The sequence below is a fragment of the Staurois parvus genome, unplaced genomic scaffold, assembly GCF_062004578.1.
Source record: "Staurois parvus isolate SC_StPar_1 unplaced genomic scaffold, SC_StPar_1.0 ptg000579l, whole genome shotgun sequence".
In the NCBI taxonomy this organism is placed as follows: domain Eukaryota; kingdom Metazoa; phylum Chordata; class Amphibia; order Anura; family Ranidae; genus Staurois; species Staurois parvus.
The window spans coordinates 1,892,597-2,469,312 of NW_028318375.1; the positions used below are offsets into that span (position 1 = coordinate 1,892,597).

The 576,716-nt window shown below is 41.9% G+C and overlaps 3 protein-coding genes and 1 long non-coding RNA gene across 7 annotated transcripts in view; 3 read left to right on the top strand and 1 right to left on the bottom strand.

The window, feature by feature from the left end:
• The window catches only part of TBC1D5 (TBC1 domain family member 5), a 766,435-nt gene extending 750,528 nt beyond the window's left edge, over positions 1 to 15,907 (top strand). For 3 of the 4 annotated variants that reach the window (XM_089692221.1, XM_089692220.1, XM_089692222.1), the window contains exons 22-23: positions 1,914 to 2,096; positions 14,219 to 15,907. In XM_089692221.1, coding sequence (XP_089548347.1) covers positions 1,914 to 2,096; positions 14,219 to 14,521 — 486 coding nt within the window. In that variant the 3' untranslated portion in view covers positions 14,522 to 15,907. The remainder of the gene's footprint in view (positions 1 to 1,913; positions 2,097 to 14,218) is intronic. The other variant, XM_089692223.1, reaches the window with a different exon arrangement.
• A 103,247-nt stretch (positions 15,908 to 119,154) lies between these two features.
• On the bottom strand, positions 119,155 to 398,472 carry PLCL2 (phospholipase C like 2). The gene is made up of 7 exons (XM_089692224.1): positions 398,328 to 398,472; positions 395,516 to 395,987; positions 230,308 to 232,791; positions 197,404 to 197,607; positions 155,961 to 156,036; positions 138,552 to 138,661; positions 119,155 to 120,148 (listed from the first exon to the last, which is right to left on the bottom strand). Exons 2-7 carry the CDS (start codon positions 395,795 to 395,797, stop codon positions 119,969 to 119,971), a joined length of 3,336 nt encoding a protein of 1,111 aa, XP_089548350.1. The 5' UTR covers positions 395,798 to 395,987; positions 398,328 to 398,472; the 3' UTR covers positions 119,155 to 119,968.
• Positions 398,473 to 503,863: 105,391 nt separating this feature from the next.
• On the top strand, positions 503,864 to 512,130 carry LOC149450208 (uncharacterized). Its single transcript, XR_016315286.1, has 2 exons — positions 503,864 to 503,970; positions 511,278 to 512,130. It is a non-coding gene; the product is annotated as an uncharacterized LOC149450208 (long non-coding RNA).
• Positions 512,131 to 529,737: 17,607 nt separating this feature from the next.
• DAZL (deleted in azoospermia like) overlaps positions 529,738 to 576,716 on the top strand; it is a gene marked incomplete at its 3' end in the record, with an annotated part of 120,628 nt that continues 73,649 nt past the window's right edge. Inside the window, exons 1-5 of the mRNA XM_089692213.1 lie at positions 529,738 to 529,897; positions 545,518 to 545,715; positions 546,360 to 546,415; positions 548,602 to 548,662; positions 554,167 to 554,237. Of these exons, the coding sequence (XP_089548339.1) occupies positions 529,738 to 529,897; positions 545,518 to 545,715; positions 546,360 to 546,415; positions 548,602 to 548,662; positions 554,167 to 554,237 (546 nt within the window). The remainder of the gene's footprint in view (positions 529,898 to 545,517; positions 545,716 to 546,359; positions 546,416 to 548,601; positions 548,663 to 554,166; positions 554,238 to 576,716) is intronic.

A 576,716-nucleotide genomic window follows, 5' to 3' on the forward strand; every position in this document is an offset into this window, starting at 1 on the left:
CATTCAGATGTATGTTATAGCACAAAGGCAAACAAAAATAGCCTGTGTATAAGAGTCTTTAAGCAGGAGTGAACAAATGTTAAATTGTTTTTTGGTCCAAGGTCAATGTCACTGCTATGCTCAATTCCTGTGGATCACATTCATCCTATTTATATAAGGATAAACAAACATTATAACAGAAAAATCATGTAAAGCAGGAGTGAATTAAGGTTTTACATATGGTTGCTTGCATTTATTGCTACATTGGATTTGCTTTGGAGTTTTCTTACACCGCATATCCTATCCTGCTTCATCTAAATGTATTTTTTTCTTAAACAAGTCAACATGAATGCAGATTGGAAGTATCTTATGCTCTTCCAAAACTGAGCTTGGATTCAAGCAATTTGCACTTGAAAGCCTGCTGCATTTTAAGTAGCTTTTGAATCAGGTTTACGCTGATCCTTAATAGTTCTGGCATTTTTTAATTTCCGAGAGTATTATGCACCTACCACTCTGTCTTCTGATTGGTCTTTGCAGTCAGTCAGAAGATGGGGTGGACCTTAAATACACATCCTCACCTTAAAGAACAATGCTGCTGTGAGAGAGTAGAAAGAATGACGGGAATGTGCCCCATTTGTGAATTACTACTGAATATTTTTTAGAGGACACTAAGGGGGAGATTTACTAAAACTGGAGCACTCAGAATCTGGTGCAACTGTGCATGGTAGCCAATCAGCTTCTAACTTCAGTTTGTTCAATTAAGCTTTGACATCAAAACCTGGAAGCTGATTGGTTTCTATACAGAACTGTACAAGATTTTGCACTCTCCAGTTTTAGTGCAGGGTCGGTTTATAGACCAGGCAGGATTCAGACATTTTCTGTTGGGTTTCAACTGGAAAAATGTGTGAATTGTGTTTTTTAAACCTATGTTTAAACATTCCATACATACACAGATACTGTGCCTTATATGAAATAAGACCATGTTATGTATTCATCTATTTGAATCTTATATAAAGGAATATATTTTTTGGAGACCACTTCATACTTGAACCTACTTCACATTGTCAGATTTCTGTATTTTTTCATCTTCCTGCCTCCTAATATTGGCCCCACATTCTTTTACATTCTGGTGAAATCCTGAAGCTGAGCTTGACCATCAGGTTTGGCTTCAGACATATTATGAAAGGAGTAATAATAGTATAAGAATAGACTTCTACTTGTACTACAAGCTGATTGTTGTTATTGCTGGAACATTGAAGACTAGGAATGTATTCCAAACAATCCAAAAGATTGGATCACCACTTGGAAATTTCTTGGGTATTGTATGGAATGAAAATTAGCTACATGCGCAAAAAACAGCACTAAGCACACAGCTGAATGTGTTCACTTTTTAATGAAATGTAAAAATGTCTGCAAATGGATCCTTTATGAATAATATTAATGTAGGGCCAATACTTTAACAAGTTTCTTTTCCCAACACTTCCTTTTGGAGGTTATCTAAGCAGTATCCATTTCTGTCCTGTAATTCTGAATTTGTTCCTCATATGGTGGGTTTTCTAGCTATAAATTAATAGTATTCATGCTGTGTTAATCAGCAAAAAAAATATGGCCAGCTGCCATTTTTATCACAATTAATTACCATATTACATACGGCATATCTGCTGACAGCCTGACCTTATGGTTGAGGAAGAATTGATTGAAATTCTATCTACTTTTGCTTTTACTTTATATGTTATAAGGCGGTTTGTAGCACATTTTGCTAGTATATTTGTTAATGCCAATGTTTTTGTGTTTTAAGCAAAGCAAGATGCTCATACATGTTTTTATACTGTATGGAAGTGTGCTGTGCTAGGCCATGGAAGGCTTTGTATAACACATGTGGGCAGGAGGGTCTGATAAGAATGTAAGAAGTGAGTAATGTTATCTACCACTAGGTTAAGGACATTTTAAAAGGATCACTAAGGTTCAACCAAAGCCTCCTCGAAGCTGAAGAGAATGAGGAGATAACCATCACAGATGATCACTATTGCTCTAACCTGCAAAGAAAAGATGAAAGTGATGGATTTTCCAAGGAGATGCAGGAAGCTCCACGCCATAAAAAGGTACAATTGCTTGAGGTAATTTAGTTTCATTAAATACATTTATGTGTTGTTAGTTTGTTTTAATACCATTGTAGAACGCTGACTCATAAACATGAACAGATTCTCCAGCATTCAACCGTATTCTAAAATACATATTAAAGAACATGCATAATGTGATATATATACAGTATATATAGATGATATAGCATTGCTGTTCTCTTTTACTCTGTGCAGGAGGAGGTGCATGTAACATACAGCAAAAGTCATAAATCGTGAGTGATTCCACCTGTCTTGAGTATAGGAGACAAAGGCTGTCTGCTTTTGTCTCCCACCCTTTGCAGTGCCCACTGGAGACACACTCCTGAGCAGCTGATGCAAAAATGGGCGGAGCTAGCCACCAGTGCATTCGGATACCAAGCATGTTGCCTGGCCATGGGATCATGCCCCCGGTCAGAATGGGGGTATGTGCTTGTTCTTCCTCCCTATCCCTTCCAGATGATGATGCTGCTTGTGTGGGCCTGGGATGTGGCCAAGCCCAGGACCATGTGATCAGCACTGGACTTCTTCCCTCCTCACTCTGCTGTGATGCCACACAGTCCGTCCACCAACCCTAGGACCCTGTGAGGTGCTGCTAATGGCTTCTTGGTCCCTGCTTCCTCTCTAAGATGTGACTGCCTGTGTGCACTCCGAGGTGCAGCCGGGTGCACAGGATGCCTCTTGCTTGGACACCTGTTCTCTGACTGATCATGTTGCCCTGTGTGTTTTCCCCTCCTGCAGTGTACTACCGGCATGGGCCTAGGTTGAGGCCAGGTCACACAAGACCTTCCTGCTGTCTTCCCCGTTTCTGCAGTTGATGAGAATACAGAAAATCTCGCAATAGGATTACAGACAGGAATTATAACCTAAGATGAATTTTACCTCTTTCCTATTCTATCCAAAACTAAAAAAAAAAGTTTTGGCAGGAATTAGGCTGGCCATACATTAAACAATTTTCATGTTCAATTTCCTTTAGCATTGCCCTCAACTATGTAGTGCAAGGGCCTGCCTAATTGCATACAAATTGACAGTGTTTTGGTTTGACTTCATATTATTTGGTTTTGGTAAATCTAAAGGAAAATTGTATAATGTATGGCCAGCCACAGGCTTTAAGAAACAATAATGAATAGAGGTTACATTTAAAAAGCATTGTAAAACAATGCACACTAAGACAATGGCACCATGCAGACAAGTTCAGCAAGTTTTAATGCGTTTGTTATTGAGTAGTCCCTGATCTTGAACAATGGTAGATGTCGAGAAGACATATGGCATTATGTATAAGGTCATTAACTGAGAGAGCTACCACAAGTTCCTCCCGTCATCATTCATTTAGTCAGCAGCAAAGAAGACTGGGTGAAAACATGCTTCATGTCATTGTTAATTCCCTAAATCTGAGAAGGGCTCAATATTTGACCTCTGACAAATCTACGTCAAAACACCGCATATCAAAACATACAGCATGTATACATTTGTCTTTGGCTTGTTATTTCCTTTTTCATGCTAAACCACATCTGAATTTCTGTTCATTCTATGAGCTGTATGTCCCCAGATCCTTTGGGCAAACCTTTCATTTATCCCTGGACCGGCGCCATCATCGCACAGCTGGATCTTGGCCAGTAAACCCTATTAGAGGCTCTTGTGGCGTTATCCGAGCTGAAACATAAAATAAAAATAATTCAATGTGGTTTTTGTAAAGCTGCGCTATAATAAAATATGTTCTTTAATGGGGTGAAATAATGAGATTTTTCAATTTATTATTTTATGCATCTTCTTAAATTAGAAAAGCATGGGAAGCTTGTAGTGTGGTAAATTGACAATGTGCTTAATGTAATGTATCTTAAAGGATTATCGTTCCTGAACAAAAATTAGCAGATATAAAAAAAAAAAAGTTAACTGAAAACAGACATAAAGCCGTAGTATGTTTCAGTACATACATGCCTCTCCATCTTTAAGTATACATCTAAAATACTTGAATGGGATCCAGACTATTTGCTGTAGACAGATCTGGTAACATAATTTATTTTAAGAAAGGGGTGGGAAGAGTGACGACCCTCCACAGAAACACAAAAAAGACTCCTGCCAGTCTTTGTCTGCAATTCCCTTACTTATATCAGCATCTTCTCATCACAAAGGGTGCAGAATGCTTCCAGCTGGCTTGCTGTAGCTCCCACCACATGTGGACATACAATCCAAAAAATGATAGCAACACTCCGAGGTATCCAGGTAATAAATGAAACTCTACTGTACTTGACAGTACATGGCCCCAATGGGATCCTTACTTCTTCATGTGTTTTGCCCAACCAGTGGGCTTAAGCCATAGAAATGAGAGTACCCTTGTGGGTCATATACAGCTATGTAGATTATAGTTTGATGCATATGCTAGAAACCTTGTAACGCAGCTGTTTTTCTTGAATTGCATGGCACACAAGACTTTGCAGTTCAGCTGTCAGGGCCAATGAAGTCGAATTTCTGTGTGTCTAGTGGATTCAAACAGTGACTATTGTATTAAAGACCACCTACTTTACCAAGCGATTGGAAGCCCAGATCTGTCTAGGACCCAGATCTAGCCCTTCTGGTTAATACCAGATTTGCCATATTGCTATTCCTATTATAAAGACTGGTGAGGTTTAGGAGGAGCTGTAATAAGAAGATCAATATACAGTAAATGAAAGAACATATAGCAGTCAGTGTGACATTTCAGTTGTATTATTGGTAATTGATTTCCATGGTGGGTCTCACTGGGTTCATATGGTTTCTAGTCATGACCCGTACTACTCTTACATCATCATTCTGCCATAAAGATAGAAAACATTCCCTGCTATCCAGCACATAAACATAAAGAGGCTAATGTCCGTGAGTTCTGTTATAAACAATCCAGGCCTACACAGCTTCTGTATCACAAAGGAGGAAATACCAATGGCTGCACCTAACAGCAACATCTAAACAAGCCCATATCTAAATTTAAGGCATGCAGACAAAACAGCAACCCAATACGGTTAAATAACAGACATAAATACAGCTTGGAAATCTGTACCCATATTCTGTATTCTAAAGCGGAGAAGCCAGTTAGGTTTTTGGTGTCTGGTGTACGGTTTTTGATTCCTCTTAAGGGGAACTACATTGCATCTAAGTACTACAAACCAAAAAACAATATTGAATTTATTTGAATATTCATAGCAAACTCACCCATCTATCCATGTCTCTGTGCCTTATTTTGCTGAGAAATCACACAGCCCCTAGCATACTGTATCTGGCCGTGGTCATTTTGCGAAAGAGCAGATGATTTATGTAGCATTTACTTCCTGGAATCCATCTGCCCTTACCCTCGGTTCATATCTGTGCGGGTGGTGCCACTGGGGGAGCCACACAAATGCCTGCAGCTGCACCACCCACTAGAGGAATGCAGGACCCCTGGACAGGTGCCATTAATTCTAATGGCACGCCGCCCGCACTGGAAATCGGAACTGTACTGGGACCCTTGGTTCCTATGCAGACTGTGATTTCCAAAGTAGTGCAGGGACTTCTTCCCTGCATGTTCCGGGGCATGGAAGTCCATTCAAATGAATAGGCTCTCGTGCCTGTGCAAATCGCGGCCCGCATGACCGCACAGATGTGAACCAGAGCTTAGGTGGTCAGGCATGCAGGCAGGAGGGTGTGATTTGTTGAGAAAACCCCTCCTGAAGACTTCTGGGATGTATGACATCATTTGGCTAGACCTGAAAACCAGAAAGTAACTGAAGAAATGTGGAAAAGGTTTAAAACAAGTAAATATAATATACTTTCCTATCTATTTACTAATGGTAGCAGCGTCAGGATTAAAAAAGTCACAGTTGATTGAGAAAGTGAAGTTCCGCTTTAAGGTCTCCTTAAAATATCCATTTCAGCTTTCTAGTCTATACAAGAAATAGAAAGTGTTTTTTTTTTTTTTGTTTTTTTTTTTAGTGATTGAGTAGTAGTTGACTGTAGTGGCAGTAAAACCACTAAAGCTGGGTACAGCAAGTAAATAACAAAAGCAACAACAGAAATAATACCCCAGATCTCGATTAGCTAAATTTACACGGGTTATGACTCTAGATGTTTTCGTGGATGTTCTTTAGATAGTACAATGCTCCATATATGGTGGACTTGTCCAGTGGCTCGCCGTTTATGGACCAGGGTTTATAGCCGTATGTATTCAGTCACGTCTATTAACCACAAAAATGATCCTATTGAAGCATTACTTTTTAGGCCGCTCCGTAGCTTACCTTGTGAACTTCGTTTGCTCGTAGTTTTTTTTTTTATGGCCACTAAACAAACTATAGCCGGCTCTTGGAAGTCCCCCACTTACAGTTTGAGGAGGTCAGGTCTAGGATCCAAGGCTTCTTTATCAATGAAAAACTGACAGCGGTGCTGGAAGACAGCCATGACAGGTGCCTTTCAGTCTGGCAACCCTGGGTGTACTATTATCCAATCTCAGACTTCACTACGAAACTCACTAATCTCTAATATGTTGAGATTTGCCCCTCCAGTCCCCCATTTTGGGGGTCTTCTTTCTCTCCTCATTGATGAACTTCTTTCCTTTTGCTGGTCTACTTGCTCGCTGTTCCTGCACTTTTCCCTTTTTTTTTTTTCAGTCTCTTCCAGAGTTGAGAGGCCTACGTTTTCTGCCCCTCTGAGTTCTTTGGACTTCCTCTTACTTTCTCCTTATTGCTACTTCTACACGGTTTATTTAGTTAAGACCTACTGGCCATCATTTGTTGGAGACACCTGATAGTCCTATGATTTTATGGAGAATACTTCTTCAGGATAGCGGGGCTCTCTGTGCTTCTGATGTTTATGTTGAACATATTTCCATGATTCAATTGGCATGATTGAAGGCTTCACAGCCTTCTGCTTTGTGGTGCATCATTTAGGCCCCTGCGTGGGCCTTGCATGTTTATCTATGTATCCATGTCCGATATTTACATGTTCTTTACTTGCTTGTGCTACTCTGTATCATACGAGTTATTTCATTTTGTATGCTTTTTTTTACCATGTTAAATAAAAACTTTTTTGTACCAGAAATAATACCCCAGATCATAGTATGAAAACATTCCCTAATGAGCAAAAATATAGCTGGAGTTCCATGCTTAACAGTATTTACATTATGCAGATCATGTTCATTTATACATACATAAAACGTCAGACTGTAGATTTCCTTTAAACTTTAAAGAGAATCTGCCTCTTTTCCCATTCAGGGAAAAGTAATAGATTCTCTTGCGGACCCTTTCCACTAAAGCTTACCTTTGTCATCATCCCTCCCCACTCTCCAGTGAAGCCATAGGTCTAAACCTTGTGTAAGCACATTATGGACAGTACTTATGCATTTAGGCTCAGAGCTTATACAGAGCTTATACAGGGTCAATGACCTGCTTCAAGGGACAGTGTTTGGGATTGCTGATTGGTTCTCAGAAGCATTGGGCTTTTTTTGTACAGGTGAAACTCGAAAAATTAGAACATTGTGCAAAAGTTAATTTATTTCAGTAATGCAACTTAAAAGGTAAAACTAATATATGAGATAGACTCATTAATTGCAAAGGAAGATAGTTCAAGCCGTGATTTGTCATAATTGTGATGATTATGGCTTGCAGCTCATGCAAACCCCAAATGCACAATTTCAGAAAATTAGAATATTACATGCAATCAATAAAACAAGGATTGTACATAGAACAATATCAGACCTCTGAAAAGTATAAGCATGCATATGTACTCAGTACTTGGTTTGGGCCCCTTTTGCAGCAATTACTGCCTCAATGCTGCGTGGCATGGAAGCTATCAGCCTGTGGCACTGCTGAGGTGTTATGGAAGACTAGGATGCTTCAATAGCGGCCTTCAGCTCTTCTGCATTGTTCGGTCTCGTGTCTCTTATCTTTCTCTTGGCAATGCCCCAGAGATTCTCTATGGGGTCAGGTCAGGCGAGTTTGCTGGCCAATCAAGCACAGTAATCCCACGGTCATTGAACCAGGTTTTGGTGCTTTTGGCAGTGTGGGCAGGTGCCAAGTCCTGCTGGAAAATGAAGTTAGCATTCCCATGAAGCTCGTCTGCAGAAGGAAGCATGAAGTGCTCCAGAATCTCCTGGTAGACGGCTGCGTTGACCCTGGACTTAATGAAGCACAGTGGACTAACACCAGCAGATGACATGGCTCCCCAAATCAACACAGACTGTGGAAACTTCACACTGGACTTCAAGCATCTTGCAGTGTGTGCCTCTCCATTCTTCCTCCATACTCTGGGTCCTTGGTTTCCAAATGAGATGCAAAAGTTGCTCTCATCAGCAAAGAGGACTTTGGACCACTGAGCAACAGACCAGGTCTGTTTTTCTTTAGCCCAGGTAAGACGCTTCTGACGTTGTTTGTTGTTCAGGAGCGGCTTGACAAGAGGAATACGACATTTGAAACCCGTGTCCAGGATCTGTCTGTGTGTGGTGGCTCTTGATGCACTGACTCCAGCATCTGTCCACTCCTTGTGAAAGTCCCCAACACTTTTGAATGGCCTTTTCCTGACAATCCTCTCCAGGCTGCGATCATCCCTGCTGCTTGTGCACCTTTTTCTTCCACACTTTTCCCTTCCACATAACTTTCTATTAATGTGCTTTGATACAGCACTTTGGGAACATCCAACTTCTTTTGCAATTACCTTTTAAGGCTTTCCCTCCTTATGGAGGGTGTCAGTGATGGTTTTCTGCACAACTGTCAGGTCAGCAGTCTTTACCATGATTGTGATTCCTACTGAACCAGACTGAGAGACCATTTAAAGGCTCAGGAACACTTTGCAGGTGTTATGGCTTAATTAGCTGATTAGAGTGGGACACTTTGAGCCGAGAATATTGCACCTTTTCACAATATTCTCATTTTCTGAGATTGTGGATTTGGGGTTTTCATGAGCTGTAAGCCATAATCATCACAATTATGACAAATCACAGCTTGAACTATCTTGCGTTGCATGTACTGAGTCTATCTCATATATTAGTTTCACCTTTTAAGTTGCATTACTGAAATAAATGAACTTTTGCACGATATTCTAATTTTTCGAGTTTCACCTGTATGTAGCATCGGTGGAGTCTGGCACAGCTGAGTGTGCTTGTTCTGGGTCTGTGGCTCAGTAGCAGAGCAATATTAGGATAATAGCACTGGAGCATGCACCTTTAAAAAAAATTGTTCTCGTTTTTGTAACCTAAAAACTACCCATGATTGAATACTGTGTATTCATAAACAGAGCACAGAGGAGCCATCAACTGTCAGGTATAAAGTATAGGGAATTCCAGAGAGCATATCAGCAATTTAGTGTGCAAACCAACATAATACCGTACAATGCTTTCAGATGCTCCTATGAGTATAAACACATTGGGGTTGATTTACTAAAAGCAAATAGGCTGTGCACTGCAAGTTTAGTTGCTGCTGATTTCTTTCATCCAATCATATGGAAGCAAAAATGCTGTTTTTTATTTTCCTTGCATACTCCCTTTTGCCTTTAGTAAATCAACCCCATTGTCTTTTGGAAACAGGGAAAAAGCTTTAAAGTGTTACTAAACCCAAAACTGTAAAATCAGTCTGTAAATGCAGTAGAGCATGCTTGTTATACTCACTGTGGAACCTAAGAGGTTAATCCTCTGCACTGTGTAAACAGGCTGTTTAATCCTGATTTTTCTGATCCTCCCCTTCTTCCAGTGTCCCCCTCCTATTTCTGGATAAGACATATCATGTGGAGTCACTCTGTACATGCTCAGTTTGGTGTTTACTGCTATAGAGGTTTTTTTTTTTTCTTGGGAGAGTGCGTATGATCAGCACGGGGCAAATCAGCACTGTCCAGACAGAGGTCAGGGGTTCTGCATCCTGCTAGATCAAAATTAATAATCATCCTACAAGCTTTAACCAGTGCTTGGCTGGACACTGATAGAAGTCACAAGACTGCTATAACTGTTGATGAGAAAAGGTATTTAGCAGTTTATATTTACTAAAATAATTGCATTTCCATGTTCTGTGTACTGTGGGAGAGCAGATATAGTGAATTCAGGGTCCTGGGTTTAGTAACACTTTAAAGTGGACCTCAACGTTAATTTATACTTCACATGAAACAGTGGGGCACATGTCAGCAGTTGCAAAGTAATGCTGTTAAAGTAATTCAAAAAGTAAAATGTTTATTTAAAAAAAAATATTATTATTATACAGTATTTATAAAGCGCCAATGGTTCGCTCAGCGCTCTACATTACAAAGGGGGACAGAACATGTGACAGGACAATACCAATACAATGCAAAACATGAGGGGATCGAGGGCCCTGCTCTTTCGAGCTTACAATCTAGGAGGGAGGGGATAGTGGTACAGGAGGAGATAGCTGTGGGGGATGGAGTGGTAGGAAGAGTGGAGGAGGTCGGCAGGTTAGCAGGGGGTGGGGTAGGCTTCCCTGAAGAGATGGGTTTTCAGGGTGCGCCTAAAGGAGAGGAGAGTAGGTGATAATCTGATGGGTTGGGGCAGGGAGTTCCAAAGGATGGGTGGCACCCTGGAGAAGTCCTGGAGGCGGGCATGGGAGGAGGAGACCAGGGAACTAGAGAGAAGGAGGTCTTGTGAGGAGCGGAGTGTGCGTGCTGGGCGGTACTTGGATATTAGGTCAGTGATGTAGTACGGGGCAGTATGGTGGACAGCTTTGTATGTCAGTGTTAGGATTTTGAATTTGATCCGTTGCGCAATCGGAAGCCAGTAGAGGGATTGGCAGAGGGGGGTGGCGGAGATGGAGCGGTTGGAAAGGTGAATGAGTCTGGCAGCCATATTCAGGATCGACTGAAGCGGGGATAGCCAGCGGCGAGGCAGGCCAGTGAGGAGGGAGTTGCAGTAGTCGAGTCGTGATATGATGAGGGAGTGGATGAGCTGTTTAGTGGTTTCTGGGGTTAGGAACGTGCGTATTTTGGCAATGTTGTGGACGAGGAGTCTGCACAAGTTTGTTAAAGATTGGACTTGGGGCTGGAAGGATAGGTTGGAGTCCAGAATGACACCAAGTACTCTGGCCTGCGGGGCGGGTTTGATGGTGGCGTTGTTGGATGTGATGGAGAAATCAATGGGGGGTGGTGTCCGGGCTGGAGGGAAGACAAGAAACTCGGTTTTGGAGAGGTTCAGTTTAAGGAAGTGGAGCGACATCCAGTCTGATATGTCGCTCAGTAGTTGTGTGATTCGGGCGGAGACCGAGGGGGTGAGGTGGGGGGTTGAGAGATAGATTTGTGTATCGTCGGCATAGAGGTGGTAGTTGAAGCCGTGAGAGTGTATGAGTTGGCCAAGGGAGGAGGTGTAGATGGAGAAGAGAAGGGGCCCGAGGACAGAGCCTTGAGGGACCCCAACAGAGAGGGGGAGTGAGGGGGAGGTGGTAGCATTATAGGTAACGCTGAAAGAGCATTGTGCCAGGTAGGATGAGAGCCAGGAGAGAGCAGAATCTCTGAGGCCGAGGGAGTGTAGTTTTTTTGAGGAGGAGGGGGTGGTCAACTGTGTCGAAGGCCGCAGAGAGGTCAAGGAGTAGGAGCACTGAATAATGGCCATTAGCTTTGACGGTTAGCAGGTCGTTGGAGAGTTTGAGTAAGGCAGTTTCAGTGGAGTGTAGGGGATGGAAGCCGGACTGTAGGGGATACGAGGAGGTTGTTGTAGTTGAGGTAAGAGCTTAGGCGGGTGTAGACTAGGCGCTCGAGGAGTTTAGATGTAAATGGGAGCAGGGAGATGGGTCTGAGGTTGTTCGGGTCATTGGGGTCCAGGGAGGGCTTTTTAAGTATGGGGGTGATGTGTGCATGTTTCAGAGGGGAGGGGAAAGTGCTGGAGGAGAGGGAGAGATTAAAGATGTGGGTGAGGGAGCATAGGATGGAGGAGGAGGGAGGTCGTAGGAGTTGTGAGGGGATAGGGTCGAGGGGGCAGGTGGTGAGGTGGGCATCAGAGAGGATCTTGGAGACTTCCTCGATAGTAGTAAGGTCAAAGGTGTGGAGTGTTGGGGGTGCTTCAGTATGAGGGTGGGGTGGAAGTGGGGGTCAGAGCAGTGGTGGGGCCGTGGGAGAGGGGTGATGAGGGGGTAGTTGAGTGAGGGGGAACGGGGTTGGAGGGAGTTTGAGCAGCGACGAAGTCCCTGCGGGTTATGTCAAGGAGAGGGGGGATGAGGGGGTAGCTGTGTGAGAGGGGACTGGTTGAGAGGGCGTGTGAGTTGCGGCGATGTCAAAAAATACCAAACATCTCACACTTACCTGCTCTGTGCAATGGTTTTGCACAGAGCAGCCCCAATCCTCCTCTTCTCAGGTAACCCAGTGGTGCTCATGGCTCTTTTTTCCCTGCTGCGTTACCCCCAGAGTCCATTGACATACAAAACTGGCTTTGCTGCACCTGCTGATTCCTCCTTATTGGCTGTGATTGACAGCAGTGGTAGCCAATGACTCCCACTGCTTTGTCTGAGCTAATGAGGAAGGAGAGAGCCGCTGCTCTCCTGCACATCGCTGAATTGAGACAGGCTCAGGTAAGCATGGCGGGAGGGGGGGTTGGGGGCTGAATGCAGAAGGTTTTTTACCTTAATGCAGAAAATACGTTAAGGTAAAAAAAAAATTCTGCCTTTACAACCACTTTAATTTTCGATAAAAAAAAAAAGGATCTCTACTAGAATGTATTTAAAAAAACTGCTTCTGTCCACCTACCAGTATAGAAAGTCTAAATCACATGGTCTTTGGCTTTTAATGATTACTGCAGTATTACTTTCCATTTGCAGTGAAACAAGAGAATCAAAAAAGGCTTCTACCCTATTAAAAAGTTACAATTTTTATAGGGAAAAAAGACTTTCAAGAGGTTAATAAATACCAAGATATATTGCAGTAACTTGATGTTTTTTTACATGTATATCCAAAAAATTAAACTGCATGGTCAATATTTTTTTAATCAAATATTTATTTCCACACTGTATTTCAATTATTTCAAGCTTGCGCCTGTTAATCTGAACAATCTTGAAGTTAGTAAACTTACTTTGTGAGGCTCCCCATGCAGTTACTCCCTTGAATGTCATGATATGCATTCACTATGCCCTGTGAGTAGCCTTTGCTGTGTCACATATTTCACAAAGCCTGCCTTCTGAACTACAGAGGTGCTGAGAGGGAGAGTTTCAGGAGATGGGGATCAGTACAGGAATCACCGCAAAGAGAAGCTGCAAAGCATTCAGGGAATCCAGGAAGTTGTGGAAAAGGACGGCCAGCAGACAGGCAGCACTCACAATATGAAAGGAGATTTTTCAAGTAAACGTATACTGAATTGTCAAAAATAGCTATTGTTTGTATTGCTCTTACAATGCTAATATTATAAAATGAAAATGTACAGTTTTTGCTCAAAAGTTTACATACCCTGGCAGAAACTGTGAAATTTTGGCACTGATATTGAAAATATGACTGATCATGCCAAAAAATGCTCTTTTATTGAAGGATGATGATCATATGAAGCCATTTATTATCAAATAGTTGTTTGGCTCCTTTTTAAATCATAATGATAACAGAAATCACCCAAATGGCCATGATCAAAAGTTTACAAATACTGGAATGTTTGGCCTTGGTACAGACACACACGGGTTAAAATGCCAACTAGAGGTTAATGTCCCACATCTGTGGCTTTTTAAATTGTAATTCGTGTCAGTGTATAAATAGTCAATGAGTTTGTTAGCTCTTACGTGGAAGCACTGACTAGGCTAGATACTGAGCCATGGGGATCAGAAAAGAACTGTCAAAAGTCCTGCATAACAAGGTAATGGAACTTTATAAGGATGGAAAAGGACATGAAAAGATGTCCAAAGCCTTGAATATGCTAATCAGTATTGATAAATCACCTATTAAGAAGTGGAAAGTTCGGGGATCTCTTGATACCAAGCCAAGGTTAGTTAGACCAAGAAAAGGAGCCAAACAACTATTTAATAAATGGCTTCATATGATCATCATCCTTCAATAAAAGAGCATTTTTTGGCATGATCAGTCATATTTTCAATATCAATGCCAAAATTTCACAATTTCTGACAGGGTATGCAAACTTTTGAGCACAACTGTATGCAGTGATCATATATCTTATTATAATGTTTCTCCTCTAACTTGTAGCGCTTGTTCATTCCCCATTTTAGGCAGAAGGTGACGATTCTGGAAGTACAGAGAGCCGGCATTCGGATGATTATATCCTGATCTCCAAGGAAGGTGAAGCCAGTAGCTGCAATGCAGGCGCAGGGCCCGCACAGAAGGAGCTATTGCAGAAACACAAAGGTCCATCAGACAGGATACAGGCAGCTCCATCGAATCCACTCACCTTCTCGGACCCTCTAATGGGTGGACAAATTTCCTCTGGCAATCTAAGTTCCAGTCCGGATGATGACAGCAGCAACAACAGCAAGGATTCCGACTTCACTATTGTTAGCCCACTAGACATTTAATGGTTCTGCTTGTTTTCTTTCCTTTTCTAAAATACTTTCTAATATGCGGGATGCCCTTCATGTATTATAATATGTGTAGGGAGTAGTTTTGTTATGTGTGAACAGGAAGACTTGCCACATCCTGTTCATTTATGCAAGCCGTTATGCAGAGCACAAATAACAATAGACATTACAGAGAATATAGCCATTGTCATGATTGCCTTACATGTATACTTAATACTGTACTGTATGCCTGCTGGTGTCTTTAGGGATGGCCTAGCTTCTTTTACTGACCTTGGTGGGGTCTGGCTCTTTGTCTGTGGCTTCTTCCACTGGCAGCGCTAGCTGAGGCTGATTATAATTCAACAAGATGCCAAACAAAACGTTAAAGTGATGCCCACTGCCTATCTAAGCAGTACCATGTTGCTATCCCCATTTCCTTTATAAGTAACATTGGCAATCACAACCTACTGTTGTAACAGATTGACATCTGACCAGTTACACACATCATTGACCGCATTTATTTGTGAATGATTGTGGCCCAATATCAAATTTGTAAAAGCAGGTGGTGCTACAGTTGAACGTTAGTAATACTGCTCTCAGTGCTGGAGTCGATCATGTGCATTAAGAACTGAAAAGCTCTGTGCAAGTAAAAACATGGAAGGGGTAGCAAATGAGTGTATCTTGTATTAATACTTTCTTTCTTGTCCCCATTCCACTGTGCTACTGGTCTTTGCTTCCTTCAACCTGGATATTGGCATTTCCTTCTATTGCCCAATACCTAGTGTAGACACAAGTGGACAAGCCCAGAAAGTACATGGACTTTACAGTAAATCTGGACTTTGACAATGCAGGGCAGAGCAATGTTTATTTTAATGTTGACCACAAAACTGGTTATACTTTTGTTCCCTTTGCTCCCCACCAGTTTGATCACAAGTGACACCATTTATCTGGTGCTTCCAGGCATGTGACTCTCTACCCTTCCTCCCATCTGTCAGAGCTGATGCTGTCAAATAGGGCTGGGTAGAGAGGCCCTGTGTTGCATCTTAGAGCATACTCGGACCTTATTTTCTTCCCTCCCATGAGCCAAAAGAGTAGTTGGGGGGCAGCAAAGGGAAAACAAGAATTAGTAACCACTCAGGTTTACATTAAAGTGGGCATGTTGGTTAACCCTGCGTGGGCAAATGATGGGTTCACTTTAACCCACTGAAACTACAGAACCAGGGAATAGAGCTGAATGATGTTACACAATGCCCTCCTTTTTCTCCTTCTCTACCATTTCTTTCCATTTAATTAAGCCAGAATATGACAAATGGTTTTAGATAAAATGCTACTGATATATTATCTGACATTGTGATGCCAACACATGCCTATACTGATAACTAATAAAAAGACATTTCAAACCTATTGCATTGCGTGCCTTTTACAAATTATCCCAGTTAAAAATAAGGCTGTTTTAGTAGTGGTTCTTTTCATCCAAACACTGAAGAAAGTTTAGGTCAGCTTTTCTCAACCAGGGTGCTTTGAGGTTTCCTCAGGGGTGCCTTGGCAAAATTCTAAAAATTGCCCAAAACATTTATACAAGCCAGTGGGTGGAACAAGCCCGCCTTTTAGTTACACAAAGTCACAGGTTTTCATTGTGTACCATTACAAACTTGTAGCCACCAGCGTCCTGACAACCAATGGCATCATCAGTTAATAAGGAGGATATCAGTTGCCTGCACAGCATCCTAGTTTAACCCTCCCCTGCCTCTCTCCATCAGTGCTGGTGTCACATTAGCTCAGTGATGGAGAAAAGCTGAGTGAGAAGAGAAACACTCAGCACCAGTGTGCAAAAGTGTATTTGCTTTGGAAGAATAAATCACCTCGAACTCTGGGTGTCCTATATGTGTGGATGTTGCTGTTACTATTAGAATAGTTTTCACATTTTAGAATGGGGTGCCCTATTAAAATTATGGACTGTCTTGAGGCACCCCATTTTAGAATAGGGTGCCTCAAGACTGTTCATAATTTTAAAGAGTGCCTCTGGACTGTCCATAATTTTAAAGGGTGCCTTAACTGAAAAAAGGATGAGAAACACTGGTTTAGATTAGCCCACTGTGTGTAATACGTAGCATTCAAATGTCATTTTAGAGGTGGTTTATAAGTCAGTGGGTTTTCTTTCTTAAATTTTACTGACGGCGTACTAGCAGGCCATTTGCTCAGGAGCTGTGTGTCTGGAATTCACAAGTGCCATCTAAATGGGACCTGTCATATTGTCATTACTGAAACTGTTAACACCTTCAAGAGTCTGCTTACAGATCACAAGAAATTTGTCTGTAATGTTTTACATTTTTTTCAGCTGGAACATTTTTCTGTTTACACCAGAGCTGAGAATTCCCATTCTTTAATTAATTTACGTGAAGATTCAGGCATTAGAGTATAAACTAGAACTGGGCAACAGCTGGAACATGTTGAAGCTTATGTCTGGTTCAGCTTTAAAGACCTGTAACTATAAAATGAATCTAAACCTCAAAACCAAAATGTAATATATTGCAGATTACCAGTCCTTAGATGGTGTGGCCGCATCAGTTCCCATTTTTCAGGCTTTCTTTCTTTTATTTTCACCTGGTGATCCAGAAAATAACCACTTACCATCCTCTTTATTACATAGTTACATAGTCTGGCTGAAAAAAGACACCAAAAAAAAAAAACACACAAATAGAAAACATCCATATACACTCTCTTATACCCACAGTTGATCCAGAGGAAGGCAAAAAAGCCCAATAAAGCAAAAATCCTTCCTGGTCACCCTTTCTGATTCCCTGAATCAATTCTGCCTATAAATATTAATATCCAGTTAGATTTTGTGCATTTAGGAAAGAATCTATGCTTTTTTTAAAACAATCTACTGAGCTGGCCAGAGATAAGGGAGTCTCTTTCACATTTTTACAGCTCTTACTGTGAAAAAGCCTTTCCATATTTGGAGGTTAAATCTCTTTTCCTCCAGATGTAGAGTGCCCCCTTGTACTCTGTGATGGCCTTAACATGAATAATTCTACACCAAGTTAACCATATGAACCACTGATGTATTTATACATGCTGATCTTATCCCCCTTAATGTCCTCTTCTCACGAGAGAATAAATTCAGTTCCTCTAATCTTTTCACATATTTGAGCTCCTCCATGCCTCTTATCAGTTTGGTTGACCTTCTCTGCACTTTCTCCAGTTCTCCGATATCCTTTTTGTGAACTACAGGTGAAACTCGAAAAATTTGAATATCGTGCAAATGTTCATTTATTTCAGTAATGCAACTTAAAAGGTGAAACTAATATATGAGATAGACTCATTACATGCAAAGCAAGATAGTTCAAGCTGTGATTTGTCATAATTGTGATAATTATGGCTTACAGCTCATAAAAACCCCAAATCCACAATCTCAGAAAATTAGAATAAAGTGTTATGGCTTAATTAGCTGATTATAATGGGACACTTTGAGCCTAGAATATTGCACCTTTTCACAATATTCTAATTTTCTGAGATTGTGGATTTGGGGGTTTCATGAGCTGTAAGCCATAATCATCACAATTATGACAAATCACGGCTTGAACTATCTTGCTTTGCATGTAATGAGTCTATCTCATATATTAGTTTCACCTTTTAAGTTGCATTACTGAAATAAATGAACTTTTGCACGATATTCTAATTTTTCGAGTTTCACCTGTAGTGCCCAAAACTGAGACTGCAATATTCCAGATGAGGTCTTACTAATGATTTGTACCGGGGTAAAATGATATCTCTATCTCTGGAGTCCATATTTCTTTTATTACAAGAAAGGATTTTATTTGCTTTTGTATACGGCAGTTTGGCATGCTAATAATAAGCGTATGATCTACACCAGAACCCCCAGATCCTTCTCCACCATTGATTCCCACAGTTGTACTCCTCCAGTATGAATGATTATTGTACTTTAAACAAGCCTTCCTTTGTTCATCCCTATTATGTGGCGGATTGATGGGACTAGTAGTTTACACAAAAAAGAGAAGGATGTCTGTGCCGCCTTCACATCTCACAGGAGCTGACGGACACTTCATGTCTGGCAAAATCAACAGGTATTTTCTGCACTTGCTAAAAATGTTCATAGCCAGAACAATGAAAACTATCCACAATAACTAAGGACTGGCAAGACCTAATCTTTTATATTGTTTTTAGGTTTAGGTACCCTTTATGAACTGTGCAAAGCGAGTAGACTGGCAACATTGATTAATCCCAATGGGTTTTCCTTAGCAAAATAACTCTTTATTAAAAAAACACAAACGTTTAGTAGATCTCATTGCCTTTGATTGATCAGCTCTCAAAATGGGATCTATTCTTGGCTAATTTTCTTCATAAGGACACCGACAGACTTTAAGGAAGTCCAATCAATGTTAAAAATGCTTGTCCAGGGACCCAGTGCATGTTGTCTTCATTAAAATCTGTACAGGGGTTGTTGAGTTGTGTGGTCAGATAGCCTCCCCCACCTCTATTTGACCACTCTGGAGCAAGAACACGGAGATGTGTGATAGCACATGGCTGCCTTGCAAGTGGGGCTCCCCCTACACTGCAATGGTTAAATGCTTGTTTAGTCTAGGGGATGGTAAGAGTACTTTTATTCACCTCATTTTCTGCTCCCCTGGCAAATGGCACTACCTGCACTCCAGCAGTGGAATATCCCTTGGCATCCTCGCATCGAATGCAAAGCTATGGTTCCTGCATTGGTCTTGATGACCCCAGAAGACCTTAGAGTGCTGAAGTTTAGGGGAGAGGAACCTGCAGAGACTGGTCTAACAGCATGAAAAAGCCCACAGGAGTGGAGGATCCACTAAATAAAACAGTTTTTTTCTGCTGACCTGAGCATAAACAAGCAAGAAACCTTCCAATGTGGGTGCAGCCCCACTACAAGGGAGGAATTTTGGTTTTCCCAGAGTACAGCTTTAACCACTTGACAACCGGGCTATAGCCGAATGACAGCTACAGCACGGTTGTCCAGTTCTGGGAGGGCGTCATATGACTTCCTCCCAGAACATGCGCCCCCAGCGGCGTGCACCCACAGCTGATCACATGACAAGGTAGAAGGCCAACCACGTGATCAGCTGTGCCCAATGACACAGCTGATCACAAAGTAAATACAGTTATTGGCAGCACTTTCCTCACGCTGTCACAGTACTGCCGATAACCGGCGAGTGTCACAGAGGACATCTGCACTGATAATAAGGGCACTGATTATCAGTGCTCTGATTATCAGTGCAGCCCCAAAAGTGCCCAGCAGTGCTGCCCGTCAGTGCCCATCATTGCCACCTATCAGTGCCTCCTCAATTCCCACCAGTGCTGCCTTATCAATGCAGCCTATCAGTGATATCAGTGCAGCCTTATCAATGCCCATCAGTGAAGGAGAAAATTTACCTGTTTGCAAAATTTTATAATAGAAACAAAGAAAAACTTTTTGCACTTTTTTGTTTATAGTGCAAAAAATAAAAACCCCAGTGGTAATTAAATACCACTAAAAAAAATCTCTACTTGTGTGAAAAAATTATACAAATTTAATTTGGGTACAGAGTTGCATGACTGCGCATCTGTCATTGAAAGCTGAAAATTGGCCTGTGCAGGAAAGGGGTAAAAGTGCCTGGTAGGCAAGTGTTTAAAGCCTAACTCCAGCTAAATGAGAAAGAGTTAAGATTTCAGTCAGCTTTGAAGTGAGATTTTCTCACACTTCTGGTAGCCGAGAAGTACAAGACATAAAGGACGCAGTTATCACCAGAACAAGGATACACAGACAATCATTTTAAAAATATTGTTAAAAACTTTACAGAGTAACTCTGGGTGATCTATGTACACTGCAGGGATTTTAACAAACAATGTTGCAGATTCCTACCTTTTGTTCTTCTGAAGAAGTAGATGTTTGTCTGTGTTTCTGTGCAGAGTGAACCTGTATGGGAGTGATTTTATAATTATCAATCAGCTGCGGCACTTGCAAGGTTCTAATGAGAAAAGTGGCAGGGTCTGCATCCCTTTAGATGTGATTTCCTATAGGGAAATCTCACCAAAAAGGATATTTTTTTTGCAGGAACGGAACGCGTCCAGATAGCCATATTGCATTGCATTTTACAGAAAATTACAGCGCTGCAGACTGAAAAGGAAAGGTCATTTTTCATAACATTCGATTATAATATGACTTGGGTTGCAATTATAAATGCTATATTATATATATATATATATATATATATATTGTACTCATTTTTTTTCTCCACAGCAGTGGAGTTACCCTTTAACCCCTCCTCATGTTTCCTATTCCTTAACACTGTCTTCTGTATCATGTGACTGCTATGATTGGCTCTCACAGTGGTCACTTGGTTACCGAATTAACAATTGCATTTGTTTCATTCAGAAGTCACATGATGTGATAACAGTTTGGGTCAATGGAGAAATAAATTCAATTTTCAAATTTGTTTGATAGATTCGAGTAAATTTGTATTTTAAGCTGAAATTGTAATTGTCACGGTCAGTCAATTCAGTTCCATGTGGCCTTCAGATTAGCACAACTACAGTGCATTGAGAGCTTCATGGAATGGGATTCTATGGCCGAGCAGCTGCATCCAAGCCTTACATCACCAGATGCAATGCAAAACGGCGGATGTAGTGGTGTAAAGCACGCCGCCACTGGACTCTAGAGCAGTGGAGATGTGTTCTCTGGAGTGACCAGTCACACTTCTCTGTCTGGCAATCCGATGGACGTGTCTGAGTTTGGCGTTTGCCAGGAGAACAGTACTTGTCTGATTGCATTGTGCCAAGTGTAAAGTTTGGTGGAGGGGGGATTATGGTGTGGGGTTGTTTTTCGGGGGTTGGGCTTGGCCCCTTAGTTCCAGTGAAGGAAACTTTTGAGGCGTCAGCATACCAAGACATTTTGGACAATTTCATGCTCCCAACTTTGTGGGAACAGTTTGGGGATGGCCCCTTCCTTTTCCAACATGACTGTGCACTAGTGCACAGAGCAAGGTCAATAAAGACATGGATGAGTGAGTTTGGGGTGGAGGAACTTGACTGGCCTGCACAGAGTCCTGACCTCAACCCAATAGAACACCTTTGGGATGAATTAGAGCGGAGACTGCGAGCCAGGCCTTCTCATCCAACATCTGTGCCTGACCTCACAAATGCACTTCTGGAAGAATGATCAAACCTTCCCATAGACATACTTCTAAACCTTGTGGACAGCCTTCCCAGAAGAGTTGATGCTGTTATAGCTGCAAAGGGTGGGCCAACTCAATATTGAACCCTACGGACTAAGACTAGGATGTCATTAAAGTTCATGTGCGTGTAAAGGCGAGTGTCCCATTACTTTTGGCAATATAGTGTAGTTATAGCAATTATTGTAAATATCAGTCCATATTACAAAATGACTGCCTATATCAAACACAGGCAAGGATTCTATTTTGAGTGTAGGGTAGCGTCAGCTAAAATTAAAAATAATACTACGACAGTCTTTTAAAGGAAACATAAAAACCGCAGGTAAGTCATAACCAGGTGCTTGATCTCAGTTAATAAAGGCTTTTTTCTGTGATTTCAGGAAAGCGTGTTAAATTATTATTAGCTTCAATATTCATCAAATTGCCTTGAGTCACTTTGATTTCTCAGCATGTAAACTGTAGATTGACTAGGAGAGAACATGGTGAATTATGGGTTTTGCTAAAGGGACACCTCTAAAAATAGCAGAGCTAATTCCCCTGGAACCCGTCTTTGCCACTAAAACACAAATACTCTTTCATTTAATAATGTCCACAGATTGCAACATTAACTAACAGTTTTCAGCCACCCTGTATGTAGAATACAGGCCGATCCAGCACAGCCGGCGAGGTTACATTTCACAAGCTACCCACGTCTCCCATTATGTGACAACATGCAGGAGTCAGAACAGAAATTGCCCATTCATTTACAGACTTGTTATTTTCTCTGGAGCTTGCTGGGAGCTACGGCTTCCAAACGCTGTACAGTAAGTACTTTCCCGCTGAAGAAGCAGAAATTATAATGCGAAATACATTAGGATAAAATATTTAGAAAGAAAATATTGGAATGGGTGGGAAAGGTTTTTCTAATTGCCTGAGTGTTTAGGTTCGGAACTATTATAAAATCAGAAATAGAGTCGTGCTCCTACTGACAATTGCAAAGATTATGAGTGAATAAGTGTTACATAAATAAATAAATAAAAGTCCGGCATCAAAAGCATATGTAACAATGTCACTGCAATTATATTGCTACTACCATCTTGTCCTTAATGAGTCTGTGCCTTTGGTACTTCTATTGCTGTGATGCAGAATAATAACCATGCAGTTCACCAAGCTTAAAAAATATATTGTGCACCTTCACCAGTTGTGCTCTCACCTGATGTATATGACCAAACCATTAAGTGAGGTCATAAAAAGCTTGTGTCCCTTTATTTGGACTTAGTGGTAAATGGATAGGATTATCCCTCTTTCCCTGGGATGGATGGATGGACAGAGTGTTCCCTTTTCCCAGCAGGGGTTCCCCTCACTTCCTTATGGATTTTCCTGGAGCCGAATGGATGGACGGGAGTAGCCCTCTTCCCACTAGGGGTCTCCTTGCTTCTGTAGGGATTTTGTTCCATAGGTGTATTGGCCATGAAATGTAATAAAAGATATATCACTGTATCCTCTTTAAAAGTTAATTTATTCAAATAAAGTAGTGCACTCACATGTATTACAGGTTAAAACCGCATTAAAAGTTAAAATTTGAATCCACAGTAAGGTTTTCTAATATTGGTGAATACTTGCTGTATGTTGCTTTAAGCGTCGTTATGTCAGAGCCCCTCCCCTACGCGTTACGTCACCGGGTCACGTGACTTCATCAGGAGGAATAGCGAGACACTATTTCTGATGTTGTGCTTTATGACACAACGGTATGATTATGGGTAGAGTGTAAGCAAACCATATTTTCACAGTTTCATACATTAATTTCATTTAATTTGTATATCACAATTTTAAGATTATTTAAAGCGTAGTTCCACCCAAAAGGGGAAGTTCTGCTTTAAGGATCACTCCCCCGCTCCCCATTAAGGATCAGCACCTTTGGGGAGCAAGGGGTGAACGGGTACTCGAATTTGACAGGTACCCGTTCCCACTTCCGGTCCGATCACCTAGGCAATCGGAAGCGGAAGGTGTCCTCCCTCCCTCCCTCCCTCCCTATAGTCTTTTGGGACACGTGACAGGTCCCAGAAGACTACAGGACCAATCATGAGGCGCAGCTCTACTCGCGCATGCACAGTGGGCACCCGGCTGTGAAGCCGCAAGCTATCAGAGCCGAGTGCCCACACTAAAGATACCGGCCTCCTGGAATACAGGACGGCTGGTGAAACGGGCTGCGCGGGACCGAGGGACAGGTAAGTGGCTGTTTTTTAAAAGTCAGCAGCTACAGTTTTTGTAGCTGCTGGCTTTTATTTTTTGACAAGTTAAGTGGAACTCCACTTTAATTATTTATTAGCACTTTACATACACCATAGTAGCTCACAAGACCCCACGCTTAAGATTCGGAACTATTATTGCACGGATAATGGGAAGTTCTAATGGTTCAAGCTGGACAAAAGTCAGTGTATTTGGCTTTTATTTTGTACTTGATGAGTATTATTATGGATTTCTGTGAATTTAATGCTTTCCTGGCTTTGGCCAAAAAAGACTATCTATTATATATGTATGTTTTATTATCTATACAGGTGTTTTTCCTGACTTTACATTAAACATTAAGGACCGGTTCACACTATAGAAATGCAGTCCTGATGCATTTCTGCATGCGCTTTTTTGACATGTTCTGGTGCGATTTTGATGCCTTCTAGTGCATTTTTTTAAGCATTCCAGTTACTTTTTTCCCCTCTCTCCTATTTAGGGACATGTGCATTCCAGTGCGTTTTCTGTGTGTTCCAGATGCGTTTTACCGCATTTCAGTACAGTTCTGTGCAGAAAAAATGCAGCATGTTCTAATTTTTTTTTTCTGCAACCAGAACGCACTGCAACTGCAAGCACTAATGTGAACTATGACATTGACAACCATATAACCTATTTTCTGTGTGTGTTGGATGCAGAAAAAAAGCAACTGAAATGCATGTAGTGTGTACTGGCCCTAAAGCAGCAATAAACCCCTCAAAAAAAATCAATATATTGCAGCTTACCAGTTCCTAAAAAGAAGTAAGGCTTTTCCCCCCATTTATACTTACCTAGATGGACGCAGCATTGGTCCGAAGTGTGAGAACTCAGCGATCACATGACTGCTGATTGCTGAGTTCTCACAGCTGATCTGAACAGAGTCACCGCTGTCTGCTCTGCCCCCTTCAGCGCTCACTGGAGCCCTGGGCTGTGGAAGGAGAGGGAGTGGCTGGCTCAGGCTCTCAGCGGATCATGGAGAGGCTGAGCCAGGTGCAGCTCCTGACTTTGGGGTGGATCCCGACTTTAAAATCGGGATCTTTTCCCCAGCCTGGACCGGCTGAGTGACGTCAGCAGACAGTTGATTTCAGCCTGCTTTTCCAGCATGTATACAAGCACGAGGGGGCCATACAAACTACTGAGTACCATTTTGAATTGCTGCAATTAAATTTCTGCAAAATGGACTAGCCTGTTGCATCATTTATTCACTTTGATTTTCAGGGTGTCTTTGAATTCAGTCCTTTGTAGGTTGATAATTTTCATTTCCATCAAATGATGGGGCATTCTTATGTTCCTAACACATTACGCAGTCCATATCAGTATAGATATCCAGCATGAGATTTTTCCCCATTGAGATCTGATGTGTTTTCAAAGTGTTCCTTTAATTTTTTTTAGCAGTGTATATTTAGCACACAGCAATGACTAAACAGATAACATAATTATCACTCTCAAATAGCCCTAAAATGCATGTACCAGATTGTGTTTCATAGTAAATAAAAAGTGATGATGTTTTCATACTAGAAATACATGGGAAGCACCAGAGAGCTATTCCTTATAATGTTATGTAATTGCTTGTACTTCCCGAGAGAGGAACTTGTAGGAATATAACCTGCGCATGCAATGACTAATTTGTAGAAAATTAGTAAATCTTTAAACGGGTTAATCTCTAATAAAGTTATTTCACATGGCTCCAATTTTATCATTTACCACATTCAGTAATTTTGGTACATTGCCAAGTCTGCACTCCCAAATGTGTTTTCCCCCAGGATGTATGGAAAGTGTGCTAAAACAGGGTCTGTTGACCCTAGCAGCCTGTCAGAATCACAGTTATATTTTCAAGCTTGGGCTGCTAAAATGACGGTTGGAAGCTGATTGGTTGCTAAGCTGTGCGTGCTGCAGAACAATCTGATTGAATGCATTCACAGTTCAGCCTATGGCTGGAATTTCAGCTAATCCAGTGAAAATTGGCTGAAATTCAAGTAGTCTGTAGGTCCTTTGTTCCCATGTTTGTAGTTCTTCTAATTCTGCCCCCATTCCTAAATGTAGAATATTCCCTTTACTTGGTGTAATAAAATGTATAAACTTTTCCACAACCAAACTACTCTAGGCTTTTGGCATGCCGCTGTGTAGCTCTTCACCAGATATTTGGTTTTGTGCAACCTCTTTCCCAAGGTATCCAGATCACTGCTGGAGATGGGTTTTGAAAAAGGTTGATTACTTTTCTGTGATAAAATACTGGCACTGGGATCATTGGCAACAGTCCCGTTTTTATTAGGGCTTTTTTTTTCCTATGGGAATGCAGTTCTGGCACCTCCAGCACTGAATGTAAGTGATGGCAAGGGGTGCTGGAGGATCTATTTATGTTAGCTGCTGGGGGATCTGTTGTTGATGGAGGGGATCTATTTTTGCAGGAGGTACATTGTTGCTGCTGGGGGACATATTTCTGCCGGGAGGTCTATTGTTGCTGGTGGAAGATTTATTGTTGCTGAGGTGAGTTTTATGTTGCTGGGGGGGTCAGTTGTTACTGGGTGGGATCTACTGTTGAGAGAGGGGTCTATTGTTCCTGACTGCTGGAGGGTCTATTGTTGCTTGGTGCAGGGACATCTGTTGCTGCTTTCGTGGGTCTATTGTTGCTGGGGGGGGGGGTATTTTGTTGCAGGTGATCCATTGTGTCTGGGGGGATCCATTGTCACTAGGGGGGATATATTGGTGCTGGCTGCAGGAGATCTATTTTATTGCTTTTATTTTCATCATTACCAATTTCCATACAAATTACTTAGCACCACAAAATTATACTTGGTTCTGTATACTCTAAGAGGGTGGTACTGGGAGGTGGGTAGAGGGTGGGTGACTCAGAGCGAATTCCAGCACCTATTCTGTCAGAAAAAAAGCCATGGTTAAAGCAGTATTAAACCCAAAAGCAAACATAAAATATTGCAGCTTAACATTTTTTAGATGTGATGGCTGCATTATGTTTCTATTTTATTCTTTCTTTATTTGACTTTCGCCTGGTAGTCTTGCCAGTAAGTCTATTGTTTTTCAAAAGAACAAGCTCTCTTGGCGATTGTATCAGCTACAGAGATAAGACACACCATTTACCACTAGTAGGGATGTTTACAATGATCAGCTTTTATGTATTATTATTATTATTATACAGGATTTATACAGCACAACAGTTTTCTCAGCACTTTACAATATAACGGGAGACAATACAGCAACAATACAGTTCAATACAAGAGGGATAGGGGGCCCTGCTCCTTGGAGCTTACAATCTAAGAGGGAGGGGCTAGTGGTACAAAAGGTAGTAACAGTGGGGGACAAACTGATAAGAGAAATAGAAGATTTAGTTATTAGCTGAAGGCAGGATAGGTTTCCCTGAAGTGATAGGTTTTCTGAGATCGCCTAAAAGTGAGTAGAGTAGGCAATTATTATAGTTATGTAAAACCTTTATCCCAAAAGGAAAAAAACTGTTTCCTATAACTGCTTATAAAGAGTTAGATGGAGTTTGACTTCAATTTGTTAGTGTATTTAAATTTTCTAGTACATCCAACACTCCCCTCCCCCCAGACTGACAATGTTGCTATCCAAAGGTGCCCCCTGTGCTCCTTCATCCAAAGTGGGAGCAATCTAATACAGTTGTGTTACTGGCTAGACACAAGATAGTGTAAATTTTCCATTACTTTCCTCTGTGATGTGATCGTTCTTCAATAAAGATTTCAGACATCATTCGATGATCCATGGTGTGCTGGTGAATATGTGCATTTGATGTGTTACTTGCCAGATCACCAGGTGAAAACAAAGGAAAAAGCCTAAAAAAATTAAAACTAATGCAGCCACCACCTCTAATGATTGGTAAGCTGCATTATATTGCATTTATGGTTTGGGGTTATAGGGCTCTTTCACACGGATGTTCCGATTGGGTCCACCTGCCGTTTTTCAGGCGGACCCGATCAGAACTTCAATTCTCCTCTATGGAGCAGTGGGTGTAAACGGACATGTGTCTGTTTATACCCTTCAACATCCGATCTGCCAAAAATCCATTTCCCCTTCCGTCCGACCGTTTTCATCCGACCGCCCATTGAGGAAAGCGAGCAGCTCTGTGTTCGCTCTGCAGCAGCGGATTAGACACAGACCTGTCATCGGCTTGCTCAGCAGGGATCATTGGAGAGATCTCCTGCTGAGCAAGTGGCTCCGCTAAATGCGTACTCACCATGTAAAAGGACCCGAATGCTGCTTTTAGCCAGTAGAAGTCTGTCCAGGTAGCAACCCTAGTTGTGAATAACTATTTCTAAATACCTGAAGACTTAATCATTGTAATGGGGCTGTCCTAGGTAATGCCAGTGTCTGCAGAGAGCTGGAGATGGGCGGAGTTGGGAACATCTGATCTGGTTTGGATTTGTTGAGGAACAAATTAGAGAGGCTAAAAAAGAAAGAAGACAAAAGAAAAGCTCTCCACATAGGTACCATGTGTAAGTTGTATCATTTTTCTGTGTTGTAAGGTCAGGTTTACATAGTGAACATACAAAGTATATGTAAACCTCCTGGGTTCACATTGATGCGGTACGGCACATCACATTTGATTCGCACAGGAACTGCACCATATGCGATTTCTATGCGATGCAATTTGAACCATACATTTTGTGTGACTCAGATCACACTTCATCTGCACCAAAATAGAGCAGGACCCTTTTTTTTTTAGTCTGCACCAGAATCGGATCGCATGGGTGTTCACACCCATGCGATCTGATTCTGCACATCGCACCATGTTTTGCGAACCAATTTTGAGTTGTCATTAACATACACACCCGCAGTGGTTCGCAGGAACGGAGTGCAATCATGATGCGGTGTGGAAATCTGCACCGCATCAGTGTCAACCCAGGATTACCTTCTCAAACAACTCATTCAGTTTAAAATAGAAATAAAAGACAAAACATTTATGTATAGATATAAAAAAAATTATAAATTCTTTTTTGTTCCTTTTTTTCTAAGTGATCACATTCCCTCTGCATAAGAGCTAAAGGAGGAGGAGAAACAACATGACCCTGATCTTCCCAGTGAAGGCAGTGCAGGAGGGGGTCAGCAGTAGTCTGACCACTGGAGGAGAGCACACAGACCGAAAACTGACCACACTCTGTTCTCACGCATAGTTTTTATAGAAAAACATAAGGACCGGCAGGAACACCAGGGATTTCACACAAAAGAAGCAATACAAAGAGAACATGATACTTTTTCATACAAGTACATTGTACAACAGGCACATATCAGGAATATGGAATGTTGGATTTACATATCTCTTACATATTTCTTTTTTCTGGAAAGGAACTAGCTAACTGTATGCTCAGACATATCTTTGACAGCTAGGGTTAAACACTGGGGAATATTTTTCTTGCCATTCATGTTTGTTTAGGCAGCAGTTTGCCTGCAATAAAAGTTTACAGCTGAGATAACTGTGCTAAATAAAATGGTAATGGAGTCAGTTTAAGTCCCTAATACTTTGTAACAGTAACACTTGTGCCATAAAGCTTGCCCCTGTCAATGTTACTGCTTGAGGCTCCCTGCACACTAGCATTTGTTTCTTCAGCTTAAAAAATGTTGGATTAAAAAATATCTGGTAATAGTGTTTTAGTACATTTAGGAGCATTAGCATTTGTATAGTACATGTTGGGGGGAAAAAAAAGCTAGAAAAAAGCTGTTAGGAGCGCTTAGAATTTTTTTCTGCTTTAAAAACACTCCAAAAAACTCTACAAAATTTTTTTCCTGCTCCTAGACACTGAAGCTCATAAACACGAATAGCCTAAGATAGAAAAGAGGAGGGATATAATACAAGAGGTGCCACCATCCCTGATAACATACAATTGAGAAGTCCTCTTGTTGGTGGGACTTTAAAGGCACAGGTTTATCAATTAACCCCCCTGGAGGTATTCCCGAGTGTAGCTCGGGGTAAAGTTTCAGTACCACAAGCGGTAACCCCGAGCTACACTCGGGCTTACCATGCGGTGCTGCTCCGGGATCCCTCGATCACTTACCTTGTCCTGCGCTCCCACCATGTCCCTCCTGCAGTGTCCTCAGCAATGTCCTCCGGCAGATGCCGGCATCTGTCATCTGGGTTCCGTCCCTTGCGAGCATCGGGATGTACGGGGGACGGAACGGCGGGAAATTTGAAAATGACAAATAGTGACATTCACTAAATACACTAAAATCACATAGTATTACATTACTGTATCAAACCATTTCACATACATTTTGTCCCTAGTGCTTTGTCCTGTGCCCTGCCTGCATTTTTACTGTTCTTTCTGCCTGGAAACTGAGAAACGTCCATGGCGTCCAAAAAGCGTCCCTTTAGGTCAAAATCGGTTTTAGACCAGCTAGAGAACAGCGATAGTAAATCAGAACCACTTGCAGAATTGAGTGATAATGATTCGTGGGGAAATTTGTCATCAGACACTGAAAACGATTTTGCGATTTTGCTCAGTGATGTGCACTTTATTTCAAATTTCAGTGTTTTTGGTTTGATTATATTATTGAATTAAATTTATTATTATATTATTATTTTTTATCATTATTTATTAAATTATAATTTATGATTTTGTGTTTCAAATTGTAACATACTGGGGATGTTTACTAGACTCTTGTTCAGACAGATTTCAGTGAGTTATTCCTAAAAATTACAGGCCTACAATAAAAAAAATACATATTTCCATGCAAAAAAATGTACCGCTTTGAGCACAGAAATATGGACATAATCAGACCGCTAGGGAGGTTAATGAACTAATAGGCCAACAGTTAAAAGATAACAAGGTGCAACACATGCATGAATGATCTTTATATTATCAGTATTGAGTCACCAATTCTTGATAATACCGACCACATTTTTGTATTGCAACCTGTTATGTCTTTTTTAAGATTGTATAAAATAAAAATTGATTGTTATCTTTTAACTGTTGACCTATTAGTTCATTAATTGATAAACCTGTGCCTTTAAAGTCTCTACTAAACAATATGGTAGTGTGACAAGAGCACCCCTACCTGGAAAAAGGAGGTTACTAAATGATCCACGCGGAGTAATATGGGTTCAAAAATTACAAACAATATTTTATTTGATCACATAGATCATAAGGAGGTTAAACATGAGCACGGTGAACATGTCAAACAGATAAAATCATTTTAAAAGCACTTAGCGTCTTCATTTCAGGGTCATTTTGGCAAGTAGAGTACCATATAAGGCAATATAAGGTAATGGTGTGGCTTGATCCTAGGTTTCCATAAATCTCCAACTTGTATTAGAATGAACCATAAATTCTGCAGATATGTTCTCAATATGAGCCAGGATGTGTAGAGTAGCCTCCTGGTGTGTGGAAACTGGAACATAAATAAAAAATAGATATATATGAGGATATGGGAGCTGAATCACACCTAAGCCACACCAAACCTCCCTATACAGTAGTCAGTGGACACTTTCATTACCTTCTCAGTTGTAAGGCTGTCATACCCGCTTCTCAAATGTGGGGACTTCCTGGGTAGCCACCCCAAGTGAAACAAAGTCCACAGTACCAAATGATTCTGGGGATATATATAAAGATTATTGTATAGATCACAGGCATCAAGTAAACCCTGAAAACAGAGACAAAATATAGGTATATTACCATCAATAAAGATCAAGAAGACTCCCGTCGACTTGAAATAGGATCAGGTCCTTGATGCTTGTTCAAAGGTGCATATGAGGGTGGGAAGCCAGGTAGTCACAATGCGTGAATTCCAAACACATATATTATGTATGTAGCAGGCCGTGAGTACCTGAGTCTATATACCCAATAAAGGGTTTCCAAAAATTACTCAATCTGAGAAAGATGAAGCGGTTTAAATAGGATATGGCTTTGTCACAGCATACAGTGCCTAAGTAGGATAGCGTATATATGTATATACATTATCCTCTGAAGAGGATTTCCAAAAAAATTCCCCAAAAAAGTCCCTTTAAAGTCCCACCAACAAGAGGACTTCACTATTGTAATAGCCTAAGGTAGTGTGCATAGACACATAGGAGAACAATATTTAGCTTCTTGGAGGAGGAATAATGCTAATGACATCTTCTAGGAGCTTAAAAAAACACTAGGAGCCTTAATGTTCACTGAAACTTGAGTTATGGAAGGATGTCTCGCTTCTCCTGCTTTTTCCCAACAAGGAGAGTGATACATGGCTGTTCCGACTGGTAGAGATGCAGATCCTAACACTTAATTCGCTGTGAGAAGTTGCTTCCATACAATCTGCTGGCATGTGCTCGAACCTGCAATATAGGCTGTTCAAGGACGATCTAATGCAAGCAACCAGAAGCAGAATTAAATGGCTGTTTAATCACCAATAAATGGGTAAGACTTCCTTTGCCTGATAACTGAAAAGATTGAATTGAAAATTGTCCTGTATGCACTCTTCTAGTGAAAGCATACAGTATATGTATGTACATTGGAGGGTCTGCTCTGCAATTTACAGTTGTTTTAGTTAACCACTTCCCTGCCGCCATATAGTAGAACTACTGCTACAGGGCGGCGCAAAAGCACGTATATATATACGTGATTCGCATTTCTGGGTAGGAAGCGTGCGTGCCGCCCTACCCGCGTGGTCGTTGGCGGCTACAGATATCAGTTACCAGGTCCCGGCCGGAGATTCCCCACCGAGTAACACTGACAGAGGAGAGACCTGTGTGTAAACAACACAGATCTCTCTCCTGCCAGCAAGGACATGCTGCTTTGTATTCCCCTTGTAAAACACACACAGAACATAAAGTAAAACAGCACACAGTTAACCCTTTGATCGCCCCAGATGTTAACACCTTCCTGCCCAGTGTCAGTAGAGTGTCAATGCTTTTTTATTAGCACTGTTCACTGTATTAGTGTCACTGGGGATGTCAGTGGCAGTTAGTCAATTCCCCCCAGTGTCAGAATGCCCGCCGTAGTCCCACTAAAAGTCACTGATTGAAGCCATTACTAGTATTACTAGTATAAAAAAAATTTAAATAAAAATTCCAATATATATTCCGCCATTTGTAGACACTATAACTTCCACAAAAACAAATTAATTTACAAGTATTGGGATTTTTTTTTAGCAAAGACATGTAGCAGAATACATTCTGGCCTAAATTTATGATGAAATTTGATTTTTAACATTTTTTTTCCTGGACATGTTTTATACCAAAAAGTCAAAACTGGTCAAGTACTGGGTTCCACATTCCGCTGTGGGCATATAGGGCCCATCCTGAGTCTGTATAGGCAAACAAGCACGTCTCTTTGTACATGCCGCCCACCCACAGGAAATGTACTGTGGGTGGTTAGCAAGTGGATAATCCTCTTATTTTTGGGATATGTGATGGAATGAGATATTGCTTTCTGTTTTCGGAAGGCTATACTGTACTAGAACAAAACATTGAAGTATTTTTTGCTGGAATTTTTTATTTTAATTGTTCTGCTTTTAAAATACTGGTATTTTGTTCAACAACATTATATGCTGTAGGGCCACTGTGATAAATGACCTCTGCTGCATCCAGGCCCCAGTGCAACAGAGCTACTGTGAACCTGTTTCCCCTGCAAATGATATCATATTTTCCCTTTAACTCTGAATCATCTGTTTATGTTCTTTTCACTACAAAACAATAATCAGAGGTGGTGATAAATGTACCAACCTGAACACAATCTAAAATACTATCAGTGCTCCAGTGAGAATAAGTACAGTAAATCAGACAAAGTGTATCCCAATTACTGCCAATAAATGGCTTTTATGAACAGTCATTAGCGTTGTGATTTTTGTATGCACTTTTCAGCATGAATGGCAAAATAATTTCACTTTCAGTTAATTGTTAGTAAAGAAAAGAAATCACTTCTAGGCAGATAAACAGTAATTTTCTTGGTGGATTGATGGCTGTTTGGACAATAAAAGACATCAGTGCCCATTAGATCACATTGCTCCCAGTGGCAGAATGCTTTATAATGTTGACACAGGCTCCGCTATGACTGCACAGAACAAGAACAGCGGCAGTATAAGGTAAGGTTTTTTTTCCCAAAATCATCTTCCAGGACAGCACATGAGAGAGAGGCCCTGCTTACCTAAAACATAAAACATCCGTAATTAAATTAAAAGAGCACAGTCAAACCTCTATCCTTTAAGATGTGGGTGTCTGATGGAGACACTAGCTGCCTTAAAGTTCTGAATGCTGGGAAACTACACCTGCTGGAGGAATTTAGGGAGGTGTGTGGACAGTTTATTCTGGATGTCTAGAGATAAAGTATAAAAAGCTGCAGTGCTTTATCTCCACTCACCTGAAGGGAAGTCGATTGGCATACTCCCTTACTCGATTTTAGTCTCTGTGGCTTAAATTGTAAGATGAAAAGGGATGGCTGCCCACCTCCTATAGACTTTTGAACCATTATGGATCCTTCACAGGTCCTAAATTCCTTAAAGAATCAAAGACGGAGATGGCATGTTCATTTTCTTTCCCAATGACACACCATTCTGAAACTGACCCAAACCTCTTCTATTTGCTCTAAAATGCATGAGCCCAACTATAAAATCTGTAAAACAAGGTGGTATAGGGTCCCAAAGCTGTTGGCCATGGTGTACCCCTCAGAAAGGTGTTGGAAGGGTTTGTGGTCAGCAGGGATCAAACATTTATATATGGCAGTAGTGCCTCCAGATCAGATCATTCTGGATGGAAGTCAAGCAACTGATTTTAGGTATCACAACAGTACATATTGATGATGATCTGCCGCCATGTCTGTTGCACATTGCACAAACCTCTATCGGGCGTAAAGGAGGAACATCCTTCCCCACCTTCAAAATACCTTGAAAGATTTAATCCCACAGTAGTGCTACCCCCGCAGGAGCAGCTGAATTTTGGGTCCCACCAAGGTCTGCACAGCCAGACAACACGCATTTTCCACTCTGGCATCCAAAGTCCGTAAACAATCCATGAGCTAGGTTTTTGTTGTTTTACTAGGGGTTAACAACTTGGATGAGGTCTAGGGGTATATGCGATGCCCAATGGAAATTAAACGACTTGGAAGACAAACTTCTTATGTACAAAAAAGCGGAAAAAATTGATCAGCACACAGTCTTTTCTAGGAGCACTTAGTTCCCTTAAATGAACCTTCTTCAGACCCCAAATGAAAATCTCCTCATCCGCCTGACTGTCGTGAAGAATATCCTAGGGCAAGGGATCCCGAGACACATGAAAATGCTGTCACAGGGAGAACTAGTTGGGTTATGCACCTGACTACTCTCTCCCTTCTTAGGCCCAGGGGTTGTAGAGGTTCTCACAATGTCCTGTTCTTGTAACTTTAAAAGATGAAGCTGCTTTCAGGCCTTAGGCTGGGCTGGCTTCTTCCCCTGGTGACAGTCTGTCCTTTCCTGTAGACTGTAGAACAGTGGAGGTCCCTCTTTCCATCTCCCAGCCTGTAGGTAGACCCTCCCCTCCTCTGGGGTCCCCTTCCAGGCTCCAGACCATCACTCCAGCAGCACTTTCTCACTCCATCTTCACCCAAACTCCCCTGCTAGCCAGGCTCTTCCATATTTATGGGCTGATCCAGTCACAATACCAGTCCTCCTGCCTGGGATTGGCCAGACTACCATAAATATGCAGATCAGCCCCTCCTCACCCCTATCCACTGGCTTCTAGAAAATTTTCCAATCCAAAGTAACCTTGATGACTCCCTCCCAGACTGATTCACACCTAGACTACTAGCAACTATACACTAGAGGACATTACACTGCTGTACTGGATAAAGACACAGACACCCTTAATTGAAGATTGGATTAAGCAAGCCAATATTATTATGAAGCAAAGGAATGGGTACATACCCTTCCATACAGATTCAGTATTTTCCATAAAAAAGTGGGCAACCTGAATGCATTTTGTCTCCCTAGATTGAGCCAGTCATAACAGGCTGTAAGACCCTGTCAGTTGTAACATTCTATGTGGGCTGCTATACTCTGCTACCTATATGGCATTGGTGATTGTACGTTTCTCTGAAACTGAACCCTTAGCTGTCCTCCCTTTTGTTTTTCTTTCGTTAGGTTCTCCTGTTCTTTGGTTGTGCTGTCTCCCATACCCTCATCCCTTCTGTCCTGTTAGTTTATGACTCAAGATATTAAGTCCAGTTACCTAGAAGATGTTTTATCTCACCTTATAGTATAGAACAACCCCTTTTCTTGGTGTAACTTTTTCTGCCTTGATACACTGGTTTCTGTAACTACATGAATGTTTTGTCAAGAATTGCTGTTACTCTACACCATGTGTGTAACACCCTGCTATTATTCAGACTGCAGGATTTTAAAAGAGACACAAGGTGGCAGTGTCCTGTAACTCAGTGACACACTCTCTGGTAAAAGCTTTATGGATCTTATAGTCTGAACTGAAGGACTTTGTTAGAAGGCTGATAACTGGGGGACTACATTTCTCCCAGAAGAGCTGGCGTGTGGGCAGAGGCATAGAAATGGAGAAGCCCAGGAAGAGGAATGGGAAGTGAGGGGGAAAGAGCTGGAGAGCAGAAGTATAGAGAGAGAGAGCTGTGTGGGCCGCCAGAGTACTGGACCAGGCCACAGAGGGCGAGAGGAGCCAGGAGGGATCGCTGACCACCAGCATCGCCAGCCTAGAGAGAGAGTCACGCTTGTGCCTCCTGATTGGTCCAGCAGTCTTCTAGGACCTGTGAAGTGTCCCAGATGACTGCAGGAGGAAGGAGGGGGCTGAACTTCAGGCTCACTTCGCCATGGCGAACTGAGCTAGAAGTGGGAGCGGGTACATGTCAAAACCAGGTATCCATTCTTCCCCAAAAAGTGCCATATATGGCAATGGAGGGAGAGGGTAAGCAAGCGGAGCTTCCACTTTTGGATGAAACTCCACCTTAAAGTGGAACTGCACTACATCTGAGCACCACAAACCAAGAGTGCTACCTAATTCATTGGTAATGTAGCACCCTTCTAGGTAGCTAGGAGGAGAGTTCGGGTGGAAGATGGAGATGTGAGGCTGGAGAACAGGAGCCTGGGAGGGAACCCAGGTGGGAAGGGCTCACCTCCAGGCAGGGACATTGGAAAGGAGGAAAACTCAGCACCTCATCAACCCCCAGAAAGAGGACCACCTGTGCAGCAGGGAATGAGCCGCCCAGCTAGAAGGCCTGGTAGCAGCCAACAACACATCCTCTCACAGACGGAGGACTGAGTGAGTGAGTACCCCCTGGGCCATTAAGGGGAAGGAGCACTTTATTGCAAAACTGGATTAGCTGCCTACTTGGGGCTGTCTTACATTTAAAGTGACAAGCACTGGATCCCCTCCCTAGGGATTCACCCAGAACAGCTGGATTAGGAGAATCTGCAGTCTGGGGTGGTACTATAGGAGATGCTGTAGATGCTCTCCAGAAGAGAATTGTGCTGTAAAGATTTGTATATAGTTCCAGGAAAGTTTGTCCTCTGCCAGCAACCTTGGACATCCCGTACACGCCTTACCCCATCCAAGTTCTAATTCCCCCAATAAAAACCAAAAAACAAGCTCAAGGACTGGCTACTGTCTCCTGGATGCAAGTATGTGTGGAAAATGTGTGTTGCCTGGCTGTGCAGGACTATAGGGGGACCCACACTTCAGCAACTCCTAAGAGGGTAGTGAAATATTCAAAGCAAACTCATTCAATCATTTTGAAAACCACCCCACATTTCTGGAAGTGCCCATCTTGAGTAAGGGCAGATGATTCATGCAGCATTTACTTCCTAGAATCCATCTGTCCTTAGCTGAGGCAATGGCTGATCTGAGAACCCTCCCTCCCCTCCTGAAGACTGCTGGGATGTGTGGCATCATTTGAAAATATTAAGTATTATCCTCCTGCACTTCAAATGGACGTGTGATAAACTAAAAAGCTGCTGACACCCAATCCTATACCTTTAGGTGCATGTACTCAAAAATATACATAAAATGGTGTAGCGCTCATTTGAAACTAGCTTAAGAAATGTAAAAAAAAAAAGTATATATGATATACATTCCTATCTATTTACTAATGCTAGCAGCATAAGGATTAAAAATAGTCCATGTTGATTGAGAGAGTGAAGTTTCGATCTGTAGTGATCTGCATAACCTCACATCACAATGTATCACAATGTACCCCATGGTGCTGGAGTGGAGTCAGAATTCAAACATCCCGCAGGGCACCTATCATTTGTAAAATAGTCATGTTCAGTATTTGCCCAGCTCCTTTTAACGAGCATTTAATGGCTGGTGTTTGGGTATATACAGAATACTGACATAGCTGCCATAGCAGCATTCAGATGTGAGGAAAGTCATGGCACGGGTGTATGCATATTGGTTATGAATGTATGGCATTGGGAGCAGAAATCTACTTCGATAAACACAAGGGCCTATTATCTAGGTGTTTCACATACTTATGGAGGATGCATAATGGGGGTCAGTAAGCAGAAGCGTTAGTGTTAGGATCTACTTTTGGAGTCAGATTAGTGTAAGGAGTCCTTCCTTACACTAATCTGACTCCAAAAGTAGATCCTGGAGGTGGTAAGGTAGCAGTACCAGTCATCAGAGATTTTGTAGAGCTTATATCAATATCAGAGAGGACAACACAGAGGTAAGTGAAATGAATGTGTTACACATACCTTATGCCTAATTGTTCTGCTTGTTATCTTCGTTTCTCTGTATTCCTCCACTACAACAACTTTTAGCTATCAAAGTAGAACAATTCTCCTTGGCACATAAGAGATGGCAGAGGAAATGTATAATATATGATGACCCTTGGTGATGCAAAGCTCTAACCCTTTCCTTAGTCTGTACACATGGTACTGGGATGTCGCAGCTAATGCAAAGATCTGCACTACCATGGCATACATAAAGAGTAAGCATTAAAAACTGTCATTGTTATCTTCCATCGGCATTAATAACTATTCATACAACTGCACACGATTTCTGTGGCTCGGTTCATAAGTTTAATAAAAAATTTTGCTGGTTAATACTGTAAGCTAAAACATAATGAATCATACTAGAGGATTTTACAATGCTGATTCTAATTCCCAGCACTTGCTATCACAAATCATAAATCTGGAAATGAAATATCACTAATTGTGTTCACATTCTTATTTTTTTTAATAAGCAAAATCTAAATGTGTAAATCAATAATCTTAATGTAATGTTCCTTTCCCGTTCTACTTGCTGGAAATCTTATCTCAAAGGAGAGGATGTTCTATAGTGAATAAACCTTTAACTTATTTTGTTAATGTATTCTTTTGCTGCCTAATAGCCTCTATCCTTTTCTCTTTGAAGTTAAAATTTATATTCTTTTTCAGATCAGAATAAGAATTTCTTACTTTTAATTAGTTCACCTATTATTTCCCAACTGATCTGTAGACTTTGATCTTATTAAAAACTTTTCAGCTTCAAGGTAACCTATTTTGATGATATTAAAGGTCGCGGTAACAAATATTTATATCCATTGATCTGCTCATCTACTTCTTTTGCTTTGTTTGCAGATTCTCTACACCTAGCGGATTTCTGAAAACTGGGGCAAAGGATGTTTAGAGTCCCTGTTCCCATAAACCAATGAGGTCCCATCTCTTCTCTCAGACTGGCAACAGCAGGAAAGCTAAAACTTTTATGAATTATGTGAGCATTGAACCATTTTATTTCCTTTGCTCTCATTTTCAGAATTCAGAAATCTGAATAGCATTTTTTAAGATCCAAAGGTACCATGAGGTGGTGGATGAAATCTACTTTAAGCATCTTAAATCCCCCAGCACTATCTCCAGTGAATGTCCCAGCATCCTGAAGAGGCCGAGCTATTCATATTGGCCATCATATCCTGGCACCTAAGGGAGACCATCTACCCCCAGGCCACATCCCGGACTACCCCTAAGGGACCCATGAATGACCAGGATTATATGATACAACGCGATTTTTATTAGCGCATCTGGTGAGTGCGTATTTTATATATTTATTGGCGCACCCACCTAAGGAGAAATAAGCACACTGGGATTTTAATGGAATCACTTGGAGATTACATCTGATTTTAAGAATTTATGGACTTTTTATTATCCTCATGCATGTTGTGATCATGCGTTTTATATGGACACTTGCAACTTTACCTATTTTTAGACTAAAATTACTATTTTAGTATATGTTGTGAGCAAAACGCATTTATTACCTAAAGTACATGCATTTATGTAATTGAGATTGGTAATTTCTACATATTTTCTTAGCACTGCACCAACATTTATTTTATAGAACAAAGTATTTAAAGGACAGCTTCCCTGAGACCTTCCCTCTCAACCTACTCTATGCTGACTTTTGATGTGGTGTGTGGGAGACCCCCAGTTCTTACAGAAATAGGAGGGGGATTTACAGAGGCAGTTCACACAACCTCAAAATGACAGAATTCTCGTTTTTCCACACAAGGCCTTTATAGCTAATACCTATCAGGATAATGACTATAAAGTTATGATGCACTGGTAATGGACCCCCCAATTCTTACATAAAATTGACTCACAAATATAAACTCTCTATTGGTGATGTAAACAGGCAGAAGGAACACTGCATCATATTTTTTGGTAGAGTACCTCCCTGCAGAATTACTGGTTAGCAGTTCATACGGTAAGTCGAGTGACAGGTATGTCTCTTGCAGATAATCCAGCAGCTTGCTTATTGCATGTTACTTCAATGTTCATGAAGCTTAATAAAAACTCTCTTAAACATCTCAGTGCAGCCATGATCTGTATCTCAGCCATGTGGAAGCAAACATCTCCACCTATACTTGCACAGTGGCTGGATCAGGTAGCCCACCTACAATTGATGGAGCAGTTAACGGCCAATTTGAGGGGATGCGAAGGTTCATTTACAAAGACTCCACAACTGAAGGTGGTGATGCTTAACTTGGATTTTAGGATGATGGGCCACCAGGAGTTGACTCCTATACTCCCACCCGTTTTGATTTCCGTTTCTTTCTCACCCTTCATCCCACACCCAATATCATTCCCATTTCTTTTTGTGTTTAAATCTGTTCTCCCCCAGAAAACTGAAAATGAGTGCTAGAGCAGCAGTTGCTATGATATGATTTCAGTATACTTTTTATTGTTTTTGACACAGTCTTCAATCTCCGTGAATATTTCAACGTCTCTGACATTTCCTGCATATTTCGAGAAGGATAATGTATGCTCTGTATTTTAATGTGTGATTATTGTATGTAACTCTCTGCTCTGTAGAGGTTTAAAATAAAGACTTTATTTAAAAAAAGAAAACACTTATCTAGTTCTCTAACAGAATCTTACAGTATATTCTTATAATCTTTGATGTCTCTAAATAGACGTAAACGTTAAAGGGGATGTAGTCTACACTAGAGATGATAGTGAAACAAACCATCCTATAAGTTCACAATAGAAGCACTGAAGTCATTCTCTCCAAACCTTCACCCATCCTGAGCAAGGGGTTCTTGGATAAGGATTTGAACAACTTCAGAGTTTCTGCTGTATATTTTGAGGATGGATTGTTACATAGTGCCTGCAGCTAGCAAGGTCAGTCAAGGCTTGTTAAATAAAGAATATAAAATGCTTGTTAAGAATACATGAATCCATAGCCTGGCCACATATTCATATTGAGCTCCTGTGCTTCGCTTCAGACCGTGGCTGTGACTAATAGCCGATGGTTCTAGGCCTGAACCCAGCAGAGCTCATATGCAAATGCTGAAACCAAAAGCTGTTTTAACAATAACCTATACTAAGGAACTATGAAGGCTGCAGGCAGGCAGACGCTTTATTGCAGAAGAGGAATGCAATGTCTCTTCTGCAATCAAATAAACTTACTTGCCTGTTCACAGTCTTGTACAGAATGTAGACCAAGCACAAGTCATGTATGCCGGGACGACCGGACTCCTGCACATGCCGCATCAGCCAACCAAGACAGCCACAGCCTGGCACCTGGTAGGAGATGCCAGCGACGGAGAGGAACCTCAGAGAAGTAAGTATTGCAGACTTCAGTTACACTTTAATGTCCTTTTCAATCTTTCATAATCTGCAGCTTTCATTAAAAGAATACCTGGCTATCCTGCCATGAATATCCTTCTTCAAGAACTTCCTGTTTTGGGGTGACCTCTAACTCCCAGTTGTGATCATACATTGTTACCTTGCCACATGCATCACTGGTGGAGATTACAAATAGCTGCAGTGACACAGGTATCGTCCCCTGTTGGTAAATATTATATCCAGCTGATGCTGGAGTGAGTGCAGATACAGAGGAAGTGGCTGAAAGAGGTTCCAGGAGATCTGCAGCTCAGATTAAAAAAAAAAAGAAATATGTACTTCATGGTAATAGAAAAAACACAGTATGCCAAGTCCTTACAATACATGGTGCTTTAGCAAAGTAAATATCACCCAGTTCGGATTTAGATCTATTTCAACCACTTTCTGACTGTGCTATAGCCGAAAAACAGCTACAGCATAGTCGTCTAGTTGTGGGAGGATGTCATTAGATGTCCTCCTAGGACCCCGCTCCCTGCGCACCTCTGGAGCGTACATCAGGCGCGCTCTGTGATTGTTGTGTCCTTTGAACACAGATTAGGGTAAAGGTCCAATCACAACGTTCCTTTAACATGTGATCACCTGTGTCCAATAAACAGACTTGTGGGTTATCGGAACGCTGTGTCTGTGTGAAGAAAGGATCACAGATTGCTGGAGGTACACGGTTTACACTGATATTCAGGGCACTGATCATCAGTGCGCTAATTATCAGTGCAGCCCCATCAGTGGAGTATATCAGTGCCCATCAATGCAGTATATCAGTGTCCATAAGTGCGCCCATTAGGGCCGCCTTATCAGTGCATATCAGTGCAGCCTCTTCAGTGCCCATCAGTGCTACCTCATCAGAGCACATCAGTGAAGAAGTAAAAAATAAAAAACCCAGTGGTGATTAAATACCACCAAAGCAAGCTCTATCTGACTAAAAAAAAAAATAAAAGTTTAATTTGGGTACAATGTTGCATAACTGCGCAATTGTCAAAGTGTGACAGCGCTGAAAGCTGAATATTGACCTGGGCAGGAAGGGGGTGAAAGTGCCCAGTATTGAAGTGGTTGACAAATAAATGCATTTTCAGAGTGTACATATCCTTTTTGTCTGCTCAACTTCTGGTATCTCGCTCACCCCCTCCCCACATGCATACCTACCTCCACCCCATGGTGGCACCCCACCCTACCCCAGACAAAAGTATTTACCTTCATCCCAGGACTGTGGCCTGTCTCAATGTTTACATCCTGCAGGTAAGACCATCCATGTACTAGAGTCCCATAGCTTATCAAGATGCTTGTATAAATATGTATATGTGGTTAATTCAGTGGGGGATGGGCAAAAAGGAAAAGTGCACTTTGCTTTAAGTACCCTTGTTCCTTAATGTTCACTTTTCCATTAAAGAGGACTACCTTTAAATACACATTCACATGCTCTCCTGGGAGGTTGTATAAGGACACACACCTTTACCACAATTATCTGCCATTTATGCTGCTGTCAATCACTGAATAAAATGTCATTTCTGAGGCTGGTATGTCGGCGTCTCCCCCAGTATTGTCATTTCCAGAATGTAACATCTTGTGGCCAATAATTCAATACTGGAGATTTTCTGTCATTAATAGAAAAGCAGCACACAGTGGGATTAACTGTGAACAACAGACTAAAACAAGTGACCCATGTCCAAGCTCTCATTTTCTTTCCCCTGACCTAAATAATTCAGCTAAATTCCTCCAGAGCTGGCAGGACGTGCTTCATTCACATAAACATGTCCAGCCAAAAAAAAAAACGAATTAATTAATGAGGGAAAGCTGTGGTTATGGATGTCTTATGCCTACAGTCAGAATGTGACTCCGTACGAGGCCTTAAAGATCTTTTGGCATGAAATGATGTGGGCAGGACATAGTTCTATTAAGAATACTGTGTTTTGCAGCTTAAAAGGAAAATGTGGTATTGAGCCGCGTTATTTTCCAGCAAGAAGTAAAGAAGCGATCACTTTGTAATGCACATGCTGATAAGCCAACAAAGCTAGAAAGAGATATAAGATGAATTACATTTTTTCTGCAGTTTTGTGGTCTCCATCTCCTTCTCACCGCTTGTGATGTTCTAAAGCTTTAAAAGTAACATAGACCAGCAGTACTAATTTATTGTGAATGTGTGAAGGACAACGTGATCAGTTAGTTGTCACTGTCGGAAAAAATGTAAAAGGCCAGTCCACTCAAAAGTGATTTCTTTAGCTATTAACCGCTTAAGGACCACCCTATAGCAGATATACTGCTACAGGGCGGCACCGGTGCGCAGAATCACATATATATATATATCCTAGATTGTAAGCTCTAAGGAGCAGGACCCTCAACTCCCTCTTGTATTGAACTGTATTTTTACTGTATTGTCTCCCACTATAATGTAAAGCACTGAGCAAAACCGTTGGCGGTACATAAATCCTGTATAATAATTAGAGATGAGCGAATTATTCAAAAATTCGATTCGGCTGATTCGCCGAATTTCAGGAAGAAATTCAATTCGATGCGAATTTATTCGCTACGAAGTTAACTTATAAAAAGGGTTTCTAGGCTTCAGAGAGCCTTTAAATTAGTGCAGAACACTGTACCTTTAATTTAAATGCCCTTGGAGATGAGGAAGGAGAAGAAGGATGAGAAGGAGAAGGATGAGAAGGAGAAGAAGGAGAAGGATGAGAAGAAGGAGAAGGAGAAGGATGAGAAGAAGGAGAAGGATGAGAAGAAGGAGAAGGAGAAGGATGAGAAGAAGGAGAAGGATGAGAAGAAGGAGAAGGAGAAGGATGAGAAGAAGGAGAAGGAGAAGGATGAGAAGGATGAGAAGAAGGAGAAGGATGAGAAGAAGGAGAAGGAGAAGGATGAGAAGAAGGAGAAGGAGAAGGATGAGAAGAAGGAGAAGGATGAGGAGAAGGAGAAGGATGAGAAGAAGGAGAAGAAGGAGAAGGATGAGAAGATGGAGAAGGAGAAGGATGAGAAGATGGAGAAGGAGAAGGATGAGAAGATGGAGAAGGAGAAGGATGAGAAGATGGAGAAGGAGAAGGATGAGAAGATGGAGAAGGAGAAGGATGAGAAGAAGGAGAAGGAGAAGGATGAGAAGAAGGAGAAGGAGAAGGATGAGAAGAAGGAGAAGGATGGATCCATTTATGGAAACAAATAGATACAATGTTTCAACCGCTGTATGGAGGGAATGTCCCAGAACTGTCAGAAATAGCGGAGCTCTGCAGATACACTTTTTGCCGGCTTGGAATTATTCTTATTTTCATCCTACTTCTTCTTCTTCTTCTTCTTCATCCTCATCCGAAGAAGAAGAGGATGAGGATGAAGAGGAAGAAGAAGTAGGATGAAAATAAGAATAATTCCAAGCCGGCAAAAAGTGTATCTGCAGAGCTCCTCTATTCTGCAGATACACTTAGAGGAGCTCTGCAGATACACTTTTTGCCGGCTTGGAATTATTCTTATTTTCATCCTACTTCTTCTTCTTCTTCTTCTTCATCCTCATCCTCTTCTTATGAGGATGAGGATGAAGAAGAAGAAGAAGAAGAAGTAGGATGAAAAAAGGAATAATTCCAAGCCGGCAAAAAGTGTATCTGCAGAGCTCCTCTAAGTGTATCTGCAGAATAGAGGAGCTCTGCAGATACACTTTTTGCCGGCTTGGAATTATTCTTATTTTCATCCTACTTCTTCTTCTACTTCTTCATCCTCAGAAGAGGATGAGGATGAGGATGAAGAGGAAGAAGAAGAAGAAGTAGGATGAAAATAAGAATAATTCCAAGCCGGCAAAAAGTGTATCTGCAGAGCTCCTCTATTCTGCAGATACACTTAGAGGAACTCTGCAGATACACTTTTTGCCGGCTTGGAATTATTCTTATTTTCATCCTACTTCTTCTTCTTCATCCTCATCCTCTTCTTCTTCTGAGGATGAGGATGAGGATGAAGAAGAAGAAGAAGTAGGATGAAAATAAGAATAATTCCAAGCCGGCAAAAAGTGTATCTGCAGAGCTCCTCTAAGTGTATCTGCAGAATAGAGGAGCTCTGCAGATACACTTTTTGCCGGCTAGGAATTATTCTTATTTTCATCCTACTTCTTCTTCTTCTTCATCCTCATCCTCAGAAGAAGAAGAAGAGGATGAGGATGAAGAGGAAGAAGAAGAAGAAGAAGAAGTAGGATGAAAATAAGAATAATTCCAAGCCGGCAAAAAGTGTATCTGCAGAGCTCCTCTATTCTGCAGATACACTTAGAGGAGCTCTGCAGATACACTTTTTGCCGGCTTGGAATTATTCTTATTTTCATCCTACTTCTTCTTCTTCATCCTCATCCTCTTCTTCTTCTTCTGAGGATGAGGATGAAGAAGAAGAAGAAGTAGGATGAAAATAAGAATTCCAAACCGGCAAAAAGTGTATCTGCAGAGTTACTCTATTTCTGACAGTTCTCTGACAGCTCCTTCACATGTACAGAGGTTGAAACATCTGTTTCCGAATAAAAACATCTGTATCCTAAATGGAAACAAATAGATACAATGTTTCAACCGCTGTACATGTGTTCCTTCTGTCAGAGAACTGTCAGAAATAGCGGAGCTCTCTGCAGGGACACTTTTGCCGGCTGATCGGGAAAAATCCGATTCGCGCACCCGAAGTAGGCAAATATTCGGATTTGACGCGAATCGAATTTTTCCTGAAATTCGTATCGAATTCCGGTTCGCCTGGTTCGATTCGCTCATCTCTAATAATAATATAATAATAATATATATGTAATTTTGCATTTCCAGTTAGGGGGCGCGCCAATCGCGGCCGCGGATGTCAGTCACCGGGTCCTTGGCCAGTAATTACCCGCCGGCGCCCACTGATTACCGAGCATCTCCAATGGGAAGGAAGATTGTTTTGTTTACAAACAATCTTTCTCCCTGTCTGCTCGAGCACACTGCTCAGGATGGCTGTGCACAGTACAGCCATCCTGATTAGTGTACTTACATTGAAGAACACCCCACCCCCTAGTAAAACACTTCCAGCACACAGTTAATCCTTTGATCACCCCTCACGGTAACCCTTTCTTGCCCAGTGCCATTAGTACAGTGTCAGTGCTTTTTTTATTTAACACTGATCACTGTATTGGTGTTAATGGGGTGTCAGTGACACAAAGTTAGTCCCCCCCCCCAGTGTCAGAATGTCCGTCGCAGTCATGCTAAAAGTCACTGATCGCTGCCATTACTAGTCGAAAAAAAAATCCCATTATCTATACTACCATTTGTAAACGCTATAATTTTCATGAAAACCAATTAATTTACACGTATTGTTTTTTTTTTAGCAAAGACATGTAACAGAATACATTTTGGCCTAAATTAATGATGAAATGTGATTTTTAAAAAAAAATTTTACTGGACATGTTTAATAGCAAAAAGTCCAAAATACTGTTTTTTTTCTCAAAATTGTTCGTCTTTTTTTGTTTATAGCACAAAATATAAAAACCGCACAGGTGATCAAATACCACCAAAATAAAGCTCAATTTGTGGGAAAAAATGGACGTACATTTCATTTGGGTGCAGCGTTGCATGACCGTGCAATTGTCAGTTAAATTAACGCAGCGCTGTAACGCAAAAGGTGGCCTGGTCATGAAGGGGGGTAATTCCTCAGGAGGCCAAGTGGTTAAAGAACTACTATAATTTTTTTATTCTGCAGTTCTGTCACCTATGGGTCAAAGTACATGTAGTACTTTGTGCCAGGTTTCCATGTGCTTTCTAATCCAAGTTATGAGTACCGACCTGCCCCTCCTCTCCTTCCACAGTCAATCCAAACACAGCCAAGGAGGAAATGGACGATTCAAGGTTGCAGCTTGCCTTGGTTGTGAGCTCTTTCCTGAGACAAGCAATGGCAGGAGGAATGCAGTAGCTGACACACTCCCTCCCTTTGCATTCCTCCTGCCATTGCTTGTCTGCAGAAAGTGCTCACAACCAAGACAAGCTGCAGCTTTGAATCGGCCATTTCCTCCATAGCTGTTTTTGGATAGGCTTGGGAGACAGTAGCAGGTCCTCACAACTATGGTCAGAAAGCACATTGGAGGAAGTACTAAAATAAGGCCCAATAAGGGACACAGGACCACTGATAAAGGGGTAGCACCAGTCCTACTGTACAGGACCCGGGCCAGAAGGAAAGCCCAGGCAGCAAGGGGAATCGGATGTGGCAGGAGAGAGGGTGATCAGTGCGGCGGGGGGGTTGGCAATTACAGGAACTGATCCCCTGTGTGTCTCTCCCTGTAACAGCTGAAAACCAGCTTCTCTTCCTCTCCTGCTGGCTTTCAGGTGCTGCAGAGAGAGACACACAGGGGATTGGTGCCTTAAATTGTAATCCCCCCACCCCATTGATCACCCTCCCTGTCCAGAAATCGATTCCACCTGCTGCCTACATTCCTATGCTACTCCCATGTGTGGCACCCCTCCTTCCTGGCATCACTGCCAGCTTCCCTCCTCTTTCACCAGCTGCTGCAGGCACACAGGGCAGGGGATCTTTTTAGGATGGAGCGCAGGAGAAGGGGTGGTATATATATGTCATATTTACTTCAATTTTTAAATGAACAGGAACCTCTGTCCAGAGCAGGGGCATATGGACAACTCATGGGGCCCCCGGGCAATAGGGATCATGGGGTCCCTGTGTCTTTGCCCAAACTCAAAAAAGCCTATGAAAAAGGTACCAGGGGCATCTCATGGGGCCCCCTACTGACCCCGGGCCCTCGGGCAGTGCCCGAGTTTCCAAATGGTCAGTCCGCCCCTGGTACAGAGTGCTTTTTGTTCATTCACTGTCAAGTGCAGCTGAGGCTGCAGAGAAAGGGACTGAGGAATTAATAAAATCAGTCCCTTTCTTTGTCTCAAATGTGAGACATTAGAGGTTTGTTTAGATCCCTGATAATCCATTAAAGCCAACCTCCAAAAGTGTTGTAAAAAAATAAATAAAACACTTAAAAAAATATTTAAAAATTGTGAAAAAGATTTATAAAATGTCAAAAATAACAGAACAAATTAAGGACTCATTCACACAGGTTCTCTACAATGTGAGTTAATGGTTTGTGCAGCTGGAGCCACCTGTTACTATGAGGATGCAGCAGTTGTACGAACACAGTCGCAGATCCTAATTTGACATGTGTGCAGGTGTGGGTGATGAGGAGCCCAGAATGCACACTGTCTGTGTTTGGGACACTTGCACCCACACAGTTGTCACATTGCAACCTGTGGCTATGTTCTTACAGCTCCTGCATCCCCATAGTGTAACATAGGCTGCCTACACACAGCTTCAACCACATAAAAAAAGCACTGAATCACACTGTACAGACCACAGCACCCATGTGAATAAGCCCCAATATATTTTTTACATACACACCTTTATTTATTAACTCAATACATTTTTAACTTTTAGATTTAGCAGGAATTGTGTAAGTTGTTTTATGTACTTTGCTAATAAAGTATTTGTCTATTTTCAGCAAAAAATATTGTTTTATGGGGCCCCAATATTTCTAACAGCATCCCTGAAGGGACATAACTATAACATAAACATTATCCTTATAGATATTCAAAGAGTCTTCTCCTGGCTTCCTGTGCTTCGTGGTTACTCAAACAGCAAGATATCTCTTTATCTCTTCAATAATTTTCGATTTTGGTCTTGTCAACTTAGGAGAACATGGTGATAAATTATTTTTCTGATAAAATAGAGATGTTACGATGATAAAGTATTCTTATAGAAGAAAGTCACATGAATACATATTTTCTGATAAGAGGACATAGGGGAGGTGAGGACAAACATGGGTGCAGCAATTTAACCGTGCTGATAACTCCAAAGACATTACATTAGATAGTCAGTATGTTTGTAGGTAAAGCTTGGAGTTTATTGGACTTTAGTGGCTTACTTAAGTCATTAAAGGTGGAAGCTTTCAAAATAGTGCTTTAGGTCATTGCATTATAGAATTACGTACGGTAACATCCGATAAACAAATCCAGCATGTTTCAAAAATTGCATTTTTAATCATTTACATTAACCAATAAAGAGTAACAATTACATGTTTCCCAATTGATTGAGAACTAACACACTAGACTCTGCTATGTACTAATTTGTTTGTATTTATTTGTGTGTATATATATATATATATATATATATATATATCACAATTTGCTGCCATCTGAGGAAGGTTCAGTCTATCAACCTTTCTCAAATGTTTTACCACAAAAGAAACTCCTAAAAGAGTTTTCTGGTCTCAATGAACCCTTATTAAAATCAATTCTTTTGGGGTCAATGGCAATAATGCCTATTACGCTGGTGGTTCGTAGGAAGAATGCCCCCTTTACATTGGTGGTCAAAATGCCACTTTTAGAGACAGCTAAAAAGATTATTGGAGTCATGATGCTGGCTTTGCCAAGTGTTGTTAGTCATGGAATCATGCATGGAATCAAATTGGAGGTCAATGAGCCACAGCTCAACCTCAACCCCCAGCAACCTCTGGAGGAACCCTAGGGTCCCACAGAACCCTTTTTGGAAATGATTGGTCTAAATAGTGACTGAGTCACTGACCTGGAATTATATAAAGTAAGGTTTCCAATCTCACACTGACCTAGGGTATATGTATAATCAAAAGGTTTTTTTGTTTTCAGTTTTAAATCAAGTATTGAAGGGTTTCAAGTTTTTATTTCTGTCTGTGTTCCTGCTGGGCAGATTCTCCCTATTTGTTCTGGTGACCATTGGCACTGAGGCAGAAAATGATTGAAAGTCCCAAATTTAAGAGTTGTCAAAACAAGACATGAGAAGAAATATTTTGATATGGACACTTGTTCTGTTGACATCTACCTAAAAGGTGAATTCTGCTCACTTTGTTGAGATTTCCTTTTACTTTAGTTGCATCTTAGGAACAGGAAGTAAAGAAAAATCTCCCTAATATGACCCTGACCTCAAAAATAATCAGATTTTTACCCATTCCCTACTCCATTAAAAACATTGAAACAAGTTTTGGGGTTTACATTCACATTAGCGGAGTGCCACCTTCCCCCCCCCCAAAAAAAAATTAGAAGTCAACAGCTACAAATACTGTAGCTGTTGACTTCTAATATTATGGCACTACCTGTTCAGGGAACCAGCAGTATCCTCACCGCCAGGTGCTGGCACCGCCATCTTGACTAAGGGAAACTGGCAGTGAAGTGTTGTGGCTTCACAGCCAGTTTCCTACTGCACTTTGTGAATGGCCCACAGTCTTCTGGGATCTGTGAAGTGTCCCAGAAGGCTGCAAGGGGAAGGACAGGGGGTTGAACTTCCGGCTCAGCTAGCTGTGGTGAATTGAGCATGGAAGTGGGAGCGGGTACCTATCAAAACCAGGTACCCGCTTCCTCTCCCCCTCAAAAGGTGCCAAATGTGGCAGCTGAAGGGGGGGGGAGGCAGATAAGTGGAGCTCCACTTTTGGGTGGAGCGCCACTTTAACTTACAACTTGGTTGTTCCAGGTCAAAAAAGGTATTTAAAGCCCAACTCCAGGCAACAAAAAAATAACCCTTGCATGGGGCTGTGTCTGCACTGCAAAGGTTATTTGTTCATTCAGGTCTGGGGAAACAATAAAAAAGGTTTACTCACCAGATCCTCATCTCCTGCTGAACCAGTTTCACCCATGCTCCAGTGGTCTAGGATCATGATGTCATCAAGACCAAAACAGTGCCAATAGCCCTGCACTGGACACGTTGATGCTAAAGGCCAGTCCACCGCCGGCACATGGGGGAGCGCAGCTGTTGGGGTAGCAGAGGATCAAGAAAGTAAAACTGTTTCTCACCTCCCCTAGTGAGAAGATGAGAAGCTAACCATTGCAGTGTGGGTGCAGCCCCACTGCAAGGGATCATTTAACATTTTTACGGAGTTTGGAATTTAGGCCAGAGGTGTACAGACAACTACAATCTATCAAAAGAAGGTCAGCAATGATAACCTGAAGGATCAACTAATAGGTTTAAAGAGCTCAATAGCTCAAGCTCACATATACATACATTAGTGAATGAATTAAAGGAGTAATTGCTTTGCTCTGTTTAGGGTGAGTTGCAAATATAGGGAAACAGTCAGAAGATAAACAGCTTTTGCTGTGCTATTTCTTTACAGAACCCATAATGCTTGGTACATGCTACAAGTGTCATGGGTCATATTAAAGCCCAATTTGGGCCACATTGAAAATAATCAAAATCCCCCCAACCCCAATGATAATTATTCCATTGCTTGTTTTTGTGTGGTAAAAAACAAGGCCAATAGAAGGTGTTAGAGGCTCCGAGCATGTAGCCTGACTTTCCCATGTCTGTGCTCTTCCTCCCCACTGACCCTCCACCTCTTCCTGTGACCTAACATCCTGCCGGTGTGTTCCAGGCTGGTTACTAGGCTCCTTCCCACACAAACGCCGCTGGATCGGCTCTACAACTCCACCACTCTGCAGGATTGACCACTGCAGTTTCTCTCTCGCCATCTCCATCAGCCCAGCTGCTATTGCACCAACCACCAGTGGCACCTGCGGCACATTTTGAGGAACGGTCATCTCTCATATACACAGATGAGCTTGTTTTATTACTTCCTTTGTGAGTGTTTTTAATCCTTTGCTATTAAATACAGTGTTATTACTACACTCAGATGGACGCCTCCTGTCTCTTTTCTTCTGTTTTTGTGTGGTGATGGTTTAGTACACAGTAATACTCACCCTGCTTCACTGTCTTGCAACAGCTGGCACTCCTACCTGCAGTCACATCCAATCCTAATGATGGAGCCATTGCAAAGGAGGCAACAAGACTAGTCGGAGACTGAATTTATATTTTTCTTCTGTAAAAACAGAAAGAAAGCTCTCATTCATATTGAATTGTTTTCTGGCAAAACAAATGCGTCAGTTTAGAATATTTAAAAAAAAAATGGTCAGGCTAGAGCAAAACGTAGTTTAAATGATATGGCCCTTTAAAAGGGAGCAAGCTGGCACAATATAGCTCTGATCCCATAAAATGGAAGACTTTTCATTCTAGATGTAATGGAAACATAATCAAATAGCATGAAATATTTACTTTGAAGTGGACTCTCAGGCATTAGGTAAGGAAATAGTCAACCGTTTTGAAATAGCTCCAGCATGTCATTTGTAAAATAACCAATAATAACTGGTGACAAGCATGAGCGATATAAATAGAAGCAGTTTGTCAGCAGCAGACAGTCATCATGTAAAAATCACACTTTCTGGGAATGGACATTCTTGTGGTTTGTTAGATACTTAGAAGCTGCAGAATACACACTGCAATGAGAAACATTAGCCACTGGTATGACTCTGAGCTGCAGTAGAAGATTCAATGAATGGCAAAGTCTGCTTGTAGAAGCATCTCAAATCTCAACCATTCAATGTAATGTAAAAAGAAATGGACATTAAAGTGGACCTTTCAGAAACCTAAAAAGTCTGCAGGAATTAATTCCTAACATGTCACATTTTTAAAGACCCATACATTTTATAATTAAAAGGCAGTTCTTGAACTCCAGTCAGATGACTTGCCTAGGATGAGATGATGTCATGAGTTGAATGCAGGCAGGAGGAAGAATGTCCTCAGTCTGCCCCTGTGATCAGACTGCAACTTTATAACGTCACACGATGAGGCTGTAGCAAGGTGTTGATCTTTGTCAAACATTTGTGAACTCGCCCAAAAGCTCAGCCAGTAACCAAGATTTACAAGAGGGTATTTTCAATTTGGGCTATGTAGCTGTGCACAACCTGGTAGACCCTGTTGTTTCAAGATGGTGACTAGTTCCCCAGTTGTAAAGTAGGAGCAGCCTCTCGTGTTCAACAATTCCCAAAAGTTCCCCTGGTGTTGGAAGTGGCCTATTAACCACTGTTAGGGGGCTCTACACGCATCCACTCTTTAACCCGTTACTGTCATGACCAAGGAGTAGTGACCGTAGTGACCTTGTCTTAACAGCATACCATGGGCACTGGGCCCCTCAGGGGAACTAGCATACTCTCGCATATGTGTAAGGATGGCTGTGGGGTGACCCATCCTGGCTTGACTGGTAACTGGTGACAGTACTTTGCACACCTGCCTTGCACCAACAGATCTTGCTTCGCCTCTTGGTCACAGGTTTTAATTTTGGGAGACGTCCTTGAGGTTAGAAGAAGGAGGTGTCTACACCAGGAGTTGCTTTTAACAATTTAGAAGCAGAGATATTTACATACTTCAGCCATCCCCTGAAGGTGGCAACACTCATGTAGCACCCCTCCTGCATGGGGTAGAGGTGTGGACTCACTTCCAGCAGGGAGAAGGCTTAGCCTTACTCCAGGGTGGATCCATGGCCACACTAGGGAGTGTCACATGACAGGGGTGCCAGTCACTTTAGTTTTTTCTTAAAGTTTTATTGCTCCAGCTTCCCAGGGAGTGAAGGTTATGTTTAGGTCTCCAATAGCATCCTGGGCTTCCAGAATCAGTCCAAGGGAATACCAGGCTCCTCTGAGGATGGACACCGATCCCTGTCTAGCAGGACATCCATCTGCTCTGCCAAGTTGAAAGCCACACCCTCCTCGATCTGGCAGGGCAGCATGAAGAATTCTGTACTAGGCCAATAGGATTCAGCACAAACACTATGCATGTGTCCTCCCCAGGTCACAGTCCAGGGGACTTCAATGACATCTTGGAGCTACTTGGAGACATAGGGGAGGTGTCACATGTACTCTAGTGCAACATATACAGTGGGGATCGAAAGTTTGGGCACCCCAGCTACAAATTTGTATTAATGTGCATAAAGAAGCCAAGGAAAGATGGAAAAATCTCTAAAAGGCATCAAATTACAGATTAGACATTCTTATAACAAAAAAATGGTGTCTGCAAAAGTTTGGGCACCCTGCAGAATTTATAGCATGCACTGCCCCCTTTGCCAAGCTGAGACCTGCCAGTGTCATGGATTGTTCTCAATCATCGTCTGGGCAGAACAGGTGATGTCAATCTCAAAGGTTTTAAATGCCCAGACTCATCTGACCTTGCCCCAACAATCAGCACCATGGTTCTTCTAAGCAGTTGTCTAGAAAACTGAACCTGAAAATAGTTGACGCTCACAAAGCTGGAGAAGGCTATAAGAAGATAGCAAAGCGTTTTCAGATGTCAATATCCTCTGTTCGGAATGTAATTAAGAAATGGCAGTCATCAGGAACAGTGGAAGTTAAAGCAACATCTGGAAGACCAAGAAAAATATCAGACAGAACAGCTCGCAGGATTGTGAGAAAAACAATTCAAAACCCACGTTTGACTGCACGATCCCTCCAGAAAGATCTGGCAGACACTGGAGTTGTGGTACACTATTCCACTATAAAGAGATACTTGTACAAATATGGTCTTCATGGAAGAGTCATCAGAAGAAAACCTCTTCTATGTCCTCACCACAAAAATCATCGTTTGAACTTTGCAAATGAACATCTAGACAAGCCTGATGCATTTTGGAAACATGTTCTGTGGACCGATGAGGTTAAAATTGAACTTTTTGGCCGGAATGAGCAAAGGTACGTTTGGAGAAGAAGGGGCACAGAATTTAATGAAAAGAACCTCTGTGCAACTGTTAAGCATGGGGTTGGATCAATCATGCTTTGGGGTTGTGTTGCAGCCAGTGGCACAGGGAACATCTCACGAGTAGAAGGAAAAATGGATTCAATAAAATTTCAGCAAATTTTGGATGGTAACTTGATGCCATCTGTGAAAAAGCTGAAGTTAAAGAGAGGATGGCTTCTACAAATGGATAATGATCCTAAACACACCTCGAAATCCACGGGGGATTACATCAAGAGGCGTAAACTGAAGGTTTTGTCATGGCCTTCACAATCTCCTGACCTCAACATAATTGAAAATCTATGGATAGACCTTAAAAGAGCAGTGCATGACAGACAGCCCAGAAATCTCAAAAAACTGGAAGACTTTTGTAAGGAAGAATGGGCAAAGATACCTCAAACAAGAATTGAAAGACTCTTGGCTGGAAACGGCGTGTCCAAGATGGCGCCGGGAGCAGACGCTTCTTTCTGAAGCTCCGGCACCCTGATCCTCCATCCGTTGCCATCCGGGATACGGAGGCTGCCCACAGCGGATCCCCGGCTGCCCAGACTCCATCTGACATCTGAGGAGGGGTGTCGAGTCGCTCTGCCCCTTCCCTGAGCATCTGGGGTGCGGGGCGGATTGAGGCCTACCGCGGCGTGTGAAGCCGCAGTGTTTCCTAGATCCGCGGCTGGAGCGGATCGCCGTCGCGGCTGGACCGCCGCCCTATCGCCTTGCCCGCCAACCCCTGGAGTCCCCTGGAGTCAGGTCAGCTATTGGGACAGGTTGGGTGGGCTCCTAGGGTCCTTCTGGTGGCCTGGTGGACTATACTGTGTCCCTACAAGATCCCAGCAGGATACTGGAGGTCTGACCTGCTACAGGAACGGTGCTGGCTGGGAGAAGGCATCCTCCTGCATAGTCCCCTTCCCCAGTGGATAAATCAGGGGTGTCTGGATATCTTCTGGCAATCTCTACACAGTCTGCATACCTGGCCTATATATCATAATCATCTATATTTCACTGACTGTAACATTATGTTGAACCTTCTGTGAATACCTCCCCGGTGGGGGACACGTAGACGGACCAAGGGGGAAAATGTCAGAGTGACCTCCTTGGACCGTGCCACCGCGACATTCTTCTCGGCCATTGGGCTTCTACACCCTAACATTACACTTCAATAGTCTGGGGGTGACTTGGAAATCTGTGGACCGCTTTCGGAAATGCACCGCACTCCCCGCACTAAACTTAAACACCGGGCCAAACAGCAATCCCCTTTACAGGGCCACATTGCCAAGTTGATACCTAGCCCGCCTGAGCCTGATGATAACACCCAACGTCCAGGGGACCCTGAGTCTGATGGCGATAGTCAGCGGCAATTTCCGTTGGGGATGGTTGATCCTCTTGAACATCATCCCGAAGCCTTACTACACAAATTTCGTGCTATAGTGCGAGAGGAGATTACTGTTGCCTCACGTAAATTATCTTCTGATCTGGCGAGAGGCCTAAAAGAGCTGTGTCTCCGCGCCCACCAATTGGAACAATGCATGGATCTGGCAACTACAGTCCTGGAGGGTCACGAACAAGAAGTGGAGGATCTACATGCTGAGCTGGATACTTTGAAAGATAAGTTGGAGGATGCTGAGAATAGAGCTCGCAGGGATAATCTCAGCATCCGTGGAATCCCGGAGGCAATCGCCGATTTGCAGGGCACTGCAACTGCCCTTTTTCCAGGAGCTGGCCCCTGAGATTCCTCTGGAACGTCTGGAGTTTGATCGTATCCATAGAGCTCTAGCACCTAAGCCCACGGAGGGTCCTCCCAGAGACATTATTATTAAATTTCACTTCTATCGCACTAAGGAATGTCTACTGCAGGCAGCTCGGAATCGTTCGGCTTTGGAGTTTCAAGGTCATTCTGTCCATCTGTTCGCGGATCTGTCCCCAGTCTCGATTGCCAAACGTCGCACCCTGAGACCTTATCTTTGGATTCTTCAGTCAGCTGATATCAAGTACAGATGGGGCTTCCCTTTCAAGCTTTCATTTTCCTTTCAAGGTCGTCAATTTCAAGCTTCTACGCCAGCGGATCTCCGGCGTCACTTTCGGGAGCTCAGCTTGGAGTTGCCACAATCCCAGAGTGAGGCGACTTTAATACCTACGCGTCATCAAAATTCCCAGTCTTTGCGTAAATCTCCTCCTAGTCAAAGCGGTTCACAGGCTCTTCGATCCCTACAGGCCCAGCGCTTTCAGGAAATCTCTGCGACCTGATGTTTAGAAGATGGCCGCCAGTATGTAGCTTAGTCCCATGTGGTTTTTTTTCTTCGCCGCCACTTTCTGGACTTGAATTTAGATTTATTCAGGGATTTCATATTTCCGTGTGTCATATCTCTTCCAATCAAGAGTGGATGTTACTTTTCTCTGCATTGATTGGTTGAGATCTTTATTGTCCTGCGAGTTTTAGATTGCCTATTCACAGGTGTATTTAGCCTTAGTTGTATGTATAATGTTTATATATTCTATATCAATGCCGAGTTGTTCCGGTGGATGGTCATGTCCCCCTCTGAGCTGGCTAGCGGTCTGGTCTTCTGTCCCGCCCGCTACCTAGCCTTTATGTGGGTGTTTTACCCACAGGTGATTACTATATTGTTTGAATCAATCTCTATGATTTACAGATATCTTGCTTGTATATTAGAGGTCTTGTCCTCTCCTTTCTTCTTAGTTTCTTTCTCTTTGTCCTTTGTCATGTATGTCTTGTGTTTTTGCAAATTTTTGTTTCCAGGGCTCCCGGGGATCGTGGTGGATTTTATCTTCCTTCCTTTTAGATATCCATGTCGTTGAACTGGTTATCACTGAACGTCCAGGGGATGAACTCTCCACAGAAACGGGTAAAGATATTTAAGTTTCTTCGGGCTCGCAAAGTTGACATTGCTTGTTTGCAAGAAGCCCACTTCTCCACTACTTCTGCCCCAAAATATTTTGATGCACATTACCCTCAGATATTTCAAGCTACTGGTCCCACTAAACAGAGAGGTGTATTGGTTGCCTTCCATAGTAAAACTCCATTTGTCTGTGTGAAGCGTATTGCTGATCCCAATGGCAGATACCTTCTGCTCCAGGGCACGATCCATGGAATAGATGTTACCATAATGTCTTATTACGCTCCTAACGTCAACCCTGGACCTTTTCTGTCACATCTATGTTCTCTCCTGGCCACACATCAAAGGGGTACGCTTCTGATGGCGGGGGATTCAAATTTAGTGTTAAACCCTGCACTAGATAAATATCCGACAGAACGCTCTGACCCTTCCACTTCAGCGAAGTCCTTTGTACGGACGTTAACTACCCATGATCTGGTAGATTTATGGCGTGAATTTCATCCTCAGGGGAAAGACTACACTTATTATTCACACCCTCACCATTCTCATTCTAGAATTGATCATGCCTTCGTTTCACGTAAACATCTCCCTCTGGTTCATTCTATCTCTATCCTAACAGTCCCATGGTCAGACCATGAGCCTATTTTGGTAGTCTGTCAATCTCTCCTATGCAGGCCGACCTTCTCTTCATGGATAATGAATGATTCCTTGCTTTCACTGAAGGAGATTCAGACGGAGCTACATCGTAAGTCTCAGGAATATTTTCAATTAAACTCAGGTTCTGTCTCTTCTTCAGTAACATTGTGGGAAGCGTACAAGGCAGTTCTTAGGGGGCATATTATCCATATAGCTTCAAGGCGAAAGAAGGAAAGACAGCTTAAGCAATGTCAGTTAGAATCGAAGTTAACTTCCGCGTCAGCCCAGTTTAAACAGCCACCTTCCCCGTCAAATCGTAGACTGTTGGATCAGGCTCGCTTAGAATTGGATCTGTGTTTAACAGATGAGGCTGAGCGCCCCTTACGTTGGACTCGCCAGAAGTGGTATAGCAAAGCTAACAAACCAGACTCTATGTTGGCCCGTAGATTGCGTTCTTTTGCGCAACACCCCAAACCGATATCTTTACGTACTCGTCACAATACCCTTACGAGCAACCCAGTAACGGTTTTAGAGGAGTTCCGGCACAGACTAGCTAAACTTTACTCTGATCCCACCCGGGCTGACCCTCAGTCTATTTCTGACTACTTATCTAGTTTGTCATTACCTACTTTAATGTCGGCCCATAAGGATCTGATGGATCGAAATATCCAAGTATCTGAGGTTTTGCAATGTATAGCAGAACTGAAAACAGGCAAACGGCCAGGTCCTGATGGATACACGGCACTATATTATAAGAAATTGGCTGATGTGCTCGCTCCCCACCTTGCCGCTATGTTTAATGCGGTGAAGGGAGGTTCGAATTTTTCCCCGGACTCTTTAACTGCTAATGTGGTTATGATCCCTAAACCGGATCGAGATCATTCTTCCTGGGCTAATTATAGGCCTATCTCTCTTATCAATATCGATATGAAGATTCTTACTAAGATTTTGGCTACTCGATTGAATTCCCTCCTTTCTCGTCTGATTAAAAAGGATCAGGTGGGATTTGTTCCCCATAGGCAGGCCGGAGATGCTATCAGACGTATTTTACAATTGCAACATTTGGCCCATACTCGTAAAATCGATATGATGCTCTTATCCTTAGACATCAACAAGGCTTTTGACACTTTATCCTGGCCGTATCTCCTGTCGGTCCTCCATCGTTTTGGCTTCGGCCCTTCCTTCTTACGATGGATCTCTTCGCTATATACATCCCCTCAAGCGAAGCTTAGATACTACGGATTTGAGTCTTCTACGTTCTCGGTTGCTAGAGGTACTAGACAGGGCTGCCCGCTTTCCCCTTTACTTTTTATCTTAGCCCTGGAACCGTTGGCAGAAGCAATCCGTATACATCCTGATATTAAGGGAATTGATGTGGCAGGCTCCCAACATAAATTATCGTTGTTTGCGGATGACATATTATTGTCAATCTCGAATCCGGGGGTTACTTTGCCTAATTTGCTAGCAGTTCTCGATTCCTTTGCCACCCTCTCAGGTTTACATGTCAATCCAGCTAAATCAAGAGCTATGTCAGTTACCCTCCCACCACCACTTTTGACTACTTTGAAGCAAACGTTCCCCTTCCAATGGCTTTCGGCCTTACCATATCTAGGAATTAAGCTTACCCCGACATATGATGGACTGTATCAGGCTAACTTTCCCACTGTTTTTCATGAGTTGACTGAGCTCTTGTCCTCTTGGTCTCATTTCCCGTTATCATGGTTCGGCAGAATTAATGCAATCCGTATGACCTATCTTCCTAAACTACTATACCTATTTCGTGTTCTGCCAGTTTCAGTACCTTCGCATATATTGCGTATACATCAGCGAAAACTTTTGTCCTTTATTTGGGGCTCCTCTCGACCTAGAATTAGCAAGCATATTTTATTTGCGTGGCGGGTTATCTGTTCCAAATCTCCAGTCCTACTATTTGGCGGCTAACATTGCCCCTTTAGCTCATATTCATGCTTCTCACCATTTCCCCCTGTGGGCTGTAGTTGATATGACGGACTCTCACCCGATACCGCTCCCCTCCTTGCCCTGGCTCCCTAATTCTCAGCGTCCATCTAACCTTAGCCCAATGCTGACACTTTCGCTTCGTCTTTGGGATTCTGTAAAATACTCTGCTGGCTTTATCTCTCCTCATCTGCCTCTGATACGTCTATTGCATAACCCGTTATTCCCTCCGGGTAATGATAACCCTAGACAGTTTGTCTGGTGGCAGACACATGGTTTTTATGATGTTCATTCACTCCTATCCCCCACCAGAATAATTACCTTTGACACTTTGCGTTCTTCTTATAACATTCCCCTCCGAGAACATTTTGGTTATCTTCAGCTTCGTCACTTTATTCATACTCTAATACGTACGCATTCAGGACCTTACCGTTTATCCCCTTTTGAAAGCCAGTGTAGACATAGACCTCATGCTCCAGGTCTGATCTCCCTGATTTATTCTTCCATTATGTCTTATAGAACCCCTCCGGTTCGTTCCTACCATCAGCGTTGGCAGTCGGAATTAGGGGGAACCCTGGATCAACAAGACTGGCAGCTCATGACCCAAACATTATCTAAGTGTTCCAGGAATGTCATTATTCTTGAGAATGCCTACAAAATTCTATACCGATGGTATTATACGCCTGCCCGTCTAGCTAGTTTTATCCCTACCTATTCCCCGGTTTGTTTTCGGGGATGTCAACAATTGGGTACCATGGCACACATCTGGTGGACTTGCCCTAAGGTAAGCAGGTTGTGGATTAGGGTATATGCCCTCCTCCGCACTAATCTTCATACAGACATTAAGCGTAATCCATATGAAGCGCTTCTATTTAAACCACTTGAGGGCCTTCTCCGCTCTGAACGGCAGCTGGCATCACATTTATTTATGGCAACTAAATTGACGATTGCGAGGGCTTGGAAGACTCCTGTCCTTAGCTTTGAGGCTGTCAAAAATCGGATGAACTTCATAATGGTCAATGAAAAACTGACGGCCATATTGTTGGATACCCATACAAAATTTCTGCAGATATGGCGTCCCTGGCTGGATATAGCTCAGCCCTCGAGATTCGACCAGTCCCTTCTATCGATATGAGGATGGATTCTGCTGTGATCCCCCCGGAGACCCTCCCTCTCCCTTTTTTTTTTTTGTGTGTCTGTGTGTGTTGTCCGTGTCTCTCTACTATTTGTCTTTTTCTACTCTTCTGTTTACTCTGTCCTTAAACATAATTTACGGATTGTGCCTGCTGTTCTCTGCGCTGCATCCGCAAGGCTATTTATGCAATCTAGATTTCTTTTTAAATTCTAGGTCATGAATATGTACTGTTTTTTGATGCGGCCTTTTCTCAGGCCTTTCCTGTTTTTTATAATGTTGCTGTAGCAATACTTCCCTTTGGAGTTTACATTATCATTGACCCACAAAGGCCTGTTACCCGTTCCCTCCCAACCTCCCTCCCCATCCCTTCCCTCAGGGCACCTATGTAAACTTTTCAGATTTTGCCTTTATCGATGCATGCCTTGCACCAGCTTCCCTTCATTTATTGTAATGTGTAAATGTTGGTCATTGAATTTTTGCTTCGACTGTCTGTTCATCTTTGCTTATTATTCAATAAAGCTTTTTGTAAAAGAAAGACTCTTGGCTGGCTACAAAAAGCGTTTACAAGCTGGATACTTGCCAAAGGGGACAGTACAAGATATTAACTCTGCAGGAAGCCCAAACTTTTGCAGATGCCATTTTTTTGTTTTCTGTTATTTTGAAAGTGTAAATGATGGAAATAAAATCTAACTTTTGTTGACATATTATAAGAATGTCTAAACTGTAATTTGATGCCTTTTGGAGATTTTTCCATCTTTCCTTGGCTTCTTTATGCACATTAATACAAATTTTTAGCTTGGGTGCCCAAACTTTCGATCCCCACTGTATATATATAGGTAATTTTGGAGACCAGACAGTCTGGCCAACTCTTTTGCAATCCTATTCCCCTGTGGCAAATATGAGTTGGTAGCCCTCCATAGATGAACCAGGTCCCAACCTTGTCGTTAATGTTTCAAAGGTGCTATGTGCTTTTCTGTGTGTGTTCCCTTCTTAGAGCTACAACCTTGGTCCCTTGGCTCCACCTGTAGTAACACAGCCAACAGCACATTCTCTTTCCTCTGTTTCAATGTATGCCAGCTCTTGTAGGGACAATGGCTGCAGCTCAGCTGATTAGGATAATTGGTGCAGTAGCCAAGGTGCTGTCTCAGTTGGGATTCCCAAAATCAGACACAAGTTTCCTTCCCTGTTCCGTGACAGGCTCCACACCAATGGTATTTTTTGAAAACTAGACTCAGCTGTAGCCAATTGTATATGGTGAGCTTCTAAGATAAATTTAACCTGGTTGCTCTGGTGGAGACATTCCACAACTCTTCCACAATTGGCAGGGAAGGGCTGGGTGTTGGTGTCAAAGTTTTCGACTGCTCTGCAGCTGCAAGTTTCATTCTGTACCGTGAAGCTGATAAATATTGTGTCCTCTTCTGGTCTGATGTCTGCCTGAATACTAGCATGTGGTACTGTGAGCACTGGACCCACAGGGACACTTCTGGTGCAGGCCATGCACAGGTTGGACATACCAGTCACAACCTTCCCATAGTCCCTCAAAGGCAGTCCATGTAGGTTATAGCACTGAATCCCCATATCCAACACAGACATTGACAAGGGACAAAAGTAGGGCAATCTTCTTCATGCCACTTCTAATTAATGGGCACCTGGAATGCTATTTGTAATGCCATGTGTTGTGTAGCAGGGGAACAGGTCAATCCATTCCTGCAGACAGCCCCAAATGCTTATGTTCCACAATTTAAAGTTGGCACCCGGTGAAGGAACTGGCTTATAAACCACTGCAAGGTGGCTCTAAACACATTCATTCTTTCCTGCCATGACCCCAAGGTAATGACCTTGTCTTAACAGCATGCTATGGGCATAGGAACTCTCAGGGGAATTTGCATACTCTACTGTATGTGTGGGGATGCCTGAGGCTTAACCAGTACCTACTGACAGTCCTCTGCACACCTGCTTTAGACCCAGCACCAAATGCTGCAGTTTTGCCTCTTTTGCACAAGTTTCATGTCCAGGAGACATCCCCAGTTAGAGGTTAGGAGAAGGATGAATCCTCACCAGTAATGCCTCTTAACAGTTTACTAAATCAATAGAAGCAAAGATATCTACACTCAGCATATATTACAAACAGTCCAGAATAGCTTAGAGATATGTGGCTTTAAGTTACCTACAGGAGAACTGTGCCAGAGTCCAGCATCCTATAGCAAGAGGACACAAGTAGTGGCAGAAAATGTGTACAATCCTGATGCTGCTCCAGTTCTTCCTCTACTTTCTCCTCCGGGAAGCTACACGAAATAGGCTCCCTGCTGCTGCACCCATAGGTGAAACCAGTAATCACTCTCCTCGTGGTAACTACAGGAAGCTTCCTGCCTTCCTAGTGTGTTCATACCCAGGGTGTCCCTTTCCTTGTAGGGGCACGACTGGCACCTAATTCTACTGACTTCTTTTACTTCTATCTATGGGAAAATGTAGTTGCTAAAAAGAGAATTACAGTGTACCCCCTCTATGTCCTTCCCTACGATCCCACCCTACATATTTACAAACTCAAGATATCCGTATATATCAAATTTTGGTCATGACACAATTCTATAAGAGGTAATTAATTCACCCCCTTGAACACCTTTGTTCTGTGTCTGTAGCTCAATGACCAGTAGAGCAAGAATAACAATGACCTATTTTTCCATTCTGACAAGTTCCCTTTAAATGCAAGGGCTGCCTATTTTAACATTTTGAGGATGCTAATTATTTGATCAGAAGAGAAGATTTTTCTCAGATCATGTATGTGATTCAGACCAATTGGTTGTCCATAACTGGTATAGATATCATACAATGATAATTGCCGGCAGGCAGGCAGGCAACTGGTGCACATTAGCACACGCTCATATTTACCATTTTGTACATGTAGCAGTTTTCTTTAAAAGAGATAATGTGATTAATTAAAAGAAAGAATGCTTCACTTCTGAGAAACAGACATGTATCTTGACATACCATAGTTACTGCGACCACAAGAAAACACTGCAGACGTTCACTGACGTGATGATATCTTGTCATGTGTTCCACATGCACTAGTCCTGCTTGCTATTTTGGGTAAGATGTGGCTAGCCAAAGCACTAGTCTACATGTCAGAGCTCTTAGCCACAACACAGGAATAAACTCAGACACCAGGCTCATTTTACCACACTGGCAAGACAAGTAATCCTGTACAGCTTCCAAATCAGATTTTACATACCACTGTCTTTCTTAATAATCCATTTGTCATGAGACTTCGGTCACAGCCAAGCTATTTTTAAGCTGAATGCAAGCATGATATTTTCAGTGCTGAATCAAAGATTTATACTAAGTACTATCTGCAGATTTACTTGTAACAATCAAGTGGGAAAACCCCTTTGTGTAAAAAAAGACATGGGGCCATTAGCATAGATTTGCTAAAGGCAAATCGACTCCTTCACCTTACAAGGGAATTTCCCTGGTTCTTTGTGAATGAGATGAAGCTCTGCTGACTGCCATCATTCAATAATGTGCAAGCAAAATGCTGTTTTTTATTTTTCCTTGACTGTGATTGGGAATTCTTTGCTCAGTGAAATTTCACTACATTCTCTAAGCTCTGGAGAAAATTCCCTTGCAAAGTGCAACTTCCATTGTAAATTAAATATCCTTTGTGCCTTTAGTAGATCAACCCCAATGTGATGCACATCTGGGTATGTCAGATGCCTGCTTCCCCAATACGTGCCGCAGTTTTACCTGCCAGCACTAACTTCACTACTTTATAGCGCAGCAGGAAAGCAGACTTCTAACACACCAGTAAGGATGGAGAACATACTTTAATTTAAGATTCACTCTTCAACAAAGTAAAGCTAGGACTCACCACTTGCCAGACAGGAAAGTATTAATTAATTTTTTAGGGTACTGACAATAACAATTCCCTAACTGAAAAGACTAATGGGGTTATAAAGGCACCATACCACAAAATACAAGTCAAATATATGTATAACAATTACAACTTTATTCATAAAATTCAAACCACTGTTGTATTGATCAAAATGAGCACAATGAGCACATTCATCTGAAAAAACTTGCAATGTTGATAACAATCACAATTGGTATATATTACTGCATAATCAGGCCTTTTGTAGCCTATATACATATATTGACATCATTATTGCGAGTTGATACTTTGCTTTGTTCTTCGATGCGTTTCACGGGACATAGCCCACTTCTTCAGGGAGACAAAGTATAAAGCTCTAAAATTGTTCAAAATAGGCCAAAGGATAAGAATACATATATAACATATTAACCTCCCTAGCGGTCTGATTATGTCCATATTTCTGTGCTCAAAGCGGTACATTTTTTTGCATGGAAATATGTAGATTTTTATTTTAGGCCTGTCATTTTTAGGAATAACTCACTGAAATCTGTCTGAACAAAAGTCTAGTAAACATTCCGGGTATGTTAAAATTTGAAACATGAAATCATAAATTATAATTTAATAAATAATCATAAAAAATAATAATATAATAATAAATTTAATTCAATATTATAATCAAACCAAAAACACTGAAATTTGAAATATAGCGCCAAGTTTGCACATCACTGAGCAAAGTCGCAAAATCGTTTTCAGTGTCTGATGACGAATTTCCCCACGAATCATCACTCATTTCTTCAAGTGGTTCTAATTTACTATCGCTGTTCTCTAGCTGGTCTAAAACTGCTTTTGACCTAAAGGGACGCTTTTTGAACGCCATGGTCAATTCTCAGTTTCAAGACAGAAAGAACAGTAAAAATGCAGGCAGGGCACAGGACAAAGCACTCAGGACAAAATGTATGTGAAATGGTTTGATACAGTAATGTTTTACTATGTGATTTTAGTGAATTTAGTGAATGTCACTTCTACAATTTTCAAATTTCCCGCCGTTCCATCCCCATACATCCTGATGTCGCCGGGAACGGAACCCAGAAGACAGATGCTGGCATCGGCTGGAGGACATTGCCGGGGACACTGCAGGGAGGACATCGCGAGAGCGAAGGACAAGGCAAGTGAAGGAGAGATCGCTGCATGGTATTCCCGAGTGTAGATCGGGGTTACCGCTTGTGGTGCTGAAACTTTATCCCGAGCTACACTCGGGAATACCACCAGGGAGGTTAAGGTCATAATAACAAATCTAACGGGTTCTATTAACATTTACCCAAAGTGAGATCAGTGACTTTGCAGAAGGCCTGTGGAAACAGCATAAACACTAAATCCAAACAGAAGCAAAAAGTGTCTCTCAATCAACGAATATTAATGTCCACCAACTAGATACAATCTGCCACTCTGTAGCAAAATCATTAAAAAAGATCAAAAGTTGTTTAGAGTGTCCCAGGATATTACAAACTACACCCCTACTTTTTTAGGGATCTTTCTTTGAGTAAAAAAAAACTTGCATCACTTTCATCAAAAAGTGTAGAAAACAGGACTGTTTTCTTATTTAACCTTAGTGTTGGGAGTTCTACAGCAGAGTTATTGTATCTGTACAAATGCTATTTAAATTTTGGTAAAAGTTGTGTCACAATAGGCACTGAGTTTAGGGGTGTTTGAACGGTGAAGTGCACTTCTTTTCTATAGCAATAAATAGGCTTTAAAATGGTTGTAAAGACTTTTTTTTAAAAAAATAATAAACATTTTATACTTACCTATTCTGTGCAATGGTATTACACAGAGTGGCCCAAATCTCCTTTTCTGGGGTCCCCCACCAGCGCTCTCGGCTCTTCCCCTTCTGTGTGTGCCCCCATAGCAAACAGCTTGCTATAGGGCACACCTACAGGCTCACTCCAGAGCAGGGCTGGGTGTGTCCACACACACACACACACGCACACACTGGCTTGGCCATCAAATCACAGAATTTGATGGACAGCAGCAGGGGCTCCTGCTTCTGCCTCTGTGTCCTGTGTGGAGAGAAACACGGACCTGCGCTGCTGCAGGCAGGCACAGCGCTACATCAAGATAGGACTCCGGGGTAAAAATTTATGGAGGTGGGGGGATGGGGCAAAACAACTACTGGCAGATTAAGGTAAAAAAATAAGTTGGCATCAGAACACCTGTAACCTTTTTCATGTTTCTAGTGCAGTTCAAAGAATGAAAGGGGGAGTCTGATTGGTCGATCAACTATAACAGTTTGTCTAACACTCTTCATCATGAGACCAGCGACACATGATGGTGTTAAACTATTACATTTAAATACAGCTGTTAGCAGTGAGAGCTAGGCACACATGGCTATTTACCTACAGGCTCTTCAGTGTATGCAGACACTTGTTTGTTATTGGTTTTATTTTGGTTATTTGACGATTATACACGTAGCAATATTGTACTTTGATAAAAACCTTATACAGGTGCATCTCAATAAATGAGAATATCATCAAAAAGTTAATTTATTTCAGTAATTCAATTCAAAAAGTGAAACTCATATATTATATAGATTTATTATACACAGTGATCTATTTCAAGCATTTCTTTCTTTTAATTTTGATGATTATGGCTTACAGCTAGTGAAAACCCAAAAATCACTAACTCAGAAAATTAGAATATTACATAAGACCAATAAAAAAAGGATTTTTAATATAGAAATGTTGGCTTACTGAAAAGTATGTCCATGTACAGTATACTGTAGTATGCATTCAATACTTGGTCGTGCCTCCTTTATCATGAATTACTGAATCAATGCAGTGTGGCATGGAGGCGAACAGCCTGTGGGACTGCTGAGGTGTTATAAAAGCCCAGGTTGCTTTGGTAGCGGCCTTCAGCTTGTCTGCATTGTTGGGTCTGGTGTCTCATTTTCCTCTTGACAATACCCCACAGATTCTGTATGGGGTTTAGGTCAGGCAAGTTTGCTGGCCAATCAAGCACAGTGATACCATGATCATTAAACCAACTATTGCTACTTTTGGCAGTGTGGCCAGGTGCCAAGTCCTGCTGGAAAATTAAATCAGCAGCTCCATAAAGCTGGTCAGCAGAGGGAAGCATGAAGTGCTCTAGAATTTCCTGGTAGAGAGCTGCGCTGACTTTGGACTTGATAGAACACAGTGGACCAACATCAACAGATGACAAATCATCACTTACTGTGGAAGCTTCACACTTGACCTCATGCAACTTGGATTCTGTGCCTCTATACTCTTCCTCCAGACTCTGGGACCTCGATTTCCAAATGAAATGCAAAATTTACTTTAATCCGAAAAGAGGACTTTGGACCACTGAGCAACAGTGGAGTCCTTTTTCGCTTTAGCCCAGGTAAGACTCTTCTGACATCTCTGGTTTAGGAGTGGCTTCATACAAGGAATGCAATAGTTGTAACCCATGTCCTAGATATGTCTGTGTGGCTCTTGAAGCACTGACGCCAATCCACTCTTTATAAATCTCCCCCAAATTCTTGTATGACCTTTGTGACGATTGCAGTGTCAGACCCCAGCCCTTCTCACCAAACTCATAACCGAAGGACTAGCCAATCTAAAACCACACTGTCACGTGCGTAACAATGCCATGCCCAGCTGCACTCTGCACAAATTTTTTCCAGCTAATGGACCACAATCTGTGTATCTGCAGCCTGGGAGCGATTGTTACTGGGTCAGGTTAATTACGCTATTAACCCTTCACACTGCCACCACCTCCTTTTTATACAGAGAAAGAGGAAACTCGGCAATATTAGCAATAACACTATGATGGTTGGATAATCGTCTGTATACCACTGTCACCACAGGCACGTTATACAGATTGTTAAACACACACACAGTAGCGCTCTTCAGCGGCAGGAATTCGTAATTTGCATTAAAGAGCTTTAGAAACAGTTCAACACTTTCAGAAAGTAAGCTTTATTACTAAAAGGTCAAAAGGGTGCAATAAAAATATTTACAGAAAAAGATGTAGCCAATAGATATATATATATATATATATATATATATATATATATATATAAATATACAGAGAACAATAGCACAGCAAAGAGATAACAGAAGTTTAAGTAGATAAAGTACTTGCCAAAAAGCCTTGGGTTAAGCAGCTTCAAGTTTCATGAGCCAAAAGGATTTTTTATCTCCCACTGTCAGTTTCGATGTTAAAGCAGGGAGATTCTTCAAATCTCACACACAGCTCAACTCAGCCTGCTTTTCTAGCAACTCCACAGGGTGTCTTCCTGGAGCAGTACCCAATCGCCTCATTTGGGGAGGGAGTTTGTAGGTGGAGACCCAAGCTATGACCAAAAACTCTCCTAGCTTAAATTATGGTTCATAATTTAGCAGCCTTGCCACTAGCAGATTAATATGCAGACACATCTGCGGAACGGTTAGATATGAAATATGAAATATTCGCTTGAATGGTTCAGGAGTTATAATTTTCTTCTCTCCGGTATATGTCAGATAGGGGGTGTAATATATCAGGTAATTTGTATCAAAGTTAGCTATCCGAATCTGTGCTCCATGTTTAGGTAATTATGTCCTATGTGAAGATATAAAATTATATGCAAAAGTGAGTTTTTAAATGTAAGTCTGTTTTTATGACCCCTTGGAAGGTCTTTTGAACTCCATGAAGGACTTGGTTTATGCTTTTACGATACCTTTCTAGCAAGAGTCTGATAGACATCAGGGCCCCAGCTAATTGAGGTTTATAGCCCTGGTGCTCTCCCGCTTAGCTTGACGCCTGTGACCTTTGCCTCATCCAGACCACATGTCACTCAACAGAGAGGGAGGGGGGGATGAGGAAAGCTGATTTGGGAGTAGAAATTATACAAGATGGACGATCCTTTGCCAAAACGGAGGTTTGCATCCATTTCTGTGTGCATGATTGCTACAACCTTTGCTTCACAATCCTCTCAAGTCTGCGTTTATCCCTGTTGCTTATGCACCTTTTTCTACAACACTTTTTCCTTCCATTCAACTTTCCATTAATATGCTTGGATACAGCACTCTGTGAACAGCCAGCTTCTTTAGCAATGACTTTTTCTGACTTACCCTCCTTGTGGAGGGTGTCAGTGACTGTGTTGTGGACAACTGACATGTTAGCTGTCTTCCCCATGATTTTGTGACCTATTGAATCAGACTGGTAAACCACCTAAATGCTCAAGAAACCTTTACAGGTGTTTGGAGTTAATTAGCTGATTAGGGTGTGACACCATGAATCTACAATATTGAACTTTTTCACAATATTCTAATTTTCTGAGATACTGAATTTTGGGTCTTCACTAGCTGTAAGTCATAATCATCAAAATAAAAAAAAAAGAAATGCTTGAAATATATCACTCTGTGTGTAATGAATCTATATAATATATGAGTTTCACTTTTTGAATTAAATCACTGAAATAAAATTATTTTTTGATATTCTAATTTCAGATGCACCTGTATGTACACTGCTCAATAAAATGAAAGGAACACGTTGAAAACACATCAGATCTCAATGGGGAGAAATATCATGCTGGATATTTATACTGATATGGACTGGGTAATGTGTTAGGAACGTAAGGATGCCCCATTGTTTGATGGAAATGAAAATGATCAACGTACAGAGGACTGAATTCAAAGACACCCCGAAAATCAAAGTGAAAAAATTATGCAGCAGGGTAGTCCATTTTGCTGAAATTTCATTGCAGCAATTCAAAATGGTACTCGGTATATTGTATGGCCCCCACATGCTTGTATGCATGCCTGACAACATCGGGGCATGCTCCTAATGAGATGACGGATGGTGTCCTGGGGTATTTCCTCCCAGATCTGGACCAGGGCATCAATGAGCTCCTGGACAGTCTGAGGTGCAACCTGGTGGCGTCGGATAGACCGAAACATAATATCCCAGAGGTGTTCTATTGGATTTAGGTCAGGCTAGCATGGGGGGCATTCAATGGTATCAATTCCTTTATCCTCCAGGAACTGCCTGCACACTCTCGCCACATGAGGCCGGGCATTGTCGTGCACTAGGAAGAACCCAGGACCCACTGCACCAGCATAGGGTCTGACAATGGGTCCAAGGATTTCATCCTGATACCTAATGGCAATCAGGGTGCTTTTGTCTAGCCTGTAGAGGTCTGTGCGTCCCTCCATGGATATGCATCCCCAGACCATCACTTACCCACCTCCAAAATGGTCATGCTGAACGATGTTACAGGCAGCATAACATTCTCCATGGCTTCTCCAGGCCCTTTCACATCTGTCATATATGCTCAGGGTGAATCTGCTCTCATCTGTGAAAAAAGCACAGGGGGCCAGTGGCAGACCTGCCAATTCTGGTGTTGGTATGGCAAATGCCAATTGAGCTCTATGGTGCCGGGCAGTGAGCATAGGGCCCACTAAAGGACGTTGGGCCCTCAGGCCACCCTCATTTATTTATTTATTTCAGGTACCTATATAGCGCTGTCAATTTACGCTTTCCACATATATATTGAACATTCACTTCAGTCCCTAACCCTCAAGGGGTGTACAATCTAAGGTCCCTAACTTACATTCATATATACACATATTAGGGCCAATATAGACAGGATCCAATTAACCTACCAGCATGTCTGTGTGGGAAGTAAGGCTGATTCAAGTATGTACATTTACACTACTTTTCATTGTGATGTATTTTTGTTTTTGTATCACAAATACAAACTTTTCTAATAAATATTATTTGACAATAAATAAATACAGCTGTACCCCAACCCAAACCAGGGCAAATCTGCAGACCGTCTGAAGAGGAGATACTCCTAACAGCCAGGGTTTCATTTAAAATCAACTTACCCAGTCTGCCTCCTACATTTGTTACATGGGACAAAAAAATCTCCAAAACTTGCAAATGTTTCTTGAGCTTTTATGCAAGGTCTTTATAGGGTTAAAATGTTATTTTGTGATGGATATTCAAAGTGAAAAAGGCTGCCTATAGAGATCCCACACATACGGTACCAGTAAATATACAGGAAAAGTGTGTTATGCTAAGGGTAACACCATTGCAATTTAAAGTTTTGATGGAGACCAGGTGATCCTGGAAAATAATCCTTATGGGAGAATAAATAATAATTTTAAAGTGCTGCATTGCTAAAAAAAATAAATAAATAAACAACTCATGTAAACATGCTGTTAAGAGTCTATGGGGTTTATTTACTAAAGTTGGTTTACTCAGAATCTCATGCACTTCTGCATAGAAACCAATCAGCTTGCAGGTTTTATTGCTAACGCTTAATTGAACAAGCCGGAGTTAGAAGCTGATTGGCGACCATGCAGAGCTGCACCAGATTCTGAGTGAACCAGCTTTAGAAAATAAACCCCCAAGACTTCTTTTTCATTGTGTGTTTTACTTGTGATTTATATTGTATATCAATAAAGTATTGCACCATGAGAAGCGCATTTCTTCCTTTGAGCTTAAACTTTAACCTGGGACCACTGGCGTTGATATAAAAAGTACCATTTCCACATGTGGCATCTCCTGTGCAATATTCCAGCTGACAGATGAGCCTTAAAAGCCTGGAATTCCAGTAACAAGCGCATTTGACCTGTATTTTTATAGATCAGAGGTGAAGGTGAGACCGAAGTCCGTGTGGTGGAGGTGCACAGTACTGTGATCTATTCATGTGGGACTGTATATGGGACTCTAGCGCAGTTGAGTCTGTTGGTTTATAATCCTTAAGGGAGAACAGCAATTCTAAAGAAGTTAGCCCAAACTGTCTCAACTTTCCACCTATATTTATTTGTACTTAACTTGCAAGTTTGTAGGGAGATGGTTTCTCCATTAGTTTTGCGTAGTATGACAGCTGAGAGCAGAATGTATGTGCTAAGTTGCTTGGCATAGGGCTTATGCCACAAGCTCACAGCTCCAAAATGCTCAACAAACAAAATTCCATGTTTTTAAGAGGTTTGTTGTTCAAATGCTGTTCACAAAGGGCTCAGCCACCTGTAGCTCAATGCCTGATACTCCAAAGGCTACATAAGCTCCATTTTAAGTAGATTTTGGGTAGTTTTGGCCCCCATAGACTTTACTGGGAGTATCTGTAAAATAGATAAACAGGATTTTTTGCATGTTTTTTCCAACAAGATTTTGAGCCAGTAAATACTGTCTCCATTCCCTACTGATTTCCCTTCGCAAAATAAAAAAACACCTGAAGCTTAAATGCACATGTATACAATTCTAATAAGCTAGTTTACACAAAAAACACTCAAATATAAATGCCTAAAATCATTTGAAAAAAATCGCTTGGCTCAGGTGTGAATTCAGCCTTAGACCTAGGGCTGCTTTAGGTCAAAGCTAAGAAGCTTAGCATTAGCAAGGACTTAAAGATGAAAGATGTAATGGATTTTGACATACCTTACTAATTTTCACTGCCCCCCCCCCTCCCACCGTCCATGCACACACACAGAATCTGCTTTTATTGCATATAACATTTTCATTCATAATTCCATCTTGATGTGTGTAAGTTTTCTTATTTCATACAATTAATTCATGATTAAAAAGGAAGCCATTTTTAAATTCCCTTTTTACGTAACGTTCTCCTCTTCAGACACATTTTCTCTTTCTGAACAAAATTTCCTAACTCAATTTCTATTTATTATTCCTCCTTTTCCATTTTTTTTAGTCTGATCCATCTGATATTTTTCCTTTTCTCTCCCTAACTCCATTTTTTCATATTATTCCTATTATATCTGTTCCTTCCCTGTCCCACAGTGAGTACAGAGGTAGGGGGGTTCTGTGGGAGCAGATGGTGCTGTTACTTACAAGAGGGATTGTCACTTGGAAACACAAAAGCTACGCTTCTGTGTTTATAGGAGACAGTAGATATTGGTGTACACAGGGCCAGTGCCAGCGGTGGTGGAACAGCTGATCACAACTAGGTCTTATTTTCAGGGTAGGTCTTATACTTCAGCAATTCCCAAAAATAGTACTAGGTCTTATTTTTGGGGTAGGTCTTATTTTCAGGGAAACAGGGTGTACACTATATTGCCAAAAGTATTGGGACATCCCTCCAAATCATTGATTCAGGTGTTCCAATCACCTCCATGTCCACAGGTGTAAAAAATCAAGCACCTAGGCATGCAGACTGCTTCTATAAACATTTGTGAAAGAATGGGTTGCTCTCAGTGAATTCAAGCGTGGTACCGTGATAGGTTGCCACCTGCACAATAAGTCCATCCATGAAATCTCATCGCAAAATGACAGAGCAGGGTCAGTGCATGCTGAAGCGCACAGTACACAAAAGTTGCCAACTGTCTACAGAGCCAATAGCTCCAAACTTTGTGTGGCATTCAGATTAGCACAACAACAGTGCATAGAGCACTTCATGGAATGGGTTTTCATGGCGGAGCAGCTGCATCCAAGCTTTATATCACCAAGTGCAAAGTGTCGGATGCAGTGGTGTAAAGCTTGTCGCCACTGGACACTAGAGCAGTGGAGACGTTCTCTGGAGTGACGAATCACACTTCTCTGGCAATCAGATGAACATGTCTGGGTTTGTCGGTTGCCAGAGGAATGGTACTTGCCTGACTGCATTGTGGTAAGTGTAAAGTTTGGTGGAGGGGGGATTATGCTGTGGGGTTGTTTTTCAGGGGTTGGGCTTGGCCCCTTAGTTCCAGTGAAGGAAACTCTTAAGGCATCAGCATACCAAGACATTTTGGACAATTTCACGCTCCCAACTTTGTGGGAACAGTTTGGGTATGGCCCCTTCCTGATCCAACATGACTGCACACCAGTGCACAAAGCAAGGTCCATAAAGACATGGATGAGAGAGTTTGGGGTGGAAGAACTTGACTGGCCTGCACAGAGTCCTGACCCCAACCCAATAGAACACCTTTGGGATGAACTAGAGTGGAGACTGTGAGCCAGGCCTTCTTGTCCAACATCAGTACCTGACCTCACAAATGCATCTCTGGAAGAATGGTCAAACATTCCCAAAGACACCCTTCTAAACCTAGTGGACAGCCTTCCCAGAAGAGGTGAAGCTTTTATAGCTGCAAAGGATTGGCCAACTCAATATTGAACCCCATGGACTAAGACTGGGATGCCATTAAAGTTCATGTGCGTGTAAAGGCAGGCGTCCCAATACTGTAGGCAATATAGTTTAACTTAATATACATTTTTGCTCAATATATGTTAATTTGTTGTGTTTTGTAGTAGTGTGAGACACAGTCAAATATTTATCCTTAACCACTGTACCTATGTTTCATCCCTCATCTGAAGGCTTAATTTTTATATTTGGATTGAGATCTAGATTTCCCAATGCATGTCTCTCATTACTTGACAAATTATATTTCCTATTTGATTTCATATCATAACCCAAATTGTGGCATTCATTTTTCACTAATTTCACAAACAATTGAGTTTTCAGATAGCCTTTTTTTATTTTAATGCTTTAAATTCATAAATGGGGCTAATACTTCTATCTCAGTTGTCCCATTTTCTTTCTGCAACAGCTTCAATGGTGATATTTTTCCACTGATCAAATCAAATAAAATAACATTAAAGTAAGTCCCCTCTCCAAAACATTTTTCTGATATTCATTAGGATCCAGCCATGAGAGGTTACTATTTTGTTACACTCTCATTTATAGAATATGCTTCCTGTATTTCAAGGGCATCTTCCTTTTCCTCATCTCCTACCTGTAAATGCACAATGCTCTCTGGTTTTTCAGATTTCTTTGTTGGGTTTCCTCTACTCCTCGTTTTTCGGATTCTTGAAAAATCCTCTGAATCTGTATAATTTCCATTTCCTGAGTTTTCCAGGAAGTCATTCTCCTAATTTCCTCTCCTATTGGTGGAGATATCTAACAACCCTTCCTCTTTTTTTGTTTACCTCCTTTTTCTGCCACATTGTTCTGTAAACAAGTTTTCAAATATATGAGTTTTTTTCATCAGTAGGTACATTTTCCATTTCACTAGATGTTAGTCTTTTTGATTTATCAGAAGAGTTTTATACTTACCTAACCAAAACTGAAAAAATACAGAAGTCCGTTGAGTCCAAAAATGGAAATGGAGAAATAATAAATATAAATGGAGTTAGGAAACCTAATTGAGAAGGAAGAAGACACCAAAATCAGAAAAATCCTAGAAAAATGAGAATATAGAGAGAGAATATGTTCTGAAGAAGAAAAAGTTATAAAAGTGATATTAACCATTTCAATACCGTGCAATTTTACACCTTCCTGCCCAGGCCATTTTTCAGGTTTCAGCGCTCTCACACTTTGAATGACAATTGCGCGGTCATACAACACTGTACCCAAACTAAAATTTTATCATTTTCTTCACACAACTAGAGCTTTCTTTTGGTGGTATTTAATCACCGCTGGGGTTTTTATTTTTTGCTAAATTAACAAAAAAAGACCAAAAATTTTGAAAAAAAAACACATTTTTCTTTGTTTCTGTTATAAAAGTTTACAAATAAATAATTGTTCTTCATAAATTTAGGCCGAGATGTATTCTGCTACATGTCTTTGGTGAAAATAACCCAAATTAGGATGTATTATTTAGTTTGTAGGAAAGTTATAGAGTTCACAAACTATGGTATAGATCTGAATATTGATCAATCCTGAAGTACTGACGGCCAATCTAATTTCTTGAGGTCCAAGAATGTCAGAATAGTACAGATATCCCCAAATGACCCCTTTTTGCAGAGTAGACAGTCCGACGTACTTCATAAGAGGCATGGCGAGTTTTTTGAAGTTGTATTTTTTTGTCATAATTTTTTTTTTTACATACTGTCACCAGCGCAGTACAGCGTCATCATATAACTGACATGGCGGTGAACAGGGACACTGACTGGTGACAGTATGAAAAAAAAAATATATATATTTTTTTTTTTATTATTTTTTTATTATATTTAATTTTTTATTACATTTTTTTTTATTTTTTTTAAGATTTTTTTTCATATTTTACTATTACCAAAATAGTACAATGTTACCATAGTAACATTGTACTACTTTGGGGAAGTGATCAGTATTTTTTTTTTTTTTACACAATTTGCTTATAGCAAAGAATTACTTTGCTATAAGCAAGCATTTACCTGAATGAAATCGATTCATTCAGCTTTTTTTTTTTTTTTTTTTTTTTTTGTGCTTAGCTGTGATTTGGTCACAGCTAATCACATGACGTGCATGTGATTAGCTGTGACCATTCACAGCTAGGCACTAGTATACAATGGATGGCATCATGAATGAAGCCATCCATGTATACAACTGTCATGTGACCTGCTGTGATTGGTCACAGCAGGTCACATGGTAGCAGCAACGGGAGCCGGTACTCGGATCTGTCATCGGCCGTGTCCGAGGTGCACGGCCGCCGACAGATCGCACTGCTGCGCTGCTCTGCACTAGCGCAAACGGCGCATGTGCGGGAGCACGCCAAATGGCGTGCACCCGGAATGGAGGAGCACATCTGAAGCCGCCAAACGGCCATTGGCCGGGCGGCTAATGGTTAAAGGTTCAGATTTTATTTTTCTAAAATAATAAACATGTTACATTTACCTGCTCTGTGTAATGGTTTTGCACAGAGTAGCACCAATCTTTCTCTTCTTGGGTTTCCTGCTGCTGCTGCTGCTGCTCCTGGCTCCTCCCCCTTCAAGTACCCTCCCTAGCAAGCTACTTGTTAGGGGAGGTACTGGTGTGGGCTCAGTCCCTAGGAGCACTGTATGTGTCTATTGACACACATAATGCAGCTTGGCCCTGCCCCCTGCTTCCTTGTCACTGGATTTGATTGACAGCAGTGGGAGCTAATGGCTCCCACTGCTCTCACAGAGTCCAGTGAGGAGAAAAAGAGAGAGCAGTGCCACTGCTCTCGTGCACAGTGCTAAACCAAGATAGGCTCAGGCAATTTTTGCAGGGGCTGGGGGGGGGGAGCTGCGCCCAGGGCTGGTGCTTCCACTAGGCAAACTAGGCAGCCACCTAGGGCGCACTGCCACCTAGGGCGCACTGCCACCTAGAGGCACCTGGACACAGCACAGGCTGGCACTTCTTCTGTGTGGATTTCCGCCACGTCATGAATGATCCTTCAGCTTAGGGGAGGGGCGGCAGAGGGGAGAAAAAAAGGACAGAGGAAGCTGCCGGGTGCCTGGGGCCAGTGTAGCAACTGAGCTGCTGCTCCTTCCAGTATTCTTCTTAGAGTCAGTCCCTTACTGCAAGCTGGCTGGTGGTTGCAGACCACTGTGGAGTTCTAGCCCTTCTCTTCACTTTCATCAATGGAGGTGGAGCTGCACCTGTGGAGGAATGTAATGTCTGACTCTGATGTCTCGTGTCTGTGTGAGTGTTACCCAGCTGGCCATCCATCACATGTGCAATGTGTCAGTGAGTGATGAGATCATCATGATCCCCCATCCTGCTCTTCTAGTGCCTGCTGGGCCTGCTGATCTGTGTCAGTGGTGGTGTGTTGTGTCAGATTTGTCACTGTGTGGGATCGCTCAGTTCAGGTGTTGTGTGTGTGTGTGTGCTGCCTACTGTCATAGCGTTTTATCTCCCCCCATTGCCTGGGGAATTCTAGCCTGGAATCTGTCAGAGTGTGGATCCATCATCCTTCACTCACTGCAACTGTCATACTGCCACTGCCAGCCACAGATACAGTCCATCCGTGACGCTGATTTTGTCATTAATATTGGTTGTGGTGGCATCTTTAGGCACTTATTTTTGTAAATTAAAAGAAATTTCACAGTTTCATGTTTTGTTCATTTCATATTTTCTACTCTTTTAAAACATTTTTTTTTTGGTGGGGAGGCAAGTAGCTCGTCTTGCCTAGGACACAAAATAGTCTAGCACCAGCCTTGGCTGCACCTAAAAAGTTTATTTTATCTTAATACAGATAATGCATTAAGGTAAAAAAAAGCCTTTAGCCTTTAGAATCACTTTAAGGAAATGGGAATTTAGAAGTGGTTTCTCTTCCTAAGTATAAGTGAAATGTATGGGGAACATTAAATAAAAAACACAATAGGGTAAAATTATGAAAAAATCATGAAAAAGCAATGATGCAGGAGCACAACTGAGTGTGTGCTAAAGGACAGAGTGACAGAGGCAGAGCAATGTCACCTTATAATAGGAAGCGTCTGAAGAAGACGTTCATGTAAGGATTTTCAGTTATTATTTTAAGTAATTATTGAAAATTACTTTTGGAGTTACATTACAAGGTTGAAGTTAAAATCTAGTAAATAAATAACGAAGAACCCGTGGCATGTAATAATAAAAACATAAGCGTTCATGACAGTAGTCATATTCGACCCAGAGTTGTCTCCCTCAGTATTTTTTTTCTGCCACTTAATGCTGCCAGTCTTCCAGGTTGAATGATGTCCATTATTATTCAACTCACTTCTTGTAAGCCCAGGCTATGAGAGACCAGTTCCTAGGGGTGCGTCATCACACCAGCCTGGGTTCACAGTATAATGCCACTCTGTGCATCCTTCAGAACTCACCTACCGCTCCTTCTCATTGGGTATGCCACGCAACTCATCAAAGAAGACTGAGAACATTTTGTTTTGTAATTGTAAAATAGTAATATCTCAAGTTCAATTTTCTTCCAGCATATTGATGTTGTTTCCTTTAATGCCAAACATTTTGGTGACATCACCAGTTGCTTGAGTAGGCCATTGCAGAGCATAGTTTATCCTTTCATATGTGTGCCTCCATTAAGTATATACTTAAAAAATGCACACATACACACAAAATTCTGCTTCCAGTTGGGTCTACCTGACAGAAGACAAAGGAAAATCTCCCCAATGGGAAGCCTGCCAGGAGTTTTTCTTTACTTTTCTATTCCAATTTTTTTTTTTAAAAATGGAAATACTTGTAAAGTAATGAATAAGATATTTGCCAAACATTTACTGCAGGTGAATCTTTCTGGTGTTTTAATATAGAGCAGATGATATACCTGTGGTGAAGGTTTGGTCAATGTAACATTCACTGACTATGAATTTGTCCTTTGGTAAAATGCATTCTTTCTATCATTCACTACTTTTTTCCCTACCATCGGCCTGACAGAAGGTTTGTCTTATTTACAGAAGAGCATTGACATTCATACCTGCTTGTGTATTTGCCAGATCACACCTATGCTGTGACCATTCAAATTAAATTTCCCATTGAAATAAATATGCACTGGGCTTGCTCCTATCCACATTTCATAATCTGAAAATATGAAGATTTTAACTTAAAAATCTAATTTGCATAGTCTAGCATTCACCTCATGTACTACAGACTATTATGGGTTCTGTAAATGGTGGGGAGTGAATAAGGTTGAATCTAGGCTTGGATTTAATCTTTTTGCTTTATAAATATGACCGACATTAGCATTTCCCACTCAACAACAGTAAAAAAAAAAATCTTTTATATAACAGAAAACAAAAAAGTGTGAATTGGTGCTTGAGTGGCTAAGTGTGATACAGAAAGATGTGTATTTGTTGTACTTCATCTGAATATGACAATCCTTCATCTGTAGTAAACTGATGTCAATGATTTAGGAATAAGGCTACTGCCAAGAAGAGGTAATGTTCAGGACATGAGATTAAGGTTGTTTGTGACATTCAACCCTCGGACGGTGACTATGAGATGCCTACCATATGAACTGGTATCAACACAGCAATGTTGTGCTACAATAACAAGTACTTGAGAGTAAGGACCATTTGACCATTTGTTGTTTTCTTTAATTAACTTAAATCACAAGGTAGACAAAAAAAAATCACCATCCAGAACAAAATCTGTAACAAAGATCAGCACCGGACAGCTCCCATTAATTCCTAAAGCACTGAAATGTTAAATGTGGTTATGAACCGTAACACCTATATTAAATGTAAGCTTTGCACACCTTGTTATTGATGTTTGTAATTATCATTAACATAGAGTGCAAATTTTCTTACTGTTTAGGCTGTGATTTCGAGGAATTATTACTGCTGCTCGCTTTACTATACTTTTGAAATTAATACACAAATGTTCATCAAACTACAGTTGTTTAGAATATCAAGAATACTTTGCTCAATAAAATGCATTTCAATATTTTTCAGTGTTTAAAGTTGTTTTGTGATTAATTAGGAATTAATACACGAGTTAATATAAAAATTGGGGCCTCCCCCTCTTCCCTTTGTGTGCTACTTACTAGTCCAACTGCCATCCATTCCAATATTTCTTAATGTACACCACTACACCCAGCACTGCTAGGTCTCTCTCAACTTACACTAACGTACTGTATATTGTCTTTCTTGATTAAACTTGTTGGACAAATGTTGCAGCCAATGTTCTTGTTAATTGCATTCACACAATCAAATGTAATAAAAAAAGACTAGTTGAACTTTTATTGAACTTTTTAATTCCATTCATTTCCAACATAAAAGCTAAAATTTCAAATCAAGCTCGCTGTTGAAGCTCTTGGCTTCCTTATAATGGGATATTAGAGAATTGTGTCCCATGCAGTTGAATGACATACACTGATAGTTGATCAAACAGATAAAATAATTCTGAATGGATCTTGGAAAGTAATGCATGTGAACATCTGCTACCTCCTTTCCCCTCTCCCCCCTCACTCCTCTTATCCCTACCACGTTTCTTTATTACCTATTTAGCTTCCCCATCACCACTCAATTCTGCCTTTCTTTATAACCTCCTTGTGCATGCCATTGCCTCCATCCACACCACTCCAGTAAAATACTCATTAGGTCACCCTATAGACAAGGTATTGATAAGCCGGATTAGAGACTATTATTCCACCCATTTTACTCTTTGTCACCCATGGAACTGTCTTCTGTATAGTTTTCTCGTATACCCAATCAATGACTCAAAAGTATGGCTCTCCACATTTATAAAGATGCACATGTGGCCTTGTATTGGCCACCTTTGTTGTATGATAATTAACTGTCTGTTGAATCTATATATAAAGCGCTGAGCAAATTGTTGACGCTATATAAATCCTGTATAATAATAATAATAATAATAAATTCAAAAAAATTCTGTAACTTTATTGAAGATTACTTACAAAAGTTCAATACAACTATACTATAAAAATAAAACTCACCCTAAAAGTTTATAATAAATCACCAGAGAGTTATAAAGCTACACTAAACTTTTTTCAATGGAAAAATGCAACCAAAAAACATAAAGAGGTAGCAAATTTAAAGTTCTAATTGCATTTTATCCTAATTGCATGTTGAAGTTATATCTGGACAAGAGTGGATTTATTTGGTACTTTTCTGCTTACACATATTGCAGTTTATCCTTTTACAAAAGACACATATTGAAAGATCCCAATCAACACCTTTGGTCCTTGTATGACTTTCAATATACAGTTGCAAGAAAAAGTATGTGAACCCCTTGGGATTACGTGGAGTTTTGCATGAATTGGGCATAAAATGTGCTCTGAACGTCATCTAAGTCACAACAATAGAAGAACACAGTCTACTGAACATAATACTACACAAACATTAGATGTTGCCATGGTTTAATTGCACATAACATGTAAACATTCACAGTGCAGGGAGGAAAAAGTATGTGAACCTTTGGACTTAATAACTGGTTGACCCTCCTTTGGCAGCAATAACCTCAACCAAACGTTTCCTGTAGTTGCAGATCAGACCTGCACAACGATCTGGAGTAATTTTGGACCACTCCTCTTCACAAAACTGTTTCAGTGTAGCAATATTCTTGGGATGTCTGGTGTGAATCGCTCTCTTAAGGTCATGCCACAGCATTTCAATCGGGTTGAGGTCAGGACTCTGACTGTGCCACTCCAGAAGGCGTATTCTGTGCTGTTGCAGCCATTGTTTTGTTGAATTACTTGTATGCTTTGGGTCATTGTCCTGTTGCATCACCCATCCTCTGCGGAGCTTCAGTTGGCGGACAGATGGTCGTACGTTTTCCTGCAAAATGTCTTGATAAACTCTGGAATTCATTTTCCCATCAATGACAACAATCCGTCCAGGCCCTGAGGCAGCAAAGCGGCCCCAAACCATGATGCTCCCTCCGCCATGTTTTACAGTGGGGATGAGGTTTTGATGTTGGTGTGCTGTGTCTTTTTTTCTCCACACATAGTGTTGTGTGTTCTTCCCAAACAACTCAATCTTGGTTTCATCTGTCCACAGTATATTTTGCCAGTAGTGCTGTGGAACATCCAGGTGCTCATTTGCAAACTTCAAACGTGCTGCAATATTCTTTTTGGACAGCAATGGCTTCCTCCGTGGTGTCCTCCCATGTACTCCATTCTTGTTTAATGTTTTCCTTATTGTAGATGTGTCAACAAAAATGTTAGCATGTGCCAGAGATTTCTGTAGGTCTTTAGCTGACACTCTGGGATTCTTCTTTACCTCATGCAGCATTCTGCGCTGTGCTCTTGCAGTCATTTTTACAGGACGACCACGCCTAGGGAGAGTAGCAACAGTGCTAAACTTTCTCCATTTGTAGACAGTCTGTCTTACCGTGGACACATGAACATCAAGGCTTTTGGAGATACTTTTGTAACCCTTTCCAGCTTCATGCAAGTCAACAATTCTTGATCGTAGGTCTTCTGAGAGCTCTTTTCTGCGAGGCATGGTTCACATCAGACAGTGCTTCTTGAAACCAGTAAACCCAAAACAGGTGTGTGTTTTTTAAGGGCAGGAGAGCTGTCAGCAACACATCCAATATCATCACACTGATTGGAGTCAAGGTTGGCTCACTCCTGGCTCCAATTAGCTCTGGGAGAAGTCATTAAGCTAGGGCCTCACATACTTTTTCCTCCCTGCACTGTGAATGTTTACATGTTATGTGCAATTAAACCATGGCAACATCTAATGTTTGTGTAGTATTATGTTCAGCAGACTGTGTTCTTCTATTGTTGTGACTTAGATGACGTTCAGAGCACATTTTATGCCCAATTCATGCAAAACTCCACGTAATCCCAAGGGGTTCACATACTTTTTCTTTCAACTGTATCTCTCTGCATGTACTCACTCACTCTTATTACAACCTGGCTTGAATTGGAAATCAATTTTACTGTGTGCTCACTATATGCTAGGATATATTGTGATCTCTTTGCCGTTTATCATGTTTTATATCTTTTTTTCTATTGAGCTGGGTTATCTTTTTCTTTGTGTATTTGTATTGCTTTTTCAGCTTTGGTCAATTGGTTCAATGAATCTGATATGTTATTTGCTCCTGATCTCAACTGCTCAACCACTGATCCTACATGGCAACAAAGGGTTTGACTTTAAAAAATCAAACTCAATTCTATTTCATTCTGAACACATAATTGATTCAGCTGAGCTCAACCTTTGTACATCACAAAGCAAAGGTTATATCCTTTTCTAAACATGAATCACCTCATCGTTTGTGGACAATTTAATTTAATGATGATAATCACAAGCAGTTCATTTTACTTTATGAAGTAATATTATTAAGCTAATTAGATTGAATAATGTTATCATGATGCTACTATGAGCAAGTACAAAGCATTCCTTAGTAGCTCCAGAAAGCAAATTCATCATTCAGAAAGAAATGGATTTTAGTGTGTAAAATGTTACTCCATGAATGGGTGACATTTATTTTTTTTATCTCACTCAGTGGTGATAAAGCAGAAAAATATTAAATTAAATTGGGTTACAATGAAGTAATCTTTTGTCTAATACAATGAAGGACTCTTGACCATTTGGCAGTCCTATGGTGGGAAGTCTGCTAAATTTGTAGGGGCTTCCCAGGTCATCCAACGGATCATAGCTTTTGTTCCCTGCTTATTGAATATCACTAGTTGTGACTTGGTGTGGGCATGTTGGTCTTCTGCATAGAAGACTGCTCCAGTCACCAAGGAGCTTGAGCTTTGCTAGTGGAAGAATTATAACTGTGATTCAGTAGGTGGGGGGTGGGTTGAGGCATGACATACCTCTGCAGACAGACCACTGTTTCCATACAGGGAGCAAAGGTACTTCTCTACACCTTGCTGGAATTGGACAGGCTTTTCTACTCATGATGTGGCTGCTTTGTAAAGAAAACAAACTGTAAGATTTTGCAAACTTTTTTGTTTTGATGCATTTGAAATATATTAAACCAAATTAATCAGAACATTCAGATGGGATTAAACAACTGGGCTATCTGTATAAGTGGCCATCTTAATATATCTTAAAATTAATGTTATTAAAGTGTGCCAAAGGTGTTTCTAATTACAGCGTGAAAGTATACAGCGTATACTGTAGTCGCAGCCATATTTCTTCATCTCATATGCAGGATCTGTTTCCTGCTTAGTAACACTGCAAAGTCATTGTGGTTAACTGTTCCTCTCTATCAATGCAAGGCCATCCAAAAATATTAAACATTACAATTAAAACCCCCAATATGCATAGAAAGCACTTTACAGTTGTGCTCAAAAGTTTGCATACCCTGGCAAAAATAATGGCATTTTTGCAATTATATTGAAAATATGACTGATCATGCCAATAAAACGCTTTTAATTTAAGGATAGTAAAGCTATTTATTATCACATAGTTGTAGGGCTCCTTTTTAAATCATATTGATAACAGAAATCACCCTAATCCTAATAAAAAATGTACATACATCTGTGTTTTTTTAAATTGCAGTTAGTGTCTTGGGTGCATTTAGCAGGCTAGATACTGAGCCATGCGGAGCAGAAAAAAAACTGTCATAAGACCTGCATAACAAGGCAATGGGACTTTATAAAGATGGAAAAGGATATGAAAAGATAGCCAAAGCCCTGAATAGGCCAATCAGTACTGTTCAATCACTTATTAAGTAGAGGAAAATACAGAGATCTCTTGATACCAAGCCAAGGTCAGGTGGACAAAGAAAGATTGCAGCCACAGCTACCAGAAGAATTGATGGGAATGGAAAGAAAAACCCACAGGCAACCTCAGGAAAAATACAGACTGCTTTGGAAAAAGACAGTTTGGTTGTTTCAAGGAACACAATATGATGACACTTGAACAAAAATTAGCTGTATGGTCGTTTCGCCAGAAAGAAGCTTTTATTGTACCAATGCCATAAAAACAGAAAAATATGTAAGCTGGAGTGATGAGACCAAAATAGAGCTTTATGGTCACAACCATATGTTTGGAGAGGGGTCAACAAGGTCTATAGTGACAAGAACACCATCCCTATTGTGAAGCATGGTGATGGCTCACTGATGTTTTGGGAGTGTGTGAGCTCTAAAGGTACAGTGAATCTTGAGAAAATTGATGGCAAGATAAATGTAGCATGTTATCAGAAAATACTGGCAGACAATTTGCAGTCTTCTGCACAAAAGCTGTGCATGGGACACTCTTGGACTTTCCAGAATGACAATGACCCTATGCATAAGGCCAAGTTGACCCTCCAGTGGTTATAACAGATAAAGGTGAGAAAAGGTTCTGGAGTGGCCATCACAGTCTCATGACCTTAATATCACCAAGCCACTGTGAGGAGATCTCAAACATGCGGTTCATGCAAGATGACCAAAGACTTTGCATGACCTGGAGGCATTTTACCAAGACAAATCGGCAGCTATACCACCTGCAAGAATTCGTTGCCTCATAGAGAACTATTACAACAGACTGCACGCTGTACACACAGGCAATACACAGTATTAAGGACTAAGGGTATGCAGATTTTTGAACAGGGGTCATTTTATATGTGTACTTGTTGCCATGTTTTGTTTTATGACTGCCATTCTGTTATGACCTACAACTGAATATGAATCCCATAGGAAATAAAAGAAATGTGTTTTGCCTTCTCACTCATGTTTTCTTTAAAAATGGTACATACTGTATATTACCAATCCTTCAAGGGTATGCAAAATTTTGAGCACAACTCTATCTTCCCTTTATTTTAAAACCGCAGTGCAACAAAAAACAAGAAAGGTATGAAACATCAAGATATAGATTGGAATACCTTTGTTAACCAATTAAAGCTGAAAAGCTGAACTAGCAAACATCTAAATACATAGACAATATACTGTATTTCTAATATTTTAACTGCCAAAGGATTTTTATTTGTCTATTAAAAAGGAGCTACAGTCTTTTGTAAAAAAGAGTCCAGTGCTGTTTTCATCTGGACCAGTTCTTCAATGGTCTTTGAGTCCCAGGATCCACCATCTTGCTTGTGAGAAGCTGACTGTGATTTTCTGCTGTTTTACAGCTGGCTCCCCAGTGCTCATTTGAGAGACATGATGCACATTCAGACTGGTCTTGAAGCCTCCTGGGACTTGTAATGTGTCTTAGAAGGTTACGGGCACTCTTCTCACCTAGGCAAGAAGATTGGAAGTGAGAGCAGGTACATGTCCGAAATAGGTCCAGAAATCACAGATTAAAAAAACTCCAAAAAGTGGTAGAGGAGAGGGGGGAGGAGGAGGAATAGAGAAATGTCCTGTTTTAGGTGAAGATTTGCTTTGAATCAAAAAATATATAGAGCTCTAACACACAGCTTGGAGGATTACACCATTTTCTCTGTTGCAGTTAAGGCACTCACAGCTAACACTTTCCCAATCCCCACCCGCAATCTGTGATTGGACAATAAAGGAGCAGCAGTGGACTGATTAAATATCTTACTCTCTTTCATTAACTCTTTTTCAGTTTATCTGCCTTTAACAACCTGATTGGCTCAAAATGCTGTCCCTCCCTCTGTTAGCTGCTGCACAGTGGATTAAAGTGTAAATTTTTCTTTTGTTTTGGATTTTGATTAGAACACCTATTATGTTTTCATTGCTTTCTGTGCCCCTGTTAGGGGGTTTTTATTTGTCCTGTTTACCATTATCATTGAACGTGAACATAAAAAGAAAATCTCAAATTCTGGTTTGTCCCCAGAAAAGTGATAGAGGGAAAAATCTTCTAATGGGAACTGTGGATTTGTTGACCTGGGGGCCCTAAGGGATTCCTTAAATAGAGGGATTTCCTCTCACTTCTTGCTTTGGCTATGGGTCAGAAAGTGAAGGTAAATGTCTGTAATGGGACACACATGGCAAAAATCCAAAATGAAAAAACAAGTTTTGCCTATAGTTCTACTTTAAAAGAGGCTTAAATTAATTACATTCAGGTAGTTAAACAAGATGTATTTCAAACAAATACATTTAATTGTTTATTAGTAAATACAGAACTGTGTGTCCTCTATATGGACCTTGAGTTCAGCATTAATATTTCCCTATATTTGGACATTACCTAATAGACCAACCAAGTCTACTCCGGCAGCTACCAGCACAGTTTTTGTGCCTCTGGTCACTTCACTTTCCACCATATCACCCTGATCACATTACAGTTATTACAGAGAAAACTCTTTTGTCTGGTGGTATACATCACCCATCCAGCATATGTGTGTGAATTGTAGAAAAATAGTTGGGACAGTAAATACAGACACGTGCTAATGTTGCCTAATTTTTGGTATCTGACCCACATTTTACAAGGAAAACATAATACAATTAGATGAAAATCAAGCAACGTGGTCTTCTTTGAATTACAGATTGAAGAACTAGAATCATGTGGTACAGAATTAGTTCATTGCATAACAACAACTAGTTATCTTTACCTCACAATGCCAAAACAAAATTTTTTACTAAGTATAATATGCATTTGTAGATGTAAAAAAACCTGGAATATCTATGACACAGCTGAAATACTGTAATTCAGAAATATTCTGCTGTAAAGGTGTGTAGATGTCTAATGGGGCTTCAGATGTCTAGGTTGGTCTCTACACCTGACAAAGATTCATTAATAATGGGAAGTCACTGATGGTATTGGATGTTGTGGACTGTTGACCAGCACTGGACGGGGAGAACAAAGCAGCATTATAGGTTTATAGGTCTTATAGGCTTATGTAGCGCTAACCTCAAAAGAGACCATTGAAAATAAACAGGTCTCTCTTACCTGTTTAGAGACTGCCAGCCCTGGTACCAACCCAAGAGTACACAGACAAACACGGGCTCAGTCTAGGGTGTCTTTTTGAACATTTACTGCAGTACTTGAACACAGGTGGGTAGACGGATGATACTCCAAAACACATGCAGGCATTAGAGGACAGATTGTAAAGCAACATCCTTCAGTAGCAGCCTTAAGTATTGCAGGGGGTGGAGGGGATAGCCAGCTAGTCTGAGACTCTTTAAGAGCAGTCACTGTTCTTGTAGTAACCTCTGACTTCTAACCCTCAAAGCGCAGGCAGCCCTTGAGCTCTAGGCAAAAGTTCCTACTCACAATGTCCAGAGACAGCTTCCAAACCAGTTTCCCTGTGACACTCTTCAGTGAAAGGAGTCCTTCTCCAGCCCAACTTCTAGCAGGTTTCTTTAAGTCCAGATTCCTCCAGGCCCTCAGCCAAGCACATGCTGAGGCCTGATAACAGTTCTTCAGTAACACAGGCTGCCTCCCAGGGGCAGAGGCCCCAGGAGAGACTACTTATGATCAGGCCCTAAAATATATTTATCTGCTCCCCAGCCACATCTTTTGTGCACCCCTCCCAGGGATTGGCTGAGGTCGGATAAATATTCCTAGACCACAGATTGATCCTCCTACTCTATTTATGGAATCTTTTTTGCAGAGGCAGGTTGACGCAATCAGCTACCAGTAGTATGGAGACCTGACCACACCTGAAAAATAAATAGCTGCTTAGCTGGGTACAGCACAGCCAAAAACTACATTTATCCAGCTTAAGGCAGAGCGCTACCCATATAGCAAAACAGTTTATAGTTTAATACATGACCTGGATTAGTTTGAGCTGCAAGAAAAATAATAGAGTTATTCATATTGAATCCACAAGAAACCAACTGTACTTGCTGCAAATTGGTGTCAATCATAGATAATTGTGCAACCTAACCTTGCCAGGGATAACTATGGCAAGGAAATAGATTGCATCGGCATGACTGGTATCTTTTTGTGCACACAGAAATGTCCCCAAGATCTTGTGAGGCACTAGAATCTGGAGCCTAATGTAATTCAAGAGAAACTGAGTTATAAGAACACTTGCAGCTATACCACAACTTCCACCTAGGACCACTCCCTTCCAGCTGCAGGTTTTAAGCTAGTGCTTGCGTGGGGCCTATTGTAAGGTTGCAAGCGGTAATGCACCCCATCTGGTAGTGGGTTGGTAATCCAATCCCTGCATCAGTGCCTACCATGCCTTTTTATATGTTAAAAAAAAATCTGAAGAATATATTTTTTTTAAATATATTTTTAAAAATATATATATTTTTAAATATATTCTTCAGATTTTTTTTAACATATAAAAAAGTCATTATAACATATATTTTTACATATATTTGTAAATGCATTCCAAAAATGTAGATTTCTATTTTTAAAGACATACAGTATATTTGAAATGTATTTTTACATTTTTTTTTATATATTTTGTAATGAAAACTCATTTCAACAAGGCAGTATATATATACATATATTTATTGAAATATATTTTGAAATATATTGAATATGGGCACAATTGTAGCATTTCAAATATATGGCAATATATTTGGGAAGAATATTTTTAAAATATATTTCAAATATATTTTTCTTCCATGTGGGCGAGGCCTCACTTTCGTCATTCACTGCTTGTGTTGCTGAAGTAGCCAGGTGCTGGCAATATCATTATGCCATTTATTGACATTTAGAGATGAGACTATGATTAATCTTTTTTTCCCCCCTAGTGCATATTACTAGGACTGCTATACAACGTCCTGTAGCAAACGTGACTGCAGAGCTCAATCTCAGTCCCAGGAAGACTGAGATTGAGCTCTGCAGTCACTTTTGCAGCAGTTGTTTTCTTATTCTGGATCAAAATCCTAGGCAATAATCATTTGTCTCTTTCAGTCAGTTGACCATGTCGAGCACGCTTATGCTTATCAGATTACGTTTTCCCAGAAACTGTATATGCCATCATAACCTTTGATACTGTACGTTGCGACATGGCAAAAAAGTGGCTTCAGTCACAAAGACACCATCTAAGCGGGCACCAAAAATTTGCCCTCTTTGAAACTCAGTAATCTCTGACATGACTCCGTATTATTAGCAGCAATCGCAGAGAAGGACAAAAGTGAGGCTTCCCACCTGTTAGCTAGGTGTCTCATCACACAGCAGAAGCAAAAGACTGTTACATTAGTTCCGCTTTCAACGTGAAACATGTCTAACCCCGTAGGTCTGAATATAAAGCAGACAGCATGCTATCTCCCTTCAAGGGGCAGGCTTGTAAAAACAGGTGTCATCATTCAGGTAGGATGATCTCTAAATATGGCCCTAGAGGTAGGAGGTACATTTGTAGTGAACCAGCGAACTTACCAACTCTAACTATGCTCTAATGCTAAAATATAACATGGAACAGTTGAATTTATTTTATTCACAAGATCTGAAGAGAAAGGAAAATTGTCCATTACTCATATCAACATATCCTGTTTATGTGTTTTATTTTCTCATTTGCCTGTAAAGTAAGAATATGAGATGAAATTGAATTTGTTGCATGTATGAAGTGTTTCTCCCGTCTTTCCATTGTAAGAGATAATCCAGTCATTTGAAGAAGTCAAGCAGTTAATTCTTGTAAGCACATGAAACTGTAATTGTAGGACTGAAGGTCACTGCGGGTTTCTTGAATTTATAAATTGTAAAAGCTAAGCACGCATAAATGTAGTCTTAACATGGCAACATCCTGATTCTGAATATTTGCATTACAATAAAGGCTTGTTCCAATGTGGATAGAATTCAGATCCCATGTGTTAATAATGCTGGCAATTTTAATTTCATTTAAAGAACAAAATTCAAATAGCTTACACTATTGCTATAGAATTGTTGTCTATTATGTTTTTCAGCCAGACCAAACATTTCTCAGCTTTGGAAAGAATGGGGAAGAGTTAGAACTTATGTCTATTGATGAGAGTTCTCCTAAATTTCCATTGTAGTGTCAGACACAAAAGAAGAGATGGAAAATATACCCACTGGGGACAGAAACATCAATCCAAACCCAAACCCTTTTAGGAAGAGTGGGGAAAAACATTGTTAGATTCTCATTGCTGTTTGTGCCTTTCTGTCCTGATGACACATATTTCCCTCGCAGTTCAGGACACTCTTCTGTGTTTGTCCAGCAGTATGTTGTTATTCCATCTACTTCAATAGCCTTGACAAGTAAGGTCCATTCCGGACTACATAACATAAGGTGCTAAATACTAACCTGAATCCAGTGTGAAGGCTCAGCATCAAAGCATGTATACAAAAGAATGGCTTCAATAGAAATACAGGGTTAGGATCTTGGGGAAGGGGATCCTCCCACAAATGCTCTGGAGACCTTTAAAAAGTTGATAGTCTAATAAAAACAAATTGATAAGTTTTTGGTTGGCTTGCTCTTTAACCACTTTCCTGTAGCAGATATACTGCTACAGGGTGGCAAGGGTGCGCAAAATCACATATATATACAAGATTTTGCATTTCCAGGTAAGGGGCACGTGTGAGCCACGTGCGCACCCTACCCGCGCCACATTTACAGGCTCGTCTGTCAATCACCGGGTCCCAAACGGTGATTACTCGCTGACACCCAGTGATCACAAAGCATTACCAATGAAGGGAGAGAACTGTAAGTAAACAACACAGTTCTCTCCCCTGTCAGCTCCTGCACGCTGCTTTGAATGGCTCCGCATAGCAGAGCCATGCAAAGCAGTGTGCTTACAGTGAAGCACACACACAGCTTACAGTAAAACAGCACACAGTTAACCCTTTGATCGCCTCACATGTTAACCCCTTCCTGCCCAGTGCCATTAGTACAGAGTCAGTGCTTTTTATTAGCACTGAGCACTGTATTGGTGTAAATGGGGATGTTAGTGACACCAAGTCAGTCCCCCCCCCCCCCCAGTGTCAGAATGCCTACTGCAGCCCCACTATAAGTCGCTGATTGCCGCCATTACTAGTAAAAATAAAACCAAAAAATGCCCAGTATATGTACCGCCATTTGTAAACGCTATACTTAAACCAATTAATTTACACGTGTTCGGATTTTTTTTAGCAGCTGTATCCCAATTAAAAGGAGGAGGGGGTAAGCAGCAAAAGAGAATAGAAATAGTTGGAAAATATTTTATGATGAAAAAAACATAACTATTTCCAATACACAGTGCTTTAGAAAACTAAATGTTGTCCAGCTATAATTTATATGTACTTTTGGTTCTAATATATCTGGTGTAAGCTAATCTTTATGATGGATATACAGTATATATATATATATATATATATATATATATATATATATATATATATATGATCCTTCGTACCACACTAACCTATTAACATTATATGAGGAAGTGAGCTGTATTCTGGATAAAGGAAGGCCTGTGGATGTAGTGTGTCTAGACTTTGCATTTCACACAGCATCCCATAAACACTTAACCCACAAATTGTGGTCTGTTGGAGTTGACAACGTACCTGGGTAGAAAACTGGTTGCAGGAGCGTGTCCAGAGGGTGTGAAAAATAGAGTATCTGCTGAATGGTCTGGAGTTATAAGTGGGGTACCCCAGGACTCTGTCCTGGGACTGATCCTTTTTAACCTGTGCATAAATAATATAGTATGTGTCTATATTCATTATTGATTTTCAAAGAACTCAGTATTAGCTGTTATGCTAATAACTATGAAAGTTTAAAGGTAATTATTTCTGTGCATGTACTATATATATATATATACTGTATGTATATATATGTATGTGTATATATATGTATATATATATATATATATGTGTGTGTGTGTGTTTTGTGCATACTGTGATCTTTCTTACCTTACCACATATGGTCACATTCATTATCTCAAAACCATTATGACCAGACTGGTTAAACCAGTCATTGTGTGGAACTGGTTAAAACTAGTTTACGAGAGCCCCCCTTAGTTAACTTTCACATATACCAGTACCAGAGAACAAAGAAGACCCTCAGCGCTTTGTCTAGGACAGACTGGTAAATGTGCCTAGAACTTGAAAAGATTGCTAACTCCAAGAATGATGTTTGTTATGATGTTTGCAGAAATTGAGGGGCGCCTTGTATTGAACTGAAGCTATAGTTTTCCTGTTTATCATCTGTACTCCATCTTTAACCAAAGCTAAGTACATTTCTTGTATTACTATACTACTTGTGTGTTGTGTTAATTATTGCACTACATCCACAAATCTGAAAGGGTAAACATATGAACCTATCAATAAATAAGTAAAAGTAACAAGAATTTTAACTTTTTGTTACATAGACTCACTGGAAAATGCAGCTATCACTCGTTAGTTAGATTCCCCCATAAATGTATATGAATTATCTTGATTGTTTGAACCACTGTTTAAATAAAAATAGCATTGTAAAATGTGGGGGGGGTTTTATTTTTTTTGCACAAAGTCACCAGATGTGTCTTTTAGTTGGGATAGACTGACCCCCACCCTTACAGAGGTGTAGAGTTTTCTCTGATGGACCCTGATTCATTTTGGGGCCCCATCCTTGTGCTGCACAAGTAAAAGCTTTATTGTTGGTGTATTTAAATCCCTTGCTGCCGGTTCCTCTGCCATGACTTCAGACACTCGGTGACCAAAAAGTGAGTATAGGGGCTGCAGCAAATGCTTTCAAGTTTAAGAAGTGACATTACTTGCAATGGATTGCAGTGGATTAAGGGAAAAGTGTTTTAGCAATCAAAAATGTACATTTTTAAATGAACTTACATTTAGTGGGGTGATTTCCTGTTAGTATTATGAATTGCTGTTCAGTTTTACAGAACATCCAATGTAAAACACTCCAAGAAAGAAGAACTACATGCTTCAGATAAATGTAAATACTTTTCTGTATGCCATTTCGGGGAAGGAACAACTGAGAAAGAATCATCCTTTTGTACAGCCATGTGCTACAGTTGACAATTACCCTTAGAAATGTTTTTTCCTAATTGACAGCAACCTTTATTGAAGCTGCAAGGTGCGACAGAGGTCAGGAGGGAATCATGGGAGTTACAAAAAGAGAAAATGATTGGCAGCCTGCTGTTTCTGTTGACACTTGACCTAGATGTCAGGGAATAAAAGTCATTCACACCTATCAAAAATACAATGGGAATTGACATAACCACATAATGTTTAGATTTCTATCTCTTTAATCTTACACAAAGACATTTTGGTTAATATGCGCCATTCCAAGAAAAGTTGTAAAACTGAATCTTTTTATACATTTAATAGTAAAGTGATTAAAAATAGCAAGTTGAGTAATGCATACTGTGACTGTAGGCAGGACAGAACACGCAAAGAAGATGGAGAACACACAAAGCTTTATTGAACTATGCAAGACACTCAATCAGGATGGCTTCCCAGGGGCCCAGCAATCAGCAGACAGGGCGGCTTCCCAGGGCCCCCCTAGCGATCGGCAGACAGGACGGCTTCCCAGGGCCCCCAGTGATTGGCAGACATGACGGCTTCCCAGGGGCCCAGCGATCAGCCGATAGGGACACAGCGGGCTTGCAGGGGCTCAGCAGGGTCTTAGCGGTGCGGGGTCTGCGCCTGGGATGGTTCTGACCGTTAGGAGAGTCTCATGCAGAGAGCTTAGCGGGGATGGCTGCGGAGGCCCAGTCCCCACCCGGACCTCCCAGTGGCTTCAAGGGAGATGATTCCAGCAGCGTGCACAGGGACAGAGAGAACGGCCTGGTCCCGTGCCAGACTTTTTAAAGCGGGACACTTCCGGGTTGCCCTGGCAACGGCCGGCCCAGCACCTCGTTGCCTAGGCAACGCGGCACGCCCCCCTCACTCCAGCCATGCGGGGGGGGGGAGTGCAGCCTTTGTCTCCAGCTGCTTTGCCAGAGGAGAGGTGCTAACCGCACCACAGGGGGCGTTTCCTCCCGTCCTGCACAGCCTTTTGATGTAGGCTGGCAGGACAGAGGAGTCTGCAAGGGGGGAGGGAGGGGTGGAGGGATCCAACAGAGGGACAGCAGGCAAAGGGGGGTGGGGAAGGCACGGGCACTCCGTGACGCATACTAAGAAAGAAAAGGTGGACCTGTAGGAAGGTACTGATTGCTGCATTTATGGTTTATAAAATATAATCTGTTTTTCACCCAAGACATAATATTAAATTAACACAGACTTACTCAACAATCAAATTTTGGTTTGAGAAAAAATGGAAGGAGAGTCAAAATACACTTTAATGAACATATAAGCCAAGAGAATTGCTGCTTGACTGCATCTACTCTTCTTGTGATAAAAGGTTTCCTATGTGTGCTTAGGACCAGACTATCCTTTGCAGACTATATGATTTGAGTCAAATACAGACTTATTCAAACTTCACAGTGGTAAAACAGCATAGCAAATTGGAACTGGTGCTGGAGTTATAAACTTTCATACTTTGCCTTTAATAACAGATATTTACAACAAAGTGATAAGAATTAGATATAGCCGGATGTTATGTTCAAAAACTTCAATATATTTCAGATTATTCAGAACAGCACTGTTTCATTGTGGTATTGAAAAAAAATATTCAAAACAACTCAACTGGTAATGTCACATTTTTTTAGTGTAGCAGTTATTGGTTCCAAGATCACTTCTTTTGGGTATTTTGCTATTCTATCAATTGAGCTACCTGAGATGCTACCCAAAAGCTGTCTCCTAATTTCTATCCAGCACCTCAGGTTAAGTGATGTGGATTTGCAATATATGTAAAGTGCTGCATAAATTGGTAGACTGACTTCTGTACAACCTCTCTGCCCATACATGGATAAAAATTCAGCTGGTCCCTGCTGAACTGGCTACATTTAGATCCATGTATAACTGGCTTTAGCCTCTTCTACCCACATTGCCAACAATACTTGCCTTTGTAAATATAGCAGGGTGCCTATGTACTCACTATGCTCAGATGCAGGTGCAGGCCCCTTTAAGTTCATTTCCCAAAACTCCCTGGGCTGCTGGACATACCATGGAGTATAGATTCCTCAGCATTCCTCTCTCAGCAGCTCGGAAAAGCCACACCTGATGAGGAAGAGGTAGCTCAGCAAATAATCTGCAGCCAGGTGAGTGGCTCTCCACTGTCAGGACTGGCAAGCGGACAGCCTGACCAAAACCTAATAGCACTTAGTTTCTCCAGAAGCCTCAGCTAGTGTAAGTGGGGTGACCTTTGTGTTCACCTATATTACTAGAACTACCCAGTACTTCACTGAGAGGGATGCTGTGTATGAGTAAAATTGCAAGTAGCTGTGTTCCATAGTATTTTACTGAAGTAGTAATTCTCAGCTAGGCTCCCTATTGTTATACTGTCAATGAATCACAGAGCCCTTGCTGGGAAGAGTCCATGTTTTCCTGCAGTGTTTACATGTTATTTGCCATCTTGAACCTGTTTTGCAACATTGTTTCTAATGTGCCTTAGGCACTACTTAAAGGGTGCGCCACGCATTAGCAATGCCAGGGATTTGCTTGGGTGTGGTAAAGCATCCCCAAAAATTATGCTTGCACCCCTCAAGCCCCCCCCCCATCATCATATTAGCAGATCAATGCTTCTTTTTTTCAAATTTAAAGTCCAGGATTTCCCAAAGTCCTGTTTATTGGAGCTGCATGGAAATGCTTGGTGCTGATCCAGTGTGGGCAGCATTGCTGAGATATCAACAGAAGTTTGCCTCTGTCCAGACCTGCTCTGCCTCCCAACCTCTGCCATGATGCTGCTGCTGTATTAATTAGAAGGAAATATGCTAATCTGAAGGGGTTCTGAGGCCTCTAATGTGAGGAGGGCTTTAGGGACATTCTGAGAGGGTATTCTGAGAACTCTCATGTAACAAGGCTCTTAGAACACTGATGTGAAGGGGGCTCTAAAGACACTGATGTGAGGGGACCTTGAGGACACTAATGTGAGGAGAGCTATTAGCATACTGGTGTGGGGGGTCTCTGAGGATGTTGATGTAACGGGCCTTTAAGGACACTGATGTGAGGGGGTTCTGAAGACTGGATCTAAAGGGGCTTTGAGGATACTGATGTGAGAGGACTCCAAAGACCCTGCCTCCCAACCTCTGCCATGATGCTGCTGCTGGATTTAATTAGAAGGAAATATGCTAATCTGAAGGGGTTCTGAGGCCTCTAATGTGAGGAGGGCTTTAGGGACATTCTGAGAGGGTATCCTGAGAACTCTCATGTAACAAGGCTCTTAGAACACTGATGTGAAGGGGCTCTAAAGACACTGATGTGAGGGGACCTTGAGGACACTAATGTGAGCAGAGCTATTAGCATACTGGTGTGGGGGGTCTCTGAGGATGTTGATGTAAGGGGCCTTTAAGGACACTGATGTGAGGGAGTTCTGAAGACTGGATCTAAAGGAGCTTTGAGGATACTGATGTGAGAGGACTCCAAAGACTCTGCCTCCCAACCTCTGCCATGATGCTGCTGCTGTATTAATTAGAAGGAAATATGCTAATCTGAAGGGGTTCTGAGGACTCTAATGTGAGGAGGGCTTTAGGGATATTTTGGGTATTCTGAGAACTCTCATGTAACGAGGCTCTTAGAACACTGATGTGAGGGGGCCTTGAGGACATTATTGTGAGGAGAGCTATTAGGACACTGGGGTGGGGTCTCTGAGGATGTTGATGTAAGGGGCCTTTAAGGACACTGATGTGAAGGGGGCTCCAAAAACACTGATGTGAGGGGGCCTCGAGGACACTAATGTGAGGAGGGCTATAAGGACACTGGTGTGGGGGTCTCTGAGGATGTTGATGTAAGGGACCTTTAAGGACACTGATGTGAAGGGGGCTCCAAAGACACTGATGTGAGAGGGCCTCGAGGACACTAATGTGAGGAGGGCTAGAAGGACACTGGTGTGGGGGGTCTCTGAGGATGTTGATGTAAGGGGTCTTTAAGGACACTGATGTGAAGGGGGCACCAAAGACACTGATGTGAGGGGTACTTGAGGACACTAATGTGAGGAGAGCTATTAGGACACTGGTGTGGGGGGTTCTGAGGATGTTGATGTAAGGGGTCTTTAAGGACACTGATATGAAGGGGGCTCCAAAGACACTTATGTGAGGGGGCCTTGAGGACACTAATGTCAGGAGGGCTATAAGGACACTGGTGTGGGGGGTCTCTGAGGATGTTGATGTAATGGGCCTTTAAGGACACTGATGTGAGGGGGTTCTGAAGACTGGATCTAAAGGGGCTTTGAGGATACTGATGTGAGAGGACGCCAAAGACACTGAGTACATTAATGTGAGCAGGTTCTGAGGATTCTTATGTAAAGAGGCTCTGAGGACATTGATGTGAGGGACTCTAACGTGAAGGTAACACTCTGATGTAAAGTGGGGACTCTGATGTGAAGGGGGCCCTGATGTGAAGGGGGGGGCTTTGATATATAGGGGTTTATTTACTAAACCTGGTTGACTCAGAATCTTGGGCACCTATGCATGGTAGCCAATCAGCTTCTAACCTCAGCATGTTCAGTTAAGCTTCAGCAATAAAACCTGGAAGCTGATTCAACCAGGTTTAGTAAATAAACCCCATAGAGTCTCTGAGGACTCTGATGTACTGATGTAAAGTGGATACTGTGATGTGAAGGAGCTTCTGATATGAGGGGGCCCCTAAAGTGAAAGGGGGGACTGTGATAAATGTTCCCCTATACATGGAGGCTGCAAAAAATAGAAGAGTGACGCTGGGATGTTCACAGCCAGAGCCTGGAGTGACTTCAGAGTCACACAATGTAGAGGTGGATTAGATTGCACTTACAGCATTCTGTGTTAGCGAGTCACCCAGTCTCTTTGGATGAATTGATATTGAAAGGTTAATGAGTTTGACATGCACTTTGGGTGGATATAATGGTAACGTTATCTGTAATATCAGTGTCAGATATTTGGACAGAGGTGCAATTTTAGTGCTTGCCATTGGCGCTTGTTTTCCATAGATACGCCGCAGCTACTCCCTGTAATCATTCGGTCGATTTCCTATTCTAAATAAACACTGAAGAAAAGAAAACAAGGAGGTAAGCGCAGTGACAAGAGTCAGTGGAAACCACAACATATCCATCTCTGGAGGGCTTTGTCTGACGCAATGAAGCAATATTCTCTCTTCAAGCCTAGGTTCACACATATGCATTGCCAAATCTTGCGGGTTTTGTAGTGCGATTCTGCATTGCGAATCATATGAGTATGTGATTTAACGGCAGGGCGTTTTTGATGTGATTTTTGAACAGGTCTGTTTTTGGATCTATCATGTTCATAGTGGTTTTTGGTCACTCTCTAAGCAAGACCGCATTGCCTTCTGACACTTCCCATCGACCTCTACAGAGCACAAATTTGAATTGCACTGTCCAAAAGCCACACAAGACCCTTTTTTAGAAAATCACACTGCGGATTAATCTCACATATGTGAACACCCTCCAAAGAAACACATGCAATTCCCAATGTCATTATTATTCAGGATTTATATAGCGCCAACAGTTTACACAGCGCTTTACAATATAAAGGGAGACAATACAATTACTTAATACAGGAGGATTCAGAGGGCCCTGCTCTTTAGAGTCATCTGAAGCACTTTGCACAATACGTATTACAGTATATGTGAACCAGGGCTTAGATAGGACTGTTACAAACACCATTGAGATGATTGAATGAAGCTTACCTCTAAACTTCTAGGATGGGAAACTAGGACACATCTAAGCAAAAAAAAATTGGCCAAGGGTTTACCCCTGCTACAGACCCAATCATGTGAATTATAAGAATGATTTCTATCAGTCTATCAAAAGTATTGAACTGGACCAAGCCTTTCATCCAACTTTTAAATTATTGCTTGTTCTATTTTGAAAAGGCAGCATAAAGGAAAAGTAGAGGTGAAGAAAAAAACTTGTGGGTTTAACCAATACGTTTTTGTATTTGATTTCCTATTAGTCAGTGTAACAGGGTCAGGCCTTCATATGTACTGCTTATACATGTTTCCCTCTCTAAACTCAGAAAGTTGGAGCGCATCCATTGCAAATAACCAAATTCAGCAGCATTGGCTATCTGATAACCGATGTATATGCAAAATATAACCAAAATATCTAAAACTGCTCAGACCCCATCCCCTGCAAATATCACCTAGTATTAGTAAGTCGAAAATGTACTTAGAAAGAAAAAATCAGGGTTTATACTAACGCCTATCTTTTGCTCATGGTGCCTAAGGTTACTTTCTTACTGATCTGCTGCAAAAACACATCTGCATTTTTGCTGTGTTTTTATCATGCTTTTGCTGTGCTTTCTGAGCGTTTTTTAACCACTTTCCTGCCGCCCTATAGCACAAATACAGCTACAGGGTGGCAGGGCTGTGCAAAATCATGTATATATACGTGATTCTGTATTTCTAGGTAGTGGACGCCATGCCATCGCCCTACCTGCACCACCATTGGCGGCTATAGCTGTCAATCGCCGAGTCTCACCTGGAGATTCCCTGCCAGCAGCCGGTGATCGCCGACTATCACTGATGGGGGAGAGGTCTGTATGTAAACAATACAAATTTCTCCCCTGTCAGCTCCAGCATGCTACTTTCTATTGCTCTGCATACCGAGTGATGCAGAATATGGGTGTAAATTTAAGTATACAGTATAGCAAAAAATTTTTTACAAAGACATTTTACACCTATTAAAGTGTTACTAAACCCACAACAGTAAAATCAGTCTGTATATGCAGTCAAGCATGCGTGTTATACTCACTGTGGGGTTAATTCTCTGCATTGTGTAAAAAGGCTGTTTGATCCTGTATTCTCTGATCCTCTCCTTCTTCCAGTGTCTCCCAAATATCTCCTGATAGAACAGAGGCTTTGGGGCAAGCTGCACATGCTCAGTTTGGTGTGTATTGTTAGAGAGTTTTTTTTCTTTGGGGGAGTGCATATGATCAGCACAGGGCCAGTCAGCACTGTCCAGACAGAGGTCAGGGGTTATGCAGCCTCATAGGACAGTCAGAACAGAATGAAAACTCCTACAAGCTTTAACTAGTGCTCATCTGGACACGGATAGAAGTCACAAGATTGCTATATACTGCTGATGAGAAAAGGTATTTAGCAGTTTATATTTACTAAAATAATTGCATTTCCATGTTGTGTGTACTGTGGGAGACCAGATATAGTGAATGCAGGGTCCTGGGTTCAGTAACACTTTAACATTAAGTGATATGTAATGAGGGAGAGACCTGAGCAATTTGTGCAGACCTTGAATTTTACCTTTGAATATTTCCGCTGCATTCTCTTTTTAGCCCTGGTTCACACTGATGCGGTGCGGAATTTGCAGCGTTTTCTGAATTTGCATCAGAATCGCACCCTGTTCATGCGAACCGCTGCGGGTGTGTATGTTAACAACACCCCGAAAGCGGTCCGCAAAATGTGGTGTGATGTGCAGAATCGGATCGCATAGGTGTGAATACCCATGCGATCTGATTCTAGTGCGGACCCAAAGAAGGGTCCTGCATGTTTTTGGTGCGGGTGGGGTGCAAATAGAGCCATACAAAATGTACAGCTCCAATTGCACCGCACACAAATTGCATGTGGTTTGCACAGGAATGCAGTGTGGTTCCTGTGTGAATCACATGCGATATACTGCAACACACGTATGTGAACCCAGGCTTAGTGAGAGTCCAGTGCATTTTTGGTAACTTTCCTCGCTGTTCCCCACCAGCTGACATTTAACAAGATAAAGCATGAACATGCATTCTTTTATTTCCACCTGGCCTGCAAACATTTCCTTTGTTGCCAAACACAGGCAGTGTCGCAGTTCGTGGCGATTGTACAAAGATGTTTCTTTTACTGACGTCAAAAGAAGTCTCAAGCATGCAAAACTGAAAGCACATGCTTCTGTATCGTCATTCAACATCAGTGAAGGAGAAAATGGATTAGCTCAGAAACGATTCATATCATTTAATTAGTTTCTACCTCAGATCACTGCAGTAAATATCTAAAAGCCTCCATTAGATAAGACAACTTTTACTGATGTTGACTTTCGGTTCCTGAACTAAAGTGAACAATATGGAATCTGGAATCCAATAACCTGTAAACAAACCCTAATTATCACAAGTAAAAATGCACAAAGTGAGAATTTGTTGTAAGGAGCACAAACCGGACAATTCTGGGTGCTATCATGATTGCCCACCCACTTTGAATCTGCTTCTGGCTTGTCCCCTTGGATTCTCGTGGAGTCATACTTCCACAGCTCCTGGGTGAGACTGCCCTGGCAATCACCATTTGGAAATACTGTCATATGCATTTTTAGCTGATTTATATTATATATGCATCTACTCCTGAAGAAGTGAACTAAGAGTCATGAAACGCATCAAGTTTTTTGGATGCAATTGGATGCAATATGGATTTATTACAAATCAACTTGTTACCATTGTATCCTCTTGTAAGCAATGAGAAGTTTACTCATTCATTAGTAATTAATGTTGGAAACTAGTTTTTCGTTGGTAGTATGTGTTGTGCCTCATTTAAAGTCCCAGAACAAATAAATTAGATGTATGCACTTGCTCATTCACAGTAGCCTAAAGTAGGCTATACAGTCATCATTTTTTTTCCCTTTAACCAGCCGTTTAGAAGCGCATTTGTGAGGTCAGGCACTGATATCAGACAAGAAGGCCTGGCTCACAGTCTCCGCTCTAATTCATCCCATCGGGTTGAGGTCAGGACTCTGTGCAGGCCAGTCAAGTTCCTCCACCCCAAACTCGCTCATCCATGTCTTTATGGATCTTGCTTTGTGCACTGGTGGGCGGTCATGTTGGAACAGGAAGGGACAATCCCCAAACTGTTCCCATAAAGTGGGGAGCATGAAATTGTTCAAAATGTCTTGGTATGCTGACGCCTTAAGAGTTCCCTTCACTGGAACTAAGGGGCCAAGCCCAACCCCTGAAAAACAACCCCACGCCATAATCCCCCCTCCACCAAACTTTAAACTTGGCACAATGCAGTCAGGCAAGTACTGTTCTCCTGGCAACTGCCAAACCCAGAAACAGCCATTAGATTGCCAGACAGAGAAGCATGATTTGTCACTCCAGAGAACACGTCTCCACTGCTCTAGAGTCCAGTGGTGGCGTGCTTTACACCACTGCATCAGATGCTTTGCATTGCACTTGGTGATGTAAGGCTTGGATGCAGCTGCTTGGCCATGGAAACCCATTCCACGAAGCTCTCTATGCACTGTTGTTGTGCTAATCGGAAGGCCCCCAAAGTTTGAAGGTTTTTAGCTATTGACTCTGCAGACGCTTGCCGACTTCTGCGCACTGTGTGTTTCAGCATGCACTGACCTCGCTCTGTCATTTTAAGTGGCCTACCCCTTTGTGGCTGTGTTGCTATTGTACCCAGTTGCTTCCACTTTGTTATAATACCACTAACAGTTGACTGCGGAATATTTAGTAGCAAGGAAATTTCACAGATGGACTTATTGCACAGGTGGCAACCTATCATGGTACCACGCTTCAATTCACTGAGCTCCTGAGAGCGTCCCATTAATTCACAAATGTTTGTAGAAGCAGTCTGCATGCCTAGGTGCTTGATTTTATACACCATATGGCCATAGAGTTTATTGGAACTCATTGAATCCAATGATTTGGAGGGGCGTCTCTATACATTTTGCAATGTAGTGTGTGTATATATATAAATATATATATATATATATATATATATATATATATATATATATATATACTGCTCAACAAATTAAAGGAACACTTTGAAAACACATCAGATCTCAATGGGGAAAAATATCATGCTGGATATCTATACTGATATGGACTGGGTAATGTGTTAGGAATGTAAAGATGCCCCATCGTTTGATGGAAATGAAAATGATCAACGTACAGAGGACTGAATTCAAAGACACGCCGGAAATCAAAGTGAAAAAATGATGCAGCAGGCTAGTCCATTTTGTTGAAATTTTATTTCAGCAACTAAAAATGGTACTCAGTAGTTTTTATGGCCCCCACGTGCTTGTATGTATGCCAGACAACGTTGGGGCATGCTCCTAATGAGATGATGGATGGTGTCCTGGGGTATTTCCTCCCAGATCTGGACCAGGGCATCACTGAGCTCCTGGACAGTCTGAGGTGCATCCTGGCATTGTCAGATGGACCGAAGCATGATATATAGGTCAGGTGAGTGTGGGGCCATTCAATGGTATCAATTCCTTCATCCTTCAGGAACTGCCTGCATACTCTCGCCACATGAGGCCGGGCATTGCCGTGCACCTGGAGGAACCCAGGACCCGCTGCACCAGCACAGGGTCTGACAATGGGTCTAGGGATTTCATCCCAATAGCTAATGGCAGTCAGGGTGCTATTGTCTAGCCCAGCCTTTCTGAACCAGGGTACCCAGGCACCCTGTGGTGCCTTGAGGTTTCTTCAGGGGCACCTTGGCAAAATGTCTACAAATTGCCCAAAACTTGTATACAAGTCAGCAGGTGGGACAAACCTGCCTTTTAGTTACACAAAGCCACAGGTGTTCATTGTGCACCATTACGACCTTCTAGCTGCCAGTGTCCTGACAACCAATGGCATCCTCAGTTGATAAGGAGGATGTCAGCTGCCTGCACAGAATCCTAGTTTGACCCTCCCCTGTCCCTCTCCATCAGTCCTGGAATCACATTAGCTCAGTGATTGATAAAAACTGAGGGAGAAGAGAAACACTGGAATACTAGTCAGTGTCCTACATGTGTGAATGGTGTTGCGTTATACAACCTATTAGAATAGTTTTTCACATTTTAGAATGGGGTGCCCTTTTACAATGATGAACAGTCTTGAGGCACCCCATTTTAGAATTTTAAAGGGTGCCTCAAGACTTTCCATAATTTGAATTGGTGCCTTGACTGAAAGAAGGTTGAGAAACACTGGTCTAGCCTGTAGAGGTCTGTGCGTCCCTCCCCAGATCATCACTGACCTACCACCAAAATGGTCATGCTGAACGATGTTACAGGCAACATAACATTATCCATGACTTCTACAGACCCTTTCACGTATTTCACATGTGCTCAGGGTGAACCTGCTCTCATCTATGAAAAGCACAGGGTGCCAGTGACAGATCTGCCAGTTCTGGTGTTCAATTGCAAATGCCAGTCAAGCTCTATGGGGCCGGGCAATGACCACAGGTCCCATTAGAGGACGTTGGGCCCTCAGGCCACTCTTATGAAGTCTGTTTCTGATTGTTCGGTCAGAGACATTCACACAAGTGGCCTGCTGGAGGTCATTTTGTAGCTCTCTGGCAGTGCTCATCCTGTTCCTCCTTGCACAAAGGAGCAGATACTGGTCTTGCTGATGGGTTAAGGACCTTCTACAGCCCTGTCCAGCTCTCCTAGAGTAACTGCCAGTCTCCCGGAATCTCCTCCATGCTCTTGAGACTGTGCTGGGAGACACAGCAAACCTTCTGCAAATGACACGTATTGATGTGCCATCCTGGAGGAGTTGGGCTGCTTGTGCAACCTCTGTAGAGTCCAGGTATCACCTCATGCTACTAGCAGTGACACTGACCCTAGCCAAATGCAAAACTAGTGAAAAACAGAAAAAGATGAGTAGGGAAAAAAAAATGTCAGTGGCCTCCACCTGTAAAACCATTCCTGTTTTGGAGGTCATCTCATTGGTGCCCATCTAGTGCACCTGTTGGCAATTTCATTAACACCAAAGCAGCTGAAACTGATTAAAAACCCCCTCTGCTACTTAACTGATGAGATTCCACAAGTTTAATTGACTTGATGCTATACTCTGATTAATTAAAAAGTGTTCCTTTCATTTTTGTAGTAGTGTATATACTATATATATATATATATATATATATATATATATATACTGTATGTATATATTATATAAATGAGGGGAGTAGGGTTTCTTAATAGCAGAAGTTCCGGTTTATCCATACAAGAAAAAGATGTAATTTAGAGGAGATCTTTTATACTGTATCCACCGCTAGTGTTTTCTCTAAAGGATTACATATTCCATGTGGAGAACTCAAAATCTTGTGACACGAATAGCTCTGCTAAGAAGGGGCGCTCAGCTGGTTATAGATCACAGAGTGATCACCCCATACTACTGGACATCAATGGGAACTCGGCAGCAGACCAAACCTTGTCCAAGCCACCTGAAACAGTTCAGTCTATCATGAGGTTGCTCTCCAAATATATTGTCTGTTGCCCCTTTGCTGTAATGCTAATAACACTTTCAAAGAGCAGTTAGATTGATTTAGTATATGAAATGGTTTATTACTAATTCACTTTTACTTCCATGGTTTAGAGAATGGTACCATTTACAAATAAAGCTGTGAGGGAGGCAGTTCAATAAATCTATTGTGAATGATTTTTGAAGTGCTTTGAAAATTTGAAGCAAATATTACACAGAATTGTATTCATATGTACGCCTTAACCAAATCCCCATGCCTCTGCTAGTTAACCTAATTTGGCCACCCTTATTTCAGATCTTTATCCCTCTGTTTTCATTATTCATTTTTATTACTCATCTCTGGACTTAGAATCACAAAGTAAATGCAAAGCCACATGTGACTTCACTGCAGTAGTTATTTCTGAGTAATAATATATTGAACTTTTCACCCACATTTGGTTATGGAAGGTCAATTCAAAATGGAAAATAAATTCGATGTGCAGTTTTTTAGCATGATTGCCAACTTTAACCCATCAGTGACTGTTATTGTTGAATAACTTTGCAGAATGGCGCAATAAATTTATGGTTACAGTTACTTAACAAGGAAAAGAAAAGATTTCACCTGCTAATAAAAATGTACATTTTTACTTTCCTAAGTAGTCTGTAAAGCTAAACGCCAGACAAGGAGGTAAATGTACAAGTGAAAAACATATATGAGAACTCATTTACCTGCCAGAGTTTTGCAAATCAGCCACCCACTGGACAGTATAACCAGGTCTGGGGTCTTCACTGTGAGTTCAGCAGAACGTGGACACACCCACATATTGCTGATTGGACAATGAAGGAGAAGCAGCACATTGATGAAGTAATTTCTGCTCACTCTGCTCTGTCTTTCTTTCAGAAAGCCTGCTGCCGACCCCTTTGCACAGATTGGCTTCTATTGCTGCTCTGCAGGATATTACAGAATGTTGACATGAAGACAAATTCTGCGTACTTACTGATGTAGATTGGGAAAGTCAGACATCCTAATCTACATAATTGTTTAAATTTATGGATTAAAGAGGTAATACAACACACACACACACACACACACACACACACAAAACAAAGATGTAATATATTGCAACTTACTAATCATTGGATGTGTTGGCTGTATTTGTTTTCTTTTTTTAGGCTTGTTCCATCTGTTTTCCTCTGGCCAGTAACACACCTCCTATAATATACAGACACCACTCTGGATGAATGAGCACAGGGATCAGATTTGGACAGCAGCATTGTCAGTCTAGCAGGAGGGGAGTGTTAGATGTACTAGCAGATTTAGATACACTAACTAATTGAAGCTCTACTGCAGCTAATACTTTATAGTCAGTTACAGCAAACAGATTTTTTCCTTTTGGGATAAAGGTTTTACATAACTAAATAAAAGCTAATCTCTGTAAGCACCCCCGCCAGGTCCATCTCATCCCTGTGACTGCAAGCAGGCCATGGATAGAGGGGTATCACCAGTCCCCTTGTACGGGGCCCAGACCAGCAGGGGGCCCGGGCAGCTGGGTGAATCGGATGTGGAAGGAAGGTGATTGGCACAGCAGGGGGAAATTACAGCTAGCTGGCTTCTTCTCCTCTCCCGCTGGCTTTCAGCTGCAGTAGAGAGAGCCATACAGGGGATGGTTCCAATAATAGACAGACAGACAGACATGCACACACACACACACACACACCCCTTACTATGGGGTACTTGTTGGTCTTTATACTGCCATTCTGACTCTGTTACATAATTATACAGTGATAAAGGGAAGGAGATTGGTGGTTGGATTTTCACCCAAACCCAAGGAATGACTTGTTCTCCAGAATCTAGAGTTGGGCCTCCAACATTTTAAGGTTTTAGTTTACTGAAGTATAAGGCAATGTATAAAGTGGCTAAATCACATTACATTTACAAAATGCTTCCCAGTGAAGGCATAGCACCTAGTTTATTGCTGTTTTGCATTGCCATACTTTAAAGTACTTGTAAACCTCAGACATGAAATATGAAAAAAGCATATCCCTCTATAGTGTGTACTTGTCTCATTCCAGAGCACTAAGTGTCATTTCTGTCTGCTGCCTCTTTACTCTGCTGTCAGCAGGAATCTCTTCTGACAAGTTTTCCTGACACTAAGAGACAAATGGTGACAGGGGAGGGACCTCCAGCCTATTTTCAAGTCTCAGTTCTGTTCCTGTGTGAAGGGGGATGTGTCTCTTCCCTCCAATCAGCTCCCAGAGCTCTCCTCACTGATGTAATGTCAGCTCAGAGATCCTGTGTAAATTCTGCACTTATAATAGATGTAGAAGACAGACGGCTGCAGATAGACAGGTACAACATATGTAGGAGGATTTGATTCATCTCTGCGTATCACGTGAGGCCAGTCACCTCATTGGGTATATGTAAAGGTTTACAACCACTTTAATGAAGACTGGCAGTTTTTGGTGCATTAGTAACATAGATTAGGATTACAGTATTAGTATAATAGTATAGATTAGCCAGATGCAGAGCATACACCTAGCTAGGTCATTCTTGTCGGCGAGGTTATTGTAGCCATATTTATGCACTTGCAACAATACAGTTAAGCATACTGTAGGTATATTGAGCAAAAATGTTTGTATATCAGTTTTGCTTGTACCAAGAAGAAAGTAGACCCTAAACACATATCCTGAAAATGAGTGCAAATAAAAATGTATCATGGGCAGTACTTAACAGTGCCAAATGTGTGAAATAGACAGTTTCTAGGAAAATGTCACAATTTACCCTGTACTATCCCAACATTGGGGTCTTCCTGGAGGAGATATGTGCTATATATTGCTATCATTTGAATAGTCTTAACGGTGATATATATATATTATTTATGGTACTTATATAGCGCCGTCAAATTACGCAACGCTTTCCATATATATTGCACATACACATCAGTCCTTAACCCTCAAGGAGCGTTCATTCTAAGGTCCCTAACTCACATTCATACATACACATACTATGTCCATTTTATACAGGATCCAATTAACCTACTAGCATGTCTTTGGAGTATCGGAGGAAACCAGAGTACCCGGAGGAAACCCATGCAGGCACAGTAAGAACATACAAACTCCAGGCAAGGGGTGCCATGGCTGAGGTTTAAACAAACAACCCTAGTACTGCCAGATGGAAGTGCTAACCATTTAGCCACTGTGCTGCCCTGATGTGTTATGTATTGCTGTTTCATCATTGGTGGTTATGGTACTTTTGGTACTGTTAGCTGCACTATTCATTCTTTGTGGATCACAATATCTGAGCATTATAACGAAACAAACAATCTGAATGCAAAGAACATATCTCTAAACATTTTAGAGAAGTGCATAAGGGCAACCATGACTCTTTTTCTTTCTTTGTTTTTGAACTGATAAACAAAATAGTAAGAGGGGGTGATATGTACCACATTTTACTCCAACAAGAGCTGTGACGGATGCACATGCTCAATACTAGGGTCCCACATGGCTTAAAGAATAAGTTCACCTTTGGGAACATGTTACATGTTCTCAATGCTGCAGCCGCTACCTGCTGCCTGCTGCCCTGCCCTCCCAGTGACAGAAGTACAGGGAGAAGTTCCCCATACTAGCTGTCAGTATTTCAAATCAGCGCGGCTGTGTCATTCATTCAGTGTTCTGTGAATGAATGAAATTCAAGTACCGACAGCTTTATCGGCTATCGGCTAGTAGTTCTCAATAACTTCCATGGCGTTGTGCAGCATCGTGGTAGTTCATTCAATCTTCTTGTCAGGATATCTGCTTGCCAGTACATCCCACATTTCAAAAACTGCTGATGTGCTGGGATTTCCATGCACAACTATCTCTGGGATTTACAGAGAATTGTCGGAAAAAACAGAAAATATTCCTGAGCGGCAGTTATGTGGATGAAAAAGCCTTGTTGATGTTAGAGGTCAGGGCAGAATGGGCAGGCTGGTATGAGATGATAAAAAGCCAACAGTAACTCAAATAACCACTCGTTAAACCAAGGTATGCAGAATACCATCTGAGTGCACAAAACATCAAACCTTGAAGCAGATGGGCTACAGCAGCAGATGACCACCCCAGGGGCCACTCCTGTCAGCTAAGAACAGGAAACAGAGGCTACAATTCGCATAGGCTCACCAAAATTGGACAATAGAAGATTGAAAAAATGCTGGCTGGTCTGACAAGTCTTAATTTCAGCTGCGACTTTCAGATGGTAGGGTCAGAATTTGACGTAAATAACATGAAAGCATGGATCCATCTTGCCTTGAATCAACGGTTCAGGCTCGTGGTGTAATAGTGTAGGAGACATTTTCTTGGCACACTTTGGGCCCCTTTGTACCAATTGAGCATCGTTTAAACGCCACGGCCTACTTGAGTATTGTTGCTGACCATGTCCATCCCTTATTGACTACAGTGTCCCCATCTTCTGATGGCTACTTCCAGCAGGATAATGCACCATGTCACAAAACTCAAATCATCTCAAACTGGTTTCTTGAACATGACAATGAGTTCACTGTACTCCAATGGCCTCCACAGTCACCAGATCACAGTCCAATAGAGCACCTTTGGCATGTGGTGGAACAAGAGATTCGCATCATGGATGAGCAGCCAACAAATCTGCAGCAACCGGGTGATGCTATCATGTCAATATAGACCAAAATCTCTGAGGAATGTTTTCAAATCCTTGCTGAATCTATGCCACAAAGAATTAAGGCAGTTCTGAAGGCAAAAAGGGGGTCCAACCCATTACTAGTAAGGTGTACCTAATAAAGAGTGTATATAACATTCACGCAAGTGTTAAAGTATGTCAAACATTTATACTATATGTACATGCTTTGTATCTTTTTTTTGTTCCTTTTGCACTTCTGTGCAATAGGATTGAGCTCTTCTGGTTTTCTTTTTCATCTCCATCTATAATTACTTAATTGTAATTATTTTAATTAAGCTAATACCACCCTCTGCAATCAGATGGGCTGTGCCATTATACTATATATATTGGATTTTATCATATTTTTGTATGCTTGCTAGCATCCTGTGGATTCTGTATCTGATATTTTGTATCATTAAAGGATTTATATAAAGAAGCATCTGAGTTGCCGGCTTAAATCTTTAAAGACTTGTATTGTGGAAGTGAACCCCCCAAGACTAAGCACCGATTCTCTGCGCTTATCCTTTTTATTATAGCAGTGGCGCTAGGGTGATTTTTACTTGCATAGTGGTAGTGATATGTATGTCATAATGCTGACAAATAATACTTTCTAAGGCACTAGTATGTAGATTAGGATTCTGAGCTCATTTTTACATTCTATTCTGTATGTTGGTTCCAGGTCAGTGACTCAAAAAGTTAAAGAGGCAGTTGCCTCCATAATTTCCTTCCGTTTAGTTTAAGTAAAATACGGGTACTCTTGCATACACTAAACCTTCAATAAAGGTTTTTTATAAGATAGATTAGGTTTTGAGTATACTGGAACTTTGAAGAATTTCCCTGATTACTTTACAGCAAACCACACAAAAACTAGGTCAATATACTCACAGCGTAAAAACACATACGAAATGTTGGCTTACTGTGTGAAAGTGGTGCACTTTATCAGGCAAATAATTCATTGCTTGGGAAAAATTACATCATTCAGTGTGTGGCATAACCTGATACTTTGATTACAATGGTTGGGGATAGAGGTCAGACATGGAACGTTGATGAAACTATAGTGAAAATATAAGTTTACTTCAAGTCAGTTAAGCTTTGATCTTTTCCTGAGTAATCTCTACTCCCCAGAATCTTTTTTTAAAGAACATTTTAGGTTGGTTTTATAATATGCAGTACGATTGTCATATCAAACAGCATGTCTTTGTCTTCCATATGCCTTTTATTAGTGGGTACATTGAAGTATACACAGTAACTGTGGTTGTGTCAAAAGACATTATAGAAAAATGGTTGCATACATGACAGAAGTTTTTATTAGTGATTTATTGGACTCTGGGGGTTTAGCTGTGTGTGGTGAAAGAGGCCATAGGCCCCGGAGCTTGTGAAATAGCTCTGGGAAGCTCCTGATGTATAATTGAACTTGTATAGAGGTAGTGCTGAGTTAACAAAACTCTTCCATTTGGGGAAAGGTCTCTTCCATGTAATCAGATTTTTTTTCTTTTGCATAAATGTAAAGTATTCATAGTAGTTTATTTGCACGATATGGGATTAAGAGTTTGTTTGATTCATAGTAGGCATATTTGAGAACAATAGATATTGGGAGGACTAATAGAAAGTTATAAATAATGGGACCCTCAACCAAAATTGATGTATACAAGTATGTAACTAGAATTTTCAGGGCCCTATAGTAAACCCTCACCAAACAGAAAAAAAGCAGCATTAGACAACACCATGATTATTACAGCCATGTGGCACAGGTACTTTGCTACAGCATATATTGTTTACTACCATAACGAATGTTGTTTTAAATGCCCCTTTGCCCTGGTGGCCAGTCGGTCGGACAATGAATGTCCACTTGCATTGATGGTTACTGTGAGGGATGATGCATTTTTACATTTTAAATTTATGGTGGTCAGTAAGAGGAAGAATGCCCCCTTACGTGGTTAGTCAGTAAAAGGAAGAATGACACCTTGTGTATGTGGTCAATAGGAGGAAGAATTGGTTAATGGTTGTCAGTAGATGGAAGAATTCTCCCTTACATTGATGTTCAGTAGAAGGAAGAATTCTCCCTTACATTGATGGTCAGTAGAAGGAAGAATTCTCCCTTACATTGATGTTCAGTAGAAGGAAGAATTCTCCCTTACATTGATGGTCAGTAGAAGGAAGAATTCTCCCTTACATTGATGGTCAGTAGAAGGAAGAATTCTCCCTTACATTGATGGTCAGTAGAAGGAAGAATTTTCCCTTACATTGGTTGTCAGTAGAAAGAAGAATTCTCTCTTACATTAGTGGGCAGTAGAAAGAAGATTGTGGAAGGTAAGGGATGGCATCTAGTTTATTGCTGTGTTGCATTATAAAACTTTAATGAAGATTGGCAGTTTTTTGTATATTAGTGTAGGTTAATCAGATGCAGTGCATACACAAAGCTATATGATTTTTATTGGTAAAGTTATTGTAGCAATATTACTGCACTTGAAACAATACAGTTTAGTACAGGTAAATTGAGCAAAAATGTTTGTGTATCAGTTTTTCTTGGACCAGGATTAAGAGGAAGAATGCCTCCTTACATGGGTAGTTAGTAGAAGGAAGAATAACACTTTGCGTTTATGGTCATTAGGAGGAAAAAATCTCCCTTACATTGGTGGTCAGTACAAGGAATAATTCTCCCTTACTTTGGTGGAGAAAGAATGTTCCCTTATGTTGTGGTCAGTACAAGAAAGAAAGTGCAATACGTCCCTCTGTGAAATTTCCTCGCTACTAAATATTCCACGGTCAACTGTTAGTAGTATTATAACAAAGTGGAAGCAACTGAGAACAACATCAACTCAGCCACGAAGTGGTAGGCCACGTAAAATGACAGAGCGGGGTTAGCTGAAGTGCACAATCCGCAGACGTCGCCAACTGTCTACAGAGCCAATAGCTAAAGACCTCCCAACTTTGTTTGGCCTTCAGAGGTTTCCATGGCCGAGCAGCTGCATCCAAGCCTTACATCACCAAGTGCAATGCAATGCATTGGATGCAGTGGTGTAAAGCACGCTGCCACTGGACTCTAGACGTGTTCTCTGGAGTGACAAATCACACTTCTGTCTGGCAATCCAATGGACGTGTCTGGGTTTGGCGGTTGCTAGAACAGTACTTGCTTGACTGCATTGTTCCAATTGTAAAGTTTGGTGGAGGAGGGATTATAACGTGGGATTGTTTTTCAGGGGTTGGCCTTGGTTCCAGACAGTTTGGTCAAATTCATGCTCCCAACTTTGTGGGAACTGTTTGGGGTTGGCCCCTTCTTGTTGCAAGATGACTGCGCATCAGTGCACAAAGCAAGGTCCATAAAAACATGGATGAGTGAGTTTGGGGTGGAGGAACTTGACTGGCCAGCACAGAGTCCTGATCTCAATCCAATAGAACACCTTTGGGACGAATTGTAGTGCAGACTGCGAGCCAGGCCTTCTCGTCCGACATCAGTGCCTGTTTTTCACAAATGCGCTTCTGGAAGAATGGTCAAACCTTCCCATAGACACACTCCTAAACCTTGTGGACAGCCTTCTCAGAAGAGTTGAAGCTGTTATAGCTGCAAAGGGTGGGCCAACTCCATATTGAACCCTACGGACTAAGACTGGAAGGCCATTAAAGTTCATTTGTGTGAAAAAGGTGTCGTCACAATACTTTTAGCAATATTTTGCTCAATATATGTTAATTTGTTGTGTTTTGTAGTAGTGTATGTTCAACAAAAAGTGGATGGAGAAATTCTACTACAAAGGAGAACCAGTATTTAGCACTGGATTGATCATTACTGTAAGATTTTGGCTATAAAGCTAAGAATCTTTAAAGCCCAAGTGTAATAAAAAAAAAATCAGCACAAGGGACATTACATACAATCAGTAGTCTGTATATGTACGTGTCCCTTATGCTGATGTCTCTTCTGTTAGCTGAAACCCTTCCTATGTTAGCACAGGCTTGAAATTTCCACTCGCCTGCTCGCCAATGGCAAGTGGAAAATATGGAGGGGGTGAGTGTGTCCCCCAGGGCAGGGGCGTATCTACCGCGAGGCAAGGCAGCAATTTTTATGGGGGCGGCACTGCTCCCCGGAAGAAGGGACCTTTTGGGCAGCAGCGGACAGAGCCATGCAGGGCCACCAGCAGAGGGGTCGCACTGGTACCCTTGCAGTGGCCCGGACAGGAGAATCGATGGGGGGAGGGCAGTTGCAGAGTGATGCTCCTGTGCCTCTCCTTCCAGCAGCTGATGAGCCGGGACCAGGGGACAGCCTGGAGCAGGGAGAAGTGTCAGAGAGGAATAAACCTGGAGAAGGTGAGCTGTTCTGTGGGATCTCCCTGCCTCCCTCCCTAAACTGACGGATCGTATGGGGCTGCAACCTCCCCACCTTCCTGCTGCCTGGAGATCAGCAGCCCTTGGAGAAGGTGTTTGTGTGCAGCCCCATACAATGTGAGAAAGGGAAGAGAGAGAGAGAGGGGAGAGAGAGACTGAGAATGTGTATTTCTGTGTATGTACATGTATCTGTGTGTATGCATGTCTGTACGTGCATGTGTGTGTATACATATGTCTGTATGTGTGTGTGCACGTGTCTCTATGCATGTGTGCACATGTTTCTGTGTGTGTACATGTCTGTGTATGTACAGGTGTCTCTGTTTGTGTGTGTTTGTTGGTGGCGATTAACACTAAGGCCTGGCTAGTAGCTCAGGACTTGAAATTTTAAGCCCTGGTTAGCCCCTACGGACATCCCACTGTAATGAAATGCGTAGGGTGGAACATCTGGACATTGATGTCATTACGCATTCCACAAGTCACACATAGCAAACAAATTTGAAGTTGTGAAAATGTTTCTAATAAAATATCCCTGAATGATGTGCACTACTGGAGTTTTTTTGTTTTGTGCATAAAGGTTGTGTGATACAGTACAGGCAGTGGGAGTAGAGGCTGTGATCAATCCCTGAATCCTGTATGGGAATTGTACCATACTCACATCTACATTGACCTCTATGTTTTGGAGTCCAGCCTTATGCAGGCCGTAGACGGGTCGAATAATCACGCCGTTAGTGGGGCTAGCCCATTGGCCGTTTTTCACAGATCTCCTCATTTATTTTTATTGGTCATGCTGGAAAAGCCGTGAAAAATGTCCGTTTTTCGCGGACATGGGTGGCATCGATTTTTTGTTTATCGGCTGATAAACGGCTCATCTATGGCCTGCATTAAGGTAAGCCTTTGATTCAACTGTGGTGGTGGTGTTTGACCTAACATCCACAGCAGTCTCAATCATGTGGCATGACAAAGTTACACTTTTGGGACTTATTTAAGACACAGTGGTAGAAGATGTAACTTTGTCATAAGAATCACAATTGTCATATTGGTTTTAAATGTATAACAACTTCTGTGTTCACATTTTGTATTTAGCACGGATATTGTGGTATAAATTCGGTTCACTATGCTTTACCATTCCCTATTCTACGCCGCCACATTCTGTGCGATGTTTTGCGTACTCTTTATTCCACCACTCATCAATGAGGTTGGTTTACTAAAGACTATTCACTTTGCAAGGGAAGTTGCACTATGCGAAGGAATTTTCTCCAAAGCTTAGTGAATGAGGGAAGCTGAACATCTGCTGATGTCCATCATCCAATTATGTTCAAGTAAACATGCTGGGTTTTTTTTCCCTTGCACATGATTGGGTATTCTTTGCAAAGTGAAAATTCACCAAATTCACTTGCACAGTGCAACTTTTTATGTAAAGTGAACACCTTATTTGCCTTTAGTAAACCAACCCCAGTGAGGAATAGTGGAATAAAGAGTGCACAGAGCATGGTACAGAATGTGCCAGCCTGGAATAGGGAATGGTACAGCACAGCGTACAGAATTTTGTTCACAATATCTGCCCTAAATACAAACATTCCCAATTCCACACCGCCTCATTCTGTCCTCCATGCTATAAATTCATATTCCGCATCACCTGATTCTGTACACTGTGTCATATACATTCCCCTATTCCACATTGTCCCATTCTGTATGCTGTGTTTGTCCTTCTGCTAGTCCACATTGTCTCATCCTCAGGGGCAGACTGACCATTTGGAAACTCGGGCACTGCCCGAGGGCCCGGAGTCAGTAGGGGACACCATGAGATGCCCCTGGTACCTTTTTCATAGGCTTTTTTGAGTTTGGGCAAGGACACAGGGGCCCCATGATCCCCTATTGCCTGGGGGTTCCTTGAGTTGTCAGTCCGCCCCTGCTCATCCTGTATGCTATGCTGTGTAAAGCCCAGATGTAGGCTGGTCCTTATGTACGGGCCGTGTAGTTGTATTTGCCCCAGGCTAAAATTTTCCACTACTTCCCTGGGGTTTACATTCAAGTAGTTTTATGTTTGTAGATTTTAAGATTTCAGTGCTTGCATGTCCTATTATTCATTATATAAATCGGTGATTACAAATTTGTATAAATCATAAAATTTCCACTACTTGAGCAATGGGATTAGCTTTTGTACAGCCCCTTTCCCAAAAGACATTGCTACACAATAATTTTCTCCACCCTTTTATTAAATTAAAACAAAAAGGCTATAATATCTGTTAAAATGCATGACAAATAAGATAATAAAACTTTTTTTTCTTAAATGTGGACACATCACAAAATAAAAAAAGAATATATATATTTACAATATATCTTCAAATTTGGTCACTTTTACATTAGATATTAACAATTCTAAAATTTTGTGGCAAAATGACCTACTCTGTGTGTAATGTGCACATTTGAGGGTTATTTTTTGTGTCTTGGCTACCTACAGTGCACAGATATCTGGTGCTCTAAGGTTTATTGCATCCTATGTTCTTTATTTATATACAATATGGCTCAATCAGAACACAAAAGTTACCAGCCATGTCTTCAAACATACTAATCAGTGCAACACATTTCAGTCCTTTGAGCACTATATATTTTACAATAAGCACACGCTTTATGAAATGTGAGGTTCTTCTTATTTAAATATATATATATCTATCTATTAAAATCTAACTTTAAAACACTGCTACACCTCTTAAAGCAGCAAGTACCTCACTACCTGTTTTCTAGTCTATCAGGGATATTATTTTTCCACACTCTCACTTTTGGCCAGCGGCACCAGCTTCAATCTGCAGTATTAATTCCTTCATTGAAAAAATCCATGAATTTGCAGATGAACAGACTTGGCAACCTCCAGTTGTGCTTCAAAAAATAATATATTTGTGTTTTTTTTTCTTTTTAGTAAGTGCAAAGCAAACATCTTGTGCAGCTACATTGGTCCTAGGGTTAGAAATGTAACCATGATCAGCACTCCAGGCTGTAGGTTTTGGCGTTTCAATCACCAGTTTCATCCCCTGCTTTTTCTGGTATGACCTCCAGGCTTCGTCTGGGTTTGGAGACCTCTGTGCTTCCAGCGGTTGCCTTGTTTAGTCCACATGATAAAGCAGCATAGTGAATTTGCTTTAGGTTCTCGCTGGTTTCTGTTTTGGCATACTTGAGAAGATCTGCTTGTCCCTGTAGGATTAAACAGAAAAATCTGAATTAGATTGAGAGGATAATGTCTGAAGCATAGGATAATGCTTTTGCTTACAGAAAAGTCATAATTTTCAAGCCGCTTATCTTAGTGTGGGTTGCAGCAAGCTGAACAGTCCAGACATATTTTTCCCTGGTTACCAATATCATTTCTTTCTAGGGGTTATCCCAGACAAAATAGGTGACATAAGATGCAGGGATGGATTTCTGCATAGCCAACAAAGGTCATGGCCCAAGGCAAAGGGGCTGCCATCCCTTCATGTTCCTGACTTTCAATAACACACTACATTGGTTCTGTCTGTACATCCGTAACAGAAATGCTGGGAGAGGAGAGGGACAGTATGTCTAGGTTTACTGATGAAGAGTAAGTGAACTCTTTTTTTCCACTCCAAGATCCAGTGTGCCGTGCATTACTATGACATCTATTTTATTAGTGTTATAGCCAGTCATTAGGGATGAGACAGTTTGCCTAGGAGGGCAAAAATATAAATCTGGATCTGACCAACAGACCTAATGGATGTGTATAAAACAGTTCCAAACAGAAGCAATAAAACCCAATCACCCCAGTTGGGTTTGGTCGATTTGTATACAAAGTGGTTTCATGCTAAGGCCATGGTGCCCAACTTGTTGCCCTTTGTTATATGATGTGTGGTTCTCGGACCTCAGCAGTCTGTAGTGGAAACTGAAAGGATTAACAGCACTGAGCTCTATAAACCTCATGTAACATGCTCACAGTTTTGTATTATCTTCTGCAGCATGTATCTGACCCAAAAATGTAGCATGTGCACAATCTCTGACCATCACTTCCTCTACTAGATCTGCAGTCTGGCACCCAATAATGGAAAGAAAGTCCAGGAGACTCATAAAAAGCTATGTAATGATACCCATGCTCTATTGCAGGGGTTTGCAAACTTTCTAAAACAAAGGAACAGTTTATTGTCCTTCACACTTTGAGGGGGCCAAGCTATGACCATTGTGAGTGGAAAATGCCCTGGTGTCAATGGGAGTAAGCAATGCCCCATCACTGGTGTCAGTGGGAGGAATAGTGCCCCTTTGTTGACATCATGGGAAGGAAAAGTGCCATATCATTGGTGTCAGTGAGAGGAATAGTTCTCCCTGTTTGGTGTCAGTGGATGAAATAGCATCCATCATTGGTGTCAGTGGGAGGACTAGTGCCCCCTCATTGGTCTCAGATGGAGGAATAGTGCCCTGCCATTGGTGTCAGTGGGAGGAATAGTGCCCCATCATTGGTGTTAGTAAGAAGAATAATGCCCCATTGTAGGGATTGGTGGTAGGTATACTGCTCTATTTTTGGTATAAGTGACAGGAATTAAACCTCCTTGCTGGTGTCAGTGGGAGGAATAGTGGTGTCCTGTATCAGTGGGTGGAATAATGCCCCATCATTGGTGTTAGTAAGAAGAATAATGCCCCATTGTAGGGATTGGTGGTAGGTATACTGCTCTATTTTTGGTATCAGTGACAGGAATTAAACCTCATTGCTGGTGTCAGTGGAAGGATTAGTGGTGTCCTGTATCAGTGGGAGGAATAATGCCCCAAGGGCCGGATAAAGGCAAGCAGTTGGAGACCACTGCTCTGTTGGTTATTCTGTATTCAGAAATCCATCACCATGAATAAACACCAATAGATAACACTCTATAGCAATACCATTATATAAAAGATGTGTAACTTTCTGCATAGATGCTGTCATGTAAAATGTCATTTCATTTGACCATGGCAAACAACATGTATTCATGCATTTCTCTATATAGAGAAATATTTATCATGCATTTGTATTAAGTGCATTAAAAGATGTAGAAATACATATATGAGTGAATAGATACCTAGCTGAACTTCTTTTACAAACAAAATGTCTGCAGCACAAAAGGATCCACTGCACATGATCACAATAAGTAATATTATAAAACTGCACAAATGGAAAGCATTGGCCTTGAATATTGAACTTTTCTAAGTACACATACCTATAGCAGAATCCCAACAAAAACAACTAAAACACAGCTGGAATTAAATATACTCCACATCATTAATCATGAAAATATTGTCATACTAGTAGACAGATGGTAAATGTACTACTTTCGAGCAAACATGCACACTTTTACTACTTACATACAGTACATACTCACCTCAATGTTGCAGCATCAGTCTGATGCTGCAGCTGCTCCATGTTGGCTCCAAAACTGAGAACTGAGCAATCACATGACTGCTGATCACTCAGTTCTCAGTCAGCTCTAAGCAGACAGTGGTGATTTCAGTCACCTCTCTCCGCTCTGCCCCTCCAGCGCTCACTGGAGCACCAGGATGAAGAGGGGTGGGTGCAGCACGCTTCAGCTCTCAGCTGCATGCTGAAAGACAAAGCCAGCTGTCAATTAGGCAGCTGGGTGGATCCTGACAATATGGTCGGGATCCTTTCAGAGCCTGGAGCGGCTCTGCTACCTCAGCTTACAGCAGGCTTTAGCCTTCTCTCAGCTGATTCTGAGACACAGGAGAGCAAAAGTGCACTCCTGTAACCCACAAGAGAAGTGTGGCCAAAAAAAGTTAATATTAACTAATTCGCCCTAGACTGGTGATCCAGGGATCTGATACTTAAATGTTACATATTCCCAAGGTGTTAAAGCATTTTTGACCTTAATCAGACTCTAAAAAAAAAAAAGCATCTGTAAATGGTCCCTATGAATGCTCACATCTTCCTGCCAATGAATGAAATGTGCAGCGGAAGGAGTGTAACAAGAACACTGGCAATGCCAGGTCAAGGAATGGATCACATTTGCTGGATTGCAATAATTATCTGTAATATTAACAGTTATGACATTTACAGAGTCCAAGTTAAACAAATGTGTGCATAAATTACACACAAATAAAAAACCATGACAATTCTTGGCAGTTCTGGGCCAATCAACCATCTGTACATCACTTAACAGGATAACAGTAGTAAACATGAGCTTGTTAACAGACATACATTCTCTATCCGTGCAGCTTGAGCCTTACCAATTGTCACACCTGACAACGTGCAACATAATAACATCCGGAGAAAATGAAAGTGACGCCTCAGAAATGACATTTTTTCCAGATAATCATATCTTGTGTGGTAAGCCAAGATACAGAATGGAACTACAAAACACCAGCTGTGCTTCGAATGATTTTTTAAAGGTAACCTGTCTAGACAGAAATATGGGTGTTGCCATTGCAAGCCTCAGAACTGTCAATGTTATTGCTGCTTTACTAATTAGTTAATCAAAAATAATTATGCAGCCTAAAGCCACCCATTATTGGCTCGAATATCAGCCAGTTTAGCAGGGACCGGCCGGAATTCGATCCATCTATTGGCAGGTTAGTTGTACTGAAGTAGATCCATCGATACGCAAAGATATAGATGACGGTACTGAAGCTTGCACATTTGAAAACAAGTCAGCAGTGACAGATTCCCTATAAAGAAAAAGATTGTCCACAGACATAATTGGGGTTTATTTACTACAGCTGGAGAGTGCAAAATCAGGTTCACATCTGCATAGAAACCAATCAGCTTCCAGGTTTTATTGGCAAACCTTAACCCCTCCCCACCGGCGCCTCCCGGCCCTTTAAGAGTTTCAGAAGCCGGGAGGCGGGATGGGAAGGGCGGGGTTTAGGGATCATGTGACCACTATGACACGTCATCACGGCGGTCACATGATCGGGAAAGGTCCCGATCAAAAGAGCAGACTGGGACCTTTCCGTGAGTACCGGACATGTGTGCTGGGAGAGCGCAGGGTGCGCGCTCTCAGCACATATGTTTTTTGTTAATTGCACGCAAATGTGCGGCCGCTCGGCGTCTAGGCCCAGACGCTGGGAGGCCACACATTTGTGTGCGGCCGGCATGAAGAGGTTAACGCAGAGCTCCAGTCAAAAATTAAAAAGAAATAAAAGTCAGCAGCTCCAAAAACTGCATACTGATGTCACGCCGCCGCATCCTCATGGAGGTCCAGCGGACATCTTTGTAAGTGGAATATACATGCCATTTTATTGCTCCACGTGGATGCCTTTGCTACTTTCAATAAAATACTGCACCATAAGCACTTTCCTTTCTGGGCTCATTTGTTTAGCTAATCCCTTCAAGATGGAGCCCTCCTTTGGTTTGCTAATGGTGGAACAGTTTGCTGGAAGGATCTCCTCCTCTGGTATATGCCTGCGCTGCTTATTCCTTATACTGTGTATGGAGGTGGATGAGGCTGACCTGTGGAGGAACTAAAGTCCTTTGATTTCAATGCGCATTGAATATGTGCTTCTGGTGAGTGCATTACAAAGAAGGATTTCTCTCGGATTCATGCATCACTTGACATCATAATCACTTCCTTTGGACTTTATATTTGGAATTATTTATCATTCAATTTACATAGTTGCATAGTTAGTCTGGCTGAAAAAAGACAAAAGTCCATCCAGTTCAACCATAGAAAAAAAAAAAAGTTATAATCCTATACCCACAGTTGATTCAGAGGAAGGCAAAAGAAAACCATCAAAGCATGATCCAATTTGCTCCTGCTGGGAAATAAAATTCCTTCCTGATCCCCCGAGAGGCAATCGGATATTCCCTGGATCAACTTTACCTATAAATGTTAGTATCCAGTTACAGTGGGGATCGAAAGTTTGGGCACCCCAGCTAAAAATTTGTATTAATGTGCATAAAGAAGCCAAGGAAAGATGGAAAAATCTCCAAAAGGCATCAAATTACAGATTAGACATTCTTATAATATGTCAACAAAAGTTAGATTTTATTTCCATCATTTACACTTTCAAAATAACAGAAAACAAAAAAATGGCGTCTGCAAAAGTTTGGGCACCCTGCAGAATTTATAGCATGCACTGCCCCCTTTGCCAAGCTGAGACCTGCCAGTGTCATGGATTGTTCTCAATCATCGTCTGGGAAGACCAGGTGATGTCAATCTCAAAGGTTTTAAATGCCCAGACTCATCTGACCTTGCCCCAACAATCAGCACCATGGGTTCTTCTAAGCAGTTGTCTAGAAAACTGAAACTGAAAATAGTTGACGCTCACAAAGCTGGAGAAGGCTATAAGAAGATAGCAAAGCGTTTTCAGATGTCAATATCCTCTGTTCGGAATGTAATTAAGAAATGGCAGTCATCAGGAACAGTGGAAGTTAAAGCAAGATCTGGAAGACCAAGAAAAATATCAGACAGAACAGCTCGCAGGATTGTGAGAAAAACAATTCAAAACCCACGTTTGACTGCATGATCCCTCCAGAAAGATCTGGCAGACACTGGAGTTGTGGTACACTATTCCACTATAAAGGGATACTTGTACAAATATGGTCTTCATGGAAGAGTCATCAGAAGAAAACCTCTTCTACGTCCTCACCACAAAAATCATCGTTTGAACTTTGCAAATGAACATATAGACAAGCCTGATGCATTTTGGAAACAAGTTCTGTGGACCGATGAGGTTAAAATTGAACTTTTTGGCCGGAATGAGCAAAGGTACGTTTGGAGAAGAAGGGGCACAGAATTTAATGAAAAGAACCTCTGTCCAACTGTTAAGCATGGGGTTGGATCAATCATGCTTTGGGGTTGTGTTGCAGCCAGTGGCACAGGGAACATCTCACGAATAGAAGGAAAAATGGATTCAATAAAATTTCAGCAAATTTTGGATGGTAACTTGATGCCATCTGTGAAAAAGCTGAAGTTAAAGAGAGGATGGCTTCTACAAATGGATAATGATCCTAAACATACCTCGAAATCCACGGGGGATTACATCAAGAGGCGTAAACTGAAGGTTTTGCCATGGCCTTCACAATCTCCTGACCTCAACATAATTGAAAATCTATGGATAGACCTTAGAAGAGCAGTGTGTGACAGACAGCCCAGAAATCTCAAAGAACTGGAAGACTTTTGTAAGGAAGAATGGGCAAAGATACCTCAAACAAGAATTGAAAGACTCTTGGCTGGCTACAAAAAGCGTTTACAAGCTGTGATACCTGCCAAAGGGGGCAGTACAAGATATTAACTCTGCAGGGTGCCCAAACTTTTGCAGACGCCATTTTTTTGTTTTCTGTTATTTTGAAAGTGTAAATGATGGAAATAAAATCTAACTTTTGTTGACATATTATAAGAATGTCTAATCTGTAATTTGATGCCTTTTGGAGATTTTTCCATCTTTCCTTGGCTTCTTTATGCACATTAATACAAATGTTTAGCTGGGGTGCCCAAACTTTCGATCCCCACTGTATATTCTGTGTATCTAGGAAACAATCCAGGACTTTTTTGAAGCAATCCACGGAGCTGGCCAGAACCAACTCTTTAGGGATTCTATTCCACATTTTCACAGCTCTTACTGTGAAGAAACCTTTCCATGTTTGGAGATTACATTTCTTTTCCTCCAGACGTAGAGTGCCCCCTTGTCCTCTGTGATGACCTCATTCATTGATTATATTTACTTGATTGTTCACCTACTGTCAGGATTAGTCTTTTGTCACTTTTGCGCTGTCATTTCAGCGTGGCACAGTTTTATATTATTCAGTTGCTCACTATACCGCTGTTTCAGGGCGCTTCACCTATAATACTTGTCGTGCTTATTCACTTACAGTCACCAGTTATTGTATTCATCTATTCATTTAGAACGTTATAGCATTGAGATATTCATCATCACCATACTTCTTTAGGAGCGCTGCACTTTCTTTCCTTTTTTAGCTACAAAAACTGTAGCTGCTAATTTTTAAAAAAACAGTCATTCGCCTGTCTCAGGATCCAGAGGTGTCATCACTGCAGTTGGTTTCACCGGCCGGCCTTGCTCTCCAGTGCCAACATCTTAAAATGTTACTAAACCCAGGACCCTGCATTCACTATATCTGGTCTCCCACAGTACACACAACATGGAAGTGCAATTATTTTAGTAAATATAAACTTCTATCAGTGTTCAGCAGAAGACATGTTAAAGCTTGTAGGAGGCATTTTCTTTCTGCTCTAGGAGGATGCAGAACCCCTGACCTGTCTGGACAGTGCTGATTGGACCTGTGCTGATCACATGCACTCTCCCAATTAAAAAGAAAAACCTCTCTAGGGGACACTCAAAAAAGAGGAGGATCAGAGAAGTCAGGATCAAACAGCCTTTTTACACAATGCAGAGGATTACCCCTTAGGTTCCACAGTGAGTATAACAAGCATGCTTTACTGCATATACAGACTGATTTTACTGTTGTGGGTTTAGTAACACTTTATATGTAGGCGCCCAGCAGCTTTATAACCGGGTGCCCACTGCGCATGTGTGAGTAGCGGTGAGTCCTGTGAATGGTCTTCGTAGTCTTCTGGGACCTGTCACATGTTCTAGAAGACTACGGGGAGGGGCAGTTCAACTCCCCTAGGTGATCGCAGCAGAAGTGGGAATCTATCAAAATTGGGTACCCGCTCCCTAAAAGGTGCCAATTTCTCAGTGGGAGCGGGGGAGCAGTACCTAAAGCGGAACTTCCCTTTTTGGGTGGAGCTTCCGCTTTAATTGAACATGCTGAGGTTAGAAGCTGATTGGTTTCTATGCAGACGTGAGACTTTGCACTCTACAGCTTTAGTAAATGAACACCAATAAATCAAAAAGTGCTGGATAGCTGGCAGCTGTTTCCGTAATAATTATGAACAGGTTGGTTGTTATTTTATCAGTCATTTGTTTCTGAAATTTAGACTGTAAAGATGTATCCCTGTGAGGTCTGAAAATTACACCTTAAAGCAGCAGTAACCCCAAAACCAAAGATGTAATATATTGCAGCTTAACCACTCACCCTCCAGAGGATTTACCCCCCTTCCTGACCAGGCCATTTTTTGCGCAATGGCGCTGTGTTACTTTAACTGACAATTGCGCGGTCATGCAATGCTGCACCCAAATGAAATTTACGTCCTTTTCTTTAGGTGGTATTTGATCATCTGTCCATTTTTTGCGCTATAAACAAAAAAAGACTGACAATTTTGAAAAAATTAAACGCATCCAATGAAAAAAATTCTAATTTCTTTATAGAATTTAGGCCAAAATGTAGTCTGCTACATGTCTTTGCTAAAAAAAAAATCCCAATAAGTGTAAATTAATTGGTTTACATGAAAGTTATAGCATCTACAAATGGCGGTATACACATACTGGAATTTTTATTTATACTAGTAATGGCGGCAATCAGCGACTTATAGTGGGATAGCGGGACTGCGGCGGGCATTCTGACACTGGGGGGAACTGACTAACTGCCACTGACATCTCCAGTGACACTAATACAGTGATCAATGTTAATACAAAGCACTGACACTGTACTAATAACACTAGGCAGGAAGGGGTTAACATCTGGGGCGATCAAAGGGTTAACAGTGTGCTGTGTGTGTTTTACTAGGGAGACTTGCTGTTTTGTATCTGTCTGCTGTTTAGAGAGATACAAAACCGCATGTCCATACTGACAGGAGAGAGACCTGTGTTGTTTACACACAACTCTCTCCCCTGTCAGCTTTCCCTGACGATTGCCGAGTGCCGACCGGGAATCGCTGGCCGGGACCCTGTGACTGACACCTCTAGCTGCCAATAGAGGCATGGGTAGGGCATGCACACGACCCCTACTCGAAAATGCAAATCATGTATACATACACGTGATTTTACGCAGCCCTGCCACCCTGTACCAGTACATCCGCTATAAGGCGGAGGGCAAGCGGTTAAGTCCTGTAAACATGGGCCGAATATCGGTCACTATCAACCAAAAATCGGCTGGTGTGGACACCCGCCGAATGGCCAGCTTCTGTCGAACGGGCATGCTACAAAACCAGTATCCGATTGGCATCTGATTAGCGCTGGCAGTCATTGCTGACCAGTATGTTCTGGTGGGGCGGCAGTCCCCCTGTCTGAATACAATATCTCAGCGGGGAGATTACTGTACTAATTTAGTACAGCGAGGTCCTTCGTTTTTTTTTCCATTCAGCCACTTGGTTGTACAAAAAAAAACTGATGGTGTGTACACAGCCTTACCAATCATTAGAAGTGGTGGCTGCATTAGTTTTCTAGGTTTTTTTCCCTGTCTGTATTCAGCTGGTGTTCTGGCCAGTAACACACCTCCTGTATTAAGGTGCCTACACTCTGAATGGGGGAGCACAGGGTGCACCTTTACACAGCAGAATGATCATTCTAGGGGTACGGGAGTGTTAGATGTACTAGTAGATTTAGATACACTAACAAACTGAAGTCAAACTCCAGCTACCACTTTTTAATCAGTTACAGCAACAGCTGCGTTTCTTTTGGGTTAAAGGTTTTACTTGAATAATAAAAAGATGATCATTGTAAGCACCCCTGTCAGAGTTAAATGGTCACAGCCCTGTAACTACTACATCTGCAGGGCAGCTTGTTTCATTGAAAAACAACAGACGTACTGGCAAGATCACCAGGTTAAAATAGAAGAAAGAAATCCTGAAAAAGAAAATGAATGCAGCCATCACATCTAAGAACTGGTAAACCGCAATATAACACATTTGCTTTTGGGTTTAAAACCGCTTTAAGATGCATACCCTTTCTACTTCATTCATTTTTCATTCAGCCATCATTGTAATGCCCCTGTCTACCAGAACTTTCCTGTGTATCCTGGAACACATCTACTGAAGATGTTGGAACACCATCCTTGGTGCCTCTCACATACAGAAAGCCTGGTGCCTAGGAAACATGAATGTGATTGGTAATGGAAAATGCAAAGAGTGCTACATGGCACAGGCTACACTCCATCTAAAGAGAGCTGAAGTAAATTCTGTGAACTTTCTGATTTAGCACAGATGCGGCTTCTAGTGCATGCCATTGACAGCTCACTGAATTTCTTGTTGCTTGCTATGATTTTACGTAGCGCTGCAGATCCAAAAGCTCAACAAAATGTATCCTATGAGGGAACGTGAAGTTTTAATAGAATTGTGCTATGTTAAGCTAAGGGATTTTTCTAGTGTGGGAGAGGCCTTGCATTCTTATTGGTCAACACCATTTGGCAGATATGGCAAAGAAATTGGATTGGGTGAGTCAGGAGAAAGAAAGAAGAAACGCAAGTTAAAATTGGACGCAATTGAAAGATGTAACACTGGGTAGCAGTGCAGGAGCCTGAATTCAGATACCTTAAGTGGTGGACTACAGAAGCAGCTGCATTTGGACTATCAAATTGTAGTGTTCTAGGGGAACCAGACGGTAGGTGATTGGAATCCTCCTGTTTGTGCCAGACCTTTCCCTACGCTGAAGTAGAGCAGTAGAACCCTGCTGTCGACCCAGGAATCTACTCTGCAGACCAAACGGGAGTGGAGAGCCTGAGGCTTGTCCAGGGGAAAAGAAAAAAAAAACCTAAACGGGGCCAAGTATAGGGTCAGCCTCAGATACTCCAAGTGGTGGGGTTGTTTATTAGCAGGGTCTGCACAGTTTGATGAATTTTGGTTAACTAAGCCTGAATCTACCATTCCTTCAGGAGAGGATCATCCAAAATCTGTGGGGAAGCAAAAAAAGAAAAGGGGCTAGCACCTTGGTAAGATCCACAGGCCTGAGAAAAGGAAAAATAAAAAAAAATAGGTACATGTAAGAAGGGATCTCTGAGTGCTACACAGGCTGAATGGCCTCACATAAAGGGGGAGGCAATGATCGACCTGGTGGATTACATGAGAGATTGTAGCTCCCAACGGAGTTAAAAAAAGATATTTCCAGTATAATGTAAGTGCTCCATTGGCCTTGATCCCAGGGAAGAGAAGCTGTGTCACAAGCCCTTACATACCAAGATGGTGATCTAGGTTTGCAACAGCAGCCCTCAGCTGTCTTGGCTTCCCAATGGGCACACCCCCTTCATGGACAGGACTCTAGAGGTGGCTGGACCAAAGCCTTGGACCTTTATTGCACCCTGAAGCTAACTCAACGCATTGCACTAGGTGAGAAAGTGAACACCTCATGCAGGATCCAGTGCCCCCAGCAACTTTACAGGTCAGCCCTGCATCTTCTCCCTAGCAGGGTACAGGTACAGTCCCCCAAGGATCAGCCGAGGAGTCAAGCTATTCAGAAATCTGCAAAAGGAAATTTCAGTAGCTATGGAGCAGCTAGGAATCTTGACAGAAGAGCCTTGAAGAAAGAAATTTCAAAAGGAAATTGTGACGGACCGTCTGTCACCCCAATTAGGTGATTCCGTCAGAGAACTGCTTTCTCACCGCTGTAATACAGGAGCAAGGTATTACAGCTGGGCATCGCACGCCACACTAGCTTAGGTGCAAAACTAGAACTTTTTATTGAACAGAAATACAGGTTTTTATACACTTCAGAAATAGGGGCAGTCCCCACATGAACAATAAAAACAAACATTACACATTGGGATAAACATCCCACACTGATTAGGTAAGAGCTTGATCATATTATCATAAACAGTGCAAATGATGAACAGTACAGCCAACAGCTAACAGTGATCTAATTAACAGTAAGCTAATCAGCAGCATAGCACCCAGACAAGCCAGGGAGCCCACCCTAGACAGCCGGCACCTCCAACCCTGCATATAACAAAGTACATTACACATGCTGTTTCAGGTGTTTGCTTCACTTGTATAACCTGTCCATTATAAGACAAAACTCATGCAATATCCCAACAGTCTGAAAAAGTGGAATTCATTTATCTTCATAGATTTCTTGAGGGAGATGGTTGATAAATATTTCTGTCCCATGTGGAGGAGCTTCTCCAACTCAGTCTGCAAGAGGGCCACCATATTTCCTCTGACCATTAACCTGTATAAGATTAATATTACATTCCCATCCACTTTAGAGGGAAGCTCTCAGCATCAATCATGTTGTTGTCCATCATTAGAGAATGATCTGCTCTCTCCATGGGCCAATATCAGAGGGTAGAAGGCTAGCCCCCAGTCCCCTCCAAAAGCTCCTGTCCTGTTGGGACTGTCACAGAAATGAATCCTCTCGTAGCAGAGATAAGATTTCCATTCTCAAGGACACTAGGAAAAAACTAAAGGTATGCTGGGTGGGGTTATACTGGGTTGTCCTTACAGCTTTGCTTGCCAGTATTCAATTTCTCTGTAGGTGGCAGTAAACCCAATGGTATAAGACTGAGTTCCTGTGTCCTGTGATGTACAATTAAGAAATATATTTCATGTTTTTTTTTAAGCCTGGAGTTTAGCAATGTGTGTTTTGGGCTGTTTACCTGCACACCCGTCAAACTGGGATGAGTGGCTGTGATTGAGCAGCCACTGCATCCCCACAAACTTGAACTGGCTGCTTGGGCACAGCACCTGGAAGCTCAAGCCGCAAAAATAAACGGCCTAGTCATGGACTACGGGTACCAGCATGAAAGGTTCCAAAGCCTTCTTTCCTTACTTGCTCTCACCTATCCGTCTCCAGATACTGTACAAGAATTGGAGAGATGTAATTGGTCTTTTAAACAATAATTACAGTACTACTGCTTCACAGCATGACACAGGATTCTGCTAAAGAAATGTAGAAGGAAGCTATATGGTGACCTCTTTCCACCTATTGTCTGCCACGTCAAATGGCACATTGGAGGCTCTTTGTGGTATCTGCTGTATGCTTTTATGTTGGCTAGTTAGGATTCCTCCGTTCTAATTAAACCAGGAAAACAGACATGCTTTAATTCAAAGCAGACACAGTGAAAGACCTTACTGAGGCATGTAATTGACATTTCACTCTACATTGGGACCCTGCAAGGATCAGACAGCTATTCTTGTTTTCTTGTTCTTGCACGAATTATGCCACTGTTACTGCCATTTGCAGGAACACAAAATACGAGGAAATGCTGTAGGAATTCTAAGAAAGTAATAACAATGCAATTGATTATGGCAGGCTACAGGAAGCAGAGGTACCAATATGGGATACATTATCCAGAATACCTGGGAGCTACAGCTTTTTTACATCTCTTTGTAATGTAGGGCATTGTACTGTCAATCTACAAAGCTGCTCATTATTTACTATATGATAACCTTCTCATTGGATGTAAAAATTTAAATTTAAATTAAAAAATGAAATGTAAAATTCACAAAAATAAATATTAGAAGGTGTGGAATCCTCATTTATTTGCATGAGATTAACATTTAATGCCTAACTCTGGGCATAGATAAAATACTTCACATTGTGCAACCCCCCTTCCCCCCAGCTGAGGCAGAATATAGTGTTTGTTTGTCTAGTTAGGACAGTCACTGTCAAACCAAAAAACTCTAATAAACACAAAAACCTACCCCCAGTGTGTGAAAATGTGTTATAAATCAACAACCCCACATACAGTTATTAAAGTGGTTCTAAAGGCTCAAAGTTTTTTTTACCTTCATGCATTCTATGCATGAATGTAAAAAACCTTCTGTGTGCAGCCCCTCTAATATTCACCTGCGTCCCCTCTCGATCCAGCTATGTGCACTGGATTCTTGGCTATCTCAGGACTCCCTCTTCTCATTAGTTGAGACAGAAGCAGGAGCCATTAGCTCCCACAGCTGTCAATCACAGCCAGTGAGCCAATGAGAAGAGAGAGGGTGGGGGCTGAGCAGCGGCTCTGTGTGTGAATGGATACACGAAGCAGCGAGTGCCCCCATAGCAAGCTGCTTGCCGTGGGGGTACCCGACAAGAGGGAGTGGCCAGGAGAGCCTGCGGGGGACCAGAGAACAGAAGGATCCAGGCTGCTCTGTGCAAAACCACTGCACACAGCAGGTAAGTATAGACATATTTGTTATTTTTTTCTTAGAAAAAAAAACAACTTTAGATACACTTTAATGATAATCTAAAACCATACATGTAAAGCTCTATCCTCAGTGTTCACAAACATTCAACGTAGGTAATGTCCCTTTAAATCTACAATACACCACGTGCAATTTATGTTTTAAATACAGAGAAATGCATACCTTAATCCATGGTCCCATAGTCTGGTTCCAGTTATATTAGTTATGTTAGTCTACTTGCTGCCTCTCTCACCGACATTATCACATCCAATGTATAATTAGGCCTCGTTTACATGGACGTACTTCAACCCCCACACACACTTCCCATTCACTGTGCCCTGTGGCTGTGTCTTAGGTCTGTACTGAGAGGCATTTGGGCGGTTGATCTCTACTGAAGGTGATTTGGGTGGAGAGAGCTCTGTGCTAGGAAGAATTTTGCAGAGAGAGATCTCTACTGGTGGTGTTTTGGGGAAAGATTTTTTTTGGGGGGAGGGATCTCTACAGGGTGGGATTTGCACTCCTCCCCCTTGTACTTCATGTGTTACTAACTCCTGAACCCTGCATTTTGTGCCTTATGCACTCATGAACACTGCACTTAGTGAGTTACCCACTCCTGACCCTGGCACTCTGGATGTTACCCACTTCAGACTCCTGCACTCTATCCGTTAAGCACTCCTGACCCCTGTGCTCTGTACATTATGCAATCCTGACCCATGCGCGTTAGGCACTCTGACCTCTGCACTCTATGCAATTACATACTCCTGACCCCTGACCAAGGCATTTTGTCTTCATACTTTTTCAATAACTGCCTCTTGTTCCAAAAGTCTGTAACCTATCATTTCAAGGCATGTTAAACATGATTTTGTGGGTGTGGCTACAAATGGGTGGTAAAGGGTTAAATGGTAAATATGGGTATGGTCAGAAGGCTGTCCCTGGATTTCATTTAGAAAATCTGGTAACCTTACTTTACAATAACTCCATGTGTACAGCTCTGCCCAAGACTACACTGTGAGCAACCTCTATATAATGCCTACAGATAGAAAAGATCATAATCAAAATCTATATAACTGGCACCTAACTCACTTATCTTAGAAATCTGAATGAAAACTATACCCCCTGGAGCACTATGCCACCTGACTGTTGACAGTTTACACTGACCTGTACTAGCCACAGTTCAATAAGATTAACACAAAAGGGAAAAAAAAATAAATTGCAGGTCAAAAAAGAAGCTATAACCCCACATAACAGATATTATCAAAAAACAGGTCGGTATGTTCTGTATTTGCCATCTATTTTATTTGGTTTCCTGCAAATGGCTGAACTTTTATCAGCAATCTACAATGGGATCAGAAAGAGTTCACTGCTCAACCTCATTTAAAAAAAAAAAAATTATTGACAGCATGTCAACATTTAGCTAAGTGGATGACCGGATCCTTGCACAACCAGCAAGTAGGTTTTGCAAGCTTAAAAAAAAATTGATCCTCTAAACCCCACTAAGTACATTATAGGAAGAGCAGAAATGCTTAAACTGATAAACCTATCCTGGGTTCATATACATGCTGGATACTAATTACTGATTACCTGAAATTTTTTTTAGGTAGTAACAAGTAGTTTTATCACATCACATTAAAGTGGGCCTTTGAACTTTGTTAGAACTTTCATTATTAGAAAAAATGCTAGTATTTTTACCTTTTCTCAATACCTTATTTAAACTTTTCCACTGTCCTACTTTCTCCTTCCCTGCCTAGGTGATACCAGAGTATTCTGGATGGCCTGCAGCCCCCTAGGTTACCCATGTCATATATCCCAAGAAGCTCCAAGCCAGGGGCGGACTGACCATTTGGGCCCGGGGTCAGTAGGGGGCACCATGAGATGCCCCTGGTACCTTTTTCATAGGCTTTATTGAGTTTGGGCAAGGACACAGGGGCCCCATGATCCCCTATTGCCCGGGGGCACCATGATTTGTCAGTCCACCCCTGCTCCAGGCATTAACTTCCTGCTATTCCGAGATTTAACCATTCTTGCTTTAGCTTTTGTACTTGTTGCCATAATGTCATAATGTGAGTATCCATGGATGTTGACATGGTATTGGCAACGTCAGTGGATACTCATGTTATAGCGCTAGATCTCAGAGTATGCATGTGCAGGATCTACTGGCGCATCATCAAGGGGCCAGCCATCAAAGAGCATAAAAACTGGCTCACGATATTCCCAATACAGAATTGAAAATGATGGCAAGAGAGAAGCAAGGTAAGAGGTAAACTGCAGCTACAAGCAAGATTTTAGAGTACATGGACTGGTAAGTATGTATTTTTTAATTGTAATTTAGTAACATTTATTGTACTGTCTCTTTAAAGTGTATTTTCACTTTTGCAGCCAAACTGGGATAACACTGACTTTATATTGGTTGCACGGTTTCATTCACCTAGCATAACATATGCTTGAAGTGATATTAAAGGTTTTACTTTTTTTTTTTAAAACAACATGTCATACTTACCTGCTCTGTACAATGGTTTTGCATAGACCAGCCCCGATCCTCTTCTTCTCAGATACCCCATAGGTAGGCTGCACTGTGATTCCCTTCTGTGCCTGGGTACATAGATGATGTGAGATGATCTTACTGCAAGTGAGCAAGAGGTGGAGCCACCCACAGTGTAGGGAGGTACTAGAGTCTGGCCAGGTGTCTTTTTGAAAAGGTAAGAGATGTGGAGTTTTTTTGTTTTTTTGGGGGGGGGGGGGGGAGGCATGAGGGCTGTACAGGGATGTGTGTGCAGAGATGGGGGATGGGAGGGAGAGTGGTGCAGAGGTAAGAGCTAAATAAGGGTGGAAGTGAGATGTGGACAGTCGGTGAAAGAGACCTGAACTCGGCACTCTGTAAGTAGCACTCCCCTGAACCCTGTACATAGCGCATCCCTGAACTCTGTATTTAATGCACCCCTAAACTCTGCACTCTGTATGTAACAAACCCCTGAACTCTGCACTTGGTACATAGCGCACCCCTTAACTCTGCACTCTGTATGTAACACACCCCTGAACTCTGCACTCGGTACGTAGCGCACCCCTGAACTCTGTACTCTCTACGTAACGAACCCCTGAACTCTGCACTCTGTACAAAGAGCACCCCTGAACTCTGTACATAACACACTCCTGGTATTTAATGCATCTTTAAAACCCTCTCGCTGTAAGTAAAATTTGGCCACACTCACTAATCGATGCAGTTTGGTAGGGACAGGGGTGTGGTTGAGTTCCTGCATCTATTCTCTGAGGGAAAAAAAAAAGCCCTGGCCAAAATACATCTTGCTTGGCTTTATGGTGAACAGTAGGTTCAATTGGCTTGTGAGGGATTCTGTGTGTACAATTCTGAAGAATCCATTAGCGTATCACTGACAGAGCAAAGATAATCGCAGACACAGTGTTGATGGCTAAGCAGGAGTGGACATGTTGCTGCCAGTGTTCAAATGTCCCATAAGACAAGAAGTTCCATTAAATAAAGTGAGTACTGTGGAGCTCCGTGTGGGGTGACCTTGTCAAATGTGGACGGGATCAAATCTTATGGCCCTCTGCATGGGAGCATAAATAAGGAAGGATGCTGATTCTGTCACTGCTGTTCAAATAATGGGTAATAAAGAAGCCAGCAGCTATGACATCGGGGAACAAATGAGGCATACAGCTGAGAAATGTGCAACAGAGCACAGACAGAAAGAAAATGCTTTCCTATGAAATATTATTACATTCATCTAAGGCTTCTATTGGCTTACGGATCCATGGTAAGTGGTAAGACTGGTAAGATAGTACAGCGGTGTTTGGGAAAGGTGGACTGTGCCATTCTGTTCACAACAAATAGCTTGTGTCCAATGTAGGTGCTAGATAGCTCAGCATTAAGACATGGACTCAGCAGAGCCAATTTTTTTTTGAAGGAAAATCTTATTGGGAGTAACAAGTAACAAGGGGAAAAAAAATTAGCCAATGTAAGAAACATATTCCATAAAATAAATTCAAAATGTTTGCTCAATGAATCCTTGAGGGACCTACAATCAGTAGATAAGGAACAAGGACACAAGCCTTGAACCTCAACCCTAACCTCCAAATCTACCACAACAAATGGGTTTACCAACTTACCTCTAACTTCTACATAGCATGTTACTGGTTACTATTATATCTGTGAAAAAAGAGCAGCCAGGTGATGGACTAGTGTTATAATCCAGGAATGGGGGCATCTAGAAGTATATACAGTGAAGAGGGGCAAATTGTACAAATCCAGCACGAACTGAAGATGGTTGCCTAAATACTAACACATAGACCTTCAGGACTGTTGGTTTGCTTCTGCTTCTAATAGAAACATACAAACAAAATAGCCGTATAATGTGTTACAAGTGAAGTTATTTTACAGTATTTCCTACCGTAACTAAAGCATAGAAATAGAAGTCAACCAGCAGCATACACAAAGAGCTAATACATTATTTTTAACAGCACAATATTCTGTATTCTCTGTGTAGCAATTGGAAGCATTTACATTTAATATTAGGTGTTTGCTAAAACTCTTTTTGATTACAAGAATGAAGTAGGCCAGAAGGAATGGAACAGAGTAGTAATCCATCCAATGATGAGCACAGCTCAGGACCATATGGTTAGTCCAGGATGAAATGTGCAGGGAATGCAGTTGTGATTCAAAGAATGATGTGGCAGATTTACAAGCTGATATCTACCTTTAGTATAGTTATGTTCCATGTAAAGCTCTCCACAGCCTTGAGCATCTTCCTCTCTTTCAAACCTTCTTTAGTCCCAATGGAGTTGAGATTCTCGTGGAATTCCATGGCTGTAAAAAGTTACAATTTATATGAGTACATGGTTGTTTTTCATGTGTCATTTCTCTAATCCCTGTAGCATTTCTCTCTTTTTTTCAAGAAGTTATCCTCTTTTATCTAATCTGAACTTCATTAGGAAATAGAGAAGATTCAAGGCATTAAGAGCAAAGCAGATTGAAGAAAAGATTTTTAAACAGAAAAACTAAAAACTTAGATTGGATTCATCACATTTTTCAAAGGGAAAAAGTATTATGAGTTATAAGTACAAGCAAATGTAGGACAAAAAAAAAAGTGATTTTTTTTTCTTTTTTATTGGAAATCCCAACTACCCACCCAACATGCCATTACATGGGCTCAAAGTCTTCTCTTGGACTGTCCATCTATTTTACATTACATAGAAATCAGCAGGAGGAAGGATACTTCTTTTTTATGCTGCTTTTGCTGTAATATAAAATACAGTTAAAACTCAAAAGGTCTTGGGGTCAGATTTTCTGAGATCTCCCGTTCAGACCTTGCCATCACTCTATAACACTGGGGGGGGGGGGTCTGCCTTCAATATAACCATCTGTTCACCTCAGTGTTCTAATAAGAAAAGCTGCAGGCCTTGCATCCATTTACATCTGTAAGTGACTGAATATATTTCACCAACGATTAAACTCTTACTGTAAAAAAAAAAAAAAAAAAAATACAATATGTCTTCAAGCTCTATGCATACATATGGACAAAACAGAAAGCCAATCAAATGAACGGGGAATGGGGATTTAGGAAATAATTTATTGAAATAAAAAGCACAGTTGCCTTGGTAGGAGAATTGTTTTTTCTTTCTTTTTTTTTTTTCTTTTAATTCATTTCAAAAGAAGACATTTGCTTGCAAATGCTATTTTTGACATCTTTGTAACTAATTTATATGATGTATACTTTTTAATGGAAGTGATGTTTTCCTTTAAAACCTGGAAAGATGTTTTATATGCACTGATGTGTGTCAGTACTGTGAGAATTGAACTTCATCTGAAAAACTATAAAGCCCATGTATGTATGAGCACAAACCATACTATATTAATAGAATAGGATGTAGGGAACTGGAACTCAAGAATTAATGCATTCACTAAAATAAAAAAAAATAAAAGTAAATAAAAGTCTTCTTTGTGGAACAACCCTCGTTAAGCAATACATAAGAATAACGTGCATTTCTAAATATACTAGTAACTTTGTGAATGAATTCTTTAAACTTATTTATACAAGTGTTTGTATCCTCTACGGTCTGCCATGCCTTTGTACTCCAATCTGTAACAGCATGCTTGTATTTAGCAGACAAATATTTTAATGGGCTGCCCAAAGTATTCAGCGGTTGGCCTTCTCACTTCCTTTTCCATGTTTTGTGTCAGCAATTGTTGCCAGATCAGATATGCAGCCTGTATGTAATATGTGGCACGTGTTTAGACAAGATCTCAAAATGTAGTGCAGATGCTAGCTGAAAAACAACTTTAATCTTTTTCAATTTCAGGTCTAGAAAGATTACTTTTCTATTAAAATTAGGAATGGACTCTTACCATCTTCTTTCAGGCTTATTAAGTGTTCTTGCAAGAACACTTATTGTTATCTCACAAATATATTCTTATTATTATAGCAAAATTTACCACGCTAACTCCTCCCACAGTTTTTACACTACAAAGACAAGTAATATATCAAAACGTGCGGATTGTTCACGATTGGATTGCTATTACTTTGTGGAACGTTTCGCCAAATGGTTCACGAAATATCACGGTTTTTGTGGTGAAATTTGGCCATAGGAATGAATGGAGCAACTTCAGTGGGAGCTGACAAAGCTAGAGTGTGAAAGGAAAAATCAGGACATGATTTCTAAACTGCCATCACTCATCATTTTCCAGCCCACCTACACAAATCTTATATCAAAACATTCAGCTATCCCTGCTGCCACTAAAAATGTTCACGGCTAAGCCATAGTCCTGATAGTTTTCACAATATGACCATTTGTTTGCAACTCACGCCGCCCATTGACTTTCATTGAAACTTCACTCGCAGCCACCTGAAATTTGCAGGGTCATTTCTAAACTGCGACTGTGCCTTCATTTTTAATATTTCAGAGACATACTATGCATCAAAATGTAGGTCTGGGTCTTGTGAGTCTCACAATATAAAGCTCTTTGCTGTAGGATTTATACTTAAAGTACAACCGTTTGCAGATGGCAACTGCCAGTGAAGTGACCAAGTTGGAGCAGTGTGTTTAAAAAAGCTCCTCTCAGCTTGCTGTGAGTGAGTTGCCATAGCAACTGAAGGTGACTCAGCAGGCAGCAGCAGAATGACCAAAGCTAGACTGTTAGCTGCAAAAATAAAAGTTCAAATGCATTTCTCACTCTATCAGGCTTGCCATGTGCACTGCTTACATTTCATCAATCACTTGGTTAGGGTTGGATGCAAGAACACTTCACACAATTTCCCCAGAAATTGTACCTTTTCTAGTAAAGTGTTCTTGCAAGAACACTTATTGTTATCTCACAAATATATTCTTATTCGTATAGCCTTATTTACCACCCTAACTCCTCCCACAGTTTTTACACTACATAGACAAGTAATATACCAAAACGTGTGGATTGTTCCCGATTGGTGTGCTATTACTTTTTGGAACGTTTGGCCGAATGGTTCAAGAAATATCGCCGTTTTTGTGGTGAAAGTTGTCCCATAGGAATGAATGGCGCAACTAGAGTGGGAGCTGACAAAAGCTAGAGTGTGAAAGGAAAAATCAGGACATGGTTTCTAAACTGCCATCACTCCCTCATTTTCAAGCTCACCTACACAAATCTTATATCAAAACGTTCAGCTATCCCTGCTGCCACTAAAAATGTTCACGGCTAAGCCATAGTCCTGATAGTTTTCACAATATGAACATTTGTTTGCAACTCACACCGCCCATTGACATTCATTGAATCTCCATTCCCAGCCACCTGAAATGTTAAGGGCCATTTTTAAACTGCGACTGTGCCTTCATTTTTAATATTTCAGAGACATACTATGCATCAAAATGTTGGTCTGGGTCTTGTGATTCTCACAATATACAGCTCTTCGCTGTAGGATTTATACTTAAAGTACAACCGCTTGCAGATGGCAACTGCCAGTGAAGTGACCAAGTTGGAGCAGTGTGTTTATAAAAGCTCCTCTCAGCTTGCACTAGAGTGAGTTGCCATAGCAACCCAGCTTTGTCAGCAGAGTGACAAAAGCTACTCCGCCCACTCCAGTTGTAGACTACTGCTGCAGGCAAGAACACTTCACACAATTTCCCCAGAAATTGTAGATTTTCTAGTATTAATATATGTAATTATTAGTCCTAATACAGCATTTAAGTAGCATGGTCTGCAAAGATGAAAATCAGTGCCATTAATGTAAATGTACACCCTAATTGAATGACATTAAGTTTGCTATTTTGGTTTAATAAAATATTTGTATGTTTTGTTAATTCTCATTGCTTCTATCTCCTACATCTTCACTGCAGCCACTTCCTGTCTACCTTAACAACGCAATCCAGAGATTGCTGCATGCAATTTCGTAGGTGGGTTTCCTGGTGAAAAACATGGAACATGCCTTCGTAAAGTGTGCTTAAATAGGCATTCACTTGTCTCCATCAGTTGCCTGCATGACCAGGTATATTTTAGTGCAAATTTGAAAGTCTTGAAAATGTCTTCAGAAATTGCATTAACATGGTAAATTCCATCTCGGTACAAAGCTCTTCCACCTCTCATTCATTTGTCTCACCCATTCATTGATTATTAAAATAATAAACACCTTATGAAACCTTTTTTTTATTCACCTAAGTCTGCCACCTATGTCCCTTACTGCCACCACTTTTGAGAGCGACAACCCATGAATCCAGCACTACAGCCTATGCTCTTTGTGACGTCATCACGCTGCTTTGCATAGAAGAGGACTTGTGACCCAGCAAGTCATGTGACCCCAGATTTAGGTAAGTAAAAAGGGGATTTGTATTTTTTCCTTTTTAAAACAAACCCACTCATTATTTTGGGGGCTATATCTGGAGTTTGGCCTAAAAGCTTATGTGAGATTTCAAGGTTTAATAAACTTGAAGGATGCATTTTGGCATTCATCGTCAGAATTCAGCGTATTTCTGCACCCAGGAGTTGTTGGTGTACAGCCATGACCAGCAGCCTGTATATATCAATAACATTGCACATCCGAGTGGTTATACGCATACAGGGATGAATGAGCAGCCCTGGACACCCACAGCAGATTGCAAAACACAGTGCGTTTGCAGTGAGGTGAACGCACAGGGATCGATGCGTTTGCCGCACATGTGTGAACCGGGGTTCAGTGTTCCTACTTTATACTATAAGGCCTGGTTCACATCTATTCAGCGATTCCTGCACCCACAACCACCTGCATGTGAAAACATGCTGCTGTGAGAAAACGGCTGAATGGCACCCCCACACATATAAAACGCAGTGCGTTTGCAGTGAGGGGAATGCATAGGGATCGATGCGTTTGTTGCACATGTGTGAACCAGGGTTCAGTGTTCCTACTTTATACTATATGGCCTGGTTCACATCTATTCAGCGATTACCGCACCCACAACCACCTGCATGTGAAAATGGCTGAATGGCACCCCCACACATATAAAAACACAGTGCGTTTGCAGTAAGGTGAACGCACAGGGATCGATGCGTTTGCTGCACATGTGTGAACTGGGGTTCAGTGTTCCTTCTTTATACTATAAGGCCTGGTTCACATCTATTCAGCGATTCCCGCACCCACAACCACCTGCATGTGAAAACATGCTGCTGTGAGAAAACGGCTGAATGGCACCCCCACACATATGAAAACGCAGTGCGTTTGCAGGTACCTCAGGGAAAACGCCTGGTTGATCTCCCTGTGGGCCGCGTTTTGTAAAAGGGAAGTGCAGCAGCCATACCCGAGCAAACACGGCCTGCACACACGGAAAGATGTGAACCAGGCCTTAAGCCCCTATGACTGTTAGGAAAGATTAACAAAACAGTTAACTATGGGTGAAAAAAATATTTAAAGGGCACTTCTGATAATAGAAATCTGGGATATGTTCAGTTTTCCAAGTGGCTGTACAGCCCAGACACAGTGTCTTTGATATTCGTTGCCACATGAGTGGGGTCTGCTTTGGGCTTACCATTATTCTCTATGATCCTGTCCAGGGAAGGCCACATTTGGGTGCTCATTATGGAAGCAGCAGCTGGTGAACGTTGCCCCATTACATGGTTGACCATTCAACAAATTGGAAAATCTCTTTGTGTGCCATAACATCTTGTATCAATGATGAAACCCCTTGTTATCACCTCCTGGGGTAGGCTTAAATAGCCTGATAATCACAAACTAGACAACTGAACTGGGTCGGTCTGGCCCTGATTACAGCTGGCCACTAGTAATGGTTAAGATTTGGGCCATTTTACTTTTTGAAGCTTGCTTTATAACCTTCATTCAGCGGGCTGACAAGCTTTTATATAGCACATGTTGCAGGCGATGGTGCACTGTAACAAAATTACAGGGAGGGAAATAGCATGGCTGCTTAAAAGATGCTGCAGTCTATGGAGGGAACAAAGTCATGCAGAATCCAGAAAATAGTGTTAAAGCTGGATTACATTATCTAAATCTTGTTTGTTTTCACTGTCGCCTTGGTCTGATCCTATTTTTACCAGCATGCCATATTTTACAAAAAAGCATCAAAGAATGATTTTTTTGCTTCTGACAATACAACTGCATACTCTGTTTACTCCTATAATCAAGCTTAGACATACTTTCAAATAATAATATAAGTCAGAATTGTACATTCATCCTGTATAAACCTCTCTAATTTGGGCAGAACTTCAGTCAAAAACATTTCTCTTATTTCTAGTAGAGCGGAGACCTCTCATAAATATTGCACAGAGCTAATTCTACATAATTACAATGAAAATGAATAAACTCCTAACAGTTCAAAAATTCTGTAAACACATGTAAAATCTAAATTCATAAGTTAAAAATGTATTAAATAGTCAAATAATTACCAATGATAATAGTAATAAAATGTTAATAAAGCACAGAAAGTGCTAAAGACATTAAATAATCAAAACAATTAATAAAAGTGAACAATTGTGCATTTTCCTATGTCCACAGCAACAGTAAATTCCAACTATATGTAGTAAGTGTAGCAATATTCAGTTCCAAAATCCTCCTCTGTGTGATCCACTAGAAAGTGCTTTTAAACTTCAGGACAAAAACTCGACTTATGGTTTTGGGTGGCTGTGAGTTACGTTTTTGTTCTAATATTTAAAAACACTTTTTGGTGGATGACTTGAAAACAACAGTGTGGAACCCCCTCATAGTATTTGCAGTAGACTTGTGGAGATCGGAGAACACAAGCACTGAGATCTCACTATCAGAGATCCTTAATCCAGTATTAAAGCAGTAGTAAACTGCAAGTAAGAAAAAAAAAAAATACATTGCATACTAGCACATTATGTAAAACTCACCTTAAAACTAAGCCTTCCAGCAGCACGCTGTCACCGCTGCAGAGGCGGTCCTTCTTCCGGGTTTGTGATCTCCTGCCGTCTGACAGGCCGGACCACGATGACGTCACTCCCTGGAGTCCCAGGCCACGGCACACAACAAATGGTTGATGGCCGGGACCTGTTCATCGGTGAAGCAGATGACATGACAGAGCTCTGTGAATGTAAAACACAGAGCTCCGTCATGTCAGAGGGGATTTGCCGGTTTTTGTTTCCCTGAAAAGCAGGCTATAAAAACCTGACACATCCCTTAGTAAAATCAGCAAACCGTACACATCAAGCACTGTTAGGTACACAGTTAACCCTTTGCTTTCACACTAAAAAAGTGGCAGTTGACTAGTGCAAAACTACCTGAAAAGTGGTTAATCTGATTCCAAGCGGAGTAATATTCACTACAAAAACTTCAATGCAATGTTGTATTTATTAGATCACATGAATCATAGAAAAGGTTGAGATTCACATGGTGCACATATTGCAATCATAGTAAAATCAAAGAATTAAAATGAAAGAACCATTCGGCGTCTTCACAAACGGTTGTAAAGTCTAGTCTAATGACAAACCCTTTGCTTTCCCCTAGGTTTTAACCCCTTCCCAGCCTGTGTTATTAGTACAGTGTCAGCGTATATTATTAGCACTGATCTCTGTATTAGTGTCACTGGAGATGTCAGTATATTGGGAATTTTTTTTTTTACCAAAAATATGCAGCAGAATATATTTTGGCCAAATTTATGAAGACATTTGTTGCTTTGTGTTTTATTTTTTTATTGGATATATTTTATAGCAGAAAGTAAAAAAATAATTGTTTTTTTTTCAAAATGTTCGGTCTTTTTTCTGTTGTTAAAAAATAAAAAACCCAGTGGAGATCAAATACCACCATAGCTTTATTTGTGAGAAAAAATTATATAAATTTCATTTGGGCACATCATTGCGTGACTGCGCAATCGTCAGTTAATGTACCGCAATGCCTTATAGCAAAACATGGCCTGGTTAGGAGGGGGGTAAAAGCTTCCGGAGGGTAAGTGGATGATCATCTAGTGTTAATATTAACCCCTTGACGCCGACGTAACACAAATATGCGGCCTCACGGACCTGGGCTTTTTTCCGTGGGGCCGCATATTTGCGTACCTGTCTTTGTGCTGGGAGCGCGCCGCTCGGCGCGCTCCCAGCACCAAGACCGCGGTGTCACTGAGAGCCCCGAGTCCCGTTCTAACGATCGGGACCCGGGACTCCCGATTCCGGGTCACGTGATCGCTGTGATAGCCTCTGATTGGCTATCACAGTGATCAATCACTGTGCAGCCCGGCCCCCTTGTTTTCTCTCTCTCTATGAATGGAGAAGAGAGATACATTGTATCTCTCGAACTCCTGACACAGAGAGAGAAAAAAAAGTTTGTAAAAAAAAAAAAAAAAAAAAGATAAATAAATATTAAAAAAGAAAAGAAAAAATAAAGAAAAATACCTAGATCAAGGTTTGATCTAGTTCAGTACCAGGGTTAGTGTTTGGGTCAAGGTCAGGGTCAAAGGTCAGGGTCAAAGGTCAGGGTCAAGGGCAAAGGTCAGGGTCAAAGGTCAGGATTTAAAAAAAAAATTGGTATCAGTGTCAGTTAGTGTTAATGTCAATGTCAGTGACAGTGTGTTTTATATAAAAAAAAAAAGACAAAAACAAAATGCGCACTGTTGTTTCTGGACTGTACTACGGGTACAAACAACAAATAACATACACATGTATGGTATCGCTGCGATCGTCAAGAACTGGAGAATGTATTTTGAGTTGTTCTTTGGTGGTAGGTTATGGTGGTAACAAGAAACACACAGTTAAATTTAAAAAAATTATTTTTTTTACTATTTTGGCCCAGTTTTCCTTTAATAATAAAAAAAAAATTAGGAGCTATCCATGACCATTTACCACCAAATGAAAGCCCAATTTGTCCTGAAAAAAACAAGGTATAATCCACCTGGATGTACAAAGTAGTTGTGACGATATGTACGGTTTTACTAACATGTCAACGTTGCAGAATTGTGCTTAGGCATTTAGATTTGTTTTACCCTTAGGCATGAAGGGGTTAAATATTGTGTATGAACAATCTTTATTTACCATTTGTATCCAGCAAGTTGAGCTCCAGGCTAATTTCTCCTTTATATAAAGTTGAAATAACTGCTGGAGATCTGTCAGATGATCGACACAGCCTCTACCCTCTCTGCTCTGTTTATATGGTACTGTCTACATTTTCAGTTATATTGAGACAGTCAAAAAATAACATCAGAATGCTTTACAAAACTAGTATCATGGATGCCATCTGTATTTAATATATATTTGTAAAATAAATATTTTCCGTAAATTGTTAAAAAAGTATACTGTGTATAGTTAATTGTATAAGTAGCTGCTCTACTCTATTCTGTTGGCCAATATCATTTGGGTGCAGCTATTCTTATCTTTGTTTATTTCTGTTATGCTGTATTATCTTTTGACTTGACCAAAAAGGTTTTTTTTTAGCTATTTTTGAATGGCATTTTTACAAGTTTTTTTGTAACTGCAAATAAATAGCCTTATGGAGATGACTGGTAATATACCTAGAATGTACATGTCAATGCTGTGAACTGTACAGTTTAACGTGAAAGCAATTCTTGCTGTTTTCAAAAGACCGTTACTCTGCTTTTTCTTCTTAAAAAAACCACTGAAAACGTAAGTCACTGTTAATGAATGCAAAAATTCTCTCTGAGTTTCGCAGTCAATTGTTTTCTAATAGACAGTAAAAGCAGCTGTAACCCAATTAGCACAAGTGAACTCATCATTTTAGATAGAATTAAAGAGTGCAAATTGTTTTTTCACCTTTTGAGTCACATGCAAGTCTAGTATTATAACAATCTGTTCAAAGAGAATAAAACGTGTTTTTCAACCAACTGAAATGTAGCAGCCTACACCTAGTCATTGGTGTAAAAAAAAAAAAAAAAAAAAAAAAAAAGAAAAGCTAAGAAGGAACCTAATCGTTTTTCAGCAATGACCAGCAATTTGGCTGACCAGGTTCACAAACAAGGTCTTTCTATTTGAAAATAATTAGTACAGAGTTATTTTTACTCTACGAGACCTTGAAAACCTGCACTTGGGACAACTTCCATGGCGATAAGTTTCTAGTCTGGTAAACAATTTAGGAAAACAGAAAGGATTGATTAATCAATTATGGATCTTCTAACAGAACAGCATGTTGGAGCTATTTGGGGACACTTGTAGCATTTGTTAAACAATCTCTTTTCTTTAGTAAATAAAGTCCAGTTGATGTGTGATTCTGGAGTGCCATTCACATATAATCTTTATTATCCTCCATCTATAAACCACAGCTCCTCCAATTATTCTCAGTTCACTATAATATTATGGATCCCAAAGGCATGTTCATTTCAGTTCTAATCGCCCTTATCACTTGCCAGCCTCATTTCAAACATCAAACCACAACATCCAGATAAGTAGAAGAATACGCATTAAACTGACAGTATAAGCTGTGTTAAATTCTCTAGATAACAGCGTATTATAGACAAAGTAGTAAAACATGCAGACAGGATTGTATTCTTGATCCCTGCAGCAGAAAACATAACTGTATGGAATAAAAGTATGACGCCTGCATTGAAAAACATATATGGGGGTTATTTTCTAAAATTGGAGAGTATACAATCTGGTGTAGCTCTGCACAGAAACCAATCAGCTTTCAGGTTTTGTTGTCAAAGATTAACTGAACAAGCTTAAGTTAGAAGCCGACTGGCTACCATGCACAGCTGAACCAGATTCTGAGTGCTCCAGTTTTAGTATATCTCCCCCATAGCATAAGCACTGAAAAGAAAAATGTGCTTGTTGTTGCATTTGCACCCAACAAGGGCTGACCACAACTCATCTCTTGGATTACAAACAGGCAGGGACAGGTTCTACAACATGGAATCCCATGCTACGCAAGAATTCTACTGAAGAACAAACAAATGTAAATCCAGATTTAGGAAATTAGCTTATCAAACTGTCAGAAAAAAGAAAGATGGACTTTTGTATAGGGCAAGATTAAATAGCCAGAAAAATGAAAAATATCACAAATGAAGCAGTTAACCAGGTTCCACCTTTAACCAAAGGCTAAATTATGGATGGGCTAACCATTTACGAATATATAATACCAGGTACCAACCAAGTTTGAAGCGTCTTTCCAGTTATCTATTATATTTCCTTCACCCATTTGAACCTTTTTTTTTTGGGGGGGGGGGGGACTGCCAATACCTTACAATCTATAGAAAACAATTGACTAATTTATATGAACATACTGGGATTTTTTTTTCTTTTTACTAGTAATGGCAGCGATCAGCGACTTATAGTGGGACTGTGGTGGGAAATCTGCTACTGGGAGGAACTGACTTGGTGTCACTGACATCCCCAGTGACTCCAATATAGTGATCAATGCTAAAAAAAAAAAGCACTGACACTGTACTAGTGGCACTGGGCAGGAAAAGGTTAACATGTGGCACGATCAAAGGGTTAACTGTGTGCCGTTTTACTTTGCGCTGTGTTTGTGTGCTTCACTGTAAGCACACTGCTTTGGATGGATGTGCTGTGCACAGCCATCCAAAGCAGTGTGCATGAACTGACAAGGAGGAGAACTGTATTGTTTACATACAGTACTCCTCCCCGTCAGAGATGCTCGTGAATCACCGGGAGCCGGTGAGTAATCACCAGACAGGACCTGGTGATTTATGGTAGCGGATGGCGGCGCAGGATGGGCGCGTGCACTTGCTTAGCTGTGTAAACTTTGCTTCCACTCCTGGAACGTATGACATCATTTGTCTAGGTCTGGAACCAGGAAGTAAGTAAAGAAATGTAAAAACAGTTTTAAACAAGTAAATAAGATATATATTGCTATCTACTTACTAATGCTAGCAGCATAAGAATTCAAAATAGTCAATGTTAATTGAGAGAGTGAAGTTTCACTTCAAGCAAGCCATAGATTATTTGACTTTGCTTCCTTCCGCCATGGGTGGAAGGAAAGAAAATCGCTTGAATCCCCCATCAACACAGTCAGTGTTGGGAGAATCCTTTCTGCTGCACTATTGGGTTCTTCCGGCAGGGAGCCTTCCCTGCCATCAGAACATTACTGTTAGTGCCTATAGCCATTAGCCGTAATTGCATGTAAAAAATCTGAAAGCCTGATTGTACCCAAGTCGATCAATCGACCAGCCTGCCCATAGATGCATCGACTCTTGGTTTGTCTCTGTTGAACCAGATGAGATTTGATCCATCTATGGCTGGCTTTAGACAACTGTCACCAGAACAAATGTTTTCATTTTTCCTGCCTTTTAGTCCTGATGATATTGGTCCCCAGAACACATACAGATGGTGAATCTCCCTATCAGGAAAACATGATAAATGAACTACAATAGTTAACCATTAGGACATTGGGGAAGCAGCTACTGAAAATGTAGGCATGCAGTCATATGTAAGCAATACATTATAAATCATTTTAAGTAGTAATAGCCATTTTCAACATCAGTTATGTTTTGGCTATATTTTTAAATAATTTTAAAGAGCATCTTGACAAAAAAAGGTGTATGTGTATTATACATGGGGGCAGCCATATCTACTCAATATACTTGCAGGCTGTCCTTCCACATAAAACAGTTGTACAGTGGCTATACTTTACTATGTCTGTTTCAATCCAATGACGGCAACATACTCTCTAACTTATATATCCATAGTTAATATCAATCATTAACACAGAAGTGAATAGAAAAGGAAAGCGAAAAAATGTATATTCATATTTACACTTTTTTAGATATAGTGGAGCATGTGGTCTCCTCTCTTGTGACAGTGCTCAGCCCTTGCAGCCCAACGCTAGCCCATAGCACTGTCACAAGACAGTGACATCAACACCCCCTGGGTCATGGGCATTAACGATGTCAGCAATGGCTCAGATGAAGCAATCAATGACATTGGAATGCAGAAAAGGTGAGTATAATGGGGTTGGGGAGCCCTTTGGAGACACATTTTCACATCGCCTGTATGGGCGAGATGACGGTCTCTTTAAACCACTCTGAGCGACTTCTGTGTTTAGTCAGTTTAAAACTTTTAAACTCCAAACTGTTTACTGAATTTGATCTGCAGAGGTAATATAATGTTTTTTTCCTGGCACCTCAATTATTGTGATTTTTATTATTTCAGTCGCCTCATGGAAAATGCCACTTTGAACCAATTCACGCCAATGGCTTGGTAATAAATAGCGGATCCAAAGCTAAATCTGCTGTAAACACAGCCATAGCTTACCATAAAAACACAATGCTTCTGATTGTTATTTATTTCAAGCTGCACATGTTTTTTTCAAATGACTGTGCGGTTATACTAAAGCTGTGTTGCCAGTCACAATGTATAGTTGCCTGGATGCCAGTGACTTATTCATGGACTTGGCCTGTGGCCTTATACTTTTATATGATCACATAACCTTGCTCTTGGATTCTACAGTACGGATATAAAAGCTTTTTCTTTTTTTAACATCATTAAAACTGTTTTTAAATGCAACAAATGCTCTGAATGTTAAGTTATATAAATACCTTCACATTTAAAAGTTATAAAACTAAAAAAAAAACAAAAAGAAAAAAACAAAAAAGATACAATATGAACTCGTTTGCAAACATGAAGGTAAAACAATATCATACATAAAATCAGAGCCAGAGATAATATTACTCTGATCTGACAGCTAGGGATTGCTGCAAAGATTTCATTACAAGAGTTTTTTGGCTGCCAATGCAAACCTCCAGTTAGAATGATGTCTTGTATTATCAAGGATGACATTCATTCCTTATTCTTTGACCGCAATTGGTCTCTAACCTCTGTAGTCTGCAGTGAAACCCTAGACTGGTGGCATGGGGTAGGCTTTGGTTCCACATCTTGGCTTGGCCATCAGGTATATTTCTATGCCATCATCACCTAACAGTAGGGTTTAATTTCAAGCAATGGCATAACTTTGCTGCACAAATAATGTCAAGTTAGGCTCCATTCACACTAGTGCGACTCCAAAGTAGTGTGATTTTGAGTGTGACTTTGGAAATGCAACTTTGATGCAACTTTGGATAGGTGAGACTTGGACTTTGGCTTTGGCCAATAATAATGGACAACTGTTGCAAAAATGTCGCATGTATAACATTCAAGTGTGACTTTCCTGTGACTTTTGAGGGTTTACATTGCAGTCTATGGCACTCAAGTTGCATGAAAGTCAAAGCCAGAACCTTTATAAAGTCGCTGCGACTTTATGTCACACATATCTGAACAGTTGTCATTGAAAAACATGGGGTCTGACTTGTCATGCGACTTTAGAGTACAAAGTCACATGACAACGGGAAAGAATGTCACCAGCACACTAAGGATCTCCGATGTAGCCTTGCTGTAACTATGTGATCGCTTATTAAAGCTTTGGGACCCACATCGGAGATCTTAGGTGTGCTGGTGATATTCTTTCCCGTTGATTTTGATTGGTTCCAGCTGACGGTCACTGCAGCACCCGATGCATGACAAGTCGCACAAATGTAAATGGAGCCTTAAAGAGAAGTTAAAGCTGAGAAAAAAAAGTTGCCAGCAGGTATGTTTGTTTTGGTGGAATAGGCTATACTGTTGATTTACTTAAGGCAAATGGGCTGTCCAGTTTGTGTGGGAATTTTCACTCTGCAATGAAAGTTTCCCTTAGTTTAGTGAATGAGGTAAAGTTATACTGATCCAATCATGTGCAAGCAAATACAGGGGTTTTTTTTCTACATTTTCCTTGCAGGTTATTGGTATTCTTTTGCAAAGTGAATTTTCACCACATTCACTAAACTAAGGAAAAATCCCTTGCACAGTGAACAACCTATTTGTCTTTAGTAAATCAAACCCTACACATGTATCTTCTGGCAAAAACTCCTTAACTTATGTTTTTGCAATTTGTTTCTAGTTTTGAGAAAGGGATGAGATTTTAGAAACCTCATCAGGTTTTTCTTGCTATCCGTGTCCATTAGGGGGAATAATTCTTTCTATTTGACCTGGTAACCATTGTCACAGGTACTAAAAGTGATGGGAAAGTCCAAACATTTGAGTTGTCACCAAAACTGGAACAGAGCTGAAATCTTCCTAATGGGGACACTAGTCCTGACAACTGTTTAACCATAAATTCACACTTATTCAGATTTCAGTGCATTTTCCAGTTTGCAGAAATGCACTGTAGTCCATTTAGTATGAATTCCTATGGCTCTAGTTTACATCTGTGTACTTTGGGCTGGTGCCTTTTTTGGAAAGGGTCGGGGACTTTTTTCCCACAGCAGATTGCGTGTAATAGACTTCAATGGACCCGCACCAAAAATGTTGCATGTTTGCCACATTTCTGATGCTTTTTTTTTTGCTAATAGAAAAGTATGAGAGTGCTGTTAATTGGATACAACTTTACACTCTCGGGCACTCAAGCAGCATCATAGTATTTTTCGTACAACTTTCTGATCGTGTGTACTAGACTGAACAGTTACCTCTAACCCTGACATTTAACCCTAACCTTAGCCCTTAACCCTTAACATGCTACTTTGGTCACATAAAGGTTCCTGCACTACTTTGATGCTACTCTGATGCTAGTTGAATGCCAGAACATGTAAAGTCTCATCAAAGTCACACTACATAAAAAGGAACTGTCATACTTTTCAATTAGCAGAAAAAAAAAAAAAAAGCAGCAAAAATGTGTGTTAAAAAATGCAAAATGCACCGCAAAATGTACCGAAAAACCGCATAAACTGCAACCTACATAGATGTGAACCTAGCCTAAGAGGGGATTTCTCTCCATTTTCTGTTGACAGGAAGTGAAGTGAAATCCCCCCTATAGAACACAGACAGCAATAAAAACCTGCCATGGGTTTTAACCCTTTCATATTCTATCCACAACTAATTAAAAAATGACTATTTACAGGTGAAACACTAAAAATTAGAATATCGTGCAAAAGTTAATTTATTTCAGTAATGCAACTTAAAAAGTGAAACTAATATATGAGATAGACTCATTACATGCAAAGCAAGATAGTTCAAGCCGTGATTTGTCATCATTGTGATTATGGCTTACAGCTCATGAAAACCCCAAATCCACAATCTCAGAAAATTAGAATATTACATGCAATCAATAAAACAAGGATTGTTCATAGAACAATATCGGACCTCTGAAAAGTAGAAGCATGCATATGTACTCAGTACTTGGTTTGGGCCCCTTTTGCAGCAATTACTGCCTCAATGCGGCATGGCATGGAAGCTATCAGCCTGTGGCACTGCTGAGGTGTTATGGAAGACCAGGATGCTTCAATAGCGGCCTTCAGCTCTTCTGCATTGTTCGGTCCCATGTCTCTCATCTTTCTCTTGGCAATGCCCCACAGATTCTCTATAGGGTTCAGGTCAGGCGAGTTTGCTGGCCAATCAAGCACAGTAATCCGACGGTCATTGAACCAGGTTTTGGTGCTTTTGGCAGTGTAGGCAGGTGCAAAATCCTGCTGGAAAATGAAGTCAGCATCCCCAAAAAACCCATCTGCGGAAGGAAGCATGAAGTGCTCCAAAATCTCTTGGTAGACGGCTGTGTTGACCCTGGACTTCATGAAGCACAGTGGACCAACACCAGCAGGTGACATGGCTCCCCAAATCAACACATACTGTGGAAACTTACACTGGACTTTAAGCATCTTGCAGTGTGTGCCTCTCCATTCTTCCTCCATACTCTGGGTCCTTGGTTTCCAAATGAGATGCAAAAGTTGCTCTCATCAGAAAAGAGGACTTTGGACCACTGAGCAACAGACCAGGTCTGTTTTTCTTTAGCCCAGGTAAGACACTTCTGACGTTGTTTGTTGTTCAGGAGTGGCTTGACAAGAGGAATACGACATTTGAAGCCCATGTCCAGGATACGTCTGTGTGTGGTGGCTCTTGATGCACTGACTCCAGCCTCAGTCCACTCCTTGTGAAAGTCCCCAACACTTTTGAATGGCCTTTTCCTGACAATCCTCTCCAGGCTGCGGTCATCCCTGCTGCTTGTGCACCTTTTTCTTCCACGCTTTTCCCTTCCACATAACTTTCTATTAATGTGCTTTGATACAGCACTTTGGGAACATCCAACTTCTTTTGCAATTACCTTTTGAGGCTTTCCCTCCTTATGGAGAGTGTCAATGATGGTTTTCTGCACAACTGTCAGGTCACCAGTCTTTCCCATGATTGTGATTCCTACTGAACCAGACTGAGAGACCATTTAAAGGCTCAGGAACCCTTTGCAGGTGTTATGGCTTAATTAGCTGATTAGAGTGGGACACTTTGAGCCTAGAATATTGCACCTTTTCACAATATTCTAATTTTCTGAGATTGTGGATTTGGGGTTTTCATGAGCTGTAAGCCATAATCATCACAATGATGACAAATCACGGCTTGAACTATCTTGCTTTGCATGTAATGAGTATCTCATATATTAGTTTCACCTTTTAAGTTGCATTACTGAAATAAATGAACTTTTGCACGATATTCTAATTTTTTGAATTTCACTTGTATATATCTAGACTATTTATCTACTGCCTTTTTAAGAGTCTTAATCATACTAGTACAGCAAATATTCATTTGTGGCAAGGAAATCAACAGCTTTAATGGTGGTTTTAATAAATCCTTCTAACTCGCAGAATTACATTATTGTACAATCCAGGCACTGTCTTTTAAACCAACATTAAAGGGACAAGAAATGTAGAATGCTAAAAGGCAGTATTAATCATACAATTTTACTTACCAGTCCTCTGACATTGTACTATCTTCTCATAAACAATATCTGCATTCTCAATTAGTGCCTTGCTGCTTTGAATTATCTGTGGATTAAAACAACACAAAGTGTAAAATAAAATCAATAAAAAAAATATACACTACATGTGTACATGCTGAAAATTAAAGTTTTAAAAAGGATTAATCTGTAGTAACAAAAGGGGACGCTGGAAGAAATATTTTTAGCTTCTTTATGAATAATGGATAGCTTTCTTCAAGCTCTGTTCACAATGGAATGGTTCAAAATCAGAGATTTAATTTAATTCTTCTTTATGTATAAAAGGTACACCACTCCTCACACAATGGAGCCTGGAGAAATCTCTTAGTACATTATTTCTTCAAACAGTGCTTTTTTTAAAGCTTGATGCAAAACAATGCTACAGGGATAAACCCAACATCTGTTTGTTTTAAGAAGAATACTTAGCAGAAACTAGAACATATAGAGATTGGTTAAGATTTCAGGTAGGTGGAGGTGTTGCTCCTGACAACAAACCTAATTCCAACTGTCATTCTACTAGGGCAGTTTAGAAAACTAAAAACATCTGATTGGTTGTCTTGGGTAACACATTATTTTCTACTTCAGATGATGTCATATAATATCCAAATGCTATGTAGTAAATCAAAAGATCAGTAATAGCTGCTGCTGCAAGGCACCCATATGCGGGATACAAAGATTATCCACAGGGAATCAACAGATATTTCAGCATATGGCAAATAATACCTAAAACAATTTAACTACTCATTTTAAAAGGTAAATCCAGCTAAACATGTAAATAAACACTCAAAGACATATAATTTAAGTTTAGCAAGGTTTCCTAATGACCCTAGAATTATCTCAAGGGTTCCTGTAGGGTAAAAAGCTTGAGAGAGGTTGTATTACACTATGCACATTCATAGCATAACTGAGGTGGACATCAATAGTCCTGTATTACTTTTGCAGGTAAACCGTTCATGTATATGTCTTTGATAATAATACATTTTATTCAATTATGTAATCAAACCAAAAACACTGAAATTTGAAATAGAGTTCCAAGTTCGCACATCACGGAGCTCAGTCACAGAATCGTTTTCAGTGTCTGATGACGAATTTCCCCACAAATCATTATTGCTTAATTCTGCAAGTGGTTCTGATTTACTATCGCTGTTCTCTAGCTGGTCTAAAACCGCTTTTGATCTAAAGGGACGCTTTTTGGATGCCATGGACGTTTCTCAGTTTCCAGGCAGAAAACTACTGTTCTTTCTACTGTTCTTTCTGCCTGGAAACTGAGAAACGTCCATGGCATCCAAAAAGCGTCCCTTTAGATCAAAAGCGGTTTTAGACCAGCTAGAGAACAGCGATAGTAAATCAGAACCACTTGCAGAACTAAGCAATAATGATTTGTGGGGAAATTCGTCATCAGACACTGAAAACGATTCTGTGACTGAGCTCCGTGATGTGTGAACTTGGAACTCTATTTCAAATTTCAGTATTTTTGGTTTGATTACATAATTGAATAAAATGTATTATTATCAAAGACATATACATGAACGGTTTACCTGCAAAAGTAATACAGGACTATTGATGTCCACCTCAGTTATGCTATGAATGTGCATAGTGTAATACAACCTCTCTCAAGCTTTTTACCCTACAGGAACCCTTGAGATAATTCTAGGGTCATTAGGAAACCTTGCTAAACTTAAATTATCTATACTGCATATATTCAACAAAATAATTATGCAATGATATGAATAATACTGGCCAACAAAGCAGACCATAAAATCTGAAGAGGCCCTTAGACTAGTCAACAGTAGAAAAGTATCCCCTTGCACTGGAGCTCAGTGGCAAAATGCCAACCTACATTGGTGGCCAGTGGAGAATTGCCCCCTTACATTGGTAGTCAGTGGAGAATTGCCCCCTTACATTGGTAGTCAGTGTAAAACTGCCCCTTACATTGGTGCTTTGTGGCGAAAATACCCCCTTACTTTGGTAGTCCATTGGGAAATGCCCCCATACATTGGTGGTCAATGGAAAATGCCACTTTATATTGGCAGTGGAAAAAAATCCTACTTGCATTTATTGTCAGTGCAGAAGTGACCCCTTACATTGGTGGTCATTGTATGTGGGGGATGAATCTGTCATTTTCTGTTGGTCAAGAAAGCCATTGGTAACCACTGAAGGAGCCCGAGCTGGGAATGCCTGGTTTAATACAATGGTTTTCAGTATTAGAAGCTTTCCATTGAGTTTTTAGGCAAGAAAGTTTTCTTATTTGGAAGTGGGGTCTAGTGTCACGAGAGGGCAGGGCTTACGGTCAACTTGGAGAGAAATCGAGACCATGTGTGCAGCTTGGACCCAGGATCCAAGGGGCTCCCTAAGGATACAGGGATTGATTGCAAGACTAACAAAAGTGCTCATACCTGCACTTCAGTGCTGTTGTTACCTTTGGAAACTTTTTACTCTGGATCAAGTTCACTATAACACCCAAAATCTAAATTTTAAACCCTAAACCTTACCTCAGCCATACTGGATTTTAGCCTAATAATAATTGAACTACTTCAAACCTACATTTACCTTCTCAGGACCAATAGCGCTTTTTTCTTTAGCGAGATTTACTATGCTGAGTTCCTGGTGTTGGAGATCACGGTTTTGTGCCCAGCATATGGGGTGTGACTGCGTTTTTCAGTCTTTCTCACTGTCCCATCCCCAACCTGCTCTTTGGACCTCAGGAGGGAATCAGCACACTGATGGTGGACTTCCCAAGATCTTGCCCTAAATCTATCTCAATTACAATAGAATGGGGATAGAATGATAGCTATAATGTTTGGAGTTTTCCTTTAAATCTAAAGTGCTGGGATCACAGGAAATGTTTATTCAGAAAACAAAAAAAAAAACAGTGTTTTTTAATATGATCTCTTTTTGAATTCATCTTCTGTTGCACCTGACATTTTATTTATCTTCTAGGAGTTTCAGATTAATTATACACTTTGTAAAAGTGGCTCCTTCTGTGCAATTACAAGCTGAAAGTAATCATCAGTCATGCATTTACACTCCTTAATGTCTTGCTGAAAAACATAGCATCCTCGGTACCGTCTTTGATGACAGTGAAAGCTTTAGTAGCACGTCTGCAGCTAAAAAAAAAAAAAGGTGAGAGCTGGAAAAGGTGACTGCAGTTCACTTCTTAATGCAAAAGCCTGAAAGAGAACTCCTAGTAAAAAATCAGTAATTCCTATTGGGACCCATAAAAAAACTGAGAATAGATCAAGCGATACTTGACCAGGGGCGAACTGACAACTCATGGGGCCCCCCGGCAATAGGGGATCATGGGGCCCCTGTGTCCTTGCCCAAACTAAAAAAAAGCCTATGAAAAAGGTACCAGGGGCATCTCATGGGGTCCCCTACTGACCCTGGGCTGTGCCCGAGTTTCCCAATGGTCAGTCCGCCTCTGTACTTGACATGGTCATTTAAAGGGATTTTGATCAAATTAGACAATTTATTAGATCAGGCTGTATTGGTCTTCCATCAGTTTAAGAAATATGATTCTTTCATAACAATTATCGCTGTATTAAGCCATGACATTGTGTTATATGTTATTACAGCATTAAAGGCCATCGGTACTGTCCAATTAAAGCTAAATACATTTGGTTGGCAAGAACACAATGGGTAGTAAGGGTTTTTCTATGTTTTTACTATGTGCCACAGAGAAGAACTACTGTTATCTGTTTGTAAGCAGCTGTCTCTCTGCAGCTGCCTGAGATGATCAACCACTGAGTCAGAACTACAGCTCTCCAATCAGTAAAGTTCATGCCTACTGCTGATGAACAAGTGGTAACTTCGACACAGCAAAGGGAGGTTGGATCATTGTAGAAAAATTACTACTGCAACAAACTGGCAGGAAGGCAATGTAGATTTGCAGGTATATTTAAGCCCCCTTGCGGTATTCCCGAGTGTAGCTCGGGGTTAAGTTTCAGTACCAGAAGCGGTAACCCCAAGCTACACTCGTGATTACACTGCAGCATTGCTCTAGGATCCCTGGATCACTTACCTTGTCCCGCACTGTCCTCCCACTGCATCCCCGGCCATGTCCTCCGGCCGATGCCGGCATCCGTCTTCCGGGTTCCGTTCCATGCGAGCGTTGGGATGTATGGGGGACGGAACCGGTGGGAGATTCAAAAATGTCAAAATTTTACATACGCATAACACACTGATATTACATTACTGTATCAAAGCATTTCACATACATTTTGTCCCTAGTGCTTTGTCCTGTGCCCTGCCTGCATTTCTACTGTTCTTTCTGCCTGGAAACTGAGAAACGTCCATGGCATCCAAAAAGCGTCCCTTTAGATCAAAAGCGGTTTTAGACCAGCTAGAGAACAGCGATAGTAAATCAGAACCACTTGCAGAACTAAGCAATAATGATTTGTGGGGAAATTCGTCATCAGACACTGAAAACGATTCTGTGACTGAGCTCCGTGATGTGCGAACTTGGAACTCTATTTCAAATTTCAGTGTTTTTGGTTTGATTACATAATTGAATAAAATGTATTATTATTTTTTATGATTGTTTATTATTTTATAATTTATGATTTCGTGTTTCAAATTTTATCATACTGGGGATGTTTACTAGACTCTTGTTCGGACAGATTTCAGTGAGTTATTCCTAAGAATTACAGGCCTACAATAAAAAAACAACATATTTCCATTGAAAACAATGTACCGCTTTGAGCACAGAAATACTGATATAATCATACCGCTAGGGAGATTAAATCGCAAAAGTGTCTAAATAGAAGTGAAAAGTTAGTAGCTAGAACAGTTCCAGTAAATGTCTGACCACTTTAATACAAAGAAATATATTAATATAAAGTAATAAAAAGTTTTTTTTTCATTGGTACTGTTCACTTCAGTGAAATAATAACACACTGGGGTTGATTTACTAAAGGTAAATATACTGCGCACTGCAAGTGCAGTTGCTTTAGATCCAAGGGGAAGCTCTGAAATGACGGGAAGCTCTGCTGATTTCTTTCATCCAATCATGTGCAAGCAAATATGATGTTTTTTTTATTTTCCGTGCATGTTCCCCTCAGATCTAGAGCAGCTGCCCTTTCCGTGCACTTGCAGTGCAAAGCCTATTTGTCTTTAGTAGTAAATCTTGGATACCAGGTCTTCAGATGGAATCCTAAAGAGGGCCAATTGCCAATGGGTATTGTAACAGTATGAATCTCCACTAAATATGTTATAAATGTGCCACCTTATTTGTCAGACTATTCACCCCACTATTTATCTAGAATATCTCTCACTGGGGCTATGCTTTTGCCTTCAGAGACTTCTCGACTTCTCATCTCCTCCTTGACCTCCTGGGATATCCTTACACACATCTCAGGAGGCTAAAGGAGAAGGGACACGAAGTGCCCCATGTGGGATCTAAGGAGACAGATGTCAGAGAACAAGATGGAAGTGCACGATCTGGCCTGTGGCAGTGGATTGGTGGATCACAGCAACACAACGCTGGATTTGTTAGGCAGGTAATTATGTTTTCTGGTGAGAATCCAGAATAACAGGAAAGAGGGGATATGAAAATAAAAAAGTGGGGTGAAGTTCCTCTTTAAGCCTAACTTCCTAATCTTAGGCCCCCTTTCACACTAGTGAACTGCTCAGGTCTGTCTGTCTGTTTTTCAGGCAATCCAATCTCCTCTATAGAGAGGCGGATGTAAAAGGACACGTGTCCATTTACACCCGTCTAAATCTGATCCTATCCACTAAAAACAGATGGATGGGGGTCTGTACCCCATCTGTCTAGTGGAGCAGGTCGGATGGCAGTTGGCTGTAAACGGACAGGCAGTCTGTTTACGTCCGACTGCCTACAGAGGACAACGGGCTGGGTCAGCTCTGCATAAGTGGAGTGGATATGGGCCAGCCATCTGCTTGTTCAGCGGGGATCAACAGACAGATCCCTCACTGAGCAAGCGAACTCAAATGGAGCCCTCCCTTTGTACAAGGGGCCTAATTCTACCCTATTCAGACCCCTAAACGAATTACCAACATTAAGTAACCCCTTCTCCTGCAGACCAATCCTGTCCTGTGCCAGGAGCCATTCTGATCTACAAAAGATCACATTGAAACCAGCCAATCTCTTCGGGTTAAAAGCTACTGATCGATTATAAATGGCATCAGCAACAATACATCCAAGTAAACATTACTCTATTTTATGATACAAATCAATATTCAGACAGATCTCTCAAATGCTTCAGCAAAACCCAAATGGGCATGTAAACTAGCCCTAAGATTACATAGATGAGGGAAGTTTCCTAAAGCTGGTGTGCATGTTAAGGCAGCCTTTCTCAACCAGGGTGCCAAGGCACCCTGGGGAGCCTTGAGGCTTCTTCAGGGGTGCCTTGGCAAAATGTCTAAAAATTGCTTTAAATTTGTACAAAAGTCAGCAGGTGGAACAAGCCTGCCTTTTAGTTACACAAAGCCACAGGTTTTCATTGTGCACCATTATGACCTTCTAGTTGCTGGTGTCCTGAAAACCAATGACATCATCAGTTGATAAGGAAGATGTCAGGTGCCTGCACAGCATCCTAGTTTGACCCTCCCCTGCCCCTCTTCATCAGTGCTGGGGTCACATTAGCTCCTGAGGGAGAAGAGAAACACTGGAATACTACTCCGTACCAGTGTGCAAAAGTGTATTTGCTTTAGAAGAATTCACCTCTAATGTTGGATGTCCTACATGTGTGGATTTTGCTTCGTTATATAAAATTATTAGAATAGTTTTCACATTTTAGAATGGGGTGCTCTTTTAAAATTATGGACCATCTTGAGGCACCCCATTTCAGAATGAGGTGCCTCAAGACTGTCCATAATTTTAACGGGTGCCTCTGGACTGTCCATAATTTTAACGGGTGCCTTGACTGTAAAAAGGTGGAGAAACACTGTGTTAAGCTATGTTGATCTACAGCATAGACTGATAGTCATTTCCCCCTCAGACTCTAAATGGCAACATCAGGCCTGTCTCTGGAAGCACTTTCATTCCACCTATTATGAATTACATGAATACAGTACAAAATATCATTCTGTAAGAGCGGTTTCAGTGCCCACACAGCAACTCAAGCCAGTTATTATATATTGGATTTAAACTTAGAAGAATAATGACCTTCCTGTGGCCTTTCTTCCATCGAAAGGCAGTTTGTGAAAGTAATAATTCTTCACATTTCCCTGCAGGATGCTACATAAATGTTATGCTGCACAGTTTTAAGGATGTGAGGGTATATGGTTAACCACATTCCTTTTGTTACATTTAAAACATGTAATGGTGTGAGCAAGGTATTATTTTTGGATACTGAGATTCATGGAACTGCCATTGTTACTTAGGGATTAGAATAAATAGTAAGAAAGCAGTCCCTTAGGAGAAACACTTGGCTTAATTTATTTAAATGTAATGCTTGCGTGCTATACATCTAATAAACACATGTTTTCTTTTCAGAGACTGTTCAAGCCTTCTCTTTAAAGTATTACATCTGATAAGACATCTCTTGTTATCTGGCATCACAAATATGTCAGTCCAGGAACACCTGATATTTTAGGTATAGGCATAGCTGGATAAGCTGAGGCAGGCTTTGGCTTCTTATACAGAGCGAATCCCAATCCTGGAGTTTGAATGTTCTCCCTTTGCTTGCACGGGTTTTCATCCAGGTACTCTGGTTTCCTCCCACATCTATATTGGCTATAGTATGTGTATGCATGTGAGATAGAGCCCTTAGATTGTTAGCTCTTGAAGGCAGGAACTAATGTGAAGGTACAATATGTAATAAGCTGCATAAATTGTTGGCACTATATAAATGCCTGTAATAAATAAACATACTGTACATCTTGGATAACAAAAAGGGTCTTCCCCCAGCCCAATCCGGGTACTGAGAGGGAAACAAAAACAGGGACTTTACATGTGCCACAAGAAGAACATAAAGAAGATATACAAAGTCTTTATTGATACAATATAAAACATAATGAAAAAGATAATCATATCCGAAATGTACATGATGAAAATGCTTTCAAGGGTAATTCCACTTTCATGGGAAAAAAAGTTAGCAAATGAAAAAAAATAATATAGCATATACAATTGTGACTCAAGTCATATTGTAATGTTATTAAAAGTTCCCTTTACTTTTCAATTTGTAGAGCTGTAATTTTCTGTAAAATGCAATGCATATGGCTATCTGGAGGCGTTCTGTACACAGACGGTGTACAGAATGCTCCCTGAAAATGTCATTTCCGCTTGAGTGATTGGCCCACGGATTGTCCCCAAAGAATGTTTGGAGCATGAAATATGGACTTTATAGGCACATAGACTATGCACCATTTGTTATATTTAAAAGAGTATTTATTGACAAAGCCTTAAAACCCAGAAGTCTACACTGAGATCCAAGTCAGATTTTTGGCATCCCCTGCAACAAAAATGCCATTCTTGGTGAGATACTTCCAAACGAAAATCACGTCTAAAGGGATGCAGGCCCTGTCAATTTTCTTATTAGAGTCCTGCAAGTGCAGCAGCTGAATGATAATTATAAAACAACTCCCATACAGATTCACTCTGTACATGGACACAGAAAAACAAACAAACAAACAACTATTTCTTCAGAATAACAAAAGGTAGGAATCTTCAAAAAAGTTTGCTGAAATTCTTTCAATGCACATAAATCATCCAGAGGAGAATGTTTTTTTTCTCAACAAAAGTGAAGTTACTCATTAAGTCTCCAAAGAACAATAACAAAAGAAAAATATAAGCACATACTCCATCCATATGTACATCAAACAAATATATCAAGGAACATACTTATCCTGTACACCTGCAATTAAAGGGGAAGAAAAAAAAAAAAAAAAAAAAAAAAAGGAGTGGAAGTGAGTTTCTTGCTAATTGGGTCGACCTGTAACGGCAATACCTACATTGAATAAATGCTTTATATATATATATATATATATATATATATATATATATATGCGCTACATTTCAGATATGATTATCTTTTTAATTACCGCAGGTTGTAAATTGTATCAAACAAGAATCTGTACAGTATATATTCTCTTTGTGGCGCATTTAAAGCCTCATGATTTTTTCCATCTCAGTGCCCAGATTGGGCTGGGAGGACTCATTCTATTATCTTGTAACTAGGGATGGGGACCAAAGAGTGAAGATACGTACAAACAGGACAGTTCCACCAAACTTAATATTCTGGAATATTTATAAATCTTGGACACTCCAACTCTTGCCTAAATGCCTAACTCTTTTCTTGTACACCTTAAGGTTTTGAGTGTTCCCAACCAACCTTACCACGTTCCAGCATCTTCCGTTGCATTCTACATAAAGTATAATAAATAAATCCAATAGGGGGAGTGAGTACTGTTTATATTGGATTCGGCTGGTGTGCAAAGACAGGAACTCAAGCACAGATATTTTACCAACACTTGAGAAAGAACCATTGAGCCTTTGTCAAAGCAAACATTGGCTGATAAAGGCATGGCAATTTAAAGGGGTGCTTAAGTGACTGCAAAAGTAACTGCAGAGCTCAATCTCATTCTTCACGGGACTGAGATTAAGCTCTGCAGTCACATTTGCAGCAGTTGTTTTCTTATTCCGGGTCACAATCCTGTGCAATGTCCTTTTGTCACTTTCGGTCAGTTGACCATGTTAACTGCACTTATGCTTATCAGTCGACATTTTCCCGGAAACTGTATATGCCGTTATAACATTTGATACTGTACATTGTGACACGGCAAATACATTGGCAACTTCAGTCAGGGGCACCAGCTAAGCAGCACAAACAATTTGCTCTCTTTGAATCTCAGTAAGCTCTGACATGACTCCATAATTACTATCAGTGCACACCGTGAATGACAAAAATGAGGCTTCCCACTTGTTAGCTAGGTGTCTAATCACACAGCGGGAGCAAAAGAATGTTACATCACTTCCGCTTTGAACGCAGAACATGTAGTTACTTTCACACCTGCAAATCATGTAGTATTTCCATTTTTTGTCTAACCCCTGTAGTTCTGAGATTGGGGGTCTCCAAACTTTCTAAACATAGGGCCAGTTTACTGTCCATCAGACTTTCGGGGGCCGGGCTGTGGCCATTGGGAGTAGAAATTGTCCCGGCATCAGTGGGCGTAAACAACGCATCTTTGGTATTAGGGGGTGGAATAGTGCCCCTTCATTGGTGTAAGTGGGAGGAATAGTGCCCAATTGTTGGTGTTAGTGGGGGGGGGAATAGCCCCATCAATGGTGTCAGTGGAAGGAATAGTGCCCCATCATTGATATCAGTGAGAAGAATAGTGCCCCATTGTTGGTGTCAGTGGGAGGAACAGTGCCCCATCGTTGTTGTCAGTGGGAGGAACAGCGCCCCATCATTGGTGTCAGTGGGAGGAACAGCGCCCCATCATTGGTGTCAGTGGGAGGAACAGTGCCCCATCATTGGTGTCAGTGAGAGGAATAGTGCCCCGTCATTGGTGTCAGTGAGAGGAATAGTGCCCGGTAATTGGTGTCAGTGGGAGGAATAGTGCCCCATCATCGGTGTCAGCGGGAGGAATAATGTCCCATCATTGGTGTCAGTGGGAGCAATAGTGCCCCATCATTGATGTCACTGGGAGCAATAGTGCCCCATCATTGGTGTCAGTGGGAGCAATAATGCACCATCATTGGTGTCAGTGGGAGCAATAGTGCCCCATCATTGGTGTCAGTGGGAGCAATAGTGCCCCATCATTTGTATCAGTGGGAGGAATACTGCCCCATCATTGGTATCAGTGGGAGAAATAGTGCCCCATAGTTGGTGTCAATGGGAGAAATAGTGCCTCATTGTTGATGTCAGTAGCAGCAATTATGCCCCATTGTTGGTGGGAGGAAAGGAACAGTGTCTTCTATCAGTGGGAGGAAAAGTGCCCCGAGGGCCAGATAAAACCATCAAAGGGCCACATCCTGCTGTAGGGTGGCTTTAAAGTCTCGGCCTGTGCAAAACACAGGCTCATGTTAAAGTAGACTTGTCATGGGAGACGTAATGGGGTTGTCATAGCTGGACTCTTTCTAAAAATTATAATAATAAAGAAAAAAGCTTTGGGTATTCTTAGACAGCTCACTGAAAAAATAAACCAACCTACAAAAATAGAAAAATAATTAGGAAGTTTTTTTTACTAATAACATACCAGGGCTCCCCTTGGTGAAAAAAACTGTTAAAAGCAATTAAAGGAACAAAAACAAACATTCGCATGACCTTGTCAGTCCCAAATACAACAGTGGCTCATGATAAGGCATCAAGCTCTTTTAACCTCCCTAGCGGTCTGATTATGTCCTTATTTCTGTGCTCAAAGTGGTACATTCTTTTGCATGAAAATATGTATTTTTTTATTGTAGGCCTGTAATTTTTAGGAATAACTCACTGAAATCTGTCCGGACAAGAGTCTAGTAAACATCCCGGGTATGTTAAAATTTGAAACACGAAATCATAAATTATAATTTAATAAATAATGATAAAAAATAATAATATAATAATAATAAATTTAATTCAATAATATAATCAAACCAAAAACACTGAAATTTGAAATATAGCGCCAAGTTCGCACATCACTGAGCAAAGTCGCAAAATCGTTTCAGTGTCTGATGACGAATTTCCCCACGAATCATCACTCAATTCTGCAAGTAGTTCTAATTTACTATCGCTGTTCTCTAGCTGGTCTAAAATCACTTTTGACCTAAAGGGACGCTTTTTGGACGCCATGGACATTTCTCAGTTTCCAGGCAGAAAGAACAGTAAAAATGCAGGCAGGGCACAGGACAAAGCACTAGGGACAAAATGTATGTGAAATGCTTTGATACAGTGATGTTTTACTATGTGATTTTAGTGTATTTAGTGAATGTCACTTTTACAACTTTCAAATTTCCCGCCAGTTCCGTCCCCCGTACGTCCCGACGTCGCAGGGAATGGAACCCAGAAGACAGAAGCTGGCATCCGCCGGAGGACATTGCCGGGGACGCCGCAGGAGGGACGTCGCGGGAGCGCAGGACAAGGTAAGTGAAGAAGAGATCCCAGAGTAGCGCTGCAAGGTATTCCCGAGTGTAGCTCGGGGTTACCACTTGTGGTGCTGAAACTTTACCCCGAGCTACACTTGGGAATACCTCCAGGGAGGTTAAGCAACCTATTGAAGTATCCCAGACATGATACGGCATATATCCACTGTGTATGTCCCCACCATATCACAAGAGACTTATATTAAGCATTTTCTGAAGAAACACACATTAAAGCCCAGCTCCAAGCTGGCTCAAACGTACCATTTGCTACACTAACAGAAGCTCCGGCCATGGCCATGAATAAACTATATATAGCATCAGCTACATACAGTACACAGTGCTGGGTTCCGGGACCAGGACCGGAATGCCCCGTCCCACTCTCGGAACAAAACTGAGTTGAGCTGAGCATTACTCAGTCATTCATAGGCAGCGATGTATTATCTAAATGAATAAAAAGCTTCCTCTAAGGGAAACCTAGACCAAAGTCCATGCGCTACAAGGCAGAGAGAGAGAGACTCAAACATTTCTTTCAGATCGGGTTCACATTAATACAGTGTGGGACACCGATTGTAATTCACACATGAACCACACTGCACCCATTTTGTATGGCTCAAATAGCATCACATCCGCACCAAAAAGGTGCAGGACCCTTTCTTTAATCCGCACCTGAATCATATGGCATGGGTGTTCTAATCCATCCGATGCAATTTCTGGCAGTCGCACTGCGTTTTACAATCTGTTTCGGGGTGTCATTAATCTAACACTGATCCCCGCACCAGATCGCATGAACATGATGAGATTGCAATGCGGTGCGGGAAACGGACGGATTAGCAGCATTTCCCGCACCGCATTAGTGTGAACCCGGTCTACATTGGGAACATTTTATGTATGATAAAGATTATTTCCAATTTTTACTTTTGTTTGATGTAGTGCCCCTCCACAGCTATGTGCTAGTCTAGGGAGCATCTATGTCAATATCCATGCTAAGATCAAAATTGGAGAGTTCAACAAAAGTTTAAACTTTATAGATGAAGGCATCACATCATTACTTGCAAAAGATCACCAATATAGATACAGATTTCCACGGAAAGTCAAACAAGTTATTGCGCCAAAATACTTCATCCATCTGCCAAAAATGACTCATCAGATGTTCCAAATCCAAGCTGTATGCAGGAGTCCATCAAGCAAAGGGCATCATCACCGAGGCTGCAACAGGGATAAGAGAGGAAGGGACTGATTCCTGCCATGGAATCTGGCTGTGGCTGTGATGCGTTTTGTCACCACATGTGGTGACTTTCTCAGACTACTGGCATTAATATTTTTAATAACCGCTCAAGAACAAGCGTGTTTTAAATAAGTGCTAGGAATCCTTACCTCTATATTTAATCCAGGACCTCTACTCAGAAAGGGCTTACGTACACATGGACCTCCTGAATGTTTTTTCTTAAATGAGAAATACCATTCTGAAGCTGCGAGCCTAGAGTTTGGCTCATGGTTGTGGTGTAGCCCCATTGACTTTTGTGAATGAATCACTTTTGGCAGCAGTTCTACCCATCGAACATGGCAGGGAGGATCATTTTTGCAGAACCGTGAAACAAACCACCAAGGCCATGGCATGCGTCCAAATTTGTCCGTCTGCCTTTGCAGCTTAGATGGGAGGCAGTTGGGAGGCAGGAAAAACGTGTCTCAACTGCCTTTTTTCCCACCCCTAAACCGCAAGTGTAAACTAAGCCAATGTGTTAAAGCCAAATCATCAGCATGCCAACCTGGGAACTCTCAAAAGGAGAAGTCAACAATGGCAGGCTACACAATTTTTTTTAAGACAGGTGTACCTTAATGAGATTTCTTTTAGATGGCTCCCTCTATTTGAACTTTTTCCAGCTTAAGTTTTTTTATGTCCCTATGATAGTCATAAAAACAGTATAAACTGCTTACTTTTACCCACATTAATTCCTCACGTTGGGTTTTTTTTTTTAGAATAAATGAACAATTTGTAATGTCTTAGACGTCACAGAAGATTAGATTTGCAGTACAGCTGGTTCTTGGCTCTCACGCCATTCACGGGTTATGCATGTGTCTTCTACATTCATTAACAAAACTGCTAAACTAGTTCAAAACACCCAGGTATGATCCCGTCTTATGTGAAAGGTCTTTGACTTCAATGAGATAAATTGTGCTATACCCCTAAAGTGAACCTTTCAGAAAAGTCACAAGGCAGTCATGGTATTACCAACAGGATCAATGTTCACAAGAGCTGTACTATTACTCATTAAAGAACCACTAAAAAACCCCAACACATTAAAAATATAGTATCCTGCTAGATGTATAGAGTTATTACTTGTTATAATAATATTCAGCATATGAACTTCTATTTTTTTTTTATTTCATATGCCTTTATTTATATTTTCCTGACATTTACATTCAGACAATGATGTCCAGCAAGTGTGGATGTTACAGGGTTGGGACAAAACTTAGAACAATGCCAGAGATGCTCAGGAAGGTCACCTTTTATTTATATGGCTGCAATCTTTTTGAAAAAAAAAAAAACAGTTGCTGTAACTGTGGAAAAAAGTTAGATGGACACTTACTGTTTGATTGATGGTCTATCATAGACTGATGTGTATGGAATCCTTGTTGGTTAAGTGGTTGTTCTGCCTATCTTGCTGCCTACCTCTTTCATGTACTTGATCTTTATTTTTCTATGACTGAGTTTTATATGACTGTTCATTACCTATGTGCCTTTTTCTTGATTTATGTTATACCTCATGAAGTTGTGCGATTTTTCTAGTCTATAGCTTAATAAAAAAGTTTGTAAACAAAAAAAAAAAAAGTTAGATGGAGCTAGGCTTTAAAGAAATATGTTGCCTCAACATTTCGTATTCCCTGATATGTGCCTTCTGTACCATATACTTGTATAAAGAAATATCTTGTTCTCTTTGTATTGCTTCCTTTGTGTGAAATCCCTGGCATTCTTGCCAGTCCCTCTGCTTTCCTATTAAAAACAGACTACACTAGGCATGAGAACACAGCCTGGTCAGTTTTTTGTCAGTGCTGGGAACTCAGTCTGCCCTCCTCCAATGATCAGACTTGTGCTAATATGTCCCTCCCCCAGTTGCACAGCCATTCACTGGGAAGACCAATGTGCTGCTGTTTCTCATCTCCCAGCTCTCTGAGCTCCTTATGCATTTGAGAACAGAGGGCACGTGATTACATATTTAAAAAAAAAAAAAGGAAAAAAGGGTATTTATAATTTTTGCTATATGTATACACAAATGTTTTTCTTTCTTTTCTATTTTAGTCTGAATGAGTTGAGGGTTTACATAATCTTAAAATATTTAATTTGATATAATCTTTTGTAGCGTATTTTGCATTTTAAACTATCCTGTCCACAGGGCGACAATACTGCAATGATTTCATTTTAAAATTAACAATGTTGTTACCCTGTTAGAGGCAGTGAAAAATCAAGAAATGTACAGGCAGGATTAAGAAGTAAAAAACTATGTTCCAGGGTGGACTTAACCCTCCCCCCCCCACTAGTGTTAATCCCACTAACAATCTGTAGAATACATGTACTCATTCACACAGGGGGTTAACATGGTTTTACAGCCCACTCAACCTAAAGAGATTACATTCAGCCGCTGTACACATGCTGAGGTTAGGATACTTTGCTTCACAGTCACTCCAAAAAATAATGTCACAGTATGCTGCCAAACACATCCCATATGGAAGAAATATATATTTGAAATATATTTTAAAAATATTCTTCCCAAATATATTGCCATATATTTGAAATGCTACAATTTTGGCCATATTCAATAAATTTCAAAATATATTTCAATAAATATATATATATACATACACACACTGCATGTTGAAATGTGTTTTCATTACAAAATATATGAAAAATATTTTAAAAAATACATTTCAAATATACTGTATGTATACAAATCTACGTTTTTGGAATGCATTTACAAATATATGTAAAAATATATGTTAAAATTACTTTTTTTATATATAAAAACAAAATCTGAAGAATATATTTAAAAATAAAATATTTTTAAAAATCAATTCAGTTCTTGGATACATAGCAGTAACACGCTAATGTGTTTTGGCTGAAGCCTTACTCAAAGCTATCAATGCTATGAGCAGGGATTCATGATTTATCACGCCCAACGCCTGGGACATGCAGTTACATGTGCTGGGCAGGTGGGTTTGTTTACATTTAGCCCTGCTGAGGGCAAGCAGCCTCTTTAGCCTGGGTTCACACTGTGTACTGAAATTGCAATGTCATTCCGGTTTCTGTGTGATTTCAGTACGTGTGCAATTTTGCCATCTCTCTCTCTCCCTCTCCATAACTGCCTCCAATTGACTTCAATGCAAAAACGCCTCCCCCTGACTTCAATGCAAAAACGCCCTCTATTCATTTCAATGCAAAAACTCCAACTGTCATTTACTAGTGTACTAGGTGCCAGGTAGTGTTAGTAAATGAGTGATGGTGAGGAAATGCATCACAGAAAAGCACCCTTTAGCTTGAAAGTTGGTGGCAAGTTCTAATATGCATGAAAAGAAAAATTCCACTGTCATCAGAACCATATGACCACAATCCACATTAGAATGGTGATGCTTATAGGGGAATTCCAGTGTATAATGTTTTTCTTTGTAAATACAAAAAAAAGGCACAACCATCAAATGTTAATGTTATACATTGTTAACTAAATAAAGCTCCAAGGAGATATAAAGTATATACTAGGGACCTATTAATTTCACTATCACAAGCCTTTGTGTCGCAACCAGTTCCAACTACAGATAACTATATACAACCCTGGCCAGAGGTTTTGAGAATAACACAAATATTAATTTACCTGCAAGGAAACTTGTGCAGTCATCACTGCCTTGCAGAAAAAGTGGTTCACAGGCAAGGATATTGCCGCTACTAAGATTGCACCTAAATCAACCATTTATAGGATCATCAAGAACTTTAAGGAGAGAGGTTAAACAGTTGTGAACAAGGCTTCAAAGCACCCACGAAAGTCCAGCAAACACCAGGATGTCTCTTAAAGTTGATTTAGCTGCGGGATCAGGGCATCACCAGTGCGGCAAAGACTTTTGGAAGATGGCCTGGTGTCAAGAAGGGCAGCAAGGAAGCCACTTCTCTCCAGGAAAAACATCAGGGACAGCTTGATATTCTGCAAAAGGTACAGGGATTGGACTGCAGAGGACTAGGTAAAGCCATTTTCTCTGATGAATCCCCTTTCCGATTATTCAGGGCATGCGGAAAAAATCTTGTCCGGAGAAGAAAAGGTGAGCGCTACCATCAGTCGTGGATCATGCCAACAGTAAAGCATCCTGAAACCATTCATGTGTGGGGTTGCTTCTCAGCCAAGGGAGTGGGCTCACTCACAATGCCTAAGAGCACAGCCATGAATAAAGAATGGTACAAAAACATCCTCCAAGAGCAACTTTTCCCAACCATCTAAGAACAGTTTGGTGACGAACAATGCTTTTTCCAGCATGATGGAGCACCAAAAGGCAAAAGTGATAACTAAGTGGCTTGGGGAACATACATCGAAATGTTGGGTCCATGGCCAGAAAACTCCCCAGACCTTAATCCCATTGAGAACTTGTGATTACTCCTCAAGAGGCAGGTGAACAAAACTCCAAGCATTGATTATGCAAGAATGGCCTGCCATCAGTCAGGATGTGGCCTAGAAGTTGAGGGACAGCATGCCAGGATGAATTGCAGAGCTCTTGGAAAAGAAGGGTCAACACTGCAAATATTGACTCTTTGCATAAACTTTATGTAATTGTCAATAAAAGCCTTTGACACTTCTGAAATGCTTGTAATTCTACTTCAGTATACCGTAGTAACATCTGACAAAAAGATCTAAAAACACTGAAGCAGCAGACTTTGTGAAAATTAATATTTGTGATATTCTCAAAACTTTTAGCCATGGCTGAAGCTGGTCTGTGAGGGTCTACAGACACATACTAATCACAGACAAGGAAATAATAGCCCATGGGGACCAATTACCCACCCATCAAAATGGCAGACTATGAAAAAAAACATAATTCCAGCATAAAAACATGTGGTCTTTTGTAAAATGTACATCCATGTCTTTGCCCAATCAAAATATTAAAATTAGGATTTTATGGTTGAAGTGGGCAGCACAGTGGCTAAATGGTTAGCACTTCCACCTGGCAGTACTAGGGTCGTTGGTTCGAATCCCAACCACGGCACCACCTGCCTGGAGTTTGCATGTTCTCCCGGTGCCTACGTGGGTTTCCTCCGGGTACTCCAGTATCCTCCCACACTCCAAAAGACATGCTGGTAGGCAAGTTGGCTCCTGTCTAAATTGGCCCTAGTATGTGTATGAATGAATGTAAGTTAGGGACCTTAGATTGTACGCCCCTTGAGGGTTAGGGACTGATGTGAATGTACAATATATATGTAAAGTGCTGCATAAATTGACGGCGCTATATAAGTACCTGAAATAAAATAATAAGTAGAAGAAGGCATTAGATTATCAGCAACATTTGCAAAGAAAAGGTTGAATCAGGCTTAGGTTGATTCATTGACGTTAGTAAAAAAGTTACATTATCAAAATAAAAAGGGACAGAAAAGTTAAATAATAACTCAGGAGGTATACATACTAACAAAGCTATGCATTTATTTAAAGTAAAACTTCAGCCAAGAAGAAAATAAAAATATAGCCCATTAAAAGAGAAAAAAAAAAAACAACAGCTTCTGCTATTTTTGATATTCACTGTTAATGTAGAGATTTTCCCAGCAGTACTTTTTTTCTGCTGCTAGATGTCCTCAGTCTGAAGGCTAGCATGATTCAGCCCACCTCCTCTGAGCCCAGGTCATCCTGGCTTGTGATTAGACTGTGAACGGAGAAGCAGCACAGAGATGAGCTCATCCCTCTGTCACTCTCAGCTGCTCCCTGAGCTCTCCTCCTATCAGAATGCTCCTTGTCAACATACGAATGGATTGGTTTTTTGTACTGCTTTGTCCTCTCACACTCCAGCTCTGTTACACAGGGACTTCAAGAGGCTGACAACAGATACTTACACCGCTTGCTTTTAAACACTTCAACTCATAGGATGCCCCTACCCCCCAGCTCAAACGTAAATGTGAATGCATATGTAGGCATGAATATGTAAATGGTAATTGCAGCATACATATGACGGTTTCGCCGCAAACATCAGAGCGAGAGCAATAAGTCTAGCAGCAGACCCCCTGTGTAACCCTAAACTGGTAATGTGTACATGCTTTTAAAAGTTGCCTATATACATTTTTAAGATATTGTAGTTTGTCGTGGTTCCACGAGCATATGCAATTTTTAAGCTTGACATGTTAGTTATCAATTTACTTGATGAAACATCAACTTTTATTGTTCACCAAAAAATTGGATATCAGTTTGTGTTTATATGCATTTTAAAAATAGCTGCACAAATACCATGCAACAAAAAAATTGCAACAATCACCATTCTATTCTCCACGGTCTCAGCTTTCAAAGTATATATGTTTGAGGGGTTTAAAATCATTTTCTAGCAAAAAAAGTGTCAGAATTGGCCTGGGGTGAAATTTAATGATGTATTAATGATTACAGATCTGCACCAATTTGTGCCTTTTATATCTGCCCAGAGTACAACCTTGACAGCAACATATTGCATTCACATGTCCAACTACTGTATACTAAAAAGCACAGGAGACAGCACTCAGCACACCATTAATTTTGCAGTATGATGTGAAAACAATCCACATCTCCTTAATTACTACAAATTATTCAAACAAAATGCTAACACACATATGCAATTATTGGGCAAATTTGACAAGAAATAGCAATTTTCCATTCATATTTTTCAAGTCACCAGGGAAATCAACGAAAGAAAACAGTTTATAACTTTTCCCAGCTGTGAACTAAAATATGGTAATGGAAAAAATGCAACATATAATACAATCTCTGGATAAACAGCATCCTTGATCAAGGGGAAGGAGTATGTAGCAGAGTAAAAAAAAAAGAAAATACAGCAGGATTGTATTAGATGCATTCCTTCAATTAAGAAAAGCAAATCATAATCGGGCTTAAAGAGGCAGGATTACTCAGTCTTAAAGTGTATGAAAGGCCAACATTTTTTATTTCCTAATTTTACATAGAGTAGGATAGTCACTTTTTGCTGTATCGGTCTAGCTGGGGAGATTTCCCTGTATTTCCCATCCAGGAGACAAAACTTTGGGATGAATTAGAGCGGAGACTGTGAGCCAGGTCTTCTCGTCTGACATCAGTGCCTGACCTCACAACTGCACTTCTGGAAGAATGGTCAAACATTCCCATAGACACACTCCTAAACCTTGTGGACAGCCTTCCCAGAATAGTTGAAGCTGTTATAGGTGCAAAGGGTGGGCCACCTCAATATTGAACCCTACGGACTAAGACTGGGATGCCATTAAAGTTCATGTGCGTGTAAAGGCAGGCGTCCCAATACTTTTGGCAATATAGTATTTATATATATATATAAATTTATTTATAATTTATTTATTACATTCACATCAGTCCCTGTCCTCAAGGAGCTTACAATCTATGGTCCATTGACACATACTAGGGCCAATTTAGACAGGAGCCAACTAACTTACCATCATGTCTTTGGAGTGTGGGAGGAGATTGGAGTACCCAGAGGAAACCCATGCAGGCTCAGGGAGAGCATGCACACTCTATGCAGGTAGTCCGATGGTTATTATCATTATTATACAAGATTTATATAGCGCCAACAGTTTGCTCAGCGCTTTACAATATAATGGGAGACAATACAGCAACAATACAGTTCAATACAAGAGGGTTAGGAGGGCCCTGCTCCTTGGAGCATACAATCTAGGAGGGAGGGGCTAGTGGTACAACAGGTAGTAACTGTGGGGAATGGACTGGTTGGAAGAGTAGAAGATTCCAGTATTAGCTGAGGGCAGGATAGGCTTCTCTGAAGAGATAGGTTTTCAGAGATCGCCTAAAAGTGAGCAGAGTAGGCAATAGTCTGCTAAATTGGGGTAGAGAGTTCCAGAGGATGGGGGAAGCTCTGGAGAAGTCCTGGACACGAGCATGGGAAGAGGAGACAAGGGAGCTAGAGAGTAGGAGGTCTTGCGAGGAGCGGAGAGTACGGTTTGGGTGATATTTAGAGACAAGATTGCTGATGTAATTTTGGGCAGAGTTATAAATGTTATTGTTAATGTTTTGAATTTTATCCGTTGGGCAATGGGAAGCCAGTAAAGGGATTGGCAGAGAGGGGTGGCAGATACAGAACGGTTAGTAAGGTGGATGATTCTGGCAGCAGCATTCATGATAGACTGAAGAGGTGATAGCCTGCGATGAGGTAGGCCAAACAGGAGGGAGTTACAATAGTCAAGGCGAGATAGGATTTGTACCTACAACCCTAGTGCTGCCAGGAGGAAGTGCTAGCCACTTAGATACTAGTCAAATGAGATTTTCCATCCCGATCATCAGAAGAATTTTGATGAAATCAATCAGTTTTGCACAAACTAATCAATGACACAGTATATTTGGTTTTGATTATTCATAGATGCAATACTATTGTCAGATTCTGTAAAGAATCATTTAATCAGACCAATACATATATGGCCACCATTACATATATTTTTATGTGTGGACTATGCCCTGGCTCACACTAATGCAGTGTGGTACATCGCATGTGATTCACAGAGGAACCACACCACATCCCTGTGCAAATCACATGCGATGTCTGTGCAGTGCGATTTAAGCCATACATTTTATATGGCTCAAATGGCATCTGCACCAAAAAGGTGCAGGACCCTTTTTTTATCCGCACCTGATTCGCATCGCATGGGTGTTCACACCCATGCAATGCGAATTCTGGTAATCGCACTGCTTTTTGCGATCTGTTTCGGGGTGTCGTTAATCTAACATTGACACTTGTACCAGACTTCATGGACGCTGTGCGATTGCAATGTAATGTGCAAAACGCACACGATTCTCTGTGTTTCCCACACCGCATTAGTGTGAACCAGGGCAAAGGGCTTGTTCACACAGCGCATTCCTGTGAGATTCACATACCATTGGGGTGCAGTGAGGTTTCAGCCCATTCAATTCAATGGGCTGAAATCGTGCCAGACTGCACCAGCATTTCAATAATACCCAGCAACCAGATCACATGGTACTGTAGTGTTGCTGCAGATAGCAAGTGCAGTGCGTTTTTGAATGCGGTGAAGGAACGTGCGCGTGACGAGGGTTTCCTGCATCGTGTTCTGGTGTGAACTGGACCTTATTCTAGGTCACACTTCTACTGCCACATAATCATGCATTTTTCAGTGTGTTTTTATGCAATGTCAAGCTTCATGTGATTTTTTTTTTTGCAAGAGAATGGTTGTTAAGCACAGAACCCTGCCAAACACACACTAAAAACACATATGCATGTATTTTTTATGTGCTGAAATTTTGCTAAAGCCAAAAACACAGTATGCTGTGCCAAAAGAAGCGCCTGCACCTTTTCAAAAATCACACTGTACCATGTTGCAAGCATGTGAACATCCACTCTAGAGAATAACATGATTTCCAATGTCATACATGGCAGCACCATGACAGATGCAAGAGGAATGGCACTAGTGTGAATAAGGCCTTAGAAGAATGCATTGACTTGGAATTTACAATTCAGCACAGATAATACATACAGAAAGTAATACATTTGGATTTCCTTGAAATGAAATTTAACTATCAATAGTAAGGCTTGGTTCACACCGCTGTGCTCCAAAGTTCCAGTGTGACTTTGCATTGCGACTTGATGCAACTTCAATGCGGCTTTTATGTGATGTTGGCAAATCATAACAATACAGAGTATGACACATACTATTGAACTTACAAAACCCTCTGAAGTTGCAGCCAAAGTCACAAAGACAAGACAAAGAAACAAATTCCTTGTGACTTTTGTGATTTCAACATCGCAGTCCATGGCACAAGGAAGATGCAGAAAAGTGGTGCAGGAACTTTTTTTTTTTTTGTCGCTGAGATTTGAGTCGCAGCAATTAAGGTGGCACCCATTGAAATGAATGTGTTTTGACTTGTCATGAGACTTTGTGTTGCACGTCAGGCAAGTCGCAGCAGTGTGAACCAGAGCATAATTTAGTTTTCCTTACCTGTTTCTTTGATTCTTTTCTCACACATTATATAAGAAAAATTCAGATGAGCCTTGGAAAAATAAACAACAAACCTTCTCCACGTGTCAGTCTAATCCCCTGGTTTCATAACCCTCCTGACTGGTGCTTTTTTCATTTGTAGGTGAAACGATTCTGAAATTGTTCAATTCGTCTCTGAAGGTCACATGACACTGACAATCATTAATTATAACACCCAATGTTTCTGTTTCTGATCAAGCTTTTTTTTTTTTGTCTTAACAAGAGCGGAGAGGTCAATTAGACTTCATTAGAAATCGACTTTGCCTGTCTAGGCAAAACCTCAGCCAATCTGTAATGAGGTTATCATCGATCTATGCCTTGTTAGTGGATCCTTTATTGGTGCTCTGCCACACAACGTGACATTAAAAAGCACCTTTCCATCAGGAGCTGAAGACTCCCCCCAATGTTAAAGTGATGTCAAATAAATGTTTGTCACATCTCACTTAACAGAAAGTAAATATAAGCATTCGTATATAGTTATCAGTGGCGGATCAGCAAATGTGTGTCCTTTGCATTCAAGCTGTCATCTTCTGCAATCCAACCAATTTATTTTATCACAGAGTACACTCAGAACTGAACAACTGCCACGAATAAACATAGAAATGGAGCTATGCGCGTCAGACTCCGTTTGTAAAGAACATATTGCTAGACTGACGGGATCACAAACAAATATGCCATACTGAAAAGCAAACTGTCCTGATTAATTATTTAGTTACATAAAAATGAAGATCCTGAAGATCGACAGACATGGTGTTCTTTCTGCAATATTTTGCAGACACGAGGTCTGTGCACAGATATGCACTGTAATAGGAGGAACTTTCAAGCATATTTCCGCTTCTGAAGTCAAATGTACTGTATGGCTGACTGCAAGGTGTTTTGAACAATGTTAGAGTGAGCCTGTCCCAAGTCTGTCCTCATTCACAAACAATGTAAGAAGCCCATCCTCTACATCTTTAACCCCTTGTTAGGACAGATCATATTCAAATCTAGTTATTTGCTCTTCGGAAGTCAAATTTGAGAAAACCCAACATTATGCTAATATATTATGTGTTCCCATTCATAAAGCGTGATCATTTTAAAAAAAGATATCCTACTTTTTAGATCTGGGGTCTCCAAATTTTCTAAACAAAGGGGCAATTTGCTGTCCTCATTTTGGGTGGGGCAGACTGTGGCCTGTGAATAGAAATTGTCCTGGCATCAGAGGGCATAAACAATGCCTCATCTTTGGTATCAGTAGGAGGAATAGTGCCCTAGTGTTGGTGTCAGTGGGAGGAATAGTGCTGCATCATTGGTGTCAGTGGGAGGAATAATGCCCCATTGCCAGTGGGAGGAATAGTGCCCCAATGTCAGTGTCAGTGGGAGGAATAGTACCCCATTGCTGGTGTCAGTGGGAGGAATAGTGTTCCATTGTTGGTGTCAGTGGGAGGAATAGTGCCCAAATGTCAGTGGGAGGAATAGTGCCCCAATGTCAGTGGGAGGAATAGTGCCCCAATGTCAGTGGGAGGAATAGTGCCCCATTGCCGGTGTCAGTGGGAGGAATAGTGCCCCAATGTCAGTGGGAGGAATAGTACCCCATTGCTGGTGTCAGTGGGAGGAATAGTGCCCCAATGTCAGTAGGAGGAATAGTGCCCCATTGCCGGTGTCAGTGGGAGAAATAGTGCCCCAATGTCAGAGGGAGGAATAGTACCCTATTGCTGGTGTCAGTGGGAGGAATAGTGCCCTATTGCTGGTGTCAGTGGGAGGAATAGTGCCCCATCGCTGGTGTCAGTGGGAGGAATAGTTGCCTATTGCTGGTGTCAGTGGGAGGAATAGTGGCCCATCACTGGTGTCAGTGGGAGGAAAATGCCCCATTACTGGTGTCAATGGGAAGAATAGTGCCCTATTATTTGCATATATTATTTATTGGAGAAAGACAAGCAAAGGGCCACATTCGACCTCCGGGCCAAGGTTTGGAGACCACTGTTTTAGATGTTTCTCAAGAGAATGTGTTATGGCTGATTGCAAGGTTTTTTGAACAATATTAGAGTGAGCCTGTCCCAAGTCTGCCCTCATTCACAAACAATATAAGCAGCCAATCATCTACACCTTTAACTGCTTGTTAAGACAGATAGTATTGAAATCTAATTTCCACTTATGTTATGTTAAAATAGTATGTGTTCCCATTCATAAAGCATGCCTAATTTTTTAAAAACATTTCCTGCCTTTTAGATCTGGGGTCTACAAATTTTCTAAACAAAGGGGCAATTTACTGTCCTTCTGATTTTGGGTGAGGCAGACTGTGGCCAGTGAATAGAAATTGTCCTGGCATCAGAGGGCATAAACAATGCCTCATCTTTGGTATCAGTAGGAGGAATAGTGCCCTAGTGTTGGTGTCAGTGGGAGGAACAGTGCTGCATCATTGGTGTCAGTGGGAGAAATAGTGCCCCACTGCCAGTGTCAATGGGAGGAAAATGCCCCATCACTGGTGTCCATGGGAGGAATAGTGTCCCATTATTTGCATATATTATTTTATCAGTGAAAGACAAGCAAAGAGACACATCCGGTCTCTGACCAAGGTCTGGAGACTACTGTTTTAGATGTTTCTCAAGAGAAGGTGTTATGGCTGACTGCAAGTCTGTCTTCATTGCCAAACAAGAAGCCCATCCTCTACACCTTTAACCCCTTGTTAGGACAGATAGTATTCAAATCTAGTTACAATTGATAATGACGATCTGCCTGCACAGTACAGACTGGACTAAGTATGGTAAACATAGCTGCTCAGCCCCCTCAAAACCAAACAGAACTACCTAGGATTTTTCCTTGGTGGAGGATCCAGAACAGAGCATCTAAAAAATGTAAGGTGCAATTTTTTATTTTCTTTTTAAGTTATGCTATGTTACTGGGGACATGTAACAAATTTAAAGTAGCTATTATCCATATTTGGCTGCAAAAATGGAAATACACTTTAAGGACTGTCATGGCCGTCATGGGGCCATACAGCATGCATTAGCATTCACCTTTGTAAATTAAAAAAAAAACTTTCCTGGGACCCCAGCCGCTACATACAGTCACCAAATGACAGCAATTACTAGATGTGGCTGTGTGAGGGTATATGCTAGCACTTAAAACACACACAAACACAGGGTGTCTATGTTCGAGGCATATGTCCATGCACATGCTTTACACAAGTACCATATCATATCCAAACCAGGATAAGAGCTTACAAATTTAGCAGTGACATGATCACTGCGCTGTACATCACCTGTCCATAGAGCAGAACTGTGGGAGGGGCCCAAGAGGCCCACCCACTGAAGAAAATGACAGGAGGGGGCGGAGACAGGACCTGTCACCTTGCACAAGGAGAGAGCAGTAGTGACTGGTCTTCATTACAGGAAACTCCTGCATACAGGACATGGAATTATCACACAGATAAGGAAGCAATAAACAAAGCACACCAAGATTCAGCCTAGGTTCACACTCCTGCGGTGCGGGAAATCCCACACCGCATTCCTGTACAAATCACATGCGATTTGTACGCGGTGCAATTAGAGCTATACATTTTGTATGGCTCTATTCGCACCGCACCAAAAATGTGCAGGACCCTTTTTTGGTCTGCACTAGAATCGGATCGCATAGGTATTCACACTTATGCGATCCGATTCTGCACATCACACTGCGTTTTGTGGACAGATGTCAGGGTGTTGTTAACTTAACATACACACCTGCATCAGTTCGTATGAATGGGGTGCGACTGTGATGTGGTGCGGAATTTGCCGCATCAGTGTGAACCAGGGCTCAAGTAAGAATACACGTGCCTTCTGTATTTAGACAATATTTTTTTTTTGTAATTCCTTTATTTATGGTATTTTACAGTTAAGGCATAATGGACAGAGAAAAATAAAACAACATAGAAATATAAAATGATTACAAAAGAAATGGCAGTATACAGGTCGAACAGACCAAACATCAATGCCATATGGGACAAAGTAGACAAGAACAAATAGAGGACCGCTACATGGTACTAAGCGGACCCTCACAAAAGAAAAAGTAATGGTACACAGACCAACATCCAATTGGACAGGTCACAATAAGATCCAGACCCTTCTGGTTTCCAGAGCCGGGGAGATGAAGCCCTGGCAACAAACTCAAATAACATTTCGAATACAAAAATTATCTCTGTCAATTAGAAGTTAACATTGGGAATTGCGATTGCATAAAGGAGATGTCTAAGAAATAGAGAGGGGAGGGGAAAAGAAAAAGAGAAAAAAAGAAAAATTATTTTCCCCCCTGATGGAAAATTTAGACAATATTTGCTTATCCTGGAGTTCTGCTTTAAAGCATTTTTAAAAAGCCACAGCTAGTAAGCACATCAAGTGATTTCAAATCATTTCGGAGAAGCAGAAAATGAATCGGAATATTTATTGTGTTCAAAGCAGCACCAGGGAGCAAAACCTTGAAAGTGGATATGGCCTGAACTGCTTTACAGAGTAATGATGTGTACTGCTTTGTTCTCATTGTGAGTTAAAGCGCCAAAAAGCACTCAATAGGAGAGAACATATCACTTAATTCTGTATGATAATTTACTACATAATCGAAACAATATGTACCCAGCATTCAGACGAACAAATCATTTGAGAACCCTGACACGCTAGTCCCAGTAGGGTTTTTGAAACCTATTTTTAATTTCACTAAACAGATTAAAGAATAAAGAAAGATGGCTTTGCCTATAAGACTGAGAATTAATTTCACAATGTAATTGCTTGCATGATTTATGGTGACTTTTCTGTAACAGCGCCAACTAGATGGTCAGAGAGAAAATGGCATATTATGTCTTTATCATGTCTTCATTTACAGTGCATTCACAGCCAAAACTTGGGTTTTAGTTTTGGGAACAGCAGGGAAGGGTTACAGCTTAAGGTAGGATGTATTACTTTCTCTGTCCCTATTGGGTAGATTTCTTGTCATTTACTGAGCCAGCATCAACAAGTCACACTACTCTACATCCCATCTACGTGACCAATGCCCATTGTCATCGGAACAAAAAAGTGGTGGAAAATCCACATTTTTACAGTTCTCTTAGGAGATGAGGGGAAATCTTCCAATGGTAACTGAAGGAATGTCTGTGTTCAAATCTAAATAGCACACATATGTAAAACATATGATGTGCTGGAGGGTGTGATCACATGTTAACATACAAGATTCTCAGTTAACCATCTGCACACTGATATACACCCTTACATTTGTCAAGCAAACTTTTGCATATAAATAGGAATTACTGGTTCATATACAGTATTTGGCCAACTGCGTCAAAGTGATCCCTTTATAGCCAATCCCTACTCGACTTTGTAGAATATCAAATACTTACTTGCTGAAACCATACTTTAACAGCTTTTCCGCCACTCTATAGCAGAAATACTGTGGCAAGGCTGTGCAAAATCACGTATATACTTGATTTTGGAATGTCCAGGTAGGGGGGCGTGCGCGCGCCCTATCTGCGCCGCCATTAATGACTTCAGCTGTCGATCACCGGGTCCCAGCTGGTGGTTCCCCGCCAGCACTTGGTGATCACTGAGTATCACTGACAGGGGGAGAGACCTGTATGTAAACAATACAGATCTCTCCCATGTCAGCTCCTGCACATTGCTTTGTATTGCTCTGCATAGCAGAGTTATACAAAGCAATATGCTGACACAGTACAACAAACACACACACACACACAGCAAAACAGCAAACAGTTAACCCGTTGATTGCCCCAGATGTTATCCCCTTCCTGCCCAGTGTCATTAGTACAGTGTCAGTGCTTTTTATTAGCACTGATTACTGTATTAGTGTCACTGGGGATGTCAGTGACAGTCAGTTCCCCCCCAGTGTCAGAATGCCCACCACAGTCCCACAATAAGTTGCTGATTGCTGCCATTACTAGTATAACATTTTTAAAATTAAATTCCATTAAATATACCGCCATTTGTAAACACTATAACTTTCACGTAAACCAATTATAACAGCGTGAGAAGCTTAATTAGTTCCCTGAATAATGGCAACATGGGGTAAAGTGATGCAATTGGAGGAGAGCTACAAACTAGGGTCAGACCTGAAACAGGTCTATTTGCTCTGTTAAAGTGGATGTAAAGGCTCAAGGTTTTTTACCTTAATGCATTCTAAAGGTAAAAAACCTTCTGTAAGCAGTAGCACCCCCTCCACCCCTCCACCCCCCGAAACGTACCTGACCCATATCTCGATTCAGCGATGTGCACAAGAGCCATCCAGGGTCTCTCCCTCCTCACTGTCTCCCGCTACTGTCAATCACAGCCAGTGAGCAAATGAGGAGGGGTGCTTGGGTGCCCCACAGCAGGCTTCTTGCTATGGGGGCACTAGGTAGGAGGGAGGGGCCAGGAGCACTGGCGGGGACCCTGAGAAGAGGAGGATCAAAGCTGCTCTGTGCAAAACCACTGAGCAAAGCAGGCAAGTAACATGTTTTTTATTTTACAAAAAAGGAACGTTTAATATCACTTTAATGTTGCGTATGCCACTTGCAACAGTTCCATTATAATGGTGCAGTTAATTCCCCGGATAGTGCCAATATGGGGCAAACTGATGCCGCTGGAGTACAGCTACAGACTCAGGTCAGTGACCCAGCATAATTCTACTACAGAGTCTGTAGATCTAGGTTTGCAGCTCCCCTCCAACTGTGTCCACATTGGCACAAAATGTGTATGCTATTTACTAGAAGTGAATATTTGGCATTTTGCACAGTAGAGTAAGGAATGGCACAGAGAGGGATCAGTTATGCAGTTGACCAGCTTGAACATGTATTACAATATATGAAAATCAATCTTCCAATGGGGACTGGTGACAACTGTCCAAGAGGGGTCTTCCCTTCACTTTGCAGAGATTTCTCTCAATTGTATTTGGGTCTTTGGTACAGAAATCTCACCAATGGGACTTGGGAAAAAAAATCCCAAAAGGGGTTTAACCATTCTTTACTCTATTCAGAACAAAATAATTGTGGCTATAGATATACTTTACTATAGATATACTTTATTAAGTTTTACCTTGTACTGCCGTGAGGAGTATGAAAAGGCAAAGCACCTTTGACACTTGGAAAAAAATGGATGTCTAGCTTGTTTTTCAGATCCAGATCAGAGTTTAGGAGGATTTTTTTTTTTTGTGGCAATAACTAAGGTGGAATCAGACTAACAAGAGTCTGATCTTGGCATAGTGGCTAAAAGCTAGACATAAAAACATTGCATGGATAATCCTCCGGATTTAATGCTGTGACATACTTCTAGTGTCTGTTTTACTTTTAGGCTTCAGAAATGCATTTGTGTAGACAGATATTTTATTTGAGTAGATATTAGGTGTTTACATTTTCCCTTGCATTATATTAGAATGTTAAACCAGTCATGAAACCCTGATACAAGACCACATACTGTAGATGATCATCATGCTCCCACACCTACTGACATGAAATGGCATGAGATGGTTGTGGACACTGGAGATATCTATAGCGTCTAAAGCAGAGTAAAGCATGGCATCATAAAGAACATGAGTTGTATTTACAGTGTTACCTTAGTTACCGTGCAAAAGCTTACAAATACCTGCTAATCATGCTAGAGAAACTCACCTCATGGAGCTACCTGTGATGGAGTGGCAACACTGCTGCACTGCACCTAGGTTCAAAGTAGGGTTGTCACCCTCATGTAGACTGTCCCTGCTTGCACTACAGAGAGATAAGATATTACAGGGCAGTAGCTATCAGCATTGTTCATAAGCCTGTAGCTTATCAATCAGCACCACATCACACCTAGTCTTGCCCACTGCTTTCTGGTTTGACACTGCCTCTGTTGATGAAACCCTCACACTGTGAGCTACAGTGCCTGGGAGAGGGGAGCATGTGAGACACAAATAAAGGAGACTTTAGCTCACCAAATGGGGTTAAAGGATTTTTACTTTATGAGGCTTGTACACCGCATAGTAACCTGATTTGAGACCTGTTTAGACTGTCATATAGGAGCCTTTAAAGTGGTATTAAACGCAAAAGCAAATATGTATGATATTGCAGCTTACCAATTCTTAGATGCGATGGCTGTATTAGCTTTCTTTTTTGGGCTTTCTCTCCTTTAATTTCAACTGGCGATCCAGCCAGTAAGTCTTTTGTTTTTTAACAGAACTGTCCTGTAAATGTAGCAGAGGGTTGGAGCAAATCATTTACCACTGACAGGAGTCCTTGCAATGATCAGCTTTTAGTTATGTAGAATATATATCCCAAAAGGGAAAACAATCTTACTCTAAATTGTTATAAAGTGTGACCTGGAGGAGTTTAGATTCAATTTGTTAGTGTATCTAAATATGCTAGTACATCTAACACTACCTTCCCTTGAGATTAACTCCCTAGACAAGCTTGCCCCCCTCACTACATGCACAGTCAGGCCCCGACCCTTACAACCTTGGCAAACAGATGACATCAGAGGTCTCAAACAACATAGCCGCGCTCTTGAGCGTCTGTGGCATAAGACTAAGTCTCAGAAAGATTTCAACCAATATAAATCTGCCCTCCAGAAACACGATTCCTCCACACTGCCAAGCAGACTTATTTCATTACTCTCATTAACACCTTCTCATCCAATCCACCGTCAACTTTTCTCTACCTTCAACTCTCTTCTTCATTCTCCACTGCCTCTACTCACTCACTGCCCAGGAGATCACCCATCACTTCAAAAAGAAAATCGATACAATTCGTCAAGAGATTTCCGAAGCGCAGATACCTCCCCTACTTAACACTCCACATCCACAGGGACAATCACTACTTTCCAAATTCACTCCCACTACTATAGACAAGGTTGCTAAACTTTGAGAACTGATAAGCTGCAATAAATTATATTTCTGCTTTTGGGCTAAATACTGCTTTAAATGTACTTTACTGTGTCCCCCCCCCAAAAAAAAAATTCGGCAAGAAAATCTTCTTATTAGTTTATGTATGTGATAACTTTCCTTTTTCTACAGCTTTTCAGTATGAATAAAATACCAGTTGATCCTGCCATCTACTTTCACTTCTTTGTTTCAGGATGTAATAATCTTCGGGATGATCTAGCCTGTGCAACATTAGACACCATGGCGTGCATGCTCACATTATATTAAAAAAGTGATTATGCTTTGCCCTTTCTATCTCCATGCAGCTCGCATAATCATCAAGAACACCTGTTGGAGCGGTTCGATCTGCATGAATGACAGCAGAGGAGCCCCACTGTCATAATAGTGTAGAGCAGAGCAGCTGCATGCTTGTGAGACTGCCCGACAGTACTACATGACATGCTACAACTTATTCTGCCCACCAACTCTGGCCAAGCAGAGCAGAAGAGAGGGTCTGTGATTATATCACCCGCACTAAAGAGATTTAATTATTTGTGTAATTTTTAAGTATTTCTATGGATGTAATGCGTGTAATTGGTGTGCCCAACATACAGGTGCATCTCAATAAATTAGAATATCATCAAAAAGTTAATTTATTTCAGTAATTCAATTCAAAAAGTGTATTTTATATAGATTCATTACACACACAGAGAGATATATTTCAAGCATTTCTTTTTTTAATGTTGATGATTATGGCTTACAGCTAGTGAAAATCCAAAATTCAGTACCTCAGAAAATTAGAATACTACATATGATCAATAAAAAATTTTTAATACAGAAATGTTGGCTTACTGAAAAGTATGTCCATGTACAGTATAGTATTCACTCAATACTTGGTCGGTGCTTCTTTTGCATGAATTACTGCATCAATGTGGCGTAGCATGGAGGCAATCAGCCTGTGGCACTGCTGAGGTGTTATGGAAGCCCATATTGCTTTGATTGCGGTGTTCAGCTCGTCTGTATTGTTGGGTCTGGTGTCTCTCATCTTACTCTTGACAATACCCCACAGATTCTCTATGGGGTTTAGGTCAGGTGAGTTTGCTGGCTAATCAAGCACATTGATACCATGATGAGGTATTGGTACTTTAGGCATTGTGGGCAGGTACCAAGTCCTGCTGGAAAATGAAATCAGCATCTTCATAAAGCTGGTCAGCAGAGGGAAGCATGAAGTGCCCTAGATTTTCCTGGACTTTGGACTTGATAGAACACAGTGGACCAACACCAGCACATGACATGGCTCCCCAAATCATCACGGACTGTGGAAACTTCACACTGAACCTCATGGAACTTGGATTCTGTGCCTCTCCACTCTTCCTCCAGACTCTGGGACCTTGATTTTACTTTCATCCAAAAAAAGGACTTTGGACCACTGAGCTAGAGTCCCGTACTTTTTCTCCTTAGCCCAGGTAATCTGCTTCTGACATTGTCTCTGGTTAAGGAGTGGCTTGACACAAGAAACAGCGACAGTTGTCCATGTCCTGGATATGTCTGTGTCTGGTGGCTCTTGAAGCACTGACGCCAGCCGTAGTCCACTCCTTGTGAATTTCCCACAAATTCTTGAATGGCCATCACAATCCTCTCAAGGCTGCGGTTTTTCTTTTCCTTCCATTCAGCTTTCCATTAATATGCTTGGATACAGCACTCCGGGAACATTCAGCTTCTTTAGCAATGACCTTTTGTGACTTACCCTCCTTGTGGAGGGTGTCAGGGACTGTCTTCTGGACAACTGTCAAGTCAGCAGTCTTCCCCATGGTTGTGTAACCTACTGAACCAGACTGAGAGACCATTTAAAGGTTCAGGAAACTTTTATGGGTGTTTTGGATTAATTAGCTGATTAGAGTGTGACACCCTGAGTCTACAATATTGAACTTTGTCACAATATTCTAATTTTCTGAGATACTGAATTTTGGGTTTTTACTAGCTGTAAGTCATAATCATCAAAATTAAAAAAAAGAAATGCTTTAAATATATCACTCTGTGTGTAATGAATCTATATAATATATGAGTTTCACTTTTTGAATTGAATTACTGAAATAAATGAACTTTTTGATGATATTCTAATTTATTGAGATGCACCTGTATATACCAAGAACGATACATAAGGGCTTACTAAAACGTTAAGTACATATAACACTTACAGGTATATCACTGTTTTCCTCCTTACTGGTTTGCAGTAGACTCTTCTTCTGAAAGAGTGTGTGAAAAAATAGCCCAATTATTTCAGCAGAACCACATGAGAAGAAAGATGTATGGCACAGAGTGATCTGAGTAGGTTGCAGTCCCTTCTATAAGATCTGAGTCTTCATATAACTCAGATTAAAGCGACCCTGTCAGAGTGCCCTATAATAAGGTCTATGGTCTCCATCAATCTCTTCGAAATTTCCACTTCCGGAAGTATTTCATGCTGGTCTCCACTGCTGAGCTGGGGTTCCATCTAGAGGCCCCTACATTACTGCTGTGTCCGTAGTGACATAAAAGGTTGAGAGAGAGAACCACTGAACTTGATAAAACTCTGGTCAGGGTTGCAGAAAATCCTAAGGCATGGTATCCTGCAGTATAAGAGCTTTTCTCTCCATGCAAATACTGCAGCCTTCAATAGTCTCTTAAGTATTCAACACTTCCGGAAGTGTTAGATGCCCATGTCCCCTACTGAGTTCCATCCTCTGATCCCTACATTGTTGCTATGTCCTGTACTGATGTAGGGGTCAGAGGATAAAACCATGTCACACAGTGGAGGATACAGTCATCCAACACTCATGGAAATGCCCCACTCTGTAGAAATTGATGGAGGATGTAGCACTGAAGGTCAGAGAAAAGAGCCACCAGGGAGGACAGTATAAGATGTCTTCTACAGCAAGACTACTTTAGGATTTCCTGCTACCCTAACAGGACTCTTAAGATAATTAGATGGCATTTCTGGCTTTAGCTCAGTTCCGGTGTTTCTCAGATAGCATTAGCTGACTGCACTATTGCCTGAAGTCGCAGCTTTAAAAACTCGAAATAGACAAAAGGAACATAATTAGTCTAGAAATAATTGCACTGGCTACGGAATATTACAACGGGACTTCACAAAAGTTCCTGTAGAGTCTTTATTATTCCCTCCTGCTACTGTAAGAAAATTGTGTTTAAACTACTAAGCAAACACAATGAAGTTTAAAACAGCTTACTATGCAAATAAACTTCTCTGCACATGTTAGTCTCTCAGTGCTGGTCTTATGTAAGTCATACATGAAGGCAACATAAGCGTGAGTAAGGTTTATAAATATTAACTTTGCACCCAGTTCATCCAGGAGTGGTTTTATTTACTAAAGGTGTTTACAGACTTTGAGAAAGTTTGTCCAATTTGGCTGTTTCTGGTGGAATCAGAAAGGTTTGTAGGTACCTCCATGACACTGGCAGAGTCTACCTGGGGGAAAGCTGAAGGTTTTTTTTTCAGGCCAATCACTACTGTTCCCCTAGGTAGACAGGTGCAAACAGTAGTGCACACTCACACCTTCCTATGCATACACGAGACATCACCAGATGAGAATTTGCATGTTTACAGCAAGATGTTTCAATGTAAAGATAGTTCTAGTACAGGCTCCTACATATACAACTGGCCACGGTCTAATATTTGTAGACAGCTTAAATCCTAACTCCAGGTTTCTGTGAACTTTAAATAGTTAATTTGGACCAAAGTGGTGATCAAATACCACCAAAAGAAAGCTCTATTTGTGGGGAACGAAATGAAGAAATTTCATTTATGTACAGCATTGTATGACCGTACAATTGTCGGATAAAGTAACGCAACGCTGTACCGCACAAAAATGGCCTGGTCAGGATGGGGGGATAAATCTGGAGGGCAAGTGGTTAAGGACCAGTGTCAACAGGGTTTTGTTTGCTTCAGAACTGCTTCTTCCCCAATATATGTCTTAGGCTTATGAGGCTTATTTAGGATCTGTAGAACAAAGACTTACAAAGAAATATACCAACATCGCTCATGCTTTTTAAAAGGAGTGAAGAATGTCCAAAATTCATGTACTTGTCTAGAACTTGCACTTGAATTTTGCACACGCTGCACGAATGCACTAGAGACACTTTCCCAAAATCTGTCTGAGCCAGTTTTTCTGTCTGTACGGCAAAAGAGAGTTTGTCTTAATTAGTTTCGTGTTTGAATATGACACATTCAATGCGACACAATGGGGTTGATTTACTAAAGGCAAATAGTCTGTGAACTGCAGGTGCAGCTGCTCTAGATCTGAGGGTAAGCTCTGTTGATTTCTATCATCCAATCACGTGCAAGCAAAAATGCTGTTTTTTATTTTCTTTGCATGTGATTGTATTCTTTACAAAGTGAAGCTTTACCTCATTTACTAATCTCTGGAGTGACTGCACTTGCAGTGCACAGTATACAGTATTTGCCTTTAGTAAGTCAACTGGCACATTTTGAGAACTACTTGAATTTGGTGCATGAGTCGCTGACAGAACCGAAAGTGTTGCAAATGCTTCATGAATTTGGCTCAATTCATTAACAAGAGGGATTAATGCCAGAAAAGAGGCACAGCTGCTTTATTGAATTCCCCACCAGGTGTGAGAGAGGAATGGGGTGGGTATATGGGCAAGCAGTATGCACAAGAGAGGAGAGCTGAGGGTATATAAGGTGGATAAGTATGTGCTGGAGACTAGTGGGGATTGTAGGATGGTGGGCATTATGTGCAGGAGAGGAGAGTAGATAGCACAGCCAGAGAGAGAGAGAGAGAAAGAAAAAAATGCTACACTTAAAATATTAATATAAAAAAGTAACATACATTACATTAACTGCTTGCCCGCCAAACTACAGTAGAAATACTGTTACAGGGCAGCAGGGCTGCGCAAAATCACATATATATACGTGATTTACATTTCTGAGTAGGGGGGGCGCATTCCCCACTGGCACTCGGGAATTGTCGGGGAAAGCTGACAGGGGAGAGACCTGTGTGTAAACAACACATGTCTCTCTTCTGTCAGCAAGGATATGCTGCTTTGTATTTCTCTGCACAACAGAGAAATACAATACAGTATGTCTCCATTGTAAAACAGCACTTAATGTGAAACACACACAGCACACAGTTAACCCTTTCATCGCGCCAGCTGTTAACCTCTTCCTGCCCAGTGTCATTAGTACAGTGTCCGTGCATTTTATTAGCACTGATCACTGTATTAGTGTCACTGGGCATGTCAGTGGCAGTTAGTCAGTTCCCACCCATTGTTATAATGCCCACCGTAGTCCTGCTATAAGTCACTGATCGCCGCCATTACTAGTATAAAAAAAAATAAAAATAAAAATTCCAGTATATATACCACCATTTGTAGGCACTATAACTTTCATGTAAACCAAATTAATTTACAAGTATTGGGACTTTTTTTTTTTTTTTTTTTTAGCAAAGACATGTAGCAAAATAAATTTTGGCCTAAATTTATGACAACATTTGATTTTTAAAATGTTTTTATTGGATATGTTTTATAGCAGGAAGTCACAAATATTGTTTATTTTAATCAAAATTGTCGGTCTTTTTGTTTATAGCACAAAAAATAAAAAACGCACAGGTGATCAAATACCACCAAAAGAAAGCTCTATTTGTGAGGAAAAAAAGGACACAAATGTCATTTATGTACAGTGTTGTATGATTGGACAACTGTAGTTAAAGTAACACAGCGCCGTATCGCAAAAAATGGCCTGGTCAGGAAGGGGGGTAGATCCTCTGGAGGGCAAGTGGTTAAAATTTTAAGTGCAGCAATCCTATCCCCGCTTTTTCTATATATAGCCTGATTGCTTTGCCGATGTGCACCTCATCCCTTTGTGATGTTTTTCACATATTTTACATTATATATATATATATATATATATATATATATATACTGTATATATATATATATATATATAAGCATAAAGCAAATGATTGGATCTGAAATGCACCAGATAGTTACAGCATCATCAAAATACATAAATGAGGAAGAAAGATAAAAAAAAAATAATTTGATTTTGCAACATGAAATGAAACTGTTATTTCAAGTTAGCTAATGATGACACAGCATTACGATGACCATTTAAAGTAGAACTGCAACCACCGAGAAATACCATGAAAATATAATCTTACATCTAATTCAATGTCTAAACATGTAAAAAAAAGTCATGGTCCATTAGGTGTCTTGTATTCCCCACATAATCAAAATTGTTTCCCCTTTCTTTGCATGCTGGATGCCATTGTTACTGCTGGCAGCGTTCCTCTTCCAGGGAAAGGAGGCCTGCTCAAAGAATGTGTTTAAATGTAATTGCAATGACAACTAAAGTGTTGTTTGTTGCTATAGCAGTTGTGACATCCATTAGAACGCAAGCCTTGGCGCCATACTGACTATTCATGTTACAACAGTCATGTACCTTGATGGGATCACTCATTGCAATTTAGTGCTGTTGCCTTTTGCAAATTTACAGAATCTTTGGGACATTTACCAGTCCAGTCTCAAGTTGACCAGGAACTCAGGTGTTTACCTGTTAAGGGATCACCAAATGCTGCCGATTCGCTATTGAATCACCCTGGAATTGCACTTTCCACCAAATCTGTAGCATTTGCCAACGGCCATTGATTGGCCACTATGCTCCCCTGCTATGTTCTGCACTGTTCAAATCTGGTGCCTACTGGAATGCACAGTCATACAACTGATTTAACAGGAAAGTGAAAGCAGGTCTATGGAAAAGGAGTTTGCTAGTACAATGTCTTTTGGACAGCATATCTATTTTTGTTTAATTATACTTTGAATATTATACCCTTAGTACAGGGTTCTCCAAACATTTTAGGGGGGGCAGACTGTGGCCAGAGGGGGTAGATACCCCAGCTTCAGTGGAAGTAAACAATGTCCCATCATTGGTTTTAGTGGGAGGAATAGTGCCCTTTCATTGATGTCATTGGCAGGAATAATGCTCCATCATTAGTATCTGTGGGAGGAATAGTGCCCCATCATTAGTATCTGTGGGAGGAATAGTGCCCCATCATGTGTGTCACTGGGAGAAATAATGCCCCATTGTTACTGTCAATGGGAGAAATAGTGCCCTATCATTGGCGTCAGTGAGAGGAATAGTTTTATTGTTGGTGTCAATGGGAGGAATGGTACCCCATCATTGGTGTCAGTGGGAAGAACAGTGCCCCAAGGGCCAGAAAAGGGCAAGCAAGGGAGCCACAGTTTGGAGACCAAGCAGCCACCATTATGACATTGTGCTTTTAATCCACAAATACCTCTGCTGCATTCTATTAGTTAATATTGCACAGGTATTGCATAACTTGGTTATTTTGCATAATCTGTACAGGATAATTTCACAGATCGATATACTGCGCTTCTGGCAATTTTGTTTCCTTCCAACTAAGACTGTAATAAAAACTGATCTCCATCACAACCATCAAGTTTCCTGCAGCTGCCACATTGACACATTGATGGGTAGGGCTGGATTTCCATTACTGGAAGGTAAGGCATACACCTTTGGTGCTCTAAACAAAACCTCTGTGCTAAGTAACCTCTTTACACAGGACATGTTCATGTTTTATTGGTCATAACCCAGCTTAGTATACTGGAATAGATAACACACTTTCGGGTGTGAGGGACAGCACCAAAGAAGCTGCATGCTAAAAGGGAATGTGCTGCTAAAGTATACAAACAATTTCAACTTAGTACAGTATAATGTGCTACCATAATGTAGTACATGTAGTATAATCAGACTGTAGAAAAAAAAAAAATTATTTCAGCAAAATCTTCCCAACCAGCCTGGAAAGCACAGGGAGGTTTGGTCTGCAAAGCACTGGATCCTTGCTGAAGGATTTTTGCTATGAAGGATTTCGACCCCTCACTGAAAATGGAGCGTATAAATAAACAACTCATTCATTTTTGTCCAATCACTAATGGGAAGACAGGTGTGCCTGAAAGTACGCCTAAACATTGATGACTTTATGTTACCATTGTAGATACTACAATCAAAATTAAAGCCAGAACCATTAATTCAATCTAAGTGCCACAGTGCAATCGCATAATCACATGAATCAGATGCAGGCACTGTTTGAGTATTCTGAACGTTATCGCCACCGCTTGATAGACTACAATAGCCCACAGTGGGAGATTCCTTCATCCACGCTGTTAATGTGGATGGAGGAATATGTTTGATGTATTCTGTTCAGTTTGCAGGCTGAATGAAATAAATCTATATGTGTATGGCCAGCTGTGGAATGGAAAGCAGATGCCTAGAACAAGTGGTTGTAAAGGCTGAAGTTTTTTTCTGAAAAAAACCTTCAGTGTGCAATTTTCCCCCCTAACACTTACCTGAACCCAACCTCAATCCAGAGAGGTGCACCAGAGCAGTGGCTCTCCTGGGTCTCTCCCTCCAGATTTGGTGGAGACACAGCACATTGGCTCCCACTACTGTCAATCACAGCCAGTGAGGAGGGTGCAGGGCCGTACCGTGCTCTGTGTGTCTTATGGACATGCATAGGCGGCTCAGGAGTGAGCATGCAAGAGTGCCCCCAGAGCAAGTGGGGGCAGTCAGCAAGTGGGAGGAGCCAGGAGCACCATAGAGAGACACGAGAAGAGGAGGATCTGGGTTGCTCTGTGCAAAACCATTGCTCAGAGCAGGTAAGTATGACATGGTTATTTAAAAAAAATAACCCTTTAGTATCACTTTAAGGACCAGAAATATGACAAAACATTTAATGGTATTTTAATGATCAGTTTGAAAAAATTTAATTCATACAAATAAAACACTATTAACATTTCCACGTCCCTAGCAGTCAGAGATGCGAGAATATAAAGTTCCACCTTTAAGGTTTGTTATACACCTTCATTCTCACCCCTCGGTGATGGAATGTGTGCTGTTATTTACCTGTATTCTATTCCTGTCAGAGAAGAAATACCAGCTCAGTGTCAAGCTTGAAGGCCCCATACACAGGCTGGCTTGACACTTGAGAGCTCAGGGCTGAAAACTGACAATCTGGAGGAGGGCTACACTGTCTGATAACAAAGCCTTTGAATTCCTTTCATATAATGCTGACAAGTGCAACATCTTTGACATTTGACAGTTTAATTGTCTGATTTTAGACCTGTGCTCAGGAAGTTAGGACATCTTTACACCCTAACACTTCTGCTCTGATAGGAAAAAAAATGCAAGTAAATACAAAAAATAAGTAATCTCTTAGAAGCAAGGCTCCATAGCAATTAAAAGCAGATCCAGATTGTTAGAGATGCACACTGGTAAACGGATCTATACAGGGAGTCCCAGAAGACAGCAGCAGAAGGAATGATATACTCACAGAGTCATAGGCAGTTAAAATCCTCTTCATAACCTCTGGCACTGTGCCTTGTAGCTCCATGGTTGGGTACTGATCATTGAGGTTCATAACTACCACGGGAGTGTTGTCAGGTCCAGCTAGGCGGGTTGACAAGGCCATGATACACTGCATAAGATTAGCTACAGGAGACAGTCCACACAGCTCTTTGAATGATACTACTGCATTCTGTAGGCATAAAAACAACATAAAATCTCATTAGGTGTTGGAAAATAAACTATAGATGGCTTACATAGAAAAATGTCATTATATGCATGTATTCACTGTCAAAGCTACTGTTAGAAATCACAGGGCCTCATACAGCCAACCTGACAGCTCCCCCCCCCCAATAAAAAACCCAGTTTATTATGCTTCAGTTATGAACGAACACAGTTAATGATCGGTAGCAATCACTCATTGTGTTCAGGAAGGGGCTGGTAAATGTGATATATTCCCTCCACTCTCCATTCTGAAGGATCCTGCTGTGTGCTTGCAGCTGCCGATGGAAAGGAGAGGAGGGAAGCTGGCAGCACTGCGTGGGTGGGAGGCACACAGAGGGGCATGGGCAGCAGAGGGAAACATATGGTGCACAGGGAGGGCGATCTGTGAGGCGGGGGCAAATTACTTAACATGATCCCCTGTATGGCTCTCTCTGCAGCAGCTAAAAGCCAGCAGGAGGGAGAGGTAAAGAAGCCAGCTTTCAGCTTTTGCAGAGAAAGCCATACAAGGGATCGGTTCCAGTAATAAACCCCCCCGCCCCTCCGCAGTGCCAATCACCCTCCCTGCCCACATCCGATCCACCCACCTGCCTGAACCCCCCTGCAGGCCTGGGCCCCGTACAGGACTGGTGGTACCCCCCTTATCCATGGACCTGTTCACTGTGCATCATGTAATAAAATGCTTTGGCCCTATTTCTACAAAATAGTAACATTCAGGTTAGGAGGGTTTTTGTACTTTACCTCTAGATTTTCCCAATGTTATGAAACACTTCACTTTGTACAATCTCTGTCTTCTTAATTTGCCTTCTAAACAGTAAAAAAAATAGTTATGGATTTCTTCTAACGTTACCTTTTTCTTCACTCGGAATTGCTATTTGTGTATTTTCTACATCGAGGCAGTGGTGTATTTAGGTTTCGTGCTGCCCTAGGCAACACAAAAATACCCCCCCACCGAGACACCCTGACACCATCCAACACCCCCCTCCCCCACGAAGAGTGCCTGACATTGACCAACAACACCCCAGCCCCCCCCCCCCCCACCCGAGATAGCCTTCCGTTACCACTGCCCCCCATACACTGGCAACTCCCCTCACCCCGGCGAGAGAGAAGCATATACCATCAAGCAGCCCACAGCCCCTCTCAGATCCCACCTGGTCCCCATGCTTTGTGTGTCTTCTTCCATCCCTTCTTTAGAGGGCGGCGCTGCCCCCCTGAAAAATGCTGCTGCCCCCCTAGGCAAATGCCTTGTTTGCCTTGTGATAAATATGCCCCTGCATGGAGGCAAATGGTTAGCTTGACACGGGGCAAGATGGATCAAAGATCTGCCTCTGCCTCATTCAGACAGCTACTAAGGTGCAGAGCAATACTGTTATTTAACTTCTTATAGATTTTATTCAATCCATATTCTGCTTGGGAGTGACTTTTATCACATTACGACATTGATTCATGCCATGCAAGACCAAACGTAAAATAATTGGTTAAGGTCAATTCCTAGGCTGCAGAAGACAATGCCAATGAGCTACCTGATGTGTAAAAGATCTAAAATCTTGATATAGTTACCTTTACAAAAATAAAGGCTGCAGTACTTATTCATAAGTGCATGCTCAGTTACAGTTTTGTCTTTGTCCCCCTGCAAAGTCGCACAAATACCTGTTAGACTTGCCAGTAATGAAGTATAGAAGAACTAAAAAATAAATAAATGCGGAGGAAGCTAACAACTCATATCAAGAATTGTTCGTTGTTCGCATCCTTGAACACAGTAAAACTAAAGAGCAAAAAGAAAGGTAGTTGAAGGATGACCACCAAGCTAACAGAAAAATAGCACTTAAAGTCAATATTACAAACATCACAATGACCATCATAAAAACACAGAATATGTTGCCGGTCATGTCCTAATTCCAACACAAGTCTAAGTGTTTTGCAGATTATCAGCTTCCTCAGGTCAACAGCTGTGTTTTAGGACAGATATACAATACACAAAGTAATCCATCTTTTCTTTTTTCTTGGTTATTCATATGTAGTGTTGATTTTTTATACATGTTATTGTATACTTTTCATTTTTGGAGATGTAATAATACAAATATTTGTGTTTTTACCATAGATGGATTATTTTGTCTATTGTATGTCTGTCCTAAAACACAGCTGTATTCCTGAAGAAGCAGATCACCTGCAAAACGCGTAGGCTTGTGTTGGAATGTGATGTTTTAATAGATATGTTTGTAATAAATAATGATTTGAAGTGATATTTTTCTGTTAGCCTGGTGGTCATCCTTGAACTGTCTGCCAGTATTGTCCACCTATACACTTTACTGTGATGGTGTGGCAATAACTTTCATGTAGGCTGTACCACATCTAGTTTTGTCTACCGATTTCTGTATTTACAGCACTGCCTCTGCTGCCAAAATCTTTCCATTGTGAGCTGCAGTGTCTGGGAGGGGAAGTATGTGAGACACAAATAAAGGTGATTTGGGCCAGTCAAAGGAGGTAAATGAAGTTTTTGTTTACTTTATGTGGCTTGCGCTTCACATAGTAATTGGATGTAATACTTGTTTAGACTGTCATATGGGAGCCTTTAGCATTACTTTAGCTCGCCTTGATGCCAAGAGGCCGCATATTTGTGTACACAATATAAACAAATATGTGCCAGGAGCGCGCGCCCTTTGTGCTCCTGACACATTTACCGACACATCACAGAAAGGTCCCGAATGTTACGCGATCGGGAGCTTTCCAACCATGTGACCGCTGTGACAGACAATTATGGCAGTCACTTGACCCTAAACCCTGCCCTGCCTCCCGGCGTCACAAACCCTTTTAAAGGGTCGGGAGACGCCAGCACCAAGGGGTTAATAATATGTACATTATAATATGAAAATTTACACTATAAAGTGTTTAAAAACATAAAAGCAAAAATGGACACTAGACACAATTACTAATGCTATCCAGACAAAATGTAGAAGCGACAGATACTTAGGAAGTCGTGCTGCAAAGGCAGAGGGCCAATCATTGCTGCCTTGTAGAAAAACAAACAAAAACTGTAGGGAAAAATGTTACTGGCATTTCTGAGAGTTTAGACCCTATGCCCACTCAAAATGGATGCATCAATTCTAGAAAAAAAAATGTATTTAAGTTTTGATTACAGTGTGGATGGGGTAGTATTTGTGCCAGGTTTTAATTATTGTTTTGCCTAATATAGGAAAATATCCCATCACTTCCAGCACATATGGCACCAGGACAAAAAAATGCAAACTGCAGACAAAAATGTCTCTCTCTGCTAAAACAAAAAACTAGACAAACAAAAATAGGTTTTCTTTTTTTTGAGGTTTCGATACCCATTGAAGAGATTTTCATATCACTTCCTGAACCTGTCACATTCTGGTCATTGAGAGAGGAAGTAGCAGGAAATTTTTCTAATGGGGTCACAGCAATAGAAACCTCAATAAAGTTTTGATTTCCGTACTCTAAACAAAAAATGTTTTGGTTGGGGTTTGGCATCAAAGTCCAGTGAGTTGAGTAAAACAATGGAATATCTTTTAGTCCCCTTTAGTTAAACTCAGAACACGCTGATGGTTGCTGCTTACTTTCCAACCAGCCTCATCCACAGTATTAAGTTCACCTGGAAGCAGAGTATCAGCTTTGCAATGAGAAGTCAATAATCACTCAAGCATGCATGTCCAAGGGGATTAAGCCGATATCCTAAATTGGATTGCAGACCCAATAGTCACTTAATGGAACAGCGTCTGAACAGAAAATTGCATTGGCCAAACATAAACAAGCTGCTCAGTTTCAAGAACACGAGTGCCCGTAGGACATGTAAAAGTAAATCTTTTAACTAAATGGCAACAGAGCAGATCTTTGAAGGATGGTGCACAAGTCAATTAAAATTAGGACTGCCAGAGGGAATAACTGCGTCAAAAGTGATGAGACCGCACCAAATAAACTTTGACGGAATGTTTATTTGTAAAGTGTAGGACAGTGCCATGTCCTGTACAGGGTCTGGGGAAACAGTACAACTCATGGCACAGAAGCCCTTTGCCATTTCCTTTTTAATCATTACAGATAAATATCAGCAGTCTAACGCAACTCAGCACAGAATACATCCACAAACAGAACCTGTTACTATAGCTACTTCGTGTACCAAAGTACAGCAAACGAGAGCACAGATCATCAGTAGTTCATCATTGTTCAAACTTCCTTAAAGTGATTGTAAAAAGCAGATTTTTACAAAAATAACAAATATGACAAATGTACCTGCTCTGTGCAGTTGTTCTCGAGTCCCCCGACGATGCTCTAGGCCCCTCCCTACTGCCAAGTGCCCCCATAGCAAGCAGCTTGCTATGGGGGCCCCTGAGCAGGCCTGCTCCCAAGTTGCTGCTCTGTGTTTACATTCACACACAGATGCGGTTCAGCCCTGCCCAGACTCTCTCCTTATTGGCTCACTGGCTGTGATTGACAATAGCAGGAGCCAATAGCTCCTGCTGCTGTCTCAGCCAAAAAGGATGGAGAGACCCAGGAGAGCCGAGGCTCTTCTGTACATTGCTGGATCAAGATGGGGCTCAGGTATTGGGGGGGGGGTGCTGCACACAGAAGGTTTTTGTCATTCATGCATAGCATTTATGAAGGTAAAAAAAAAACTTGACCCTTTACAACCACTTTCTTAAAAGAAGTCTCATTTAAGTTTTTATTCTGTTCTGTTCCCAAAGGGACAAAGTATATGTGGTACTTTATCCCATCTTTCTATGTGCGGTCTAAAGCTGGTCACACATGGCTCAGTTTTCAGACTGAGCAGAAAAAAAAAAATGAACCGATTCCCCTGTCCACCACTCAATCAAGGTGGATGGGGGAATCCCCCCACTGTGTCAATTCTGATTTTGCAGGAGTCAGCTGGACGGTCAACCAATAGGCTTCAGTGCTGAGTAAACTAAAGTTTTCCAACAAGCACATTAGTGAGTAGCTGATCAGTAGATCTATGGATCTCTGCTCTTGAACAGGACTGGTCATGGATAAATCGAAATTTGTCTGGCCCTTGTTGAACAGGCCACATTTCAATCCATCTATAGCCAGCTCAAGGTGAGTTCAGATAGGGTACTGCTCTTCCCTCCATGACCATCCGACAACACAGATGGCAAGGAGATGACTGCTTTGACAGATGGCATTTTTCTCCATCTGCAAGAACTTGCTCGAGACAAATGTCTCAAGTGGAATGCAGAAGGGAGGAGCTTGTCAACTAAAATGTTTCAGTAAAACAGGCAAGTGCCTGGAGATGGAGCTTTGCTAGGACTGTGTTCAAATCTAGTTTAAAACTGATAATGAGATTTGCCATCACAGTACAGACAGGGTTAATTATGGTAAATATTAACTCCCCTGCCCCTCCTTAAAAATATGTACACCTAACATTTCATATTTCTGATAAGTGCCTGCTGTAATATGTACTTGTATGAAAAAGTGTCCGGTTCTCTTTGTATTTCTTGCTTCCTTTGTGTGCAATCCCTGATGTCCCGGTCAGTCCTTTTGCTTTTCCTTTTAAAAACCAACTACACAATGAAAGCACATTGTGGTCGGTTTTCTAGCTGTGCTGAGAACTCAGCCTGCTCTCCTCTAGTGATAAGACTTGTGTTGACCCTCCCCCCACCTACACAGTCATTCATTGGGAAGATCAGTATGCTGCTGTTTTTCCTTCTTAAGCTCCTTATGCAGCTGAGAACAGAGGGAATGTGAACACTTTTAAAAAAGGGGGAAAAAGCTATTTATGTTTTTATATGTTTACACAAATGTGTTGCCTTTTATTTCTATTTTAAACTTACTGGGTTGTTTTACAAGGTGAGGGTTTACATTTATTTTAATACTACATGGCAGAGGAAACTTCAGAATTGGGGTTTTCAGAAAATGTAAGCAGCGAGTTCTCATTTGTTTATAGCTATGCTATGTGAATGAGAACACAGGACAAATATAAAGTAGGTGTTATCCTAATTTGGCTGCAAACGTTGATATACCCATTAAAGTGGTTGTAAATCCAAGACTTGAAATATGATGAAAACACATCATTCTATAGTGTGTACTTGTCTCTATCCAAAGCACTGGTGTGATTCCTCTGTGCTGTGTTTTTCCTCTGTCATCTGCATGTGTCACTTCTGATAGCTTTCCCAACTCCAAGAGATAATTGGTGATGGGGGAGGAGAGCTCCATCACACAGTCTGTGACTGTGCATGTTTCATTGTACTGTGAGGAAGGAGGGGTGCCCCTTCCCTCCAATCAGCGCTCAGAGCTCTCCTCACTGAGCTCTGCAGTGTGAGACTTCAGATCCCCCCCCCCCCTCGTGTTTTGGAAGGCTATAGAAGAGAGACGGCTACAGATAAACAAGTACAACTTATGTTGCTCATTTCTGTGTGTCACCCGAGACACGTCTTTTCACTGGGTATATGTAAGGCTTTATAACCACTTTAAAGCAGAACTAAAGGCAAAATTTTTTCCACTTTGGATAGCATAAGGGAGGGTTATAACCTTAGTTGTTTTTTTGCTGTGTTCGATTAGGGAGATTTCCCATCATATCCTTTCCCATAGTTAAAAAAGGAAGCAAGGGGAAATTCATCCAAAGTGAGGGCATCCCTGGTTGTCTCCAGAACTGGAGCCTGGTTTGGAAGATTTTCTCTCTATTCCTGTTTTGGTAACAAACCAAAATTTTGAATTTCTCCTTTGTTTTTGGCAATACCAGTACACAGGACAAAAAGAGGGTGACTCTCAATAACAGCACCGACAGCAATAAAAACCTGACAAGTGATCTAATCCCTATCCACTCTATCCAAAAGTAAAGAAAAAAAGTTTTGCCTGTGATACTTTAGGAAAACACTATTATACATTATAAGTAGACAAGAGTAAGGAATACAAGTTTTTAGTTCTTACCAGGGGCGGACTGACCAATTGGAAACTCAGGCGCTGCCCGAGGGCCCGGGGTCAGTAGGGGGCCCCATGAGATGCCCCTGGTACCTTTTTCATAGGCTTTTTTGAGTTTGGGCAAGGACACAGGGGCCCCATGATCCCCTATTGCCCAGGGGCCCCATGAGTTGTCAGTCCGCCCCTGGTTCTTACAAACATAGCCACAGTATAAACCTACTCATACCACGCTCATGCCAGGTTCCCTTTAAACACCAAGTGTAAATACCAACATCCAGAGTTTGTACCAGCAAAGATCCCCCCAAACTGAAACAGACAATTGTTATTGCTGTCTATTGTCTCATATACATTTTCATTAAGGCTCCATGCACACTGGACTTTTAATAACACTGGTAACGTTAGCTGTGTAAAGACACGTTAAAAACACATTGTTTAGCGTTTTGCCAAGTTTTTCCGTGTTTGTGTTTTTTAGAGGTTCTTTTACCAAAAAAAAAAAATTATTTGGTCAAAAAGTACAAAACCGCTGGTTTGCCGCGATTCACCGCGTTACAGTGTTTTTACAGAAAAAAACGCATCTAGAAACCCACTCGTTTTGGGTTTTTTTTTGTGCATGGACACATAGGATAACATGCTGGGGGGTTTACTGGCTGTAGAAAAAAACATCAAAAGCCAAAAACAGCCGCTGTAAAAATGTCAGGTGTACATGACTAAAACATAAAAAACAGCATCTCCCCATCCCCTTTCTCAGGAAGCACAGCAATTTTTTTTCAAAGTGGTAGTAACTCTATGTCTTTAAAAAATGTTGACAGGCAGGGTTTTTGGAACAGAAGAGACCCTAGAGGTCTCTTCTGTCATAAATGACCACCCTGCCTGTCAGCAGGTAATGCGATCTGAACCGGGCATGTGCAACTCAGACCACAGTTAAGGCCCGCTCTGCATGCCGCGGAGAAGTGACTCCAATGCACATGTACATGAGTGACGTCACCGCAGCCCTGCCATTCAAGCGGCCGAAGATGTGGAAGTCATCGGATATCATGTGCTCTCCAGGAAATGAACAGCCAAAGGAAAGTCAAGGGGACCAGGACAGAGCCGACCTAAGGAAGATGCTTCAGGGGTGCAGCCCTCCACAGACGGGGAGATCAACCACTAGAAGGAAGGTTAACATGGAAGCCCCGTGGATGAGAGAGCTGTGACAGCCCAGCACTGGACAGCACCGTCTGTACGCAAGTCTCTCATAGTGTGCTATTATGTGGTGCATATTAGTACATTATGTCTTAAACCTGCAGAGGGCACTTTTTTAATCCCTTAAGGAGACTTTATGTACCCTTATACATACTTAAAATCTTGCAGTCTTCAGGCTGGTCCAGTCTTAACTCTATTCTCTTCTTCCATGTCTGCAGCGATGGGTGGTTCATTCCCTTAGACTGAAAGGCATTCAATATGTGAACGCTATTTAGTCCGAGAATACTGAGAGCGCAGGCTCCCAGTGGTGTGTTCATGATAGCCTGGGCCTACAGAATATCGGCTGGATGACACTAGCCAACATTCAACCCAGAATAAAACAGTACTGAACCCTGGAGTTGTAAGCCTGCAGGGGACAGCACCAGAAATATGTAGAGTAGTGCTGTGGAAACTAATTTTTTATTAGCCACTTCATGTCCATAAAACATATACAGTTGCAAGAAAAAGTATGTGAACCCCTTTGGATTACGTGGAGTTTTGCATGAATTGGGCATAAAATGTGCTCTGAACGTCATCTAAGTCACAACAATAGAAGAACACAGTCTGCTGAACATAATACTACACAAACATTAGATGTTGCCATGGTTTAATTGCACATAACATGTAAACATTCACAGTGCATGGAGGAAAAAGTATGTGAGGCCCTAGCTTAATGACTTCTCCCAGAGCTAATTGGAGCCAGGAGTGAGCCAACCTTGACTCCAATCAGTGTGATGATATTGGATGTGTTGCTGACAGCTGTCCTGCCCTTAAAAAACACACACCTGTTTTGGGTTTACTGGTTTCAAGAAGCACTGTCTGATGTGAACCATGCCTCGCAGAAAAGAGCTCCCAGAAGACCTTCGATCAAGAATTGTTGACTTGCATGTGGCTGGAAAGGGTTACAAAAGTATCTCCAAAAGCCTTGATGTTCATGTGTCCACGGTAAGACAGACTGTCTACAAATGGAGGATGTTTAGCACTGTTGCTACTCTCCCTAGGCATGGTCGTCCTGTAAAAATGACTGCAAGAGAACAGCGCAGAATGCTGCATGAGGTAAAGAAGAATCCCAGAGTGTCAGCTAAAGACCTACAGAAATCTCTGGCACATGCTAACATTTTTGTTGACACATCTACAATAAGGAAAACATTAAACAAGAATGGAGTACATGGGAGGACACCACGGAGGAAGCCACTGCTGTCCAAAAAGAATATTGCAGCACGTTTGAAGTTTGCAAAAGAGCACCTGGATGTTCCACAGCACTACTGGCAAAATATACTGTGGACAGATGAAACCAAGATTGAGTTGTTTGGGAAGAACACACAACACTATGTGTGGAGAAAAAAAGGCACAGCACACCAACATCAAAACCTCATCCCCACTGTAAAACATGGCGGAGGGAGCATCATGGTTTGGGGCTGCTTTGCTGCCTCAGGGCCTGGACGGATTGTTGTCATTGATGGGAAAATGAATTCCAGAGTTTATCAAGACATTTTGCAGGAAAACGTATGACCATCTGTCCGCCAACTGAAGCTCCGTAGAGGATGGATGATGCAACAGGACAATGACCAAAGCATACAAGTAATTTAACAAAACAATGGCTGCAACAGCACAGAATACACCTTCTGGAGTGGCCCAGTCAGAGTCCTGACCTCAACCCGATTGAAATGCTGTGGCATGACCTTGAGAGAGCGATTCACACCAGACATCCCAAGAATATTGCTACACTGAAACAGTTTTGTGAAGAGGAGTGGTCCAAAATTACTCCAGATCGTTGTGCAGGTCTGATCTGCAACTACAGGAAACGTTTGGTTGAGGTTATTGCTGCCAAAGGAGGGTCAACCAGTTATTAAGTCCAAAGGTTCACATACTTTTTCCTCCCTGCACTGTGAATGTTTACATGTTATGTGCAATTAAACCATGGCAACATCTAATGTTTGTGTAGTATTATGTTCAGCAGACTGTGTTCTTCTATTGTTGTGACTTAGATGACGTTCAGAGCACATTTCATGCCCAATTCATGCAACATTCCACGTAATCCCAAGGGGTTCACATACTTTTTCTTGCAACTGTAAGAATATAGTGGTGAACCGAAATGAAACCTCTGGGGCCAAAGCCGAAACTTCAAAATGCACTTGGCCGAAAACCGAAACCAAAATGCGCAGTTTTTAAAAATGAATATATATTTTTTGGAAAAAAATACACTTTGATAAAAAAAAAAACAATATATACCCCAATTTTTATGTAAAATATGAAAGAGGATGTTAAGGCAAGTAAATAGATACCCAACATGTCATGCTATAAAATTGCGCACACTTGTGGAATGGTGTGAAACTGCGGTACTTACATGGGTGATGCTTTAAAAATTTCTACAGGTTAGCTGTGTAAAGTTACAGAGGAGGTTTAGTGCGAGAATTATTGCTCTTGCTCTGACATTCGTAGTGATACCTCACATGTGTGGTTTGAACACCATTTACATATGTGGGCATGGCATACATATGCGTTCACCACTACATGCGAGCACGGGGGGACGGGGGCACTTTAAACTTTTTAAATGTATTTAATTTTTTTTTTTTTTGCACTGTCCCTTTAAAAAATGTTTTAATCACTTTTATTCTTATCACAAGAAATGCATGCATAATTAGTGACAGGTCCGCTTTATAGAGCGCCATGGGGTCAATAAGACCCCACATCTCTCTGCAATGTAAAGCATTGGATCAAAAAAAAATAATCAACCTAGTGCTTAAAAAAAAAATGGCTGGAACCAGAAGTGACATCACTCCGGTCCTCCAAGGGCATAGAGATGATTGGTGGCCATCTTTCCTTCACTAATCTCTATGTCCAGTACCGGGATCGTTCAATTGTTTCTCAGGTAAGGCTGAGAACTACTGAGTGGCGGCTAGTGGCGTTGAGGGATGGGGTTTTTTCAGCACCTGTATCGTGCTTTTTGTCTTATCGGCCGACTGCTGAAAGGGGTGTATTCGGCCGAAATGTTTCGGCCACCGAAATTTTGGTGCATCCCTATAAAAATGTCCTGGATTGATTGAAGTGATTAAAATAAGCTCATGGCGATCAGCTGTTAAGTAAAAGTGATCTGGGCAGCTCTACAGTCATGGAAGCAGCTAATCAAGCATGATCTGTGGTTGATTAGCTGCTGTAAAGGGAAGGGGAAATATTGGGGTCTAAAAGACCCATGACAACTCCATGAAGAGCTGACTTCTGCCCAAGTTGAACAAACGTTTAAAAAAAAAAAAAAGTATTACAAATTTTAATAAAATATATATTTAAAACATTAACAGCACCCCTATCCTCACCCCCTGTGCATGCACACAAATGCATGTGTAGGTCCAACACATGTATGTAAACAGTGACTGCACCACCCATGAGGTATCGCCACAAAAGCAGATTGAGAACAATCATTTTAGGACAAGAATTCATGCGTAACCAAAAATCAACAATCTGTAAAGATTTTTATACCATAGTTTGTTACCATTTCACAGACATGTACAATTTTAAGGTCTCAACTTGTTTAGTATCTGTTTACTTGACAGAACCCCATCTTTTACATTTTGCCAAAATTTGTTGGGGCATTATTATTGGGTATTATATTGTGTTTGTGTGAACTAAAATCAATTTTAGTGTATTTTTCTCCTGAAAATTTGCATTCGCAAATATTGTGCAACATAAAAAAATTGGAAGGGTCACCACCAATCAATTCTCCAGGTCCTCTGCGTTGAAATATATAATGTGTGGGGGTTCTAATAAAAGTTCTAGCAAAAAATTCTAATTTTAACATCTGTGTGAAAAATGTAAAAATTGCCACGAACAGCAAGAGGTTAAAGGAAAAATCAAAAAAGAAAAAAACCTAATGAACTGAAATTCAACTTTAACCCATTTCCCTTCCATATTATCAAACATGTTTAATTGAAAGGCATCTATCAGTGGATTAGAACAACTTAAACATTGATTAAAGATTCACAGAAAAGGCGCGCTCAAGGGGGAACGCACTGAGATCTGTGGCTATATTTGAGCTGAAGACCGCTGCATTTTAAAGAAACTTTCAAGCATGGGTATCCCAGGCTTTGATGCACAAATTGGATTGACTCTGTTCCCAACTTTTAATATGTCCCTTTTGGATACCGCTTTATGATCTGAGAATACTGCTAAAATATTTATGGCCAAAAGCATTTTTCTTGAAATGTTACGGATAGCAAATTCAATCTAAAGTTCTCTTCTACACATAATCTTATTTATTATGGTAATCCGTAGCAACATATTTTTCAGCACTGTCATGCATCGAAAATAACATTACAATATAAAAATAAAAGTTTTTATATAAATAACTTTTCTGTGAAATGTGAAAATAGCAGATGGAATGCTCAGGATAGTCAGACCGACACTCACCCTCCAATTTTTGTTTATATGTACAGTAAGCAGCTGTAGCTCTTTTAATTATTAGTGTTAAAAACAAGAATGACTAAAGCCAACTCAAAACTCAATTCTGGCCAATTTTTAAAAAAAGAAATTAGACCCCAGCAGTATTTAATAAACAAAAAAAAGCGCAGACTACTCACCTTCAATACAGTCCCCCGCAGACCTTTTTTTTACCATAAGCTTAAGGCTCCATGCACACGGGGCATTTTGATAACACTGGTAACATTAGCTGTGTAAAGCCACGTTAAAAACATCAAAAAAAAGTCCAAAAATGCCAGTTTGCGGCATTTTACCGCGTTTTTCAGTGTTAGAGCGGTTTACAGCTAAAAAACTCCTCTAGAAACCCACTAGTCCTGGCTTTTTTTCCAGCCAAAAAACATTGACTACAGTCTGTGTGCATGGACACATAGGATAACATGCTGGGGGGTTTACTAGCTGTAGAAAAAAAACGTCAAAAGCCAAAAACAGCAGCTGTAAAAACGTCAAGTGTGCATGAGGACTTGAAGTACAGCCAAAACTCTTTTGGCTGCACTTCTCCTGTGGATCACAGTAGTGCAGTTCATTCGATTTGACCTCACTTCCTGTTTGTCAAGAAAAAGTGTCACCAGACAGGAAGTGAAGAAAATCTCCCTGGATAACAGTAAAACTTGTTAAGGGGTTCTAACCTTCCCCCACTCCATCCCAAACTAGAAAACATTTCTGGATACAGATAGAATTTATATTTTGTTCCAGCCTAAAGTGAACTTGTGCCCAGATGATACACACTAAAGTATTTATACATTCAGGACAAGCAATACAAGCTCTCATTCAATGGCAAGTACACGATACGCTAGTGAACAGAAAACTCACGGCAATTCTCACCGATACACACAATAAATGTCTATGTATTTGTCAGTCTTGGTTAGATCTATTTCCATCCATGCAGCCGTCCACGTTTTCTGGAGTTATAATTACCGGTAACCACAATGACTAAAAGCTATATCTACCATGGGCCCCCAGGGGTACATATCCTCCCCCAACCACTCCACCACCCCTTTTTTTCCTTCTTTTCCTTCTTTCCGACTGGTCTTTTACTCTCCTTTTATTATACATGTTCTGCTTTTATAATGCCTCTCTTTTTATATATGTCTCATGTTCTGTCCCCCACGCTAATGTACAGCGCTGAGCAAACCCTTTGGTGCTATATAAACACTGTATAATAATAATAATATAACTATATGCACTATCCAATGCACAGTTAAAAGTCTGTACCCAGACGAAACATAACCCTTGGTGATTTTTCCAAATATTTGAACTAAATTCTTATCTCCACGATTTTCAGTGTACACAGCCAATAGGCACTTCAATTGTAAACAGCTAATAGGCACTTCAATTGTAAACAGCTAATAGGCACTTCAATTTCTTGGTGGAGAAAACTATCCTTTTGAACTTTAGCTATGCTACTCAATGTTGTACATTGTCTTACTGATGGACAATCCATTTTGATTTCTACCACTATAAACAATGTCACATTCCATCTTTTTCTCTCTGTATGTTGTTGACATTTATTCTTTCAATAAAAAAAGACTGTGAAAGAAAACAAACTCTCATTCACATACATCTCATACATTCTCATGTATATATAAGAATTATAGAGAAATTTATTTTCAAAATTCACAACAGAGCCAATGAAATCTCAGCTTTTTATTATGACAGCAGATCTCATTGGCCTGCCAGCCCTCCAATGTAAACAACCAGCAGGTGATCTTTGGAAATGAATAATTTCACATTAAAAGCAGCTAGAGACGTCAGGGGTGTTTTTAAAGCTCTTTTGCTGCTTGTGAAGAATAAATCAGCCTTTTGTAACCTTTTTACCCCAGGAGAACCCTGCAAATAAATCTACGGTGTCAGGGATCTCCTGCTAAAAATGAATCATTAGGAGTCATTGGGAAAATGCACCTTACATTGATAGTCAGTGGGAAGTATGCCCCTTACAGTGCTGGTCAGAGTGCTACCCTTAAAGACAGCTAAAAAGATAATTGGCATCATGTCGCTGGCTTTGCCAAGTGGCTATGGCCCTGGAACTATGCAAACACCATCAGATGGAAGGTTAGTCAGCCAGAGCTCAAGCAACCCCTATTAAACTCTTGAGGAACCCTAGATCAACCCTTCTGTTTGAAAATGGCTATTATAAATAGTTTCATGTCCATAGTCTTGGCACAGGTCCATGCCAAAGTGGAACTTTAGGAAAAAATACATTGGGGAACAGGTAGGATTTTTAATGCAGAAAAGACTTACTATGTTTCTTACCTGCATGTCTGCCCTGTACTCTTAGTTGTGAATGTGGAGTTCGATTTACATTTTCGGTAGTGCAGAGATGAATGAACTCCTGCATATCTACGAAAGTAATGTCATCTCAGACTGGCCAATGAAAATGGCCAAAGACAATGCAGTACTGGAGTGAAGGTGAGTAGATTTCTGATTTAAGGTTGGAGTGTAAGGAGATTGAAGTGTTGGCACTATAAGTAGTGAGCGATTTGTGGCATTCGTCTCACATTCAGTCATGCAGGTTAATTAACTACCTAAGAGTTCATTTTATTCCTAAAGTGGTACTAAAGGCAAAATATAAAATGATATATACTGTAAATAATGCAGTTTCTCACTAGAATTATCAAAGCAGTCTTTGCTCTTCGGCATCCCCCCCCCCCCCCAGTAACTGAGGTTTTCTTATTTTTCAACTTCCTTTAAACAGACCAAAGCTGCACAGCTAAAGTGGAAGTTAGACGGCTGAGACAAACCGCTGAACACAGAGGTGCTGTGAAAGAGCCCTTTTACACTCTTGAGCGTTTGTACAACTTAAGAGTCCTTTCACACCGATGTGCTTTGTGCTTGATGCAGTACCATGGACTTACAATGGAAGGTGCCTTTTCTGCTAGTGCACCTAACCCTAACCAGGAAGTGCTGCTGTCCAAGGACATCTCCATTGTTCAACACCCCAAGGCAGGACGTGTGTTATTGGCCAGATCATCAGGCAATAAACTATATATAAAATTAAAAAAAACACTAAAAAACTGAAAGTGAATGCAGTCACAACATCTAAGGACTGGTTAAGCTGTAATATATTAATCCAGTGGTGTGTCTGGATAATATACAGTGAAGGAAATAAGTATTTGATCCCCTGCTGATTTTGAATGTTTGCCCACTCACAAAGAAATGATCAGTCTAAAAATCGAATGGTAGGTGTAATGTAACACAGAGACAGAATAGCAACAACAAATTCAAAAGAAATGCATGTCTAACAAATTATGCACTGATTTGCAAGTTCATGAGGGAAATAAGTATTTGATCCCCTATTATTCAGCAGGATTTCTGGCTACCAGGTGTCTTTCATACAGGTAACAAGCTGAGATTAGAAGCAGTCTCTTAAAGGGAGTGTTGCTAATCTCATTTTGTTACCTGTATAAAAGACACCTGTCCACAGGAGCAATCAAACAATCAGATTCCAAACTCTCCACCATGGCAAAGACCAAAGAGCTGTCCAAGGATGTCAGGGACAAGATTGTAGACCTACACAAGGCTGGATTGGGCTACAAAACTACCGCCAAGCAGCTTGGTGAGAAGGTGACAACAGTTGGTGCAATCATTCCCAAATGGAAGAAACACAAAACAACTGTCAGTCTCCCTAGGTCTGGAGCACCATGCAAAATCTCACCTCGTGGAGTGTCAATGATCATGAGAACAGTGAGGAATCATCCCAGAACTACACGTGAGGATCTTGTCAATGATCTCCAGGCAGCTGTGACCACAGTCAAGAAGAAAACAATTGGCAACACACTACGCCGACAAGGATTGAAATCCTGTAGTACCCGCAAGGTCCCTCTGCTCAGGAAAGCACAGGTCCAGGCCTGTCTGAAGAAGAAGCACATTAAGGTCCTGGAGTGGCCTAGCCAGTCTCTAGACCTTAATCCGATTGAAAATCTATGGAGGGAGCTGAAAGTTTGAGTTGCCAAACGTCAGCCACCAAACCTTAATGACTTGGAGAGGATCTGCCAAGAGGAGTGGGCCAAAATCCCTCCTGAGATGTGTGCAAACCTGGTGGCCAACTACAGGAAATGTCTGACCTCTGTGATTGTCAACAAGGGATTTGCCACCAAGTACTAATTCATGTTTTGTGAAGGGGATCAAATACTTATTTCCCTCATGAACATGAAAATCAGTGCATAATTTTTTAGACATGCATTTCTTTTGAATTGTTGTTGCTATTCTGTCTCACAGTGTTACAATATACCTACCATTCGATTTTTAGACTGATCATTTCTTTGTGAGTGGGCAAACATTGAAAATCAGCAGGGGATCAAATACTTATTTCCTTCACTGTATTTTATTGTTTTTTCTGATATAGATCACTGCAATTGTCTGTAAATGCAGGAATCTGTCAATAACTCATTTGGGGGTCTTTTATTTTACAGTATTTGAAATAACAGAAATATAGACAGGAATATGAAAATTGGCCTAAAACCTTAGTACTGAAGGATGTCCTCGGACAGTTTAGAAGTTTGTCATTACAATGCTTCTTTTTTTTTTATGTTAAGGGAAGGGACTGGGATGACTGGGATAAGTACTGCGGAAGCAATAGAGGATGGGCAGAGAAAGGAGGGGAGAAAGAAGGGTTGCAGAGAGAAAGTAAAACCAAAAGAAAAGAAAAGAGGAGGGGGGTAAGCAGACAAAATACAGTGGTCATGCATCCTCTCCGGGGAGCGTGAAAGGGGTAAAGAGGAGTGAACCTCAATGGGGAGGCGTAAGTTTATTCAGATAGGCATTTGTAAGGACAAAATATTACGCATGTTGGCTGTGAGGTCCTCCATGTCCCTAAGTTCATTCACCTTGGAGAACCAGAGAGAGAATGTGGGGAGTGTGGGGGGTGAACTTCCTTCCAGTAGAGTGTGATGAAGGCCTTTGCCACATTGAGCGGCTGAATGGTGAGAGAGGTCTTAAATTTCTTGATGGGTCTTCCCGACAGGTGAAGCAGGCAAGCCGCTGGGTCGTCATACAGGTCCACGGCGGTAAGTTGTTTGATTATACCAGTTACCCCTTGCCAGAAAAACTGGAGCTTTGGGCATTGCCAGAAAATGTGGAGAATGGTGCCACTATCTGCTCTGCAGTGCCAGCAGGTACTACAGAACTGAGGCGAGATGTGATGGACCTTGGTGGGTACCCGATACCATCGAGTGAGAAGTTTATAGTTGGTCTCTTGGACCTTGTTGGCCATTGAGGACATTTGAACCAAATGTAGAATTTTCTCCTTCTGTGACGCCGTAAAGGACACACCTAGATCAGACTCCCATTTAGAAAGAAAAGGGGGAGAATGATCTGTCTCTGAATGGATGAGAGTTGAATAGATTATAGTGAGACTGTGACGAACTGACTCACCCTTACAGCACAAGACTTCAAAAGCAGTCAATGTACGAGCAATGCCTGGTGAACGTCAGAATGAGCAAATACAGAATCTGAGCTGGAGGCCTCTTCAAAAGTCCAAAGGAGGTTCCACCAACTGGGGGAAATCATTAGTAATCAGAGCCCCATCAGAAGTCAGAAAGTCTGTGAAATGAGTATGCCTACTAGTTTTAAAGCAAAGAAATCGCTGGTCATCTAGTCCTGGGGTAAAGTCGGGGTTGCCCATTATGGGACCAATGGGAGAAGGGGAAGGGGATATGGATGTGCTACGAAAAGCTTCCAGAATGACCCCTAGGGTGCTGCCAAGGACGGGTGAGCACCGAGATCCCAGGGCAAAGAATGGGCCATCTCAAGGCCGTGCCCTGAGAATTCTCTATCTCCATGGCAACCCAATATTTTGCCTCACTGTGACAGTGCAAATCAACCAGACATGTAAGGTGGGTAGCTCTATAAAAGAGCGAATATCAGGCAAGCCTACCCCCCAAAAATCTTAGGTAGAGTTAGCAAGTGCAAGGCGAGGCGTTGTGTGGCTTCTTGTGGGACCAGAACATGGTACTGACTCTCTTAAAGAAATGCATAGGTAGTTGAACAGAGAGCTTGTAGTAGGTAAAGTATGCAAGGAAGCGCCGTCAGTTTTAGGGCATTGCAGAGACTAAACCACAATAATGCTTCTAAATGTGAAGAATTGCAGTTTTAGCTCACTTTTTAAAATATATTTCACCGATAGTAACATGCTCCAGCATAAGCCTCATCTGTCTATACATGCTCCTCAAGAGTTGCAGCAAGGAATCTGCTACCTGTGCATGATCTCTCAAGTCTTAGTTAAGCTACTCTACCCATAAACCTAAAAAGACAAAAACATTAATGCGATAGGCTTAAAATGTATCGAGAACCATTTTTTTCACTTGGATATAGAAGGAAAAGTCAAGAAAATGTAAATTGTTAGTTGTTACTGGAATAGGAATAATGGAGAGATATTCTAATGGAGACACTTGTTCTAGTGACAACTGTCCAAGAGAGGTTTCTTGTTAGGCTGCCCATACACGTTTTTTCGTGCTGGACTAACAGCTTACTCAATCAATAAAAAATGAGAAGGATAAAGGAATCCCCCTTCCAGGACATTGTATTCCAACAGCGGCACCTGCTGATTGGCTGATCAAATTTTCCAACATGTCCTTTTGATGGAAGTTGATTAAATATTGGACTTCTGTCAAGTGGGGGAACGCACAAAGCTGATTAACTAAATTCATCTGGTTCCTGCTGGACTGACCAAATTTTTTTTTTTTAAATCAAAAAAAGCCTTTATTGAAAACAGTCAAATGCAGGCATAGCGGACAAATTATACAGCAATAAGACATACTAAACAGAAGAAAATAACAGATGCGGGTACAGCTCCTAGACCTCTACGAAGCTACAAATTCAAAAACAACAATAGTAACAGTACAAAGGTTATCGCGTATAGAACACTAAGCAATAGACTCATTATACAAAAGAGTAACTAGTAGTCAGGCACATGTCAACCCAGGGGAGCTCACAGCAGTCAAATCTGGACCAGCTCCAGTGGGCCGAGTCCAGGGGTATCCAGCCATGAGACTCAAAGCTTGTTAAACTTACTTGGGCATCCTCTATGTTGGTAAATTAATTTCTCCAATCTTAAGGAGTCACCTATAGCCCGTATCCATGCATTTACGGAAGGGGGCGAAGGCAACTTCCAGCGGTTTAAAATTAACTTGCGAGCCATGAATAAAGCTCTGGAAATAGCTTCCTGGGTGAAAGTGCATGTAATATTGTCGCCCAAAATATTAAGTAGACAACATTTGGGATCTAAAGGCACAGAAGAATGGAAGACTGAATTGATAAGGTCAGTCACCCTTTTCCAATACAGGTGAAGCTTAGGACATCATGGCCACGCAGGCTTTTAACACAGCAGGGGTCAGGCTGAATATCCATTTTATACAATCGCTGCAAGGTGTAATGCACCCGATGCAGAATACAGTCAGGTCCATAAATATTGGGACATCGACACAATTCTAACATTTTTGGCTCTATACACCACCACAATGGATTTGAAATGAAATGAACAAGCCTCCCACTTGTTAAGGGACCAAAAGTAATCGGACAGAATAATAATCATAAATCAAACTTTCAGTTTTTAATACTTGGTTGCAAATCCTTTGCAGTCAATTACAGCCTGAAGTCTGGAACGCATAGACATCACCAGACGCTGGGTTTCATCCCTGGTGATGCTCTGCCAGGCCTCTACTGCAACTGTCTTCCATTCCTGCTTGTTCTTGGGGCATTTTCCCTTCAGTTTTATCTTCAGCAAGTGAAATGCATGCTCAATCAGATTCAGGTCAGGTGATTGACTTGGCCATTGCATAACATTCCACTTCTTTCCCTTAAAAAACTCTTTGGTTGCTTTTGCAGTATGCTTTGGGTCATTGTCCATCTGCACTGTGAAGCGGCGTCCAATGAGTTCTGAAGCATTTGGCTGAATATGAGCAGATAATATTGCCCAAAACACTTCAGAATTCATCCTGCTGCTTTTGTCAGCAGTCACATCATCAATAAATACAAGAGAACCAGTTCCATTGGCAGCCATACATGCCCACGCCATGACACTACCACCACCATGCTTCACTGATGAAGTGGTATGCTTAGGATCATGAGCAGTTCCTTTCCTTCTCCATACTCTTCTCTTCCCATCACTCTGGTACAAGTTGATCTTGGTCTCATCTATCCATAGGATGTTGTTCCAGAACTGTGAAGGCTTTTTTAGATGTCGTTTGGCAAACTCTAATCTGGCCTTCCTGTTTTTACATCTTGTGGTGAACCTCTGTATTCACTCTGGTGAAGTCTTCTCTTGATTGTTGACTTTGACACACATACACCTACCACCTGGAAAGTGTTGTTGATCTGGCCAACTGTTGTGAAGGGTGTTTTCTTCACCAGGGAAAGAATTCTTCGGTCATCCACCACAGTTGTTTTCCGTGGTCTTCCGGGTCTTTTGGTGTTGCTGAGCTCACCGCCGCATTCCTTCTTTTTAAGAATATTCCAAACAGTTGTTTTGGCCACGCCTAATGTTTTTGCTATCTCTCTGATGGGTTTGTTTTGTTTTTTCAGCCTAATGATGGCTTGCTTCACTGATAGTGACAGCTCTTTGGATCTCATCTTGAGAGTTGACAGCAACAGATTCCAAATGCAAATAGCACACTTGAAATGAACTCTGGACCTTTTATCTGCTCATTGTAATTGGGATAATGAGGGAATAACACACACCTGGCCATGGAACAGCTAAGAAGCCAATTGTCCCATTACTTTTGGTCCCTTAACAAGTGGGAGGCACATATGCAAATTGTTATAATTCCTAAATACCCTCAAATTAAAGCTGACAGTCTGCAATTAAAGCACATCTTGTTCGTTTCATTTCAAATCCATTGTGGTGGTGTATAGAGCCAAAAATGTTAGAATTGTGTCGATGTCCCAATATTTATGGACCTGACTGTATATAATTGGGAAAGTCTTTGCACCACATTGAGCGAGCAAGAGGCAATTGCTTCAAATGCTTCCTCCCATTAGGACTGACCAAATTTTGATCAATATATGGCCAGCTTTACTTTACAGAAAACTCCTCTAACCTGTTGTGCCTCAAGATAGAAAGTGAAAAATCTCCTCAATAAGACAAACAACCTGACAAATATTTTTTTTAAACCCTTCTTTATCATACCCAAAAAGAGAAAAACATTTGGGCTTCATATAAGACATGCAAACCTAAACAAACCCTAACTTAAGCCAAAACTCCTTCAAATTGCTTTGCTTTTAAATTACTTACTTCAGGTTACTTTGCAAGTTTGTTTGAATAGGGCTTTCAATCATATTACATATTCTTTTGTTTCAAGCTGTCATTAAAAGAACTGCTGTTTGTTACAGCCAATCTGTACAATGCCACAAGGGATGTTCAGTTCTACATTAACGTGAGTCTATTATTTCCAATTATCTCAAGCACACTATTTCTTGTGAAGCTATCTAAAACTGAACTCTAGACCGATAAAAAGACCCATATTAATGAAGTTCTGTATTAATTGATAAATTGCTAATTTATTTTGAATGCAATTGGTGAAACTGACATGATATTAGCCTATTACAAAACTCTGTGCATCAGCACTCAGACTAGGAAAAGGGGAGGGGTGGGACAGGGAGCCAATCTGATGTACTGACAAAGAACAAGAAAAAAGAGCAAAAGGAATGACCTTATCAGTCTATGGCTGCTCTGTATTCCTAACTGTAAGTGGGTGTCATCCACCTAGATGTATTGGGTGAGGGGACTGTATATAACTCACAAATGGATAAACAGAAAAAAATTATTTTGATAGGCGAAGCATACATATTTCAGGACATTTCAATGGCCAGAGCTGTTGATGTGCCCATGAACGTTTGCTTAGCTGGGGATTTTTATTTTTCATCGTCTAACCCCTCAGGCTGAAGCCTTTCTGAGTAATGGGCACTTCCTAGTGGTTGATTTATATACACATTTAATTGTGGTCTGGTGGTTCCCCTTGCTTCTTCTGCAGTAATCCTCTTACCCCCTAGACCTTTGACCAGGAGCAATAAGTCATGTTCCTATACATTCAGCATGTACTGTATACATACCGGTATATCTGTTACCCCCAATATATGGGCAATTTTATTCATTCTCACAATGAAGGTCTGAACTATTGTATGCTGCATGAAGTTTGTAAATCTTCGTGATGAAGCCTCACAGGCGAAACATGTCGACATATCTACCTGAAGCTGGCCAAGTGCACATTCATCAGCGGAAACCTTTGTCTTTTGTCTGGGGCTCCACTCAACCTAGAATTAACAGATTTTATTTGCCTGTAAGACCAAGGGAGGGTTGTCCGCCCCAAATCTTCAGGCTATTTAGCTGCTAATATTGCTCCCTTAGCCCATCTTCACGCATTTCGCAATATCCCCTTGTGGACTACTGTAGATCTGATGGACTCCCACCCGATACCACTCTCTTCTTTGCCCCTTCAAATCTTAGTCCGACGTTGACGCACATGCTTCGATTTTGGGATTCTATTAAATATTCCGCTGGTCTCATTTCTGCCTATTTGCCTTTGCTCCATAACCCATTATTGCCCCCAGGCCTTGACAATCCCAGACAGTTTGCATGGTGGCTAACCCATGGCTTCCCCGATGTGCATTCTTTGCCTTCTCCCACCCGGATACTCACCTTTGAGACTCTGCATTCTTCTTACCGTTGCGGGAGCACTTTGGGTACCTTCAGCTTTGGCACTTCATCAATACATGACCCCCTTTGAAAGTCTTTGCAGACACAGACCCCATGCCTTGGGCTTGATCTCTTTTGTTTACTCCGCTATTATTTCTTATAGAACTCCGCCGGTTCGTTCTTATCATCAGCAATAGCAGTCAGAACTCGGGGGAAGTCTGGATCAGCAAGACTGGCAGATCATGACCCAGGCATTGTCTAAATGTTCAAGGAATGTTATTATTTTAGAAAAGGTCCACTATAGATGGCATTACATGCCTGCCCGTCGGGCCCGTTTTATCCCTGCATACTCGCCGACTTGCTTTCCAGGTTGTCAACAAATAGGCACCATGGCCCATATTTGGTGGACTTGCCTCAAGGTTTGCAGACTGTGGATCAGGGTTTATGCCCTTGTTCGCACTATGTTTCATACAGACATTAAGCGCAACTCATACAAAGCGCTATTATTTAAACCATTACTGGGCCTACGTCGTCAAGAGCGGGAGCTGGCATCACATCTATTCATGGCCTGGAAGACCCCCCTCCTCAGCTTCAAAGCAGTCAAAAATCGGATGAATTTTATAATGGTTAATGAGAAATTGACAGCTATGCTGGTAGACACTCACCCAAAGTTTCTACAGATCTGGCGTCCCTGGCTTGATATAGCCCAACTGTCCAGATTTAACCAGACCCTTTTGTCAATATAAGATTTTTTCCATCGTGATCCCCTGAAGCCCTTTATTTGTCTTTTGTCTTTTCTCTCTTCGTTCCTCCCTTTCTCTTCTCTGTTCCGTTTGTTTTCATGATATTTGCGGTGATTGTAACTTTTATATATATATATATATATATATATATATATATATATGAACCTCACAAGCAATATTATATCTACCTGTTAGACTTCCATGGGAGTCTAGTGAGTTCTGTGTTACATTTTTCTTGCCTTCTGTATGTGGATTTTGTGATAACCTTTGATCTTTGTTTACTAATTCCTTGGTCTCTAAATTGTTTGCCATGTTTGCAAATCATTATGCTTTATTTTATCTTTTCATATAGTGCACTAGTGTACTCAGTTTATTTCCTTGTCTATATTTCAGTGCACTTATTGTACTACTCAAAAGAAAACGTGTATGTTTTATTTCTGTTGGTCAGTGCTCTTGTTTATGACCGTTTTCTCTGATGCTGCTTATTCTATAATAAAGTCCATTGTAAAAGAAGCTGGCCAACTGACAGGAAGCAAATGAAATCTCCCTGGATAACAATAAAACTTGAAAAGGGGTTCTAACCTTTCCCCACTCCATCCCAAACTATAAAACATTTCTGGCTACAGATACAATATATCACCCATGTGTTTACCATGTTGGCCAAGTTTTGTCATCAATGCCTGTTTGTTGCCCACATATTGTCAAGATTTCCCATTACTGCTCCTGTATTACATTTGGTTGTTGGCTACTCACTTATTGTCCCAATCTCCCTTTTGCTTCCCACAAGACCCTCAAAATTACAAGGGATAAAGAATCATTGTGCCTGTGCTACTATCAAAGAGCATATACGTGCAAAATGCAAAAAACAAACTTTGAGGAAAGCTAAAAAAAAAATCTTGTTACCCTACATTAAGACATCCTTAGCCAGGAGCTCTGAATGGTCTTGCTTACACACGCAGGAAGACGCACCTATATCAATTCCTGCTTAAAGGAAGTCATTAGTCTTACTGTAACAGTAATCAGAGATAAGAACTTTGTGTCTGCTCTCCTCTAGGATGGCACAACTGATGACAAATCCTCTATTTAACTATTTGCATTAAAACAGAGGTTTTAGTTGCACATTTGCAAATATATGTGGAAGGCACACAAGGCTCTTTGTGTAGTGTGGTCCCTAAAGCTAAAAGTCTCATTCATTTGATCGACTTCTGTCGAACTAACAAATTGGAAATCTTTTGTCAATCAGTGGATGCAGCTGATTGTATTCTGATAGCAGGACCTCCCCACCATCCAATGTCCTATCGGTGGGGATTCTTCCATACATCTCATTTGTGTTGATGTAGGAATGTGGTAGTTTGTTTTCTTGGAGAGCTCCCATCTATGAACATATAAAGCAATGAATAAATTGAGGGCAGGTATGCATAGAGACAGCCCATTCCTCCTTAAGCGTCCCTTCACACTAGAATGCGTTGTAGGAAACACGCGTTTTGTGCATGCTTCCTGCACCACATTCAAAACGCACTGTCCTTGCAATCTGCAGAGGGTGTTAGTGCAATGTTAATGACACCCCAAAGGCAGGTCACAAACGCAGCAAGTTTGTTTGAACCATATTGCATGATACAATGCTTGGGATGTGGCTCTAAATAGACATCCAAGGCCCCGGTGACTCCCACTGTCAGGTGCAGGTGAAAAAAGAGCTCATCCCAGCTCTGTGTACACACTATTGGGAAGAAAAAAATCAAACCACCTCACAACAGCTCAGCCCAAGCATACGATCAGTAGATATGGCTTCAGCATGGCTCCATCCAGGCCATGTCCCCCTCCCCCAATGCTTTTCGCTCTGCCCAAAGAGCTTAATCATGGAGGTACATGATTAAGCTCAGTGGACGGGGCAAAAAGCGCCAGAGGGGGTTGGCCTGGATGGAGCTGAGGTGAAGCCGTATCTACTGATCTTGTACTTTGGTTGAGCTGGTGTACAGCAGTTTTACTTTTTCTATGGAAGCTCTCATTTTGAAGCATATAAAGCAACGAATAAAAAATTGGTAGTTCTCATAGATTAGCATTAGGGACCACACTACAAAGAGAGACATTGATGAGAGACCTTGTTAAACAGTTTATTTCAGGTGGTTAGCTGCTAGGTAAGTCTTGTAATGACCAAAAACAGAAGGGTACACAGAAGAAAAGGGTTGTTTGATAACAAAGTTAATAGCAGACACCTTGTGTTTGTATTCATAATCTGGGTTTTCATCTGGGTTTTATGACATTGTACTCATTGTATGACATTGTTGTCATAAAACCCAGACTATGAAAAATTCTCAATACATGCTATACAACTCGCAAAGATACTAAAGTATTCGTTATGTGTAGAGTGAAATATACCTGGTTGTTCATACCTCCAGCTATTCCTCCCATTTTCTCTGTGTCCCCATTGCAGGCTGAGATTGTTTAGACTAGCTGTTGTCACTACTGAGCATGCTCCTAGTTTCAGTTCCCTTCTAAGCTCTTCGTTTCCTCTTTTTTCTTTTTTTATCTGTGCGGCCCACATGACTATAGAGTCACATATGTGGACGTATACACTAAATGACATTCCCACATTCCCCTTTTTTTTAAAAATAATAAATCAGTATTAATTATATCAAATGTAATTGCCAAAACCTGTAAAGTAAAAAAAAGTTGGATGTTGATGCCGGCTGAACAACATGAAAGCTAGTGTCAATCATCTTTGACTCCCCCTACACCATATTAATGTACAAAAAATACACACTGAATGTGGAACACCAACAAAGCATGGCCCAATTTTCTACAGTGGGGGAAAAAGTCCTTCCTGATCCCCCAAGAGGCAATCGGACACTGCCTGAATTGGCTACCCTGGAGTAATTACCTATTAAAGTTACTCTCCATGTATTTTTTGTGCATTTGGGAATCCATCTAGCTCGTTTTTAGAACACTACTGTTCTATTGAGCTGGCCAGAACTAGTTCCTGAGGGAGTCTATTCCATATTTTAACAGCTCTTACTGTAAATAAGCCTTTCCGTATATGAGAAGTTTAAAATGGAACTATACCCATAACACCTAGATAAAAATTAAAGTTCTTTAGCAAAGAACATACATTCCACCTGAATAATTATGCTACCAAAATTAGTGTGCGATGTAAATTGCCTCCAGCATTGTTCCTGTTTCTTCTTATTAGACGCTGACATTTTGCTGAAGCCCAGAGCCCCTGAGCACAGTGCCGAAAAATAACGAGCCACTGAGTATGGGCAGAGCAGGATGAGATAGCGTGTTATTGGATTTTAAACACTATAAGCACTTATTTTTAATGTTTTATAATTCTGAATCTTCACTTTGTGATTAAAGTTCCTTTAATTGGCTTTAAATCTCTTTTCCTCCAGATGTAAAGAATGCCCCCTTGTCCTCTGTAATGACCTGAAAGTGAATAACTCTACACCAAGGTCACTATGGACCACTTATGTATTTATACATGCTAAACATATCCCCTCTATGATATATACAGTATACTGTTACAAAATAGAAAGCATTAGCTGCTTTTTATTATCCGCTTTCCAACCCACCGCAGTACATTTACTGTGACAGGCCGGCTCGTACAGGTACAATCACATACCTGTATATCGCAGTTTTCCTCTGGGTGCGCTTACGCATGCAGATTTGGTAGACTCTGCTGCCATTGGCTGCAGCACAAGCCGATCAGCAGGTCCCGGCCAATGATTCATGGCCAGGACTTGCTAATCGGCTCAGTAAATGACAGAAGAGAGCTCTATGCTGGTAAACAACACACAGCTCTCTTCATACAGCATTGATGTTGCAAAGCAGGGAGTAAAAACTGGCACATTGCATAGTTAGGCACATATTTAACCCCTTGATCGCCCGAGATTTTAATGCCTTCTCAGCCAGTGTCACTAGTATAGTGACAGTGTATATTTTTAGCACTGATCACTGTATTAGTGTCACTGGGTATGTCAGTGGCAGCTAGTCAGTTCCCCTCATCGCCAGTTAATGTCAGATTGTCTGCCGCACTATCATTACCCCACTATAAATCGCTGATCGCCACCATGAAAAAAATAAATAAATACAAATTCCAGTATCTATACTATAGTTTGTAGATGCTAGAACTTTCACGCACACCAATCAATATACACTTATTGAGATTTTTTTTTTACCAAAGACGTAACAGAATACATTTTAGCCAAAATTTATAAATTAGATTTTTTTTTATTTTTTTTTTAATTGGATATGTTTTTTAGCAGAAAGAAGAAAATATTGTTTTGTTTTTCGCAATTTTGGGAGTTTTCTGTTTATACTGCAAAAAATAAAAAACCCAGTAGTGATCAACTACCATCAAAAGAAAGCTCTATTTGTGTGAAAAAAAAAAATATAAATTGTGTTTGCTTACAGTATTGCATGACAGCACAATTGTCAGTTAAATTAGCACAATGCTGAACAGCAAAAAATAGCCTAGTCATGAAGGGGGTAAAATCTTGTGGAGCTCAAGCGGTTATACTGAATAAATGATTTTGTATGCAAAGCAAGAATAAATTACTGTTCGGGAGAATGAAATTAATGAATGCCTGAATGCATCTAAATGTGCCTAGGCATGTTTATAATGCTGCTTTTCACCTGACAGGTGTGAATGAGGCCTAAAAAAAAATTATTAAAAAATGAAAAAGTTTTTTTCCTGTCTAACTTCATCTGCCGTTTTCAGTGAGAGAAGACCTGTGAGTTTAATCCAAGTGATACACATTGCTCCAATATTGTACAACTGATTGCTACAAGATGCTTACTTTTATAGGGATCCATTTGTTTCATCTGTCCTGAACAGTTGCTACTCCTAGTGATTAATCGATAGACATATTGTACTACTAAAAGTCCCCTGTTTAGCTCTAGCCCAGTGAGGTGACTGGCAGCAAGTGATTACATTTCCCCACAGCAAGAGAATAAACTCGCCAGAGTGGAAAGACTATAAAACTACAATCAACAATTTACATACCAAATTCTTTACATTCTTTCATTTCAAATTTTTGTGATAAAGCCCTTTATAGTTAGACTTGAATAACTGCAGATGTTTGATGGCTTATGGCACCCAGTAAAATTATAGCATATGCGCAGGTCACACAGCCCATCACATGGTGTAGTAGAATGAGGTTTCTCAAACAATGCAAAACTTCAAACCTTTGAATTAAAACAGGATCTTTAAATATTTAATAAAGGCACATGCTAACATTGTGATACTATGATCCATCTACTTGCATTAGAACGGCTAAAATGACTGCAATTTTAAAAAGACAAAGCCATTCAAATAAACATCTAAAGTGGTTATAAAGGCTGAAAGTTTTAAACCCCTCCCCCCAATACGTACCTGAGCCCCATCTCGATCCAGAGCTATGCACAAGAGCAGCGGCTCTCCCAGGTTTCTCACTCCTCATTGGCTCAGACACACCAGCGTGGGCTCCAGTCAACCCCCTGCTGTCAATCACGGCCAGTGAGAAGGGAGTGGGGGGGTCAAGGCTGAGCCATGTTCTGTGTGTTCCATAGTGGCTTGGAAGCGAGCACACACAAGCGTCTCCAGAGCAAGTAACTTGCTCTGGGGGCACTTGGTGAGGGGAAGGGGCGAGAAGCACCGGCGACTGGTCTGTGCAGAACCACTGCACAGAGCAGGTAAGTATAATGCTTTTACCATTTTAAAGAAAAAAGATCAAGTCTTTAGAATAACTTTAAAGTAGAACTAAGGCATCCCATTATAAAAAAAAAAAAATTGCTCGGTAGCACATAATTATATTTGCATTGGCATTTACAGCTCTTATTTACTCCCACCGCAAAGTCCCACTAATGCCTGTTGATCCTGCCAGTGAATTCTACGTAAGGCAGCTTTCAGTGATGGTGTGGCAAGCACTGCCTCGGAATTCAAAGTAATCAGTATCACGTAGGCTTCACCTGTTTGAACTACATTGGGCTGAGAAAATGTTAAAGGGGCGCGGCCATCAGCATTGTTACCCCTGGTTCACATATCTGCGTTCCTGCGGTCCGCATTTTTGTGCAGGCATGAGAGCCCATTCATTTGAATGAACTCCCATGCCCCGAGACACTCAGGGAAGAATTCCCTGCACTTCTTCTGAAAACGCAGCCCGCATGGGAATCTGGGTTCCCAGTATGGTTGCGTTTTCCAGTGCGGGCGGCGTGCCATTAGAACTAATGGCACCAGCCCGCGGGACTGCATTCTTCTGTGTAGGTAGTGTGGCTGCACGGATTTTTGTGCAGATCCGCAGTGGCACCACCCGCCCAGATGTGAACCTAGCCTTACTGCTGATTTACAAGCCTGTAGCTGGTCAGTTATCACCTGGCCACACCTAGGCATGTCAGCTGTCCCATAGCCAAAATAGGAAGTGGGAAAATCTCTGAAAATCAAAGGAATTCCTTGGGGACCCCCAGGTCCCCAGAACTAGTGTCCCCAATGGAAGATTTCCCCTCTATTAGTTTTCTGGGGACAACCCTAAATTTAGGGTTTCTTTTACTTTCACTTTTGATGATAATGGTAAGCAGGACAAATAGAGAGGGTGAATCTTCCTAACAGGGGCACAGACTGCATAAAAACAGACAGGTATTGTAATCCATCTCCACCCTATCCAAAAGTAAAAAAAAAAAAAGTTTTGCCTTTAGTTACTTTAAGTCCTTCCAAGATATTCTGGATTTTTATATTTTGAATTGAAGGCAAATCTGTGGCATACTAAAACATTTTAACTTAAGTAAGATACCTCCTAGTGCTGCTGGAGCCTCCTTAAAGCCCCTACAATTTGGTAGGGTAATATACAAACCATCTTCTACATTCTGCAATGTAGTGCACTGTGACTCGCTAAGAGCAAGCATTGCCATATAGAAGGTGGGGGGGGGGGGATTTCCTATGCAAATACAGAGTTTTAGAAAAACAGAACATATCAATTTTGGTTGGCTGTGTTGCTGCTCTGAGACCGCGTATTGCTACCATATGGGTGTTACTTGATACCTAACACTAATATCACCAGGTATATCACCATCAGTTGCTTGTATGTGAATCATGATTTTTTTTTTTTTAACATTATGAACTTTCGTCAGTGAGAAGGAACTGACACACTAAAAAGTTGGTCCATTGGCTCTCCTCCACCCCTATATCATACCATTTCACAAAAAGGGAAAGAAAGCTGTTATTGCAAGAGAGTTCCATTTTCCTGTTTCAGTCTTACGCAGCTATGAATCCAAGTACACAAGTGAGAATAGTCGCCGTTTTGCTAAAATTTGTGTTGCATTCTGTTTTATGTTCAATGAAAGTGTACATGAACCCAAAATCTATTGAAGATTCTTGGTATTGTGACTACTGTATACAGATTTCTTAAAGTAGAAGGAAAGGCTAAAATGACCGTGGTTTAAACCACTGCGTCCTCTCCGCTTATAAACATGAGGCTGTTTGTTTGTAAAAAATCCCATTGTATATACGTTTTTTTTTTTTTTAAATCTTCTTTGGAGCTATCATGTGGCCATACAGCTCCAGCTCCGATGTGACAATGAGCAGCTGTTTTGACTGGTGGGAGGGAAATATATCCCCACTGACAACAGGGGAGCAATGGAAGCTGGTGGGTGAAGTCATAGCTCTGTGCAATTCAGCCCCGTTGCTTAAATGCTCATTTACACAGGGAAGCCGGAGCTGTGAGATCACGTGACCACTTTTAAAAAAAATTAAAAATTGCAAAAAAAGCCATTCAACTGTGACTTCATACAAACAGTTTGTAACATGTATATAAACACAGGGGAGGCAACATTTTAAATCTTGGCCACTTTGGCCTTTCCTTCTAGTTTAAGCAAATCTTTATGTGAATAGGTTGCAAAGTTTCTTACGTGAGATCCTGCCAGTAATAGTACTTCCTTTTGCAGCATGACAGCACTAAGGCACTTCCCTGAAATTACCAATAGGGGTGTCAGCATGCCCTGTTCACTCCTTCCAGTTGATCATTGGACTGCCTATCTGGTCTATTAAGCAACTCAGTGAAAGACTGAAGGAGTTTAAATGATAAGCCGACAACGTTGTTGCTAATTGCAATGAGGGCTCAACCTTGTCATAGAAAGTGCTGTTACTAGTAGAATCTCCAGGTAAGAAACTTTGCAACCAATTCAAAAAATGTAGACTTTATATTTATTTTACACCTCAACCCACCCACAATGGATATTTTAAACCTCAACCCACCCACAATGGATATCTGAGTGGTACTTTAAAAAGAAATACAACAAAATATGCAAAAGATTTAAAAGAATAATAATAAGTAGACCCTACTATTATATATTTTAATTGCTCTTATGCTTCTTACATGTGCAGATTTATTATCGCCTAAAAAGAGACATTTAAAAACCATTGCTCTTCTTGATCACAATGTACACGAGTTCTGGTCTTGGCTCCAGTAACTCTCTTCTGGACACTATTGTTTTTCATAAATAACCCAGAATTTAACATGTTGGAACATTTCTTAGTCCCTTCCCATCCATTAAAAGTACTCATTTATTATTCTACTGACTACCCAGTTATATCAAGAGTCATATAAACCAGTTTCAAAATTGCGTAGTACAAGGGCAGTTTTAGTTTCAGAATTTATGCTTTTACTCTTTCCAAGTGTTAAGCTTGAGTGTACAAACAGTATCGCTCAAAGCTTAGAATGTAGAGAACAAATCCTATAGATGCACTCACCTGCATGTTTTCCCGCAGATCTGTAGCTTCTCTTATAGGCTGAATTGCATTCTTGAAAACTTCATCAATAGACTTTATAAGCAAGGTCCTCATGGATGCATAATCCCTTGATTTTTTAGCCTTTCTAACAGAGAGACCCCGTTTATGAGGCTTTCCTCCACCTCTACGATTTGTAATTGCCACATGGACAAATAATGACGAATGTGGTAAAACATCTCCAGTCAAGGATTGTAAAGGAACATGCCTGTAGCCAGGCTGGAGACATTCAAATGGGATGGTATACTGTCCAATAAATTCATCTCCAATATAATCATCATCAAGCACCACAAATCGCACCATTGTCAGCTCAGGAAGGTTAACCTGAAATTCAAAGCTTTCATCAAATATTGGATTGTCTCCATTTTGATGGACTGTTTTTGTCCTCTGCTCGGCACAATCGGCAGGTATTCCATGAATCTCAACATATACATAAGGATCCACAACATCTCCTTTGGCTCCCGACCCTTTGGGCTTTGGAAAATTCTGGCCACTGATAATTTTAATGTGAAGAAGTTGGGGAGAAACTCCAGGCACAGAATCTTTAGTATTAGCACTAAAGAAAGATACTTCCTCGCGCATAATGGAAGGTCGTAGAACAAACCCACAGTTTCCATTCTGACGGAACCAGCCAATGTTTAAATCCATCATTAGTCCAGGAGTCTGGAAATTCATTGCAACTATTTGGCAACCACATTTCCAAAAATCTTGAGGGTTCATATTGCTAGAGTCAATCCTCATTGGGCTTGGGAAAATCCGAGAAAGGAACTTTTTGTTATAGTTAACAAAATCACCAGCGGTTTCATTTGCATATTTGCCAGCTGCCACTTCATTGAAGGAGCAAACCTCCCAGTACTTCTGGTTTTGGAAAGATGATTGGAAATCCACAAACTGTACAGATTTACAAAGGCTTACAAGGTCAGAAAGCTCTTTGCAAAGCTGAACTCGCTTAACAGGTACAACGTTTTGGTGATCTTCCCCTTCTTTGCTCACCCTCTGAGACATCTCAATTCCCTCATCCTCATCTGTAACATCCCCCTCAAACCCTGAGCAGTCAGGAGGGAGTTTTTTACCCTTGATTATTACTTTTCCTTTCAAATACTCTGGAGATGGAAGATAGGAATTCTCAGCATTAGGAGCAGTGATATATAGTTTGTCTCCCAAGATTTTTTTCAAATGTTGAACCATAACCTTCTGTTGCTTGACAGAACAATGATTTTCTATACAAAGAATCAATGGGAACTCCGATACTAGGGAGATATATTTATTAATGACATCAATCACACTGTGGAAGACAATCTGTGATGTCATCGTATGTCCAGTATAGATGAGAGGCTCATTATCTGGGCCATCCCAAACATCCAATTCAACACTTCTGCATCCCATTTTCAGAGCACGAACATAACCAGTAATGTCGGATGGACCTCTAAACTGGTCTTCTATTAAGTAAGTATTATGTGATGAATTTATATAGTAATGGGACAAAGGCTGAGTCATGTCCTGGCACACTTTTTTGTGTTCTGGGTCAAAAATACTACATTCTGCAGATATAAGGTAATTTGTAAATCCGTCCAAAGAAAGGCATCCTTTCTCCTGGCCTCTAGATGGTTCATATTTTTTTATAATGTCAAGGCTGATTTCCTCTGTTACCTGTGCCACACCTTGCTCAGCCTCCAAAAACATCATGAGATCTTTGGTGTCCAAGTACTCCTTATTGCTTGAAAACTGAACCAATAAAAAGTAAATCTCCGGCCTTGTGCACAGTTCATGGAAAACTTCAATAAATTCATCTTGTGTCACATTACTGCTTGTTTTGTCCTTGGATTTGTGTAATTCCTTAAATTTTAACTCAATTTTACTATTTTTAAGACCTGGGTTTAACTTTTTAATAAATTGCACTGCTTTACAAATAGGTACACGTCCCGCATTCTCCTCATCAATTTCCCTGAACATTTGTGTAAGCCAGGACATTCGCATGTTGTCCTGAAAACTTTCAATCATGTCAAGTGTATGCTTTCCATATGAAATTAAATAACGTAAACCTGTTACCCAAATATTGGCAATGTCAGCAGAGTTTGCAACAAGATCTAAGGACTCATAATTTTCACCATATATTATAGAGAAAGCACAGTCTTCCGAAATCTGGTCATAAATTCCATTGCTACGAAAAATATCGGTATTTTTTCCAGTTCTGACTTCTTTTACAGATTTAATGTCAATTTTTGCTTTTTCAGAGTCTTTCTTTGAAGGCTCCCACCTCAAGGACTGCATGTCTGCATCCAAAAGGAAGTACCTGTGGTAGATTCTAGAGTTTGACCGCACTTTTTTCAGTTCAGATCCTTCAACCATTGCATTGATGCAGTCACTTGCACTGCTGATCTTCTTCTCAGCTGGCATGCTACTAAATGACACCGTCTTCTTTCTTTCTCGTTTCTGCTTACTGCCATCCTATGAATAAAAAAAAATATATTTATATATTAGTTTTAGATACTTTTGGGTCTACTTTTAAGAACAGTATTAAGTGGTATTACTATTACTTATAAAAGAGTCCTGATCACATGGAATTAAAGGATATTGGGGCCTTAGGCCAGGTATTTCCATTGCCTTCCTCCCCATACCTTGAACGGTTTCCTGGTTTACTGCAGAAGAATGAAGGCTGTGTTTAGGCCACATGGAATTCCACTGGACCCTAAGCATCTGCCCCAGATGCTTAACAGGAATCGGTATAAACAGAATCATTTAATGCTGTTATCTCCATCCCTTCTTCTACTTTGTCCGACTGACCCAAAGCAGCCATGCACATACTTGGTGACCCAACAGTGCATTTGGGCAGGGTTGTTCTGGCTCAGTGACACAGTAAAGCAAAGATAAGAATGACTGCACCAGAGCATGCACCATCAAAAATGAGTCAGCAATGGCAGCCACCATATTTCAATGCTGGTAGATTCTTTTTAAAGCCCAACTGTATTTAGCAAATGAATAAACCAATAAAGTTACGTTACCTCAAAACACCAAGTGATGTATAGTTTACTGCTGATTTTTGTTTCTGCTCCACCAGAAAACTCTCTTGCTTGTCTGGAGGATATATCTAAAGACTGCTGCTCATTGTGTGAGAGCAGTGGTCTCTGTATAATGGAATGACATGCGTGCACCGAGTCACCACTACAGTGCTTCAGTTAGCAAAGCTTTCAATGCCTGTTGTATACAGAGCTGTAGTGGAGACTTGGCATGCCCAGTGGCTGCCGTAGGGAGCTGCTGTCTCCAGAAAGGCCTTGGACTTTTCTACTGGGGCCACTTTGAAATGAAGATCAACAGTCAGCAGTTTGCTTGAGTTTTGAGGCAGCCTGACTTTATTGAACTATTTTTCGAAACTACAACTGGCCTTTAAGGATCAAATAAATGCATGTAGCATATCTTGGGCAATATGTTAGGACGCTTCTTTTATTTGTTACCCATTTTGCCCAACAAAAGGTGCTTAAGCATATAAAAACATCACACTGCATAATACATTTTTAGGTATCCTTCCCTTTCCTTTCCCTAAAACATAGCAACAGAAGTATTCAAAACTGTTCAATATTTACTATATTTATTATCTTCAATGAAACTCTGTAGCAACTACTCTAAACAACAAAGTCAGATATAGATGTAGTGAGAAAGATAAAGCATCTATCATTAACTACAAGCAAACAGACAAATCAATTTAGAAAGCTATAAAAAGATAAAGATATATAAAAGGACAGAGTAATCACTGGTTATTAGTATACCCAACTAAATCAAATGCCTATTGTTTATTATTTCCCATATTCATAAAGCAACGACATTATACATAATTTACAGAATACACAAAACTGTTCAGAAGAGCTTACAATCAAAGTTCCCTACCACACGAGTGCACGCATACAAGCTAATGTATTCCAAAACCAATGCAAACACAGACAGAACATATATCCTTGATTGGATATGAATGCATGACCCAGTGCTCCAAACCAAGAATATTAACCATGACTCCATGCCACCCACATCTACAGAAGCAAATGAGCATTTAATACTGACCTAGATAGTAGCTGGAAATGTTGTAAGCACTATGGGTATACATTTTATATCAGGACTGTATATGAAGTTCATGCTGTCCTAGGCATACATAAATTATGACACAATTATGTATGGCATACATATATGTTCTTACTAAAATATGTATACTTTAAAGTGCTATATGCAGGACTGACCCTGAATTGTACAATCCGCTTATCCAGAGAAAAAAGAGGCAATGATTCGGAGAGCCTTGTGACTTCTCTTCACAGCCTCTGTATCCCAACCACTGATCAGGTTTTCAGCTAGATTTAACCACGGGTGCTCTGGTTCATGATTGCCTAATAGTAAGTCTGCCTTTGTTTTGCCATTATTTTTTTTTAAATATTTTTTTTTTATATTTTAGAATTCTGAATGGCTTAATGTGTTACTAAACCCACAACAGTAAAATCAGTCTGTATATGCTTGTATAAGCATGCTTGTTATACTCACTGTGGAACCTACTACACTGTGTAAAACGCTGTTTGATCCTGACTTCTCTGATCCTCACCAGTGTCCCCCTCTTATCTCCTGATAAGACATTTTGTGTGGAGTCACTCTGCACATACTCAGTTTGGTGTGTATTGCTACAGAGGTTTTTTTTCTTGGGAGAATGCATGTGATCAGCACAGGGCCAATCAGCACTGTCCAGACAGAAGGTCAGGGGTCCTTCAGCCTCATAGGACAATCAGGGGAGAACAAAAACTCCTCCTGCAAGCTTTAACATGTGCTGGGCTGGACACTGATAGAAGTCACAAGACTGCTCTAACTGCTGAGGAGAAAAGGTATTTAGCAGTTTATATTTACTAAAATTGAATTTGCGTGTTCTGTTCTGTGAGAAATCGGATATAGTGAATGCAGGCTCCTGGGTTTAGTAACACTTTAACCATCACAAATACATTCATGATGCAAAGCGGTGAAGGTCATTTTTCAGCAATGTAAAAGCTAATGAGAATATTTGCAATGCACATATACTTTTAGACCAGGGATCTCCAAACTTTCTAAAGAAAGGGCCAGTTTACTGTCCCTCAGACTTTAGGAGGGACAGATTGTGGCCAGTGAGAGTAGAAATGTCCCGGCATCAGCGGGAGTAGACAAGGTCCCAGGCTTAGTGGTCAGTGGGAGTAAGAAAAATGCCTATGGTTAGTAGGAGGAGGAATAGTGTCCCTTTACTGGTGTTAGCGGGAAGAATAGAGCCCCATTGTTAGTGTCAGTGGGAGAATTAGGGCTCAATTGTTTATATCAGTGGAAGGAATTATGCCCTATTGTTGGTGTCAGTGGAAAAAATGGGGCCTCCTTGTTGATGTCAGTGGGAGGAATAGTGCTTTGTATCCATGGGAGTATTAGTGCCCCAATGACCAGAAAAAGGCAAGCAAAGAGCTGCAGTTTGGACATCACTGCCTCAAACAGCCACTTAAAGTGATAGTAAACCGCAGCTTGAAAAAAAAAAAAAAAAATCCCCTGCAAGGTAATGCCATAATGGATCGCATACTAGCACATTATGAAGGATTTTCTTTAAATTGCAGCCCTCCAGCTGCGTGCTGTCACCACTAAAGGGGATTACATCTTCACCCAGTCTTCCTCCCAGGTTGGCGAGCTCCGGACGAGCCACGATGATGTTACTCTGGTGTCACTCTTTGCGAGGGAGCCCCACACGATGGCACAGTGCCCTGAAGGAATGGCACGGGTATGCCTTTCTTTCAGAGCATATGCGTTGGCTCTCAAAATAAGCAAATATTTCCTAAATGGTGCACATTTAGGGGATATTAATTTTACCTACAGGTAAGTCTTATTATAAGTTTACTTGTAGGTAAAAAGTATAAAAAAAAGAGTTTACTACCACTTTAAAGTAAAACTATAGGCAAACATTTTTTTTTTCTATTTTGGATAGAATAAGGGAGGGTTATAACCCATCAGATTTGCTCTCAGGATTATCCTATTCACATATGTACAGCTTAAAACCGGTTCCCATAGAAGTCAATAGCCTTTAGTCCATACCTGAACCGGACTGCACTGCTCAGAAATCGTACATGACTCTTTTTCAAACCGCACTGGAACTGCACCGCCAGTGCACCAGACATATGTAAACAGGCACCATAGGAAGGAATGTTTTTTCACGTCACGTGGATTGGATGCGGTTTGAACCATGACACAGCTTTCGGCTCTGCACTTCAGCGAATGCACAAAACAACAAGCCACAGCAGACAACTCAAAATACTAAACAGACTACAGGTGACCTATTTCTCCATCCAGCTTTTTCATCTCTTACCCAGTCTGCTTATTAATCTCACCACTCTGTAACATGCACTCCCTACTCCTCCTTCTCCTCACCCATCTTGTCCACCCCACAGCTTATATATATCACTCTCACTCCTGTCTTCACTTTATTACTGCACTTATCAACTCCTGCAAAGTCTGAACCCACATAAAATCTCCAGGACACTGGGACCTGGCCCTCCATATAAGTCATACTCCCATATTACCTCTCTTACCCTTCTGCTTCTCCTAACATCTGGAGACATTTCCCCAAATCCTGGGCCACCATCTTTTTCCTTTGACCAACACACCCGACACCCCCTATCCTCTAACAGTGGCCGCAATCCACACATTCTGGTTACTATTCCTCTTCTTCCTAGAACCAGCCTCCCTTTTTCCTGTGCCCTTTGGAATGCCCGCTCTGTCTGTAACAATCTCACTCGGTCCATGACCTTTTGATCACAAACTCATTTAACCTGCTTGCAATTACGGAAACCTGGCTTCATAAATCTGACTTTCCCTCTCCTGCTCCATTCTCCCATGGTGGTCTCCTCTGGATTCACTCTCCCAGGCCTAGTGAATGGAAGGGAGGTGGAGCTGGAATCCTCCTATCCCCTCAAAGCACTTTTCAGGTCCTTCATTCACCTCCCTCTCTGTCCCTCTCCTCATTTGAAGCTCACTGTATTTGTCTATTGTCACCAGTTTCTTTAGGAATGGCAGTGATCTATCGGCCTCCTGGACCAGTATCAAGCTTCCTTGATGACTTCTCTGCCTGGCTTCCTTACTTTCTCTCTTCTGAACTTCCCACAATCTTTCTCAGGGACTTCAGCATCCCTGTTAACCTTAACACTCCTGCTTCTTGTAAACGTTTGAGCCTAACCACTCCTTTTGAGCTAAAGCAATAGACACATGCTGCTACTCACTCTAATGGTAACTGCCTCGACCTTGTATTCTCCTACCTATACACTCCTTGCAACCTCGCCAACTTTCCTTTCCCTCTCTTTGATAACTCCCTTATTGGCTACTCACTCCTTGGCTTCCTCCTCCTTGTCTTCCAACTACCGAACAGTTACCTGTAGAAACCTTCGCTATCTTAACCCCTCTCTTCTCTTTTCTGCAACTGATTGTCTTTATGACAAAATCTCAACCCTGTTCTGCCCCAACCTGGCCACTTCTGTCTACAACAATTCACTGTCATCCACCCTAGGCACATTGTGCCTGTGCTCCCCCCCCCCCCCACTATTCACAGAATTATGCACCAACCGCTACAGCCCTGGCAAACAGACAATATCAGATGCCTAAAAGAACATAGCCGTGCTCTTCAACATTTATGAAATAAGACTAAGACCCAGCAAGACTTCGACCAATGTAAGTTTGACCTTAAAAAATACAATTCCTGCCTTCATACTGCCAAACGGACCTATTTTATCTCATTAACAACCTCTCAAGCAGTCCCCGTCAACTCTTTTGTACCTTTAACTCTCTGCTTCGTCCTTTAATTACCTCCACCCACTAAGTCACTCACTGCCCAGGAGATCGTTAATCACTTCAAAAATAAGATTGACACAATTCATGATGAGATCTCCACCCTATACGCCTTGTCCACCTGCACAGTGGAGTACCAGTCCCTCCATTGGCTTCCACTTGCCTAATTAATTAAATTCAAAATACTAACAACTTACAAAGCCATCCACAACTCTGCCCCTAGCTACATCAGCCATCTGGTCTCAAAATATCAACCAAGCCGCTTGTGACGGGAGTGACTTTGGGGGGTGGGGGGACCCCTGTCTCAGCCCCCCAAATTCCTCTTATGCGTAAGTCGCCCTGTGCCTGTTAGGGGTACAGGGTGATCTGTCCTGCTGTTGTGTAGGCATGTATAGGTGGGGTGTGGGGGTTGTTCATTGTTTAATGCCACCTGGTTGTCCCATTGTTCTATTATGTGTCTTGCTTGATAGCAAACTATTATGGAATGTATGGGTTTGGGTATTGTCTACTGCCACGTGGTGTATCCCATTGTTCACTGCCATGTGGCTGTTCTAGCAAACTATTATGGGATGTAATGTTTCCGGCAGCCATTCCCCCTGATGGGACTGCCTGCTGATGTGTTTCCTATCTGGGTGTGTATTTCCCCGCCCTGTGTATACATCTTGTATCTATGTTAAAACAAAGCAGTTCATTGCCTGTCTTTCATACAAGTCTGGTGTGTCTCGTCCTGTTTGGTCAGCGGTAGTGTCCGGGGATCTGTGTTTGGACAGGGAAGCTGGAGTCTAACGGAAGTACCCAAGTGCGTTCTGGGTCTGGTTCCGTTACACCGCTCTCTTCAATCCTCTCAAGACCTTGTGCTCTCTAGTTCCCATGTCACCTCCTCCCATGCTCGCCTCCAGGACTTCTCCCATCCTTTGGAACTCCCTACCCCAATCTGTCCGACTATCTCCTAATCTATCCACCTTTAGTCGATCTCTGAAAACCCTTCTCTTTAAAGAAGCCTATCCTGCTTCCAACTAGTAAACTGCTTTTTACTTCCTCCATCAGCTCATCCCTCACAATTATTACCGTTTGTATCACTTAACCCTTCCTCTTAGATTGTAAGCTCTAATGAGCAGAGCCCTCTGTTTCCTCTTGTACCAAACTGTATTGTAACTGTAATGTCTACCTTCATTTTGTAAAGCACTGCTCAAACTGTTGGCGCTATATAAATCCTGTGTAATAATAATAATATGCAGATTAGATGTGGTTTGAACCACGGCATATATTTGAACTGGCACTCAATAATAATTTTAAAATGAACAAATAGAGAGGGTGAATCTAACAGGGACACATACAATAAAAACTGACAGAGGTTCTAATCCCTCTCCACTCTATCCACAAAAAATACAACATTATGCAAAGATACATTGGGGTTTAGGTCTAAAATATTTAAACAGATCTTTCTGCTTGCCTACTATTTAATACTATATCATATGGATCCATTGTGAACGTTTTTTTGCACGGCAAACGCCAAATTCTCCATGTAGACTATTATAAGTTATGTCTAAAGTAACCTACGTGTTACTTCAAGACAACAATATTAGTTTCAATAAGATACATTGTAATAACAAACTACATTTCTAAAAACTCATATGCTCAAAAAGTTTACCAAATCTGGCTGTATACTGGTCAATTTATTTTTTTGTGAAATTACACATTTTCAAAAGTAGTCAAGAGTGACAATGACACATAAAATAATGTACTGACTGTTGCCCAGACATATGTGTTACAGCTAGTTTTTTAGGATATAAATGTCTATCCCAGAACTTTATCATGCTGTATTAAATACCTACCATTTGTAATATAAAAATAGTCTGTATCAAACTAACAAAACATAGCATAAATCAAATGTGTTCAAGCTGAGGTGGCTCTTCTAAATCTGGCCACAGACATTAAGGAGACCACAAAAAAGTTCATCGACTGTCAACCTAAAGTATGGCATGTAATATTTCAGGATTCTTTGAAAAAGTACTTGGAAGCTGCAGCTGTCGGTCTAGTCGGGAGCCAGGAGATTTAGTAGTAACACACTGTGCTGTGACCAGGCTCCATCGGCTAGTTTTGTGCCAACAAGAAAGTTAAGACAGGACAAGGACAAAAGAGAGAACACTGGAAAACATTTATTACAAATGTAAGCCAGTCAAATTAAAGAGGGCATGTACATGAAAGTTGCATCGTATACAGAGTCATCTATGGTACCAGTAAAGGTTGGATGCTATAGCCAGATAGCCCAAATAAATAAGAACAGCTGTCTAATTTTCTGATTCATTTCGGTTGATGTCAGATGACGTAAACACCCTGTAGTAACATACATCAGAAATAAACATAATTCATGAAAACTATGAGCATGCAGCTCATTATTGCAGAAGAGACATTCTATATTTCTTCTGCAACAACAAAAATGTACCTGCCTGCTCAGAATCTTGTATTTAATGCATACTGAGCTGTGCATGCGCATCTCAGCGTGAATTCCTGGCCCACTCCAGCTCTAGTATCAAGGACTACTGTACGCATGCGTGGGATGAAGTAATTCTCCGACTAGCCAATCAACAGGCTAAAAACCACCCAGCACCTGGATGTAGCTGGGGAGAAGATGACAGCCGTCAGCAAGGGATTTTCCCACCGCATTACAGGAATGAGGCAATGAGTATTTATTTATTAGTTTAGTTCCGCTTTAAAGTGGATATAAACCCTAACTGAATGACATGTAGGTTTACACCATACAAGTAATGTGTAGCACAACATGTTACCTTTCTTATAAAAATATTGCTTTCACCTGTTTTATCCTTATGTGGCATGTCATTGCTGCCGATCTCCTGCAACCTTTTTGCAGCCAATTTCTATCTATATACATAAAATCGAACAATGTTACACAATATATACAAATTGGGCGCTGGAGGGGTATAATAGAGCTAGAAGGAAGTCCATAAGGTCCATCAAAAAAGTCCAAGTGGGGGACTATTAGTGTCCACAATGGCAATATATTACAAACGGCAGCATCAGTGGCAGCACTCTCAGAGCAAAGCTGAACTCTGTATGCAAAAGAAAGAAGAGGGGCACCGGACTAAGTGCAGCACTCATTAATTTTGCAAATAAATTGTATACTTAATGCTGCACTTAGTCTGGCGCCCCTCTTCTTTCTTTTCATAAACTCGAACAATGGCTGCCAAGCAATTTTTCAAGGGTGGGTTAGCTGATCATGGTTAGTAGACCATAGCTGCATAGCATGTGTTGAATAGGCACTGCACCTTAAAGTCCAACTCCAAGCAGTTATAAAACATATCCCTTGCAGTGGGGCTGCATCCACACTGCATAGGTTAATTGCTCGTTTAGGTCTACGGCAGGGGTGGGCAACTGTGGCCCTCCAGCTGTTGGTGAATTACAAGTCCCATCATGCCTCTATCTTTGGGAGTCATGCTTGTAACTGTCAGTTTTGCAATGCCTCATGGGACTTGTAGTTTTACAACAGCTGGAGGGCCACAGTTGCCCATCCCTGGTCTAGGGGAAAAAAAAACATTTACTTACCCGATCCTCCGTTCCCTGCATCATCTTCTCCCCCACACATCAGCAGTCTAGGTCAGTGTTTCTCAACCTTTTTTCCATCAAGGCACCCTTTAAAATTATGGATAATCTCAAGGCACCCTTTAAAATTCTGCACAATCTCAAGGCACCCCAATCTAAAATGTAAGAAACTATTCTACACACATCCAGTACACCCAACATTATTTATTATTTATTCTTCCAAAACAAATACACCTTTGCACACTGGTACTGACTAGTATTCCAGTGTGTCTCTCTTTTTCTCTCCCTCACTCTGATAATGTGACCCCAGTGCTGCCGGAGAGGGCAGGGAGGGCCAAACAAAGATGATGTGCATGTACCCGATGTCCTCCTTATCAACTGATTATGTCATTGGTTCTTAGGATGTTGGCAGCTAGAAGGTCATAAAAATGCACAATGAAAACCTGTAACTTTGTGTACTAAAAGGTAGAATTGATCTGCCTGCTGGCTTGTATACAATTTTTGGGTATTTTGCCAAGGCACCCCTGAAGAAGCCTGAAGGCACTCTGGTTGAGAAAGGCTGGTCTAGGTTGCTGACATCATTGAGACCAGCACAGGGTCGCTAGCCCTGCATTGGATGTGTTGATACCAAGGGACAGTCCACCACCGAATCGCTATCTGCCGGGGAGCATTGGAATCAGCTAAGTAGACAAAACAAGCTGTTAACCCTTGTAGCGCCAGTGCAGCCCCATTTCAAGGGATACTTTTAAATGCTTCCGGAGTTGGGCTTTAATACCATGCCAGTGATGTCAAACAGATGGGACTAGTCATTAGACAGAACTACTATGTTCAATACTAATGGATGACTGTACCATGGGAGAAGGCATACATAGAGAAAACTATACAACTTTAACAGTGTTACATAGGGTTACTTAATCTGCTGCTATGAAAATCAGTCAGGAAACAAGATAATCAAGATGAAACATTAGATGGTTTCACCTTCTTCGGACCTATACTTTAAAAAGACCTTGAAATGGTTAGATGTATGAAACTGCAGACAGATGTTATTAACTGGATAAGGAGGAGAAAAAGATTATATATTTGTGTTTCCAGGCTCTTGTGGCTGCCTCTAGAATGTGCAGGATTTATGCCTGCTATATTTACAATTAAGAATGTTCAAACTAAGAAAGGAACAGAAAATCAAATAGAAATAAAAAAATAGTCTTTGTTGTAATATTCTTCAATCTACGGAAAAAAAAAAAAGTCCTTGAAAATGTAGTGTGAATCCTGCAGATGCAAGCAGTACATTTTCTTTACATTAAAGCATAATGGCATCGGCATGTTTGTGAAAACTCGTCAACGTTGACCATGACATTTTACTTTAAATTCATCTCTATCTCCAGAATTATGTTCAGAATCTAGAGATGAGTATTTTCCGCTAAAACAAACCATTGGTAAGGTTTAGCATTCTGCAGTGCTTCTAAACATGCAAAAAAGGGACCTAAAAGGGCATCCAAGTTGGTCATATGGTTTATTGAGTGCCACCGAAACCCCAAAATTGGGGTATTCTCCTATGTCCAGCTCTTTTGGTTGGTGCCGTTGTTTTAATGGGTGGTTGTCCGCCCATTTTACTTATAAGCCAATGCCATAGGAGTGGTGGGATCACAAGTTGATTAAAATATTAATGGCACATTTCTCCAGTTTTTACAGTACTGGAGTGTTGTAGAACATATGTGACCATGTTAAATCTTAGTTATACAAGGATCTATACAAATGACACATTATTTATTTATTTATTTCAGGTACTTATATAGCGTCGTCAGTTAACGTGGCGCTTTACATATATATTGTACATTCACATCAGTCCCTAACCCTCACGGGGCGTACAATCTAAGGTCCCTAACTTTCATTCATACATACACATACTAGGGCCAATTTAGACAGGGTCTAATTTACCTACCAGCATGTCTTTGGAGGAAACCGGAGTACCCGGAGGAAACCCATGCAGGCACAGGGAGAACATGCAAACTCCAGGCAGGTGTTGCCGTGGTTGGGATTCAAACCAGCAACCCTAGTACTGCCAGGCGGAAGTGCTAACCATTTAGCCACTGTGCTGCCCCATATGTGTTCTTATATGTAGTATATTGTTCTAGTGGTATTTAGATCACTGTTTTAAAAGGAGAAGTTTGGGCTATATAAAAAAACAAATATACATACTCACCTCCATGCTGCAGCATTAGTATGATGCCACTGCTGTTCCCCGCTGGCTCTAAGTCTGAGAACTGAGCAATCACATGACCGCTCAGTTCTCGGTATTCTCAGAATAGAGAGCAGCGAGTGTCAGACATTGCTCACCGCTCTGCCCCTCTAGCGCTCACTGGGCGCAGCGGTCATCCAGGCAGCTGAGTTGGATCCCGACATTATGGTCAGGATCCTTCCAGAGCCTGGATCGCCTCTGTGATGTCAGTTGATAGCAGGCTTCATCCCGCTGTTGGCTGATTCTGAGTCACAGGAAAGCAAAAATAAGTGCATTCCTGTGACCCAGAAGAGAAGTATGGACATAAAAAAAACCAAAAAACAAAGAACTTTGGCCATGCTTCTCTTTTAACGCATCAGCACAGCAGAGGAGCCATAAACCCGGTTTTAGTGCACTGTCTGGAATCTGTTTGATGTGACATTCTTACATATACCTTCCGGCAGCAAAATAACCTTATACAATGAAATATTCATGTTTGTCCTGATAAGTTACATACTTCCAACGTTACATAACTGAGAGATGCTGAGCAGTTTGATGCTACTTTTAGAGCTCAGTTTGGCACATTCATTAGAAACTAGAGACACCTATAAGCCATGAGCATTTTACATGGACATGTCATTGATCGGGAGACATTTAAGAAAGATGCACCGCATTGGCCAAGTTATTTCATTATGACAGGACACTGGTCTGCATGTGTAGCTGCCAAAAATATTCTCAACAGAAACACATTCTATGTATGTGAAATACATTCTACGTGGGTACTGAAAAACCATGCACTTTGAAATGCAGACTCTGAAAGAGTCCTTTCTGATATAGTCATAGTATTGTATCATTATAAACTGCAATTGATGCAGCAAAATTGATATAGTTACAGCATAACTGCAATTGATACAGCTTTGGTCATACTTCTATTGATCACAGGAGTGCACTCCTGTGACCTGTTTTCAGCTGACAACAGGCTAAAGCCCGCTGTCACCTGAAGTCACTAAGCCAGTTCAGGCTCTGGAAAGATCCCGACTTTAAAGTCGGGATCCACCCGGATACCTGGGCCGGCAGCTGGCTCAACCTTTGAGAGAGCTGCAGAAAAACTGAGCCAGTGGCTCCTGCCACCTGCACAGTCCAGCACTCCAGTGAGCACTGGAAGGGCAGAGCAGAAAGCTGGTGACTGCAAGTTCACTGAATACTGGGAACTGAGCGATCAGCGGTCTATGACTGCTCAGTTCTCAGTCTTAGAAGTGATGGGGGACAGATGCAGCATCAGATGGGTTTTTTTACTTTAGCAAGTCCATACTTCTCTTTTAATCTCTTTTCACTAAATTATAAAACAAAAGTCTTGAAGCAGAAAAATAAAAAAGTTTAATATTAAAGCATACTCAGAGCAAACAGTATGAAAAGCAAAAGTAATAACCATCTACAGTAGGTAAAGCTGTTTAACCACTTCATGACTTCCCATGTTAATTATAATCCTTATCACTATCACTAGTAATGGGAAGATGCAGAAATACAGAATCTGATCATTCCAGTTGTGTGCTCCCCAGCCTCAAGGTTTTCCATACTGTCCAGAGACACTACAGATCTCATGATGGGGAAACCTTTGTCGTCTCTGATGCTGATTTTAGCACAGGGACTATCAAAACTCTCAAAGGGTCAAGCTGAAATATTAAATCTGACGCAGCATAGGGAGCCAGTCAGTATATGTACTGGCAATGAGCATGGTGAAAGGAAGAGATAGCAGAATGACAGAGAGATGAGCTCATCACTGTGCTGCTTCTCCTTTCACTGACCAGTCACAGACTGGGGTGGGTTCAGGATGACTTGGGCCCAGAGGAAATGGTTTGAATAATGCTGGTCATTAGACTGAGGACATCTAGCAGTAGAAAAAAAAAAGTTGCGGGGGAAATCTCTTGATTGAGGATGAATATTACAAACAAACGTAGAGGATACAATTTATGGAAAAAAACAGCTAATACATTTAAATTATGTTATAATTCTCGGTTTTCTGAAACAAAGTAGACTTTAATTTCACTTTAACTGCAAATATAAAAACATAAAATGTCATGTCTCCACATTGCACTTGCTTAAAAACAGCTTTACAGTGAAACAGCTCTACTTTGAGATTTTACATAGCCTCAGCTCTGCAGCAACTACAAATGCGCAAAAATTATACAGTCATCATTTCAGAATGCTTTTTTTTTGCTAAAAAATATAAATCCATATAGTTCCTAAAAAAAGAACACATTTACTTTATACTGCATAATATAACTACGTCTAAACGCCACCATCTTCATATCCTCTCAGTGTCAGGCATTAGACACATGGAAAAGTAGGATAAAAAAAAATGTAGACATTGAATGCTTCACATTAGAGGGTCTCATAAGACGTTTACTATTATTTCACAGCCAACTCTATATCCAAAAGAGAAACACATTTAAGCTGAACTCTGGGAATTAAATAACTTCTATCCTTGCAGTGACCCTCCACCCCCTTACACTGCAAGGGGCTAAATGCTATAGTGGTGCAGGGATAAGGTGTCTTAGTTACCCTATTCTTGGCTCTAGCTGCCTCCCTCCATCCATGTAACCGGCCCAGTGCTGCTGCCTCTAAGGTGCTTCAGGCTCCAGTCGCATGCTCCCCTCCTTTGCGTACAATGCAAGATTAATAGCCTTGTACTGTATGTGATGATGGCGAGGGAATGCCCACAGCCTAGAGCAGTGGTCTCTAAACTATGGCCCTTTACATGTCTTTATCTGGCCCTTGGGGCACAATTCTTCACACAGACACCAATGAAAGATCATAATTTTTCTCACCAATGAGGCATTACTCTTTCCATTGATACCAACAATGGGGCACTATTCTTCCCACCCATACCGATGATTGGGCATTGTTTACCACCAATGTTGCTGGGGAACTTTCTTCTTCCATTGACCACAGTCTGGACCTCCTAAAGTCATAAGGACAGTAAACCCTTTGTTTAGAAACAATGGAGACACCTGGCCTAGAGCTTCAGGTAAAAGATGACAGTGCTGCAGCCTGCCAGACTGAGGGGAAGGATAAATAATACACCTATATCCCTGCACCCCTAAACTAAACTAGCATTTTTTTTGTGCCGTGCAGGGAGGGACACTTCAATGGTAGATTTTGTCTAATTCTCATCCTTAGGTTGGCAACATGGTGAGCACAACTGCTTCTGATGAGGATACATCCTTCTTGCTGACTCTAACATATAACAAGCTTGTTAAAAAAAAAAATGCCAGGACTGAGTGGTTTCGCAAAGCTACCAATGAAAGTCAAACCTGCATTGGTTGCCTGAATGTGACTGGCAATGCTGGAAATAAAAAGAAGAAGCACAGGCTGCAGAAGTACACACATCCACACTGCATGCACCTAACACACACACCAACACAGGAATGCACACATGTATTTAAATGTGTTCTGAATTTTAGACTCGATAATTCATGTAATTTTCTATGTCACTTACATAGCTCATTAGCTTTAAAAATGTAAAACATATGTACTTGCACTTCCAAAACCTATATATGCATTTTTTTATTCATTCCATTTTAAACTACTTGTAAAACACAGCACAATGCACAAAATGCCACCAAGTAGTATGTTAATGAAAATGTATCAAGTAGAAATAATGTATTTTTCAATGTGCATTTATTTTGAATGTGATGTGATTTACAGCATATTTCAAGAACACTATTTGTCCAAAAGTATGTTGATAGCCCTCCAAAATACAGATGTTTCCATTGAAGGGTATTGTTAATGCAGCATGACGCAGTACAAAGGTAGTGTACTATAACTGAAGACTTTGTAGGTAATTGTGCTCTTCCAACATTATGGTAACATACTGGAGAAGGCCCTATTCTGTACCAGCATGACTGTGCCCCTATGGGCAAAGCCAACTCCATAAAGGCATGGTTAAAAGAGTTATGGTGTGCAAAAACTCAAGTGGCCTGGAGCCAGCACTGTCCTTGTCTCTGTGGAATACATTTGTAAAGAATCTGATGCCAACTACAAGCCAGGTCTTCCTCTCCAGTATCAGCACCTGACACCACAAATGCTTTGTTGGGTGAATGGGCACAAATTCCCCCAGACACACTTCACACAAGTCTAGTGGAAAGCCTTCCTAGAAGAGTGGAGATTGTTATAGCTGCAAAGAGAGGTCAACTCCATAATAATGCCCATGCTTTTGCAATTGCATTTACAACATGCAATGTAATGGTTACATCCCTTACTAGCCAATGTCATCTTCTCCCTGGGCTTCTTCCGGGTGGCAGGATTTCAACCTCGTTTGGTCAGCTGGAGATCAGATAATCCCACACATGTATGCAAGAGTCAGTCATTCGGACAGTTTTTTTTAGGTGAGGTTAACGTTACATTTTTGTAAAGTGCATTTTACCTGCACTTCATCTCTATGTAACAGATATTTTTTAATTAGGAAAATACTGCTGCTTGCCTCCCTGTATCCTGCCACCCAGTTAAAATTCTGCTACTGGCTTGCACAAGGCTTGAGGCCTGAAGAGTTCATCACCACCTCTTCATTTTGGACCTTTGTCTGAAAGGTGATAAAAGGAATCCCCTTCATGATGATAATGCTAATTATTAGTTTTGCTTCTAGAAATGTGACCATTGCCTGACTTTGAGGATGTTCACCACCTTAAGGAATCATTTGTTTCAAATAATGCTCAAACGTTTGCACCCTGGGTTCTGCTGAGGGAGGTTGTTTTGGAGCTCTCCTGTGGAATTGCTAGGTAACTAACACAGCAAAGATTTTCATGGCCGCACCTGTAGTGGGATCATCTGGGTCTTTTACAGATTCTTGTTTCCCTAGGGAAGAAAGTACTGTTCGAAATGCGCTGGCATTGAAGAGAAATGTACCCAATATGCTGCGATCCTATCTATGGCCTTATGCATTGTTTTTATAGTTCTCATTTTTAATATGTAAAATCAATATATAAACTGTATATTCACCGCGCAAACCCTTTGATAAAGTCTGGTGATGAAACACGTCAGGGTCCAGCCGCATGAGGTATTCTGTAATGAGGCATCCACCTTATATCCCCCGCCGGAAGTGACGTATCGCTCGTGGAATAGTGAGGAGAATCGGGTGAGACACTAGATCCATGTGATATACAGATACCCTTTACGGTTTTTGTGGATATTTTGGCATGCTTTCATTTATTTTATGTGAGTGCGATACTTTCTATCCAATAAATAGTTTTTAATGGATTCACGCTATGAGTTTCCTTTCACATCTTTCCCTTATTACGGATTGTAATAGTTTGGAGGATGTCCCACCATCATACCAGTCTCTAATTGATGAAGGGCTTGATGATTGATGATCTGTACTACGCTGGCACTCACCAAAAGCGCTATTGCCTATCAGGTTTGGATGGGCCACGATATCTGGTGAGTGCCACTGAACTGGGGGAGGTTTTCCTCTGGAGCACATGGTGATATTTGAGTGCATTTTATTCAACCAATTATCGTTATGTGGTGATCTTGGTGGATCAATAAGGACTTTGTACTTCATCACAATTTTCATTTTTCAGTTGGTGGACTTATGTCAAACGATTTAAATATTTGTGTATATTTATTGAAGTGTTATATTTTGTGTCATATTTTCACTTTGCTATTGTATGTTATAATTTTTTTTGCACTGATTTTATTTGTCATTGTTTCATGAGCTAATTTTTAATATGTTTTGAATAAAATATATTTTATGTGTGGACATGTGGAATGCTTGAAAAGCCCTATTCAAATCTAGGTAATTTGTATGAAGTCCATCACCAGGCCTGAGAATTGTCATCTAGTGGGCAAGCAAAAGGGTAAGAAAATGCTGCCAATAATGGGTGTTTCCTTTCAGGGACAGCTGGTAGCAGCACTAAGACTGATGTCAGACAAATGATTGTGCCGCTAGAGACCAATCGCTAGTAACAGGGTTGCCAAAGAAGCTGCTTGTCTGTCAGAGTGACCCTGCTAAATCTTGAGTGCTAGCAATGGGAGTGACATCTCACAAACTCAGCTACAGAGGGAGCAATACCATAGGGACAAACTGGCGGCCTGCTAACGATCATGCCGCTGGTCGACCAATTAGGATTGCTGGCGGCAGATTCACTTGTCTAACATCAGCTTTAGGGTAAGTTTGAATACCAGAGGATGTGTTTGGATGTTAGGTGACTACAGTGACCATATTCTGCATCATACATTCTTAACAAAAATGTAATTTTTTTACTATTTAAAAAAAAAATCTCTATTAGTAATGATGACAAGTTTCCTCTGGTTTATATTAAAACGAAATACCCTCTTTTACAATGCTTTAGGAATGCTTGTCATATTTCACACTGCAAATATAAACTGCAATAGCTATTCCAATATTTACAATAACATTCTTTTTAAAAGCCAGATGGTAACATTATCCAGTTCATTTTCTGCACACATAACCTAAATGCATTAGATGGACTGAAATATTAACTATTATTTTTTGAACAATTATTTTCAGAGATGTAGTACAATTTCCATCTTAAAACTACGCAATCAGAAACCAGATTGGGGAATTGCTAAAAGCGTTTTTTTAATTAACTAGTTGTTATGGTTTACAGCACATCACTGCTCTTTTCATTATCAAAAACTCCGAGATCTTAAAGTGTGCAGTGATGTGTGTCCTGATCATCACATAGTAAAGGAAGGGGCATACAGGGAAAACAATCAGAGATGTACAGGGAGAGCCAGAGGGTCATGAAGAAAAAAGGGACAACATTAATGAAGATTATTGACTGTTTATTAGGCTGCAGTATGGCTCTGTCCCTTGGAGTTAGCAATGACACAAAAAAAGATGTCAGTAGCATCAATGCAAGAAAACCAGCAGGGCAGTTGGAGAGATCTGACAAATTAGCCCCTGTCTTGAGGCACAAACTGTAAGGCGTACATGATCTGTTAAATGATCTGTTATAGCATGCCGCCTAATGTCCTCTACCATCAGTTGAGCTCTGGTGCATTGCAAAAATGCAGCATTTTTTCACAACGCCATGCAATCCATCTAAAAAACACATAAAAAATAATTGTATTTATGTGCCCTTGCAGTAAATGGTGTTAATCCAATGTGCAAAAATGCCAGCCACCATATATAGTATGACCAAGCTCTAAATGTGTTATGGATTTGTTAATGTGCATATACAACCAAAACTTTTTTCTTGGATAGTTTAGAAGGATTAGAACACCTGTCAATTTTTTATTGCGGTCTGTGTCCCTTATGAGATGTTTCACCCTCTCTATTTGTCCCGGTGCCCATAGTAAGCAAGGGAGAAAGTGTCAGGAAATCTGAAATGTTAGAGTTGTCACCACAGCAGAGTTGATGGTAAATTTTCTAATGGAGACACTCTTTTTGGGCTACAATCAGAGTCAAACCTGTGTGACATGTCTAAGACTGGAAATTTTCCTCACTTTGGAGGGATCTTTTCTCATTTCCTATTGTATCTCCAGGACAGGAACGGAGGCAAAATCCCCTTACACACAGGCAGCAAATAAAGCTCTCTACTATTCCAAAACTAAAAGAAAATTGGCTATACATACATCTTAACCCCTGACGCCGACGTCACACATATATGCGGCCTCACAGAACTGAGCTTTTTTCCGTGGGGCCGCATATTTGCGTACCTGTCTCTGTGCTGGGAGCGTGCTGAACTGAAGCGATCCCAGCACAAAGACCGGGTATCACAGAGTCCCGGGTCCCGTTCTAATGATCAGGACCCGAGACTCACAATTCTGGGTCACATGATCGCTGTGATAGCCTCTGATTGGCTATAACAGTGATCAGTCACAGTACAGCTCGGCCCCCCTGTTTTTTTTCTCTCTCTATGAATGGAGGAGAGAGATACATTGTATCATTGTATCTCTCTAACTCCTGGCATACAGGGAAAAAAATGTTCGTAAAAAAAAAAAAGATAAATATTAAAGAATAAAATAAAAAAAAATAAAAAAAATACCTAGATCAAGGTTTGATCTAGTTCAGTGCCAGGGTAAGTGTTTGGGTCAAGGTCAGGGTCAAAGGTCAAGGTCAAAGGTCAGCATTTTTAAAAAATTGGTATTAGTGTCAGTGTGTTTTAGGTAAACAAAAAAACAAAATGTGCACTATTGTTTCTGAGCTGTACTACAGGTACAAACAACAAATAACATACACATAGATGGTATCGCTGCAATTGTCAAGAGCTGTAAAATTTATTTTGGGTTGTTCTTTGGTGGTAGCTTATGGTAGTAACAAGAAACATACAGCTAAATTAAAAAATATTTTTTTTTTTACTATTTTGGGCCAGTTTTCCTTTCAGGAAATCTGGAGATATCCATTACCATTTACCACCAAATGAAAGCCCAATTTATCCTGAAACAAACATTGGTTCACCTGGATGTACAAAGTAGTTGTGATGATATGTACGGTTTTACTAACACATGTCAATGTTGTAAAATTTTGTTTAGGCATTAACAGTTGTTTTACCCTTAGGCGTGAAGGGGTTAAAGACACATATGCTGCCCATATACAAGTAATTTTTTTCTTCTGTTCAAGCAGCGGGTTAAACGGGAAAAAAAAAAAGACTAATTTCTCCCATCCACTCATTCAAGGTAGATGGGAGAGAGACTTCCCTGCCAGGATGACTGATCAACACTGCTGGCTATAGTCTGTGGCACTGATCTAGCGGAGAAAACCCGACAGGGTGGTTGTGCAGAAGTTGATCAGTAGACTGACCTCTGTACAACCAAAGTGTCCATACATGAATCAAAATTTGGTCGGTCCTTGCTAAACCGGCCCAATTTTAATCTTTGTATGGCTGGCTACACTTTAGCCAGTCAATGCAGTGGAAATCGGCAACAGCAATTATGTGGGGCCAGAATTTGGTTCCTGGCACAGAGGGTTCTCTGTTTTCTATGTCCACCATTGCCTATAATAAATAATATTTACATGAATTTGCATTTATTGTTGATTGAAGCATCCTCCCAATCCTTGCAAGGTAGACCTCACTTCTAAGGCCATGAAAAACTAGATTTAGTAAGGTTTAGGAAAGACAGCATGAACAATTCTCCCTTCAATGGTTTTTATGGTCCCTTCTGGGCAGTATATTCAGCAGAACAAAGTGAACTGTAGTTTATGTAGGTAATTTAGGTCCAGTTAAGTGAGTTTAATTCTTGGTAATCTTCCAAATACTTTCAGAGGCTTTTTAGAACCTTCAGAGGAGGTTGATAGTGAAGAAATCTAGACGGCTAAAGAGATCTCTTTACAATGAAAATATAGTCACCAACGTGTTACAGGCATAATAAAGGAAAGCATAGGGCTAATTTTGAAAAGGTCTACTTTAGAGCTATTTCTTACATATTCACACTTCTAGAGGGAAGAAATAGATTTTTTATGAACTGTGACCTCTTAACAAAAAGTTGCGGTTAGTCGTTTGCTATAAAACATGCTCAATGTATAACCCTGTCAAAGTGGCTGAGCAATGATAAATGGTTGGAAGGTTAAGAGTACAAGATACTGTATGAATGTATGGATTTATGGAACTACAAAGGATTTTTAAGAATGGTATACACATCTTATCTCTTTAACACATCCTATTTTGTCATTTCAAAGACTTTTCAACATTGCTCTGTCATGAATGTCATACTGCAACCTAATAAAAAAAAAAAAAAAAAAGCTCAGGGGTACCATCTACATTGGGATTCAAAATCTTTTAAAGGGTCCAAAAAAACATAAACCTTTAGATACTGGTACAATGCATATTGCTACTGTTTTCCAAAGCAAAACGTTCTTTTTTTAAAAAAAATTTGAATAGACTATTTTTTTACTGCCTGCACCCTACTAGAGATTTAACTTCCTGTCCCACAGACACATCTGAAGCTGGGAAGGGAAATTCTCTCACACAATTGTCATCATTATTATTATTATTATTCAGGATTTATATAGCAGCAACAATACAGTTCAATACAAGAGGGTTAGGAGAGCCCTGCTCCTTGGAGCTTACAATCTAAGAGGGAGGGGCTAGTGGTACAAAAGGTAGTAACTGTGGGGGATGGACTGGTAGGAGGAGTAGAAGATTCCATTATTAGCTGAGGGCAGGATAGGCTTCCCTGAAGAGATAGGTTTTCAGAGATCGCCTAAAAGTGAGCAGAGTAGTCGACAGTCTGATAAATTGGGGTACAGAGTTCCAGAGGATGGGGGAAGCTCTGGAAATGTCCTGGAGACAAGCATGGGAGGAGGAGACAAGGGAGCTAGAAAGCAGGAGGTCGTGCGAGGAGCGGAGAGTTTGTTTTGGGTTATAACAAGTGTCAATATTGGTAGACTTTCTCTTTACTCCTTCTCAAGTTTAAAAATTTTGGATTCCCCCACTTTTATTCTCAGTGACAATGGTCATTAGGATAGTTAGAGAAGGCAAATATTCCTAGTGCTGAAAAAAATGGGTTGATAGCCCTTCCCTAGACTAAGATTTTGGCTCTAGAAACATTTCAAATAAGTTTGGGCCACATTCATACAAAAATGTAACATTCTTACACATTTCATTTACTTTACAATGATGAAAAGGCAATGTGAGTTAATCCAAATAGAATATAATTTTATTTCAGTAAGAGTCCACTAAATTCCTTAAAGTGGAACTTTACTCATAACAACTTGTTAAAAAAAATGTTTTTTAGCATTTCACATGAATGAATATGCTACTAAAATTAGTGTATGCTGTAAATTGCCTCCAGCGTTGCTCCTGCATCTCCTTGCCGCTATCATTTTGCTGAAACCCAGAGAAGCGCTAAATCTTTAGGCTTTCAGCAGATCAGCCACTAGAAGCTCTGATTTTCGGGACAGTGCCTAAAAATAGAGAGTAACTAAGCATGTGCAGAGCAGTGTGAGAAGGTGTATTAATGGATTTTAAACAGTATAGGAACTTATTTTTAATGTTTTATATAGCTATAACTGCAGAAGGGGTCACCATGAAGAGTTTGAGCAGGACTTCATTTTCTGATTGTAATGCTACACTTTGAAAAAAAAAAGAAAATAAAAAAGTGTAATGAGTTGATATTGGGTCCAGTATGAACAGTCCAATAACATGGTCAGATATTAAAGTAAACACATTAGCAACATAAAAACATTATAAAAAAACTGATTATCTGCTGGCTGAATGCATAACTTATTTCTATGGCAGCAGGGTGGCTCTTCTGTGCTGGATCACATACCTAGTATGTGATCAGCGCTTCTGGGTAGGGTGCACTCCAGCCGACCCAGCTGTGTACTGTGATTCGTTACAGCACAAGCCAATCAGCGGGTCACGACCAATGATTGACCGCTGGGTCCTACAGATAGGCTCAGAGATTCACAGACAGAGCTCTGCGAAAGTAAACATCACAGAGCTCTGTATAGCGACAGGTGATTTTGTTGTTTTTCCTTCCCTGCTAAGCAGGGCAAAAAAAGCCCAGCAAATCCCTTAGTGAAATCAGCATATAGTATACACATTCATTCATACTTCCTACGCACACAGTTAACCCTTTGATTGCCCCAGATGATAACCCCTTCCTATCCAGTGTCATTAGTACAGTGCCAGTGCATATTATTAGTTCTGATCACTGTATTAGTGTCACTGGTCATGTCAGTGGCACTTAGTCAGTTCCCATTCAGTGTCCGTGCCTGCCACACTATAAGAGTCCCGTTATAAGTCACTGATCGCTGCCTATACTAGTATTTATATATATAAAAAAAAAATAATCCAGTATATATTCTGTCATTTGTAGACGCTATAACTTTCATGCAAACCAATTGATATGCACTTATTAAGATTTTTTTTTTACCAAAGATATGTAGTATAATACATTTTGGCCAAAATTTAGATTTTTTATACTGGATATGTTTTATAGCAAAAAGTTTTGTTTTTGTTTTTTTTCAAAATGTTCACTTTTTTCGTATATATAATAAAAAAACAGTGGTAATCAAATATCACCAAAAGAAAGCTCTATTTGTGTGAAAAAAAAAATTCAATTGGGTACAGTGTTGCATGACCGAGCAATTGTCAGTTAAAGTAGTGTAGTGCCACATGGCAAAAATGTCCTGGTCATGAGGGCAGGGAACTCTTCCTGGGGGTAAGTGGTTATACAATATATCTACGTGCATTCTTTTCAAAAAGTATGCATATTTTTCTGCCCCTGTGCATTAGAAACCAGCTGTTACTTGAAACATTTCATTTCTGAAGAAACACATGTTTCTGATGTGCAGGGATTCCATTAAATAGTAAATACATGATGGATGCACATACAAAATCTCAAGAATTTCAGCTGCAATCATTTTTGGATTGCTAAAATTTCCTTATCACATTGTCGCATAAACAGACTTCAATCCTAGTACGCTCTAGAACACTATACTGCATTTAAAGTGTTGCTAATCCCACAACAGTAAAATCAGTCTGTATAAGCGGTAAAGCATGCTTGTTATATTCACGGTGGAACCTACGGGGTTAATCCTCTGCATTGTGTAAAAATGCTGTTTGATCCTGACTTCTCTGATCCTCCCCTTCTTCCAGTGTCCCCCTCTTATCTCCTGATAAGGCATATCGTGTGGAGTCACTCTGCACATGCCCAGTTTGGTGTATACTGCTACAGTACCTCTTTACATTTGATCAGCACAGGGCCAATCAGCACTGGTCAGAAAGAGGTCAGGGGTTTTGCATCCTTCTAGAGCAGAAAGAAAACTCCTCCTACATGCTTTACTCGGTGCTCTGCTGGACACTGATAGAAGTCACAAGACTGCTCTAGCTGCTGATGATAAAAGCTATTTAGCAGTTTATATCTACTAAAATAATTGCATTTCCATGTTGTGTGTACTGTGGGAGACTAGATATAGTGAATACAGGGTCCTGGGTTCAGTAACACTAAGTTGTTTTTGTCTTCTCCCTGCTCATATTCGTGGGTTTCCAGTAAGTGCTATGGCTTCCTCCTACAATATAATCAAAACATACCAATACAAAGGAAAAAAATCAGTGCTTTATGGTGAATTTTACTTAAAGTGCATAAACGCATATTTGAAATCATGTGTTATTTGTACAAAATTGTTATTCACTCTCTCAATCAACTTGAAAATGATACTAAACCTAAAAACGTTGTATACCTTACTGCATTGCTTGCTTTAAAGTAAAAACGTTTTTAAGTTCCCTGTGCTCCTCTCTCCCTTTGTGAAAGGGAAGAGAGGGGAGAAGAGATCAGCACTGTGCATGGCTGGATCTCTTCTCCCCTCGCTTCTTCTTTACACAGGGACTAGAACAGCAGCAGGAGCCATTGGCTCTTGCTGCTGTCAATCAAGTGCGGGGAAGAGGAAGTGGGGGCAGGGCTAAGTCCTGCTGTGTGTGTCTATGGAGCGCGGCTCCGTAGACACACAGGTCGGAAGCAAGCGTGCAGCGTTTGTCCCCATAGCACACGGCTTGCTACGGGGACACACAAAGAAGAAGAGGAGCCAGGATCACTGGCGGTGGACCCAAGAAGAGGACTAGGGCCACTCTGTGCAATACCACTGCACAGAGCAAATGAGTATAACATGTTTGTTATTTTAATTTAAAAAATTGCCTTTAGGAACACTTTAACAATTTATAATCCTTATGCTGATAGATTTAGCTAAAAACATTTTAAATTCCTTCAGTTGCTTCCTGGTTTCTGGCCTATGCCAAATTGATGCCTTACATTTTTTTCTTTTATCTGGAGAAGGGGAGGAGAGGTCTCCTTAGCTAAGCACACCCTCCTGCCGGCATGACTGAGCTAAGGGCAGATGGATTCCAAAGAGTAAATGCTACATTAACCACCTTCCCTTACTCAAGATGGCTGTGGCTAGAAATGCTAGGGTGTGCTTTTTAAAGTGATTTCTCAACAAAATAAAGCATGGAGACATGGATGGTTGGGTGAATTGGCTTTGAATATTAAAAATGAATTCATTAGCATTTTCAGTTTGTGGTGCTCAAATACAGCTTAGTTCTGCTTTAGGCTAGCAGTACTAGGGTCGTTGGTTCGAATCCCAACCACGGCACTACCTGCACAAAGTCTTGCATGTTCTCCCTGTGCCTGTGTGGGTTTCCTCTGTGTACCTTGGTTACCATGCACACTCCACAGACATGCTGGTAGGTTAATTGTCTCCTGTCTACATTGGCCCTAGTATGTGTATGTGTGTGAGTTAGAACAAGGACTGATGTGAATGCATATAATATATACGTAAAGCACTATGGAAATTGACAGCAGTATATTAGTATTTGTAATTAATAAAATGTAAACATTTAACACAGGGAGCTTCTATGCTTCAGTATGTACAGTGCATGTTGGATGTATACCAAGAAAATCCAGCATTTGAGGACTGTTCCTGAAGAATAAAGATTCAGACTTCATGGTCTCTTCTTCAAAAGAAGAAAGGGGGTCACTGTGCAGTCATTTCACTGTGCGTATTTACAACCTGAGATTCTCAAATTTTACATATTATATTTATATAAAACACTTATTTTACAAACACATTTAAGTCACATAAAGGATTTAATACTTCAGGATGCATATTTCCTGTCAAGCTGTCTAATAAGTCCAGCATTTAGCTCTGTATTTGGTGATTGCTCCTGCAGATAAAAAAAAAAAAAAGGTCCAGGCAGCAGCATAGTCTCTTTGGTTCGTCCATCCTTATTATGTGTATTAACCGGTTCCCTGCCGCCCTATAGCAGAACTACTGCTACAGGGCTGCGCAAAATCGCGTATATATACATGAATTTGCTTTTCTGGGTAGGGGGCGTGCGCACACCACCCTACCCATGCCGCCATTGCCAGCTACAGCTGTCAATCACCGGGTGCCGGTCGGAGATTCCCCGCCGACACCCGGTGATTGCCAAGGAACACTGAGAGGTCTGTATGTAAACAACACACACCTCTCCCCTATCAGCACCAATATGCTGCTTTGTATTGCTCTGCACAGCAGAGCAATACAAAGCAGCATGTTTCCCTAGCAAAACACACACAGTAAAGTTAACCCTCTGGTCGCCCCAGATGTTAACCCCTTCCTGCCCAATGTCATTAGTACAGTGTCAGTGCTTTTTATTAGCACTGATCACTGCATTAGTGTCATTGGGATATCAGTGGCAGTTAGTATATTCCCCCCAAGTGTCAGAATGCCTGCCGCAGTCCTGCTATAAGTCACTGATCGCCGCCATTACTAGTATAACATTTTTTTTTTAATTCCAGTATATATACTATTTGTAGATGCTATAACTTTCACGTAAACCAATTCATTTACATGTATTTGGGTTTTTTTTTAGCACATGTAGCAGAATACATTTTGCCCTAAATTTATGACAAAATTTGATTTTGTACAATTTTTTTTTACTGGATATGTATTATAGTATAAAGTCAAAAATAATGTTTGTTTTTTCGAAATTGTTAGTCTTTTTTTGTTTAAAGCGCAAAAAAATAAAACGCAGAGATGATCAAATACCACTGAAAGAAAGCTCTATTTGTGGGGAAAAAAAGCACATCAATTTAATTTGGGTGCAGCGCTGCATGACTGTGCAATTGTCAATTAAATAACGCAGCGTCGTATTGCAAAAAATGGTCTGGTCAGGAAGGGGGGGTAAATCCTCTGGAGGGCAAGTGGTTAAATGTGTTATGTATGCACAAAACGCAGAGTGTTAGAGAACAGAGGAGAGTGCAGGAAACCTACCAAAGTGAGGTATAAGGTGCAATAAATCAATCATTCACAATGAAACTACACAATCAACCCACTGTGAGTGTATATATATATATATATATATATATATATATACACACACACACACACACACACACACATATACATACGAACATATGCATGCAATATCATAGTCAATTAATTGTTCATCCAAAATCACTTTTATGTGGCAAGTATATCGTGAATTGACTTGTTTTACTTAGTAATGCTTGCCGCCTACAGCAGTTCTTTAAAACAGACACTTGGACATTCTAATGTTTAATGAGATCCAGACATCACATTTTGTTGCTTAGCAATCTCTTTCCTGGATTTGGTTATATTATTTCTGATATACATTAGTGATACCTCACAGCAATGCTTCTGAAACTCACAGTCCTCTTCCGACCGATTTCTCCTTTCTCTCATGTCAGTGGATCTCTGTTGGGGGCAACTGCAGCTACATAGGTGACCTTGCTGTGGGACTTCCCATTTGAATGTATAAAATAACTTTTTTTAGTACAAATATCTCAACAGCTGAGTAAAAAATAAAATGTATTCTATTGTACAGAAAAGTTCCAGACCAGTACTGTTTCAAACAGAAATATGGTACGAGTTGATAATAGTCTAAAACAGCCTTCCTCAAATTTTTTAACCTAGAGGAACTTCTTGAATAATTTTAAGAACTCAAAGAACCCATACTAAAATCAATTCATCAGGGGAAAATGCCCTTTATAATCGGTGGTCAGAAGGATAAATGCAACTCCTACACAAAGCTAAAAAGATCATTGGTGTTGTGCGGTTGGCACTGAACTTGGAAATATGGATGCACCATCAGATCGGAGGTCAGTCAACCACAGCTCAAGGAAACCCTGGCAAGCCCAACCTTGGGAGGAACCTAAGGGATCCACAGAACCAAGGTTGAGAATGGCTGTTATATTTTATTGTGCTGCTGACATATATGTATTTTAAGAGCTATCTGATACCTTTAAATTGAAAATCTAATGGGCAGATTACTTGAGGAAATTGACTTGTTCTCCTTGTTTATGCTAGCAAGGGTGTAGCATGTACATTGAGCATTATTTGCATACAGTGTGTGTTCTATCAACCAGCTGGATACGATGGCAACCTCACAGATCAATAGCAATGTCCAGAAAATGGGAAGAGGAAGGCACCCTGTGTTAGGAAATTGAGATTCTGATCATGAATATGTACTTTCTAAGTCCTAATCACTGCTGTCAGCTGACTATTAGTGATCTGAGGAACACGCTCTAAACTGAACTTATGGAAAGTGTCGTACAAGAAGCTGTAAGACTTGGCTGTAAAACTCTGAAGAAGTAAGTTGTTACAGCACTGTCAAGGTCCTACCTTTTCCCAGAGGTTATGTTACTCCATGTGCTGGCATCCATCTTGGGTTTCTGCTGAGCATGGTGGGGGGCTTTTGTGCCTTCGGGCCTCTGAGGTCCATCCCCCAGAGGGGTGTGGCTGAGTGCATGTGGGCCTGTGATCTGCACATGCTCTTTGCACTTGTGTCTTGTGTCTTTGTCTTGCTACAGCTCTGTGTATATGCTCGTGACTCTTCTGGTATTCTGACTCGGCTTGTGACTAAGACCATTCTCTGTGTTTTCCTTCGATCTGACCTTCCGTTGCTGAACCCGGCCCGTGACCTGTGATTCTCTGTCTACTGTTCTGTACTGTTTTGTCCTGTTGTTGTCGACTCGGCTTGCCTGACTACGCTATTGTCATTCTCACCAGCTACACGCCATTGGCGGCGGCCATTACCGCAGCCGGGGTGTCTCGGGGGCCGCGACCTGGTTCCTGGCTGCGTCAAGTCCATCCCCACCATCAGGGGCCCTGGTGAAGGGCAGCCTGGGACTTAGACTCCGCGCCCTGAGGGACTTCGGTCTGTTGGTGGTGGTTGTCGTCAGCCAGTGCCTTACCCTGCCACTAGGCCTACCTGTCCGTTCCACAGCCCTGCCCTGACAAGCACTTGATATAAGCAATCATATATTACAATGTGCAGTTTAAAGCTGTGTTTATGGATAAAAAAAGTCAGCTTTTAGCAATACATTTTTATGGTGGTCTATACATCACACCAAATAGAACGAAGGCGGAAGGAGGGATGGAAGGATTTGATTCCAATAGAGGAACAGTCCCTGCAGGGACCTGCAGCAGGTTTTTTTTGTCCCACTATAAAGAGTCTCATTAAGCAAAAGGTTCAAAAACCGTAAATGCAATGTGCTTATTCATGATTTTCTGCATGGAGAACTTGATTTCACATAGCAGGGCATAGTATTATACCATGATGTCATTTTTTTAAGTTGCAAAATGAATCATTTAGTCCCCTTCTGCTGAACTGAAGAGATTTGTTTTTGAAGCATACAAAGACAACAGCATAATGCGTAAGGATGGACAAGTGGAATTATCTGAACCAGCTCTTAGATAACAGGCACAGAGAGCAGTTTGCTCTAATTTGTCGATGCTTTACATTGATTTATCCTGTGTTTTCAGCACAGCTCCCAGGAAGCTTCACTCCACTGAGCTGACATTCTCTGTGTCTGTGCCTTTTATTTAACACCTACATGTACTCCACTACATTTATAACCCAATAACCCATGCTGCTCCATTATTCAGCAGCTGTAAAGAATAATTTGTGAAGAAATGGCGTAGAATGATATAAATTCCTAATACTTTCTATTACCGGGAGCATCAAAAGATCACTGATCTTCATATAACCCTGAGCCCAGGAGAGTGACACAGATGTTAACTTTGGCTGGGCTGTATACAGTACTGTAATAACCTTGCCAAGGACTTTCAACATCACAGCTTTACAGAGTAAGACTATATATATATATATATATATATATATATATATATATATATATATATATATATAACACAGAGTTGAGTTCTGCTAAAAAATTTGCATACCCTGGCAGAAATTGTGAAATTTTGGCATTGATATTAAAACTATGACTGATCATGACAAAAAAACTGATTTTAATTTAAGGATAGTGAACATATGAAGCCATTCATTATCACATAGTTGTTTGGCTCCTTTTAAATCACCCAAATAGCTCTGATCAAAAGTTTACATACCCTGGATTGTTTGGCCTTGGTACAGAGACAAACAGGTTATAATTGCAATTAAAAGTTAATTTCCCACATCTGTGGATTTTTAAATTGCAGTTAGTGTCTGTGTATAAATAGCCAATGACTTTGTTAGCGCTCATGTGGATGCACTGAGCAGGCTACATACTGAGGCATGGGGAGCAGAAAAGAACTGTCAAAAGACCTGCATTAGGTAATGGAACTTTATATAAAGATGGAAAAGGATATAAAAAGATATCCAAAAGCCTTGAATATGCCAGTCAGTACTGTTTAATCACTTATTGGGAAGTGGAAAATTCAGGGATCTCTTGATACCAAGGTCAGTTGACCAAGAAAGATTGCAGCCACAACTGCAAGAATTATTTGGAATACAAAGAAAAGCCACAGGTAACCTCAGGAGAAATACAGTCTGGAAAAAGAAGGTGTGGTTGTTTTTTTAGGGAGCACAATATGACGATACTTGAACAAAAATGGCAATTTAGGTGATTTTTGTTATCATTGATAATAAATGGCTTCATATGATCATTATCCTAAAATAAAAGACAGTTTTTTGGCATGATCAGTCATATTTTCAATATAAATGCCAAACTTATGATTTCTGCCAGGGTATGCAAACTTTTGAGCATAACTGTGTGTATATATATATACACACACACACACACACACACACACACATACATATATATATATACATATACTATATATACATACGCACACACGATATTGCAAAAAAGCAGTGGGACGCCTGCCTTTACAAGCACATGAACTTTAATGGCATCCCAGTCTTCGTTAGTAGGGTTCAATATTGAGTTGGCCCACCCTTTGCAGCTATAATAGCTTCAAGTCTTATGGAAAGGCTGTCCACAAGGTTTAGGAGTGTCTATGAGAATGTTTGACCATTCTTCCAGAAACGCATTTGTGAGGTCAGGCATTGAAGTCGGTCAAGAAGGCCTGGCTCGCAGTCTCTGCTGTAATTCATCCCAAAGGTGTTCTATCAGGTTGAGGTCAGGACTCTGTGCAGGCCAGTCAACTACCTCCACCCCAAACTCGCTAATCCATGTATTTATGGATCTTGCTTTGTGCACTGGTGTGCAGTCATGTTGGAACAGGAAGGGGCTGTCCTAAAACTATTCCCACAAAGTTGGGAGCATGAAATTGTCCAGAATGTCTTGGTATGCTGACACCTTAAGAGTTCCCTTCACTGGAACTAAGGGGTCAAGCACAAGCCTGAAAAACAACCCCACAGCATAATCCCCCCTCCACCAAACTTTACACTTGGCACAAAGCAGGCAGGCAAGTACCGTTCTCTTGCCAACCGCCAAACCCAGACACATCCATTGGATTGGCAAAGAGGCATGATTCGTCACTCAAGAGAACACATCTCCACTGCTCTAGAGTCCAGTGTCGGCGTGCTTTACACCACTGCATCTGACACTTTGCATTGCCAAAAGGCAAAATGAAAATGTTTTTTTTTTTTTTTTTTACACAAAGTTGTCAATTAATAAGATATTTCTTACACATATCATAGGCATACTTTGAATCACACCCAAAACACATTCTGCTACTCCTCCGGAGTATGGTGATACCACATGTGCAAGTTTTATTTTACAACCCAGCCACACAGACAGGCCCAAGGCCCAAAACCCAAGGAGCACCTTCACGTTTTCTAGGGGCATAAATTACACATCTAATTTCTTGTCTACCGATCACATTTCTGGATACAATGACTGGCTGCACTATTAGAGCTTGAGGTTGGGGGGGGGGGGACAGTAAAACCTCATGGTTAAGTTGCTACCCCCTGTAGCTGCAGAGGCATCGGCCAGGGGTGTATACATGCCATGGCTGTTAGGCAGTGCATTGCCACTATGGTGACAATGCAATGCTGTGTCTCTATTGATCAGAGACACGGATTGCTTCACTGATGACACCGTATGCCAGTGCAGCAGTCCGTGTCTCTGATCAATAGTGACAGCAGTACAATGTCACCATAATGATACTGTACTGCTCAGAAGAGGTTGATCATGTTTTTTAAAATTTTTTACACTCTGCTTATTACAGTCTCGATGACTGTAGTAAGCAGTCAGTTTCCACTCACAAATGATTGCTGTAGGAGGAAAAGGCTCAAAGGCTGCAGGCATGCAGCCTTTGTTTACATGTGTGATTGTTGTGATTGGTCACAGCAATCACAGTATACAGAGCCAATTTAATTGGCCCTGTACCCTGATCTGTGATCTACTGTGTCCAAGGGACAGTACGATCACAAAGTGTGTGGAGTACATCAAACCGCATCAGGGAATCTCCAGTCCTGCCATTTATATGACATATAATAGTACTAAATCCAATCACTGAAAGCTTTAACGCTTTCATTTCAAAAGCAGTTGAAAATGTTTTTAAAGACATAGTATACCTTTTGAGAAAAAATAAATAAATGCACCCATTCTGAGAAAAGAAAAACTGTGCATCTATTAATTTTTGTATGAGAGCCTGCAGAATATTTACTCTGTAGCAGAGTGTACAAGACTGGATGAAACATCCTTGTTTATGTGCGTTCTCTGTCCCCTTAAATGTTCAGTTCAAAGTTCTTACAAACTGCATCTATTATTTTCCATCTACATAATTCCGAAGTGTTCAGTTAGCCTTACAAAAGAGTACATCTGGCACCACTGGCACATCTAAATGTGTTTTCTTACTATTTAGTCATGCTTGCTTAGACTTTGGCATAGTGACCTTGGTTATTTTCATGACGTTTGATATCTACTGCTATAAAATACTGAAGAATGTAATATACAAACTTATTTGAAGAATGAAATACACAAACTTTAAAGAGGTTATGTGTTAAGCTTTCTACATCTTAAAGTAGTACTAAACATTCAGTATTTATTTTACTTATTGCATTATTACTCGGTAGTAGTACAGTAACACATTTTGCATGTTCACTGCTTCTGCCACCGACTCCAGATTGCTTTCCTGAACTTCCTGTTAGGGAAGCACTAGCCCTGTGTGCTGCACATTCACTGTTTAGGAGGGACAATGTAAGTGCAGGGAGGAGGAGTGAGGAGCAGGGGATTGACTTTCAGCTGGGGCTTTTTTTTCCATGGACATAGGAAGCCTCATCCACAGTTTGGCCAGCCAGGAATGTGGGGCCCTGGATGGGGACAGAGGCACCTACAGAAAGATGGAATTTTAAGAATAGGAATTGAATGCAGCTATAGGCTTAAAGCCCAGTTCCAGAAATTAGGCAACCTACCTTAGCAGTGGTGCCCCCCTTGCATAGTAAGGGTTAAATGCTTTTGAGGTCTGGGGAGGGGGGAATGGGGTGCTGAAAAGGCTGAATTACTTAACCTAACCTCATTTTGGCCAGCTCTAGCACTCTCTTCTCCCTATGGCACTTGAGGTTTATGGGCAGTTCCTTGGTGTCATCATGTACGAAGGGCGTTCAAGTCAAACCGGGACTTTTAATTTTACAGGTATAAAAAGGGATGCTAGAGTGGTGGTACTACACGTAGTAGTAGTATGTCCTATTACTGATAGGCGGCACACATGTCCCGACCAGTCCAGAGACTGTTAATCCAGATGGCAGATAACAGTGTTAGTGCGTGCATGGAACAGAGTGTGGTGATGAAGTTTCTTGTGAAGGCGTAAAAGCTGCGGATATCTGCAGAAGACTTCAAGCACAGAACAGTGATGAGACACTCGGTCACATTTAGGCATTTGAATGGTGTAAACGTTTCAAATATAGCCATACGTATGTCAGTATGGTAGTGGGTTCCCAGCCCACAGCAGTTGTTCCTGTGAACATTCAGCGTGTGGAACGCCTGATCCTGGATTATTGACGCATAACTTGTCGTGAAATTGCACAAGAGACAAATCTTTCTGTGGGAATGATGAACATTATGATGACGAAGTAAAGCAGGCTGTCCTAGGATGGTTCAGGTGTACTGACAAATCTTCCTATGCCGAAGCTTTCCAGGCATTAGTTAAATGCTGGGATAAGTGTAAAATGTAGCAGGGGAGTAGGTTGGAAAATAAATAAAAGTTTCTACGTGCATAGTGCAGTTTGTTTTTTTTATTAACTTTTTTTTGTTTTTTGCAAAACTGTCCAGCCCTATCCTCCCATGTATATCATTTGCCTAGTCAAACAATGCCCGCTGTGCCTTTCGGGATATGCACGCCACATATCCCAGGAAGCGTAGCCTTTCATTTAGGAGAGTGGGGGGCATATCATCCGGAGCCCCACCTGCCAATAAATAGACGGCAGGCCTCTCGGTGATGTAAAAAACAACATGGCGGCATGGAACATAGTGGTGGCAGGGAATGAAAGGATGTCAGCAGGACAATGCTGGATTTGCTAGATGGGTGAGTATCTGACATGTGCAGATACCACATTCCGATAAGCGTGGATACAATAAAAAAAAAAAAGGGGGAGAGGGAGAAATTGGGTGAAGATCTGTTTTAAAGTGGAATTTCAGCAACAACCAAGGCTAAATCTGCTACCACTCCCGTTCTAAGCCTATTCTATCTCTCCCTGTTAAGAAAAGATCCCAATACTTATCTATTCTTACGCCGTTCCGGTCCAGTCCCAGCTGTCTTCAGCGGCTTCTGTGTAGAGGAGGGGCAGCTGACAACAGATGCCCCATAGTAAGTCTATGGGTGATGTCCATTCTTTGTTGGCTTTCTTTTCTACCGGATGGGAGTAGCCTCAGAATAGGTAAGTATAGGGATTTGTTTTCTTTAGAGGGTTAGATAGAATACGTTTAGAATGGGGGTGAGAGTAGGTTTAGCCTTAGTTAGAAATTCCACTTTGAATAGTAGGTTTGGAATTCCACTTTGAATATTAGGTGCAGAAGGCAGAAGAGCAGTTGCAGTTGGGAGCTCTGTAGAGAGGAGGCTTCCCAGGACCAGTCACACCACTGGAGGGGCCTTACCGGAGCGAGGAATAAGGTATTAGTCTTTATTCTTGCACCCCCTAGACTGAACAATCCAATGAACCTTGCAATGCAGGGAAGGGAGGGGGGGGCTCTTTTTATGGTACATAGCAATGGCTTGTAAATCACAGGATGGATGCTGGAATTTGTAGTTCCTAAATAATTGGAAGACAGCAATACAAGCGTTTCCATTACGTCATTTTAAAATGATCATAGATGATTGTAGAGTAGCAGAAGGAAGCTCACATCACTGTAAAGAAAAGATCCCAATACCTATCTATTCTGAAGCCGCTCCAGTCCAGTCCCAGGATCAGCTGCCATCAGCAGATTCTGTGTAGAGGAGGGGCAGTTGACAACGGATGCCCTATAGTAAGTTTATGGGTGATGTCCATTCGTTGTTGGCTTTCTTTCCTACCAGATGGGAGTAGCCTCAGAATAAGTAAAGGGATTTTTTCTTTAGAGGGTTAGATAGAATAGGTTTAAAATGGGGGTGAGAATAGATTTAGCCTTAGTTAGATTGTGACTAGAATTCCACTTTGAATAGTAGATTTGGAATTCCACTTTGAATAGTAGGTTTGGAATTTCACTTTGAATAGTAGGTGAAGGCAGAAGAGCAGCTTCGGTTGGGAGCTCTGTAAAGAGGAGGCTTGCCAGGACCAGTCACACCACTGGAGGGGCCCTACTGGAGTGAAGAATAAGGTAGTAGTCTTTATTCTTGCACCCCTAGACTGAACAATCCAATAAACCTTGCAATGCAGAGAAGGGAGGGGGGACTCTTTTTTTGGTACATAGCAATGGCTTGTAAATCACAGGATGGATGCTGGAATTTGTATTTCCTAAATAATTGGAAGACAGTAGTGCTACACTGTATTTTCAATACAAGCGTTTCCATTGCGTCATTTTAAAATGATCTTAGTGTAGAGTAGTAGAAGGAAGCTCACATCACTGTAAAGAAAAGATCCCAAAACCTATCTATTCTGAAGCCGCTCCAGTCCAGTCCCAGGATCAGCTGTCACCAGCGGCTTCTGTGTAGAGGAGGGGCAGCGGACAACGTATGCCTCATAGTAAGTCTATGGGTGATGTCCATTCGTTGTTGGCTTGCTTTCCTACCAGATGGGAGTAGCCTCAGAATAAGTAAAGGGATTTTTTCTTTAGAAGGTTAGATAGAATAGGTTTAGAATGGGGGTGAGAGTAGGTTTAGCCTTAGGGCTCATGTACACTGTAGCTGCTAAACTGACATTCAGGAGCTGTTCAGCGGTTTTTTCAGCAGCCCCTGAACTCTCCTTTATGTTTTCTTATGTGTCCATGTACACAGCCGTTTACAGTAATTTACAGGCAGTTGAGCTTACAGTCGTTTTTTTGAACGCACCAAAATTGCATTGAGAATTTAATGGCGTTTCAAATGCCAAACGCTTGTACGCGCGTGTAAACGCAGTTAACCGTGTTTACAAGCGTTTGCGTTTAGATGCGTTTTTTGACAGGTCCATATCCAGATGCTGTTTAGAGCCTTTTTTCATCATCAGAAATCCATGCAAAGCGTTTTCCATGCATTCAAATGGACCCAGTACACCAGGCAGTCAGTTCCAGGTTTCACGTGAAGGAAAAAATGGTAGAATGTGCCGCATTATGCTCATGATGGGATCCATAGTGAAGACAACCAGAAAAGACAGGTCATCTCAACACATACTGCTTGCTCTGCTTCTGCTATTTCTCTCAAAATGTCTGAAATAGTTAATTATTTACTATTTTTCAGTGCATTCTGGATATTTGGGAAGGTCTCCTGAGGTAATCCGTTAAAAACGCTTCTAAATGCGCATAAACGTGGTATGCAAATGAGGCTAAACTGCCGTTTTTTAACCTACGTTTTCCAGCAGTCAGTTTCCAGCGGTCAAAAGAGTTTTCCAAATGCCCCGTGTACGAGTCCTTAGATTGTGACTGAAATTCCACTTTGAAGGTGAAGGCAGAAGAGGAGCTGCGGTTGGGAGCTCTGTAAAGAGGAGGCTTCCCAGGATCAGTCACACCGCTGGAGGGGCCCTACTGGAGCGAGGAATAAGGTATTCGTCTTTATTCTTGCACCCCTAGACTGAACAATCCAATAAACCTTGCGATGCAGGGAAGGGAGGGGGGACTATTTTTATGGTGCATAGCAATGGTTTGTAAATACAGGATGGATGCTGGAATGTGTAGTTCCTAAATAATTGGATGGCAGTAGTGCTACACTGTATTTTCAATACAAGAGTTTCCATGAAGTCATTTTAAAATGATCTTGGTATAATGTAGTAGAAGGAAGCTCACGTCACTAAGATGTTACTACCTACACACACTGAAACCTAGTTACTTATTTTAACCCAGTTGCTGGGGTGGTGCAAAACAATGCGGCTGCTATCGACTGCAAACTCCTGCTCCCTTTCTCGTAACTTTCTCCACTTCCTCCCCACCTTGCGAGAACTGCAATTATGTGTGACTCATGCTCAACATGACGATGAAAACCCCAAGTCCCATAGCAAGACTGAAAATAAAAGGTGAATTTTTGTTCAGTCTAAACCCATTGTAGCATTCAAACATTCTGAAAAACTTTATTCAGAAGCAAGGCAAAACACAATGATACTCATTAAACTCAATTCACAAAGCTTTCAACACAAGGATAAGGATCCTAATTCTAGATGTGTGAGTGTCATTCAAATATCATTAAACTCATCCTAAAAATAATTATCACTTTTTCAGAAAACCATTCATAATGTGTACTATTTAGGGCTCACTAGAGCTGCATCTTAAGCATGTACTACACAAGTTACTAAAACTATGCAACATAATTAGTGGTGCACCGAAATGAAAATTCTGGTGCCAAAACGGAAAATTCAAAATGCACTTAGCCAAAAACCGAAACGCCGCTGCATACAAGCGTGCACAATTTTAGCGTGACATGTTGGGTATCTATTTACTCGCCATAACATCCTCTTACATATTCTACAAAACAATTGGGGTATATATTTTTTTTTTAATCAAAGTGTATTTTTTTCCAAAAAATATAGATTCAGTTTTAAAAACTGTTTTTTAAAACTAAAATATGTAAGAGGATGTTATGGCGAGTAAATAGATACCCAACATGTCACGCTAAAATTGTGCTCGCTTGTGGAATGGCATGAAGCTGCGGTACTTAAAAATCTCCATGGGTGATGCTTTAAAAATTTCTACAGGTTAGCAGTGTAAAGTTATAGAGGTGGTCTAGTGTGAGAATTATTGCTCTTGCTCCGACGTTCGTGGCGATACCTCACGTGTGTGGTTTGAACATCATTTACATATGTGGGCATGGCCTACGTATGCGTTCACCACTACATGCGAGCACGGGGAGGACGGGGGCACTTTAAACTTTTTTTAGAAAATGTATTTAATGGTTTTTTGTAAGATTATAAAATACTTGTGAGCCACAAAATAAATACTAGTTGTATATGATGTAGCTCACTGGCACTTGATCAAATCCTCATATTTATGTGCAATGTAGTAACCAAATTCTTATCTTGTTTAACCACTAGCCTACAGGGCACTTATACCCCCTTCCTGCCCAGGCCAATTTCCAGCTTTCAGCGCTGTTGCACTTTGAATGACAATTGCGCGGTCATGCAACACTGTACCCAGATGAATTTTTTATCATTTTCTTGTGACAGATAGAGCTTCATTTTGGTGGTATTTAATCACCTCTGGGTATTTTTATTTTCTCTTAAACAAACCAAAAACCACAGAAAATTTTGAAAAAAAAACGTTTTTTCTTAGTTTTTGTTATAAAATTTTGTAAATAAGTGATTTTTCTCCTTCACTGATGTGCGCTAATGAGGCTGCAGTGATGGCCACTGATAAGATGCACTGATGGACACTGATAGGTGGCACTGATGGGCACTGATGAGGAGGCACTGGTAGGTGGCACTTATAGGCATTGACAGGCATCACTGATGGGCACTGAAAGGCAGCACTGATATATGGCACTGACTAACACTGTTAGGTGGCACTGACTGGCACGGATAGGCGGCACTGATAGGTGGCACTGATTGGCATTGATAGATGGCACTGACGGGTGACACTTAAAGGCAGCTCAGATGGGTACTGATATGTGGCATTGATGTGCACTGGTAGGCACTGATATGTAGCATTGATGTGGCACTGATGGGCACTGTTCAGCACTGACAGCTGGCACTGATGGACACTGGCAAGTGGCACTGACGTAAGGCACTAATGGACACTGACAAGGTGGCACTGCTGGGGCTACACTGATCAGGGCACACTGATCATCAGTGCCCTGATGATCAGTGTACATATCCCCTCTGCGGAAAGCCGATTACCGGCTCTCCTCTCCTCTCCGCTGTCATCGTTACAGCTCGAGAGGAGAGAAATGCCAATACCTGGCATTTCCCTGTTTACATGTGATCAGCTGTGATTTGACACAGCTGATCACATGACCGAGCTAACATCTTCGGCTCTTTCCGTGGATTGGTGATCCGCTGTGTCCGAGGGACCCAGCAAAGCATGACCCAATTTGCTCCTGCAGGGAGAAAATTCCAGGCTTTAGGGGAGCTGGACTGTGGCCAGCGGGAGTAGAAATTGTCCTGGCATCAGTGACCCATCATTGGTTTTAATGGTAGGAATAGTGCCTCATTGTTGATACTGTATCAATGAGCAGAATAGTGCCCCACTGATGATGTCAGTAGGGGGAATGGTGCTCCATCATTGGTGTCAGTTGATGGAACAGTGACTCGAGGGCCAGATAAAGGCAAGCAGAGGGCCACATATAAATGTTAGTAACCAGTTATATTCTGTGTATCTAGGAAAGAATCCAGGCCTTTTTTAAAGCAATCCACTGAGCTGGCCAGAACCAACTCTTGAGGGAGTCTATTCCACATTTTCACAGTTCTTACTGTGAAGAAATCATTCCGTATTTGGAGATTAAATCTTTTTTCCTCCAGATGTAAAGAGTGCCCCCTTGTTTTTTGTGATGACCTCAAGGTGAATAGCTCTATACCAAGTTCACTATATGAACCACTGATGTATGTATACATGTTGATCATATCCCCTCTTAATCTCCTCTTCTCAAGAGAGAATAAATTCAGTTCTTCTAATCTTTCCTCATAGCTGAGCTCCTCCATGCCTCTTACCAGTTTGGTCGCACTTGCTCCAGTTCCCCAATGTTCTTTTTGTGAATTGGTGCCCAAAATGGAACTGCATATACACAGGTTGAGCATCAGCGATATACCCTGGTGCTGCTCTATTTGCAATGTTATTTCCGATACCACACGGATAAGGCATTAAATAACTTACCCAAAAAAAAAAAATTAAAAGACCCTACAAATTGCTCTGTCAAGAGAGAGTGCGGGCTTTAGTATTATCGGTGTTTTATTCAGCAAAGACAAACATTTTTGTGTTCCTCATCCACAAGTAGACGCAACAAAACTTCAAAATCAGATCATCTGATTACACAACTAATTATATTTATATGACATCTTTTCAAAACATGTCCGCATATAAGTACTGCAAATTGAAAGAGCAAAGTTTAGACAGAGTGCCCAATTACCCACAACGAAAACATTCTGACTGACAAAACACTTGTCTGGATTCCCACCAGATTTAGCAGCTGTGCAAGTAGTAGAAGTCTGATCATCAGATCTTAATATAGCAAATCTAAAATATATTTAGCTTCTGTTGAACTATTTAAACATTTATGCTGTAGTTTACAACAGAATGTAGAGATCTTCCCCAAATGAAAGCTACTTTCTACATGATTTGCATCAACACAGCTGGGACGTATGTTCAATGTATTGCTCTAATGAAGCAATCATAAAGGTCCTAAAGTGAACCTGTACTGTGTCCATTTAGACCAGTGTTTCTCAACCTTTTTCAGTCAAGGCATCCTTTAAAATTAAAGACATTCCCGAGGCACCCTTTAAAATTATAGACAGTACCGAGGCACCATTTAAAATTATGGACATTTCTGAGGCACCCTTTAACATTTTGGACAGACCCAAGGCACCCTTTAACATTATGGACAGTCTTGAGGCACCCCATTATAAAATGCGGTGCCTCTAGACTGTCCATAATTTTAAAAGGGCACCCCATTCTAAAATGTGAAAAGCTATTCTAATACTTTTATATAACGCAGCAACATCCACACATGTAGGACACGCAACATTGGAGGTGATTTATTCTTCCAAAGCAAATACACTTTGCACACTGGTCCTGAGTAGTATTCCATTGTGTATCTTCTCCCTCAGTTTTTCAGTGAGCTAATGTGACCCCAGAACTGATGAAGAGGGGCGGGGGAGAGTCAAATTAGGATGCTGTGCAGGCAGCTTACATTCTCATCATCAAATGATGATGTCATGGGTTGTCAGGATGCCGGAAGCTAGAAGGTCCTAATGGTGAACAATGAAAACCTGTGGCTTTTTGTAACTAAAAGGCAGGTTTGCTCACCCTCTGGTATACAAGTTTTGGGCAATTTGTAGACATTTTGCCAAGGCACCCCTGAGGAAACCTCAAGGCTCACTGGTTGAGAAAGGCTGATTTAGACCAATCATGCTACCAGGATTCCTCAAGAGATTGCACAGTGGCTAATTGGTTAGCATTTCCGCCTGGCAGTACTAGGGTTGCTGGTTCGAATACCAACCACGGAACCTCCTGTCTAGAGTTTGCGTGTTCTACCTGTGCTTGCGTGGGTTTCCTCCAGGTACTCTGGTTTCCTCTCACGCTCCAAAGACATGCTGGTAGGTTAGTTGGTTCCTGTCTAATATGGTCCTAGTATGTGTATGTATTAATGTAAGTTAAGGACTTCAGATTGTGCACCCCTTGAGCGTTAGGGACTGATGTGCACAGCCTAAGCGTAGTGGGTAAACAAACATTAAAGGAAGACAATTTGCACCTCACATGAAGTAAAACTAATTATGCTTATCATGGTTATCAAAAGGATTCCCAGCTGTGGAGGACACCAAAGAAACTTTAGCAGTGGATACACTGTATATGGTCTGGATGGCAACTGCAACAGCTAAGAGAGACAGCAAGGAGGTGCCAATCTAAGTGCAGCAAGGTGGAGAGGTGGACACAGCACACAATTGGTAACTCACAATGTGTGGATGATCTCATGCATTACTGTCATTGATGTATCTGCAGCTGGAAGGAGGCATCCAGGATCCCAAGATGGAGCTACTGCAAGAAGTGGAGTGTGGTAGCTGGGGTAACCAGGCAGCCTCAGGACAGGAAACAGGAGGCAGCAAATGTGGATCGCTGGAGCAGAGGAATTGATGAAACAGAAAGTGCCATTGGGTGTGGCAACATGTTTTGAGGGCCACACCTCTTTTTCAAGCCAGTCTTCCTTTAAATAATACGCAAGCTACACTAAGTCTGCGCACTTTGCTCTTTTTGTCTGTTTGACACTTAGAGATCTGTTCAGTCTCTCAAAAGTTCTGCGTTAAATGTGCTGGATTGGTTTCTTCAGTGGTCCCCAAAACCATAGGATTTGTCCAGAGAATTTGGACCACACTGTGCTTTCCATCCATGCAGTTTGTTCCAGCCCAGGCCACACCCATCGTTCCATACTGACAATTGTTTATGGTTGATTAACCTTCCATCTGATGGTGCCTATACAGTTCTGGGGCCAACAACACTTGACAGAGACATCTAAATAATCAATGATCTCTTTAGCTACCTGTTAGGGTGACATTCTGACTACCACTGTACTGGGGCCTTATTTCAACTTACCAACAATGTAAGGGGAGCATTTTACCCACAGACCCCCAATGATTTGGCTTTAACAAGGGTTCCCCAAGGCCTGAAAATGATTTAAAAGTTGCCTTTGAAGTAAAAAGGTTGAGTAAGGTCTATTTAGAGTAAAAAGTAACATGCTACCTGGATAGCTGCTTTCTCTCGCACTTAAGGTACTGCTATAAACTTCTCTTCTGCATTCTGAGAGGCCTTCACTACTGGACAGCCAATATAAAGTGTCCATATCAGGCAGGTAGTGATGTGAACGTACCCATCTCCTTTAAACAGTGGAGGAAAAATGACTTTGTACTGGAGGATTAGATGACCGCAGCTGTAGGCCCTTTGCATATGGGCATCTGGAACTGTGCAACTTCATCATATTTCCCCCTCCCGGTAGGTTTATGCTATGTACAGAATATACATTTTTTGAATAGGCTTGTACATTATACCAGTGTATAGGAGGAATATAGTGATCAACTTTATAGCTTGTAGCTAAAATTGAGTTTAAAACATTATCCAGGTTACTTATGTTCAGTTAAAGACAAAACAGGTTTGTCTCAACAAAGATTTTTCAAATATCTTTTTAACATGAATGCTTATGAGTGGTAACTAATTAGAAGTGTGGGTGGATGGATAATAAACCATTAAAGCTACATATTGTGCAGAATATTTTAGGAGTGTAAACTATTCAACACAAGAGAATTATGTACTGGAAAATGTGATGATGCAAGAATCCACAAATACCAAGGCTATGTTACACCTGAAAGCTTTTATGAGAGGAACAATAAGTCAAGATTTGCTGAAGTCAGAATTAGAGCATATTCTCCAGCAAAATACCAATATATATGTTTAACCATCTGCAGTAGGTAGTATGTACCCTGCAACAACACGGAACAATCTATAAAGTGGAAAAACGCATATTAAAGCAGAATTCCAGGTATGGCTACTTTTGCATAATTACATTGGTTCAGCTTGGACTACAAAGCGTTCTCTGATTGGACAAGGTGGAGAGGCAGGGCAATGATGTTGCAATTGGCACAGGACCTGGAAGCCAGCAGCAGTCACTGCAGTAGCGGTTCATAGCACAGCGATTTCCAGCTTCCAGGTATGGCACATGCATACTTACATACATTGGTCCAAGCTGGACCAAGCTTTTCCCTTACATAGGAAGGATTGTGTAGGTGTTTACAGCCCCCGTTTATTCATTTCTAATGAAGACCACACAATGCAAAGTGAGAAGGCTAACATATTTCAACAGATATACCCTATTTCACAGAGCTCTGAGGAAGAGGGTATATCCCTTGAAACGTGTTAGCCTTTTTGCATAGTGTCGTGTGGTCTTCCACATTGATTATCCGGGTCCTGGGGATCCAGGAGATTTTGCTACATGCCCATGGTTTATTACATGTCTGTGTACTTACAGCTTTTGTGAGTATTTTTAGGACAGATTCACACTGCTGCAATACGATCTTGATCTGACTTTCAGTGCGATCATGCAGTGCTATTTGACTGCAACTTTGATAAGGTTTACATATTCCATGGGTCCAAAACTGCACTGGATTTGCACTAAAGTAATACAAGAACCTTTGCCAAAATCGCTCTGTGCGGAGTCGCTTTGATGTCAGCAAATGCAATTGAAAACAACGTGATTTCCCTTATCATGAGATACTGTGTGACTCAAGTCATATCTGAACGTGCACTAGTTTGAATTTATTCATAAATGGTGCTTACAATAATTAATTTATTTATTTCAGGTATTTATTTCAGGTACTTAGATAGCGCCGTCAATTACCAGTCTTGAAGACTGGGTGGGTTATTTTTTCCCCAGCGATCACAATACATGGCAAACTCGTCTTTGTGCACAATCACAGTGCTCTGTAGAAAGTAATGGCCCTATTTGATACATTTATTTTTAATTTATTTCAAGTACTTATATAGCGCCGTTAATTTACGCAGCGCTTTACATATGTATTGCACATTCACATCAGTCCCTAACCCTGAAGGGGCGTACAATCTAAGGTCCCTAACTCACATTCATACATGCACATAATAGGGACAATTTAGACAGGATCCAATTAACCCCTCAGCATGTCTTTGGAGTGTTCACTGTTTATACCTTTGACATACACACAAAATAGGAGTTGCTGAATAGTAAAATTTGGTTTGATCTAAAATTTCAACCTACAGAGGTAAACCCAACAATACAGCCACTCTCTGTCTATACAACCCTCACTAAACCATTTGTTTGGATGTGTAAAAGATGTCTCAGTTTTGAACACTCTCCAGTAAAGCAGTGGTAAAGTCCGCTTTGTGATTTTTACCAACAGGTGAGCGTATAATAAAACTTACCTGCAGATAAAATAAATATCTCCTAAACATCCGTGCACCGTTTAGGCTGCATTCACACTTGAGTGTTTTGTAGCTTGAAGCTCCAAAAAATTGTTCACTATGGTGCCTGTTTACACCTGATTGCACGAACGGGCACCATAGAGAATAATTGACTTTACCCATGCCATTCCTTCAGAGCACTGTGCCGTGGCCTGCGACTCCCACGCACATGTGCGGGAGTGACATTAACCTCCCTGGAGGTATTCCCGAGTGTAGCTCGGGGTAAAGTTTCAGCGCCACAAGAGGTAACCCCGAGCTACACTCGGGAATACCTTGCAGCATTGCTCCGGGATCTCTTCTGCATTTACCTTGTCCTGCGCTCCCGCAATATCCCTCCTGCAGTGTCCCCGGTAATGTCCTCCGGCTGATGCCGGCATCTGTCTTCTGGGCTCCATTCCCTGCGACGTCAGAACGTACGGGGACGGAACGGCGGGAAATTGAAAAATGTGAAAAAGTGACATTCACTAAATACACTAAAATCATATAGTAAAACATTACTGTATCAAACCATTTCACATACATTTTGTCCCGAGTGCTTTGTCCGGAGCCCTGCCTGCATTTTTACTGTTCTTTCTGCCTTGAAACTAAGAAACGTCCATGGTGTCCAAACAGCATCCCTTTAGGTCAAAAGCGGTTTTAGACCAGCTAGAGAACAGTGATAGTAAATTAGAACTACTTGCAGAATTGAGTGATAATGATTCGTGGGGAAATTCATCATCATAAACTGAAAACGATTTTGCGACTTTGCTCAGTGATGTGCGATCTTGGTGCTATATTTCAAATTTCAGTGTTTTTGGTTTGATTATATTATTGAATTACATTTATTATATTATTATTTTTTATGATTATTTATTAAATTATAATTTATGGTTTCGTGTTTCAAATTTTAACATACCCGGGATGTTTACTAGACTCTTGTTCAGACAGATTTCAGTGAGTTATTCCTAAAAATTACAGACCTACAATAAAAAAAATACATATTTCCATGCAAAAAATGTACCGCTTTGAGCACAGAAATACTGACATAATCAGACCGCTAGGGAGGCTACTACAGCTCAGACAATGAGATGGCCAGAGCTCGCGAATCCGGAACGAAGACCAGGGGGAAGATGGCAGCCCTGACAGCGGTAACAATGCACCACTGCAGGGCTTCGTTCTAAGGTAAGTATTTCACTGCAATGCATACTAGCACATTATAACATTGCATTGCAGGGTTTTTTTTGTGTTTTATCTGAGTTTACTCCATATCAATGTTATTTCCTGTCTGAAAATTGCAGCGTATTACAGAAATCAAATAAATAAATAAACCCCGGAATCCTATTGTCTTACCTGGATACATTTTCGTACCATAACAATGAGAAATATCTCAAACCCACCGATTAAATTTGTGCTTTACATTTAATAGGAGCACAAACACCCTTCCAAAAAACAAACACATTGAATGAGCAACTGATAACCATCTATGCGTAGCATTTCCAGGAACTACCATCTCTCGTTCTATAGAAATACAGAAAAAAAACATGCAGTGCTGTGATCTGATGAAAAATGTACAGAACAAAAATCAGTGTGATCTAACAGTGCAGAACATATGGGGTTCATTTACTAAAGGCAAATATCTGAGCACTGCAAGTGCAGTTGCTCCAGAGCTTAGTAAATGCGGTAAAGCTTCACTTTGCAAAGAATACCCAATCACATGCAAGGAAAACAAAAAAACCCCCAAAAAAACAGTATTTGTGCATGAAAAAATTGGATGATTGATTGGATGACAGACATTAGCAGAGATTCCCCCCCCCCCCCCAGATCTAGAGAAACTGCACTTGCAATGGACAGAAAATTTGCCTTTAGTAAATCAACCCCATTATATCATATTGCAAGTGAAGTTGCACTCTGCAAGGGAACTTTTCCCCAGAATTTTGCATAAAATATCCAATAGCTTGCAAGGAAATATTGAAAAAAAAAAAAACAGCATTTTGCTTGCACGTGATTGGATGATGGATCAGATAGAAGGGGGTGGAAGTGGGGGCTGGGAGGAAGTTACAAATATTCTGAAGTTTGTCTTTAACCACTTCCCATCTGGCCCATGTAGATCAACGGTAGTGTTCACTGCCCCTTCCCGTCCGGCCCATGTAGATCAACAGCCGCATTCACTGCCCCTTCCTGTCCGGCCCATGTAGATCAACGGTAGTGTTCACTGCCCCTTCCCGTACAGCCCATGTAGATCAACACCCGCATTCACTGCCTGTGCGCGCTCCCTGGGAGCACAAGGAACCGCGATCACTGTGACCGATCGCTGTACGAGACCTCTGTGTGAGGTCCTGATCATGTGATCACTGATTGGTCAATCAGTGATCACATGAATAGTAGTAAACAAGATGTCACTTCTGACATCATTGCTTACTACTAGTGAAATCTGTGAATGATCACAGAGGTCACATGCTACAAGGCTATTCACAACAGCCTTGTACCATGTGACAAGCTGTGACCAATCACAACTCTCACAGTATTTTCAATGGCTGCAAGAATGCAGCCAGAGAAGGAGAAATGATTTCTTTTACAGCCTTTATGGGTATGAAAGCAATCAGTGTACAAAAAGAAAAAAAAATCTTCATCAGCACCCACAAGTAGTACAGTGTCACTATGGTGACACTGTACTGCTAGGGTGACAGTATGTTAAAAAAATATATATATATTAATATAAAAAAAATGTAAAAAAACATTTTGAAAAATTATAATTTTTGGTTATAAACTAATTTGGGTTAATTTTTTTTGCTAAAGAGATAGTTGAATACATGTTGGTCAAGATTTATGAAGAAAGATTATTTATTTGCAAAATTTTATAAAATAAAAAACACTTTCTTTTTTCAAAATGTTTGGACATTTCATTTATATAGCAAAAAAAATAAAAATCCCAGTGGTGAATAAATACCACCAAAATAAAGTTTTATCTGTCTCAAAAAAATGCTAAAAAATTCATATGAGTACAGTGTTGCATGACCGTGCAATTGTCATTCAAAGTGTGATAGCACTGAAAGCTGAAAACTGGCCTGGACAGGAAGGGGGTGAAAGTGTCCGGACTTGAAGAGGTTAATAGCATTTGTGGGCTGATAGCTATAATTAGCTAGATTCAATCAAACCTCAATATTAAAGTGGAACTTCACTCTCTCAGTCAACATTCAGTGTTTCTAATCCTTATGCTGCTAGCATTAGTAAATAGATAGGAATGTATATCATATTTACTTTACTTCCTGGTTTCCAGGCCTAGGCAAATGATGTCAGACATCCCAGGAGTCTTCAGGAAGGGCTTTCTCAGCTAAGCACACCTTCCTGTCTACATGCCTTAGCTAAAGGAAGATGGATTCCAGGAAGTAAATGCTACATGAATTATCTGCCTTTAGTCAAGGTGGCCATGGCCAGAAAGGCTAGGGGGTGTTTTCCAGGGTGATTTGTCAGCAAAACAAAGCATGGAGACATGGATGGATGGTTGAGCTTGCTTTGAATATTAAAAAAATGAATTAAATGGTGTTTTTGACTTGTGGTGCTCAGATGCAGTAGAGTTTCTTTTTTAAGTCCAAAATGTTCACCATTATACACATTCTTTCACTGAGCCACATTATCGCACTGAAGGGGATACAAAAAAAAGATAAACTTAACTGTTACTAAACCCACAACAGTAAAATCAGTCTGTATATGCAGTAAAGCATGCTTGTTATACTCACTGTGGAACCTAAGGGGTTAATCCTCTGCACTGTGTAAAAAGGCTGTTTGATCCTGTCTTCTCTGATCCTCACCTTCTTCCAGTGTCCCCCTCTTATCCTCTGACAAGACATATTGTGTGGAGTCACTCTGCACATGCTCAGTTTGGTGTGTACTGCTAGAGAGGTTTTTGTGGGGGTGTTTTTGGGGGAGAGTGCATGTGATCAGCACAAGGCTAATCAGCACTGTCCGGACAGAGCTCAGGGGTTCTGCATCCTCATTGAGCAGAATGAAAACTCCTCTTACAAACTTTAACATGTGTTGGGATGGAAACTGATAGAAGTCACAAGACTGCTCTAACTGCTGATTAGAAAAGGTATTTAGCAGTTTATATTTACTAAAATAATTTCATTTCCATGTTGTGCGTACTGTGGGAGAGCAGATATAGTGAATGCAGGTCCTGGGTTTAGTAACACTTTAGTCACATTCACCAATAAGGAGCAGGCCAGGCAAACTTCCACAATCAGCCTGCATTCCGTATATACATATGGACAGAATTTCACAGCAAAATTTCAGCAAATGATTAACAGGAACAGCCCGGTCCAATCCACTAGCGAACATCAGTAGAACTTTTCTATCACATTAAAAAAAAAAGGAAACAGACGTATAAAATATTTTGAAGTTGATGACTTAAAGTATTACTAAACCCACAACAGTAGAATCAGTCTGTATATGCAGTAAAGCGTGCTTGTAATACTCACTGTGGGACCTAAGGGGTTAATCCTCTGCATTTTTTTAAAAGGCCGTTTGATCCTGACTTCTCTGCCCCTCCTCTTGTTCAAATGTCCACGCTGATAAGACAGACTGAACCCCGTAGCCCTTTTGCACATGCTCAGTTTAGTGTGTTTTGCTAGAGAGGGTTTTGGGGTTTTTTCTTGGGTGAGTGCATGTGATCAGCACAGGGCCAATCAGCACTGTCCAGACAGAGGTCAGGGGTTTCACATCCTCCTAGAGCAGAAAGAAAACTCCTCCTACAAGCTTTAACCAGTGCTCTGCTGAAGTCACAAGACTGCTCTAACTGTTGATGAGAAAAGGTATTCAGCGATTCATATTTACTAAAATAATTGCACTTCTATGTTCTGTGTACTGTGGGAGACCAGATATAGTGAATGCAGGGTCCGCGGAGACCAGATATAGTGAACGCAGGGTCCGGCGAGACCAGATATAGTGAACGCAGGGTCCGGCGAGACCAGATATAGTGAACGCAGGGTCCTGAGAGACCAGATATAGTGAACGCAGGGTCCTGGGAGACCAGATATAGTGAACGCAGGGTCCTGGGAGACCAGATATAGTGAACGCAGGGTCCGGGGAGACCAGATATAGTGAATGCAGGGTCCAGGGAGACCAGATATAGTGAATGCAGAGTCCGAAGAGACCAGATATAGTGAATGCAAGGTCCGGCGAGACCAGATATAGTGAATACAGGGTCCGGGGAGACCAGATATAGTGAATGCAGGGTCCTGGAAGACCAGATATAGTGAACGCAGGGTCCTGGAAGACCAGATATAGTGAACGCGGGGTCCAGGGAGATCAGATATAGTGAATGCGGGGTCCTGGGACACCAGATATAGTGAATGCAGGGTCCGGGGAGACCAGATATAGTGAATGCAGGGTCCGGGGAGACCAGATATAGTGAATGTAGGGTCCTGGGACACCAGATATAGTGAATGCAGGGTCCTGGGACACCAGATATAGTGAATGCAGGGTCCTGGGACACCAGATATAGTGAATGCAGGGTCCGGGGAGACCAGATATAGTGAATGCAGGGTCCGGGGAGACCAGATATAGGGAATGCAGGGTCCGGGGAGACCAGATATAGTGAATGCAGGGTCCTGGGAGACCAGATATAGTGAATGCAGGGTCCGGGGAGACCAGATATAGTGAATGCAGGGTCCTGGGACACCAGATATAGTGAATGCAGGGTCCTGGGAGACCAGATATAGTGAATGCAGGGTCCTGGGAGACCAGATATAGTGAATGCAGGGTCCGGGGAGACCAGATATAGTGAATGCAGGGTCCGGGGAGACCAGATATAGTGAATGCAGGGTCCGGGGAGACCAGATATAGTGAATGCAGGGTCCGGGGAGACCAGATATAGTGAATGCAGGGTCCGGGGAGACCAGATATAATGAATGCAGGGTCCTGGGACACCAGATATAGTGAATGCAGGGTCCTGGGTTTAGTAACACTTTAAACTAGTTACAGAATTGTCCAGTATATCAGCATTCCTCAAATAAATTCCAACAACCTCCAGTTCTATAGTTTGTGTATAGGTGGAGATTGGCATGAACAGGCAGGACTGTGAAAAAGAATTTTCCCCTCGAGTGATCTAGATAAGCTCATAAATCTTAAGGTAAATGAAAACGAGAAACATAAACACGGTAACATTAGTAACACAAGTGAGTTGGTTCTCAAGTCTATTCTGTACAGGCCAACCAACACATTCTGACCAGCTTCGGGCAAACATGGAGATTTAAAATACACAATCACCCTTTCATGACCAGAAGTCAATGATGCGTAGATGTAAATTTAGCAGCATCAGCATGCATCAGTTAAATTGACAAAAATACAACTAATGTGCCTGTTTAAAAAACAAAAAGGCTTTATTTGGTATAGTGTTTTACAAAATACCCAGCTCTGATGTAGCAAACATGGCAATCCCATAACTAGGAATCACATGGATTGTTTAATGATCATTAGTAGAAGCTGGGAGCTGGCAGTGATTGTGCTTTCTCACAATTTGAAGTGCGCACAGCCGAGTGCTCCTAGTTGTGAATTTAAACATCAGCCAACAATTTTTTTTAACAGAGCATTGTGCTGAGGAATGCAAATCTACTGATTGTGGATGAGAACTAATTAAAGGAATCCTATGCCCTATACACGCTATCGTTTTTTGGGGTTTTTTTTCGTTCAAGCCAGAGAGCGGAATGAAAAAAAAAGACAGATTGCTGTACTAACACACTTGGTGTTAGCACAGCGATCTTCTCTGCTGGGCTATTGTGTTCTGACAGGGAGACTGCCCCCCCACCAGAACACACCAGTCAGCGCTCCCAGCCATTGGCTGAAAGTGCTAATCGAAAGCTGACTTTTTTTTGGTCACGTCCCTTCGACAGAAGCCGGCTTCTGTTGGACCGGCTGCCGTACACATGGGCCAAATGTGGACCGGTTTCTGTTGAACTGGCCGATACTACCGGACATCTAGCCCATGTGTATGGGGTTTTAAATGAGCTACTTCCAAAAACTCTACTAGCTAGCTCTGAGGAAAGGGATTCGGACACCCTACCATTGTTTTAGCTATCTCTACCTTCAAAATGAGCTTTACATATATGTTATGTTTGTGAGTATGTTTTTGTCCTTTTCACTATTAAATAAACCTTGGATAATGCACTAGGTGTTTGCGCCTCCTGTTTGCTCTTTTCCAGTTATTGATTTCCCTATCTGAGGAGGGCTGCATCTCCGAAGCGCTATCCATAGGCCACCTTGGTCCTGGTTCTCCTGGCCTTCCTTTGGCAATTGATTCCTGGAGCGCTGGAGAGTACGCATTTTTGTCCGCTTTGGTTATTTTTTACCTTACTGTTGTAGGATTCGGATTATTGTGCAGTTTTGATTCCTAGCTCTTTTCCAAAAACTCTAGTCCAAATCTACAAACCAGTTTCATGTCTGTGCTTCAAAATGTATTTCAACTCTTGAATCAGCATGACAGAATGTGGTGATGTCAGCAATGGCAGGATTCCTTTCATTTTTATCCTGATACTCATCTTCATATCCCTACCATTGCCAGTGTCACTGCCCTCTGAATGGCCACGGATCTGATTTTGCAAACATGAAGATCAAGGTGCCAAGCCCATTGGCCAAGGAGGGTGTCCAGCACAGAGTGGTGTGAAACAATAAGGGTCAGAACCCCCCCAGGAGCCCTGTGAAAAAGCCACTGAATTTTGCAGCAAGGAAATATGTAACTTAGATTTAAGTAAAATTACAGACTGACTTTAGTAAAGTCCAAATGTATTAGGCATAATTTACTGTATACTGCCTTGACTTGAAGCAAGGGTGCTCCTTGAAGGACTTTAGTTAAAGTGCTACCAAAGCTTATTTTTTTATAGTTACGATATTGAACAGAAACGTAAGTGCAATATTGCACACAGTGGTCCCTTACTTCTTCTTTAGCAGTCCCCAGCCAGATCTGTCCGCATCTTCTTCTTGCATGTGCCCTCATAGCAAGCCATGTCCAGGCACATTCCCGAGCTGAGCTGTGTGCATCCATAGATAGACATAGCACAGCTCGGCCACACCACCCTGCCTCCTCTTCACGTGATTTAACAGACAGCAGCAGGAACCATTGGTTCTCGCTGTTGGCTGAGTCTCCTGTGTGAAGAGAAAATGAAGCGCAAAGAGCTGCAGCCAGCACTAGATTGATCAGAGGAGACAGGTACATGCTTAGGGGTGGGGGATAGAAAAGGTAGCTAAATGTTTTTTTACCTTAAAGCAGGCAATACTTTAAGGTAAAAAAAATATTCAGAGTTTAGAATCACTTTAAAGTGTATCTGTCATGAGAAAACTATGGCAGCTGCCATCGCTGGCCTTCTAAATGTTAGATGCTTGGATATTTCTGACATCGGCAATTTATTTTACAGACCGGAGACAAACATGGTAGATATTAGTTTCATAAATATGTCAGAATTTTGTATCCTGTGTTGTATCAGTAAAGCAGAAAGCATTGAAGCCACAGCATTATCATGACAGCCAGGGAAGTAGCATTCTCAAAATTCTCAGCAATGGCTGGAGGTAGATTAAACAGTACATCCCTGACAGTATCCCTCTTAAGGACTCTTTTACACAGGCATTCTGTATGTCCATTTTTCATCTGTCCATTTATCTGTCCTTTAGGGCTGATGTACAGTGCAGCTGATAAACTCACATTTAGGAGCTGTTCAGCGTTTTTTTCCAGCAGCCCCTGAACTCACCCTAATGTTTTCCTATGTGTCCATGTACACATCTTCGTTTACAATCGTTTGCAGGCATTTGAGTTTACAGTCGTTTTTTTGACCGCAAAAAACTTGCATTCAGCAGTCGACTTTATCAGCGTTTCAAACGCAAAACGCTTGTAAACGTGGCTAAACAAGGCAAATTGCGTTTATAAGCGTTTGCATTTTAAATTTTTTTTTAACTCTTCCAGTTCCTGATGCTGTCCAGAGCCGTTTTTTATCATGAAAAATGCATGCAAAATGTTTTCAAAGTACTCAGATGGACAAAACACTGAACACAGGATGTTCCTACCAAGCTTGTCACACATTATAATTACCAATTCACACCTCAGACCTCTCCCACCCTTGGAAACAAAAAATATGTTAATGACCATTCACACCTCAAATTCCTCATAAAGACCCCCTGCCAGGTGACCTTAATGACTCACTCCACCAGACACCTTTCCCACCCTTGGAAACAAAAGAAATGTTAATGAGCAACTCACACCTAGCTAATCTCAACACATACTGCTGTCTCTGCTTCTACTCTCTGAAACAGTCTGAAATAGTTAATAATTTACCACTTTTCAGTGCATTCTGGGCATTTGGGAGGTTCTCCTGTGCTTATCTTTAAAAAATGCTTCTAAACGCAAACGCACATAAACGCGTTATGCAAACTCAGCTAAACAGACTTTTTAACCTACGTTTTCCAGCAGTCAGTTTCCATCATTCAGAAGTGTCCCGTGTACATGGGGCCTTAAACTGTATTTTTCTATGAAAGGTCAGCAGGATCCAGTGTAAATACATACATTTTCAATATGTCCATGTGTATGAGTCCCTACTGTCATCTGCTGTGAACTTTCAACTACAGAAAACATTTACTGTATTTTCAAAACCATTCTATTCATTTTTATTTGCTTCTTTTTGTAGTGTGTTAAACGAAGTTTACATTTAACTAAAAAAAAAAGAAAAGAAAAAAATCTTTATTTTATTTGGAAACTGGTTTACATTGTTTTGTAACAGAAACATTACCACAGAAATCAACACAGAAAATAGAACCCCAAGATCTGTCAGCCAGTGTTGTCTCCACAGTTAGCAAATTGCCTTCAGGAATGCAATTATCCACCAACTGTACTTGGCTGGATTGTACATCAATAATTTCATGCCCATTGGCCCTTTAAAGATCCAAAACCCGATGGTGACAGGCACATCAGCTTGGATAAAAGCATTTAGGAAAATCTGTTGTAGACTAAAAAGTAGCTGCCCTGCTATGACCTCTCACAAGCAAGACTTATAATCATTTATGAGGTCAAATTTAAAATTATTAAAAAATGAATTTACAACAAAAAGGTCTCCATATCCCCATATCTTGTTACTGTGTGATGCACAAGCCTTAAAAAGTAAGCAAAAAAATTCCTCTCTCCCCCCTTACTGAACCAAATCCTCCATTGTGTTTCACATGCTCCCCCTCCCAGACACTGCAGCTCACAGTGGGAGGGTTTTGGCAGCAGAGGCAGTGCTGTCAATCCAGAAAGCAGTGGGTGTGACTAGGTGTGGCCAGCGCATATTGACAAGCTACAGATTTGTGAATTAGCACTGACAATACAGATAGCCACTTCCCAAACAACTTTCTTTAAGTCCACTGTAGTGCAAGCAGGTATGGCCTACATGAGTGGCAACTCTACTCTGAATTCAGGAGCAGTACAGACTCATTGCTACACCATCATGGGAAGCTGCATAAGGTGGAATTCACTAGCTGGATCCACAGGTATTTGGGGGACTTTGTAGGAGGACAATATAAAAAAAACTAAGTGCAGATGCACTTATAAATAACTGCTGTACCAAATATTTTTTACATGGAAGGCCGTAGTTCTACTTTGAGAACATCCAGGGAATTTCAGTCCTCTCTTAGTCATTTCAAGATCTTGACTAAACCGTCAACAATTCTGTGTTCAAATATGGTATGAGTGGGAGAGCAGCAAGACAGAAACTACTACTCAATCAAAGGAATCTGAAAGCTTGTTCAAAGTTCACCAAAAAGCACCCAGAAACCCATCAAGACAACTGGAATCATGGTCGTGATGAGTCAAAATTAGAAGTGTTGAACTATGTGGGCATATTGCATAAGCCAAATACAGCATCTCAGAGTAGTGTTGGCAGTATGTTAATCTAAGATATATAGCTGCCACATGGCTTAGGTGCCTTCCTATAATCAATATAAATGTGTTATAAGAAAATTCAACTTGAGAATGTCAAGCCATAAAGTCAATGCATCAGGCTGAATCACAGCTAGATCAGGTAGCAAATTTTGGAATTCACTAGCTAAAGGTCTAATGTTTACCCCAGGGTTTCTCAACCAGGGTTCCAAAGAATCCAAGGGTTCCTTCAGAGGTTGCCAGGAAGTCCTTGACCAATGAGCAATTTCTTCTTCTCAGATAAGTTCCCATGGACACCATTGATCTTTTTAGCTACCTGTAATGGGGTAAATCTTTCCAATGATCATAATTGTAAGAAGCAATCTTCCCACTGACCATTAAACTAATGTATCATGAGTTGCAGATATTATATGTTTTAGCAGGGGTTCCCTGAGACAGGAAGGTTATTTCAAGGGTTCCCCTGTGCTGAAAAGGTTGAGAAGGCTGGTTTACCCAAATGAGGTATTGCAGAAATCCTAAAGAGATTTGTTCTTGCTCATAAACCTCTAATTATTTTAGACCTAACACAGTTCTGCGTAAAGGAATTAATAAAATTGCTTCACAGCAATGCAAGATCATGGTCAAGAGTTGAACTACAGTAAATTAGAAAGAAATTGTGTAAACAGGCATACACTGTGAATGTTTCAATATACACTGTATATATGAAATGAATGCTACAGTGTGGTCCTCTTTAACCTTACTCAACCAAGGAACCATATATTCACAGATACACAGAATATAACTGGATACTATCATTTATAGGTAAAGTTTATCCAGGGAATATCCAATTGCCTCTCGGGGGATCAGGAAGGATTTTTTTCCCCTACAGGAGCAAATTGTATCATGCTTTGCTGGGGTTTTTTGCCTTCCTCTGGATCAACTGTGGGTATAGGATTATAACTTTTTTTTTTTTTAGTAACGGTTGAACTGGATGTACTTTTGTCTTTTTTCAGACAGACTAACTATGTAACTATGTAAGGTTTCATGGAATCCTAGGATTCCTGCAGAGGTTGCTAGAGCAGTGCAGATTGATATTATCTGATCCTGGCCACCAACATAAGATGGGATTTTTCCACTGGACACCATTGTAAGGTAGCACTTAAATACTGATCGGCAATGTAAAGGTGGAATTCTCCACTAACCACCAATATACGGGAGTGATCCCACTGGCCACCAATGTAAGGTGGCACTTTCCCACTGCCTTCCAATGTTAATGGGCATATCTCCATAAACCACTAATGAAAGGGGGTGTTTTCCACTGACCACCAATGTAAGGTGGCACTTCTTCACTAACCTTAAGGTAACACTTTCTCACTGAGCATCATTGTGAGGAGGCAATTCTCCACTAAACCACCAATGTAAGAAGGTGTTTTCCCACTGAGCTCCAAAGTAAGAGGGCTAGAATTTTCTCTTACTTATTAATTTTCTGCCCATTAATATTATTTGTATTATTAATATTATTTGTTTCCTGTTCATGATTATTATTGGAAATAATTTTGTGATATAAGCAGCATATGTTTAAAAAAAATATATGAACTGTTCTCGGTGTCAAATACACTAGGTACGCACATCATGTTCCTTATTCTTTTATTTAAAGCATTCCATAACTTACTGATCACACCAATGTCCCATGAGCTGAGGGTATCATATTATAGGAGGAGTTCCCTGAAACGTGAAAAACATTTCCAATGTTCCTCCAGGGTAAAAACATTGAGCAAGCCTATGTCACATACTAATAATCATTGCAATACTATTTCCTTTGTCTAAAGCAACTTTACTATAAACACAAGCCTAGGGTCAGCACTGGGATGACAGGAACTCCATTCTACCATGGTTTTACACAGAGCAGCTGTTACTTATTGTACCAATAACAATAAAACAATAGCCATAACCAAGCCTTGCTGATATTTTTTTCCACAGTTAGAATGAAGGACACAGCATATTGAAGCCAGGAACTGTTATATTAAATTACTTCCCTCAATGAACTCCAGGGTAAGGAATCATTTCCAGTCAGGATAAACAGGGCAAAAGGACAGAAGACGTATCCTGAAGTCACCTCTAAACTACTGAACTGGATTTGCAGTGATTGTTTGATGAGGCAGTGCGGGGAAGGTTTATCAGTGGATGGTAAATCCAAAGATCTAAAGTGGTATCTCCACATCTCTTTATTAAAGCTGGACTATAATGACGATCTGCATTTCATAATTGCATTAGTCTGGCTTAAACCAATGTAAGTATATTTCATACCTGAGGGGCAGCTGGGGAAGCTAATGATCATCGTAGTGGTTGGTACTACTACAGCGGTAGCTGCGAAGGTCTAGGTCCTGTTGGGGTTCTACACGAGAGGCTTCCCCTCTGTACACCAACCACTCGGCACCATTCATAAACTTTTAAAAGTAAAGCTCCTAGATAGGACTGGCTGAATCCTTAATTCTCCATTGTTCTGTCTCCCCTAAAGTGGAACTGGCCTTAAAGAGACCATTTTAAGGGTAGACATACCAAGTAGAGAGGCGTTCAATTAGAGAGGAGTTTGGAAGATGCCCAAACTCATCTCTAATGCCAAGACATGTGCAAGTGCAGCAATTACAAATATTTATTACAGAAATTATAGCACTCCCTCTGACAATGTTGCAATTTTTCTTTCTACGCAGAAAGTGAGAGCATTCAGGCATTATTCGGGACCAGCATCTACTTCCTGAGCCAAGATGTGGGCTCAGAGAGAACATAATTATGTAAATCCTTATGCCTGTACAGAAGACATCTGTACACTTGTCTCATGCACAGCAGCCTCTTGGCGCTATCTCTCACTACATGTGTTGTCAGAAATTTACATTATATCTATATCAGTCAGTGAACATTGAGGCAAGGTAGACTGAGAAAACGTTTCCTTCTGCCTGCAGCAGACTGCTGAACCAACCCGCTAAAATACATTCAGGATTAGGCACAGTCATTTGATTGTGGAGGAAAAACAACGTATTACACCTCCCATCAAGCCAGTTTTTTTCTAGTTTTGGATAGCGGGGAGATGAATTACAACTCCTTTCTAGTTTTTATTGCTATCAAGGGCTCAGTTAAGAGAGATTTATCACTTTAAAGTGAGATACAAAACTCTGTTTTGTAAAAAAAAAAAAAGTCTATATAAGTATGTATTCTTAAAAGAGAAGTATGGGCTTTTTTAAAAGAAAAAACCCCAACTTACTCACCTAGGTGGATGCAGCATTGATCCAATGCTGCATCTGTCCCCTTGCTGGCTCTGCACTGAGAACTGAGCGATTGAGAATTGAGCCATTACTAGTATAAAAATTTTAAAAATCCAGTATATATACACACCGCCATTTGAAGACGCTATAACTTTCACGTAAACCAATTAATTTACACTCATTGTAATTTTTTTTTAGCTGAGACATGTAGCAGAATACATTTTGGCCCAAATTTATGACGAAATTTGATTTTTAATTTAATTGGATATGTTTTATAGCAAAAAGTCAAAAATATTGTTTTGTTTTTTTTTTAAATTGGCAGTGTTTTTTTGTTAATAACGCAAAAAATAAAATTTCCCAGGTGATCAAATAACACCAAAAAAAGCTCTATTTGTGGGAAAAAAGGACATAAATCTCATTTATATACAGCACTACATGACTGCAGTTAAAGTAATGCAGCGCCGTATTGCAAAAAATGGCCTGGTCAGGAAGGGGGGTAAAATCCTCTGGAGAGCAAGTGGTTAATAGACCCCAGATCTCTCCATAAAGAGATCACTGGCCAAAGCCATTAGAAGGGGTGGTATTCACCTCGTGACAGCAATAAAAGTTGAATGAAAAAAAAAAAAGTTTTTAAAAAATGTAAATGGTGATTGAACCACACATGTGAGGTATTGCCACAAACGTCAGAGTGAGAGCAATAAGTCATTTTAACTCTAAACTTTTAAAGCATTGCCTATGGATAATTTTAAGTACTGTCATCATTTCACAGGCATGTTCAATTTTAAATCTTGACATGTTTGGCATATATTCAACGCAACATCATCTTTTATATTTTACTAAAAATTGGGTATTATATTGGGTTTGTGGCACTAAAATTAATTTGTGTTTATTTTCCTGAAAAATTACATTTGATAGCAAATATCGTGTGACAAACAAATTGCAACGACCACCATTTTCTTGTCCAGGGCCTTTGCTTTCAGATAATATATAATGTTTGGGGGTTCCAAGTAATTTTCTAGCATCAAAAACATGTACAGTGTGTGATAATGTCAACATGGATGGAAAGTGGTTGAAATGAAGTGAAATGAAACTTTAAGAAAAAACAACAGATGGCAGGTAGGATTTTTATGACAGAAGAGACCCTACTGGCTCTCCCTCCCTGTCAGTGTTCATGTACACCAGGCATGTCCAAAGTCCGGGCCGTGGGCCAATTGCGGCCCGTGTTCTGGTTAAATACAGCCCCACAGATAATTTGGCAATATCTAAAAAAGGAGAAAAGCAACCCTAAGTGCAATATGTGGTACATTTATTGAGGAACATAATGAGAAACACGATGAAAGAAAACGAAAGGCTTAGACATATGTTGTGAAAGTGAAGGACATGGCGGCGTCCTCGATGTATACACCGTAGTAAGCGCTGGAGGAGACTTGGGATGTTCACAGGGAGCCGGCCGGCATGTGTGAGATCCAAAGATGGCGTCCGGAGTCCTCCCAGGAGCGCAATGTCGATGTCAGCATGATGACGTAGAGATGTCCAGCATGCAATGTGGTGCGTTTTGGAGCATGTTCGAGGCCTTTAAAAGGCAAAGGTGCGCTCCCTTCTCAAGCACTGAAGGAAATCAGTGAGAGTAATTTCGTTTTTTTTTTTTTTAGGGGGAGAAACGAGTACAGGTTTCAAATATGTCATGACCAGTATCAGTCGCTCCTTTATCCAGTCATTTTTTTTGCCACAAAATGGTCGGCTCTCACACGTGTTCACTTCATCAAATCTGGCCCTCTTTGAAAAAAGTTTGGAAACCCCTGATGTACACTAAGCTGCACATGCGTAGCTCAGTGCACATTTATGGCACCTCTCAGTGACCTAATGATGTGACGTCATCATGGCCTGGCCAACCAAATGGCCGAACAGTCCAAACCTAGAAAGAAGACTGGAAGAAGATGGAAGCGCCAATTACGGCTAACAGCGCTGACACTGCAGTGGAGGGGATGACTTGACAGGTAGTTCTGCTATAATGTGCTACTATGATATACATACACTAGTACTGTATATTATTGCATAAAGCTTCCAGGGACCATTTATGTTTTTTTTCCCAGGTTTAATTCCACTTTAAATAGACCTGGTACTTCAGCCTTTTTCTGGTTTGCAATAATGCTGAATGTTTGAAATCCTGCCTGCTCATGCCTTAGTTTCTTCAAATACTGCTGCACTGTGCAATGGCAGACGCCTAAATCTTTATGCAAATTTTGACTTTTAAGAAAAGTCAACATAATCGAAAGACAAGGCATTCTGCAAAGCAATGATAAGGGTTTAACCTCCAGGTTTACGAAGGTTAGGAAGTCAGATGCTGAGTTTGCTGGGCTTCTCAAGCACAGTACAATGGTATTTTGAGGCAGGGTTAAAAAGGGTTACTTTAAAATAAAAATTCATCTGAAATATGATTTAAATTATTTAGAGGATTGAAGTACAGTGTATTAAATCTAGTGAACCGCAGTGCAGGTTGTGTAAGATTCTTGATGCTGGTACAAGAATGATCAAATGTTGGGAAACACTGAGATTTCATGGGTCTGTTTGCCTTCTGTACACAGCAAGAATATTAGAAAGTGATGACAGTGGCCAGGCTCCTCACCTGGGTCTGGAAGGTATGCTGGCCAAAGTAAAAAAAAGAAAAAAAGATCTGAAAGTCCATATTTTCTTGCAACAAAAAAAGAAATAGGACGAAGATAAAGCTTGGCAGCCATGGAAGTAAAACTTATAACATTTAATTTGACTTTGAAGAATCACTGATCTTAAAATGTAAAAGCGAACACAACATAAAATAGCAGCCTATATGTATGGAAGATCTAATATAGCATAAACATGTTATAAAGGGATTCAGACCTCAAAGGTGATCATTTTGTATTCATTTCTTAGGCCTCATGCACACGGGCAGAAAATAATACACTGCTTTTACAAGCTTTTTTTTTTTTTACCTCTGAACGCATCTCTGTGTCCATGCACATTGTGGCATTTAGATTTGTATGTTAGAGCAGCATTTATTGACATAAAAAAACAACACCCCAAACCTGTGTTCAGAGGAAAGTGCACAGGTATAATTTGCACACGTGCATGCAAAAACATGCACATGTACATGTAATTTTAGTCTATTGGCTGGAACAAATGAATATTCTAGCTCATCAGCAGTTAGAGCAGTTTTGTGACTTCTATCAGTGCCCAGCAGAGCACTGGTTAAAGCATGTAGGAGGATTTTATTTCTGCTCTAGGAGGATGCAGGACCCCTGACCTCTGTCTGGACAGTGCTGATTGGCACTGTACTGATCACATGTACTCTCCCAAAAAAAAAAATCTCTCTTACAATATACACTAATCTGAGCATGTGCAGAATGGCTACGGTTCAGTCTGTCTTATCAGGAGATAAGACGTAGACATTTGAACAAGAGGAGGAGCAGAGAAGTCAGGATCAAATGGCCTTTTTACACAATGCAGAGTTTTTTACAACTTTACCACTTTAATATGATCAAGAGTAGATACATTTATATATTCTTACAGATACAGTCAGCCCTTTGAGGGCAACCATAACGGTGATGTGGCCTGCAATGAAATGATATTTGAAATTATCTAATATCCATAGCCTTATAGCTTTTCCCCATAGTTCAAACAATGCAAGTAGAAGCATACATGACATTATGTAACTGCTGTGTATACGATTACAGACATTTTAGTATTGGAAAAGAAGTCAAATTAAAGGCTACTAATACTGTGGTAGTGTTGTTACCTCACTGTGCAAGCTCCTGCCTGGGAACTACAGGATGCCACAGCATGTTCTCATAGTCAGCCCTTGACTTCCAGCTAGGAAGTGGGACATGGGGAGCTAGTTGTCACGAGGATATGCCCTTCCTTGTGCTCCTTGCTGTGAAGGCCAGTTCTAGACTGGGGCAGTGGCCATTTTTTGTACTATTGACTTGTTGGTGAGGGGGTGCACTGGACACCTTGGCTGCCATTGTGCTATATGTTGGGTGTCCAGTTCGCTCCAGCACCTTTAAGGAGGGGTGGGCTCCCTCATGTTCACCTGCCCTTGGTCTATCCATTAAATACATGTGCCTCTACTATGGGGGCTCCCAAAATTTGTAGAGTTTGGAACTGCAGAATATCGGGGTGCCGTGAAGAGACTCTGCAGCTTACATATGTAATTACAAATGTGTGCTAACTAAACCCCTGTTTTTAACGCATACTGTTAGGCAGGCTAATTTGGTAAGTTTGCAAGCTGGTTGGTAAGTTGAGCTGGGAATTTTTCTCTTTTATTGTTTGCAATGCGTCGCCCTTCCATGTGCTCCTTGCTGTGAAAGCCAGTTATAGACTGGGGCAGCGGACATTTTTTGTACTATGCAGCTTTGGAGCCTGAGTACAGTGTAAGAAAAGCAAAGACAGTCTCTCCATTATTAGACAGTTGTCCACCAAACAGGTTTCCCCTTTGAATAATTCCCATCACTAGTTCTTATGACAGCTCAAGATATTTTGGATTTCACAACATTTTCTATAATGGGAACAAGGCTGCCATTAGAAATGGTGGATCACCAAACACCCTGCCTGACAGTCCCCCCACCCCATATGGAGTAGGGACATTAAATACCTTGGGCATGCTCAGTAATCCCGCCATCCCTGGCTCCGAACAATTAAACAAAATTTTTCTAGGCCCCATCATTTCAGCATCAGGGAATGATGGTAGAGAGGGCACTATTTACTCATTTTCAAGAGCAAGACGAAAAATCTTTTTTGCCATGGCTTGTCAGCATCTGCTCCTGAAAATGAGTTAATAGTCCCTTCTCTGTTCCCAGCCCCTGCTGCTGAACTGATGGGGCCTGAGAAATCTTTGATTATTTGCCGGGAGTCACAGACCATGGGATTACAGCGCATGTGCATAAAGGTACTTTTAATACGTTCCCTTTTATGTCCTCAGGCCCCCAATGCTGAACTGATATGATTTGGGCCCAGTACAGGAGGGCTGGAGACCATGCTCACCAGGACCAATACAGAGGCAGAATATTCCCAGTAGAGACACAGCAATAAAACTAGTGGTGCAACCAAATGCAAATTCTGGTGCTGAAACCAAAAATGAAAATTCAAAATGCATTTGGCCAATAACCGAAAATGAAATTCACAGTTTTTAAAAATGAATATATTTTTGGGAAAAAAATACACTTTGATTAAAAAAAACAATATATACCCCATTTTTTTGTAAAATATGAAAGAGGATGTTACGTCAAGTAAATATATACCCAACATGTCCCGCTTTAAAATTGCACACGCCCGTGGAATAGCATGAAACTGCGGTACTTAAACTCCATGGGTGATGCTTTAAAAATTTCTACAGGTCAGCAGTGTAAAGTTACAGAGGAGGTCTAGTGCAAGAATTATTGTTCTTGCTCTGACGTTTGCGGTGATACCTCACATGTGTGGTTTGAACACCATTTACATACAGTCAGGTCCATAAATATTGGGACATCGACACAATTCTAACATTTTTGGCTCTATACACCACCACAATGGATTTGAAATGAAATGAACAAGATGTGCTTTAACTACAGACTGTCAGCTTTAAGTTGAGGGTATTTACATCCAAATCAGGTGAACGGTGTAGGAATTACAACAGTTTGCATATGTGCCTTCCACTTGTTAGGGGACCAAAAGTAATGGGACAGAATAAGAATCATAAATCAAACTTTCACTTTTTAATACTTGGTTGCAAATCCTTTGCAGTCAATTACAGCCTGAAGTCTGGAACGCATAGACATCACCAGACGCTGGGTTTCATCCCTGGTGATGCTCTGCCAGGCCTTAACTGCAACTCTCTTCAGTTCCTGCTTGTTCTTGGGGCATTTTCCCTTCAGTTTTGTCTTCAGCAAGTGAAATGCATGCTCAATCGGATTAAGGTCAGGTGATTGACTTGGCCATTGCATAACATTCCACTTCTTTCCCTTAAAAAACTCTTTGGTTGCTTTTGCAGTATGCTTTGGGTCATTGTCCATCTGCACTGTGAAGCGACGTCCAATGAGTTCTGAAGCATTTGGCTGAATATGAGCAGATAATATTGCCCGAAACACTTCAGAATTCATCCTGCTGCTTTTGTCTGCAGTCACATCATCAATAAATACAAGAGAACCAGTTCCATTGGCAGCCATACATGCCCATGCCATGACACTACCACCACCATGCTTCACTGATGAGGTGGTATGCTTAGGATCATGAGCAGTTCCTTTCCTTCTCCATACTCTTCTCTTCCCATCACTCTGGTACAAGTTGATCTTGGTCTCATCTGACCATAGGATGTTGTTCCAGAACTGTGAAGGCTTTTTTAGATGTCATTTGGCAAACTCTAATCTGACCTTCCTGTTTTTGAGGCTCACCAATGGTTTCCATCTTGTGGTGAACCCTCTGTATTCACTTTGGTGAAGTCTTCTCTTTATTGTTGACTTTGACACACATACACCTACCTCCTGGAGAGTGTTCTTGATCTGGTCAACTGTTGTGAAGGGTGTTTTCTTCACCAGGGAAAGAATTCTTCAGTCATCCACCACAGTTGTTTTCCGTGGTCTTCCGGGTCTTTTGGTGTTGCTGAGCTCACCGGTGTGTTCCTTCGTTTTAAGAATGTTCCAAACAGTTGTTTTGGCCACGCCTAATGTTTTTGCTATCTCTCTGATGGGTTTGTTTTGTTTTTTCAGCCTAATGATGGCTTGCTTCACTGATAGTGACAGCTCTTTGGATCTCATCGTGAGAGTTGACAGCAACAGATTCCAAATGCAAATAGCACACTTGAAATGAACTCTGGACCTTTTATCTGCTCATTGTAATTGGGATAATGAGGGAATAACACACACCTGGCCATGGAACAGCTGAGAAGCCATTTGTCCCATTACTTTTGGTCCCTTAACAAGTGGGAGGCACATATGCAAACTGTTGTAATTCCTACACCGTTCACGTGATTTGGATGAAATACCTTCAAATTAAAGCTGACAGTCTGCAGTTAAAGCACATCTTGTTCGTTTCATTTCAAATCCATTGTGGTGGTGTATAGAGCCAAAAATATTAGAATTGTGTCGATGTCCCAATATTTATGGACCTGACTGTATGTGGGCATGGCCTACACCTACATGGTGTTCACCACTACGTGCGAGCACGGGGGGGACAGGGGCACTTTAAACTTTTTTTTATTATTTAATTTTTTTTTTTTTAACTGTCCCTTTAAAAAAAATGTAATCACTTGTATTCTTTTCACAAGAAATGCATGCATCCCTTGTGATAGAAATAATTAGTGACAGGTCCTCTTTATGGAGAGATATGGGGTCAATAAGACCCCACATCTCTCCTCTGCAATGTAAAGCATTGGATCAAAATAGAGCATTGATCTAGTGCTTTAAAAAAATGGCCAGAACCGGAAGTGACATCGCTCCGGTCCTCCAAGGGCATATAGATGAGTAGAGGCCATCTTTCCTTCACTAGTCTCTATGCCCAGCACCAAGATCGTTCGATGGTTTCTCAGGTAAGGCCAAGAACTACCGAGCGGCGGCCGGCGGTAGCAGTGGTGGGCGGCGGGGTTTTTTCAGCACCTGTATCAGTGCTTTTTTCATATCAGCTGACTGCCGAAAGGGGTGTTTTCGGCTGAAACGTTTCAACCACCGAAATTTTGGTGCATCCCTAATTAAACCCTCAACATTCTATTTAAAACTAACATAACAAGTTTGGGCTTTACAAAACTTTAACACAGTTATAACATTTTATTACCTGTACTTCCATGATTTGAGAATCCCCAAGGATAAAAACGAAGAACTTGAGATTCTTGGAAACCAGTAAAACTCATCCAAATGTACTTTGTCAAATTTGATAATGAGAGGAAACTGACCTATGCTGACTTCAATATATGCAAATTAAATACTGCCATCCAAACCGACTTGCAAGATAGGAGGACAATTAATCATTCTGCAGTAAAGATTTTTTTTTTTACAAGGCTTTTCAATACAGATGAATTTTAATGCTTGTCAAACCTTTTCCAGCAGACACGTCTAGTGATTTAGAAGTAGGTGAAATTATTAACAGAGAAAAAAGGAGGCAGAAAATATCTGAAACGTTTATCAATCAAAAGATAGATGGGACGCATTTCTGAAATAGATTACAAATCATTTGAAAAGGACTATTACATGTAAAATAAATTTCAAAAGAACTATGACATGTAACGTTTATTCAATATTTAGAAATCTGAGAACCATTTTGTTTGAAATACTAAAGAATAAAAACTGCACAATAATCCGAATCCTACAACAGTAAGGTAAAAAATAACCAAAGCAGACAAAAATGGGTAATCTCCAGTGCTCCAGGAACCAAAAGAAGGCCAGGGGAACCAGGACCACGGTGGCCTATGGATAGCGTTTCGGAGATACAGCCCTCCTCAGATAGGGAAATCAACAATCGGAAAAGAGCAAACAGGAGGCGCAAACCCCTAGTACATTATCCAAGGTTTATTTAAAAGTAAAAATGACGAAAACATACTCACAAACATATCCAGGCTGGTCACTAGCACTGAGGAAAGGGACTCGTCCCCGAAACGCGTCAGTAAGCCGACTACACTGACAGTCAGCCGACTACACTGACAGTCGGACACCCTGCCATTGTTAAGGCCATCTCCACCTTCTTACAAAGATTTACATACAGTACATGCTATGTTTGTGAGTATGTTTTCGTCATTTTTACTTATAAACCTTGGATAATGCACTAGGGGTTTGCGCCTGCTGTTTGCTCTCTTTAGGGGTAAAAATTAGACAAAGCAGAAACTAAGGCCAAAAACAGTTTTCTCATTCAATATGTGCAAGAGAAAGTAATATATTCAAAGCACATTAGGCTACAGCACCAAGCCCAATTTCCTTTACTCAAGTCAGTTTGGTACACAATAGCTTCTGATTGGTTATTACGAGTACTGCACTCATCACACAGAGCTTTCACCAACCCATATATTTTTTGTCTACTGCATACTATAAATGTTGGGATACAAACTGTTGATATTTGGAAAGGTGCAGTCTGATCATCTCAGTGGTTACATTTCTTGGATGTATTTCCTATGATCAGCTCCTGTTCTGTCACAGATTACCCACTTCAATAACTGGCTGGGAATTTCTATGTATACACAGTAGTAGAAACTATCAATATGCAGTCGTTCTTGTGTAAAATGACACCTGCAGATGGTCTGCAAGTGTCATTGAGTAATACAGCATAATAATATTCATATGTAGATCAAAAGTGTGACCTTTGATATTTATAAGGCATTAGTTAGGTTCATATTTATAAATCAGTGACTTTATCCATAAATTCACAGTTAGCGAATCATGTTCAAATCACACCTGGACAATTTACCTGCAGTGAAAAGTCAAAAATATTGTTTTATTTTTCAAAATTGTTGGTGTTTTTTTGCTTATAGCGCAGAAGATAAAAAACGCAGAGGTGATCAAATACCACAGAAAGAAAGCTCTATTTGTGGGAAAAAAGGACATAAATGTAATGTTTTTATTGGATATGTTTTATAGCAAGAAGTCAAAAATATAGTTTTTTTTAATCAAATTTGGTTGGTCTTTTTTTTGTTCATAGCGCAAAAAATAAAAAAAATGTACAAGTGATCATATACCACTGAAAGAAAGCTCTATTTAGAAGTACTACTACAGGGCAGCAGGGCTGCGCAAAATAACATATATATATATACGTGATTTGCATTTTCGGTTACGGGGTGCGCACTGCTGTTGGCAGCTACAGATGTCAATCACTGGGTCCCGGCTGGTGTTTCCCCACCGGGGAAAGCTGACAGGAGAGAGACCTGTGTGTAAACAACACAGGTCTCTCTGCTGTCAGCAAGGACATACTGATTTGTATTTCTCTGCACAGCAGAGAAATACAACGCAGCATGTCTCCATTGTAAAACAGCACATAAAGTGAAACACTCACAGCACACAGGTAACTCTTTGATCTCCCCAGATTTCAACCCCTTCCTGCCCAGTGTCATTAGTACAGTGTCAGTGCTTTTTATTAGCATTGATCACTGTATTAGTGTCACTGGGGATGTCAATGGCAGTTCCCATCCCAGTGTCAGAATGCTGGCCACAGTCCCCCTATAAGTCGCTGATTGCCGCCATTACTAGTATAAAAATAAAAATGCCAGTATATATACACCGCCATTTGTAGCTGCTATAACGTTTACGTAAATTAATTAATTTACAAGTATTGGGATTTTTTTTTTTTCAGCAAAGACATGTAGCAGAATACATTTTGGCCTAAATTTATGACGAAATTTGATTTTTTCAATTTTTTTATTGGATATGTTTTATAGCAAAAAGTCAAAAATATTGTTTTGTTTTTCAAAATTGTTTGCGTTTTTTATCTTCTCTATAAGCAAAAAAACGCAGAGGTGATCAAATACCACAGAAAGAAAGCTCTATTTATGGGAAAAAAGGACATAAATGTAATGTTTTTATTGGATATGTTTTATAGCAGGAAGTCACAAATATTGTTTTTTTAAATCAAAATTGTCAGTCTTTTTTTTGTTTATAGCGCAAAAAATAAAAAATGTACAAGTGATCAAATACCACCGAAAGAAAGCTCTATTTGTGGGGGAAAAAAGGACATAAATGTCATTTATGTACAGGATTGCATGACTGCACAACTATCAGTTAAAGTAGAGCAGTGTCGTATCGCAAAAAAAAAAAATGGCCTTGTCAGGGAGCGGTGTAAATCCTCTGGAGGGCAAGTGATGAAAAAAAACTTTAGAAGTAAATAAGAAAAAAAAAAAATTAAAACATATGTAAACCCTTACCTCCTTGTAAACCAACCCATTAAATTTGCCTCTAGCACACGATATAGTTGCAGAGCATAAAGAAAGCGGAATGGATTTTCTCTGGCGTTAGACTTCACTCCACTCATTTTTCAGTCAGTAACACTAAGCCGTAACTCAACAAAATTAATAGGTATGCTTTTTATGAGGCGGACTGACCCATGTCACACTTGGCAACAAAAACAAACACTGCTTAAAATAGAGAAAAAAATTGGGTTTTTTGGTGCATAGATTTCACAGAAATTGAAATCATTTTTGCAAAACAATATTGCAAAAATTGAGCCTAGGTTGTCCCCAAAAACAATGCATGTATTACCTTTTTACCTTCTGTAATGACAAAGTTAACCCCAAATGAACAGGGCCACAGTGGAACTGTAAATATTGGTCCATAAGAGGTATAAAGGAAGTTACAAGAGCTGAAATGGTTATTTAATATAAATAACTATAATAAAATGCATTTTGTGTATGCAGTTCAAAGTGAAATGTAATGTGCATATTATATATATATATATATATATATATATATATATATATATATACACACACATACACACACACAGTATATATATATCATATTCTGTTTGTTCACTTGTTACTCGTGCATTATGGAATAACAGCCTGGAGACAGTTTCTTTGGCTGCAGCCGATTGATTAGCATTGCCTTTTGCTGATGATAGTGAAGTATGTTTGAAATTAAACTCTGCAGCTGCCTCTAGCACACGATACAGTTACAGAGCATAAAGAAAGTGGAATGGATTTTCTCTGGCATTAGACTTCACTCACACTCATTTTTCAGTCAGTGACACTACACCATAACTCAACAAAATGAATAGATATGCTTTTATGAGGAGGACTGACCCATGTCACATTGGACAGCAGAGTGGGTGTTGTGGTCAGTGATATGTGTTCATATTGTTGTCAGGAGACGATAAAGAATGTATTTTTTTCCCTCAAAAAAAGTTTTCTGCTTTCAAATAACTTTTAACCATAACACCTAATATAACCTTGAAATTAAAGGGTTAGTTCACCCAAAGGTGAATAAAGGTAGAGCCTAGTGGCATGAGTCACCCACTGGCTTTTTATCTTTTGGGGACTTCAGTGGCAATGTCTCCCTACCAGTGTCCCTGGTTCAGTACCTAACTACATTAGAGTTTTGTTACCACTCCTTCTACTGTATTATCAGCAATATACAATAAAAATCCAATATTGGATTTCCATTGTTGACTTATTTACCTCCCCTTAACCTGAAATCAGTACCTGCTTCTCAACATAATTAAATTACATTTAACAGCAACCACAATCCCCCTACAGTCAGGCTGAGCCAGCCAAATCAAAGGCCTTCCTCTTTTTTACTTAGTAACAGGCAGTCCTTTCTCCTGTTCAGTGCTGGATTACTAAAGCCGACCATAGATGAGTCGAAAACAGAATGTTCTGGCAATCAAAAAAAGAAAATAGCTCATAAGATTGTGCCATCATTTGGTTTGTTTTTCTTAAAAAAAACAGCATGTTGGATCAGGCACTTTCAATTGAGGCACAAAAATCATGTGTTAGAGCTGGCAAACTAACAATGCAAAAAATGAATGATTCGACGGTGCTTGGATAAATTATTATTATCAATATTTCTATTAACAGGAGGAGGCTAAAACCAAAGAATAACTTTTATAGTTGTTAAAATTCCATTCCTAAACCCTAAATGCCTTACCTTATTGCTGCAAAAAGTATCTGAAGCAGAACCTATCCATCTCATGCAAAATGCGGCTACTTCAGAACCCCTACATCAAATCAAACTGTTTTGTCTTTAATGGATATCTATTCTTACAGTACCAATCTTGCATTAGAGAAAGTACTTTAAAGACGAAGTTCACCCTTTATATAAACTGGCCCATGCAGACTAAGGGCCCCAGTAGTTTAAAGTACACAGCCCCTTCTTTAAAAAATATTATCATTGCAAATGTCTTACCTGTAGGCCTTTTCTGTCACCTGAACCAAATCCTTCCAATGTTTATATTCCTACTTTTTGGCTTATTTCCAGGAAATAGCAGACATTGGGCACTCATCCCAGCATCGCAAGAATGAGTGTTCTTCAAATTCAAAAGCTATGCATGAGTGGTTCACTGTCTTCCATTGCACATCCCCACTGGGATTCTCTCATTGCTGTAGCTGCTTTCCATCTCATATTCTGGGCTACAACAAAATGACCACCAAGCCGTTATCTTTGAGATCAATTAAAGAGATTTTCACTTTAGTTGTCCACAATTTGTTGTAGCCCATGTTCTGGAAATAAGTAAGAACATAGGAACATTGGGAGTATTTTAGCCAGGCTTCATGGATGACAGAAAAGGCCTACAGATATGGCATTTGGATAAACAATATTTTCACAAACAAAATTTTTATATTGTCCATAGTGGTCCAGTAGCACCAAAATCATGCAAAACTTGAGCTCAAATTTTACATCCCACATCTCATTATTGGTTCTTCAGTCTCTTATACCATCTCCCTGACCAATAGTAATATGGTGGAGACAGAATAGCCAACAAGATTGCAAATCTGCATTGATAAAGGTCCCAGGTATCGAGGCGTGCTCTAGACACTATTGTTCAGGTTTCTCTAAGCACCTGTTTTTTATTCATTCTATCATGTTATTACCTTTACCATAAGGCAAGGCTACTTTACTGTGAATTTATATGCAATCACTTCAAAGACAGACATTATATTCTGGTTTCTCTATGCATCATCCAAAATGATAACTGAGAGCAATTAGAAGACAGATTCTTCATCGGCTAGACTTCTGGCACCCTAGGGACCTCTCCACTTGGTGGTTTAAGGAAAAAGGACAATGACAATTAATGGAAAACCGACACAGCATACTAAATAAGGTCCCAATGTCAGACAATAACAGAATGGCCTCAATCTCAACGGAAGATAGCTCCGCTCCTAAGAGAACACAGACCGGCAAGTTATTTTTAAACAAATGTACCCTATCACAGGACCAAATACATGTAAGTGCAGCAGAATCCTGGATGTCACATCCTTTTACATCTACATATACTTAAGAGAGCTTGATGGTGTAGCAAACACAGCCATATAACTTGTCCTCCACATTGAGTCATTACAATTCTGTGTGTAAGGAGTCACAAGTATAATTTGACAAGCCTTATTATTCACTTATAGCTGCTGGCAATATATTCCCAAGTTACTGAATGTCAGTGGAAATTGGAACAGTAGTAGAAGGCAGAACACTGCCAGTGAGAAAAGATTGCATCATTAATAGTATAATTCATTCGGAGCCCATTTATACAACCTGGGTGAATCCAGAACATTCACCCACCTGGGTTTTGAACAGGATTGACCTCTTCCATGTTTTGTTGCTCCTTTATTATCCAATCACAGGATGGGGTGGTTCTTGAACATGCTGCTTTTATCGCAAAGAAACGTGAGGTCAGATTCCGACTATGTTGTTTGGCAAGGATGTCTAGTTTAGAAAACCGGTTCAACATAATTATAATTGCATTGGCAAGCAATGCAGTCCCCACCTAAATTGAAAATGTGCTTTGACCATGCAGACTAAAGCAATAAGTTTACTTTAATGCCTAGCCCCCCGATACTAAAAATCTAAAATCTACTGGAACCAATTTCCTTCATAAGTCACCTTATTAGTAAATAGAGTCCATCTGTGTGTAATTTAAACTTAGTATAAATACAGCTGTTATGTGAATCCCTCAGAGGTTTGTTAGAGAGCATTAATAAACAAACAGCATCATGAAGGCCAAGGAACACCAAACAGGTCAGGGATAAAGTTGTGGAGAGGTTTAAAGCAGGGTTAGGTTATAAAAAATATCCCAAGCTTTGAACATCTCACAGAGCACTGTTCAATCCATCATCCGAAAATGGAAAGAGCATAGCACAACTGCAAACCTTCCAAGACATGGCCATCCACCTAAACTGACAGGCCGGGCAAAGGGCATTAATAAGAGAAGCAGCCAAGAGGCCCATGGTAACTCTGGAGCAGCTTCAGAGATCCACAGCTCTGGAGGGAAAATCTGTCCACAGGAAAACTATTAGTCGTGCACTCAACAAATCTGGCCCTTATGGAAGAGTGGCAAGAAGAAAGCCATTGTTGAAAGAAAGCCATAAGACATCCCTTTTGCAGTTTGCGAGAAGCCATGTGGGGGACACAGTAAACATGTAGAAGAAGGTGCTCTGGTCAGATGAGACCAAAATGTAACGTTTTGGCCTATAAGCAAAACGGTTTGTGTGGCAGAAAACTAACACTGCACATCACCCTGAACACAGCATTCCCACCATGAAACATGGTGTGGCAGCATCATGTTGTGGGGATGCTTTTCTTTAGCAGGGACAGGGAAGCTGGTCAGAGCTGATGGGATGATGGATGGGCAATACAGGGCAATCTTAGATGAAAACCTGTTAAGAGTCTGCAAAAGACTTCAGACTGGGGCGGAGGTTCACCTTCCTGCAGGACAACGATCCTAAACATACAGCCAGAGCTACAATGGAATAGTTTAGATTGAAGCATATTCATGTGTTAGAATGGCCCAGTCAAAGTCAAGACCTAAATCCAATTGAGAATCTGTGGCAAGACTTAAAATTGCTGTTCACAGACGCTCTTTATCCAATCTGACTTGAGATATTTTGCAAAGAAGAATGGGCAAAAATTTCACTCTCTAGATCTGCAAAGCTAGTAGAGACATCCCCAAAAAGACTTGCAGCTGTAATTGCAGCGAAAGGTGGTTCAACAAAGTATTGACTCAGGGGGGCTCAATGCAAATGCACACCAAACTTTTCACATTTTTTTTGTAAAACGTTTTTAAAACCATTTATCATTTTCCTTCCACTTCACAATTATGAGCCACTTTGTGTTGGTCTATCACATAAAATCCCCCAAAAAATACATTAACGTTTTTGGTTGTAACATGACAAAATGTGGAAAATTTCAAGGGTTATGAATACTTTTTCGAGGCACTGTAAGAGAAGAGAAAAAGAAAAAGAGGAACAGGGTATGGAGGGGAAAAGTCCAGCAGGCATGGGTCTTAGGCAACTATGTCAGCAAAGTTAGAGGGGGGGGCCATGCAAGGCACTATACATCTTTTTGTTGATGACCATGGTGGTCTTGGCTATGTTACGCTTGGCCACAAGGAACAAGTGGATAGTCAGTTTCTGTTAACAGGAAAATAGACCCTAGACAGGGCAATGCAACTACTTTCATAATTTTAACTGTGAATATAACCATTTCCTTACACCTTTACTGAAATCAACAGAACACATGTCTCTGGCATATGTCTGATAAACAATCGTCAAAACCATTGAGTTGTGTGAATCATTATTTCCAACAGAAACATATCCAGTGGAAACAACAGGTTTTGCCTAGATTCATTAGACAAATGCAAATCAGTGATTCCTATTAAATGTGAATGGCGGCAGAACTTGGCTGACTATGGCTAACAGCTGATCATTAAGCAGCTGAAAAAGACTGAATGATCACATTCACCCCCTTTTAAATAGACTCCTTTGTTTAAAAAAATGCATTTTATTATGGTGTTCATGAACATTTCTGATTCATAACGTAGTAAAAAAGCATCAAGGATCTTCTCAAATAGATGAACCCCAATGATAACCCTTATGTAAAAGCCATTATCAATCTTTGTAAATCTATACCTTTGCTAATAAAGACCCCAGTACACAATGGTATCATTGCTTTCAACTGCAATGCCACTATGCTTGCCTTGATTATACTGAGTCACGGTGCATTAGACCTCATTGATAGAAGTGTCCCCCTTCATTTTTTGCCCTAAAAACTAGAAGGCAGAGGTTGATTTTCTAACAGGTTTTCATGTAAGGTTCACTTTAACTCTCTGTAGGTATTCACTTAATTGTGCATTCATTGCAGCGTAAGACATTTTACAAAATCGTATTTATTCATTCGGTGGCATAAGCTTAAAACTGAACTCAACGATATTGCGCAAAAAGAGAAAGCCTGCGACCGGAGAAGTGGCAATGGGAAACGCCTTTGGAGGACCAGTCATGCAATGTGGTAGATGTCTACCAGAGCAGGGAATTGGGTGAGAATTACAGCTTATTTCTTTACTTTTCAATTTTTGCTGCACGGGGTTTTAAATTGCCTTATTAATTCAGCACAACAGATTACCTATACTGATCAATAAAAAAAGTAAACGCCTTAGTTATTATACCCATGTTGAAATATATAACAGAGCTTTCTCTTAGAGACACCTGTGACTGCCACTGTAGACCTTCTCCTGAAAGTGCTAGCTGCTGGGATGGTATGCTGATCCTCTGACTTGGATCAAGAAAGCAATAAGTGAGGTCACAAACCATGATCTGCATATTTGCTCTAAAACAGTCATTCAAGAGCATTGAAAGCCCAATTGGAAAGTAAAAACAGCAGCAGGGCATAGGAGTGAGTAGACTAAAGGAACAACAATAATAATTATTTAAGCACACTTACATGTGAAAAGCTAAGAGCCAGCATGGAAACAAGTAATGGAAAGGCGGATTTGAAAAGCAACAGGAATCCTGTATGTCAGATCAGACAGCTGCTGTGCTAAAACAGAAAACCCACTAAGTGGATTGATGGCCAGTGGCGTCTACAGCCATAACCCATGCGAAACCAAAGGACCGAGCTACGTCACACAGATGGGTGGGCTGCAACGTGTTTCAGGGGCTCCGTCCCCTTTGTCAAGCTAAACAAAGGAGGCAGAACTCCTGAAAAATGTTTCAGCCAGCCTATCTGTGTGAGGTAGCTCGGCTCCTTGGTGTTGCCGTAGACGCCCCTAGCCATCCTTCCACTTCATTCATTCTACTCACTCCTGAGCTTTGTTGTTGTTTTTTTCCCATTCATGTGCTTCTGAGGAGATCCCAAATCTTCATGATAGGAGCTGAAGGATATCACATGACTTACAACACACCTATTCATTTCCAATCATGGACTTTAAGGACTTGTGATGTCCCCTGGAGCGCTGAATATTATAAGTACTGTTTATGTACATATTGTGTGGTTAAAAACCCAACTGAAGTTGCACATTCTTTTATCTTTTTTACAATTCTTTATCCCTGTGTGATTTGTGCCTGATTTTTTTGCTAGGAAATATCTTCAAATGCTTTTTGTCTCTTACTAGACTGTTGATTTTTGCACTTCCTCTCCAGTGCTCTATGCTGGCAGAGCTCATTAACAGCCACAACCCTTCAAAAGAAGTGTCCTCCATATATACTTGTATGACACAGAAAGGGAAGGTAGTACGACTTGACCAGGTTTGTTACATTGCATTGGGTCTAATTTTGGCGTCCACTAAACTGCACAGTCATGTTAAGACTGCACAGCTTTTGTAACAGACAAGCTGAAGATTAGGAAAACATGGGGTTGCTTATACAAAGTATTTCTGACTACATATAATTTTTTTTTACTTGCACTGGGTTTTACAGCTGAACTCCAAATATACTCTTTATTGCTTACTTACATTGGTCCAACGTGGAGCAAGGTAAATATGTATGGCTCGTATCTGAGAGGCTGGGAAAGATGACAACTGATGTAGTTGGCACTAATACAACAACCACGATCTTCCTGGTCCTGTGCCGAGCAGCTGCTCCACTGCACACTGACCACAGGGGCACTCACTCGGCAGTAATTCCATTCAGTAAACAGCTTGTATTTTTTTTTCAAAGAATATAAGGTGTTCTCTGATTGGACAAGGTAGAGATTGTTATGTGACTCCCCCACTCTCCAAATCACCCAATCAGAGAACACCTTATATTAACTGAAAAAAATGCAAGCTGTTCTATGAATGGTAACAGTGCCCCCTGTGGTCATTGTGACAAGAGGAAGTCGATGTTAGGCCGGCCATAGATGGACTGAATGTCGGCCAGTTCCTCGGGTTCAGACGAAATTCGATCCATCTATAGGCAGGCTGGTTGTACTGAAGTTGACCCATCGATCGACTTGAGTACAACCAGCTAGTCGGATATTTTGCATGCGATTGCTGCCAGGAGTGGTCCTTTCAGCAGGGAAGGCTTCTACCTGGCAGAACACCATAGCGCTCATCAAATTGCATCATCTACTGCTTGCCCTAAACTACAAAACACGGAGGGTTTAAAGGGTAAGTTCACCTTTGGGAACAAGTTACATGTTCCAGTTTTTTTTTAGGGTGGAACATGTAACATGTTTCTGATCCTGCAGCTGCCACCTGATCCCTCCGTGACAGCAGTACAGGTAGAAGTTCCCCTTACTAGCCGTCACTTTTTAAAAACAGCGCTCTGCCCACACGGCCGGGATCATTCATTTACAGTGTTTTGTGAATGAATGGACTATCTTAGTACTTAGCGGCTGTCAGCTTGTAGTTCCTAATGAACTATCCCAGCGCTGAGAGCGATGTGGTAGTTCATTGAGTCTTCCTATCAGAAGCATCAGCTTCCCCGTACGATGTATGAGCAAGAAAATACACTGACAATTTGCAGGAGACCTGCATGGCATCAGCGATTTGCTGATCGCTGGTGCAATGTGTGATGGGAGTCACTTTGGGTGGGGGGGCTCATGGAACCCAGCTTACTTTGCAGAGGTTGGGAGACCCGTCTCAGCTCCCCATATCACTATTATGTGCAAGTCACCCTGTGTCACTTAGGGGCACAGGGTGACTAATGGACGCTGAGAATGCGGTTGGAATTACTTCAGATGGGACAGTAATATTTATCAGCCATATGAAGACTATTCCTGGTTGTTGATTCTAAACTAGACATGTGAATTGAAAGAGCTGATCACGCTGGCTCTCCTCTACTCCAGTGTAGGAGCTGGACTGTCTGCTCTGTAGTGAGATCCTAAGCCATCAAACCATTGTCTAGGTGTGAATTCCCATTCACCTTTTGTTTTGGTCACCCAGCTAGCTAATCTAATTAACTTAATGTTTAGAGTGTTAAGTCTATTTCTATATATAGCTTCATTTGCATATGATCATGTGATCAGTCTCAGCATTAATTGTATAAAGAGCCTGTTTGAATTTGAAATAAAGAGTTCCATGTTCAGATAGACTAGTGTTGTCTAGTCTTGTATGGTCTGCTGTGGTGTTTGTTGTCGGTGACGGGGAAGCGGTATTCTAACGGAAGTACTCAAGCGCAGTCGGTTCCGTTACACAATGCTCTACAGGCTCCTACTACAAAAAATAAAAAATGTCCATTTTTTTACCTGCAAAAAAATGTGCATTTATTACTTTTGTAGAAAGGTGGACTTATCCTTTAATAATACTTTAAAGTGGAGCTCCATGCAAAAGGGGAAGTTCTGCTTTAAGCCTTTCTCCTCCGTTTCCCATTAAGGATTGGCACCTTTGGGGAGCGGGTACCCGAATTTGACAGGTACCAACTCCCACGTCTGCTGCAATCACCTAGGCAATCGGAAGTTGTCCTCCCCCTTCCCTCCCCATAGTCTTCTGGGATACGTGAAAGTTCCCATTCACAAAGTGCAGCGCTTCTTGCGCATGTGCAGTGGGCACTCGGCTTTGAAGCCGCAAGCTGTCACAGCCGGGTGCCCACACTGAAGATGCTGGCGCCAGGGAGAGTAGACGGTCGGTGAAACCAGCGGTGGTGGGGACACCGCCGAGGGACAGGTAAGTGGCTTTATTTTAAAAGTCAGCAGCTACAGTTTTTGTAGCTGCTGATTTTTATTTTTAGGTGGAACTCCACTTTAAGTCGAACTAAAATAACAGATAGGGAAACAGCACTAGTAAAAGGACGTCAATAATGGTAGCCTACATGTTTCTCTCTCTACAGTTTGCTTTAAGAAGAAAAAAAAGGGGAGTGAGAGAGCATCTTACACGTGACCTTTAAAAGGAAAAACGTTATTTCCTAAGAAAGACGAATATGTCACAACCTATAATAGCAGACAACATCATCTACTTTCAGTAACACTATCCTCAATATTCAGAAGATGCATCCTTTCATTAGCAGACAGTCACACGGAAGTCAAATAATTGCTTTCACCAAGACCCAATACATAGGAGACACTGATCCCGTTATCTTGCAGGAAAACAGGCGTCTGCTATGTGACAGATTACATACACACTGCCATACTACCCCTGACACTTGACGCTTTTTTTTTCTCCTTGCATTAGATAATCAAACAACTGACAAGACACAAGCGTGGTTATATATCTACAGATACTTCTACAGATACTTCCAGCCAAATCACTGTAGATTGTGGTTTAGCGATACTTTTCTCAGATACAAGAGAAGCAAACCGGTCAAATGGTCATTGACCTTATGTATCAAAGCATACGGATAAATATATTTTCTCTGAAAATACAGCTATGCTTTAAAGTGGTAATAAACCCAAAAGCAAACATTAATTATATTGCAACTTAGCAAATCTTAGATGTGGTGGCTGCATTCGTTTTCTTTTTTAGGTTTTCTTTCCTTTATTTCCACCTGAGGTTCCTACCAGCAGGTCTGTTTTTCAAAAGAACAAGCTGTCCTGCAGATATAGCAGTTAGAGGGCTGAGACAAACCATTTACCACAGATAAAGGTGCTTATAGTGGTTAGCTTTTATATATTTATAATGTACAGCGCTAAGCAAACCTTTTAGCGCTATATAAATACTGTATAATAATAATAATTATATATGTAAATCCTGTATCCCAAAAGCAAAGAAACTGTAGTGCTGCACAAATTGTTGGCGCTAAATAAATCCTGTATAATAATAATAATAATAATAATAAAAAAGCATGAGCTGAATTTAGGCTTTAATTTGTTAGTGTATCTAAATCTGCTAGTGTATCTAACACTCCCCTTCCCCCTGACTGAGAATACTGCTGTCCAAAAGTGTCCCAGTTGCTCCTTCATCCAGAGTGGGGGCACTCTAATACAGGAGGTGTGTTACTGGCCAGAACACTGGGTGAAAAGAGAGGGGAAAAAAGCCTATATAAAAAGAAAACTAATGCAGCCACCACATGTAATGACTGGTAGGCTGAAATATTATTACATTTTAAGTTTTGGATTTAATATGGCTTTAAAGGTGAACTGTGGCCAAAAGAATTTTAGGACACTTACATTGTAAAAATAAATTACCATTAATAAGTGTGTATCATGAGTGGCTGCTGCTGCATTTGAAGTGATGCTCCACCCAAAAAAGGGAAGTTCTGCTTTAAAGACTGGTCCCCCGCTCCCCATTAAGGATTGGCACCTTTGGGGAGTGGGGGTGGGGAAGGGGTACCCAAAACTAGCAGGTACCCGCTCCCACTTCCACTGCAAGTTGTCCTCCATTCCCCGTAGACTTCTGGGACACGTGACAGGTCCCAGAAGACTATAGGGCCATTCAGAAAGCACAGTGCTACTCGCACATGTGCAGTGGGCACCTGGCTGTGAAGCTGCAAGCTGTCACAGGCGGGTGCCCACACTGAAGATGCCGGCGCCGGGAACCCCAGACAGCTGGTGAAATGGGTTGTGGGGAGGACACCGGGGGATTGAGGGACAGGTGAGTTTTTGTAGCTGCTGACTATTTTTTTTTCAGTGTAACTGGAACTCCGCTTTAAGAAAAATCTTACTTTCATTCAGCCAGTATAGTACAGCATCCTGTGCCGAGTACACAGATTATAGTGGGTAACTTGCTTTGCACCTCCTCCATTCAGAAAATGTTTTGCAATTCTATTCACAGGATGCAAAGTGTTCTGTGAATGGAGGAGGTATAGACGAACTTCTGCATAGAGAAGGTGCAGAATTTGGGACTTGTTATAATCTGTATACCCCAACCAGATGTTTGTTCTGTATGGGCTGAACGGAACTAAGAGCCTTCCCAAAAATGTAAAACAAACTATATAGCTATGGTATGCTATTGTTCACCAAGAGGCCAGTTGTCGAATTCTTGTAAAAATGACATTTAAAGGAGTACAGCCAAGGCTCATTTGGTTGTACTTCTCCTGTGGATCACGAGTGCAATTTATGCAGCACTCTGTAACCTGTGTTCAGCTAACAGCAGGCTAAAGCCCAATGTGGGCTGATGGCACTCAGCTGGTCCAGGCTGGAGAAAGAGCCCAACTTTAAAAGTTGGGATCCACCCCAGAGTCTGGACCGACACTTGGCTCAGCCTCTCAGCTGAGAGCTTGATCCAACTGTTCCCACCCCCTCCTCAGTGCTCCAGTGACCACTGCGGGGGGGGGGGGGGGCAGAGCAGATGGTGATGATTGACAGTCACCAGCACTCTGCTCATGAAGCACTGAGAACTGAGCGATCAGCTGTCTTTGATCGCTCAGTTCTCAGTTTTAGAGCCAGCGGGGGACAGATGCAGCATCTACCTAGGTAAATTGATTGAATACAGGACGGCCGGTGAATCGGGCCGCAGGGGACACGCCGTGGGAACGAGGGACAGGTAAGTGTCTGTTTTTTAAAAGTCAGCAGCCACAGTTTTTGTAGCTGCTGACTTTTATTTTTTGACGTTTTATTACAAAATATATGAAAAATATTTTTGAAAATACATTTCAAATATACTGTATGTCTTTAAAAATACAAATTTACATTTTTGGAATGCATTTAAAATATATATTTTTTAAATATATTCTTCAGATTCTTTTTAACATATAAAAAAGTCATTTTAACATATATTTTTACATATATTTGTAAATGCATTCCAAAAATGCAGATTTGTATTATTAAAGACATAAAGTATATTTGAAATGTATTTTTAAAAATATATATTTTTTAAATATATTCTTAAGTTTTTTTTAACATATAAAAAAGTAATTTTAACATACCGTATTTCCCGGCGTATAAGGCGACTGGGTGTATAAGACGACCCCCTAATTTTCCAGTTAAAACATAAGTTTTGGGCTATACTCGTCGTATAAGACTACCCCCTTCTGAGACAACACCATTTAACCCCTAACCTACAGGGCACTTATACCCACTTCCCCCCCAGGTCAATTTTCAGCTTTCAGCACTGTCACACTTTGAATGACAATTGCACGGTCATGCAACACTGTACCCATATGAAATAGGTGGCACTGATAGGCATTGATGAGGAGGCACTGATGGGCATTGACAGGCATCACTAATGGGCACTGAAAGGCAGCACTGATACATGGCACTGATATATGGCACTGATAGGCGGCACTGACTGGCAGCACTGATGCGCACTGATAGGCGGCACTGACTGGCACTGATAGGCGGTACTGACTGGAGGCACTGATTGGCAGCACTGGTAGGTGGCACTGATGGGCATTGACAGGCATCACTGATGGGCACTGAAAGGCAGCACTGATACATGGCACTGACTGGCACTAAACGGTGGCACTGATTGGCAGCACTGATAGGTGGCACTGATGGGTGACACTGAAAGGCAGCTCAGATGGGCACTGATATGTGGCATTGATGTGCACTGGTAGGCACTGATATGTGGCATTGATAGGTGGTACTGACTGGCACTGATGGGTGACACTGAAAGGCAGCTCAGATGGGCACTGATATGTGGCATTGATGTGCACTGGTAGGCACTGATATGTGGCATTGATGGACACTGACAGCTGGCACTGCTGGGGCTACACTGATCATCAGGGCACACTGATCATCAGTGCCCTGATGATCAGTGTACATGTCCCCTCCGCGGAAAGCCGGTTACCAGCTCTCCTCTCCTCTGTCAGCGTGACAGCTCGAGAGGAGAGAAATGCCGATCACCGGCATTTCCCTGTTTACATGTGATCAGCTGTGATTGGACACAGCTGATCACATGACTGAGCTGACATCTTCGGCTCTTTCCGTGATCGGTGATCCGCTGTGTCTGAGGGACACAGCACATCGCCGCGCATGCGCGGAGAATGGGAGGACGTCATATGAGCCAATCACGGCAAGTGATGTATTCTATTAATGAATACAGAGCCTGCTCGGATTGGCTGCGTCAGAGAGGCGGGCTGATGATGTCACAACTTCAGCCAATCCGAGCAGGCTCTGTATTCATTAATAGAATACATCACTTGCCGTGATTGGCTCAGCGCGGTACACTGTATGTAGCTGAAGCTACCGTACAGTATTACCGCACATCCAGCGGTTCTATACCCGGCGTATAAGACAACCCCCAATTGTTGGGTATGTTTTTAAGTAAAAAAAGACGTCTTATACGCCAGAAAATACGGTATATTTTTACATATATTTGTAAATGCATTCCAAAAATGCAGATTTGTATTTTTAAAGACATACATTATATTTGAAATGTATTTTTAAAAATATTTTTCCATATATCTTGTAATAAAAACGCATATCAACATGATATAGATATATATATATATATATATATATATATATATATATATATAGAATATGGTCAAAGTTGTAGCATTTCAAATATATATCAATATATTTGGGAAGAATATTTTTAAAATATATTTCAATTATATTCTTCTTCCACATGGGGGGTTTAGTAACACTTTAAACCAAATATTGCAGGCAAAAGCTGGTTTTATTATTTTATCTTTAGGAAGCTATTATTTTATTTTTGTGTGGAGCTCTGCTTTAGTGTGGAAAAGGCTGCTGACGTGTGATATAAAGTATTAGAAGGAATGTGATGTTCCTGCCTCTCTTATTGCTGCACATTAGAGGGAAGGTGCTAATACGTCGCAGACATGTTACATTTTTGCAGCCTGAGGCACAAGCCCAGCTCACAATAATCTGCTCTCATGCTGCATGGGATAAGAATGTGGAGTTATTCTCCCTGGAAAAAAGTGTCATCATGAGAAACTACATCTGAAAATGTATTATCACAGTTACTGTGGATTTCAAAAACAGGAAATCTTTGTGACAGAGCTGGGTGAACTATGCTGTACAATTTCCCTTTGGCAAGTCTTTCTTGCACAGAAGTTACAGAGAGCTGCCATCCCAGCGATTCATGTAGAATGGTTTGCTGGATTCCCATCCACCCTGGAAATAGAGAAGATTCTATCATTTATATTTCTGTCATTATGCATGAAAAGCCGGGGGCAGGAAAGGGCTCTACGTCCAGATCTATGCTCAATAACACATAAACAGCTAGGGTGTGTGTGGGTCATGCTGGAACTGCACTGCACCTGATCAACGCAAACCAAAAACACTATTCAATTCATTTTTTCCAACCATCCATGTCTCCATGCTTTATTTTTCTAAGAAATCATTTTGAAAAACAGCCACTCAAAATTCTGGCTGAAGCCACCTTAAGTGAAGGCAGATGATTTGTGTAACAGTTACTTCCTGGAATCCATCTGCCCTTAGGTCAGGCATAGGCTGAGCTGAGAACCCTCTCCTCTTGAAGACTCCTGGGATGTGTGACATTTGCCTAGGCATGGAAGCCAGGAAGTAACTGAAGAAATGTAAAAAAAAAAGTTTAACACAAGTAAACATGATATACTTTCCTATCCATTTACTAATGTGAGCAGCATAAGGATTAAAAATAGTCAGTGTTGATTGAGAGAATGAAGTTCCACTTTAAATAGGTAGGTTTATCTTGGGGGAATCTGGAAATTATATTCAGGCCTCAGGGAACCCATGCTAATATTAATTTATCAGGGATTAGTGGGAACAATGGGCCTTTACAGTGGTGGTCAGGGAAGAATGTCCCACTTGTATTGGTGGTCAGGGAAGAATGTCCCACTTGTATTGGTGGTCAGGGAGAAATGCCCCACTTACATTAGTGGGCAGGTAAAAATGCCTCATCTACATTGGTGGTAAAGGAAACATGCCCCACTTACATTGGTGGTCAGGATGCAATTCCCTCTGACATTAGTAGTCAGGGAAGAATGGCCCCTTACACTAGTGGTCAGGGAAGAATGCGGCCATTATATTGGTGGTCAGGGAAGAAGGTTTCACATTGGTGGTCAGGAAAGAATGCCCCACTAGATTTGCTGGTCAGAGAACAATATCACCCTTACATTGTTGGTTAGGGAGGAATACCCCACTTACATTGGTGGTCCAGGAAGAATGCCTCACTTGCATTAGTGGACAGGGAAGAATGCCCCATTTACATTGGTGGTCAGGAACATATGCCTCCCTTACATTGTCAAGGAGGAATGTCTGACTTACAATGATGGCCTGAGGTGCTCAGGGAAGAATGGCCCACTTACATTGGTGCTCAGGCAGGAATATTGCACTTACATTGCTGGTCAGGGAAGAATGCCCCACTTACTTTGGTGGTAACGGAAGAATGCCTCACTTGCATTGGTGCTCAGGCAGGAATTCCCCACTTACATTGGTGGTCAGGGCAGAATGCCCCACTTACATTGGTGGTTAGTGAGGAATGCCCCACTTATATTGATGGTCAGGCAGGAATATTACACTTACATTGGTGTTCAGGGAATAATGCCCCACTTACTTTGGTGCTCAGGCAGGAATCCCCCACTTACATTGGTGCTCAGGCAGGAATACCCCACTTACATTGGTGCTCAGGCAGGAGTGCCCCACGTACATTTGTGCTCAGGAAGGAATGCCCCACGTACATTGGTGCTCAGGCAGGAATATTGCACTTACATTGCTGGTCAGGGAAGAATGCCCCACTTACATTGGTGGTCAGGGCAGAATGCCCCACTTACATTGGTGGTTAGGGAGGAATGCCCCACTTACATTGATGGTCAGGCAGGAATATTACACTTACATTGGTGTTCAGGGAATAATGCCCCACTTACTTTGGTGCTCAGGCAGGAATTCCCCACTTACATTGGTGCTCAGGCAGGAATACCCCACTTACATTGGTCCTCAGGCAGGAGTGCCCCACGTACATTTGTGCTCAGGAAGGAATGCCCCACGTACATTTGTGCTCAGGCAGGAATGCCCCACGTACATTGGTGCTCAGGCAGGAATATTGCACTTACATTGCTGGTCAGGGAAGAATGCCCCACTTACTTTGGTGGTAAGGGAAGAATGCCTCACTTGCATTGGTGCTCAGGCAGGAATACCCCACTTACATTGGTGGTCAGGGAAGAATGCCCCACTTACATTGGTGCTCAGGCAGGAATACTGCACTTACATTTGTGGTCAGGGAAGAATGCCCCACTTACATTGGTGGTCAGGCAGGAATACTGCACTTACATTGGTGGTCAGGGAAGAATGCCCCACTTACATTGGTGGTCAGGGAAGAATGCCCCACTTACATTGGTGGTCAGGGCAGAATGCCCCACTTACATTGGTGGTTAGGGAGGAATGCCCCACTTACATTGATGGTCAGGCAGGAATATTACACTTACATTGGTGTTCAGGGAATAATGCCCCACTTACTTTGGTGCTCAGGCAGGAATTCCCCACTTACATTGGTGCTCAGGCAGGAATACCCCACTTACATTGGTCCTCAGGCAGGAGTGCCCCACGTACATTTGTGCTCAGGAAGGAATGCCCCACGTACATTTGTGCTCAGGCAGGAATGCCCCACGTACATTGGTGCTCAGGCAGGAATATTGCACTTACATTGCTGGTCAGGGAAGAATGCCCCACTTACTTTGGTGGTAAGGGAAGAATGCCTCACTTGCATTGGTGCTCAGGCAGGAATACCCCACTTACATTGGTGGTCAGGGAAGAATGCCCCACTTACATTGGTGGTCAGGCAGGAATACTGCACTTACATTTGTGGTCAGGGAAGAATGCCCCACTTACATTGGTGGTCAGGCAGGAATACTGCACTTACATTGGTGGTCAGGGAAGAATGCCCCACTTACATTGGTGGTCAGAGAAGAATGACCCACTTACATTGGTGGTTAGGGAAGAATGACCCACTTACATTGCTGGTCAGGGAAGAATGCCCCACTTACATTGGTGGTCAGGGCAGAATGCCCCACTTACATTGGTGGTTAGGGAGGAATGCCCCACTTACATTGATGGTCAGGCAGGAATATTACACTTACATTGGTGTTCAGGGAATAATGCCCCACTTACTTTGGTGCTCAGGCAGGAATTCCCCACTTACATTGGTGCTCAGGCAGGAATACCCCACTTAGATTGGTGCTCAGGCAGGAGTGCCCCACGTACATTTGTGCTCAGGCAGGAATGCCCCACGTACATTGGTGCTCAGGCAGGAATATTGCACTTACATTGCTGGTCAGGGAAGAATGCCCCACTTACTTTGGTGGTAAGGGAAGAATGCCTCACTTGCATTGGTGCTCAGGCAGGAATACCCCACTTACATTGGTGGTCAGGGAAGAATGCCCCACTTACATTGGTGGTCAGGCAGGAATACTGCACTTACATTGGTGGTCAGGGAAGAATGCCCCACTTACATTGGTGGTCAGGCAGGAATACTGCACTTACATTGGTGGTCAGGGAAGAATGCCCCACTTACATTGGTGGTCAGAGAAGAATGACCCACTTACATTGGTGGTTAGGGAAGAATGACCCACTTACATTGGTGGTCAGGGAAGAATGACCCACTTACATTGGTGGTCAGGGAAGAATGACCCACTTACATTGGTGGTCAGGGAAGAATGACCCACTTACATTGGTGGCAGACATCTACAAAGATCATTGGTGTCATGCTGCTAGCTCTGCCAACTGGTACTGAACCACTGGGGTTCCATGGACCCGTGGATAACATTCAATTACAATATGACTTGCATAGCATTTGTATACTCTATATTATTTTTTATTTGTAATTTTTTTCCCACGAAAGTGGAGTCACCCTTTAAGACCCAATGGCAGCTCTGAATGGACTCCAAACATGCAATACTTTAGCATACCACACATTATGACACTGCAACAGGCCAGATACTTTTGAATCCAACCAATCAGAACATCTATAAGTGATAATGTGCATTTCTGATCACTTACTATCACTCATTTGTTAACCCCTACACTGCCTGATGATCACAGGAAATGCTTGAACTTGTTGCATCTTAGGAATTTATCAGGCTGTATAAAACCATCATTAGTACATTCATACTATATGCAGGCTGCTCATTATTCCAACATAACCGGCTACAGTCCAAATAAAAAAAAAGGAACACGGAGAAATGGCAAAATCATTATCCTTTAATTTAGGATCAAAGGCAGGACAAGTTGTGCTCTCAAAAAATGAAATATGAGCATATATAAAGCTATTGTCCAAATTACCATTTGATTGAGAAGAGATATCTGATGCCAACGTAGAGGAGACGGCATTTTCGATTGACCTAACCGTTGAAATCATGAGCAGAAATCAAATTTCCTTTTTGTCACCCCCCCTTCCCCTTTCCTTCTCCGCACACATCCTCCTCCTTGAAAGACTGAAAGGAAACCTAATGTCAGAAATAGAGGTAGAGAACATCCAGGTTTTACACGCTTGTTTAACAAGCCTGGTTCATGTTCTATGATCAGCTGATCTAATTTGGAAAATGCAAGTGGTGTGGCTGTCATACAGATTCCTGACTTCAGTACTTTGTAAGGCCTTATGCACGCTAGGTATTGTACCCAAAGAACCACCAATGGGACTTTAATGCAGCAAAAGAATCATACATATATTGAAAAGGTCATTTGGTTAAAAAAGAGTTTTATCAACTTTATTACATACACATTTCCATTATAATGTTAAATACATGATTTCTAAAAAGAATATTGCTCTGACAGTATTCTTACAAGAAAACTCTTAATACAAAAACATGAAACCACACAAAAAAGAGAGAAAAAAGTTGACGCGTTTCGATCATTCCATACGCTAGATCTTCCTCAGGGGCCATGAGAGACAAAGGACTTTCTAGTAAATATATAAACAATCATAAATGAATATACCAAAAATAAACAGATAGCCAAAAAAATTTTTTTGCATAACCATTTTGAAAACATTGTGAAAACATTTTTTTGGGTTATCTGTTTATTTATTTTTGGCATATTCATTTATGATTGTTTAAATATTTACTAGAAAGTCCTTTGTCTCTCTTGCCCCCTGGAGAAGATCTAAAATATGGAATGATCGAAACGCATCAGGTTTTTTTTTTCTTTTTCTTTTTCTTTTTCTGTGTGGTTTCATATTTTTGTATTAAGAGTTTTCTTGTAAGAATACTCTCAGGGCAATATTCTTTTTAGAAATCATGTATTTAAAATTATAATGGAAATGTGTATGTATGTATATATGTGTGTGTGTAATAAAGTTGATAAAAATCTTTTTTAACCAAATGTGTTTTTCAATATATGTATGATCTTATTGCTGCTTTAAAAGTCCTATTGGGGGTTCTATGGGTACATGCATTCATATAGGGATGAGCAGCCAGATACTTGACCCTTTTGGTTTTGCACACTGCGTATTAAGCCCTGATGCATGAGACTCTGTCATTTAGATGCGGGCAGAGGGAATAGGTGCTCCATCCAGCCCTACTGCCATCAGCCTGTTACACTCTATAAGAGGCTGACAGCTGCTGTGACTGAACAGTGCACCTAGCGGTATCTACATTCTGTCTGAGTTTCACGTATTTGCCCAGGCTGCATACTACCCTAAATGCAAGTACCGCTAGGTGCACTGTCCAGTTCCATGCAGCTGCACAAGCTGTCAACCTCTCTTACCCCTGGTTCACATCAGTGCGGGTGGTGTCGTTGCGGGACCCGCACAAATACCTGCAGCCACACCACCCACACAAAGGAATATGGGACCCGTGGACGGGTGCCATTACTTCTAATGGCACATCATCCGCATTGGAAATTGCAACCGTACTGGGAACCTCAGTGTCCGTGCGGGCTACGATTTCCCAAGTAGTGCAGGGACTTCCCTGCGTGTTCCGAAACACGGAAGTTCATTCAAATGAGTGGGCTCTTGTGCCACCGCAAATCATGGCCTGCACAGATGTGAACCAGGGGTTATGTCTGGTACACACACTAAGTTTTTTTGTTTGTTCAAGCCAGCGTGCTTGCGGGGAGGTTATTTTATTAGCTGTGTGATGTTAGTACAGCGATCACCCCGCTGAGCTATTGTGTTCTGACAGATGGACTGCCCCTTCACCCGAAAACAACAGTCAGCGCTCGCAGCCATTATCTGACAGTGTTGATCAGATGCCCATCGACTGCTTGTTTTTTAGCATGGCCATTTGGCAGAAGCCATTTATGAGATCAGCTTCTGTCAAACAAGGACCTGTACACACGGCCCGAATGTCAGCTGGTATCTACTGTATTGGCTGATATTGGCCCATGTGTATGGGGCGTTACAGTTTGACAGGCTGCTGGTAGCGGGGCTGGACAGTGCACCTGTACCCTCTATCCACACCTAAACGCCAGAGCCTCAAGGCTAAACACCTAGAGTGCACAAGGCCTATGTTATTGACCTGGAACAACAGCAGTTTACATGTTTCTCTCAACTTTAATCAGGGGATTACCAAAGCAGGCATATCAGTAACTTTGAAGGAAACAGCAGAGGGCGCCAACTAAGTGTAGTATATAGGAAAATACTTTATTATCAGTAACTTTGCAAAACTGCACAGAAAAATTCCTGAGTTTCCCAATGTCAGCCCAAGAGGCATCATTTGGGAAAATGCTGTCTTCCCATCCCCCTTGTAAGTATGCAGGTAGCTAAGAAGGTAAAAGGCAACAACAGGGGCTTATCTGTGTAAGACATGTACACACAGCCCAGAACATACAGGCTATTGCTCAGGCACCGAGACTGACATGATTATGTGTTTGTTGAGCCAGCTTTGAGGATGTCTAGACATTTCAAGTGGAAGTTCGCCCCCCCTTGCCCGACACAGCCTTCTGAACATGTAGCAGGTCCCAGGACGCTGCAGGACCATTTACAAAGTGCAGTGCGGCTTGCACATGTAGTGCGAGCTGACTTTTATTTTTTTCTCTCTAGGCTGAAGATCCTCTGGAGGTAGTTACAATCACATACTAAACATACATACAGCCTGCCATTATAAGAGTACAGAGTTCCAGTCGTAATGGTCTAGGCCAAGGAAGATGAATACAGCTTGATCGCAGAGTTAACATTTCAGTTTGCCTTTCCATAGGAAGGAAAATAATAGGATGTAATAGGATTAGCTTTGACAGAAGGGAAGCTAAACTCCTCAGGGCCCAGCTGGAAAATGTGAGGCTTGCTACTAAGACGCTTCCTTATTATTACAAATACGCACCATATACACACACAATAGAAGTATAAAGGTGATCTGTGCATCGCCCACACGTCCTATATTCTGTATGAAGAACGAGGGGGGACATACAATTGATCTGGTTCCAAGCTGCCCAAAATTTGTATTTATAATTCAGCTTTCTGAGGACAGGCTTGTAGTACCCTATCCCCATGCAACAGCCCTTTAGCCCGGTGATTATATATATTTTTTTAACATACTGTCACCCTAGCAGTACAGTGTGACACTGTACTACGTGTGGGGGGTGATGAAGATTTTTTTTTTTTTTTGTTTACACTGATTGCTTTTACACCCATAAAGGCTGTAAATTCAATTATTTCTCCTTCTCTCTGGCTGCATTCCTGCAGCCATTGAGAAATACTGTGAGAGTTGTGATTGGTCACAGCTTGTCACATGGTACAAGGCTGTTGTGAATAGCCTTGTACCATGTGACCTCTGTGATCATTCACAGATTTCACTAGTAGTAAGCAATGATGTCAGGAAGTGACATCTTGTTTACTACTGTTCATGTGATCACTGATTGGCCAATCAGGGATCACATGAATCGGGACCTCACACAGAGGTCCCATACAGCGATCTGTGTTCTGCCGTGTCCTCTGAACACAGCGGGCACTGCTTGCAGTGAATGCGCTCCCAGGCAGCACGCACAGGCAATGGATGCGGGGGAATGTTTAGAAACATCCACCCACATCGGCAGCGCGCCCATCCGGCTGTTTATCAACATGGGCCGGACGGGAAGAGGTTAAAGTGATATCAAAGGTTTGTGATTTTCTCTTTTATAGTTACAAACATGTCATAACTCACCTGCTCTGTGCAGTGATTTTGCACACAGCAGCCTCAATTCTCCTCCTCTTGGGTCCCCCGTCGGCAGTCCTAGCTCCTCCTCTTCAAGCAGTGTCCCCACAGCAAACCACTTGCTCTGGGGTCACTGGTGTGTGCTCGCTCCCGAGCCGCTGCTTTATGCGTCCATAAGACACAGAGCCACGGCTTGGCCCCACCACCCTAAACTCTCTTCATTGGCTCACTGGTGTGATTAACAGCGGTAAGAGCCAATGGCTCCTGCTCACTGTCTCAGCCAATGAAAAATGAGAGACTCAGGAGAAAGTCTGCTCTTGTGCACATCGCTGTACCGAGAGGGGACTTGGGTGAGTATTTTGGGGGCTGGGGGAGCCACTGCACACAAAAAGTTTTTTGCCTTCAGGTATAGAATGCATGAAGGTAAAAAACTTTGAACATTTACAACCACTTTAAAGTACATGCAAACCCTCACCTTGTAAAACAACCCATTCAGTTTAGAATAGAAATGAAAGGCAAAACATTTGTGTATATAGATTAAAAAAAAAAAAAAATTGTATATATATATATATATTCCCCTGTTTTATTAGTGATCACCTTCCAAGCTCTTTATGCAGCTGAAAACAGAGAGCTAGGGGAGGAGTAATGGCAGTACATTAAACTTCCCAGTGAATGGCTGTGCAGGGGGTGCATGTCAGTACAAGTCTGATCATTGGAGGAGAGCAGGCTGAATTCCAGCACAGCTAGAGACCTGACCACACTGGGCTTTCCTATCTAGTGTGGTCAGTAGGAAAGCAAAGGGACTGGCAGGAACACAAGGGATTTCACACAAAGGAAGCAATACAAAGAGAAAAGGAGACTCGATACATGGTACAGGAAGCACATAGCAGGGATAGGAAATGTTGTTTTACTGTAGAACTAGAAGCAAAACATTTGTTTTTCATTTTGTATAGAGTAAGGCCTCATGTACACATGAACCTAGTCATTAAACTTTCCTGGCAGCAGAAAAATGCTAAACACGGCACAAACACGTGCAAACGCGGTACTGCGTTTAGCGCTTGGACGTTTATTCATTTGATTTGCCAGAGTATTTTCCATTGACATGGATAAACGCCCAAGCCGCGTTTTTGCCGCGTTTAGCGGTTTTTGGCCAAAACGTTCCTCCCCTGAATGTGATTATTCTACTTACGTTTAGGAGCAGAAGTGTACATGAGGCCTAAGGCTACATATCCACTGGAACTGCTGTAGACGTTACCCGCGTTTAGCGCTTGAGCGTTTACACGTTTTTGCTTGGTTTGACGTTTGACCATAACGTTCCTCTCCTAACCTTGATTTTTCTGCGCTCAGAAGAGGGACGTTTAACTGCCCCTAAACTCTGCTGCTGCTATACTCTGATAAAAGCCCGTGTGTGCATGGACCCATAGGCTTTTAGTGAGTTGAATTCAGGGGCTTTGGCAAAAAAAACCCTCTGAAACCCCCAAAAGCTCCTAAACATGAGCAGTGTACATGGGGCCTAAGGTCTCGCGCACATGGGCAGCCAAGCTTTTAAATGCCCCCGACCATCCAAGTCCACAATACACTTGAAGGGGACTGTTCACATGCGCACACAGCACATTTTGTTCACCGCCACCTGTCAAACCCAGACATTCAATTAAATGGGGGCATGGACGTTTATTCATTTGATTGGCATTTTCCATTGACATGGATAAACGCCCAAGCCGCGTTTAGCGGTTTTTGACTAAAACATTCCTCTCCTGAACGCGATTATTCTACTTGCATTTAGGAGCAGCAGTGTACATGAGGCCTAAGGCTACATATACACTGGAACTGCTGCAGATGTTAACTCGTTTACCCACGTTTAGTGCTTTAGCGTTTACACGTTTTTGCTAGGTTTGACGTTTCTTGGCCATAATGTTCCTCTCCTGAGCGTGATTCTTCTGCGCTCAGGAGAGGGACGTTTAACTGCTCCTAAACTCTGCTGCTGCTATACTCTGATAAAAGCCTGTGTGTGCATGGACCCATAGGCTTTTAGTGAGTTGAATTCAGGGACTTTGGCAAAAAAAAAACTCACTGAAACCCTCAAAAGCTCCTAAACACGAGCAGTGTACATGAGGCCTAAGGCCTTGCTCACACGGGCGGCCAAGCTTTTAACTGCCCTCGACCATCCAAGCCCACATTACACTTGAAGGAGGCTGTTCACATGAATTCCCCTGTTCTGGGGACAACCCATAATTTAGGATTTGCTTTCAATCTTTCACTTTCAGTGATAATGGTTAAAAAGACAAGTAGAGAAGGTGAATCTCCCTTAGGCCCCATGCACACGTGCTTAGCCATGATGCATGAGGCTCTGGTGTTCAGGTGTGGGTGGAAGTACAGGTACACCATCCAACCCCGCTGTTGACAGCCTGTCAAACTCTAGAGGTCGACAGCTTTTGTGGCTGCAGAATGCACAGCGCGGTACTTCTGTTCAGTGCAGTATGTGGCCAGGGACAAATGCTCAGACCGCAAACTGAGCATAGCTGCTGGTGAAAGGCACCGCAGTAGAGGTCCAGGCAGGAGAGGTATTCTTTTCTTTGGATGGGTTTTATTTTTTTTTTATTTCATTTTTGCACCCAGCAGGAGTGATGTCAGCATTAAAAAGAAGATCCCTCTACCCGTCTCTGAAACTTGGGAGGTATACTTTGGCCTGACAGTGGCTGTAACCTCCGCTCTCTGAGACATAAAGACTGCGGTTAGCACCCCTGCTTTGTAGCACTGGGGTCCTCAGCTCAGAAATCCATTACTATCTACATGGAGTTTGTTCTCCCTGTTCCTGTATGGGTTCAATCAACGTACGCAGATTTCCTCCCACACTCCAAAGACATGCTGGTAGGTTAATTGTCTCCTATCTAAGCTGGCTCTGTTATGTATGTATGTGAGATAGGCACTTAAAATCAGAGGCAGGACTGACAACTCATGGGGCCCCCAGGCAATAGGGGATCATGGGGCCCGTGTCCTTGCCCAAACTCAAAAAAGCCTATGAAAAAAGGTACCAGGGGCATCTCATGGGGCCCCCTACTGACCCCGGGCCCTCGGGCAGTGCCCGAGTTTCCAAATGGTCAGTCCGCCCCTGGGCACTTTAGATTGTAAGCTTTATGAAGGCAGGGACTGGGGTGAATGCACAGTATGGAAATTGTTGGCGCTATATAAATACCTGTAATAAATATATAAATGATGGTAAATCATAATTTGAGTCCCAGTACTAGCCCTGTACTGCTGTGCACATGATAAATGACGCCAGGACACGGGAATAAATGGCGCATACAGCAGACTCCGGTCAGGAAGCTCATTTCTGGCCAGCTTGGAAATTGCAGGGGGCACACACAATGTTCATGAAGGTGAGTGAAGTATTCTCAGACAGAAAGCAGAAAGGGATGAAATGTTTAGCGCACCTCAGGGAGTCTCTTCTGAAAAATTGGATGTGGAGGACAGTATTGAGGCGGGAGGAATGGGAGAAATAGCACACAGGTAATTAAATTTTTATTCATCCTCTACCACTGCAATATCACACTGCCGCGCAATCAAACATTCGCTTTTTTATTTGCATTGTACAAAAACACACCACAATCAATCACAGAGAATACAGTCAGGTCCATAAATATTGGGACATTGACACAATTCTAACACCTTGTTGAATCTATACCACAAAGAATTAAGGCAGTTCTGAAGGCAAAAGGGGGTCCAACTCTGGTACTAGCAAGGTGTACCTAATAAAATGGCCGTTGAGTGCATATGCCAGAGTTTAGTGTTACCTTATATACAGTCAGGTCCTTAAATATTGGGACATCCACACAATTCTAACCTTTTTGGCTCTATACACCACCACAATGGATTTGAAATGAAACGAACAAGATGTGCTTTAACTGCAGACTGTCAGCTTTAATTTGAGAGTATTTACATCCAGATCAGGTGAACGGTGTAGGAATTACAACAGTTTGCATATGTGCCTCCCACTTGTTAAGGGACCAAAAGTAATGGGACAATTGGCTTCTCAGCTGTTCCATGGCCAGGTGTGTGGTATTCCCTCATTATCCTAATTACAATGAGCAGATAAAAGGTCCAGAGTTCATTTCAAGTGTGCTATTTGCATTTGGAATCTGTTGCTGTCAACTCTCAAGATCAGTGAAGCAAGCCATCATTAGGCTGAAAAAACAAAACAAACCTATCAGAGAGATAGCAAAAACATTAGGCGTGGCCAAAACAACTGTTTGGAACATTCTTAAAAAGAAGGAACGTACCGGTGAGCTCAGCAACACCAAAAGACCTGGAAGACCACGGAAAACAACTGTGGTGGATGACCGAAGAATTCTTTCCCTGGTGAAGAACACCCTTCACAACAGTTCAAGAACACTCTCCAGAAGGTAGGTGTATGTGTGTCAAAGTCAACAATCAAGAGAAGCGTTTCATCATTGGACTTATTCTTGATCAAGGGAAGTGACGTCAGACGCACAGCAGAACCGGAAGTGATCCAGTGGCCATCTTGGAATCTGGCAATTCCTCTCAGGATTACATGTGGAGGACACCAGGGAACTCCTAGAGGTCTGGACATCTTCTATAGGCGTTTTTAAAGAGGAATTATTATGTTTTTTGTTTGGCCATAGGAGCCATTGGTAAGGCATAATACGAAGATTGTGGTTTGGACTTGACACAGAGTGACTATATATTTTTGGAAGGACTTTATTTTTGGACAATATTTCTGTGATTTATTATATTATTTTTTTTTTGTATTTTTGGGGATATACTATATTGGTAGAATTAGCATATTTATATTCACACATATTGACATAATAGCATCACGCAGTTGCTGCAGATTTGTTGCCTGCACATCCATGAACCGTTGATACAAGGCAGGATGGATCCATGCTTTCATGTTATTTATGCCAAATTCTGACCCTACCATCTGAATGTCACAGCTGAGATTGAGACATCAGTCATCAGAGCAGGCAACGTTTTTCCAATCCTCTATTTTCCAATTTTGGTGAGCCTGTGCGAATTGTAGCCTCCGTTTCCTGTTCGTAGCTGACAGGAGTGGCACCCGGCGTGGTCTTCTGCTGCTGTGACTGACCCATCTGCTTCAAGGTTCGACGTGTTTTGCGTTCAACGATGGTATTTTGCATACCTTGGTTGTAACGAGTGGTTATTTGAGTTACTGTTGCCTTTCTATAATCTCAAACCAGTCTGCCTATTCTCCTCTGACCTCTCACATTAACAAGGCATTTTTGTCCACACAATTTCTGCTCGCTGGATATTGTCTCTTCTTCGGACCATTCTCTGTAATTCATAGATATGGCTGAGCATGAAAATCCCAGTAGATCAGCAGTTTTTGAAAAATACTCAGACCAGCCGGTCTGGCACCAACAACCATACCACGTTCAAAGTCACTTAAATCCCCTTTCTTCCCTTTCTGTTGCTCGGTTTGAACTTAAGCAAGTCATCTTCACCATGTCTACATGCCTAAATGCATTGAGTTGCTGCCATGTGATTGGCTGATTAGCAATTTGTGTTATCAAGCAATTGAACAGGTGTATCGAATAACGTGGCTGGTGAGTGTAAAGCAATGTACACAATTATGCAGAGTTTTCTCTCTCTCAGAAAATTGGTGCAGGAACTTCCCCTTTTGTGTCAGCCCTCGTCTCTGTCCCCTACTACCTCCGAGCACCATCCCTTGGTTCCACCCCCTACCCACCTCCTAGTACTGCCAGTAATTTGTATGGAATTTGTTAATGATAAGCTGTAAAATTGATCACCTGCAGCCAGCAACAATACACCACCTTTCAAAAATGGACCCTCCCAGCAACAATGGATCCCCCTCCCCAACAGCAAATATCCCCCAGCAACAATAGACCCCCACATCAAAATACCCTCCAGCAACAAAAGATCCCCGCTGCCAGCATCCATAGACCCCATATAGCAGCCAACAATAACAGAACCCACCCTCAACAGTAGAGCCCTCCTAGCAACAATAGATCCTCCAGCACACCTCAGCAACCCTTGCTAATACAGACATTCAGTGCTGGAGGTACTGAAAGTGCCAGAACTGCTTCCTCCACAATTCTGCTGAAAAAAAGCCCTGCAATAAATTCTTAGGGCTGGTTCACACCTAACTACATGCTGAAACACACAGGAACACGGTCTGCTGCCAAATGTTTTACATTTTGGATAGAGAGGGAAAGCATTAGGACCTCTTTGAAGCTTAATCACAGTCCTTTCCCTGCAAGAAGGATACTCCCACACTTCTGTCCTAATGAAAGTTGACACAAGAAGGGGAAGTAAAAGGAAATCTCCCAATGGCACACCTGTCTCAGGGACAACTGTCAAAAGGTGTGGACCTTCAGCCCCCCATCCACTTTGTTATGTTAGCCCTATTCCCTTCCTCTCACAGCATCATATTTTTTATCCTTTTTTTCCCCATTTATCTTTTTTGGGGAACCCTCCCCGCACTCCCTAGATTTCAACCAGGGAAAGACTGAGGTTTTCAGTAGCCCTCTAGGATACCCACATCAAGCATCTCAGGAGGCCCCAGGGTACTCAACCGCACATGCACCATGGTGTGTCATCAGGGGGTTGGCAGTTTCCTACTGGTTCTTGCGGTTTCCCCATGATGATGGGCCAGGCACATGCACGTCTTTGGCGTGCCAGCTGCAAGAACCCAGAAAATATGGCTAGTTCACAATAATGTCAGAGAAGAGATAACGGTGAGGAACCTGGTCTAACGTAGTCTATAAAAAACCACTGATGTATTGCTGTTTGTGCAAGCATGTTTTTTGTGGATAACCCTGCAAAATATGGTGTACGGGACGGGGAATTTTTTTTGGGGGGGGGTTGTGAAGTTCCTCTTTAAGGAAAAGGTCCCTCGCATCTGGTCATGTGTGCAGGACAGGAAATGAGACACAGACAGCAATTAAAACCAAATACAGGTTCTAACTCGTCCCCAAATTGGCTGGAGTCATTTTGTCCTCTTTTTGCTCAGATTTTACAATCCTTCTCCCCATACCGTACACTGTATTTATAGAGCATCCTCAAATGATGTGAGGCCAATGACACAAGTATTTATGAGAAAACGCTAGAGTATTTTAATGGCCTGCATGCCTCCAGATATAAACAATTCTCAGTAGTTTGCATGCTGGCAGTATTAGAGAAATATTAGAAAGATTGCAACACTTGAAAGGAGCAAATAATTTTGTATTTTATGGTTTGAGAAATGTGGCCAGTTGTGTTGTGCAACCTCTGCGTGCTCTTCAGCGCTTTGGGTAAGTCATAAATAAGACGAATATATCCTGAAAGAAAAAAAAGAGCATAACCTGCAGACAACTGAGGCTGTGCTACAGACATTGCACTAGGCGATTACGTGCTACAAAGTCTCAATAAAGGCACTAGATCAATGTCTGCCTGGGGAATCTCACCGTAATTTATCTGCATGCATCTTTCTGCTACACGTAACCTCAACATAAACCACGGCTTTCACAAAGATAAATGTTTTCCATTATTAAATTAATATATATATCTTCTAACAGGTGATTTATAAGGAAATCACAACATTCCGCCACATCCTTTCAGCAAATGGATTTTCTGCTTCAGTGATTTTACATGGAGTGTATCGAGGTAATACAACAATTCTTGTTACTACAGATTTTGGTAATACTGGCGTAATTGTCACTTCTTTGTATCAAAAGCAGGTCCATTCATTCATTGTCACACATAACAACCAATTAGAAATCACCTTTCCACTGGGCTGATGGTAAAGTCAGTTTACTTTGTCTGAATATAGGTCCTAGTACGATATGCAACAAAACAGAATTGGCTGTTTCTGTAGGCACCACCAACATGGGCATGTGGACCATAACAGAAGGAGGGTTATCATTTGTCCCACCAAGTACCATCATTTGTACCACCAAGCACCTATAGCCAGAAATATGGTGATATTGCAAAGAACTGTAATTGTACCCAAGTAGTTCCATGGCTTCCTTGGCTAATTACAACACCATCAACACTACAACTGAGATTTCATGTCCTTCACTTCAAGCCAAAAAGCTGTACCTTAGCCCTATAAAATGCATATTACTCCCTTATGCAACATATTACATACAAAAAGAGGGTTTAATTAGGTGAACCCCTGCCCCCTATTTGACAGTGACAGTTGCCAGACGCTAAGATCCCCATTGAGCGAAGTAGGTTATGAAGTGTTCAATTATTTCAAAGAGACTCCAGCAGATGACCCATGGCGCAATGTCAAGGTAATGGCACTGCATGGCAATTTGCATTTTAACTAGTGGTGGACCCCTACCCCCACAATGTTACAGTGCTCAGGCCTAGAGGTAGGATGCCTAGGCACAAAGAACTCCATTGTGGGAGGTGGGGTATGCAGTGGTCAGATATTTCACTAGGACTACAGCAGAAAACTAATTTAGTGCTTTGTGATTTAACAAATGAATCTGGGAAAGGGAAGAGGTGGGCAAACCATGTTGGTGACCCAGTAAGCAAGTAAGTATAGAGATTCCTTAATTTATGCAATGACTGTCACCCCAGTTCACCACTGGAGACCATCTTAAAGTACACACTTATACAAATAGCCTAAAGATAAGTATTTGCAAGACTCCTGGGCCCCCATGTAAGACAGTGCTCGAACCCAGTATTAGGGTGCCCAGACACAAAGCACCATATTATGAGAGGGGTGAGGCCTGGGTGAGAAGGTGCATCCTATACCTGATAGCTTAGTATTAGAAGTATATTAGAAGGGTGCTGTCAAAGAAAAAGCATGCACCACCAACAAAGCACTGGCGTTATTCTGCTTAACTGGCCCAGGTTTGATTTAATACATATGTTCATGCAAGGAAAAATGCTCCCTTTCATTGGGGCTGCATTCAAAGAGTTAAATGCTTGTTCATGTCTAGAACGGTGGTCTCCAAACTGTGGCCTGGGGGCAGGATTTCAGCCCTTTACGTGTGTTTGTTCAGGCCTTGAGACACTATTCCTCCCACTGATATGAGACACTATTCCTCCCACTGACACCACAATGGGACATACAGTTGTGGCCAAAATTATTCAACCCCCACTGAAATTGAGTGTTTTGGCCAGTTTGACATTGCTTTTGATCATTCAGTCATCTTGCTTACATTTACATTAAAGAGGCACTTGTAGGTCAGACAAATATAACATAACAGTTATAATGAAATAACCACAAATGTCTTTTCTGTGCTCACAGCATTATCAGTTTTATTCAACCCCCAAGTGACATTCAATCTTAGTACTTAGTACAGCATCCTTTTACAGTTATAACAGCTTTTAAACGTGAAGCATAGCTTGACACAAGTGTCTTGCAGCGATCTACGGGTATCTTCGCCCATTCTTCATGGGCAAAGGCCTCCAGTTCAGTCACATTCTTAGGCTTGCGCACTGCAACTGCTTTCTTTAAGTCCCACCAGAGGTTCTCAATCGGATTTAAGTCTGGTGACTGCGATGGCCACTCCAAAATGTTCCAGCCTTTCCTCTGCAACCATGCTCTAGTGGACTTGGAGGTATGCTTGGGATCATTGTCCTGTTGAAAGGTCCAACGTCTCCCAAGCCTCAGGTGTGTGACGGACTGCATCACGTTTCCATCCAATATCTCCTGGTACTGAAGAGAATTCATGGTACCTTGCACACGCTGAAGCTTCCCTGTACCTGCAGAAGCAAAACAGCCCCAAAGCATGATTGACCCTCCACCATGCTTCACAGTAGGCAAGGTGTTCTTTTCATCATAGGCCTTGTTCTTCCTCCTCCAAACATAGCGTTGATCCATGGGCCCAAACAGTTCTAATTTTGTTTCATCAGTCCACAGAACACTATCCCACAACTTTTGTGGTTTGTCCACATGGCTTTTGGCATACTGCAGTCGACTCTTCTTATTCTTTGGAGACAGCAAGGGGGTACGCCTGGGAGTTCTGGCACGGAGGCCTTCATTACGCAGTGTGCGTCTTATTGTCTGGGCTGAAACTTCTGTACCCACATCTGACAAATCTTTTCTCAGTTCCTCAGCAGTCACACGGGGACTTCTCTCCACTCTACGCTTCAGGTAGCGCACAGCAGTCGAAGTCAGCATCTTCTTTCTGCCACGACCAGGTAGCGTTTCAACAGTGCCCTTTGCCTTGAATTTGCGAATGATGCTTCCTAAGGTGTCTCTTGGTATGTTTAACATCTTTGCAATCTTCTTATAGCCATTGCCCTTCCTGTGAAGAGAAATCACCTCTTCTCTTGTCTTCCTGGACCATTCTCTTGCCTTCACCATGTTTGTAACCACACCAGTAAATGTCTAGAAGGAGCTGAGTATCACAGTCATTTTAAAGCTGCCTAATTGGTGCTTATTATGCTTGATTGCTGCTCGGTGACATCCACAGGTGTTTTCAATACCTGATGGAAAGCACCTGTATGAACCTCTGTTCTTCAGAGTGGTAGTCTTTAAGGGGTTGAATAATTGTGGCAATGAAGAAACCACATAAGAACCATTTACTACTGTATTACATAAACAATTGATGTCATTTTAGTTGCATTTGGGTAGTTACAACGTCCTTGTAGGATTTGATTCTGAATACAATTCCAAATGTACACTATAGTCCCTAAACCCCTTTACAGCATTGGGGGTTGAATAATTTTGGCCACAACTGTAATTCCTGCCACTGACACAAACATCAACAATGGGTATTATTTCTCCAACTGACACCGATGATGGAGCACTATTTCTGCCATTGACACCAACGATGGGGCACTGTTCCCTCCACTGATACCAATCATGGGGTACTATTCCACCCCCTAATACCAAAGATGGGGAACTGTTCGCTGCCACTAGGACAATGTCTACTTCTATTGGCCAAAGTCCAGGCCCCCCTAAAGTCTGAAGGACTGTAAACTGCCCCTTTGTTTAAAAGGTTTAAAGACCCCTGGTCAAGAGGACCACAAAACAGCAGTTGTACCTACCCGATTCTCCACTTCCTATCCTCTACTTTCTTATGCTCCAACGGTGGACTATTCCTTGATGTACTTACTTTCAATGCAGGGCTATGGGCTCTGCACTGAACTTGATAATGTCAGGGGACCTGTGACTGCTGGGGTGTAAGGAAGAAGAGGTTGCAGGAATCCGCCTTGCACACTGGAGGAAGTCTGCAGAAAAACATGATTTTCCATGACTGGCTTCTTAAGCATATGTACATTTCTAGATTAAATGAGCCATTGCCTATGTGTTGGCCCCAACTCCTACTCAAGAAAATGATGTAGCCATTATGTCTATCCACAAAAGTCAGGACAAATATATCCTATAAAACTACCCAGCACTTAAAGTGGTTTTAAGGGCTTCAGATATTTCACCTTAATGTATTTTATGCTTTAAAGTTGAAAACCTTCTATTGCCAGCCCCCCCCCCCAATACTTTCCCGAGCCTGATCTTGATGCAGTGCTGTGCCCAAGAGCAGTGGTGCCGTGCTCGCTTTCCCTCCTTACTGGACTCAGAGTAGCGGGAGCCACTGGCGCGGAGAAGAGGAGTACAGTGCGCCGCCAGGGAACCCCAGAATAGAAGGATAGGCGCTACTTTGTGCAAAACCATTGCACAGAACAGATAATTATAACATGCTTGTTATTAAAAAAAATTATAATAACCTTACAATCACTTTAAGATGAAGACATTGAGACTTGTGAATTCCACACACAAGCGATTATATTTGCAAGTAGACTAGTGTTAAGCTATGAACAACCCTTAATATTATCACCATGTGAAAGTATGAATCATCGTAGGAGTTGTGAAGTACTTTCCGTTAGAAATTTCATAATTTCCCTTCTAAATTCACTTTAAAAATCACTTGAGTAACTTGTTCTGCTTAAAGGTAAAACCATAATATTTGGTCAATTTCAATTTCTTTTTGTTTTTACTAATATTTTACATAGGTTTTTATTGCTTTTATAAATCTTTATTGATGAACCTTTAATATAGGGGTTTCCCTTACAGTGCATGATGTGCTCACTCATTGATAGCCTCTGTCTACATAAGAATCTATACGAGTCATTATGAAGGGGTGGTGTGTCCCTCCTCCCACACATTTAGTATGAGCATTTTGACTAGAAATAAATAGCGGGAGACCAAATTACACAGGTTAACTAGAAAGGCTTGTCTTTCAACAACATTACTTAAAGCAAACTTCAATTCCACTTCAAAGTGGATGCAGCAAAAGTGGTTTATTCATCTAGTAATTTCACAAGCAATCACAAACCAACTACACCTTGCCAAAAGGACCCTATACAGTCCCAAAACCTTTGTTTATGGTTAAGCAATGAATGAGGTCATACTTAAAGTGGAGCTCCACCCCATGCCTCCTGAGGAATTGGCACCTTGGGGGGGTTGGGTGTTTGACAGGTACCTGCTCCCGCTCCGACCGCCTAGGCCAGTGGTGGGCAACCTTTTTTTTCAACTGAGCCAAATCTCGCCAAAACCACGATTGAAATTTATTTTGAGAGCCACATTTTTAAAACTGAAAATGCATCCCCCATATAGTAATTCATCCCCCATAGTAATTCATCCCCCATATAGTAATTCATCCCCCATAGTAATTCATCCCCCATATAGTAATTCATCCCCCATAGTAATTCATCCCCCATAGTAATTCATCCCCCCTATAGTAATTTATCCCCCATAGTAATTCATCCCCCATATAGTAATTCATCCCCCATATAGTAATTCATCCCCCACAGTAATTCATCCCCCATATAGTAATTCATCCCCCATATAGTAATTCATCCCCCATATAGTAATTCATGCCCCATAGTAATTCATCCCCCATATAGTAATTCATCCCCCATATTAAGTCCCCAAGTCCCCCTGTGTCAATTCACTTACCTTTGCTCCGCGCGTTCTTCTCGCCGTGTTCCCGCGCCGTTCTGGTCTTCAGGGCGGACTGTGAGAGGAGAGGAGTTCGTCACGCTGCCCCGCCTACATCCTGGCTGCCCCGCCTACATCCTGACAGCTGCAGAGTCCTGACTTTTGGGGCGGCCGCCCGAGAGGAGGGAGGGGAGCGGGCGCCCGGCACACAGAAGAGCCGCATTTAAGTTTGTAAAGAGCCGCATGTGGCTCACGAGCCGCGGCTTGCCGACCACTGGCCTAGGCGATCGGAAGCGGAAGTTGGTTTCCTCCCTCCCCGCAGTCTTCTGGGACACGTGACAGGTCCCAGAAGACTATGTGGGACCATTCAAAATGCTTGGTATAATCTCCAGTAAATATATACTGGGACTATGTTCATTCACATTTACCCATGATATGCCAACAAATCTGGAGATTTAGGAATTTATCCATTATACGTTTTTGTCAACTGTGTGTGTGGGACTGACCAGGGATCAATATTTGTCCAGCATGCTGTGCATCAATTTAAAACCTTAGTGGCCACTCTTTCTATCCCTATCTCTCCTCTATGACTGTCCCTTTTTTCTGAGAGCTCTCAGCTTTGATTGGTATTCAATTAATATAATATAAAGATACGATATTTATCATATATGTGTGTCACTTTTATCCAAGATATCTTTTTGAGCTTTAGCCTGGGTTCACATATATGCGGTGCGGTATATATAAGATTTTATCACACTGAGTTAATTGTCCCTGGCAGAATTTTATCGATCATTTTGCATTGATCAGTGCTGTAATATTTTGAATACGATGAGATTTCCATTCATTAGATGATGAGATTACATAGTGGAAACAGAGCTACGAGATAACTTACGTGATGTGGTAAGCACATTCATATTTTTTTTGCAGGGTCTGACACCCCATTTATATAAATGGGCTGCCTTAAAGCAGAATTAAAGTCACTATATTTACCTCCTCCCTAACGGTCCAAAGTCCTCGAGGGTCCCTGGCCACCATCTTCTCCCCGGCTCCTTCCTGGTGATGCCCATTGGGTACCTTCAGTGGCCAACGCAGGATGGCGCACATGAAAGTAGTCAGCCATCCCGACACACAGGAACCATCCGTACACAGTTCCGTTTACATGCCACAGAAAACGGCGAACAGCAGGCTGAACGATAAGAGACCCGCTTCCCCCATTCACACATTCAGCCTGGGTTCACATATGTGTGGTGCGGTATATCGCATGTGATTCGCACAGGAACCATACCGCATTCCTGTGCAAATCACATGCGATTTGTGTGCGGTGTGATTAGAGCCATACATTTTGTATGGCTCTAATCGCACTGCACCCCTGCCAAAAAGGTGCAGGACCCTTTTTTGGGTCCGTATTAGAATCCGATCGCATGGGTATAAGCTCCTCTGTGATCCGATTCTGCACATCACATCGCATTTTGCGGACTGCTTTCGGGGTGTTAACATACACACCCACAGCGGTTCACATGAACGGGGTGCGATTCTGATGCAGTGCGTAATTCGCACTGAAAACACTGCAAATTCCGCACCGCATCAGTGTGAACCGGGGCTTAGACATGGCCCTTGACACTTTTTAATGAGTGTGTTTATGTGTTGAATGTGTGTTCTCTTTTAACTAATTAATCAAGTGTATTATTAGTTAAAGATATATCTGTTGGTACAGAGAATTTTGTTTATAATTTTTCATTTTGGATATAGGTTTAAAAATTTTTTCTAGGGATGAGGTGTTGAGCTAAATCCATACCTTTTTACGTGAGAGTTTTTTGGTGCTCATTTTTGAGGACTGCTCCCCTTTCCCCTTGTAATTGAGTGGTACCTGGCAGGATCATTAATTTTCTAGATTTTTCTTTACCATTCACAATGTGCACAGCTACTCGCACATGCGCAGTGGGCACCCAGCTGTGAAGCCGCAAGCTGTCACAGCCAGATGCCCACACTTAAGTTGCTGGCACCGGGGAGAGAGGGCAGCCGTGTAAAAACACTGCTGGATCAAAGAACAGGTGAGTGGCTGTTTTTTAAAAGTCAGCAGCTACAGTTTTTGTAGCTGCTGACTTATTTTTTTCAGAGTTGACTGGAGCTCCACTTTAAAGAGGAATTCCAGATATGGATATTTGATACATAGTTATATTGGTCCAGCTTGGAGCAATGTAACTATGCATATACCATACCCGGCTGATGATCCTGGAAGCTGGAAATCACTGAAGTACACACCGCTACTCCAGTGATCTCCACTTGCTTCCAGGTCCTGCACCTTGCGGTCGCCTTGCTGCATTGTGAAAACAGGGAGGTTGGCCGCTCTACCCCTCCATTGTATCCAATCTGAGAATGATTTGAATTCATCCAGAAAATGCAAAGCATTCTCTGAATGGCGTCCATGCCATGAACAGTTGTGCTCAAAAGTTTGCATACCCTGGCAGAAATTGTGAAATTTTGGCATTGATATTGAAAAAATGACTGATTATGCCAAAAAACTGTCTTTTATTTAACCATATGAAGCCATTCATTATCACACAGTTGACTGGCTCCTTTTTAAATCATAACGAAAAACAGAAATCACCCAAATTGCCGTGATCAAAAGTTTACATACTCTGGAACGTTTGGTCTTGGTACAGACACACAAGGTGACACGCACAAGTTAAAATGGCAATTAGAGGTTAATTTCCCACAGCTGTAGCTTTTTAAATTGCAATTCGTGTCTGTGTATAAATAATCAATGTGTTTGTTAGCACTCACGTGGATGCATTGAGCAGGCTAGGTACTGAGCAATGGGGAGCAGAAAAGAACTGTCAAAAGACCTGCGTAACAAAGTAATGGAACATTATGAAGATGGAAAAAAGGATATATAAAAGATATCCAAAGCTTTGAATCGATCAGTACTCTTCAATCATTTACTGAGAAGGGGAATATTTAGGGATCTCTTTATACCAAGCCAAGGTCAGGTAGACCAAGAAAGATTGCAACCATAATTGCCAGAAGAATTGTTAGGGATGCAAAGAAAAACCCACATGTAACCCCAGGAGAAATACAGGCTGCTGTGGAAAAGAAGTGTGGTTGTTTCAAGGAACACAATACAGCGATGCTTGATCAAAAATGAGCTGCATCCTTGAGTTGCCAGAAAGAAGCCTTTACTGCGCCAATGCCACAAAAAAGCCTGGTGAGGTGTGTCCAGGTATTGTCAGGCATAGTGTAACCAGGCTTTTTTATTTGGAAATAATGGAAATAAGTTTTTCTACATTCAGATAGCAAAGAACCTGGGCTGACCATCCAGGATACCAGGTGGTGAGACCATGGCCAGTAAGCACTTGAACATAAGGATGGATATTCTGCTTTAGATCTGAAAGTAGACTCACTCTCTAAGCCGCTTCCAGCCAGCAGCAGTAATAGCAATAAAACATTAGGACATAATATGCACCATTTAATAGACATATATGGCAATCTGCAAAGAATCTTCTCTGTGCACTTTTATGGCCACTGACTGGTTATCACATGTTCCATTTCAGGGTATAAATGACATTACAGGTTATGGTTTTACAATATACCATTTAGCTAACAGTCTAACAAATATTTATAGGCAGTAAAGAAATGCATAGACATTTCAACAGGGAGCAGGAAAGTTTTTATAATGCGATTTAAGTGCTTTGTTTCATCGCCAATAAAACTAGTTTAGCAAAGGAAGTCTGCCGTGCCTCTAAAGATTTAAATTCACATAACTCAAATGACATTGTCTAAGAGAAGTCATGTTTATGAATTCTTCCGACTAGGAATAAAAATGTGGATGTTTTCACGCTAATACATTTAAAAGTATAACTAAAAGGCAAAACTTTTTTTTAAAGGAAAAGGATTAGCACCCTTCAAGTTTTTCACTAAAAGTGAAGAAAAATCCAAAAATGTGATTGCCAAAAGAACAGCAGTAGAGGGAAAATCTTCCAATGAGGACAGTAGCTCTAGTGACAACCAGGTATTCCTTCAATTCCTCTGTTGGCTATGAGACTGGAAGTTAAAGAAAATCTCCCCAATGGAAGACAGGCAACAAAAAACTGACAGGAATTATAACCTTCCTATACTCTATCCAAAATAATACAAAGTTTTGAATTTAGTTCTGCTTTAAGAAACTGGAACACATTTCCTATCCCATGCCGGCTTCAATCTTTGACTTTTTGGGGGACAGGGGAGTTATGGCTAGAGATTTGGTATACTCGATGGCATTTTATATTGAGAGATGCATCCTTGAAACTAACCTTTTGAGTCTGGTTGGCTTTGTACCATGACACCTGTTTCCTCTGGCAGCACGAGATATTCTAAAGTTATAATAGCCCGGGTCAGCACATTGACCATTGTGCTATAACAGATTACTTCATAGCTCAAAGTTAGCCCTTGGTCTCTATAAAACGTACCTTTAGGATGAGCTCACTTGTGCTTGGATCCTAGTTCAAACCCACCTGAGTGATCCTGTCAGATAATTTACTAACTGAATCCTCTGCAATGTTAGACCCATCCCCATAGCATCTGCTCCCCTATGCTCCAGCAATGTAGGATACGGATGGCCCTGACATCAAGACCGATGCAAAATTCATAGCCCTGCAATAGAAATGAGGACCCCAAAAAGACAGTCCACCGCCAAAGCATGGAGGAGTGCGATCTGCTGTGGACAGAAGGATCAGGCAAGTGTGGCACTACCCTCATAAGGGCCGATGTGTTTTCAGGTACCCACAAGCCTTGCACAGCCACACAACACACATTTTCCACACTTTCATCCACAGTCAGCGAACAGTCCATGAGCTTGGTTTTTGTTTTTTTATTAGGGGAAATAACTTGAATAGGGTAATAGGGATTATGGGATGCCCAACTTGACTGAATCAATAATCAATACACAGAGACAACTTACTTCCTATTTACAGAAACAGATCCTGAGCTGTTCTTTTCCTTGAAAGCAGTCAGTCTTTGTGGATCAGTAGCAACGGCCCTTTACAGGCAAGGGACATACAGTCCCCCCATTAACATCAACTTGACTTGTAACTAGATGAAGAAATGTCTCCTCTCCCCTGTAAAGCTGCTCCCAGCTCCACAGCCTGCAGACACTGCCAGCCCTTCTGGCTGCTCTGAAGATCTCCCAGGAGAAGGATAAAGGATTAAGCATAGCGCTGTCCTTAGAAATCTTGCTACACGCAGCAGTCTCTTCCCTTGTAAATCCCTGGGTGTGCTGATGTACTGTCAGGGATCGCGGCGCCTCTCCTGGCGCACGCGCACTTGCGACAGCTCACGCCGGGACACAGGCACTAGGTCCCGGCAGGCCGCGGCTGACAGGACGCCGCGCATGCGCAGTAGGAGCCGCGTGCACGCCTCAGGCGGCCAATGACAGCCTGGGGGCGCGTCCTGGCCAGCCAATGACAGTGCAGGGCGCACTATTTAAAGATGCCCTGCACTGTCACAGATTGCCGCAAGGTCTACCTGTGATCCTGAAGTTCCTGTACCTGATTAGTGACCCTGATTTCCCTGACTACGCTGCCTTTTCCTGTGATTTATCCCGGATTGCCCTGACTACGCTGCCTTCTCCTGTGCTTTGACCCGGATTGCCCTGACTACTCTGCCTTCTCCTTTCCTGACCATTCTGCGGACTGACTTATCCTGCTGACCCTGCATGTGACCGGACTACTCTTCGCCTGCCGATTCGGTACCTTGCTTACCCCACGGGACCACAGCTCGTGACCATCCTGCTAGGTCCCGCCGTCCTTCTCACATCTGGCTTTCCCGGCACCTGCATACATCCCCGGAGGCTCCCTCTGCCACTGGTGGGCCTGCTCGGAGGTCATGACCTGGCCCTAGTCTTTTACAAGTCCATCCCCACCATCAGGGGCCCTGGTGAAGCACAGACCGGGGCTTAGACTTCACGCTCTGGGTAGGTCTGTCCAGTGGGCAGCCTGAGGCACCACCTGGCGGATCATAACATGTACTCTGTCCTCCTTGCTCCCACTGCTCCCAAGCCTTGATCCTGTTCATGCCATACTGCTGAATGGATCCCCATGAGTCGGTCCAAGCCCAGCATGGAGGCCAGCCCCCCGTCACACCTAGGGGACCTCTCCCAGGCCACCAACAGTCTCATCAGAACTCCAACTTCCACCCGACTCCCCAGCCGGCAAGATTATCCCATATCAATGGGCTGGTCCACCACGCTACCAGGACCCTCAAACCTGGGATTGGTTATGCTCCCACAAACATGAAGAATAGGTCTCCACCTCCTCCGCCTACTGGCTTCTGGAAAGTTTCATGGTCCTCCAGAACCAGGTGGAGGAGATAGAGCCCCAACCTGTTAAGTAATCCAGCTTGACCTGTATTAACCCGACCTTAATCACAGACTCAAACAAACAGTTACCATGAGTCATACACAAATGTTGTCTACACTATTCTAATGGCACACTAGAGGGTGCTACACTAGTAAAAGTGATTTTAGTAAACCCCTAGACCTTTTTTTAGTCAAGGCACCCTTTAAATTTCTGCACAATCCTGGGGCACCCATTAAAAAATTTAAAATACTAAACTGATAGCTTTACAGAACGCAGCCACATCTGCACATGTAGGGTACCCAAGGTCAGAGGTGATTTATTACTCCAAAGCAAATACACCTTAGCACACTGGTACTGACTAGTATTCCATTGTTTCTCTTCTCTCTCAGTTTCTCTCTCTCACTCAGCTAATATGATTCCAGTGCTGATGGAGAGAGGCAGGGGAGGAGCAAGCAAGGATGCTGTGAAGGTGCCTGATATCCTTCTTATCAACTGATGACATCATTGGTTGTCAGGATGTCGGCAGCTAGAAAGTTGTAATGATGCACAATAAAAACCTGTGGCTTTGTGTAACTAAAATGCAGGCTTGACACACAATTGTATACAATTTTTGGGAAATTTTAGGCATTCTGTCAAGGCATCCTTGAAGAAACCTGAAGGCACCCTGATTGAAAAACATTGTCCTAGATTTTGAAAGCAGTTTACCCGTGGAATGTGGGAGCAACTCCACTGCAAAGAAGAATTTTGACATTTCCTGCAGTAGGGCTTTAAGAGTTATAACTTTTTATAGAATTAGGCAAGTATATTTTTATACACGAATACTGGGAAATACAGACATTTTTATATTGTTGTCTCAGGGCCTTGGTCTGTTGCTAGTCAATTTGTGACCTCACACAAGACCGAAGGTTCCCAGAACCATTGTAAACAGTCCAGTTTGACTAATGTGATGTCCTAGCTCTATGGTGAAAACCCAACACAGGTTACCAGTGCAATCCATTAGACTTTGTATACAATCAATGCACAGTCATCTCTAATTAGTGTACTGTATGAATGGCACTGTGCTATACCAAAAGAGTAATGGAGGGACATAGCCAAAAACCTACCATCACATTTTATAGGGGTTTAACCTCTTCTCATCCAGAACAGAAATGACAGGACATTTATAACGACTACCTATTTGCTGTTATTTATTAAGCTGACATTTTCTTTTTGTGTTTAAGAAAACAAATGTACTCAATAAATGGAGCTGGCAGACGTGAAACTATTGTCACAGATTAATGAACTTTCAGCAGCAAAACATCTTAAAATTCAGGCATCATAATTAGAGTGTCAAATCAACAACTATATTTAAAATGTCAGAATTAATGGTTTATTAAAATCCCTGCTTCAAAGAAGCAAGACATTACTCCACCAAGACAAAAAGCTGTTTCTTATTTTCTTCTTGGTTTAGGGCTCAAACACATGACATAGGCAGTTTAGCTTGTATAGCGTAAACACCAGGATTTTTGGGGCATATGGGATGAAGAGGTGCAGTGTATAGCCCAAAATCAATGACAGGCTGTGATACATGGTACAGATTGGTACTCCCATACATTGCTGTATGTGTACAGGGATGTATACCCCAAATGCAGACGGTCTACAAGCACAAGAACCACTTGTAACATTGTACAGCCAACACGTATTTCAACCTGTCATTGACTTTAACTGGTTGCTTGCAGCGGGCTGTACGATGCGCCAGCACACACAAAAAAACATTTTTTTTATGTTGTATGTGCCAAGTTGCCCATGTGCATGGGAGCCTTAAGGAGAATCAGGAGTTAAAAAATGGCTTTTCATTTTAAGTAAACCCTTTCTACTGGAAATATGGGGCTGCCATTTCTGAACGTCCTATGAAAACGTATGACTGTTAGATTAGGAAGGTTATTAGTCAGAAGTCTATATCTTTATACTGGGTTCATGGCTCAAAGAGGATCATTTATAATAGAGAGTAAATACTATTCTCTGCACAGCCCAGGACACTGCAGTGATTACTACATACTATACCTGCATTTTTTATAGTATTCCTAAAATGCAGAGCTTGATGTGGAGCCCGTAGTGTCCTATAGAGTGTTCCCCACATAACACTGCAGAGGACACTCCAAGAGAGGAGATGTGTCCTGTCCCAAGATCTTAAAAATCATGTGACAGGTTTCCCCCCACCAAAACCTTTTTTTGTCCCCGTTGATTAAAAATTAATGGAGCTTTGCTTTCCTCAAAACCCCAAAGCAAGCTATGTGGAAAGTACATTTATAAAGAACACAGTCATCCATTATCATTTTTTAATAATTATCTATACTGCTGCTTTATAATTGGACTCCAAAATATTAACGCAAAAGAGTGAGCATGGCAGACAGGTAAGATATCGGCTCCTCTGATCATACATTTCCAAGTGACACAACAACTATATTCTTGTCAGTTGCACTGGTTACCTGGATTTTAGGAGTTGTCCAGCCCTTCATATAATAACTAATCAGATTCCACTAGTTTTCTCATTTCTAGACCAGCCTATGTAAACTTTTTTACCCCAGAGGAACCCTTTAAATAATTTTCAGTTTTCAGGTAACCCCTGCTAATATTCATGAGAAGAATACCCCTTACATTGGTGGTCAGGGTGTTAGGTGGGTAAAATGCTCCTTATATCAGTGGTCAAGAAAATGCACTGCTTACAGGATGCCAGTTTTACAAACAACTAAAAAGATCAGTGGGGTCATGAAACTGACTCTGCCAAGTGGCATTGGACCTGGAATTGTGTAGGTACCATCAATCAGCTACACCTCAGGGAACACCTAGCAACCTCTGGAGGAACCCTAGGATTCCAAGAAGCCCTGGTTGAAAATGGCTGCTCTAGATGAATGAAGGCTGAAGCCATGCAGATGCCATGGACAATATTTTATTTCAGCAACAGAAGTACCCAGCAGTAACCAACCACATTTCGCCTTTCAGTGATCTGTCTTAAGAAATGATAACGATCTCTTGCTACAATTTACGTGGCCCTCTTTACACTGCTTTACAGAATAAACTTGCATATATTTCAGCAATTATACAAATGACCCCCCAAATGGACAGTGGCTTTAGTACCGAACCCCTTCCTTGCCAGTGCTCTGTATGATTTTCGTATTTTAATTAACAGATGGCAAAACTGTTAATTGGTGCAAAATTAAATCATAGCTACTAGCAATTAACCTCTACTGTTTTAATTGAAATTCTAAATGTTCAAACAAGAGCTGTTAAAATAGAGCCTGGAAGCACAAGGTGGCTTCTTCTTAACAACTGTTAGAAAATAATGCTTCTATTCTCTGGAAATATAATCTAGTGGTTTATAAGAGAATAAGGGACCTGTGTTATGTCATTGGCATCATTATATCAAGACAATGGTCCCTCATATGGTTAGGAATTTCCCATATGTCAAAGTACATTTTTCTGCTGTCCTCCCTCTGAACATGTTACGTGTCTAGCCGGCATGTTTAACCTCTGCCTTCAATCTTTTCTACTTAACTAACACGGATTGAATATGCCAATCAGGAAAGTCAGAGAAATTTAGCAAACTTGTTCTGAGTCATTAGTTGGCCATACATGGCTCACATTTCAATCTGAAATTCAAGCCATGGGTGGCACTGCCACCACCATACAAGTTGACAAATTTCAATTGAGAGTTGGGTGAAATTCAACCAAACGGTTACTGCGGCCAATCCTATGCAGTCATCATTTGGATATTCTGAGAGCCGCATATGCGGTCTACCAGAATACAGTAGCTGGCAGCAGAAGATTTTTCCTTCAATGCTATTTAGCATTGATGGGGTAATATATGCATTTCCAGTAGGCTGAAGAGAAAACTTTATGTGTATAGCCAGCTTGAGACTCAAGATACTGAAGCAAGACATCAGCATGACAGCAAGGCAACTAACATTTTCAGAAGAGGGGATCGGTAATGGCAGCCTACATATTCCACACATGAAAGGTTTCCTTTTATACACATGTGGCAACAGAACAAATATATCTCTCCACCTACTATACAGCCCTTTATGCTCAGAAAAAAAAATGAAATCTCCCAGTAACAGGAGTAGGCATTGACAGCAGAGGGTCCCTGTACAAAGAAAGTTTAGCCCCTCTGAGGGTTACTACTTTTGCTCCATGTACAGTCCTTATGCCACAAGGTGTCTTTATTAGGAACGTGCAAATCCTTAGCCCTGGAACTGGATGTGATTCGCACTAGAATCATACCACATTCTTGTGCAAATCACATGCGATTCTGTGCGGATCGATTTGAGCCCGTTCATTTTGTATGGCTCAAATCACACCGCATCCACATGAAAAGGTGCAGGGACCTTCTTTTTTGCCACATTTAAATGGGATCACAGGGGTGTTCATACCTATGCAATCCGATTCAGGCAAACACACTGATTTTGGACCTGCTTTCTGGGTGTCGTTAACTTAACATTGACACAGGCAGCAGACCACATGAACACTATGCGATTGCTATGCAGTGTGGGAAATGCACATGAAACATTGCGTTACTTGCATCACTGTGAACCTAGACTAAAAGTGTATTTATGAAGCAGTGAATATGGCATTTAACAAACATTAGAGCAGATTTTCTAGTGCAAAAATGTTACATTATAGGGACTGATTCACCTGCAATGAATGTGTGATTAACATCCAATTCAATGCTTCATACATACACTCCCTGCAAGGTGCAGCTGTTTATGTTCTGTATGTTAAATCACAAAACTAATTATTCTCTAAGATTTCATCCACTTGTACCTCCTTCAGTCTTTTCATGTGATTTTAAAGTACAATTCAACCCAGGTCCAATGCCATATATATCTTTACTGGTGCCTCGCTACATACAACTAATGGTGATAAGCATAGGAAAAAATATCTTTACCACCCTCCAAACCTCCAGGTAAAGGCAAAACATATGAGAAAGCATACCATTTTCTAGTTAGAACGTCTGTTGCTCCTGATGAAGCCCTGATGAAGGGGGAGTTTTTCTGCCCTCGAAACGCATTGGTTGTTTTAAAGCTGCCACTATTGCTAAGAATTAAAGGCACTTTGGCCTCTTTCACCTTGGATTTTGGCACACAAACATTGAGTTGCTTCTGGGTACCTAATGAGGGAGGCCTGTGTGTCTGAGAGCTACCCCCCTGGAGGCAGTGAGCTTATTTGAAGCTATCCTTGCTTTTGTACCACTGGAATAAGCACTGAAATCCCAGTGTTTCTTAAATGTGTTTTTCTGGAGGTTGCTTTTGCTGTGGTGTACCCATAGGAGAGTTTAGCTACACTTCCTGTCCAAAAGACAAAACAGGAAGTGAACGCAAATCTCCCCAAAGAGAAGGGAATTCTCTACCAGTTGTCCCCACTGCTAAATTTCCCTTCTACTTTTTCTGTGCTAGCTGTCACACTTTGGAGTCAGTCTTACGTTCTTTTTTTTTTAATTTAAATATTTATTAATTATTATCACAAAAATAACAATAAACAATTTCATCTCAATCATCATAAATATACGGTTTTTCCTTTTTATTTCAATTACCCCCCTCTTAAAACCTTGACCCCCCCCCACTCTGCATTTCCTTAACTTTATCCAAAGCAAGCATATCCTACCCAAATTTTTCTCTATGACATTCTACTCTTCATTTTCTCATACTTATTACGAAGTTTTCCCATTTCTCGATATATATCTCCAGTTTATTTTCCTGTATATAATATGTCTTCTCCATCTTCCTAGTCCAATTTACTCTCTCTATCCACTCCTCCTCTTTCGGTATTTCTTTTTTCTTCCAATATTTGGGGATCAGGCTTTTTGCTGCGTTCAAATAGTACCCTAAACCTAATTTCTTATATTTACTAACTGATATCTCTGAACTGTGTAGCAGGCACATCCCAGGGTCTAACCCGATGTTCATTTCAATGATGTTCTCTATTAGATATATTATTTTTTTCCAGAATATTTGAATCTTTGGACATTCCCACCAAATATGATAAACTGTCCCCACCTCCCCACACTCTCGCCAACACCACTGTGATTTCTCCACACTTATCTTACCCTCCACACTCGGAACAATGTGCCATCTTGTCAGACATTTATAATTTAATTCTACATCCCTCAAACTTACAAAACCGTGGACTAATCTATTTATTTTCTTCTGTTTCCCTTCATCTAATACCACCCCCATATCTCTTTCCCAATTTACAATGTGCAATGGTTTAGTGTTTGTGTCTAGATCTGTGAGAATTCCATATACTTTAGCTATTCCATGTTTCCCATCACCCCGTGAATCCAGCAACCTCTCAAACAAATTCCAATCTTTTTTCATTCTCAGGGGTTTTGGAAGGTTTCCCCAAAAACGTTTTAATTGATAGTAACGCCACTCATCTAGCCTGGTGAATATATTTCCCTTTTCCTTTTCCAACTCTTTAAAGGTCTTCAGTTTCCCATCCCCCATTATATCTCTGAGTTGGACATCCTCCTTTATAAACCATCTACCGGTTATTTCTTCTCTACCTGGTGGAAAAAACTCTGTGTTTCTCAGTGGCATAAGTATAGAATTAAATTCCCATTTCATATATTTGTGTATTTTATCCCATTCCCTTAATACATTTACAGTGTACAAACTTAAATCCTCCTTCAAACCCCTATATTGTGTCGGTAGCCATATTATTCTATTCAAATTGGTTCCACTAAGTGTATTTTCTATTTTTACCCAACTTTTCCCCTCTGAATTAAACGTCCAATCAAAAATTCTCCCTAATAATACTGCTTTATAATATCTCTTTATATCTGGGACTCCCAGACCACCCTTCTCTTTATCTCTACTTAGTATTTCGTGGGACACCCTTGGTTTTTTCTTCCTCCAGATATATCCCGTTATCATTCTTTTTATTACATTAAAAAAAACTTCCGGGAGTTTAATTGGTATCATTTGGAATCTGTATAAGATTTTTGGTACAATTATCATTTTTACCAGGTTTATACGTCCTAACCACGATGGGATTCCTCTCTCTAATGCTTTTAATTCCCCCTTTACTTCATTTAATAAAGAAATATAGTTTAGCTTATACAAGTTTTTATACGACGCGCTAAGCCTTACTCCCAAATATTTTATATCTCTTTCTTTCCAAATAAAGGGAAATTCTTCTTGTATTTTTTCTTGTTCACTCTTTGGGATATTTATGTTTAAGATCTCAGTTTTTGTTGGATTGATTTTTAAGTTTGATAGTTCTCCATATTCCTTCAGCATTTTCATTAAATTTGGGAGTGTTGTCCTGGGATTCCCCACATAAAACAGCAGATCATCAGCAAAAGCTGCCAGTTTATGTTCTACACTTCCTATCTGAATTCCCCTTATATCTCTATTTTTCCTTATTGTTGATAGAAGAGGCTCTAATGACAAAACATATAATAAGGGGGATCCCTGCCTTGTTCCATTTGACATCCCGATGGGCTCTGTTTTTTCCCCATTTACTATTACCACTGCAGAGGGTTTGCTGTACAGTTTTCCAATCCATTCCCTCATTCTACCTCCGATTCCCAGGTCTTCTAAGGTGTCCATCATGAAGCCCCAGTCTACTCTATCAAAGGCCTTTTCTGCGTCAATTGAAAGGGCCACCACCGGTACCTCCCCTTTTTTACTTCTCTGTATCAGCATCAGGGATCTTAGCCCATTGTCCCTGCCCTCTCTTCCTGGGACAAAGCCCACCTGGTCTCGATGTATCCATTCAGACATAAACTCCTTCAACCTATTCGCTAGGACCTTTGCATATATCTTAGTGTCTAAATTCAACAGTGAGATAGGCCTATAACTCGAACATTGCGAGGCGTCTTTCCCTTCTTTATGTAACAGTACCACATGAGCCTGTAAAGATTCTCCCCTCATGTCCATCTCTCCTCCCAGGGCGTTCATATATTTTTCCAATTTGGGGTTTAATATTTCACTAAATTTTTTATAATACCCTGCTGTATAACCATCTGGTCCTGGACTCTTCCCCATCTCCATGCTTTTTACTACTACCTTTATCTCTTCTTGTGTAATCTCTGCTTCAAGGGAATTTAGTTGGTCCTCTTTTATTTTCGGTAATCCCGCATTTTTTAGATAAATCTTCCTTTTTTCCCTTTTTACCTTTTCCATAATATTTACTTCATCATATGGGGTGATGTTATATAAACTTCCTGTAATACTCCACAAACATCTTTGCGATCTCTTTATTTGAGTGGACTAATTCTCCCTTAGGGTTTTTTATTTTATCTATATAATTCCTATTTTTTTTTTTCCTTAAGTTTCTCATTAAATATTTTCCCGGCCTATCTCCCCATTTATAGTTTTCACTTAACACTTTGTTATACACTCTCCTTCTCTCCTCTTCCATCAGAGTTTCCAATTCCTCTCTCTTTTTTATTATCTTCTGCTTAATTTCTTTTAGCATTCTATTTTTGTGTATCTGTTCTAGCTCCGATATATCCTTTAGGAACCCACTAATTTTTTCTCTTCTTTCTCTTTTCTTTCTTGCCCCAATTGCAATCAGATTTCCTCTTATATATGCCTTGTGAGCCTCCTATACTGTTGCCTTAGACACATCCTCAGTCTCATTCTCTCTAAAGAATCTCTCAATTTCCTTCCCAATCCTCTGTACAATATCCTTGTCCTTAAGAAGTGCTTCATTCAGCCTCCAACCTACCCCTTCTGTTCTCCTCTTTCCCCACCCCATCCTCAGTACAACGGGGGCATGATCCGAAAGAGTCATTACTCCTATATCTGCTTTAACCATTGAGTCTATGAAGTGATGTTCTATCAGTACATAATCCAACCTTGAGTACATCTGATGTGCATTTGAGAAGAATGTGTAGTCTTTATCTTTCATGTGCAAGATTCTCCATGCATCTACCAATTGGCATTCATGGATCACCTTCTTTAATAGTCTCAAAGATCTACTCCCCTCTCGCTGCACATTAGAAGTTGTATCATTTTGTGGATCCATACAAAAATTAAAATCTCCCGCCACAATTATACACCCCTCTTTAAAATCCATCAACTTTTTTAACACACCCTTCAAGTACTCCTCTGGTTTTTTATTTGGACAATATATATTAGCTACTGTACACTCCACCTCTTGTATTTTACCCTTCAAAAACAAATATCTCCCCTCTGGGTCCACTTTCCTGTCCTTCAGTTCAAATCTAATATTTTTTCTGAACCCTATTGCCACCCCTTTAGCTCTCTTAATCGGGGAATCTGCATAATACCATATTGGGTAATCTCTGGATTTCAGCTTCACCTTAGATTCTATCTCAAAATGTGTCTCCTGCAAAAAAACCACCGAAACTGCTTGATGATGTATTTCCTTAAATAACCTAAATCTCTTCCCAGGACAATTTAACCACTTTACATTATAAGTGATGACTTGTAAATCTTCCATCCTTTTTATATCCTTCTTTTTTACTTTTTAACTAGAGACCTCATAGCTATCCTTCTCTTTACCTTTGCTTTGAATACAAATACAGTCTTACTTTCTATCCCAGAGTCAATAACCTCCAGAGCAGAGAGTGAAAGTACGTTTCCCCAATGATGACACAGACAGCATTAACACCTGGCAAACATTCAAATCCTTCCAACCTTTAAGAAAAAAACTAGATAAAGTTTAAATTTTGCTAAGCTCTTAACACATCAGTGTTTGAAAACTTGCATGCCACCTCCCAGCTGAGACAGAGGCCTTATATCTCAGACTGGTTTCCCTCTGTAGTGATGCTCATCCTCTTAAAGTTAATATGTCAAAGACTGAGCTCCCCTTAATCCAGCATAAACCTGCGCCTATTAACACCTTTCCTGAGAATGTTGACAATTCTTGTCTTGCAAACCTGTCAATAGGGTGTTGTTTGTAACACATATGCCATTAGATTCCTATTGATGAAACTTGCTGCAGTAACAGCCATCGCACCTATGATGTCATTTCAAGTTAGGCTGCTAAAGGTTTATAAGATACCAACATCAGTGGTGTAAATACTGAATGCATGACTGGGCGACCTAGGAAAATTGTTTCAGCCCCTCCTTCCCCTATACTCTTATCACTGAGACCAGATTCAGTTTAGAATATTAAGAGCCAAACTCTGGGCAACTAAAAAATTATCCACTGAAGCGCGGCTGTACCAGCATTGCAAGGGTTAATAGCTCATTTTGGCATGGGTAGAGGATAAAGTGTTTTACTTACCCGATCCCCTGCTCCCCCAGCAGTTGGAACTCCCCCACACTCCAGTGGTGGACTGTTCCTCAGTGTCATCATGTCCAGTGCTGATGATATCAGGACCCTAGACTACTGAAGAGTGGAGGAGAAGAAGCTGTGGTGACCAGCTGTTGGGAGGAGCCGAGGATCAGGTAAGTAAATCTTTTTTTTCTTCTGTCGCCCTAGACCGAAATGAGCAATTAATCTTTGCAGTGCAGGCATAGCCCACTGCGAGGGATAATTTTTTTAGTTGTCTTGCATTGGGCTTTACCAAAATCTGGGGGCACCAATATCTCATTTATATTAAAAACACACCTGGGACCTAAATGTAATTTCCTAAACAGAAATGGGAATAATCAGCAGCCACTGTAACAGAGATTTTTCATAGGACAGTGAAATTGCTTGGTCATCCTGCACTGCCTTAAAACTTCTCAACATTGTAAGATCTAAATGCCGCACAACTGTAAAGTGAACCTGCATTTTCCCAAATTACAGCCAACAGGTATACTTAAAGTGGACTTTCACCCTCCCCAGCCACTTTCATCCCCTAGCCCCCTCTCTCAAAATTGCAAATCTCTGTCTTTTACTAGTATTTGCAGCAGGGCTCCTGATGACGTAATGCGACACATTCACGTCACCAGGGATCCCTAGAGAACACCATTGGATTGCTGAGCATTTGAGTATGTTTTTGTGGACTACCCAGTAAAAAATGTAAGGGGCAGGAAGGAAATGGGGCTGAGGTGAATATGGCTCCAAGTTGGAGCTATATATGCTTCAACTTGGAGATTCTCAAAACTATTGAGTTATATTGAGTTAGGACCACAGTACAGAGGAGCCTTGACAAGGCAATGCAGCTTCCACATGAATTTGCAAATGTGGGCAACAAAACCCTCTGTATTTAACATGAATTGTTAGCCAGGGTCAATTTGATTTTTTTGCAGGCTAGCTGGTAAGTGTGCTGGGAAATTTTCTATTGTCTGTGATGTGCAAAGCCTTTCTATATATTTCTTACTGCAAAAGGCTAAAGATTGCGGTGATTGCCACTTATCTGTACAGCTTGTCCGCAAATTTGGCATGGAAACACATTGGATGCCTTTAGTTGCCATTGTTCCTCTAAGCAAACCTGTCTGTATTTATCCACTGCTATAATGCCCCAACTTGGAGATTCACAAAACTATAAAGTTATTACCAAAGTATACAGAGGAGGCACTATGGCTTCCACATATATCTGCAAATGTGCGCAAATAAACCCTCTGTTAAACATGCATTGTTAGGGTCTATTTGAGTTTTTTTTATTTACAGGCTAGCTGGTAAGTGTGCTGGGACATTTTCTGTTGTTTTTGATGAATGAAGTTATTCTCAATTGCTGATACTTACCTTTGCTTTGCCAGGCAAACACAGCATGAGGGGAGTACAGGAACAATATCAGCAACAGGGAGCTTGGAGGAAACTAGCAATTAAACTTGGTACTTTGCCCTACATAGACAAAGTTTGGCTTTACTTTAAAGCGGAGCTCCACCCAAAAGGGGAAGTTCTGCTTTAGAGCTTCGTTTTCCACTCCCCGTTAAGGATTGGCACCTTTGGGGAGCGGGTACTAAATTTTGAAGCAGAAGTGTCCTCCCCCTCCCTCCCCATAGTCTTCTAGGATACGTAACAGGTCCCAGAGGACTACGGGACCATTCAAAAAGTGCAGCGCTACTCATGCATGCTGTCACAGCCGGGTGCCCACACTGAAGATGCTGCCACCAGGGAGAGAGGACAACTGGTGAACATAGCTGCGGTGAGGACACTGCTGGATCAAGGGACAGTGAGTGTCTTTTAGAAGTCAGCAGCTACAGTTTTCGCAACTGCTGACTTTAATTTTTTTATATTGTGACTGGAGACTGGATTCTACATCAACTTTAATATGCATTCTGATATCACAGTGGGCAGTGGACGGATTCACCTTTCAGAAAAAAAAATGTATTTTAAAAAGCTCAGCACATGGATGACAGTAATTAAATACTTATCTACTTTACCCTGCACTTCAACAATAATTATTTCATCACTGTCCCACAGGACACTTAAGATGATCCACTGGTACATCAAGCTGAGAGCTGTCAGGGGAAATACAGTCCATCAGCATTAACTGTGCAAGTAAGTAAAGTAGCAGAGATCCATGGAGTATGGTTAACTAGTAGTGACAAAGATATATATGTGTATGTATACATATCTCCAGGAACCTCTAAATGCACAGTGGACAGTCATCTCCAGCGCTAATGTTGGCCATATATGGATACATACGTAGATAAATTCCAAAAAGATACAGTGTTTGTTGGTTCTACAAATAATGACAGAGACAGCACTGGTTTTTCTTGATGTAGTTCAGGAGTGCTCAACCCATAGCCCGCAGAGCCCCCTGATGTAGCCCGAGAACTCTGGGATGGCAGATCAGCAAGCCCAGATTGCGGGTTGCCAACCCGCTATCCCAGAGCATTAGAGCACATGGAGCCAACAGTGGAGGAAGCAAGAAGCCACGAAGGGAGCAGGAGCCGTATAAGCCGATGCTTCTTCTGTATCGCCGGCTCCTGTCCCAGGGGAAGAGATGCCAAGTGCACTTCTCCTGGGACCTTTCTAGTAGCCTATTAATGCCAGCAGAAATCACATAGTTTTGCAATGGGCATATTAGCACTTATAAAAAAGGGTTATTAGGCTGCTTTGACACTGATCCAAAGGTGCAGCGCAGTGCACCATTGGCTTTCCTGTGGGTTTGCTTCACTGAGTCATATACTTCTATTATTTCCTGCGGGTTTGGTGCACTTTCTGAAAGGTGCACTGAAACTCCTGAATGCAGGATTTCTGGGTAAACCACAGAGCATCAGTGTGAAAGCAGTCTTATATGGGGCTCAGAACAGTAAGGCTACGTTCACACTAGCCTTGTGTGCAGGCGGCAGAGAGGCGTTTGGGAAGCGTTTTTACCGCTTCCCAAACGCCTCTGCCAATTCTGCACATTACAGCACATGGTGCTGTTCTAACAGGAGCGTTTGCGTTGCGTCGCGGCAAAACGGACGCCTCTGGTCGAGTCAGGAGGCTTTGAAGCCTCCTATTCTCGTCTATGGTGCCGCTCCGCAAACGCCCGGCCGGCGTTTGCGGTGCGGTTGCGGGGTGTTTGCGGAGCGGTAACACCACTCAAATGCATTATAGGCGTTTGTGGGGCGTTATTAACGCTCGGCAAATGCCTAGCAACCGCCGCTAAACCGCGCATGCGGCGTTTGCGGAGCGTTTGCCGAGCGTTAAAAACGCTCCGCAAACACCGGACCAACGCTTGCCAAACGCTATAGGGGCGTTTGGCAAGCGTTGGCAAAACAGCCTAGTGTGAACGAGCCCTTAGGGCTTGTTTACATTTGTGGTTTGGGGGTGTGGTAAAACTCCAAAGTTGATGTGTGTTTTTTACCACACACCCCAACTTGTCAGGGCCTGGACTTGAACCTGGGACCTCTACTGTGTCAGGCAGTAACTCTTCTCACTGAGCTACCTGGGATGCTGGAGAACACTCTGCCTGATCTATTGGACAATCCTGCCTTGTTTTCTGATGAACCTTGAACTCCTTGCTCCTCCCATGAACTTCCTGATTTCAGCCATGTCTCTACACTTCCTGTTTGCCAGACTTTTGTGCCTTCTCCAGTCAGTATCTCGCTTTTCTCTCTCCTGCTGACGTTCATACCTTCGCTACCAACCTTTGGCTTGTTCCTTGACTACGATTCTGCCTCATCCCAGCCTGCTACCGCTTGTTACCAACCCTTGGCTTGTTTACTGACTACGCTTCTGCTAGTTCCCTACCTGCCATATCAGTTACTGGATCCTGGCTTGCTCAATTCCTGGTGGGGTGATCCTGAGAACTGCGGCCTGGTACTAACACACAGCAAAATCCATCTCCATCATTAGGAGCTCTAGTGACTACCGGTTAGTACTTAGACCCTGCACCTCAGGTGAGCCTGCGTCATCTCCCAGGGTGACCTTTTGTTAACCTATCCTGTTGGTTGGTCTGCTGCTATAGCTACTGGTCTCTGAACCTGACCTCACACCATGACACAACTACTGGTGTAGTGGCAGGGGTCACAATGGCGACCACATCCCATGCTCCAGGGGGCCCGTGTGGCCTCCCTGTTGCATTCTGTTTTACACTTCCTCTCCATTTTCCTCCTGTAACCGCTGAAAGCCAGCTTCTCCTATTCTTCCAACTGCTGGCATACAGTGGCTGCAGGAGGAAAATGTTCATTATGCTATTCATAATAAAAAATTCTAAATTCTGAACCACTTCATTTCATTGTGGCCCGTGACAGATTACCAAAGCACTTAAGTGGCCCTCGCTCTTCAAAAGGTTAAGTACCCCTGATGTAGTTTTTCATTTGTGGTAGAACAGGTGAAGGTCCCCTATACATGTTCATGAGGCACAAGGGTAACTGAAAGCTGAATTTCAGGTATATATTTTATTGCATAGACAGGTCCAGCTTGGACCAAGGTGTGTATGAGCTGTGGGATCCCTTTGGAAGCTGAGAATCGCTGTAGTAGTCTCCGCTACTGCACTGCTCACCACTGTTTTTAGAGTTCCCTGCTGAGAGGTTGCCCTGCTGCATGGTAACCAGAGGAGGTCGATTGGCATGGGCACCATTCACAGAACATCTTGCATTTTTCTCAAGGAAAGCAAGGTGTTCTCTAATTGGACAAGATGGAGAGATGGGGGAGGTGATGTCACAATCTCCATCTTGTGCTACACCTACTACAGTGATTCTCCACTTCCACATAGGTCCCACAGGTTTTACATACATAGGTCCAAGCTGGACCAATGTAATTATGCAATAAAATCCATACCAGGAGTTCAGTGTTAGAGTGAACCTGTGTCTTGTCCATGCAGGACAAAGCAACAGGTCCATGTTAGGGCCTTTTCACACTGATCAGTTTTTCTTCTGTTTTTGCCTTACCAAAAATGGAAGAAAAATGCATGACCATTAAATCCTATGGAGCTCTTTATACCAGTCAGTTGCAGGTCAGTTGCGTTTTTAAAAGTCCTGCACGTTGCATTTTTTGGTGCAGTTAAAAAAAAAATATAAAACCCCCACAACATGCAACTCCCCATTAAAATGAATGGAAAAAGCATCAAAACGCCTCAAAAATGCACCCGTGGTTGGGTTTTTGGTACGTTTTTTGATTCTCACGTCCTCTTTTTCACAGGTGCAAAACATGCTGGAAAAGCGGCAAAAACAAGTTGCAATGGAGCAGTATGAAAGCAGCCATAAAGTCAGACTCAAGACGAGCTTGAGTAGTAAGGAGTAGCTGTATCCCCTTTGCTACCCTGCTACTCACTGCCTGGACTTGCTAGAAATGCCTGGTACTTGCAGGTATGGGAAATCCTGTAACCCACGCCCCTTCCTCTCATGTGACATTGCTGGAGTTTAGCGATTGGCTACTCAGACACCCAGCACTGTCAATATCGGCACAGACACAGGGCTAAGCCCCGGTTCACATCAATGCAAATTTCAAAGTGGTGCAAGTTTACAGTCTGATTTATCTGTGCGACTTGCTTGAGACTTGCTGCTACTTGAGATCATTTTAATTATACAGCTCAATGTGAGTTGCACAAAAGCAGTGCAGGAACCTTTTTTTAAAGTTGCTGCGGCATGAGTCGCAGCTATTAGAACAGGACCATAGACCTTCATTGGATGCGACTTGTCAAGTCACATTGGTGTGAACCAGTGCTAACTCCCAACAGCTGAACGGGGCAGCAGAGGCATGAAGAAAAGATACTGTTGGTGAGGCCACTATTAAAATAAATTTGTTGCTTTGCTATGTGCGGGCAAAATATTAACTTTAATTAACTTTATGTCTAGTAGACACAATAAGAAAAAAAGCGTACAAAAAATACTGCTTTCAAAGCGATCGTACGATGATCTGATTGTTAGTACACAGCTTGCGTCCAAAATTATTTCAAGGGACAAGCATGAAAATGTTCTTGTACAATATCAGATAGTACCATTTTTGTTTAATCGGTACATTTTTGTACGCAAATACAATACAAATACATTACAATACATGACATCACTTCTGAATTTTTATTCTGTCCTACGAAAATTTCCATAACGTTGGTAACATTTTCATTATCAATACGATACTATCATGCAAAAAAAAAAAACAAACAAAAACGGACAATCATTCGTCCAATATTCTCATCGTGTGTGCGGGCTTTAATCTCCATCACAGTGGAGGTAGGGTTGGGTAGGGTAGTAAAGAGCAATTTTAACAAAACATCCCTCAAAGTGTTGTTGGTGAGGAAAAGTTTTGGGGACTGGAGCTTTAAGGAAACAGCCCCATTTGATTTTCCTGCATGAGAGTGTTGAAAAGCAAAAATCATAAGCAGAAAAACAAAAAAGAAAACGAAAAAAAGTTTCACTCCTTAAGCAGTTACAGAAATGGCTCCAAATTACAAGAGCATCAACAATACTAAGAATTGACTCTTATCAGGAAGGACTTCAAAATGTGTTACAAACAGGTCACACCCTCGTGTACAGCGCTGACATAGTGAACTGCGCCTGGTAAATTTAGAGCAAACGAGCACACGTGTCTGCATCCTGTTGTGGGTTATTTTTATCTAATAGCTAGCATTTTGTGACAAAACTGCACCAGTCCCTAATTGTTAGTCACACTTCCTTAACTTCAAGAATAACTATTACACGGTGCTCTGCAATATTATACTACTGTACAACACGGATGGCCATTGACTGTACTCTGTAATTAGATCCACATGTACAGCCTTCCACGCACTGCTATCCTGAAAATTCGGTTTTAAGCCTCATCCTTACTGAGCATTCATAGCACCATAGACTTCAACTGGAGTGCCTGAAAACGCACAGCACAAGCATTTTACCACGTTTTATGTGAATTTTTACACCCTGGCTTCTTCCTCCTAGCAACCTCAGGCCCCTGAACAAAATGAAGGATTCAGGTGTCCATGGTGAATGTTGGAGGCTTTCATTCACAAAATCCTCTACAATCCTCTTTGTCCATTAAAAGAACCATGGCAAATGGTGGAGGACCTGGGAAGAAACTGGTATAGCAGTCATGGCTCAATCGCTCTGACAGCACAAGACACCATAATGCCACAAAGTAAAATCAGGAGGCAGATACAAAGATGAGGACATACGATTTCATAGATGATACGGCTTTCCGCTGGCCAAAAAAGCCTGCAGCTTAAAAACTCAAGAAAAATAGTTTAAAAATGTACGATAAAGGCTTCAAAATTGCCTAAAAAGCTCAAACTGTGAATGGGGGCTTAGTAATGTGTTCTGGGTCTTTTTGTGGAAAATATTACAATGCAAATCTGCACATACTGGTGTCTTCTTTGGTTCACCCAAGATAAGATTTATAATGATCTATAGAATGGGTATGGTATAAAGCAGTGCTCTCCAAAGTGCAACCTGGGGGCTGGATACGGCTCTTTGCTTGCCTTTATTCAGCCCTTGCAGCACTACTCCATCCATCTGACACCAATAACGTGGCATAATCCCTGCCATACACACCAAGAATGGAGTACTATTCCTCCCATTGACACCAACAATGGGGAACAATTCCGCCCACTGACACCAACCATGGGGCAGAATTCCTTCCACTTACAACAATAATGGCGTACAATTCCTCTCACTGACACCAACCATAGGGCAAAATTCCTTCCACTGACAACAATAATAGCGTACAATTCCTCGTACAGACACCAACCATGGGGCAGAATTCCTTCCACTGACAATAATGGCGTACAATTCCTCATACAGACACCAACCATGGGGTACAATTCCTTCCACTGATACCAACCATGAGGCACAATTCCTTCCACTGACACAGCCAATGACGCATTGTTTACTCCCACTAAAACCAGGACATTTTCTACACCCACTGGCCCCCCTTAAGTCTGAAGGACAGTAAACTGGCCCTTTGTTTCGAAAGTTTGCAGTCCCCTGGTATAAAGAAATCTTCAATTTAAGAGTTTTTGAGCACCTCAAATGTAAACTGAGGTTTAAACATTCGCTAAGTGCAAACCTTAGATTGTATGCCCCTTGAGGGTTAGGGACTGATGTGAATGTACAAAATATCTATGTAAAGCGTTGTGTAAATTGACAGCGCTATATAAGTATCTTAAATAAATAAAATGTATGTACAATACATCTCCAGTACATCTACATCATGGAAACTCTCCTTTCTTCAAGGTTCCTTCCTCAAATCACTTAATGTGTTACTAAACCCACAACAGTCAAATCAGTCTGTATATGCAATATAGCATGCTTGTTATATTCACTGTGGAACCTAAGGCGTTAATCCTTCGCATTGTATAAAAAGGCTGTTTGATCTGGTCTTCTCTGATCCTCCCTTCTTTTACTGTCCCCAATCAATCTGCCATAGTACAGAGCAGCAGCAAGTTTGCACATGCTCAGTTTGGTGTGTATTGCTAGAGAGATTTTTGTTTTCTGAGGGGTGCATGTAATTGGCACAGAGCCAATCAGCGCTGTCTGGATAGAGGGTCAGGGGTCATGCAACCTCATAAGACAGAAGAGAACAAAAACTCCTCCTACAAGATTAATCAGTGCCTGGCTGGACACTGATAGAAGTCACAAGATTGCTATATACTGCTGATGAGAAAAGGTATTTAGCAGTTTGTATTTACTAAAATAATTGCATTTCCATGTTGTGTGTACTGTGGGAGAGCAGATATAGTGAATGCAGGGTCCGGGGTTTAGTAACACTTAGGCATAAAACTGTCCCAAAGTTGGCTAATTCATAGAGTAAATTCTAATTTATAGTACAATTCACTAATCATAAAATCCACAAATAATTAAAAAAAAACTGTCTTGCACGGAGATCAGAAAGTGTTAGCGGCCCCTTATGATGACATTAATGCTTTGCAAAGTCTTTATTAAATCCGGGCTCATGTGTCACTGCAGCTTGTAAATGAAATCCAGTTTGATGACATCTGTAGATGAGTTCTATCACAGCGAGGGTATGTCCGCTGAACATTAAAGCTGCTGCTGCTAAATTGTTCTTAATCATTTGAAATATGACACGTGAAAAGCTTATACAATCTGCAAATTACACATCTCCTCAGAGCAAAAAAAAAAGAAAAAAAGCAGCAGCCATTTTCAAGGTCAGTGTGCATTTTCTTAAAATGTGCAAATCTATATCAAATATTTAATCACATTACATTGGTTGTCACGCATATTAAAGGGCCAGTCCACCCTTACCTGATATTTTTGTTTTGGATAGTTGGTGTGGTAAATTACCCACTGGGTTCTTATATCGCCTTAGAAGGTGGGATCCCTGCATTGAAGGTCTGATCTCTGTATCATGTTGCTATTGGGTCAAAGTTTACAAGAAAAATTATGTGCACACGGAGCCTCAGCAATGATAAGCTGGGGGGGTTGGAAGTGACCTCCTAGCTCAGGCGTGTCAAACTGGCAGCCCTCCAGCTGTTGCAAAACTAAAATTCCCATCCTGATGCCTCTGCCTTTGGGAGTCATGCTTGTAACTGTCAATCTTGCAATGCCTCATGGGACTTGTAGTTTGGCAACAGCTGGAGGGCCGCCAGTTTGACACCCGTGTCCTAGCTTGTGATGAAGAGCCTTCAATGCTGTTGGTTTGTATTTGCATTTATGGCTTTATGAATAGTTAATAAACATAGAAACTAAAAGTCCCATCATACCTCTGCCTTTGGGAGTCATGCTTGTAACTGTCAATCTTGCAATGCCTCATGGGACTTGTAGTTTGGCAACAGCTGGAGGGCCGCCAGTTTGACACCCGTGTCCTAGCTTGTGATGAAGTGCCTTCAATGCTGTTGGTTTGTATTTGCATTTATGGTTTATGAATAGTTAATAAACATAGAAACTAAAAGTCCCATCATACCTCTGCCTTTGGGAGTCATGCGTGTAACTGTCAATCCTGCAATGCCTCATGGGACTTGTAGTTTGGCAACAGCTGGAGGGCCACCAGTTTGACACCCGTGTCCTAGCTTGTGATGAAGTGCCTTCAATGTTGTTGGTTTGTATTTGCATTTATGGTTTTATGAATAGTTAATAAACATAGAAATAATATTCAGTATTGGTGTGCCTTGTGCCTGCTTTTATCTTTACAAAGTTTTCAGTGTCACTTTCACCCACAACAGATTTAAGATATATAGAGACACACGGATTGGTTTGTTTTAGCACCACACCTGAAGGTTTTTCTCTACCCTTTAAAGCAGTATTAAACACTCAGTATCTTTTAGTTTAACACATTGATCACCATAAAACAAACATGCCCCTGCAAATTAGTTGTTAAAATTTCTACCTCAGTACTTACAGTTTACATATATAAAAAGGGGGTGCAGCGCTATAATGATATCAGGATATAATGCAATACACAGTATGAAAGATCCGAGACCTATATTAAGGTCATCTAAATCCAAAAATAACAATATAAATAATCATAAAATGACAGATCTGAACCCATATGAAGGTCATCAATATCCAAAAAGCAAGTGCCACTATTGGTGGTAAATTAAAGTGACAAGGTGCAAATGTACATAAAAGGTGATCATAGGTGTAATTAAAGTGACAGAGTCCTTGTATAGAAATTAGACGTGAAGTCTCAAATAAGGGTGATCCTTTAAAGATTCTTCTGGTGATAATCAAATATTAAAATTAGGCACTCACCAGATGCGCAATAACGTAGCGCATTTGAGAACATAAATCTCATGAGGTCAACTGGATCATCCGGTGGGTGTCTATCCCTGGTAAGGACTCACTCCTGGGTCATCAATGGCACCTCACACCTCTTCTCTTTAATAAAACTCTGTGGGTGGTGGGGCTCAGAACAAGAGCCCCCAAGAAAGGATGCCGGGATAGTGTGATGTTGTTTCAAACTTTTATTAATCCAAAAGTGCAGGAGATAGCAGTTAAAAAACAAACACTGACCATATACAGGATTCCAAAATGGCCGCTGGACCAGCGTGGGCCTCAGCGGTGTGACATCAGGACTTTTTGGTGTATACAGCAGCTCGCCAATTAGCGCTCACTCTTGCATACTTTTACTATACTTACAGTTTACAACTTTAGAATGAGTGGAAGAAAGGGGAAGGTGAGGATGCGGGAGAGGAACACGGAGATAGACCACCGGGAGGACAAAGGGTCCCGTGATTTCTCTTCAAACAACAGTACCTAGCCTTCAGTCATGAAAGTGGAACCATGGAACCATGTGGATTTATATGTCTCATGTTTGTTTTGAGCCAACAGTATCAGGTCTTCCATTCGCCGAATTTCCTCAGTTCTGTCAGCCCATAGACAGATGGAGAGGGGCGTAGAGCTTTTCCAATGGGCAGGAATAGAGGTTTTAGCAGCATTCAACAGATATCGTAGAATAGATTTCTAGTATGTCTTCGTGGGTATAGAGGACAGGTGTAGGAGAAAGGAGGACAGGGCAAGACTAGACCACATGCAATTATGTGCCTGTATCTTTTCTGAACCTCCATCAGACATCAAGCACCTCAGGAAACATTCTATGGAGTATCAGGGGTTTTGCAGGGGCATTCGTAGTTATAGCAGAACTGAAGTCTTCAAAATCTCAACAAAGAAGTGAGAAGATATCTTTCCACTATGAGGAAAAGTTGGTATAAGAACATTTTTTCCTTAATTCCTTTTATAGTGACAACCTAAAATTTTGGATTTACCCAAATTTTATTCCTGGTGACATTGGTGATCAGGACAATTAAAAAGACTAACTCTCCCCAGTGAGGAAACAGACACCAATAAAATCCTGACGTTGGTTCCAACTCCTCATCACTCTATTGAAAGCTAAAAAATGTTTTCCTTTAGTTATACTTTATGCCTAAACAATTTATTCAGTTTGTATCCAATCAGAGAGGCCCCTGAACTAGATAGCTGTTAGTAGATCTATTGGAGACAGCACAATTGGAACAGGTGTGGTCAGCTAAAGGTCTCATGCGCACAGAATGTATAAAATGCCGCTTTTACAGGTCTTTCCCCATTGTTTATTTCAGCATCTAAAAGCACCTCTAAGTTAGTCTATGAGGCCATACACACATAGGGGTTTACAGAAGTATTAGAAGAGGATCAGTTAGAGGCTTAAACCAAAAAAACATCACTTGAGCGTTCAGGAGAGGAGCATTTGGACCGAAAAACCACACCTAAACTTGTGGAAACAAGCCTAACTGCAAGCACATTTAGCAATTGAGTTTTCAGTCAAGGGTCAAAATAAATTTATATATTTATAAATACGCACAGAATATATATTTATGAATGCATAACCTCTTGACAATCCTAAATACGGCTGCAAAATGCAGCATTTTTTGGGTGTTCAGAGGAGCAGGGAAAACACCCAGAGTTCCTAAGCGAAAAGGTTACTAGAGGGTGTAGGTCTGCATTAAAATAGAGTTTGATATAAAATAGATAAATAAATAAAATAAAAATTAAAGTAAAATGCCTACAGCAACCAAATCTCATTGAGTGCCCTACTTAATACCTAGCTCTTAGCCAGCACTGAAAAGAATCTAACACAGCAGTTCCTCCAGGAAAGATAAGACTTTCAGACCTTCCTACTCTTTATTTATCCAACACAGCAAGGCTGTTAACACTTTGAGTATAGGTCCATTTTAAAGATGAATCTTTAAAGATGTAATTATATATACTATACCTGGCTGCATGGGTGGACTGACAGCTCATGGGGACCCCGGGCAATAGGGGATCATGGGGCCCCTGTGTCCTTGCCCAAACTCAAAAAAGCCTATGAAAAAGGTACCAGGGGCATCTCATGGGGCCCCCTACCGACCCCGGGCCCTCGGGCAGTGCCCGAGTTTTCAAATGGTCAGTCTGCCCCTGCCTGGCTGATGCCCCTGGAAACTGGAAATCACTAAAGTAGACAGTAGCTTTCAGCTCCCACACAGAGCTGCTGGCTTTTGAACACAGAGAATTCAGTCAATCAGCATGAGTGCCATTTTCTGAATAAATGTAAAAGGTTCCCTGATTGGAGGAGGTGGCGAGGTAGTGGTTACATCATGCTCTGTGCTATTTTAATAAGAGAACTCTTTGGGGTTGATTTACTAAACCAGGAAAGTGCAAAATTGGGTGCAGCTGTGCATGGTAGCCAATCAACTTCTAGCTTCAGCTTGTTCAATTAAAGGATAAGTTCACCTTTTATAAAAAAATAAATAAAAATAAATAAGAAATGCAGTTTTTTTGCACGTAAAAAAACTGCATTTGCTATTTGTTCATTTTGGAGCCTGGAAAGCATTGCTCCAGCGATCAAAAGATCACTGGTGCCATGCAGGACTCCTGCAAACCTGTCAGTGTATCTCTGTGCCCATATATTCCGTACAGGGGAGCAAGGACAGTCTGACAGGAAGACTCAACAAACTACCACAGTGCTCAACAGTGCAGTGGTAGTTCATTGAGAACTACAAGCCGACAGCTGCATAGGCTGTCAGGACTTGCAGTTCATTAATTCACAGAAATCTGTGAATGAATGACGTGCACATGGGCGGAGACCCCCACACAGCATCCTACTTTCAAAAAGTGACACCTGTTGGGGGAACTTCTCCCCATACTGCTGTCCCAGGGACAGAGGGCAGTGGGCGGCGGCTGCAGCAATGGGAGACACACTTTACTGACCATGGGTACAAAGTTCTGGAAGGAGAAGCACCTATTCTATGACTGTTTCGTACAGATACATCCCAATTCCTCAAGGCAAGTCCTTACTTCTTGTTAGAATAGTGGTTGGTTGGTTAGTAGGAGTCCTGCTCTCAGCTATCTGATTGGGAACCATGGGTAATCCAGTGTTGCAAAACTTCAAGACCTCCATTCTCAAGCTCAGGAAACTTGGAATGCACTTAATAAAAGGTACCAGTGATCCCCACTTTAAATAGAAGCTTCATTGTTCCATTAAGAGAGCTATTAGAGCCTGTGCTAGCCAACCACACTTTACTGACCATGGGTACGAAGTGCTGGAAGGAGAAGCACCTATTCTATGACTGTTTCGTACAGATACATCCCACTTCCTCAAGGCAAGTCCTTACATCTTGTTAGAATGGTGGTTGGTTAGTAGGAGTCCTGCTCTCAGCTATCTGATTGGGACAATTTTGAAGCACTCCATAATGAGGGTCGACAGCTGAAAAGGAATGCAGTGTTTACTTTAAACAGACAAACTTGTTTCTAGCTAATACTTCATTAAGAGACAAGAGGGCATGCATTCCATAATCTGTGCACGGTTTGTTTCCTCCTTTATGCCATGACAGATTGTTGGCAATGAACTCCATAAACCTGACTCCAAAACTCATTTAGCTTCAGCAGGTTTCATTATTTTTAGTTTACTGTGGCCGGATTGCATTTCTGTCCTGCAATGTAATACTCTATCGTTACATGTTCCCAGTATAAATCACTGTCCTTCCAGAACAGGGCAGGTATGTGTCCGCAAAGGAAAATGACTGCACATATCCACTTCAAGAGGTTCCATAAGGTTAATTGCTGAACTGCATTCATGTCACTTCCCACACAAAGTAGTCTCTTCCTTTTCCTTTCAAAATTAGCACTCAATACAACCAAAAGCTAATTAATACAGTAATTCATTTTTTCGAATGTGGTGCTGCAATAGGCAAATCACTACATTACATATTCAGGTATCAACAGCATAAAGAAAAAAGGCAGCTTGTAAAAGCAAAATGTAAAAAATCAAACAAGTGGAACCTGCTCATATCAATTTGCAAACACATAATATTTTGCTGGAGTACATATACAGGAGTACCTCAGTTTACAAATTTAATTCATTCTGCGGGACTTTTCGTACTGACAAAATTCATAAACCGAAACGCGGTTTCCCATAGGAATGCATTGAAAACCAATTAATCCGTTCCGAAGGTCAGAAAAAGAAAAAAAAAAGTCTTTTATCTGTTCATACTCTTTATAAGGTGCACTTTAAAGGCATAAATACTGTACAGGGACATCATTAAAAATGAATTTATAAATGCACTGAAAACCAAATAATCCATTCCAGAGGTTAGAAAAAAGTAAAAAAAAGTCTTATCGGTTCAAAACTCTTTATAAAGTTCACTTTAAAGGCATAAAGGGACATGGTTGAAAAAAAAATGTATACATGCCGAGCAAGCAACCACCTGTGCTCACAATGCAGCACCACGCTCAGCACGGGACCTGGAAGCTAGGGGCAATCACTACAGCAGAGGTATTTCCAGATTCTAAAGGGATTGGCCAGTAATGGTATACAGTTGCAAGAAAAAGTAAGTGAACCCCTTGGGATTACATGGAGTTTTGCATGAATTGGGCATAAAAAAAAGGCACAGCACACCAACATCAAAACCTCATCCCCACTGTAAAACATGGCGGAGGGAGCATCATGGTTTGGGGCTGCTTTGCTGCCTCAGGGCCTGGACGGATTGTTGTCATTGATGGGAAAATGAATTCCAGAGTTTATCAAGACATTTTGCAGGAAAACGTACGACCATCTGTCCGCCAACTCAAGCTCCGCAGAGGAAGGGTGATGCAACAGGACAATGACCCAAAGCATACAAGTAATTCAACAAAACAATGGCTACAACAGCACAGAATACACCTTCTGGAGTGGCCCAGTCAGAGTCCTGACCTCAACCCGATTGAAATGCTGTGGCATAACCCTAAGAGAGCGATTCACACCAGACATCCCAAGAATATTGCTACACTGAAACAGTTTTGTGAAGAGGAGTGGTCCAAAATTACTCCAGATCGTTGTGCAGGTCTGATCTGCAACTACAGAAAACGTTTGGTTGAGGTTATTGCTGCCAAAGGAGGGTCAACCAGTTAAGTCCAAAGGTTCACATACTTTTTCCTCCCTGCACTGTGAATGTTTACATGTTATGTGCAATTAAACCATGGCAACATCTAATGTTTGTGTAGTATTATGTTCAGCAGACTGTGTTCTTCTATTGTTGTGACTTAGATGACTTTCAGAGCACATTTTATGCCCAATTCATGCAAAACTCCACGTAATCCCAAGGGGTTCACATACTTTTTCTTGCAACTGTATGTATAGTTATATTGGCCCACAGGTGCATTGATCTGCATAAATCAATGAAGGCTCAATGCAAGGGCACATGAAAAACAATTGTTTTTTATGTGCCCCTTTTACAACACAACACCGCATTGAGGTGGGCTGTGGTGCATTGTGTAAAAAAGCAGACATGCAGTGCAATTCTCTGCAGCACAACGCAAGCCACTGCCATTCACAGACTTAAATAAAGTGTTATTTAAAGTGGAATTAAACCCTCCTATCATTTTCAGCCAAGGAAGCTGCCATCTTAGCTACTGTTTGATCTGCAACGGCAGTGATGCTGCACAAGTGATCAGTTATAAACGTCAGCCATTTGATGGCTAGACAGTTTGGTTGAGAGCACAAGCCACTGTGACAGTTACAGTATATTCCCAGCAAGCAGGGAATGCGGCTCTTTTTGAAACTGTTAAATTGATGGGATTCATTCTACTTTAAGGAATATTTAATAAAGTTTAAAAGAAAAAAAAAAAAAAAAAGGTAAACAGTGCCTTGTAACAATGAGGTGTACTGTTCCTACACAACAGACACCAGCCTGCACATATTTTAGCATGAGCCCTTATGCAGGCCATAGACGGTTCGTTTATCGGACGATTTTTCGTCTGAAAGTATAATCGGACAATTTTCACACTGTTAGTGGGGAAATGGCATCGGCCGATTTTTGCAGTTCCTCCTCATTTCTTTTATCGGTCATGCTGGAAAATTTGCGAAAAAAGGCCAATTTTCGCAATCATTGGTGGCAACAGAACGACCAATGTTTAGTTTTTCAGACAAAAAAAAAAAACAAATCCTCCTAAGTCGTACCTGTCTATATACAGTCTTTTCTTTATTGCATCTATTCTGCTCTGTTCCCCGGTCCCCGCCGATCAGCCAGCCTCCCCAGGGCCCCCCTCACTGGCCCTGGGTCCATCCCGACCACCGGGTACCAGCTTGCCCGGAGCAGCCACGTGCTCGTCAGCTCCGGCGCCCCCGCGCCCGATCCGCTGCCATCCAGGCCCCTGAGCCTGCTGCCGATGTCCCCACCAACACCCTGAAGGGGACACAGACACTCCGTCCCTCCAGCGGAGCTCCGGCGGTCCGAAGCGGCTTGAGGCCTACCACGGCACCCGAAGCCGCGGTGTTTCCTGCCGGCCGTGGCTGGAATCGCAGCGGGACGCCTCCGCTCCTCCGGGGAAGCTACCACCACCAGCACCAACGGTCCTCCTAACATAGGAGGGATCCACCTCCACCCCGACGCTCCAGGACATCAGGTACTCCACCAGGGGCACCCACTACCCATCAGGGAGCCCAACCACCATCCCACCGCCAGCCACCAGGGATCCCACCACCCACCAGAAACCCTAACCACCAGGGACCCCTAACCACTATCCCTCCAGGGATCGCTACTAACCCACCAGGGATAGCACGGCCACCATCCCACCAGGGATCCCCTGCCCTCCACCCCACCTGGGACTACCAGCCACCTCCCACTGCGTTTCGGACACTGCTTCGCCATCCCTGACCAGCACCCCCTCACCCACCCTGACCCTTCCTGCACCCCGCTCACCCCAACATGCCGCCCGCGCTCCTCCTCCTTGTCCTCCTCTCCTCCATCCCTAAAACCGCCTTCCTCTACCCACCCACCCCCGCTAAGCAGCTCTATATCGCCCCCTCACTTCTCCCCTCTCCCCACTACGGCACCCACCACCTCCTCCTGCTACTCCACTTCCCCGCTGACCCACTTGCCACCACTTTCAGACCCAAGCGCTCCTACACCTCCCGTTCCCACGCCACCTTCCTCACCCTCCTCCTTCTCATATCAGCTGGGGACATCTCCCCAAACCCTGGCCCCTCACCACCTCACACCCCCCCTAGAGCCCCCCCTGCTCACGCCAGCCGACGCGACCCCCTCAACCTCATACATGTACCCCTCCTCCCCATATCTATCCCCCCTCTCTCGGTTGCACTCCTGAATGCTCGTTCGGTTTGCAATAAGCTTACCGCCATCCATGACCTCTTCATCTCTCGCTCCCTCAACCTCCTAGCAATCACCGAAACTTGGGTACAGGCCACCGACTCCACCTCCCCTGCGGCACTCACTCATGGAGGTCTCATCTGGACCCATTCACCAAGACTGAGCGATCGCAGAGGTAGTGGTGTCGGCTTGCTCCTATCACCGCTTAGCACCTTCCAGGTCCTCCCTAACCCACCCTCTCTTTCCTTCCCCTCCTTTGAGGCGCACTGCATCCGACTCTTCTCACCCACCCCCCTAAGGATCGCAGTGATCTACAGGCCTCCCGGACCCATAGCCCGCTTCCTGGATGACTTCGCCGCCTGGCTTCCCTTCTTCCTCTCCTCTGAGCTCCCCACCATCATCCTCGGGGACTTCAACATCCCCATCAACGACAACACCCCGGCTACTTCCCAATTCCTCCACCTAACCTCCTCTTTCGCGCTCACACAGCACACTCAATCCTCCACCCACCTCGGAGGGAACACCCTGGACCTCGTCTTTTCCCACCTCTGTACCCTCAACCAGTTCGCGAACACCCCCTTCCCTCTCTCCGACCACCACCTCATCACCTTCTCCATCTCCCCTTCCCCCAACTCCCCCCCTCAAAAACGCCAAACCATCACCAGCCGCAACCTCCGCAACCTGAACCCGGCCACCCTCCACTCTGCCGCCGACTGCCTACACGACAGCATCCTCTCACTGTCATGTCCTGACATAGCCACCACCTTGTACAATGACTCACTGTCAGCTGCCCTAGACTCTCTGGCACCCCTTACCACACGCATCATCAAACCCAGACCGCTTCAACCCTGGCAGACCGACAGCACTAAACGCCTCAAACGTCGCAGTCGCGCACTGGAGAGACTGTGGCGCAAAACCAGGTCCCCTCATACTTTCTCCCTCTACAAATCTGCATTTCTTATCTACACCTCCTCCCTCCACGCCGCCAAGCAGGCCTACTTTGTTAACCTAATAAACACCCTCTCCTCCTGCCCCCGCCGACTCTTCTCCACCTTCAACTCCCTGCTCTCCCCCCCCCCTCCTCCACTCAGTACCTCTCTCATCGCCCACGAAATTGCCACCCATTTCCACAACAAGATTGACGCTATCCGTAAGGACATCGTCAACTTGCAATCTACCTCCCCACCTAGCCTCCTCGCCCCCGTCACCCCTTCATCTCCCCCCTCCTCTGCCCTCACAACCGCACTGCCCCCCTCCTCTCCCAATGCCCCGCCCACCATAACCCCCCCCGCACTGCACTCCCTCAGCCCTGTCACTACTGAGGAAGTCGCCAAAGTCCTCTCAAAAGCCCGCCTCACTACCTGCCCCCTGGACCCTATCCCCTCTCAACTCCTCCGGTCACCCCCCTCTTCCCTCATCCGCTCCCTCACCCACATCTTCAATCTCTCCCTCTCTACTGGCGTATTCCCCTCCCCCCTAAAGCACGCGCATATCACCCCCATCCTCAAAAAGCCCTCCCTGGATCCCGCGGACCCCAACAACCTCAGACCCATCTCCCTGCTGCCACTCACCTCCAAGCTCCTTGAACGCTTAGTCTACGATCGCCTAAGCTCCCACCTTACTGACAATAACCTCCTTGACCCTCTACAGTCCGGCTTCCGTCCCCTACACTCCACTGAAACCGCCCTCCTCAAAATCACTAACGACCTACTCAACGCCAAAGCCAAGGGCGACTACTCTGTCCTCCTTCTCCTTGACCTCTCTGCGGCCTTCGACACAGTTGACCACCCCCTCCTTCTTAATAAACTACTCTCCCTTGGCATCGGAGATGCTGCTCTCTCTTGGTTCTCATCCTACCTATCCCGACGCTCCTTCAGTGTCACCTACAATGGTGCCACCTCCCCCTCCCTCCCCCTCTCTGTTGGGGTCCCCCAAGGCTCTGTCCTTGGACCCCTTCTCTTCTCCATCTACACCTCCTCCCTGGGCAAACTCATACAATCTCACGGCTTCAACTATCACCTCTATGCTGACGACACCCAAATCTACCTCTCCACCCCTCACCTCACCCCCACTATCTCCGCCCGCATCACTCACCTCCTAAATGACATCTCAGACTGGATGTCGCTACATTTCCTCAAGATTAACCTCTCCAAAACCGAGCTTCTCGTCTTTCCCCCTGCCCACACCCCCCCCCCCATCCTATCCATCATCACCAACAACTCCACTATCACTTCTGCCCCGCAAGCCAAAGTCCTTGGCGTCATTCTTGACGCGAACCTCTCCCTCCAACCGCATGTCAAATCACTCACAAACACATGCAGGCTCCATCTTCGCAACATTGCCAAGATCCGCTCCTTCCTCACCCCAGACACCACCAAACTTCTAGTACACTCCCTCATCATCTCACGCCTTGACTACTGCAACTCCCTCCTCACTGGCCTACCCAAGTGCAGGCTCTCCCCGCTCCAGACCATCCTGAACTCAGCTGCCAGACTCATCCACCTTACCACCCGCTCCACCTCTGCCACCCCCCTCTGCCTCTCCCTCCACTGGCTCCCGATTGCCCAACGCATCAAATTTAAACTCCTTACCCTGACCTACAAAGCCGTTCACAACACTGCCCCTGACTACCTCACCAATCTGATCACCAGGTACCACCCTACCCGTACCCTTCGCTCCTCACAGGACCTCCTTCTATCCTGCTCCCTGGTCTCCTCCTCCCATGCACGACTGCAGGACTTCTCCAGGTCCTCCCCCATCCTCTGGAACTCACTGCCCCAATCCATCAGACTGTCGCCTTCTCTATTCACATTCAGGCGCTCCCTCAAAACCCATCTCTTCAGGGAAGCCTACCCCACCCTCACCTAACGGCCATCCTCCCTCATTCCTCCTACCACTTCATCCCCCCCAGCCACTTCCTACTGTACCTTTACCCCCTCCCTCCTAGATTGTAAGCTCGTAAGAGTAGGGCCCTCTTACCCCTCGTACGCTGTCTGTCTTTGTTGTACTGTGCCATGTATTGTCCCCCCCTATTGTACAGCGCTGAGCAAACCCTTTGGCGCTATATAAACTCGTAGTAATAATAATAATAATAATCTATTCAAAGTGCAGGACTTATAAAGCTTGTCTGAGAGTTCAAAAAAAAAAAGGGGGGGGGGGGCAGAGAGTGTGAAATTACACACTACAGAGCTCAGTGAGGAGAGTCCTGAGATCTGATAGGAGGATAGGGACACACCCTCCTCCACACAGCTCATGGCAACAGAACTGAGGCCGTCAATCTACTGAATGTCCCTCCCCTGTCACCATTTTTATCTTGGTGTCAGGAAAACTTGTCAGACGTAATTCATGCTGATAGCAGAGGATGAAGCAGCAGACAGAAATGATACTTAGTACTCTTAATTGAGACAACTACCAACTACAGAAGGATATACTTTGTTCATATGTCATGTCTGAAGCTTACAACCACTTTAAGATCTGTAAAGCAACCAAGCAACTTGAATTTTCAGAAGGACAGGTCAGCACAAGCAACCTACATATTGCTGAGTACAGGTTTCCATTATGAACTAACTGGAAAAACTTAATGTCAACATGAGGAGGTGAAACACTAGTTTCTAACAATAGATTGCACAAACAATCTGAGCAGTTCAAAACATTTTCCCTATTTTGTATATAACAAAAGCGAAGGAAAACAGTCATGACACATTTCCATTTAACTCCTTACTCTGGCATTTCATAGAAGGCTCCTAAAACATAGTGTATGGAGAACAACAAATGTACCAATATTAGCAATACAAACCACAAGGACTGTGCAGAAGAGTAATTAAAGGATTTTCTAAAAATACAAAATGTGTATTTATACTGTATATCCCTAACAGGATAGACCAGCCATCAATTACAGGGCTGACTGATAGGTAAAGGCATGTGTAGCCAAGCATCATCTACTGTTCTATGGATGTTCCTTTATAAATATATATACAGTTGTGTTCAAAATATTAGCAGTCAGACATCACTAACCTGATCAATCACTGTTTTTGGTAGAAATTATATTTCTACATGGCAAATAATTTACTTGCAGGTGTAGTAGAGTAATAGAAATCCAACAGACCCAACAGTCATGACATGCATCCTGCTGGTTCTGTGTAATTGAATCACTAATTAAAAGGGGCATGTTCAAAATAATAGCAGTGTGGAGTTCTATTAGTGAGGTCATTCATTCGTTGTAAAACAGGTGGCAATTATTGCCCTTATTTAAGGAAGGAAGGCAGCAAATGTTGTACATGCTGGTTACAGTGAATTTCTCTCTGAAATTCTGAGGAAAATGGGTCATTCCAGACATTGTTCAGAAGAACAGCGTACCTTGATTAAAAAGTTGATTGGAGAGGGGAAAACATATAAAGAAGTGCAGAAAATGATAGGCTGCTCAGCTAAAATGATCGCAAATGCTTTAAAATGGCAACCAAAACCTGAAAGACGTGGAAGAAAGCGAAAAACTACCATTCGAATGGATAGAAGAATAGCCAAAATGACAAGGACTCAGCCAACAATCAGCTCCAGGAAGATCAAAGAAGGTCTAAAGTTACCTGTGAGTACTGTTACAATTAGAAGACACCTATGTGAAGCCAAGCTATCTGCAAGAAGCCCCCGCAAAGTCCCACTGTTGAAAAAAAGACATGTGCTGAAGAGGTTACAATTTGCCAAAGAGCACATTGACTGGCCTAAAGAGAAATGGCGCAACATTTTGTGGACTGATGAAAGTAAGATTGTTCTTTTTGGGTCTAGTGGCCAGAGACAGTTTGTCCGACGACCCCCAAACACTGAATTCAAGCCACAGTACACTGTGAAGACAGTGAAGCATGGTTGGGCAAGCATCATGATATGGGGATGTTTCTCATACTACGGTGTTGGGCCTATTTATCGCATACCAGGGATCATGGATCAGTTTGAATACATCAGAATACTTGAAGAGGTCATGCTGCCTTATGCTGAAGAGGAAATGCCCTTGAAATGGGTGTTCCAACAAGACAACGACCCCAAACACACCAGTAAACGTGCAACATCTTGGTTCCAGACCAGCAAGATTGACGTTATGGAGTGGCCAGCCCAATCCCCGGATCTTAATCCAATAGAAAACTCGTGGGGTGACATAAAAAATGCAGTTTCTGAGGCAAAACCAAGAAATAGAGAAGAACTGTGGAATTTAGTCCAATCATCCTGGGCTGGAATACCTGTTCACAGGTGCCAGAAGTTGGTTGACTCCATGCAACACAGATGTACAGCAGTTCTCAGAAACAGTGCTTATACAACTAAATATTCATTAAGTGATTCAAAGGAAAGCAAAATCTTCAAACATTTTTCAGTTTATATAGTGAATGTTTGAGTTTGTAAAGAAGAATACAAACACTGCTATTTTTTTGAACAGTCTAATATTCATTTTTCTTCAATTTTTTTAGAGGAACACCACAAATTTGATATATTTTCTTCATGTTTTGATTTGGAATAGAATGTGTAGTGTTCCCAATGCATTTGTGTGTATGGAAATAAATGCTATTAGAAGGATTTTCAGCTTTATTCACTTTTTTCAAAACACTGCTATTATTTTGAACACAACTGTATGTGCACCAAGGAGGACAAAAAACATGAAGACTTTTCAGAAGAACCACAAAATGTCTACAATTTAAAATAATATATAAAAAGGTGTATGGTGCTAACATTATGTCTAGAAAGGTAGTAAACATGTACGAGCAACTTCATGGAAAAATTCCAAAGCCAATTAGTCCAGTCTAATTAAAAACTAGAACACCGGCTACAGATTCATTTTTTGGAACAACAGGGGGTTTTAATCAGAGAAATCAGCATATTAGGTACTGTGGGACCTCGCTTCAAGTGGTAGAGCTTCTTCAAAGCACACGGCAACTCGCTTATTTTTTAAGGGCCTGTTTGCCCACTTTTATTTAAATGACAGTTCAATAACATAAAGGTTTCCCACGCAGGGGTATCCACCATCACACGAATTCAAATGAACAGTATTCAGCCTCCTGGCTTGTACGCAGTTTTAAGTCTGCCTCCTGCAGACTCTTCCCAAAGTATGGCACTAGCACACAGCTAGTCCGGCTTCCACCTCTCCTAGGTGTAGCCCACCTGACTCCACGGCAGAGACCTCCCGTCTGCCTGGGTGGAGTCCTCCTAACTGCCGGGGTGGAGCCCAGAATCATGGCCTGGCTTCCCCTAAAAGGCCTGCACACACCTGTGCAATCAGCACGCTGGCTGCTCCCAAAATATGGGCCCAGGATTGGAGATTTCATCCCTCCCAAATCTCTAAGAAATCTCCAGGCTACAGGTCCCAAAACAGGCTTTACCAACCAAAGAGGAAACTGATAAACCAGTTTTCTCTGCATTAGGAGATCTGCCTGGAGCCCCTCAACCTGTAAGGTTGAGAATCCTGGGCCTCCATCGTGCTTTCCACCGTGGCAGGATACCGCACTGCCACAGTACCTTTACTGGGTAAATGTACCTGTTGTTCAAAGTTTACAATCGAACCCATAAAAAGAGAGCCATGCATTCTTCTTACATTTGACACAATAAATTTCAAGACTTACACTATGTAAGGAATAAAAAGAACTGAATATACAGACCTCAAATCCCAAGTTCAGGCATTTTTTTTTAAATTAAACTGGATCCCCAGGCAGGATAAAAATTATAAAATCAGTTCAGGTTGCAATACTCAGTAGTAATCTGGAGGTGCCCCCTGCAGTACTTCTATTCTGTCACTAGATGCCCTCGGACCTTGAATTGAGGACATACTATGAATGAATGGGTGTCATGGCCCATCCCACTTATGGGGTATTGCTATAGCCCCCTTCATTCTTAGTGTTATGTATGGTGAGGACCACTCACCACTGGGGATGATCGGGAGAAGATGAACTTGTGCATCATGTTACTGGCCCTAAAACATCAGAAAAAGGTAAGTATACAATGAAAAGGGCATTATATACAGAATGGGGGGCTACCCATTGGGGGAGCCCACGGCCCAGATTTGGGCTTTTAAAGTTATACTAAAGCAAAAAACATTTTTTTTCACCTTAATGCATTGCTTGCATTAGGCTATGGAGCCACATTACATTCACGAACTAGAGCTCTGTCTTCCTACACTGTGTACATCTATAGAAACACACAACCCAATATCTTAGAATGGCAGGACACTCCCCTGTTCCTCCTTCTTCCAAATAAAACTGAATGACTGGAGACTGCACTGTCCACCGTAAAACCTATTCCAGCTAAGACTGGAAATTCAGAGAAGCAGCACTGAGCAGGCAGAAGTACTGAAAGTTGTCAACACAGACAGCAGTAAAAAACAAACTCTTTTTAGATTTAGGTAGAGAGCTGATGGGATAGAACCCTTTTTTAACCTTTCACCTATCTATCCAAATCTTAACAAAAAAAATAAAAAATAAAAAGATTTTGCCTTTAGTTCTACTGTAAGGACGTTGATGTGTCTGTTGTAATGAAGGTCAGATATCTACCTCCACCCTACGAAGCATCAGGTGTAAAGTAGGTGCCATCTTCACCCTTAAATCCACACAATAGAACAACATTTTGTAGGGAGCGCAGTGTGTAGTGTCAATGTGGGGGGTTTTCAGAATGCGTTAAAGTGTTTTTGGTGCGATTTGCATTGACATCTGTTCATGAAGTCACACAGATGTCTTACAAGTGAAGTTGCACAATTTCAAAGTCGTATTCAGTGTGAACGCAGGCTTACAGAAACTAGAAAACTGTTTAGATAAGAGTTTAAGAGTTAATAAAAATTCCCATAATTCTGAGAGAAAGGAAAGAGATGCATCTTGGAATCTTAGAAACTGCGAGAGAAGGAGCCAGCTATCAGAGCACATGTTGGACTAAGACTTGCATCCCCTAAAGGCAGCATCACTGGTGAGAATCACTGGCATCTAGAAGTATTCATTGTGTTTTCTGTATGTTCCTACATTGATTGTATGTATTTCTGTTTTTTCCGAATAGTTTCACCCACCCTGTTTTGTTAATAAGGCTTCAAGATTACATCTAGTATGGCTTATGGCAGAATGTTAGGGTTTATCTGCATGTCGAGTTGCAAGTCTAACAATTTTATATTTTAAGATATTGACAAGCTGCTGGATTTCTGGAAAATGTGGGCCTTGTGCTTGGCTATATCCGCTGTGTTAAAGTGTTACTAAACCCAGGACCCTGCATTCACTATATCTGGTCTCCCACAGTACACAGAACATGGAAGTGCAATTATGTTAGTAAATATAAACTGCTAAATACCTTTTCTTATCAGCAGTTAGAGCAGTCTTGTGACTTTAGCAGAGCACTGGTTAAAGCTTGTAGGAGGAGTTTTCTTTCTGCTCTAGGAGGATGTGAAACCCCTGACCTCTGTGTGGACAGTGCTGATTGGCCCTGTGCTAATCACATGCACTCTCCCAAGAAAAAAAAACCCTTGTTAGCCATACACACCAAACTGAGCATGTGCATGTGACCACAGATTCAGTCTGTATCAGGTAGTCATTTCAACAAGAGGAGGAGCAGAGAAGAAAGGATCAAACAGCCTTTTTACACAGTGCAGAGGATTAACCCCTTAGGTTCCACAGTGCGTATAACAAGCATGCTTTACAGCATATACAGACTGATTTTACTGTTGTGGGTTTAGTAACACTTTAAGTTATTTGAGGGAGGAACCTTGAAGAAACGAGAGTTTCCATGATGTAGATGTACTGGAGATGTATTGTACATACATTTATTTATTTCAGGTACTTATATAGCGCTGTCAATTTACACAACGCTTTACATAGATATTTTGTACATTCACATTAGTCCCTAACCCTCAAGGGGCATACAATCTAAGGTCCCTAATGCACATTCATACATACACATACTGGTTGGCCTCCCCTCTGACGAAGTGTCGTAGCACGAAAGGCCTCAGGAGGAGCCGACAGCGTGTGACGTCATTCGCCGCCGGTACCACGAGGAGGTCCGGCGGCCATCTTACTTCAGGGTCTGTACACAGTTTTGCTTCTTGTCACTATCTGGCAATCAATACCTGTACCTATACCCAACCAATTTTACTCTTTTTGATGTGATCATCCAATAAAAGTATCAAACTACTGCACTATTGGCACTCCCTTTCTGACCCTCCATGAGGGTTATCAGATCCACAGCACCATTTCCACTATATCCTGTATCCAGAGGAGGGAGCCCTCATACCCAGGCTGTTCATCCATCCTAAAGGAGTCCTCTGAGCCTTGCTGACCTGGTCCTTTGAGGGATGCCTTATCATCTACCTGCTGTTAGATACCTCGGTTGATGGTTACTTATATGCGCATTCCTAATGCGCGGTTGGTGAGTGCGCATTTCTGCTATAATTACCTGTCACAACCTACCAGCATGTCTTTGGAGTGTGGAAGGAAACCGGAGTACCCGGAGGAAACCCACGCAGGCACAGGGAGAACATCCACTCTTTTTACCATGTAAGCACATTGATGAACCAGAGGACACTGCCTGTTGTATTTTTCTCAGCTCCTGCACAAAAATCTGAATAAGTGGCATAGAAATGAATGGAATTTACACATGTACTGCATTTAATTGTAAAAACTGCATGAATGTGGATGAGCGTAAAACAGAAGACACGACTTACAGGATGAGATGTCATTTAACCCACGCTGGTCCCAACTGCCTAAGGGGCTAATCACCAGAAAAGAACCCAATGGGAATACATAGAATACACATCACATGAAACACAGCAAGATAAATATAGAAGCATCTGAGTGTACTGATGTCTGTATTCCGGAGCACAGCTACGTAGCATCACACCCTCAGCTATTTACACTAAAGTCACACTAAATTCAGGCTAAAAAAATACATTTTATTTACATAGGACATAAAACTATACTGTATACAGCAAAATAACCTACAAGGTTGGGGGTCAAAATAAAAATACTATACTGCCTGAATCTTTATTCTGCAGGAGTTACCCACAAATACACAGCTAATGCTGGGCTTTCTTACCAGACAGCATATGCAATGTCCACCCTAAAAACACTGAAGTACACTGTATCAAATGTTTATTTGTATAAAAAAAAAGGGGTTTTACATAAATAAAAGATAGTTAATTTGATAATCTCAAATTGCAAATACACACAGTGGAGTGAGCTCTTTCCTTTCACAAAGAGACAATGCTGTCTGTATCTTTATTCTGCAGTCATCCAATGCAGAGCTAGTGCTGGACTTTCTTAGGCACTGTACACACTGAAGCAAAAAGTGGCTGCAGAGCTCAATCTCACTTCCGTGAAGACTGAGATTGAGCTCCGCGATCACTTTAACAGCGGTTGTGTTCTTATTCCGAATCACAATCCTGCGCAATGTCCTTTTGTCTCTTTTGGTCAGTTGACCATATCGATCACACTTACGGTTATCAGATGTCATGTTCCCAGAAACTGTATATGCCGTCATAAACTTTGATACTGAACCTCGTGACATGGCAAATAAATTGGCAACTTCAGTCACAGAGGAACCAGCTAAGCGGGCAAGAACAATCTGTCCTCTTTGAAGCTCAGTAAGGTCTGACATGACTCCAGAATATTAGCAGCGCACACAGTGAATGATGAAAGTGAGGCTTCTACCTCAGCTAAGTAGCTACATGTCTCATCACACAGTGGAAGCAAAAGTGTTCCATCACTTCCGCTTTGAACGCAAAACATGACGTCACTTTCACACCTGCAAATCATGTCGGCAGCACGGTACCTAAATGGTTAGCACTTCCGCCTGGCAGTAGTAGGGTCATTGGCTCGAATCCCAGCCACGACACCACCTGCCTGGAGTTTGCATGTCCTCCCTGTGCCTGCGTGGGTTTCCTTCGGTTACTCCGGTTTCCTCCTACACTGGTAGGTTAATTGGATCCTGTCTAAATTGGCCCTAAATGTGTATGTATGAATGTGAGTTAGGGACCTTAAATTGTACACCCCTTGAGGGTTAAAGACTGATGTGAATGTACAATATATATGTAAAGCACTGTGTAAATTGACGACGATATATAAGTACCTGAAATAAATGTAGTGTTTTTATTTTGTTGTCTAACCCCTGTATGTGAAGTGCATATCCCAAGAGGCACAGTGAGCATAATGCATATCATTCATCCATTCACCTAGGCAAGCGACTTGCATGGAAGGGGGGGGGGGGGGGGTTGAGGCTGCACATGTTTCACTAAAAAAAAAGTAAATACAAGCATACCTCGGTTTACGAATTTAATTCATTCTGCAGGATTTTTTGTATTGCAAAAAATTTGTAAACAGAAACACAGTTTCCCATAGGAATGCATTGAAAACCAATTAATCCGTTCCGTAGGTCAGAAAAATAAAAAAATAAAAAAAGTCTTTTATCTGTTCGAAACTCTTTATAAAGTGCACTTTAAAAGGCATAAATACTGTACAGGGACATTATTAAAAAACAAATTTGTAAATACATTGAAAACCAATTAATCTGTTCCGGAGGTCAGAAAAAAAAGTAAAAAAAAAGTCTTATCTGTTCAAAACTCTTTATAAAGTGCACTTTAAAGGCATAAATACTGTACAGGGACATGATTAAAAATTAATTTGTAAATGCATTGAAAATCATTTAATCCATTCTGTAGGTCAGAAAAAAGTTGAAAAAAAATCTTTTATCTGTTCAAAGCTCTTTATAAAGTGCACTTTAAAGGCAGAAATACTCTACTGGGACATGATTAAAAAAAATGTGTAAATGTATTGCAAACCAAATAATCCGTTCATATTGTGAAAGAAAATTTGTAAACCGAGGCATCATTTTCAATGGATTTTCATTCGTAAACTGAAAATTACGTTAACCGAGGCGTTCGTAAACCGAGGTACGCCTGTAATAAAAAAGAAACGCTATTCATGTAGCGGAGGGGAGGAGGGTTGGATTTGAGGGAAGTCTATTCAGGAGGGTAAAGATCCACTTTAAACTGACAGTAAAATCTATTCCAGTGTGTACCTTCTATTGCTCTCAGCCGTCTCCTGTATGTAGGAATGTAGCCACCCTGTCTTGCCCAGAGATGGATAAGGGACTATAGAGCAATATTTCTCAACTTTTTCTTCCAGTGAAGGCACACTTTAAAATTTCGCACAATCTTGAGGCACCCCATTCTAAAATGGAAAAAGCTAAAGCTGGACATAGACGGTTCGAATCTCAGCCAGTTCAGCAGGAACCGGCCAAGATTTGAACCATGTATGGGCAAGCTGAATGTACCCAAGTTGAGTACAACCAGCCAACCGGATTTTACATTTGATTATTGCTACCAATAATCACTGTGTTCTCCCAGCAGGAATAGCTTCCACTGCCACCCCTCCGGGAAAATACAAAAACTCCACAGGAGGGATACCCCTGTCAATACTGACTGTGTTGATGGGAAAGTCGAATTAATTTCTTTCCTGAAACCCAAGGCTGCAGGAAAACATTTGCTCCTTCTATGTCCTGCTTTAACCAATTCAATACCGGGCAAGTTTACACCTTCCTGCCCAGGCCAGTTTTCAGGTTTCAGCGCTCTCACACTTTGAATGACAATTGCGCGGTCATACAACATTGTACCCAAACTAAAAATTTTATCACTTTCTTCACAAAACTAGAGCTTTCTTTTGGTGGTATTTAATTTTTTTTATTTTTTATTTTTTGCTAAATTAACAAAAAAAGACCAAAAATTTTGAAAAAAAACACACGTTTTTCTTTGTTTCTGTTATAAAAGTTTGCAAATAAATAATTGTTCTTCATAAATTTAGGCCGAGATGTATTCTGCTACATGTCTTTGGTGAAAATAACCCAAATTAGGATGTATTTTTTAGTTTGTAGGAAAGTTATAGAGTTCACAAACTATGGTATAGATCTGAAAATTGATCAATCCTGAAGTACTGACAGCCAATCTAATTTCTTGAGGTCCAAGAATGTCAGAACAGTACAGATATCACATAAATGACCCTTTTTTGCAAAGTAGACAGTCCGACGTACTTCATAAGAGGCATGGTGAGTTTTTTTTTTGTCATAATTTTTCGGAAAATGAAAAAATTAAAAAAATTAGTTTCACTATTTTTTTTTTACATATTGTCACCAGTGCAGTACAGCGTCATCATATAACTGGCATGGCGGTGATCAGGGACACTGACTGGTGGCAGTATGAAAAAAAAAATATATATATATTTTTTTTTTCTTTATTATTTTGTATTAAATTTTTTTTCTTTTTTTTAAGATTTTTTTTTCATATTTCACTATGACCAAAGTAGTATAATGTTACCGTAGTAACATTGTACTACTTTGGGGAAGTGATCAGTATTTTTTTATTTATTTTTTTTTTTTTTACACAATTTGCTTATAGCAAAGAATTACTTTGCTATAAGCAAGCATTTACCTGAATGACATCGATTCATTCAGGGTTTTTTCATTTTTTTCTGCTTAGCTGTGATTTGGCCACAGCTAATCACATGACATGTGCATGTGATTAGCTGTGACCATTCACAGCTAGACACTAGTATACAATGGATGGCATGAATGAAGCCATCCATTGTATACAACTGTCATGTGACCTGCTGTGTTGGTCACAGCAGGTCACATGGTACCGGCAACGGGGGCCGATACTCAGATCTGTCATCGGTAGTGTCCCAGGTACACAGCCGGTGACAGATCGCGCCGCTGCGCGGCTCTGCAGGAGCGCGATCTGCGCATGTGTGGGAGGACGCCATATGGCGTCCACCCGGAACGCTGATGATATTTGCCGGCCGCCATTCGGCCATAGGGCGAGCGGCTAATGGTTAACTAATAGTGCAGTCTCCACACACTTAGGACACCCAACACTACAGGTGATTTATGCTGGGTGTCTGACTGGTATTCCACCATTTCTTCTTCTTTCATCTTCTCTCGCCCTCTGCTAACGTGACCCCAGTGCTGAAAGAAAGGGTAAGGGGTGTGCTGTGCAGGTTCCGGATATCCTCCTTATCAACCAATGATGTCAGTGGTTGCTAGGACGCTGGCAGCTGGTCTATCCAGTTATCATGTTGCACTAAAACCTGTAACCTTGTGTAACAAAAAAAGTTGGCTTTATCCATCCGCTGTCTTGTGCAGAATTTTTAGGCATTTTGCCAAGGCACCCCTGCAGTTTTTTCTTTCCCAGTTTTTTCTTTGAACCCAGAAGGCACCCAGGTTGAAAAGGGCTGCTATAGAGTATGGGATTTGTAATGTGCATACAGCAGGGTACATGATCACAACTAACGTGCACTGCTCATTCCAAGCAAAGTAAAGAGAGAGAGGATGGTACAAGGAGGCAGAAAAGCACAGTAGGAAAATATTTATTGAAAAATAGATTACAGGGCCATTAAGTAGCAGATGTGTATGGATTATTTTTGCAGAATACAAAAATCATTTAGTGTCACTTTAAAGTGGTTGTAGGTTATTTACCTTAATGCTTTCTGTTCATTAAAGTGTTCCTAAACCCACAACAGTAAAATCAGTCTGTATGTGCAAGCTGCTTGCACTGGGGGCACCCGACAGGTGGGAGGGGCCAGAGGAGGATCTGGGCTGCTCTGGGTATAATTACTGCACACAGCAGGTAAGTATGACATGTTTATTATTTTACAAAATAAATACAAAATAAACAAGACTTTAGTATCACTTTAAGCTGCAAATGACAGCGAACCAGGATGCTTACATGCCGCGGTCGCAATGCTTCATTTCATAGTTTTCAAAACTATCCAACTTGTTGCGTTCGCAAGCAAAATGTAACCCATTTGAAGCAATCAGGAAAGCAACCACAAATCACTCGCAACCACGTGCAATGAATGTGGCTGCAGGGCGTTTGTGCTACTTCCCCAAACGCCAGAATGGGCTGCGTTCGGTGGGCTTGCTGTCTGATAATCGCAACATGTCGGGCAGTCTTTTCTGTGATCGCAACGCGCGTGATTGTGGCATGCTTGTCTGCCATGATTGGATTAAAACAGGCAGTGAAGAGGTGCCACATCACCTTTCAACAGCCTGTCAACTGCCTCTGAAAATCAAACTGAACAAGGATCGCTTTTCAGAGGAGCGCTGGATTGAAATCTATCCATACTCTATACAAAATGAAAGAACTGTTTTGCCTTTAGTTCTACTTTAAGTCGTTTCTGAACAATTTGTCACCATGAAACAAAGGTTCAGAGAAGCCAGCTGTAGCACACACACACTGAAGGAGTCAGTTCCTCTAGTTAGATCCGGTGTATGAGCTGCACACTGCTCCGGCTCACACCCATTCCTATGTACTAATAACAAACAACAGATTCACACTGATCAACTTTCACAGCCACCACAGAGAAAGGAGGGAGGGAGGAAAGAACCATCACATGATCTGCAGTACAATGTTACATCCAGGATTCACATTGTCAGATGGCTTATACACTGAAAGCCCAATACGAGATCCTGCTAGATAAAGTACGCCAGGCTCTTATAACCAGGAGCCAACATGCCGCTGTAGGGTCATACAGCCCATATCACAATCAACCTCAGACCTACCAAAACTATGTGATATGAGGACCTACCTACACTGTCCAATCAATTTGTATCCAATCATTATATAATTGTAGATCTAAAGGAGATTGTACAATCAGATTGTAACATGTGTGGCGAGTTCAAAAAGCTAGTACATGCTGCAATGAAAATGTGAAAATCAAATGTTCTCCAACAGTATTTTAAATGTGATTGCCAGCTGCTGGATTCTATACTTTGAACCTTAGCTGTGCTTCTACGCCGCTGAATAAGGGCTCCTTTATACCTGTATTGCACTCTAAAGGGCAATCCACATTGGAACTCTTTTCAGGGAGCTGTACAAGTGTTGCTGGCAGGAATTCAGGAGGCATCTTTCTTTTTTTTTTTTCAAATGGGTTCAATGGGATTTTAGAATGTGCAAACCATGAGCCTAGGATTGGCCACGTGGGTACAGCACAGCTCCATTCCCTATTTACTGTTGCTGAATGCAACAAGGTGGATAATTTTTGTTGTGTTGCATATGTGTAGACCCCGTATGGCTGCCTTTGCAGTTTAAAGGGAAAAAAGGGGGGGGGGGGGAACTGTAGCTCAACTGCTTATTTTTACCACCCTCAAACTGCTAATGTAAACTAAGTTTAAAGTGTTTGTTAATCCAACATTTCATGTTCCTGATATGTTCCTGCTGTACCGTGTACTTGTATGAAAAAGGAACCTGTTCTCTTTGTATTGCTTCTTTTGTGTGAAATCCCTGGTGTTCCTGCCAGTCCCTTGGATTTCCTATTTCAAACTGACTACATTGGGCATGACAGCACATCCATCTCAGTGTGGTCAGTTTTCTAGCTGTGCTGAGAAATCAGTCTGTCTGTCCTCCAATGGTTAGACTTGTGTGCTGACACCTCCCCACACAGCCATTCACTAGGAAGATCAGTGTATTGCTCTCCGCTGATCATCAAGAAAAATAAAAAAAAAAGGAATTTATAATTTTTTTTAAATCTATACACAAATGTTTTGTCTGATTTCTATTTTAAACTGAATGGACTGTTTTACAAGGTGAGGGTCCACATATACTTTAAGGCCTCAAGCACATGGGCATCCTGTGCTTTTAAAGCATCTAGAAAGTAAAAGGCTAGGTTCACATACTGTATGTGCATGCGTGTTTGCATGCGCATATCATGGGTACAGCAACCTATTCATTCAAGTTCACCTCCCCGACCCTTTTTAAAATGCTGCAGGAAGCATGTAGTTTCAAGCATGCCAAAATGTGCATTGCTACTACTAAGAATTAATGGTACCCGCACATCTGCTAAAGCGCAGTGCGTTTTTGTGTAGGTCAGGAACACGCGTAATTACGCACTCGTTCCTGACCCACACATATGTGAACCTAGGCTAAACAAACTTTATACTTCCCAGACTCATTCATTGGGATTAGACATACTTGCGATTATGTGCATTTAGCTGCAGAAAACTGGGCTGAACAATCCTGGGACACACAAAACTCTTGTCCGTGTAACCGGACCGTATGCGCCTAGATGCAGCTGAACGACTAGATGTCAATTCAGCAACAGCAAAGCATTACAAGCTTCCAGACGCAATAAGTAAATATATATATATATATAGCCCAGCCTGTGGCTGATTTTACATCAATCCATATTTCTTCCATTTTTGCCTTTAAAAACAGCAGAAGAAAAACGCAGAAACATTAAATCCTATGGAACTCTCCACGCTGGTCAGTTGTGGGTCTGTTACGTTTGTCAAAGTCCTGTTTCCTGCATTTTTGGTGCAGCAAGAAAAAAAATACAAAATAAAACTGCACCTCCACATTGAAATGAATGGAAAAGCATAGCAAAAAATGCACCTGGGGTTGCGTTTTCAGCACGTTTTTTGAGACATGTCAGGTGAAAAAAAACACAGCAAAAACAAGGAAAAAATGCAGCAAAAACGCGTGTTTTTTTCCACGTTTTTGCACCAGCGCAGAGTGAAAGTAGGCCAACCGTGTTCAACATCTCTTCAACAAATAAGTGTTTTCATTAACAAAATTACAAGAAAGCCGCAATTTAATTGATTTTATAGCATCCCAGTGACTGAGCTACCGGTGGATTGCACACTGACCGTAAATTGCCCATAGCTCAAAAGAACGGCACAGACCAAAATGATCCGCACATCACGTATGGTGGCAGTTCAGAGGAGCAAGTGACCCCCACTCGGTGGTCAGTGTGCAGAGGGGAAAATGCTCAGCATAGGACACAGATGATCGCTGCTATCAATGTAGTAGCACTGACTACTACAGTGATCATCCCTGAGATATGAGACATGTATACGGACATTGTGACAAGCTGGCCAGTCTAGTTATGTAATACAGACCATACCAGGAGTTCAGCTATATCAGATCTATCACCACAGTTCCATGATCCACCCGTAAAAATCACAGCTGTATTCCGATAACAAACACAAGTGGAACTTGCAACTGTCAAGGTGAAGACGCAGTGATTTGCAGACTTCCCATATGCCCAAGATGTTTACTTTCTTAAGAGTGACATATATACAATGCAAATACAATATAATACAAAGTGCAGTAAAATAGGTCGATATCTGACTGGCTGCCATCACTTGTCACATTGTGAACATCATTACTGCCCTTTGCTCTGTTTATTTAATGATGATTTTTTAGGCTAGGTTCACACATATGCGGTGACCAGAACGACTATGATGTCCCATGCTGGCGGTGTAGCAGTCCGTTCACCGTACAATGCAATGACCAATGAGAAGCGCTTTTTACCTTAAGAAGAAGCTGCAAATGTGCTTCTCATTGGTCAGCATAGTCCCATACTGGCGGTGTAGCAGTCCGTTCACCATACATCGCAATGACCAATGACCATTGAGAAGCAATGACCAATGAGAAGCACTGTTTTCCCCTAAGAAGCTGCAGATGTGCTTCTCATTGGTCAGCATAGTCCCATGCTGGCGGTGTAGCTGTCCGTTCACCATACAACGCAATGACCAATGACCATTGAGAAGCAATGACCAATGAGAAGCACTGTTTTCCCCTAAGAAGCTGCAAATGTGCTTCTCATTGGTCAGCATAGTCCCATGCTGGCGGTGTAGCGGTCCTTTCACCATACATCACAATGACCAATGAGAAGAGCTTTTCACAGTAAGAGGAAGCTGCAGATGTGCTTCTCATTGGTCTGCTCATTGAGCTCATTATGTTGGATACTCACTCTGTGGCTGTGCATTGTGGTCTCTATTTGTCCTGTTTATCATTGTCACTGAAGGTAGCCATAAACCCCAAGCTTTGGGTTATCTCCAGAACAAAAATGTTCACTGGGCAGCACAGTGGCTTAATGGTTAGCACTTCCGCCTAGCAGTACTAGGGTTGCTGGTTCTCCCTGTGCCTGGAGTTCTCCCTGTGCCTGCATGGGTTTCCTCTGGGTACTCCGATTTCCTCCCACACTCCAAAGACATGCTGGTAGGTTAATCGGATCCTGTCTAAATTAGCCCTAGTATGTGTATGTATGAATGTGAGTCAGGGACCTTAGATTGTGCACTCCTTGAGGGTTAGGGACTGATGTGAATGTACAAAATATCTATGTAAAGTGCTGCGTAAATTGACAGCGCTATGTTAGTACCCGAAATAAATAAACTAAAGATTCCCAGACTTTGAAGGGATTTCCTTCAAAGTACTTAGATTGTACACCCCGTGAGGGTTAGGGACCGATGTGAAAATATACATATATATGTAAAGTGCTGCGTAAATTGACAGCGCTATATAAGTACCTGAAATAAATAAAATAAATTTCCTCTCACTTCCTGTTGTCAGATTTTGAATGGTCACCAGAACAGGAATAGAGGGGAAATCTTCAAATGGGGACACTAGTTCTGGTGACGACTAGTGATTCCCTGACTTTGAAGGGATTTCCTCTCAATTCCTGATGTGGCTATAGGTCAGGAAGGGAAGAGAAATTTCCCCTATGGGACATAGGGGATGGATTACTAAAACTGGAGAGCACAGAATCTGGTGCAGCTCTGCAGAGGAACCAATCAGCTTCCAGGTTTTGTCAAAGCTTAATTGAACAGCTGCATCAGATTATGCACGATCCATCCAGTTTTAGTAAATCAACCCCATAGACGACAAAAACTGACAGGGGTTATAACCCTCCCCTACCCTACCCAAAACCCTTTTCCTAAGGCCTCCTTCATACTGGCTCCAGTTTAGTGTGCAGACAGCTGTCAGTTTTTGGCCGTGGTGAGAGGGTGGAGTGATTGCACATTTCAGCACATCGCCGTTTCCTCTTTTTTTTTCTTTTACATTTTCAGAAGTGCACAAAGTGACAGTTCATTCATGCTCTGCATAGCAGCATGGGGCATGCATTGTGTTGCTGCGCTGGGGCATGCAGAACCTAGCAGTAAAATTCAGCATGCCTGTATTTTTGCATTTTAATGCAGCTCACTGCTCAGCACCTGCAGGCTGTGTTGCAGTGCAAACGGGACACATAGAAAACTGATGTTTTCTGTGTGCCCTAGCAGTAAATGGAATTTATCCAGTGCATAAAGCGCCAACCACCGCACAGCGTGAGAATATACCCACAAGGTATAAGCTGTTTATGCCAAGCTTTCTCAACCTTTTTAATATGGAGGAAGCCTTGAAATAACTTTCTGGTCTCAGGGAACTAATAATTAGTACATCTACAGCTCATTATACATTATCAGAGAGGCAGAAATGGCTCATTGCTTGGGGAACCCCCGACATCTTCTGGAGGAGCCCTAAGGAACGTTGGTTTATTACATGTTCATACTTGTGTTAGTTTGGTACGCTTCCATTGCCGCAGGCGAGTTTGACTTTTAGGTATAAAAATAACACAAACAAAAGCTGCTTAATCCCTTTATGCTGGCCACTGCCTTTACTTTAATGGGCTCTGATGTCCGGGGTCCGTAGGAGGGGCTCCTGATCTTCCTGCACTGTGACTGGCTGCACAGTGCTGAGGTCATTGGAAGCCTGTGCTAATGCCCACCACAACCTCATCACAGGTCTGGGGGGGCTGATGAAGTGCTTCTGGAACAACACAATAACACATATATGCAGCGACTGGGCATTAAGGCCTACCCACCCTGCCCCCATATATATGTGTATAGCAGTCATCAATGGGATCACTACATTTTGGATCGATTTTTAAGTCAGAGGTGGTAATAAATGCTTTCTGACATCTCCATGGCATTACACACAGGGGCAGAGTCAACCCACATGTGATGTCACAGATACGCCAAGAAGGGAAAATGATGGCAAGTATCAGTGTCAATTTTCTTTTTACCCTCCCTGCCCTGGTGATCTGCCCCATAGGGCCCACTTACTGCTGATTATATTGTCAGGAAGGAAGCAAAGTGCATCCAGCCTACAAGCAAAGACAATCACCAATTCAGAATCAGTGGTGGCATCTCACATCGGCGAGACTCAATATAGGGGCAGCTCTGGAAAGCCAATAAGCAGCATTAATGCAAAGACCCATAGAGGCTTAAAGTGGTTGTAAACCTCAGACATGTAGGAAGAACAAAGCATATTCCTCTATAGTGTGTACTTGTCTCAGTCCAGAGCACTAAGTGTCATTTCTGTCTGCTGACATGTTCATCTGCTATCAGCATGAATCAATTCCGACAGTTTTTCTTGACACCAAGAGAAAAATGGTGACAGGGGAAGGACCACCAGCTGACAGCCTCAGCTCTGTTCCTGTGAGCTGCGTGAAGAGGGCTGTGTCTTTTCCCTCCAATCGGCTCTCAGGGGAAAGACCACCAGCTGACAGCCTCAGCTCTGTTCCTGTGAGCTGCGTGAAGAGGGGTGTGTCTTTTCCCTCCAATCGGCTCTCAGGGGGAAGGACCACCAGCTGACAGCCTCAGCTCTGTTCCTGTGAGCTGCGTGAAGAGGGGTGTGTCTTTTCTCTCCAATCGGCTCTCAGGGGAAGGACCACCAGCTGACAGCCTCAGCTCTGTTCCTGTGAGCTGCGTGAAGAGGGGTGTGTCTTTTCCCTCCAATCGGCTCTCAGGGGAAGGACCACCAGCTGACAGCCTCAGCTCTGTTCTTGTGAGCTGTGTGAAGAGGAATGTGTCTTTTCCCTCCAATTGGCTCTCAGAGCTCTCCTCACTGATGCAACTTCAGCTTCCCGCCCCCTGCTTTTCAGGGCTGAGAGATCCTGTGTAAATTCTGCACTTTGAATGGATGTAAGGAAAAGACTTCTATAGATAAACAGGTACAACTTATGTATTAGAATTTGTTTCATCTTTGTGTATCACCTAAGGGCAGTCACTTCACTGGGTCTATGTGAGGGTTTACAACTACTTTAAATCAGGCCGAGCATTGAATAATACTATATAATCTGATTGTACAATCTTTATCAGATCTACCATTAACTATGTAATGGAAGGAAGGGCTTGCCTGATAAGATGCTAATTGATTGAGCTGTTTAGATTTGTCCTCATAGTACATCGTGCGGTAACTCTAAAGGAGATGGTACAGACATTGTACAATCAGATTGTATAGTGTGTGGTCAGCCTAAGACAACAATCACATACAGGCCTATGTAATAAATCAGTGCAAAGGGTCCTGTTACCTTGCAAGGTGCAGTTAACCCACAAGAACAAATCAGATGGTGCCGTTTGTCAGAGAAAAGATGGTTTCTGACTTATAGAATAGTCTGCAGGACCAATCATTGAAAAAGCAATCGTGGATTTTGTGATTGATGAGGACAGCATGGGTGACAGATACACAACTGACTCTTTGTAAATAACATGAAATCTCACACGTGTGTCAGCCATCGGCATGACATATGACTATCCTACAACAAGCTGTAGCGGGTGTCCTCACCTTAATAATACTGCTCCGTCGGGGGAGACCCTGCTTGCCACTTTTGTCCAGGCTGGGGCTCTCCGGCTGTGCAGATCCACTCTCCTCTCCGCCATCCACAGGGGCACAATCTCCATTGGACACACCGCCGGGTACACTCTCCACCTTACACTTCCCTCCATTGCTGACTCCATCAGCAGCCGTGGTGGTGGTGGCCAGCTTAGTGATGACAGAATCCAGTTGTGAGGGCACGCTACCATTACCCTCACCAGCACAACCTCCTCCCCCACCTGGTTCTGCCATCAGCCTGTCAGCCGCACAGCCTCGTCTTCTCCTCTACTTCTCTCTTTCTGCAAGATCAGCTCCAAATACAACGATGTGATCACAGGGAGGCCAGAGCTGGGTGCCGACACCGGAGTCTACCACCGCCGCCGCCGCTTGTGCGTGTGTGAAGATACAAAGAGAAAAATCAAACAGCCGTGGCATCGGTTTCCTGGAAGAGAGCACAAGGTGTATGACAGCGTGCAACTGACATCTGTGAACACAGCAATCACAATGTATACACAAAGAAACGTGTGCAAGTATGTGTGTACACACTGAGTGTGCGTATGTATGTGTATATATATATGAATGTGTGTATGTATATATAAAATACACATGTGTGTGTGTGAGTGTATATGTATGTATGTCTATGTGTGTGTATGTGCATGTATGAATCTATGAGTGTGCATGTATGTGTATATGTTTGAGGTGTGTATATGGGCATGTATATTTGTATGTATGAGTGTGAATATATGTAGGTATGTGTATATGAGTGTGCATTTATGTTGTGTGTGTCTGTGTATATATATATATATATATATTTCAGTGAGTGTGTGTGTATGTATGTAAGCATGTATGTAGGTATATGTATGTTTGAGTGTGTATATGTATGCATGTATGCAAGTATGAGTGTGCGTGTATGTATGGGTGTGTGTATGTGCAAGTATATTTGTATATGTGTGTGTGTACATATATATGTGTGTTTGAGTGTGTGTATGTGCATGTATATTTGCAAGTATGAGTGTGTGTGCATGTAGGTGTATGTATAAGTGTGTGTGTATGTATGCATGTACGTGTGTGTATATTATATATGTTTTAGTGAGTGTGTATATGTATGTTTGAGTGTGTGTATGTATGCATGGGTGTGTGTGTGTTGATGGATGTGTGTATGTGCATGTATATTTGTATGTATGAGTGTACGTGCATGTAGGTGTGTGTGTATGTATGTTTGTATGTATGAGTGTGCATGTATGTATGTATGTATGTGTGTGTGTAGGTATATATGTATGCATATATATGTATGTATATTTGTGTATCTCATATAAAAAATAGATAAGATTTTACATACAATGCCTGGCTGTACTACTGTAATGTTGGCTATAGATGCTTCAATTTCACTATCCAATCAATGTGGGATTTGTTTAAATTGATGGAACTGTGATACAATTGATCAGACATGACTTCCCTTGTGATTGATTCTAGATTGAATTAGGATCTAACTAAGTTGACCGGCCAGTGCAGAAAATGATCAAAGGCACTGTATCAATCGGCAGCGCTGGGATTCTGAGTTGATGAATCTGATCAGATTTGGATCAATCAGATGATGAGATTGTATGGCAGAGGCAGGGATGGGATTCTGAGTTGATGAATCTGATCAGATTTGGATCAATCAGACGATGAGATTGTATGGCAGAGGCAGGGATGGGATTCTGAGTTGATGAATCTGATCAGATTTGGATCAATCAGACGATGAGATTGTATGGCAGAGGCAGGGATGGGATTCTGAGTTGATGAATCTGATCAGATTTGGATCAATCAGACGATGAGATTGTATGGCAGAGGCAGCGATGGGATTCTGAGTTGATGAATCTGATCAGATTTGGATCAATCAGACGATGAGATTGTATGGCAGAGGCAGGGATGGGATTCTGAGTTGATGAATCTGATCAGATTTGGATCAATCAGACGATGAGATTGTATGGCAGAGGCAGGGATGGGATTCTGAGTTGATGAATCTGATCAGATTTGGATCAATCAGACGATGAGATTGTATGGCAGAGGCAGGGATGGGATTCTGAGTTGATGAATCTGATCAGATTTGGATCAATCAGACGATGAGATTGTATGGCAGAGGCAGGGATGGGATTCTGAGTTGATGAATCTGATCAGATTTTGATCAGACGATGAGATTGTATGGCAGAGGCAGGGATGGGATTCTGAGTTGATGAATCTGATCAGATTTGGATCAGACGATGAGATTGTATGGCAGAGGCAGGGATGGGATTGCTACCTTCCAATGGTATCCTCTGATTTGGTTGTGGAGTATAGATGTACAATGGATGGATGAAGCTGATCAGAGCAGACATTGATGATTGATGGCAATGTGTATGGCCACCATGAGACAATGGCATGTTGGGGGTGCAGGGACGGCACACATGTGATGATTGGATGGAGGAAGGTCCCCAGCTGTCACACACCATCCACCCTCCATGTACACACAGGCGGCTCCGGTCACTTCTGCGGGATCTGTGATGACAGCTGGGCTTTGTGTGCCGGGAATGCCCCGGAGAGCCGGACACACCATATGCTGCTCCAGTGTGTGATCGGGGAGAACGTGTGCCGAGTCCGGGTATCTCTGGGTGTGTGAGGGCTCCGGGAGACGGTCCAGGCACATGGAAGGCGACTTGTATGTATGAAGCGGCGGGTGAGGAGGAGAACGGCGCACATCGTAGGTGTATGGAGACAGACAGACAGACAGATCCCCCCCTCCCCCTCCAGTCATAGCACTCACCCCGATCCCCGGACTCCTCGGTCAGCCGTCACCACCGGCACCCTGAGCAGCCTCTGCACTGCCGGGGTGAAACCACAACACCCGTGGGGGGCGGGGCTTCCCCTGCCAGTCAGCCCGGCAGCCCGCGGCTCATTGGTCTCCGGACCAACCCGTGAGTTAGCTTTCCCGCCGCTGGCCACGCCCACCTGTCAGCGCTGGGACACGCCTCCCTGCGGGATGTGCAGAAGGCTGAGCATCATCGGCGGGTGATGTGTGCTGGTTCCTCATAGAGGACCTGTCCATACAGAGGAAGGCTGTCATACTGGAGGCTTCAGGCTGACACAATGCTGACCATACACCTTCTGATCAGTTATCGATTTCTGGTCTGATCAATGACTTCCAATAATAATCCATCTGATGAAAGACAAGCCTTTCGATGTGCTACACACTGAGAAGTAGATTCCTATGGATAGTTGGAAGACAGGATGATAAATGATTGATCACATCTCTGTTTTCACCATACAACCTCATGATCTCATCAATCAAAATACAATCAGATTCATGGCCGGCTCATGTCAGGGCTGCCAGTCCATGCAACATGATCAATAATTTCATACAAATCAGTTTGATCAAATCCAATCTAAATCCAGTCTAAAGGCTCGGTTCCCACTCTATATGTGCGTCCAGGCGCTCGCGGTTTATTTTGTTTGTTCTTGCAGGTTTTCGCATTGGCGAATTTCCAGCAGCTTATTTAATTCCATGGGCTGCCAAATGCTGGAAAAGTACAGCAAACACGATTTTTAAAATCACTCCACACCAAACCACATGGTACTGCAGTTGCATGCGTTTTGATGGCCGCAAACGCACCGGTGTTTACTAGATGTGTGGGGATGCAGAGTGCAGTGTGCTCTCGTATAGTGCAAGAAAACATTCCCGCAGCGTAATTGATGTGAACTGGCCCTAAATCCATCTGTCAGGAAGTTACACAGATTTGATCACTTTATGGAGCTGCACATCAACCAGATAATAAAATCAAAGTGTGTATGGCCACTATAACTTTGATTTTTATTACTGATCAATGCGCAAACTGGAATGAAAAATTATCAAATGTGCAAACAATCAAATACCCATAACTTCCCTTCAGATCGATTCAGACTCGATTTATATCAGATTTTATCACACTGAGTTAATTGTCCCTGGCAGAATTTTATCGATCATTTTGCATTGATCAGTGCTGTAATATTTTGAATACGATGAGATTTCCAATCATTAGATGATTAGATTACATAGTGGAAACAGAGCTACGAGATAACTTACGTGATGTGGTAAGCGCATTCATATTTTTTTTGCAGGGTCTGACACCCCATTTATATAAATGGGCTGCCTTAAAGCAGAATTAAAGTCACTATACTTACCTCCTCCCTAACAGTCCAAAGTCCCCGAGGGTCCCTGGCCAGCATCTTCTCCCCGGCTCCTTCCTGGTTATGACCTTTGGGTACCTTCAGTGGCCAACGCAGGATGGCGCACATGAAAGGAGTCAGCCATCCCGACACACAGGAACCATCCGTACACAGCTCCGTTTACATGCCACATAAAGCGGCGAACAACAGGCTGAACGATAAAAGAGACCCGCTTCCCCTGTTCACACATTCAGTCCAGGTTTACATATATGCGGTGCAGTATATCGCATGTGATTCGCACAGGAACCACACCACATTCCTATACAAATCACATGCGATTTGTGTGCGGGGCAATCAGAGGCATACATTTTGGATGGCTCTAATCACACCGCACCCACACCCGTACCAAAAAGGTGCAGGACCCTTTTTTTGGGTCCGCACTAGAATCGGATCACATGGATATTCACATCTATGTGATCCAAGTCTGCACATCGCATCATGTTTTGTGGACCACTTTCAGGGTGTTGTTAACATACAATCCCGCAGAAGTTCGCATGAACAGGGTGCGATTCTGATGCGGTACGGAATTCGCACAGAAAACGCTGCGAGGTCCACACTCCATCAGTGTGAACCATGACTCATTGTGGATGGGGGAATCTTCCCCACTGAGTTATCACATTCTGACAACAATGAGACTTCCCTGCTGTCAGAACACACTGATCAGTTCCTCCAGCTATACCTGGAGGCACTGGCCATTCAGGAAGAACCCAAAAGGCTGGTTGTACAGAAGTCAATAGACTTCTGTACAACCAGCCTGCCCATACTTGGATTAAAATTCATCCGGCCCCTGCTTCGGCCCTTAGGGTGCAGGGGTAAGGTGTAATACTTAGCTCATTCCTGGCTCCGACAAGCCTCCTCCATCCATACAACCAGTCCAGAATTGTTGCCTCTGTAAGGCATGGTTCCGTGAGCCAGAGCATGTCCGCATATTCAGCACATTCCTATACATCACATGTAGGGCAGTCCATTAATTTTAATGGACTGCCCTACACGCAAGAAACATGGGGAAAAAAAAGTCCCTGACTTTTTTCCAAAGCTGCACTGCACCAAAAGGCACGGTGCTTTGGAACCGTGCCATTTGGTGCACACAAAAATTTGCAGATGCCATAAAGAAATAAACAGTGCGTGTTTCTGTGTTTGTTGGGAAAGCACACAATTTTGCACACATTCCTGACCCGCACTGGTGTGAACCTATCCTCAGATGCTTCAACATGCTAACTTCCTCTACATACAATCAAGGGGTAATAGTGATGAGAAGCAGGGGCGTATTTCCCATAAGGCAAACAAGGCAGTTGCCTAGGCTGGCATTTTTCAAGGGGGCAGCAGTGCCCCCTTGAAGAAGAGACACTTGCGGCATGGGGACCAGGTGGGAGCCAAGAGAGGCTGCGGACTGCTTGATGGTGTATGCAGAGCTTGACTCTCATTCCCAGGGATGTCTGGAGTTGTAAAGGTGAGTGAATTTCTCTATGGGTGGGGTGGGGGGGGCAGGGGGGTTGTTGGTCAGTCAGGCTCTCTCCACCAGGGGTCTGATTTTTGTGTTGCCTGGGGCAGCACAAAACCTAAATACACCACTGATGAGAAGAAAGAATTGCCCACAGCCTGGAACTGCAGGCAGAAGTGTGCTGGATGAGGGAAAGTGTACACTTTATCCATGCACCCCTAAATTAAATGAGCGTTTAAAGATGCAGATTAAATAAGGCATTTTATACAAATTTACATTGGTCCAGCTTGGACCAATATCAGTATGCATGTTCCATACCCATACTAGCCGGTGGTAATCATGGTAATCGAGGTGCCAACTACAATGATCAGCTGCCACGGGGATCCCACAGGTATGGCACATACATACATACTTACGTTGGTCTGCAATAAAATAAAACGTACCTGCTATTCACAATCTTCTGAAGAATGTACATTGTACTCTGAGCTGTGCATGCCAGTGTGCCAGGAGGAATGACTGTCAGCCATCCTGTGCAGACCAACCAAGATGGCCAAAGACTAGCACCTGGATGAAATGCTAGCATAGCCAGGGGACCTTGTGGACAGCGGACCATTGGAGCACAAGTAAGTATTCCTGCCTTTAGTTCCACTTTAGGGCCTCTGTGATACCCTACACCAGGGGTGACAAACTGGCGGCCCCTCCAGCTGTTCCAAAACTAAAAGTCCCAGCATGCCTCTGCCTTTGGGAGTCATGCTTGTAACTGTCAATCTTGCAATGCTTCGTGGGACTTGTAGTTTGGCAACAGCTGGAGGGCCGCCAGTTTGACACCCATGCCCTACACTCTCCCATGGCCTATTATGCAACTGTGGTCAGAGATCTGACATGTGAACTCATTCATACACTTCCTGCCCAAATGGTACTGAAAGGTGGTGGGAGAAGCAGTCTGCATGTCTCCATGCAAGGAATGAAGAAGTTGCTTGTTGGTATACACTGCTGGTTTATCAGAAATAAGTAGTGTTCGGCTCTATGTAACAGCAGGATGGGGCCACAGCATATACCCAAACCACATGTAAATGGCCCTTTAATCTCAGAGGGCCCTAGTACAGCCGCACAGTCTGCACAAGTGATGGGTCTGCCCCTGAATGACACATTGCAAATTCAAGTCTGAACTTCAAATTTCAAATTGCAGCCACTTTCCTGTCTACATGCACATACTTACCAAATATCTCAGATTATCCAGGACAGTCCCACTTTTTAGCTGGTTGTCCTATGACAGCTGTGTCCTGGGATCACAGCACATCTTCCAATGTTTTTGGAAAAGTCCTGCTACTGGATTGCAGGCATGGGGAGTGAACTCAGCCTACCTTACAGTAGAGTCCTGCTGACTACTTCTAGCAATCAACAGTAGGGCTCTGCTTCTCAAATTCTACTCACTAGTGAGACATCATAAATAAACGAAGTCTGCAGAGAAAGTCTTCCACCACTCGCTTCCTCTGCCAGGCTTTGCATTTGATCATATCTTCCATCACAGCCCAGCAGAGGTAATCATCTGCTAGCTCTGCTTTAAGTTGCAGCAGCAAGCACTGAGCTGCTATTTTATCAGATATGCACAGTATCCAAATTTCCGAATCACAATAGTAACAAATTTCTGAATCTGAAATTCAAAAACAAAATTAAAAAAAATTTAAAATATAGACATATTTCTGACTATTTCTGCTTTCTTTCAAAGACTATGAGGTTTATTTACTAAAGCCGGTTTACTCAGAATCTTGTGCTCTTCTGCATAGAAACCAATCAGCTTCCAGGTTTTATTGCCAACGCTTGATTGAACAAGCTGAGGTTGGAAGCTGATTGGCTACCATACACAGCTGCACTAGATTCTGAGTGAACCATTTTTAGTAAATAAACCCCTATGTCTATTTGTGTTAGAATATAGCCATCTTCCGAAATCTGAATTTCGAAAGGAATAAAATAGAATAGAATAGAATAGAATAAAAGAATAGAAAGAATATAGCCATCTTTCAAAATTTTGAAAAGAATGGAACAGAATAAAACAGAACAGAAGAAAATAAAAAATAATAGAACAGAAAAAAATAGAATAGAAAATAAAGAAATAGAATTTAAAAGAATAGAATAGAAAAAAATATAATAGATTTGAATAGAATAGTATAAATAAGAAAGAATATGGCCATTTTCCGAAAATCGAATTTTGAAAAGAATAGAAGAAAATAGAGTAAAACAGAAAAGAATATAAAAGAATAGAGTAAAACAGAACAGAATAGAATATAAAAGAATAGAGTTGAATAGAAAATAATAGAATTGAATAGAAAAAAATGAATAGATTACAATAGCATAGAACAGAATAGAACAGAAAATCAAAGAATAGAGTAGAGTAAAACAGAATAGAATAGACTAGAATAGAAAGAATATAACTGTCTTCCAAACTGTGAATTTCAAATTGAATAGAACCAGCTATTCTGCACAATGAACTTAGTTCAATTCAATATGTTTGATTCAAACTCAATTCAAATACTTTGAATCTATTGGAAAAACTTAAATCCGGTCAAAAACGAATAAATGAAACTAAACTAAACAAATTTCATTATAAATGCAATGAAATTATTAACTTAACAAAGTGATCCAAAACCGAACTAATTTTTTTGCTCTGTACAAGTCTAATTGTTACATTGTTGACCAGTGTAGAATGCCTTTGTTACACTGAAGTTCAGTGTAACTATCCCCATTATGTTGGTGGTCAGAGTAAAATTCCCTGTTATACTGGTGAGCATTGTAAATACCTTTGTTACGTTGGTGATCAGGGTAAAAGCTCCATTACATGGGTGGTCAGTGTGAATGTTTTTGTTACATTGGTAGTCTGTGTAAAATCATTCTTACATTGGTGACCCTCTTATATTTGTGATCAGTGTAGCATTGCTCTTACATTGGTGGTCAGCATAAATCCACCATTAAATTGGTGATGAGTATAGAATTGCCCTTACATTGGTGGTCAATGTGCAAATCCATAATTACATTGGTGGTCAGTGTAACATCCCCCCTGTGACAGGTGACAACACAGGGGCACAGTTGGGAGACAGGGATAGATTTGCTCCCTCCAAAGAATCTTCTGCATCCACCATGTCTGATTTCTGGCCCCTTGTTGCCTGCTGTGGATCTATCTGCCAGCCCCTGGGTCACTACAGGATACAGAAGTTTTTCGGATGGAAAGGATTTTTCAGCAGCTTTGATTTGCTGAACAGAACAAATAAATGAATCAATGGCCACAGTAGAGGTAGGTAAGAGTGATTTTTTGTTTGTTTGTTTTTTTAAAAAAACAATTATGTCAACAGAGATGCTTTAATTTTGCAGTCAGGCTAGGTCCACCCTCATGCAGTGCGGTACATTGCATGTGATTCACATAGGAACATTGTGTTGCAGCTTCACAGCCGGGTGCCCACTGCACATGCACAAAAATGCTGCGCTTTGTGAATAGCCCATAGTCTTCTTGGACCTGTCACGTGTCCCAGAATACTACGGGGAGGGGGGAGGAGAGGACAACTTCCGCTTCCGATCGCCTAGGCGATTACAGCAGAAGTGGGAGCGGGTACCTGTCAAATTTGGGTACCTGCTCCCGAAAGGTGCCAATCCTTAATGGGGAGTGGGGGACAAAGGCTTAAAGCGGAACTTCCCCTTTTGGGTGGCGCTGCACTTTAACAAGGCTCAGTACCTTCCCTCCTGCAGCGGCTGTGCTGTGCCTCTGCACGGGTACAACACAACAAATGTTGCAGTTCTTGATGGAAATCAAGTGATTTTGGGCATGCAACAAAATGTGAAAATGTTCAGTTCCTGGAATGAAAAGACTCCAAGTAAATAATACAAATTTGAAGTGGAAATACACTGTATCTGATCAAACCAGAAGCGCTATTTAATTCATTTTTAATATTCAAAGCAAACTCCCTCATCCATCCATGTTGCCATGCTGTATTTTGCTGAGAAATCACTGTGAAAAACACCCCCTGACATTTATGGCCATGGCCATCTTGAGTAAGAGATGATTCATGTATCAGTTAATTCCTGGAATTCATCTGCCCTTAGTTCAGGCATGTAGGCAGGAGGGTGTCCTTAGCTTCCTCCTGATGACTCCTGGGATGTATGACACCATTTACTTAGGCATGGAAACTAGGAAGTAACTAGATCAGTTTTTTTCAACATTTTCAACACAGAGGAACCCTTGAAATAACTTTTCAATCTCAAGGAACCCCTGCTAAAAATTACTATATCTATAATTTCTTATACACTAGTAAAATGGTCATTGGGAAGAATGCTCCTTACACTTGTGGTCATTGGTAAGAATGCTCCTTACACTTGTGGTCATTGGGAAGAATGCTCCTTACATTTGTGATCATTGGGAAGAATGCTCCTTACACTTGTGGTCATTGGAAATACCCCTTACAGATAGCTAAAAAGATCCATGATGTCAGAGGGAACTTATCTGAGAGGTAAAAACTGCTCATTGCTCAAGGAACCCCTAGGAACCTGTGGAGGAACCCTGGTTGAGAAACCTTGAACTAGATTGTAAGCTCTAATGAGCAGGGCTCTCTGTTTCCTCTTGTACCAAATTGTATTGTTACTGTAATGTCTACCTTCATTTTGTAAAGCACTGCACAAACTGTCGGCGCTATATAAATCCTGTATAATAATAGTAATAATAATAACTAAAGAAATGTAAAAAAAACAGTTTAAAACGAGTAAATATAATATACATTCCTATCTATTTAGTAATGCTAACAGCATAAGGATTAAAAATAGTCCATGTTGATTGACAGTGAAGTTCCACTTTAAGGTCATCAAAGAGGGAAACTTTGGAAGTGGAATTAACCTTTCCAATCCTTGCACTTTATACTAAAATGTCTTTGATAGCCTCACCTGGTCCTCTTTGTTAGTAATGTTAATCAAATTTGGTATATTGGGAAAATTTACTCAAGCCGTACAGTCCTCTGCTCCTCAAATTTACTCAAGCTGTACAGTCCTCTTCTCCTCAAATTTACTCAAGCCGTACAGTCCTCTTCTCAAATTTACTGAAGCCGCACAGTCCGCTTCTCAAATTTACTGAAGCCAGACAGTCCTCTTCTCAAATTTACTCAAGCCGTACAGTCCTCTTCTCAAATTTACTCAAGCCGTACAGTCCTCTTCTCCTCAAATTTACTCAAGCCGTACAGTCCTCTTCTCCTCAAATTTACTCAAGCCGTACAGCCCTCTTCTCCTCAAATTTACTCAAGTTGTACAGTCCTCTTCTCAAATTTACTCAAGTTGTACAGTCCTCTTCTCAAATTTACTCAAGTTGTACAGTCCTCTTCTCAAATTTACTCAAGCCATACAGTCCTCTTCTCAAATGTACTCAAGCCGTACAGTCCTCTTCTCCTCAAATTTACTCAAGCCGTACAGTCCTCTTCTCCTCAAATTTACTCAAGCCGTACAGTCCTCTTCTCCAGCCCTCCCAGCCAGTCCTCATACAGATTGAACTATGAACAAGACAGGACTGCTCACTTTGACCAGGACTCTTTGAGCTTTCAACTGACCTCTCAGCCCAACCTTTTTGCAAAACCATGGACATTATAGGAGCCAAGAATGCGAACAGCAAATATGGAGTTGTCCTATTCGCTGATGACCTATTATGAACACTAACAAATCCTTGTGTATCCTTCTCTCATCTTCAGCTACTGAAAACCCTAAGCTCCATTGTAGGACAAATAAGGACAAATAAGAACTCTGTTTTACAATGGCTCCTGTGCTGCACAAGGAAGCATAGCTAGCACATATGGGTTCCAAAGGCAACCACAGTACCTCCTTTATCTAACTATTAAGCTAACAAATTGTGACTTCATTGTATAAACAATTATATCCCTCTCTACAAACAATAGAACTCTTTATTACTTCCGAGTTCTCCCAATTCCTGTATTGCGGACTCTTACGTTGTTTGGCATGGTAACAAACTGTGAGTCAAAAACAAATTATGCTTTGTTACAAAAGACTAGGAGGCCTCTCTCTGTCCCAAACCTCTCTAAATTGTTCTAGATACTAGGGATGCACCAATACCAGTATCAGTACTCGTACTCGTGAAAATGCCTAAAACCGATACTTTGCGGTGCGATTTGTGTCGACACAAAATGTATGGATGCAAATTGCACTGCAAAGAATAGCCTGCAATTCGAACAGAAAAGTTAGTCCTATCTAAATCGCATGCGGTTTTTCCACTGCTCCCGTGTGAACCCAGGCTTGTCATAGCCGGAGTTCACAGAGGAGCGGTGCGGGAAACCTCCTTGCACCGATCCCATGCTGTCGCAGAAGGGAAAGCAGGGGATTTGAAACCCCTGTGGCTTTCTCTCCTCTCAGTGCATGGGTGACAGTACCTGGGGCTTACCTGTGCACACCACCCTGCACCTCTCCTCCCAGCAAGTCATCACAAAGGAACACGGCTGATCCTAGGCGTTTATTGTTTTTGGAGCTACTATTCAGCAAGTTGAACTTCAGAGTCCATACTATTAGGACCAAAAGTGCAGTTAGATCAAAACATTGTATAATGTGAGGTCACACTGTTGGAGGTGAGCAGATATATGGTGGAGGATAGTATGCACCTGTATCATGTGATAGCTGCACATGGTGCTCGTAATGATAAGGATTGTCCACAGAAGAATTCTATTTGTTTGGACTTTTTTATTTTTTTATTATTTGAATTTGAATTTTATATTCACTTTCTGTGTTAAGGGATTTATACAGTTATAATTTCATATGGATTGTATTTCACCATTATTGTGTTGCCAGCACTTATTATTATATACACCATTCCAGGGGTGACAGTACAGCCTAGACAGCTTTTGATTGGTCAGCACTGCCACGGTACTGACCAATCAGAAGCTGTCTAGGCAGTACTGTCATCCCTGCAAGGAGAGGAGAAAAAGCCACAGGGATTTCAAATCCCCAGATCTGTTAACAGCTAGAAACCCTTATAAAGTCTGACCTCTTCACCCACTATGCACTCTCAGCTATTTGTTTTACACCCCAGTCACATCAGGTGCAATTTGACCTGCGATTTACATGCCATGCGACTTGCAAATACTATGCCAATACACATCCTATTGTCTGCAATTACAGCAGTCAATCAGTGCGGTTCTGACTTGGTCGGAGCCGCACCGATTTCCAAAGTAGTACATGTATTACTTTTGGTGCGATTTGCATAGACACCTGTGTCAGATGTCTTACAAATTGCACATGAAATCGGCCTGTCCTCCGACTTTGAAATCGTGCGACTTCACTGTAAGTTGCACGATTTCAAAGTCGGGCTTGATGTGACCGGGGTGTTAATCTTCTGCCAGAGATTTCAGACCTTTCCCTAATTTCCTATCATATTCTTAGGCCCCATTCACATCTGGCATTTTGGGATCCCAGGCAGAATCACTGTGATTCTGCCTGCAATCTCAAATCACACTGGAACAATGGCAAAATACACCACACATTTTCATTTTCAATGGCACCTAAATGCAGAGCAATTCTGCTGCCACCCAATAAATCGCGCTGCAATAGCTGCAAACCACATCACATGCGGTATGCTGCCCAAAAAGAAGCAGGAGCTTTTTTGGGTGACAAGATTCGAACGATGCAGATTTCAGGGTGATTTATTGCGTGATAATCATGGCAGAACCACAGTGCGTTTAGGTGTCTTTGAAAATGAATGGCACCCAAACACATATGGTGCGTTCTGCCATTATTGCAGTACGATTTGAGATCGCAGGAAAAATTTAAGTAAATCTGCCTGAGATCAGAAAACAAGGAAATATTTGGATAGCGCCACGAATAAGAATTTTCTTAAAACAATAAAATGAAAACCAAAAATAAATTATATAAAATGAATAAATTGAAAAAATATAAATATGTGTAATAAACAGCTGCAAACCTAACCTATATAAAAAGGTGCATAAGATAATAAACCAATCAGATTGCGCTAATTATAAATGTCCCAAAAAATATTAGTGTATAAAATAACATATAAAATAAAGTCCAAATGTATTGCAGTGAAAAAAACTTATTAGTGTCCAACAAATTCCAACTTGTGCCAATCCACCAGCAGATAAATTAAATAAACTCACCAGAGCAATATGCTGATCAAATTATAAATCAGCATAAGCACTTTCTGCTCTGGGAGCAATACTCTGGGAGTTGATGAGATAGCACTGAAGCTTGATATCCAATTTCAGGGAGCAATATTCTGCAGGGAATGCTTGATAATATAGATCCACTTCATCAATAGCCACCACTTCCTTTAGATGTTCAGACCAACACTCTGGATATAAGAGAACAAAAAACTCATGGTGTAGTACCTTAAAAGCTTCTTATTTATTTAAAACACATTGCACTTACACAGCATGGTGTCCCAGCCGACACCAGCAAACAAATGACATGTTTCGCCATCGAGGTCCTCACAAAGCGGATGAGGACGTCGATGACGAAACGCGTAGGGAAGAGCCTGTGGATGTGACTTCATTACATTCCCGAGCTGTCGGTGTATGCGCATGTGGGATGCGGCTGGGTTCAGTATATCGATTGTTATCACGCTTTGTTTGCTGGTGTCATCTGGGACACCATGCTGTGTAAGTGCAATGTGTTTTAAATAAATAAGAAGCTTTTAAGGTACTGCACCATGAGTTTTTTGTTCTCTTATATCCCGAGTGTTGGTCTGAACATCTAAAGGAAGTGGTGGCTATTGATGAAGTGGATCTATATTATCAAGCATTCCCTGCAGAATATTGCTCCCTGAAATTGGATATCAAGCTTCAGTGCTATTTCATCATCTCGCAGAGTATTGCTCCCAGAGTAGAAAGTGCTTATGCTGATTTATAATTTGATCAGCATATTGCTCTGGTGAGTTTATTTAATTTATCTGGTGGTGGATTGGCACAAGGCGGAATTTGTTGGACACTAATAAGTTTTTTTCACTGCAATACAACATTTGGACTTTACTTTATATGTTATATTATACACTAATATTTTTTTGACATTTATAATTAGCGCAACCTGATTGGTTTATTATGAGATCAGAAAACACCAGATGTGAACAGGGCCTTACCTTTCTGGGAGCACGGGATTCAGGTTTTAGTTGAAGAAAACTCTATCATCACTAACAATTCCTTCTCCAACCCTAACACCCTAACACAAAATTTCTCAAGCCCGCATCCAATGAACAATATTGCACATTACAAGAATTCTACTACTGCACATCAGTGGAAAAAAGATCATTTCAGAGTATATAACATACAGAGCGCAGGGGTTAGGAGTACATACCACAAAGACAGGAAGGGTCAGGAGTATATAATGTACAGCCCAGTGTACAGAGTGCACAGAGCTTTCACTTTTTACCTACCACAGACAAAATAAAGCTAGTTTTGCATGGTCTGGCAGTGCTCCTGTCATATTTCATGAACCCTGTTGTACTTATCATAGGTTTTAAAAATCAATCCATTTTTTTTAAACATTATAAATACATCATCAGACTTAGGGCTGGTTCACACCACCCGCTGCATTGCAGCACAGCGGCTGGTATGTAGTGCGATCTGGCTGAGATCAGTCCTTTTTTTTTTATTTTTAAACTAACTTTACTGAGATGTCACAAAATACATATCATAAAGTTTCATTGTCAGCTATGCAGTGCAAGGAAGTGGATTGCCAGGGGCCACGCCGCACGGCAGGGGTGGGCAACAAGCAAGGCTTGATCTGTATTTGCAGCCGCCTGAGCTGTGCCTCTTGTCAGGTCAGCGGTGGTATTTTTCATTTGTCATTCCCATTTATTGTTCCTCTGGCTTCTATGCCAAGGCCACTCCCGCCACTACCTCTATTTTATCTCTTTGCTTGTGATATGCAAATTCCACCTCTAAGTGTTGACTTGCTGTCCTATTGAAGTTCTGCCTCAGTGCTGCCTTCTTTACCACCCATGTTCTTCCACTCCGTTAGTAAAGGACTGAGTATTTTCATTGGGCAGACCTGAGAAAGAGAGGGTGTCCCCGACATGTGTAGCCACGCCCACTTTCATAACTCCTGTGTGATAGTTTTCGGCTTTCCCCTCCACACACTGCCAGACTGGGGTTTATCTACTACAGCTGGAGAGTGCGAAATCAGACTCACTTCTGCATACAAACTAGTCAATTCTAACCTCAGCTTGTTCAGCTTTGGCAATAAAACCTGGAATCGGATTGGTTTCTATGCAAGAGTGAGCCTGATTTTGTACTTTTTAGTAAATAAATCCCACTGTGTGTTTACAGAACTGCCACAGAGCAGCTTAGGATGCCTGAACCTGCAATGTTGGGTTCCGTATCTCTATATGCATCTTCTCCAACAGGTGACAATTGGACCACCACCACCATCACCCCCAGCCAGTTCATTGTCTTCTGATTTAAAGGATAAGTAGGGTTTACCATAACAAAAATGAAGTGCCTCCTTGGTTGTCCTCAGAAAGTCTTAAAATATAGACAGACCTAAGCCCAAATAAACACAATTAAGGAAAACAAAAAGGTGACTACAAAAACCTCATACATCTTCTAGAGCAGCGGTTCTCAACCTGTGGGTCGCGACCCCTTTGGGGGTCGAACGACGCTTTCACAGGGGTCGCCTAAGACCGTTGGAAAACACATATTTCCGACGGTCTTAGGAACCGAGACACCGCTCCTCTATCTGTCTCCAGGTGTGGGCGGGATGACATGCCGCCCCTGTCATCTGGCCACACCCCGGGATCAATCCTCGCCGATGATTGGCCGCCGGAACTGTAGCTCAGGAGAGGCACACAGGCGGCCAATCACCGGCGAGGAGGTGGAGCTTGGAGAGGAGGAGCCGAGTGGCACCGCGAAGATCGAGCGAGTGAAGAGGAGCAGAGCGGCCGGAGAAGGAAGACAGCTGACCGGTAAGTGTCTGTACCATGGGAGAGGGAGGGAACGAGTCAGCCCAGGTTGGAGCAGGGGTCAGCAAGGTAAGTATCATTGGTGTCAGTGGGAGGAATAATGCCCAATCATTGGTGTCACTAATACCAATGATGGGGCACTATTCCTCCCACTAACACCAACGATGAGGCTCGATTCCTCCCCCCACTGACACCAACGATGGGGCACTATTCCTCCCCCCACTGACACCAACGATGAGGCACGATTCCTCCCCCCACTGACACCAACGATGGGGCACGATTCCTCCCCCCACTGACACCAACGATGGGGCACGATTCCTCCCCCCACTGACACCAACGATGGGGCGCGATTCCTCCCCCCACTGACACCAACGATGGGGCACGATTCCTCCCCCCACTGACACCAACGATGGGGCACTATTCCTTCCCCCACTGACACCAACGATGGGGCACTATTCCTCCCCCTACTGACACCAACGATGGGGCACTATTCCTCCCCCCACTGACACCAACGATGGGGCACTATTCCTCCCCCCACTGACACCAACGATGGGGCACGATTCCTCCCCCCACTGACACCAACGATGGGGCACTATTCCTCCCCCCACTGACACCAACGATGGGGCACTATTCCTCCCCCCCGACACCAACAATGGGGCACTATTCCTCCCCCCACTGACACCAACGATGGGGCACTATTCCTCCCACTGACACCAATGTTGGGGCACTATTCCTCCCACTGACTCCAATGATGGGGCACTATTCCCCCCACTGACACCAATGATGGGGCACTATTCCTCCCCCTGATACCAATGTTGGGGCACTATTCCTCCCACTGACACCAAGGATGGGGCACTATTCCTCCCACTGACACCAATGTTGGGGCACTATTTCTCCCACTGACTCCAATGATGTGGCACTATTCCCCCCACTGACACCAATGATGGAGCACTATTCCTCCCACTGATACCAATGATGGGGCACTATTCCTCCCACTGACACCAATGTTGGGGCACTACTCCTCCCACTGACACCAATGATGGGGCACTATTCCTCCCACTGACACCAGTGATGGGGCACTATTCCTCCCACTGACACCAATGTTGGGGCACTATTCCTCCCACTGACACCAGTGATGGGGCACTATTCCCCCCACTGACACCTATGATGGGACACTTTTCCTCCCACTGACACCAGTGATGGGGCACTATTCCTCCCACTGACACCAGTGATGGGGCACTATTCCTCCCACTGACACCAGTGATGGGGCACTATTCCTCCCACTGACACCAGTGATGGGGCACTATTCCTCCCACTGACACCAGTGATGGGACACTATTCCTCCCACTGACACCAGTGATGGGGCACTATTCCTTCCACTGACACCAATGATGGGGCACTATTACTCCCACTGACACCAATGATGGGGCACTATTACTCCCACTGACACCAATGATGGGGCACTATTCCCCCCACTGACACCTATGTTGGGGCACTATTCCCCCCACTGACACCTATGATGGGGCACTATTACTCCCACTGACACCAATGATGGGGCACTATTCCCCCCACTGACACCTATGATGGGGCACTATTCCCCCCACTGACACCTATGATGCTATGATGGGGCACTATTCCTCCCACTGACACCAATGATGGGGCACTATTCCTCCCACTGACACCAATGATGGGGCACTATTCCTCCCACTGACACCAATGTTGGGGCACTATTCCTCCCCCTGATACCAATGTTGGGGCACTATTCCTCCCACTGACACCAATGTTGGGGCACTATTCCCCCCACTGACACCTATGATGGGGCACTATTCCTCCCACTGACACCAATGATGGGGCACTATTCCTACCACTGATACCAATGATGGGGCACTACTCCTCCCACTGACACCAATGATGGGGCACTATTCCTCCCACTGACTCCAATGATGGGGCACTATTCCTACCACTGATACCAATGATGGGGCACTACTCCTACCACTGACACCAATGATGGGGCACTATTCCTCCCACTGACTCCAATGATGGGGCACTATTCCTACCACTGATACCAATGATGGGACACTATTCCTCCCACTGACACCAATGATGGGGTACTATTCCTCCCATTGACATCAGTGATGGGACACTATTCCTCCCACTGACACCAATGATGTGGCACTACTCCCACTGCAAAATTACAGTTATGAAGTAGCAATGAAAATAATTTAATGGTTGGGGATCACCACAACATGAGGAACTGTATTAAGGGGTCGCGGCATTAGGAAGGTTGAGAACCACTGTTCTAGAGCATCTATTTTCAACTTTTTTTTAACACAGTGGAATCCTTGAAATACATTTTAAAAAAAATGACTATATCTACAACTCATGATACATTAGTGTGATAGTCAGTGGGATGAATGCTCCTTACACTTGTGGACATTGGGAAAAATGACCTCCTTACATATCCTGCAAAGATCAGTGATGTTAGTTGGAACTTATCTAAGTGGCAGAAATTGATCATTGCTAAAGGAACACCTAGCAACCTCTGGTCAAAAAACCTTGATCTAGAGCAGTGGTCTCCAAACTGCGGCCCAGGGGCCATATGTGGCCCTTTGCTTGCCTGTATCTGGCCCTTGGGACACTATTCCTCCAACTGACACCAATGATGAGGCACCATTCCTCCCAGTGATACCAATGATGAGGCACCATTCTTCCCACTGATACCAATGATGAGGCACCAACCCTCCCACTGACACCATACCTGGGGCACTATTCCTCCCACTGATACCATTGCTGGGGCGCTATTCCTCCTGTTAAAACCAATAATGGGGCAGGGTTTACTCCTACCTATGCAGATACATTTTCTACTCACATTGGCCACAGTCCAGCTCCCCTAAAGCCTGAAGGACAGTAAACCGGCCCTTTGTTTAAAACGTTTGGAGACCCCTGTGATAGACCAACACAAAGTGGCACAAAACTGTGAAGTGGAAGGAAAATGATAAATGGTTTTAAAACTTCTTACAAATAAATCTGTGAAAAGTGTGGCGTGCATTTGTATTCAGCCTCCCGGAGTCAATACTTTGTATAACCCCTCTTTCCCTGCAATTCCAGCTGCAAGTCTTTTTGGGGACGTCTCTACCAGCTTTGTACATCAAGAGAGGGACATTTTTGCCCATTCTTTGCAGAATAGCTCAAGCTCTGTCAGATTGGATGGAGAGCGTCTGTGAACAGTAATTTTTAAGTCTGGCCACAGATTCTCCATTGGATTTAGGTCTGGGCTTTGACTGGGCCATCCTAACACATGAAGATAATTTGATCTAAACCACTGGTCTCCAAACTGTGGCCCGGGGGCTGGATGTGGCCCTTTGCTTACTTTTATCTGGCCCTTGGGGCACTCTTTATTCCACTGACACCAACAAATTCCTCCCAGCGATACCAACGATGGGACCCAATTCCAACCAATGGCACCAACGATGGGGCACAGTTCATCCCAATGATAGCAAGAATGGCGCCCAATTACACCAATGATGGGGCACAATTCCTCTCACCAACACCAACGATGGGGCATTGTTTATTCCCACTGATGCAGAGACATTTTCCAGTCCGGCCCTCCCTAAAGTCTGAAGGACAGTAAACTGGCCCTTTGCTTAGAAAGTTTGGAGACCCCTGTTCTAGAGTCACAAAAAAGCATCTAATATGCTCAGTAAAACTCAGACCAAAATAAAGGACTGTTACAGATATCACACAATTAATCGTAAAAAGAAAAAAAAATAATATGAAAATGGAAATGTGTTCTACTTACAAAACAATCAGTTTTACTAATTTGATATTGCATAAAATATTAAAACCATCAGAATTTTACTCACAGCACTAATCAGGTGACTAAAGATGAATCTTACCAAACAACATCGGTTTTATCAATTATACAAAGTGAGAGAATATCACAAATGTAGGGAATATGTAATAATTCCCCCTTTAGGGTTATATGAATGAGGACAGAGATGACTGTTCATTTGTAAAGATGCAGACAAGGTTTGTGCTTTTCAACAATCTAAAGTCCATGCAACAAGTCAAATGTGGAATAAGCTTTGTTTGCCACCGTCCAGATGTCAATGTTATGAGTCATTAATAGACCAGCAGTTTGGGTGACTCACTAACCCTCCATTTACAGTATACACATCCATCCAAAGAGTAAAAAGAAACTGTCACTAGTGTAGTGTTGTCGAATTAAAAATCAAGTTCTCTGTGGATCAACTTTTATAATAGGACACAATTTCCTTAGGGCCAATTCACGCCAGTGCATTGATCTGCATTTTAGCGCAGCTGTAATAGGAAGATCAACGGAAGGACATCTGAAAAACAATATTTTCCAATGTGTCCTATTCACACCATAACACTGCATTGACCTGCATTGCACTAAAATGGAACATGTATACATTTTAGCGCAAATCTTCTGTGAAAATAAGTACAGTTTAATGCACGCTAAAATGCATGTCAACTGATGTCAAAATGTATATCAATGGACGCCACCGTGCAACTAAAATGGATGGAAATGTACATCCATTTTCCATACATTTTAGCGGCAGTCAGTGTGAATTGGCTCTTAGCTAGGGGCGGACTGACCATTTGGAAATTCGGGCACTGCCCAAGGGCCCGGGGTCAGTAGGGGGCCCCATTAGATGCCACTGGTACCTTTTTCATAGGCTTTTTTGAGTTTGGGCAAGGACACAGGGGCCCATGATCTCCTATTGCCCGGGGGCCCCATGAGTTGTCAGTCCACCTCTGCTCTTAGCGCAAAGTTCTCCTTCTCAGAGAGTGATGGTGGAAGTTAGAACCATCATAGCATGCCCAACCCTGCATGATAAAACGTATTTAATCAACATTAGATAGCACCAATTTCTATGTATTACCATCAGTATAGGGGTGGACTGACCATTTGGAAACTCGGGCACTGCCCGAGGGCCCGGGGTCAGTAGGGGGCCCCATGAGATGCCCCTGGTACCTTTTTCATAGGCTTTTTTGAGTTTAGCCAAGGACACAGGGGCCCCATGATCCCCTATTGCCCGGGGGCCCCATGAGTTGTCAGTCTGCCCCTGCATCAGTATAACATTATTATTTGCCACATTAAAGTGTTACCAAACCCACGACAGAAAAATCAGTCTGTATATGCAGTAAAGCATGCTTGTTATACTCATTGTTGAACTAAAGGGGTTAATCCTTCGCATTGTATAAAAAGGATGTTTGATCCTGTCTTTTGTGATCCTCCACTTCTTCCACGTTTTCCATTTCATCTCCTGATAGAACAGAGTCTCAGGGACACACTGCACATACTCAGTTTGGTGTGTACTGCTAGATAATTTTTTCTTTTTCTTGGGAGAGTGCATGTGATCAGCACAGGGCCAATCAGCACTGTCCAGAAAGAACGTCAGGGGTTATGCAATCTCATAAGGCAGTCAGAGTAGAATGAAAACTCCTCCTGCAAGCTGTAACCAGTGCTGGGCTGGACACTGATAGAAGTCACAAGACTGCTCTAACTGCTGATGAGAAAAGCTATTTAGCAGTTTATATTTACTAAAATAATTGCATTTCCATGTTGTGTGTACTGTGGGAGAGCAGATATAGTGAATGCAGGGTCCTGGGTTTAGTAACACTTTAACACAGTGGTTATGGCCAATCTCAAGGCCCACATTTACCAGAAATCCAGCAGCTTGTCAATATTTTAAAATATAAAATTGTTAGACTTGCAACTCGACATGCAGATAAACCCTAACATTCTGCCATAAGCCATACTGGATGTAATCTTGAAGCCTTATTAACAAAACAGGGTGGGTGAAACTATTCGGAAAAAACAGAAATACATACAATCAATGTAGGAACATACAGAAAACACAATGAATACTTATAGATGCCAGTGATTCTCACCAGTGATGCTGCCTTTAGGGGATGCAAGTCTTAGTCCAACATGTGCTCTGATAGCTGGCTCCTTCTCTCGCAGTTTCTAAGATTCCAAGATGCATCTCTTTCCTTTCTCTCAGAATTATGGGAATTTTTATTAACTCTTAAACTCTTATCTAAACAGTTTTCTAGTTTCTGTAAGCCTGCGTTCACACTGAATACGACTTTGAAATTGTGCAACTTCACTTGTAAGACATCTGTGTGACTTCATGAACAGATGTCAATGCAAATCGCACCAAAAACACTTTAACGCATTCTGAAAACCCCCCACATTGACACTACACACTGCGCTCCCTACAAAATGTTGTTCTATTGTGTGGATTTAAGGGTGAAGATGTCTGCAAGTCGACATGCAGATAAACCCTAACATTCTGCCATAAGCCATGCTGAATGTAATCTTGAAGTCTTATTAACAAAACAGGGTGGGTGAAACTATTAGGAAAAAACAGATGAGAAATACATACAATCAATGTAGGAACATACAGAAGAAACAATGAATAGTTAGGCTATAGATGCCAATAAGTGATTCTCACTAGTGATGCTGCATTTAGGGGATGCAAGTCTTAGTTCAACATGTGCTCTGACAGCTGGCTCCTTCTCTCCCAGTTTCCAAGATGCATCTCTTTCCTTTCTCTCAGAATTATGGGAATTTTTATTAACTCTTAAACTCTTATCTAAACAGTTTTCTAATTTCTGTAAGCCCAGGTTCACACTGACTACGACTTTGAAATTGTGCAACTTCTCTTGAAGACTTGTAAGACATCTGTGTGACTTCATGAACAGATGTCAATGCAAGTCGCACCAAAAATTGTCAAAAAGTAGTGCAGGAACTCTGACAAAGTCAGAGTTTCACTGATTAGAACGGTTCCATTGCTAATCCAGGGTGTGACTTGTCATGCGATTTGACAAATTGCATTGGTGTAAACCAGGGCTAAAACAGTAAATTTATTACTGGCTCCATCTAATGGTCAAACTTGATATTAAAGCATGATAGATAAAAATGTCAGCATCCTGCAATCAAAGACTAATCTGAGGACCTGAATTACTACTCTAATAGTAGATTTATTTCATTATTTATTATTTCAGGTACTTATATAGTGCTGTCAATTTATCCAGCGCTTTTACATATATATTGTACATTCTCAAGGAGTGTACAATATAAGGTCCCTAACTTACATTCATACATATACATACTAGGGCCAATTTAGACAGGAGCCATTTAACCCACCAGTGTGTCTTTGGAGTGTGAGAGGAAATTGGAGTGCTTGGAGGAAAATAACACAGGCAGAACATGCAAACTCCATGCAGGTGATGCTGTGGTTGAGATTTGAACCAATGACCCTAGTAGTGCCAGGCAGAAGTGCTAATCATTTAGCCACTGCACTGCTTAGATGCAGCTTGACACCATGTGGGTGGAGATATTAAATTCAAGAACAACATTGGCAGTACAAGCGATACTTGTATACTCCTCCCTCACAAAGTACACTTAGTTATTTGTGAACCTACAAGGCAATTCTCCCTGATCTGTTCATCCACAAGTCTGTAGTCCCAGAATGCCACACTGCCAATTTTACAAGTTTCTCTATAATCACAAATACCTTAAATCACCCTCCAACTCCAGTTTGGGAGCATTGAATACAGTCTATTATGGGAGTGTTGCAAAGAATGGGGAGAATGAAGACCTGACCTAAGAATTGAGCTTTAAAGTGGTTCTAAAGGGAAAACATTTTCTGCCTAAATTCATTCCCTGCATTAAGGTTAAAAATGTTTCAGTATTTATATCAACCCCTCATGAGATCCAGCACTGTGCCTTTCTGCAGCAACTCTCTCTTCTCTCCCAGGACTGAGAGCCAGCAGTGGGAGCCATTGGCTCCTGCAGCTTTCAATAAAATCCTGTGAGCAGAGAGCAGGGGCGAGACACGCTGTGTGTGTATATGGAGACACGGAGCAGGGCTTGGGAGAGTGCCGGAACGTATGCCACCATAGGAGAAGGGAAAGTCCCAGAAGAAGAGAATTGGGGCTGCTCTGTGCAATACCATTGTACAGAGCAGGTAAGTGTAAACCTATTTATTAATTTAATTTAAAAAAAAATTAACAACCCCTTTAAGTAAGCTTTGAGTTGTACTGAAAGCCTAAGTACAGCCAAAATAAAAAAACCCCCACAAAAATCAGCACAAGGAACCTAACGTTAAGTCAGGATGTGTCCCTTGCGCTGATGCCTCTTCTGTTTGGTGAAATCCTCCACTGTCCATGTGATCCCACCATCATACTCTTTCAGTGCAGCAAGAGTTAATAGAAATATTAAATAGGAGCTGTAACAGGCTCTCATCAAGAGTACCACACTCCTTTCCACCCAGCTCCTTTCCATGCCTGCCCTTTCCACCCAGCTCCACCATTCATAGAAGCCATTCTACAGCTTCTATGAAAAAAACACAATCTATGAATGGAGGGGTCATCCGCCTGTCCTCCATTCATAGATCACTTCCTTTTCACAGTAGTTGTAATATGGTTTCTGTGAATGGCAGAGCTGAGCAGAAAGGGCAGCCATAGTCATCCCCTCTTGATGAGAACCTGTGACAGCCCCTGAATTCTATTAACCCCTGCCACACCAGAAGATTAGAAATAACCCAATCACGCATTGATAGCATGTGATCAGACTTCCATGTGACACTGTTACAGAATTTTGACCCCGTGTCAGGGAATTCCAGTGAGAGCTGGCTCAGAGACACATGCACGGTATTGTACATAGGACTGTGATCACGCAGGTGTTTCCTTGGCCATAGGGGTTGGATTTACTAAAACTGATGCTCTCAAAATCTGGTGCAGCTGTGCATGGTAGCCAATCAGCTTCTAAAATCAGCTTGTTCAATTAAGCTTTGCTAATAAAACTTGGAAGCTGATTGGTTTCTATGCAAAATGTAAATAGAAAATATGCAGTGCTAATTAGAAAATATAATAATGTCCAAAATAAAGTCCATATAAATCCTCAAACAGATGAAATGAAATACAAGAGAATAATATTGATCTCATAAACTGTCACCACACACCCGGGAAAAATTGGCCCCTTACCGGACACTTTGACCATATATCACCGGTCAGTAGGCACAGTGTGTTAAGGAATCAATATGGCAAATAATCTCCAGTAGATATCCTCTCCCAGCTACAGGGTAATAACTTCACTTTCAAAGATCTCCAAACCGGACACTTTGACCATATAAAGCCGATCAGTAAGTGCAATGTGATGGGGAATCAGTATTGCAGGTAAGCCTTAATAGAGTTCCTCTTGCAGATATAAGATAATTTCTCCATTTTGTATCTTTTCAAACCTTAAAGAATCTCCCATCCGACAATCAGATAAGGGATAAAGAACAAAGGCAACTCATAGTGCAGTAATTAGTATAAACTTTGGCAAATTTATTAAGAGATCCACGTACATGAAGACTTAAAGTAATCAGCATTGAATGAACAAAGTTTCAAACCAAAAACATGGCCGCCGTCCCTCCAGAACACAGTGACATCACACGCCGAAGCTCCACCCAAAATACAAAACTGCACCAGATTCTGCACTTTCATTACTTTTTAGTAAATAAACCCCTATATGTCTCACTTCCAGTGGTGTATGGGCCGGAGATACAAGAGAGGCCAACTTCATCACGCCAGTCTCTTATCAGGAGCAGGACAGCTTGCCAACAACCAGAAGAGGAGGAAGAAGACCACAAAACACAACATTCAAAGACTGCTGAAAAAAAGCTGTACAGATTTTTTACTTTTAATAAAAATGCAAAGGGTGCTACAAAGTGGGGGGTTCAGAATATATTGGGGTGGAAGATAGACTTTAGAGCTCAATTATTACAACTAATAACAATGAAACTATTGGGTCAGAGCAACAGCCACAACTCCCTATAGGATAACTAAAAATGAAGTTTGTATTTTGGAGCAGAGATGCAGGTCTTTTCAGAGTTGAGGAATTGTTCTGGATTGTCATTCTCTGTGTTTACAGCATGCAGTAGCAAATTTGAGTTCTTTTGCACATGAGCCCTGGAGTCCTATTACCTAAGCTTTTATTTAAGATACTCTGGAACAGAACACTCATATCCTTTTGGGCTTTTTGTTTGTTAACCTGGATTTGTAATCTGGAGTCTGCATTGTATTACAACCAATTTTGTTTTAATGCCAACGTGTTTAATATTTCAGTTTTGCATAAGGTTTTGTACTTCTTGTTCATTTACTGTTCATTTCGACTTTCCACTGGCTTCTCGCCAATGGACATTCTAACAAGGTTCCCAAGGTGTATTGTTTATTGAAAAGATGCTCCAGGATATTTTACCCATTTTTGGCAGTTCTTCAGCAACTGTACTTTATGTGTATTCAAACCCCAAATTAAATAAAATAATAAAACGATAGCTTACTCTTTATGAACTGCTATGAATTAATTCCTTTTTTCTCTGCAGGCTTGCTTTTTTTATGTACTGTAAACCCCATGACACTTCCATTCCCTTCAGCTTCCTGTCCAAGGGTAACAACACCAAGTTTTTTGTGTGGGGGTCTTGCAAAAGAAACCATTGGCCGACAGCAGATATTGGCACTCCATTTCTGCCAGGTGAACATTGGCTGGAAATGACCACCTAAAGTAGACAAATCGCCTGGCCTGACAAAGGACCTCTTAGAAGCCAGAGTAACTCATGGTGAACCCTTGCACTACCAGGTAGAGGACATGTGCCAGATAAGGACCATGTGTGTTTTTTCCTGCTGAAGGACAGACAGTAGGTTTTAGTCTCGTCACTCAACTTTATCTGGTTGAAGACGGTGTTTGGTCACACAATTTTACATGGCTGAAGATGGTATTTGGTCACACAATTTTACATGGCTGATGATGGTGTTTTGTTAGCCACCTCTTGGTCTGACCTGGGGAACTGAGTGTTTTTGTGGGCAAACGCAGCATTATGACCCTGGTTTTTTTGCATCAACTGCAGGCTAAATTACTATTGGGAACATTTACACATGCTATCTGCCCCAAATACACAACAAAGAAGATTGATAGATTTCACTTCCTCCCATTATCAGGTGACTGCTGAAAAACGTTGGTGTTCCTCTAGATTTCTGTCTTTGTCACCATGACAAAAAGTGATATCTAAAGCCCAACTCCAGGACATCTGAAAATTCCTGCTTGTTTATTCTAAGGAAGTGTTAAAGTACTCTTACTTATCTGATCCCCGGTCCCCTCTCCATCAATGTAATGTCTCTCATAGACAATGCAGAGCTATGGACCCTGCATCAATCTTGATGATGTCAGGACCTTAGACCACTGGAGCATGGAGCAGAAGATGCTGCAGGAAGCAGTCGAGAAGCACGAAGGAGCAAAGGATCAGATAAGTAAATGTTTTTCTAGGCTTCCTAGCCTTAAATGAGCAGTTTACCTTTGCAATGCAGGCGCAGCCCCACTGAGAATTTTCAAGTTCCCCAGAGTTGGGATTTAAAATAAGCTATAGTGGCCCAAAGAACAATGAAGATCTGTCATGGGTTGTAACCATTCCTCATTGCACTCAAAACTAGGTACAAACACTTTGTGTGGAGTATCACATTGGAAATCAAACTTTCACAAAATTTCTTATAATCAACATTTTTTGTTAGGGAGACAGACAGCACCTTATCTCCCCCCCTCACTCTCCTTATAATCATAGCCAGGTCATCATAGCCAGTAGCCAAGGGGCCCAGCAACAACCTTCATGTTCCTGCAGCTCCAAGAGGAAGCACAGACTTGGAAGGGGAGGTGTACTTGTAAGCAGGCATGGATTCCTGAGGCAGGTCATGGCATAAAAGACTATGCAAATGAGACTGTCTCTCTGGATGGCAGGTAACATAGCTGGAGTTACTCTTTAAATACCCATTTTAACACCTGAATCAGCTGAAAAATGTGCATGGCACATGTGCACCTGGGGTTCATGTTGCGCACGTAAAAACTTTCTCTTACAACATCTTTCCAATGGTAAAATTTTTGCGAATCAGGTATAATTGAATGCGTTAAACATGCCAAAATAAGATTTATTGAATGTCTCTTGCAGTACTGTAAACCAAGTTTGATTGCTTTGGTTCAGTGAGCATTCTGCCGTTCCTATATCATGTGACTGTGTGAAGCTCATTTGGGTTTTTCCTATGTATTGTGCATAACAGATGACCTTGCAACAACTTACTTAGCCAAGTAAATACGTATGTAGATTGATACACCCTTCCTTTTGGCATGAACTTAAATAATATGATCACTACTTAAACTCTACATCCTTTTGTCCAATGTATATATCGGTCTTCCTTTGTTTCAATGCAAAACACAGCATTCTTTCCAATATTTTCTACAGTTTGTGTAAAATCTTTTTTATCTGACAGAAGGTATATGAGATATGCACTAAACAAAGGAAAACTATTTGAAACAAACACAAGTGGATCAATATAACATAATCAATGTCACAGCCCTTACCTAGATCAGATAAAATTGCCCCGTGTTTAGAGTCTCTGCATTCTTTCAGATGTTCCTGTAGTGTAACATTCAGGTTGTTACAATATATCCCATGGGGTAAAGATGGCAGTGTGAAAATTTCTGTCCCTTTTATAAAGATCTTGCAACAATGTAAAAGTGGTCTTTTGTTAAAAGTATATGTTAAGTTTTACCTTGTAAAACAACCCATTCTGTTTAAAATAGAAATGAAAGGCAAAACATTTATGTATACATATATTAAAAGAAAAAAAAACATTATAAATACCCATTTCCCCCTTTTTTAAGGGATCACATACTCTCTGTTCTCAGCTGCATAGAGAGGGGAGGGTGGAGAAACAGCAGAACACTGATCTTCCCAGTGAATGGCTGTGCACAGGGGGCATGTCAGCAGAAGTGTGGTCATTGGAGGCTAAGATCCCAGCACAGCCAGAACACTGATCACTCTGTGCTCTTATGCTTATTGTGGTCAGTGTTTAATAGGAAACCAGAGGGACTGTCAGGAACACCAACGATTTCACACAAACGAAGCAATACAAAGAGCACAGGATACTTTTTCATACAAGTACATGGTACAGCAGTCACATATTAGAAATATGAAATGTTGGGTTTACATATTCTTTAACCACTTTACAAGCATGCTATAGCCGAATGATGGCTACAGAGCGGTTGTCCAGTTCTGGGAGGGCGTCATATGATGCCCTCCCAGAACTGGATGGGCTTTCAGTGATCGCTGTTTCCTACAAATCACATGACTAGGTAAAAGGCCAGTCGCATTGGCCTTATACCACATGATCAGCTATGTCTAATGACACAGCAGATCACAAAGTAAATACAATTGCCGGTTATCGGCAGCACTTTCCTTACGCTGTCACAGCTTGAGGAAAAGTACTGCTGATAATCGGCAAATGTCATAGAGGACATCTGCACTGATAATCAGGGCACTGGGGACAAGTTCCCTGATCATCAGTGCACACATTACCCAGCAGTGCCACCCATTGGTGCCCAGCAGTGCAACCCATCAGTGCCGCCAGTCAGTGCCGCCTGTCAGTGCCCATCATTGCTGCATATTAGTGCAGCATCATCAGTGCCTCCTCATCAATGCCCACCAGTGCCGCCTCATTAGTGCCACTTCATCCGTACAGTCTATCAGTGCCCATCAGTGCTGCCTATTGATGCCACCTCATCAGTGCTGGCTATCAGTGCCCATCAGTGCTGCCCATCAGTGCAGCCTCATCAACTCACATCAGTGAAGCAGAAAAATTACATGTTTGCTAAATTTTATAATGAAAACTTTTTTTTTTTAAATGTTTTGCTTTTTTATTTGTTTATAATGGAAAAAATAAAAATACCAGTGCAAATAAATACCACCAAAAGAAAGCTCTACTTGTGTAAAAAAAAAATGATAAACATTTCATATGGGTATAATGAAAAAAAAAAACATAGTTTACCATGCATCAGTTATGAATGAACACAGTGAGTGATCAGCACTGATCACTCATTGTTTTATTCAGGAAAGGAAGGGGCTAGCAAAGGTAACATATTAGATACCAGACCCTTCACCCACTCTCCATCCTGAAGGATTCTATTGTGCGCTTGCAGCTGTGGGGGGTTGGAGAGCAGGGAAGCCAGCAGCGCTGGGGGGGGGGCACACAGGGGGGCCTGGACAGCAGGGGAAACATATAGGGCACAGGGAGAGTGTTGGGATAGGTATGATAGAGGGGTAATTACTGGAAACGATCCCCTGTATGGCTCCCTTTGCAGCAGCTGAAAGCCAGCAGGAGGGAGAGGAGAAGAAGCCAGCTTTCAGGTGATGCAGAGAGAGCCAGCTATACAGGGGATTGGTTCCAGTAATTCCCCTCCTCCCCCCACTCTTCTGATCGCCCTCTTCATCTTCTTCAGTCAGCTACCTGGCCCCCCCTGTTGCCCCTGTTGTCCTGGGCCCTGTACAGGAGGACAGGTGGCACCCTCATTTCCATGGACCTGCCCATGCTACCTTGCTGCCTGCAAGCAGTGATTCGTTTACTGACTCCGCTTAAAACGCCTCTTCCCGGCACCTCTGTAGTTCAGATGGCAGGCTCTGTGAAATGTGTGACACAAAACCGCCTACTCACAGGGCACAGTGAATATATAGTTTTACATTTTGACCATAAATACACCCTAACAGCACTGACTTCAAGAACCCATTGATCTCAAAGTTACAACTCATGGCAGACCAAAGAAGAAATGGGCCGTCTATTGTTTGGTCCTTAGATAGATGGTCTCACCATGGAAATAAAGTGTGCTTTGCCCACACATGCACAGACTACAGGATCAGAAAAGAGAGACCCCATGTGGGACACACAGAAAGAGTCTGCCAGGAATGTGGACAAGTAAGTGCAATAATTGTGGAATTTGCGGGGGAATAATTAAAATGGTAATGGAACGATAGTATAGTTATCCTAAAATGAAGAGTTTACAATATATGTTAAAGCTACCAATAGAATTCAGAACTACATGTGTGCACATGTAAATTACAGCCACGGTACTCCTGTAAACATATTGAAACAAACTTTGCTAACATGCCTGTTGCAGTAGCTTAGCATCCACTTTAGACAAACAAAGGCACCAAATTAGCACTAGTTATCTTTGCCTTTCAGATTACTCAGCAGAAAGTAATTTTTCCTAAACTACTTTTATTTTAAAAATCATCTGCCATGATTTTTTTTCTCTAGAATTCTATGAACTTTATTAAAAACCTTTTATGCAAACCCATTAACAAACACTGTATTTTTTTCTGGCCCTTTGAAAATTCCTTTACATAGTCTGTCTTATAATTTACACTTAATAGCCCTGTAATGTAAAAGAGGACCACACCTAAAAGTGAAAATCCCCTGGGGCTCAAAGTAGAATTTAATAGTACATTTAAAGAATGCTGCCCATAGTACAGAGATGGCATTCTGTCATTCGGAAATGATTCAATTACAGATTGATCAATAAGAACGTTTGTTTCTTGAGGGTGAGCTGTAAAGTGTGGAACAGCTCTTAAGTTCTGTATTAGGAGTGAGCAATGAGCTTTCTGCTATAGATGTCCAACCTGTGTTGCTTCATTTGTACCTCATGGGAAAACTGCTGGGGTAGTATAAAAAAACTGTATTTATGTTATAAGGATACCTGTACCAAGAGAAATACGTAGGCAAGTGTAGGCAGGTGCAGTATACTTCCTCCACTGCAGGTCGTGCTAAACCTTAGTGGCATAGCAGAGGGAGAGGAAGTCAAGAGGAACAATGCTCCTCTATGGTCTCCAAGGTCAATGGAGAAGCTATCCGGTTGGATGCTGCCATCCCATGTGACTCTGGTGGCCATCTTGGGTCAAGCAGAGTCCATTTACACCCTGGCTCCCGGGTTTGGAGCACACTTTGCAAGTGGGTGGTGTAGGGACTGGTCACCCATCTGTCAAGGAAAGTGAATAGCAGTAGGTAAAGGTTCCAGATGATTAGGGACAGGCTAGGGACATGCCATCCTCTCTGGATTCCTCCCATTTGAGTACAGACTGCCAGGCTGCATTCCACCCTCTGAGGCAAACGCTGTCAGCACATCCAAGATCTGCTCCATTCCACATTGCCATTACAACCTTTGAATGTTCCCGGTGGGAAGGCTGTTTGTAAAGTTGGACTTTGAAGTTCTGTTCTTGCTACCACCTCACCACACTGCACCTTCCCACACATACGTAGTAGTAACAAAACTCCTGGACTGCATGCATGTTCCATGTCATTCATAAAGTATTAAAGCTATTGGATCAGTACAACAGCCAATTAGCTAGCATATTAATTATACGGTCAAGATAATCAAAGTGACACTTAACACTGGTCTAAAAAAATTATATTAAAAGTATGTATTCTTAACACAAGAAATCACCTTTCATTACTCTCATCTGCATTCAAATTTCCAAATTCCTTTTTTTTTTTTACTAGACTTCCTCTAGAGGGTGGCTACGTTTGTTCTCCATGGTCCTGCTATATGTAGAAATGTAACCACCCTTTCTTTCTCGCACCCAAGATAGGCTAGGGCATTGAACTGGAAAGAAAGCGGCAATCATTGTAGTAGCTTTCAGCCTTCCACAGGGATCCCATACTCTATAGTCCCTAGCCCATAGGTGTCAAACTGGCTGCCCTTCAGCTGTTGCGAAACCACAAGTCCCATCATGCCTCTGCCTTTGGAAGTCATGCTTGTAACTGTCAATCTTGCAATGCCTCATGGACTTGTAGTTTGGCAAATGCTGGAGGGCTGCCAGTTTGACACCTATGGGCTAGGGACTATAGAGTATGGGATCCCTGTGGAAGGCTGAAAGCTACTACAATGATTGCCGCTTTCTTTCCAGTTCAATGCCAAGGGGCTGCCCTGTTGCATTGCACCCACTGGGAGTTAACAGTTCGGCATAGGCACCATGATGTGTGAGGGAAAATGGAATAGCCATTTTATATATCAAACATTTCGTTTTGATTAAATGAATATATTGAATGTATATTTTGTTATTAGAAGTCTTATTGTGTAACAGCTGTATTTCTTGTGTTAGAATGATATTTACACGTCCAGCTGGGAAGATTGCGATCTAAAGAAACTATTGGAAGTTGTATAGTACCTGTGTGAAGGTCCATTTACATTTCAAAGAACTCCACCAGAAACCAGAATGAAACTTCAAAGCAGTCAGATATCTAGGTTCCCACCCATCTTAGGACATATATATTGTACTAGACTTCCAAGGCCGTTAGAGCATTACTTTGAATCCAACACTATGTATTGTTCTGCTCTTCCTGCATGAATGTCTAACTACATGCTTGTATAATAAACACATCTATTTCAATCTGGCTTCAGCAGTCAAAATGTTACTGAAACCCATCAGCTTTGAGTTTCCCCATCACCATGCACTGAATGCCTAGAATTTTTCTCAGTGAATGCAAGGCATTCTTTTATTGGACAAGGTGGACAGGTAGAGTGGTGACATCACAATTTCCACCTGGTCCAATCAGTAGAAATATCAATAATCTGCCCCTGGGATGTCTAACATGGAAATGATAAGGTAGCAGGCGGGGGGCTGGTTATTCCTTCATTCTTACCTAGGAAAGGAAGGAGAAGGACTACAGCACAAAAAGGTCATAAACGTTTTTAAAAAATAAGCAAATGTTCTCCAATTGTGGAAGAAGAAGAAACCACAGCACAAGACATTCTTTTAGTGGATGAGGTGGACAGGTAGAGTGGTGACATCCCAAGTTCCACCTAGTCCAGTCAGTAGAAATATCAATAAACTGCCCCCTGGGATTTCTAACATGGAAATGATAGGAGGTAGCGGGAGGGGGGTTGGTCATTCCTTCATTCTCACCTAGGAGAGGAAGGAGAAGGTGCTGGACTACAGCACAAAAAGGTCAAACGTTTTAAAAAAATAAACAAATGTTCTCCAATTGTGGAAAAAGGAGAAACCACAGTACAAGGCATTCTTTTAGTGGACGAGGTGGACAGGTAGAGTGATGAAATTCGAATTTCCACCTAGTCCAATCAGTAGAAATATCAATAAACTGCCCCCTGGGATTTCTAACATGGAAATGATAGGAGGTAGCGGGAGGGGGGGGGGGGGTTGGTCATTCCTTCATTCTCACCTAGGAGAGGAAGGAGAAGGTGCTGGACTACAGCACAAAAAGGTCATAAACGTTTTAAAAAAATAATCAAATGTTCTCCACTTGTGGAAGAAGGAGAAACCATTGCAAAAAAATTGTTATATCAGGAGGTTTGCGTTAAATATTGGCAAATATGTGGATTGCTTACCGTTACTAAAAGCCTATATAATGTTAAGACTTTTTTCTTCAGCAGCTCTTAAATAGGTTCAAGATGCCCACACTGTGTTGTGCTGTGATAGAGCACGTTGCTTGTGATGGAATGTATGTAATTTGCAGGGTGTGGCACACCACATCTCCTGGAGGTATATAAATACATGCTAAGTGAACTGCAGCTTTTGCTACAAACAAAGAAATCCATCTTATTTTCCAGTCTAGAATAGCAGAGGAAGTATCAGACCCTTCCTTAGTGTCTTCAGAATCTTATGGAAGGAAGTGTAGTAAATTCATTTTAACAGACAGCGATTGAACCAAAATAAATAGAAGGGATATCCTGTGAACACATACAGGAAACCAGTGTTCAGTGGAACGCAAACAATGTAATGACAGGGTAGCAAACTGCTGAAGTCAGTACTCTGACAGCAACAGAGCATTGCAAACATTAATATGATCAATGAACAAAAGGTATGCAGAACAGTGAAATGCAACAGGAAAATGTTACCTTGTAAAAGAAGGACACTGCTACTATAGGGTCTCCCAGAACACTACGTCACCTAAAGACCATTATCACAAATTGATTACCACTTTTATATGTGTACATATCCAGTATGCAAGATATGTGAATTTTTTTTTTCTTTTAAAAACCTAAGTTTTGTATTTTTTTTAATCAGCACAGGGGATGTTACCTACATTCATAGAGAATTGTCCCTTGTGCTTGTACTTGCTGTATTAGTTGGCATTTTCAGTAATCTTCCCCCAATTCCACAACAGTAATCTTCCAGTGCTGTGGGGGTTAATACAGCCACTGGACCTGTCATAGGCACTTGCCAAGATTTCCAACAATCCCCACCTTTTTCACCCTCCTCCTCCATTCATAGAAGCTGTACTTCAGCTTCCATCAGTGAAACACACTCTATGAATGGAGGAGGCAGACTTTTTATTTATTTGCCAGCACCAGCAGGCTACAGCTATGGGAGTAATGGGTGGAGACGGATGAAAGATTTCAAGATAGCAGCCACCAGCACAAGGGACACTTCTCATCGAAGGTAAGTATTGTCCCTTGTGCTGATTTCAAAAAAATAACTAAACGTAGGCTTTAAAGGCAATTAGGTATGGTACCTGGAAGCACTACACCAATGGATAAATCATCTTGGATGGTAGCGATGACTTCTAGGTTCACCTGAAAATAATTTTTTTAAAGATAAGTTTTACTTATGTATTACAGTGGTTTACATATTGAACATTCATATCAGTCCCTGCCCTCGAGGAGCTTATAATCTAAGGTTCCAGATGAGTAGGGACAGGCTAGGGATGTGACATCCTCTCTGGATTCCTCCCATTTGAGTACAGACCGGCCAGGCCGCATTACACCCTCTGAGGCAAACGCTGTCAGCACATCCAAGATCTGCTCCATTTCACATTGCTATTACAACCTTTGAATGTTCCCGGTGGGAAGGCTGTTTGTAAAGTTGGACTTTGAAGTTCTGTTCTTGCTACCACATCACCACACTGCACCTTCCCACACATACGTAGTAGTAACAAAACTCCCGGACTGCATGCATGTTCCATGTCATTCATAAAGTATTAAAGCTATTGGATCAGTACAACAGCCAATTAGCTAGCATATTAATTATACGGTCAACATAATTAAAGTGACACTGAACATTGGTCTAAAAAAATTGTATTAAAGTATGTATTCTTAACTCAAGAACTTGCCTTTCATTACTCTCATCTGCATTAAAATTTCCAAATTCCTTTTCTTTACTGCTGTGATCTGACTTCTGCTAGAGGGTGGCTATGTTTGTTCTCCATAGTCCTGCAATATCTAACATGTACACATACAGTATGTGCATACTAGGGGCAATTTAGGCAGGAGCCAATTACAGTAACCTACCCGCATGATTTTGGAGCGTGGGAGGAAACTGGAGTACTCAAAGGAAACCCACACAAACACACAGAGAACATACAAATGCAATGCATTTACAGTAACTTGTTACAATTCTGAGCAATTCAAATTGTGCATATGATGAAAAGAAGACAAACTTCTGTACTCTTTACACTTCACTACAGACATCAGTTCCTTATTACACTCTATGTACTGTGGATACAGTTTCTCAATACACTTCCTAACACCTCTCTCTCTGTATTCTGCAGCATTTCTGACCCAGTTCTGCTGAGCCTGTAAGGGACTCCACCAACCTACTAACCGGTCACCTCACTCCCAGTGACATCAATTTGTATGGTTCACATGAATAATAGGAAGCTGTACTCTACTTAACCTGTGCTTACTCTTCTCCCGAAGTCTCATTACTTTTTGAGTGACTCCTAGGCTGGGTCCCTAGGACACCCCATGCCTCGAGGTTGGACCCAGTATTGGGATTCTGGTCGCCTAAGCACAAAAGCTCCTTCACTGCCAAGGCCTCTGTTACATTAGTCAACCAATAGCTTCCTGACCAGCTGACTGCTTCTCCGCACGTTGGACTGTAAGGTGTTGTATCTTCTCTATCTCATCTTATCCACTTATCAAGCTTCACGCTTATTTCTTTGTGATACGCTATACATTTATTGCACTTCTTGAAGTGTGTCGTCAAGTACCTTTAGACCAAGCCAAGCTGAAAAACAATAAACTATCTTTACCAAAGTTGTTGAAAATTTGCAAATAAACATTTTGCACAGCATTTTCAATATACATTGCTATACATGTTCTGTTAAGTGCCTATAGCTGTTCTCCTGGTGGCCCTAAATGCCCCTGAGGTAGTCATACCATATAAAGGTGAGGAAGTCCTTAAGATCATTAGTAGTTGTAAAAGTCCATATCTCTGGAACCTGAGCTGGATTCCTACAGGGGGGTGAAGTGCAAGAAGTAGTTCACATCCTTAGCAGCATTCTGTTCCTTAAAGCGGAGTTCCACTCATCCAGTCAAAAAATAAAAGTCAGCATCTACAAAAACTGTAGCTGCTGACTTTTAAAAAACAGCCACTTACCTGTCCCTCGGTCCCGTGGTGTGTCCCCCGCAGCCCATTTCACCTGCCGTCCTGGATTCCTGGAGGTCGGCATCTACAGTGTGGGCACCCGGCTGTAACTGCTTGCGACTTCACTGCCGGGTACCCACTGCGCATGCGTGAGTAGCGCTGCACTTCATGAATGGTCCTGTAGTCTTCTGGGACCTGTCACGTGTCCCAGAAGACTACGGGGAGGGAAGGAGGGAGGACATCTTCTGTTTCCAATCACCTAGGCCAGTGATGGCGAACCCGTGGCACGCGTGCCACAGCCGGCACGCCGAGCCTTATCTGTGGGCACGCTAGGAGAATCCAGCGCCGCGCTGTCTTCCCGGCTGTAGTGTGCGTGACAGCCGGGTCCCAAGTGCGCATGCACAAGAAGCAGTGCTCTTTGTGAATGGTAAGGCGGTACCTGGGACACATGACAGATCCCAGAAGCCGCCGGACCAATCACAAAGCGCAGCGCTTCTCGCGCATGCGCACTGGGCATCCGGCTGTCCGACGAGCGCCCACACTACAGAAGCCGGGAAGACAGCGCGCGGCTGGATAAAGGAACAGGTAAGATAAAAAAAAACTCTGCGGAAGTAAGAGCGGGTACCTGTCAAATTCAGGTACCCGCTCCCCCTCCCTCCCCAAAGGTCAGCAGTCATCTCTGTACTGTCTGCAGTCTCTGGTCATCCCTGTGCTGTCCGCAGTCTCTGGTCATCCCTGTGCTGTCCGCAGTCTCTGGTCATCCCTGTACTGTCCGCAGTCTCTGGTCATCCCTGTACTGTCCGCAGTCTCTGGTCATCTCCTGTACTGTGTCCGCAGTCTCTGGTCATCCCTGTACTGTGTCCGCAGTCTCTGGTCATCCCTGTACTGTGTCCGCAGTCTCTGGTCATCCCTGTACTGTGTCCGCAGTCTCTGGTCATCCCTGTACTGTCCGCAGTCTCTGGTCATCCCTGTACTGTCCGCAGTCTCTGGTCATCCCTGTACTGTCCGCAGTCACTGGTCATCCCTGTACTATGTCCGCAGTCTCTGGTCATCCCTGTACTGTCCGCAGTCTCTGGTCATCCCTGTACTGTCCGCAGTCACTGGTCATCCCTGTACTGTGTCCGCAGTCTCTGGTCATCTCCTGTACTGTGTCCGCAGTCTCTGGTCATCCCTGTACTGTCCGCAGTCTCTGGTCATCTCCTGTACTGTCCGCAGTCTCTGGTCATCTCGTGTACTGTTCGCAGTCTCTGGTCATCTCCTGTACTGTGTCCGCAGTCTCTGGTCATCTCCTGTACTGTGTCCGCAGTCTCTGGTCATCTCCTGTACTGTCCGCAGTCTCTGGTCATCTCCTGTACTGTCCGCAGTCTCTGGTCATCCCTGTACTGTGTCCGCAGTCTCTGGTCATCCCTGTACTGTGTCCGCAGTCTCTGGTCATCTCCTGTACTGTGTCCGCAGTCTCTGGTCATCCCTGTACTGTCCGCAGTCTCTGGTCATCTCCTGTACTGTGTCCGCAGTCTCTGGTCATCCCTGTACTGTGTCCGCAGTCTCTGGTCATCCCTGTACTGTCCGCAGTCTCTGGTCATCCCTGTACTGTGTCTGCAGTCTCTGGTCATCCCTGTACTGTGTCCGCAGTCTCTGGTCATCTCCTGTACTGTCCGCAGTCTCTGGTCATCCCTGTACTGTCCGCAGTCTCTGGTCATCTCCTGTACTGTGTCCGCAGTCTCTGGTCATCCCCGTACTGTGTCCGCAGTCTCTGGTCATCCCTGTACTGTGTCCGCAGTCTCTGGTCATCCCTGTACTGTGTCCGCAGTCTCTGGTCATCCCTGTACTGTCCGCAGTCTCTGGTCATCCCTGTACTGTCCGCAGTCTCTGGTCATCCCTGTACTGTGTCCACAGTCTCTGGTCATCCCTGTACTGTGTCCGCAGTCTCTGGTCATCCCTGTACTGTCCGCAGTCTCTGGTCATCCCTGTACTGTGTCTGCAGTCTCTGGTCATCCCTGTACTGTGTCCGCAGTCTCTGGTCATCTCCTGTACTGTCCGCAGTCTCTGGTCATCCCTGTACTGTCCGCAGTCTCTGGTCATCTCCTGTACTGTGTCCGCAGTCTCTGGTCATCCCCGTACTGTGTCCGCAGTCTCTGGTCATCCCTGTACTGTGTCCGCAGTCTCTGGTCATCCCTGTACTGTGTCCGCAGTCTCTGGTCATCCCTGTACTGTCCGCAGTCTCTGGTCATCCCTGTACTGTCCGCAGTCTCTGGTCATCCCTGTACTGTGTCCACAGTCTCTGGTCATCCCTGTACTGTGTCCGCAGTCTCTGGTCATCCCTGTACTGTGTCCGCAGTCTCTGGTCATCCCTGTACTGTTAATTAGTTTGCACTACTGTACGAGTTGTTTTTTCTAAACCAAAAGCTCGATATTCAGGTTTCATTGCAGTGTTGGCACTTTGAAAGAAATAAGTTGGTTTTGGGTTGCAGTTTGGGCACTCGGGCTCAAAAAGGTTCGCCATCACTGACCTAGGCGGTCCGACCGCAATTGGTAGCCGGTACCTGTCAAATTCGGGTAACTGCTCCCCCCTGCCCCCCAAAGGTGCCAATCCTTAATGGGGAGTGGGGGAGCAGTCCTAAAAGCGGAACTTCACCTTTTGGGTGGAGCTCTGCTTTAAGTTGGGAGACCTGGAGCCGTACCTCCAGCCATCTTACTTACTGAAGCGCCCCTGAGAGGTGGTTCTCTCCCTTTTTTATGTGTTTGCCCCAGCAGAGGGCAGTACTTCCCCAAAAAGCACTGAAACACCTGACCAGCAGTGTTAATCCCTACCTCCCAAGTCCCATCATGCCTCTGTAAAGCTCTGCGTCAATTAACGGAGCTTTATAAGTACCTGTAATAAATAAAAAATAAAATAAATGTATCAAATAGGGCCATTACTTTCTACAGAGCACCATGATTGTGCACAAAGATAGGAGTTTGCCATGTATTGTGATCGCTGGGAAAAAAATAACCCGCCCGGCCTTCAAGACTGTCTTGCCTTGGCCAAGCCAGGTGGTGTTTAAAGGTGATGGGGAAGGCCTTGTGGGTAGGGAATGTGTTCACTGAGAAAAGTTTGCAACACTCATCCTAATGATTGATGTGGGAAAGCTCTAGTGCAGAGGTGTCAAAGTGACGGCCCTCCAGCTGTTGCGAAACTACAAGTCCCTGCATGCCTCTGCCATTGGGAGTCATGCGTGTAACTGTCAATCTTGCAATGCCTCATGAGACTTGTAGTTTGGCAACAGCTGGAGGGCTGCCAGTTTGACACCTGTGTCACAGGGAGTACCACCTCAGCAAGGCAAGCACAACTAAACAGTGCACTTAATTTACACTAGAAAATACAGTTTTAGAAAAGAAATCCAAACAAGGTAATCATAACCACACTAGTCAAAAACATAGAAAAAAAAACACACAGAATGCAGTAAATCCCTTGGAAGCACCCGCTTACAACCAGAACAGAAAGTGCAGAGAAATCTCCCCAGTGGGGTCACAAACAGCAATAAAAATCCGACTCGGTATACTTTTCTTACTGTATTTAAAACTGAAAATGTTTTGGCAGGAGTTCTATTTTAACACAAAACATTTTTGTTTCTGTTACTGAAAACCACTTATCTTTGCAGTGTTGTGACAACTTTATAGTCCAAAACTCATTAAGTAGGCAACGAGATCATATTCCACTAAGACAGCTCAACTAGTTATAGTAAATAAAAAGAAAAACGTCTTTGAAGCATATCCTTAATTTTGTGCTGGATAAATTGGAAGCTAATGTAATGAATTTGAGTTCCAGGCTATGTTACCAATGAATACATTTAACAAACACAATCTCTTTGAGTAATTGGGAAAGTAGGAAGATAAATTATAATAAAATGCCTGTAAGTCTATACAAATATTCTACATTATTACAAATTATTACGGGTTAGGTATACTGTTTCAGCATAAACATTTAAAAATATTGCTGAAATTTGGAAGGGTTATGTAAGTATCTTTGTGTTTAAAGAGCACCTGCACCCTTCGGAGAGTAAAGGAAGTAAATGCTTCACTTCGTTTTTCAAGTGAGAAAGATTTTATTGTGTTTTAAAACTGTCGTATTTAAGATCCAACCCAGTCTTGCCTTGCGTGCGTTCACAATATTTAATGTTACTGTCTGTGCAAACAGATTAGCCTGTAGCAGGGGCGGACTGACAACTCATGAGGCCCCCGGGCAATAGGGGATCATGGGGCCCCTGTGTCCTAGCCCACACTCAAACCACACCCAAAAAATCCTATGAAAGGTACCAGGGGCATCTCATGGGGCCCCCTACGGTCAAATGGTCAGTCCGCCCCTGGCCTGTAGACATGTTATGTGTGAAAAATATGGTTGCTACAATCAGAATGAGCTTACTTGGTAGGAAAACAAGTTCGGGCCAAAGCTTAGTTGTTTGGGCATTCGGACAAATTCCCGAACATGGCCATGTTTAATAGTGGTATTACCCCTACTATTATACATGACAGCTTCCCGCTGTCAATGATTGTTAACCTCTTCTGTGCCGCCCTATAGCAGAAATACTGCTACAGGGCGGCACGGGTGCGCAAAATGTTTGCGGCCTCAGCTGTCAATCACCAGGTCCTGGCCACTGATTCCCCGCTGGCACCCGGTGATCTCCGAGTATTACCAAAGGGGGAGAGACCTGTGTATAAACACAGATCTCTCCCCTGTCAGCTCCTGAACACTGCTTTGTATAGCCCTGCATAGCAGTGTGGTTACAGTCGAAAACACACACACAGCACAAAGTGAAACAGCATACAGCACACAGTTAACCCTTTGATCGCCCCACAGGTTAACCCCTTCCTGCCCAGTGACATTAGTACAGTGTCAGTGCTTTTTATTAGTACTGATCACAATATTGGTGTCACTGGGGATGTCAGTGACACCAAGTTAGTTTCCCCCCAGTGTCAGAATGCCCGCCGCAGTCCTGCAGTCCCGCTAAACATCGCTGATCGCCGCCATTACTAGTAAAAGAAAAAATCCAGTATATATACTGCCATTTGTAAACGCTATAACGTTCACATAAACCAATTAATTTACATGTATTGGGATTTTTTTTTAGCAAAGACATGTAGCAGAATAAATTTTGGCCTAAATTTACGATGAAATTTGAGTTTTTAAATTTTTTTGCTGGACATGTTTAATAGACTAAAAAAATAATTTTTTTTTTTTCAAAATTGTTGGTCTTTTTTTGTTTATAGTGCCAGAAATTAAAAGCACACAGGCGATCAAATACCACCGAAAGAAAGCTCTATTTGTGGGGAAAAAAGGTCATAAATTTCATTTGGCTGCAGCAATGCATGACCGCGCAATTGTCAGTTAAAGTAACGCAGCGCCATATCGGAAAAAATGGCCTGGCCAGGAAGGGGGGTAAATCGTCTGGAGGGCAAGTGGATGTCGGCAGATGTAGGCACCACCATGTCCCTACACAATCAATTTTGTCACAGGCCTCATTCACTTCGATGGCCAAGAAACCCAGCAATTATGCAGAAATTTTTTTTTTTTTTTCCTACAACAGACCCTTATTCAAGCATGCAGCCTGGCCGGCCTCCTGAACCATACCAGACCACATGCCCTCAAAATCGAGGGGATATCTGTCAGAGGACCTTGTCCCAAAGGGTCTCTTCCCCACAAACCTGGCCCAATGGTTGTAGGGGGTCTGTGGGTGGGGGCTTATCAGAATTTGAAAGCCCCCTTTAACAATAAGAGGGCACAAGATACTCCCCCCCCCCATTGAATGACTAAGGAATACATTGTACCCCTACTCATTTACAAAAAAAAGCCCTTGACAAGTCCTGTAGTAAAAGTCCTATGATGTACATGCTATGTTAATCATGATGCCTGACGCCCACCAAAAGAAAAATAGACAGTGCCTGCTGACACAAGTCTGGTCCTGTCACTTCACTCCTACCAAATGACTGGTCTGGCAGATGACTGATATGTACAAAGGGGCAGTCTCTCCCTGGGGGATGTCATTGACCATATATGCACATGACCATATTAAATCATGGATGTCACAGGATCCCTTACTCATCCACATAGAGGTGTGGTATCTGGGTGCCCCCTTCTTGTTAAAGAGGACTTCCAAATTCCAATCAGTCCCCGCCTACAGACTCCCACAAACAAGGAGACAGGGGTGTGAGGAAGAACAAGCAAGGAAAACAGTGAGCAGCACAATAGTGGCATCACCAACTTTCACTTCAAATGTCCTGAGACTAGCAGTCAGAGGCAGCGTCCCTTCAATTTACACTGCACAGTTTTGGCTCCAGAGGGCCCAGGCACCCTCACATACCGGAAAGTGCACTACTATTTTTTAGGAAAAATTCAAGACAAAATTGTATATTTTCATGGTATTTTAGGCAAAATGAACATTTGTAAATGTTTTTTAACCACTTGAGCTCCAGAGGATTTACCCCCCTTAATGACCAGGCCTCTTTTTGCTATTCGGCGCTGCACTAATTCAACTGATAATTGCGTAGTCATGCAATGCTGCACCCAAACGAAATTTACGTCCTTTTTTTCACACTAATAGAGCTTTCTTTCTGTGGTATTTGATCATCTGTGCGCTTTTTATTTTTCACGCTATAAACAAAAAAAGGCCAAAAATTTTTAAGAAAAACAATATTTTTTACTTTCAGCTATAAAAAATATATAGTAAACTCAAAGTTGGTTATAAATTTAGGCCAAAATGTATTCTGCTCCATGTTTTTGGTAAAAAAAATCCCAATAAGTGTATATTGATTGCTTTGTGTGAAAGTTATAGCGTCTACAAACTATGGTATAAATACTGCAATTTACGCCATTTTTCTGCTATACAACGCTGTGCTAGTTTAACGAGCAATTGCGCGGTCATGCAATATGGTACATAAATGAAATTTACATCCTTTTTTTCCCCACAAATTGAGCTTTCTTTTGGTGGTATTTGATTGCCTGTGCGGTTTTTATTTTTTGCACTATAAAAAAAAAGGCTGACAATTTTGAGGAAAAAAAAACAATATTTTGGACTTTTTGCTATAAAATATGTCCAGTAAAAGAAAAAGGCAAAAATCTAATTTAGTCATAAATTTCTGCCAAAATGCATTCTGCAACATGTCTTTGCTAAAAAAAAAACCCAATACGTGTAAATTAATTGGTTTACGTGAAAGTTATAGCGTTTACAAATGGCGGGAAAGGTACTGGGATTTTTAGGGTTTTTTTATACTAATAATGGCGGCGATCAGCGAATTATGGCGGCGATCAGGGACTTATGGCAGCGACCAGCGACTGGCGGGACTGCGGCGGACATTCTGACATTGGGGGGTACTGACTTGGGGTCACTGACATCCCCAAAAACAATAATACAGTGATCAGTGCAAAAAGAAAAACACTGACACTGTACTAATGGCAATGGAGAGGAAGGGGTTAACTTTATTTTGCAGGGAAGGGTTATAGGAGTGAGGGGAGTGTTTTACTAGGGGGCGGGGGTGTGTACTGGACGGGACAAGGCTGATCGAGAAAGAGAAACTGTTCTTTCTCGATCAGCTCATCCTCGAGCTGACAGGGAAGTGACAGACAGCACAGCTACTGCAGCTGTGCTCTCTGTCACTGTTTGCCGCCGATCGCCGGGAAACAGCCGGTAAGGACCGGCTGTGACCCGGCGACTCACATCTGCGGCGGTGATCGGCGGGACAGATAGGGCGGCGGCGTGCCTCGCGCGCGCCCCCTAGCTGTTTACAAAACACACGTTTTAAAACGTGGTTTTGCCTGCGAGTGCCGCCCTGCCACCGTATATCTACAGTGGCTGGGCGGCAAGTGGCTATAATAACACAAAACTTTTTGTTTTGAGTTAAAGTATATGTATACTATCATCTTGTAAAATATCCCATTCAGTTTAATATAGAAATGAAAGGCAAAACATTTGTGTATAAACACAAAAAAAATAAATGACTTTTTTCTCCCTATATAAGTGATCACATACTCTCTGTTCTAAGCTGCATAAGGAGCTCAGAGTGCTAGGGGAAGAGAAACTGCAATACATTGGTCTTCCATGAATGGCGTGCTTGGGGGGCGGGGGGGTTGCATATGAGCAGAAGTCTGATCATTGGAGAAGAGCATACGGAGTTCCAGTGGTCACAAAACTGATCACGCTGTGCACTCATGCCTAGTGTGGTCAGTTTTTAATAAGAAAGCAGAGGGTGTGGCAGAAATACCAGGGAATTCACACAAAGGAAGCAATACAAAGAGGACAGGATACATTTTCATACAGGTTCATGGTACAGTAGGCACATATAACTAATATGAAATGGTGGGTTTACATATATTCTTTAAGTTCTGTTTTATCACTTCATAGAAATCCTCCAAAATAAGGTCAAACCTTCATAATTAAGAAAATTAGTTTTTTTCTATAACCTACTGTGAACCTTGAGGAAGAAATTCATATTGCTTGTCCATGAAACTGCAGAACAGTGTTGCTTGCTGGTTGGCAGGTAGTGTGGTGCACACCCCATCGCTCCATTTTTTTGTTTTGTATCAGCTTTATCTGAAGTGTACAAAACCTACACTTCATTCACTGCAGTGTCGGGAGAGGCACACTGCGCTGCCTGACATTGCAGTGCAATTCGGGCTGATGCGCTGCAATGCAGTTTATCATAGCACATTGCAGCACAGTGCTAGGCTGCGTTGCAGTGTGAATGGGACACATAGGAAACAATTGTTTCCTATGTGCCTCTGCGGTGACAGACATTTTACCATGAAGTAAAACGTCTGTCACCACATATAGTATGAATTGGACCCAGGGGCGGACTGACAACTCATGGGGCCCCCGGCAATTGGGGATCATGGGGCTCCTGTGTCCTTGCCCAAACTCAAAAAAGCCTATGACAAAGGTACCAGGGGCATCTCATGGGGCCCCCTACTGACCCCGGGCCCTAGGGCAGTGCCCGAGTTTCCAAATGGTCAGTCCGCCCCTGATTGGACCTAAAACTTTCCTGTGCCACTTTAAAGGATAGCAAAGTAGCATAAGGGCTGAAAAATAGACATCATCGAAATTTACATTTTGCATCAGTAATAAGGTCTGTTCACACCATCACATCCCACAGAAGTGCCTACACAATTGTTTTGGTTAGTTGGGTCATAGATGCATGTTGGGGAGTATGCAGTGTGCATGCTCCCCCCCAGGGGCATATTTACCACAAAGCAAACAAGGCATTTGCCTAGGGCGGCATTTTTTAGGGGATCAGCCATGCCCCTGGAAGAAGGGACATATGCGGCATGGGGACCAGGTGGGATCTGAGAGAGGCTGTGGGCTGCTTGTTGGTCACGGTCAGTCTCTCTCCGTGGGGGGTCTGGTGTTGGTCAGGGTCAGGCTCTCTCTGTGCCTGGGAGGGGGCATCTGATTTTTGTGTTGCCTAGGGCAGCACGAAACCTAAATACACCACTGCTCCCCCCATATCCCAGATGTTGGTGTGTTTCACTTTGGTTTTGTGGTGGTTTCACATCTTTTTGCTTATAGCAGATTCATTCTGGCACTTGGTGGTCCTTGCTCATCCTTTTCTTCAGGCTTCTGAATGTGTGCATAGACATTCAGATTAAGGTCTCATGCACACTGGATGGTTTTTCAGCTGCTCCTAGGGGCATCTGGCAAGAGGCAGGGGAGGTTAGAAGCAGGCAAAAAACCACGGCCAGTAAGTCCAGGAGCAGAGATGTTTTGGCAGAGAGAAATGCTTGACACCTGAATGCTCCAAAGCACCAGGCACATTTAGCTCCTGAGTGTTAATTAATTTCAATGGCCAGAATAAATCATTACTCTGGCCAGTTAAATGAATTAATGCCCAAACACTTGAGATGCCTAAATGTGCCTAAATGCTCCTGCTAGGAGGAAAGGCTTCTAGGAAAGTTGGCAAAACGTATGCATGAGGCCTAATAGCCAACTCTGGCAGAACCTGTAAAAGAAAAGAATAAGATCCTGTCTATGAGTACCCGTAGATTACGATGATTAAGAAGCCCCTTTTCAGCCCACTTCCAATGCCACCCTAAGCTCTTTACAAATGTACACAAATAGGCAGCTGAAGTCAACGCCTCATCACTTCCATCTGATTTACTTTCTCTTTCAGTTTTCTGAAGTAGCAAAACAAAGATCCTATCAAGGTAGTTGGTTTATATTAAATAAACAGCTTACCAAAAAAAATATATTTGCACAATTTTTCCTCCGGGTTATAGCTGATGTTCTGCTTGTCTATGCAGGCAGAATAATACTCATCTATGGAGTTTGTAAGTTCTCCAATGTTAATATGGGTTACCTCCCTCAAAACAAAAATATGTTAGGTTACTTGGCATGTCATAAAACTGGCAGACTGTAGATTATGTAGGACTGTAGTAGACACAATTAACTATAACCCCTTTCATTGCAAAATGACTGACGTGCATGTACTGAGCACAGCACTATGTAATATGTTGGCACTCTAATAAAATACTATGACTAGACATGTTTGCTGGAAATGTAATCTTAATACGTATAATATATATACCGCTCAGGCAGAGTGAAAAGAGATATCCTTGGTTGCAGAGGATTTCCATAATGTCAGAAGGTAATGAGCATGTGCAATGTAAGTGACCCCTATTGGAGAGGGTCAGATTGGACAGGTGGTAAATATCAGACTGTTTATGGCTACCCATTCTGTGGGTTCATATAGTAAAGGCAATTCCTGGTCTTCCAATAAAGTCTGTGTAACTGTTGCTTCAACATTAACTCTTGATAGAAGAATGATGGAATAGCAGGATAATAGCTCAGAGATGGGACATTCACAGCAAACAAAAAAAATGCCACTCAATGATCAAATGGTGCATTTAATTATCATTATTTCTACTGCCTGTAGATTTTTCTTTTTTTTGCAAGAGGATTTTAATGAAACATTCATAAACTAAAACGCAATGTTAATTGCTACAGGTTTTGGCTCTTGAGTCCACAAGCATAGCGTAGATTTGCAGTATGGGGATTTTGTTCCCATAATATAGTTGTCCACTCCACCAAGTGTCAGACCCAGTTTTTAATGACTGGTTCCTGGATATCTCTCTACGTCAAAACTGACCACTTATTCCAATACTTCTTATGTGTTTTATTTGCTGTCATAAATTTTTTTTTTTCGTTCCATTTAGGTATTTCTTCCATAAGATTATTATCAACCCTAATGTATTATAAATCAAAGCTGTAATTTCGGTATAACTTTTGTCATATTAGGAGTCACAGCAGCTGATCTCTTGCTTATGTCCACATTGCATGCCAGTGTTGGACATACCATTTGTGCAAACTGTGTAGATGCACAAGGCCCCTTGGCACCTAATGGCAAATACTAGATATGTGTTGGGCAGGTGCTTGGTTCCTTCTCCTAGTCCCAAAGAACTGGATGAACACTGCTCACTGATAAACAGATGCTAGTCTTCATGATAGCCTTAGGCAAGCCACAGATTATGTGATTTTCTGTGGTTGTGGGAATCACTCAATTTCCCCATCAACACAGTCAGTGTTGATAGGGGAATCCCTCCCATGGAGCTATTGGGGGTTATTTGCAAAATCTGGAAAGTGCACAATCTAGTGCAGATTCTAGGTTTTATTGTGAAGCTTAATTGAACAAACTGAAGTTAGAAGCTGATTGACTACCATACTACAATCTCATTTTTTCAGAATCCTCAGCAGCTGTAGCCGCAGGCAATAATCGCATGCTAAAATTCAACATGCTCGTTGTACCCAAGTCGATCAGTGGATTGACTTGGGCACAAGCAGCCTTCCCATAGATGGAGAAAATATCAGCTGGTCCCTGCTGAACCAGCCAAGATTCGATCCATCTATGGCTGGCTTAACTGTGCTTCTGGAACAATCGATCAATCTATCATCTATCTCAGTGTTTCTCAACCTTTTTTTCAGTCAAGGCACCCTTTAAAATTATGGATAATATCAAGGCACCCTTTAAAATTCTGCATAATCTCAAGGCACCTCAATCTAAAATGTAAAAAACTATTCTACACACATCCAGTACACCCAACATTAGAGGTGATTTATTCTTCCAAAGCAAATCCACCTTTGCACACTGGTACTGACTAGTATTCTAGTGTGTCTCTCCCATTTTCTCTCCCTCACTTTGCTAATGTGACCCCAGTGCTGATGGAGAGGGTAGGAGAGGGGACAAACAAGGATGATGTGCATGCATCCTACGTCTTCCTTATCAACTGATGATGTCTTTGGCTGTTAGAATGCTGGCAGCTAGGAGGTCATAAAAGTGCACAATGGAAACCTGTGGCTTTGTGTACTAAAAGGCAGGATTGATCCACCTGCTGGCTTGTATACAATGTTTGGGCACTTTGCCAAGGCACCCCTGAAGAAGCCTGATAGATCTATTTATCTATCTATCTATCTATCTATCTATCTATCTATCTATCTATCTGTCAGGAAGTGCGACGGCGTACGGGTCTGCGTATGCGCAGAACGCCAATGCACCCTAATCAGCAGGCACTAGGACCTGGGCGCCCGTGACGGCAACGGCGCTTGCGCATGCGCACTCACGATCGCGGATGAGTGCCTGGCACCAATGACAGCACAGGGTGCGCTATTTAAACCAGCTCTGCACAGACACTACTTGCAGTATGGTCTATTTACCCTGGTCCTGTGTATCTGCTGATTGATTTGTTGCCGATCTTGCTTGATCCTGACCTTTGCTGACTATCTCCTGCTCTGACCCCTGGCTCGTTTGACTACTCTCCTGGATATCCCTATTGATCTGAACTCTTGTTACCGAACCCGGCGAGTGACCTGACTACTCTTTGCCTGCTGCCTTGTACCGCGCTGTCCCTGCTGTTACCGACCTGGCCTGTCTGACCACGCTTGCTACTCTGCCATCCATCCGTCTTGCACCGATTCGGTCGCCACTGCTCAGGCCTTCCCGCCTCTTCACGTCAGGCTCTCTACCAGTATATACCTCTGGCGGATCCCTCTACCACCAGCGGGTGTACTCAGGGGCCGCGACCTGGTCAATGTCTGCTCCAAGTCCATCCCCACCATCAGGGGCCCTGGTGAACAAGCAGACTGGGGCTTAGACTCCGCGCTCTGGGGAATCCTGTCCTGTGGATTGCTAGAGGTACCGCCAGGCAGTGTCTGACACTATCTATCTATCTATCTATCTATCTTATCAGTGAATATGGTTTTATTCTTTGGCATAGATGGATGGGAGGTTCTAAAAGTGTTCTGGAATGGGGATCTATGGTAACTTTGTCCACTAATGATGGACCCATCTTATGTGTTATAGGTCAGAGTGTTCCTGCTGACCTTTCATTCCACAGCATACACAAAGGTGTAGGAAAAAATATTCTATTGTTCAGGTGATTTCTGTCTGGCCAGCTGCTGGGTAATTCTGTGCTGCTGCAACCTATATTTTAGAGCTTTCTTTACTGCTCTGCTCCGGGTAAAAGTCATTAAAGCTAGAATAAATATGCATGTTTTTCTATTGAGATGAAATATATGCCTTCTGTCTGCTCAGATGAATGACTGCACTAAACTTTAATCTATTTTACAGCAGCTATAAATAATCCATTGATGTGATTGTTTGGGGAACTAAATTACTGCTTTTGTAAACAGGGGTGTAGCAATAGCCATAGCAACCAAAGCGAACCTCTAACACGAGGGAGCTCTATGGAACTGTCATGTCTGTTCTGGAGACACTGGCTACAATCGGTCTTAATTATTATGTCAGCATAGAGCAATACCAGGTATAACTTGTTGTAGTCTATATTGTATCCAGGATTTCAGTCTACAAAAGTGAAAAATAAATTGTTGCCATGGGTTATTATACTGTCCTGCTGCCCTTGATTCTTGTATAGGTCCAATACCGCCAGGCTATTTCAGCAAGACAATGCTGAGTGTAATCACAACCAATCAGAGTCCCTCTCTACAATAATATTAATAGCTGAAATCTATTGATGTGATATGGGTTGCTGATTGGTTCTAAAGGTCACCTGACATTGTGGCTGCACTAAGCCCATATTTGTGTTTCTCTAAATGACACACAGAAAGGTCCCGGAACCCTCCGCTGCATGCTCAAGGGCTCCATGCAACTGTGTATTCTTGGCATTTCTTTCGGGGGATCACAGTTCTGGCACCTCCAGGACTGAATGTATGTAATCGCAAGGGATGCTGGGGGGTGCTGAAGGGTCTATTGATGCTGGTTGCTGAGGATCTATTGTTCTGGGGAGGTCTACTGATGCTGGTGGGGGATCTGTTGTTGATATAATGGATCTACTGTTGAGAGAGGAGTCTAACATTGCTGGCTGCTTGGGGATCTATTGTTGCCGGGGGAACTATTGTTGCTCTGGGGGTTCTATTGTTGCTGGGGGTTCTATTGTTGCTGGGGGCTCTATTGTTGCTGGAGGGATCTGTTGTTGCTGGAGGGATCTGTTGTTGCTGGAGGTCTATTGTTGCTGCATAGATCTATTGTTGCTGGAGGTCTATTGTTGCTGCATAGATCTATTATTGTGGGGGTCTATTGTTGCTGGGGGGTCTATTGTTGCTGCCTGCAGGGGATCTATTTTACTGCTGTTATAAATACCAAATTCCATACAAATTACTTTTGCACCACAAAATGACACTGTTCTGTATTCTCTAAAAGGGCAGTACTAGGAGGGGATGGAACCCAAGAACATTGCCCGGAGGTGGGTAGGAGGCGGAGACAAGGGGTGACTTGGAAAGGGAGAGTTCCTGCACCTATTGCCTGAGAAAAAAGCTCTGGCCATAGCCCATAACAACCTGATGTTAAATTTCAATACATGCCTATTTCATAAAAAAAATAAAAAAAATGACTACATGATTGTCATTATAGCTTCTCCAGAATTATATGATGTGGACGGCACTTTGGATCTCCACCTGCAAGGTGCATACCTGTGTTATAGAACAGATGCTGCTGGACAGAGAGAAAAGCAGTAGAGCTAGTAGAGGCGCACATGGATACAGATAACAATCAGTTGTAAATGTCCAGATACAGTAAGCAAACAGCAAGGTCACCGTCAGCAATGTATTTGCAGAAAGCACTGTCATAGAAAGTGAAAGCCAAGCATCTGCAAAATAACAGCAAGACAATATTATAGTCATGGAAAAATTACAGCCACCAGCAACAAGTGATAGTTCAAGGGTCGAATATAGTTAAAAATGATTGTATCTGGATATGCACATTCATTACTGTGCTGCTACCCTTGTAGCACCATGCAAAAAGAGCATCTGGTCAATAGTGTGCCCCATCTACGATAATATAACTGCAAGTGACTAGAATTGGGGTGCTCCTAAATCTGTTTTGGATATTTGTAAGTACGGAAAAGCCAACTTTACCATCTAGGAAAGAAATAAATGAATATACAGTGAGGAACAGAAGTATTTGAACACCCTGTGATTTTGCAAGTTCTCCCACTTAGAAATCATGAAGGGGTGTGAAATTCACACTGTAGGTGCATTCCCACTCTGAGAGACAGAATTTAAAAAAAATTCAGAAAATCACATTGTATTATTTTTAAAGAATTTATTTGTCTTGCAGTGCTGAACATAAGTATTTGAACACCTAAGAAACAGCAAGAATTCTGGCTCTCAAAGACCTGTTACTGTGCCTTTAAAAAGTCCACCTCTACTCCACTCATTAATATAACTTAGTAGCACCTGTCAGAGCTCTTTAAAGACACCTGTCCACCCCACAGTCAGTCAGACGCCAGCTACTACCATGGGCAAGACTAAAGAGCTGGCAAAAGACACCAGAGACAAAATTGTGGACCTCCACAAGGCTGGAAAGGGCTATGGGGCAATTGCCAAGCAGCTTGGTGAAAATAGATCAACTGTTGGAGCAATTGTTAGAAAATGGAAGAGGCTAAAGACGACTGTCAGTCTCCCTCGGACTGGGGCTCCATGCAAGATCTCACCTCGTGGGGTATCACTGATGATAAGAAAGGTGAGAAATCAGCCCAGAACTACAAGGGAGGAGCTGGTCAATCACATGAAGAGAGCTGGGACCACAGTTTTAAAGGTCACTGTCGGTAGAACACTACGCCATCATGGTTTCAAATCATGCATTGCATGGAAGGTTCCCCTGCTCAAGTCATCACATGTCCAGGCCCATCTGAAGTTTGCCAATGACCATCTGGATCATCCAGAGGAGGCATGGGAGAAAGTCATGTGGTCAGATGAGACCAAATTAGAACTTTTTGGTCTAAACTTCACTCGTGTTTGGAGGAAAAAGAAGGATGAGTTGCATCCCAAGAACACCATCCCTACTGTGAAGCATGGCGGTGATAACATCATGCTTTGGGGGTGCTTTTCTGCGAAGGGGACAGCATGACTGCACTGTATTAAGGAGAGGATGAATGGGGTCATTTATTGTGAGATTTTGAGCAACAACCTCCTTCCCTCAGTCAGAGCATTGAAGATGGGTCGTGGCTGGGTCTTCCAACATGACAACAACCCAAAGCACACAGCCAGGATAACCAAGGAGTGGCTCCGTAAGAAGCATATCAAGGTTCTGGAGTGGCCTAGCCAGTCTCCAGACCTAAATCCAATAGAACATTTTTGGAGGGAGCTGAAACTCCATGTTGCTCAGCGACAGCCCCGAAACCTGACAGATCTAGAGATCTGTGTGGAGGAGTGGGCCAAAATCCCTGTTGCAGTGTGTGCAAACCTGGTCAAGAACTACAGGAAACGTTTGATCTCTGTAATTGCAAACAAAGGCTTCTGTACCAAATATTAACGATTTTCTCAGATGTTCAAATCCTTATGTTCAGCAGTGCAAGACAAATAAATTCTTTAAAAATCAAACAATGTGATTTCCTGATTTTTTTTTAATTCTGTCTCTAAGAGTGGGAATGCATCTACAATGTGAATTTCAGACCCCTCCATGATTTCTAAGTGGGAGAACTTGCAAAATCGCAGGGTGTTCAAATACTTCTGTTCTTAACTGTAAGTGTCACACCAAAGGATCTAGAGAGTAATTATTCCATCAAACATCAAAAAAACAAGATCGAGTGGTTCAGGGAGCAGGCCCTCGAAACCATCAGCTGCTGAAGTGAATATATTAAAGTACAGTATACTGTATGAACCCTTACCTTGTAAAGCAGCTAATTATGTTTAAAATAGAAATGAAAGGCAAAACATTTGTGTATTTATATAATTATGAATACCCTTTTTTCTTTTTCTTTTTTTATAAGTGAACACATTATTATTATTACTAGTATTCAGGATTTACTGTATATAGTACCAGTAGGTAAGCAGTGCTTTAAACGTGATACCTCTGTTTTCAGCTGAACAGGGGGCTTAGAGAGGTAGGGGTGGAGAAACAGTAGTACACTGATATTCCTGGCGAATGGCTGTGCAGGGGGCATGTCAGCACAAGTCTGACCATTGGAGGACAGGCAGGCTGTCTCCCAGCACAGCCATAAAACGGACCACGTTGAGATGGATATGTTCTCATGCCTATCAAGTCATTTTTAAGAGGACTGTAGAGACTTAAAGGGGTTTATTTACTAAAGCTGGAGAGTCCAAAATCAGACTCCCTTCTGCATAGAAACCAATCAGCTTCTAACCTCAGCTTGTTCAATGAAGCTTTGGCAATGAAACCTGGAAGCTGATTGGTTTCTATGCAGAAGTGAGTCTGATTTTGGACTCTCCAGCTTTAGTAAATAAACCCCAAAATGTCTGACTTAGGCATGTAAAGGGCTATAATAGCCGAATCACAGGTGTAACTAGCACCTTGAGAGCCCTGGTGCAAGACACCATGAAGGACCCCCTGATCCCTGGAGTGGACCCATCATTCCTGGCCCAGGACCCTTTACTCCAATTGCTAGACCCTTTATTACAGTCCTGCAGTGGGACCTTTTCACATGTTGTGCAGAAGGCCCCCAGCCTGCCATCTTGGGCACCCCAAATAGTGGTGGAACACCAGGGCCTGGTCACAACTGCGATCTTTGAGATCTGCTGTCAGTAGTACTGTGAGTGGTGTCAGTCAATACAGCAGTGGACAGGTCAGTAGTTTTTTATTTATATTTTATTTTTTATACTTTTTTTTTGAGTCTCATTGAAGGGCTTTGGTGAAATATCCCTGGCAGCACTGCGAGGTGGGCCAGGGGAGCACAGGGGAGCAATTACTAATTCTCACTTTCCTTTAGCAACCCTGTTAAAATTTTCATGCTTAATCAAAGAAAATATATATTTTTTAATTTTTATATAGTAACCAGGCTCAGTTTTAGTATAGTTGATCAGATCTTATAATGTTTCTACAGGCAAATATAGATAATTATAGTATTGCAGATTTTTCAGAATTACATCTAATAATACATAAGGTGTATTCATTGTCTATAGAAAAAATGAAACAAATTTTTAAACGTCTATTTAAAACGTAACTCAAAAACAACAAATTTAGATATTGCAGGTTACTAGTCCTTAGACACATTAGCTTTCGTTTGTCAAGCTAAGAACATTTTCTTCAATTATAAAGATACTGGTTTATCTTTCCAGAAATGCATTGCCCTTGTTCCTTCCTGAGAGCTGAAAAGAATGCAAAAACATCTTTATGTTTCGTATGTAAACTACTAGTCCCACCAGTCCACCAATCAATGGAGATGAACAAAGGCTGACCTATTTAGCCTGTGTGAAAACCATGGCTGCCTCCATAGATACAGTGACGAACTAAGTGTAGCTACGAAGGAGCAGAATGTGTGTTATTTGCAGAATTACCAGATAAAATAACAGGAAAATGGCTTAAAAATAATTGTATTCAGCCAGCCTATATAAGGACAGAGCTTTTGAGACTTACTCCCTCAGTCCTTCTTCTGTGCTTCTGCCAGGCCTGCTAGCTGGGCCGCTCCTTCCCTGCTGCACAGGTGGTCCTTACTCTGGGGGCTGGTAAAGGTCTGAGCTTTCTTTCTTCCAAGCTCCACTGCCTTTAGGTGAGCCCCTTTATCCATCTGGGCCCCCTCCCAGGCTGCTGCCTTCAGCCTCCCATTGTCAGGAATGGACTTGCCAATAGTGGTGGGACTCACCTGCCTTGTGGGCTGCAGTACCAGGGCTGGCCAGCGGGTGCTCTCAACAACCAGAGGTTCACTTCGGCAATTAGCCATCACCTGGGGCTGATTGCAGGTGGTGTATTTAAGGGATGGCCAGACTTGCAGTCTGTGCCTTGGTGTGTGTTTTTCCATGGGCCCCTGTATCTTGTAGCCTGCATTCCTGTTCCTGCCTGACTTGTTGCCGACCCTGCCTGATCCTGACCTCTGTGTCTTTCACCCGAACTCTCTTTCTGCTGAGCAGACTCACTCACTTTTAAGGGTTGTCCTGCCCCTTGCCAAGCCTCCTGTTGGGTATTAGCAAGGATCCTTCAAAAGTGCAGATCACCCACTGCTTCTAGACCTTTTCTCAAAAGTTCTAGAGCAGGGGGAAATTTCAGAGGGCTGGTCTGCAGAGCCTCTCAGCTCTGACCACAATTCGACCCCTGCTAGCTATCACACCCAGGCTGCTACTTAGCCCTTCTAGCTAACAATTGAGGTTAGCTCCATCTAGCTGACTAAGAGGGTGTTGCATCAGGGAAATGGAACATTTCTTCTCTGGATCTTTTGGTGTGGCTTTTATAAAGCTACTGTATTTTCCAATAGTATGGGGCCAGTTTGATTTATCATGTCCACAACATAAGATTGTTTACCTAGAAAGGACACTTGACAAATATTTGTATTTAATTAGTGCAAGGCATCAACAGAATATATATATATATATATATATATATATACTGTGTGTGTGTGTGTATATATATATATATATATATATATATATATATATATATATATATATACACATACACACACAGTATATATATATATTTATTTTTATTATTATACATACAAACAAACACTGGGGATTATTTACTAAAGCTGGTTCACTTTCATGCACTTCTGCATGGAAAGCAATCAGCTTCCAGGTTTTACTCTTGGTTCACACTACTGCAGTGCGGGTCACCACATGTAATTCGCAAAGGAATCACACCACATTCCTGTATGAATTACATGCAATGTCTGTGCAGTGTGATTTAAGCTATACATTTTGTATGGCTCAAATTGCACTGCATCCGCAGCATAAAGGTTCAGGACTCTTTTTTTTTACCTGCACTCACCCATGTGATGTGATTTCTGGCAATTGCATGGCATTTTGTGATGTTTTCGGGTTTCATTCATTTAACCGCACCAGATGACGTGAATGCCATGCGATTGCAATGCACTGTGGGAAACACACCGGATTTGCAGCGTTTCCTGCACCATATTAGCCCCGGTTCACATATATGTGGCCGTTCAGGTCGCGTTTTGCATGGGCACGAGAGCCCATTCATTTGAATGGACTCCCGTGCCCCAAACATGCAGGGAGGAAGTCCCTGCACTTCTTCCGAAAACGCAGCCAGCACGGGAACTTCGGTTCCCAGTACGGTTGCGTTTTCCAGTGTGGGCGGCATGCCATTAGAATTAATGGCAGCCATCCACGGGTCCGCATTTCTCTGTGCGGGTGGTGTGGCTGCATGGATTTTCGTGCGGATCCGCAGCGGCACCACTCGCACATATGTGAACCAGGGGTTAGTGTGAACCCGGTCTTATTGCTAAAGTGCATGAGATTCTGAATGAACCAGCTTTCGTAAATCCCCCCCACTGCATTAAACTAATGGTATGATTAAGAATTTTTCAACATTCATTTAGAAATACAAATGTAAGGAGAATGCTAATACATTAGCCCTTAATAAAGATAAATATTGCTTGTAGACCCGAGCAATTTAAATATCGAGTAGAAGGCTTGTAAAAAGAAAAAGGATCTTCTCTTTGTCATTTATAATTTTTATAATAATAGGTGTTGTTTTCCATATCCTTTAAACAAAAGAGGCTTACAAAGTCTGATTCTACCATAAAAAAATAGAAATACCATGTTATCATGACATCACAAGGTCTGTGTCATGGAGCAGATTTTAAAGTATGCAGGTTCCTCAAAAACCCCAGAAGCAGACTTGCACCAGACCATGCAATCATTGCTGCCCAGGGTTGGGGGATTACCCCTTACTTCTTGTCTCAGACAAGATAAAATAGAAAACCTCGCCAGCAGACAAGAAGTCATGGGAAATTTCACCCACAAGGAAACAAACAGCAATAAAAACTCTGAATTAATATGAAACCTTCCCCATGCTACAAAATAGTGTTTTTATTACAGAGAAAAATGGTATTGTGCTACGTACAAGCAAAACAGATACTGTATATATATATAAAAAAAATCTTTAATTTTTATTTCGTGCTACCCTTGTGCATTCAATTCACTCTAACGTTTGATTACTTCCATTATTTATTTAGTCACATTGGATTGTATTTGTTCATTTTTTCCTGTTGCCTATGGCTGTAAAGTGATAATGGTGCACATCCATTACTGCTTTAACACATCTAATTTCTATAGTGTATTTCTGAAAACAGGATAATTGGTTATCTTGAGCTTCCTAAATCATATAAATGTATATGTCACAGATTTATGATCATATAGTCTACAGATCATACAGGTGTATGGTGATGTAACAATGGCTGCCTGTACTTTGATCATTTGAACATTTTAACCAGTGGTGGTTAGGTATAGGTCTATGTAACGTGTAATTGTTTGTATTACTAAAACCTGTTTTGATTACCTGATAGAAAAGTTGGGGCCAGGGGCGGACTGACCATTTGGAAACTCGGGCACTGCCCGAGGGCCCGGGGTCAGTAGGGGGCCCCATGAGATGCCCCTGGTACCTTTTTCATAGGCTTTTTTGAGTTTGGGCAAGGACACAGGGGCCCCATGATCCCCTATTGCCTGGGGGCCTCAAGAGTTGTCAGTCCGCCCCTGTTCGGGGCCCATTCACAACAGTGTGTTCTGGTAATGAATCAAACACATTTGTGAGATGATACAGTGCAGGTTCATTGCCGTATATAGTATGCATCAGAGTGGCATTTTTTTTAAGTAAAAAACCTCTTCTATATACCCAAGATACTCACCTAAATCTGTGATCCTGTGATGTACTGGGGTTTCAAAGCTTCTATCTTCTTTTCTCCAGAGAAGGAGGTCCTTCTTCATGTGCCCACATAACTGCTTGGGTGCTGTAGACAATTACCACTAGCTGTCCCGTAGCAGGGTCCTCTCAGCATATAGAAGACTGCTCAGTGTAATGTCACCAGGAAGATGTGACTGGTCTATTGCAATTCTGCATCCACTGGTCATCATTCCTGGAAGTAGTACTGGCAAAAGACATGGATGATGCAATTAGGGGAGCAGGGGCGGACTGACCATTTGGAAACTCGACATGTGTACAGTATGTATATCCCAGCTCCCCTGTACTCCATTATAGTGATATGACATGTATACAGTAATGTATATCCCCCCTCCCCTGTACTCCATTATAGTGATATGACATGTGTACAGTAATGTATATCCCCCCTCCCCTGTACTCCATTATAGTGATATGACATGTGTACAGTATGTATATCCCAGCTCCCCTGTACTCCATTATAGTGATAGGACATGTGTACAGTAATGTATATCCCAGCTCCCCTGTACTCCATTATAGTGATGACATGTATACAGTAATGTATATCCCAGCTCCCCTGTACTCCATTATAGTGATAGGACATGTGTACAGTAATGTATATCCCAGCTCCCCTGTACTCCATTATAGTGATGACATGTATACAGTAATGTATATCCCAGCTCCCCTGTACTCCATTATAGTGATATGACATGTATACAGTAATGTATATCTCAGCTCCCCTGTACTCCATTATAGTGATATGACATGTATACAGTAATCATTACTGTATACTGTACATGTCATCACTATAATGGAGTACAGGGGAGCTGGGATATACATACTGTATACATGTCATATCACTATAATGGAGTACAGGGGAGCTGGGATATACATTACTGTATACATGTCATATCACTATAATGGAGTACAGGGGAGCTGGGATATACATTACTGTATACATGTCATATCACTATAATGGAGTACAGGGGAGGGGGGATATACATTACTGTACACATGTCATATCACTATAATGGAGTACAGGGGAGGGGGGATATACATTACTGTATACACGTCATATCACTATAATGGAGTACAGGGGAGCTGGGATATACATTACTGTATACATGTCATATCACTATAATGGAGTACAGGGGAGCCAGGATATACATACTGTATACATGTCATATCACTATAATGGAGTACAGGGGAGCTGGGATATACATTACTGTATACATGTCATATCACTATAATTGAGTACAGGGGAGCCAGGATATACATTACTGTACACATGCCCTATCACTATAATGGAGTACAGGGGAGCTGGGATATACATTACTGTACACATGTCCTATGACTATAATGGAGTACAGGGGAGGAGGGATATACATTACTGTATACATGTCATATCACTATAATGGAGTACAGGGGAGCCAGGATATACATACTGTATACATGTCATATCACTATAATGGAGTACAGGGGAGCTGGGATATACATTACTGTATACATGTCATATCACTATAATTGAGTACAGGGGAGCCAGGATATACATTACTGTACACATGCCCTATCACTATAATGGAGTACAGGGGAGCTGGGATATACATTACTGTACACATGTCCTATGACTATAATGGAGTACAGGGGAGGAGGGATATACATTACTGTATACATGTCATATCACTATACTGGAGTACAGGGGAGCTGGGATATACATTACTGTATACATGTCATATCACTATAATGGAGTACAGGGGAGCCGGGATATACATTACTGTATACACGTCATATCACTATAATGGAGTACAAGGGAGCCAGGATATACATACTGTATACATGTCATATCACTATAATGGAGTACAGGGGAGCTGGGATATACATACTGTATACATGTCATATCACTATAATGGAGTACAGGGGAGGGGGGATATACATTACTGTATACATGTCATCACTATAATGGAGTACAGGGGAGCTGGGAAATACATTACTGAGTAATGTATATCCCAGCTCCCCTGTACTCCATTCTAATGATATGACATGTTGTATACAGTACTTACTCCTAGTCCCCCCGAGTCCCCCGCAGGGTGGAGAGGGTGTCTCCTCTCAGTGGAGGAGAGCGGACCTCTCCTGCACCTGTCCCCTCAGCGGCGGTGCCACAGAAGCCGGAAACCAGAAGTTGTAAACCGGAACTCGGCTTCACAAAGAGGCTTGGAGCGCAGGTGCAGTTTCTCCATGCTTCATCTGTGCTCGCTGCTCGCCGCTCGCCACAGAGGAATTTCTCCTCGCATTTGGCGAGCGGGCGAGCGGCTTTTTCAAGCCCTGCACTATGAGATCTATTCTTTTTATGTCCTGGTAAGTGGAAAAGTCTGTACATGATAGGAAGCAGTAAGCACCGGGAGAATTGCAGCATTCCTGTAACCCAGTGATCTGGGAAGGCGCATAGGACTTTCACCTTATGGTGGGTCATGTTTTGGAGGTAAGAGTCAGTAGAGACAGGTGGAGGAACACAGTGGTGGATCATCTTGCACCTTTTGTTGACAAGCACACATCACAATAAATATGCAAAATTGATAAATGTTGGAGTCACACGAATACTCAGAAGAGAGTTTTGTGGATTTTTTTTCATACATAAGGACTAAGCACTTTTTTTGTATACACGATACTGGACTGCACTGTATTTATACTGGTTTGGATTGCACTATATTTCAGTATTTTGTCGCTTATGGTATAGCATATACGCTTATTCCATTGCACTTTTTATGTTATATCTGAAGTTGTTGTTTTTTATGTCGTATGTTCACATGCACAGTTACATAGGGTTTTTTGAGTATATGAAGAATTTGGTTTTTTTTGTTGTGCTGCACTATTCATATAGATATTTTTTACAATTAGGTGTGGGAATGCACAGCAGTGATTAGCAGCAATATATATTGTATTTACACTCACATTTTTATTCTTTTAGGTAGTGCAGTGTTTTTTATTTATTTTTTGATTGGCTGAAACCGGCTGACAAACTCGTGCTGTGTCCAATGACAGCTCAGATCAGCAGGGGGTGCATGCACATGCTCCCGAAACCGGAAGAAAGGCTGTGACATAAGGGTACGTTGCCTAGCCTGGCTGTGCTACCTGCCCACAGTAGATGTACTTTGGGCAGGCAGCAAATGGTTAACATTTGACGCTGCACTTTAAACAATCATACCTTACCAAAACGCACTGGCGTGAGCTGGCCCTGTTGCTCAGTAACTGATTAAATAAATGGCTACCTGTGCTATACAGTAGTCATTAGTCACTGAGCCCTGGTTCACATATATGTGACCGTACAGACCCTGTTTTGCACAGGCACGAGAGCCCATTCATTTGAATGGACTCCCATGCCCTGTGACATGCAGGGAAGAAGTCCCTGCAGTTCTTCTGAAAACGCAGTCCATGAGGAAACCTCGGTTTCCAGTACGGTTGCATTTTTCAGTGTGGGCGGCGTGCCATTAGAACTAATGGCACCCGCCTGCGGGTCCGCATTCCTCTGTGTGGGTGGTGCGGCTGCATGGATTTTCGTGCGGATCCGCAGCGGCATCACCCGCACAGATGTGAACCTAGCCTTACTGTTCCAGCACTGCAAGATGATGAATCATTAAAGTGGTTGTAAAGGCTCAAGTTTTTTTACCTTCATGCAGTCTATGCATGAACCTTAAAAAACTGTCTCTGTGCAGCACCCCCCCCAGCCCCCTTATTACTGACCTAAGCCCCTTCTTGATCCAGCAATGTCCACTGGAGTCTCGACTAGCCTGGGACTCCACCTCATTGGCTCAGGAATAAACGGGAGCCATTGGCTTCAACTGCTGTCAATCAAAGCCAGTGAGCCAATGAGAAAATGGGGGGCGGGTCTGATCCCCGGCTGTGTGAATGGATATACAGAGCAGCGGGTGACCCCAAAGCAAGCTGCTTGCTGTAGGGGTCCCCGTCAGGAGTGAGGGTCCAGGAGCGCCGGTGGGGGACCCGAGAAGAGGAGGATCTGGGCTGCTCTGTGCCACTGCATACAGCTGATATGTATAGACATGTTTGTTATTAAATAAATAAATAAACCTTTAGACTTCCTTTAATACATGCTTCTGTGTAGCTGATGCCATGGCAAGCCATCTGCCCCATCAGTACACCTAGAGCTACACAAGTGATGAAATCCCTCCTACTGTAAGATTTACAGCAGATATCCAGTCTATCATTTAAGATGATTACAAGTAGTTCTATTTAACCGCTTCAGGACCACAATGTTAAACACTTTCCCACCTTTCTCCCTCAACACAAACACTTCCTTTTTACCAGGAAAAAAGAATATAATTGTTTGACTGAGATCTGTTCTCTTGTCATTTAGTTTGTTCAGATGAGTGTGATATTATCTCTGTGAACAAGCAGGCTTTGTTTTTGTTACCTAAATCAAAGTGTATTTCCTCTTTTGCAGCCAAATTGGGATAACATCTACTTTATATTTGTCACAAGTTCTCATTCACATAGTATAACATAAAAAAATGAAAATTGCTGCTTACATTTTACGTACTTTTTTCTGAAAAAAAAAATCCAAAACTGAGCAGAAGGGTCTGGGAGTTAATATTTTGCATAATTAACCCTGTCTGTACTGTGCTGGCAGATCTTATTACCAGCTGTAAAGTTGAACACTGTCTGTCCTAGAAAAGAGTTAACTGGGCTACTTCGTTGTCTTCATTGTTAGCTGGGCTTCTTCATTGTCTGAGGGAGATGCTCTTCCCTGTCCCTGCTTGTCAGTGGGAAAAGATTGAGTTTGCTCTCATTTCAAAGTGTCTAGAGTAGCTTGCAGGCTGCCCTGAGGCCTGCTCCAAACAAACACATAGAAAGGCAAGGAAATATTTTTTTTTCAATTATTTGTAGGTATGATGTGTGATCGGGAACACATAACTAACATAGTGGGGGTTTCCAGAATTTGACTTCAAAAGTACAAATATACTTCAAAGTCCTCTGTGCTGAAATCAACTGCAAACTGCAAAGTGTTGCTACATATCACAAAACTAAAAGTGTCCCTAACACTAACATACCCCATAGTTTTAATTCTATGCCAATGAACTCTAAGCACTTAATTATCTCTTTTCACGTACCTGAGTGCATACCAGGATGACAAGGGTAGACTCTCACATACAAGAAAGGCAGCCAAGTGGTGCGAGTACCTGTGAGAATCAACAGTAGGGACTCGAACTCGGTGGATAAAAGGACGAGGAACCAGAGGAAACAATGACTATGGTTCAGGAGGGGGTTAGTCAGCTGATAGAGGCAGACAAGGAGGTCATACAGCAGGTGGTTAGTCAGAAAACAGGTCAGGATTGAAAACAGACAGGCAGTGAAATACCCCAAAACTCAAGTCTTCAGCAGGGGAAAATGAATTACTAAAACAACAGAGATACCCATAATTTAGATCATAACTGTTATCTTACCCTAGTTTCAATCATAAAATTGACTTAAGCCAACTCCTAAAGTGAGCCCTTTTCTTCACCCCCATTAAAGTACTGCCCGAGGGCCCTAGGTCAGTAGGGGGCCCCATGAAATGCCCCTGGTACCTTTGTATAGGCTTTTTTGGGTGTGCTTTGAGTGTGGGCAAGGACACAGGGGCCCCATGATCCCCTATTGCCCGGGGGCCCCATGAGTTATCAGTCCGCCCCTGTGTCAGCCCCAATGGATGCATAAGCACGACACACCACACATTAGTTATTATAGTGGATTTACTAAAGGCAAATACTGTAGACTGTGCACTCTGAAAGTACAGTTGCACTCTGCAAGGGTATTTTCTCACAGGCTTAGTAAAGGAGGTTAAGCTTCACTTTGAAAGAATACTCAATCACATGCAAGGATAATAAAAATTAAAAAAAAAACAGCATTTTTGCTTGCATGTGATTGGATGATGGAAGTCAGCAGAGCGTCTCCTCAATTATAGGCTATATAGAGTGCAACTGCATTTGCAATGTACACAGTCTATTGACCTTTACCCAATTATTATTATACAGTGTTTATATAGCTCCAAAAGGTTTGCTCAGCGCTGTACATTAAAGTGGGGGGGACAGTACATGAGACAATACAGTAACAATACAATACACGAGGGGTTCGAGGGCCCTGCTCTTTCGTGCTTACAATCTAGGAGGGAGGGGGTAGAGGTGCAGGAGGAAGTGGCTGTGGGGGATAGAGTGGTAGGAGGAGTGGAGGAGAACGACTTTTAGGTGAGGGTGGGGTAGGTTTCCCTGAAGAGATGGGTTTTCAGGGATGCGCCTGAAGGTGAGCAGGGTAGGTGACAGTCTGATGGATTGGGGTATGGAGTTCCAGAGGATGGGGGAAGTCCTGGAGAAGTCCTGCAGTTGGGCGTGGGAGGAGGAGACCAGGGAGCTAGAGCGTAGGAGGCCTTGTGAGGAGCGAAGAGTACGGGTAGGGTGGTATTTGGGTATCAGGTCAGTGAGGTAGTTTGGGGCAGCGTTATGAATGGCTTTGTATGTCAGAGTTAGTAATTTGAATTTAATGCGTTGGGCAATCGGGAGTCAGTGGAGGGAATGACAGAGGGGGGTGGCAGAAGCGGAGCGGTTGGTAAGGTGGATGAGTCTGGCCGCTGAGTTCAGGATAGACTGAACCGGGAATAGTCTGCGATGAGGTAGGCCGGTGAGAAGGGAGTTGCAGTAGTCCAGATGTGAGATAATAAGGGAGTGTACGGGTTGCATAGTGGTGTCTGGGGTGAGGAACATACGTATCTTGGAGATGTTGCGGAGGTGGAGCCTGCATGAATTTGATAGTGATTGGACATGAGGTTGGAAGGAAAGGTTTGAGTCCAGGGTGACAACTAGGACTTTGGCTTGCGAGGTGGGATTGATGGTGTATGTATATATATATATATATATATTGCTCAAAAAAAATTAAAGGAACACTTTTTAATCAGTATAGCATCAAGTCAATTAAACTCTTGGGATATTGATCTGGTCAGTTCATGTAACTATTCTACATTCCAGTTCAAACTCTGTCTCCTACAGTGGCTTAGTGGTTAGTACATAGAAAATAGAGTAACCGGGACACTCCTGATTCCGGACTGTAATAAAAATTCTATTCAAAACAAGGGAAAACCCTAAAAAGGGGGTCAAAATATATTATTGACTAAATTATAGCCCCCGTATATACAGCCGACTCACATGGAAATGGCCATGTGGTGTCCTCAGGGCCCAAACATAACTGAGGAAAAGGGGTGAACAGTGACGAAGGCAAAGAACGCCTGAGTCAAGCGGGTCCCGAAGAGGTCAAACTGCGGCTTTTGATCAGAATAATATAAACCTTTTATTGCAGTATAAAACCCGAATCAATGCACATAGTAAAACAAGACAATAATGAAAGGAGAGAACCTCACCATTACCGAAGAGACAAATATTTGTCGTGTATTATTATTATTATTATTCAGGATTTATATAGCGCCAACAGTTTGCTCAGCTCTTTACAATATAAAAAGAGACAATTCAGCAACAATACAGTTCAATACACAAGGGATTTGAGGGCCCTGCTCCTTGGAGCTTACAATCTAGGAGGGAGGGGATAGTGGTACAAAAGGTAGTAACTGTGGGGGATGGACAGGTTGGAAGAGTAGAAGATTCCGTTATTAGCTGAGGGCAGGATAGGCTTCCCTGAAGAGAGAGGTTTTCAGAGATCGCCTAAAAGTGAGCAGAGTAGGCGATAGTCTGATAAATTGGGGTACAGAGTTCCAGAGGATGGTGGAAGCTCTGGAAAAGTCCTGGAGACAAGCATGGGAGGAGGGGACAAGGGAACTAGAGAGCAGGAGGTCGTGCGAGGAGCGGAGAGTTCGTTTCGGGTTATAACAAGTGTCCATATTGGTAGACTTTCTCTTTACTCCTTCTTAAGTTTAAAAGAGTAGGCGATAGTCTGATAAATTGGGGTAGAGAGTTCCAGAGGATGGGGGAAGCTCTGGAGAAGTCCTGGAGACGAGCATGGGAGGAGGAGACAAGGGAGCTCGAGAAAGCAGGAGGTCTTGCGAGGAGTGGAGAGTACGGTTTGGGTGATATTTAGAGACAAGATCGGTGATGTAATTTGGGGCAGAGTTATAAATGGCTTTATACGTTATTATTATTATACAGTATTTATAAAGCGCCAACAGTTCGCTCAGTGCTGTACAATACAAGGGGACAGAACATGTGACAGTACAATAACAATACAATGTGATACACGAGGGCTTCGAGGGCCCTGCTCTTACGTTATTGTTAGTGTTTTGAATTTTATCCGTTGGGCAACGGGAAGCCAGTGGAGGGATTGGCAGAGAGGGGTGCGGTCAGTGTCACCCGGTGCGGACCGCACCCACTGCACCTGCCTCGGGATGCCACTGCTGTCTAACCCCCTCTGGTGCTAGGAAATCAGCTGCGGGTTTAGAAAAGGGAATACCGACTGTTGTTCTGAAGAGCTTTGTTCACCTGTCCACTACTTCTTAAAGGGACACTGCTCTGGGGCTCTAAAGAAGTTATTGCTGCTGCTGTTGCTGCTACTACTTGTTGCTACTACCTTAAGCTGAAGTCCACTGTTTGATTCAAGCAAGAACTCAAGCAAGTCCTCAATGTACATAGTTCCAAGTTTGGAGTATACCACTCATCTCCTTCATCCCTATCCCCATTCTTCAAAAAATAAAAACAACTCTCCTAGACTGATTACACTGTTCAACAGGTAAAAAGTTTTGGGCATAAAATTAGCTAATCTTACATAATTTTGGGGTGCTGAAAACGAAAATGACCCTAAAAAATGTTGATTGGCTCTAGTTTCCATGATATATTCACCCATCTAATGACGTAAGCCATTCAAAATTATGATGCAACTCTAGCTGCATATTGCGCAATTGATACTGGTGACCAATAGAAAATTGCATGTATACTGAGATGATGCAATATTAGCCTTTAATTGCATCACTTCACTGCATAAAAGCTGCAGTATCTGTAGCTGATTGTAGTTCGACAGCGTCTTTACATTTCGTTTTATGCTTATATAGGCTACTCAGTAATGCCTCGAACTTGTGTGAATAAAGCAGATAATTTCTGCTATATCTGCGGTGAAATAACTTTTATCTCACAAAAAAGGAGGATAATAGGAATGATTAAGAAAGCCTACAACTTGTATTTTGGCTGCAAGATAGGAGACCAGGACAAGAGCTGGGCACCACATATATGCTGCAATTCTTGTGGGACGGCACTGGAGCAATGGTTGAATGGAAAAAAGGCATCTATGCCTTTCGCTGTGCCAATGATTTGGAGAGAGCCAACAGATCATGTTAGTAATTGTTACTTTTGTATGGTGCCTCCAATTGTAAAAGGGCTAAATAAGAAGAAAAAGTTATCTGTGCACTATCCAAATATTCCATCGGCAATACGTCCAGTTCCTCATGGAGAGGGGCTACCAATTCCTAAAGCACCAGAATCCTTCGTGGTTGAGTCAAGTGAGGAAGAACCTGAAGCGTGTAGTCACGTGCAGTTGTAAGAGATAGCCCTTTCCTCGAATACAAGAGAAAAGCCAAGAGAAGCAAAACCGACAAAACTGAAGACAAAACTAGTGAGAATCCTAAGTATTAAAATGATTCAACTTAGCTTATGGTTATAATTTTTCTTGGTAATCCTATGCAATATATTATGCCATTTAGGCTTTGTTATGTAGTCAATATCACTTGCTTTATATTTGTGGAAAGACATCTATCTATATAATTATTGTGCATTATGTAGTCATTACGCCTATAGTAGAAAACTTTCCATTTACAGAAAAACTAGAGCCAATTGACAAATTTCATTGTTATATTTGAACTCAGAATGTGAAATTCATTAAGAAATGGATCCTTTTGTTTCCAAAACTGGCAAAAAATAAAAATTTGTTGAACAGTGTTATTGGAGAATCAAGTGAATGAGCCTATGTGCCCGGCTGTGGGGCAAGGTCCTGGACCTGGACTGTATTTCTGCAGCTCCCATGAGAGTAGCACTAGAGTCCTATGAGAGGGACCACTAATAACAGATGCTGATGGACACAGTTACAGCTATTCCTTGATCCTGAATCTGACTTCTGTCCCCCTGTAAGCAGAGAAAAATAGTCCCTGGGCAATGATCCCTCTTCCACGTTCACATGAGAGCCCCTACCTAGCTCCTCTGTGACCCTTATCAGGCAAGAGTATTTCTGTTCAGCCCAGATCCCTTTTGGCATGCACTTCAGTGAGTAACTTGGTATGCAGGGTCTTCACATGACTTGTTCTGAGGGCAGGCCCTGACATCAGGTCTTCATATGGCCTTCTCACAGGGTACATGCCAGGGAAGACAAAGTTCTGAAAAGGCGATCCCAAACATTTTTTACCCCCCCCCTCCCAGACCATACCTCTGTGCAACACGATCAGATAAATCTTCATGACCTAATAGTTAAACTTGAAGTTTAGTAGAAATGTTTTTTGGGCTACAGCACCATTCACGTTAGTTATTAGTAATGATAGATATCCCATTGCCCCCCTGCTTCTGCTACAAATTTTTCCCTCTCTACCCCCCAGCCAGCAGATATCAGCTTCAGTGCCTGTCTTCCAGGACTGTAAAAGTCACCTGCAGCCTTGGTTACACAGGAAAGTTCTAACGTCCACCAGCCCCCTTCTGCTCTGCCCATCATTCAAAGAACCCTTTTACTATAATCCCATAATGCATCATGTTCTGTGAATGAGGGGCAAAGCAGTTGATGGACAGGTCTTCTCCCATTCTAAGGATGCAATGCATTGTGGGATTGTAGTAAGACAAGTTCTGTGAATGGTGGAACAAGCAGAGAGGGGCGGACAATGCAGCTCTTTTGTATAGCTGAGACTGTAGTTAACTTTTTGGGTGTCAGAAAACAGCCACTGAGGACTGTATCTGGCGGCTGTGAGAAGGCACAAAGGGGAAGATTTGTAGCAGAAGCAGACACCTGCAAGTAATGGGATGCATGCCTTTGCACATAATTCATGTGTACAGTGTCGTATCCCCCAAAAAATAAAACAACTACATTTCAGCTTTAAACCTTTCCACTATTTCCAGTATTTTTTTTTTACACAATTTGCTTATAGCAAAGAATTACTTTGCTATAAGCAAGCATTGACCTGAATGACATCGATTCATTCAGGGTTTTTTTTTTTGTGCTTAGCTGTGATTTGGCCACAGCTAATCACATGACACAGCTGGGCTGTGATTGGCCCAGCTTGTGCAGGTGGTCACGTGACCAATCACAGCTAGACACACTAGTATACAATGGATGGCATGAATGAAGCCATCCATTGTATACAACTGTCATGTGACCTGCTGTGATTGGTCACAGCAGGTCACATAGTACCGGCAATGGGGCCGGTACTCAGATCTGTCATCGGCCATGACCGAGGTACACGGCCGGTGACAGATCGCGCCGCTGTGCAGCTCTGCAGGCATGCAAACTGCGCATGCCCGGGAGGATGCCATATGGCGTCCGCCCGGGAGGATGCCATATGGTGTCCACCCGGAACGCTGAGGGATTTTGCCGGCTGCCAAACGGCCATTGGCCCGGCGGCAAAAGGTTAAATATATATATATACATACACACACACACACACACATATACATACTGCGTGTTGAAATAAGTTTTTATTACAAAATATATGAAAAATATTTTTAAAAACACATTTCAAATACACTGTATGTCTTTAAAAATACAAATCTACAATTTTGGAATGCATTTACAATTATATGTAAATATATATGTTAAAATGGACTGAAGAATCTGAAGAATATATTTTTAAAAATATAAATGTATTCTTCAGATTTTTTTTAACATCTAAAAAAGTCATTTTAACATATACTTTTACATATATTTGTAAATGCATTCCAAAATTGTAGATTTGTAATATTAAAGACATACAGTGTAGTTGAACTGTATTTTTAAAAATATTTTTCATATACTTTGTAATAAAAACTCATTTCAACACGTTGTATATATATATATATATATATATATATATATATATATACTGTATATATACTGTATATATTGAATATGGACAAAATTGTAGTATTTCAAATATATGTCAATATATGTGGGAAGAATATTTTTAAAATATATTTCAAATATATTTTTCCTCCATATGGGTATGCATGTGAAACATGCAAAAAAGGTGCAGTCATGGTTTTTTTAAATCACGCCGCACCAAAATGCATGGTACTACAGTACCATGCGATTTGGTGGGCATGAATGCACGTGTTTGCCAAATGCATGGGGGTGTTATTGGGAATTATTAGCACCCACGCATGTCTGCAGAAAACCCTTTTTCCCTGCTTACTTTCTTCACTGTGCAGTGATACCCAGCACAGCTATTGCAATCAAAACATCTCATCTGGGCCACTTCAAACATCCAGTCATGTTTATGTAAAGTAAAAAAAAAAAGAGAACTTGTGCTTCACATGCTTGAATGTGCTTTGAAAACAGGTTTATTCCAATTCTATAAGCAGAACTTCATATTTTAGTACAGTGGGCCCTATAGTAATAAAAACTTTTCTGTAGGAACCCAAGTTATATGGGCACAACATTTTAATAAGATGTTTATTTAAACTGTAGAATTGATACCTGATTTATTGTATATCCAGTGATCCCCTCTTTTGCATGATCTTTGTGTATCAAAGAGCTGCTATATTACATTTAATCTTATATAACACATTAATTTTAGTGCCTATTTGGACAGTAAATTAAAATGATATAAATGTATTCCATGAACTGCCAAGGACAAAATTGATTTTATTGCTCTGGTTTCACATAAATAGGTGTTTTAAAGCTTGGTTGAGTATTTAATTTTGCCCATATGTTAACAAAGAAAAATGACTGCCATTATACTGCAGCTTTCCTGGGTCCTGAAAGTATTGCCAATCCTTGTGAGTTTTTGAACTGAAGAAATAAATCTTGTTAAGTCCAGAAGCTGGAGAGGAAGCTAATACAGTGCATTTATCTTCCTAATCCCAGCCACTGGAACATTCTCAAAAGGCTCAATAATAAAAGTGTTTGGGTGCTCTGATGTTCTGAAAGGTTACTAAAGGACACATATCATTTTAAAAGTTTGCTTCATTGCCAACCCTGGAATTTGACCAGGACCAGGTCTCAGCTGTTTGTAAAGGACAGTTAGTGGTAGGCTGAAGCATTTATCCATATTCCCAGCCTACAGAAATCATATTCCACAATATCACCAGTTTGACTTGTGAGCAAAATCGTTAGCAGTCCTCACATCCAAGGTCCAAAATCCGATGTGCATTGGTCTTCTCCAAGAAGAGTGAGCTAGAAGATAGTGCATTATTTAAGTAATTAGGATACATTTAAATTGTTTCTTGCCCCAACATTGCAAATTCCTGGTATGTGTCTGTTGTATCATGCACATGTGCTGAAAAGTATCCTGCTCTCTTAGCATTGCTTTTTTTTGTGTGAGATACCTAGTGTTCCTACCAGTTATCTTGTTTTTCTATTGCAAACTGACTACACTGGGCATAACAGCACTTCTATCCCATCATGGTCAGTTTTCTGGCTGTGCTGGGAGCACAGTCTGCCTGTCCTCCAATGGCCAAAACCTCTGTTGACACGTCCCCCTGCAGTCTCTAACCCCACCTCGCTAAGCCCCTTATGCAGCAGAGAACAGAGATCATGTGCTCACTTATAAAAAATGTGACCGCAAAAAAAAAAATATATTTAACCACTTTAACCACTTGCCCTCCTGAGGATTTACCCCCTTAATGACCAGGCCTCTTTTTGCTACTCGGCGCTGCAATAATTCAACTGATAATTGCGCGGGCATGCAATGCTGCACCTAAACGAAATTTACGTCCTTTTTTCACACAAATAGAGCTTTTTTTCGGTGGTATTTGATCACCTGTGCGCTTTTTATTTTTCACGCTATAAACAAAAAAAGACCAAAAATTTTGAAGAAAAACAATATTTTTTACTTTCAGCTATAAAAAATATATAGTAAACTCAAAGTTAGTTATAAATTTAGGCCAAAATGTATTCTGCTACATGTTTTTGGTAAAAAACATCCCAATGAATGTATATTGATTGCTTTCTGTGAAAGTTATAGAGTCTACAAACTATGGTATAGATACTGCAATTTACGCCATTTTTTTGCTATACAGCACTGTGCTAGTTTAACAGACAATTGCGCGGTCATGCAATATGGTACATAAATGAAATTTACATCCTTTTTTTCCCCACAAATTGAGCTTTCTTTCGGTGGTATTTGATCACCTGTGCGGTTTTTATTTTTTGCGCTATAAAAAAAAAGGCTGACAATTTTGAGGAAAAAAAACAATATTTTGGACTTTTTGCTATAAAACATGTCCGGTAAAAAAAAGATTTTAAAATCAAATTTAGTCATAAAATTCTGCCAAAATGCATTCTGCGACATGTCTTTGCAAAAAAAAAACCCAATACGTGTAAATTAATTGGTTTACGTGAAAGTTATAGTGTTTACAAATGGCGGGAAAGATACTGGCATTTTTAATTTTTTTTTATACCAATAATGGCGGCAATCAGCGACTTATGGCGGCGATCAGTGACTTATGGCGGCGATCAGTGACGTATGGCGGGACTGCGGCGGACATTCTGACACTGGGGGGGAACTGATTTGGGGTCACTGTCATCCCCAGTGACACCAATTAGGTGATCAGTGCAAAAAAAAAAAACACTGACACTGTACTAATGGCACTGGGGAGGAAGGGGTTAACTTTATTATTCAGTGAAAGGGTTAACTGTCTGAGGGGAGTGTTTTACTAGGGGGTGAGGGTGTGTACTGCACGGAGACACACTGATCCGGACAGATAAACTCTTCTGTTCCGATCAGCATGTCAGGAGCTGTCAGGGAACTGACAGAAAGCACAGCTACTGCAGCCCTGCTCTCTGTCAGTGATTGCCGCTAATCGCCGGGACACAGCCAGTAGCGATCGGCTGTGACCCGGCGACTGACATCCGCGGCCGTGATCGGTGGGACAGGTAGGCACCCTACCTGTTTTGAAAGCACACGTTTTAAAACGTGGTTTTGCCCAGCCGTGCCGCCCTGCCGCTGTATTTCTACAATGGCTGGGCGGCATGTGGTTAATACCAGCCACTTTTACCCCCTTCCTGTCAAAATGTATTCTATTTTTTTCCTGCCAAAATGTGTTCTGTTACATTTCTCTGGTGAAAATAACCCAAATAAGGGGTTAATATAATAAATATTAAATAATATTATTTAGTTGGTAGGAAAGTTATAGAGTCCACAAACTATGGTATACCTGTATATCTGAAAATCGATCAGTCCTGATGTAGTGATGGCCTATCTAATTTCTTGAGGCCCAAAAATGTCAGGACAGTACAGATATCCCCTAAATGACTTTTTGGAAAGTAGATAGTCTAAGGTATTTAGCAAGAGATATGGTGAATTTTTTGAAGTTGTAAATTTTTTTTTTTTACCCAATTTTTGGAAAATTAACTTTTTTTTCACGATTTTTGTCACCAATCCAGTACAGCATCATCATATAACTGGTGTGGGAGTGAACAGGGACAGTGACTGATGACAATATGTGAAAAAATTATGAGTTTTATCAATTTTTTAAATTACTTTTTATTTATATTTTATTATTATTATTATTATACAGTGTTTATATAGCGCGGAAAAGTTTGCTCAGCGCTGTACAATAAAGTAGGGAACAGTACATGAGACAATACAGTAACAAGACAATATACGAGAGGATCGAGAGCCCTGCTCTTTCGAGCTTACAATCTAGGAGTTTTTTTACCCCTGTTACCAGAGCAATCTGTGTTACCATAGTAACACAGTACTACTCTGGGCAAGTGATCAGGATTTTTTTTTTGTTACACATTTTGATTGCTTATACCAGTGAATTTCACTGTTATGAACAATCATTTTTATTGAATGGAACAGATTCATTCATTATGTATTGTTGTGATTAGCTGTGCTTGGCCACAGCTAATGACATGGTACAAATGGGCTGTGATTGGCCCTCTCTGTACTATGTGATCACTGTGAACAATCACAGCTAGCAACACAATTGTAAGCAATGAATGGCGTGAAAGGAAGCTATTCATTGTTTACAACTGTCATGTGATCTGCTGTATAGTCACAGCAAATACATGGTACCGGCAGTGGGCTGTTACAATGATCAGTCATGGCCATTTTTAATTATGTGTCTGTTTGGAATGAAAATCTGTGTTATCTTAAAGTGTTACTAAGCCCACAACAGTAAAATCAGTCTGTATGTGCAGTAAAGCATGCTTGGTATACTCACTGTGAAACCTAAGGGGTTAATCCTCTGCATTGTGTAAAAAAGCCGTTTGACCCTGATTGCTCGATTCCACCCCTTGTTTAAGCGGCCAACTCTTATCTCCAGATAAGAAAGACTGGACCGTAGACATTTTGCACATGCTCAGTTTGGTATGTATTGTTAGAGAGGGTTTTTTTTCTTGGGATAGTGCACGTGATCAGCACAGGGCCAATCAGCACTGTCTAGACAGAGGTCAGGGGTTCTGCATCCTCCTAGAGCAGAAAGAAAACTCCTCCTACAAACTTTAGCTAGTGCATGGCTGAACACTGATAGAAGCCACAAGACTGTTCTAACTTCTGATGAGAAAAGGTATTTAGCAGTTTATATTTACTTAAATAATTGCACTTCCGTGTTGTGTGTACTGTGGGAGACCAGATATAGTGAAAGCAAGGTCCTGGGTTTAGTAACACTTTAAGTATAAAATCTGTCTTTGAATTTTGAAAACTGTCACACTTGGCTTCCCAGAAATACAGATGCACAGGTCTGTAAACCTGTCACAGAGACTTTATTGAAGGAGATGCAGCCTGATTTGTGACTATTAATGCAGTTAGGCCTCATGCACACTAGGCTCTTCTGAATGCCTTTCTCCTGGCAGGAGAGAAGCAGCATTAAACAAAATTGTGCCTAAAGTCGCATTTTTCAAATGCATTTATGTGTACGTAGATGCGGTTAGGCGCATTGGGCATTTTTTTCTGCCCAAATGCTCCTTTCCTGAAAGTGATTATTTCCTGAATGTTCCTGCCTATTAAAGCCTATGTGTAAATGGACACATATGCTAACATAGAGGGGTATTTAGGGCCAGGAAAAAAAAAACCATCAAACACCTGGGCGATTGACAGCTGCAGTGTGCACAAGTCCTAAATTTACTCAATATTAAATGTTCCCAATTATTTCCCATCTGGGAACTACACAGGGACCCTGGTATTGCCGCCTAACAAAAGCAACTGACCAGCTAACCTGTATTACCTCTAGTACATTACAGAATTAAGCCATGACACCTAATGGTAAGCCACAGTATACTGCCTTATATTCAGTAGGACTAATCTGTCAGCTATGTAGTAGCACTACCAATGTAGACTGTCCACAAATCAGGACTTTAATAAGCATACAACATACATTCCTGTAGGCAGTGATGATGGCTTCAGTGCAGGAGCCAGGACGTTATAAATTAAGCACCTACAGTGAAGGAAATAAGTATTTGATCCCCTGCTGATTTTGAATGTTTGCCCACTCACAAAGAAATTATCAGTCTAAAAATTGAATGGTAGGTGTATTGTAACACTGAGAGACAGAATTGCAACAAAAAATTCAAAAGAAATGCCTGTCTAACAAATTATGCACTGATTTGTATGTCCATGAGGGAAATAAGTATTTGATCCCCTATCATTCAGCAGCATTTCTGGCTACCAGGTGTCTTTCATACAGATAAACTGAGATTAGAAGCAGTCTCTTAAAGGGAGTGTTGCTAATCTCATTTTGTTACCTGTATAAAAGACAACTGTCCACAGGAGCAAGCAAACAATCAGATTCCAAACTCTCCACCATGGCAAAGACCAAAGAGCTGTCCAAGGATGTCAGGTACAAGATTGAAGACCTACACAAGGCTGGACTGGGATACAAAACTATCGCCAAGCAGCTTGGGGAAAAGGTGACAACAGTTGGTGCAATCATTCGCAAATGGAAGAAACACAAAACAACTGTCAGTCTCCCTCGTGGAGTGTCAATGATAATGAGAACAGTGAGGATCATCCCAGAACTATATGTGAGGATCTTGTCAATGTTCTCCAGGCAGCTGGGACCACAGTCACCAAGAATACAATTGGTAACACACTACACTGACAAGGATTGAAATCCTGCAGTGCCTGCAAGGTCCCTCTGCTCAAGAAAGCACATGTCCAGGCCCATCTGAAATTTGCCATTGAACATCTGAATTATGCAGAGAAGGACTGGTTGAAAGTGTTGTGGTCAGATGAGACCAAAATCGAGCTCTTTAGCATCAACTCCACTCGCCGTGTTTGGAGAAGGAGAAATGCTGCCTATGACCCTAAGAACACCATCCCAACTGTCAAACATGGTGGTGGAAACCTTCTGCTTTGGGGGTGTTTTTCTGCTAAGGGGACAGGACAACTGCATTGCATCAAAGGGATGATGGACGGGGCAATGTACCATCAAATGCTAGTGCATTGAAAATGGGTCACGGATGGGTGTTCCAGCATGACAATGACCCAAAACACACAGCCAAGGCAACAAAGGAGATGCTCAAGAAGAAGTACATTAACCTCCCTAGCGGTATGATTATTTCCGATTTTTGGTGCTGGCTGTACCATTATTCTGCATGGAAATATGTAGTTTTTTTTATTGTAGGCTGTAATATTTAGGAATAACTCACTGAAATTTGTCCGAACAAGAGTCTATTAAACATCCCGGGTATGATAAAATTTGAAACACAAAATCATAAATTATAATTTAATAAATAATCATAAAAAATAATAATATAATAATATTACATTTAATTCAATAATATAATCAAACCAAAAACACTGAAATTTGAAATATAGCGCCAAGTTCGCACATTGCTGAGCAAAGTCGCAAAATCGTTTTCAGTGTCTGATGACGAATTTCCCCACGAATCATTATCACTCAATTCTGCAAGTGGTTCTGATTTACTATCGCTGTTCTCTAGCCTGTCTAAACCCGCTTTTGACCTAAAGGGACACTTTTTCTAAGTTTCCAGGCAGAAAGAACATTCAAAATGCAGACAGGGGACAGGACAAAGCACTAGGGACAAAATGTATGTGAAATGGGTTGAAACAGCAATGTTTTACTATGAAAAATCGTTTTGAAAAAAATGAAATTTTTTTAAAATTTTCAAATTTCCTGCCCGTTTGTCCCGACGTCACAGGGACCGGAACACAGGAGCCGGATGCCGGCATCTGCCGGAGGAGATGGCCGGGGACGCTGCAGGGGACACATCGTGGGAGCGAAGGACAAGGTAAGTGCTGCAGGGACTCCCTATGCAGCGCTGCATGGTAAGCCCGAGTGTAGCTCGGGGTTACCGCTTTTGGTACAGACATTTTACCCCGAGCTACACTCGGGAATACCGTTAGGGAGGTTAAGGTCCTGGAGTGGCCTAGCCAGTCTCCAGACCTTAATCCGATTGAAAATCTGTGGAGGGAGCTGAAAGTTCGAGTTGCCAAACATCAGCCACCACACCTTAATGACTTGGAGAGGATCTACCAAGAGGAATGGGCCAAAATTCCTCCTGAGATGTGTGCAAACCTGGTGGTCAACTACAGGAAACATCTGACCTCTGTGATTGCCAACAAGGGATTTGCCACCAACTACTAACTCATGTTTTGTGAAGGGGATCGAATACTTATTTCTCTCATGAACATGCAAATCAGTGCATAATTTGTTAGACATGCATTTCTTTTGAATTATTTGTTGGTATTCTCTCTCTGTGTTACAGTACACCTACCATTCGATTTTTAGACTGATCATTTCTTTGTGAGTGGGCAAACATTCAAAATCAGCAGGGGATCAAATACTTATTTCCTTCACTGAAAGTCTTTTTTTCTCAAATGCATACCAAATTCAATAGTTTAACTTGTAAACAGAATATCTCTGGGCCAGACAAATTATTTCCCAAACAGAGCAGCAGTGGTTTTGGCACAGTTTTGGTGTTGATCTCAACTCCAGAATATTTTATTGTACCATTACTGTGTATTATGTGACTTTGGACAGAAAGTATGTTTTCTTTGTGTTGAAATTGCTGCAGCTAATATAGTTGTACTGGTCAATCGGGACTCCTAGTGGGACGGAAGATACTGTTAAAGCCAAAGAAGGCCGAAGTGGTTAAATACCGGACACGGCAGTTTCGTCCAGCACTAGTAGCTCTCCCAACATCTAATCTCAAATTTTTTCTTGCATCTATTTCCCCCATGACCTTACAATGCAGGTTCTTTGACTTACATACTAGAAGGTGAAAATGCAAATGTGTAGAAGAAAGAGTTTTACAAACAATTTGCTATCAGCCTTTGCTGGCAGCAACACTACAACATCTACAATATTTCCTAGTACTTGCATTGGTTTCAAACTCTTTTTCATCCCATATGTCTCTCCAGAGCATCAAAATCCAGCATGGCATCTTGGCTTTGTTGGGTACGTATTAGCCAATCCCTGTCCTGCCATAACTGAAGCTTGAGAAGGGATGATCCCTCATGGTTACGATCAGAAGAGTGACATCTTGGTCAGTGGTATTGCCGTGCTAACCTCTCTTTAACAACCTAGTTACACTTAATAAAGTTTACAGTTCCCTCTGCTGCAGTTCTCTCAACTGCCTTCCTTAGCATTCACTGAGCCACTAGAGCACAGGTGTCAAGCTGGCGGCCCTCCAGCTGTTGCCAAACTACAAGTCCCATGAGGCATTGCAAGATTGACAATTACAAGCATGACTCCCAAAGGTAGAGGCATGATGGGACTTGTAGTTTCGCAAAAGCTGGAGGGCCGCCACTTTGACACCCCTGCACTAGAGCTTTCCCACATCAACCATTAGGATGAATGGTGCAAATGAATGGTTTTCAGTGAACACTTTCCCTACCCACAAGGCCTTCCCCACCACCTTTAAACACCTCCTGGCTTGGCCACGGCAAGACAGTCTTGAAGGCCAGGCGGGTTTTTTTTCCCAGCGATCACAATACATGGCAAACTCCTATCTTTGTGCTCTGTAGAAAGTAATGGCCCTATTTGATACATTTATTTTATTTATTTCAGGTACTTATATAGCGCCGTTCATTTATGCAGAGCTTTACATATATATTATACATTCATATCAGTCCCTAACCCTCAAGGGGCGTACAATCTAAGGTCCCTAACTTACATTCATACATACTAGGGCCAATTTAGACAGGAGCCAATTAACCTACGAGCATGTCTGATACATGCTTAAAGTTAAAATAATGGACACTGTTGTTTTCTTTTGAGAATACAAGCATACCTCGGTTACGAATTTAATGCCTTCGCCGGGACGTTTCGTATTGCGAAAAATTTGTAAACCGAAACATGGTTTCCCATAGGAATGCAATGAAAACCAATTAATATGTTCCAGAGGTCAGAAAAAAAGTCAAAAAAAGTTTCTGTTCAAAACGGTTTATAAAGTGCATTTTAAAGGCATAAATACTGTACAAGGACATGATTAAAAATGCATTCATAAATGCATTGAAACCAATTAATCCGCTCCGGAGGTCAGAAAAAAAGTTTTATCTGTTCAAAACTCTCTATAAAGTGCACTTTAAAAGCACGGGGCCTGCGCTATAAACCTCCCAGGCACAATGCATCCTGGGGAAACTTACTTTGTATTGTGAAAACAAATTCGTAAACCGAGGCATTATTTTCAATGGATTTTCATTCGTAAACCGAAAATTACGTTAACCACGGCGTTCGTAAACCAAGGCACGCCTGTACTAGTGTACTACTGTGTTTCCCCGAAAATAAGACATCCTCTGAAAATAAGATCTACTCACAGGTTTCCTTCTGGGTGAAATATAAGGCATCCCCCCGAAAATAAGGCCCCCCTAGGCTCTGTCTCGTAATGAAAATTAATTTACCGTAAACTGGTTGCTAGGGCCGCCCTGACTGGCGTCTAGCAACCAGTGACGGCACTGCTGTGTGGAGGCGGAGCGGAGGTCGGAGTGAGTGGGAGAGAGATGCGTGTAGAACAGGAGGATCAGAGCGGACGGGACGCGGCGAAGGTGGTGAGTGCTGGTCTGTCTCTGGTGACACTGCCCTCATGATGACTGAAGGTTCTCAGTCAGTGGCAGACCCTGCTCCAGCCCAGGTCCAGGCCCCAGCCAGCCCAGTGACAGTCCCCAGGCAGGCCCCAGGGGGGAAATGTCTGATAAAGGGGTGGGGGGGGTGTCTGGTGAAGGTGTTCAGTGGCCCAGGGGTGGGGGGAGGGGGATCACTTAAAATGACACAGGAGGATCAGAGGGGGCAATCAAAATGACACAGGAGGATCAGAGGGGACAATCAAAATGACACAGGAGGATCAGAGGGGGCAATCAAAATGACACAGGAGGATCAGAGGGGACAATCAAAATGACACAGGAGGATCAGAGGGGGCAATCAAAATGACACAGGAGGATCAGAGGGGACAATCAAAATGACACAGGAGGATCAGAGAGGGCAATCAAAATGACACAGGAGGATCAGAGGGGCCAATCAAAATGACACAGGAGGATCAGAGGGGGCAATCAAAATGACACAGGAGGATCAGAGGGGACAATCAAAATGACACAGGGGGATCAAAAGGGGTTACTAAAATGGTAATTTCCTTTATTTCCATTTAACAATAAATGTGTACCGTATTCTTCTTCATGGAAAAATAAGACATCCCCTGAAAATAAGACCTAACGCATCTTTGGGAGCAAAAATTAATATAAGACACTGTCTTATTTTCGGGGAAACAGGGTAGTTGATTTGATAGCAACCCAAGAGAGCTCTGTAATCATGCCACTGTCTGGCCCTAGAACTGCCCATATACCTGAGCCAATAAAAAGATAAAAATCACACACTCATAACTATTTTTTTTTTGCCTGGACCTTAGAACACATACTTTGCAACCTAGACATTATTTTAATCTGCTTACTAAATAAGCCTAAGTCTCCAAGATTCTCACTGAAAAATCTAAGGAAACAACTGCACAATGTCTGACTAACTGGCTCCACAGCAAGAACTATCCTAAACGAAGACTCAAATATTATTGTTAGAGTGTCATAGCAGACACAATTTATATGCATGCTAATATTCACTATAGGTGCTTCTGGAATTCATATTTTATGATGCTCTCGGCGTACATTATATTTTATTGCACTACCTTAAGACCTTTGAGAAGAAACAGACGTGCAGCTGAAGGAATGATGAATCCATTATTCAGATCATCTTTACTAAAAGCTTGTGTCTGAAAACTATGCACTTTATGTGGTCACTGATGGTTTTAATGCTAGGGGCATATAAATCTGTCTACATGGCTGGAAGGATGAAATGATTCCCCTTATGGAAAAGTTTACATTTTCACATTTTTATGGGGAAGATAGAAGCAAAGCAAGGAATTGTTTGTATATTGGGTAGTTTACGAAGTGACAAGACTACTGCATGTGATGCCTGGACATTAACAGACTTTATTGAGGATGCCTACCTTGGCCTTTGTAGGGATCTGCTGCTCTCTACTGTCTGTACTGATAATATGCTTTTGCTTAGTAATTACCACAGTAGTTGGTTATAGACAGGTACTTCCTGTCCCTGCTAACTGGGTCAGAACCTTCGATTGCAGCACTGTGATATTATACAAAAGGGAGCTACTAAGAAGTAGAGTATCACAGAGAAGTGAACCACAAGACCTTATACCAGGGGTGCTCAACCCATAAACCGCAGAGCCCTCTAATGTAGCCCGTAACCTCAAACCAGGGAAGCACAAGCCCATGCTCTGGGATGGCAGGTCGGGAAACCCGAGGAAGCAGTGGAAGAAACAGGTGGCTGTGGAGGGAGCAGGAGCCACATAAGCTGATGCTTCCTCTATTGCACCAGTTCCTGTCCCAGGCGGAGTGCTCTTCACTTGGGACCTATCTAGTAGCCTGGAGAGCATTGCCAGCAGAAGTTGGAAGAGGAAGAGAAGGTCAGTGTACCAGACAACACATACACTGTGCTTTTGCAGTGGGCATATTAACACCTATAAAAGGGTTAACAACTATTAGGCTGCTTTCAAACTGATCCGCAGGTGCAGCACAGTGCAACTGTGGCTTTTCTCAAGGTTAGCTGCACTGAGCCATACACTTCTAATATATCCTGCAGGTTTGGTGCACTTTTTGAAAGTGCACAAAAACTCTTGAATGTGGACATATTGGTGTGCTTTCAGAAAGTCATGTGGCCTCCCTGTTGTGTTCTGTTTTACACTTGGACAGGAGAGGCAGCATATATAAGAATAAATCTATTCCATTTTCCTCCTGCAACCACTCAAATAGACAGAGTCCTAGTAAAAATTAAGCAAAGTCAATGCTCACACTAGTGTCATGTCATCCACTCTTTTTTGTGATTGTCAGCAAAAACAGTAGGTAAACATCCAACAGGGATTGGTCCCATGAAAAATGATGATTTTGTTTGTTGTTTAAAATCTTCATTATGCTATTCAAAATAAAAAAAAATTAAATTTTGTACCATTTCATTTCATTGTGGTCTGCTACCAGTTATTAAATCCCTTAAGTGGCCCTTATGCTTCAAAATGTTGAGGATCCCTTCTGTATACATACAGGTGCTGCTGTATTTCTGGTAGTTAGAGATCAAGATGCATGTCAGATTAGAAACTAGTAGGGACTAAGAGGCAGAGTAGATAGGTTGACTTGGAGTTTCAGTGCCACATGACAGTTTCTGCTGGTACAAATCTGCATTCCAGGCTGGTTGGACAGCGGTTGGAGGAGCTCCTCATCACCACAGATCTTGTCTTCAGGTCTCTGACACAAAGACAGCAACTGCATCACAATAATCCTCAGGGGCCCCTGTAACTGAACTTTGCTGCAACATTAATCTGGAGGTATTTTTTATTAATAGCTATAGTATATGTGCCCAGGTAAATGTGCACTAATCCATCAAGACTGCAGTTGGGCCCTTTTCTGATATTACCTATTTGTACATTCAATGTATGTACTACAGTATTATTCTTTTCCTAAATAAAGCTTGTAATATTTCCATACTGGCTTGCATCTATATACTGTTAGAGGTTAATTTCCCAGGAACAGAATCCCCTCTATTCACAAAACATCTGTCCTGGGTGGAGGCACTGCCAACTTTATTATCAAACCCATTCTTCCACGCAAAGGTTCTGGTTCTCTTATTTGCCAACAGATTTAGTGCACTATCTTGTTTGGGTCATTTCTCATAACTCATTGCTGAATGTGTTCAAAATGAGAGCCAAATGGAAGAATCAGGAAGCATATTGTCACAGGTACAGTGGTTCTTTATAACAAAATTTTATCTTCTATCAACCATAGGTTCTCACAACAGAGAATCTTAGAAGACGTCAACTGCATGTCCAAAGGACATTAAATGCACCTGTCAATGAACCCTGAATGATCTCAGAAGTGCCCCAAATTGATTTCTAAAAGGAGGTTGAACGTAGCTGAAAGCTGAATTTCCCATCAACACAAGCTCTTAAGAAGATCCTATAATCAGACTGTAACATACACTATATTGCCAAAAGTATTGGGACACCCCTACAAATCATTGGATTCAGATGTTCCAATCACCTCCATGGCCACAGGCAGGGGCGGACTGACCATTTGAAAACTTGGGCTCTGCCCGAGGGCCTGGGGTCAGTAGGGGGCCCCATGAAATGCTCCTGGTACCTTTTTCATAGGCTTTTTTGAGTTTGGGCAAGGCACCATGATCCCCTATTGCCCGTGGGCCCCATGAGTTGTCAGTCCGCCCCTGGCCACAGGTATATAAAATCAAGCACCTAGGCATGCAGACTGCTTCCACAAACATTTGTGAAAGAATGAGTCTCTCCCAGGAGCTTAGTGAATTAAGGCGTGGTACCGTCATAGGTTGCCACCTTTGCAATAAGTCCATTCGTGAAATTTTATTGCTACTAAATATTCCTACGATCAACTGTTATTATAACAACAACTGAGCCACAAAGTGGTAGGCCACGTAAAATGACTGAGCGGGGTCAGAGCATGCTGAAGCGCACAGTGCACAGAAGTCATCAACTGTCTGCAAAGTCAATAGCTAAAGACCTTCAAACTTCGTGTGGCCTTCACATTAGCAAAACAACAGTGCATAGAGAGCTTCATGGAATGGGTTTCCATGGCCAAGCAGCTGCATCCAAGCCTTACATCACCAAGTGCAATGCAAAGCATCAGATGCAGTGGTATAAAGCACGCCGCCACTGGACTCTAGAGCAGTGAAGAAGTGTCCTCTGGAGTGATGAATCCCGCTTCTCTGTCTGGCAATCTGATGGACATGTTTGGGTTTGGCGGTTGCCAGAAGAAAGGGTACTTGCCTGACTGCATTGTGCCAAGTTTAACATTTGCTGAAGGGGGATTTTGGTGTGGGGTTGTTTTTCAGGGGTTGGGCTTGACCCTTTAATTCCATTGAAGGGAACTCTTAAGGCGTCAGCATACCAAGACATTCTGGACAATTTCATGCTCCCAACATTGTGGGAACAGTTTGGGGATGGCCCCTTCCTGTTCCAACATGACTGCGCACTAGTGCACAAAGCAAGGTCCATAAAGAGATGGATGAGCGAGTTCAGGGTGGAAGAACTTGACTGGCCTGCACACAGTCCTGACCTCAACTCAATAAAACACTTTTGGGATGAATTAGAGTAGAGACCGCAAGCCATACCTTCTCATTCTACATCAGGGCCTGACCTCACAAATGCAATTATGGAAGAATGGTCAAACATTCCCATTGCGGACCGCCTTCCCAGAAGATTGAAGCAACTCAATATTGAACCCTACGGACTAAGACTGGGATGCCATTAAAGTTTATGTGGTACATGGATCCAGCATAGGGTGCAACATCTAGTTGCCAACATCCCAAAGGCTAGAATACCAAAAGGTATGTTCCCCTACCATTTGTAATGGGACTTGTAAGGCATCTCAAAACACAGTAGTATGAACAAATGAATAATTTTATTACAAAAACATTGTAAAACATCATTGATTTAACACATTGTGCAGACGTTAAAATCATACATAGAAATAATAGCAGAAAAGCCTGTGAACTTGCTGTAGACTGAAAAATGTTGTTCACCCTCTTCTGTGAGCCAAGAAAGAGAGAGGGGCGAGTAAATTTCAGCTGAAAAACCCGAGGCGTTTCAGAACATAGTCTTTCTTCATGGGTAAGCTGAAGGTGAGGGAAGGCCGAGAGACAGTCTATAAAATACAATGGACATTGATAAGAATTTACAATAACATCATTAGGAACAGCAAAATCAGGAAAATATATCCACACTACATACCATACAATTTTCTTTTATGATTTGACTCAATTGACACAATTATAAAAAGGACAAGAGTCATCTCCTGTTAATGTGCTCACCATCGGCACCTCAATACACTGGGGCTCGATGGAAATTGGCTTAGGGAGAAAATGGTGAGGCACACCCCCCAAGAAGATTTCTCACACTGGGATCACCACAAAATGAGACAACGGAACCATATAAGAGACTGTAAAGTCAGGAACAATTCTATAAAAGGAAAATAGATATTTACTACAACATGTGCCTTATTCTTCAAAGAAATATGACTGAATAGAGAATATCAAACAAACCAGTATCATATTAATTACCAAAGAAATAAAATTAGTGTATATGGGCAAGAAAAGAAGAATAGGCTTGCTAAATTAGAATAGCATGTCAGCGAAAAAAACTTGCAATGATAAAAGTATTATATATATATTGTGGCAGTACGGTATCCTGCCATGGTAGAAAGCATGATGGAGACCCAGGATTCTCAACCATGCAGGTTGAGGGGCTCCAGGCAGATCTCATAATGCAGAGGAAACTGGTTTATCAGTTTCCTCTTTGGTTTGTTAAGCCTGTTTTGGGACCTGTAGCCTGGAGATTTCTTAGAGATTTGGGAGGGATGAAATCTCCAATCCTGGGCCCATATTTTGGGAGCAGCCAGCGTGCTGATTGCACAGGTGTGTGCAGGCCTTTTTGTGGAGGCCAGGCCATGATTCTGGGCTCCACCCCGGCAAACGGAGTCAGGAGGGCTCCACCCCGTCAAACGGAGTCAGGAGGGCTCCACCCCGGCAGACAGCAGCCAGGAGGGCTCCAGCCTGGCAGACGGGAGGTCTCTGCCTTGGAGGCAGGTGGAAGCCAGACTAGCTGTGTGCTAGTGGTCATAATTTGGGAAGAGGCTGCAGGAGACAGACAGTGAGCTGTGTAGCTGAAAGAGCCAGAAGGCTGAATTTGTTTGATCGTGGATACCCCTGTGTGGGAAGCATTTGTGTTATGTGAACTTTCATTTAAATAAAAGTGGGCTAAAAAGGCCCTGAAAAGAAAGCGAGTAGCTGTGTGCGTTTAAAAGCTCTACCACTTTGAAGCGAGTTCCCACATATGGTGGAGGATGCGGGCAGAACTGGAGATCCCTGCAAAAGAAGTAAGTTCATCAGTTATATGAACTGTGTTTATGTGCATTGGACAGCACAATTTGTGTGTGCAGGTGAGGAGAACCTGCCTTAAAGAGACAGTGCTTCATTTCTTGGTTGCTGGACTGTGCAAAAGTGTTGTGAAGTGACTGTGAAGATGGGGCGGTCAAAGCAAAGAAAAGAAGAAAGATTTGCGGAAATGAGAGACAGAGCCCTATGGCTGGAGGGGTTGTTATCCCCAGAATTAGCCCCATACATGGATGAACAGAGTTTGCCAAAGTGGGAAGTGCATGTTGTTGCTGCTGGCAACACTGGTGAAAGGAAACCAGCTATGAATATGCAGAGTCCTAAGCTGGAAAAAGGCTGCAATGTGGGGAGCCTGGACAAGACACGCTGGCAAGAGCGATGCTTGCGATGCAGGGAGTGGGGGCACGCTGTCTCCAAATGCCCTTTGTCTCAGCCTCCATTGCAAAGTTGCATATCAAAGCAAAGGACTGCATCTGTGTTAGGCAATCTGGCTCTGAGTGCAAGGAAGGAGCGACAGCCTGACCACAAGTTTGAGAAGAATGTGGTTGCCCATAGCAACACATGTGACTTCAGGCCTGCGGACCCTGTGAGAGGAGTGTCGTCTGCAGAAGATTGTGGCAACGCAGAAATGAGAGTTCAGCGCATCTAGAGGAACCCACAAAGTTCAGCTGGGAGAATGCCATCTCCCATAGCAACAGGAGAAAGCCTGCCAACCAGAAGGGGCTACAAGGGAGATGTGGTTCCGTGTCCCAAGAAGGTTATCTGTGGAACAATACCCTGCCTGGAATGTGGTCAGTTTGGGCATGGTATCTTTACCTGCCCCAGATTATGGAATACCACTGATGAGGGTGCTACTGAGCAAAAGTCTTCATCTGCAAGCCCAGATTCGTTTTTAAAAATGTTGGCAGCCACTTCTAGCAACAGTGAAAAAGTACCTGTTGTGCCTGCAGGGGGTGCCAAGGAGTCAGAAGTGCCTGCCACAGTATCATCCTATAGCTGCATGGATGAACTGGGTGGCCAAAGCCAAGCAGAGGAGAGACTACGCACTCAAGTGAAGGCTATGACACCTGCTTCAGGAAATGGTAAGACTGTTTCAGTTTGTGGGACTGATTCCAAGGAAGTGAGAGTGTGTCCTTTAGGGAGTTCCACAATACAGATGGACATGGACTGGCTGCTGTGTGCTACCCTGAGTAGTGGGGAGGCACAGGGAACAGCCCAACGATTAGCAGGACTAAATATGGAAAAGGACATGGGGACTCTGCATGTGCCTGCTATAATCCAGCAGAAGGCTGGTGAAGTTAGACTAGGGGTGACCAAAACTGTCATGGCACCGTGTTCCTTAGTGACAGGTGCTGCAGAGATGCCCAGGGAAACCTCCAAGGAGCCCGCAGTGACGGAGCAGAGGATTTCCCAGGTCAGCTATGGAGCTGCTAAAACTGAATATAGTGTCCCTTTAAAGAGAGAGAGTGCTGTGAGGCATGGCTCACAGGCTGCTCAGCTGGGTAATAGCCAGGGACTACCCGCAATGGCCGCAGTCATGTCTATATGCAATGAGAATGCTGATGGTCATGCCGACAAAAGTGTTACTGTTGGTAAATGTAATGTTATGGTTGGTGATGGGCTAGCACAGCTCACTAAGGATAAGAGTGTTGATGTGAATATGAGTAAAAATATGTTGTTGCCCTTGTCAACACTATACAAAGCTGCAAAGGTGTCCATGGAAACTTCCTGGGAGCTCTGTGTGTTGGAGCCAGAGGTTGCCTGGGACAACTATGTTGCTGCTCTGGACGAGAGAGTACTTGAACCAAATGATGATTTAAATGCTAAAACTGAAATCTTTGAAAATGCTCATGGTGATAAGGGGTTAATGGAGTCTGTCAGTAATGACAATAGGTATGGAAGTGTTCCTGAGTTGAATGAAGCGCCATCAGAGCACGGTGGTGAGGGTGTGGTATTGCAACCTGTTGAGGTTAAAAATTTAGTGCCACAGTTTTGTTTGAACAAAAGTGATATATGTGATGTGTCTGCTGAGCCACTCTGTCCTGTGTCTCCTCCTGCAGTTGATGGAGTACTGCGTAGTACCTCTGATTGGAGCGCAGAGAAAGTAGACTGGGACAGATGGGCTGAAAACCTGTTGGCTTTGTTGAAAGGGACCTCTGCTTCCAACAGTGGAGTGGACACGACTTCTGCTGTGCTAAATGGAGGGACTGCAGAGCAGCTTATAGACAAGGGCACACTTGCTGTTGCTGCAGTTGGTCTCCCTCCCAATATGGACGGGCCAAGTGAGATTGAGCACATAGCAGAGATCGTGCCCACAAACCACAAAGGATCCAATGGTGTGGGAATGAATAGTGTGATCCCAAATGAGCCGGTGTTGGTGGAAGGGTCAGATGGCACAAATCAAGTGATTGGGGTCAGTAAACAACATGTAGAATTATGTTATGACGGTCAGGTGTCAGGACAGTTGCTGGAAGAGGTTCATGTGCCAGTGGAGCTGGTGGATAGCGACGTTGCCATGGGAGACAACCACTCCACTGTGTGCACTTGGTCTCCAGACACTGCCCTGCCAAACATTGAAATTAATTCTGACAAAGGTGTGGATGTTTCTGACCATGAGGAAAAATGCAAGACCCTTGTAAATGTTGATATTTATTATGATGAGGAAAAGTGCGATGCACTGGTAAATGTCGATCATTTAGTTTCGGTGGGTGAACATAAACCTAATGATGGACCTGAAGGTCAAGTGGACATGTGTGCTGATAACCCTGAAACATGTGATGTGGTAGACACAGCTGAGCTAAAAGCTGCAGTTGAATTAGGCCCCCTACAGGTTCAGGAGGGTGCTCTGGGAAGAGAAACTTTAAATGGCATATCTGCCCTGAAGGAAAACTTTAAGGAAGTGGATTATTTAAAGAGGTCCTCTGACATGAAAACATCTGAAGCGCTAGACAATCGGTCTGTCCTTCAGAAGGAGAGTAGGACATTGCTGTCGTCTGAGAATGTCAGTGACCAAAGGAAGCATGCAGTGTACGGAGGGAAACCAACCGAGCTAGGTTTTGTCAGTAAGAAGATGCATGTACATAGAATGCAGAGAGGGACTAAGGTAACCCCAATAAAAGAGCCCACACTTTTTGTGTGTAAAAGCGTGACCCCTTCAAAGGTAAAGGGTAACCGGCTGTTGAAAGTGCAGCGTAGCTTTAATATTATCAGACACCTAAAGCTCAGGCGTCAACCTCATCCTCAGAAAGGTATTAAATTTTGGAAGTTCCTTAATGGGAAGGTGACTTGGGTGGCCCCAAGGAAAATAGAGAGGCAACGCTTTTGGAAGCGTACCCGTAAAAAGGCACAGTGTCTTTATAGAGCCCAAGTCCGTGTGCTAGGAGAACACAGGGAAAGTCGCCTCCTAAGACAGGAAGGAAAGTTTCCCTTTGAAAGTGAGGTCAGTCAGGAATGGGCTCATATGGGTGAAGGCTGGCACAGAGGTGCCAAATTAAAGAGTTTGGGCTTGTGTGTTCTGCCCCCTACGGGATCAAAACAAAGGGGGGGGGGATATGTGGCAGTACGGTATCCTGCCACGGTAGAAAGCATGATGGAGACCCAGGATTCTCAACCATGCAGGTTGAGGGGCTCCAGGCAGATCTCATAATGCAGAGGAAACTGGTTTATCAGTTTCCTCTTTGGTTTGTTAAGCCTGTTTTGGGACCTGTAGCCTGGAGATTTCTTAGAGATTTGGGAGGGATGAAATCTCCAATCCTGGGCCCATATTTTGGGAGCAGCCAGCGTGCTGATTGCACAGGTGTGTGCAGGTCTTTTTGTGGAGGCCAGGCCATGATTCTGGGCTCCACCCCGGCAAACGGAGTCAGGAGGGCTCCACCCCGGCAAACGGAGTCAGGAGGGCTCCACCCCAGCAAACGGAGTCAGGAGGGCTCCACCCCAGCAAACGGAGTCAGGAGGGCTCCACCCCAGCAAACGGAGTCAGGAGGGCTCCACCCCGGCAGACAGGAGCCAGGAGGGCTCCAGCCTGGCAGACGGGAGGTCTCTGCCTTGGAGGCAGGTGGAAGCCAGACTAGCTGTGTGCTAGTGGTCATAATTTGGGAAGAGGCTGCAGGAGACAGACAGTGAGCTGTGTAGCTGAAAGAGCCAGAAGGCTGAATTTGTTTGATCGTGGATACCCCTGTGTGGGAAGCATTTGTGTTATGTGAACTTTCATTTAAATAAAAGTGGGCTAAAAAGGCCCTGAAAAGAAAGCGAGTAGCTGTGTGCGTTTAAAAGCTCTACCACTTTGAAGCGAGTTCCCACAATATGTATATATATATATATATATATATATATATATGTGCCACACCACAGCTGCTACAGACTCTCTGCACCTTGTTCTAAACAGGCAGCACAGATCCTATCATGATCAAGAAAAAGTGCTAAATTGGCTAAATGTAGGTCTAGGTGGGTATAGGGACTTCCATCTGGATGGTAATCTTCTTAGAGAAAACTGGATAGCGACAATGACCAAATGCACAATGTAGTGCCAAAGACACACTGCATAGAGCTAATAAATCAAACACACCCGGGGCTTCCTCACTTCCCCATCAATCCCTCCAAGGTAAACTTGTTATTCGTAGTGCAAACTAGAAGGTAATAGAAGAGCAGCCCATTCTCACCTGAATCCCAGAGTAATTATCATAAAACAAGCCCATCGTGGTACAGCAACCTGTGTATCAAGAGGTCCAATGCTTTTTGCATTAGTAGTGGTTTAAATATGGCATCAGAATGCCGGTGCGTGCGCAGTTCATGTGCCTGTAAAGGCAGGCGTCCCAATACTTTTGGCAATTTAGTGTATGTAGTCAACATTAAATACAGAGGACTTTTCCAGAGAAAAGTATTTTTTTAGACTTTTATTCAGATTGCAGGAAACAATGTACGTGTCTGTCCCCTGAGGGGGCCATTGGAAACAGACAATGATACAGCAGCTGCCTGACTCAGACACAATTCTAAGCACACTGACTAACACAGGCTCAGTCTAGGGGGGTGTCTTTTTGTGGATTTATTGCAGAATTCAAAGAAGAGAGAAGGAAGAGAATGCAGGATACTCCAAAAACGTTAGCAATAAATAACAGGACGACAAACTTCAAGCAGAATCCACTAGTAGCAGCCTTTGCTGGGGATATAAAGGGATGGTCGGCTAATTTGGGACTCTATGTGAGCAGGCCCAGTCCTTACAGCAACCTTTTCATTGAGGGAGAAAAAGGTCCTTCTTCAGACCCGCCTCCACAGGCAATGTCCTCCAGCAAATGTATTTGAATTCATTTCCTTCAGGCCCTCAGCTGCACACATGCCGAGGTCTGACAGCAGCTCTCCTCAGAACACACACTGGCTGACTACCAAGAGGATAACCCTCTGAACAGGGGCCTTCTGAACATTTATCATCTCCTCAGCCACCTTCTAGGTGCACCTTTCCAGGGATTGGCTGAGGTCCAATAAATATTCATAACGTAGTGTTTGACCCTCCCACTCTATTTTCTGGAAACTTCTTCCAGAAGCAGGCAGAAGTAATAAACCACCAAACTTAGGGGAACCTAAAAAAACAAAAAACGGATCACTACACCACCAAGTACAACACAGCCAAACTAAAGTTAAAGTGATTGTAAAGGTTTCCATTTTATTTTTTAAAAATCATAAACATGTCATATGAACCTGCTCTGTGCAATGGATTTGCACAGAGCAGCCCTGATTCTCCTCTCCTGGGGTCCCCCACTCGCTTTCCTGGCCCTTCCCCCGCCGAGTGCCTGCCATAGCAAACTGCTTGCTATGAGGGCACTTGTGCATGCTCGCTCCATAAGACCCACAGAGAGGCTGAGCTTCCTCATCCCACCCCTCCTCCCTCCTCATTAGGCTTTCATTTACATATTCAATTGAGTACTGATGTGATACTTTTTTTATTTGCACTAACACAATTTTGAGCACTAGCTTTTGGGGTATGTCCCCTTCTTCAAGGTCCAGGCAGTACTATTTTACAAAGTTTTAGCAGAATGTTAGAAGAGATGTTGAAAGGGGGAGAAAAAAACAAAAAATCAAAAAAAAAAAACCCAGAAAGAAACACACACACAAACAAAAAGACTTTGCTTTTGCTGTGTCTTAGCTCTACTCTAATCCTAGTCCTTTAACCATTGCTGTGTACATTTGTTTGTGTGTGTTTCTTTCTGGTTTTTTTTTTGGATTTTTTGTTTTCTTCTCCCCCTTTCAACATCTCTTCTATCATTCTGCTAAAACTTTGTAAAATAGTACTGCCTGGACCTTGAAGAAGGGGACATACCCCGAAAGCTAGTGCTCAAAATTGTATGTTAGTGCAAATAAAAAAAGTATCACGGACAGTACTCAATTGTTTCTGTCGCAAGTGCACTAATACTGCTACAATCACCTCAAGCATTTACATATTCAAAAACATTATAAATACTATGTAGTCAATGAACGTGTACCTACTATGGGCAAACCACAGATTTAACCAATCTTTTATAAAAAGATCCCCCCAAAGAAAATTGCTCAATATTGCTAGTTTGGTCAAATGTCTAGCAAAGTTTTGAAAGAGATTCATCTTCTGAGCTGAATGTCAGCTCCTGGCAGCTTGGCACTCATCCAGACACTGAGCTCTGCAGCACGCTAGGTGTAAGTAAATCCCCATAGACTCTCTGGAGTTGACTACTTCAATATGTTTTATGCACTTGGAGACTGAAAATGTTACTGGGCCAGGAGAACACTGCTAGGAGCTAAATTTTCACAACACACAATCTCTGAATGGCAGTCACTTATGTTAATGTGATTTACAGCTTTGTACATCCAGAGATAGGATCTTTTAGGTGTATCAGCAGGAGAGGTGCAGAAGTAATAGTGTTTTATATATAACATATACTGTATATAGAATTGAATATATAATGGTGTAAGACATATTTTCTTTATTAGAATACCATAAAAATGATATACAGTATATACTATATGTGCACAGTATTTTTTTCTTTTTCTTTAGTCAGGTAAATATGAAGTATTGCATTGCAAATAAGTATTATGTAGTGTTCTATCCACACGAGTCAGAGGAGTACTCCCTTATCTGATGGCTCTATCTAAGGTTTCATATGGGCAGAGTGAACCTAAAGGCAACTCCTGCTCCAAGTTCAAAGGCAAGATCAGTGAACTAGATATCACAACTACAGAACTAGATCTGCTTATAAAGGGACTAGGTCCTCAATCTGCTGAATTTATCAAAAGACCCAAAGCTGTTCACATTGACAACTCTGATGCAGGTGTGTAGTTTCAGCAGTCCTGAAGCCATTGAGGATGCTTTATTTAAAATGTTTCAAACCTTCCCAAAAATATCTGGCTGGGAAATTCTGAAGTTTCAAAAACTCAGTGACCTTCTCTTGGAGCTTCAGCTCTCCAAAGCTCATACCCACCAATTTGGCCTCAGTTACCTACTTACTGCTCGAGGGGTTAATGCAATTGACTCCAGGTTACCTTATGGTCCTCAATCTGCTGAATTAATCAAAAGACCCAAAGCTGTTCACATTGACAACTCTGATGCAGGTGTGTAGCTTCGGCAGTCCTGAAGCCATTGAGGATGCTTTATTTAAAAGTTCTCAAACTTTCCCAAAAATATCTGGCTGGGAGATTCCAAAGTTTCAAAAACTCAGTGACCTTCTCTTGGAGCTTCAGCTCTCCAAAGCTCATAACCACCTATCTGGCTTCAGTTACCTAGATACTGCTCGAGGGGTTAACGCAATTGTCTCCAAGTTACCTTATGGCATACAGGAAAAATGGCCATCACTTGGATCATGGAAGAAAATAAAGTTTCCTTTCCTTGCCTTTTCTACTACTGATACTAAGTTTCTTCTTTTTGGAGTCCAACCCTTTCTGTCCAACTTCTCCAAGGCCTGCAAGCTCACACATTTCACATAGAGATTGCAGAGGCCCAGTGTGTGTAAAGGACTGATACTCTAATCGGCACCTACTACAGTCCCTGAAGAGACTAATCAGACTAAGAAAATCGAGAACCCAAATCGCCAATGTCCCATACATAACAAACCACACCCACTTAGGAAGTGTATTGTCAAGGCTGTCCTCTCTCCACAGTTATTTTTTATCTTAGCCATAGAGCCATTCTGTAGATATGTCAGATCACATCTCAGGTTGAAGATCAAGAACACTTCTCATAAAATAACACCCTACATTGACAACCTACTGTTTTACAGGAAAAATCCCTTTATAACACCTCTTTCTGTCTTAAGAGAATTTGTGTCCTTCCACTCACTTTCCAATTACAAAATCAACTTACCAAAATCAGAGGCCTTGAATGTAACTCATTCTCAGAACTGGTTGAACACTTGAAACCTCACTTCCTAATTGGGTACTGTCTGCTGTCACCTACCTAGGAATACAAATCCATGCAGGTCTTACCTGTTTAGTTGAACTCCTTTTCCTTCATGCCCTTCAGAAAGACTTTGCTACCTAGGGTAAATCTTTGATTACCTGGTTTGGTAGATGTACTGAAGATGAATGCCTTATCCAGACTGCTTTACCCACTACAAACCTTACCAGTACATATTTCCCAACACTTACGTAATGCTATTCGATCAGAATTTATATGGGCAGGGGGACTCACCTCAAATTTCAAAGGACATTTTGCTAATACCCAAATTTAAAGTGGGGATTGGATTTCTCAACCCGGTTTGTGACTTACCTAACAGGTATAATTGATTTGTGTTGCCATAGGGAAACCAAGAAATGGGTTTCAGCACAACACAACTCCCCACCGCTCCTCTTTGCAGACGCTCCATGGATAGGAGTCAACGTTCACCCACTAATCAGAAATCACCCCTAATTGGACCCACCTGCTAGCATATCTGCTAGCATTTCACAGAAATGGAATACCCTGGGGTACCCTTCTCCCCCGTTCCCTATCATTAGCCATCTTAAATTCACATCAAGCCAGGAGGACAACGTTTTCCAATCCTGAATACAACACAGTAAGTTTCAGGTAATTAATTTTCTCCAAAACAAGCTGGTGGAATCTATACATCCACCTTAGATCTAGAGATTCTCAAACTGGGCTTCTGGAGATGTATACAACTCTCAAATTTCCTAGACTCCCTGCCAAATCCTAAGACCTTTGGCAGACCTATTGCTTCATGGAATTTTGCACCAAACAAATTTCTAAAGAGCACACTATCAGATACACACTGTTCTATAACTCTAATTGCCCCCTGACTCCTTCATACAAAAATAGGAGAAGAAAGACTTAAATACATCCTTCTCAACAGAACAGATGGAACACTTAATACTCTTTTCCCACAAAGTCTCAGTTTGTAATAAGTATCAAGAACTAAATTATCAGCTCCTGACCAAATAGCGTAGGAACATGCAGATGTCAGTGGAGCCTTAGACCTCAAGTAATGACTGAAAGGAAAGCCTGCCTCTGGCATCAAAACCTTCTAAGTGCCATATCTAGGGTAATTAGGCAGATTAGAAGCTATGACATCACTGGATGCATGCTTGTTCAGGTCAGTGACAAGTATTAAATGAAAACGCAATCAGACAACTAATATATTCAGAATGAGGTTCAGCATTGGCATCCTACATATTATTCTCAAAAGAGGTTTAACTTAATACAGTTATTTGATGGTTTATATTACATCTAAATTGACAGATATTCTTAGGTGTTCACATAAACAGATTCTTTATATCTGTAGTGCTAGAAATTAATTTGCGAGGGCCCATTTACAATTTTGCAGTGCATTAGCATGCATTGCATTAGCATGCATTGCATTATGTTGGCCTATTAAAATCATTGGGCTGCCAATGCACCAAACCATTATGAAAATTGTATGCAGCTAAACAATTTTAAAGTGATACTAAAGGCTTGTTTTTAATGTTTTTAAAATAACAACCATGTCATACTTGCCTGCTCTGTGCAGTGATTTTCCACAGAGCAGTGCCAATCCTCTCAAGTCCCTCAGTGGCGTTTCCGGTTCTTAGCCCCTTAACAGTGCCCCATAGAAAGCCACTTGCTATGGGGGCACTGGTGCTTGCTTGCAATGGAGGCCCGCTCTCTGCATCCATAAGACAGAGCAGAACATAATGCGGCTCGACCCCCTATGCTCCCTCCTCACAGCTGTGATTGACAGCAGTGGGAGCCTATGACCAAAATTATTTTTTGAGGATTCTGTCTCCCAGCCCCTGTATTTGCAGTTCCTTTTTAATTTTTTTAAATGATCATCCTCTATGCAGGAAGACATCTGCCGGAGTCTGAATTAAGGATCCAAGCTGGATTACTATCTCCAGACACAGGTCATCCTATTGCATACATGTCTTGTACTGATGGGCAGTGAGGAGGTTGGGCATCAGCAGTGACAAGCAGTCCAAGTAGTTACAATGGCTCCCGTAGGAATACCTCAGCATAACACTCACTTTAGATGAAAGAGCATTGTCAACCTACAAGAGGAAGGTCCTAAGGATGGCACTTTCATTTATTTGCAAGAGGGATTATCATTAGATGTGTGCGATTCGTTTAATTCCAAATCAAAATTTGGATGAAATTTTCGATATTCTGAAATTCAAAATCCAAAAAATCCAAAATTTCAAATCACAATATTAACAAATTTCAACAAATCAAAAATAAAATTATAATGAAAAGAATATCATAATTAGAAAATGACTGAGAAATCAAAATGGAGACATATTGCACATAAATACAGTAAGGTATAAAAGTGAAATAAATTGATGATTCCTGTTTTAGATGCATTACAGAATAGAAGAGAAAATAGAATAAAACAGAAGAGAACAGAAAAGAATAGTATATAACTAGGGGCAGACTGACCATTTGGAAACTTGGGCACTGCCCGAGGGCCCGGGGTCAGTAGGGGGCCCCATGAGATGCCCCTGGTGAATTTTTCATATGCTATTTTGAGTTTTGGCAAGGGCACAGGGGCCCCATGATCCCCTATTGCCCGGGGGCCCCATAAGTGGTCAGTCCGCCCCTGTATATAACAGAATAGAATATACTAGAAAATAAAAGAATAGACTAGAAAAGAATAGAATAAAATAGAATGGAGCCGTTTTCTGAAATACAAATTTCAAAATTCAAATTGATGTGAAAATAACAAATATACAAAATGAATGCAAACATACAAAACAACTTCCAAAAACAAATCATTCTCTCATAATGAATATGACAAAACAAATTATTAACTTAACAAACGAATCCGAAACAAAACACATTTTTCCATCTTGCACATCTCTAATTATCTTGGAGCGTTTCACATATTGGATACAGTTGTACTCTAAGCTGTTAAGACTGGAAAATTGAGATGTGAAAGAAAGCAGTACAAATGGTTAAAAAGGGCTAGAATGTTTACAAATACCAGACAAAATCACTACTTTAGAAAAAGTGACAACTCCAACTTCCTTGCATTATTTGTAGCCAGTAGTAAAGCAACTTCATGTCTCCCTTTCCTTTATCATTACCAACCTGCATCATGCAATAGAAATGGAAATATACGTGTCCAGGTTCTTAAGAACTTCATATATGCAACACATGGATACTAAGGAGACGTTGCCACTTGTTAACCCTTGCCTATAGCAAACTGTTGCTTGTAAAATGGGGATTCTTAGTTACCATATGCAATACATGTTCAAGCTGGCCAACTGCGCCAAAGTGATCCGTTTACCTACTGGTGCTGTCAACCCTCTTCAGCTTTGTAATTTTTCTCATTGTGGATGTACATGGCTTGATTTTGGTCCAGAGCTGTTTTCACCTCCAGCTGCATCTGACCCATATTGTCAGTACATGTCCACACTCTCCAGAGTAGCTATTTTGTCACATAAGAGTTGGCAAATGGCATGCTAAAGTAGAGACTGGCCAGAGAGGGATCACTTTGACGCAGTTGGCCAGCTTGAACATGTATTACAATGTGTATGTGAACTAAAAATTCCCATTTTACAAGCAACAGCTTTCTGTAAGCAAGGGTTAACAAGCGGCAACACCCCCTTAGGGTCACATGTGTTGTATATATAAAGCTATTTAGGAGCTAAACACTCATGCCTCCATTTCTACTGCAAGGTGTAGGTTGGTAACAAAAAAGGGTGGGGATGGTGTAAGTTGCTTTATCACTATCTGTAGTCATATATTTACTGTACTGCATTTCCTATGTATTATATATTGATTAGTTTGGTGGGGTTTTTTTTTTTTTTTTAGATCCACCTGGTTACTTGCATAGACAATCCTGTTTATCTACTGGTGTGGTCCATGCTCTTAAATTTTGTAAATACATATAAATATATGGTATATTGAGCGGCCTTGGTGTGGTAGTGTAGCTTCCACATAAATATGGAAATGCTGTGTAGCTGACACCTGTTTTTGGTCCCATAGCAGTTGTATGGTCCAATATATATCCTTTATAGCAGACTGTACAACTAAAAGGCCCACAACTGTCTGCTTATGTAGCAAATGCATTTGGGAAATACAATTGGATACAAATATTTTTTAAAGTTTGAGACCCTCTCTGACTGCTATGTAAGCAAATAGTATCTAGCAAGAACATGGGGACATGACCTCAGCCTAGCAGAAGGGAAGTTTTAGCAATAACCCAAAAAAGTATCTTTACCAAAAGAGCAGTTGGTGCTTGGAACAGACTTCCAGCAGAGGTAAGGTATGAGACAAACCTAGACCTATACTTAAATTAAAAAGGAAAAAAAAACTAGGTCAGACTGCATCTTTTTCTGCCATCACTCTTCTATATAGTCTCCATCCACCTTTTCTTAACTGTTTCAACACAGAGAAACCCTTAATCTAACTCTCTGGCCTCGGGGAGCCCCTGCTAAACGTTACTATAATTACAACATGTGATACATAAACATGATGGCCAGTAGGAAGAATGCTCCTTACATTTGGGATCATTGGGAAAAATAACCCCCTTATAGATAGCTAAAAAAAAAAAATCACAAGTGTCAGTAGGAACTTGTCTAAGGTAGAAAATGCTCAAGGAACCCCTAGTAACCTCTGGTGGAACCCTGGTCTAGATAAATTGCCATCGAGTCAGACTGGGGAAGAAAGGTGGGGGGGGGGTTCTTTAGGATCCATTTACATCGTAAAATAAGTGGGCGAGGCAGTCCATTCATCTGAATAGACTCCCTGATGCCCCAAAATGGTGCTTATTCCATTTCTGGTAGTGAACTGCACCACAAATCACATTTAGTTCATAGTTTTGGGCTTCAATGCACATCAAATGCATGGTACCGTATTGCACCAATGCATTTACTGTGCCTTATCGCAAAGTAATGTGAATGGGCTCTTATGACTTTGTTGTGAGTTTCAAAAACATGTACTTATGTCCTTTATGTAAATTATCACCAACATTTTCTGCAAATGAAAAATCGTTTATAAATTGGTAACTTTATATTTTTTTTTTTTATTTTTTTTTTGTGGGTACTTCAGTAGATTCAACTGCAAGAGATCAAAGTCTTTATATTGCTAGACCTTTGCGTTTTATATATATATATAATTTTTTTTTTTTTTTTTTGTTGGGATTATTTATTGAAGTTTATGTAGTGGATACATACTGTTTTTTGCAGGAATATAAGATACTCTTCACAGTATTTATATCAGAGGTCTCCAAACTATAGCCTGCAGGCCACATATTGCCCACATCTGATGTGCAGTTTCTGCTTTGAGGGGATTCTGATTTAAGGGGTATCCTGATGGGGTCCTTAATGTATGGGTGGAACTCTGCTGTGCATTCTGATGGGGACCCTAATGTAAAGGGGACTCTGATGAAAAGTGCAGACAGAATGTTTTTTAGTTTGCCCTTTATTAATGGTTCAGGTTTACTTGGATTTTGTTTCCTTTGCTTTTACTGAAGCTCTTTCTACTCTGAATCGTATCAATTATGAAAAGGCTCTACGTAAAATGTATTTATATATTAAAGTGTTTTTTTCTTTTTTGTTCTTTCCTCCCCCACAGGCCCTCATACTGAAAAGTTTGGAGACCACTTTGAGTGGGTAGTGTGGGTATGATTTCATTTAAATTGGATTGATTAGTGGTAAGCTGTACAATTCTGTATATTTAACGCCTATTGTGTTTTCTTCATACCTAGCCTATATTGCTCATTTTGTAGTGTATAACAAGGGTAATGCACTTTTTTTTTTTTTGTGAGAATTATAATATAATTTCTAGCTTTATAAACAATCCTGTGGTTTGTTGTATTCTAAATTCCTGGGCTCTATTCTCCTGACAATAGGATGTTGTGATGTGTGTACACACTAAGTTATTGCCCTCTTCATAACCTGCGTGCTTTCTAAACAAAGCTCCAGACCTTGTTCACCATTGAGGCTGTTGAGTTGTAAATGAACATTGGAGTTACACAGGACTTGACTGGTTACTCCTTCCTATAGAAATGGCTGGGCAGACAGTGGAGATGATGTAAAGCCTATTATTCATGGGGGGGGGGGGCAATTTTGTGTTGCTCCCCAATGAGGTACATCAAGGAAACAAGGGGGGCTTGATGGGTTACTTTAGACTTGTCATTTCTTCTAATCACTGTAAATGGGATTCAGGCTGAGAAGTTGGACACATCAAGGCACATTATGGAAAGTCTTTCACAAATGTCATGTGCCTGATAACCCCAACAGAATTGGTGTCAATATTGCCAAATTAACCATCAATATTCCAAAGTTCGGTCCCTTTCATCTTGTTCTTCTGTAATTGTAAACTGAGAATATTCTTAAGCCTTGCCAAACTTGTTACAATCTGATTGTATAATCTCCTTAGAACTGTCAACAACTATGTAGTGTAAGGGCCTGTCTGATTGGATGGGTTGGGTAGCTTCTCAGATTAGTTTTGGTAAATTTTAAAGTTGATTGGGCAAAGATGGTATGGTCACATTAAGGAGTATAGTGACCCAGAAGATGACCACATGTACTGCAATCTATGAAATAAATAAAAAAAAAAATGGCCAATTCGTTGTAATCCATAGTCAATCCCAGCATCCGGTTTTGTCATGACAACACCAAAATTTAAAAAAAAAAAAAAAAAAACCCAGATGCACCCCAACCCTTCTGCACCTGCTGATCACTCACTGCAATCTGACATTTGCTGGTAAGGCGTTAACTGGGTGGAGCTAGCGGTGACATCACCACTTGCTCCACCTAATTGTTTGCCCAAAGCATTGCACCTGACCTGTGGTCAGGTGCATTGCTTTAGCCAATCATGGAGCTCTCAATGTACTGAGTGGGGTGCAACAGGTGAACAGCTTGCCTAACACCCTTACCGTTCATGTTTTCTGTGAGCACACTATTGGCTGATCGACTTTAACATCAAGCCCATTCCTATTCAATGGACCACTTAGTCTTTTCTGCCATTGGTGTTTCTATGTTCTGATCTTTGATCTTGTAGCGAATAGTTACAATAGTGTGACTAATGAATCGTTATTGACTATTATATCATTCAGTTTAATGTGATCTTGTTCATTATACTTTAGTTGTATAATAGTCAAAAGATGCAGTATGTCACCAGCACACCAGAGAATTCCATAAAAGGGTCCACCGCTTTATTGAATGATCACATCACTGCAGAAGATAGCAGATAGGATGCTATCTTCTGCTGTGATGTGATCATTCAGTAATGTGGTGGACCCTTTTCTAGATTTCTCTGGTGTGCTGGTGATGTCTTTTGCCTTGAGGTCTTTATGGTCTCCCAACTGGTGGTTGCAATAGCAACCACTCTTCAGCCATTTTCAGGAATGTGTGCATTGGGAATATTGCTTTGGTTGCATAATGGGGCACAATCGGGGCCAGTGCTTCCACTAGGCAAACTAGGTGGCTGCCTAGGGTGCCCTGTCACCTAGGGGCACTTGGGCACAGCTCAGGCTGGCACTCTGTGGTAGGCAGTCACATCATTAATAATCCTTCAGCTGACAGGAGGGGAGGAAGAAAGGACTGGAAGGTGCTGGGTGTCTGGGGCCACCGTAGCAGCTGAGCTGCCGCTCCCAGTGTTCCCCCTCAGACTTGGTCCCTTAGTTTAACCTGGCTGGTGGCTGCTGATCACTGGAGTTCCAGCCCTTTTCTTGCCGTTCATCAGTGGAGGCAGAACTGCACCTGTGGAAGAAGTTAATGTTTCACTCTGTCGGAGTGTGACCTGGCCAGCCATCAATCACATGTGCAATGTGTCGGTGAGAGACATGATCACAATCCCACAGCCTGCTCTTCTATTGCCTGCTGATCTGTCAGTGGTGTGTTGTTGGATCTGTCACCGTGTGGGATTGCTCAGTTCACCTGTCTGCTTTCAGTGTTTTTATCCCCCCCATTGCTTGGGGAATTCCAGCCTGGCATCTCAGTATGGGCGCACTGGTGCTGGTTGCATCTTGTGGCACTTATTTTTGCAAATTAAAAGAAACTTGCCAGTTTCTTAGTCTTGTTGCTACTGGTTTAAAACCATTTTTTTTTTTTTTTTCTTTTGGGGGGGGCACGACACCACTGGTCTCGCCTAGGGCACAGAATAGTCTAGCACTGGCCCTGGGCACAATATATTACACTGTTAAACTTTTTTGTAACTTCTGTGCAAACCGCATTCCAATTGTCTGCAGTGCAATCAGATCCATACATATTGTATGGCTCAAATCACACCACATGTGCACCAAAAAGGTGCAGGACTTTCTTTTTTTTTTTTTTTTTTTTTTTGTCCGCACTAGAATTGGATCGTATGGGTATTCACACCTATCCAATTCTGCATATCGCACCGCATTTTGGGTTGTTTACTTAACATGGTTCGCATGAACAGGGTGTGATTCTGATGCAGTGTAGAATTCACACAGAAAACACTGCAAATTCCACACTGCATCAGTGGGAACCCAGCCTAAAACCAGATTCTGTGTTCACTGGTTTTAATAAATATCTCCCAGTACATTTATCATTGCTGGACATATAATTTCAGAGATTTTCATTGTTTTTGCATCATATTCATCCATTGTAGAAATGGAAATACTGGGCTGCAGTATAAGCTAGAAAATTAAAAGCATGTCTACTATAGGTTTAGGATGGTGAATTTTGTTATTGGAGCACCAAACTAGTTATAGTTCTGCTACAAGCAAGAGGAACAAAGCAGCTTCAGTTTTGACCAGCATTATACCAATACTTGGTACCTTTTTATTTAATTATTGATCAATTAATATGTATTCATAGTATTAAATCTAGAAACTCAAACCTAGAAGAGTGACGGCAGAAAAAGTGATAAATCAAGTCTGCCCCAGTATAATAAAAAAATGGCGAATAAACGGAAGCCTTTCCTCAGTGCAAAATACATGACAGCCCACAGTCCTTCAGGTGCTTTTTTGCAAACTCCAAGTGGGCTTTCATGTGTGGGGCTTCTGTCTAGCCCCTCTACCATTAAAATTCAGTTTTCACTGTCATTATTAGCTACTGTATGTAGATTGAGGGGAATAAAATGTTTATACAACAGTAGTTTGAGGCTTCAACATAATAAAATTGAGAATTGAAGGGGGTCTGAATACTTTATGCAATAAATATATTTAAAATATTTTTCCGTCTCAAGTGTGTTTAGCAAGAGATTTTCTTACGAATTTCTCAAATCCTTAATCCTAACATAACATACCCTTTTTTTTTTTTTTTTTTTTTTTTTTTTTTTTTTCTACTTGTAGCTATATTTAATATCCTAGTATAAATGTTTATATTATACTAGATATAATACCCATCATTTTGCTTCTACAAGCTCGTTAAATAGAGAATGGTACCACCTAGGTCAGTGGTGGGCAACTTTTTTTTTTCAACTGAGCCAAATCTCGCCAAAACCACAATTGAAATTTTATTTTGAGAGCCACATTTTTAAAACTGAAAATACATAGGATGGTACACTGTTTTTAGTTTCAATAAGTTTTTATATTAATTCATCCCCCATAATAATTCATCCCCGCGGCGGCGGCAGCGTGTCAATTCACTTACCTTTGCTCCACGCGTTCCTCTCGCCGTGTTCCCGCGCCGTTCCGGTCTTCAGGGCGGACTGTGAGAGGAGCCTAGCTCCTCTCACGTTCGTCACACTGCCCCGCCTACACACATCCTGACAGCCAATCACTGGCTATCAGGATGTGAGTGGCAGCGAGACTGGCCAATCATTGCATTTGAGCGCGCTGCCCTGGCTGGTTTTTTTTTTTTTTTTTTTTTTGGATCACGCTGCAGAGTCCCTGACGCCCGAGAGGAGGGAGGGGAGCGGGCACCCGGCACACAAGAGCCGCATTAAAGCGTGTAAAGAGCTGCACGTGGCTCGCGAGCCACGGCTTGCCGACCACTGACCTAGGTGAAAAGGCTGAACCACATGAAAAATGCAAGTTAACAAAAAGCAATAATTGTAAGTTATACGATTCCCCAACAAATGTTTACTTTTCTAAGTTTAACAAAGTAAAATTCACAAGTACATTGAATATTAGGACTTTGCTTTTTAAGTTAATTTAAAAAATGTTATAAAATAAAACTACAACACGTTTCAGTGGCGAAGAAAATTTGGGATAAAGAAGCCTTGAAAGCATCAAATTCAAGGTTGAAATCCTTGAGTGATTCTGATGGATACAAAAAGTACTAGCTATTTATACCAAACGTACTGACACAAGTCATTCAGAGCTTGATGCATGTTTCTATAACCTTATACAAAAGGTAGGAAAACTTAGTTGAAGTGTGTGTGGTTTTTTTTTTTTAAATTAGTAAAAACTCTAAATTATGCAAGTGATATAGATGTGTATCTGTATGTATGACCACAGGTATACATTGTATATATCTAATAAACTTACAACTTGTATGCATGTAATAGACACCCTTTTAAGCATGATATATGGGATAAAGGGAGAGGGTTCCTTTGTAATAAGTGGTGTCTCCTCTTCTGGTCACAGGGGCTTTTTTCATTACAAAACCCATGGTCTGGATCCTAGCACTACGTATATCTGGCTGTCCCCAGATTGCAACACACCTGACCAGCTGTACGTTACCTGCTTCATCTCTGGGACCCCCTCTACAAGCCAATCCCTGACCACCACAGCATGGACAGGATCCTGGCTGACCAGAACTGCCCTGGGGAGGACAACAGATGCCCCAAAGAGCCAGACTCCACTGAGCACCGCAAGAAGAGCAGGAAGCCTTTTCGGCGAATAGCCAAACCACCCTACACCTATATGGCTATGATTGCCCTGGTCATCCAGAAAGCTCCTGAAAGGAAGCTCACAATATTAGAGGTAATCTATCCCCCAAATTGTGGAGCTTCTTGTGGTTTTGGTGCAGCTAGGGGGAGGGGATGATATGGAGTCCAGCTTAGAATTGGACCTGTCAGAGGGAAATTCTTTAAGTGCAAAACTACATAAAAGGAGTCGAATAGGCAAAACCTGAAGGCAAGGGAAAGGAAAGTTCCTCATTGGAGCATAGACAACATAACTATTTTCCACTCAATTTCTTTAGGTCATCTTTCCTTAAATTTTTTTTTTTTTCTGGGTTCACAAAAATCCAGAGACCCCATTCAAGTCAGTGGTGTCCCTTTTTCACCAATACATACATTTTTGTCTTCCAATGCTAATTTGCTTCACAAATGCTAGCTTCCTGCCCAAACCCTACCGTGGCTTCACCTGCTGCATGTTTAACTTGGAAGTATTGTATGACAGGCTCCTGACATATTCAAGTGGTCTGCACTAATGTCCAAAGTATTAGTGCAGGTCTCTTGGTAAGGGTCAAAGCCAGAATTGGAGTTAACTATTGCTTATATAATGGGTAATGTGTATGTGGGTTCATGGTCCTGTTCATTTTACTTTGGTTTTTTTTTTTTTTTTTTTTTTTTCCCTTGGTAGATCTGTTATGAGATCGGCATCCTCTTCCCTACCTTGAAGTGGGATTATCAGGGCTCTCGGAAGTCTATTACACGCTCCCTCTATGCCAATGATTGTTTCAAAAAGGTAAGGACTCGGTGATCCTGGGATGTGGTGTGTGCTCTTAACACTCTAGGATAGTTTTCATGTCACAATGTAAATGTGGTAATGGGAGGATGTGCAGGGCTATAATTAGAGTTGATAACGTAAACCAGACCTTTACAGTGTGCTGGAAGATTTTTAAGGAAAAGTCTTTTGGAAAGAGTAGGGTTCAAATTTGTCAAGGTACATGCAAAGGTTATTGGTGACCAGCTCTGTGCTCTTCTAAGTGTGAATTATTATGAGATATAATTATACTAATTTATGAGGTTTCTGTATGGCATTGGTTCTCAACCACCAAGTCATGGCCTCCCTCTTCCCAATCCTTAAGCCAGTTGCAAATCCTTTGACCTCCTACAGTACCACCTAATCTCCCAAGTGGGGGGGAGCCCTTGCGTTAAAGAAAACAAAACAAACTGATCATCAAAAATATTCAATGCTAGTGTTTTTATACAAATTTCTTTTATGAAGTGTTTGCAGCGTTGCAAAATGTGGTGAAAGAAAATGTTATAAATTATCCCACACTCAGAAGTTGTTCCACTTCCCCAATCTAAGCACTGCAACTGATCTCGATCTGTAAGTGGTCCAGTTGTAGCAAGATAGCCGTAACTTGGTCTCAGTAGAATAAGCACAGTGACTCAATCCAAATGACATGCTGAAGATCCTAGAAAGCTTTAATCTAAAACTTGTGCAGTTCAGAGCAGATTAACATCAGGTCAAAAAATCGGTGTCAAGTTCCAGTAGGATACAGTACATGCTTGGTCTCCATTCTCCACATGAAGTAGGGTGGGACTGATTACATAGAGCATGCTCTAGCTACAGTGAGGTAGGGACCAAATTGGTTAGGCAAACATGCAAAATGTATGTGGAACATGATACTTGCCAATAAAATCCAAACATTATTTGAAGACTTTATTCAGGAGCACCTGTAAAAGAGGGGAAGAACAAGAGAATACTGAGGCTGCATACCTGTTCTGGGAGCACACCACACTGAGCACTCCCAGCACAGACCAGGCTCTCCAACGATGGAGACCCAGGACTCCCATTTCCCAGTCATCTGGCCTGTTTGGCTATCAGTGATCACTGTGCAGCCCACCCCTGTGTTCTTTCTCCTTTGAGTGGAGAGAAAGATGCATTGCATCCTTTCTCTCCTTGCAGGGGAGGAAAATGGCAACAAACAAGTGTGTAAATTAAAAAAAAAAGTAAATGGCTAGATAAGTTTGATCTAGGTAACTGACAGGGTCAGTATATTTTGGGTAGGATTTTACATTTGATTGGCATCTGTCAGTGCCTGGTGTTTAACAAAAAATCAAAATGTGCATCCTTGTTTCTGGGTCCTACTACAGGTACAAACCACAAATGGCATTGCTGTAATCGTCAGGAGCAGGAGAATGTATTTGGGTTGTTTGGTATGTTACAGAAATGGCAAATATACAGCTATGTTAAATATAAATTATTTTGGCAAGTTTCTATTAAAATATACAGTATACTGCTCCAAAAAAATCAAAGTAACACTTTGAAAACACATCAGATCTCAATAGGGAAAAATATCATGCTGGATATCCTGATATGGACTGAGTAATGTTAGGAATGTAAGGTTGCCCCATTGCTTGGATGGAAATTAAAATTATCAACCTACAGAGGACTGAATACATAGACACCCCAAAAATCAAAGTGAAAAAATGACACAGCAGGCTAGTTCATTTTGCTGACATTTCATTGCAGCAACTCAACAGTGCTCAGTAGTTTGTATGGCCTGACCACATCAGGGCATTCTCCTAATGGGACAATGGATGGTGTCCTGGAGTATTTCCTCCCAGATCTGGACTAGGGCATCACTGAGCTCCTGGACAGTCTGAGGTGCAATCTGGTGGTATTGGATGGACTGAAACACGATATAAGAGGTGTTCTGTTGGATTTAGGTCAGAAGAGTGTGGGGGCCATTCAATGGTATCCATTCCTTCATCCTCCAGGAACTGCCTGCATACTCACCACATGAGGCCAGGCATTGTTTTGCACCAGGAGGAAGCCAGGACCCAGTGTAGTCTGACAATGGGTTCAAGGACTTCATCCCGATGCCTAAAGGCAGTCGGGGTGCCATTGTCTAGGTCAGGGGTGGGAAAACTGCAGCTCTCCAGCTGTTGCAGGACTACATGTTCCATCATGCCTCTGCAAGTCATAGCTGTGCAATGCCTCATGGGAAATGTAGTTCCACAACAGCTGGAGAGTCAGTTTGCCCACCCCTGGTCTAGGTTGTAGAGGTCTGTGCATCCCTCCATGGATATGCCTCCCCAGACCATCACTGACCCACCACCGAAAATGTCATGCTGAATGATGCTACAGGTAGCATAAAGTTCTCCACGGCTTTTCCAGATCCTTTCACATCTCACATGCTCAGGATGAACCTGCTCTCATCTGTGAAAAGCACAGGGCACCAGTGGCAGACCTGCCAATTCTGGTATTCACTGTCAAATGCCAGTTGAGCTCTATGGTGCTGTACAGTGAGCACAGGGCCCATTAGAGTATGTCTGGCCCTCGGGGCACTCTCATAGTCTTTCTGATTGGTCAGACATTCACACCAGTGGTCTGCTGGAGGTTATGTAGGGCTCTGGGAGTGCTCGACCTGTTCCTCCTTGCACAAAGGAGCAGATGGCAGTCCTGATGTCTTGAGGACCTTCTACAGCCCTGTCCAGCTCTCCTAGAGTAACTGTCTGTCTCCTGGAATCTCCTCCATGCTCTTGAGACTGTGCTGGGGGACACAGCAAACCTGGCAATGGCACCTATTGATGTGCCATCTTGCAGGAGTTGGACTGCCTGTGCAACCTCTGTAGGGTCCAGGTATCTCCTCATGCTACCAATAGTGATACTGACCCTACCCAAATGAAACGGTCAAAGATGAGTAGAGAATGTCTGTGGCCTCCAACTGGAAAAACCATTCCTGTCTTGGGGGTAATCTCATTGCTGCCCATCTATTGCAGCTGTTAATTTCATTAACACCAAAGCAACTGAAAGTGATTAACAACCCCCTCTACTTAACCAACCAGATCAATATCCCAGGAATTTAATTGACTTGATCCTATACTCTGCTCAAACAATTTTTAATCTCTTTCCTGCTTGGGTCAACGGCACATTGGGATATGAAGACGACAAATGGTTACCAGGGGTAACAAATCCAATAGTCAGAAGCAGCCTGTTCTTAAGCCTCTAGCACAGTGACATCCCTAGGCAGGTGCAGGGGGTGCGCTCCGCACTGGGTGACGCCTATCGCATGGGTTGATACTGGACCCTCTATAAGCTCCACGAAAAGAAAATGGTGGGGTGTTTTTTTTTTTTTTTTTTTTTTTTTAAGCAAGCTGACTATCCCCACAGGATGGATCGGATCTGCAGATTGGGGAGCATAATGGATCGGAGTCTGATCCATTATGCTCCCCAATCCTCAGATCCAATCCTTGTGGGATGGTCAGGGTTGATACAAAGTTACCACACCGGGTGACACCAAACCTAGGGATGCCCCTGAACTATCAGCAAGGGACATCTTGTTGACACTCCTGCTCCATAGCAAAGGCAGCAGCTTGGCACCACTGAAGTCTACAATCTCTACAGAGGTACAGGAAGTTAAGAGTTAAGTCAAGTGCACACATGGAACCTGCACTAGGTGCACAGCAGACTTCCATTCACTATTGCGAGTGAGGTAGTGGGCATATTCTCAGCATAGCTCTAATAACTTGCAGTGAGTGTACATTGAAACTGACCCAAGAGTTAACTAGAGGCAGGGCTGCTGTTAAAAAAATCAATATTTTCACTAAAAATACACTAAAGTAATGGTGCATCTGTTTCCTGTATGGAGTTAAGTTCTGTGTAAATGAAGTCTTGGGGCTCATTCACAACTGGTGGTCCCCATGTGGCTTTTGTGTTCAGGCACCCTGTTATGCTATGGAGATGCAGCAGTTGTAAGAGATCCTAACTTGATAGGTGTGTACAATTGGAGGCCATATACCTGCATCTAGACAGTGTATTTGAGGCCACTCACTCACAGCTGCACACTTATCAAATTAGGACCTGCGCCTGTGTTCATCCTGCCACTGCATTCACATGTCCTGTCCATCTGCCTGGTGGTACCCTCTTATCTGTGGCCCTAACAGGACCTTTATTGCTCAAGTATACAGCCTTCTCTAAAATTAGAGGCTCTCCCTTGAGGTCAGGTATTCCCTGACAGCAGTCCCAGCCTTGTCCCTGGCAATTGATGGAATTGGCACAAGTAGAGGTGACACATGTGAGGCAAGTGACCCTGTCATTGCCCAGAAGCACCCACCCTGGGGCAGTCCTCATGTGACTCAGACTTGGCACCTGATGAGTTAATGATAAATATGGAGGATGGGTTAATCCACCTACCCCCATCCACAGCATACTGATTACATATATAATGCACCTATTGTCTTGTATAATCGTACCATTAAAAAAAACTGCTATTACTCTCTTGAAGGCTGTAGGCTGCTGTGATCTAGCATGCATGTATAACAATAGCTGCAGTGACTTGATTCAAATGGTATGCTACAGGTCATAGCTTTAATCCAATACTTATGCAGATCATAACATAAGAACATTGGAGACTAAGCATGAAAGGATGAGACTAAATACATGGTGCATGCCCTAGATACAGAGTGAGTTCTTCCATATGGCTGCCCAAGGGTATTGCCACCACCCATATTGATGGATTCAGCCCTTTCCTTTCAGCATAGTCTTCTCCGTGGGGGGGGCTCCCCCCTTCACCACGCCAACACAGGGAATTGCTCTTTCCCCAATAGCCCACCATGCACTATTCTCCCAGAATCTGTGGTTTGCCAGAAGCATCCGAAGATGGACAGATGACACCAACAGGTTAATTTTTCTTAATAAATTTACAGTATATAAAACTTTGAGAACTCCAGTTGAAATATCACACACCTGATAGGGGACCCAACCATTCTCCATGCTATATAAAGCAAAGAGTTCTGGCTGAAGATTAATATCTGTGGGGGATGGACTGGTTGGAAGAGTAGATTCCATTATTAGCTGAGGGCAGGATAGGCTTCCCTGAAGAGAGGTTTTCAGAGATTGCCTAAAAGTGAGCAGAGTAGGTGATAGTCTGATAAATTAGGGTAGAGTTCCAGAGGATGGGGGGAGCTCAAAGTCCTGGAGACAAGGGAGCTAGAGCAGGAGGTCTTGCGAGGAGTGGAGAGTATAGTTTGGGTGATATTTGGAGACAAGATCATTGATGTAATTTGGGGCAGAGTTATAAATGGCTTTATATGTTAATGTTTTGAATTTTATCCATTGGGCAATGGGAAGCCAGTGGGGGGGATTGGCGGAGAGGGGTGGCAGGTACAGAACAGTTAGTAAAGTGGATAAGTCTGGCAGCAGCATTCATGATAGACTGAAGAGGGGATAGCCTGCGATGAGGTAGGCCAATGAGGACTGAGTTGCAATAGTCAAGGTGAGATACCACAAGTTGCTTAGTGGTTTCCAAGATTAGGAACGGGTGCATCTTGGAGATGTTGTAGAGGTTAAGTCTGCAAGATTTGGACAGTGACTGGATTTGGGGCTGAAAGGACAGTACCCTTGCATGAGGGGAGGGACTAATTGTGTTATTGATCTTGATGGAGAAGTCAGGGGAGGGGGCACAGGCTGGGGGGCAATACTAAGAGCTCAGTTTTGGAAAGATTGAGTTTGAGGAAGTAGAGACATCCATGCCAATATGTCACTTAGTAGGTTAGTAATGCGAGAGGAGACTGAAGGGGTGAGATGAGGGGTAGAAAGATTTGTCGTCAGCATAGAGATGGTCACTTGATAAATGCCCATGGCTTTAAGTACCAAGGGAGGAGGTGTAGATGGAGAAGAGGGGTCCAAGGACAGATCCTTGAGGCACCCCTACAGAAAGAGGGAGTGAAGAGGAGGAGGCAGCATTATAGGTAACACTGAAGGAGTGCTGCGATGGGTAGGAGAACCAGGAGAGAGCAGAGTCTGACACCAGAGTGGAGTTTTTTTTTTTTTTTTTTTTTTTTTTTTTGAGGGGATGGTCAACTGTATCAAAAGCCAGAGGTCAAGTAGTAAGACTACAGAGTAGTGGCCATTTGGTTTTAGCAGTTAGTAGATCATGAGTTTTACTAGGGCAGTTTCAGTGGAGTGTAGAGCGAAAGCCAGACTGTAAAGGGTCAAGAAGGTGGTTGTCGGTGAGGTGGGAGCTCAGGCAATTGTAGACTAAGCATTCTAGGAGTTTAGAGGTAAATGGCAGCAGGGAGATGGGTCTTAAGTTCAGGTTGGTGGGGTCCAGGAAGGGCTTTTTAAGTATGGGAGTGATGTGCGCATGCTTTAGAGGGGAGGGGAAGGCGCCATTAGAGGGAAAGATTGAAGATGTGAGGGAGCATAGGATGGAAGGAGAGGGTGACCGTAGTAGTTGTGAGGGGACTGGATCCAGGGGGCAGGTAGTGAGACTGGCTTCTGAGAACCTTAGCTACTTCTTTGGTAGTAGCAAGGTCAAAAGAGGAAAGTGAGGGAGGTTTAGTAAAAGGTATGCTAAGTGGGATGGATGTCTGTGCAGTGGCGATGCCCCTACGGATTGCATCAATCTTGTCTTTTGAAACTATTTGCAATCTCGTGAGCAGTGAGTGAAGTACTGGGTGGAGGTGGAGAAAGTAGAGGTAAAAGTAGAGAAGAGTCAACGAGGACTGGATGACAAGGTATTAAGAGTGACAAAGTAGGCTTGTTTGGCAGCATGAAGGAAGGAATTTTATGTTAAAACAGATTTATATCGGGTGAATGCTTGCTGGGATTTGGTTTTACGCCACAAACACTCCAGCGCACAACTATGTCGTTTAAGATTTCTGGTGTCAGTCTGCCAAGGTTGCAACAGTCGGGGCCTGATGTTGGAGAGGAGCAAGTGAGTCTAATGCAGATGAAAGCGAACTGTTGTAGTCGGGGCAGGACGGGAGAAATTCTGTCATAGTTGGTCAGTTGCAGGGTTCAAGTTGTGAAGGTTTCTGTGGGTAATTGTTTGCCGCATGGAGGGATAGGTGTTTGAAGATGAGGACATGTAAGTCATTTTCATTGCTGTTGGATTTTAACATTTTTGCTCATTTTTATTTTTTTTCAACATTGTAACCCAGTTGAAACCTGACTGCTACAAGACAAAAAACAAAGTTAAAAAAAACCTTTTGGTGGGAAAGATTATAAATGGATCACAAGGATTTGTTACCCTAACTCATGTGTGAATCTGCTCTGCTGGCTTCCATTTTAAATGTCTTCTCCCTCCTCTGTAGGTCCTGAAAGATCCGCTGAAGCCTCACGCCAGAAACAACTACTGGATGGTGGATGTGAGCCAGATTCCCACTGATTGCCTGAAGCGAAAGGATATGGCATTATCCCGAAAGTATGCCTTCCCTTATGACTTGGCTCCTTATATCCTGCATGGACAGCCCTACAGACCTCTGGATTTTCATATTTCAAAAGATACTTTAATCAGTCCAGAAATGGAGGCCCCACTCCCAGTACAAACCCAACCCTTATGTATAGATCCTGCCGTGTCCTTCCCAATGTTATGGAACCTTCCAACATGCTCAAAATATGTTCCTAATGTGGTGGCTTCTCCCAGAACCCACCCTCTCCTGCTTTATTCCAACTGCCCCTCTCTGTCTTTGTATGACATGCCTTCCCCACACAAGCTCCACCTATGCAGAGCAAAGGGATGTCTAATCTCCCAGTCTGATGCCCCAAATACCTCCCCTGCCAAGACCCTCTGAAGCCACAAACTCCCCATCAGATTTTACTCCCAATAACATGCTCTTTGATGACCCTGTATATCCCCCATATGGAGGCTACATGCCACCTCAAAATATTTATGGACAGCATTCCTCTCAAGATGAGGCATACCCAGGGTATTGACCCAACGATCACTGACTGGTCATATATTGAAGGCTGGTTTTGGGCTGCTCTGTTCAAGGACTAGCTGCTCTTGAAGCCTTGTGCAATGACTCTGGCACCCAATACAGCACATGGCTCAGTGGAGGTGGCACCAGAGTACATGATCCAAAGGTGGTGGACATGTATACATCAATTCTCCATCTTGTCTTTCTGTATTCATTTTAAATAAATTTTACTTTTGTTTTTACTGAAGTTTGGCATCGGTGTTGCAATTGTTCACATCGTTATCAAGATTAGAACTGGTATACTTTTTGTGAGTGCATTAAATGTCTAGAGGGTCAGTCCACCCAAAAGTGACATTTCAGTATTTGGCTAAGACTGAGTTAATCCCCCTGGCAGGGTCCTGTAGGCCCCATCTCTACTCGCCTGCTGTCTCCATTATAAAGGACTCCCACCATCCCTGCACCATTTTTACTTTGTTATGGAGAATGCAACAGAAGGCACTGAAACACCCAAAAGGTTGATGGGGGACACCCAGAACTAACTTGTGAACAAGGCTAGGAATTGTGGTAGAGAGATCTCATTGTGGGCATATATAAGACAAATACCTAAAATCACTTTTTGGTGGGCAGATCCTTCAAATTAAACTTGTAGCCAAATGAGTTGTCTGGCCAACAACCAGGGGTGGACTGACAATTTGGAAACTCAGGCACTGCCCTGGGTCAGTGGGGGGCCCCATGAGATGCCCCTGGTACTTTTTTTTTTTTTTTTTTTTTTATAGGACACAGGGGGCCCCATGAGTTGTCAGTCCGCCCCTGCCAACAAGCACAAGTATCTGTCTCCAACTGACATTTTCTAGTGAGTTATTTCAGACCAAATGGACACTTGGACCTAAAGTTCAAACTGACATCTCAACACATTCTTTTCATGAATATTAACATTTTATCTCTGTAGAGCAGGGGTGGGCAAAGGCCTGAACAGGAACTAATTAAGCTCCTCTTCAGCTGACAGCTTGCTTGCACTGATCTTGGATTGATGCCTGGATCCTCCCAGTTTTGTTCACAGGTTTCAGGGAGCTGGGGCCATTGTCATTTCTAGTCAACTCATTGAGGGACTGGACTATCTTGGCAAGTCCCTCAATGGATATTCAATAGTATGAGCAGAACCCCAGGCCCTACCTAAGGTCAATCACATTGGTAGGTCTTGCCTAGGAGGTGACCGCTTCCAGGTTCTAAAAGACTGAGAATGTCAGTTCTACCAGCTTTCTTTAAGCACAACTTTAACCCCTCATCATGAAGTCTCTTCTGGACCTTTTCCAATCACTCCATGATTTTCAAGGGTTCTGCCAAAAAACAATATTGTCTAGGTTGTGATGACTCTTGGACTATTTATTAAGAAAAATATTACCCAAAAGAACAGCTTAAAAGCTGACTATCATGGGTTAACATCCTCGGTTAATTTCAAATGACCTGAGAAGTTACCACACACAATGAGTGGAAGAAATTTTGTCTAAGATACAATGAGGCTAAAACACCACTATTTGAATTTCTGCAGGTGATCAAACACAGTACCATAAGTGACAATGGTGAGACTAAATCCTTGTCTTATTTCTTCCCAAAACCTTGGAAGATGTGTGATCACCAAACAAAACCCCTGAACTGTCACTGTAAGGGACCACCTGGTGGCACCTCTAGCAACCCACTGGTCAGGTTTCCCCAGAGCGCAGAGTCTAAGTCCCAGATCACTTGTTCACCAGGGCCCCTGATGGTGGGGATGGACTTAGAGTGTACCGAGACCAGGTTGAGACTACTGGGTACACCCACCAGTGATAGAGAAGTTCGCCAGAGGCTCCTGCAGGGTGAAAGCCTGACGTGGGGAGGCCGGGAGATCCCAGTGGGATGGATGGATGAGCAAGTGCAAAGTCAGACAAGCAGAGTCGATAGCCGGGGGGTCGATGCAGTACAAAGCAGCAGGCAAAGAATGGTCGGGTCACACGCCAGGTCAGTAACAGGAGGTCAGATCTATAAAGGGGCATTCAAGAGTGGGGTCAGGACAGGAGAAATCAGCAAAGTCAGGCAATCCAGGTCAAAAATACTCACAATACAGGTTCAGGAACAGAGATCACAGAAAAGACCATACAGCAACCAGTGACAGCACAGGGGGATTTAAATACCGCGCCCTGCGCTGTCATTGGTGCCAGGCGAATGCCAGTGCCCATGCGTGGACTCCATCGCCGGGACCTAGTGCCTGCATGAGATGGCATACTGTGCCGGGACCAGTGCCACAGCCATCCCTGATATTGCCCCCCCCCCTTACGGGCAACCTCCAGGTGCCCAACCGATCTCTCCACTGCGGGTGGCCATGAAAGAACTCCCGGATAAGTCTAGGAGTATGAACATTTTGGGCTGGTTCCCAGGAGTTCTCCTCTGGACCATAGCCCTTCCATTTGATCAAAAACTGGGTCTGGCCCCCCCTTTTATGGCACTTTAGGATTGCTTCCACCTCGAATTCATCTTGTTGTTCAATAGTTATAGCTTCCAGAGGTCTGGACTCCCGATCCGGGAATGGGTCTGGTACGACTGGTTTTAGCAGAGAGACATGAAATACCGGGTGGATTTTGAAGGTTTCCGGAAGAATAAGCTCATATGCCACTTTGTTAATCATACGCTTCACACGAAATGGACCCACAAATCTTGGTCCTAGTTTCTTCAAGGGACACAACATCTTTAGGTTCGTTGTTGCCAACCAGACTTTATCCCTGGGTTGCAGCACCAGTTCCCCCCTCCGCTTCTTATCAAAGGCCCTCTTGTTATCTTACTGGGCTCTAGAAATGGCTTCCTGAAGCAACTTGTTGGTGGAGAAAAAAAGTGAGGGTGCTTTGAGTAGCTGGAACTGAACTCCCAGTGACCAGATCGGGTAAAAAAAGTGGGGTGAAATCCATAATTCGCAAAAAACAGGGATTGCCCCGTGGTTGAATGATTCGCATTATTGTAGGCGAAACTCTGCCAAAGGTAAGGGCGCCAGCCAATTATCCTGCAGAAAGGACGTGTAGCATCTCTGATACTGTTCCAGTGTCTGGTTGGTCCTTTCCGTCTGCCCATTGGTCTGTGGGTGAAAAGTGGAGGAGATGGATAATTTGATACCCAGTGCCTTACATAAAGCCTTCCAGAATTTGGAGGTAAACTGAACTCCTCGGTCTGAGACGATATCTTCTGGGACTCCGTGCAACTTAACCACTTCTCAAATGAAGATCTGTGCGGTCTCAAAAGCCGATGGTGTACTCTTCAGGGGTAGGAAGTGGGCCATTTTTGACAGACTGTCTACGATCATGAAGATTGCGGTGTGGCCCTGGGACGGAGGATGTTTGACTATGAAGTCCATTGCAATAATTTGTCATGGCCGATCGGGTATGGGTAGTGGGCGTAGCAGCCCCCAGGCCTTGCTCCTAGGAGGCTTGTTCCTTTGACAAATGGCACAGGATTTGACATAGCGTTCACAGTCTCTGGTCATGTTTGGCCACCAAAATGTGCGTTTGAGCAGTTCAAGAGTCTTTGCCAGCCCGAAGTGTCCTGCCATCGGATGATCGTGGCAATGTCCCAGGACCAATGTTTGAACCTCTTCTGGCACCACGATTAACCCCTTTCCATAAGAGTCCACCCTTGTTCTGGAGGGAAACCCCAGATGGGGTGGACATAGCCATAGATGCGTCCTGTAATTTAGAACGTAGTTCCATTTGGAGGGCCAGGAAGTTTCCTGAAGAAAGAATGGTATCAGGTCTTGGCTCTTCCTTAGGATCCTCAAACATGCGCGAGAGAGCATCGGGCTTCGTGTTCTTGGAACCAGGTCTGTATGTTATGTGGAATGAGAATCGAGAAAAGAAAAGCGCCCATCTCGCCTGGCGCGGTCGTAAGCGTTTTGCCGTTCTTAAATACTCTAAATTTTTATGATCTGTGAAGATCAAGATCGGGTGCGTGGCTCCTAACAGATATCTCAATTCTTCCAATGCTGTTTTAATGGCCAATAATTCTCGATCGCCAATGTCATAGTTCCTTTCGGCCGGAGTAAGTTTCCTTGAGAAAAATGCCACAGGGTGCAGAAGTTCCTTGGTGCCCTTCCTCTGGGATAGGATTGACCCCACTGCATTTTCAGATGCGTCCACTTCCAGAACATAAGGCAAGGAGGCGTCCGGATGACCAAGAATGGGTGCCATGGTAAACAGGTTTTTTAGGGACTCAAAGGACGCCTGGGCCTCCGGTGTCCACTTAAAGCGGGTTCCCTGTTTGGTTAATTGCGTTATGGGGGAGACCAGACCCGAGAAATTCTTAATAAATTTCCTGTAGAAGTTAGCAAATCCAACAAAACGCTGGATGCCCTTCTTATCTGCGGGAATTGGCCAATCCAGAATTGCCGAGACTTTTTGGGGATCCATCGCGACCCCCGTGGTGGAGATGATCAGTCCCAGAAAGGCAATACTGTGCTGTTCGAAACTGCACTTGTCAGCCTTGGCGTATAACCCATGTAGGCGTAATCGTTCTAAGACCCTTGCCACATGATCCCTATGAGCCTCCAGTGAGGGTGAAAATATCAGTATGTCGTCTAGATAGACAATTACGAAGACATCAAGGTAGTCCCTGAATATGTCATTAACAAAATGCTGGAACGTGGCCGGGGCATTGCAGAGTTCAAATAGCATGACTACGTACTGGAAATGGCCAAAACGAGTGTGAAATGCAGTCTTCCACTCGTCCCACTCCCAAATTGTATGCACCTCTCAAATCTAGCTTAGTAAAAATAGCTGTGGTTTTCAGGCTCTGAAAGAGTTCTGGGACCAGGGGCAAAGGATAGCGATTCTTAATCGTGACCTTATTTAATTCACGGTAATCAATTCAGGGTCTCAGGGATTTATCTTTTTTTTTATACAGAGAAAATTCCAGCCCCTGCTGGTGAGGTGGAGGGGCGGATGAACCCCTTTTGGAGATTCTCATCAATGTAGTCCTTGACAACCCCCAATTCTAACTCTGACAAGGGAAAAATTCGACCGAATGGAATTTCGGAACCGGGTAACAGATCAATGGGGCAATTATACGGGCGGTGAGGAGGCAGAGAGTCTGCCCCTCGTTTGCTGAAGACATCCAGATAGCCATGGTAGGCCGCTGGAATGACTTGTCTTAAGCTGGGGTCCCCTTCAGAGCACAGAAGAACATGGGGAGTTGCGGGGCCCGAAGCGTGACAGTGTTCCTGACAGTATGACAGTATGAAGAGTGGAACTGAACAGACCCGTTCTCCCAGTCAATTTGGGGATTGTGGGCCTGCAACCACGGGAGCCTCAAAATGACTGGGAAAAGGGGTGACGCGATGGCGTCTAAACGCAGGAGTTCCTGGTGTTGACCTGCTAAGAGGGGTCTCCTGATCAACCAACCTTGACCTAATCCGGGAACCATCAGCCAGAAATAAGTTAAGACCCTGTTTCCTGAGCTGTAGGGGGGATCTCCTGCTGACGTGCGAAGTCTAGATCCAAAAAACAGCTGCATGCCCCTGAGTCAATTATAGCCGTCACCTCCACGGTTCTTCCTGAAAGCTGGAAGAAGAGGGGTACAGCTAAGTAACTGGGCTGTCTAACATTCCCAATAGACAAAGAAGAAGAGGTAGACTTACTCACTTTCAGAGGACAGGACCGCACCATGTGACCAGCTTCAGTAAAGGCAGAGTTTTTGGATCGTCTTCGCTGGCGCTCATCAGGAGATAGTGTATGCCGAGCCAGGCCCAGCTGCATGGGCTCTTGGGTGTCCACAGGAACAGGAGTCCAGTTATCTGCCGTTGTGGGTTGGCCTGCCCCCCAGACCGGGGCCCATGTAATTCCCTGACCCTGGCTGGACCTCTCAAACCTGCGCTCCCGCAACCTACGGTCAATTTGAATCGCCAGGGAAATAAGATCTTCCAGGGATTCAGGCAGGCCCACTCGGGCCAGCTTGTCTTTTAAAGCTTCAGAGAGCCCAATGTGGAATTGGTGACGCAGGGCGGCATCATTCCACCGTGTATCCCCTATCCACCGTCTAAATTCGGAAGCATATTCTTCCGCCGCCCGGCGGCCCTGTCTAAGGGAGTATAGGGCCGATTCGGCGGAAGCTGCCCGCTGCAGGTCATTAAAGTATGGCCATTGCTTCAAAAAAGTCGTTTACCGTCTCTAGGTGCGGGTCACAATTCTCCATTAATCGATGGGCCCAATCCTGGGGTTCATCCTGGAGCAAGGAAATTATGAACCCCACTTTAACCAACTCAGTAGTGAACGTGCGTGGCTGAAGGTCAATGTAAAGGAGACAGGAGTTCTGGAAGGCCCTAAAACGTGCACGGTCTCCACAGAAATGTTCCAGCAGGGGAACGCAGGGTTTGGCCGTAGGGAGCGCGGCAGAAGCTCCCGTGGCTAGCCAAGGAGTTTCCCCAGACGGGGTGGGAGAGACCGGGGCCTGGGAGGTGTTGTCAGATACTGTCAATGTCTGAAAGTGGTTTTCCAGATGGGTATACCTATCTTGGAGTGCCATAACGGCTTGGGTCAGGGCTGCTAAGTGCTGGCAAATGTCCTCCAATGGGGAGGGTCCTCCTCCAGACTCTGTCATGGCCGTATGGTACTGTAAGGGACCACCTGGCGGCACCTCTAGCAACCCACTGGTCAGATTTCCTCAGAGCACGGAGTCTAAATCCCGGATCACTTGTTCACCAGGGCCCCTGATGGTGGGGATGGACTTGGAGTGCACTGAGACCAGGTCGCGACTACCGGGTACACCCACCAGTGGTAGAGGAGTCTGCCAGAGGCTCCCGCAGGGTGAGAGCCTGACATGAGGAGGCCAGGAGATCCTGGTGGGGTGAACGAACGGATGAGCAAGTGCAAAGTCAGACAAGCCGAGTCGGTAGCCGGGGGGTCGGTGCGGTACAAAGCAGCAGGCAAAGAATGGTCGGGTCACACGCCAGGTCAGTAACAGGAGGTCCGATCTATAAAGGGGCATTCAGAAGCGGGTCAGGCAAGCCAGGGGTCAGGATAGGAGAAGTCAGGCAATCCAGGTCAAAAATACTCACAATACAGGTTCAGGAACAGAGATCACAGAAAAGACCATATGGCAACCAGTGACCGCACAGGGGGGATTTAAATACCGCGCCCTGCGCTGTCATTGGTGCCAGGCACGCACCCGTGAACGCCAGTGCGCATGCGCGGACTCCGTCGCCGCGGCTGGCCGGGACCTAGTGCCCGCATCCCCGCATGAGACGGCATACTGCGCCTGCGCCGGGACCAGCGCTGCGGCGATCCCTGACAGTCACAATCAGCTATTGTATCCTGAGGTTAAAATCTAGTCCAAGGTGTTTACCCTAATTCTCACACAATAGTACTCGTAACTAGAAGTTTTTCTATGTCACATATCCTTGAACCGTGCATTAAACTTAAGGTGAAAGTTGGGTCATTTAAAATGAAGAGCTTGGTTTATATATCAACGGAAATATTATCAAAAGGTATGTACCCACACGCCAAAATCTATTCAACAAAGTTGGGTACTGCATCCCACTCAACTGAAGTTTGAAGTGATAAAATATAAGATGGTTTGTGAGTTGGGTAATTTCTATATTTCCAAAGGAAATCAGCCTTTCCAATACAGTTCATATATCAGAAAAATGGGAAACCAAATGTATTCACATCTTTCTATGGTCCTTATTTAAGAGTTAGTAGGGAAATCATCCATACCTGAATAGGACACATATATTTGATCCATAAAGACACCCTGTTTATATCAAAGGGGGAGTCATCATTAAGACCACCAATTCATTTGTGATACCTGACTGTCCCCGGTGGACAGGTAAGGAACTTCTATAGGTACGCAAACTTCTCAACCATCCAATCAACAAGCCTGTTGGGAGGTCCTTCGGAACAAAGGACTTGTATGATCTAAAATTCCAAACACCTCAAATTGAAGACAACTTAAGATCTGCTAAACAACTTTAACTTGAATCTTCTGACTACTTCAACTTCTGAAACTTCTTAACTACTCTATTACCACTATATACTGCAATATACTCACTTGCCACTTGCGGCCATTTTGATGAGAACTTCCAGCGGCCATTTTGAAGGAAAAGATTTTCGCCAGAGACGCTGATGCCCATTTAAATTCTGGTGCCTGACCGCCCAGAAACATTTCTTTTCCAATTGCATCCCACTGGGAGACCTCAAAATCGAGATTCTGGGAGTGGTGAGACTGTGCTAAAATATTGTAATTTTCTTTGATATTTCAAACTTTCTAAGATTTATACCATTTTATTGTGTGGTTAGGAATGTATTAAGGTTATCTATATTAACATAAGTGAATATTGTATTGAGATCATATACTGCATACTAACTGATTTGTAGTGTTTTTGTGGTGCTAATTTTCAGAGATTCTTTCTTATTTCATTACGGCCGTGGGAAACTGGAAATATCTGAAGCACTATAGGTTGCAACTAACCTCTCAAAATTTTGTTTTTCCTTATTTGATAATCATATCTTGTATGATACCGTATATATTAGCGTACTTTATCTTTGAGTGTACGAATATATTTATCACCAGTATTTTGCATTTGTATTAATATATATGAATATTTGTACATAAATGTATTTATCAAAGGTAAATTTTGTGATTATGGTACAAAATCATATTGGTGAAAGAATTCAAAGTAAATTATTAAGTGGTGATCACATTATTAAGGTGTCCAAATTATTGGTTTCTTAAATATTTGCCGTATTTTAACGGTGGCACTGCAATATTTTGTTTGAGGGAGAGAGCACCGCCCTAAGTATTTAGAATAAATTTTATCATAAACCACCACAGGATAAATATGGAGGCACTGCTGAGTGCCAAAGAAATCGTACCATAATACAAAAGGCACTGGTGATTATATATTTATGCGCATTGTCAAAAATATATTCTGTATAAAAATGGCATCCATTAACCATGGATCCACCTCTTCCAAGCATAGCGAGGAAAAGGGAGCAGTTCAAAATGTTGAGGACGCAACTCCTAAGAAAGATAGAAAAGCCCGCGATGCTTGGCAAAGGTATATGGAATGTGCGGTGATGGATTATCTCCATCAGAGACTAGATGTAGGGGACAGCACTGAGGAATTAGTGGAAGAAGAGAAGAAGCAGGCTCAAAGGACATATGAGGACCTGTTTAACCAGAAGGGTCGGGTTGTCAGGTTTTTATTAGCATTTGCTGAAGCAGAAACTAATAAAAGCAGTGACAGACTTCTCCTAGAAGCATGGCCCATGTTATGGTTTATGAGCAGTGAAGCTGCCCAGCAAACGCCAGCTTTGAGGAAGGACTTGTCAGAAGCCCGCCACCTTTTGAAAGATAGAGATCAGGAAATTGAGTCATTGAGGGAGAAGCTTGACCGTACATGTGTTCGTTTAGACCAGTGGTCGGCAAGCCGCGGCTCGCGAGCCACATGCGGCTCTTTACAAACTTAAATGCGGCTCTTCTGTGTGGCGGGCGCCCGCTCCCCTCCCCTCCCTCCTCTCGGGCGGCCGCCCCAAAAGTCAGGACTCTGCAGCTGTCAGGATGTAGGCGGGGCAGCCAGGATGTAGGCGGGGCAGCGTGACGAACTCCTCTCCTCTCACAGTCCGCCCTGAAGACCAGAACGGCGCGGCAACACGGCGAGAGGAACGCGCGGAGCAAAGGTAAGTGAATTGACACAATATGGGGGATGTTTTACTATGGGGGATGAATTACTATATGGGGGATGAATTACTATGGGGGATGAATTACTATATGGGGGATGAATTACAATATGGGGGATGAATTAATATGGGGAATGAATTACTATATGGGGGATGAATTACTATGGGGGATGAATTACTATATGGGGGATAAATTACTATATGGGGGATGAATTACTATATGGGGGATGAATTACTATGGGGGATGAATCACTATATGGGGGATGAATTACTATGGGGGATGAATTACTATATGGGGGATGTATTACTATATGGGGGATGAATTACTATATGGGGGATGAATTACTATGGGGGATGAATTACTATATGGGGGATGAATTACTATATGGGGGATGAATTACTATGGGGGATGTATTACTATATGGGGGATGAATTACTATATGGGGGATGAATTACTATATGGGGGATGAATTACTATGGGGGATGAATTACTATATGGGGGATGAATTACTATATGGGGGATGTATTACTATGGGGGATGTATTACTATATGGGGGATGAATTACTATATGGGGGATGAATTACTATATGGGGATGAATTACTATGGGGGATGAATTACTATATGGGGGATGAATTACTATATGGGGGATGAATTACTATGGGGGATGAATTACTATATGGGGGATGAATTACTATGGGGGATGAATTACTATGGGGGATGAATTACTATATGGGGGATGAATTACTATATGGGGGATGAATTACAATATGGGGGATGAATTAATATGGGGGATGAATTACTATATGGGGGATGAATTACTATGGGGGATGAATTACTATATGGGGGATGAATTACTATATGGGGGATGAATTACTATATGGGGGATGAATTACTATGGGGGATGAATCACTATATGGGGGATGAATTACTATGGGGGATGAATTACTATATGGGGGATGTATTACTATATGGGGGATGAATTACTATGGGGGATGAATTACTATATGGGGGATGAATTACTATATGGGGGATGAATTACTATGGGGGATGTATTACTATATGGGGGATGAATTACTATATGGGGGATGAATTATTATATGGGGGATGAATTACTATATGGGGGATGTATTACTATGGGGGATGTATTACTATATGGGGGATGAATTACTATATGGGGGATGAATTACTATATGGGGATGAATTACTATGGGGGATGAATTACTATATGGGGGATGAATTACTATATGGGGGATGAATTACTATATGGGGGATGAATTACTATGGGGGATGAATTACTATATGGGGGATGAATTACTATGGGGGATGAATTACTATATGGGGGATGTATTTTTAGTTTTAAAAATGTGGCTCTCAAAATAAATTTCAATCGTGGTTTTGGCGAGATTTGGCTCAGTTGAAAAAAAAGGTTGCCCACCACTGGTTTAGACGAATCCAAGAAACATCAAGCTAATTTAGTCGAACAAATCCAGTATGCTCAGTGTTTATATGAGGAAAGTTGTGAAGAACTTAGAGTTTAAAAAGAAATATCAAGACTTAAAACAAGAAGTGGAATTCTTTAGATCAGGAAGAATATCCTGTGTTGAAATTAAAGTTCATCCAGGAGATAAGAATGATCAATCAGAACTTGCTTTTGTAAGGTCTGAGCAAAAAGCACTAGAGGAGCAGATTGTGAGGTTAACTGCCCAAATAAATGCTGGAGTCCGAAGCTGGGACAACCCAGTTAAGCAGGAGGCTGATGAACGGGGATACCCGTATCACAGTGAAGCACCTGATAGTGAGACAGAGACACACTATACAGTTGTGTTCAAAATAATAGCAGTGTGTTGAAAAAAGTGAATAAAGCTCAAAATCCTTCTAATGAATCTGCAGCCGGTGTTCTAGTTTTTAATTAGACTGGACTAATTGGCTTTGGAATTTTTCCATGAAGTTGCTCGTACATGTTTACTACCTTTCTGGACATAATGTTAGCATCATACACCTTTCTATATATTATTTTAAATTGTAGACATTTTGTGGTTCTTCTGAAAAGTCTTCATGTTTTTTGTCCTCCTTGGTGCACATACAGTTGTGTTCAAAATAATAGTGTTTTGAAAAAAGTGAATAAAGCTGAAAATCCTAATAGTTGTATTTCCATACACACAAATGCATTGGGAACACTACACATTCTATTCCAAATCAAAACATGAAGAAAAATATATAAAATTTGTGTTCCTCTAAAAAACAAATTGAAGAAAAGTGAATATTAGTCTGTTCAAAAAAATAGCAGAGTTTTTATTCTTCTTTACAAACTCAAACATTCACTATATAAACTGAAAAATGTTTGAAGATTTTGCTTTCCTTTGAATCAATTAATATTTAGTTGTATAACCACTGTTTCTGAGAACTGCTGTACATCTGTTTTGCATGGAGTCAACCAACATCTGGCACTTGTGAACAGGTATTCCAGCCCAGGATGATTGGACTACATTCCTCAGTTCTTCTCTATTTCTTGGTTTTGCCTCAAAAACTGCATTTTTGATGTCACCCCACAAGTTTTCTATTGGATTAAGATCCGGGGATTGGGCTGGCCACTCCATAACGTCAATCTTGTTGGTCTGGAACCAAGATGTTGAACGTTTACTGGTGTGTTTGGGGTCGTTGTCTTGTTGAAACACCCATTTCACGGGCATTTCCTCTTCAGCATAAGGCAGCATGACCTCTTCAAGTATTCTGATGTATTCAAACTGATCCATGATCCCTGGTATGCGATAAATAGGCCCAACACCGTAGTATGAGAAGCATCCCCATATCATGATGCTTGCGCAACCATGCTTCACTGTCTTCACAGTGTACTGTGGCTTGAATTTAGAGTTTGGGGGTCGTCTGACAAACTGTCTCCGGCCACTAGACCCAAAAAGAACAATCTTACTTTCATCAGTCCACAAAATGTTGCACCATTTCTCTTTAGGCCAGTCAATGTGCTCTTTGGCAAATTGTAACCTCTTCAGCACATGTCTTTTTTTCAACAGTGGGACTTTGCGAGGGCTTCTTGCAGATAGCTTGGCATCACATAGGCATCTTCTAATTGTAACAGTACTCACAGGTAACTTTAGACCACCTTTGTTTTTTCTGGAGCTGATTGTTGGCTGAGTCCTTGCCATTTCGGCTATTCTTCTATCCATTCGAATGGTAGTTTTTCTCTTTCTTCCACGTCTTTCAGGTTTTGGTTGCCATTTTAAAGCATTTGCGATCATTTTAGCTGAGCAGCCTATCATTTTCTGCACTTCTTTATGTTTTCCCCTCTCCAATCAACATTGTAATCAAGGTACGCTGTTCTTCTGAACAATATCTGGAACGACCCATTTTCCTCAGAATTTCAGAGAGAAATGCATTGTAACCAGCATGTACAACATTTGCTGCCTTCCTTCCTTAAATAAGGGCAATAATTGCCACCTGTTTTTCAAAGAATGAATGACCTCACTAATAGAACACATTGCTATTATTTTGAACATGCCCCTTTCAATTAGTGATTCAATTACACAGAATCAGCAGCATGCATGTCATGATTGTTGGGTCTGTTGGATTTCTATTGCTCTACTACACCTGCTAGTTAATTATTTGCCATGTAGAAATATAATTTCTACCAAAAACAGTGATTGATCAGGTTAGTGATGTCTGACTGCTATTATTTTGAACACAACTGTAGGTCGCCCCCTAAGCTCCTGAGATATACCCCAGAGCGTGCAGAAGAAAAATATGAGACTTCATATAGGCAGGAAGGGAAGTCCCGGGGGTCATTCAAAAGATATGACACTCCAAAGGTCATTACGTTTTTGAAAGACACTGTTCCTATTTTCACCAAGAAAGGGTCCGTAGCAATTACCGAACATATGGAAACATATGAACAAACGGTAGAACTTCTAGGCATTAAGGATGACCGCACCAAAATTGTATTATTGCCATGGGTGTTTGAAGAAAAATATCGGCAATTTTTTGAAACCTTGAAGGCCTTCTCCAATCAGTCCTGGAGGGAGGTAAAACATAGGTGTCACATGGAATTTGGGCCCTATAGAACTGTGCCAAGGCTGCGGCCTACAATTTAAAGTGTGGTCCTAACCAAAGCCCTGCAGAATTTCTGGCAGTCCTCAGAAATGCCTATTTCCTGGCTGAGAAGGATCCCAATCTTGACCAGCCAGAATTCAAGACTCTATTTTATGAAGCACTAATAAAATTGGGACTTGCCCAGGATTACAGGAAGGGACGCTCTCTTGATTGGTTGGTGAAAGAAAGTGACTATTTGTTCTCGATCCAACAGTCCAGTGGGAACGAGATAAAAAGAGAATCCAAGAATAGTCCCAAGATAGTGGCAGCCACTACCGGTTTCCCTCCAAATCTAAATTTGTAGGCGAAGAAGAAATCTTACGTGAGGGGGTAAACCCAATGACTCCCCTAGATTTGCACCTGAAACCCAGCAGGTGAGGAAGGATAAAAAAGAGCCAAGGAACTACGGTAGTGGAAATGAAAAGAATAAAGGGTATGAAAATGCCCAGTATAGTGATGAGAACCAAAGGGGTCAATGGTATCCTCGGAGGTTCTACTATAATCACCAGAACCAACAGGGACATTTTTATAGGAACAACAAATTTAATAGGATTCCCTCAAAACCAGGAACACCCTCAAACTCAAAGGGTGGATACAGTACCCCAGGCTCCCCTCAATTACAGGGAGGACCAGAAACCTCAGGAAGCGAGGCCATGGTGTCGGGACCGGAGCAGCAGTTCTGACTCTGAGTCTCCTAACCAGTCCCATCCGAAATGCAACCGCAATTACAGGAAAAGGGAAAATCACAAAAATGCCTCCTCTAAACGCATTGAACAAATAGAGGCGCAGGTCAACAAAATGGCTGAACAAATGGAAAGGCTTGTCAATAACCATTCTTCCAATCCATCTTTTTTAGGAGCAGCTCCTGTGACCAACCAGGGGTCACAGAATTAATAAGCAACCAAGCCTTAAATCAACAGGGGAGAACACTGAATGAGACGACAGGAGATGTGTGTCCCATCCTTGACACGCCCACTAATGGAGAATCTAGTTCTCGGGCCCAGGGGGACCAGTTATTGGTTATTAATTCATCTCCTATTTTTCAGTGTCCATCTATTTCCCCTAATATAGTCACGTCGTCAGAAGTCGTCGTGATTGACAGGCCAGACAGAACGCCAATTTCTAGTTGTGCTTCCATCCTGAAACAGTCCAAGAATCCCGCCAGGAAGGATAAGGGTGATGTGTCTGCAACGTGTGGTGAGATGAAAGCCAATCACATGTCATTGAAGGGCCCACAGATCTTCAACCACGCTAATTTCATGTGTGAGCTGACTGAATCTGATGTAAGATATTATGCCACAGTGCAGGTGCAGGATGCCAGTGATCTTTCTATTGTAGGCCTAATAGACACTGGATCCCAGGCTACCATTATGTCACAGGAACATTTTAATAACGTGGCAAATGTCATGCCCAATAAGCCAAAACTTAAAAGCTTTGACAGCTCACTGATTGGTGTAGGTGGAGATCCTTTACAGGTCATGGGTACTGCCTGGCTTAAATTTAAACTGGGTAATAAGGAACTGAGACACCCCATTATTATTGCCAATATCTCCCATCACCACATGATAATCGGAAATAGACTTCCTTAAAAGGATCAACACAATAGTTGACTGTGTGAACCAAGTACTGTGGTCACAAGTAAATACCCCTATCAAATATAAGAAACTTAAAAGTCCCCATTCCTGTCAACACTGCCACCTGGTGGAAGAAAGGCCTGGTTCTTTGGAAATCCATTTCAGGAATAGTCAACTTCCTGATGTCACGGTTATACAACCGATGACAATAACCCTACAAGAAGAGATGAGGATCACATTTTTAAAATCCCCCGAAATAAAATAAAAGATATTTCTCTCGTAAGATGATATCCTTACTATATCCTTTCATCAGAAGGATAAACCAAGGAAATGGGGGAATCACGCCCAGTTCTTGACAGGTATTGAAAGGGTTAACATTGATTTATTTATCCCTATCCAGATAAACGGTCTTAATAGGTCAAAATATGCCAAACTAGATTTGATTGAGACAGGAACACAGCTTTGTAAGCCATGGGCTGATAAAACACCTGACCGAAATGGAAATCATCCGTTTCTCCACACCTCAGCATCATTGGATTTCAGACTCCATTGAAGATTCTGAAGACTATAATTCAATAGCTAGGTGTCTCTTAAATGTCACTATAGGTAATAAGACAGCTACCCATGCGTTCCTAGTCTTGGATAATCCCCAAACTAAAATTTATTTTGGCAATGATGTGTTACATCGCTTTGCAACTCAAGTTGACCTAATTAATGACTGCTTATGGAGTCGACTAAAGGGGGAACCCGAGAGATACCAAAATCTGGACTTAGCCTCGAATCCGGGCAACAGATGCTTTATGCTGTTGAAGTCCAGGTAGCCCAAAGAATTACAATTCCTAAGGGCATAAATAATTTCATACTCCCCATCCAAGTTAAAAAGGGACATAAACTGAAGGGGTCAAATGCACTAGTATGCCTCTCCCATAAAATGCAGGGGGAAGGACTGAACATTACACATACTTCCCTAGTCAACACACATCAGTCCCCGATGTACATTTACGTACACAATCTTTCCAATCAGGACATCGTCTTACCCAACGAGACCCTCATTGGTCTGGCGGTAGAGACTGAGTATCACACTTTTGGAGTCACTAACCAGGTGATTGGACTCATCCCCGATGAATATGTATGGGAGGAACAATTAATTGAACAATCGTTCCATTCATTACCAGAGGGTATCTTCACCGTAGAGTCCATTTATCCCTTCGATTCTAAAGATGGTACCTGTAGAATTGGAGAGACATGAATTGTCTTTGATCAACCAATCAAGGAACAAGAGTACACCAAGGGACCTGGAGGGCAGGAGAACACACATCACATGCCCAATGACCTCACCACAAAGCTTGAAGAGGCCTATGAGATAGGACAGCCGGAAAGCTTTCCTGGATTGAAGGAGTTAGTCGAAGAGATGGTAGCCTGAGCCGATGCGAGTTCCAATGATCTCGACCGACAATTGCTCCGAGAGCTTCTCCTTGAATTCCAAGAGATCTTTACCAAGGATTCTTACAATTGTGGGATTACTGACCTACACATCGCTAGGATCCAAACAGACCCAGATGCCCCACCAGTATTCCTAAGACAGTATAGGTTGCTGTTAGCTTCCTATGAATCTCTAGCTGAGATTATCAGGAAGTTACATGAAAGGGGTATATTTAAGCCCATCCACAGCTCCTATAACCACCCTATCCTAGGTATTTTAAAACCCAACGGACAATGGTGTTTGTACGCTGACCTCCGTCAGCTAAACAAGCGTGTTTACATGTCAGGATGGCCTGTCCCATACATAGACCAATGTCTAGCCCAACTCCAAGGATCCCGAGTTTTTACAGCCTTGGATTGCGCACAGGGATATTGGACCATTAAGGCGAGTGAGGAAGACCAATACAAACTGGCTTTCAGTTTTGGCAACCAACAGTACTGTTGGGTACGTATGCCTTTCGGATTTATAAATTCTGCACATGAGTTTGCTGTTTTTATGCACAAGGCCATGCCAGATGCCCTCGAGTGGGGGACGTTGGCATATGTGGAGGACATCCTAATCAAAAGTACTGATATGGCCAAGCACATGACGGAACTTCAACACATTTTGGGCCAATTAAAAGCAGCAGGGGTCAAACTATCCCTACAAAAAACCCAATGGTGTCGCACATGGGTAAATTTCCTAGGCCACAAAGTTACCGCGGAAGGTTTGAACCCACAAAAGAAGGAGGTTAAGGCGGTTCTAAACTGTAAAGTTCCTACTAACCTTAAAGAATTAAGATCATTCCTAGGTATGGTAAATTACTCGCATAAATTCATCGATAATTACGCCAAGATAAGCAAGCCGTTGCTTCACCTACTAAAGAAAGATGTCGAATGGTCGTGGGGTAAGAAACAGGAAGACGCCATGAAGGAGTTGAAGGAACGTCTGACACAGGCCCCATGTCTCGTGTATCCAGAGGGAGGTAAAAACTTCTATCTAGAGACAGGGTTCACGTAGGTAACTATGAGTTCCGTTCTTTACCAAAAACAAGATAATGTCAGTAAGGTGCTTCACCTACTAAAGAAAGATGTCGAATGGTCGTGGGGTGAGAAACAGGAAGACGCCATGAAGGAGTTGAAGGAACGTCTGACACAGGCCCCATGTCTCGTGTATCCAGAGGGAGGTAAAAACTTCTATCTAGAGACAGGGTTCACGTAGGTAACTATGAGTTCCGTTCTTTACCAAAAACAAGATAATGTCAGTAAGGTAATTGCCTATGCTAGTAAAACATTGTCCCCGATAGAAATAAAATTCAGTGACTGCGAAAAAGCTCTATTATCCACCGTGTGGGCATTACAGAATTTCCGCAGTTATATTCAAGGAGAGAGAATCATTATTGAAACAGCACATCAACCTTTACAGTATTTAAAGAGTGAACGTATCAGAGGAGGAAATGTGTCTAATAGCCGCATCACTGCTTGGACTTTGTCTTTGCAAGGGTGGCCTCTTGAAATTCGATATAAACAGAACAAGAAAAGTCCAGTAGCCCAGGGCCTAGCTGAGCTCCATGATTGTTCAGTAACTACTCCTTCTACGGAAACCCCGGACACTGACTTTTTGGAAGAACAACTTATCTCCCTACAAGGTTTATGATGAAGAATACTGTAAACAGCTGCCGTGTGTATATGTAGATGGTTGTGCTTTCCATCACCAGGATGGAGAACAGCTCCAACTAGTGGCAGGTATTGGAATCGTTTGGACCCAAGGTGTCACCCCGATTTCTGTGGGATACAAACTTGGACCAAAAAGCAGTCAGGTTGCTAAGCTCACTGCAATCCTGAGAGCAGTCGAGATGACTATAGAGTTCAACATAAAAGAATGTTCCATCATAACTGATTCCAATTATGTCAGGAATAGTTTTGTGGAATATTTCCCTAGGTGGAAAAGAAACAACATGACCAAAAGCAATAATAAGCCCGTAAAACATGGTAAGCTCTTTTGTCAGATCAATCAGCTACTGAGGTCCAATGAATTAACCCTTATTTCAAAAAGACCAAAGGCCACTCCAAGGTCCTAGGTGCAGAAAAAGAAGGGAACGATTTGGCTGATTCTCTAGCCAAAGAAGGAGCAATCACTGGTGAATTGATTGACATAGATCATCTCTTAGGTACAGTGCAGATTGAAGCTATCACTAGGCAACAGGCTAGAACAGCTGGTGATCCAAATGTGTTACAGTGGAGTCACGATTCTCCTAGTGAGGATTTAATTACTGCCCAAAAAGAAGACCCAATAATTGGCTTATTTTATAGACATATAGAAGATCCCAACCAAAATCCCATTAATCAGGAAATATGTACTGGGAAAGAGGATTTACGTGTTTTAATGAAATCCAAATCCCAATTCGCGTTGTACCAGGGATTGTTGATACGAACCTCAATGGGTGGTATCCAACAATGGTTCGTCCCACTTAAATTTAGAGGTCTAATGTTACAGCATGCCCATGATGCTCCTACTTCCGGGCATCGTGGAGAGAAGATCACATATGAGATCCTATGGGATTATACTTACTGGCCTCATATGTTACGTGATGTGAAGGCGTACTGCCAAGGTTGCCTAATATGTCCCCAGTTTCAACCTACTAAACCAACCCAAAGAGCACCTCTTCAAAAAAGGGGGATATGTATGCCTTGGTCAGACCTTCAAATGGATTTTTTTGGGCCCGTAACAAAATCTTCATAAGGAAATCGATATATGTTAACAGTTACATGTCTATTTACCAAGTATGTCAAATGTATTCCAGCACCAAATAATAGCTCCGAGACATGTGCCGCATTATTAATAAATCATGTCTTTTCACGTTTTGGTCTCCCACAGAGGATAAAATCTGACAGAGGATCACACTTCACTAGCGAAGTGATGGCCAAACTGTGGAAAATTTTGGGTGTTAAAAGGAAACTGCATATCGCCTATCTGCCAGCCTCTAGTGGTGGAGTAGAACGATACAATCAGACCATCGTTAACATCCTTAAGAAATTTGTTAAGGAAACAGGCAAGGGCTGGGATATAAAACTTCCACTGGTCCTGATGGCTTTGAGGGCTACTCCAAATACAGTCACAAAAATGTCATCCTTTGAACTGATGACAGGTAGACGGATGGTACTGCCCCAGCACTTATTGCATCACACTACAAATCAAAATTTGATCAATGCCACCACCACACACCAATACATAGAGGATTTACATAAACATTTGCAATATGCTTTTGCCTTTGCCCAGCGAAATTTGGAAAAAGCCGCAACTAGTGCTAAGACATACTATGATCTCAAAACCTCCAAGAAGGAATATGAGATTGGTGACAAGGTCTATCTATACAACTTTGCAAGAGACCAGATCAAGGAACGGAAATTCCTTCCATCTTGGAAAGGTCCATTTTCCATTGTTGACAAGATTTCCCTGGAGGCGTATAAATTACATATTCCCTGGAATGGTGAAATCGGTGAGAGATGGGTGCACATCAAGCAATTACGTGCTTGCCAGACCATCAACGATTGATCCGGAGACGACAACCTGATGTCCCAGACGCGAGACCAGACCACTCGGGACCAGTGCAGAGGAAGAAACCTGCCTACGAGACCGTCCCAAAGTCCCGTCGTGCGGAGGATCCTATGGACCCTGATGTGGGTGTGTACCCCAGGCCAGGCCTGCCTCATCGCCATATCAGGACCGTTGTCAGAAATATTCGTCCAAGAAGCGCCCGAATTCAATTCAAGGATAAACCCAGCATTGCCAGCTGCCATTTCATCATCAAAATACCACTTAATTCAAAAAGTACCCTCGGAAAAATTACCCTTTACCCAATCACACCATCTGAATGACTATCAACAAAGATAATTTGTCAGTTGAGAACTTTGATGTTTCCGGAGAAGATCAACGGTCACTTTAATCAAAAGTCACACTCACGATTTGCGATACATGCACCTCTCTATATGTATTCATATCTCAAAAAGGGGGGATATGTGATGACTTTTGGACTATTTATTCAGAAAAATGATATTACCCAAAAGAACATTTTAAAGCTGACTGTCATGGGTTAACATCCTTGGTTAATTTCAAGTGACCTTCCAAGAAGTTACCACACACAGTGAGTGGAAGAAATTTGTCTAAGATAAAATGAGGCTAAAACACCACTATTTGAATTTCTGCAGGTGATCAAACATAGTATTATAGTGACAATGGTGAGACGAAATCCTTATTGTCTTATTTCTTCCAAAAACCTTGGAAGATGTGTGATCACCAAACAAAACCTCTGAACTGTCACAATCAGCTATTGTATCCTAAAATTAAAGTCTAGTCCAAGCTGTTTACCCTAATTCTCACACAATAGTGCTCGTAACTAGAAGTTTTTCTATGTCACATATCCTTGAACCGTGCATTAAACATAAGGTGAAAGTTGGGTCATTTAAAATAAAGAGCTTGGTATATATATCAACGGAAATATTATCAAAAGGTATGTACCCACACGCCAAAATCTATTCAACAAAGTTGGGTACTGCATCCCACTCAACTGAAGTTTGAAGTGATAAAATATAAGATGGTTTGTGAGTTGGGTAATTTCTATATTTCCAAAGGAAATCAGCCTTTCCAATACAGTTCATATATCAGAAAAATGGGAAACCAAATGTATTCACATCTTTCTATGGTCCTTATTTAGGAGTTAGTAGGGAAATCATCCATACCTGAATAGGACCCATATATTTGATCCATAAAGACATACTGTTTATATCAAAGGGTGAGTCATCATTAAGACCACCAATTCATTTGTGATACCTGACTGTCCCCGGTGGACAGGCAAGGAACCTCTATAGGTACGCAAACTTCTCAACCATCCAATCAACAAGGCTGTTGGGAGGTCCTTCGGAACAAAGGACTTGTATGATCTAAAATGCCGAACACCTCAAATTGAAGGCAACTTAAGATCTGCTAAACAACTTTAACTTGAATCTTCTGGAATCTTCTGACATCTACTTATCTTCTGATCTTCTGACTACTTCAACTTCTGAAACTTCTTTACTACTCTATTACCACTAAATACTGCACTATACTCACTTGCCACCTGTGGCCATTTTGATGAGAACTTCCAGCTGCCATTTTGAAGGAAAATATTTTCGCCAGAGACGCTGATGCCCATTTAAATTCTGGTGCCTGACTGGCCAGAAACATTTCTTTTCCAATTACATCCCACTGGGAGGCCTCAAAATCGGGATTCTGGGAGTGGTGAGACTGTGCTAAAATATTGCAATTTTCTTTGATATTTCAAACTTTCTCAGATTTATACCATTTTATTGTGATTTGTAGTGTTTTTGTGGTGCTAATTATCAGAGATACTTTCTTATTTCCCTACGGCCGCGGGAAACTGGAAATAATATCTGAAGCACTATAGGTTGCAACTAACCTCTCCAAATTTTGTTTTTCCTTATTTGATAATCATATCTTGTATGATACCGTAGATATTAGCCTACTATATCTTTGATTGTGTGTACGAATATATTTATCACCAGTATTTTGCATTTGTATTAATATATATATATATATATATATATATATATATATATTTGTACATAAATACATTTATTTATTTATCAAAAAGGCAAATTTTGTGCATATGGTCCGAAATCATGGTGAAAGAACTCAAGGTAAATTATTAAAAAATTAAGTGGTGATCAAATTATTAAGGTGTCCAAATTATTGGTTTCTTAAATATTTGCCTTATTTTAATGGCTGGAGGCACTGCAATATTTTGTTTGAGGGAGAGGACACCGCCCTAAGTATTTAGAATAAATTTTATTATAAACCATCACAAGGTACAACAGCATTTTTCAGGTTCATGTCTCCTCCTGTCTTATCCATAAATCTCTGGAAGGTTGCTGGAGCCCCCAACAGACCTTGGGGCATTCTGTTAAATTTGAAAAACCCTAGCAGGCAGATGAAGATAGTCTTCTCTCTCTTTTCCGGATACATAAAGATCTGGTACCCACTCTTCATGTCTAGTACATGGAACCACTTCACCCCAACAGACATTTTTGGCAACATCTTTCCGAGGTATAGTGTGCTAGTCAGAGATGGTTCTCCTGTTGAGTGTGCAGTAGTCAATACACATCCTCGGGGAACCATTCTTCTTCCTCAAAACCACTACAGGGGAGGCATAAAGGCTCCATGACTTCTGAATGATGCCTTACCTCTACAGCTCTGCCAGTTTCTATGAATGGCTTGTTTTCCTGAAGGGGAATTCATTGCTGGGCACTCTTTGCACACACCACATCAAAATCACTCTTCAAAAACGTTTCCCACCATCTCAGAAACTGGGCTTTGGCTTTGTCATTGGTGTTGCAAAAACTAACTGGAATCTTCCCAGCACTTCGTTGTAAGGCCCTAATCAACACTACTTGAGAGATTACCTCCATCCCTGTGTCCTTTCTCTGGGAATCTGCTTTAAGGACAACAAAGGGTCCTGGTTGATCCCAGCTGAACTTGACTGAGGCTTGAAGACATGTCACTTCTCCTGGCTGCAGCATGTTCTCATCTGACAAGCTTCACCACTACCTCTGCTGGTGCTTTCTGTTCCTAAACCAGTTGTCAATTTCCCTTTGCATAGCATAGGGTGTACACTCGGTTTGAGGAAAGGGGAGCAAGTAGTTTCCTGATAAGGTCAGTGTTGGTTCCTATGATTAGAGAACTCATGTTGGCTCCAGGTAGGCGAGGGCACACAACAGCTAATGTACTGAATGTCTCTTCCAACTTCTGTAGGGGTAGGTATTTATCATAAAAGTACCAGAATAGCAGGGTCATCTGTGTTCCTGTACCCAGAAGGGCCATTGAATAGATAATCAAAATTATGCTACCCAATACATAAATAAATTAACCATCAAATCCAAAAATATTCAAGTCCAAAAATTATTCCAGTCCAAATTACAAAGTCCAAAACTATAATAATAACCCCAATGTGAAAATATTCATACAGGTGACTCCACACAGTAATCCCAATATTTGAAGCCTCCCACGGGCTTTCACAATCAAGATCATCTCAAAGAAAAAAAGAAAAAGAAAAATACATAGTGCATTATCCTTTAAGCAAACAAAACTATAAGTGAATGCACTCAGCAAAATAACACACATGTGAATCCTCTGCAGTGACTAGAGTGCAAAATGTGTTGGTGCATCATACGTTGTGCCACACAAGTGAAAAAACCGTGTTCACATCTATTGAAAGTAAGGAGTAAATACTCTTACCAGAACATCCAAATAATCATGTCTTTATCCACATAGCATATGGCAGTCATACAGCCCTCATGAAAGGATCCTTATGGTTAAACCTCTCTCCTTCTGTCCTCAGGGTCCATCAGCATACCAGCTCCATAATGCTCCTTACACCATACTCCATCAAGATGCCAGAATATATGGGGAATATATAGTGTAATACCGCCAATGCACCATATAAATACTTTATTATATACCCTTACAATATACAAGCCTTTAAAACCGCATTATTGCAGTGTAATCAGACCTTGCTGCAGTCCCAAGAACTTTCAGAGTGTTTGGTGTGCTTCTTGCCACTAATTAAAATGGCCACTGCTCTACTTCCGGTTCTCGTGTACGTCTGATGTCACTTCCCTTGACACGTTTCATCATCAGACTTAATCATAAGAGATACGAGCGTCAGACAGGAAGGTTCTATTTATACTCCTCTCCCACGCGCCGAGACCCAAATCACCATATTGGAGAAGGGAGACCTGCCAGTAAAGTTTTGTATAATATACCAGGAATGCCATACTAACAGAACTGACGAAGTCTGCGGTGATTGGCAGACGAAACGTGTCAACATGATGACATCATTATGCTCGGCGTCTCCATAGGGTGCGGTGCCCACGAGGAAGGAAGAAGCGGTTTGCTTCAGCTCCATACTGGAAAGGCAGGAGACACTCAAATTATGATGAGGACATCATCTTAAGCAGGCCGCAAATGGCAATTCTGAGTCACAGCCTACTTCCTCCGGGGGCAAGTTTGTAGCCGTTTGGCTAAATTAGGCTTTAGTGCTATTTATATATACGGGTAACATATCCTCATATTTTGGAAATCCTGTGCCTATTTACCTCATCTTTGGGGAATTTTTTGAACTCCTATTGGAAGAATACGTATACAATACACTTTATATGTGTTGTGGCATGCAAAAGCAGTCTCGTATATATTTTTAAGGAACCGCACTACTTTCTCATTATTGAGCAATTTTTGGAAACCCAGATTTGGGTCTATATATTTAAATATACTTAGACTGTATCAACCAGTCTGGACTCTATATATTTAACACCTGGCTTCCCACCCCCATATTCACTTTTTCATCCAGACCTGATCCTACTTCAAGTGAGGAGGAGTCCCCTTGATCTTTTGTATGGTAATATTCTAAGATTTTTACCCTTATTTTAGTCCCATTCAGGTTTGCTGGCAGTTTGATATTTATGTCTCATATTTATACACTTTTAGAATCATATACTACTGTGGATACATTTCCATTTGGGGTGGTTACCCAGGAAGGCCATATATCCATCCTTTCATGATGGTCAAGTTTATGAGAAGGTAATAGAATAACATATATACCTGTTATGGGGTTGTTCTGTTATTGCATATGGTTAGTGCATATATTCTATTTTTGTTCCCTCTACTATGATCCTTTCTTTTCTGGTTTTCCATTTCAGGAGGTCATTCCATTTACTGTGGTGGTTACCAAAACAATTTTTTGAAGAATGTTCTCCCTATGCAGATACCGTATGGAAAATATGAAAATTCTTTGATCAAGTAGTTAGGAACTTCATTGCCTTATGTGGATTCCTGATTGCCGTATAACTATTAGATCTGGAGACGCCGAATGTTTTTAATTTAGTGATTTTATAATGACTTGTTTACCATGTCTCTGTCTAACCTCCGTATGATCCATGTGATCGAATAAAACTTTTTTGTAATTACTAATTATATTACTCCGCTTGGATTTTCTAATAACCACTCTGTGTGAGCAGTATTGCACTTATCATACTGCTATTTTTTTGTTAAGTAAATCGGGTTTATAAATCCACACTTATTATTAGTGAGACGGAGATATTTATATGACACACATTTACGTGTCATGTTAGGTGGCTATTCCCCTTTTTTGTCCAATACTCATCTTTAGTATCCTATTGCATCACAGTTGAAGCAAATAGCTTGACTTGCAAGAACAGCCTTAGACTTTGAAGATTGGTTGAGCTCTGGAATACACTCACCTGGAGATGCGTAGCTGCTAGTAGTCAACATTTCCAGTAGCTGGGTTATCTGTGACTTCAGGGTGGCTATCTCAGTACTGACCTCTATTGCACCTACTGACCCAGATTCAGCTAGTGATGCTAATGCCGGCCTGACCATTGCTTTCTTCGCCTTAAACATGGCTTCCTCTTTCTCACTGTAGCACTACCCTCGTAAGGGCCACTGAATTTAAATTGGGTCCCCCTTATCTTTGCACGACCAGGCAAAACGCATTTTTCCACAGTTGCACTCTGAAGCAGTAAACAGTCCTTGAACTTGGTTTTAGGTTTCCATTAGGGGGTTAAGAACTTGGATGGGGTCTAGGGGTATATGAGATGCCCAAGGAACTGTAGAACTTGAGGGCATCTTCTTAGCGACTATGTACAAAAAGTTGGATTAGGAACAGTCCCTATTAAGGAGCACTAACACTGTTTCAGTGAACCTCCTTAGACCTTGGATGAATCCTCCTCTTCACCCAGCTGTGCTGAGGGTATCCCTGAGCAAGGGGGTCCCAAGAGCTTGCAATCAAGCAGTCCCAGGTGAAGACTAGTTGGGTATTGCACCTGACTGCTCTCTCCCCTTATCCAACCCAGGGGGTGTAAGAGTACTCACACTAACCTGTCCTGTCAGCATGGTGGGTTGGTAGCTGCTTTCAGGCCTTTCATTGGGCTGGCTCCTTCCCTGTTAACAGACTGTCCTCCCAAGGAGATGTTGAGATCCTCCAGTCTGTAGGTAGGCTCCCCTTTCTGGGGCCCACTCCCAGGCTCCATACTCCAGCCTTCTCTCAATCCATCTTTCTACTGACTCCCCTCTCTCCCGAGGCTCTGTCATATTTGATGGCTGCCCTGGTCACCATGCGCAGCCTCCTGCCAGGGGATTGACCAAGGTCCTTCAAACATGCAGATCTGTGCCTCCTTCCCTCTTCTTCCCCTGTTCCAGAAAGTTATGCTGTTTCTGGAAAGGTTGGAGGGCTCCACAAGCCCTGACATGTAGAACCTTCCTAGCCTGTACTGAGGTGAACTCCTGCCCCACTCACAGGCTGACTAAACCCAGGCTGCTACCCATCCTCTATCTAAAAAAGGAAAGAAATCTAGCTAACCTTGAGGGCGTTACATCACTTTTCTAAGTAATTTGGGATATTTTAGCGACATACCATTTTCTGAAGTCTTTAATTGAATGCACACTGAATTGGAGTATAAAGCCCCTCCCAGGATCTGCTTTATATGTAGAACCTGAAGAACAAAGACTTCACAAAGGTTTCTTTCCTTTTGGCAAACTTCTTCTTGTAGCAAGCCATTGCTCCACCTCATAGCAATGACTTAGCCGAACTCACTTCAACATGGCATGTCCAGGCATGAGCCAAAACACCCTTCCCTCTTGTCACAGGAAGATAAAGGAAGGGATTTAGGAGCAGAGAGTTACCTTTTTAGGTTGCAGTTCAGTTAACACTTGAGCTTGAAACTTTAAACAACTGGAGAAGCTTTCACTAGGAATTCATTCCTCCAACACTTGAGTAGAACAGAAGTGAGCAGCTGTCCTTTTGCCACAACAGCAGCCCACATAGACTTGATTTGAAGAAACCAGTGGTTATTTGGCCATATGTTTTCACAAAGCGGATTCCATTAACTCCTCCCATACCTACGACTAGGTCCATGAGGTCTTCACCACCTGGGATCGGTCCCAGTTAACATGGGCACCAACCTCTAGGGAGGGAACCAGCAACCTGATCCCCTTGCTATGCAGAGAACCAGTCACCCCTGTCAGTACTGTTACTCTGCAGTCTGGCTGCCATATCATTCCCTTAGTTTTGGTTACCCTAGGTACGTACATGTCTTCCGGCTGTGTGTAAAAGGCCCTGTTCTTTGTCATATGCAAAATGCCTTCATGCACCAATTTTGAGTAACTTCAGACCAGGCATGACATAGTTAATGAAACTTTATTCAAAATCTTGGTAGTACATCCCAGCAACATAACGAACATACTGCATACATGTCTCTCTAAGTGCCGGTTCACATCTACTGTATGCGAATTGGATGTGGTTTTGCCCAGTGCATACCTTCCCCATACTAAGATTCCTTAAACTCTGTAATCTGGCTCTATAAATCCAGGCTCTACGTATACTTCGCTTGAGAGTGCTTTTTAGGTTACTGTGGACTACATCTTCCTTTCTGTCTCTGGCCTAACTTCCCATCTAAGCCACGGTTAAAGCACTAGTAAACAGCAGAAAAAAAAAATTCTAAGAAATCTTTTCCCTACAAGTTACATACTAGCATATTCTGAGAGACTTACCTGAAAACGAAGCTGTAATGGAACTGACCCAGACTGAGCTTGAGTACTTCCATTAGACTACCGCTTCCCCATCCGAACACCGACAACAGACACCACAGCCAACCATACAAGACTAGACAACTTTATTTGAGCACAGATACAAGATATATACACTCAGGGGGACAATCCCCCCTCCCTGCATAATGACACAAGGTGGGGCAATCTACATTTAGTAACAAGAGACACACAGGTATTCAAACTTCACACCAGCAGACAGTCCCATCAGGAGGGAGGGCTGCTGGAGACACCACCCCACTAAGCTAATACACAAACACATACATCCCATAATAGTTTGCTCCCAAGCCAGACAAACAAAAGAACAATGGGATGCAGCCACATAACATTAAACATTCAACAACCCCCACCCCACCTATCTCCTAAACATGTCTACACAGTCTGAGACAAAGCCCACACAATATTAGGACAGATCACCCTGTACCCCTAACAGGCACAGGGTTATTATGCATAAGAGGGATATGAGGAGCTGAGACAGGGGTCTCCCCACCTCTCCAAAGTGAGCTGGGTTCCATGGGCCCCCCACCCAAAGTGACAGAAGCCCTATGGCAGAGAGCTGTCATGGCTCCCCGAGGCTTCCATCTTCACTCGGTCTTCCTTCCAGGTTTGCGAGCTGCGGCCCTCTGATTGGCTGAGCCATGATGCTGTCACTCTCACGCATGCGTGAACAGAGTTTTGACTGCGGCACAACTCTCAATGGACGGCATGCCGTCCACTGAGAGCGCAGTGCGCATGTGCGGGTGACGTCACCAACACTTGTACAGTAGATATCTCCTAAACGGTGCATGTTTAGGAATTATTTACAGTACCTACAGGTATGCCTTACTAAAGGCTTACCTGTAGGTGAAAGGTGCAAAATAGTTTACTTCCATTTTAATCACACCCAAGTGGAGTCTTTCGCCTATTTATTGACAACGCAGGGTGGAAGGCAGAGCCCAGAAATGCCTGGGGAAATGCTGAGCCTTGCCTCTTCCCACCTGGGCAGCCTGAAGAAGTCTCTAACTCACCACAAAGAACTTGTAAGCACCTGCTTACAAAAGTGTCCTATTAAAGTGAAATATAGGTGGGCTGTGATCACTGGTGAGAAACTTCATACAAACAAAATGTTTGTTTATGTAGAGACTTCTTGCTTTAATCAATCTGACAAGCGAGCACTTTTCCTTGCAGAAGTCCCATGGAGAAAATATAAGTATAATGAAAGACAGAAAACTGCTAGTATACAAATATGTTTTGCTGTGACTCCAATTTAATGGCAAATAATCCCTGCAAGAATTGTTTTTCACGAATGATATAACGCTATTAAAGGTTACTAAGCTGGTGCTAGGAAGTGTTTTCAGCTAGCTTGTTGTGAAATTACCTCTCCTTAAAACAATTTTGATCGATTAATGAAGCTGCACAAAGTGGAAATCACTTGGTTATTAACACAAAAACAATACCTGAAAGGCACAGGAAATGCTAGTATGGAAAAATATAACTACTCATTCTGTTTGTATCTTTTATTTACTTGGTACAGCAAAAACATATGCAAAATGTGAGGTTTGTAACAACTATACTGTAGCAGGCCCCAGTGCTACAAATTGATTTTGGCTGCAGTTTGGTGCTGCTTCTGGATGTCTGTCTGCATCAGGACATCAAAGAGAAGATACCCAGTTTGTAGTTCTTCCCTGCCACTTGAGATGAGTAGAGTAATGTTGGCAAAATTACCAATGTTGCAGTGAGTGAAATTTCATTAAATTGGAAACTATCAATTTTGGTCTTTCAGCTGCTTACTAGAAATTTTGCTTGAAAAAAGAAATTCACTCAGGAACCAGTAAATGACCCTCAGGAGCCATTAAAAGCCCTTATGCACCTGTAAAAATGCTTAACTTCACCTCCCCCACTCACTTCAATGCAATGGTAAAAAAAATATTTAAGTTCTCAATTTTGGTCATTCTGCCTACCACATTTTACTGGTCACCGATTTTCTCAAGCTGCATCACCATCACCACTGGTATCACTTCATGGGATAAATAGTCCTTTGGGTGTAGTGCTGAAACCTCCTACAATCACACTATGTGAACAAAAATGAACCCAAAAAGTGCTAAAATGCACACGTTTTATAATGGTGTTCAAAACACAAGCATTCCTAAAACATAAAGTGCTTTTATTTGCAAAAAGTGCTACGAAATGCAACTCAGTGATGCATACACTATACTGTATATAGTATATGTAGTGCTAACCCCCAGTGTGTTTTTATAATACAATATGGAGAGGGCTGAAAAAAGTTACATCAGCTATAATTGGATTTTTATTTTAGATATTAAGGAATTTATAAATCCTCTGTCATGTTTTTATTTCTGTCTGGTTCCCCACTGTGGAGATTTTCTATCTTTATTTTTCTTGGTGACTATGGTCTCTGGAACAGAAAGTAATGATCAATCCAAAATGTTAGTTTTCAAAAGAACAGGCAGTGAGGGTAAACACTCAGTTCTCGGTATTCAGTCTGCAGAGAGCCTGTGACTGCTGGTCCAGACATCTAAGTGGATCCCGACTTTAATGTCTGGATCTTTCCAGAGCCTAGACTGGCTGAGCAATGTCAGCTTACCATGGGCGTTAACGGAAGATGGATCTCAGGAGTTCACAAAGAAGTGCACTCCTGTAATCCATAGGAGAAGTAGGGCCAAAATAGCTTTGGTCATACTTATACTGTGACTATTCTCTATTGTATGTAAAACTTTAAAGTGAACCTTGCAATTCCCCAAGAATGTAAACATTGTGGTCCTTTTATCATCTGTTTCAAATGCACTTCTCCTTTCTCAAAACTTGGAGCCCTATGTAAACTAAAGCCGGCCATAGACAGTTCGAATCTTGGCCAGTTCAGCAGGAATCAGTGGGGTGGCCCTGTGTCTCCAGAAGACTGGTTGTGGTTCCACCCCCAAGGACTCCTCCAGCTGCTCACATGGACTCTACTGTGAGAGATCCTGATGGAAAGGCTAAGTGCAAATGGCTGTTTATGTACTGTACTGTTTACTAAAATTCCGGTTGTTTCTCTAGTCATCTTCCAGGATGGCACACCTGAGAGATGACAAGCCCCACAAGACAGGAAACACAATCAAAAATTGACAGTTTAAATTCCCCGCCCTTCCCTCCACTCAGTTTTTGTTTGTTTCCCTGCAACAAAACGTTTGTTTTTTTGCAGACCTAAGGCCTGGGGCTGGAGGTCCCCCCTGGAGGGTAGACAATGGAGCTGAGGAGGGCAGGCTGTAACTCACCTACTCCAGGGGTCCCAGTTGATTGGAGCTTCCCGGACACAGGGGAGGCGTGCCTGGCATTCCAGGGACGGGCGCCCTTCCTCCCTCTTCAAGGGCAGCGGGGAGGAATGTCCAGGAGAGGACCGGGCCTTGAGGCTCCTTATTGCGGACCACCGTCCGGCATGTTGATTCATGCAGCACGCCCCTGTAGGGTGAGTGGGATGGCAGTGGTGGAGTTTGCTACTAGTTCTGCTAGATTGAGGTAAGAGGGTCCATGGCGCAGGACCGGAAGTGGGAGCCAGGCTGCAGACCAAGCCTTGCTCTCAGGACTTACAGCAAGGGCGGGACTTCCGCCATAAAGATGGTGGTGGCGTCAGTTGGCACTTCCTTCCTCATAAGGCCAGTGAGGAGCCTCCAGGAATTACCACTAGGAGTGTTGACCCAGGAGCCCGGCAAAGGTGATGCAGTTCCGTAGGGCCTGGCTAAGGATGGAAGGCAAGGCAGTGGCTGCAGCCAGTGAAAAGACCAGTGGCAATGAGTCTGACTCGGCTGATGGGGGAGAGGAGGGGGGCAGAAATGTTAGCCACCGTACAATCCTTCAAGACAGCCCTGACTTCCAGGGAGGTGGATTCCTGGTCCTCTAGGGAAGGATCATCTTGCCAGGAGGGAATGTGGATGGGGAAGCAGTGGGGGGGGGTTTGGGTCCCTCATCCTCTCAGGTCACAGAAGAGGAAGACCTAGATGAGGCAAAGGTTTCTGGCCAAAGCTCCCTAGAAGAGAGGGAAGATTTAGAATGTGCTAGTCAGGCTAGCAAGGAATATAGACTGGGTAGACACCATGAAAGATATGGAAGAGCTCCTAAGGGCTATTTATGCCTTAGAGGACATCCCAGAACCACCAACGCAGGTCTCAGCCCAGAATAAGATGTATAGGGGGTTGGTGAGGCTGCAAGCTTAGGGTGCTATACTTGCATCAACTCTCAAAAGATATTGTCTTAAGAGAGTGGAAGGATCTCGAGAGAGAGGTCCTAAAATTGAAGACCTGGAAGAGGCAGTATCCCTTTGGGGAAGAAGAGGAAGAGAAATTCCTCAAAACTCTCAAATTAGATGCGGCATTATCGCAAGTATCTAAAGTCTGACCTGATGGACCATAGGTCTGAGACGCTGTTGCGTAGAGCCCAGTAAATGTATAAAAAGTGCAGCGCTAAAAGGTATGTACTCCAATAAATATGTTAAGATCAATATGTACTCCAGTCCAAATAAAAGTAATATAAGTAATAAAATAATAAAATATTAAAAATAAATACATTAATAAAATGGTGACAGTTCGTGATGAGTGATCAATACAGGAGTTGTTAGTGACTTCACGATCCAGTGGTCTGGTGACAAATAGTAAAAATACGCACTCACCAGATGCATATCTTTAATATGCATGTGATAAATAAACCAGAGGTCCCCCTCATGGGATGGGATGGACGAGCTGGGCCGTCTTAGCAGACTCTCCTTCCTCTGCTATAGCTGCTATTATTTGAAGCGCTCATTGATTCCACTTACTGTAGAGCCTGGTATGCCAATGCCACCACTATGGCCCCAGCCCTGGCATCCACCTGCATCACTAGAAATACTGATGCTGGAGGCATAAAGTAATTGACCATGTCTCTCAGGGTACCAAGAAAAAAGGGGAGGCCCAGTCAGAAGAGGTGTTGAATTACCTGGAGGTAGTTGGTAAGGCAGTAGACTACCTAGCAGACACTGTGGTGGAGATGGTCAGAACATCTTCTAAGACTGCAGCACTTTTTAATTCAACCCGGAGGCAGTATAGGTTAAAACCTGGGTTTGCAATCAAACGCCAAGAGCCCGTCTCTGCACTTTGCCCTTTCAGGGTTCCTTTCTGTTCTGCCCAGGGCTGGACCAGGTGTTATCGAGGTCCACCGAAAAGGGGAAGATGTTCCCTGTCAAAGCCAAAAAGGATAAGGGGAAGAAGTTTTTTTGTGCTCCCCTTAATCAGAGCCAACAAAGGTTTAGGAAAGACTCCCCCAAGAAATGGGCCAACAAAGGGGAACAGAAAGGAAGCTTCCTTTTTTCTGGCTCCAAACCCACCAGTAAGGACCCCAAATGACATAGGTCTCAGGGTGGGCAAAAGGCTGTCCAGATTCCTTCAGCAATGGGGGAAGATTACGGAAAGCCCATACATCCTGCAGTTGATAGGGGATGGGTACAAGTTGGAATTATCTTCACTCCCCCCTCATGCCTTTGTGCTGATTTATCCGACCCAGAGACAGGACAGAGGCAGAGGGTCTCTTGGGAGGGATCAGGGATTTAGCAGATCAGGAAGTAATTGTTCCTATGCCAGCAGACCAGCTTTTTCATGGATTTTATTCCCATGTCTTTGTGGTCCTGAAGCCTTTGGGGACATTCCACTTGATCATAAACCTAAGAAGGTTGAATGATTTCCTGCGGTACAAGAAGTTCCATATGGAAAGTATCTACAGTGTATGGAAACATCTGCTCAAAGGAGTCTTTTATAGCCACTGTGGATCTCAGGGACACCTACTTTCACATTCCCATCGCCCCAGAATACCAAGCCTTCTTATGCTTTGCCATCTTCACAGAACAGGGGTCATTCACCAGCAGTTTCAAGCCCTCCCTTTTGGGCTAGCAGCCAGTCCAAGAATATTTACCAAGGTCTTAGCCGAGGTAGTAACCTATTTATACCTTCAGGGAATTTCTGTCATCTCTTACCTAGATGATCTGATGATGTACGGAGTCTCACAGTACCAAGTCCTGAGAGACCTGGAAAAGGTAATCCTAACCTTGCAATCTTTGGGGTGGATTGTCAATTTGGAGAAGTCCACATTGACTCCCTCCCAAACCAAGGTGTTCCTGGGGTATGCAGTCCAGAAACCCTTTTTACCCCAAGAAAAGACAGAAAAGGTAGTGAGGACGTTCTCCACATTGTTAGCAGTTTCAGATTGCTCCCGGAGGCACTTCTTGAGAGGTCTAGGTCTCATGACAATCTGCATTCTGGCCGTGGAGTAGGCACAGATACATTCCAGGGAGCTTCAATTCTTCCTTCTATCCTCTTGGAAAAGGAAAGTGGAGTCGCTGGACAAGAGGGTTTCCCTCCCAGAGAGAGTAAAGACCTCACTGGGATGGTGGCTCAAGCTGCAGAATCTGAGGGAAGGGAGACCATGGGCGTAGTGCGACCCAGTTTGGGTAACCACGGATGCAAGCGAGGCTGGGGGGCTTATTTAGAGGACCAACAAGCCCAAAGCCAGTGGGAGCCACACCTAAGGGAGACCTCCTCCAACTGCAGAGAGCTGTTGGCAGTGGGTCAGGCCTTAAAGGCCTTTGCAGACAGGATCGGAGGAAAAAAACTGCAAATTCTGTCAGACAATATGTCAACAGTGGCATACCTGAATCATCAGGGGGGCATCAGATCCCAGAATCTCCTGGACCTAGCTCAGGAAATTCTAGGATGGGCAGAGAGCAGAGTTCTTTCGAAGTCGGTCAGCACAAAAGCAGATTTTCTCAGCCGACAGTTCAGGGAGAGTGGGAACTCAATCCCGAGGTCTTTTTTCAGATAAGTCAGGTTTTTGGCAGCCCAGAGATAAACCTTTTTGCCTGCAGGAAAAACAGGTATTCTCCCTGGCTCGGGAGCAGGGATCTGAAAGCCTGGACGCGTTAGCACAAGAATGGGATTTCAAGCTGGCATATGCATTTCCCTCTCTGCCATTGATCCTGTGGATACTTCAGAATCTGGGCCAATCAGGCTGCAGACTGGTTTTGCTGGCTCCCTGGTAGCCAAGAAGGGCCTGGTTCACCACCTTGAAGAGGTAGGCCATGGCTCCCCAGCAGCGTATCCCAGTCAGGAGGGATCGTCTCTTACAGGTGCCCCAATCCAGAGTTTTTTCGGTTAACGGTTTGGGTCTTGAAAGGGAGATCCTTAGAAAAAGGTGGTGTTGTGAGAGAGTGATAGACACTCTTCTCCTCAGTAGGAAACTGATCACTAGAAAAATATACGCCAAGGTGTGGAGAGTGCTTTCCAGTTGGTGTCAGAAAAAAGGGGTTTCCCTTCCCATGGTTCCAGAGATTCTAGACTTTCTCCAAGCAGGGGTGGATAAAGGTGTAGCAGTAAGCACCTTAAAGGAGCATGTGGCAGCCCTGTCGGTCTTTTTGGATCGGGGGCTCACATCGGAGCCCCTGGTTAGGAGGTTTCTGGGGCCCAAGGAGGGGATGACCCCCATTAAGTTACATAATTTTCAGGCTTGAGATCTGACCTTAGTGTTAGAGGCTTTAACCAAGCCACCGTTTGAGCCAGTGGCACAGATTTCTGTTAAGATTTTATCTTTTAAGTTAGCCTTCCTTTTAGCCATAACAATGGCAAGGAGGATAGGCGACCTTCAGAGCTTGTCTATCAAGAAACCCTTCCTGGTGGTATTAGAGGACAGGGTAGTACTTAAACAGGATCTTCTTTATTTGCCCAAAGTAGCCTCATGGTTTCATACGACACAGGAGATTGTCCTACCATCTTTCTGTTGAAACCCTAAGAATGAGAGGGAAAAGAGTTTTCATTTTTTAGATGTCAGGTGGTGTTTACTGACATATTTGAATAGAGTAAGTGACTTCAGGAAGTCGAGCCACCTTCTGATTTTATTTAATGGCCGGAGGGAGAGACAGCAGGCATCTAAGCCAACAATAGCAACATGAATCAGACAAGCCATCTCCTTAATTTGTGAGCAATCAGGGGTTTCAGTTCCCCCACATCTGAGGGCTCACTCTACTATCGCACTGACGACCTCTTGTACCGGTATCAGTATTTCTGGGAAATCTTCCAGAATGGCAGGCCTACTTCCCACCCCTATTTGGTGTTGTGTAATTACAGATTCTTTCATGCACCAGGGTGCGAGAATACACTTATATAACTGAGGAGTGGAGGGAAGGGTGGGGAATTTAAACTGTCAATTTTGTATTGTGTTTCCTGTCAGGTGGAGCTAGCCATCTCTCAGGTGTGCTGTCCTGGAAGATTTCTCAAAAATACTATTACAGGTAAGTGTAACTGATACTTTTTCTAGTATCTGTGGCTTATAGAGACTGTGCAGTACTGCAACCTAGTGTCGCTATTGAGTCTTCGAGACATTACTCCTAGGAGCACCTTTTTGTACACCTTCATAATTTGTTTAATATTGTTCTGTACTGTATGCACACCCTTTCACCACTTTGCTGTTTGCATTGATAAACCTACTCAGCATCTGTTTGGTAAAGTTTGATTTAAAGCTACCCTCTATCTGATCATTTTGAGTCCTATACCCATAACACAGTCACAGGAAGGGTAGAGCTGTCCATGTTGTGTGGGCTGTGATAACCAGCCTGGCATTACATTCTTTTATCTGAGAGGTAAGATGACTTTGCCCAATGGGGATTATCCGAGTCTCTGAGGAAAGACTATAGAACACTTTTTTTGTTTGATAATGCATCAGTAAGTTATTTATAAGGCTGAATAAGTAAAAGGGTTGCTTTACAATACCAATCACTATGGTAAGTTAAGTATGGTGAATTGAGTCTTTACTTGTACAAATCAGGAAAATTGCCTTGAGCATTCAAAATGAATGAGTTGTAAGACACCTCAATTCACAAGGTGCTTTTTTTGGAGGACAGCACAATGTAAACCAGTGGATACCGTTTTGCTGCACTGCAATGTACGTGCATTTTACAGGTGCATTTAATGTGCCATTCAGAATGAACAGAACTACAGTGCAGCAATGCATGTATATTACTTATCACAGCCCAACAAATCTAATCCTTTTTTTTGCCTTGCTTTTTAGACCTGTTCTTGGGTTTTTTTAGGGCACTGATTTAGAAAATTGCATTGGCTAGACTGCATCAGCTCTAGTTTTTAGATATGGTTGAATAATTTATATTACTTTTAGTAATTTTTTAAAGATTTTGCTGATCAGCTTGTTTCTCTGTTACCTAGTTTGTGTTTTTGCATACAAGTCAGCAGATATAGTGAGTGTTTACATCCAACTGTAATTTTAAATCAGGAACATTGGGTCTAAAGTGTGTAACACTACCTCCATAGAGTTTTTGGGTCCCTCTATAATCCTGCACAGCCAGGCAACACACATTTTTTAATCAAGACGTTAGTCCACGTGTATAGCATATTTTGAGAAAGCAGGCAAGTAAGGGAGGAGCAGATAGCGTGCAGCAAAGCGTAATGCAGCTTAGTTTACTGAATGATTACTCCAGAATAAAGTAACATACTGCTGCTCTTGTTGTATATAAGTCCGCTCATCCTCTCCAAGTAATCTGACCCAGCACTCAAAGCACACAGCTCTTCACTACAGGGCGCACCAGTCCCAATTAAACTGTCACAGATAGAGTTGTCTGGTCCTACCATCCATTGAGCACTCCATGATTCCTCCAGGTGCCTGCTAGCATACCACTGTACACCTCTGCTGTCACGGGATACCATGGTTGCCAACCCCCTGCCATTTCCCCCTGCCCTAGAAGTTTGGGGGAAGGCCTAATAGCAGTGGGTGGATTTGGGGAGATGCTGGCTTGTACTCTTGAGAGATCCTAGCCAATCTTCAAAAGGGGGCTTGCCAAGGGGCTAGGACAACCCTTAAAAGTAGGTAAGCCAGCTCAACAAGGAGGAGAGTTTGGGTGGAAGATAGAGGGAGATGTGAGGCTGAAGGCAGGAACCTGGGAGGGAGCCCAGATGGAGAAAGGAGCTCACATACAGGCAGTAGAGCTGGAAAGAAAGAAAGTTTAGAACTTCACTGACCCCCAGAGCGAGGACCACCTGTGCAACAGGGAAGGAGCGGCCCAGCTAAAAAACCTGGTAGCAGCCACCAACTCATCAGTGGTACAGGAGAGGATCTGAGTGAGTACCCCTGCACCCCCTGGGCAGATAGGGGAAAGAGAAATCTGGTGGGAAACCAGATTTGCCACCTGCCTGGGACTGTCCATTTCTTAGAGACAGGAACCAGATCCCCTGTTCAGGAATACCTCCATATTGCTGGGTGAGGAAGAGAAGTCCACTTAGGGTCTGGGGTGGTACATTAATCACTTCCGCGCCGCCGTATAGCAAAAATACTGCTACAGGGCGGCACGGGTGTGCAAAATCACACGTATATATACGTGATTCTCATTCCCACAGTTTTCACGGGCCCGGGGGCGCGTGCATGCGTGCCCCCGTCGACCCGCTGGTGCTGTGAGTTGATCCCCAAGGGATCAGTCATCAGATTTAAGCCAGTGATCCTATCAGGGATCTTCCTGTACCTGTGTTTACAGTTACAAAGGTACAGGAAGTGATGTCACCTTCTCTCTTTGGGCACATTCCGTCCCAGAGAGAGAAGAATCAAGACACAGTGAGTAAAAGCAGCACGTTTCACAATTAGAACACTTTAGGACACATTTAACCCCTTGATCGCCTCCCCCAGTTAACCCCTTCACTGCCCTGTCACTAGTGTCATTAGTACAGTGTACAGATTTTTGCTGATCACTGTATTAGTGTCGCCAGCGACTTCAGATAATGTTAGCGTCAGTTAGCGCTCCTCCCAGATAGCGTCAGATTGCCCGTCAGTACACCAAAATTTATTGACAATCGATATTTAAACAGTATAAACACAATATGTAAACACTGACAATACCCAGAACAAGCAATTTGCCTGATTTACACTTAAAAAGTCAACACAGTGTGACAAAATAACAGCCCCCCTGGGATACAGTTGAAAAACAACAAGTTCTGCTAAGCATGCCGCAGAGATTAGTGGGCATGACCAGACTCATTATAAGAGTGGCTTAAAAGAGGACAATTAAACAGGACACCCTTTGACCACCTACCTCTAAATGAACATAGTAGCTGCTTCATTGACTACACAGTGCCGTGACGTTGATGCTTACCTTCATAGTGTGGCAATTTTAACTCGACATGTCAAGTTTCTCAGGCAGCAAATCTATCAAACTTTCCCAGTGAAGTCACAGTTGCCTCAGCCACAAGCCAAATGCAGTATCTCCTTCTGAATGCCTGCAAACTGCCTCTGCAAAGCAATCCAGCATGGAGCACTTTATAGAGGGGCGGAAGGGACAGCAGCACATGTGAAAGGCCTTTGCGGTGAAACAGCCACTTTAAGCCACAAAGGTCTTGATCTGACCCTCATATACTCCATTTAGTTTGTGGACATACAATGTAGCTTGTTTTGAGATTGCATCCCATTATGGTCAAGTGATGAGATTTTGGGGGCCTCATCTACACTGCAGCCCCTGACACACCAAAGGATTGTGCTTAATATTTAGCACTAGACGTACTACAGGAAATGGTCAGAGACTGCAGATGTACTATAGCAGATAACCAAAGCCTGTGGACTTACTACAGGAGATGATCATAGAATGCAGATGTACTACAGGAGATAACCAGAGACTGAGGACGTACTACATGAGATAACCAGAGACTGCGGATGTACTACAGGAGATAACCAGAGACTGCAGATGTACTACAGGAGATAACCAGGGACTGCGGACGTACTACAGGAGATAACCAGAGACTGCGGATTTACTACAGGAGATAACCAGAGACTGCGGTGATGATCAGAGACTGCAGGTGTACTGCAGGAGATGATCAAATATGCTGTATACTATGTCAGCAATCTTAAGACACGTTCATCCCCATATAGTGAAACTGTCCCTTGTATATAAACTATTTGGACATATTCATTTGGCTCTGTATCAACTCCCAGGAGCAACTAAATAGCCATTTTTCAAATTCTACCTTTCAACAATGCACGGCTTTACAGTTAGTAAAAAACAGGTCAGGGTTTAGGATAACAGTCCACAATCAGTCTATAGGGATAAGGACCTACCTACACAGCTGGACTCACCACCCGCTCTCAGAGGTCCAGAGGCCGGGCTCTCAGAGGTCCGGGCGTGGGGCTCTCAGCGCTCCCACTTCAATCTCACCTCCGAACCTCTCAGGCTGCATGGGGCAGGGTCAGAACATCAGTGAAGCTCCCAGCCCCTCACCCGCCCCCTTCCTGCTGGCTGGGGAATACAGTGCCAACGCTGTCACTCGTGTATGCGGTGCACTATGCAGTGCGGTCATGGGACCCCAATTTGCAGGTTCAAAGGGCAGTTGCTTTGGGCCCCACAACAATGACTGGGCCCAGGGCAGCTGTCCCTCTGCACCCGACACTCTCCTGCTGCTGAGCAGGCTCAGTCATACTTAAGGGCTGTCCTGACCCCATGCCATGCCTCCTGTCTGGGGATTGGTTAGGATCCCGTAAGTATGCAGATCAGCCCCTCCTCACTCTCGCCCACTGCTTCTAGAATCTCCTTCAAGATTCTAGAGCAGGGGGAGGTATCAAGGAATTGACCTGCAGAGCCTCTTAGCCCTGACCCAAATTTGACTCTTCTGACTATTCCCAGGCTCCTGCTCAGCCTTTCTATCTAAAAATTAGCAACTATGAGAGCTCTTGGGACCCATGGATTTGGTATATTTCTGTTATTTAACAGACTCTTGGCTGGCCCTCTCTCTTATTTCTTCTCAGGGTTTTATTCTTTACTTTTCTTTCTCAGTTTTTTCCTCACTTTTCGTTCTCTCTATTTTTGTCTATTATTTTAATTATATTATTTGTACCACTCTGTTTATGGCGCAATTTGCTCACAATCGATCAAAATCTGAATGTGTTACCAGTGTATTCCTCTCATTACACATTATTGGTCGACTTTGTTGTTATGTTGCTACACATTGTACTTGAATATATTGCTTCATTGCTTGATGTTTTACACCTCATCATGCTGATGGGTTGCGATTCCTGTCTTTCTGTATGATGTTTCTAAAAATTCTTAATAAACATATTGAAATATAAAAATTAGCAACTAGTTCCCCATAGCTAGCTAGAGGGGTGCTACAAGTGTAAGTTTTTAACTGTATTATAGTTCTGATCGTGTAGGAGGTGTGTGTATACTGCCACCCATAATGTTTCATTTTTGCAGATCCAGCACTGTAGAGGTTATGGCTACTTTTTTGTTTTTCATGCTACAAGGAGATTAAATAAAACACTACTTTAAAATATCCTGATTTTTGATAGGTGACCAGAGTGAAGAGTGGTATATGGCATTTATGTTGTATCTCAAAAAATAGAGCTGATATGGAACAATTGGTGCCATTTTTGGAATTAATGTGTTAAAAATACCCAGGAACAGGTCTAACATTTGAGACACCAAAGTGTGTTGGCATGTGTTATGTTAAATTCGGCTACAAGTGAATAACATACTGTGAACAGAATTGCAGTCTTCGATGTGCATATCCCTGTAGTGTGTGGTAAGAAATTCTTGGCTAGGAGACTGCCTAAAGACTGTCTTGACATTTTGTTTGCAGAGCAATGCAATTAAAGCTGTTCAGTGTAACATAATACTAAAGCAGAATTTACTAAATGCGTACAGTCCTAGCCTATTCCAGGGAATGAAGTGGACCACTTCTAATGTTGGCAGGGTATTTCCAGAGTCTCTGATTAGTGTTTTATGGTTTAACTATTACTTGCTGCCCATAGTTTATATTGTATCATACGAATGTGCCTATTATGAATCTTCTTTTATTCCAGAAAATCTGTTTCATTCTGAGGTTTGGTGAAGTGTCAGTAAACCGTCTTTTCATGGGAAGAGTGGTAGATTTTTGCCTCTGTTTTCTGTGACTCCTTTCACTTGGCGTAACTTAAACCACATGTCCCCGCTTCTATATTTAACAGAGCTATATAAAAGTTTTTGTACACATAACTGCTAACCGTAACCTAAAATACTAAAATAAGACCTTATAGGGCTTGTTTGATTTGTACACAGCATGTTCAAGGATATAACACAATCCCGACAGTCTACTCAACTGTTTAAAATGCAGAGTCAGAATAATTTCTACTAATAAAGAGCCTGGTTACAAAAAATCTCTCATTGATTTTTGGTTTTTTTTTACATGTTGTCTTTTTTTCTAAGATATGCTTTGTTTGTGGGTTTTTCACAAGCACAATTTATAAAACATACAACCCCTTTAAAAAAAGACTTGTCAGTTTCTATAAGGACATAACTAAGTTGTGCTTGCTGCATTATACAGAATTACAAAGTGGTCTGCTATATGATTGCCGGCATTAGGAAGAAAGACAGCTTTCCCTATGTAACAGCAAAACCCATCAATTTTACCACTTTAGATAATAACGCAGATATCTGAAAGCACAAAGAGAGGCACCAGATCACAACTGAAGTGTATCTAAACTCCAAAACAAAAATGTAATATATTGGAGCTTACTAGTCCTTAGATGTGGTGGCTGCATTATTTTATTTTCTGGATTTTTTCACCTGGTGATTCTGCAAATAATACACTTCCTGTCTTATGCAGGCCATACATTGGTTCGAATTCCAAAAGAAAATTCGCACCATTTGTGGGCTACAGCAACTGCCGATTCTTGAGCGACCGTTGCATTTGAGTGATTGGCATGTTGGAAATTTTTTTAAAAACAAATTTCTAATAGATGATGGAAGAATCGTACAAGAAATGTAATAAAAAAAAGAAATGAGCATGAGCTGTGACCTGGAAAGAAAAAGAAAATACTCGGCCACGAAAATTGGTCAAATGTCAAAATCAATGGTGGCACCATTGGATTACAAAATGCATTTCATTCGGCATTCGATCCATGTATGGCCTGCATTATGGTGGCTATACTCACTCCTCCACTGTATCTATAGAGAGAACCATGGTTGCCACTCTTGGCTGCTGTGCTGATTTAGAGTACAAAGACATCTTCTTCTCTTCATATCCATTTACTTGTGGATGGGAAATTTGTAGTTTACAGAATGTAGCTTGGAAGCAAGATGACATCGTTTGCAATTTTCAGTTCAATACACAGGAAGTGATAAGGACTCTGCATTTCTTGGAAGATGAACAGGTATTCTCTGTACTTGCTGAAAACTTTCTCAAGCTTCATGTACTTGCATCTGTAAAGTCCCTCTGAATGCCAGAACTCCGGGCAGGAGAAAAGCTGCTTAAAAACAAAACACGGTAAAAGCCAAGTATTGCACATATGTTTAGGCGTGTTAAGTGTTTGTGCGTTAATGGATATCATTGGCCAGAATATTAATTCTGGCCTTGGAATGCATTAACGCTCAAGTGCTAGACATGTTTACACGCCTTTTAGAATTTTTTTTTGTCTTTTGCCTGTAAATGCTCATTTTCTAAAATGCCTGTAAACATCTATAAATGTGCATGGACATATACAGTAGGCTAACATAGAAATGCTTTTACAGGCTGAAAAATAAAAGGCTTAATGCCTGTAAAAGAGGTGTGTTAAGCCCAGTGTGCATGATGTCTTAGTCTGAGTAATAACTAATGCAGCCATTAGGGATGCACCAATACCCTTTTTTGTTCGGCGAATATGAGTACCGATACTTTCGGTCAAGTACTCGCCAATACCAAGTACCGATACTTTGCGGTGCGATTTGCGTCAATACAAAATGTATGGACACAAATTGCATCGCAAAGAATAGCATGTGATTTGAACAGGAATGCAATTCCTGTCCAAATCGTATGTGGTTCCCCAGTCATAGTCACAGAGTTCAAACAGGAGTGGTGCAGGAAACCTCCCTCTCCCTGCATGGATCCCATGCTGTCACAGAAGGAAAAACTGGGTTTTTGAAATCCCCACGGCTTTCTCTTATCTCAGTGCAGTGATGACAGTACAAGCTAGATGGATTTTTATTGCTCAGTCCCATCACAGAGTTTACCAATCAGAAGCCATCTAGCTTGTACTGTCATCCCTGCAAGGAGAGGAGAGAATCCACTTCACAGGTCTGGGGATTTGAAATGCCCATGGTTTTCTCTCTGCTCCTTGTAGGGATGACAGTACGGGCTAGACTGCTTTTGATTGGTCAGCACCACCACAGTGCTGACCAATGAAAAGCTGTCTAGCCCGTACTGTCATCCCTGCACTGAGACGAGAGTCCTTCTGTGACAACATGGGATCCATACAGGAAGGTTTGCCGCACTGCTCCTGTGTGAACTCTGGCTATGACAAACCTGGGTTCACACAGGAGCAGTGGGAAAAGTGCATGTGATTTGGACAGGAATTGCATTCCTGTTCAAATTACATGATGTTCTTTGTGGTGCAATTTGCATCCATATATTTTGTATTGACGCAAATCGCACCACATATTATCGGTTTCAGGTATCGAGAGCATTTTCATGAGTACTCGTGAAAATGCTCAAGATCTGCACCGATACCAATATTGGTAATGGCTCATCCTTGGCAGCATCACATATTAGCGCTCGTAAACTACAATACTCTATTATTCAAATGTTGTCTTGAATTTAGATACACTTGAAAATATTTGCTAATTTACCAAACACCCATATTCTAAAGCCAGAGTCTTCTTGAATTTGTGGATCTTTATTACAATCCATTGCTAGTCAATTTTCTAATTAGGCAAAATTAGCCCATATTTTTGGAGAGAGCATGAAAATGTGCACATAATAGTCATCTGCATGCCTTAATTAGAAACTGGCTGGTCCTCTTTAAAAATTGCTAACAAACTACAGCCATCTTGTACGAGTTTGTTATGGGCCTCTAATGGACAGTAATCCCCCACATATGCATGTTCCATTCAGCTGCTGCTCTGATCCATCTTTATTGCAGACGGCAATGTCTGTAGAAAAGTGACTGATCTACATTTAAAACCATATCATCTATTTTGGTCAGCCCAGGACATCTTTTAGGACCCCATACAGCTGTCCAGGGATCCAGCACCATTCTCACCCAGGCCGGTTCTTTGATCTTTGGGTCCCTGGCACCGGCATATTTACTAAGGGAAACCGACTGTGACTCCTTGCAGCTTCACACTGCGCATGCATGAGCAGCACTGCACTTTGTCAGATTCTAATAAACAGAGTGAGCGCTAAAAGCAAAGAAGCAGCCACAGCATCAAAAAGGATACCAAAAACCTTGCAAAACTCAGAGTATAAAAGATGCGGCGCTAAATGCAAATAGTTATAAACAATATTACAAAGTGTCTAATAACCACAGTGCCAATATAGTAGATGCTAATATATGGTAAGCATATATAAAGTGACTAGTGTGATCACATGTATTCCGTCACTAACAAAGTGACACGCAGTGCAAAATAGCAGTCTTAGTGAAAACGTGGGAGATGAAAATCCCTCTCCATCAGAGTGCTTCTTCCAAGCCGTGATAATGAAAAAAAATGAAAGGCTGTGCACTCACCAGATGCACAGTGTAACTGCGCATTTAGAGACAAATTTCTCTACTGGATCCGCTGATGATTCCTAAAGATTTGGATCTGGTCTGGTCAGGTATTCCTCACCCCGCTTAATACTGCTGGTAATCCTTGGTCTCTCCTTTAACTGGCTCTCTGGGTAATGAATGGCTCACCAAGGGCCAAAAGAAAAAAGGAGGCCAATAGCGTAATACCGTTTAGGGAATAAATTTATTGAATGCAGTATGGCATGCACTTTATGAATGGTCCCAAAGCCTTCTGGGACCTGTGACGTGTCCCAGAAGGCTGTGGGCAGAACTTCAGCTCAAAGGTAAAAGATATTAGTAGTGAGCGCTTCTCTGTAATAGCAGCTAGAACACTCAGGTAACCATATAAAACCTCTTGTAAAAAATTAACAGTGGTATAGTGCAGTGCTACATGGATAAAATTAAGATTATGATCACAGTCAGATTCAATATGTAATTAGAACAGTTCGTATTGCCAGTGAACGTATCTTTCAATGCGGTGCTCCAAAATGAAAAGACAAATGAGCAAATTATGCGCTTACCAGAAGCGCATGGATCACGCGCATTGATATCCAAAGCCAGGGGCATCAAGGTAATAGGGTATGCATCTAGGGCATCCATCTCCAAGTGGGCAGCTCAGCAGTGACTGGGTGATGAGTATTCCAGAGGCCTCCTTCAAGGATCAGCAGGGTCAGCCACCTGATTACAGGAATTCCCCTTCTCTGGATGGTGTAGTACTTCCCAGGGTCTGCATACTTAAAAGCTCCATGAAGGAGCCATAAAAAAAGTGCCCATAGCGTAATATTGCCAAAGAAAAATATTCAATTTATTAAGTAACAAATGACAGTATAAAATTGTACACTGACCAATAAATCCAGATGGCCACCGGACCAATAAAAGGCTCCGCCGGCTCTAAGCCTCAATGTGTTGATTCCTTAGGCCTTTCGTGAGACCGCACGTCATCAGAGGAACATCAGCACAGTTCAAATCTGCCTTAGTGGTGCTTTAAATAGCCTGGGCGCTTGTATTTTCGCACCAGCACCATTTTTCTGAATACAGGCTACTGCGCATGCATATCTGCGCCATTTTGCCGGTGATCGGCTACTGTGCATGCGCGAGTGCATAGGCGCCATTTTGGCGGTGATCTGCAAAGTGAGCGTGCGCGAGTGCATCGGCGCCATTTTGTCATGGATCTTTTGCATAAAGGCTGGGTGTATTTAACCAGCCATAGAGGACAAGCAAAAAAAAGCACAGGAACTAAACTGGACAAAAGGAAAAGAGACTGCAGTTATGCAGTCTGTATGCTTAATATAAAGCAGTTAATATAACCAATCTTATAGTGCCTAATGTTTGTGCAGGAACATGATAACATAGCTATTTAACCAGAATATGCTCTAATGAAGATGCTAATGGTTATAAAAAATGATTCTATATGCTGAGTTATATACTATATAGTTCTGTAAAATAATAATAACACTAAACTGATAATGTAATTAAAAGATCCATAACATATAGACGCCACTATGTATACAGTAAGTCCTAGTAACGTATGACAACAATAAAAACACATTTAATAAAAACATTGTATGATAATTGTTCTGGTCCTATCTTACCATTATAGACTAGAATAGGTATAACATCTGAAATAGTATATAAAATAACAAAATACATAAAGAACTTCAGCTCAGATCACCTAGGCAGATCCAAGCAGAAGTGGGAGTGGCTACCCTCTCAACCCAAGCAAAGAAACAAAGAAAAAAAAAAGGAGCAGTCTGCCCTGGAGAATATTTTCTTTCGCAAATTTGCCCTAAAAAAAGTTGAGGCATCATTGCACTGCACTGACAATTGCTGGGACCCACTAGAGTACATGCTGATTCCAACTTTTGTGTTTACGGAACTCCATTAAGAGTATCTTGAATAATGTCCTAAATTCTAGTGTCTCTTGGTTGTCTTTTTCCAGTTGAACAGCTTGTAATATATCATCAAGAAATGCTTTATATTCCAAATCCATCAAGACAGCAGGGCTTGCCGTACAAAACCACCACTGTTTAATATCACCAAGGGAGCTCTGACTAAATTAGGCATTTAGAATTTTTTTTTGTAGAGGTGAATACATCCCAAATCTCCGTAAGCATTGTTTCCCAATTTATCATTCACAAGCATGCTGCTTTTCTTTTAATCTAATAGGATACTGCATCATTGATCAAAGTGAATTCAGAAAGAATTATTTTTCCTTCCATGTTTTGTACTGGCACAATAAACCAAGTTTTCTTTTTTTTCATACGGCTTTCTGAGAGAAAAATACAACTACTGTACTCCTTATTTGACATTATTCTTTGTAGGAAACATTTCTGAAGGGGATGAACCTGTTTTGTAATTATAATTAGCTTTAAAAGGTACAGCATTCACCCTTTGTGTTTTTAAAGTGGAACTCAAATAATAATAAAGAATTTTGTAACGCCTTCCCCAAAACCTTAGGAGTTCAGACCTCAGGCCAAACAAGCTCTGATCATAGCTTCTAGCAGCCCAGTGTGGTAGTTCCCTTTATATTAGGGGTAGGCAACCTTTGAGAGGTGGAAATCTACCTGAACAACATGAAAGAGATCAAGATCACCGGGGTTAAGCGCACTTTAAAGAAAAAAAAAAGAACTAGCAAAGACTTAATAAATAGTAAGGAAAATGTAGAAAAATATAATAAAACAAATGTCACTGTAAAAATACAAACTTACCTTACTTTACCTTAAAATGGACAGTGTGAGTCAGCAGGGCAGTGACGGTGTCAGTAGGGCAGTGGATGGTGTCAGTAGTTTTTAATTTTACAATTTATTTTGCACAATTTTTTAGGAGCCCTGTTGAAAGGGGAGCACTTGGGGGAGAGGTGGGGCAGCAGAAGAAAGGAGGGGCAGTGGGGGGAGGCATTTATTAGAACCTATCCCCTGGATTTTCCTCCTGCAGCAGCTGTACGTTGGTGGGAGGGAGAGGAGATGCTAGCTTTCAGCTGGGGGAAGGGGGGCTAGAGGACACTGCTCTGGGTGAAAAGGGAGGGGCAGAGGATACTACTGGAGGGGGAGGGTAAGGTGATGTTGAGGGGACAGAGGGCACTACTGTGGAGGGGGGGTGATGTGAAGGGCAGTAGTAAACACTGCTATGGGGGTGGCCATGTCCGTGGTCAACAGGTAGACCGCGATTGGCGGGTTGTCGATCCGTCAATCGCAGTCTACCTGTCGATCACGTGCAGGTGACAGGTAGTCTGCGTTGAAAGGTATACTTTTATACCCTTTATACTGCTAAGCGTAATACTGCACTGAGGGAGGCTTACAGGATTTTATGGGCTGCCAGACAACACAATTTTTCTCCTTTTGCAGAGCATGGGGAAAAGTTAGAACCTCTGCTATGCTTGTGTTGTTGTATATGTAGTGTCCTCTAGGGGTGTTAGAGAGTTGAGTTTAGTTTTGCTCACAGAAGTAGCTGAAGTGAGCATGTTTGTTTGGGTGTACTTTAGGTCAGGCTGTAGGGCTTTACAGGTAAGGTCTCTGGTTCCTCTCCCTGGTTCTGGAGTCTTCCAGAAGATTCTAGAAGCTAGAGGGGTGGAGACCAAGATCTGCATATTCATTGGAGTCTGACCATATCTCCCAACAGTCCCGGATTGGGTGGAACTTTGCATTCTGTACGTAACACATCCCTGAATCCTGCATTCTGTATGAACTGCACACCTGAACCTTGCACTCTGTATGTAACGCATCCCTGAACCTTGCACTCTGTATGAACTGCACACCTGAACCTTGCACTCTGTATGTAACGCATCCCTGAACCTTGCACTCTGTATGTAACGCATCCCTGAACCTTGCACTCTGTATGTAACGCATCCCGGAACCTTGCACTCTGTATGAACTGCACACCTGAACCTTGCACTCTGTATGTAACGCATCCCGGAACCTTGCACTCTGTATGAAACGCATCCCTGAATCCTGCACTCTGTATGTAACGCATCCCTGAATCCTGCACTCTGTATGTAACGCATCCCTGAACCTTGCACTCTGTATGTAACGCATCCCTGAACCTTGCACTCTGTATGAAACGCATCCCAGAACCTTGCACTCTGTATGTAACGCATCCCTGGACCTTGCACTCTGTATGAAACGCATCCCTGAACCTTGCACTCTGTATGAGACGCATCCCTGAACCTTGCACTCTGTATGTAACGCATCCCTGAACCTTGCACTCTGTATGTAACGCATCCCTGAACCTTGCACTCTGTATGTAACGCATCCCTGAACCTTGCACTCTGTATGAAACGCATCCCAGAACCTTGCACTCTGTATGAAACGCATCCCTGAATCTTGCACTCTGTATGAAACGCATCCCTGAACCTTGCACTCTGTATGTAACGCATCCCTGAACCTTGCACTCTGTATGAAACACATCCCTAAACCTTGCACTCTGTATGAAACGCATCCCTGAATCCTGCACTCTGTATGTAACGCATCCCTGAATCCTGCACTCTGTATGTAACGCATCCCTGAACCTTGCACTCTGTATGAAACGCATCCCTGAACCTTGCACTCTGTATGTAACGCATCCCTGGACCTTGCACTCTGTATGAAACGCATCCCTGAACCTTGCACTCTGTATGAAACGCATCCCAGAACCTTGCACTCTGTATGAGACGCATCCCTGAATCTTGCACTCTGTATGAAACGCATCCCAGAACCTTGCACTCTGTATGAGACGCATCCCTGAATCCTGCACTCTGTATGTAACGCATCCCTGAATCCTGCACTCTGTATGAAACGCATCCCTGAACCTTGCACTCTGTATGAAACACATCCCTAAACCTTGCACTCTGTATGAAACGCATCCCTGAATCCTGCACTCTGTATGAAACGCATCCCTGAATCCTGCACTCTGTATGTAACGCATCCCTGAACCTTGCACTCTGTATGAGACGCATCCCTGAACCTTGCACTCTGGATGAAACGCATCCCTGAATCCTGCACTCTGTATGTAACGCATCCCTGAACCTTGCACTCTGTATGAGACGCATCCCTGAACCTTGCACTCTGTATGAAACGCATCCCGGAACCTTGCACTCTGTATGAAACGCATCCCTGAACCTTGCACTCTGTATGCAACGCATCCCTGAACCTTGCACTCTGTATGCAACGCATCCCTGAACCTTGCACTCTGTATGTAACGCATCCCTGAACCTTGCACTCTGTATGTAACGCATCCGTAAACTTTTCACTCTGTATGAAACGCACACCTGAACCTTGCACTCTGTACCTAATGCACACCTGAATCCTGTACTCTGTATGAAAAGCACACCTGAACCTTGCACTCTGCACATAACGCATCCCTAAATCCTTTACTGTGCGAAACGCATACCTGAACCTTGCACTCTGCACGTAACGAATTCCTGAACCTTGCACTCTGTACGTAATGCATTCCTGAACCTTGCACTCTGTACGTAATGCATCCCTGAATCCTGCATTCTGTATGAAACGCACACCTGAACCTTGCACTCTGCACGTAACGCATCCCTGAATCCTGTACTCTGTACGAAATGCATACCCGAACCTTGCACTCTGTATGAAACGCATCCCAGAACCTTGCACTCTGTATGAAACGCATCCCAGAACCTTGCACTCTGTATGAAACGCATCCCTAAACCTTGCACTCTGTATGAAACGCATCCCTGAATCCTGCACTCTGTATGTAACGCATCCCTGAACCTTGCATTCTGTATGAGACGCATCCCTGAACCTTGCACTCTGGATGAAACGCATCCCTGAATCCTGCACTCTGTATGTAACGCATCCCTGAACCTTGCACTCTGTATGAGACGCATCCCTGAACCTTGCACTCTGGATGAAACGCATCCCGGAACCTTGCACTCTGTATGAGACGCATCCCTGAACCTTGCACTCTGTATGAAACGCATCCCTGAACCTTGCACTCTGTATGAAATGCATCCCTGAACCTTGCACTCTGTATGTAACGCATCCCTGAACCTTGCACTCTGTATGAAACACATCCGTAAACTTTTCACTCTGTATGAAACGCACACCTGAACCTTGCACTCTGTACCTAATGCACACCTAAATCCTGCACTCTGTATGAAACGCACACCTGAACCTTGCACTCTGCACGTAACGCATCCCTGAATCCTGTACTGTGCGAAACGCATACCTGAACCTTGCACTCTGCACGTAACGCATTCCTGAACCTTGCACTCTGTACGTAACGCATTCCTGAACCTTGCACTCTGTACGTAACGCATCCCTGAATCCTGCACTATGTATGAAACGCACACTTGAACCTTGCACTCTGCACGTAATGCATCCCTGAATCCTGTACTCTGTACGAAATGCATACCCGAACCTTGCACTCTGCACGTAGCATTCCTGAACCTTGCACTCCTTACGTAACTCATTCCTGAACCTTGCACTCTGTATGTAACGCATCCCTGAATCCTGCACTCTGTATGAAACGCACACCTGAACCTTGCACTCTGCACGTAACGCATCCCTGAACGTTGTACTCTGTACGTAACGCATCCCTGAACCTTGTACTCTGTACGTAACGCATACCTGAACCTTGCACTCTGCACGTAACGCATCCCTGAACCTTGTACTCTGTACGTAACGCATTCCTGAACCTTGCATTCTGTATGAAATGCACTCCTGAATCTTGCATTCTGTGCATAATGCATTGTTGAATCCTTCCACAGTTTGTGCAAAACCATTTGTAATGGAAGCTTTTTATTCTTTTTTTTTTTTAAATGGCTGTGCAGGGGATTGTGTCCGTGAGACTCTTGCTTGTGGCACAGCAATCAAAGCATATTTTATAGGTAGAAGGAATCCTGGGTTTTGTTTAACCACACCCCTTAGGTCCCTCTCACTGCATTTGGCCACAACCATTTTTGCCAAGGCACGCTATGTACCCCACAGGCCATTTCCTCCCTCAAGTGACCCTCAGTCCAAAGTTCAAAAGTTGGGAGGTGTAGTCTGACCAATCCCAGGCAAGAGGCCTGGCAGTGTGGCAGATGGGCCCATAAATATGAGAGACCCTGACCAGCAAGGAAGTCTGGTGATTGGGTAGAAGATGGAGTGTTGAGCATGGGAAGGGACCCAGGGGAAGGGACGCTCTACTTCCAGGCTGGAGCTGAGGAGGAAGGAAGGAAGGAGGACAGAGGGAATTTCAATAGAAGTCCTATCCAGAAGGAACCCTGCTCAGCATGGAAGACTAGCACAGCTAAAAGGCCTGAACAAGCAGTCTTTTGCAAAGCCACAGGTAACAAGGGAGAGAGTGAGTATCTCTACACCCCAAGGGCCTATAAAGGAGAAGGCTACCAGATGCAATGTCCAGCATGCTTTCACAGGGACAGTGTCACAGCTAACCTAATCCTTTGCTCTGGGACATTTATCAAAAGCAGCCAGGTGGGCTGTTTTTTTCTCACCAAGTACTGAGACTTCAAGAGAGTTCACACAAAGGGACCTAGTTCTCCTTAAAGTAACTTTGCTACTGATCCTTAAAGGGACTGATGCCACTCTGGCTAGAGTAACATCCAGGATCTATTTGTTTGTACATAAATGCAGGAAGTTTATCCTTATCTGTTCTTTCTAGTCAAGTTAGGCATCCCATTACCCCTAATCCCTATCCAAGTTGTTTTCCCCTAAATAATACAACAAAAACAAGCCCATGGACTTGATTACTATCTTCGTGTGTTGGCTGAAAATGCGTGTTGCTTGGCTGTGCAGGAAATAGGGGGACTCAATATCCAGAGGTTCCTTAGGGGGTATCGCTACATATATATTCTAATTTAAGAGACTTCCTTTCAATTCCTGTCCAATTAGTTGGTGTCACACAGAAGAGGAATCGAAGGTAACAGGAACATTGTCAAAAAGTGGGGAAGGTAAAAATGTCACATCACAAAACAATATGGCATCTCTTGTTGGATAGCCAACAGGACAGCAAATTTAGTTTGTATCAGTTTATTGTGCATAATTCTTGTGTTCTACTGTACTGTTCTTGTGATCGTGTTCTACTGTGTCCCCTGTCAATGTTGAACTCCAGCCAAACCAATTTTTTATGTATGCACTGTAAAATTAAATTTATACTAATCCCATGTGTCTAGTCTGCAGTGTTACATACAACTCTGATTTTAACTCACTCCTGTGCAGTGCAGTCAACACCCAAAGTGCAGTGCTTAGAGTACTGGCAGGAGTTTTCAGATTACAGTGGGTTATGTTGATTACCATGGTTGATAAAACATGATGATATATTAGCAGACTAACCTTGGTTATATTTTTCACGATCATACCCGTGAGGGAGCGCCACAGAGGAGGGGATCCAGCTAGAAGAAAGAAAAGAAATAAAGGACTTCAGGGGCCTTTAGATTACTCTGTAGGAATCACCTTAATATGTAAGATAAAAAGGCTACCTAACAGCCAAGGATGCTGTCTACTGGCTGGGTCCCCTCTGTGGAACCCCTTTGTGTGTGGCCTAATGGTCATCAGAAACGTCATGATCTGATTTTAAATCTATGTATATTCACATGTATGTGTATCCTTGCTGTTCATGAGATATTTACCTCCACTGTTTTCTGAAAAAGCACACTCTGATCCAAGAATTGTCTTCACACCACAATGTGGTTCAGATCAAGAAAGGATCTGAGGAAGGGGCAAGTCCCTGAAACATGTTATCAAGATGACCTGGTTTGAGTCCTCCCCTCGGCTTTCAGTTTGCCCTCACCAGCCCTTGTTCGGTCAGTCTCTCGCCAGGTCTATGACATTGCAACCGGATCTGGGACACGAGACTTCCAACGGAAGCACTTTCTTAGTGATCCTGATGGCTGCCACCCACTGTCCTGAGGCTCCTGGGCTGAGCAACCTACTGTTGGGTCCAGGATCATGTGTCATCCTCCAGCTTCTGGAAATATGTGCTTCTCCTCTCCACCGGCTTGGTGATGTACAGTGGATATAAAAAGTCTACACACAGAAGTTAAAATGTCAGGTGTCTGTGATGTACAAAAATGAGACAAAGATAAATCATTTTAGAACTTTTTCCACCTTTAATGTAACCTATAAACTGTACAACTCAATTGAACAACAAACTGAAATCTTTTAGGGGGGGGAAGTAAACATAAAAAACTAAAATAATATGGTTGCATAAGTGTGCACACCCTCTTATAACTGGGGATGTAGCTGTGTCCAGAATTAGGCAATCACATTCAAAATCATGTTAAATAGGAGTCAGTACACACCTGCCATCATTTAAAGTGCCTCTGGTTAACCCCAAATAAAGTTCAGCTGTTCTCGTAGGTCTTTCCTGACATTTTCTTAGTCGCATCCTACAGCAAAAGCCATGGTCCGTAGAGAGCTTTCAAAGCATCAGAGGGATCTCATTGTTAAAAGGAATCAGTCACGAGAAGAGTACAAAAGAATTTTCAAGGCATTAGATATAACATGGAACACAGTGAAGACAGTCCTCAAGTGGAGAAAATATGGCGCAACAGTGACATTACCAAGAACTGGACGTCCCTCCAAAATGGATTAAAAGACGAGAAGAAAGCTGGTCTGGGAGGCTGCCAAGAGGTCTACAGCAACATTAAAGCAGCTGCAGGAATATCTGGCAACTACTGGCTGTGTGGTACATGTCACAACAATTTCCTGTGTGCTTCATATTCTGGGCTATGGGGTAGATGGCAAGACGGTAGCCTTTTCTTACGAAGAAAAACATCCAAGCCCGGCTAAATTTTGGAAAATACATCTGAAGTCTCCCAAAAGCACGTGGGAAAATGTGTTATGATCTGATGAAACCAAGGTTAAACTATTAAACTGTTTGGCACAAAAACAACACTGCACATCACCAAAAGAACACTATACCCACCGTGAAGCATGGTGGTGGCAGCATCATGCTTTGGGGCTGTTTTTCTTCAGCTGGAACTGGGGCCTTAGTCAAGGTAGAGGGAATTATGAACAGCTCCAAATACCAGTCAATATTGGCACAAAACCTTCAGGCTTCTGCTTGAAATCTGAACATGAAGAGGAACTTCATCTTTCAGCATAACAACGACCCAAATCATACATCCAAATCAACAAAGGAATGGCTTCATCAGAAGAAGATGAATGTTTTGGAATGGCCCAGCCAGAGCCCAGACCTGAATCCAATGGAAAATCTGTGGGGCGAGCTGAAGAAGGCTGTGCACAGGAGATGCCCTCGCAATCTGACAGATTTGGAGTGTTTGCAAGGAAGAGTGGGTAAATATTGCCAAGACAAGATGTGCCATGCTGATAGACTCATACCCAGAAAGACTGAGTGCTGGAATCAAATCAAAAGGTGCTTCAACATAGTATTAGTTTAAGGGTGTGCACACTTATGCAACTATATTATTTTAGTTTTTTATTTTTACTTCCCTCCACCTAAAAGATTTCAGTTTGTTGTTCAACTGAGTTGTACAGTTTATAGGTTACATTAAAGGTGGAAAATGTTCTAAAATGATTTATCTTTGTCTCATTTTTTTACATCACAGAAACCTGACATTTTAACAGGGGTGTGTATACTTTTTATATCCACTGTATCAATCTAGGCACTCTTGCTTTTAACACAACAATAAAGTGAATTTCAATTTTATCTGTTCCTGGGCTTGTGACTTTATTGACTTCCATAGATTTGGGAGTGCTCCTTTAATTGTTGTTTTGTGCTCATGTCTCATTGCTAGTTGGATGAGTTGTTGGAGCTGCCCATACTGCGGTTATCTACATTTCCCCTGGAACCTCATTGTGCTTGGTATTTGCACCTTTTTTACACGTTGGTAGAAACAAATTGTAAAAGAAGAGCATAGACTTATAGACCCAGATTGAGGGATAGACACAGATGTACCGAACAGAAATACATAGTTACCGGTACTAGTGGACACAGACTATCAAAGTGATTCCCAGATGTTGGTGGGATAATTGTGGAGCGATAACTGACATTTCACTTGCAATAATAAAACTGTACACAACCAAATTCTTCATATTAACATCTTTTGTAACCATACAAATGCGGGTGTGAATATTTAAGCCTGGTTCACACCAATGCGTTTTTTTGTGCTTTTTGCAGAACCGCACTACAGTCCGTTTCATATGGTTTCCTATGGGACACGTTCACATCTATACGTTTTTGAGCAGCTGCATTTTTGGAAAGGATCAGAGACTTTCTTTTAAATGCAAAAAGCAGCGTTTTTGCTAAAACAGAATTCAATGGAGATGCTGCTGAAACACATGTAGTGCATTTTTGCTGCTTTTTGCATTTTAATTCTGCCCAGCAACAAAAACATTTCCCTTAAACAAAACAAAATCTGGAAAAATGCGGTAAAAATGCACGTGTGTAAAACCACAAACAAGATGCAAAAAAACGAATCAAAAGCAAACTGCATTGGTGTGAACCAGGCCTTACAGGGCCTAGATATCTGGTTGTCTTTTGTAGAATAGTAGCTGCTATTTTTGTATACATTTTAAAGCTCAAAGGGGAGGTGGGAGAATGCAAAATGGGATCACAAGTTGTAATTATTGGTAGGCTAATTTTGGGCATGGTCTGTGGAGAAGGATAATAGCAGGCCAGCAATACAAATGACAGGATACAGTGAACCTTTGAACTACTTGTGAAAAATCTAGATTGCTGTGTCTGCTACTTTATTCCAGTTTCAAATACTAATGAGCTCAGCTTGAAGAAAAAACTCCTATCCTGCTGAAATATGTTTATACAATTTGCAGTGGTAGTTGCCAATATAACAAATTATAGTGCACGCTGAGAAGTACACTAACAGCCAAGCAACAGAGCAGCATAGTTTCACAAAAACACTTTTTTTTTTTTTTTTTAAATCTTGCTTGCAGTCAAGTGACTGCTCTGGCTCCATTCTTCAGTAGACCAGAATGATGCACTAAAATCAGAATTGGAATAACAACATACACCATCTACCGACAGATTCTAAGCACATTCTTACATTAAACCCCTGAAAGAGTACTGGCACTTACTTTTTTTTTTTTTTTTAATGTAAAAGCTTTTTACGGTTATGTTTTTCCAGGAAGATCCCCAAACCCATGCACACTTCATACAGTATGCTTCACTTAGAGGTCCAATCTTTTTACTGGCCACTGATTCTGAAGAGCATAGAAATGCATTGTAGGATGTTGAAAGCATGACACAGCTCCACGTCTAAGCTCAAAATAACCCTAGAGATTTCCCTTGGGTCCAGAGGCTCCCCAAATGCACAAGAACAATTTTTAAAATAGCAAGTTGTCTGCAGGCACTTTTTGGTACCAGATGTTCACTTTAACGTAACTATATGCAAAGTAAAAAATTACATACAAAAAATCTTTATGGTGTGACCTAAAACAGAGAAACATTTCCAAGCCCCACACCCTCAAACCACGTCCCACCTACCTAAATGTCATGGTGTTTCTCCCTGGAGCATCCTGTTTTCTTTTGAATTTAGTGTGGCTGTGCATGGTTCCACCAAACATGTCATCCATTCAAGTGGATTTGTGAATAAAAAGGCTAGAGGTCTCATATTAGAAACAAAGGATAGAGGTCCCATTTGCCACTGTGTCAGGATTCGTAGATCTGTGTGAAGTCACCGCACTTGTAGCCCAGTGTTTACTTCCTCTAGTCCCATAACAGAAGATCCATACCTCTGTATGGACCTGAAGCAGGGACAAGAGTCTGCAAGAGCTAGAGCATTGCACCCTTGATGCTCTGATTGTGGTTACATTGCTCTGCAGGCTTCAAGGAAAAATTTTAATAGATGCACATATAAATTTTAAGAATGTGGGTGCATTTAATAAATTATTGCAAAAGGTGGACTGTAGCTTTAACATAGCAGTTTGGGGGCCTTTTGTATTTCCCCTGCAGCAATTTTATTACAGTGGATCCTATCAGGAGATCCATTATTATTCCACTGCCTGTAACAGACAAAGATGTCCAGTAAATGTGACTATTACAGAGTTGGGATGGGCATTCGTGGGGATGCTTACAACATTCAGCTCTTATTCATATGGCTTAATTCTTTATTTCTAAATAAAAAAACTGTTCATGTAACAGCTTAAAACGTGTTCATCGGAGATAGGCTTTAATCTTACATTTAAAATTTCCCAGTCCATAGTGTGCCAATGCTGCTGTGTGATATTAATGCAGAACAAACCATGGCATCACCCTAATAAAGGAGGTAAAAAAATAGAAGATTTTACTAACAGTATCAACAAGTAAAAAAACTTTATGGGGTTGGCGTGACTCAGAAAAACAATAACTGCTGAGTTAAACCTGAAGGCAAGGTATGGTCTTTACTGCATAGTTATATTGTTCCTAGTTACATTGTTCTAGTTTAGCACAATGTAAGTATGCATATCCCATACCTGAGGGAATACTGTTAAAGGTGACAACCCCCCCCCCCTTCATTTGCTATGCAGAAGGGAAACTGCTTTGCACAGGACCCAGAAGTGGAGACTGCTACACCGATTGTCACCTGTCACCATCAACAACAGACCCTCAGGTATGAGATTTGCATACTTCTATTGGGCCAAACTGAACCAATGTAACTATGCAATACAGTAGAGATCATACCTAGACTTCAGCTTTAATGCTAGTGTCAGACTGAAGTACATATGTCATTTTTTTATTCTGATCATAGTTATACTTTAAAGCTGAATTGCAGGCAAGTTTTTTTTTTTGCATAGTCACATTGATCTGTGAAATGCCTGTGAAAGGTGACAATCACTGTAGCAGTCACTGTTATTTATTGTTATACAGGATTTATATAGCACCATCAGTTTAAGCAGCAGTTTACAACATAAGGGCAGACAGTACAATTACAATACAATTTAATACAAGAGGAATCAGAGGGCTCTGCTCATTAGAGCTTACAATTTAAAAGGGTGGGTCAAGAGATACAAAAGATAATAAGTGCAGGAGATGGGTAGATGGAGAAAATACATGTGCAGTTGTTAGGTGGGGGCAGGATAGGCCTCTCTGAAGAGATGAGTTTTCAGGGATCATCTAAAAGTGGACAGAGTAGGAAATAGTCGGACACGTTGAGGAAGGGAGTTCCAGTGGATGGGAGCAACTATGGTGAAGTTCTGGAGGCAAGCATGAGAGGATGTGACAAGGGATCTAGAAAGCAGAAGGTCTTGGGAGGAATGAAGAGAAGGATTTGGTTGGTATTTTGAGACAAGATTAGTGATGTAGTTGTGGATGGCTTTGAAGATTGTTGTTAGTATCTTGAATTCAATTTCTTGGGTGAGTGGAAGTCAGTGGAGGGAATGACAGAGAGGGGTAGCAGACATTGAATGGTTGGTAAGGTGCATGAGTTTGGTAGCAGCATTACTGATGGAGGGATAGCCTATGTAAAGGTAAGCCAATGAAGAGGGAGTTGCAGTATTCGAGGCGTGGGATGACCAGGGAGTGAACTAGAAGCTTTGTGGTGTCATTGGTTAGGAAGGACATATCTTGGAGACGTTGCGGAGGTGAAGATGGCAAGCTTTGGGCAGTAATTGGATGTGTTTTGTTTTGTTGTTATTTACATATTTATAATTATTTACAGAACACTTGGCATTTATCTCAATGAATGCAAGCCCTGTCCTAATGAAAAGGTGTAGAGGCGGGGCGGTGATATAATGATCTCCACTCACTTCAATCAGAGAATGCTTTCCATTCATTGGGATAAATGCAAGGCACTTTATGAATGGCGCTCCTGCCATGGGACCCAAAAGATAATGGCCATCACTGTTGTAGCAGTGAATTCTACCATGATTGTCACCTTGCAAAGGATCCCACAGGTGGGGTATATGCATACTTACATTGGCCCAAGCTAGACCAATGTAACTGTTCAAAAAAGCCACACCTGGAATACAGCTTTATGTAATGATATGCTTTACATTAAATTAAATTCCATCCAACTTGTTAGAATATCAGAAACAACAGCATTCAATATCAACTCTGTGCTGCAGTCAAATACACGGTTTGTTCAGTTTTTGGGAAGACACTGCCCTCTGCTGTTAGTAAATAATATTTCACAGGCTTAAAAAAAAAAGCATGATTTGGTGCCAATTTATATGACATACCAATTCGAGCAGATATTTTCTTTATAACTGTGTAAAGCCAAGTTATTTTATTCACATTCAAAGCCAACCATATTCAGAAGATGTCATCGGGTACCTACAGTACATTTTTGATGTACTAAGAGCATGTGTGAAGCACTTTTTCTGTAACACTATTACTACTTAAACCAGTGGTAGTCAACTTGAATTTGAAGCAGTATTAAAACCAAAATGTATTATATTGCACCTTACCAATTATTAGATGTGGTGACTACCTCAGTTCTCGTTTCTTTGGCTTTTTTCCCTCTGTTCACCCATCGATTTGGCAGGTAATACACCTCATGTATTAGTGAGACACCACTTGGGGGAATAAGCACAGAACACAGCATTTTCAGTCTGGAGGAAGGGCAATGTTAGATGTACTAGTAGATTTGAAAACACTAACAAGTTGAAGCCAAGCTCCAGCTACCAATGTACAGGGAAACAAATGTTGCAGATCTTTGCAAACCCCAGGTAAGAAAGTGTAACAGCCTCAGGCACCCCAGGCCAAGCCCCCACCAAGTTTCACTTTGCCCCTAGAGCTTAAAGCGGAGTTCCACTCAAAAGTGGAAGCTTTGCTTATTTGCCTCCTTCCCCCCTCCACTGCCATATTTGGCACCTTTTGGGGGTTGGAGAGGGCAGCAGGTACCTGGTCTTGACTGGTACCCGTTCCTACTTCTGGCTCAGTTCGCCTCTGCGAAGTGAGCCAGAAGTTCGGCCCCCTAATCCCTCCCGCAGTCTCTTGGGAACTTTCACAGGTCCCAGGAGACTGCCGGACCAATTAGGAAGCGCAGCACGACTCTTGCATGCGCACTGGGCACCAAGCTGTGAAGCCGAAAGCTGTCACAGCCTGGTCCCCACAGTTCAGATGCTGGCGCTGTGGAGGAAAGAAGGGAGAAGGGACTGCGTGGGTCAGGGGTGGAATGACAACTCATGGGGCCCCTGGGCAATAGGAAATCATGGGGCCCCTGTGTTCTTGCCCACACTCAAATCACACCCAAAAAAGTCTATGAAAGGTACCAAGGGCATCTCATGGGGCCCCATACTGACCCCGGGCCCTCGGGCAGTGCCCGAGTGCCTAAATGGTCAGTCTGCCCCTGGCATAGGTGAGAACATCGCTGGACTTCGGGACAGCTAAGTGTGTGTTTATTAAATGTCAGCAGCTACAGTTTTTTCTTTCAATAAAAACAAAAACGACTGGAACTTTGTCTTAATCATGGAGATCAGGAGAATAAATGCAGCTTCAGCTGTCATATAATTAATCAATTAAAAAAGGATGAACATCATGTGAGCAACAGTCTGTTCACAGAGAACAATGCTTGGTAAGCCTGCGACACTGAAATGCAAGGGTGCAACTTCATAAGGGTGTGTGTACCTATGTACAGCAAGAGCCTGCAGTAATACACTATTGCAAAAAAATGTAACAAATTTGAAATGAAAATAAAGAAAGAAAAAAATAAAAATGACAATTAATATGTCACAAATAGATTCCCCCTAAAAATCAATAAATGTTTATTGAAAATGCAAAAAAAAATAATTAAAATCAAACCAAAAAATCTTGAAAAAAAGATAAAAAATTCCCTAAAGATAGCACTATTGTTTAGATGTAACCCAATATTATATGCAGGCAAGATCAAAGTGTGATCACTATTATGGATGGATTTACCAATGAAAGCTGGTGAATAGATCTTATGATACAGGTTCATCCCTATACTACTTTATACCACTGAAGAAAAAATATTACTAAGGAAAAAATAAACCACTAAAGTGCTATATTTTTTTTCTTAGTGACATTATTTCTTCAGTAACAGGACATGATCAATGCTCCAGCACCACCAAACTTCCCCAGCCTTTTGACTCATCCCTACACACCCACTCCACTGAAGTTGTCTTGCTGAATTCAATCACAAATGGTCAGAAGAAGAAAAAAAACAGAAAAAGTTAACAGAATCTTTTAGACATTTGAGGGATGATGCAGCAATCTACATCCGACCCCCTCCTAGTCAGCTGTCAGGTGGTGCCATGGTTGGGACTCAAACCAACAACTGTAGCGCTGCCAGGGGGAAGTGCTTACCATTTAGCCACTGTACTAATGTAGAGATGCGCACCAAGTGTACATTTAGATTGTTATAAGTTTATTATTTGACTTTTTTTGGAAGCAGCACTCTTTTTGGTTTTTGTTTCACTAAGGTGTCCTTTTATGAAACAGAGGTCAGCAGCGATCCTGAGGATCGTTGCTGATCTCAGATCATTAGTGGTTTAGGAAACAGAGATGATCAGCGGAGAACATGTTCTCCGCTGATCATCTCAGTACACAGAGAATCTGTCAGAAATGGCCAGTGTATGAAGGAGTATGTCAGCCCTTGTAGAAAAAAGCGTTTGTAGATCACTTCTCTCCTCATTAGGAGAAGCGATCTACACCGCTTCATAAAAAGGCATTCAGAGGAGAACTGTCTCCTCTGAGAATGTCGGAGAATTGAGCACTGGTCATTTACCGCTGCATGATAAAAGGACACCTAAGCCTAAATAATTTCCTATAGTAGGAGAAAAATTACCTGTGTGCAAAATGTTATAGTAAAAACAAAGAAAATCCTTTTTTTCCAAATTTTTGGTAATTTTTAGTTTGTTTAACAAAAAATAATACACCCAGCGGTTCTTCACGCTGACGGTACGCAAATACGCGGCATCTCGGCAGTTGGGCCTTGAATGGGCACGATGTTGCCACTCCCGTAAATGTACATGACGGGGGGGGGGGAGGTCATTTTTACAGCACGCAGCTCTGAAAGAATGGCACAGGCATACTGTTCCTTCATAGTAACATAGTTAAATAGTCTGGCTGAAAAAAGACAAAAGTCCATCCAGTTCAACCATAGAAAAAAAAAAATTGTTACATAGTTAAGAGTTCCTTCAGGGCACATACACCAGTGCACTGCACAAGCAAATATAAAATAATTATATCTCCTAAACGGTGTACGTTTAGGAGATATTTACAGTAACTACAGGTAAGTCCTCATGCACACTAGACGTTTTTACAGCGATTGATTTGGCTTTTGACATTTTTTTCTATAGCCAGTAAACTCCCCAGCATGGTATCCTATGTGTCCATGCACACATAGACTGTAATCAACGGTTTTTGGCTGGGACATTTTTTTGGCTGGAAAAAAAATCCAGGACTAGTGGGTTTCTAGAGTTTTTTAGCTGTTAAAATGCTCTAATGCTGAAAAACGCAGCAAAACGCAGTAAAATGCTGTAAAATGCCGCAAACTGGCGTTTTGGACTTTTTTTTACCAAAAACAATTATTTTTTGGGGGTAAAAAATAACCCACTAAAATGCAAATGTGGAAAAACATTGGAAAATGCTCCTAATCATGGCAAAAGGTGGCTAACCGCTAATGCAAAAAATGCTAAAAAACTCAAGTTTTTAACATGACTTTACACAGCTAACTTTACTAGCGTTATTAAAACGTCCCGTGTGCATGAGGACTAAGTCTCATTATAGGTTCACCTGTAGGTACAAGCAGGGGCAGACTGACAACTCATGGGGCCCCCGGGCAATAGGGGATCATGGGGCCCATGTGTCCTTGCCCACACTCAAAAAAGCCTATGAAAAAGGTACCAGGGGCATCTCATGGGGCCCCCTACTGACCCCGGGCCCTCAGGCAGTGCCCAAGTTTCCAAATGGCCAGTCCCCTGGGTACAAGTTATAAA

What these genes read in the sequence shown, in the direction of transcription:
- PLCL2 (XM_089692224.1), bottom strand. Translation starts at nt 395,797, where the DNA reads ATGGCAGAACCAGGTGGGGGAGGAGGTTGTGCTGGTGAGGGTAATGGT. An exon ending in TTTTAACTGCCTATGACTCT is followed by an intron (nt 156,037 to 197,403) that starts GTGAGTATATCA and finishes TTTAATCCACAG; the next exon opens with ATAATTCAAAGCAGCAAGGC. An exon ending in AGTACAATGTCAGAGGACTG is followed by an intron (nt 138,662 to 155,960) that starts GTAAGTAAAATT and finishes AACTTTTTACAG; the next exon opens with CCATGGAATTCCACGAGAAT.